Raw genomic sequence first — 461,671 nt, 5'->3', positions numbered from 1 at the left:
AGAAAGAAAGAAAGAAAGAAAGAAAGAAAGAAAGAAAGAAAGAAAGAGAGAAAGAAAAGAAAAAGAAGAAAAGAAAAGAAAACAGGGACCTTGATAATGGGTTCCTTGGGAAAGGGGAGATCATTCTCCTGTTGTCTGCTTCTCACCCATTAGCCTCCCCTTACAGAATGGCTGTAGCGAAAAAAGCAAAAGTAAGTTGACATTGAACCATGCCTGAGAACTCCATCTAAGACTATAGGATCAGCAAAGCAACAATAATGGCTCATTGTTTCTTCAAGGTCTTTAGGTTGCTTAAGAATTCTTCTCTGGGAGAAAACAAGTGAGCAGATCAAGGATGCTCAAATTGGTTTTTCCAAGGTAATGTTGATCCAAAATGGAAGTCAGGACAATAGAAAGCTGAAACTGTTTTTCATGGTAATATGAATGAGTGGTTCTTGTGGAACAGAGTTAATATGGATGTTATGAAGTTTTTACTTTCCTCTGGTGGCCTGAGATAGGAGTTTCCTTCAACCTGGTGGGATAAAGGCGAGACTTGGTTCCAAGAGAGGGGTCACAGCCTCACAGCAGCCAGGATCTAAGGCAGAGGACTCCAAGTGGTGACCCAAAGGCTAATTCTGGTGCACATCTGATTTTGTAAATACATTTTTTTAAAGATTTTATTTATTTATTTGACAGAGAATGAGAGAGAGAGCACATGGGAGGGGGGAGGGTCAGAGAGAGAAGCAGACCCCCTGCCGAGCAGGGAGCCCGATGTGGGACTCGATCCCGGGACTCCAGGATCATGACCTGAGCCAGAGGCAGTCGCTTAACCGACTGAGCCACCCAGGCGCCCTGATTTTGTAAATACATTTTAACTGTGACATAGCCATACCTCTTTTTTTTTCTGCACATTGTCTGCGGCTGCTTTCTCATTACAGTGTCAAAGATGAATAGCTTCAACAAAGACCTTATGGCCTGCAAAGTCTAAAATATTTACTATCTGGCCCTTTAGGGCAGTTTGCCAAGCCCTTGAGAGGGAAAAATTCACTCCTTTTGTGTATCTCCTTCACTCTCACTACTCTGCAACAACACTGATACCAGATGTGTGGGTTTTCCACACATCAAGGAATTCTGTGACACCACCTTGGTGTCCTACAATTTAACTCAATTCTGACACTGTCTATTTGGAGATGTCAGATCCCACAGGCTGAGGGCTCAGCCTCACAAGACTGCCCCAGCTGTTTCAGATGCCAATAGCAAGCCTGAGTTGTTACCTCTGCTTCCAACTGACTGGCTATAAGTCAGAGGTCCCCATGAATCCCTCCTTGGATTTGATTAATTTGCCCATGAAACTCAGAGATTGCTCAGAGAAGTGCCCTTTTATCCACAGAGGATATGGTCTAAAACCCACAATGAGGGGCGCCTGGGTGGCTCAGTCGTTAAGCGTCTGCCTTCGGCTCAGGTCATGATCCCAGGGTCCTGGGATGGAGCCCCGCATCGGGCTCCCTGCTCGGCGGGAAGCCTGCTTCTCCCTCTCCCACTCCCCCTGCTTGTGTTCCCTCTCTTGCTGTCTCTCTCTCTGTCAAATAAATAAATAAAATCTTTAAGAAAATAAAATAAAATAAAACCCACAATGAATGCCTGAAACCACAGATGGTACCAAAGCCTGTATATACTGTGCTTTTCCTATACATACACACCTATGAGAAAGTTTAACTTACAAATTAGGCACAGTCAGATATTAACAACAATAGCTAAAAATAAAGTAAAACAGTTATAACAATATACTGTGACAAAAGTTAAGTGAATGTGGTCTGTCTCTCTGAATATCTTCTTGTACTGTACTAACCCTTCTTGCGATGATGTGAGATGATAAAATGCCTTCATGATGTGATGATGTGGAGCAAATGGTACGCGTTCTGTGACGCAGCATGAGGCTACTGTTGACCTGATGAGATGTCAGAAGAAGAATCATCTTCTTCCAGACTGCTGTTGACTGTGGGTAACTTGAAACTGTGCATAAGGGGGGAGTAGTGTCCTTGCATTTACCAGTTTATTACAAAGGATATGAGAAAGGAGACAAACGAACAACCAGATGAAGAGATCGTTAGGGTGAGGTCCAGAAGGTTCCAAATGCCGGAGCTTCTGTCCTATGGGTGGAATTGATGTGCTCCAGCCTTTTGGCATGTGGATGTGCTCACCAATGTGGAACCTCATCAAATCTTGCTCAAGAGTTTTTATAGAGCCCAACTGTGGCACTCCATTCCTTTTCTGCTTCCCAGAGGTTGGTGGGTGGGGTTGAAAATTCCAACCCTCTAAATCACTTAGTCTTTCTGGTGACTGCTCCATCCTGAAACTCTCCAGGTGTCCCACCCTAGTCACCTCGTTAGCATAAACTCAAATGTGGTCAAGAGAGGCTCCTTATGAATGACAAAAGAAACTCCTGTTACTCAAGAAATTCCAAGGGTTTTAGGAGCTCTATGCTAGGAACTGGGGACAAGAACCAAATATATTCCTTATTATACCACAGTCCTGGTCTAAGGCAAGGGATTTCCAGTTGGGGACTTCTTTTGACAGAATGTGGCTTGGACTAAAGTAGTAGTGATGTTACCCAGTTTTTCATAACTCATTATTTCTTGTTGTGTCGTTGTCCCCATTGGCTTCTGCTCCTGCTTTCTTGGAAGGCTGAGGTCTTTGAGATGGATTCAGAAGTGACAGGCAGAAAAACATGGAAGCAAGTGATGTGGCCAGATTTAACCAAAACCAGAGCAACACAGGAGTGGTAAATGAGAAGGGACTGGCTACAACAAAGTCATTACGTTCTGGAACACTTGAATTCACTTAACACATGCTTATGGAGTGCCAGCTAGGTGCTGAGCATTGGGCAGATTACTTACTAGTGAAATACTCAGGAGAGGGGTGGATTTCCTGCAGTTATGCAGAATGAGGATATATGATAGGCAAGATTCTAAGATGGCCCCCAAGATTCAGGCTCCCTGCCCTGTATATGCTCTCTATAATCCCCTCCCCTTGAGAATGCATGGGACCGGTGCCTATGACTACATGATTACATCACTAATCAGTTGACTTCAAGTTCATTAAAAGAGAGACAACTTCTGGGTGAGCCTGACATAATTAGGTGAGTCTTAAAGAAAACACAGTACTCTTTCTGTAAAGAGAGTCAAAGCATGAGAAGGATTCAGTGTGCCCTTGCTGGCTTAAAGATGAGGAGACAGACATGTGGATAGGATGGCCTCTTGGAGCTGAGAGCAGCCCTTGGCTGAAAGGCAGCAAGGAAACAAAGACCATAGTCTTAGAGTTACAAAGAACTGAATTCAGCCAACAATCAGAGCTTAGAAGTGACTTCGCTCCCAGAGCCTCCAGAGTGGAACACAGCCCAGCCAACACCTTGGTTTCAGCCTCATAAGACCCTGAGCAGACGACTGAGCCATACCGTGCATAGACTTTGTTATCGGCTCCTAAATTTATGGTAATTTGTTGTGTAGAACTAACACAGGGTAAATGAGTTGTTTTATACTCAAATATTAAATGAAAGACTGGTTCCAGAAAGCTAAAGAACTTAGAGATGATTTGGGTAAATGATGAGTCTGTCTTGGAGACACTGAAAACAGATCTGGAGGATATACCATGCAATTTAACTGTGGGTATCTTTGGGCAGGGGAGTAGATTGTAGGTGTTATTTCTTCTCATGGCTTTTCTCTTCCTCTGAATATGTCTCACTTTTGTAACAAGATAAAATAAAGAAAACAATTTCCAGGTAAACACAACATAGATGCCAGGTGGCCAGACGCTGGTGGTCTCTCTGTAGAGTGAGTAGACAAAAATTTCTGCACTGCCTGGCAGATCAAAGCCTTCATTTGCCTCAGGCAAACATTAGAGTATCTGAGCCCCATCAGCTCATGGATGCTGTTCAGAGAAGATACTCAGAGCAAGCCCTTTGTAGCACTGACTCACAGAACTTGGACTTGATAGAGTGCTCTTGTTTCATATGAGAGAACTAGTTTTGGAGACTAAATTATTTACTCAAGTCTATGTAACTGATTTGTATTGAAGTTAGGATAGGAGTCCATGCTCTCCAACTTCAAGTCCTGTGGGCTGGGGCGCCTGGGTGGCTCAGATGGTTAAGCGTCTGCCTTCGGCTCAGGTCATGATCTCAGGGTCCTGGGATCGAGTCCCCCATCGGGCTCCCTGCTCCTTGGGAGCCTGCTTCTCCCTCTGCCTCTCTCTCTCTCTCTCTCTGTCTCTCATGAATAAATAAATAAAATCTTAAAAAAAAAAAAAAAAAAAAAAAACAAGTCCTATGGGCCTCCCTCTTTATTCCAAAGTTACCATAGGAACAACGTTCCATTTTAGAGCTGGTGGAAGCTTCCTGCTCATCTAGAGTGAGACCCTCACCAGACAAATGAGAAAATAGAGACACAGGACCTGTGAAATGACAGCACAAAGAACCCTGGGCAGATAGTGGGAATTATAGGGTGAGAATTCAGATTTCACTCTGCAGTCCAATTGCCTTACATCAGCCATTTCCAAGGTTGTTTTCTCCAGTGTGTTGGAATGTTCACAGCATTAAGAAACACTATTTATCTATCTATCTATCTATCTATCTATCTATCTATCTATCTATCTATTTATTTACTTATTTACTTACTTACTTACCCGACTCTTGTAGTAGGGAGAGGCACAAATTTGCCCCTTGCACTGTGCTTTGTGTATGTGTTATAACCCCACTACACACCTTTGGAGCCTCCCTGCGCCTCAGTGCTGGTTCTAGGGGAACATCTGCAGAATGCAGTTGAATATGACATCAAGGGCCACATTTTACTAGTGGTGGTTCTGGATCCTTGAAGAGTACCCTGTCCTGGAGACCCTTTCCCATGGCCTCCATAGGCCTCCATAGGAAGGGAAACCAAGCAACTCCAGCCAGAGTTGGCTCTGCAAACTTAGTCCTGTATTAGAAAAATATAGAGAGCAAAAAGCCCCACATAAAGTTTGGGACCCCATGTAGGCATTCCCGCGCTTGTCAGGCATTTAGCTTTTTCCTCTGCATCGAGCCAATCAGACATTTCGTGCAGTGCGACCAGAAAGGATTTGCTCCAACCTGGGATTTGTTTATGCAGATGTCCCAAGGTAACTGGTGAAGTGGAAAATATGGCTCATGAGAGATTTTATGAGATTTCAGTCAAGAGTTGTATAGTAGAATGGCCTGGAAGAAAGGGAAGAGAACTATTTGCTGATAAACACTGCATGTCACATATTGTTGCTAGGTCCTTTTACATACCACAAAATCATATAAATTAAAATGCACTGAGTGTTTACTGTGTTCATTGGATGAAGTTCGTGGAGCCCAAGGATGGCATATCAGAATTATGTCAAATGCAGAAAGAGCATCTCCTGGCACAGGCAAGGGATGATGCATTCCAACCGATTATATATCATCTTGGATGGGAAAGGCTCACTTCCAAGTGCTCTCTAGGTTTGCATTCATTGGTGCCAGGTTAATCAGTGTTGAAAATGATGTGGAAATGGACTCTGTCCTTGCCTGGTGTGTGGGAAGAGTAGAGGTTGGATCACTGCTTTCCCCTGAAGCAAATTTGAGCTGATTGGCTTGGAGCGGCCATAATACCAGCTTCTCGTGAGTGACCCCAATGTAGGCACGAAATGACTTCACAGTGCTCATCATCTGCAGGACCTCAGCTATTTTCAGACAAGGCTGATCATAGTACACCCTAATGCTGTAGAGGAAAGGAGCCTGGGGGCGGGGGTCAGGGACATTTCACTATACCAGCGTATTCCTCGGGGTAATTCCAATTTCTTGAGACCTCCAATTTCATGTCTGGTTCTTCACTCTTTCTGTCGCAGTCATACTGAACTTTTATTGGTTTCTCTCACAAAACATATTCTTTCCCTTCTGTGCCATTTCTTCTACATGGAACCTTTCCACCCTCCTTAACATGGCTACTTCCACAAATGATTGGTGGTAACACAACCTTCTTCCAGTCTTGGGTAAAATGTCCCTTCTTCAGGGAGGTCATTTCTGGCTCCCCCATCCCCTAAGATTAGGTTAGATCCTGTTACATCTTCCCTCCCCACCTCCAGGCTCTGTGAAGGGGGGGTCATCTCTACCTGCTCAGCTTTATACCCCACTTGACCCGCTCGGTGCAAAGCACACAATGGACCTAGAGTCACTACCTGTTGCGTGAACAAGTTTTGCATCACATTCTTTTCAACGGTGGTAAGCATTATGTAGATTTCAGTAAACAGTCACAGGATGAAACTGAATGTCTACAGCAGGGGTTAACGAGCTCTGCCTCGTGGGCCAGATCTAACCTGCTGCTTGGTTTTATGGGAACTGGTTTTATTGGAACAGAGTGATGCCCATTTATTTACTGGATTGTCTATGGCTTATCTTGTTCTACAAAAGCAGACTTGGGTAGTTATAGTAAAGACTATTTACTCTGGCCAACTCCTGTTCTAGATTTTTTTTGAGTCCAAAAAGAGAAGTAAAGTAAATAATCACTCCAAAATACCTCTTCTCCTTTTGGTTTTTCAGTCCTTTCTTATAACCACATTCAGTCTTCCCATTAATCTTTAAACTCCAGAGGTCCATGCATTACACGCTAAAAATGGCTAAGGTTTAAAATTTTTAAATGTTTCAGAGAAAATAATTGTGTCTTGGGCCAAAAGTCATTCAAAAACATTTCTAATTTTGAGATTTCTTCCACTCTCTGCTTCTTCCCTGCCTAATTAAATTTTACCAACTTCCAAGGCACAGATCAAATTTCCCTCTTCCTAGAGGCCCTTCAGTTCATTCCAGCTCTCAGAATGCCTCTTCCTCTGAAGTTATTCCATAAAATTTAATGTGTGAGCCATTTATTTGGGGCTCCCTGGTGAGAGCTTTTATGTTGTCTTATGCCATTATTTAATGTATATTAATTTTATTTTCCCAATTAGATGCTAAACCCCAGAGGGCGAGGTCATTAAGTACAAAGCTTGAACTAAAACTGTTATCAAATGTAATTTGTGCCTTCACAATCCAGTTTATACAAATGGGTTTTCCAGGGGATAAACTGTGCCTTCACAATCCAGTTCTTACAAATAAGACATACCTAGATAAGATTGAATATCCACATTTCACTAGTTTTGCTTCAACTACTCACAAAGAACCACCAAGCCCCCTAGTGTCTGGGAGTCTCCCAAGGCTTACCTCATTTGTGCTCATCAACTAGGCTGTTAGCTGAATGCTGTGTAGTATGCAATGTGTTGTTTCTCTTTGGGCTCTGCCCTTTGCTGTTTATTCTGCCCCTTGGGTTGCAAGGGTATCTCAGTATGACCATGGCAAGCATATTTTCTCCTGTGTTCTTAAGGTTAGATTGCAACGTCCAGGCCTTAAGATGCTAGAGCCATATTATATGGCCGTGGGGCCATGCAGAAGGTGAATAGAATCATCCAGCCCCTCCCTAAGCTTCTCCTCTCCCCAGCAGCTCAGACAGGAGTCTCTGGATCTGGTTGGAGATTGAAACCGACTCTTTGTTATATTCTTCATTTCCTCCATGATAATGAGTCTCCAAAGATGCTCTATCCCCAAGAACCCCACTTTCCAGTTATTCATGCCCTTAAATAGTCTCCCATGGTGAATCTGGGCTGGCCTTGTTTAACTGATAGAGTGTACCAGAAATAATGTTGTGTGACATCCAGGGCTAGGTTCTAGGAGGCCTTGCAGCTTCTACCTTGGTATCTTTGAACACTTGCTCTGGGAGAAATCAGCTATCATTTAACTAGGTTGAATATCCTGAGACCACCATATTGTGAGGAAGCCCAAGCTGGTCATAAGAAGGAAAGTAGTGCCAGTCAGCCCCCAAATGTTCCAGCCATCTCATCCCAGGCACCAGGCATGTGAGTGAAGTATTCATCTTGGACATTCCAATTTCAGCAGGTGCCACATTGTGAAGAATTTAGGCCCCAGATATATCCCCAGGTTGAGCCATTCCTGCCATCTCTAGTCATTCAGATTACACCAGACATTGTGGAACCTGGACATACATGGAAGGACAAATTATCCTTCCATGTGCTTTCAAATTTCTGACCCACGGGAATCATAAGCATATTAAAATGATTGCTCTATTATGCCACTAAGTTTGGGTCTGTTTTGGTATGCAGCAATAAAAAACTGGATCACATATTTCTCCTTTTTTCTCGAAGGATCATGCTAATAAATATGGGTAGGTCAATCATCCTAAGAGCAAATAAGACATACCTAGATAAGCCATATTCTCAGAGATGAATGTAACTTAGTCTTAGGCTAGGGTCTCCACTCCAAAACATACCATGTATCTGTTGAATGGAAGAGTAAAGGAAAAAAAGAAGGAAGGGTTTAAAAAAGGAAGGGAGGAAGGAAGAAAATAAGAGGCTCATGGTTTTAGCAACACAAGATGGGGCTTATGTATGTGTAAATCTTCCCAAGTGATTTTCAGAGTTCTACCAGCTTCACCACATTGAAGATTCAAGTACCCTTTGTTTGACTCTAGTGTTTGGTAGGTAAGTTGTAATGACCATGCCCATAGGGCCACCTGCCACACCCTCCTTGCTCTGCTCATTGGAATTAATTGTCTCCACTGAGGGAAGCTGCTGTGGGCTATTCCCTGAGCGGGGGGTGGCCACCCATCTTCCCACCACTCACACACAGGTTGACTTTGCAGATTGTGTCTACTGAAGTCACCAGTAAGGGTGAGGTCTGCCCAGTGTGTGTGATGCCCATGACTGCACCATTCAGTGAAGCTGCTTCTGGTTTAGGAACAAGAGATACACTGATGCAAACAGGTCGAAAGAGACTGACAGTGAAGACTTGCAGAGAGAAGCGATGACACTATGACAGGAGTCCAACTGCTAAGGAGAGAGGGAGCAAGGAAAAGGAGCAAGTAGCTGTTCATTCAGCCTTGTCGCTGATTCTGACTACTTCCTAGTTGCAATCTAGTCCTCAGGAGTGACTCTCTTGTCCTTTGGTGGACAGAATCAGTTGTTGGTTTTCTTTTTTCCAACTTAAAACCTCCCAAGGAACACAAGTGACAAGAAGAGAAAGCTGGCTTCCATTTCACTTTGTTAAGTGCCTCCACCTCTGAATTCCCCAAGTGACAAAACATATCACAAAACATGAAACATGTACCATTCCCTCCTTTGGGTGCCAACCATCCTTCAGCACATCATCACGAATCCTGCACTGATGTTAACAGTCCTCTAACGTCCTAAAAATGACTGCATCCATCCTCGTCTTCTCCAGTTGCTACGGAATGATATAAACAGTGATTTATTCAAAAGGAGCCTTCAGCAAGCAGAAAGTTATAGCCCTAGTGACTTTCTTAAGGTGGCCCTAAATTTTTGATAAATGGCCTTTCTCTATCTCACTTAGTGTTCGATTTTGATTTACAATTTCTTTTCTTCCAGAGGTAACCTAAGGAAATTTATCCTAATTTCTGAGGTTTCCAGGTGGTTTTCCAGGGGATAAACTCAGTGAATCAAAGTGCCCCTCAGTGTCCCAGGTCCTCCCATCACAGGATATGATGTCACACTATGGTTAAGATGTGGACCCTGGAGGTGGGCTGCTTTGGTTTGAGTATCTGCTCTACTGCTTCTCTGCTGTATGGTCTGGGGTAGGGCAACCAAGCTTTCCAGTCTTGTTTTTCCTTCTAAGAATGGGGTGACGATGGTATTCACTTTGTGATGTTGAAAGAATTGAATAACTAATGCATAAAAATTCAAGACCCCAAGTGAGCCTATGATGAAGTGCCAGCCCCTATTGCTATCATTTGTAAATATTTCTGATAGCCTTCATTTAGCTTGTTTTGTTTAACCTTGTGTGAATTTGCTTTAGTATTTTTTTTTATCTTTGGAGATTTTATTCATGTATAATATATATACAAAAGGGTGTACAGGCCATAAGAGTACAGTGCAATGAATTGTCACAAATTGACCACAGTCATGAAACCAGCCCCAGATCAAGAAACAGAACATCACCTGGACCCAAGAAGCACCCCCTTCATACCTTCTTCTAGTTACTAACCGCACCCAAGGAGAACTGCTATTCTCATTTCTAACACCATAGATTAGTTTTGCCTATTGTTCAATTTCACATAATCTTCTCATGTGTGTTCTTCTGCATCTGGCTTATTTTGCTCCATATTATATTTGTGTGATCCACTCATGTTGTTGCATGTATAATAGCCCATTATGTATAATACCTCACTGTGTGAACATACCATGGCTTATTTATCTGTTCTACTGGTGATGGGAGTTCATGTAGCTTCCAGTTTGGGGATGTCATGAATAGTGCTACAGACACTCTTGAACATGTCTTTGGGTGGACATAGGCACACATTACTGCCGGTATTGGGACGGGTGGTTCATAGAGGATGTATATATGTGGTTTTAGTACACAACACCAAACAATTTTTCAAAGCCACTATGCCACTTAACACTCCAAAGTTGTATATGAGAGGTCTAGTTGTTCCTCATTTCTGCCACTCATATTTTCTGTCTTTTCTATTTGAGCTATTTTGGTAGATGTGTTGGTTTCACTTTTGAAGATCAGTTTGGCAAAGAGCAATAAAACGAACACTACAGGTTAAAAAAAAAAAAGTCTGATTTGAGCCCCCCCCTCTAATTTACATATTCACTTCCTACATGTGTGAGGAAGGAGTCATTTTACTTCTCTGAGCTTGTTTCCTTGTGTTTAAAATGAGGCTAATAATGTCCCCAGGGAATTTATAGCCCTTGTTTCAAGGAATGCTGTGTGGGCATTTGTGAACTCCTACTCCATCCTGCTTTCAAGTCCATTTTCTCCCTGTATGCTAGAACTTACTCATCTGCTGGGGCTGTACACAAATAACAAATTCTAATCATTAGGTCGAGGTAGTAATTTCTGTGGTTGGAAAGTCAGGACTTAATGGGTCATGCTGCTCTCTCAACAGGACTTTTGAATACAAGATTACAACATTGAGAGGTGGTATAGGGTTTGTTTTCCTCCTATTTACTAAATTAAGAAGTGAAAACAGAACCTGGTGATAATTTAAAACTGTACACATATTTTAGGACACCTAACTCTATCTTGTTTGTTGACCAAGTGTGATATCTCAGCCATGAGAAAGTAAAGCTTAACTCACTGGGGGAAAAGCCACAGAAAGACTTACCAGGATGATCCTTAAATGGTCAGACTCACAGAACAGATTCATCTGGTCACAGAAATCCTCAATTGGCTCTGTGGTTGCCTTCGGCTCCAGCTATTGCTACACTTCCAGGATGACCTCAGACAATGTGATAAAATAACCCAGATTCAACTTGGGGAAATCTTATTGCCTCTTTTCTTTGGTACCTATAGCATCAACTGACTGATTCAGACATCTGGTAAACCAATTTCTTCCCACACATATACTCTGCAAAGCAACAAAGCACATTTAACTAGACTGTCAGCATCAGTCCATTCATTCTGTAAGTCAAGGGTCTTCTATATTTTCAAGAGAGAAATTCCTTGTTTTAAGAGATGCAAGGAGCCCCCAAAATAATTCCATCTGCTTGTTTTATAAATGATTAAAAACTGATAACAAGAGAGGATAAATGACTTACACAAGGTTAAATTTAGTGACAGGCTGTGTCTGTCCAAATTTCCTGATTTTTGATTATTGGATATTCTTCAGATGCCATAGGAACTTTGGAGGTGGCATGCAACTGACAGTTAGGACCATGATTATGATTGCATGGGGGTCTCTTTCTACTGAAAAATGTTACAGTGCTCCTCATCCTTCAGAGTCAGATTAAATGTCTCCTTTGTGAAAATTTCTCTGAGCTTTTACTTGATCCAGATTAAATTAATCCCTCCTTTATCTGTGTGCCTAGAGTAATGTTGCATAATTCTCTGTTATACCATTTCATGCATGCATGCATTATTCATTCATTCATTCATTCATTCATTCATTCATTCATTCATTCATTCATTCATATATGTGTGCATGAATGCATTCCCCAAGCATATCACATTTCATTACAATTTGTTACCTAATTGTCCCTTTTTTTCCTTGAATCTGAGAGCTTCCTGAAGTCAGGGGCCACAGAGGTTCATCATGGCATCTTGCTTAATGGCAATCTCACTGAGAGAAATACAGATGGAGTGAGAGACACAGAGAGAGAGAAAGAAAAGAGAGAAGGGAGAAAGAGCACGTAGGGAAGGAGAAGGAAGAGAGAGTAAAGAAAAGAGAGAGAATTTAGATGTTATGGACATCTGGTGTTTGCCTGCTGAGCATCCATATTCCTTTCCTCTGTCTTTAGCATCCACTTTTTTGTCTGGGAAACCATGACTCTCTACTCCCACCCAGCCCATGTATCTCATGTGGGGCTGACCTCACCGTCTCCCACTCCAGGCATGAGCACACAAGTCAGGTTGTCCGATCAGCATGTTCCACTCTTTGGCCATAGTGATGAGCAAGTCAGACAGGCATAACACACTTCTGGGAATTTTATTAGAAGTACTGAAAAGAGAAACTCTCTTTCCACTGGTTTCAAGGGAGTGGGTCTGCCAGCAGCAATTTTGTCACCATGAGGGGAAGAATCTGCCAGTGAATGAAACTTATTCAGATAGAAGCAGAACTGGAAACATCCAATTCCTGATGCTGTGATTTGAACCCCTGTAGCCAGCTGTGCCTGAAGCTGACCTATTTATGAATCTAGTTCCATGAGCCAATGCATTTCCATTTTTCTGCTGAAACCAGTTTGAGTTAGGTTTATTTCATCTGCAACCAACAGAGTTCCAATTAATATGAGTTAAAAGAGAGAAAAGAAAGAAAAAGGAGAGGCTTTGGGCACCTTCAAGTTCTACTGGTAAGTCCTCTCCGTTGATTGGGTATTTCTCATCTAACACATCAACAGAGCTACTGAATGGACTTTTCTTTTAGGCAGGAGGAAAAGGCCATGCCAGGACAGACTCATGGTAGAGGTACATTTGAACAATGGTCTCCTTCTTGGCCCTTTGCAAATACCCTACCTACCTCTATGCTTAGGAATGGCAAAATCATAAGTAAGTCCCTTTCCCTTTTTTATATATGGCAACTTTAACCATAAAATGAGCATTTGACCTATATTTTCAAGGCCCCTTCTATCTTTTGACACCCCAGGAGCCTCAACTGGTTCTCCAAAAGTCCTACCTGAAGTCTCATTTCCAAAGGTCTCCCTGAAGCCCACCATAGAGCATCTTTGTGAACAACCATCTCAGTTTTCCTGGGACTGAGGGGGAACCTGAAACATGGGACTTCCAGTGCTATTATTTATTGACCACTCATATATGCTAAGAAGTTTGGACACTGACAGAGTCAGCTTAATGTCTTCCCCATGTGAGTTTTCTTCTTCCTCCTGCATTTTAGCTGGGCTGTAGCCTCCCAGAATAAAGTCTACATGATCCAGTTTCTCTTGAAAACAAGGGCAGCCACCTTTCTAAGTTTCAGCCAGTGACATGTGAGCAGCAGTGTCATATGCAATTTATAGATTGTATCCTCAGAGAAAGGAGGTGTGACCTTATTCCCCTTACCTTGTTTTCATTCATCCTGCCACTTGGAATTCAAATGTGCCCTCAAGCCATCTTTACTGATGCAAATGAGAACAGCCTAGGGATGGCAGAGCAACAAGGAAAGAGGATCCTGGATCCCTGAATGATGTCATGGAGCAGAGAGGCCATACTAGTCTGGATTGCTTGCCTTGGGTCTCATAATCTTTATGGTTAAGTCATTGTTATTCTGGACTGCTGCTACACACAGGTGAACTATCTAATTCACACACATTATCTCATCTGACCATTGCTACAGCTGTTTCTTTCTTTTTTTTTAAGATTTTATTTATTTGACAGAGAGAGATACAGTGAGAGAGGGAACACAAGCAGCGGGAGTGGGAGAGGGAGAAGCAGGCTTCCCGGGGAGCAGGGAGCCCGATGCGGGGCTTGATCCCAGGACCCTGGGACCATGACCTGAGCTGAAGGCAGACGCTTAACGACTGAGCCACCCAGGCGCCCCTACAGCTGTTTCTGAAGAAGAGAAGTAAAATACTCTGCCCTTGACTGCTCACCTGGTTAATGGCTAAACTTCTAGCAGACGTCATTCACACACAATATGGGCTCCTAATCACTATGCTCTCCTGCCATTTCCACTTTTCCTTTTATGGAGTGCCTTCTAGGTTTTAAAGTCTTCTGTAATTATTACTCAGTTAAGGAGGCAGGAATTATTATTGGGCTTAGTAGCCAGATCAGTTAGGTAACTTGCCTAAAATCATCCAGTGAATGAGCAATGGATCTGGGATGAAATTCCCAGTCTCCAGACCTTGAAACTTTGCCCTTTTCACTTGCCTCCACCAATAGGGCTCTTCTAGAACATTAGCACATGTACCAGGTAACTCTACCAGCCCCTCTTGATAGTTAAACTTGAAGCAACTCTATCAGGTTTTGAATTCAAGAATATTAATGACAGTTGCTTTCTTTGAATTAAGGTGCATTTGACAGAAAAAAAAGTTAATTTGTTAGTTAAACATAAATGAAGTTATGGTCCATTTCAGTCTCTCCTCTCACAGATTGTATCCTTTTCACTCAGCTTATTCATAATTTTTATCAGTGAAAGGGAATTTACTTTAAACACCAGATCTTTGGGCAAACACATGGTCTAATTTAGGCGCAACCTGGGGCTTTGTTTACTGAGATTTAACCAGAGTATATAGTTCTTATCATCAGTTTAGCATCCTTGAAACAGCCAGCTTAGCTCCCCAATGCTAAAGTTTCTGACAAACACTCTATTTCTCTTGCATATTTTCTGAACTGTAGGTTCTAATTCTGTGTTCTAGTTAATTAGCACCGTCTGTAATTTTAGACAACCCATATCTATTGAAGGCACCCAAAATTCCATCTTTGCTTCCAAAGGTGGCTGTTTGTTGTGCCAGAAGGTGCTTAGCTGCCAAAATAAATAGATGACGTATCACTTATGAAAAGCACTGTTGCTTCATTGGGCAGATGTCTCTTGGTGATGGTGACTAAATATAGCATGCCAATTTTAGGGCAAAGATGGCATTTTAAAAAGTAATAATAAAACTATTGATTGGAAGGATGTCACTTTGATTTCCTGGTCACTGTGATAATAGAAACATTCACCCTTTTCAGGAATGGAAATATTTAACCCCTGAAAACTAAAGCTCTATCATGAACAGACTTCATATTGAAAAACCTACTTTTTTATTAGTTTATTTATTATTTTATTTGAGAGAGAGAGGGAGCACGTGTGCCTGTGCAAGCAGGGGGAGGGGCAGAGGGAGAGGGAGAGAAAGAATCCTCAAGCAGACTGCCCACTGAGGGCAGACCCTCAGGCGGGGCTCAGTCTCACCACCCTATGATCGTGACCTGAGCCGAAATCAAGAGTCTGACACTTAACCCACTGAGCCACCGAGGCACCCCTTGATAAAAACCAACTATAAAGGTGTGTCCCGCCTGAGGTAGAAAAGTATGGGTCAAAGGCTTGTTTCAATCCTTTGAGTATAACAGTGAAAACACATTCAGGAAAAAAAAGAAAGAAAGTACTGTGGGAGGTACCATCTTAAATAATACTAACATCACTAAAAATAAAATAGTTGCTTCCCTATTTCAAAGCTTGTTATGTGACAGACACTGTGCCCAGCACTTTATTTATATTATGCATTCATTCAATTTTCACAACATGCCCATGATCAGAGGAGGATAGATTTGATGGGAAGCAAACAAAGCTTAAGTTTTAGGGCCCCCTCACTTGTATGGACATTTTCTGAGGCCCTGGCAGTGTGTTCATGGGATCACTTTTTTTTTTTAATTTGCAAAAGTAAAACATTTTAACTACAATGGTTTAAGGCTGCTAATTCTTTCCATTGGCACTTCTCCTTTGTTATGCATCCCCTCATGTTAAGTGCTAGAAAGGTTGAGGGCATTTGGGATTTGGAATTGAGTTTCAGCTATAGGAATACATTAGGATGGGGTTTGGTGGGATGTATTATGTGGTTCTCAGTCACTTCCATGAATAGTGAAGTTACCCCAAGCCACCCAGGATAGGGATGGCTTCCAGGAACACTCCTTCCACCACTGTGCTGACTCACCTGGTGTCTAGGTACAAAACAGCAGGGGTGGAGGTGGTACTGCGATGGGAACAGAAAGAAATGTAGGTAACAGAGGAGAAATTAGGCTCGAATTTTATGGAGCCAGAAGCTAGTCTGTAGGAAATTCTTCTAAAACATACAACTCATATATGAAACAAACTCATTGGAACTTTTCCCAAATTTAATGACAGTCCTAAAAATTTACATGACATTACCAATAGTGAAGCTGAAAGTGTATTTTCTAAGCCATCGATAATAATATTAATTTTCTATCAACTGTTCTTAAAAAAAGGAATTCTTTATTCTCTATAGAAAATATTGTTTTATGTATCATATGACCTCACTGATGTGAGGACTTCTTAATCTCAGGAAACAAACTGAGGGTTGCTGGAGTGGTGGGGGGGTGGGAGGGATGGGGCGGCTGGGTGATAGACATCGGGGAGGGTATGTGCTATGGTTAGCGCTGTGAATTGTGCAAGACTGTTGAATCACAGACCTGTACCTCTGAAACAAATAATACATTATATGTTAAAAAAAAAAAAAAAAAAAGAAGAAGAAGAAGATAGCAGGAGGGGAAGAATGAAGGGGGGAAAATCAGAGGGGGAGATGAACCATGAGAGACAATGGACTCTGAAAAACAAACTGAGGGTTCTAGAGGGGAGGGGGGTGGGAGGATGGGTTAGCCTGGTGATGGGTATTGAGGAGGGCACGTTCTGCATGGAGCACTGGGTGTTACATGCAAACAATGAATCATGGAACACTACATCAAAAACGAATGTAATGTATGGTGATTAACATAACATAATAATATAAATAAATAAATAAATAAATAAATAAATAAGAAAATATTGTTTTAAATTATTGTCATATGAAGACAGAATGTGCAGCCTGAATATATAGAATACAAATATTGTATAGGTTTATTAGTCAGTTATTAATAAGAATAAGTTTATTAGTCAGTTATTAATTATTTTTGAAAATCTCATGATGCTTGGGCATTTATCAGCCTTTAACATTTGCAATCCACTGTTACTTCCTAAAGAGAATTATTAATTTAATAAAAGAATTATTTTTAAATTAGAATTTTTTAGAATTTTTAGACTTATTTAAAATTACAATTAGAATTATTTTTTAAAATCTAAATATTTATTTTCACGTCTAATTTTTGTATTTTTTATTCTTTTACTTACAGAGTGTATGCAACATAGTATAACCTTCAAATCCCACAAAAGTGTAAAAATGGCTTGAGCAAGAGATCTTTATTTCTCATAAATAAAACATCTGGAGATAGATGGTTTCAGGGAGAGTAGATTCAGCTGTCAGAGCTCTATGGCATTTCTGTGATCTTCCTGGCTTTCCCTTCTTAACTGCGGTTGGCTGATGTAGCAACCACCATCACAAAATCACACAATCATGTCTAAAATTATGAAGAAAGGAAGATGGGCTTCCTTTCTTCTCATTTCTCTCTCATTGTTAGGGAGGGAAGTCTTTCCCCAGTATTCTCTAGGGGTTTCCCTTTATATCCCCCAGTCCAGAAATGGTCATATGACCTAACCTAAAGCAATCATTGACAAATGCAGATAGGGTTATTATGCTTAGTCAGGAGATCCAAATTCATCCCTAGGACAGGACACATGTCCCTGAATATCTGCACAAAACCAGCAATCTATTGTCACAAAGATGGAATGACTGCTGGTTAGGCAAACGAGAGGGGTCACAATGGTGCCATTGTCCCTTTTTTGTACATAAACAAATTAAGGCTTAGTGATATAAAGTAATATGTGCAAAGTAACACACCTAGAAAGTGGTAAAGTTAGAAAACCCATGTGTGTTTGACTCTGAAACCTACTGATGCTTTATAGCAAGTCCTATAGCTCTCCCAGTCCACAGGGCCACATCCCTGGTGCATCCTAGGAAGTTCTAGAACTTTGGGGAGCATGGCCAAGCACTGAGGGAGGAGTATAGGGCAGCAGAGTGCTGGCCAGAAAGTTTCACAGGATCAAGGAGGAAAAGGGTGCTCTGTGTCTGAGTCTGGAGAGCGAATATCAATAGGGACAGTTACAGGTATCCAATGTCCAATGTACATTTCTTGTTCTTGCTGAGTAAAGAAGGGAATTTCAGGTGGTAGGGGATGATATAAAATAATGATGGAAAGCACATGGGGTGAGTGTAAGGAAAGACTGGGTTTGAGTCATATACCATTTACAAGATATGCTTCTCTACTGAGTTATTTGCCCTTATAATATCTCATGTTTTCAAAGAAGGGACTTTGAAAAGTAGCTCTGGCTTGAACGAGTCAAAGAAAAATCAGAGGAAATACCAGCTTTATGTCCCTTCCTTTACAGGGAGGAAACTGAGGCCCATAGAGGTAAACAGACTTGCCCAAGAATGCCCACTCACTTGGTACCAAAACCCTCATCTATAGAACTGGATTATTTATTTGTCAGTCATCTTTTCAAGAGCGCCATTTTTGACCCTGAACTAGAAAGGTATCATTCTGTCCTCAGTTCATTATACAACCTACTCAGAAGATGATTTAACATTAATCCATGCTCCTCTTCTTGTAGAAGCACGTGTATGATGATTCTTAGCTGCACCATCCAATGCTGTGATTAAGTGCTGCTTTTAAATTACTGTTTCGATTTCCAACACAATGTTGGAAAGTGTCAAATCCAGTAGTGATCAGGGATAACATTCCACATTGGATTAGTGTGATTCCCACTAAGGGTGCATTCCCCAGGGGATAGCCTCTCATTTCTGGTCCTGCAGAGTGATTCATTGATTCCCCAAAGAAGCAACCACATGCCAAATTTGTGCTCTGAACTCAATTTATGATTACTGAAAGAAAAAAGTTATTTTAAAAAATTAGGTCCGGACAGGCAGCTCAAATTTATTTCTAGTTTATTTCTGGTCACATAGCAGGGATGTGAGAGAATGTCCATAGAACACATGAGTTTTGATAGGAATCAAGAAAACCTCATGAAACACTATGGATTAGAGTCTTTATTAGTCTGCTCGGGCTGACAACACAACATCGCAGACTCGGTGGTTTAAACAGAAATGTATTTACTCACAGTTCCAGAAACTGGAAAGTTGAAAATTCAAGGTGCTGGCTGATTTGGTCTCTGGTAAGAGCTCTCTTCTTGGCTTGCAGTTGGCAGTGTTCTTGCTATGTCCTCACATGTTAGAGAGAGAGATATCATTGGTATCTCTTCCTGTTCTTATGAGGGTGCCAGACCTAGCAGTTTAAGACCCTACCTTTGTGACCTCATTTATTTTTCCTGACCTTCTTAGAGGCCCTATCTCCAAATATAGTCACATTGGGGGTTAGGGCATCAACATATGAGTTGGGGGGGTCATAAACATTCAGTCCCTAGGAGGGTCTTTATAGGGAATGGAGGTAATATGTGTGGGCCTTGCTCAATCTTTCAGCTCCAGTGTGATGGGATGGTCATTGCTCTGGAGCCAGATGGGAAGTTTGCATCCTGGGTCATCCGTGTCTAGCTGTGTGACCTTGGGCAATTTCCTTAACCTACCTGTGCCTTAGTTTCCTTATCTGTAAAATGAAGCCAATAACCATATCTAACTAACAAAGTTATTAAGACTAGATTTGAGGGGTGCCTGGGTGGCTCAGTCATTGAGCATCTGCCTTTGGCTCCGGTCATGATCCCAGGGTCCTGGATCGAGCCCCGCATCGGGCTCCCTGCTCCGCGGGAAGCCTGCTTCTCCCTCACCCACTCCCCCTGCTTGTGTTTCCTCTCTCGCTGTGTCCCTCTCTGTCAAATAAATAAATAAAATCTTTAAAAAAAAAGATTAGATTTGATCTAACAAGGTTGGTTAGTTAGTTAGTTAAGTGAATAAAGGTAAAGAGCTCAGAAGAGTAACTGGCATACAGGCACTTAATAAATTCTCTTCAAACCTTGGGTGATTCAGTGAGATGTTCATGACTCTGACAGTTTACAGCAGTGTTTCCCAAAGTGCAAACTCTCTAGTTCTGGGCCTGGAAATATGAAATTTTAGCATGCTCCCAAATTAGCTTAGATGCAGGCTTACATTGGAGAATCATCAGCTTACCTGCTAAGCCAGGTTGGTTGAATTTGTCTGGTTCTCCTGTACTCTCTTCATTTTGTTCTCAATACAAAAAGTGTCTTTCTTCCATGGGGTTGAAAGAAGGCATCAATAAGAGAGTGCCTGCTTGCTGCTCTGTCCAGCTGATGTCAGTGCCCCCTTGGCTGTGTCCTTCAACACCTGCCTCATTTGGGGTCAGTGTGATCTTACAGCTGTTGCCTGCATGAGAACGAAGCAGACAGACTGAGGTGTTAAGGATGGAGTGAGGATTGTGGGCATAAATTTCTCACTTGTCGTCAGATTGAGACAACATTGTGGGGACCTTGGCAGCAACTGTCTCCCTTATTTGAGATGATGCCATTGGGAGGGCAAAGAAAGCTATGGCTGAAGTCCTCCTGCTAGACTCAGTGGGTGGTGCTTGGATGTGGTCCCTTTGATCATACTTGGTCTTTCAAAACAAAAAACCCAGTGATTTTATATTATGACGATTTGGCCCTGTCAAAAATCCAGACATAGCTTGGACAGCTAATTTTGAATAAAGACATGATCAAAAAAAAAAAAATCCAGACATAGCAAAATTGAAATGACTAAATCAGTAAAAAGTATTTAGTAAGAGTTTATTGTACACTTAAAAACAGTTTGTGAACTGGGAGCTTTCGAATTTAAAACTAATATGAAGCCCAGGGACGTGACATTACAGGATGGCTTATAAAGTGAAAATAAGGAAGTTGTTTAACCTTGACAATGACTGGTTATTACAAGGAGAGTTTCCAGATGGCAGGGGATTGGTTAAAAGGGATTATCTATTCCCTCCACCATAGGAGAGATAATTGTTTAAGGGTCCAATGTTGGAACTAGTGGATAAATAAGTCCTGGAGATCTAATGCATAGCATAGCCATTTTTGTAACAATATTGTAATATTGTCAATAGTATTGTAATATAAACATCAACCTTGCTAAGAGACTAGAACTTAATTGTTCCCACTAAAAAAAAGAAATGATAATATGTGAGGGGTGTGAATTACCACTATAATGGCAATCATATTGCAATATATAAATGTATCAAATCAACATGCCATACACCTTAAACTTACACAATGTTAAATGTCAAATAGATTTTAGTAAAAAAAATAAAAAACTGATTATCTTATACCATTTTTAGGAAGATGACTTAGGTTTCTTTTGATTATCAGAGGCATTCTCAAGAAATCACCTAAGTTCAGTTTCATTTATGTTCATGAAATAAGGCAGATTTAGTTTGGCTTCAATGGTTTTATGTGCTTAGAGGATTTTCAAGTTTAGTCTCCATTTTTGTATTTAATTTTAGCAGCCCCCAAAGCAAATAAGCCTTTGGTCTCAGTTTGGATTCCCCCAGAAGCAGACCCAGAGGCAAGGATTTATTTGAGTGGAAAGAGTTTACTCAGGAGGTAGTGGTTGGAAACACCAGGTTGGGAAGGGGAGCAGAGGGAAGTGAGAAGGGGAAGGGAAGAAAACCAATTAATGAGGCATTATCAAGAAAATACCTGATGTGGGTGATGGTGTCTCCATTCTCCAGAGAACTCTGGGATCCCATATAAACAGGTGCCTGAGAATGATTCTACTAGACAGGTCATGGGGATGGAGCATTTATCTCCCAGTTTCTTGTCTGTCATTGGTTGAGATTGATCTAGGGAGCATTACTTTCCAGCATGTCTGGCTTGCCTCACAGGAGAGCCAATCTTGCTCTCATGGGCTAAAAAAGTATCAGGTATTCAGAGTTACAAGTCTGTGGCATATAGAGGTGAGTCTGACACAGTTAGGCAGGTTACCAACAGTGCCTGATACATTGGCCAAATGACAGACCCTTTGCTGGGGGCCTTATAGGTATGGAATCACAACAACTAACAAGGAACGAGCAATTACTGTGCCTGCTGCAAATCTCCTCTGCATCCTCACTCCTCAGGTATGACCCATGGACCGGCAGAGTCCACATCACCTAGAGACTTACTTGAAATTCAGGATTTCATGACCCATCCCAGACCTACTGAATCAGAACCTGAATTTTAATCAGATCTCCAGGTGATTCAGATGTACACAGGCATCCTCCTCATTTCTGTGCTAGGAAACCATGGCCACCCCTAGCTGGCCTGTTGTACAACACTGAAGAAGTAGAAAACTCCAATGTAAGGCAAGAAAGCCACACACCCATGGAAGGAACCAGAAGTAACAGTGTCAGGAGTGATTTGGCAACTTGACCAGGAGGTTGGCGATGAGAACATGGGTAGACTAGCCTTAGAGCACTTGTAAACCATCCCTGGGGACTCAGAAATAACAAAGGGAGATCTTGAGGGATGGTAAAGCCATGCAGCTCTTTGCTGGGGACAAAAAGCCATTTATTTTAAGTGTTTGTGTTAACTGGGCATCATTTTAGGTTAAGCCAGGTGGAGTCTGGGCCATTTAGGATATATCTGTGCATATTTCTGCTAGATGTGTGCACCTAGAAAGAAGGACCCAGGTCTTGTATAACTTCATATTCCCAGCATCTGGTGTACAAAATTCATGCTCAGCTGATGCTTGCTGAATGGCTTAGTGAACTCCATTCATCTATTTAACAAATACTTAGTGGTTATCTATTACAGTCCAGGCACTGTGTGAGAGCTGCGTTAACATTGGTGAATAAAGCATATTGGTAGCTGCCCTTGTGAGCATGTCATCTAGTGGGGGATGGACAAGCATATAAAATTAATATATAATTGCAAATTATGAAAAGTGCTCTATGTGGTATGTAGTGATAGGGATTAGTGGGGCGGAGGTATGCCCTCAGACAGGGTATTGGGAAAATCCCTTTGAGGACTGACGTGTGAGCCAAGAACTGAAGAATGAGAAGTATGGAGCCATGGGAAAGTGGAAAAGCATTTTAAGCACACATCACAGCATGTACAAAGGCCCTGAGGCAAGAATTAATGGAGTAGTTACATGATTTATAAGAAATATAATCTATACAATCTCTTCTCACTAACCAACCACACTATTTAGATAACATAAAACCTGAAAGAGCAGTTGAGTCAAGTCTGTCTGGGACAAACCAGGTTATCCTGTGAGTCCTCAGGATTGAGTTAGTTTGTGTGCCCAATAAGAGGGGAGTCACCTGTTGGGAAAATCCAGGTACTGCAGAGTTTAGGATTTTGAGACGTTAGTATCTGGGGCCTCAACATAAAATCCTGTCTTATAAAGGTTTCTAATTCATTACACTTTCCCCCACTCTTGATCATAGAAGATGAAATGTATGAGTCATGCAATTTAGGATGTGTCATAGTGTTACATTTCAGGGCCAATTTCCAAAAGAAAGGAATATTTTTTTTCTGAATATAATGAAAAAGTTCTAGCTCTGCTGTTACTATTTATGTGACCCTGAACATGTTGCCTAAACTTCCCACACCTGGTTTCTTCTTCTCTAAAATAGTCATAGTGATGTTTATGAGAACTGAGTCAGTTTAATTCAATAAACATTTATTGAGCACTTAACAGTCAGTCACTCATTTGACAACTATGTATTGTTTCCCTCTCTGTGTGTTCCAGGCACTGTGTTAGGCTCAGGAAATGTAACAATAAGCAAGACAAAAACTTCCCGACTTCCAAGAGCTTATGGTTTACCAAGAAAGAGAATTAAAGTGTAGTGGATGTGATTTAAACCAAAGTATAAGGGGGTGTCTGAGTGGCTCAGTCAGTTGGGCTTCTCAAATCAAACTCTTGATTTCAGCTCAGGTCATGATCTCAGGGTTGTGAGATTTAGCCCCACGCTGGGCTCCATGCTCAGTGGGGAGTCTGCTTGAGATTCTCCCTCTCTCCCTCTCTCAAATAAATAAGTAAATCTTAAAAACAACAACAACAACAACAAAAAAAACCCCCCAAAGTATAAGGATGCAAGAAATAGCAAAGATATATCTATTTTTTTAATTCAAGTTAAGTCTCAATCCCTGCCCCTATCATGTCTGGTCGGCAGGTGATTCTGTCTTCAGCATTATTAGGACTTGCTCCCTTAATGTGGGACTTTGCTAAGGACCTTGATTTCAGCCTTGTGAGACTCTGAACAGAGAACTGAATCATGCCCTACCCAGACTCCTGACCTGTGAGGAGAAATTTGGGTTGTCCTGTAAAACTGTGAGATGAGAAATTTGTGTTGTTCTAAGTCACTCACTTGGTGGTGATCTGTTGCTCAGCGATAGAAAATGAATACACAGGTGTCTCCAACATTCCTCTGCTCTACCCTGGTTTCCATTGAGTGTCCTATCATGCAAGCCTTCACAGTTCCTGCTGTTGTTTCCGTGACACCTAAGAAATAGGCATTCTTGCTGAGCAGGAGCCCAGACATGGGGTCCAACCCCTCTTCAGGGCACCAGAACTCCAAATCCTTATGCTGAGCATAGGTCTCCATTGTCCAGCCTTGCTCTGGGAGCATCTCTTTCCCTCACAGCCAGCCCCCAAAGCTATGCTTCTCTCTGACCATTTCCCTTCTGGGATGACACCAGAAATGGCTTAGGATTTCACAAGAGGCAGAAAAAAAAAAAAAGCAGATTCTTATTTTGCTTTAGAATGACATGGAAGCAAAGGGCCCTATAGACTCAGGATTAGTGATTAGTGTGTGGTGGGGGGTGGAGGGGAGGAGGGAAGCATGGAAAGCAAAGCATTGCTATCTCTCATTTATTCTGTCCGATCCTCCCACAGCACTGGAAAGGAAACACAAATAAACATTTCAATATATTTTCCCATCAGGCTAGCAATGACAATAAACGGTTTCAGGGACTGTGATGGGAGAGCCCAAGGTGCAACAAGTTGCAACAGGGTGCAACAGAAGTACACAGCAGGAGGCATCAGCAGGTCCTTATGAGCCTTGAGGAAGATTTAGGTGGTCATGTAGCCTAAGAGCAAAAGAGTGAGAAGGAGCCAGCCAGGTGAAAGGGCAGTGGTCTGGGGGATGCAGAGAGGGAACGTGTCATTGGCTCAAAGCCCAGCAAAAACATGTCACATTTGCAGAGTGAAAGAACTGAGCATGAAGTGGAGGGAGAAGGAGAGGGGGCGGGGAGTTAAAGCCAAGCCAGGCAAGGCCATGCAAACCCAGTTAAAGAAATTACAGTGTTTTTGTATCCATCAGCTTTCCTGTAGTAATTCTGCATAACAAAGACCTCCCAAACTCATTGGGCTATAGAAACAAGCATTTAAGTTTTGCTTACAAGTCTCTGTAGAGGCTGTGATACTTGTGGGCTTGGTGGGGATCAGCTAGGTTTGGATCTAGGCTGGGTGTTGGGTCTGTTCCACCTGTCTCCTCATTCTCTTTGGACCAATGGCTACATGGGGCAGGTTTTTCTCATGGCAGATTGCAGGTTTGCAAAAAGGTGAGAAGAAACACGTCATGTTTCTTAAGATCTCAGCTGGAAACTGACACGTTGACAGTTCCATTCAAATTCCATTGGCCAAGGCAAGTCACAAGGCCAACCCAACATCAACAAGGCAGGGAAGGTCACTGAGCCCACAGTGGGATGCACTGCAGATGCCCATGGCAAAGAGTATGAATGTACAATTTCTAATTCAGGGAGCAAGAAATGTAATGGGAACAATAACCCAACTTGTCACAGCATCCAAGGGTAACAGAAATGTATGCTGGAGTTTTAGGGAGAGCTACAAATAAAGTGATCAGATCATCAAAACACTATGCTAACACAAACTAGACATAGGCAGCCACCCACAAGTGTCCTGAGGGTCCATGCTTCTCAGTCACACTTGGTCACCTGAGCCCCAAAGGCAGACTGTCTGTTCCCAGAGAGTCACACAGTCTTTCATAAACTGCTGCTCCCATCAGCCATGGTCAGAAGGGGACTAACAGCTTAAGAGACAAGAGAGTCTTACTCAAATTTGAATATTTTATTTGGCTGGCCAACACAGTCCCCTTCCACCATCCTCTCCTGCCCCAAATCCCTACAAATGATCTGAACAGTACTGTTAAATGGAAAAGTCCATAGCATCATTGAGAAACAAAAAGCGGTGACAGGAGACCAGAAACTAGGCAAAATTCCTGTGATGAAGTAGATGAGCTCTGACTGAAGGAGGGAAAGTGGGTGGGACATTTGGGGACAGGACCAACTACATAATTTTCAGGGACCAGTGCAAAATGAAAAGGCTTGGCCCCTATTCAAAGAATTTCAAGATGGCAATACCAGAGATAAGCATGGGACTTTCCTAAGGATGGGGTCCATGGGTCACAAACCCAAGAAGTCAGCCTCGCTTGGGGCATTTCAATCCCCCTGACAGTGGATGAACTGAGCAGGAGGGGGTCAGAAGCAACCATTATGGGAACTGGTTTGGAATCAAGTTTAGAACTGGAGCAGCTGATTGGTTCAGGGCCCATCCTCTTCCAGCCCTGAAACACTCCACCAGGTCCAGTCAGTGGGCAGAATTGGTTCTCCCAGGCTGAGGTTCTGTGTTCTTTTGCTAAGGGCTGCTGCAATGATAAAGCCACCAACAGGGTGATGCACACAACGGAAATTGACCGTCTCATAGTTCTGGAGGATAGAAAACTGAGATCCAGGTGTCGGCAGGGCTGGTTCCTTCTGAAGCTGGGAGGGAGAATCTGTTCCATGGCTCTCTCTTGGCTTCTGCAATTTGTTGGCAATCTCTGCTCCTTGGCTTGTAGGACACGACCTGACCTCTGCCTTCAGCTTCACATGACCTTCTCCCTGTGTGCCTATCTCCATGTCCAAATTTCCACTTTTTATAAGACACAACTCATATTGGATTAGGAGCCCATCTCACTCCAGCATGACCTCATCTTAACTAATTATATCTGCAATGACCCTATTCCCAAATAAGGTTACATTCTAAAGCTTGGGGGTTAGGACTTCAACACATGAATTTTAAAGGGACACAACTCAACCCATAACAGATCTATTGTGGGTGCTTGAGCCATAGGTGCAGGGTTGTGCCCTGACATAGACCCCCTTCCTTCCTAGGAGCCTAGCAGGTAGCAAAGCTGCACCCATCACCTAGAAGCACACTGCTCCTCTCCCCCACTCCCAATCACAGGCAGCAGATGGCCATAAACAGACACCAGGAAACCAGGACCATCAAACACTTGGGGCTAACCAAATGTCAGGGAATAAGGGTTGCTTTTGAAGAATATCATTTGATGAAGCTGCGGTCATTTATCCAAAACAGATGGACTTTTCATAGTCCTCTGACATTCCCTGAGTTGTTACCTTAATTACCTAACAGGTGCAGTCATTCCTTGAGCCACCTTATCTGCGGTCAGATTACAGAGCTCTAAAACATTGCGGCTTGGCTCACTGGGTTATCCAAGATCAGAGGTCGTCACCCTGGCTACACATTGGAGTCACCTGGCGAACTCTGAAAGTACTGAAGCCTGTGTCCTACCATTTAATTGGTCTGGGGTGCCATGTGGGCAATGAGATTTTGCTTTTTAAAGGTCTCAGGTGATTACAGTGTGCAGCTAAGGTTGAGAACCACTGGCTTGGAACTCCTTCAGAACCCAGCCATCTGCGTAGCTGTAATGATGCATATTGATTGCAGATGGCATGGCATGGGTTTGTTGGGAGCCGGTTTTTGTTTGTTGCTTCCAAATTAAATGCTTCAGTATCTCTCTACTTTAACTCTGCCATGCCATGTGCTCTATTTTCTTTTCTTGAGCCTAACTCCTTTCAGTTGCTAAGAGCCACATCTATGCTGGATGGAGCTTTACTTTTGCTTACAAAGGCGGTGCCTCTGCTGGAAACTGAGGCCTGTCACAGCACAGTGAATTGTACTAAACTGAACTGAACAGATAATAGGGTTGCATTTAGCTCAATGTATTATAAGGAGCAATAGTGTGCGCCATAGCATCTTTTTTTCCAAGGATGCAGGTTGATCGAGCTTACTCTATTCATCAGGGAACACTGTAGGTGGTGTCAGCGAACCTCAGACAATCTCTCCTCCTTGCTCTCTCTCCCGTTCTCCCCTTTTCTTCCTCTGCCTCACTATCTCTCTATCTTCTTCTCATCATCTTTGTCCTCTCTTATGTTCTATCTCATGCTGTCTCTCTCTTTCCCTTTATCTCCTCAAAATTCTTGCTCTCACAGGTTGTTATGGTCGGGGCACACACCCCACAGTCTTCTGAGAGGTCTCACATTGCCTCTTGCAATATGAGAAAGACATGAGGAGAAACCATACAGCCAAGAGAACTAAGTGAGGCCTTTGTCCCTGTTTTCCTCATCCATGACGTCTTCTCCTACAATCTGCTGTGTCACTGTGTTTGCTGGTCCCAGAAAGCACCTGGGGAAGCTGGCTACACAAATGTGTACAATAATAACAGCAAGTGACTATAACATGTTTTATTACATGCCAGGTACCCTTCTAAGCATGTTTGACAGATAAGGAGATGCATGCCCAGAGACAGGAGGTGATTTCAAGCCCAGGCTGTCTGCTCCAGAGTCTGTGCTCTTAAAACTTGACTTTATATCGCAAGCATTTCAGAAGGAGGCAGTGGGAGAGGGAGAAAGATCACAGCCAGAGAAAGATAGAGAGATAGAAATAAACAAGTGGAGACAAAAGATGGAGACACAGAGATGGAGGGAGATAGCCACCAAGATGCAGAGAACCGGCAACAGAATGGAATCATAAATACCACCACCACCACAACGGAGCTGAGGGAGAGAAACCCAGTAAACACACCTCATATTGCCTCTCTGAATTGAGTACGAGAAATCTCTGTCTGGGGCATAATTTAGATGAGAGACTCCCAACTCTGTGAAATGTAGGTCTGGTTCAGGTGTAGTTTGGAGAATATTCTTGTTATGATTCACTGGTTTTAGAAAATGCATGCTTGCTTCTGGTTCACCTGGTGTCTTTTGAAAAGGGAGAGAGGGGAAAAAATTCCCCTTATTCTAGGCTCAGTCCAGAAAAAACAAATAAAAGTAAAAAATAGTATTTAAGTTATGTTTAATTCAACCTTCAGCAAACCAAGGCAAAGCACTCTAATTTTTTTTTCAAGTTTTATCATTTGCGCTTGCCAGTTGGGGTCTTGAAAGACCCCATTATATCAATTGTCTAACTCAGCATCATCCTGAGAAGTAAGTGGGGATAATGAGGTGTGATGGGATATTTGATCTTCCAAGAGCACCCAGCCTAGGAAGGTGGGTCAGCCCTTTGGTGTGGATGGGACTCATCTGCACTTACAGCTGGTGGAGATACTGCATTGTGATTTGCACGCCAATCCCAGCCTCCCCAGCAAATTTGTTTTGCTTCTTTAATTTCTTAATGCAGTAGGTGTTGTGATGTTAGAGACCTAAGACCTGTCCTTTGTGGTACATTGGTGGGACTCTGCATCACTGGGAAGAACTGTTTCCCTTCCAAGTGATGTTGGAAGGCTGCCATCTGCTCATTCTATGCTGTAGTCACTCAGTCTTAAGATGGAGACAATTTAATTCAGTAAATGGTCTATGTCCTTCAGTAGGTGAACAGATAAGTGAACTGTGGTACATCCAGACAGTGGAGTATTAGTCAATGTTATAAAGAAATGAGCTACTAAGCCATGGAAAGACATGGAGGAACCTTAACTGCATAGGACTAAATGAAAGAAGCTGTTCTGAAAAAGCTACATACTATATGATTCCAAATATATGACATTCTTTAAATTTTGCTGTGAGTCTAAAACTGCTCTAAAAAACAGCGTATTAGTTTTTTTTTAAAAAGGTCTATGTGTTAATGACTTGATAATCTCATTTGGAGATAGGATGCAATTAGATATAAAAATTTTCTTTCCTCCTCTTCTTTTCCATCTCCTCTGCATTAGGTCCTATCTTTTGTTCATAAGGGTTTTTCTCTTCAATCTAAATTCATTCATGAAGGAACGCCTACTTTGGGCCAAGTTTTCCTGTTTATAGACAAATAAAACTTAGGCTCAGAAAGGCTATTCCTGAAGGCCAGGGGGTTTGCACATGATAGAGCCAGGATTTTCAAATACAAGATTTTCCAAATTCTAGGCTTTCCTACTGCCTCCCCATCCTGAGAGTTTTCTAGGGGTTTGGCAGTCATTCCCATTCATGTTTCTGTAGGCTCCTATTTTTTTTTTTAAGATTTTTTTTTATTCTCATGTTAATCCCCATACATTACATCATTAGTTTTAGATGAAGTGTTCCATGATTCATTGTTCGTGCATAACACCCAGTGCTCCATGCAGAATGTACCCTCCTCAATACCCATTACCAGGCTAACCCATCCTCCCACCCCCCTCCCATCTAGAACCCTCAGTTTGTTTTTCAGAGTCCATCGTCTCTCATGGTTCGTCTACCCCTCCGATTTCCCCCGCTTCATTCTTCCCCTCCTGCTACCTTCTTCTTCTTCTTTTTTTTTCTTAACATATATTGCATTATTTGTTTCAGAGGTACAGATCTGAGAGTCAACAGTCTTGCACAATTCACAGCACTTACCAGAGCACATACCCTCCCCAGTGTCTATCACCCAGTCACCCCATCCCTCCCACCCCACCCCCTACTCCAGCAACCCTCAGTTTGTTTCTGTAGGCTCCTATTTGACTCCTAGGACTGAACACTCCCCATTCCCCTGCTCCATATTGCCATTCACAAAGACTATTCCAGGGCCAGGAAGTGGAAGCCACCAGGACCCAGATTTCAACTAAAAGGAATTGCTTTGCAGAGCACAGAGTTTCCCAGGGTGGAATGGGCTGCCTCAGCAGTACTGACGGCCCCATCACCACAGATATTCAAACAGACAATGGGCAGACACAGAAAGACCAAGGATTCTTAAACTGGGGTTCACAGGTGGGCTCTGGGGAGTCTAAAATTACCACACATTCTGAGTGTGGAAATATATATACATCATTGTGATATGGCTTCACATTGATTGTGTATATAGAAAAAAACAAAACAAAACATTGGAATTAAGGCAATAACCACATGTGCAAACCAAGCAAAATACCCTGACACAGTTCTTAGTAAAAAGCTCTTTTGGTTAGGTGATGGTTGATATTGCTGCATGCAGGTCAATTACTGAAGGATATGCTTCATTTATTTAAGAAATCCCTCCTACTGGCCCACGATGGCCAGAAGAAGCCTTCGGTAATCTCCACTTGTGTCACTTGTGATCATTGTGCCCAGCGTATATATATATAATTTTTCTTGAAGAAGATTTTCACCAGATTTTCAAAATTGAGTTTGAACTAATGATTAAGAACTGTTGAGACCAAGGGTAGACATAACTTTGTTATCAAACTTGACCATCTAAGAGTCTCCTGTTGAGTCATTTTCAGGAGGGAAAATGAGTCATGAGGGATAATACCTATTCAGGCATCAGCTGAAAGATTTGGGTCTTCTGCACTCCAACATGGAACTCAGGGCTTTCCTGGGGTCAGTGTATTAGTTTCCTGCTGTCACAAAGTACCAAAAGCAGGTGGCTTAAAACAACAGAATTCTCTAAGAGTTCTGGAGGCTAGACATCTAAACTCAAGGTATTGGCAGGACCATGCTTACTCTGAAGGCTCTAGGGAAGGTTCCTCCTTGCCTCTTCCAGTTGCTGGCAGCCCCAGGTATTCCTTGGCTTGTGACAGCATCACTCCTTTGTCACGTGGCATCCTGTCTCCATTCCAAATTCCATCTTCTCATAAAGACACCATTCATTCTGGACTAGGGACCACCCTATTCCACCAGGACCTCATCTTAAACTTAACTAATTACATCTACAAGGACCCTGTTTCCAAATAAGATCACATTCTGAGGTCCTGGAGGATAGAACTTCAACTTACCTCCTTTAGTGAATACAATTCAATCCGCAAAAAAATGAATCCTAGTGCTGCTTACAAATCTGTGTAAATTCACAGAGGTAGATAAATTTTATAATAGGTAAATCGTACCTCGATCAAGTGATTTTTCAAAAGTGGCAAGGAGATTTTTCAAGCCATTACTAGGGGGTCCTGAAACTGATATAAATAGCACTGAATCTGAACATGTCATCTGAAGGTTTTAAAGCCATGTTTAGTGAACCAACCATTCAATTTCTCAAAAATAGCTTAGAGACACACACGTACATGAATTTAGATAGCAAAAAATTAGAAATAACCCAAATTTCCATCAATAGGGAAATGGTAGATAAATTGAAGTAGAGCCAACCATGAAATACTATGCAACAATGATAAATGAGATAGTTTGATATTTAGTGACATAAAAGGAATCTAAGTCATATTGTTGTGGGGAGAAAAAGGCAAATAATGGACTAATATGGAGAGCATGATACCATTTATATAAAACACAAAAATCAACATCAAAGAAAATTATGCTACATGACTTCCGAAGATACACGTGTAATACAAATAATATTGAGCATTTACTATTTGCGAGGGACTGTTCTAACAGACTGACACTAATTAACTTATTAAATTCTCAGAACAAGGTAGCTAATACTATTATATCTCACTTAATGAAGAGGAAGCTAAGGCAGAAAGAGGGTAAGTTCCTCCTCCAAAACTGCTTGGTGGTGAAATTGGAATTTGAAACCCAGGCAAGTCTGAATTCAAAGGGCTATTTCTTCTGCTGCTCTATGTATTCAGAAGAATACACATAATAGTAATGAGGGGCTACCTCCAAGAGTGAAGTATAGGGGAATCCATGATTCCAAACAGTAGTGAATGAGATGTTAGCCTCTAAATTTTTGACTATTATAGGAAATAATGCAGAGAGATCCTGTGCACCACTTACTGAGTTTCCACCAATGATGATAATATCTTGCAAAATTATAGTGAAATATCATAATCAGGATACTGACATTGATATAATCTACTGATCTTGTTCATATTTACCTACTTTTACTTGTACTCATTCATGTGTATGTACCTTTTTAAAGACTTTTTTGAGCAATTTAAGTTCACAGCAGAATTGAGAAGAAGGTGCAGATTTTCTCATATACCCTCTGCCCCAACACATGCACAGCCTTCCCCATTATCAATATCACCCCCAGAGTGGTATATTTGTTATAAATGATGAACCAACATTGACAAATTACTATCATCCAAAGCCCATTGATTACATTACAGTTCATCTTGGTGTTGTAGATTCTGTGGATTTGGACACATGTATCTAGTTTCATATTATTATACAGAGTATTTCTACTTTCCTGTAAATCCTCTGTACTCTGCCTATTCATCTTCCCCTTTCCCCACACACACCTGGTAACCACTGATCTTTTTATTATTTTCATAATTTTGCCTTTTCCAGAATGTCCTTTGATTTTCTTCTAGTAGTTTCATAGTATCAGATTTTTCATTTAAATTTTTAATCTATTTTGAGTTGATCTTTACACATCGTTTGAAATAAGGGTCCAGTTACATTCTTCTGCATGTGGATATGCAGTTTTCCTAAAACCAATTATACAGAACACCGTCATTTTCCCGTTGTGTGTTCTTGGCACCTTTGTCAAAGATCAATTAACTATAAATGCATGGATTTATTTCTGGACTCTCTGTGCCATTGGTCTATATGTCTATTTTAAAGCCAGTACCATACTGCTTTGATTACTATAATTTTGTCAAGTAATTTGAAATCAGGTAGTGTGATACCTCCACTATGTTCTTCTTCAAGATTGCTTTGGATAGTTGGGGTCTTTTGTGGTTCCATTTGAGTTTTAGAATTGCTTTTAGTATTTCTAGGAAAAGTACCACTGGAATTTTGATAAGATTTGCATTGAATTTATAGATATTTTGGGGTAGTATGAACATTTTTAAAATATCCCAATCCATGAACATAGAATATCTTTTCATTTATCGTGTCATCTTCAATTTCGTTCATTAATGTTTACAGTTGCAGGATCAAGTCTTTCACTTCATTGGTTAAATGTATTCATAAGTATGATATTCATTTTCACGCCATTATAAATGGGATTGATTTCATAGTTTATTTTTCAGAGAGTTGACTATTCATGTATAGCAATGTAACTGATTTTTGTATGTTGATTTTTTATCTTTACCTCTATCCAGTAACGACAAAGAGCAAACGATTAAGTATAAATGCAAGCAATACATATAGGGGGGATAACCAGCTGAATAAAAGGCTCATTCATTCAGTAAGTCATCTGTGTGAGGCAACTGTATGAAACAGAGGAGACATCAGCATGAGTGAAGGCAGAGGGAAGAGAAGCCCTGTGAGAGGGAGCGCATAGAGGTGATGGAGTGGGGAGGAACTGCGTGGGGGCATGATGTCTGTGGAGATGTACAGGTGGAAAAGCAGAGTGGTTAAGAACATGAGCTCTGTAATGAAGAACCACATCAACACTCCAGGTCCCCACTTACTCACTCAAATAGACATGGGCCAGTTCCTTGACCTTCCTGTGCCTAGATTCTGCCATCTGTAAATGGGAGTAAAAGCAGCACTGTCTATTGGGATGTAAATGAGATAAAGCACAAAGAGCTCATAGGATGCTTAGCATAGGGGCGCCTGCGTGGCTCAGTCAGCTGGGCATCCGACTCTTGGTTTCTGCTCATGTCATGATCTCATGGGTCATGAGATTGAGCCCTGCATCTGGCTCTGCACTCAGCAGGGAGTCTGGTCAGGGTTCCCTCCCTCTGCCCCTACCCCCACGTGTGCTATCTCTCTCTCTCAAATTATCTTCTTTTTAAAAAAAAATTATTATGTTAATCACCATACAGTACATCATTAGTTTTTGCTGTAGTGTTCCACGATTCATTGTTTGCATATAACACCCAGTGCTCCATTCAATACATGCCCTCTTTAATACCCATCACGAGGCTAACCCATTCCCCCACTCCCTCCCCTCTAGAACCCTCAGTTTGTGTCTCAGAGTCCATAGTCTCTCATGGTTCGTCTCCCCCTATGACTACCCCCCCTTCATTTTTCCCTTCCTACTATCTTCTTCTTCTTCTTCTTCTTTTTTTAACATATAATGTATTATTTGTTTCAGAGGTACAGGTCTGTGATAAATCAGTCTTACACAATTAACAGCACTCACCATAGCATATACCCTCCCGAATGTCTATCACCCAGCCACCCTATCCCACCCCCCTACCACTCCAGCAACCATCAGTTTGTTTCCTGAGATTAAGAATTCCTCATATCAGTGAGATCATATGATACATGTCTTTCTCTGATTGACTTATTTCGCTTAGCATAATACCCTCTAATTCCATCCACGTCGTTACAAATGGCAAGATTTCAGGTTTTTTTGATGGCTGCATAATATTCCATTATATATATATATACTACATCTTCTTTATCCATTCATCTGTTGATGGACATCTTCGGATCACTACATTTGTATCTTTGGGGCAAATACCCAGTAGTGCAATTGCTGGGTCATAAGGTAGCTCTATTTTCAACTTTTTGAGGAACCTCCATACTGTTTTCCAGAGTGGCTGCACCAGCTTGCATTCCCACCAACAGTGTAGGAGGGTTCCCCTTTCTCCCCATCCTCGCCAACATCTGTTGTTTCCCACTTGTTAATTTTAGCCATTCTGACTGGCGTGAGGTGGTATTTCATTGAGGTTTTGATTTGGATTTCCCTGATGCCGAGCGATATTGAGCACTTTTTCATGTGTCTGTTGGCCATTTGGATGTTCTTTGGAAAAATGTCTGTTCATGTCTTCTGCCCATTTCTTGATTGGATCATTTGTTCTTTGGGTGTTGAGTTTGATAAGTTCTTTATAGATTTTGGATACTAGTTCTTTATCTCATATGTCATTTGCAGATATCTTCTCCCATTCTCTCGGTTGTCTTTTTTTTTTTTTTTTTTTACTATTTCTTTTGCTGTGCAAAAGCTTCTTATCTTGATGAAGTCCCAATAGTTCATTTTTGCCCTTGCTTCCCTTGCCTTTGGTGATGTTTCTAGGAAGAAGTTGCTGTGCCTGAGGTCGAAGAGGTTGCCACCTGTGTTCTCTTTTAGGATTTTGATGGATTCCTGTCTCACATTGAGGTCTTTCAACCATTTGAGTCTATTTTTGTGTGTGGTGTAAGGAAATGGTCCAGTTTCATTCTTCTGCATGTGGCTGTCCAATTTTCCCAACACCATTTGTTGAAGAGACTGTCTTTTTTCCATTGGACTTTCTTTCCTGCTTTGTCAAAGATGAGTTGACCATAGAGTTGAGGGTCCATTTCTGGGCGCTCTGTTCTGTTCCATTGATCTATGTGTCTGTTTTTGTGCCAGTACCATACTGTCTTGATGATGACAGCTTTGTAATAGAGCTGGAAGTCAGGAATTGTGATGCTGCCAGCTTTTCTTTTCTTTTTCAACATTCCTCTGGCTATTCGGGGTCTTTTCTGGTTCCATACAAATTTTAGGATTCTTTGTTCCATGTCTTTGAAAAAAGTTGATGGTATTTTGATAGGGATTGCATTAAATGTGTAGATTGTTCTAGGTAGCATTGACATCTTCGCAATATTTGTTCTTCCAATCCATGAGCATGGAACGTTTTTCCATTTCTTTGTGTCTTCCTCAATTTCCTTCATGAGTATTTTATAGTTTTCTGAGTACAGATCCTTTGTCTCTTTGGTTAGATTTATTCCTAGGTATCTTATGGTTTTGGGTGCAATTGTAAATGGGACCGACTCCTTAATTTCTCTTTTTTCAAGGCAGAATAGCACTGTTGAATAGCAGTGGTGATAGTGGACAACCCTGTTGTGTTCCTGACCTTAGGGGGAAAGCTCTCAGTTTTTCCCCGTTGAGAATGATACTCGCTGTGGGTTTTTCATAGATGGCTTTTATGGTATTGAGGTATGGACCCTCTATCCCTATACTCTGAAGAGTTTTGATCAAGAAAGGTTGCTGTACTTTGTCAAATGCTTTTTCTGCATCTATTGAGAGGATCATATGGTTCTTGTTCTTTCTTTTATTAATGTAGTGCATCACAGTGATTTGCAGATGTTGAACCAATCTTGCAGCCCAGGGATAAATCCCACTTGGTTGTGGTGAATAATCCTTTTAATGTACTGTTGGATCCTATTGGCTAGTATTTTGGTGAGAATTTTTGCATTCAAGTTCATCAGGGATATTGGTCTGTAATTCTCCTTTTTGATGGGGTCTTTGTCTGGTTTGGGGATCAAGGTAATGCTGGCCTCATAAAATGAGTTTGAAAGTTTTCCTTCCATTTCTATTTTTTGGAACAGTTTCAGAAGAATAGGTATTAACTCTTCTTTAAATGTTTGTAGAATTCCCCTGGGAAGCCATCTGGCCCTGGGCTCTTGTTTGTCGGGAGATTTTTGATGACTGCTTCAGTTTCCTTAGTGGTTATAGGTCTGTTCAGGTTTTCTATTTCTTCCTGGTTCAGTTTTGGTAGTTGATGCATCTCTAGGAATGCATCCATTTCTTCCAGATTATCTAGTTTGCTGGCATAGAGTTGCTCATAATATGTTCTTATAATTGTTTGTATTTCTTTGGTGTTGGTTGTGATCTCTCGTCTTTCATTCATGATTTTATTTATTTGGGTCATTTCTCTTTTCTTTTTGATAAGTCTGGCCAGGGCTTTATCAATCTTATTAATTCTCTCAAAGAACCAGCTCCTAGTTTCATTAATCTGTTCTACTGTTCTTTTGGTTTCTATTTCATTGATTTCTGCTCTGATCTTTATTATTTCTCTTCTCCTGCTGGGTTTAGGCTTTGTTTGCTGTTCTTTCTCCAGCTCCTTTAGGTGTAGGGTTAGGTTGTGTATTTGAGACCTTTCTTGTTTCTTGAGAAAGGCTTGTATTGCTATGCCTTTGCTGCATCCCAAAGGTTTTGAACAGTTTTGTTTTCATTTTCATTGGTTTCCATGAATTTTTTTAATTCTTCTTTAATTTCCTGCTTGACCCATTCATTCTTTAGTAAGATGCTCTTTAGCCTCCATGTATTTGAGTTCTTTCCAACTTTCCTCTTGTGATTGAGTTCGAGTTTCAAAGCACTGTGGTCTGAAAATATGCAGAGAATGATCCCAATCTTTTGGTACCCGTTGAGACCTGATTTGTGACCTAGGATGTGATCTATTCTGTAGAATGTTCCACGGGCACTAGAGAAGAATGTGTATTCTGTTGCTTTGGGATGGAATGTTCTGAATATATCTGTGAAGTCCATTTGGTCCAGTGTGTCATTTAGAGTCTTTGTTTCCTTGTTGATCTTTTGCTTAGATGATCTGTCCATTTCAGTGAGGGGGGTGTTAAAGTCCCCCACTATTATTGTATTGTTGTCAATGTGTTTCTTTGAATTTGTTATTAACTGGCTTATATAATTGGCTGCTCCCATGTTAGGGGCATAGATACTTGCAATTGTTAGATCTTCTTGTTGGATAGATGCTTTAAGTATGATATAGTGTCCTTCCTCATCTTTTATTATAGTCTTTGGTTTAAAATCTAATTTGTCTGATATAAGGATTGCCACCCCAGCTTTCTTTTGGTGTCCATTAGCATGGTAAATGGTTTTCCACCCCCTCACTTTCAATCTGGGGGTGTCTTTGGGTCTAAAATAAGTCTCTTGCAGACAGCATATCAATGGGTCTTTTTTTTTTATCCAATCTGCTACCCTGTGTCTTTTGATTGGGGCATTTAGCCCATTTACATTCAGGGTAACTATTGAAAGATAGGAATTTAGTGCCATTGTATTGCCTGTAAGGTGACTATTACTGTATATTGTCTGTGTTCCTTTCTGGTCTATGTTACTTTTGGGCTCTGTCTTTGCTTAGAGGACCCCTTTGAATATTTCTTGTAGGGCTGGTTTCATGTTTGCAAATTCCTTTAGTTTTTGTTTGTCCTGGAAGCTTTTTATCTGTCCTTCTATTTTCAGTGACAGCCTAGCTGGATAGAGTATTCCTGGCTGCATATTTTTCTCATTTAGTGCTCTGAATATATCCTGCCAGTCCTTTCTGGCCTGCCAGGTCTCTGTGGATAGGTCTGTTGCCAATCTAATGTTTCTACCATTGTAGGTTACATATCTCTTCTCCTGAGCTGCTTTCAGGATTTTCTCTTTATCTCTGAGACTCGTAAGTTTTACTATTAGATGTCGGGGTGTTGACCTATTTTTATTGATTTTGAGGGGGGTTCTCTGTGCCTCCTGGATTTTGATGCCTGTTTGCTTCCCCAAATTAGGGAAGTTCTCTGCTATAATTTGTTCCAATATACCTTCTGCCCTTCTCTCTCTTCTTCTTCTTCTGGGATCCCAATTATCCTAATATTGTTTTGTCTTATGGTATCACTTATCTCTCGAATTCTGCCCTTGGGATCTAGTAGTTGTTTATCTCTCTTTTTCTCAGCTTCTTTATTTTCCATCATTTGGTCTTCTATATCACTAATTCTTTCTTCTGCCTCATTTATCCTCGCAGTTAGAGCCTCCATTTTTTATTGCACCTCATTAATAGCCTTTTTGATTTCGACTTGGTTAGATTTTAGTTCTTTTATTTCTCCAGAAAGGGTTTCTCTAGTATCTTCCATGCTTTTTTCAAGCCCAGCTAGTAGCTTTAAAATCATCATTCTGAACTCTAGCTCTGACATCTTACTAATGTCTGTGTTGATTAGGTCCTTGGCAGTCAGTACTGCCTCTTGTTCTTTTTTTTGAGGTGATTTTTTCCATCTTGTCATTTTGTCCAGAGGAGAACAGATGAATGAGAGAACAAAATCCTAACAGAGTAACAACAACACTAGAGAAATATACACTAAACAAATCAGAAGAGACCTGTAACCGGGGGATAAGAAAGGGAAAGAAAGAAAAAAGAAAAAGAAAAAGATAAAAACAAACAAACAAACAAAAAACAGAATATGATCAAATATGATCAGGCTGGTGCATAGATCAGTGCCACATACTAGATTTTGGCCATATTTTTGTCTGTTAGAAGAAAGTGCCTCCCAAAATTTTAAAGAAAGAAAAACTTATGTATGTACAAAAATAAGGGTAAATATGAAGGGATGGAATATGACTGTAAAGATGAAAATTATACAATATTTTATAGAAGGAATTGATAAGGTAAGAAGTTGTTTGAAAAAAGAAAGAAGAGGATTTACAAAAAAATAAAAGGGACAGAATGTGATCAGGCAGGTGACTAGAACAAAGCCATACAGTATATTTAGGGTATATTTTGGTCTCTTAGAAGAAACTGTATCCCAAAATTTTAAAGAGAGAACAACTTATATATATGTACATATATATATACATATATATATATATATATATATATATATACCAAAAATAGGATTAACTACTATGAAGGGATAGAATGTGACTCTAAGAATGAAAAATAAAAAAGATTTTTTAAAAAAGGGATTGATAAGATGTTGGCTGGAAAAGGGAAAAAGAAAAATTCAAAAGAAAAAGTTAAAAAAAAATTAACTTTGAAGGACTAAAGAATCATGGTAAAAAAGCCGTTAATTCTATGTCCAGTATTCCCCTAGTGCTGGACTTCTGCTGTTCTCATTGATTGGTAAACTTGGTCTTGACTGGCTGTTCTTGCTGATCTTCTAGGGGAGGGGCCTGTTGCCGTGGTTCCCAAGTGTCTTTGCCAGAGGTGGAATTGCCCCGCCCTTGCCCAGGCTGCGCTAAGCAATCTGCTCGGGTTTGCTCTCAGGAGCTTTGTTCCATGGAAGCTTTCTGTACAGCTTTGGAGGATGGGAGTGAAAATGGCGGCCTCCCAATCAACGCCCCGAGGAGCCGAGAACTTGGGGCCCCACTCCTCAGTGCACCCCCAGAGAAAAACAATCACTCCCATCTCCCCAGTCTCCAGTGGCACTCTGTGCTCACCTGGCCTGTGACCGAGCGTTTCTATCTCTGGCACCCGACCCCGTGTGGAGTCTCCAAACCCAGCAGATCCCTGCGGTGCGCTCCCACGCCGCTCCTCCCGGGGAAGGAAGGGGAGTCTCCCCGGATCTGCTGCTTGTTGGGTCCCTGCTGGAGGAACAGTGGCCTGACTGTGTGGCGGATCCCAGTTTATGGCAACCCCGAGCTGCTTGGCTCCGTCTCTGCAGCCGGCTTCCCCACTCTGATACCTGGAAGTTCTGCCGCACTCAGGCACCCCTGGTCTTTCTGTGACCCTGAGGGTCCTGAGACCACACTGTCCCAGCGAGGGTTCCACCCCCTGCTTAGCCACTGGAGTGACGTCCCTCAGTGGAGCAGACTTCTAAAAGTTCCGATTTTGTGCTCCTCTGCTCTATCACTTGCTGGTAGCAGCTGACAGAGGCCCCCTTCCCCCGCCATCTATCTTCCCAAATATCACCTTGGATTCACTTCTCTGCACGTCCTACCTTCCAGAAAGTGGTCGCTTTTCTGTTCAGAGAGTTGCTGCTATTCTTTTCTTTGATTTCCTGTTGAGTTCGTAGGTGTTCAGAATGGTTTGATTCCTATCCAGCTGAATTCCTGGAACCAGATGAAATTTAGGTCTCCTACTCCTCCACCATCTTGCTCCTCCCTCCTGGATGCCATTTTTTTCTTTCTGTTGCCTAATTAGTCTGGCTAGGACTTCTGGTGCTATGTTGAATAGAAGTAGTGATAGTGGTATCTTTGTCTTGTTCCTGATCTTAGAGGAAAAGCTTTTAGTTTTTCACCATTAAACAGAATTAGCTGTTGGCTTGTCACATATGGCCTTTATTTTGTTGAGGTATATTCCTTCTCTACCTAATCATTGAGAGTTTTTTTTTAATCATCAACAGATGTTGAATTCTGTCAAATACTTTTTCTGTATCTACTGAGGTGATCATATGGTTTTTATCCTTCATTCGCTCAATGTGGTATATCACATTTATTAATTTGCATATGTTGAGCCATTTGTGCATCCCAGGAATAAATCCCACTTGATCATGATATATGATTCTTTTAATGTGTTGTTGAATTTGGCTTGCTAGTATTTTGTTGAGGAATTTTGAATCTATATTTATTAGGGGTATTGGCCTGTAGTTTTCTTTTCTTGTAGATCCTTATCTGGCTTTGATATCAGGATAATATTGGCCTCATAAAATGAGTTTGGGCATGTTCCCCTCTCTTCAATCTTTTGGAAGAGTTTGAGAAGGATTGACGATAATTTTTCTTTAAATGTTTGGTGTTATTTGCCCATAAGGCCATTTGGTACTTTCCTTGTTGGAAGGTTTTTTTGATTGTCAATTCAAGCTCCTTATTAGTAATTGATCTGTTCAATTCTCTATTTCTTCCTGATTAAGATTTAGTAAGTCATATGTTTCTAGGGATTTATCTATTTCTTATAGGTTGTCCAATTTTTTAGTATATAATTGTTCATAGTAGTCTCTTGTGATCTCTTGTATTTCTGTGGTATCACTTTAATATCTTCTCTTTCATTTTTTATTTTATTTGAGTCTTTTCTCTTTTTTTCTTAGTCTAGTTAAAGGTTTGTTAGTTTTGTTTATCTTTACAAAAAGAAACAACTCTTAGTTTCATTGATCTTTTCTTTTTTTAAATTTTTCTACTTCATTTATTTTTGCTCTAGCTATTATTTCCTTATGCTAACTTTACCTGGCTTGTCCTTTTTTATCTACTTCCTTGAGGTATAAAGTTAGGTTGTTTGAGATTTTTCTTAATGCAGGTATTCATTGCTATAAATTTCCCTCTTAGAACTGCTTTGGCTGTCTCCCCATAAGTTTTGGTATGTGGTGCTTCCATTTTTGTTTATCTCAGCATATTTCTTTCCCTTTGGTTTCTTCTTTGACCCACTGATTGTTCCAGAGTTTGATATCCACATATTTGTGGATTGTCCAGTTTTCCTCCTGTTACTGATTTCTAGTTTCATACCATTGTTACTGGAACAGATGCTTACTATGATTTTTTTTTAAAGATTTTATTTATTTATTTGAGAGAGAGAGCACAAGTGGGGGGGAGGGGTGGGGGAGAAGCAGACTCCCTACTGAGCAGGGAGCCCAACAAGGGACTCAATCCCAGGACCCTGAGATCATGATCTGAGCCAAAGGCAGATGCTTAACCAACTGAGCCACCCAGGCACCCCAGTTATGATTTCAATCTTGTTACATATGTTAAGACTTACTTTGTTAAGTCTTATTTTATTTATATGATCTATTCTGGAGAATGTTTCATGTGCACTTGAGAAGAATGTGTATTCTGCTGCTGTTGAATGGAATGTTATATGTATGCCTGTTGGGTCTATTTAATCTAAAGTATAGTTTAAGTCCAGTATTTCCTTATTGATTATCTGTCTAGATGATCTACACATTGTTGAAAAGGGGGCATTGAGGTCCCCTACTATTATTGCATTTCTGTCTGTATTTGCTTTCAGGAATTTGTTTAACATATTCAATATTTACTAAATATACTTAGGTGCTCTGATGTTGGGGGCATATATATTGACAGTTGTTATATCCTTTTGGTGAACTATTCCTTTATCATATGTAATGACTTTCTTTGTCTTTTGTGATAGTTTTTTACTTAAAACCTATTTTGTCTGATGTAAGAATGGCCACCCCTGCATTCTTTTGGTTACTATTTGCATGGAATATCTTTTTTCCATCCCTTAACTTTCATGCTATGTATGTCCTTAAATCTGAAGTGAGACTCTTTTATGCAAGATATAGTTGGGTCTGAATTTTTTATCTATTTAGTCATTTTATGTCTTTTGATTGGAGTATTTAATTCATTTACATTTAAGGTAATTATTGATAGCTAAGGATTTCCTATTGCCATCTTGTTAATTATTTTCTGATTGTTTTGTATTTCCTTTCCCAACCTTTCCAATAAAGTCATGCCTCAAATATAATTAAACATTCAACATTTACAATGTAACTACTTACTTATTGTTAGGTCATGACCCAGTTAGTACATACAAGTTCACTACTGGGTCAAGCAGTGTACTTTATCTTTTCTCATTATGTCACTTTATGTTTTCCTTAAGTCGGTAATTGCCTTGTTTTTTTCATTTGCTTCATTTTCTATGTATAAATTACTTCACAATCTCCACACAATTCTCGAAATCCTTTTAACACTATTTTTCTCATAGTCAATTGATTCAGTTATTCTGTTGGTTCCATTGTTTTCCTGGAGATAACTCAATTCATCTCTCTCAAATCCCTCTGTTTTCCTGGTCCAGTTTATTTTAGTTGCTCTCTAGGCCTAATTCCCAGATGTCATCTAGGGATCTAGCCGTCATCATTCCCTTCAAAACAATTCTTGAAATTACATTTGCCTCCATTCTCTGCTGGATTCCTTCCTTTGGCATCTTATTTTTCTGTCTTTGTTTACTTCTTCTTTTTGGTGGAACACATTGTTCAATGACTTTCTGAGAACTTGCGAATTTGGGGGGGAAAAGAGGTTCTTCCTTATACTTGATTTATAGTTTGAATGGATATAGAATTCTTATTGTGAGTGATTATTAATCAAAATTTTGAGATCATTGCTCTATTGCCTGTTTCCAATGCCATTGTTAGGAAATCTAATACCACACTGTTTTCTAATGCTTTGTGCGTTATCTGCTTTTTCTCCCTCTTTTACAGCCATTGTTTTAAAACTTTTTTTCTTTACTGCAGTTGTTTTAAAACTTAATAACATAGTTTGGCTTTTTTCCCCAATGCTAGCTGTTGTTTGTTCTGGGCACTGGGTTAGGAAGAGAGTATTTTCTAAGCCTGGAAAATTTTCTTGTATTTTTTCTTTGATAATTTCCCTTCCTTTGTAATCCCTGTTCTATTTTTTGAGAACTCTTTTTAGTGAAATATTGGACCTCTTGGATTGATGCTCAAATTAAAAGTATGTATGTGTGTGTCTGTGTGCATTTTTGTCTTTGTCTTTTGATTCTACTTCCTCTAAGATGTCCTTGTTTTTTACCTTCCAACTCTTATGCTTATTTAGTTCTTTAAAACGATTGGTTGTGAGGTTTTAATTTAAAAGAGCTCTTTCATACATTCTGATAGTTCTTTTATTTATGGTATCCTGTTTCATGGGTGTTTCATGAATTATAATATAATGCAATATTAGATATAATGATAACTAATATTAATTGAGCCAGGGAGTATTTTGAGAACTTTACAAAACTAGCTCCTTTAATTCCCAGAACCACATGGTTTGAAGTAAGGGAGTGGTTCTCCAAAAGAAAAGAAAGGCATGGATTACAGAAGAAAAGGAAATGTAATGTGGAAAACCAAGAATGACAGATACCCATGATTCAGAGTATTATATGCCTACCAGGACCCAGGCACTATTATAGGCACAGGAGCTGGGAACATGGAGAGGTGAATAAGGCACCCTCCTGCTGTGTTCACATTCTTTAATACAGTTGGAAGCTAATGTCATTTGCCACTTGTCAGCCCCTGATGAATTCCTCCCCCAGTGCCTTGAAGCAGCCAGAAGCTCTGCAGGAAAGTCAGGCTAGAGCAGGAGGAGGGATGGGAGGGGACCTAAGAGTTGCTCCTTCTTTGTGAAAAACTCTGATGGGAAAATTGTCAGCTGTACTCCCACTCTCTCTGAAAGTCAGTGTGATGCTGCATCCATCTTAATCACCATCAGAGAGAGCAGGCATTTTAATAAGCAGCATTATTCATGAAAACTTTGTTCTCCTTTCCCACTTCCTTCCAAAATAAAATAGACTTGAACTTGGAATGAACTTCTCATTTGTCTCCCTCTTCTTACCTCTTCTTCATATTCAAACCTACTACCTTCTCCCCATGGCCCCATCCTCTGAACGTCTTCTTGGGAATAGGTGAGAAACAGCTGTCCACATGGGGTGAAGGGAGGGTATGGCTGAAGGTGCCTGAGTCCCCATAGGGTAGAGCCTCACTGGATCTGCCACTGGGATTTGAGAGATGAAGGAGATGGGGTTCCTGCTGTGGTAGTACTTAGATTTCATTCATTCAACTAATTGCTTATTTAACAAGTAGTAATTGGTCACTTAATGTGTACTTTGCTGAGAATACAAACAGTGAATCAGATATGATTTCTATCCCCAGAAGAACTGTCAGTTTATTCAACAAATATTTTTGAGCTGTGGCACATACCCCAGACAAAATCATTAGAATGCAAATGGCCCCTGTATTCATTGTGCTGTAAGAACAGTTATTGATCACCCATATGTTTCAGGCACTGTACTAGACCCTGGGCTTATAGAAACAGAGAGTCCAAGCCGTTGTGCTGTGCAGAGTCTGGAAGAGGAGAAAGTTAGAAAAAGAAAATAAAAGAAATCAATAAAACACATTATCTATAATGGTAAATGCCATAGATAACAGACCCATCTCGAAAATCCTCCATGTGGTTTAGAGGCACTGACCCCACTTTACTCTCAGGGATGGGCATATGAATGGGAGTTAGCCAAGTAAAGCACTGCATCTTCCTGGACACAGTGATTGTTTCTGAGATGGGTGCAGGACTCAAGAAGGATAAATTACCCAGTCCAGAAACTTTGCTTGGACCCTTTGATAGTAGGCACTCCTATTTATGCTGGAGTTTCTCAGTGCGTACGGTCATCCTGCTACCACATGGAGACAGCCTGTCTGAAAATACAACCAATGCAGAGTAAAGTGGAGCAAAGAGATGGAAAGAGACCAAGTCCTCATGACATTATTTGAGTGTCTGGAATCAGTCACCAGTCCAGTTTGTGAGTCATTAAATCACTCCCTTGACCTAAATCAGTTTGAGTTCTGTCCCTAAGTAATATGAGACCTGAGACATTATATATCCTAATTCTGTAGGCTTTGCAGAATCAGGAAGGGTCATGTGTCAGATGTCTACAATTTCCACAATGGGGATTTTTTTTTCCCTTCATACAGAAAAATAACTGAGAAAACTGAGACTCAGAGAAGTTAATTTATTTTCCCAAAGTCACATAAGAACCATGTGGCAGCACTGAGATTTGGATTCAGGTTTGTCTGATTCCAAAGAAAAAGCTCTTCCTCATCATGGTGGAAGCCCCATTTATCTTTCATTCAGAAAAGGCATTATTAACTGGTAGTCACGGGAAGTTTTATGCAGAAATTGTGTGTGTGTGTGTGTTATTTAACTCAACAGTATCTTTTTTTTTTCAAGAAATTTTATTTATTTATTTGACAGAAAGAAACACAGCAAGAGAGGGAACATAAGCAGGGGGAGGGAAGCAGGCTTCCCTCCGAGCGGGGAGCCGGATGCGGGGCTTGATCCCTGGATCCTGGGATCATGACCTGAGCCAAAGGCAGATGCTTAATGACTGAGCCACCCCGGTGCCCCTCAACAGTATTGACAAGAGATCTATTTCTGTCTCCAAAAATGTGTATTCTGTGGTCTTGCCACTCTTCCATAACCCTTTGTCCTGTGTACATTCCAAATGTAGGGGAAAGAAAGATGCTCAGTTCTTTGGGTCAAAATGGCATCTTTAAAAAATGCTTTTTCTACCTTCACAGTCATGGAGATATCATTATGTAGTTCCCTTTAATCTGATTTTAACAATAGCACATGCACAGTAAACTTCAAACAATACAAAAGTACTTACAGCGAAGCCTAGGTCTTTCTCTACCTACAAGCCCAGTCCCACTCTACAGAGGCAGCTATCACCAATGATTCACGTAGTTTTTCTAGAAATGATCCAAGCACACACAAACACCCGTAGAGCATAGGTTCCAAGCATCACACACCCTTTATCCCCAGGGGACATGTGGCGATGTCTGGAGACATTTTTTTATTGGCACAACTTGGGAGTGGTGGGGATTGCTACTGACATCTAGTGGGTAGAGGCCAGAGATGCTGCTAAACATCCTACAATGCACAGAATGGCCCCCACAACAAGGAATTGGTGTGGTCCAAAATGTCAACAGTCCTGAAGTGGAGAAACCCTCATCTAAAAGAATCACTTTCTAACTTGCTTTTAATACCTAGCAACACATATTGGACATCTTTCCATACCAGCTTACACTGACAATTTTTAGTGTTTTAAATAGTTGCATGGTATTCTATTCAATAGTCAATAGATATGCCATAATTCATTTAATTAGTCTGTTATTGATAAACATTTAGGTTATTTACAGCATGGGGCTGTTGCAAACCATGCAGCAAAGGGAAAACCTATCTAAATATGTCTTTGCACACAAATTAATGCACATGAATTAAGATACATTTACTGAGCCAAAGGGAAAGCATTTTTTTCTTTACTTTGGCAAGTATTTCCAAAACGTTCTTCAAAGAAGCTGCACTGGTTTAAACACCCACACCAGTGAATGAGAGTGCCTGTTTTCCTCACACTCTCACCCATAGTGGGTTTTACCAAACATTTTAATTTTTGTCCATTTGATAGATACATAATTGGATCTCATCACTATTTAAAATAGCATTTTATTAATCGTGAGCATGGCTGAACATCATGGATGAGCCTAAGTTATCTGAAGTTCCTAGAAATGGTCCCTTGTTGCTACAGGAGCAGGAGATATGCCCTTTCAGAAGGAGGCTTTTTTTTTTTTTTTTAAACACCTCTTTCCCCTGCTCCTAGATCCTGACTGATTCTCTGGCAGAGCCCTCAGAAAGTGTGAAGATGATATCAATATACTTATGACTACATGCTTCTCAGAAGCCCGTATATTAAAACCGGGTAGGGAATCCCAGGCCAGCCCACCCACTCCCTAGGGTATCTGAGACCATCCCAGTCCTTATCTCTATGACCAGAAGTTGTTTTTCTAGAAAATCCAGGAGAGATTAAAGTTGCAGGAAGTCAGAAGCTGGACTGTGCCTGTGAATAAGCAGGCTGATTAAAAACTAAATTTCTGTTTCCAAGAGTAGAGCTGAGAGAATATTTCTTATTATGTAAATGATGAGGTCTTGATATCAGGAAGGTAGATAACCAAAGGGAAGATAAACCAGAAGAAAGCTTTAATGCCACCTTCATCATCTCAGGAGTCAGGGGAGAAGAAAGGGTTTCAGCATCACACCACACAATGAGTACCATTGGCACAGAACACAATGGGCCCCCAAGAACTGGATAGTGCCTTGAATGGTTAAGGAGTGAAGAGCTCTTTTACTAGTGTGGATGAGTCTTGTAGCCTATGGGCAGCATACATTCACTGTTGCTCAGACTGCCCAGGGACAGAAGCTATGGGCTGACCTTTCTTTGCAGCAAGTTGAATATTGAGAACAAACAGCTATTTAGGAGGATGAGCTGCCCAGGTGCTGGTCACTTACCAGTTCTTTTACATTGGTGTTGCCAAATACCAATCATTCATTTATATTTCAAACAGCACATTTGTTCTTAATTGTGATGCTTCATAAACTTGCAGGGAAGAGAGGGCAAAGAGGATTGTCCCAATATACCCTTCTGTTATGAGTAGATCCCATATTATTATGGCATCAGCCTATCTGAAATAATGCCTCTGGTCTGTTCTATAACTGCTCAGAATATTCACTGCCCCTTCCTCAGGGAGGATTATACACTTTAGCTCATTGATATCAGGCTTGGCCATATGACTTGCTTTAATAAGTAGATTGTGAATCAAAATGATGTGAGCTAGTTATGAGCACAAGTTCAAGGAGTCATTGAGAATTACTCTACCTCCTGTATTTTCTCTGCAACACTGTCAGCAATGTCCCAGATGGACTTCTTCTATCAGCCTGGATACTTGTTTTGGATTCTTCATTGCTAGTATATAGAAAAAAACCTGATTTATTGCATATTAATATTGTATTCTGTTACCTTGCTGAAATAATTTATTAGGCCTAGCAGTCTTTTTTTTATTCCTTTGGGTTTCTGTATACAAGATTATGTCATCCAGATGCCAGGATGCCAGTTTTACTTCTTTCTTTTCAAAATGGATATGTTTTATTTCTTTTTCTTGACTAATTGCCCTGGTTAGAAACTCCAGTACAATGTTAAATAAAAGTGGCAAAAGTGGACATCCTTGTCTTGTTCCTGATCTTAAGAAGAAAGCTTTCAGTCCTTCACCATTAAGCATCATGTTAGCTGCAGATTTTTCATAGATGGTCTTTATCAAATTGAAGTTCTTCCTTTCTAGCCTGAAGTTATTGATTATTTTTATCAGGAAAAACAGTTGGATTTTTTTCAAATTCTTTTTCTGCATCTATTGAAATGATCATGTGATTTTGTCCTTAATTATATTAATCTGACATAATGTAGTGCAGGCTGATTTTTCATATATTCAACCAACCTTATATTCCTGGAATAAATCCTACTTGGTCATGGTGTATAATTCTTTTTATATTTTGCTGGATATCACTTCTCAGTATTTTGTTCAAGATTCTTTTTAACAATATTTACAAAGGATATTGGCTTATTGTTTTCTTTTCTTGTGATGTCTTTATCTGGTTTGGTATCAGGGCCTAATATTGGCTTAATATAATGAGTTGGGAAGTATTTCCTCCCCTTCTATTATTAAAGATTTTGTGAAAGGTTGCTATATCTTCTTTAAACATAAACATAAACATTTGTCAGTAAAGCCATCTGGGTCTGGGATTTGTTTTGTGTGAAGTTTTGTCTTAACTTTAATATCAGTATTGGTAATTTTCTAAGAATGTGTCCACTTTATCTAGATTTTCTAATTTGTTGGCATACAGTTGTTCATAATATTTTCCTCATAGTTCATTCATTTCTTTTTTTTAAAGATTTATTTATTTATTTTAGAGAGAGAATAGGGAAAAGGGCAGGGGGAGAGAATCCTCAAGCAGACTCCCAGCTGAGTGTGGAACCCAGTGTGGGGCTCGATCCCAGGACCCTGAGATCATGACCTGAGCTGAAATCAAGAGTTGGATGCTTAACCAACTGAGCTACCCAGGTACCCCAGTTCTTTTCATTTCTGTGAGACTGGTAGTAATGACCCCACTTTCATTCCTGATTTTAGTAATTTGGGTCTTCTCTTGTTCTCTTAGTCAGTCTAGCTAAGGGTTTTTCAATTTTGTTTATGTTTTCAAAGAACCAAAGTTTGGTTTCATTGATTTTTCTCCATTTTTTTCTGTTTCCTTAATTTCTTCTCTAATCTTTATTGTTTCCTTCTATTTACTTTGGGTTTAGTTTGCTCTTCTTTTTCTAGTTTGTTCATGTAGAACACTCTGATTCCACCACCATCCCCAGGGTTTGTTACTGTTTGCTGTTGTTATTGCTGATGCTCCTGCTACTGCTGTTTAGTGACTTCCCTGAAATATTTTTTAAAATCTGTATTTCTTATTATGTGTGGACATTGAAGTGTCTGCTTGCTTAGCTTAATAGTTGAGCAGATGTTTCCTTAAATTCTTGGGCCAGTAAGTCACCCAGCTTTTGCCCAGGGTCTCTGTGTGTATGTTGGGGACCGCCTTCAATGCTCAGGCAGGCAGTTTACAACACTCTTCCTTAGCTTTCACCTCCTACTTGTGCAAAGCCTCAAAGTCAGCCAGCAGTGAGAACTTAGGGTCTTCTCAATCCTTTCCTGAGTGAGTGCACAGCCCAAACTTGTGCATGTGTGTAGCCTTTTAGATTCTCAGAAACATGTCAGAGATTTTTTAGAATCCTCAATGGACACCTCATCTTTCAGCTTTTCCTTTTAAGTTTTTTTTTGTTTTTGTTTTTGTTTTTTTGGTCAGCTTTCTGTTTGCTCAAATTTTTATTGCTGCCTCAGTCAACTGCTATGTTAAATAATTGTCGATGATTGTTTTTAACAAGTGCCTCCAGGAAAGAGTTTTTTCATACAGAGATGGCTCTGAGTCAGATCAAGTAAATACAAGCCTTGTTAGTATGTGTTTTCTGGGAAGTGTCAGATGAGTCAGTAATGACAGTTATCTGAGACTGGTGCTTTTGGAGACTTCCTAATCATTCTTCCCTTACAATGGCTTCTAGGCTGCTGGCTTTCATTATGGCTGCAGGTTTTCAACACTATCATGGAGCTGAAGATGGGGGTTTGAATGAAGCAAGTTAAAATGCCACAAAGTTCTCTGTTCTTACCAATATTTAGCTGTTTTTCTTAAATACATGATCCTTAGAGTTTTGCAAGGCTTTGGTTAATTTCCAGGGTACTGAAAAAGTTGATTTTTGACAATTTTTAGTAGTGTTGCTTAAATGGAAGAACATATTTTGGGAGGCTTTACAATGCCACTTCCACTAATGTCCCTCTGTTGGAAGTTGAATCTGAGTCTAAATGTTTTGCTTTTATAATAATTTTTTTAAATGTCTCTGTCATTAAATTGAAGGTTCCACAGGAGCAGTAATTTAATTTTTCTTATTTACCATCATATCCGTCTATCTAGTACAATGCAATGTAGCAAGCCCATGATGAGTCAAGGAATCAGTGAATGTTTTCCATAACCAACCTAGAGTGAAACCCAATGAAAATTTTAAACTAATCAGTTATCTTACTCAGGTCTTACTGCTGTATTTTCTCTATTCTAAACTGCCATAAATTGTTAAATGCACTATCAGTTCAGAAACTAAGGAGGAGAAAATTAACATTTTAAATGTCTAAATCAATTGTATGTCACATTCTAATTTGAGAAATGTTTTTAAAATGTGAAAACAATGTGTGCCTTAGATTTGGAAATGTGGCAATACTCCTGTGTTGGAAAACCCAGAGCTAGTGCACTAAGTTAAAAATATGCAGATTATGACCTGCTGAAGGAAAGGCACACACATGGGGTCAGCAGGTAGCTACTTAAGGCATCTGAGCTCCCACTTTGGGGAATTAAAAACTTGAAGGCACAGTTTCAGTACACTCACACAAAGGAATTAAAATCACAAGATTTATTACTTAGAGATCTTAGACCAGGGACAAAATGAGCTGGGGAAAGGGCAATCCTCCATCCCAGGTCATGAATGTGAGCATGAGATAGAGAGCAGGGTAGCAAGCACCTATTAGTTATAAGGTGGTTGGGGGCAGAGGCCACTAACTTTTTGAGGGCTCAATTCTAAGTGGTTATTTTAAAAGATGCCCCAGGAAAAGCAAGGTGGGAACATGTGGCAGGATCCTAAGTTCAAGTTCTCATCTAAATGTCCAGACTCTGGGTGTGAGCAGGGTTGTCATAATGTAAAGCGCCTGGGAAGCAACTCAAAATAGTTGTTTTCTCATCAAAACTCCCTTTACTGTAGAAAAGGAAAACAAAGCTCAGAGGTCTGTAGCAATCTTCCCAAGATCACATTACCAGCATGAAGCAGAGTCAGATGTTAACCAGGGTCTGATTCCAAACATGGTGTCTTTAGCCATGAATCTATGGAAGAAGAAGTACAGGGTTGTAGCCAGGCACACAAACTTTGGAGTCAGAAAAACTTAGCCATCTTAGGTGGTACTTAGTGAATGCTAAGAACGGGGTAAATGGCTGACCAGCGCCTTCAGAAGAGAGCTTCTGCAGACTTCATTGTCCCAAATCTCAGCAATGTGGCCCTCATTCCTGCCACTGAGATGGTGCTGCTTGTACCTGGGTTTCAGCATAGGAATTATGTTGGGATATGCCACAGCCCCTTTGCCTTAGAATGGGTTGCAGTTAGGCCAAAGATTCTGTACCTGCACCATATTTGCTAGGAGGAAGCTATGTCACCTGACCCTACCTTAGAGTGAATATAAATACCATGGGGTCTTGTCTGTCTTGACTAATCTTATTGCCCCATAATCTAGCCCAGTGCTCAGTACTCAGCTGATATTTGTTGAATGAAAGAAATATATTGGGCTTTGAGAACTCTAAGGTTTCTATAAGCCATCTCCAGCCTAGAGTGTCTTGCCCACCTGGAGACTTTCAAAAGCTGTCTGAAGGATGCAAAATCTCAGGAGTCCACAAAAAGAAGGTGGGACCATGGTACTCACTGCCCACCCCCTTGCTGTGCTCCCTGAGGACAGACTTTTCAGCAGTGGCAATACAATAAACCACACTCAGGCATTTATATAGTCTTTCTTAAAAAATTGAAGTATAGTTGATACACAATGTTACATTAGTTTCAGGTGGACAACATAGTGATTTGACAAGTCTGTATGTTATGCTCTCACATGTGTAGCTACCGTCCATCACCACACAATGCTATTACAGTACCATTGACTATATTCCCTTTGCTGTACCTTTTATCCCTATTATATAGTCTTTAATTCTATATATCTCCCCACCAAGCTTACAGTAGGTTCTCAGTGTATATATGCTGAATTCACTGACCCAAAGTGAATGTACACATGTCAGGTAAGGAGCAGGTCTTATACCATGAAGGAACATCAATTCTCTTATTCCCTTTTATCTCTAACCTCACCTACTCAGGAGTGTTCTAACCATGGGTGTTCACTTGCCATTGAATCAAGTTAGAGCTGCGGGGTGTTATGGCAGTGGTCCTCAGCCTTGGCTCCCACAGTGTAATCACTCAGTGGGCTCCACCCCACACCCAATGAGTCACCACCTCCCCAGGTGATTCTACTGTGCAGCTACGGTTAAGTATCATGAAGTACAGCAAATATCTCATTTGGAGGGTCTCGAACTTCAGGTTCATTGACTTCAATGAGAGAGCTTTCTTTAAAAAAATCCGGAATCCGGGGCACTTAGGTTGCTCAGTCAGTTGAGCATCTGACTCTTGATTTTGGCTCAGGTCATGATCTCAGGGTCGAGAGATCCAGCCCCATGTCGGGCTCTGTGCTAAGCGTGGAGCCTGCTTAAGATTCTCTTTCTCTCTCTCCCTCTGCTCTTCCCCACCCCACCTCCACTTGCTCTCTCCCTCTCTAAAAAAAAATTAAAAATTAAAAAAATCCAGATTCCAAAAATCCATCCCTAAACCCCCTGGAATCTGTGGAGATGAGCAGAGCCATTTGCAAGTCCCCAAGTTGCCTGACCAAGCTGAGAACCAATGATCTGGCTTTATCTTTTCATTGTACCAGGAGGAAGGAGCAGCCCACAGAAGAAAATGACTTTTCAATCAGAGAAAGACATGTATCATATGACCTCACTGGTATGAGGAATTCTTAATCTCAGGAAACAAACTGAGGGTTGCTGGAGTGGTGGGGGATGGGAGGATGGGGTGGCTGGGTGATAGACATTTGGGAGGGTATGTGCTATGGTGAGCGCTGTGAATTGTGCAAGACTGTTGAATCACAGATACCTCTGAAACAAATAATACATTATATGTTAAAAAAAAAAAGAAGATAGCAGGAGGGGAAGAATGTGCACTGTGAATTGTGCAAGACAGTTGAATCACAGACCTGTACGTCTGAAACAAATAATACATTATATGTTAAAAAAAAAAGAAGAAGATAGCAGGAGGGGAAGAATGAAGGGGGGGAAATCGGAGGGGGAGATGAACCATGAGAGACGATGGACTCAAAAACAAACTGAGGGTTCTAGAGGGGAGAGAGGTCAGGGAATGGGTTAGCCTGGTGATGGGTATTGAGGAGGGCACGTTCTGCAGGGAGCACTGGGTGTTATATGCAAACAATGAATCATGGAACACTACATCAAAAACTAATGATGTAATGTATGGTGATTAACATAACATAATAAAAAAAGATACTGAAAAAAAAGAATAGGCCAAAATGAGAATAAAAAAAAATGAAAATGACTTTTACAAGTCTGTCTCTCTCAGGCTTCAGTTCCTTCCCCTAAACACAGTGCTTGCCCATAGAAGACACAGAATAAATGTTTACTGACTGAATAGTTGCTGAATGGCTTTCACCTTATTTCTTGAGAGGCATCAGTCATATCCTTGTGGTTAAATTAGGAGGCTGTGGAGCCAGACTTCCTTGGTTCAGATCTCAAGTCTGCCACATAGTAGCTCTGTCACTTTGGGCACAAATTATCTAACATTCCTGTCCCCATTTTCTCATGTGTGTCATGGGAATTATAATAGAAACTACCTCATAAGGTTGTAAGGATTAAACAGAGTTAATTCAGTTCACGAGTTGATAGAAGCATCAAAAAAATATGGAAAACTTGCTTTTACCTGTTGTTTACCTAGAATTCAAGTTTAACTAGGTGTCCTGTATTTTTATTTGCTAAATCTGGTAACCCTTTCACTTAGAGACCTAGAAGTGGGCCCAGCGAGTGCTAATAAGTGTTGGCTATTATTATTTTTTGATTTTTATTATTGGCCCCACTCCATTCCAAGCCTCTCAAAGTAAAGAGCCCTTCAGTTCCTTATTAATTTGGCTTCCAGTAATGTTAATGTGTGAGCATTCAAACAGAGGGTAGATTAGAGCTTTTCATTTCTAAGCAAACACTCCCTCAAAAATAAAACAATTTCAGGTTAAAAACAAGATCATAGTGGGAATACTTAAAATAGTTAACTGAATGAGATGTTTTTTGTGAAATTTCACGTTTGAGAAGCTCTCATTTCCATAAAATTAGGGTAATTATAAATTATTTTGTGCTCAAAAGAAGGTCCACTCAGTAGCACCTTCTCAAGCCAGCTAAGGTTACCAGGATCGCTTCTGGGAAATAAACCCTTATTAATAGAACTTCCCTCTATTTTGTTTTCAAGATGGTATCAGAAAACCAGCATTTGAATCTTGTATCTACCACTAATTAGCTGTGTGTTTTAGGGGCCAAGGTATTTTTTGTTACAGAAAGTTCATTTCCTGGGGCGCCTGGGTGGCTCAGTCGGTTAAGCGACTGCCTTCGGCTCAGGTCGTGATCCTGGAGTCCCTGGATCGAGTCCCGCATCGGGCTCCCTGCTCGGCAGGGAGTCTGCTTCTCCCTCTGACCCTCCTCCCTCTCATGCTCTCTGTCTCTCATTCTCTCTCTCTCAAATAAATAAATAAAATCTTTAAAAAAAAAAAAAAAGAAAGTTCATTTCCTTATTTTGGAGACAGGGCCACCATATCATATGGTCTCAGATTCCTTTAAAGGTGGTTGACTCTACCCTCCATTTCCCACTGGGGTCTGTGTCTGAGCAGAAAAGGCAAACAGCAGGGCAAGCAAAGCAAACACAAGTTGCATTGGTTATTACCAGCCCAGGAGTAAAACCAGACAGAATCCATGGTTTGGGAGCCCCAGAGCACACATTATAGCCCAAGATTCTCAGCTTAAGCTGTCCACTGGAATCAACTGGGGAACTTTCAATGAAATGTTCATGCGGGTCTCCATTCCCAGAGATACTGAGCTCATTGGTTTGGGGAGGAGTCAGGCACACTTCAGCTGCCTCAGCATTGCTAGCATGCAGCTGGGGCTGAGAGCCACTGGCCTTCTGGGCCCTTGTGAGCTTCTGTCCTCTCAGGTCCCTCTCAGATTCACTCCAAATCCTCCAAGATGGGGTTCATAGGACTGCATGGCACATTGCTCCACATCATTTGATTTCCTTTTGCCTGTGGCTCTGCTAATTACAATTAGCATGAACAGAGAGCCCCATGCAGGGTCAGCTCAGAAGTGGCAGCGGCATGGTTTACTCTTGGCTGCACCCTTTGCTTCTCTTGGCTGAACACCCTGTTTTCAGCTCATCTCACTCTTGAGCTCACAAGAAAGTAAAGTCTCTGAAGCCTCCCCACACTGTGACTTATCCAGGTCCAGGATATGTTCTCCTCGACCCACCAGGTAAGCACATTTCACATCTTTGATTCCTATGAAATATTTTGAACATACAAAGAGGATGTTAATTTAATAAACCAGCGAGCAGTCACTATTGCCTCCCAGAGTGAATGCGCTGGACGCTTTGTTCTGACTTTCCTTGTGGCCTTCCCTAATCTTGTGCCTTACATTTTCTCCCAGGTGTTCCCACTCCTATAAAATTTGTGAGCACCGCTCTCATCCATGATGAGCTTTCTATATAGGCATGCATCCATGAAGAGCTTTCTATATAGGCATGCATTAATAAGCAACTGAGGATATTGTTTTGTATGTTTTTAAAACGACACATGAATGAAATCACACTGAACCTTATTCTGCAGCTTAACTTTTTCACTTGGCATTTTGTTTGAGATTTATCTAAATTCAGTTTATTCATTTTAACAGCTGTCTAATGATCCATTATGTTAATATGTCTTTATTTATCCATTCTATTTTGTTTCTACCAACATAACATTTAGAATATGTCTAAACACACATATTCATGTATAAATGATCTTGCTGGTCTCCTCTCTCCCAGGAAAAATGTGTAATTATACACCCAAATGTGTGTGTGCTCATTTACACATTGCATGCTTATCCCACTGCAATCATGTGTTAAATATCCCTAAAGCTTAATTTCTTTCTTAATTTTAAGTAAAAAGAAACGTTATAAGAAGTTCTAACATCTCTCCCCATATCTCTGGGATTTTTTTGTGCACATCTTGCTTTGGAGGTCATTGTTCCAATCAAATGCATTTTATATATTTATTATTTAATGTTTTCCCATTCTCCAACATGTGAGGATTCACTTCTGATCAGTATAACTCATCATTATCTCACCAGCTGTGTGTGTCCTTTAAAAGTGTTCTCTCGCTGTTAAAACAAGCCCACACTGCATTCCACACATTGTCTCTCCTCATCTACACCGCCTCCCCTCTCCCATCAAGCTTTAAAACCTGTACAATCCAGTCAGGTTCCAAGTTCCCATTAATTTCTCCTGATAGCTAAAAGTCATGTTCCTTCCAATTAGCATGTTTCTGTATATAGTGGTGCAACTGACATAGCGTGAGGTTGGTCTGTTCTAACTCCTTGGATAACAGTTACAAGAAAGAGCCTACTTACACTACTAAAATTCCTTGAAATGCCCCTCTTCCCACCTCACTCTGTCAGAAACTACCTCTGGCTCCCCAAGGGCCGGAAAAGTGGTTGCAAAATCATTCCCGTGGTCCCACCTGCTAGAACCCACTGCTCAGATCTGGTTGATTAGAAATGCCTTTGCAGGTGATCTCAGCCTAGTTTTAAGAACATGTTGATTGACTTGGTTGATTAATCACTTGAAGCGCAGTAGGGAATTGCCAGTCTGGTTCTTTTTTGGAGGAGGCTTTTCTGAATTATAGATGATTGCAGCCTTGACAATATGGATTTGGACTGTAACTAGGGGGCTAATGGTCTGGAAGACTGTGGGTTGCCCGGGGTTAAGTAAGGGGTCATTAGCAGGTGTGTGTGTGTGTATACACACCTCTTTTGGGAGGGTTCTTCACTTTCTCAGACCATTCTATTAGCTTTTTATCTTATTTTAGGATTGGGAGCCACATTTCCATTCCAAATGATATAAAATCTGATAGAAGCGGAATAGGTCAACAGACCCAAGGTTCTAATTCTCGGTTATCCACTTAAGAACAGTAAGAATTTGAACAAATGGCTTAATTTCTCTGTATCTTGGCTTCCTGTTCTGAAAAATGGGGACATGGATAATATTTCTCTCCTATCATTGTGAGGATTAAGTGGGACAATGTAAAGTGCCCTGCACAGCATAAGAGCTTAATAAATGGTACCCATGGGTGGCATCTTCCCTTCATCTGTTTTATGTATCCAGTTTGCTTGAATTCAGACCTCAGCATGACTGGATGGCACAGAGTAAACTATACATGGTGCCTGGCATCCAATAAACACTCAACACGTGGTAGCAAAAAGTATGATCTCTGAGTGGTTGTTGGCACTTACTGTTGGACATTTATTTAGATGTTCACCCTGGTAGTTGGTTTGATTCTTTGAGTTTAAATTTTTTTATTGTTATGTTAATCCCCATACATTACATCATTAGTTTTAGATGTAGTGTTCCATGATTCATTGTTTGTGCATAACACCCAGTGCTCCATGCAGAACGTGCCCTCCTCAATACCCATCACCAGGCTAACCCATCCTCCCACCCCCCTCCCCTCTAGAACCCTCAGTTTGTTTTTCAGAGTCCATCGTCTCTCATGGTTCGTCTACCCCTCCGATTTCCCTCCCTTCATTCTTCCCCTCCTGCTATCTTCTTCTTCTTTTTTTTCTTAACATATATTGCATTATTTGTTTCAGACGTACAGATCTGAGAGTCAACAGGCTTGCACAATTCACAGCGCTTACCAGAGCACATACCCTCCCCAGTGTCTATCACCCAGTCACCCCATCCCTCCCACCCCACCCCCCACTCCAGCAACCCTCAGTTTGTTTCCTGAGATTAAGAATTTTGTTGATTGTAACTCCTTGTTGTACTGCTCTGACAGATGATTTTTGAGGTTATTAAGATCTTTGAGAGAGGAGAGAAATGGTTTACACATGTTAACTCAGATTTTTACAACCTAGATCTCTGCTATTCAAAGAGTGGTCTGGAGACCAGCAACATTGGCAGCACCTGGGAGCTTGTTACAACTACAGAATCCCAGGACCCTCAGAACCTATTGAATCAGAATGTGTATTTTAACAAGATTCTTAGGGGATTTGTGTATGCAGTAAAGCTTGAAACAGATTTACCTAAATATACTACACATGAAAACATAGCTCCATTGTCCTTTGATAGATGTGTCCTCTATTTGTGCATGCTGACTCTGTCTCTAGCAGGCACTATAGGAAAGTGAGCTGACCAGACTCAACGTTACATTAAAGCACTACCTGTTGAGTAATCTGCAAGATCTTTTCAAATGACATGAACCACTTAAACAGGTTACTGGCTATTTTGTCAATAGGTGAGTAACTGATGGCAGTTTTGTTCACACATTTTTCACATGGCCCTTGAATGATCCATAGTTTTCTGGGCCCACTGCCAGACAAAATTACCAATATTACACCATTTGATGATAACACCAAAGTAGGGGCTCCGTGCATTTCAATTTAAGGCAATTTAGAAGACTTCAGTGGAGCATTTGTTTTCTATGTGATAAAACTTTCCTTGGGGGAATTTCTTGCAGTTATGATGTCATTTCACTGATGCCCTCAAGTTTTTCAGAGGTTAAAATCTATAGGCTATCCATGAGGTCCCACAAACAGACACAAACCTTGGAGTCATTCTTGACTCATTAGCATCTTCTTCATCATCATCACCATCTTCATTCTTTTTGGCACATAGTTATGAAGTCCCAAGGTCCTCATGTGTTACCACCCACTTCTGTCCACTTCATTGTTTCATACCCTAAACTGTTCACTGTTCATTTCTTCATTCTTACTACACAAGGACTAAACCCTTAATCCTGTCATTGCCAGCAAATGAGTGTGATGCTCCAACCAAAGAAATTAACCAGATACAGATGCTTTCATTGTAACTGACACATGCATTATTCAAAAAGTGGTTAATGTCCAGGGAAGGAATCTATTCAGAGAGCACAATTCCTTACACATAGAGAATCAAGCCTCTTCCAAAGGTTGATCAGAGCACAAATGAAATATGAAATAATCTTTCAGAAGCCTCTTATCATTACATTGTCTATTTAATAAAAATATTCCCTGGTGTTCATTATAATTGGGTATTGTCTGTTTAATATTGTCTGTATGTTGAATAAAAATACTGAATGGTGTTAATTATATTTGGGTGAAAAGAATCATCTTGCATATTCATTGAAAGACATAAATCACCCAAATTCTGCAAGTTGAGTGAATGCTGAATGGGGAAATACCTCTTCTTGCTTGTTCTAAATTTGCTTCTCTTTATTTTCTCAGGGTGTCTCTTGTCTTTGTGTGATTCAATGCCTTTAGCAAAGAGAATTGCTTTTCCCTTTTCCTTGGAGCATGTGAACATCAGAGAACTAGCCTGTCCTCCCTCCCCAGATTCTAGTCTATTTCATATTTTTGTTAAGGACTTAGTGGACACAGGTCTTTCAAAGGAAGCACAAGCTAGTTGTAAAAGGGTACATCTGTCAGTGTGGTGCTAAGCCAACAGCAGTAAAGATAAGGGACATGTCTAGAGTGGAGGTTCTCAAACTGGGCAGATCATCAAAGATATGTGTGCATTTGGTTTGTTTTTTAGTATAGATTTTTAGCCCCATGCCTAGATCAGGGGTTCCTCAAACTTGAGCATGCGTCAGAACTCGCATGGAATATTAGTTAAAATACAGTTTGCTGGGCCCCACACCCTGAGTTTCTGATCCAGAAGGTCTAGGAGGGCCAGAGAATGTGCATTTCTAACAGGACCCCAGATGATGCTGATGTTGCTGGTCTGTGGACTGTCCTTTGAGTACTTCTGCTCTAGAAGTTCTGAGTCCGGGTGCCTGGGTGGCTCAGTTGGTTAAGCAACTGCCTTCGGCTCAGGTCATGATCCTGGAGTCCCGGGATCGAGTCCCACATCGGGCTCCCTGCTGAGCAGGGAGTCTGCTTCTCCCTCTGACCCTCTTCCCTCTTGTGCTCTCTATCTCTCATTCTCTCTCTCTCAAATAAATAAATAAAAAAGTTCTGAGTCCGCATATTCTGAGACTTGAGAATGCACGCATCTACCCTGCATCTTATGGAATCATGTACCCAAAAGTTCAAGACCACCAGTGCAATGCATGCTTATTCTGAAGCTAGCACTGTGCTCGATTCAGCACAGAGGGTATAGTAAGGCCAGGTCCCACTTACCTCTGGAGTCCTATCTTCCATGATCCCCCAACCCTGTTTTATGTCCCCGCTCTACCAAGCCATTTATTCTCCAAATTCAAAGCTGGCCTGCACCTTTACAATCTTTGCACATGGCTTTTCATCTGCCCAGGATACTCTTCCCCATTTCTGTTTCATCCTCCTTCAAAATGCTGTTCCAGTGCCATTCCTCAGTATCACTCTCCCCTAAGGAGACTTTGTCCTTCTTCAAGGAAACTCTTTCCCTCAAGGAAATTACAATCTGGAGTGGAGACCATTAATGTACAACTCCGAATTGTGATACTGTCTCTGTATTTTGCTGGACCTTACACATATTGCAATGTTGGGCTTATTACCTAATACTGAAATAGTTGTTTTCTTATGCCTTATTCTCGCCTTAGACGGTGGCCCCTTGGAGCACCAAACCCACATCTTTTCATCTCTGTGTAACCAGTTCCTACAGAGAGTTAGTCACGTGTGTGAATGTTTTCTAAATGTTTTCTGAGTTCAATATAACATAGCTCTTCTTCCCGAAGGGATAACAATCTTATACAAACACTAGGGCAGCAGATGTGAAAACCTTAATTAAATTATTAGTTGGCACTGGAATTCCTTTTATATATTGGGACTATTTTTGTTGAGAGAAATCCCTTGAGAAGCCACTTGCAACTTTCAGTAAAGCTCAAAGTGCCTGGACTTTAGGGATAAAAATCAAGGCAATGAAAGAAAAGGCTACATGGCTGTGTGAGATGAAAGAAAGGTGGCTTTGCTCTTGAGGTAGAGGGAGAAGGAACACAGAAGAAAGGGAAATAGAAGAGGGAGAGTAAAGTGTTAAAGAGATTGAGAAAGAGAGGAACCTGCCATCAGTGAAGTAGGGTGAGGCTTAGGCATGAGATGGAATGAAGTGGCCCATAAATATTCTCTAGTCCCAGGATGACCAGAGCATTTCGGTAATAGTTGAAGGGCTTTTTTTACTACTTTGGGAACTTTTCTCTTGTCTGCCCTGTGCACCCTGTAATTTTCAATAGAACTCACCACTCACAGATAACTTCTACAGGTGCTTTTGTTAGTGTTTGCTTTTGGGAAATAAAGGAAGAGACTGAGTTTTGTGTCTGGGTCAGCACAATGAGGACTGCAGCCATGATTCATGGAACACTGGCAAGATAATGTGACATGAAGTGATTCCATTGAATCAGGATGCCACTTGGTCAAGAAATACTCACTGAGCATGACTAAGTGCTGGACATTCTTACAGAACTAGGGATACTGCAGTGAACCCAGTGGAAAAGTCCTTGATCCCATGGAGTTCATGTGCTGGGGGGAGACATTTAATGTAACTGGGGTGCTGAGTGCTAAGAAGGAAAATTAGGAGGGAAAGATGGTGGTGTGATGATGGTACATGGTGGTCAGAAAGCCTCTTTGGGGAGGAGACGTTGGAGCAGAGACCTGAATGAAACAAGAGGGTGAGTCATAGGCTGTCTCGGGTAGGAGAGCTTGGGGCAGTGGGAACCAGTGAAAAAAGCCTTGAGATGGAGAATGGTTGGCCAAACTGAGAGCAGCAAGTAGCAGATCTGGAGCAGAGTGAGTGCAGGGAGGAGTGGAAGGAGAGGGGGTTGGCCAGACAGCAGGGGGCATATCGCATGGGCTGTTGAATGGCAAGAAAATCTGGATTTCACTGTGAATGGGGTGAGGTGTGGGATGGGGAACCATTGGAGGGTTTGGAGCAGATAAGTAACATGATCTGATTTAATTTTTTTTTTTAATCTGATTTGAATTTGTAAAGGCTTTTTCTGGCAGTTCTGTGGAGAGTAGACCATAAGTGGTAAGGGGTTGGGGAAGGACAATTAATGGAAATCTTGAGGAAAGCCATAGAATTGAACTTCCCCTGGCCATGGAATTGAGGTTTATGTTCATCTTCTATAGATTTCTTGGGGTTGGGAGACACTCCGGACATTCAGATTTATTACTGCTGCTACTTCTACCATTATTTATTATTACTACTACTACCAATAGTAATAATATTACTACCATTACTATTATTGCTGCTTTTCCTGCTGCTAGTACTACAGAGAAATAAACATTCATTATGTAGCAGAAACGTTGAAGAGTGATTTGCATATATTAACGATCTCATTCACTTCTCTCAACGAACCTATGGCACAGGAGCTTTTTTAAATTCGTACTTTACAGATGAGGAAACTGATGCCAGGACATGTTCAGTGAGTCACCCAAGGTTACATGACTATTATGTGATGGCAATGGAGCTTGACCTTAAGCCTTTCTGACTCCAAAGCTTGAAATTCTTTACCTCTTCAGTAACGACAAAGAGCGAACAATTAAGTGTAAATGCAAACAATACATATAGGGGGGATAACCAGCTGAATAAAAGGCTCATTCATTCAGTAAGTCATCTGTGTGAGGCAACTGTATGAAACAGAGGAGACATCAGCATGAGTGAAGGCAGAGGGAAGAGAAGCCCTGTGAGAGGGAGCGCATAGAGGTGATGGAGTGGGGAGGAACTGCGTGGGGGCATGATGTCTGTGGAGATGTACAGGTGGAAAAGCAGAGTGGTTAAGAACATGAGCTCTGTAATGAAGAACCACATCAACACTCCAGGTCCCCACTTACTCACTCAAATAGACATGGGCCAGTTCCTTGACCTTCCTGTGCCTAGATTCTGCCATCTGTAAATGGGAGTAAAAGCAGCACTGTCTATTGGGATGTAAATGAGATAAAGCACAAAGAGCTCATAGGATGCTTAGCATAGGGGTGCCTGCGTGGCTCAGTCAGCTGGGCATCCGACTCTTGGTTTCTGCTCATGTCATGATCTCATGGGTCACGAGATTGAGCCCTGCATCTGGCTCTGCGCTCAGCAGGGAGTCTGGTCAGGGTTCTCTCCCTCTGCTCCTACCCCCATGTGCGCTCTCTCTCTCTCTCAAATTATCTTCTTTTTAAAAAAAAAATTATTATGTTAATCACCATACAGTACATCATTAGTTTTTGCTGTAGTGTTCCATGATTCATTGTTTGCATATAACACCCAGTGCTCCATTCAATACATGCCCTCTTTAATACCCATCACGAGGTTAACCCATTCCCCCACTCCCTGCCCTCTAGAACCCTCAGTTTGTTTCTCAGAGTCCATAGTCTCTCATGGTTCGTCTCCCCCTCTGATTCCCCCCCCTTCATTTTTCCCTTCCTACTATCTTCTTTTTTTTTTTTTTTTAACATATAATGTATTATTTGTTTCAGAGGTACAGGTCTGTGATTCATCAGTCTTACACAATTCACAGCACTCACCATAGTATATACCCTCCCAAATGTCTATCACCCAGCCACCCTATCCCACCCCCCTACCACTCCAGCAACCCTCAGTTTGTTTCCTGAGATTAAGAATTCCTCATATCAGTGAGATCATATGATACATATCTTTCTCTGATTGACTTATTTCGCTTCCCTTGCTTCCCTTGACTTTGGCGATGTTTCTAGGAAGAAATTGCTGCGGCTGAGGTCAAAGAGGTTGCTGCCTGTGTTCTCCTCTAGGATTTTGATGGACTCCTGTCTCACATTGAGGTCTTTCAAACATTTTGAGTTTATTTTTGTGTGTGGTGTAAGGAAATGGTCCAGTTTCATTCTTCTGCATGTGGCTGTCCAATTTTCCCAACACCACTTGTTGAAGAGACTGTCTTTTTTCCATTGGGCATTCTTTCCTGCTTTGTCGAAGATGAGTTGACCATAGAGTTGAGGGTCCATTTCTGGGCGCTCTGTTCTGTTCCATTGATCTATGTGTCTGTTTTTGTGCCAGTACCATACTGTCTTGATGATGACAGCTTTGTCATAGAGCTTGAAGTCCGGAATTGTGATGCCACCAGCTTTGCTTTTCTTTTTCAACATTCCTCTGGCTATTCAGGGTCTTTTCTGGTTCCATACAAATTTTAGGATTCTTTGTTCCATGTCTTTGAAAAAAGTTGATGGTATTTTGATAGGGATTGCAGTAAATGTGTAGATTGTTCTAGGTAGCATTGACATCTTCACAATATTTGTTCTTCCAATCCATGAGCATGGAACGTTTTTCCATTTCTTTGTGTCTTCCTCAATTTCTTTCATGAGTATTTTATAATTTTCTGAGTACAGATCCTTTACCTCTTTGGTTAGATTTATTCCTAGGTATCTTCTGGTTTTGGGTGCAATTGTAAATGGGATCGACTCCTTAATTTCTCTTTCTTCTGTTTTGTTGGTGTATAGGAATGCCACTGATTTCTGTGCATTGATTTTCTGTCCTGCCACTTTACTGAATTCCTCCATGAGTTCTAGCAGTTTTGGGGTGGAGTCTTTTGGGTTTTCCACATAAAGTATCATATCATCTGCAAAGAGTGAGAGTTTGACTTCTTCCTTGCTGAATCAGATGCCTTTTATTTCTTTTTGTTGTCTGATTGCTGTGGCTAGGACTTCTAGTACTATGTTGAAGAGCAGTGGTGATAGTGGACATCCGTGCCGTGTTCCTGACCTTAGGGGGAAAGCCCTCAGTTTTTCCCCATGAGAATGATATTCACTGTGGGTTTTTCATAGATGGCTTTTATGATATTGAGGTATGTACCCTCTATCCCTATACTCTGAAGAGTTTTAATCAAGAAAGGGTGCTGTACTTTGTCAAATGCTTTTTCTGCATCTATTGAGAGGATCATATGGTTCTTGTTCTTTCTTTTATTAATGTAGTGTATCACAATGATTTGCGGATGTTGAACCAATCTTGCAGTCCAGGAATAAATCCCACTTGATCGTGGTGAATAATCCTTTTAATGTACTGTTGGATCCTATTGGCTAGTATTTTGGTGAGAATTTTTGCATCCAAGTTCATCAGGGATATTGGTCTGTAATTCTCCTTTTTGATGGGGTCTTTGTCTGGTTTTGGGATCAAGGTAATGCTGGCCTCATAAAATGAGTTTGAAAGTTTTCCTTCCATTTCTATTTTTTGGAACAGTTTCAGAAGAATAGGTATTAACTCTTCTTTAAATGTTTGTAGAATTCCCCTGGGAAGCAATCTGGCCCTGGGCTCTTGTTTGTCGGGAGATTTTTGATGACTGCTTCAGTTTCCTTAGTGGTTATAGGTCTGTTCAGGTTTTCTATTTCTTCCTGGTTCAGTTTTGGTAGTTGATGCATCTCTAGGAATGCATCCATTTCTTCCAGATTATCTAGTTTGCTGGCATAGAGTTGCTCATAATATGTTCTTATAATTGTTTGTATTTCTTTGGTGTTGGTTGTGATCTCTCGTCTTTCATTCATGATTTTATTTATTTGGGTCATTTCTCTTTTCTTTTTGATAAGTCTGGCCAGGGCTTTATCAATCTTATTAATTCTCTCAAAGAACCAGCTCCTAGTTTCATTAATCTGTTCTACTGTTCTTTTGGTTTCTATTTCATTGATTTCTGCTCTGATCTTTATTATTTCTCTTCTCCTGCTGGGTTTAGGCTTTGTTTGCTGTTCTTTCTCCAGATCCTTTAGGTGTAGGGTTAGGTTGTGTATTTGAGACCTTTCTTGTTTCTTGAGAAAGGCTTGTATTGCTATATACTTTCCTCTTAGGACTGCCTTTGCTGCATTCCAAAAATTCTGAACAGTTGTGTTTTCATTTTCATTGGTTTCCATGAATTTTTTTAATTCTTCTTTAATTTCCTGGTTGACCCATTCATTCTTCAGTAGGATGCTCTTTAGCCTCCATGTATTTGAGTTCTTTCCAACTTTCCTCTTGTGATTGAGTTCTAGTTTCAAAGCATTGTGGTCTGAAAATAGGCAGAGAATGATCCCAATCTTTTGGTACCCGTTGAGACCTGATTTGTGACCTAGGATGTGATCTGTTTATTCTGTAGAATGTTCCATGGGCACTAGAGAAGAATGTGTATTCTGTTGCTTTGGGATGGAATGTTCTGAATATGTCTGTGAAGTCCATTTGGTCCACTGTGTCATTTAAAGTCTTTATTTCCTTGTTGATCTTTTGCTTAGATGATCTGTCCATTTCAGTGAGGGGGGTGTTAAAGTCCCCCACTATTATTGTATTGTTGTCAATGTGTTTCTTTGAATTTGTTATTAACTGGCTTATATAATTGGCTGCTCCCATGTTAGGGGCATAGATAGTTACAATTGTTAGATCTTCTTGTTGGATGGACACTTTAAGTATGATATAGTGTCCTTCCTCATCTTTTATTATAGTCTTTGGTTTAAAATCTAATTTGTCTGATATAAGGATTGCCACCCCAGCTTTCTTTTGGTGTCCATTAGCATGGTAAATGGTTTTCCACCCCCTCACTTTCAATCTGGGGGTGTCTTTGGGTCTAAAATAAGTCTCTTGCAGACAGCATATCAATGGGTCTTTTTTTTTTTTTATCCAATCTGCTACCCTGTGTCTTTTGATTGGGGCATTGAGCCCATTTACATTCAGGGTAACTATTGAAAGATAGGAATTTAGTGCCATTGTATTGCCTGTAAGGTGACTATTACTGTATATTGTCTGTGTTCCTTTCTGGTCTATGTTACTTTTGGGCTCTGTCTTTGCTTAGAGGACCCCTTTGAATATTTCTTGTAGGGCTGGTTTCATGTTTGCAAATTCCTTTAGTTTTTGTTTGTCCTGGAAGCTTTTTATCTGTCCTTCTATTTTCAGTGACAGCCTAGCTGGATAGAGTATTCCTGGCTGCATATTTTTCTCATTTAGTGCTCTGAATATATCCTGCCAGTCCTTTCTGGCCTGCCAGGTCTCTGTGGATAGGTCTGTTGCCAATCTAATGTTTCTACCATTGTAGGTTACATATCTCTTCTCCCGAGCTGCTTTCAGGATTTTCTCTTTATCTCTGAGACTCGTAAGTTTTACTATTAGATGTCAGGGTGTTGACCTATTTTTATTGATTTTGAGAGTTCTCTGTGCCTTCTGGATTTTGATGCCTGTTTGCTTCCCCAAATTAGGGAAGTTCTCTGCTATAATTTGTTCCAATATACCTTCTGCCCTTCTCTCTCTTCTTCTTCTTCTTCTGGGATCCCAATTATACTAATATTGTTTTGTCTTATGGTATCACTTATCTCTCGAATTCTGCCCTTGGGATCTAGTAGTTGTTTATCTCTCTTTTTCTCAGCTTCTTTATTTTCCATCATTTGGTCTTCTATATCACTAATTCTCTCTTCTGCCTCATTTAACCTAGCAGTTAGAGCCTCATTTTTTATTGCACCTCATTAATAGCCTTTTTGATTTTGACTTGGTTAGATTTTAGTTCTTTTATTTCTCCAGAAAGGGTGTCTCTAGTATCTTCCATGCTTTTTTCAAGCCCAGCTAGTAGCTTTAAAATCATCATTCTGAACTCTAGCTCTGACATCTTACTAATGTCTGTATTGATTAGGTCCCTGGCAGTCAGTACTGCCTCTTGTTCTTTTTTTTTTTTGAGGTGATTTTTATCATCTTGTCATTTTCTCCAGAGAAGAATAGATGAATGAGAGAACAAAATGCCAACAGGGTAACAACAACCCCAGAGAAATATACACTAAACAAATCAGAAGAGACCTGAAACCGGGGGTGGGGGGCAGAAAGGGAAAAAAATAAAAGAAAGAGAAAAAAAAAAAGAATATGATCTAATATGATCAGGCTGGTGAATAAATCAGTGCCACAGACTAGATTTTGGCCGTATTTTGGTCTGTTAGAAGAAACTGCCTGCCAAAACTTTAAAGAAAGAAAAACTTATATATGTACAAAAATAAGGGTAAATACGATGAAGGGATAGAATGATTGTAAAGATGAAAATTATAAAAGATTTTATAAAAGGAATTGATAAGTTGGTTGAAAAAAGAAAGAGAAATTAAAAAGGGAGAGAATGTGATCAGGCAGGAGACTAGAACAAAGCCATACACTAGGGATTTTAGGGTATATTTTGGTCTGTTAGAAGAAACTATATCCCAAAATTTTAAAGAGAGAACAACTTATATATATACTAAAAATAGGGTTAACTACAATGAAGGGATAGAATATGACTCTAAAAATGAAAAATAAAAATTTTTTTAAAAAAGTATTGATAAGATGTTGGTTGAAAAAGGGAAAAAGGAAAATTCAAAAAAAGGAGAAAAAGAAAATTAAAAAAATTAACTTTGAAAGACTAAAGAATCATGGGGAAAAAGCCATGGATTCTATGTGCAGTATTCCCCTAGTGCTGGAGTTCGGCTGTTCTCCTTGATCGGTAAACTTGGTCTTGGCTGGCTGTTCTTGCTGATCTTTTGGGGGAGGGGCCTGTCGCCGTGGTTCCCAAATGTCTTTACCGGAGGCGGAATTGCCCCGCCTTTGCCCAGTCTGGGCTAAGTAATCTGCTCGGTTTGGTCTCGGGAGCTTTTGTTCCCTGCAAGCTTTTGGTAGAGCTTTGGAGGACAAGAGTGAAAATGGCAGCCTCCTAGTCTCTGCCCCAGAGGAGCCGAGAACTCAGGGCCCCTCTCAGTGAGCCCCCAGAGAAAAGCAGTCACTCACTCCTGTCTCCCCAGTCTCCAGCCGCACTCCCTGCTCACCTGGCCTGTGACCGAGCATTTCTATCTCTGGCACCCAACCCCGTGTGGAGTCTCCAAACCCTGCAGATCCCTGTGGTGCACTTCCATGCCACTCCTCCCGGGGCAGGAAGGGGATTCTCCCCAGATCTGCCACTTGTTGGGTCCCTGCTGGAGGAGCAGTGGCCCGACTGTGCCGGGGATCCCAGTTTATGGCAACCTAGAGCTGAGAGCCCACTCCTCAGCTCCATCTCTGCAGCTGGCTTCCCTGCTCTGATACCTGAGAGCTCTGCTGCACTCAGGCACCCCCAGTCTTTCTGTGACCCGAGGGTCCTGAGACCACACTGTCCCAGCGAGTGTTCCACCACCCGTTTAGCCACTGGAGCGATATCCCTCAGCGGAGCAGACTTCTAAAAGTTCCAATTTTGTGCCCCGCTGCTCTATCACTTGCCAGTAGTGGCCGACGGAGGCCCCCTCCCCCGCCATCTATCCTCCTGAATATCGCCTCAGATTCCTTCTCCGCACATTCTGCCTTCCAGAAAGTGGTCACTTTTCTGTTCAGAGAGTTGCTGCTATTCTTTTCTTTGATCTCCTGCTGAGTTCATAGGTGTTCAGAATAGTTTGATCCCTATCTAGCTGAATTCCTGGGACCAGACGAAATTTAGGTCTCCTACTCCTCCACCATCTTGCTCCTCCCCTAAATTAGTCTTTTTTTAAAAAAGATGCTTAGCACATAGCAAATACCTTAAAAAGGTTAGCTATTATTAATTTAGAGAGAAGTAGATAAAATTGAGAAACATTTAGGGTTTGGTGGTTAATTAGAGGATGAGAAGAGTACGACCTGAAAGTTTCTGGGTTAAGCAACTAAGACGATGGTGGTGCCTGTAACTGAAATGGATGATCCTGTCAGAGAATCAGACTTTTTCAAGACAACATAAAAGTGTTGGTTCTAGAAAGTGATCCTGTTTCCCTAAGAATGGAAGAAAGAAAGATGGGCAAAGAGATATAAAAGAAATGAAGATGGTGGATTTCCTCAATCTTTAAGGGAGAAATGGAGTCATCCATGAGTGTGGGAAATGAAGGAGGAACAGAGAGTGTTGGACAAAAGTAAGAATAGTTAACACAGCTATGATGTTAGTGTGAATCTCTCCCAAACAAAACCTGAGACAGGGACTTGGGTGCAGATAGTTTATGTGACAGTTTAGCTGCAAACGTAGGAAGGAAGAGTAGGGCAAATGAGATGAGAAAGGAAGGAAAGTTGATAAAGGGGGTGTTATATTGAGCTGATTACCGCTATGGACAACCAGAAAGTATCTTGCTGGGGATCCTCTGAGAAACTGTGGAGGATGCACCTCAGAATGTCCCCCCCTTGGGGGCATTATCCACTGACTCCCATCTCCCATTGGCTGAGGGTTGCCATATTGGTGTTAACTCCCTTGTATTTCTAGGATCTGCCTATGTGTGCCTTGAGTGAGCTGCCACCATTTTGAAAAAAGATCTGAAACAGAAAAGTGGAGAGACACAGTGGGGACTTGAGACAGGACACAGGCAGTGACCATTCTCTATAGCTAAAGTCAGAATTGGGCTGAGGGAAAGTGACACTGGGCACCAATAGCATCTGCTAGAGAAAGTAGTAAGTGATAAACTTCAGATCTTACAAAAATCCTGAAATGTGTAAGTGCCTTTAGTATCATTTAATATATGAAGATCTGCAGCTCAGAAAGTGAAAGTAAGTTGGTAAATGGGGGTTTAAACCCTTATGGGATGGAATCCAAAACATACACACTTTTCCCACCTACCGTGCTGCCAGCCTTCAGCAAAAATAAATTCTATTAAAATGGAAATGGCAACAGCACTAATGGGCCAATTTTCCCCAGTACTAATTATTGGAATTTTGCTGACTTATTGTTCTCCAGACCAGGACCTAAAAATACCCATTTCTTAAGATACACAGACTCTAAAGAGGAAAATGAGAGCCACAGAGAATCCAAAATTGGATACCCTTCTCCAGTTGAAGTCCAATGAATGGGAATTGCATTTCTCAGCCCAATCAAGAAATTCTTTACCTCCAGGAATATGCAGCTATTAAAGTTCCAGGCTTCCAGCCTCAGAGGAGGAATTCCAAAAATTCCATCTGTAATCTGCTTAGCTCAGCATATGCCCAGTTAAATGAGGTATTTTTCTGTTTCCCTCATTCTGACACTATTTCTAACACTATTTGGCCTTGAAACACCTTGTCTTCTAGACCTGTTAACTGCATGGTGTTTTCCTATAGAAAGTGGGTGTTACAGCTGCTGTTGACAACTGGAACTCATAACCCTCAACAGTGTGACTTAGGCCAGGCATAAGGTGCAGGAGAGGGTTCCAATCTTTCTTTACCCTGAGACCTTCCATTGGCTGGTTGAAGCACTTAGAATTATACTGAATCTGTGAGCATTCTGAAAAATAGAATAATGTTCTCTTATGATCTCTGTGTCCTGCAGGATGAAAAGGAAAAGAAAGGGGTGAGGATGGGTGTGTGTGTGTGTGTGTGTGTGTGTGTGTGTGTGTGTGTGTGGAGGGGATTTGTTAAGCATATACCAATGCCAGCTACATTCTCATAGATTATATCCTCTAATTCCCACAAGTTTGTAACAGATCCAAGAAAGTGAGGGTGAATTTTCACGGTTCAAAAACTCATGCTCGAAGCCAAGATTCGAATGCAGATGGCTGACTCTGAGCCCAGACAGCAAATATTAGCACTCGTGCTAATTTCTCTCTGCCCTCAGGTAGACATCACTAATCAATCAGGCTTTTTATTCCACTGATTTTAGAATCCTTTTCATCTCTCTGTCCCACCCACATTGTCATTACCAATCAAGTAGAGAGCAGTAAGAGCCAACTGAAATCCTTCCCATTTACCAAAGATTTGCTGGCAGAAGAAAGATTCTCTTTCTTCAAGGGAGGCCATGCCCATCACAGAGGCATTACCATTACTGTCCAGACCAATCTGAAAGGTCATCTCAAGACAATACAGCAGCCCCTACATTCCCATCAGGATCTCCCTTTGATAGTAACAAGAAGTGCTGCATACAGCTATTCTCCCATCTCCCAACGGTAACCACTGATAACATGTTAATGCATTTTCTCCTTCCAGAAATGTTGCTGTTCACTTGAATTTAACTGCGGTCACACGACAGCTGCATTTCAAATCCTAATCTCCCATACCATAATAAACTCTCCATTTGTTAATTTTTATTTCTGCCCCAGAAATATGAAGTCAAAGAAATCAGACCATGCATTCCCTTCCACTTTTCTGCACCCTGTGGCATAGAATACTTTTTCAAAGGAGACTTAAGAAATGGGCATTGCTCTTCAGCTTGGGCAAGGCTGAGGGTTTGTGGTGGGTGAAGAAATGCTTTGGTGTTAGAACCTGGAGGAGTTCTCCTTTGCTGTCACATCCCCCCTCCATGCTCATGATTGATATTAATCTCTCCTTTGATGTCAGCAAAACCATTTTATTTGGGCAGTGGCCAGAAGGACCATGGCTGATTCACCACCTGTTGTCATTTTCCCTCCTTCCTCCAGCAGTGAATTTAGAAGAACTCTTCATAGGGTAGCAGTGTGTTTGCTAGGGCACCGCAGTTCCCCATGTTTGATCTCATGTTTCTTGCCTGGAGCTTGTATTTCAGACTAGAGTAAATTATTTACTGGTGTAACAACCAAGTCTTGTGTTATTCAAAATATAAACCTGATGTATTGGAGCAATCAGACTTTACCAGCTGACACTATTTATGCTTTGCAGATATAGACACAGATCAAAGGATGAATCATAATTATCCCAACACATCCATTTTTCTAAGTGCAAGAGGGGGAGATGCAGTTTTCTCTCCTGACTATGAACTTCAGGAAATGAATAGCAACTTGGGCAAGTATCTGTTGACTTCTCCCCAGAGCCATCGCAGCCTGGAAAGAGGAGGGTGGCCAGGGGACGGTCAGCTCTGGGGCTGACATTAACATTGTCCTGGCTTCCTTCCTTTGCACTTTCAACGGGCTTGGCACATCAGCAGTCCTTGGTCTGTACTTTTGCACATCACAGTGTGTTGTACTTGTTTTGTTTCCTTTCTCTTCTCTGCCTCCCCCCAGTCTCTGAGCTCCTGGAGGACAGGAAACCAATGTACACAGAAGAGTGTGCTTACATGGAAGCAGCTAGCATTTGCTTTCCTTGGTAGCTTTAACATTGTCTGGCTAGAAGCCTTTTCTGTCCACCTGCTGGGCAGCCTACTTTGGGATGGAGAAAATAAGTGGCTAGAGGCCGGCAGCGTGGTAAGTGGCTTAGAGGCAAGGCTTTGGAGTGATGTAGATCTGGGTTTGGTTCCTGGCTCTGCTGCTTTTGCTGTGTGACCTTGAGAATGTTACTTAATCTCTCTGATTCCCAATTTCTTCATCAGTATAATAGGGATTGTTATGAAAACTAATTCATATAAATTCATAGAATTCACTCCTATAAAGAATTTAGCACAGTACCTGTACATCAGTGCTCAATAAGCGATAGTCATTATTACTGTTTGGGAAGATCTGCAAGCCTTTTATTGGTCCAAGAGATACTGTTGGTAGAAGGTATGAGGACATAATGTTCTCTGGAACAGCTGGGTTCTGTGCAAAATGAAGTCTTCCTCGATCTGACTTTGCCAAAGTCTCTTTTGGAGAATGAAAGGGATTCTGTGTAATAAGGAGCAACATCTGAAAACCAGCCATTCAAGGAGTCATCCCAGGTTAATATCCCAGTGCTTGCCCTTTACCTCATCGCCTCCATCTCTCTCTGCAAAAATGAGTATGGCAGTTAGGCATGCCTTAGAATGACTGGTGCCTCTGGGGCCTGAAGTCCCATCTGGAAAGGACCCACTTCTGCAAATGTGTCTCTGCCTTTAGGATGCAGAGGCACAGAGCTGAAGCTCCCAAGGATGGCTCTGAGAGGACTGAGCCCTGAGGCTGGATGGGTTCCAGGCTCAGCTCAGTGGACATCAGTTTATGGGTCTTCCAGAGACCTCTAGTAAAAATAATGGAACCCCTAAATTCTGAAATCTTTTAAGGAACTCAGTCTGTTTTTATATGTGACCTGGCCCCTCCTTTCCAGACCAGATAAAGACCAGACCCCTTTATCTGCTCATCTAAACCAAAGTAACTCTCCCTACATGAGATTTATTACCACATTTTCATGATTCTAAGACATCCCATTTGTAAGACACATCACTGATTTTATAGCACCTTTGTGGAAGAAAAACACTAAATGTGCACATCAGTTGTCAGTTGTGCTTTGAGAAACGTTAAAATGTGGAAAGATGTACAACTTGGAATAGAAGAAAAAATTAGTCATGCTAACTTAATGCGCACTTGTTGCAACAGAAATGCTAGAGCTGTCAGTGGATTAGGAAGCCCAGCAGTGGCTGTGTAGTAGGAGAGTTCCCAGCCCCCCATCCTTTGTCTTATCTCTATTCCACGGTCCTCACGAACCCTGCGCCTGGCTTCCAGAAAAAGCTGGTGCTTAACTGGTGATGTCACACACATCCACAGTATCTGTCCCCTGTGACTCCAACCTCTCTCTGCAGCTAGGCAAGTTTTTTATTTTCTGCAGAAAATCAAACTGCTATCATAGGAGACTCCTGCCCCTTTAACTCACCATGTGTTAATGTGGTGGGTGATTAAGACACAGTATCAGGCAACAGGAAAGTCTAAATTGATGACTGCTTTGCAAACCTCATTGGCATTTTGCTGGAGGGAACTAGAAGGACAAAGGAGGTTGATATTTACCATATGAAATTCTCCATGATAATTATATGCCTCTTATTTATCTCTTTGGTTCAAAACCATATTTATTTCCTTGGTTAGAAAGACCCTCTTTCCAATTTGGTAATTCCAAAGAATAAATGCCAAGACTGTGCTTGCGTGTGAGTGGGGAGTGTTTGAGAATGACCTTCGGGGCCACTAACCCCCCCACTGAGGCTGTCCATTGGCAAAAGGGGAGTGTTGGTCCACTTCAGATAGAGAGTGGGAGGGGAGAAGAGCTGAGGAGGCCACAAAGCAAACAAGCGAGGGGGAACCATGTAACAGTTGGAAAGATGAAAGTTGTTCCATACGTCTTTCTCTTCTCTGACCTATGGGACCTACAGAGATACATCGGGCCTCCATGATGGTTGTACATAAGCCCACTGCCCTGAGCATCATCTGATTGGACTGGAGCTGATCACGTGGTTCAAATAAGGCCAACCAGATTCTCTCTAATAGAATTCAGAATCCAATCAAGCAGCAGCCTTTCAGTCTCTATCTGTGGTTGGCCAAGAGCACCAGTTATGAAGACACCTGAGGCGTGCTCCACCACTTAACTAGCTGTCTTTCGGCTGGTTATTTAACCGCTGTGTCCCCTGAGTTCCCTCCCTTGAAAACTAATAAGGGCAGTGGCAGGGCCCACACCATCTAAGATGCTTAGCACATTGTTCTTCGCATGTAAAAAGTGCTCAATAAATAGTAACATTATTGTTTTAGTTTCCTATGAATGCCATAACAAGTTATCGCAAACTTAGTGGCTGAACACAACACAAATTTCTTACTTTACCGTTCTGTAGGTTAGAAATCCAACACAGGTCTCACCCTGTGATTGTGTGATTACATTGAGCCCACCTGGATAATCCAGGCCAATCTCCCTACTTTAAGATCGCTGATTGGCAACTGAAATTCGATTAGTAATCTTAATACTCCTTTGCCACAAAAATGTAGCACATTCGCGGAATCTGGGGATAAAGATATGGACATCTCTGGGCAGGCATTATTCTGCCTACCACAATTATAAACAATTGGGAGCTCACTCTGCTGGAGAGTGAACACAGTCCAGACATGTAGAGTTTTGGGGGCTTCCCAGTTCCCCAGCCCAGCCCTCCTGGAGGCTCATCTTCATTCCTTCACGTGGCTTCCTGAAATACCTCATGATCATTACAGCAAGTTCTCTCCCTCCATTTAAAAAAGTTTTTTGGTTGTTTTGTTTTATTTTGTTTTGGTGTATGTGGTTTTTGTTTTTTTTTTTCTGGCTCAAGCAAGCTTAAGTGGGTTGCTAATACTTAATAAGGGGTGCCTGGGTGATTCAATCAGTTGAGTGTCCGACTCTTGATTTTGGTCATGATCCCAAGGTGGTGAGGTCGAGCCCCACCTGGGGCTCTGTGCTCAGTGGGGAGTCTGCTTGACATTCTCTCTTTCCCTCTCCTTCTGTCCCTCCCCCAACTCGTGTGCGTGTGTGCTCTCTCTCAAATAAATAAAATCTTATTAAAAAATTTAACAATTGGGATGTTGATAAGATGGAAATGTTCCCAGTAATAGTGTTCTGCCCCACAACTACTCAGCAATGAATCCTATCACAGCGACCACTGATTTAAGACATTACTCAGCAGCGTTCATCTACTCTTCACTCTCCATGTATAACGTGCTTTTGAGACACACACCACAGTTGGGATATCTTGGGATTTGGTCCTTGGGTGATGAGTTTGTTTCGTTTTTTAGGTACAAAATACTCATCTAGAGATGACCCAGGCCTTTTATGTCAGTCAGTGGCATCTAGATACATAAAATTATCATTGATAACCTACTACAAGATTTTAGCTGAGCCAAGTCCACATTCGTATCTATTCTTTGTCCAGAAGTGCAATGCTCTCTTGAAAGGTGTTCTCAGGCGTCCTCTTCCACCTCCTCTAAACTGCCATTATCTCTGAACTATTATATGAAAGACAAAGAAATTCAGGTGCAGGATTTCTGGAGTACTGGCCTTGCACTGTGTGATTGCACTTGGAATTGGGTTGTGGACAGACTTGAGGAAATGTGCATTTGAATCCTAACTGCGCCTCCTATAAGCTTTGGGAGCCCAAGCAAGCTACTGAGCCTCTCTTAGCCTCAATATCCTCTTTGTATAAAATGGACATAACGTTTCCCAACTCAAAGGATTGTTAGGGGAATTAAATGAGAATTTTGTTCCTGACCTAGTGCCTAATGCACAGCAAATGCTCAAAAGAGGCAGCTTTCACTCATTTTATTTGGTTGAATCTGGAATAAAAAAAAACAAAAACACATCTCAGGTAGTACCTTTTCTCATACCACCAAGAAAAGAACTAAAAAGAAGTTAAAGAAGTACAATACATGATTTTCCTTTTTTTTTTTTTTTTGAAGAGAAGTAAGCCTTTATTTCCTTGTTCACAAATAAAGCTGGCTGAATTGGTTGCTTTTTGGTGATCCTTTGGTTCTTCTTGAGTCAATGAGTGAAGGCAGAGAGTAAGAGAAAACCAGAGATCTGAGTGCCATATCTATATAGAGCAATGTGAATAAATTTCAAAAGCCTAATGAAATGGAAGAAGGTAAGAAATAAGATGAGATTTATAGCATAATACCATTTATGTAAATGCAAAACATGTACACACAAAGACCATATTTTTTCAAGGGTACAGGTATATTTTAAACGTGTATAAAATATGGAAGGTGACTTGAAGGATATATATATATATTTTAATTTTTTTTAAAGATTTTATTTATTTATTTGAGAGAGAGAGAATGAGAGAGAGCAAGCACATGAGAGGGGGGAGGGTCAAAGGGAGAAGCAGACTCCCTGCCGAGCAGGGAGCCCGATGCGGGACTTGATCCAGGGACTCCAGGATCATGACCTGAGCCGAAGGCAGTTGCTTAATGAACTGAGCCACCCAGGCGCCCATTGAAGGATATATATTATGTGCACTAGTGTGGGTAGCTGGTAGAGAAAAATAGGAAATAAAAATTAAAAGAGAAGAGGCTCCTACCACTGGATGATAATTATAACATGCCATGAATGGGAGAGTATGCCATTTCCTCTCTATATATTTATATTCTATATTCATATATATGTGAATCCTTAGTAGGATAAATATGAATTATTATAAAACCAATATCTAAATAATGACCAAATACAGACCTATTGGCCAAGTCTCCAATTCTGTTATTCCCTTCTGTGGTCTTCCCTGAACTTAGTGAGTTAGGAAAGCTCTGATTCTGCTCTGTGATTCATACTCAGTGAGTTTCTTGGGTGATATCATTAAAAGTATAATAATTATAGGGTTTTCTTGTGAATGGAAAGGTACATACTAGTGATGGAATGTCATTTGTCTCCACCAATGGTAATGTTTTGAAAGCCATGGGCTCTGAGACTAATAGGGACCCTAAGACTGTGGCAGAAAAGGTCATGGTCTTCAATGTCCTGGACTCATAAGCAACTATTGCTTTTGTACAATGACAACAGTGATTAATTTCATCCAAATTATACTTTCTCTCACTGTTAATCTGCCGTGTTTTTCTGAATACTTTCCTATGGATTAGTATTGATGCTCAGGGTTCCTTGGAGAGAATAAGCAATGTAGAAAAAAAACCCCAAGATGTGTACCGATGCTCTTCTCCTATTGATCTAATTAAAGATCATGATGCCTAAATAATTAGTTCAGTTGGCCTTTCTGTCTGGATGGTTCTTACACTTTTAGACATGTAAGCACCAGAGCTAGATTGCTCTGGGATAATGAATTGCAATTCTGAAGGAAATGGCTTTCAGGGTACAAATATGTGAATCAACTAGGACATTAATTACAGGATTTTCTTTTCTTTTTTTTTCAAGCAATTGATGCTTATTTTCATCCTAAACTTTTTTCATCTAGAGGCCAGACACCCAGTGCCATTTTGTGGAACATGCTTTAAATCTTTGACTTAATAGACTGTCCAGAGCACAGGTGTGTGGCTTAATAATTTAGTTCAGATGATATCTAGCATTTTATTTTATGGTATAAAAGATAAAAGGGGTACTTGGGAAAATGGACAGGTCTTAAGAAAGCAAAAGTATATAAGATGTAAGGAATTGACTTGGAGAGAAGAATGAGATCAGTAGGGCTATTGGGAGGTCTGAAGAATTGATGACAGCAAGATTAGGGAGTTCTCATCTGAAGTTTTCTACTTTCTCAAGTATAAGGTAAGGTCATCAGATGGGAAAAGAATGGGTTAATGACAATGACAGTAATAACAATAATAATCATATTATCAATAGCCAACATTCATTGAGTTCTTCCCATGTGCCAGGTATTACTTTAATCAATTTTTAATGTATTAACTCTTAATCTTCACAACAACCTTATGAAGCTAGATTGGATCTTGGAAAGCAGGCAAGTAAGCTCAGTAGAAAAAACACTGTAAGATGTAAAACTAGTATCCTGGATTTATTTTCTCTCTAGTGTTTTTAGCGGCCCAGGTGTAGCACAGAGAAGGCAGATGGCTTACTGCATCTAGGGTTGGGTTTTGCCAAGCAAATATGGTATGGAGAGAAAATGAGTCAGGGATATTGTGTAAGTGGGCATTTGGAAGCAGGCAGTTGCAAGTGATGGGCCATGAGATCAGGATAGAAATGGGAGAGAAAAGTAGTGGAGGAGGGCAAATGAATCTGGAGAAGGTGGTGGTGTGAATGGCCTAGTGTCATAGTGAAGTTGAAGAATTATGGTATCAGACGTAGTTGCCTTTGAGCTGGAAGAACAGGAATTTGCGGTCCCTGGAATCAGAAGCTGGCATTTGCAATGTTTGTAGATGGGACAGTATTCCGTGATATTGAGTTCTAAGGCTATGTCCCTTAAGTGGTAAAGAGGAGGCAAAATGACAGATACGGTCAGATTCGTGTTTAGGAAGATGAGCAGTAAGCAAGGGGCAAGCCTGGAGGCAGGGGGAGGATTGGAAACATTCTAGTCATCCTGGAAAGAGAGAGCGATCATGGCGGCTTGGCTAGGATGGTGGCAGCAAGGGCGCAGATGAGGAAGCAGGTGGATGGGGGAGATATTTAGCAGGTAGAAGGGTGGATGAATTCAGTGGGTTTGACTGAATGGGGAGCCAGGGAAAGGGATGAAGCAGAGTGGTGCCCAGATTCTAAGTCCTGGTTTTGGCAACTGGATGAAAGTTGATTGGGTTCAATCACACACACACACACACACACACAAACTGGGAAGGAGAAAAACAATGAATCCAGAGTAGACAGGAAGAGCTGGGGATACTCTAAAAGGTTTAAGGTAAACCAAGATATCTCTTAAATATAGACAGGATCTTCAGATGTTGCTTTCAATGTTGGATCTCCTGGAAGGAAAGGTTTGCATGTGACTAAGTCACTAAGGAACTCCAATAGGCTCTGTGGGAGGAGAGAGTATTAAAAATGGGGAGGTGAATACAGAAGTCAGGATAGGCATTACAAGGACTGAAGGTGAGACCCAGCAGAACTAGGAGTAAGTGCAGTGGTGCTCCCAGGTCAGGCTGGGTAGTCTGCTGAGTTAACAGCAGGCAGAAACAACAAACAACCTTTATGTTTCTCTGAGCTGTGGCCATCTTTACTGCCTGTGCTGTGTATCCTCATGCTGGATCATCTTGGAAGAAGAAAACCCTCCGGATTTTCTCACTTTCCATCTCCTTACAACAGCATGAAGGGTCTCATTGGGTTGTAGATAAGAAAACCCCACTCATAGGACAGAAAACAAAATATAAGAATTCAATGGAATCATGGTGAATGTCTTTGACTGAATCTGAAGAAAAATAAAAAAAGCAGCCTTCTAGAAGGGCGAGCTGGGGACCAGGACAGCTCTCAAATCCCAGCAGCAGGGCTGTGTGTCCCTTCACTCTGCAGCTCTGCCTATCCTTGGTACCTATTCATTTGCTTGGTGGGTATTTCCTGAGTACCTGTCATGAGCCAGGCATTGTTCCAGGTGCTGGGGATACAAAATTGAACAAAAGTAATAGATAGAGCCTGGAGACTGCTAGGACATGTGGTCATTAATCAACTAATCACACATACGGATGTATAATCACAGCTGTGGGCAGCGTTAGGATGGAAAGACAGTGCAATGAAAGCCCACAGTGGACAAGTTTGACCCAACCAAGGAGATGAGAGGAGATTTCCTTGAGAAAGTAACTGTCGAAGTGGCCCTGGAAAGATGAGAGTAGAGGGACTGGTGTTCCAGTTGGAGGGAACAGCATGTGCAAAGGCCTCATAGCAAAACGCAGCACGGTGAGTTCAAAGGTCAGTGAAGGCCAGCAAGGCTGCAGCGCCCCCCCAAAAATGTGATACAGTGTGAGATGAGGCCTATAGGTCCACAGTGTCTAAGTGCAGACTAAACGTGTTCTTATTCCAAGAACAATAAGGTACCACACACATGTGTTGGAAACTGGAGAGGGTGATTGCCTTTCCAAAAGATCATTGTGGCCGAATTGTGATGAAGGATTTGGAGGAACTCATCTTCCAATTCCCAACTCCTCAGAGAGTGGATCTGATTGTCCCCCCCCCTTGGATCACGTACCCAAACCTGGCCCAATCATATAGGCTCTGTGGGAGGAGAGAGTATTGGGTGGGATCACGTGTCAGGAACCTGGCCGCTGAGGGAAGTTTTCAGAAAAGATGAACTGGACAGAATCCTCCAAATACCTATTATATCGATTCACATGGTATTTTCCATGATATGAAAGCCCAAAGACTGCTGCTGTCCCTTACATGTTCCCAAGGTCCTTTGGGGGAGACAGCATCTGGAGAGTGAAGAGGGCAAAGGATTTTGGGAAAGACACTTGGCCAAATCATTTGTGTGTCTGTGGGCAGATGGCTTAATCTACCCTGCTCCCTCCTCTGTAAAACGAGAGGTCATCACAACAGTGTCTGTAGTCCAGGCTGGTACACTAGGATCTTGTTTTAATGCCATTTTCACCTCAAGGGTAAAAAAATGTCATCCCCATTTTTATAAAAGTAGAAACAAACTTTGAACAAAATTTAAACCAGGAATAGCTTCAAAGTCTACCTACCCTTCATCATTTTCCTCCTCAAATCTCATAACCCTCTACATTGAATGAGTAATTATTATCATCCTTCTTAACAGAAATAATAGTGTCCAATTAATAATACAATTACTGCTGATAGCTAAGACATATAGTACACTATTTGCCAGGCACTGTTCTAAACACTTTCCATATATTTATTGATTTAACCCCTGGAAGAACCTTAAAGGTAAAATAGTATAATCATCTCTACTTAGCAGATGGGTAAATGAGACACTGAGAAATGAAGTAATTTGAACAGGTTACGTAAGTAGCAGAGCTCTAACTTGAACCACAGTAGGCTGGTCTCAGAGTTCAAGCTCTTCACATTTCTTATCTCTCTCTCACTTGCTCTCTCTCTCTCTCTCTGATTCTCACTGTGTGTATTTCTCAACACCCCCCCCCCAAAGGGGAAAACAAAACCCACTATGATTACTACTCACAAATTTTTATCTGAATCCATTTTAAAAACGAAGCACAAAGGAACATATACTTGGTATTACAACTTGCTATTACTACTACTGACTCCATTTTACTGATAAGGAAACTGAGGCTCAGAGACCTGTATTACTTAATGGAGGTAACTGGAGGAGTCAGGATTCAAGTCCAGGTCTGGTTGACCCCAAAGCCCTATGGATATTAGGACATGAAAACAGTTTTCCATCATTCTTTCTCAACCGGTTCCATCTCAGTACTTCTTTAGTGAATTTTGGGACCTTTGAGAAAAAAACAAAAGATCAATATGGTAAAAAGTGCCTATTAGGTCTTTAGTCATGTTAGCTCCTGAGATACCCATACACCATACCAGGCTGTGTCCTCATTTCAAAAAAGTCACAACATGGAATTGATCTACCATGTATTTTCTGCTTCCGTTATAATCTCTGGCATGGAAATGAGTTATTTAGATTGTTAGTAGCTGACAGTCCCCATAAATTGCAAGAGGAGGCTCAGCAGGGTGACAGGTGATGCTATTTTGTACTTTGTCATACTGCATCTCTCTCTGGTTATAATCTCTTCCTGCAATTCCATGTACCAAGCAGCCATGAATTATACATGTACTTTCTGAAGTTTGATGAAAGTTCTCCCACCTATTAAATTGCCAGGTTCCCAAATCTAACATAACTCTAACCTAAACACACTTAAGAAAATACTGTTCCATTTATTCTAATACCATGCCTTTGGCTTTATTGCATCATGTATTCAAAGTGCCGAGAGCTTCTGCTTACTGTAGATTCACCTGGGGATTATAAACTATCAAATGAGTCTGCAACATGACTCAAGAAGGTTAGAAATACAGAAAACACAGGCTCCACCCCCATCACGTTGGAGGAAACCCCTCCACTGCCGTGGAAGCAACTAGTAGGGAAAAAATTGTAGTAGAGAAGACAAAATCCCAAATAAAAATCCTGAGTTGGGGAAAGCTGTGGCCACTTCCCAAAACTTTCACTGGCTTACTATTGCCTGTGGGTGAAGGAATGAATTTGTAGGAAAGTGTCCTGGGCTCTTTGTGACACAGCTTCTTTCTATCTGTGCATCTTACTCTGGCCCCAACACACCTTCTTGCTAGCCATTTCAAATGACAAGAGATCCTTGGCATGTTCACATTGAACAATCCTGCTATGAGTTGTGAATGACCCTGAGGTCCTTTTATTGATTAGTTTTTTGTTTGTTTGTTTGTTTTTTGCAGTTGCAAGTAAAAGAACCATAACTCAAACTGAAGCAAAAGGAAGAAATTGTTAAGCTATGCAGTTGACAAGTTCAGGGATATAGGAAATTGCAGGTGTGGCTGGATCCAGGGGTTCAAAGGATATCACCAGAACTCAGATTCTCACCATCTCTCAGCTCTGCTTTCCTCTGTGTTAGTGTCATTTTAGATAAGCTCTCTCCCTTAGTTGGCAGAAAGTGCTTGGCTCACATCCAAGCCAGAACAAAGATCATGCTTATTTTTAAAAAAAATAGTAGTAGAAAAGCTTCAAGTATTTAGTGAACATTTGAGTCAAGAAAAAAATCAGAGTATTGCACATGAATATCCTACTTAAGAGTATCTCTGGAAAAGTCAGATGATCTGGCAATATCAAGCCTCCCCTGGTAAATGGTAACCACAGGCTGGATGCTTAGAGGCGTTCTCTTGAAACCGGGCATGTACTCTTCAGCTTATTACCATTCCTCCCACACCTTATTGTCTTCCAAACTCTAGAATCCGACATTAGTTGTCACTTATCACCATGCTTTCATTGTTTTTGTTTTAGGAGAGAATTTTCTTTATGGCCACATCTTTAAAAAAAAAAAAAGTGGGTCAATTAGGGGCACCTGGATGGTGCAGTCAGTTAAGCCTCTGACTCTTGGTTTCGACTCAGGTCATGATCTCTGGATGGTGAGATCAAGCCCTGCATAGGGCTCTAAACTCAGCGTAGAGTCTGCTTGGGATTCTCTCTCCTTCTCCCTCTGCACCTCATGCATGTGTGCCCTCTCTCTCATAAGTAAAAAATAAATCTTTTTTAAAAAGTGGGTCAATTAATGAACACCGAGAGAGCCACGTGAATTTTCTTACACCTGTTCTAGTATAGTTACGTATATGGTCTACCTGGTGTCCAAGGGCATGGTGGCTTGTGCTTCCATGGGACAGTAGTCTTACTTTGATGGTGGTTGGGAGAGCGGGTCCTGCTTAGACAACCAGGGTCCAGGGGTAGACAAAACAGTGCAGACAGAATGAAGGCACTGACAAATATTCATCCACAATTTGAATATTCTACCTCCCTCTCACCCCAAACTGAATCCCCACCCCAACATTTGGTCCACAGCTGAACTGACAGCTCTTGATGATTGTCCCAGGGAACATATGTGGGAAATACATTCCTCATCTCTCAAGTTGGTCATCCTCTTGGGATGGAAGAAAGTAATCTCCAACTATTTTAAGAAAGCAGTGCCGTAGGTTGCCACATGCTCTCAACAAGGGAGCTTCCTTTCTGGGATCAGAATGATTCAGTGGGTACTTTTTGCCTGGGAATATATATATATGTATATGTATATATGATAAATCATGGTATACCTAAACAAGGACACAGATTCATAATAGGAACCACCAAATGTGCATTTATTAAATTATTGCTTGTTTCCTTGGACTCCTTCATGATCTAGGATCTTCATTGACTTTTTATTTGACAGAGAGGCTATGTTGTTAACCTCTTTTAACATAATGGAGGACGAGTATTTTTCTTCTACTTCTGAGTTGGAGAAAGTTGATTCCAGACAGGTTGGGTAGCTTGCTTGAATGCACCTGAGCAAGTGTGAGCAGGGCAACCACACAGCCTTTTCACAACTCCTGGAAAGGGGGAAACCAAGAGAATTGTGATCTGATGAGACTCCACACTGGAACCCCTCCCTTCAGTATTTAACTATAATTAGTGAGAACTATCCATATGGCGACTTTTCTCAGGCCAGATGGGTGGTTGTCAGGCGGCACATGATCTTTGCTTCACTTTGAAGGAGACATGAGTAATCCTAGGGATATTAATCCAACAAGGGCTATATTTATCTTCATTTCTTTGGTTAATAACATATCTCTATTTCTTCTCTAGGCATCAGGGCGTATAGGGTATGAGCCCAAAGACAGTCCTACCCAAAGCCCAAGGAAATAGGATGCCTCCACTCTGTGGTTTCTACTTGATTCCACAGACCCATGCTCAAATGGCCTCAGTCACCCTCAGAGGAGTGTGGGAGCCCTGTAGGATGTCGGAGCCTTAGAGTTTGTCTATGCAGTATGACAGATCAGGAGACCAGGACTCGGAGAGTATGTGGCTGGTCCAGAGCAAGTTAAGGATGGGACTGGAGTGAAAGTCACATGATTTCTCTTTGGTTTTATGTGGGGTAACACCCTATTTTGCACCTGCATGAGGCAAACCATAAAAAATGATATGTTTATTTTTATTCTCAAAACATGAAAAATTAATATGGTTACCCTATTTTAAGGGACTACAGTAACCTTTAAAAGGAGGCAGAAAGTGGGTATTGTCAGCATATATATGGTGGAAGTAGAACCAGAAAAGCTATCAGGATTCAAGGTGGTACAAACAACCTACTCCATCCATCCCTCTTTTAGTCCACAAGCTTTCTCCCTAATGACGGCTCTGAATCTCATCTCTCAACTCAGCCTGACACGAGAAGCCACACACATGATTGTGATGCACTCTCCCATTCACCAAGGAGTGTGCCCTCCAGGAAGAGAGGCACCACTAACCTGTTACTCTGTGTTGCCTCTGACCTTGGCACAGACAGAGTTGTTATAAACACCTTCAGCCCCTCCTTTCAAGAGTTGTCTTTGGTATCTTTTATCTCCTTTTCCAGTCTTTTTCCACTCGGGGAATCTATTAGATCCTACCGTGAAGGCCCTCGATATCAAGTAAAATTTTCAGCCAACATGACCCGGCAAAGTTTTAGTATCTTTATTATTTCTTATCATTGTTCTTGTTGTTATTATTTTGCATTTTATTAGCAGTCTTGAAAGCTTTCAAGATCAAAAAGTATGAACTTCAGCTATGATAGAAAAGGACTCAAACACAGGTAGCATACATCTGTGACTTTGGATAAGTTACTTAATCTTTCTAGATCTGTGTCTTCATCTGTAAAATGAGAATACTTCCTACCTGACATAGTTATTTTGAGTGTTGAATGAGAAAAATGTCCATGGAAGTGCATAGAGAGTCCCTGGCACCTAATCCTTGCTCAGGAAGTATTTACTATCCTGGCCCAAGTAATTCCTCAGGCATCACCGCTGAGCTATCTAGCTTAGACTTCCAAAACTTACGCATCCTCCTTCTTTGTCCTGAAGTCCTTGCCCTGAATCCTTTCTTTCTCCAGGGTATCTGACTTAACTACTTCTGAGTCTTATGTATTCTCTCATTTCTGACTTCAATTGGCCCTGAACGCCCAAAGCCCTACCTCTTCTCCCCACTATGGCCATCAGATTTTGTGGATGGGTGACTTGCCTCTTTTTTGCCCCATCAAAAAGACCTAAATTAGTTGAGGTCTTCTTTCTTTTCCTGAGCTAGAGATAGCAAGTATGTTTCAAACTGAAGGCTGGCTGTGATTGGGGGATAGTGGCTGAATTCTTAAGGTTCTAAGTCTATGAATAGACTCAGTGGGAGGTTGTTCCATGATTGATTAGCAGTATCTGCCTGGGCACAGAGTGGAGAGTGACAACCCATATTCCATCTCTACTCTATGCTGACGACACTGATGTGTTCCCCAAGGCTTCCTAGAATTGTTGCCACATTACGCTGTTGGCCAGGATGCAGGTGAGATCACGAAGAAGCACAAAGTCCATAAGCTTCCATTTTTCCCTCCTGGTTCATCAGAAGCTCCATTTTCAAATGCAAAACTGCTTGTTTTACCATTCCCTCATTATTGCATGAGGAAAACAGACCCACAGAACCATCCTTCCTGGGTAGTTGGGGGAATTAGCCCATTAAGTTCTCTCTCCATCTTTTTCAAATGTTTTTAATGAGCCATGCAATTAGGGAGAAAAAAATAACTCTGGGGGAACAAGGTATGACTGTGTGAGTCTTTAGGACACAACAGCAATTGCATTATCAGTAATTATTCTTTAAGGAGTACCTGCTACTGTATACCTAGCACTGTGGTAGAGGTAATGCTTACGGCTTCTCACTTAACTTTATGACAGTCCTATGAGGCCCGTACTATTAGTTTTCATTTTACAGTTGGAAAACTGGTCCACATTCACAGTGCAGGTGAGTAGTAGCGCTGGATTTTACCCTGGATGCTGCCTGGGACCAAAATCAGTTCTTTCAAAATATCAGGTTGTTTCTGGGCAAGGGTCTACAAGTCCTTAGCTACAGGTCAGCCCTCCTGACGTAAATATGCCCTTTCCTTATTTGCTATTTAGTTGGCATTTGAGATGGAGACTTCTTCTGTGAGTGTGTATGTGTGTCTGTGTTTCTGTAAGCAGCCTGGATTTCTGCAATAGGTTGGATTAGAAGATGTGGGCTCAAAAGGCCAGTCTATGAAGCATGCATCAGTGGGGTCATAGAACAGAGGAGAAGTCTGAATTGGGTCTTACTGCCCTAGATGAGCCCATTTCCACCCCTAGTGTATTAATTTTCTAGGGCCACCATAACAAAGTAGCCCAAAATGGGTGGCTTAAAACAACACAAATTTATATCTCACTGTTCTGGAGGCCAGGAGTCTGAAATCAAGGTGTCAGCAGGGCCATGCTCCCCGAGAAGACACAGGGAGGGCACTGTTTCATGACCCTCTCTTAGCTTCTGGCAGCCTTAGGCACTCCTTTGTCTTATAAATACATCCCTCCAGTCACATGGCTATCTTCTCCTGCTGTGTCTTCATAGCATCTTCCCTCTGTGTAAGACTGTTTCTGTGTCCAAATTTCCCCTTTTTATAAGGACATCAGTCACCAGTCATATCGGATTAGGGCCCATCTTAATGACCTCATCTTAACTTAGTTACCTCTGTAAAGGCCCTGTCTCTAAATAAGGTACATTCTGAGGTCCTGGGGGTTAGGGCTTTAATGCTTATTTTTTTGTGTGAGGTGGGACACAACTCAGTCCAAAACTCCTGGGTTCTCTGTGTGGGAATCAGAATTTAGGAATTAGCTTTTCCCATGCAAAGAATCAAAAGATGAGTAAAAGGAACTATGAGAAATTACCAGAACCAAAGGTGGTATTCACCTTTATGCTAGCACATAAAACTAAAGTGGAATATTCTACTCTAGGGGGAGAGGGCAGGCAACATTTTCTGAGCACCTGCTATGTGCCAGGCTCCCTGTAAGGACTTTATAATCATTGCCCTATTTAGCTCAATTAGTAATGGGCAAATGAGTATTAATATTAGTTCATTGATTCTTCACAACAAACCCAGGGGTCAGGGGATACTATTGTCTTCATTTTACAGAGGGAAAGAGTGACATCCAGAGAAGGAAGATGCCTCAGCCAGTGGGACTAGAATTCCAAATCAGGAGCAGTAAGATTCTTCCTCCCACAGTTGGCTCTGTGTGTCCATGATGATTGGCTGGTGACCAGCACTGGCTCAGACTTCAGACAATTGGGCCAATGACCACCAAGAAACAGATAATCTTCCCTTTAGGGAAGAGTTCTTCCTAAAGGGAAGAATCTGGTGGCAGAAACATGAAAAGCCCAAGAAAGAGGAAACTAAACACAGAGCTCATTGACTGGTGATGATGGTCTATCCCTAATGAGGAGAGAAAAGGAATTGGGTTTTAATTTTTCATGTTAAACTTCAACATTAAACTTTGAAACTTTGCCTCAAAGTCTAAAGATTGCCAGACCTCAGTTTCCTCATCTGAAAACTGGGGACATGAACATGGCTGGGGAAATCAAACGGAATAAAGTTTGTAGGAAAACATGATGAAAATGTTGATCTTCTTAGTTTCTGTCGTCGTTAGAGCAGAGACAGTTTGGAGCTAGATGAGGTGGATGTTTCCTGAGAGAAAAGGCCCCTTGTCATCCTTTTTGACAACGTTGTGGAGTTTTCACAAGGAAGCATAAAGAATTATGTCAGCAAGCAGGGGCAATAGAGAATGTCTCTACCCCCGCATCTTTTTGCTGCAAAGCAGTGGACGGTTACCTTAAGGCAAAGTAGTTTATGTACCAGATATTCACATAATGATCTTCCTTCTGTTCCTGTTTTAGGACATCCCTGCTGATCTCCCCCATCCATCTCTCCCAAATCTTTTAATGGGTAAATAGAAACCTGAGTTATTTTCTCTTCAAAGTTAAACAACTCATCCCTTCAAATGCATGCTCTTGGCTCCAGAGAGTCTGAGATTGTTGGAAGATGTCCAGAAGTCCCATTCACTCTGAATGTCATGAAATATGCATGACATCAAATAGGCAGACTGGAAAACCTCCCTCCCTCCTGGATTTCAGGAGGGCGGTATTTGTGATCTGCGTGCATCTCGGTCAAATGTACTTCTGGGGACATGCTTGAGACATATCAATGACTCTATCAGGGTGATAACATTTCACATGTTACCCGAACCAGCTTCTTCCTTCCCAGATTACTTGGAGAAGCAGATAAACTTTTGACTGTAGCTGGAAGGGCTGCAGAACCAAGATGGTCCTGCCTGCCCCTGGCTGTGGATTTATTTCCATTCCCTTGAAAGAGAGAAGACAGGCTGTTTGGTGTTTGGATGGATGTTCCAATCACTCATGTGCTGATGACCCCAACTTCAGGGTCCAAGAGCTAGACCAGAGAATATCATTCCCTTCCCTCTTCCTCAGTGAAGGGTGGTTCTTCTAGGCCTCTGACTTAGGAAGACAGCCACTGCAGAGGACCTCTTGTGGAGAGAAGAAACAGGATGAAGGGCTGGATATTTTGAAAAGACAGAAACAGAACTCAAAAGAAGAGTCAATTTGGGGAGGGCAGAATCACTCCTGAGGCAGCTGATGCCCATGTTGGGCATCCCTAGGAGCTGCTGATGTCCCAGACACCAGGCTATTCAGCACCTCTGCCCCCAGAGTGGATAAGAGAGACTTGAATAACACCAGAACAGAAGACATGAGTGGTCAAAGGCAAATGCCCAATTATTTTACTGTATCAATAACGATCTTCCCACATGGAGTTTCTGGGAACCCTCCTAGAGTCACACCCTATTGGATATTTTCATTCTCTACTTCTTTCTTCGTGGGGAGCTCTACCTTACCTACGCTGGGTCTTCTGAGGACATTTGGGCAGTATAGCTTCTTTGCTGCTCTGATGGAGGGTTCTTTGTCCTTGTTTGGGGGAAGAATGTCCTTTTTAATCAAATTTGAATCTTCTTTAGGAAAACAGGTGGATTTTGGAGGAAAGATGGGGACTTGCCCAGCCAAGTACAGTAGTTGAGTCATTCCCTGGTTATTATCTCCCTCATCTCTAGTGTTTTCTTAGACCAGTGTTCTCTCACCTGCCCTTTCAATATTTCTCCAGAAAGAAATGGAGTTTACTCAGCCATCATGTTTACAGTAAGTCCATCCAGTCCTTCATGGGCATGGGAAGGGTCCTCCATAACTTCCACAAGCTTAAGACATAGGATGACCAAGTTGTACCAGTCTGGGTCTTTCCTGAGTCTAGTACTGAAAGGCCACATCCAGGAACTCTTCTTAGTCCCAGGAAAACCAGGCAAACTTGGTCATCCTAGAGCTATGTTCCTACCTTCCAAAGACCTGTCTTCTCCCATATAATGACAGAAGGATTATAATTATTTTTTTCCTGGTGTCACCTCTTTTGCTTGAGATCCACTTCCAGTTACTTCTCTTGACGTTTGGTTCCTTATTATCTTCCCTAAATACTACTATCTAATTTCTACCCCACCCAGGTTAACAAGAAGGACAACTGACTCGAGATAATAGGAAGCATCTTCTGAAGGGTATCAGGAAGAAAAAACAGAACATAAATCCAACCTCATGCACAAACCATGTTATCATCACAACACAGCATAAGTAGTATCATTGGTTCTAGTTTCCAGAGAGCAAACCAAGGATTAGAGAGATAAAGTGACTCCCTGGAAGTCATTCTGCAAACAAATAATGATGAAATCAGATTCCAGGTCTTTTCTGGGGAAAAGTAGAGGTCATCCTGGAAAGGAAGTTTGAGGTTACAGTTATAAAATTTCCCAAAATGTCGAAGCCAAGGGGAAAAAAATCTAGTGTGATGGAGGAGAGCAGATGAAGCAGCAATGTGGGAAAACTGAAATATATGCATTCCTCTTTTTTTTTTTTTTAACACTCTTTATGGAACTTAAGTCACTTTGTAAGCTTTGAAACATAAAAATGTATTATGTATAATGTAGTTTGCTCATAAAATTATCATGTTTGGGAGTATTTAAAGACACGGGAACATAGGAAGAAGGAGAAGAGTTGGGGGAAAATAGCTTTTCTCTTTTATTTGAGAAGAGTTAAAACATTTTGGAAAAAAATATTAAAAAGAAGTTTTCTGCTTTCCCCCCCCCAGATGTTCACAATCATATTTGCAGCCATTCACTTTTCCCTTTCTCTGTTAAACTTTGGGAACCCTCAAACTGACCCTCTGGGGTTCCCCCACCTGCCCAGGGGCCAATGCTCAGCATCACCATCCCCTCCACCTCTGCATCCTCTCCTTTCTAGTGGTGGGTCCTTCATGGCTTTGGCATCCTTCATTTTTTCCTGGTCCTTTCTCCAGTCCCAGCCTTTCATCCAGCTCCCTACTCAATAGCTTTAACTTGGTCTGCCTCTTTGTAACTAACTACTCCTTATGAGTAGTTGGTGTCTGTGGTAGTTTCTGGTGGCTACTAGTCATCTCACTTAGCTGATCCCTGGGATGGGCTGGGTACTAGGTTCAGAGGACTCTTCTTTAAGACTTTTAGAGGAGTGAAGTCAGGGAGCTGCCCTCTTACCACACCTGTTCAACTGATGAATACAGCCCCACCCCTCAGGTTCCAGGTTCAATGAGTGGAATGCAGGCTTAAATGTCACTCCCAGTTGGCCTTTTGGCCAATTGCCCACCTGCTGGTCCTAGGTGAGCCAGAGTTTTCAAAAGAGTTTGGTCCAAAGTCTAGAAATAACCTTAATGCTCACAATAGGGACTGCTTTAATTATGATGTAAACCATGAAATGGAATTCCATACAGCTATGAAGGTCTCAAGATAGAGCTATTTCTACCAAATACAGTACTATCTTTAAGAAAAGTGAAAATGGTAAAATTCAGGGGCACCTGGGTGGCTCATTTGGTTAAGTGTCTGCCTTCAGCTCAGGTCATGATCCCAGGGTCCTGGGATCGAGCCCCTGCTCAGCAGGGAGCCTGCTTCTCCCTCTCCCTCTGCCCCTGCTCGTGTGCTCTCTCTCTCTTGCTCACTCTCTCAGATAAATAAATAAAATCTTTTTAAGAAAATTTAAAAAATGGTAAAATTCAGCATAATGAGAAAATATGCTGCACTTACATTAAAAAGACAGAACTGGATGATAGGTGCATATTTGCTTATATGTCCATAAAATATCTTTATGATCTTTGCAATGCCCAAGAAACTCTGAGAGGTGACCTAGGGGATTAAAGATAAAGAGCTAGAAAGGCTTAATTTTGACTAGATAGCCTTTTATAGCACTTTTTTTTTTTTATCATTTTCATGTATTGCCCTTTGGTAGTTGGTCAAGCAGATAGCTAGATTATACAAACAAATAAATGAAAATATAAAGGTAGTCTGACACATCATATGCATCTAATAAGTATGCTGGAAATTAAGTGAAACAATTGCTGATTGATTGAGTCACTCCTGCACAAAACATAGCCTGCATGTAGTCTAGCGAATCTGGAAATACTTGTTTGCCTTTGAGGCAGGAAGGTGGATGCCTGTGACATCTGGATGTGCCTCTGGCTGATGCCCTCTGCCATTTCATCATTTCTGCAACAAACATTAACTGAAAAGTTAATATGTGCCTACATCGAGATGGATGCTAGTACTGCTGCGATGAATAAGACACAGCTGACCCATCTGGATCTCACAGCAAATGGGAGAGGGAGCTAGCTCCATACATCACTGCAGTACAATGTACCAAATGTTCAACCCAGAGATACTGGGGGATGATCCACTAATGGGATTATTGGGGGTCTGGAGAAGAAATTGAAGGATTTCAGGGCCAAAACAACCCTTAAGAATCATCCAGGTCAATCCCTTGATGAAAAAGTTGAGGAAACAGCTCTGAGTAGGGCCATATGAGGATAAAGTGGCAGGATGGGATGTATAAACCAAATATGAATTTTCAATTTTGCTGCATAACAAATTCCAGTGTCTCAACGGCACGCAGCACGAAGCATCTATTTAGCTCAAGTTCTGTGGGTTGGCTGGGGGCAGGCCAGGGATTAGTTGAAGTGGCTCTGCCCTGCTCCATGTGGCCTCCATCTAGTGGGCTATCCTGGGCATGTTCTTCTCCTGGCATGGCAGAAATGCAAGAAAGCAAAGGGAAGCACACACACACCTCAAGAGTAATAATCTCAGAACGGGCACAATGTCACCTCTGCCTCATTCTATTGACTAAAGAAAGTCACAGGCTGAACCTGAATGAGATGAGTGGGAAATTATTTTTACTCCAGGAAAGAAAATGGAAGTTCCCAGGCAAAAGGTATAGATAGGAGGGGGCAGTGGGGGTGAAGAATTAGGGTTGACAGTACGATCTACCCCATGGATTTGTATACCCATTTGTGGCTCACAAGCCCAGTGCAGTAGGCTGTGTCTTTGGAAAAAGAAAAAGTTGCTAATGTGGAGAAGTCTGAACACCTTGATGGGGGGGGGGGGGGGCGGGTGCTGTTGACCATGCACATGTAATGATGCTGGTGTTGTCAAGGGGAAAAACAGACCCTTACTGGAAACCTGGCATCTAGGAGGTGATCTTTTCTTCTCTTTCAAAGCCATTCCAGTCTACCAAGAATTCTATAGAGGTGTGCAAGGGCTAGAGGGGGTGGAGGCTGGGGCACCTGCTCCAGGCCCTATTAAGAATTGAGAGAAGTGGGAAGGGAAAGGAAATGTATTTAGGGGAGCCAACGAGATCGTTGCTTTCAAAAGTGGCATCTATTCAGTCATTTGTTCAAAGCTAATATATGAACAAAACGTTGCTGTAAGTGGAATGAGATGTTTTTAGATGATACACGTGTCAAAGTGCAACCTTGAGGCCAAAGAAAGGCAAGAGCCAAGTGCGTTTTTATAAGATCACTGATCTGCCAACCGAAAGGTACAGGCTCAGGCTCTGCCTCCAGCAGGTCCCACCCCCAGGCTTCCTTCCTCCCTGGTTAGGACCTGAAAGCATCTCAAGTGGAGTAGGCAGGGAGAGGGGCTGGCAGGACTCTGTCTTGGTGTATCAGGAAGAGTAACCTGGAGTGTTACTTTCATGAAGTGATAATACCTGGTGTCTCCTGGAAGCAAGACTTTGAAAGCTTGGTAAACACTATGGCAAGAAATGAAATAACTGTTATCACACTGTTTAACACCAAAATTGTATATATTATTGCTGGGGAAGAAGCAAATTTGGCTGGTGGGTGTTGAAGAGGTTGTTTTCAGGATACCCAGGTTGCAAAGACATTCTGGGATAACTCACTGAGTTACTGATAATAAGGTACAGAGAGGAGAGAGATGAAAATTATAACAATGGCTACCCAGATATGGAACATGTATTATGCACTGGCTATTGCTACCAGATTATTTTTCTCACTACCCCAGTGTAGTAGGGATAGTCCCATGACCCGATATCAATCAATCACTCTTTTCTGGGACTTTGACTCTTAAGTGTAGTGATGTAAGCTCTTGGAACTACTGAGGTTCCTTTGTGGCACCTGAATGAGACCACTATGTTGGGTAATTTTATGTATTGACTTGATTGGACCACTGGTTGCTGAGATACTTGACCAACTTCACTCTGGTTGTATCTGGGGGGTTGTTTCTGGAGGAGATTAATATTTGAGTGCACAGACTCTGGAAAGCAGATTGTCCTTCCTTAATGTGGGTAGGCCTCAGCAAATCCATTGGAGGCCTGCATAAAAAAAAAAAAATACAGGGTAAGGGAGAATTTGCTCTCTGTTCCTGGTTCTTTTCAAGCAGGACATTGGTCTTCTGCATTGGTTCTCAGGCCTTCACACTCAGATTGGAATTACACAACCAGCTTTCCTGGGTCTCCAGCTTGCGGATGGCAGAATGTGGGACTTCCCAGACTCTGTGTGAGGCAATTCCTTATAATTCAGTTGACCCTTGAAGAACACAGAGGTCAGGGGGCACCGACCCCACACACAGTCAAAAATCCATGTATAACTTCTGACTCCCCCCAAAATTAACTACTAATGGTCTACTGTTGACCTTATCAACAACATTAACAGTCAATTAACACCTATTTTGCATGTTATATATATATATTATATTCTATATTATGAATACAATCATATTGTAAAAGAAATGTTATTAAGAAAATCGTAAGGAAGAGAAAATACATTTATAGCAGTGTGCTGTATTTATTGGGGGAAAAAAAATCCACGTAAAATGGACCTGCACAGTTGAAACCCATGTTGTTCAAGGGTCAACCGTAAATCTCTTTTATTGATAGAGACAGACTAGATAGATTACAGATAGATAAGTAGAGAGATAGATCCAATTGGTTCTCTGGAGTACCCTAATATAACCATCAAGAGGTTTGTGCCACGAAGGCCTTTTAGAGTTGCCCAGACACTGTGTACTATTTCTTCTATCCTGGAAGCTACTCCGTATTTTTCTAATCAGTTCCTTTTTGCTTAAGCAATCTGGAACCAGATGCTGTTGCTTGTGACCAAAGAACCATAGCTGATAATGTAACCCTAGGGCAAATACTATACCTCTTTAAAGGTAAAAATGAATAAAAACAAAACCAAAAAAGCAAGTAACAACTGCAAGTCATAGGAATTATGTCACACAGCTAGTGAGTGGTAGAGCTGGGATTTGAACCCAGTCTGCTAAATCAAGAACTTGTACTCTTCCCATTTTTTCTTTGGGGTTGCTGGTCCAAAGATGGCTAGAAACTGGGCTGGGGCCCTGGAGGTGGCCCTTGAGCTACAGAAACTCTCAGAGGCAGCTAATCTGGTTCAGTCTGGGTCCAAGAAGATACCAGGAAGTCAAAGCTTCATAGACCAAAGAGTATCAGTTCTGATTCAGAGTCAAGCGCTAAATTGCGGATCTGATACTAAATTGCTGGGGGTTCTGCCTCCTGAGGGACATGGGAGACAAAGTGTATGTGTTAGTACCACTTTGGGTACAGACTTTGTGACAGGACATTGCCAGCCTGGCTCTTGGACATGAGACTGAACACATTTCATTTCCAAAAGGGTGTTGGGTACAAATGGAATGATGAGAACCAGCATTTATTAAGAGGCTCAGCTTCTTTGAGGCCATTCCCGTCTGTAAAACTCAACAGTACAATACCTAGCTGGCAACGTGGTCGTGAGAATTAAAGATGAGAATATCTGTAATGCACTTAGCATAATTGCTGAAAAAATACAGTGTGTGGACAGTACAATATATAGTCACAATTCTGTTAGGTTATTTAGCAAGCATTACACGTCAGGTGTTAGGTACTTTAAAAAATATCCTATTGAATTATCACAAGTTCCAAAGATCGTAATTCCTATTATTATCCCCATTTCACAGCTAAAGAACCTCAAAAGGTTAAGTACTTGCTCAAGGTCACATTAGCTGTTAATTGGTGGCTAGTATTATTTTTGCCATATGGAGCACAATTCTCTAACGATGCATAAATCCTACTTAGACATTGCACACATCCATCCACAAACACAACCAAAGGTTGTTAGACACACCTGAATACACAAGGAAACACAGACATTACACAATAAATAGGGTCCTTGTAATATAGAATCCCCTTCTCCATCTACTGTGTCATCTCCTCTCCTGCTTCCGGCATTCCACTTATAATCTGGGAGATTAATGCAGGGCAGATGCTAGTATGGCTTTATTGCAATATTTTCCCCAGAGCAGCTGAATTTTAACAGATGAATGGTGGACACCATAGTGCAAAAGCTGCCAGAATTTGTCTTTAGTGGAAATTTCAGGCCTATAGTAGGAAGACAAAAGAGAGACTCTTGGGGAAAGATCATTCATTCATTCAGTGTACTCTTATTGATCACCAGCCATGAGACACCCACTGTGAAAGGCTCTAGAGAGAACACCACAATGACAGAGGCATGGTCCTTGACCTCCCAGGTATCAGAATCCATTAGAGTGACAACTGATCTTAACCATGTCCTCCTAATGCCACCTATAGAGGGACAGAGACTGTCACAATCTGGGGATTGTCCTTCCATTTAGAATCCCCATTGTGGATTCCCAGAATCCTGGAGGTGTGTTATCCAATATGGTAGCCAATATGGTAGCCACTAGCTGCATGGGCTATTTATGTTTGAATTTAAATTTATTACAATTAAATAAAGTTAAAACCTCAGTTCTGGTTTATGCAAGTCTCATTTTAGATGTTCAATACCTTCATCTGGCTAATGGTTACCATCTTGGAGGGGATGGATATAGAATATTGCCATCGTTGCAGAGATTTTGAAAGGTGCGAGGCTAGAATACCAAAGAATGACAACTGTTTAGAGATATTTAAATTCTACCCTCCTCGTTGTACAAATGGTGAAACTGAGGCCCAGGGAGGGGTAGCCAGAGAATGAGCCCATAGTCTAGTTACAAATGGAATCTTCCAGCACCTTTGCCAAATAGTATCTCCCACCCTCTGCCCTGCCCACCCAGTCTTCCCTCACAAACCAAGGGTAAGGAATCACTGACTTCATATTTGTCATTGCTGTACCTTACCCCAGGGGTAAGGTTCGGCCTTCAGAAGAAGCCCTTCTCCAAGGGTGACCTTGCCATCTCTCCAGGAGGTTGTGTGCCCCAGTAACTACAAAACAAGAGCAGCTACAAAGCTTCCCTTTCTCTGTGGTGAACTTGGCATGCATTACCTCTTTTAAGCCTCTCCAGCAACCCAAAGAGTTGGGATCCTTATTACAGATAAGGAAACCAAAGGCCAGGAAGGTGAGCAACCCACCCGAGGTCCCCCAGCTACAAAGAGAGAAACCTGAATTGGAACTCAGATCTTTGAACCCTAGAGCTCATGGCGGTTTGCTTCCATATCTAACCTACCACTGCATTTTCAAGCTTTGCTTTAACAGGATAAGAAGCAATTATAATTGCAAATTTCCCTCTTTCTTGGCCTTGCTTCAAATTCAGATACCAAAACAAATGTAAAACCAAAGTTTAAACAAGAACCATCCCTGCTGGAAAAGCCACACGTGTTCGGGTTCCTTGCCCCATTTTTTTTTTTATCAGCTCTGTACACGTCTCTGCAGTGCAGTCCCTGGAAACACTGTCCCTAGGTCCCAGAAGGACCCAGAAAGAGCATAGCTGGGAGGCCACGGCTGAGATACCGGTCTCCTGCTGTAAACTCAGGACTGCACTTCCGCCACGGACTTGAAAGGGTTAAAAATCAGATCCGGAGTACCGTCCCCCTCAATGGGCACAGGGGCCCGTCCCCAGTCCAGGTGTCAGGGATAGAGAAACAAAAGGCAGAAGGCTCCCTTGAAGTTGGGCTCTTTCCAACCACAGCTTCAGCTGTGCCTTTTCAAATCTGTGTCAGACAGGGAGGAGAGTCAGCTTTACTCCTATGTGAGAAAGTGTTACCGTCTCTTACTCACGTAGGGTTTACCTCTTAGTGTCACTTTGACTACAATATTTGAGAGTTCTCCCACAGGTCTCTTAAGAGCAGGGGAAATGCAGCTGGCTGGAGAGTTTGTTTTGCAAAAATAAACTCCGTGAAATGAGACTATGGGGACCACGTGAGTCCTAATGAGAGCTCGGGGTGTAGACTGGACCTCTATCATGTAGGGCTTCGAATGTCAGCTAAGGAATGTGAACTCGATTTAGAAAGTGATAGGGGATGGTGGAAGCAGGTTTTTGTTTTATTTTTAGCAGAAAATTGCCATGATCCAGGTTTATCTGGTCATTTTTGCAAATAGGAAGCACCTACTATGTGCCAGCGACTCTTCTAGGCCCTGGAAAGTTGAGGATGAACCCAACAGACACGGGTAAGGTCAGGTTGTGAAGGGACTTATATATATCTAGAACAGTGGTTCTCAACTGGGGGCCATATTGCACCCCCCTAGGATATTTGGAAATGTCTGGAGGTATTTTTAGATTTCATAATTAGGGAGGGAGTGGTATTGGTTATTGGCACCCAGGAATAGGGGCCAAGGATGTTGTTAGCATCCTACAATGCACAGGACAGCCCCCACAACAAAGAATCAACAAAATTGTCAATGGTACAGGGGTTGGGAATCCCTGACCTACTAATAAATTCATGAATGATATTACAAATAGAAGTTTCCCCCTGGCATATGGACACTGCCATAGTACTGAGCACAGAGTATGTAACTAGTAGATCAAATGTAAAAAAGCACTTGTGGGATGGCTTTAGAAATTATCCATTTATATACCAATGTGAGATAGTAGGTATTTCAGACAGAAAATTTGAGCAAAAAAAACCACTTTTTTTACCCCAAGTGAGAGCTCCAGAAGATCAAACGTGAGGCATTTCCAATTTTAGTGACACAAGGTACTTCTGGGAAAACAATGATTTGTGAAGCTCTAGGAATCAGGAAGATTCTGGGACAGACAGCCATAGCCTTTGAAGTTAGCCATGTAGGGGACAAGCAGCAACTACCATTATTAAGCACTGAATACATGCAGGGTACAATGGGTCATTTCATGCATCCCTCCAACAACCCAGTGAGGGAAGGCTGTTGTGATCTCCATTCTACAGATGAAGGAACGGAAGTACAGAGAGGGTAAGTGGCTCAGGGTCACCCAGCTAGTAGGCAGAGCCAGCTTGGGAGAGAAAACAGCTTGACCCCGGAACCTATATTCTTGACCCAGATCTCCTCTTGGGGAACTCTCTCCTGTGCATGGAATTGGGAAAACGCTAGTGTACTAATGAGCATCCCTTGCCCTAACCCACACCAGGCCAACCGGGACTCTGTCCTGGGACACTGACTCTTGAATTTTGTGACACAGATTTAGGAAAAATAAACAGAAGCGGTTGATACAGATCCCTTCTGGCAGATGTTCGAAGCTTCCCTGGCATCTAGACTCGTGGTGTTGCCCCAAGCCCCGCTTTCCTGTCTGTTCTGCAAGCTGCCCCTTTCTCATCAGTAAACTCCCTCTGTTGTTTCTAGGTCATTAGTAGTTTCTGTTGTTTGCAACCAGAGAATTCCTGGACTGGACAGAAAAGATTCAGGAAGGGGACTCTGGACCTGCTGGGCTCTGCTGGCCTCTGGAGGTCGGGAGGGAGTCAGTCTGTGGAGCAGGGAAGGTATGAAGACAGGCCTGAGGCTCAATGGGGAGGAAGTAGAAGAGGAGGCAGCAGACTTCCTGCCTTCATTTTGAGAACAGGTGACTTTCAGGTTGTTGGAAGCCCATGGGCTCCCAACAGACTGCTGAGGTTTAAGCCTTGGCTCTCTGTCTTACTAGCTGTATAACTTCAAACACGTTATTTAATATTTCTGGCCAAGTTTCCCCTTCTTGAAGGGGGTGTATCTTAATATCTGCTTTGTGGAACTGATGGAAGACCAAATGAGTTAACGGTGTATTTCATCACTTCTATGGTGCACATTTCCCACATTTTGTCATCTTTGACATCGGAATGTGGCTCACAATTGATGGTATATCATCAGCTATTGGACGGAGTGTTGTTTTTTTTCCCTTGGCATAAAATACAAGTGTGAGCTATTGATGTCATCTTAGATTTGGTGATACAGGAGGGCTGGACTATTGTACTGCCTTCAGATATTAGGAATCATTGTTTCTATTGACCCCACCAGCTCCTAGCACGTTGTAAGCACTCAGTAACTGTGGGCTTAAAGAAGGTCCCTCATGAGTTCGAGCCTGACCTGAAGGTGTACTTGAACACCTGAACCCAGTAAAAATCAAGGAGAGGTCATCCTCCCGGTTCCCTTCCTGGGGAGAGAGGTCAACACACACCTACAGACAGACTCCCCTAGACAGGAAGAAACAGTGAAACTCTGTTTGTAAGAAATCACTCTGGATAGGTTCTCTGTGATTTCAGAGGACTTTTGCAATCACTTGTCTTCTCTCTTCCACATTTTACAATGCAAAACCACTGACCCCCTCCCCCTCTGCTTCCTGCCCACCAACGAACCATTCAGACTACGGGTGGCCACCAGGGAGTCACCAGTGAGCGAGTGATTGCTTCATGCCCAGGCTCCGCCTGACCAGTAATAAGCTCCTTCCAAATGCCATCACTCATCTTCAGCTTGGCCACGCAATGGGGCACTTGCAGCTTTCTGGCGTTGTCCTTGTTGTAATCGTTCGGATTCCAACGCTCTATATCAGATTTTATTTACTCTGACCTAAGATTTGATTGTAAGTGCGCATGCGTTCATCTGGGTGTTTTTAATCAGTATTCACCCATGTTAAAGAGCTGACCAGGGAGAGGGTAGATAGAGCGCAGTGACTAAACCGCCTGGGCTCATGTCTCCACTCCTGAATAGGTGACCTTCCTCCACAGGAAAGCCATCCAACGCCTGTCAGCTTCAGTGACTCCATCTGTATTATGTTCCAGGCACTATTCCATACAGTGAGCATAAAATAATTTATTTAATCCCAGCAATCATCTATGAGGTGGGTGCCCTGTTAACATCCCCATATTACAGGTGACCAAAGGGATGCTTCCAGACATTCCCTAACTTGCCCAATTACACAGCGAGACTATAGCAGACTATCTCCAGAGCCCATGCTCCTAACCACAGTTATGTTGCCTCCCAAACCGAATAGAAACACCTCCCTGATGGCAAGAGTATGGTCAGATTCCATGAGACAATGAATGTGAAGCCTATAGCTTTAGGCCTACAATAACAGTTGGCTTCTGCTGGGACAGCTCCCATTTATCAAACACTTCTCATAGCACAAACTGTGCTATGTCCCCAAACGTGCGATTTCTCTCATCCTCATAGGACATAGGAACAATTACTATCTTCCTTTTAAAAACGAGGAGCTAGGTTCAGAGAGGTTTCTTCATTACAAATGACTATGGACCCCGCACATTATAGGTGCTGTGCTAGATATGATTTGCCCCAGGGCACACAACTATTGAGAAGGCAGGGCTCCCTGACTCTAAGACCCCTCTCTCTCCATGAGACCCCTGCCTCCAACAGCAGGTTGCATCTGACAAGGAAGCAGAACATCACTTCAAGGGGACCGAGCAAGCCTAGGGGGACGGCTGTGATCAAAGAATAAGGAGTTGTTCCCAGCTCAGAGCGAATTGCCCTAGCACTGATCTTAGGATGCCAGAGCAAGAAGGGAGCATGGCGATCATTTAGTTCCAGCCTCGTCTTCACAGTAGAAGGGAAGCTGGATTCCTGCCCAAGGGATGCAGCTCGTTAGCAGAGCTGGAGCAAAACCCTGGGGCTCCTGACTCCCAGCCAAATGATCCTTTGCTAGCCACTCCACACGAAGAGAGGCTAACACACGGCACTGATCATATTTCGTTTATTTTGGCATTACAAACGCTGTGCACGTTTGCCATGGAAAATTGGGGAAATGCGGAAATGGAGAAAGTCGTGACAAAAATACAACGATCCTGTTTCCCACCACTCAGGAAGCTGTAGATAACTTGGCATGTTTCCTTCTAGGCCTTCCCTCGGTGTACCTTTTTGTTTGTTTTGGTTTTAGTTTTTATATACTTGTGGATACACTGTGTATACAATTTGTTACCAGCCTTCTCACTTAGGTTATAAATATTTTTCTATGTTATTACAGACTCTTCATAAACATTTTTTTCCCTCTTTTCAGTAATGAAAGGCAACAGTCCCCTGCCCTATTCCTACCTTCTACCCGCACACACGTACCTATGGAGATTCCCTTGGGAGCCAATTTTAACCATTTACCTTTGAAGTTTTTCTACTGTTGTCTCCATATGGCTAAATAGTTTGGGACCTCTAGATTCCTCTACTTTGACAATGATCTGTTGATTTCCTGCTGTGATGGATGGGAGCTGGGCACGCTGTGAGTTATGCTAGCCATGGGGCAGGTGGGGCAGGAGGAAATGTCAAGGAGTTACTGTCTTTGGGATACCTGGAATGTCTTTGATCTAGGATGTTTGCCCGAGACCTGTGTTTAGGAAACCAGACCTTTTGTGGCAGACCTCATCACCACCAGTTCTCCTGCCCAAGTGATCTACCTTAAATAATGTCATTTCGGGATCCTCAGCATAATGGTTACAGGGGATGGAGAAAGACCAGAAGTCATACAATGGGTACCAGTCTCCTGTCCTGCCATTCTATTGCAACAGACATCGACACCTGAACTTGACATGGTGCTTTTCCTCCACTTCCTCACTTGTAAGCACCAGAACAAGATTTGTTTTCCCCCAAGAGGATGGGCCTCTGGAACGAAGACTACTTTGCCAAATATAATAGAACAGTTCATACAATCTGTTGCTTTGGGGTTAAAAAGTCCTAGAACATCCTATTCCCTTTCTTCACTATCCTATTATTCATGTGGTGCCTCAAAATAATTATTTTCTGAAAGGATCTTAGCCTCCCAGATGCACTTCGAATGTCATGGAAGAGCAGAGGAAACGAGCATTAGATGCAGCACGAAGCAAGAACAGAAAACAAATTGCCCCTGGCCTATGATGTATGGCATCCAGAATAAACACAGTGAGCTTCCTGAAAGCAAGTTTATTTTTATTACGGTGAAATCCACCTTTAATTGCTGGCAAGACCATTAATCGTCCTCACCTAATCATGGAAACAAGCCCATTTAAATTATCCTCAAAAATCCCAACTCACTGGGTGGATGAAAAGGGTGGTCTTTTTTTAAAGGTAAAACATTTCAAAGTCACTTTTATAAAGTGGCAAAACCTGCTTTCTGTTCATTTCCTCTCTATTAAAGGTGTCTAAACAACTTATCGAATCCTATAAAGTGAAAGAGCAGGAAAGAAGATCAAGTACAGATTGAATAAAAACTTAGGGGTTTATTACATTAGAGCTATAATTCAAACGGGCTTTGGAAAGACTTGTCTAATTAGTCATTGTAATCTGGTATCTATGGGAATAAGTGTTAATGCTTGGAATAGACAACCAATTAATCATATCTACAGTCAGCATAATGACTGGCATCAGGCTCCATGCTTTTTAGACTCCTGTAGCAAAGACAAAACAGGCAGCTATCCTGTGCTTTTAGTAGAACAGAAGGCACATCCCCTTTCCGCACTGTGAGGCTCTTGTGATCTAGCTCATCCCCAGATGTCTGAATCCGTAAAGCCTCAACCTCTAGCCACAGGAAAACAAAGGCAGAAAGTACAGGGAAAGCACACAAAGGGCCACGCCACTCAGGAATGCATGATATTAATGATAAATGGCATTTCTAAAAGTGATGACTATGTGCCAAGCCGTAGACGAAGTTCTGTGCATATAATAGATTATTTAATCCTTACAGCAACTTTGGTATAAAGGTGCTATTGTTCTCACTTAAACAATGAAACTGAACTTCAGAGTTGTTAAATTGTTTGTTCAAGTTTGCACAGATGGTGCTGGGACTCAAACGCAAGCCAGCCTGACTGCAAGGTGTATGCTTTATCTATCTGTGTCCGAGGTGAAAATGAGTAAAGGGAACCCTCATTCAGACCGGAGTTGGGAGGCCAGTAGGGGGAGCTCTCGCGCCCTAGCACTCATCAATGGCAGACCTAAACCTCGCAGGAAGAGAGGCACCTTGCATAGGGTGCTATTTTAGCTACCACTTTCTCACCCTGGCAGGGCGAAGAAAGGCTTTCCTTCTCCCTCAGCAACAGCCCAGCCAATGAGGGACTGTCACAACTCAGCTAATGAGAAGCCAGTATACTTGGAACTCCCAGTTTATTCCAATGAACTTTTTGTTTACAAGAGCCCCTCCCAACGCCTCCCCACCCCCTTTCCTGTATAGAAGAGCGGTCCTCCCCTTTGTTCTCCATGGTTTTGCTGTAGCTTGCTTTCCCTGCCTTGCAATTTTCTGCTATTCCCAGGTAAAATAACTGGCAGTTTTATCTTTTCAAGCTAACAACACCATGGAACCATGTTTATAATATATTAAATGAGATAGAATAACCCTTCTGGAGGGAGTGTAATTGTTTCATTTGTAAATATTTATGAATACCTCCTATGAGCTGGGCACTGGCATGACGACACGCATGTATATGTATACACATGAGTGTGTGGGGGTGTGTGTGTGTAGGCTTAAGATATGTCCATATATTCCTTGATGTTCCTCATTTCTAATGAATAAAGCAGAAGTGACATTGTGTGACTTAGGAGACTAAGCTATCAAAAGCCCTCCGGCCTCCCGATTATTCCCTCTTGGCTTGCTTTGCTCTGGAGGAAGTTAGCATGTGGAGCATCCCCATGGAGAAGCTCAAGTGGAGACAAAATGAGGTCTCCAGAAAACAGCCATGTGGATGGGCCATCTTGGAAGTGGATCCTCCGGCCTCATGCAAGCCTTCAGATGACTACAGCCATGGCCTTGACTGCAACTGACTGCAAGATGACTACATCTTGACTGCAATTTTGTGAGAAACCGTGAGCAGCTAAGCCACTCTCAGAACTCTGACCTCCAGAAACTTCACACATGTTGGTTGTTTCAAGTCATTCAGCTGTGGGGTATTTTGTTGTACAGCAGTAGGTAACTAATACTGGTGTGTGTGTGTATGTTATCAGAGAGTGATCAAAGAAAGCTAAAGAACAACAACCCAGAACAAATCGGAGATCTATTCCAAAGGCTCACTGCTCTTTATGCTTCTTTTCCTGTGGTCTCCGTCTTAACTGATGGCACAACCACCCACTCATTTAACCAAACAAAAAACCCCAGGTCACCCTTGACTCCACCCTGTGTCTATTCCTCAATTCCTACAGATTGGTCACCAAATCATGATAGTCCCATTTCCTGTATCCTAAATGGTCTTGCTTCCCACCTTTTACAACTCAGGCCTCTTCATTTGTTCAAAAAAATTACTGTTTCTAGCATCTACTTAGTGAACTCCTATCCATATGTCAATGCCCCAGAGCTCTTCATTAACACTGGATCCCCTCTACCAGCTCTGTGCCTTGCACACACTTCTACCTCTCCATTTTAGATCATTCTCTGTTCATTCTACTAACCCATGAGTTCCTGGAGGGTAGAGACTATGTCTTGCCCTCTCAATCTCTCCTGTCTTTAGCAGGGACCCACAAAATTGTGCTTTGAAAACATTACTGTACTGATTATCTGTTTCTGGGTAACAAATTATCCCAAACCTTGGTGGCTTAAAACAATAAAATGTGCATTACCTCCTAGTTTCTGTAGGTCAGGAATCTAGTGTGATATAGTTGGGTCATTTGACTCGAGGTCCCTCATGAGTTTGTACTCTTCATCTCAAGGCTCAACTGAAGGTCAGTCCACTCCCAGGCTCAGTCATATGGCTGTTAGCAGGCCACAGGTCCTCGCTGCCATGTGGACCTCTCTATGGAGAAGCTTCCATCACAGCAGCTGGACTCCATCAGAGCAAGAGAGAGAGGGAGAAAGAGACGGTGAGCAAGGAGGGAACCAGTCTTTGTAATGTAAGCTCAGGAGGGACATCCCATCACTTTGTCATATATTTATTAGAAGCAAGTTACCAGGTCAGCCCTGAGAGGTGATTACATAAGGGCCTGAATACCTGGAGGTGGGGATCACCAGGAGACATCTTAGGAGCTGCCTACCTTGAATATCTTGACCTTGTGTCTCAGAACAGGCCCAGCCTCAGGTGTCCTTCACCTGCCTTCTCTAATACCACCTTCATCTCTTGACTCCTCTGCTCCCCAGAAATCAATGAATGAATGGCAGTCTTTCTCTAAACTCGATTCATTGCAAACTTATTCCATATTTCAGCCCTGGGCATGCTGCTTAACTTCACTAATGTTCCAGTTCCACACCTATAAAATGGGGTTCATAAGAGAACTCACCTCATAAGTTTGTTGTGGGAATTAAAATGCACAAATTTGTAGCATAGTCTTCAAAACAGTGTAACTGTTCAATAAACAAAAGCAGCCCTTTATTATTATTACTATTACTTTGTCCACGAACATCAAGATATCTAAAAACCAGCTTCTTCAGTTTATACTTAGCATCAAATTACACACTCTTGCCAACTTGATTTAGTGTGTGCATTTGTTTTCCTTCAATTATCAAAAAACTATCTTTAGTAATAATAATAATAATAATAATAAAAGACAGCTTCTGTGTGATGGGTGGCAAGAAGACAGCATTTGTACAAATCTTCCCAGAACCAGAAATTCAAAAATCCAAGGAAGAGGTTGTAGTAACCCACTGGCGCATTAGTGTGAGTGCTCAAACACAGAGATTGGATGTAGATTGAGAATAAGATCCCCCAAAGTTGTACTACAGACAGAAATTAAGCTGGGGAGTGGGACCTTTTTGTACATTTCCTATTTAAAAAAAATTTCAGTTGGCTTCCCTAAACAATTACTATGGTCCCAAAAAGTGAAGGATAACTTGGCTGTACCACAGGAGCCCAGGGATTGGGTCCTTACAGTCTGTGAAGACTAACTCTGTGAAGAACGAGGGGGAATCGCATGTACTGAGCCACAGAATGCATCTGGAGTTCTACCTGCATCATCTCATCCTTCAGACCCAACCAGATTAGGTGCCTAGTTATTGCTATCCCCCACTTAAAAAAAAAAAAATAGGTGGAATTCACATAAAATCAATCAGTTTAAAGCCAACAATTCAGTGGCATTTAGTACACTGAATGCTGTGTACCTACCACGTCTATACAGCTCCAAAACGTTTTCATCACCCTAAACAGAAACCCTGTACCCACTGACTCAGTGCCGGTTCCCTCCTCCCCACTCAGCTCCCAGCATCCACCCCTCTACAGTCTGTCTCTATGGATTTACCTGTTTTGGATATTTCCCATCACTGGCTTCTTTCAGTTCATGTCCTCATACAGTTGTTTTGAAGTTCACCCACATGGTGGCACACATGCATACTGGATTCCTTTTTATGGCTGAGTAGTATTCCGTTGTATGGACATAGCAGTTCCTTTATCCGTTCATCCTTTGATGCACATTTGGGCTGTTTCCACATCTGGGTATTATGGATACAATGCTGTCGTGAGCATGTGTACGGGCTTCTGTTTGAGTTTCTGTTTTTAGTTCTTTGCTCAAATGGTCATTCTCTTTCACTTTTTGAGGAACTGCTTCATATTCTCTTTTTACAGATGGAGAAAACATGAATGTTTAAAAAACAAATATTATTATGTAATCTCTACACCCAACATGGGGCTTGAACTCAGGACCCCCAGATCAAGACTCACATGCTCATTGGAAGGGGAGACGAACCAGGAGAGACTATGGACTCTGAAAAACAAACTGAGGGTTCTAGAGGGGAGGGGGGTGGGGGGATGGGTTAGCCTGGTGATGGGTATTAAAGAGGGCACGTTCTGCATGGAGCACTGGGTGTTATACACAAACAATGAATCATTGAACACTACATCAAAAACTAATGATGTAATGTATGGTGATTAACATAACATAATAAAATTTTTAAAAAGTCGCATGTTCTACCGACTGAGCCAGACAGGTGCCCCCAAAACACGAATGCTTTAAAATGCTTTATATTTAGAGTTATCAGTCCTCTTGGACAGAAAAGTCATTGCCATTTTCACTGGGTGACAGCCCCATGACAGAAGCCTTCCTGGAGGAGGTGAGACTGTCTAAAGGGAGGCAAGTCACCCATGGGGGAGTAGAACAGGCAGAGTCTAGATGCAGGGTGATGTGAACAGAGGCAGAGAGGCAGCTTAGTTTGACTGCAGCCAAGGGCCTGCTTGGAAAGAACTCAGGCCAGAGGGGCCCCAATCCCTCCTCCTAAAGTACGGGGCTGCCAGTGTCATTATTTAATTTCCTGATTTACCTTAGAGTTACAGCAGCTGATCGCTGTGGAGTTTGCTTCTCGTAAGAACTATTTATTCCCAGATAGGATTGGGGCTCTGTCCAGCTCACTCACACATGTGTACCAGCTATGGATGTTTCTGCTTTCTTAAAAAAAAAAAAAAAAAGTTAATTTCCTGCCTGCTCACCTCGGTTCCGTGGGGCAGAAATGAGAGATGACACGTATAGATTGCTGGCTCTCCAGCTTCCCCTCATCGTGACTCAGAGGGACCGGGAGACAACAGTCTAGGTCCTACCAGGCTGAGGAGGAAGGAAATGACCAGCCCAGATCATGCCACCCCGTGTCTAATAAAACTTTCTGTGGCCACCCAGTCGGCTATAAAATCAGTGTGCACCTCTCGCACTAGGACTCCGGACAGTAGCAAAATCACCACCATCATGGCCCTCAGCTCAGTTCACTTGCTACAGTCTTTTCAGCCTTCACAGTGAGTCTGCCAGGTGGACGAGATTATCTCATTTTACATTGAGAAAAGTGAGAATAGGTTTGGCAGAATCAGGGTTTGAGCCCAAGCGTGGCCGAATTCTGAATTCTGCTGCTGGTCTCCCAGCTTCATCCAGCATGGAGTGTGTGAGGTCTCCAGCATTTGCGGAACTGCGACTGTGTAACCTCCGACCAGCATCGCTCACCCCTTCCCCCTACTCACTCCCCCCCACCCCCGCCCCCAGCCCTTGGCTGCTGCCACTCTGCTCTCTGCTTCTTTATGTTTGGCTATTTTCATAGCATTTTTGTAGGAAGATAAAAGGGAGGAGAGGCCAAGAGTGAAGGAAGGAGAGAGGGAGAGAGAGAGGCAGGGAGGGAGGGAAGGAGGGGAGTAAGTAGGGGCCTGGGGGAGCAGGGGGGTAGAGCAGGAGAGAGATCTCCTGGCAGGGCTGAGAAGTGCCCCACCTTATGCATCTGGCAGATCCCACACGTCCCCTAAATGACACCTGGTCCCTTTGAACAATTTCCCCCTGGCTGGGGGCCAGCAGGGGAAAGTAGAGACAGGAGACAGTGACAGGGGTACATTTATTGATTCCAAATAGACTCCCCTGGGAGCACATCAGAATGATTTTCAGGATTCAATTGAATCGACTTGTTCTTTAAATTAAATTCTTCATTGCAGCTCAGCTCCTCACCAACCGCCTGGTTCTGTCCTAAAGGGGCTCCGATCCCCAATTAATAAATGAGACTTTGAGTAATCTGATTCTGAGTTTTGCCAACGGGGCGGAGCAGGTGACAGAACAGGAGAGGGAAATGCAAGGGAACGTATGTCCGCTTTCTCCCCCGGAGGGCCCACCTGGATGAGCTAGGTTGGCAGAGGAGAGGGGGAGGAGCGGGGTTACATTTGCAGGGAAGCTCCCAAAACAGGTCCTTGCTCCAGGGGAGCTGGCTGCTCTTTGCAGCCTGTTACATCACGAGATCCCACTCAGAAACGGAATCCGGGGGTGGACTGGGTCTAGGAAGTCAGCACATCTTGCAGTGCGGGATTATCGGAGGGAAAAGGTGGGCAAGAACTTGCTACTTCGGGCTCTGCTCCCCCTCACTCTATCCCTTGAATTCTTTCTTTCGCCTGGATCAAGGGGGAAGTTTTGCATTCTGGAGGAGGGTAAGAGTTGGGCTGTTTTGAAATAGGAGTGTGGAGATGGAAGTGGAGTTGAAACGTAAACTTCAGGAGGGCGAGTCCTCTTGGGAAACCACACTCCTACCTGGAGCTTCACGTGCACTCTATCATGTGATCCTCCTCAACACCCTCCTCCAGCGGTGTAGGCAGAACTAGCACCCGCACTGCACAGACAAGGAAACTGAGGCACAGAGGAGGTAAAGGATGTGCTCATGGGCGAGTAGTGGGGATATGGTATAGTCAGGATTTGAACCTAGGTCTGCTTATCCCCCATTCTATGGAATGGTTCAGAGCATGGATTCTAGAGCCAGCCAATCTACGCTTCAACCCAAGCTCTTCTCCCTCCCAGCTGTGTGACCTTGAGCAAAATTACTGACGTCTCTGGGCCTCGGGTCTCCTTCCGCAAAAGGGAGATCGAAGTCTCCCCACTTCACAGAGTTGGGAATAGTGAATGAGAACCTAAATCTAAATGATCTAAATGATCAGTCATACAGGGTAAATGTTAATGGAAATGTGGCAAAAGGGTCTTTACATTCTTAACCACAGAGCAATGTTCTGTGCAGGAGGGAGCATTAGTCTGTGTGAAGGGGGAGGTGGTTAGATAAGGGGAGAGGGGGCTTCTACTGGATGAGCAGGAGTAGGAAGTCTTTGGGCTGCCCTTGGAGCATCCTGCTGCGGGTCCCCTCCAGGGCAGTCCTCGCCTTGTTCTTACTGTTCAAGGAGATCCAAGGAGACTGCTTATTTCAGCCGAGTGGACCTGGGGACAGGCCTCCAGGGCCCCTGCCCGGGGAGCTTCCCACTGGGTCTGTGACCAGAACCCAGGGATGTGCAGAGGGGCGGCTGCACGTGCCCTCCCGACAAACCAAACCTTTTCCATTGCTGGGAGAGCCGTAATTAGGCCAGATCTCAGCGAGGCAGCCAGGAGGCATTCGAGCGGAGTTTCCAGCCCTCCTTCCACAGGGCCTAGTTAACTGAATAAATTCTTCCAAAGGGCTGTGGATCAGCATTTCATCAGATAAAGTAGGGCTCTCACAGAGCCCTCTCTGAAACAAACCGGAAGGCAGGGTTCCCCGGACAGAAGTGGGTTTGAATTCCAGCTCCACCACTTACCAGCTCTGTCATCCCGGAGAAATTAACTACTCTAAACCCTGAACTCCTCCTCCTCTGAAAAATGGGGACAATAATATCACTGACTTCTTTTTCTTTTTTTTTTAAAGATTTTATTTATTTATTCATGAGAGACAGAGAGAGAGAGAGAAGCAGGCTCCCAAGGAGCAGGGAGCCCGATGCAGGACTCAATCCCAGGACCCTGAGATCATGACCTGAGCCGAAGGCAGACGCTTAACCATCTGAGCCACCCAGGCGCCCAATATCACTGACTTGTTAAGGTTGTTGTAATGATTAAATTGAGGTCATCCACATAAAGCTTTCAGCCCGAAACCTGGGAGATAAATCTCTTTGTATTTGTGAGCAATTATTTTCATTGCTGATAATATAGTGATGTTAATCATTAGCAACATTAAGAAAGTTAATAGCAAATAAGAGTTTCCAGGGGGACTTTTTTTTCCAGAAGGAGCTTCAACACCAGTTCCTCCCAACATGCAGAGTCTATCAAAGTCTCTGGACTTCTGAGCCAGGAAGACCACTGAATTTCTACAAGGAAGGGAGCACCTCTGCATTAGATAAAGGTTGCCTCCTTTTTTTCACAGAGTAGCACGTGTCAATGGTTAGGATTGGTCCACCTGAGCATATTCTCCTGCATCCAGCAGGTTCATTCAAAGTGTTTCAGAAAGTACTGAGCACAGTGTGGCAGAGGAGGGACATTTCCGGTGAAGCTCCCCTTCTTGCTCTGACCACCAGCAAGCTCAAGGCCAACAGTCAGCCTGCCCTTCTTACCATTCTTTGCTAGGCCACACCGTTTCCTGCCTAGGGGACATTGCACCTGCCATATCCTTGCTGGGAGTCCCCTTCTTAGATACACAGATGGCTCTTTCCCACCTCGATTTGGTGTCAACCACTGTGCTAGCCCACTTGGGCTGCAGTAACAGAATACCACAGGCCAGGTGGCTTGTAAATAACAGAAGTTCACTTCTCGCCGCTCTGGAGGCTGTAAGTTGAGATCAGGACTCCAGCGTGGCTGGGTCCTCTTCCACTTTGCAGATTGCTGACTTCTTGTACCCTCACAGAGCAGAGAGCAGGGAGAGGAAGCAAGCTCTCTTGTGACTCTTGTAAGGGCACTCATCCTATTTCTGGGGGCGCCCCCCTCATGAGTTTATGGAACCCTAATCACCCCCCCCAAGGCCCCATCTAGTACCATCACATTGCCAGGGAGGGTTTCAGCACATGAACTTGGGAGACACAGACCTGCCGCCCAAAACTGTCACCTTGGCAACACCATCCCTGACTGTCCTACTTCAAATCTCAACTCCACCCCATCACTCTCCAGTTACCAGCCTGTTTTCTGGTTTTCCCTAGGACAAAGAGAAGCCCCAATGACAGGCTGACATGGACCTTGTCTCCAAAGATCACACCGTGTACATTTGTACCAATTTCCTACAAAATTATCAAGAGCCTTAGAAATATCCATCCCCCTTGACTCAACGATTGGACTCAAAGAAATAGCCTACGGTACTAGCAAATACAAAGAATGGTGAGCAAAAACATTTATCCATGTATAGATGTGAAAACTTAGAAGTCACCTAAATATCTACCTGTAAGGGAGTAAGTGAAGACGTTATTGACCATCAATGTGGTGGAACGTCATGCAGGCATTTCGAGTCTTTCTTACTGTGGGGCTGCCATTATGTTGCAAAATAAATCTGGATATTAATATTTACTTACAGTTCAGTTGTAAATGGGTGCATGGGATGCTGTATTTCACACTGTTGAGCTTATCGCTGATGAAAAAAACACAGGTGATTATTCCCTTTACTCCTTTTGTATTTCTAAGATATGTTTACAATGAACATGCACTGCATTAACAATAAGGAAATAATAAGGGTTTTTTTTTTTTTCCCCACAAACCCATCATGGCTTCATTGCCATGAAACAGTCGTAGGTGCCCCAAACAGAACGTGTCCCCTCTGGAATGTGATCAACCACATTCCCACCATTCATGGACACAGTGAGGCGGGGAGCTGCTTTTTTCTTTTCTTTTCTTTTTAATTTTTCTGTGTGCTGTTTGGAAAACATCAGGCACAGCAAATAGCAACCCTCTAGATAATACAAATGAGTAAATATTGCCAGGATTCATTACATAAAGTGCTAAAAAATATAACTTGAGGATGTAATACCACTTCTTTTCCCACCTTCAGAAATCCCAGTGTCTGTTCCTGCCAAAAAAGATGGAGGGTGGGGAATTTTGCAGAGGAAAAAAAAAAAAATCATAAGTCCTTTCTTTCAAACTGACAGAGGAAGAGGTGGGGTTGGTAATGAGGGAAAATGCTGCATCAGGTAAAATCAGAGATTTGGCTGTTCTCTCCTCTGAAAGCACAAACGAAGTGGGTTTTGTAGCAGGACAGTGACAGGTCTCACCCTCTGGAAGGATTGGGGATTAAGGGATACTTTTTAGATTTGCAGGGAAAGCAGGGAAACTTTTTCCCCTCCTCTAACAGACCCACACAGACTCTGATACAGGCTCAAGAGGGGCGGACTGATCCCACAGAAACTTGCCTTGGGATTTGCGGCAATTCAAGGAAAAGCTCTAGGAAAAGGAGAAAAGCATCCTCTTTGTATCAATGTTCCCTCCTCTGCACTTTCAGACTTTCTCTTGGGCACACTGCAGGGGCTGTTCTCTCTCTCTGCATGGTGCGGGACATTTTTCATCTCTGGTTTTCACATCCTCTTGCCTTCCAAGGGTATCCCGCTTCTAACCCCCACCCAGCCAAGTCTTGGCAACAATGTGAGGCCACACCTGCTCAGTGGCTGAGCCCTCGCTCACCTGCCCGGGGCCCCTGCAGGAGGGTGAACCATCCAAGGTGAAAAGGCTCACAGCTGGCCCAAGCCTGATATGCAGACCAAGGCCAGTCTCCGCCTGGAGCTCCAGTTCTAATTTCTGATGCCCTCGGAAGGACTGGCTAATGTCAGGCAGAGCCTACCTGATACACTGGGACAATGCCAGGGCAGGAACCTGGGCCAGAGCCCCTTGAAGACACCCCTGGGATCTTAAGGATTGATTTTGGAAGCTTTGATTGAGTTCAGTACTTTTCCAGAAGGGTAGGAGACCTGCCGTGCCTGGACCGCTGCCCTCAATTCAGACTGATAACGTTCGCCAGGTCAGAGCAATCCTTTAGGTTGGATAATGGTCTTAAGCTAGAGGCCCACAGTCAAATTCAGCCCACAAAGATACTTCCCTTGGCCCACACCATGATTTTTGTGCATTTAAATTACTTGTCAAGATGTAAAACTTGAATGATTCCATGTGAAAGTCCCATTTCTGGCTTTTTTTTTTTTTCCCCCTGAAAACAAAAAGAGTTGGTTGCAGAATGCAATGTTTAAGAACACGAACTCTGGAGCCAGATTTCTTGGTTTAGAATCCCAGCTCTGTGACCAGGGGTAAGTTACGAAACCTCTCCATGCCTCGCTTTTCTCATCTGTAAAATGGGAATAATAACATTAATAACTGTCTCAAATGCTTGTTGTAAGGATTAAATGAATTAATACAAGCAATGCTTTTAGGCCAGTGCCCACCATATATGTGTTAGAATAGTTACTACACTATGTCCCTATTAATACTGGACACGCATTACCAACACTATCTCCCTCACTCAAGAGAGGGCATGACCTCTTCATGTTATTACGTCTCCCACTCCACTCAATTCACTCATTACATTAGCTGCCCGACCTCTGAAAGTGTTTGAGCTTGAGAGCTCTGGTCTCAAATGAAGATACAGTATTCACCATGTGGGACCTTTGTAAACCCAAAGTGTAATACTGCCTTGAGCAACTATTGGGAGATCCCACAGCTGCAGACTTTTGGGAACCAGGAAGTCCATGGGCATAAGAGGTGGAATATTATATTCTACACCCGATTTGGCCATGTGGCTTAGTTTGGGCAACCATAGGAAGCAAAAGTGTTGTTGTGTTGGCTCTGAGCCTCAGTCTGAAATGTTTCCTCTTGCATTTTCATTACTATCGAAGAAGGAAAAGCTCAGGCTAGATGCTGGTTCCAGGAAGATGGGGGCGTGATACATGAAGCAAGCCTTCCCCAGTTAAGGTGACCTATCCAAATCCAACGGAGAGCAGGGTCCCGGCTGACCTGCAGAGATGTGCTGAAACCAACCCAGACAAGCCAATCTTTGGGGAACCCACATTCACATGACATACAATAATAAATGGCTGTTGTTTTAAGCCGCCTAGCATTGGGGTGGATTGTTACACAGCAAACACTAGCTGATAAGCTGTCCCATGGAACCCCTTAGCATCACCCAGCGACCAAATGGGACATGGCACATTTTTCCTGGACACAGTGAATGATGCCATCTGTGTTAGGTGTGACCAGAGAATGGGGCTGCTCTTGACCTCACAGGAAGAGTCAAACATTCAGGGGTGGGAGTGTTGGATACCCAGCTGCCAGTTGGGTACCCCAACCCCTCACACAGCCTTGGGCAAAACCACAAGATACAAGCCAATGCCCTTCATGGATTTTCTCTGTTCCCAGGGAGTATCCTCTCATAGTTCTTGTCATCTGCACATCCCTATAAATACACACAATATCACCAAGTTTTTGTTCATTTGTTTAAGCTACACGGTGGAAGAATGGACTAATGGAGGCAGAGTCAGGAAGTTCAAAAGCTGTCTCAATATATTTAAGAATATTGAAATCATTGCATGCGTCTTTCCCGACCACAACAGTATGAAACTAAAAGTCAATCACAAGAAGAAGAAGCTATTGGTGATGTCCAGGCGGAAAACAGGGTGAGCCTGAATGAAGACTTTAGGAGTGAGGATGGAAATAAGTGAACAGATTTAATAATAGACACAATGTCAGTAACAACACTTATCAGGGAGCTTGTCAGGTGTCGCCCACTGTTCTCAGAGCATTACATATCTTTAATCAACAATCTTATGGATTAGGTACTGTTACTCCTTCCACTTTACAGACAATGATGTTGAGGCCAAAGTGACCCAGCCTGCAAATGGTGAGTTCAAAGCCAGGAAGATCCTGAATCTGGGCCCTTTACCCCTGCATGCTACTAATACTGCATTTTTTAGGAGCTTTGCAGGTGGTGGAATAAACAGGACTTGGTGGTTTATTAGCCATCGGGGGTGAGGGACAGGGAGTACAAAACAGTTGGAAGACAACATGGTCTTCTCATTTAAGGGAACTGTGTGTGTGTGTGTGTGTGTGTCCATTTACAATGACAAACAAGAAAAAGTCCATTCCCAGAGCAAGATTTTGATTAGAGAAGACTCATGGGAGAACAATTATTATCGCCAAATATTAGGACTGTCAAATACTTGGTTCTGACTTGTTTTCTGAGAATCAAGGAAGGAGAATTTTTCTAAGTAAGGTCTCAACATCACTTGCCAGGAAGAAGGAACAAAAGAATCCATCAATGGTGTGTGTGTGTGTGCTTGTGTATCAGATAAAAAAGTTATTTCAAAACAATCGGAGGACCACTGCGTGATAGAACTTGTTCTGAATGTGTTGGCTGGGCACCCATTGCAATATTGCAGAAGTGGAGGCTATTTGAAACCCATTTGCCTCTCTGACTTTCCCACTTAATACTGTAGCCAAGATATGACAAGATTAACAGCCACTTGGAGGGAGAGAAACCCTGTGTCTTCTTGGCTTTGTCTTGTTCTTTTAAAAAAAGATCCTTGTTTGATGAGGAGCAGCGTTCCTTCTCTCTAGAACAGAGATCGATACTGGCTTTTCTGTTAAAGCTAGCAAGTGTATTTTCTTTCTTTCCAAGAGATGACTGCTGGGACCAGGGAGGCCGAGTGTCCTCATTCAACTGGATGCCCTAGAACTTTTGCTCTTCGACAACTTTTTTTTTTTTTAATGCTTTGGAGGCTGTCAGTTTCTCTTCAGCCTCTCAGGGCCCAGTGTACAAGAGAGCCTCAGGATCCTACCCTCCCTCCCTGCTCTTGTCCTGAAGTTGAGATTTCTTTATGTATGGTTCCCCCTCACCTGAGTGACTGGTACCATCTGATAGGGAGCAGATTCTAGGTTCTAGTATGGGGACTGGACCTCTGGAACTTGTACCCTAGTATACGACGGAGACCACCAAGGAGAGATCAAGAAGTCAGTGTAAGCCAGATATTTGAGAGAGACCTCAAAAGGATGGGGGTGAAAAAAGAACCTCTGAAAATCTGCCACCAGATTTTGGATGAACACAGAGCTGGTGACAGAGTCTAAATAAAAAGATCAGGGAAGTGTAAACATAGGGTCATTCCAAGAGGTGAGGCACACAAGTAGGAACAAAGAGGGAAACCCAGGCCTTTCTTGATGAGCCCCACAGGGATATCCAATTCCTCTGTCTGTAGGGTTCGCACTGTTTGATGAGAAAGAGCGTGTTAGGAGCGGCCTGAATAAGAAGCTGCCGTCGGGACAAACATGCACGTTCTGGGTTGTGACTGGGTTCCTGTCAGTCACCGCCACCTCTGGTTTCTGCCTCATTCAGGACACGGACAGAACACAGAAGCCACGGGGGCTCCACACTTGGCCTCTGCTTTTCCTTAAGTTCACATTTTAAATAAATAATAAATTAATAAATTAATAAAATATCACATTAAAAAATTATTTGATGAGAGAGCAAGAGAACACAAGCAGGGGGAGGGGCAGAGGGAGAGGGAGAAGAAGACTCCCCGCTGAGCAGGGAGCCCGATGCGGGGCTCGATCCCAGGACTGTGGCCTGAGCTGAAGGCAGATGCTCAACGGACTGAACCACCCAGGCGCCCCCCCCAAAAAAACCACATTTTAAAACAAAAGTGAAATTGATCATAAGAGACCGTAATCAAACTACAAAAAGAAAAAGAAGAGAAATTTATATGAACAAGTCATAAAATCTAAGGCCATTGGGGGTAAGTGGGGGAATGCAGTCTCGACAGGAGATGAGAAGCCACTACTTCTCCATCTTTCTCTGCAGGAGCTGCGATGCTCCTAGGAAGTGCAGGGTCAAGTTTGTAGTTTACCTCTCCAAAGTGGTCGAGGACATGATGCTATGCATTTTTAAGTCATTTCTGGCTCCATTTTCCTGCCTTTCTGTGTTTATTTACCTGGCATCTATTTTGAATTTGGGCTTTTTCTTTTGATATTATAGAGTCTTTTGAGTCATATGACATCTTTTCGGAAAAATAAATAAGTCAACTATCAAATTGAAACATGCACTTGAACATTAAAAAAAAACACATGCACTTGAACATAAACTGGCATGCATGCCTATAAGCAATCACATGATCTACATACATACACTTATAGTTCTCTCGGCCCCATGCCTGTACACCATCCCCCCCCACCACCACAAGGTAATTGAGAGCAGTTCATAAGCAACGTCATCCAGAGAAGATACATCAGGTATATTTTGGTCATGGAGTCACTGGGGTTATTTTGCTATTCTTGTGGGGACTTTACCTTTCTAGACCATCAGAAGTGAAAGATGCAATTTGCAAAGATTACTGAAAAACTAAGTTCTATCCCATACGACCCTTGGTAATGTAACTTTGTCACTCTGGATGGAATCTGCTTGGCTGGCCCGGACACTTGGTTCAACCAGCTGAACACAGTGGAGGTGATACTGTGTAAGTTTTAGAGTCTGGGTTTCAAGAGATCTTGCAGCTTCTCTGAGACCATCACGTAAGGAAGCTGATCTGGCCTCTGGAAGCCAAGGGGGGGAAACCACTAAGGCCACCATCAACAGCCAGCATGTCCCTTCACATCTTCAGTTCCAGGGGAAAGCTGGTGCCAGAGCGTGCGCTAGAAGGCAGGTCTCCAGGCCTCTAGTCTCACATCCTTAAAGAGCGTGTTCAACACTGCCCTCTCCTCTGTGAGAGCACAACCCTGTGACACTGGAGGAAGGGACAACACTGGGAGTCCAAAGACAGAGCTGTAGTCCCCACGCTGAGTCAGATGCTTGCTGTGTGTCTATACCCAAGTACAGTGACCTCTCTGGACCTCGACCCCCTCATCTGTGGGATGAGCAGGTTGGAGAAATGAAGAGCCAGGCCCCGTGAAGTTCTTAGAGTCCCTGATGACTCTGAAGCATGCCTCCTCAGCTCTTTTGTCACAGCAGGAGCTCGGGGATTTTACTGTGACAGGCTGGAAACCAGCGAGGGGGAGGCAGGGGGTTGCATCTCATTCTGTCAGATCCCCTTCTTCTAAAGGGTAACATTGTCACTCACAGCTTATCTTGCTGTGAACTTTCCTTAATGGTTTCGTTGGATTCGGGCTCAGATTAATCATCCTGGGCAACAAGCAACACGACAAACTCATCACTAATTAATTGGCAGCAACGCAAGATACCACATTCCCTCGTGCAGAAGGCCTGTTTCTAGATTAGCCCCTGTCCTTCTGGGTGCTCATGATGCTGTGCCATGTCATTCTCTGGGTGCTCATCTTGGCGGCAAGCATAGTGGATGCTCACCCTGGAGAAGAATCATCAAGAGAAGATGTGATCCAGGAAAGTGTGCTTCTGTTTCCATCTTCATCCCCAAAACCAATGCTGCATTTAAGGGAGAGGTTCTGCTTTGGCTGTCTTCTGGAAATGAAAATGTTTGCCGTTGCAGTGCGAAATAAAAATGCAGTATGACTACAACGCACGCAGTGCTGTAGGAGCGAAGATTAAGTCACACCATAAATAGGCTCTGAAGTTGGATTTTCAACTGAGTTTTTTTTAATCAGAGAGATTTATTCACATTCAGCTACACACACACCATTCCACCCATGTTCAGTGTTAAATCCGTGCACAGAACAGTAAATTTGTGTTGAAGAAATGAATGAATCTTTCTTGCAAAACAACTACATGGTGGTTGTTTTTTCTAGTGTCTTGCCCTTTACTCTTCAAATCAGTGTTCTTGCTTCTAGATCCACACCAGCGATTTCAGTATTAGCGAGGATTCTTCAGCAATTATAAAGGCATAGGCACAATTCAAATGATCTTAAGCCAAAGAGAGAATTTTGGATTCGTGTGTCTAGAAAGAAAGTTGGGTAGAGGTCACAGTGATCACACAAAAACACTGAGGAGTTTGGGGCTTGAGGATTCATCCTGGAACTCAGTGCTGCCAGAAATCAATCAACCAACCAACCAACCAACCAACCAACCAACCAACCAACCAACCAAGTCCTCTCTCTCCACCATGTAGGGACACAGCAGGAAGATGGCCCGTCTGTAAGGCAGCAAGCAGGAGGAGGCCTCTGGTCAGAACCCAATCATGCTGGCACCCTGACCCTGGACTTCCAGCCTCCAGAACTGTGAGAAAATACATTTCTGTTGTTCACGCCACCCAGTCTGGGGTATTTCGTGTGGCAGCCTGAGCTGACCAATACACCAACCTGGTCTAATCTTCCTCTCATCTCTCTGATATTTTATCCTTTGTGCTCTTTTCATGGTTCATTTTTACCAAGTCCCGTGTTTCAATTATTATTACCGTTCAAGCCTCCTGGATATAATCTTCAGCCCAGATCTCCCACCTGAGCTGCATATTAACCTGTCTTACTACCTAGTATGTGGTTCTATTAGTGCCTTGCAGTCAGATATCCAAAACTGAACATGTTATTTCCTCCCAAAGCTCTTCCTCCGACATTGTGCCCATCCACACTCTTCGTCTCTGTGGAAGGACCTGAATTCATCCATTAACGAGAGGGTGTCCACATTGACGCATCCTTCTCCCTCGTCCTCAGGTGCAAACACCAGATCCTACTTATTACAACACCAAGCAGTTCTAGAACTGCCCTATTCATCTTCACTCTCACCAACAGCACCTTTGTGAAAGTGACCACCATTGCTCAGCTGGATTTCCACCTGCTCCCCCAAGTGGCCCCCATGACCTCTGTTGTGCTGTCTGTAACCTCTTCAGCACTCTTTTTTTTTTTTTAAGATTTTATTTATTTATTTGACAGAGACAGAGATAGCAAGAGCAGGAACACAAGCAGCAGGAGTGGGAGAGGGAGAGCAGGCTTCCCGCCGAGGAGGGAGCCCAATGTGGGACTTGATCCCAGGACCCTGGGATCATGACCTGAGCCTAAGGCAGACGCTTAACGACTGAGCCACCCAGGCGCCCTCTTCAGCACTCTGTAGCCGAACCTGACCATGCTGTTCCTCTGCCCGAAACTCAGCCTGGGTCAAAGATGCTGCATGTTGTGACTCGCACTTACCTTCCCAGCATGATTTCTTGCTCTTTCCCCCTCACATATGGATCTGCTTGTGGTTCTTTTGGGATGTATCATTCTCCCTAATGCCTCTGGATATTCAAACATCTATTCTATCTAAAATATAATTTCTACGTGTGCCTGGGTGGCTCAGCTGGTCAAATGTCTGACTCTTGGTTTAGGTTCAGGTCATGATCTTAGCATATGGGGATAGCGCCCCACGAGCCCCACGTTGGGCTCTGTGCTCAGGATAGAGTCTGCTTGGGACTCTCTCACTCCCTCTCCCTCTGCCCCTCCCCACCCCCGCTCATGCTCTCTTTCTCTTAAAAATAAACCTATAAAATAAAATAAAATATCATTTCTATTGCTCTTTACCTGATTAACTCCTACCAGTCCTGATTTCAGCTTAGTAGTTCTTCCTTTGGGAAGCCTTCTCATCCCCCCAAATTCAGTAAGGTTCTCGTGGGATCACAGAGAGCATGTTATTAATCTTTTGTAGGACCACGTTACAGTATGGTAAATGATGTGCTTCCTTTTTCCCTCTTCTGTTAGACTGTGAGTTCCTTAATTGCAGGAGTAGTGTTTGGTGGCTGGGTGGATACTTAATTGATATTTGTTTAATGAGTGAATCAATAAAGTAATGAGTGAAAAAAATATGCAAAGATATATATAAACCCATACCCACACTGCAGTTGCATAGTGACTCTAATTCATTTGGCTCAGCTCTTACTAAAAGCAAAAACAAAAATAAACTCCAGAGCTTCACCTTTTTTTAATGGGAATATGTTTATAAGGCCTCTAAGAAGTATCATCTTTATGGCTTTATATACAAGGTTAAGATGTTTATGTGTCCTCTATGCTAATTCCATTACCTTCTTAAAAATCTATTCTATCCATCAATGTCTGCTGTTCGGGGGTACTTTGGATGAAGATCTATTTTATCAACAATTGTCCCCTAGTGATAAATAAACACGCATTAAAGCTCTCAGCTGGCCTTTGCAAATGACATGTTCCTTCTTGTTACTCTTTTCTCTAATATTGGTTTAATTGTTTTCTAATCACTGTGAAATAAACAAACCTTGGCTGTTAGGTTTAACCCAGACAAGTGGCTTACTCGGATCTCTATGCCTGTTTCATCTGGGGTCTTGACTTTGGTTTTACATGGGTGCGAATGAAGTGACCAAGAAAATGCTTGGGTACTAAAAAATGGGATATAAGTGGAGACTTCTGGTTTAATGTGCATGACTAAAATGGCAGAAGTAGAGCATCCACATGTTCTAAAAATCCATAGCAGAACTGGAAGGATGCGAAGAGTCCCACCAACACATGACTGAGGGGAGAGCCCTGGAAAAGGACAGACAATGGGTAGAAGGGATAAAGAACAATGGCCATGGGTTGTCATCAGGGTGAGGAATCAAAAGGTAAAGCAGTTAAGCCAGCCCCTGGATATCAGAGTGGCTTTATTGACCTTTATCCCTAGGATAATGTTATGGTACAAATCTTTTACCCAGAAATTCTGACAAAGACTCCCAGAGTGTGATCTGTGGGCAGTGAAGTGGGGCTGTGCCTCAGACAACTTAAAGTTTTCAGGAAAGATGGGAAGATCACTTATTCAAAATGAAAAATCCTCTGCTTGCATACCTTAGAGGGAAGCCCAACCTCCCCCCCCCTCCTCCAGCATTAAGACCCTCATGATCGAAATCTTCATTCATCGCCAACAGAACATGAAATTTCATTGAACTAAAAAATTATTCCTCAGCTGCCAACATCATTCAATTAAAATTACATCAATAATTACGAAAAGCAACCAATAACTACCATACATCTAAAGAAACCGAACAGTGGGGAAAAGATTTTTCAAAATACAATAAGCAGCAAATTAATGTCTGAGGGAACAGTTAACACAATAAAACTGAAGGAAACTTATCAATTTATCACATCAATAAGAAAGAACAGGATGCAAAGGAAAAGAAACAACAAGAACTCTCAAAAACAAAATTTTAAAACCATAATTGCCAAGCCAAAAACTAAAACTTAGAAGGTGGGTGGTCTGCACAGAAGAGTGGATACCAATAAAGACCAGAATCTGGACTGGGATACTAAGGTGAAGGATTTCATCACAACTGGTGAAAAAGGTCAAATATAGAGTGGGGGGTATATTAAGATTTACCCAGGAGTTCCAAATCTACTTAGTAAATATTCCAGAAAGAATGAAAAGAGGCAATTATCAAATAACTAATAAAGGAAAATTTTCCTGAACTGTAGAAAAGACTGAACAGGTAATCCCCCAGGATGTTGTTTTTCAACAATTTTTTTTGACCACCTGTGTGTCAGGAACTGTTGTAAATGCAGTGGTAAGGAAGACAAACATCACATCTAAATATATCCTGATGAAGTTATCTGAATTCTGAGTATTAAAACAAAATGCCAAATTCTTCTGCTGTTGGCTATGATAGAATAACCGGTACTGGGCCAGTCTTTCACTGTAAACAATTACAAAACTAGACAAAATATGTAAGTTAACAGATTTTCAGACAGTGGGAAACAGACGGCACAAGACTGTAATACCTGAAAGAAGGGACACTACTAGGTGAGCTCTCTGTCTATGGAAAATTTTCCCAGCCTGATACAAAGAACTAGAAGCCGAGAAGAGAACAACAGTTCTGCTAAGCTGAGGAGGCATCAGTCAGAGTTCTGGACCTCTGAAATGAAGCCTCTGGAGATCTGTTTAATGAATGAATCGATGACATAATGTAATTAGTGTTTGATGAAGGTATCGAAGAAAGGGAAGCTGTGTGGAGAGGGAACCCTATAAGTCCATGCAGGGGGCTCCCTGCAAGTCCACAGATGAGAGCTAGGTTGTCCATTCTCAAAGTGAGACCTCCCAAAGTTAACCACACAGAAGCTGGAAAGTGGAATTAGACACTATAGGTCACTACAGGTCAGCTGGAGGAAAAAGAGTAACAGAGATGTTGGTGTGTTCTGGCCCTAGAGTGGAGGGATCTTAACACATCCTTAATACACCTGACATCCAGCTGACACATAAGAGTGTCATCAACTTAGGATAAAGAAACACCCTAGAGTAAAATCTACTCTTGGCTTGTCTAAAAACCAGCCCCAGTAAGACCTGCAGGGGAGACAGGTTATAGAGGTTGAAGTCAGCTGAGTTAGAGCAGTTTGATAAACACTTCTTCATAGATTTGCATTAGCAAAATGTCAAATCAAACTTTCACAAGTTCATGGTGATCAGCCAGTAGTTGAAGAATCAATACTCTTCAGAAAAGCAGAATCCAAAGTCTCCCTAATATTATCTATCATATCCAGTATTCAATTAAAAAAAAAAACACTAGCCATACAAAGAATGAGAAAAAGTGATCCACAGTTAAGAAAAATAAAGTTGTCACTATAAACCAATCCTAAACTGGTCCAAATGTGGGGCTAAGCAGACAAAGATTTTCAAGCAGCTCATACAAATATGTGCAAATCATTAAAGGATAGACTTAAAGGAAAATATGGTCTTAATGAGTGAATAGATAGAAAATCTCAACAATTAAATGGAACCTACAAGAAGGAACCAAATGAAAAGGCTAGAAATTAAAAAGTATAACAATTAAAATACAATACCTGGAATTTAAAAATTCCCACATAGGGAAAAGAAAAAGTCAGTGAGTTAAAGACAGATAATTGGAATTTATCACCTCTAAACAACAAAGGGGAAAAATATTTAAGAAAAATTAACAGAGCCTCAAGTTCCTGTGAGACAAGAGAAAGCGGAAACATTCATATAAAAAGAAGACTATATTGACTTACCTGAACAATAGATCAATGTCTTAAGTTCTGATAAAATACAACTTCAGAATTTATTTCTATATCAGGCAAAATTGTATATGCAGTGCAATCTCAATTACGTAAAAATATGCAGAGATTTTCTGAAAAGAAATGTGTGTTGAAATCTAACCAGTCACAGTATTAAGGGTTTTAAAGATATTATCACATTTGATCCCCACGGCAGCCCTGTGAGGTATGGATTATTGCCTTCTTCATAGACCGACCCTACACAGCTGGTAAAGACTGGAGCAGAACTCAGATCTATGCCTTCTATATAGGATGTTTGACTGCATGCCTTGTCATCAGATCTGAGGAATTTACACTTGATATGGAGTGACAGATATCCCTGCTGCATCAAATAACCATTGCCCCGACTCAAAGTGGACCCAATGAGACCAGCACTCTGGGCCAGACTCTGAGTGCAGCTTGGGAATTTCCTCTAGACAGAGGACAGCTGATGGAATTCTCAGCATTGGCTGCCACTTTTCTGCCTTAGGGTATTAGCGAGACCTTCCTGAAATCTCTTTGATTCTCCTGGGTCTCCTCCAAAGGGATGGCTATCACCGTTAAGTGGCTTCTCCAGCTTCAAGGCAACATGAATGACTTTTTCAAGCATTCTGATCCCACAAAGAGTTGGCACGTCATGGAATTCAGGCCACTTGACATAATCGGGGACTCTCTCCTCCCTCCTCCTTTCAGGGTGATGTCTGCCCACATTATCTCTACCACGGGGCATTAACAACCACTTCCCTGCACAGCTGCTAGAGGCTGGAATAATTAATTAAAACTTAAAATAAAGCCATTTACAAGCCTTTGCATTTGAAACTATAGGAGTGGGTAACCTCTTCAAGGCATTGCAACTGATTAGCAAGGGAAAGAAAACTTTTTTTTCAAGAGGATATTAGCAGTGTAAAGTATATTTTATGAGCATATATATATAAGTAATTAAACCATAAAAGCTGACATCAAAGCAGAACAATCTTGTGTATAACAATTGGAAATTTATCCACAGCATCAAAATGGATTCATGTGGGGAAAGCAAGAGCCTGGTTACTAAATTGAAAACATTGATGAGTACAAGTCGCAATCTGAAATGATGGCCCATCTTCCCTTTCATCAGATGCCCAAACATCTCTGGAATGGGCCAATAACTGATGGGCAAAAACACATTTTTATGTTTTGATTTTATTAGGCTTCAAACGAGAAGTAAGCAAGCTAATGGCATGTGTTACAGAATCTGTCTAGCTAAATAAGTTACTTTTGCCTAAGTGACAAAGCTAAGAACTTTCTCAAGTCACTAAATTGACTTTCTCAAGGTCACACAAGTGAGGGATTCATTCCTACAAACAGCCTCACTGGAAGAGCCCAGATTCACTTTCAACATTGGTTCTTTCCATTCCAACCCACTCAAAACTGATGTTGTGACTGACGACCCCAGGACTGCCAGATTCGCAACTGTTTCTGATTTCAGAGACAAAGATACCCATGAACTTTGACAATTCATGACAGTCCTGCAGTTTCTTAATCTTCTGGGGCTTGGGGGAGAGAATGAGAATTCACTGAGCGTCTCCCCTGTGCCTGGGCCTGTGGCCTCTTTGTATAAATAATCTTGTTGAATTTTCCTATCTGCCTTGTGCAATAAGCATTCCCATTTACCAGATCAATAAAAACCCTATGAGTTAAACAACTTGCCCATAGTTGCACAGATGCTCAATGGCACACCTGAGATTTCAAAATGCCTCCATCAGGCCATGCCACTGAGATGTCTCACCAGTGGGCTGAGGTCCCTTTGTTGGCACTGGCATGAGAAGGTGCATAGTTAGAAATTGGGTCCTTAATAATACTTCTGTAATGTGGTATATATATACAATGGAATATTATGCAGCCATCAAAAGGAATGAGATCTTGCTATTTGCAATGACGTGGATGGAACTGGAGGGTGTTATGCTGAGCGAAATAAGTTAATCAGAGGAAGACACGTATCATATGACCTCACTGATAATGAAGAATTCTTAATCTCAGGAAACAAACTGAGGGTTGCTGGAGTGGGGGGCGGGTGAGAGGGATGGGGTGGCTGAGTGATAGATATTGGGGAGGTTATGTGCTATGGTGAGTGCTGTGAATTGTGTAAGACTGATGAATCACAGACCTGTACCCCGAAACAAATAATACATTATATGTTAATTAAAAAAAAAAAAAAACGGAGTGAGGGGGGAGGGGAGAGAATATCAGTGAGCCAATAGGGAAAGTCTTCAGGCCCAACAAAGGGCAGAAGTGACTGAGGGCTTCAGAGGAAATGGAAGTCCTATGTGATGCAGGCCCAGTTGTGGTGGCAACAGTGGGATAGGAGGAGATCATAAAGAAGAAAGACAATAGGCTCCTTCTGATGCAGAAGAGAAGAGAGCTAATATTTATTGTACATCTTCCACCTGTCAGGTACTCTACCTGTACGTATATAGTCTCACTTAATCTTCACATAACTGGTAGCAGCTGCTCCGTAAATGTCATGTGCAAGTATGGTGATACTTTTGTTTTTCCAGGTAATCTTAGAGACCCTACCTACTAGATTGGCAAAACATCTGGGAATCCTCTCATTGAGTCTCCCCATCCATTTCACACACAGCAGAAGGAACGAGGGTTCTATGCAGTTCGACCCATGGTGGAGGTAGAGGGAGTAAGGTAATTGTTCAGCTTCACACTCAAACAGGAAAATCCATGGCTTTAAAAAAAAAAATTATTTGAGAGACAGATGGGGGGAGAGGCAGAGGGAGAGAATCTCAAGCCGACTCCCTGCTGAGTACAGAGCCAGATGCAGGGATCCATCTTACAATCCATGAGATCATGACCTGAGCCAAAACCAAGAGTCAGATGCTCAACCCACTGAGCCACCCAGGCGCTCCAGGAAAATCCTTGGCTTTTAAACAATCCACAACCACCACTGTTTCTTGTTGCCTCACTGAATTGCTTTTATAAATGACTTTATGGAGGTATAGTTTACATATCATGAAATTCATCCTCTACAATTATACACTTTGATGATTTTTAGTAACTTTACCCAAGTGGTGCAACTAGCATCATAAATCAGTTTGAGAGCACTCTCATATGCATGCATAAACACGCACTCCTCCTAAGATTCCTCCATGCTCATTTGCAGGTAATCATTATTCCTACCCTCAGCTCCAGGCAACCACTAATCTACTCTTCTTTCTATCTTTTCTGAATATGTCATAGAAATAGAATTGTACAAGCTGTTGTCTCTGGGTCTGCTTTTCTTTTTCACTTCACAGAATGTCTTGAGTCTCACCTGTGATACAGTAGGTGTCAGTAGCTTGCTCCTTTTAATCACTGAAAAGTATCCCATCATATGGATAGACCACATTTTTCTATCTACTTACCAGTGTCCACACAGACTTGCACACAGATGTTCATAGCAATATTATTCATTATAGCCCCAAACTGAAAACAACCCAAATGCTTTTTAAAAGTTGGTCTACACCTGTGGTTCTCAAGCTTGGCTACACATGATGATTTTGATTTAATGGGCCTGGGGTAGAGCTCACAACAAATGTTTGTTTTCGGAGCTTTCCAGATGATTCTACAGGCCAAGAGAATCACTGTGCTACAGAGTCTAACAGATAATGTTTGTCCTCTCTGTCTACACTGGCGCTACAGTTCCTGGATCCCCACTATGTTTTGTTTTGTTTTTAATCTCATTCTTTCTGAATTAAGCTTGGCCAAGGATGCCCAAATGTGAGCTCCATTACAAAGCATGTCATTCAACTGTCGGACTTGGGACATACTCCTGCTATCCACATAACCCAACAGTCCCATTCATTTCCCATCTCAGGGTCTGAGGTCAGTGGTCAGTTCACTCTTTCTCTTAAACCCCGAGAATGGATCCAAATGCTTATATGCATCCCCTTTCCAAGAGAATGAGACCACATGATCTGCTTCCCAAGTGAGGCTCCAGAAACTCCTCCTCTTCCTTCTCTCTTTAGGGGATGCTACTTCCAATGAAAACTGATTTCCTCTCTAAGAAGGCTCGTGGTGATTCCAAGGTGCCAACTACCATGCTTCTAATTAGAGACATACTTTTATGACTCCAGGGTGCTCTGCCACTACCTATTTCTGTTTACTGTACATATTTCTTGGTTAATGAGACAGAGAAAAAAATCCATTCAGTGACTTCTGTGTCACAACCTCTGCAACGTGCAAGTATATCATCCTTATTTTCAGACATTGATTGCCAGCTGGGTTAATTGGCCAAGGTCATACAGCTGATAATTGCAGATCAACACTTCAACTTAAGTCTTCTTGACTCCAAAGCCTGTGTCACTTTCGAACTTTCTACTACAATTTGCTGGCTTCTCTCTACCTTGCTTCTTTGCAGAGCACGGATTTCTACATTCCCTTTAAAATGCAATTTAATTATAAATACCTTCTTGCAAAGCTCATTCTATCTCCCTCATTTTCTCCTCTCCTTCCTCACTCTCCTAAGGGAAAGTCATTAGGAAGGTACATTCTGTTTCTAAGTCTGCTTTGCCTCGAAAAGGTCTCCTTTCAAAAACCCAGTGGAGGTGCCCTGGAGAATTGCGATAGTGTACTCACACCCTCCCTGTTACGTCTGTGCATTTCTATAGCATGTGGAACACATTAGCCCAATGCTATACAGTCCTACTCCTTGGCTCAGCCTGCAGACCCTCACCATCAAGGGAAATATAAGTGGAAGGCAAACTATTTTTCATCAAATAAACAGTTGGACTTTGTTGGAGTCTGGTGAGTAAGGCAGGGCATTTCTCCATGTAAGCCCTTATCAGAGCCCAGCAAACATTTCCTCCCAATGTGGCTGGCTTTAAATTTTCTGTGGCACGTAGAGTGATGATAATTGGGTCAGCCTTTCAGGGTCTGGTTCCAATGCCCTTGCATCCAACTATAGCTAACTTGTGACAAATGTCAGCCTTGCTATTGGAGAGGGGAGCTTTCTAGAGGTCAAGTCTCATCAGGTCTACGGTGATTGCAGGGGCATGGGTTTTGGTTACTTGGACTTGGGATCAAATCCTCGATCCCCTCTTTACACGGTACATGGCTTTGGGCACATTACCTCACCTTTTCGGGTCACAGAGTCTCACCTACCTCTACGGATTTATTTCAGCAATTGCCATTCTCTTCATCCATTCTGCCTCAAATACATTGTCCCCTGGGACTTCTGCAGTACTGTGTCCTCTGCTTAAAACATGCACAGAACATTGTAGCTGAAAGAGGCCATTTGCCTTCCTTCCTTCTTTTATAGATGGGGAACTGAGGTACAGAGAAAAGAAGTGATGGGTAAAACTAGTATTATGAGTCCAATTGGCTTCCTAATAAGTTTTCAGCACATAACTGATGAATGAGTCACAAAGCTAGTGATGGTGGTTCATCCAAGAATTTTTACTTATTCTAGCTGCGTGTCAATTTGTTTTGCTTTGTTTTGTTTTAATTAAAGGATGCCCAGGATTGATTTGAAGACATTTTAGCTCATTAGGAAAGAAACATCACCAGGAATTGTGCCCACCATAGGAAAAGGGAAAACATTCTAACCTTGAGGATGGAAACAAGACCGCTAACAGTACGGAGGGGAGCCTCTTCACTTTCTCATGTACATGGAGAACATGATGTGCTACTAAGCATCTTACAAAGCATGAGTATTAAAAAGAGAAAACTTTTCATTGAGCATAAGGACCGGCTTATTCATCTCAGCATCCCAAACATCTCTGCAACATCTAGCCACACTCTCAGAATCTAGCACAAAATCATCTATTCAATCCCAACTGAAGTGGGAGCATTTCAGGAGAGGAACAAGGGGTGGCGAGTGGGGTACTTGAAGCCCTCCCCATGCATTTATACAGCGGCTGCACCCAGATGCACCTCCAAGCCCCCAAACCCTTTAGTCTTTTATCTCTGGTGAAATCCTTTGACTAGGAATCCTTTGAGACACAGGAATATCTACCCTACCCCTCGGAACACCAGTGCCAGGTGCTAAATCAGGGAAGAGTGAGAAATAAGAAAAGCACCCCCCGGTCCATGTACCAAATCCTGAGCCAGATTCTCACAATCACCCTGCAGGAGCCCATTAGTTCAATTTTACAGCTAAGGAAGCACAGGCAGAAATGCACGTAGCATTCACGGGGGCTCAGAGAAGATAAGCCAGGTTGGTCTGACTCACTACTATGACTTCTAATAACCCAGCCAATGGACTCCAGCATTGACTTCACCGTTTCCTCCTCTTGCTATACATGTAGACTGCATTCTCCTTTTCACCGTGGTAACCCACACTGCAATGAAGTTTTTTCACACAAAAAGCTTTGACTGCATTTACAATCGCCGCCTCGGAGGTAGAATTGTTGGATTAGGAAGCGTGGATATTTTTAAGGCTCTTGATGCACACCGCCAAGCTGCCTTCCAAAAGGGCTGTACAAACTCACAATGCCTCCAGCAGTGCAGGAGAGTGGCAATTTCACCACACCCCCATCACTTGGGGTATTCCTGTTTTTTGAAAATGCTACACATTTGCTGGCTGAAAATAGTGTCTCCATTTCAATTTACATTTCTTTGATTACTAGCAAGGTTGAACATTTTCCCATATGTTTTTAAAGCCGTTTTGTTTCCTCTTTGTGATTTTTATTTTCTGGCTATTTGAGCTTTCGGGAGCTTAGTGATTTTCATAATGGTTTTATAAGCTCTTTGATGTTAAGAATATCGAGGCTTGAAAAAAAAAAAGAATATCGAGGCTTGGTCTTTGCTCAGAATATTGTCCCATTTTGCTTTCTTTTAACATTTTTTAAACCAAAGATATAGGGGTGCCTGGGTGGCTCAGTTGGTTAAGCGACTGCCTTCGGCTCAGGTCATGATCCTGGAGTCCCAGGATCGAGTCCCGCATCGGGCTCCCTGCTCAGCAGGGAGTCTGCTTCTCCCTCTGACCCTCCCCCCTCTCATGTGCTCTCTCTCTTTCTCTCTCTCTCTCTCTCAAATAAATAAATAAATAAAATCTTAAAAAAAAAAAAACCAAAGATATAAATATCGCTCTATATTATATATGTTAGATATATATTGGATATATATATGTGTGTGTGTGTGTATATATATGTATATAAGATATAGATACCGAGATACATAGAGATTCTATATCCCTCCACGTGGGAATATATATGTTAGATATAAGAGATATACTATAATAATGTATTATATATATTTTAAATATATATATAATTAAATATATCTTTTATTTTGTGATTTTATCCACTCCCAGTTTTCTCTGTTTCAGCACTTCAATAAATGTTCAATTTTATTGTTTTCTGGTGCATATTTTTAATAAAAATTTAAAGACTTTTACTCTTTTTTCTTCTTTTTTCAGTGTGAAATCTTACGTGAGGATCAACCTGAGTCTCTGCCAGATTGCTAGCCAGCATTTGTCCCAGCAGGGTACACTGAATAATCCCTCAGCTTCCCCAGGGCTCCTTATCATATGTGAAGGTCTCATCCCTAAGAGTGACTGGTTGTCATCCCTCTCCTCTCTGAGCCTCGCCAGGGCCTGTGCAGATGTTCCATCTTCTCTCTGTTCCAAATCCCAACTACCACCCACTCAGTTCCTCCTCTACCACCAGGGTCCCCAGAGCTATCCTTGGACTTCCAGCCCAATGGTTTTCCATCTTGAAAGTTCTTTTGCATTTGCCATGCCAGCCTACATCCCAGGAGGCTTGGTTCCCGAGCAATTCCAACTGGAAAACAGCAAGAGCCAGCAGTGCCCGTGGGAAGGTTGCTTGAGTGTCTGAACCTGCCAACACTGGCCAAGTCAAAGTTCTCTCTCTCTCAAGGTGAGAACAGCCTGTGTGGGATTCCAGAGATGCATTGCAGGCTCTGAGAACCACAGAACCCTCACTTTAGTCTGAGATTGGGGAAAGAACTCATCCCCATAAAAGAGAATGAAAATCTTATCTTCCCAAAGAGGGAAATTAATCAATAAAGTCTGGGGGAAATTCATGGAGAAATAGCCACAGGTGCATATTTAGAAATATAGCACTAACTTCATGCCATTAAAAATCCTTGCCTTTGGGAAGGCATCCAAGAGAGAAAATGAGGAGACGTGGGGAAAGAGGACCTCTACTTTTTCATATAAAGCAGATTGATATTTTTAACTCTGTGCATGCAGTTGCTTTGATATAAAAATAACATATCTGAAAAAGCATCCTCTGAACATGACAATGCAAAAGAAAACAAACTATTCACCTACTTCTTATCTGGTGTCTGGTGAGCAGAACTGAATCTTTCTTCCATCTTTACAGAAATGCTCACCATCCAAGCCTGCAGATGGAGATGAATTAGATTTTAGAAGATTGATTGCTGTGTGAACTGATGGCCAAAACACTCTGGATGTTGGTAATGATTCTTTTAAAAACAAAATCCCCTAAAGCTGCTTGCTTTTCTTTGATTTTATTTTGCCTTTTTCCCTAGAAAGGAATAGTTCCTGTCTCCCATACTAAACTCTCCGCTCTTAGACAGAAAGGACCAGTGTCTCATTGGTTTCCATATCTTAGCATGTATCACATGGTTTGATGCTATGTATATGTTCTATGAATACTGAATGAATGGATAGGCTAGGCTGGGCTAGGCTAGGCTAGGCTAGGATTACCCTTGGGTCTAAGGAAGTCAGTATGTCCACTCACTTTCCTCCATGTGGAAATACATCAAAACCTTCTATGACAGAGATACATCTTACCTTTGCTTAGGGTCTGGGATTCTGGCCATCAGTGTTTTTAATTAGGTAACAATTATAAAGGACATAGCACAGGTTTGGCCTATTTCCAGATCCCATGTCCAGATCGTTTCTTTCCCCATATTTCTCCTTAATAATAATCTCTCACATTTGTGTCTTATTTTGGACTTTTCAGAGTGCTTTCACATGCCTGTTGTATGCATTTCTCATGACTATATCATGAGGGTAATGTTACCTTTCTCAGTTGGAAGATAGGAAATTGAGGCCTGGTGATATTAAGTGGCTTGTCCAAAGTCCCCTAGCTAATAGCCCTTGGAACCAGAACTCAAACTTAGTTCCTCTGTCTCCAGGACCAGCCAATTTCTGAATCCAACACAGCTGCCATGCTCCCTCTTTCATGGGATAGGAGCCATGGGTTGCCATGTTTCTAACTGGAGGAAGAGACCTGGGGACTCTGGGTGGCTCTGAAATTGAACACCAGGATTTGCTTGCAAGTTGCCCAGAGCCTCTGGGACTAAAGCCAGAAAGGTCAGCACCAAAAGTGAGTTTATTTTTGCTTAACTTTTATTCTGACTCCTAAACCAGGGCTCACTATCAACTCAAACCTAAGACATTAAAAGGAGGATCTTCAGAAACACAACTCAGGGCTACAAACAAGAGAGACATTCTGTTAAATACAATAAAGTATCAGAGAAATATGAGTATGGAATTAGTCTTTGCAGTACAAAGAATTTTCCTCTCTTCCCTCCACCCCCACTTAGTGTGGAAGTAGACATTGGTGATGACAAATGACAGCTCACAAGAGAACATACAATGGTGAGGGATAAAGGCACTAAGCTCTGAACTGTGTAAGTAGTTATATCCATGTTTATAAAATTTTGTGGATCAAATTCCACTTTAAGACATGGAGGAGGGGCGCCTGGGTTGCTCAGTTGGTTAAGCGACTGCCTTCGGCTCAGGTCATGATCCTGGAGTCCCGGGATCGAGTCCCACATCGGGCTCCCTGTTCAGCAGGGGGTCTGCTTCTCCCTCTGCCCTCTTCCCTCTTGTGCTCTCTGTCTCTCATTCTCTCTCTCTCAAATAAATAAATAAAATCTTTAAAAAAAAAAAAAAGACATGGAGGAAAGATATGAATCTTCTTGAAAAATGAAGAGGTACATGCATAAGATTCTTTTTTCTCTATTTTATGTATTTGGTTGCTTCACGAGATTCTTAAATACTTTTTATTACTTTGACTTACTGAGAGATTCACAAGAAGTTTTTTAAATAATCAGACAAATCCCAAGTACCCTTCATCCACCTTCGCCCAGTGCGGCATCTTACAGAACCACAGTACCTCATCAAAGCCAGGAAACTGGTATTGATTGGCACAATCTCGTACAAGATTTCATATTCACTTTCAGGGCAATTATGGATCCTAAAGGCTATCCACAAACTGCATGACCACAGGCTCACCAAGCTAAAAGCCCTTGCCTTAGTTTACAACAGCTCCCCTCATCAGGGGAAACAGCCGAGAGAGATGCTCATGAGAGAGTTAGTGTGTTTGGATTGAAGTGGGGAGTGTAGAGCGAAGGCCCTGGAAATGGGGGTTTAAGATTTGAGACAAATTTTGAATCCAAGAAAAGGTTTGCCATGTTGTGAGGCACCTTAAGGTGAGCAAACAGTCTTTTTGGTATTTAGATAGGGATGAGAAATAAAGAGACCCCTCCTCACCATGGCTATTCCTGGGGGGTGGAGGGTGGGGGGGATGGGCTGGCAGGAGTGAAGGGCCTGTCTGTACTTAGGGAGAAGGAACTGAGGAGAGAGACAGTTAATGTCCCCTTCTGTAACAAGGCTGAATGAGCAAGAACTGGCTTTACATTTCTCCATCGGGTGATCTTAGTGAATGGAGTGCATTCCATGGTCGGGGTGACTGCCATGCTTCATGCTGGGTGGTCCATTCCATGAGGCGAACAGCTGGCATCCCTCCCTCCCATCCTTCCTCTATCCCTTCCTCCCTCCCTTCCTTCCTTCATTCAACAATAAAATATTGAGAACATGTTACCTGGGCCAGAATACAGAAGCTCCATTGGTCTTACTATGGTTCAAGTTAAAAAGACGAATAAGATAGAGTTTCTACCTTTAAGGCTCTTCCAGACAGGTAGGCAAGGCAGCAGGTCAACAGTGTAATACAATCTGATAAGGCCTCTCATATAGACGGAGCAGTGACAGCTAAAGGGACTGGTGTGTTTGGGGAAGAAGGGAGCTGAGAAATGAACCTGAAATTCATCAGAGGGCTGCGGATGCCAGGATCAGGAATATGGGCTTTTACATTTTCATGAAAACCACTACATTCTGGCTGTGATCACCTATGTAGGTGTTCGGGCTGCCTCCCATCAATTTATAGCTGGTATCAACCCCATTCTTTTTAAGCACTGAGCATATCAGGACCAGTTTTCCTCATTGGATGATTGACAGCCTGTTGTGTTGCCAGATTGTTGGAGGGCATTCAAGGGTGGTGGGGATGTTGGTTTCCTCTCAGGCTGAACCTCAGAGGGAACTCCTGGGTCTTATCTCTAGTTTCTGAGTCTCTGTAGAGGGAGCCCACCTGGGCTGGCTGATTTAATTTATGTCTGTGTTATCTCTCTGCCATGTTTGAAGCTGTTGTCATGTTGTTAACATTTAAGCTGCACAATGACACACCTGTGGGCTCCCCCTGCCTGCAAACTCCCATGTACTGTCATCCTCAGCCACAGAATTTATAGTCTAGGCAAGAGATGCTATGATTCCTGAGGATGTTCATATCTAATCTTGAGAGAGTTGGTCACTGCCAGGTTTGAATCTCACTAACACCCATTTCACAGGTTCTTTGTCAAAGTCCTCTTGGACTCATGAAAACATGGTTGCCAGCCCATATCCATTCCAGGTCAGAGAAAGTGTTCGTAATAATGTGGTCTCAAGCACATGGCATTTGATAGACAGGTGGTACTGTTAATCCACAGGCTTCTTCCTAAATGAATTTATAAAATATTGAAAACAGTGCCCTTGGATTATTAAAAAAAGGGGGGGCAATAGTAAATGTCATCATAGTACAAGGATTTGAATGCTCCAAATTTCATTCCTAGTCCACTTTGGAAGAAATCCTCAAGCTCCATGAGCTTGGGGAGAGCTGGTGAGAGCCTTGGGCTCTGGAGTTAGAAAGAGCCTCAGTTTGAAACAGACTCTGACACTTACCAGCTATGCAGACTTTGTCACGTCACTTAATGTCATCATCATCATCATCATCAAAATCATGACCACCATCATCACCATCACCATGATGATGAGAATCATCATCTATGATCCCAGCTATAATGTCTAATCCAGGTTGGGTTAGATTCCTCTCCTATGGACTTCTAAAGCACCCTAAACTTCCCCATCTTAGAACATACCATATTTTATCACTAGACTCCGTAAGGGCATGGGCAATAGAGTTTTGCTTGACATTCTCTCCCCAGTTCCCAGGAATGTGCTGGGCACCCAGACACTATCCAATGAATTGTTGAATGAATGAAAAAAGGAAGGGAACCCACTCATCCCAAGCACCGATTATACACCATATGCTTTACAAATTTGTTTCTAATCCACAAAGTAACCTTGAAATGTTTCCATTTCCATTCCCATTTCTTGGCTGGAGTAATAAAGACCTGGAAAATGAAGTGACTTGGTCAAGGACGTACTTAAAAAAAGCAGTGACAGAACTCGAAAATAGGTCTGCCCAATTATCTTTTTCTACCAGGATGATTACCTAATGAACCAGAAAATTTATTTATTCAGAATCTTTTTCACTCTGACTATTCTAGGTAATCGAAGTTTTACTGTCTCCAAATGGAGCTGTAGAGGAAGAGCAATAAGGTTGGGGAATTGACTGGCAGATGGCTGAATAGTGTCAGGAGCACTAAATTACATGGCCTCGGGGCTGCTAAGATTTTCTAGTCAAATTTCAGCTACTTGGAATCAAGAAAATGCACCATTTTTTTCCATTTGCAAAACTATCCATCCACACAGAGAGCGCTGAGAAGTCTGGTCATGATGTTTTTATTTGCAGAGGGCTGCTTTCAAAATCTCAGAGTTCCTTGCAAAGAAAATGGCAAACAAAGGTTTAAGTCACCAATAAAATTAAGTGTTTAAACTGGGTTTTCCTCCACAAAAGGACAAAATGGGCAGATTTCAGATTTCATCAGCTTCTGAGCACAGAAGGGAGTCTAAAACATTAAGGAAAGAGAGAACATTCCACCTCTAAAGGTCAATTTAAGGACTTTTATGTAAATGCTGGATCCCAGGTGGACACTCATAAAGAAGCGAAAGCATGTGCAAAGACATTTGGATTGTTCCTCAGAACCACAATATTTAAGTTGGTGGAATGGTACTTGAAGGAAATGATATCTACCAGCACTCCCTCTGCTTTACAAAAAGGAGTGATCAAAATATGACAATATTGTACGGATAAAGCATCACATAGTCAGATCAAGAGACCTGAATGTTAGAGATGGTGGTGGTGGTGGTGGTGGTGTACGATCGTTGAGTGTGTTTCATATACAAGACGTTATCCTAGTCAACACCCTTTGAATGTTATCTATTCAACAGCCTATGGGTTTGTTATTATTGGTACGATCTTAGGGATGAGGAAAGAGAGTCCCAGAAGTAACTTACCACATAATTAAGAAGTAAGCCAGATGCCACTTTAACCAGCTTAATTACATTCAATTAACCTACATAGTATCTCCAAGAATCAACCAAGTCACTTTCTAGGGTTAGAGCAAAGTACCTCATGTCAGTAACAACAAAGAAAGAAAACGTTGCCCAGGGAAAGTTTCCATACCAATGGCCAAACTCTTCAGCCAAGAGGAAATGTGATATCCCAGGGGAAACAGAGAAGGCACAAAATTCTAACTCTGTCTCTGCTCCTACAAAACTTCCTAAGTGGACAGAGATTTTCTGGCTCCTTTCCAGAGATGGAGTTTTTAATACTATGTTCAAGGGAGCCAGAGGTCAACACATATGAGCCCTGGGAATCCATGAATTCCCCGAAACTATAGCAAACATATTATGTGTATGTGTGCTTTTCTCGTAAAGGTCACATCAGATGATCAAAGGAGTCTAAGACATCCCCCACCACCATGACCAAAGGAAGGTTTTCAGTCCTCAGGTCTCTCAAGTTACAAATTGCCCCTTGTGCTCAATAAGCCTTGGCCTATCAGTGCTCAGAAAGGCAACAAGGTGTAGTAAAAATAGCATCCTTTCACTTACTAATTTGTTCACTTAGTCATTCATTCAAGTATTTATCAATTGCCTTACTTTACACGCTATTTTAGGCAATGGGAATTCAGAGACAAATTAATCCTGCAAGCTCCCAGTCTAATAGGCAAAAAGACACCTAAGTAGGTAATTATAAAACAATATGTAATAATCTCAATAATGGATCTATATATAGGTCATGAAGAGGAGCATCTGATCTAGGCAGAGAGGGTGGGGAAGATTCTGATACGAGTCTTAAAGAATAAGTAGAGTTAACCAGATGTAGAAGGAAAGTCATTCAGGGCAGAGGGAAAAAACTGAGCCAGGTGGCAGGAAACAGCATGGTGGATATATGGGGGAACTTCCAACAGCCTAATTTTGCTAGAACACAAAAAGGCAGAGAATTGGTAAAAGATGAATCTGGGGATGTTGCAGCATAGGTTATGGAGGGTATTATACGACACCCCTTTATTCTATAGGGGCTCTATTCTAAGGGAATCCCATTAAAGGGTTTAAACCAAATTCTAGGTAATCTAGCTACCATATGGAGAGGGGGTTGAGAAAAATCTGTTATATTAACCCAGGCCTGAAGTGATGAAAACATACATGGACATAGTGGTCATCTCTTTGCCCTGTAGACTGGAATCTTGCCCTATTCTGACTTTTCTGACACCTGTTCCAGACCTACTATAGCAGGTGCTTGGTAGTTTATGTTGAACGAATAAATTAATAGTAAGGATGGGAAGGTGCATGTTATGTTTGAGAAATATTTAGGGTATTAACTTGGCAGGCATTGGAAACAGTGAATGTGGACAGTGAGAAAGATGGATATGGGGGGGCGGAGCAAGATGGCAGAGGAGTAGGAGACCTGGATTTCGTCTCCTCTCAGGAATTCAGCTGGATAGGGATCAAACCATTCTGAATACCTACAAACTCAACAGGAGATCGAAGAAAAGAATAGCAACAACTCTCTAAACAGAAAAGCGACCACTTTCTGGAAGCAGGGACCCAACAAGCGGCAGATCCAGGGAGACTCACCTTCCTCCCCCGGGAGGAGCGGCGCGAGAGCGCACCACAGGGATCTGCTGGGTTTGGAGACTCCACACAGGGTTGGGTGCCAGAGATAGAAACGCTCGGTCACAGGCCGGGTGAGCACAGAGTGCAGCGGAGACCAGGGAGACAGGAGTGACTGCTTTTCTCTGCGGGCGCACTGAGGAGCGGGGCCCCGAGTTCTCTTCTCCTCCGGGGTGGAGATTGGGAGGCCGCCATTTTCAGTCTCGTCCTCCAAAGCTGTACAGAAGGCTGGAAGGGAACAAAAGCTCCCGAGGGCAAACCCGAGCAGATTACTTAGCCAGACGGCAAGGGCGGGGCAATTCCACCTCCGGCAAAGACATTTGGGAACCACGGCAACAGGCCCCTCCCCCAGAAGATCAGCGAGAACAGCCAGCCAAGACCAAGTTTACTGATCAATGAGAACGGCAGAACTCCAGCACTAGGGGAATACTGCAAATAGAATTCATGGCTTTTTTACCATGATTCTTTAGTCTTTCAAAGTTAATTTTTTTTTTAACTGTCTTTTTTCTTTTTCTTTTTTTTTTTTTTTGAATTTTTCTTTTTCACTTTTTCAACCAACATCTTATCAATCCCTTTTTTAAAAAACATTTTTATTTTTCATTTTTAGAGTCATATTCTATCCCTTCATAGTAGTTACCCATATTTTTGGCATATATATATATAAGTTGTTCTCTCTTTAAAATTTTGAGATAGTTTCTTCTAACAGATCAAAATATACCCTAAATCTCTAGTATATGGTTTTTTTCTACTCCCCTGCCTGACCACATTCTCTCCCTTTTTTTTTCTTTTTTCTTTTTTTAAATCCTCTTCTTTCTTTTTTCAAACAACTTCTTATCAATTCCTTTTATAAAATTTTTTATAATTTCCATCTTTACATTCATATTCCATCCCTTCATCATATCAACCCTTATTTTTGTACATATATAAGTTTTTCTTTCTTTAAAATTTTGGGAGGCACTTTCTTCTAACAGACCAAAATACACCCAAAATCTAGTGTGTGGCACTGATCTATATATCAGCCTGATCATATTTGATCACATTCTGGTTTTTTTGTTGTTGTTGTTTTCTTTTATTCTGTTTTTGTTTGTTTTTATCTTTATTTTTTCTTTTTCTTTTTCTTTTTTCTCTCTTTCCCTTTCTTTTCCCACTGCTTCAGGGCTTTTCTGATTTGTTTAGAGTATATTTTCTGGGGACGTTGTTACCCTGCTAGCATTTTGTTCTCTCATTAATCTATTCTCCTCTGCACAAAATGACAAGACGGGAAAAATCACCTCAACAAAAAGAACAAGAGGTAGTACCGACTGCCAGGGATCTACTCAATACGGACATTAGTACGATGTCAGATCTAGAGTTCAGAACCATCACTTTAAAGATACTAGCTGGGCTTGAGAAAAGCATGGAAGTTATTAGAGAAACCCTTTCTGGAAAAGTAAAAGAACTAAAATCTAACCAAGTAGAAATCAAAAAGGCTATTAATGAGGTGCAATCAAATATGGGGGCACTAACTGCTAGGATAAATGAGGCAGAAGAGAGAATCAGTGATATAGAAGACCAAATGATGGAAAATAAAGAAGCTGAGAAAAAGAGAGATAAACAACTACTGGATCACGAGGGCAGAATTCGAGAGATAAGTGATACCATAAGATGAAACAACATTAGAATAATTGGGATCCCGGGGGCACCTGGGTGGCTCAGTTGGTTAGGCGACTGCCTTCGGCTCAGGTCATGATCCTGGAGTCCGGGGATCGAGTCCCGCATCGGGCTCCCTGCTCGGCGGGGGGTCTGCTTCTCCCTCTGCCCTCTTCCCTCTCGTGCTCTCTGTCTCTCATTCTCTCTCTCTCAAATAAATAAATAAAATCTTTAAAAAAAAAAAAGAATAATTGGGATCCCAGAAGAAGAAGAAAGAGAGAGGGGGGCAGAAGGCATAATGGAGCAAATTATAGCAGAGAACTTCCCTAATTTGGGGAAGGAAACAGGCATCAAAATCCAGGAAGGACAGAGAACCCCTCTCAAAATCAATAAAAGTAGGTCAACACCCCGACATCTAATAGTAAAACTTACGAGTCTCATAGACAAAGAGAACATCCTAAAAGCAGCTCGGGAGAAGAGATATGTAACCTACAAGGGTAGAAACATTAGATTGTCAACAGACCTATCCACAGAGACCTGGCAGGCCAGAAAGGACTGGCAGGATATATTCAGAGCACTAAATGAGAAAAATGTGCAGCCAAGAATACTATATCCAGCTCGGCTGTCATTGAAAATTGAAGGAGAGATAAAAAGCTTCCAGGACAAACAAAAACTAAAGGAATTTGCAAACACAAAACCAGCCCTACAAGAAATCTTGAAAGGGGTCCTCTAAGCAGAGAGACCCTAAAAGCAACATAGACCAGAAAGGAACACAGACAATATTAACAGTCACCTTACAGGCAATACAATGGCACTAAATTCCTATCTTTCAATAGTTACCCTGAATGTAAATGGGCTAAATGCCCCAATCAAAAGACACAGGCTATCAGACTCGATTAAAAAACAAGACCCATCGATATGCTGTCTGCAAGAGACTCATTTTAGAACCAAAGACACCCCCAGATTGAAAGTGAGGGGGTGGAAAACCATTTACCATGCTAATGGACACCAAAAGAAAGGTGGGGTGGCAATCCTTATATCAGGCAAATTAGATTTTAAACCAAAGACTGTAATAAGAGATGAGGAAGGACACTATATCCTACTTAAAGGGTCTATCCAACAAGAAGATCTAACAATTGTAACTATCTATGCCCCTAACATGGGAGCAGCCAATTATATAAGGCAATTAATAACAAAAGCAAAGAAACACATTGACAACAATACAATAATAGTGGGGGACTTTAACACTCCCCTCACTGAAATGGACAGATCGTCTAAGCAAAAGATCAACAAGGAAATAAAGACTTTAAATGACACACTGGACCAAATGGACTTCACAGACATATTCAGAACATTCCATCCCAAAGCAATGGAATACACATTCTTCTCTAGTGCCCATGGAACATTCTCCAGAATAGATCACATCCTAGGTCATAAATCAGGACTCAACTGGTACCAAAAGATTGGGATCATTCCCTGCCTATTTTCAGACCACAATGCTTTGAAACTAGAACTCAATCACAAGAGGAAAGTCGGAAAGAACTCAAATACATGGAGGCTAAAGAGCATCCTACTGAAGAATGAATGGGTCAACCAGGAAATTAAAGAAGAATTAAAAAATTTCATGGAAACCAATGAAAATGAAAACACAACTGTTCAAAATCTTTGGGATGCAGCAAAGGCAGTCCTAAGAGGAAAGTATATAGCAATACAAGCCTTTCTCAAGAAACAAGAAAGATCTCAAGTACACAACCTAACCGTACACCTAAAGGAGCTGGGGAAAGAACAGCAAATAAAGCCTAAACCCAGCAGGAGAAGAGAAATAATAAAGATCAGAGCAGAAATCAATGAAATAGAAACCAAAAGAACAGTAGAACAGATCAATGAAACTAGGAGCTGGTTCTTTGAAAGAATTAACAAGATTGATAAACCCCTGGCCAGACTTATCAAAAAGAAAAGAGAAATGACCCAAATCAACAAAATCATGAATGAAACAGGAGAGATCACAACCAACACCAAAGAAATACAAACAATTATAAGAACATATTATGAGCAACTCTATGCCAGCAAATTAGATAACCTGGAAGAAATGGATGCATTCCTAGAGATGTATCAACTACCAAAACTGAACCAGGAAGAAATAGAAAACCTGAACAGACCTATAACCACTAAGGAAATTGAAGCAGTCATCAAAAATCTCCCAGAAAACAAAAGCCCAGGGCCAGATGGCTTCCCAGGGGAATTCTACCAAACATTTCAATAAGAATTAATACCTATTCTTCTGAAACTGTTCCAAAAAATAGAAATGGAAGGAAAACTTCCAAACTCATTTTATGAGGCCAGCATTACCTTGATCCCCAAACCAGACAAAGACGCCATCAAAAAGGAGAATTACAGACCAATATCCCTGATGAACATGGATGCAAAAATTCTCACCAAAATACTAGCCAATAGGATCCAACAGTACATTAAAAGGATTATTCACCACGACCAAGTGGGATTTATCCCTGGGATGTAAGGTTGGTTCAACATCCGCGAATCAATCAACGTGATACAATACATTAACAAAAGAAAGAACAAGAATCATATGATCCTCTCAAATAGATGCAGAAAAAGCATTTGACAAAGTACAGCATCCTTTCTTGATCAAAACTCTTCAGAGTATAGGCATAGAGGGTACATACCTCAATATCACAAAAGCCATCTATGAAAAACCTACAGCGAATATCATTCTCAATGGGGAAAAACTGAGAGCTTTCCCCCTAAGGTCAGGAATGCGGCAGGGATGTCCACTATCACCACTGCTATTCAACATAGTACTAGAAGTCCTAGCCACAGCAATCAGACAGCAAAAAGAAATAAAAGGCATCCAAATTGGCAAAGAAGAAATCAAACTCTCACTCTTTGCAGATGATATGATACTTTATGTGGAAAACCCAAAAGACTCCACCCCAAAACTGCTAGAACTCATACAGGAATTCAGTAAAGTGGCAGGATATAAAATCAATGCACAGAAGTCAGTGGCATTCCTATACACCAACAACAAGACAGAAGAAAGAGAAATTAAGGAGTCGATCACATTTACAATTGCACCCAAAACCAGAAGATACCTAGGAATAAATCTAACCAAAGAGAAAAAGGATCTGTACTCAGAAAACTATAAAATACTCATGAAAGAAATTGAGGAAGATACAAAGAAATGGAAAAACGTTCCATGCTCATGGATTGGAAGAACAAATATTGTGAAGATGTCAATGCTACCTAGAGCAATCTACACATTCAATGCAATCCCCATCAAAATACCAGCCACTTTTTTCAAAGAAATGGAACAAATAATCCTAAAATTTGTATGGAACCAGAAAAGACCCCGAATAGCCAGAGGAATGTTGAAAAAGAAAAGCAAAGCTGGTGGCATCACAATTCCGGACTTCCAGCTCTATGACAAAGCTGTCATCATCAAGACAGTATGGTACTGGCACAAAAACAGGCACATAGATCAATGGAACAGAACAGAGAGCCCAGAAATGGACCCTCAACTCTATGGTCAACTAATCTTCAACAAAGCAGGAAAGAATGTCTAATGGAAAAAAGACAGTCTCTTCAACAAATGGTGTTGGGAAAATTGGATAGCCACATGCAGAAGAATGAAACTGGACCATTTCCTTACACCACACACAAAAATAGACTCCAAATGGGTGAAAGACCTCAATGTGAGATAGGAGTCCATCAACATCCTAAAGGAGAACACAGGCAGCAACCTCTTCGACCTCAGCCGCAGCAACTTCTTCCTAGAAACATCGCCAAAGGCAAGGGAAGCAAGGGCAAAAATGAACTATTGGGACTTCATCAAGATAAAAAGCTTTTGCAAAGCAAAGGAAACAGTCAACAAAACCAAAAGACAACCGACAGAATGGGAGAAGATATTTGCAAATGACATATCAGATAAAGGGCTAGTATCCAAAATCTATAAAGAACTCATCAAACTCAAAACCCAAAGAACAAAGAATCCAATCAAGAAATGGGCAGAAGACATGAACAGACATTTTTCCAAAGAAGACATCCAAATGGCCAACAGACACATGAAAAAGTGCTCAATATCGCTCGGTATCAGGGAAATCCAAATCAAAACCTCAGTGAGATACCACCTCACACCAGTCAGAATGGCTAAAATTAACAAGTCAGGAAATGACAGATGTTGGTGGGGATGCGGAGAAAGGGGAACCCTCCTACACTGTTGGTGGGAATGCAAGCTGGTGCAGCCACTCTGGAAAACAGTATGGAGGTTCCTCAAAAAGTGGATATGATCCAGCAATTGCACTACTGGGTATTTACCCCAAAGATACAAAAGTAGGGATCCGAAAGGGTACGTGCACCCCGATGTTTATAGCAGCAATGTCCACAATAGCCAAACTGTGGAAAGAGCCAAGATGTCCATCGACAGATGAATGGATAAAGAAGAGGTGGTATATATATACAATGGAATATTATGCAGCCATCAAAAGGAATGAGATCTTGCCATTTGCAACGACATGGATGGAACTGGAGGGTATTATGTTGAGCGAAATAAGTCAAACAGAGAAAGACATGTATCATATGACCTCACTGTTATGAGGAATTCTTAATCGCAGGAAACAAACTGAAGGTTGCTGGAGTGGGGGTTGGGTGGGAGGGATGGGGTGACTGGGTGATAGACATTGGGGAGGGTATTTGCTCTGGTAAGCGCTGTGAATTGTGCAAGACTGTTGAATCTCAGATCTGTACCTCTGAAACAAATAATGCAATATATGTTAAGAAAAAAAAAAAGAAGAAGAAGGTAGCAGGAGGGGAAGAATGAAGGGGGGGAATCGGAGGGAGAGACGAACCATGAGAGACGATGGACTCTGAAAAACAAACTGAGGCTTCTAGAGGGGATGGGGGTGGGAGGATGGGTTAGCCTGGTGATGGGTATTGAGGAGGGCACATTCTGCATGGAGCACTGGGTGTTATGCACAAACAATGAATCATGGAACACTACATCTAAAACTAATGATGTAATGTATGGGGATTAACATAAGAATAAAAAAATTAAAAAAAAAAAAAGAAAGATGGATATGGAGGCAGCTTCTAACAACACGAGCTTTGGAGTCAGCCAGATCTGGGTTCTAACTTCTGTCTTCTGAACTTGACTGGTGCTTGCTTGAAACAAGTAGGAATGGAAGGCAGCAGTAATGGTTTAATGTGGACTCAGCTCAAGAGAGAGTTAATTCTTTGTATGTACATGAAAAAGAGAGAGAGTGAAACAGAGAGACAGAGAAGGACCAAGAATCCCAAAGATGGAGAGCAAGAGGGGAGACACAGAAAGAGGCAGAAAGAGAGGATGTGTTTTGGGGGGACGCAGGCTTTACGGGCTGAGCAGTGGTGAGCGCAGGTCTCAATGACCCTCTCTACCAGTATCCAAGTGTGTGGTGTTAATAAGTCAATACTCAGGAGGATGAGTAGTGGGGAGAGTAGGAAGCCAGAGGATGAAGAGAAGAAGCAAGCTGACAGAGGCCCTGCTGGGAGGAGAAGGGAACATACCCAGCTCCTCTCTTGCGACACAGATGGCCCCAGCTCGCATCTGATCCTCCATTACCTGGCATTAAACCTCGGATCCTTTATGAGACCACATTGCCTCTGGGCACACCTGTTCAACAAAACGACTGGCATCGTTTTGTTGAACAGGTGCTTTCTAGGCTGTTAAACAGCCTAGAAAGGACTGTTCCTGTGCCAAAGGCCAGTTCTCTCATTTTGCCCAAAGGTGTCCACTGAGGGTTCACTGGGAAGCCCCAGAGACAACAAGAGTTTGATGTCACATCAGGAGGATTTGCTGTGAGATTCTGCTTGTCCTGGGTGAGGTGATTAACCAAGCTTTGAGGCCTCTTTCTAGAAAGAACGTCATGGTAATTGCGGACAGCCTTCCGTACGATGGATGGAAGAGTTCAGAAATAACAAGAATAATGAATAAGCAATCAGTCTATTCTTGGGTCTGCTATTACTGCCCTTCTAGTTGGGTGTTCTGAGTCTCCTGGGATTCCCTAAACTACAGCACTGTTCCCAGAGACACCAAGAAACCGAGGCTGGAGACATAATAACTCATGACAAACATTCTGATTGGAACTGACGGCCATTCTGGAAGCTGTAACACGTTTTCCTGATGTTTTATCTTCTCTCTCCCCATGATCCCCTGTGCAGGCTGGACATGAGAAGTCCTTGACCAGAGAGCACACCTGAGTTTGAATCCCAGCTCTGCCAGTTCCTAGCTGCATGGCTTTAAGCCCCTCACTTCACAGCTCCTACCTCAAAGGACTTTTGCGAGGACTATTGCTAATATATGCAAATGGCCTGGCACATAGTAGACTTTCAATAAATGAGAGCGATTAGTATTATTATGATAGAGGGTATCTTTGGCAAGAATGCAAAAGACTGGCAGCCTGACAAACCAGAAGCCAGAGCTACATTCTGGAAACTACCGCCGAAGTGTGCAATAGTCCTAATTAGAATTCTCATTAAATTCTGATAATGAGAAATGTGCGAGAAGACACTTTTCAATCTCCCAAGAGAAAACAGGAAGTGGGAGGATTAAAAAAAAGCGAAGAAAAGAAAAGTAACACTCAGTGGCACCTCATTTTTATTTTCTTCATCTTACTGAGTGTTAAAAGAAATGAGATGAAATGTCCCTTCTGTGATCACCTTTGGACCTAATGGGGTTGTTCCATAATACTCTTGCTTGGGGAGGATTAGTACCCAAGTAGATGTATTTCTCCCCCAGCTCAAGAACAGGTTGAGCCCTCAAAATAACTGAGGACATTATAGGATGGAGCATGGTGGGAGCAGGTAGGTTTGGATAAGAGGTTCAGGATTTAAGGTTGTAATTGGCAGGATTGTTCTGGAGGATGCCTGTGTATAAAACAAAGTAGAAGCTTTAAGGTAGTTGTTTGGGAAAGTGATCCTAAGGAAAGAGAGGAGAGTCTAGGAAGAGTGAAACAGGAGAGGAGGAAAAGCCAGCCCCAGGGGCTCTATGGAGCTGATCATCACTGTGGGTAAGGGGGCTCCAGCCCACCAGGACCTCTGAGGATCTGATAGAATGCACTCGGAATTGTCTTCCCAAGGGAGGGAAATGGAGACTATGCACCACCAGCCCCCATCCTGCACTGGGCAAGGTTTAGCCCATGGGGTGTTAACATCCCACACTTGCAGCACTGCACATGCGTCAGAATGGCGGCACACCCTCCTGACGTTATCTTATATGGGAGAGGCAGGAAGCACTAAGGCAGAAGGCAAGAGCTCTACGGCACACCTCGGCCAAGTGCTACCTGGGTACAACTGCTCAGCTGGTTGCCACAGCAATGGCTAGAGTAAAAACAGCTGGCCAAGAGGACGTGATACAGGAGGTGGGGTGAGGGGCTGAAGTGTTCAGTGGAATATTCTCCATCTGCAGTCCCTTTGACTCTTGAGTCCAGAGACATGGGAGCTTGGAGGTGGCACAGCTTCACACACAAAGGGCATCATCTTTGAATCTTGGACCCTCTTAGAGTTTTCCCATCTGTCATTTCGTCTGTTCCTCATTGAAATCCTGCAGAAAGACAGGGCAGGGGTGAAGAGCCCTACTGTGCAGGCAAGGAAAGATGCTCAGAGACCTTCCACAACCAGGTCGGAGTATTTGAGGTCGAGCCAAGCCCAGGTGTCTAGAAGTGATTCTCAAACAGTGGTCCACCAACTGCCCACATCAGAATCTCTGATGTGTTTCTTAAAATGCCAATTTTGGAGTCCCCCAGAGCTACTGAATTGTGGTGTTTGAGTCCGAGTACTCTTTTATACAAGTCACTGGAGTACTCTCTCTATTTGGAGCAGTTGCCCTTGACTTCACCATACAATGGTAACTGGGTTCCAGCCAATGGAATCTGCTTCCAGGCCTTTGGATCTAGGTCTTTCCCAACACCAAAGCTAATCATCTCCCAGAATCCTGGAATAAAAAAAGGTTGGTTCCTATGATACGAGACCCTAGTGGGGTCATTCCAAGACTGAGGCATAACAGGGAGAGAAATCAAGGGATTTTTGGAAGCAGAGTTCCTGGCCAAGGGAGGACCACAGCAGTCCTCACACATCACAATCTCTATGCAGATCCTATGGGTGAGGACAACAAAGTTGAAGATCATGCAGCTTGTTCCAGAGCTAGAATTCAAGCCACAAATTTCCCAGTGCCCATCCCAGTGCACTTGGGAGTCTACCCATCCGCAAAATAGCAGGAAAATCTCCTCTGCTATCCAGACCTTCCTACACCACCACCCACCCCTTGCCCCCCAAAACAATTAGCCATGTATTCTATTTGCTGTTCCCCAGGACTCAGCACTGTTACCTGTAATTGTACACCCACCCCACCCCTTACTCCATCCTCCAAGCTTTAACTAAAGCTCTGGGTGGTTTCCTCTTATCTCCATGTGACCCTCTGCCAGACCAGAGGGGCTGGGTTGAAATGAATTCCCCAGAACTTCATTGACTCTGCAGCCTTCAGAAGGACCCTTGAAAAAGAGCATCAGGAGACAGGAACTTGATAGGGTAGAAGGTTGTAGAGTGTCCAGTGGATATGAGAACTAGGTCTGTGGGGAGGGTAGGAGGATGCAAGACAGAAATGCAGAGAGGAAGTGAAGGAGGGAGGATGTAGGGGAGAAGGAGGGAGAGGCGAAGGCACGGCTCAGAAACAAGACACAGAGAAGAAGACAGAGAAAGAGATCATGTATAAGGAAGGACACAGAGTCTGAAATTTGTATGTCTGCCTCCTCCACTAGCTGCCAAAGTCTTGGATTGCAGGACCTGTGTCTGATTCATTTCAGCATACCCATGCTTAGCCCTGATCTTGACGTGTAACAGAGGTTCGGTATATATTTGTTAGATCAGTCAGTGAACAGAAAGACAGCTTTGTAGAACAAACCTACAAAAAAAAGTATATTGTCATTCCTCGTCTATGAATGAGCAAATGTAAGTCAGAGATGCGAAATCAGTTGCCCAAAGTGCCAGGGGCACTAAAAAGGTAGGCTAATACTTCATCTGAAGCTGGGGTGACCCCAAAGCTTCCCATAAGCCCTATTTGGATAGAGAAATTCTCCAAACTTTCTGTGCTTCTGAACCAAGGAAAACTCATCTTACTTCTTGGGGCTAGTTGGGCCAGGGCTAATGTCCCCCAGAAGTCAGAAGAGGGAGGTATAACCAACATAGTTGGTGTTTCACCCAGATGCCCTCCTGTCCTTTTTCTCATTTCCACACACCAATCTTTCAGACTCTGTGTGCCTTTGATTATAACTACCAGCACCTGAGACTCTAGAGCTGCTCCCTTGGGCCTCTGGCACTGCTTTCCCCTCACCTGTAGTGAGCCAGAGTTCCTGGGGGTTCCTATCCCTTTTGCTAATGATTGGTAGGTGTGTAAGAATGCAAGCCCAGCTTCCTTGCTTAGAGCAGGTGCTAATTCTGAGGAGTGCTACACACCAGAGCTACCCTCCATGGGACATTGCCTGAAACTGTACCCTTGTGTGGTTTTTGTCCTCTTCTGTCTGACTCCCACCCTTGCCTTACCAGTTCCTCCTGGGATCCCTTTCTTCCTTGCCCATGAATCCTGTCTTGGGATTTGTTTCTGGGGATCCCAATATAAACAAAAGAGAAACACCAAAATACCCCATTAGCCTGGTTTCCAATGAGTAGGAATCAATGATAAGCAAATACTTCATATGAAAAACAGCTCCCATTTACTGAATATCCACCATGATTAAATGTTTCACACACCCTACCTTAAATGCTCAAACAACATTGCAAGGTAGGTCTGACTGTAGACCATTCTACAGATGGTCTACAGATGGTCTCATCTCCATTCTAGAGATAAGAAAACCCAGGCTCTGAAACAACTCAGTAATCCCCCCAAGGTCACCTAGGTAGAAGTGCTAGGAAGGGGATTTGAACTCAAGACTATCTGTCATCAAGGCTTTCCTACCCACGATTTCTCTCTTGATGGTACTTGCTTATCCATTTGTCCATCTTCCATTTTCATTTGTTTTTTGTTGGGGAGGGAGGGATAGTGGTAGAGAGATCCTTGTATCCTCAAGGCCCAGTACAATGCCTGGCACATAGTAGGTACTCTGTATTTGTTGAGTGAATAACTAAATAAGGTGCTTGAGAGGAACAAAACACTTAGACGTGTCTCTGAATTTTCTCCAAAATTCCGTTGACTCTAATTGAGAAAGTACTGAATACCCCCATGAGACAGATTCCCACAGCAAATAATGAGACCCAGGATAAAGGCTTTAAGACCTACATGCTGTTAACATTTAGGACCTGAATATGGGGACAAGGCTGACAGCCAGCTTGTAGAAATCCTGTACGTTCAGCTCACTGCCTTTGATAAGTGGGCAGCAAAACACAAAAACAAAATTACAGCATCAAAACCAGCTTCCAATTACCAGAAAATAAGGCACCTGCACATCATAAATTGCCTCTTTAGGATCTCCTCATTTTGTACCTTTTAAGATGAAGACAATGAAGTGTTCCATTTGGATGTTGAGATTCTGAAAAACGAGGTGCCCTTTTACAATGTTTTAAAAGGAAGCATTATAAGATTTGAATCTAAGTGAACCCTCTGAACTTGCAAAAAGGAAAAATTCAAGAGGATGTGACAAAATTATTTCTAGCAACTGTGACATTTCTTGATGTGAAATGCTTTCTTTGAACTGTACAACACAGCACGAGTTGGGTTTTGGAATCTGACAAGAAAATAGTGAGATGCCAAGTTGACAATGTAGACATTCTTCTACAAAGGTTTTAACCTCCATTGCTGGATCCAGATTGTACTAGCAACTTCAAGAGGGCTGAGTGGGGTACTAGAAATGATGGAACTAGAACTTCTAAACCAGGTTCAGATGACCACTCCAGCCCTTGCTCTGTGATCTTAAGTAAGTCACTTAACTTCTCAATATCCTTACCTATTAAATGGAGTTACTAGCCCTTTCAGAGTTATCGGGAGGATTAAATATTGGGGACATAACTGTCTTAGCACAGAGTAGGTGAGTTAAGATGGTGATGATGATGATGATGGTAAAGATGACATTTATTAAGTGTTTTTTAATATTCCAGATACTGTTCAAGATATTTCACCTTTTGTATGTGTTAAGGAAATTCTAGCTACTCTAACAGATAAACCCCAAAATCTCAGGGCTTAACACAACGTTAAGATTACTTCTCACTCATATGAAGTTCAAGTAGCGATGAGAATGGTGGCGGGGGAAGTCACTGCTCCACAAAATCATGCAGAGACTGGGACTGACCAAGGCTCTGCCATCTTCAACATGTGGTTTCCAAGGGTGTGGTGGGCATTGGCATCTATCCAGCAGGTGGGGGGAGGCAGTTGGGAGGATAATGCCAGAGGTCTTATGTACCAGCCATATTGCCCAAAGCTTAGTCAGACGACCCCCATCCAGGTGCAAAAGGAGAAGGGCTGGGAAGCATAGTTTTGTCTGGCCTGCCATAACTCTATGTTACGTCTTTGTTGGGCAGTCTTCTGCTTGGCCACTCAGATATTCCATAGTAAAGGCCTCACACAAACCTGAGGAGTGGGTGCTATTACTACTTCTGTTACTGAAGATGGAGAAACTGAGGCACAGAAGGTGGTGGCACTAAGATTTGATCCCAGGTTAGTTATCTCTCTGAAAGTGATAGAGATGTTATAACTGTGCTCAGATATTCATTACTCACAAAAGACATAATAGCTCAGACTTTTGCATTGGGGGCGGGGAGATTTAGGTACCATCTGTGTCAGGCAGCCTCTAAGATGGCCCCAAATGATCCCCATCTTCTAGTCTTCACAGCCTTATATAGTGCTTTCCCCTTGAGCAACTTGCCTCGAACCAACAGAATACAGTGATGTTGAGAAGTTGTCAATTGTATCCTTAGGTGACAAGAGATTGTGACTTCTGTCTCGCTAGCAAATGCTCTCTTTTGCTGTCTTTCATGAAGTAAGCTGATTAATATTAGAGAGGCCCGCAAGGAAAGAAACTGAAGATGGCCTAAGGCCAAGAGCCAGGTAGGAACGAAGACCCTCAGTCCAACAATCCTTGAGGAGCTGAATCCTGCCAATGACTACATGAGTGAGCTTATAAGCAGATCTGCGCCGCTTGAGCCTGTAGATGATACTCCAACCCTGGCTTACACCTTGACTGCAGGCTCACGAGAGACCCCTGAGGCACACAACCCAGTTAAGCCATGCTCAGATTCCTGACCTCTTATAATAAATAACAATAAACGATAATAAATCATAAATGTGTTGTTTTAAGCTGCCAAGTTTTGGAGTGACTATGTAATTGCATGACAATAGATAACTAATAAACCATCTAAAGCCAACCTTTTTTTACTACTATGGATCACCTTAATGATGATTTTATCCCCTATAGACCTCTAGATCTGAAAAATTCCTTCTATCAAGCAAACCACATTCATGGAGCAAGAATTTATTTTCTTTCCAATTTTTAAAAATTCATCAAAATTCTCACAGGGTTTGCAGTCAAATCAGGTCCCTAACATGCTCATGACATCACCAACAGCCAGGGAATTGGAAGAAAAGGCACCACACCGAGTTCAGAATTGTCTTACCCAAGCCCAAGGTGAAGGAGAGCTTGATGAACTTGATGTTCCTTCTAGTTCCTTCTTCAGGGCCTGTGGTATAGGATGATCCTGAATGAAGTTTTAAAATATTGAAAAAAATATCTGGGAGCTGTGCTCAGAGCTTTATGAAGACTGTATTATTGCATCCTCATACCAATTCTTTGATAGCTGCTATTATTATGTCCACTTGGAAGCAGACATGGATCCTCTGATTCTATAGGTCCTACTCTTATCCAAAAGATGGCATGGCCTCCTAGGGAGGAAAAGGGACTTTCCCAAAGTCCTACAAAATTAAGGGACACTGAATTAAAATTCCTGCTTTCCTGTATGCTTGTCCCAGAGGGCTCCTCTGGTCCTGCTTTCTTTCCCACCCTGGAGACACTAATGCATTCTGAAGGCCAAGTCTGTTTTGCTGCTGACAGATGGGAGTATGAGGGACAGATCTGAAGAACATGAAGGACAGAAACATCAACAAAGATGGCATCAGGCCAATTCAGTCCCTTCAGGTCAGTGACAGCTGGTAGGAGTGGATACTACCTGACCCAGAGGAGTATACTTCTCCCTGGATTTAGAACAATTTCAGTACACATTATGGTTCCCAATGATTTTACCCCAGTGGAAGAAAGTGCAGGCCTGGGTCATATGAGGAGGAAACAGATCATGGTGATAGGGTTGGCTTTGGAATCATACAGATGTGGGTTTGAATTCCCAACCCTGCCACTCACTGGATGTATGATCTTGCAAGAATCATTTCACCTGAGTCTCAGTTTTCCCATCTTGAAAATGGGAACAGTGCCTCTTCCTTGGAACACTGTTGAGAGGAGAAAGGCAATGCATGGACAGTACTTGACCTGGTGCCTGGCCCCATAATAATAAATGCTCAATAACTGGTAACAGACTTGTCATTATTATCATTATAATGATTATTATCTTTCAAGGTTGAGACTGTCTGAATTTATGAGTAAGAAAACTTATTTAGTTTTAGGTGATGAATGAATATTTCTTTCTTTTTTTAATTTCTAACGGGATTGATTTAAAAAAAGCAATCTGAAAATTTCTGGGACAGGGAAATTGGGATCTTCTAAGCACTGGGCTGGGGAGAGCTTACCTTAAATGGGAAGGTATTATTATTAACTGTCTCCAACACGCCTTTAAAAATAGTCCCCAGTCAGGTGCCTGGCTGGCTCAGTCAGTAGACTCTTGATCTCGGGGCTGTAGTTTCAAGCCCTATGGTTGGGTATAGAGATTACTTAAAAAATAAAATCTTAAAAAAAAAAATAGTCCCCAGACTAGTCTGATAAGAGGTTCCTGAACCTCAGACATCCGCCTTTGTCCTCGGGGAGGGATGAAGACCTAGGGGTATCACTGCTACTACCCCAGTGTGTGACTGACCTCATTCCAGGGAGCTGTAAGGACATTTAACATATTGGCTACAAAGAGTATGTATACAACATAGTATGTGGTCAAGAGCTTGCGGGTGAATCAGAAAGATCTTGGCTCAAGCAGCTCTGTCACTGACTTGCTGTGTTACTTTGTACAAGCATAATCTCTCTGAGCCTAGCCTCAGTTTCTTCTTCTGGGAGTGGAGAATCATAAAAATACTATTTCATAGGATTGTCATAGGATGCACTGAAATAATAATTATGATAACAAAAGCTAACTCCTGAGTGTTTACTAGGAGCTCATTAATGCCTTTTAATCTATTATTTTACTTCTCATGATAGCCAATGATAGAGAGAGAGATAATAATACTATTATTATCCCTACTTTGAGGATGAGAAAAATCAAAGCATGGAAGGAAAAGAAAGTATCTCTTGAGTCTTTCTAATCCATGGGTGGTTTACCTAGACCCACAGACCCTCAAGGGGATCCATGGGTAGAATTCAGTGGGTTTGGGAACTTGGATGGTAAAAAAAAAAAAAAAAAAAAAAAAAATCTTTATTTTCACTAGCCTCTAACTGAAATGTTGTATGTCCCTCAGTTTTAAACATAGGCAAAAATCCATCACGATATTAGCACTAACCTGGGACTAGGTCACCAACAGAATCATGGATATTGTCACATCAACGTGCACTTGTAACAGGTAGCTCAATGAATTGTTTGTACTCATCACTACATTGACACCTGTCATTAGATCTTGTTATTTAATGCAATAGCTAAAAATCGCATATACTGTATCACCAATGTAGGTCTTTAAAATATTTTCATAACTGGATTTCAAGATCATAGGTTTATTTTGTAATCCTATGTATTTTATTTTATGCATTTAAAATCACTATTCTGAGAAAGGATCCATAGGTTTCCCCAGACTGCCAAAGGAATCCACAGCACACAAAAAAAGTTAAGAACTGTCACAGTAAGTCCATAGCTGTTAAAGCGATGGGAAGCCCTAAATGTAAAGCGAGGTACCTAGCAAGTGCTCATGGCTCATAGAAGCCACCACAATAATTATTATTGTACTCAGCAAAATCCTGCTCATCCAGGAACAAACTTAGGGTATGGTGATAAAGGACTCAATCCTGTTCACTGTACCAAACACCACAGTGATGAGTAGGGAAAACACCCCATCAAGTGAGAGAGTAGGAGTAGAGATTTTTCTATCCCAACCTCCTCCTTCTTGGGATGAAGAGAGTCTCAAAGAGCACTAGTTTCAGACCTGAGGACACATTGCAAATTAGCATGAGAATCAATACCAGCAACCTGTTCTGGAGTCAGTCCTCAGTCCTAGGACACAGCCTTCCAACACTGGACATGAAGTCAAAGGGTGAGGGTCCCTCTCTTTGGAAGCACGCATCTCCATCCCATTTCCTTCTGCACTGGGGGCCTCAGAATGAGCCCACAGATGTTAGATGATCAGCAATGTAATATGGCGCAACACTCTTCAGGTCCAGGAGCCACTGGGGTGTGATGATAGTGCATCTGTCACCAACACTGAATCCCGGGCCCCCATTCAGCCCTACTTCATCGTGGTTGGGGGAGCCTGGGAATCCACATTTTTATCAAGTTTCCCCGCTGACTCACTTGCTCATCCAAGTGAGAACTACTCTACAGTAGTCGAAGGATGAATTGTGGAATTCAAATGCCAGTTCCACTGCTTAATAGCTAAATCACTTTGGGCAAAATTACTCAAATTTTACAGAGATCGCTTACCTCCAAAGCCAACAGTGCCTACCTTACACTGTTGTGAGGATCTAATGTGACAATGCACGCCAAGTCCTCAACAGTGTTTGGCAACATAACGGGAGTTCTACAAACACATTTTACGTGATTGTTGTTGTTTTTGAGTTGTGACCAAATGACTTCACTAGTGGGAGAATCTGTCATTTCCTCCCACAGAGGCATGATTCTCTGTCCTACCCCTGTTTCCATGGGGCTGTGATGTATGCTGTTAGTGACTCCATCTCCAAAGAGTTCCTAAGTACTGGAGGAGCATCCTCTGCCATCAGACTTCTCTGATAACCACAACTATGCCCCAGAGAGAAAGAGAAAGAAAGAGCCCATGAGATCTACTCTGGGAGACACCAAGGGACCCTGTGACCAATGAAGGATCACCACATCCCAAGGCAAGGACCCTGACTCAGATTGCAGATTGTGGTCCAGTATTCTCTCTGCTTGAGATAGACAACTCTTCTAAGTGGCCAGAAACAAGGAGCTTTGCTGCAGGAGACCCTGGAGCTCTGGCTTTGAGCATGCCCTGTGAATTCCTGCCTCTTCCCTTGGGCCTTGCTCCAGTGGCTGACCTCCAATTACCAGGGCATCTCTGCACCTGGCCCTTTCTCCACGCCTTAGAAATCCCTCTGCCCTCACACATGAGAGCCTGGGAGTGTCTGATCATTAACCGTCCCAGAAAGCAATGCTCAAATGGTGTCTGATGGGAGTTGGTGTGTGAAAAGCCCAGCTCCACCTGCATTTGGCTGGGATGATTCCGAGTATGTGTTCTACACCCTCCCCACCCACCCCTGCAGCCTTAAATTCCAGTCACTCATAGTGGTAGCTGGCATGAGAAGGTATCCTCCTCTATGGCTGTTTCCCTTTCCTGTCTCCCCTTCCCACCCCCTACTGGGGTCCCTTCCGCCTCTCAGATCGACTTTGCTCAGAGCCCCTTTCTGATGAGACCATGTTAAGGCAGGTTTCTACCTGAAAATTTCAAACTGAAATAATGCGAACAGAAGCCAGGCAGGAAATAAACTTTAACAAATAGGGGAAGAATCCAGTCTCTTGTGTTTTTTACAACCCTAGGCACTGATAAAAACAAAAGTGCAAATTTCAGCAAGATTCTTGACCAGTGCAGATAAATTTAGTTATGAATTTAGAGGGGACCTAGCAACGGCATTATTTTTTTAAAGGCAGGAAGTGAACCTAAGAGACACAGACTTCTACCAAAAAGGCTTCAAACAAAAAACAAAATTTTCTCCTGGAAAATTTGTATAGGTTGCTATTAAGTTAAAATGTCCTCTACCTGTAACAATTTCCCATGCATCCTGAGTATGTATTAAAGATTTAGCTCTCTGTACTGATAGTGGTGGTCCCTGGTGGAAGCTCAGATTAAGATGTGGGACCCTGGGAAGTGTTAAAATCAAACACAAACGGAGACCAGCCTTGAGAATTCCCTGAGCAGACAGAACCAGTTTAGTCATACAAGCAAAGCTTAATTTAGCTTATTTTGCAAGACAATCAAGGCTCACTTGACCTGGGTCACTTCTTGCTGACACCTCTGAAAATCACAAGCCAAACTTATCGTTCCCCAAAACTGATACGGGGTCACCACCAACCAGTTCCCTTTCATTTAAGAAAATTCTCATATGGCAACCCATCACCTCGAAGAACCAACAGTCGCTGCTTGTGTGCGATCTAAGCTGCTTTTACAACCATGTACCTCTGAGCCTCATTCCACATTTTCGGTTGAGTGCTCCCGGTCGGCAAACTGTCTTCTTTGTGTGTGCACAATAAACTGTTACTAATTAACCACTTCGGTGATTCATTGGTTTTACTTCCATTTTGTTGTTACTGTTGTTTTGTTTCCTGAACTTTGGACAAAAGATAAATGACAACCCCAACAGCATCACATATAATCAGTTTTATTGCCAGGTAAGAAATTCATATTAATATAGTGAATACATGTTTACAAATAAACATTTTTAGAAAACAAACGTCTTTTTTTTCTTCATTGTAGGAAGTATTATTGGTATCATAAACTCTGCAATTGTTGACAAGTATTAACACAGGTTTACTTGCAGAACATACGGTTACTAAAATATTCGCACATAAAATATGCTCCATTTACACGGAAAACTGGGGAGGTGGGAGGAGTGAGATGGGGTGCCAGGCAGAGCCCAAGGCGGATGGAGGCTGAGATGCTCTGGGAGGGTGAAGGGAAGTCAGACTCTGGTCCCATTGGGTTGGAAGTCGGGGATAGCTAAAGGCAAGAAGTAGAGGCTAGTGCCAGGGCCCGGGAGGGGGAGGAACTTCCTCTCTACTTTGTTCGGGTTTCTCTCTTCTAAGCTCCTCACTGTAGCCACAAGATTCTTGTCGATACGTGGCAGCCACAGATCCATCAGTATTCCAACCACCCTCCCTATCCAACCCCTACCACCCTGGTCCCAGTTTGCAAAGCCAACTAGAAGATAATGAGACAGAAAAGGAATGTTCTAGGCCATCATCCTGCCTCATCATACTGACCACGCCGCAACCTTCCTGCCCAAACTGTCCCCCGCCGCCCCAACTAACGAAACTCACTGGATGAAGTTTACTCAGAAGAGAAGGAACACGGAGGGGGAAAAATTCTGTAGATTCAGAGATCAAGAAAGCTCCTTCATCAGCGTTGGGATAAAAGGTCAGATGAAGTAAACTGAGGACAAGGGGCAAGATGAGCTAAAAGGGAAACAAGACTCACAGACCTTTGGAGCTGAAGGGAACCTCACGGAGAAGCAGACCCAGTATTTCCTGAAATAGGCGCTGTGCATCACTAGCAAATGCAAAATGATTTGTAGTAGCACGTGGATATAGCACTGGTTAACACCGAGTCACAGAGGGGAGTGGGTTCCTTTTCATTTTGTCCGTCCGATGGAGTCCCTTGGAGTGCAAAGTCTCCACTGGGTGCTGGTATATCTTTAACAGCTCTTTAGCATCTGCCAATCATTTTAATAAAGGAAAAGGGAGAGAGGGGAATGACAGAAGGGAAGCGGGGGAGAGAGAGAGAGAGAGAGCAAGTGCAATCTAGCAAATGCAGGGCTCTAAGTTCAGACCCTTCCACAAGCAACAGTATCTAGCTAGAACAATTGCTGCTTTGCTGCCTTCATCCTTATCTTTACACTTACTTTCTATTTAGGGTGACTGATTGATACTGCTTTTCTATTTGTAATGACGAAAAGAAGTTTTCCTTCTAAAAGTTCAAAGTATTAAGAGTGAATTGATTTAGCTACGAATATTTTGATGGTGATACACGGAGATGCCAAAAGCAGGTTGCAGTACAGGGATAATTTAACATCACGGAAACATTGACCGAGCTGGGCGGTGTTTACCCCACTCCAGGGAGTGCTGGGATCCCAGCAAAGAGGCTGAGAAAATGGGCACTCTATCTCCGCCCCGGCCCCCCACCAACCCTGCTTTGTCCAGCGCAGAGCCGCCTTATAAACGAGGATCTTCTATTGGTGCCTTCTGTGCACAGGGGCATTTTTAAAAATGGGCGGAGGTGTTGCTCGATCTAGCCCCAATTCCCTTCGTTTCAGATGGGAGACTAAGGCCCAGAGAGATAACAGGCATTGTCAATGTTCCCCAGAGGGGCCAGGAATGAAAAGGAGAATAAGCCCCTGATTTCCCGGCTTCCATGATGTTGGAGGTGAGAGACAGCTGAGGCAGAACGCTGCCCTTGGGCATCCCAGGGAATGCTCTGGATCTTCTTGGACCACCATGTGCAGCTTCTGACACCAGAAGAACACTGGGTCTCTCAGAGATTCCCGTGCATTGGCGAAGGCGGTTAGGGACTGGTTGAAAGCCTCTCACCTAAAATCAAAATCTCTTCTCTCTGCACTCTCCTCTTTGGGCTTCCACGAAATAAATAGGAGGAGCAGGGAAACAGTCTTCATCGGGATGCCCAAGGGCCACTGGCTGTGAGAACCACTCTGAATTGGTTCAGATTGGGAATTCTGGGTGGGAGATGAATCCGTCGAAATATCTGGGGAGGTGGCTTGGAGGGTCGTGGGAATTACGAGACCCAGAGGTCTCGGGGAGCCAGATAACGGTAGGACTGGGAGTGACAGGGTGGGAAGTAGGGAGGTCTTCGTCTTTAGGTACCCCTGACATTGTAGCAGCCCCCTCAGAATGTGTGATGGGCGGGCTCACCAACAAAGGGGGAGGAGAGGAACATCTCTGACTTCAGGAAACAGGACGGAGGGTGACCAAGAGAACACACGTTGCACTTGGGAAACAAGACTGTCATTAAACAGTAACACATTGAAGGCACCACCCACGCTTATGACATTTTCAGTCCAAAGCAGTTGAAATTTGGCAGCGGCGGCGGCAACGGGCTGAGGGGGGTCAGGGAGAGACGGGTAATAGAGGACTGGTTTCTGTGTCTGTTTCTTGTCTCGGAGGCAAGGCGGGAAATGCGGGGTCCCCTTCTCATCTCTTGTCGACTTTTCAACTGTGAATATTTTTTCTTTTGTTCTGATGTCATTGTTCATTTCCTAAGTCTTGAGGATTCTGGACAAAAATGGATTTGCTGTTTTTGTCTGTTTTGTAGTGGGCTTGTGATCATTTATCTTTTTTTTTTTTAAAGAAAAAAAGTTATTTAACACTCTCTGGACCCTCTCTCCCCGCCGTAAAAGCCTACTTATCCTTTCCCATGTCCATGATCATGGTCTTTACGGGACTTCTCTAAAATGCTCTTTCTTTCTCATCACTGCTGGTGGGTTCAGGGTCTATTTATTTTTTGTGAGTTTGAGTGTGTGTTGTTGTTTTTTTTTTTTTTGCTTCCAACATTGACGATATGAAAAGTACTATAAATAGAATGGTTGGGGTCCAACTACTGTCTCACGCTTGTCAAAATTGTGTGTCCACGTCACTACTTCTTGGGATTAGAAAACACTTACAATGCACACAGCTTCCTACCCAAATGACTCCTCTTCTTACGTACACTCTTCTCTCGTGTCCACTCTCAGGCTCCCCCGGCCCCAACCTGGCTCTTTCACCCCGAAACAGACAGCACATGGTAAATGGCAAATGTGCTCAAGTGGACGATTTCTCTAAGTTGTGCTACTTTTAATTTTTCGTCATGGATTTCAGTTTTAAGTCAGGAGGAAAAGAAAAAATTAGCCCCATGGTGTGGGCGTGTGAGTTGGCCACCTTGGGCCTGAAGTTGAAAGAGCCGTGCCTCAGTTTCCCCTTTGCTATATTGCTGAACGTCCCTGCTTCCGTCTTGCTCAGCTGCTCGCTGACACGTGTTAGGCATGACCCAAGAAAAGCGTAGTTCCGCGTCACCAGCAGGTTTCTCGTTGGTTGGTAAGGGGAGTCAGGGTGTGGGGGAGCAGGTCGGGGAGGACAGGGAGGGTGTGGGCCAGGGATATTTTTTGCCTCTCTCAGTTGAGTATGGTCTCCAGGATGCTCCCTGTAGTGAAAGCTCAGACAGTCACTTCTGTTTTGCTGTTGGTGATGAAGTATGGCTGTGGGGGTGGGTAGTGCTGGGTGCGAGTCCCCAAGGGGTCGCTGGAGCCCGACTCAGCTGCGCCAAGCTTGCCCTTGTTACCGTAAGCCTGCCGCCGGAGGGAATGCTCGTTGGGGTCCCAGCCCTTGAAGTTGGTGGTGGAGTTGTAGGCCAGGGGATGTGGGGGCATCTTGTTGGTGCGGGACTTCTGTCCATTCTGCTTGGCAGGGCCATGCTCGGGGCTGAAGGCCCGCGGCTCATCCTCTACTCTTACCGGGTGCAAAGGGAGGTTCCCCTTGGCCGCCAGCTCGGCCAGGTGCCGTCGCTTGGAGGAGAAGTCATCATTGACCTTGTCGGCTGTCCAAGGTGGACGGAGAAGAGGAGGAGGGAGCAGAGAGAGGGAGAGAGAGGAGAGAGAGAGACAGTTAGGGATTGGCAAGTCAACCTGAGCACAGTATCAAAGTGGGCCAACAGTCCAAACGAGACACACACTAGAAACTCCATCTGGAACAGACAGAAGGAAGGAGGACAGAAGGAAAGAGAGTCAAGTTCTTTTCACAAGCAAGATCAGGACCAAGAAGGTAAGGGCATCCCCAGTGGAAACTCTAGATTCCCCCCAAATACACACTTCTCCACCATAAGGCACCTAGCTTTGTACATCCTTGGCTTTCTTACAAAATCCCAGTGTTGTTTCTTCATTATTAAAATCATGCATTCTCATTAGGGAGAAATAGTGAACATCTTGAGAAATATTCGTATTTGTCCCCCCACCATTCAAGACTGTCAATATCAATACTTAGCTGTATTTGCTTCTCGTTTTCTCAATAAATGGGGTTCAACTTGGGATTTCTATTAGTGTGTTTGGTTGCTTTTAGCAATTAAGCAGACCTGTGTTCAAACCCCAACTCTGCCACCTCCCAGAAGTGTAGCTTTGGCTAAGAAGTTAAGAAGCTTCTTAGTTTTTATTATGATTGATTTCTGCATAGGGAGAGTAGTTACATTAAAATATATATATTTTTCCCCCACAGGGTTGAAAGGGTTAAATGATATGATATGTGTATTTAGATATGAGCCCCTATCACTGTCATTATAAATCAGTTTAATTTCCATATAACATTCTATCAAGCATGTCTCCATGTTGTTATAAATCACTAATAAACAACATTTTAATGCCTACATAATATTTCATTGGGTGGAACTATTAAAATTAATCACTCCTCCCATCAATGAACAGTTAAGTTTGCCAATATGCTGTTGACATAAATAAAGCTGAAAAGAGAATCTTCAAGACTAAAGCTCTTCTTGTATTCAGCATTTTGAATTTAGGATAACCGCAGATGTATTTTTCATCTACATCAGACGACGGCAAACTATAGCCCCTGGACCAAATCTGGATGCTGCCTATTTTTGTAAATAAAATTTTACTAGAACACAGCCATACCCACTCGCTTACCTACTGTCTGTGACTGCTTTTGTTCTGCGGTGGTGGATCCAGGTACATATTCTAGAGACCGAGGGGCCCACAAAGCTTGAAGTCTTTACTAGCCAGCCTGGAAATGAATTACCTAAAGTGGAATTACTTGGCCAAAGGGTATAAACATTATCAAGGTTCTTGATACATATTTCCAACTCCACCACAAAAGAATCACACCAATCTGTATACCATTTCACCACACCATCTCCAGCACTATGATTCCTGGATTCCTTCCTTCCTTCCTTCCTTTCTGATCCTGGCTCCCTCCGTCCCTCTTCCTTCCCTCCCTCCCTCCTTCCTTAGTCTTTCTTTCCCTATATATTCATTTGATAATTTTATGAGACTTTTATTTTATTTTCTTATAATTCTTTTATTATAAGGTCCTCTACAGTTTTAAATTTTATTTCTTAGTGGGATGCCTGGCTGGCTCAGTCAGTAGAGCATGCGACTCTTGATCTCAGGGTCATGAGTTTGAGCCCCACATTGGGTGTATAGATTACTTAAAATAAGTAAGATTGATAAAATAAAATTTATTTCTTAGCAGTAAACCTTTGAACTTACATCTCCTCTTGGAGAGGAGGAATATTTGCTGCTTTTTCATCCATGCTTCCAACATCCCACATTGTTACACACGTAAATTTATCTTATATGTACATTCATGGAAGGCATCATAGTGCCATGTTTCTTTTCCCATTTGATCCTTTCAACAACCCTAGTAAGTAGGAAGGATGGGGATTTTAACCCCTGTTTGATAGATTAGGAAACTATCAAGCTCAGGCATACGAAATGATTTAACAAAAGTTACCCACAGCTAGTGGCTGAGCCAGGGTAGAACCTAAGTCCAATAGATATTATTTGATGCTTTTCAAAGGCCATAGAGGGAATGCTTCAGTTTCAGAATCAAGGGCACAAAAATATGCCCCACTTGCCCCCTCTGTGTCCATGGCAGACATCACTCATTGATCACAGTGCTCTGTCCTGGTAGGTGTGACCTCCGCTCAGACTCCTCAACACAACACCCCAGGAAGCCACACATTAACCTCCCAGGCTTAATACCGGTTAAGTTGGGTTTCTGTCCCTGTTAACGTAAATAGCCCTGGCTCATGTGATCTTTCAAAAGAAAGTCCCCTTTTCCATAAATTCTAGAGCCGTCTGAAAATATCGAATGTCAAAAGGAATCTGCTACTAAAGATGCGAAGAGCACACATTCCCAAAATACCATGCATTGCTTAAAGTGACATGAGTTAAATTCAAGTCAATGTTAGATCCCCATTCTTCTGCCTTCCAGAAGAAAGTTCTAGGTTTCCAATGCCATGACATTTCAACAGAAGGATGCCCTGATATTCCCTCTTGGATTTAGGGGGAAAACATGAATCCAGTTACATCCAGGACAGATTCACTGGCATCTCTCACTCCAGGTGGCCAAGACTGAACCCATCAACATTACAAAGATATGTTCTCCTTCAGGTCCTTCCTTATCTCTCAAAGTCAAACACCAGCTTTCTAGTCACTGAAACCAGAAATATGGTGGCATTCGCCGACTCATCCTCTCCTTCTCCCCTCTAGCACAACTGCTAAATCACCAAGTCCTTCCAGCTATGCCTACAAACGTTTCTCTAATCTATTCCGCATCACACCCAACTTCGACCATTGCTCCATTTCAGCCACAAAATTGCCTCCCTGCCTCGAGTCTCCCCTCCATCTAGTCCATTCTCTACACTGCAGCCAAAGGCATGTTCTAAAATGCAAAACTTACCATGTCCCTCATCTACCAAAACCTCCTCAAGCAATTTGCTCATTCAGTCATTCATCATAGAGGCATGGGCCATGTGTTAGGCAGTGGAAATATAAGAAGGAATCGGAAACAGACATGGTCCCTGCCCTCATGGGGTGCACATCTATTAGGCGGGGAAAGATAGTGACCAAATAATCCCAAAGATTACATAAGAGTATAAATATGGTAAGTGCTATGAAGAACTATCCAGTCTTATGAATATTTATACTAAGATCTCTAAGCTGGTCTGAGAACCAGATGTTGGGAGCTCTGAAGGCATGAACCTTATCTTTCCATCTGTGGGGCTCTCAATCCTGGCAGTACTTGGGAATCACATGGGGGAGCTTCAAAAGCATTCAGATTCCTGGATCCCTCCCCCAAACAATTCAATTAGAATCTCTGCAGGTCTGGCCCAGACATAGATTTTTTTTTAAGCACTCCTCCATCCAAGGGATTCTAATGTGCAACCAGAGTGGAGACCACAAGCAAAGCCTGGCTAGATGCCAGCACATAGCTTTTTCTGGAGAACTAAAGGTAAGTGACCTCCGATTTCAATCCTATTCTCTCCTGCTGTCTCCCACCACCTTCCCCTCTAGGACCTCGAACAAGGTCACATCCCACCATGATAGGCTCTTCTCCAAGGCACACATCATAGATGCCATTTTGTACATGTTAATGCACTTCATTCATTACTCGCTCTCTCTCTCACTGCTGTTCCAACAGGGCAAGGCCAGGTCAGATTCCTGCCCATCACTGTGCACACAATGTTCAGCCTACTTCCTGGCAGATAGTAGATATTCAATAAATATCCAGTGAGTGGATGTAAGAGCAAAATATCATGAATACACATAGAATATCAGGGCAATTGTAGGAGTAGAAGCTCCCTTCTCCTGTTCCTCCTGGGAGTCTGTTATAAAAGTCTCACTCATCCTCATTATGTCCCCAGTCATGATCTAGAATCATTCATTCCCATGTTCCTCTTTCCAGAAAACTGACTAGCCTAAGGTATGCTCAGAGAAAAGGATATGTTCAAGGTTTCCTCTGTCTTAACAAACTGAGAAAACTGATTACAAAGTAGGTGTTCCAACAGCTGGGATAAGTGATGTTTTCTCAAAAAGTTCTAAAGAAAAGAAGTCACAGAGGCATTCAATTCTTGCCAAATCAGTGCAGAGATGGGGAGAAGCCTCCATTAAGAGGAGTCATGAGGTCCCACATGGAGAATCTACAACCCTCTCCACAACCAACTCTGACTTGGTCTCTTAGTGAGCTTGGCACTGGGGACCCCCTGATCATAGAAAGTGTTTGGTACCTGAGGCAAGAGTAGGGTGGGCAGAAAACTCTGGGGGCTCTGGAATCAGCCAGACCTGAGTTTCTGAGATCTCAGGAATGTCACTTAACCTCTTACAGCTTTATTTCCTTTGGTGTGAAATGGGGATAACACAAGCTGCTTTCAGGTTTGTTGTGAGGAATAAATTTTATGAGATATATAAGCTACATAGCACAATTCTGGGATGCAGTAACTATTCAATACATATATTTTGTCTGTCTCTTGGCTTATGAAAGAACTGGATTAAATCCAACAGACATTTATTGAGCACTCACTCTGTGCCAGGCAACTTGCTAAGCACAAAGGAAGCATTCATCCAAGCCAACAATCCTTCTTTCCTTTCTTCCTTCCCCTTCCACTTCCCTGTACCTACCATGTGTGTTGGCCTCATTTGCCCTATGAAGTGGCCTAAGAAGGGGACTTGATCTTTTTGGGATAATGAGGGATGGCACCCTTGGGGATGTGCCTTTAGCTGCCATCTGGAGGTAAGAGTAACAGAAGCAGGATTCCAGGTGAGCGAACACGTGGTATACAGCAAAAATGACCACAGTACTTCCTTCCATCAAGTGGAGGAATATCTTTCCTTACCCTTCGAATATGGCCAGGCCTTCTGACTGGCTTTGACCAGTAGATTGTAGCAGAAGTGATGTCACATATGCCCCGAACCTGGGCTTTTATAAGTTCTATAGCTTCTGCTATCAGGTGCTTGGATTCCTGACTCCATGTGAAGGAGGAGGCCCGGGTTAGCCTGGAGGCTGAGAAACCTTCAGGCCAGTTGCCCATGCTCACCACAAGCCTGCTAATTGCTGGATACTGGGCGAGGCCATCCTAGACCATACAGCCATCAACTGACCAGCCAGCTGACTCCAGATACCGAGTAAACTTGGCTGAGAACAGCTAATCCAGCCCGACCCAGAAGAACTGCCGGCTGACCCACAATCACGAGTCCAACAAATGGTGGCTACATTAAGCCACTGCACTTTGGGGTAGTTTGTTATGCAGCAATATATAACTGACACAGAACAGCATTTGCAAAAGCCCCGAGGCAGGAAGGAGTGTGGCGGCTTCTAGAAACAGAAAGGAAGAAAGCAAGGGGTCAGCAGACCATCTGAAGCCTAGTAGGCAAGACTATATCATTCACAGCTATTTATTTGACCATCTTCCCTCCACTAGACTCTGAAGTGTTTTAGAGAAGTACAGAGCACGCACAGATTTCTTGACTGGGGCACGAAACTGTTCCTCAAAGAGTGATTTTCAAGATGGTTTCAATAACAAGAATGTGGATGGTGGCGGATGAACTGTTCCCATAACCCAGGAAATGCAATGTTTGTGACAGTCTCTTTCCAGTGTGTTTGGTGTCCTCTGCCTTGGATCCAGAGGAGGAGGAAGAAAAGCCTACCTGGCCTCTCTGGGCTTTGTGCAGTGTGGTCCCTGTCAGTATATCAAAAGACTTCTTGTGAAAGAAATAACAGATTCATTGAACAGCCTTGTAAGCCCCATTAATAAATGCATTAACCTAATCAGCCCCAATACCTCGTGGGCAGATGGCTGACAAGCCGACAAGGAAACAGATGTGGGAGCCTTTCAACAACACTGGGCCTCTCCAGTTTGATTTTTCTTCATTTAAAAAGAGGAAGAAAGAATGAAAAAGGTGCTTTCCTTCCAATGAGCCTAATTGCCTTGAAGGAACCAAGGCTTTAAAATTAAACTGTACCTTGCTCCATCTGTCTCTCCCCTAATTAGCAGCAGACTCTTGTCCAGGTGCAGGGTGGGCTGGAGCCTCCACTTCCGTGGAAAGGGAGAGTCAAGGTAATAACCAGTTTTCAAAACAAGCTGCACATCTGAGGGTCTCAGCAGGTGGCCTCCCACCTACCTTCTTTCCTTGGGCCAAAGATATCTTAAGGAGGGCCTCCTACAGCTCATTCTCCCTTGGTGATATTCTTGGGTCTCAGGTGATGATTCTAACCTGGTAAGCAATGCCCCGACCAATCTAAGCTTTCACCATTCCCCATTTGTCCCTGTTTTCGGTCTAAGAATATGTTGAACTCAAGTGATAAATCTTTCCATTACACTTAAGAATAAAATCCAAATTATTTGCAGCGGCCCCAAGGTCTGCATGACCCGATCTCTGGCTGTTTGTCCACCCTCATCTCTTCCGTTTGTTATGAACCCATCACAGAGTGTATTAGTTTCCCAGGGCTGCCATAACAAATTACCACAAACTGGGTGGCTTGAAACAACAGAAATTTATTCTTTCACAGATTCCAGAAGTCTGAAATCAAAGTGTCAGCAGGGCCATGCTCCCTTTGCCGGCTCTAGGGGAAGATCCTTCCTTGCCTCTTCTAGCTTCTGGTAGTTGCTGCAATCTTTGGCATTCCTTGCCTTTTGCTTCATTCCAGTATCAGCCTCTGACTCCACCCAGCCATCCTCTTTGTATGGGTCTATGTGTCCGAATTTCCCTTTTAAGGGTCCCAGTCATTACATTGGGAACCACCCTAATCCAGTATGACCTCCTTCACTCATTACATCTGCAAAGACCCTATTTCCCAGTGGGGTCACATTCTGAGGTTCTGAGTGGATAGAGATTTGGAGGGATACTCTTCAATCCAGTACACACAGGATTCCTTTCTGTTCCTGAACACACCAAGCTTTTCACTATGTCAGAGCCACTGGATTGCATCCTTGCTGCGCTCTCTGCCAAAATGCTCTTCTTTTTGTTTGCGTATCTGGATTCTTGTCATTTGGTTCTCTGAGCAAAGGTCACTTCCTCAGAAAATCCCTCTTGATGAGCCAGTCAAGAGAGAGCCCTCCCCGCCCCCAATTGCTCTCATCACTTCTCCCCATTTTACTATATTCTTAGGCTGTATCATTTAATGAGATTATCTTTTTTAGTTACTTGGGTATTGTCTGCCTCCCTTGACTAGAATATAAGCTCCGATTAGGGTAGAGGCCGTATCAGCTCTGCTCACTACTGTATGCCCAACGTCTTGCCCATTGCCTGGCACACAGTAGGGGGACAATGATGCATTTGATGAAGGCAGGAAAGCACTGGAAATATTTCAGATTCCAACAACAGTCTCTAAAATATGAGCAACGGGCAGAATGTTTCATGTTCTGGTCATCTGGTCTGTGATGGTGAATTTTGTGTGTCAACCAGAATGGGTCCACTGGGTGCCCAGATTAAATATTACTGGGGGGCGCCTGGGTGGCTCAGTCGGTTAAGCGTCTGCCTTTGGCTCAGGTCATGATCCCAGAGTCCTGGGATTGAATCCCGCATCAGGCTCCCTGCTCAATGGGGAGCCTGTTTCTCCCTCTGCCTGTGTTCTCTCTCTCTCTGTCAAATAAATAAATAAAATCTTTAAATATTATTTCTGGGTGTGCCTGTGAAAGTTTGATTTGAACTGATATACTCAGTAGATTGCCCTCCCCCACGTAGGTGGGAATTATCTAATTTGTTGAGGGACAAAATATCACAAAAATTAGAGGAAGGGAGGCTCCGTGCCCTTTCTGCCGGCCTGCTGTTCCATCCCCTGTGTGGGACATTGGTCCTCTGCTCCTGGACTGGGATTTACCCCATTGGTTCCACTGGTTCTCAAGTTTTCAGACTTGGACTGGAATCACACCACCAGCTTTCTTGAGTTTCTAACTTGCAGACAATAGATCATGGGACTTCTCAGCCTCCATAATGACATGAACTAATTCCCCATAATATATCTCCTTTCATATATATAGATATCCTCTTATTCATATATATGAATATTCATCACATTCATATACACACATATATCTGAAAGGAGATTATGGGAATTGCTTCAACCAAAACAATAGTATATATAACCTATTATTCATATGTGATATATATGAATATATATAAATAATAGGGTGTGTGTGTGTGTGTGTATACACAGTTCAGTTTCTCTGGAGGATGCTAATACATAGTCCATCTGAGTGACCTGTGCCCTGTGCTTTACAGGAATTACAGGACTAAAGCAGGGGTTAAGTTCCCTTATTTCTGGGGCAGGAGAACCTGCTTGCTGCCCAGCTCCATATCCCTGGCTGTAGCCTTGCAGGGGTATGACTGTTCTGTAGCAGTGAGTTCAGGGAGGCAGGCTGCAGTTGGGTGAAGGAGGCAGGGACTGGTTAGAGACCGCTTGGATATAGCACAAGTCTGCTCTCCCCCCACAGCTCCCCCAATGGTAAACTGAGTAAAAGCTCATCTTCATTAAATGCAGGCTCTGTTCTAGATACTTGGCTAGGGAATTTGTTAACCCTTTTTTTTAAAAAAGGTTTTATTTATTTATTTTAGAGAGAGAGAGATGGGGAGGGCAGAGAGAGAGAGAGAGAGAATCCCTGCTGAGCATGGAGCCCAATGCAGGGCTCAAATTCCAAGACCCTGAGATCATGACCTGAGCCGAGACCAAGAGTCGGATACTTAACCAAGTGTACCACCCATGCACCCGTTAACCCCCCCCTTTTTTTTTTAAGATTTTATTTATTTATTTGACAGAGAGAGAGAGAGAGAGACAGCAAGAGGGAACACAAGCAGGGGGAGTGGGAGAGGGAGAAGCAGGCTTCCCACTGAGCAGGGAGCCCGATGCAGGGCTCAATCCCAGGACCCTGGGATCATGACCTGAGCCGAAGGCAGACGCTTAACGACAGCCACCCAGGTGCCCCTCTATCCTCTTTAATACTCTCAATATCCTACCAAGGTAGGTGCCATTCTCAGTCTCATTTTATAAATGGGGAAACTGAGGCTACAGGGCTTTGGCAACTCGTCCAAGCGATGGCGCTGGGATTAGAACCCAGGATTCCAGGCCCAATTCACAATTTGTGAATTTGTGGCTACAACACTCACCGTTTTTCTAATGATGAGCCTGCCTTATAAAAGAACAGTCTTATTTCCTTAACAAGGTTTTATCTGCAAGAAAATATCCGCCCAAAACTAAGGAAAATGGAGGGCAGAGTGAGAATTATACAGAGAAACCACTTTTCTTGATTCCTCCTCTCCCAAACATCAGGGACTGGGTTGCACATGTAAGTATCAGACTCTCAAGAGGAAACATCAGAATGTCACAGCTGGAAGTTTAACAAAGCCCCAAATTCCCTCCTAAGGCAAACTATGTTTATCTTTTACTCCCTTAAGGTGAGGAGGAGGAAGCTGGGGGTGACCTGAGACACCCTCTGCCAGGTTGTGGCTTTTCCAGCATTTAGGCTGGCTGCTGCCTTACCAGGTGTATGGGTCTTGGCATCTCTGAGGGGCACTGACATTGAAGTGCTGGCCAGTCACCGACCTGTCCCAGAGTTGGGCTGGACAAAGAGCCATCCACTTCTCACAGAATGGAGAGAAGACTCTAGGTAAGGTACTCTCCAGGTGCTTGACACATACTATCTCATGTAGCTGGCCCCCACCCCACCCCAAGCCCATGAGGCAGATGTGGTTGCCTGGGCTCATCACACTGATTCCCTCTATGACACTGTAGTGGGATCATTTGAGATATTAACTAATATTTCTTTTCCTTGTGCTTCTACTATACCCTCCCCACCACCCAGAGGACAGCAATCATTTCCAGCAATGACAAAGAGCCCAAGTGTTGGTTTTGAATCCTACACTGGGCCCTCGACAGCCACAGCAGAGCCCCAAGTCTCAAAGGACAAGGCTTCAGCAGTAAGATCAAGGAATTAGAAAGATTAATGAGAGAAAGAAAGAAGGAATAGTAGGTAGGAGCTTAAGGCTGCCGTGCATCAGGTTCATACAGTATATAACGATGTCTGGAAGAACGCCCACCTGATTTTTGTTGACTGTAAGTTCTTTACAATATGGTAGAAAGACCCTAACCTCTGAGAGTAGATGGATCTGAGTTCAGATCCCAGCTCTTCCACTTACAAGCTGGAGATCTTGAGCAAGTTACCTGAACTCTCTAAGTTCTACCAATAAAACTGAAAATCAAATGACAATGGTTGGGTGGCAGGGGGTCAAGGGTATGGAAGAGAATCATGTCCAATACCAATGTCCTTGCCTCATAGTTGGTATTCGACAGATGGTAGCTGCTATTGCTGCCACTGTTAGGAAGGAGAAGAAAATCACATGAGGATAGTAAGATCGACTTTGCAGGGTGAGGTGCAGAAGTCAAGGAGAGAAGGCAGGTAAAAGCACAAACCATTACACATGGCGCACTCCCACCTGGGAAGATGTAACACATGGCCACTCGAGTCCCAAGTCTCTCTCTACCTTCTTCTCTTGGGCACATGGCCACCAGCTCCAAACTAGATTTCCCCAGCCTTCTTGGGAGCTAAATTTGGCCATGTGGCTCATCTCTTGCCAGTGGTATGTTAGCAAAAATGATACATCCAACTTTCACTTCACCTGACTTGCTTAAAAGAAAATCTCTTGCTCTGAGTGTCCTCTCTTCCCCCTTCCCATGGCTATGATAGCAGCTAACCGTAACAACGCAGATGAGGACAGTCCTGTAGAGGGTGGTAGAGAAACAGTGTTGGAGGAGCCTGGGTCCCTGAGTGACAGTTTGGAGTAGAGCTGCCCCACCAACTTGTACCACTCCCTCTGGGGACTGTAACAGAGAGATAGATATACTTTTCTCTCTCAACCTGCTGTATTTGTGGGGCCTCTGGTTCGGTAGGACAGTATTTGCTTTTTACATATACAGGAATATTTTCTGGGTCTCTACCTTTTTTTTTTTTTTTTTTTTGCCTCCTTCACAAGCTAAATTAAAAAGTAAAAGGGGGGATAGTTCATGTTAAAAAAAAATACCCGGGTATTTCTCTCTTCTTTTAAAATACATTCTCTAAAGCTGTGCAGGTTCCTGAAACGGTCTCAGCAGGCAGAAACAAGAAAGGCAGGAAAAAAGCCTAGCTTCTCAGACAGGAGAGAGCCAGGGAGGGGATGGGAAGATTTGTCTTTATGGTGAATTAGCCCCGTTTCACCTGGTTCAGGGCCTTGCTGAAGAGACACAAGTAGGGAAGGTCACATTTGAACCAGGTCCTAATGAAGCTCAGGGCTCCCGGTTCTCTCTTCTGGGCTTCACATCTTCCTTGAAATCCTATTCTCTAAGAAAATTGTCAAGGGAAGTCCAGAAGCCTGGATTTTTTTTGTCTTAACCCTGGGGGCTCCCACTGTCTTCGCTGGAGAGCATTCTGAAACAGTGCCTGGCTTGGGCTTTGCACCAAAGCTGTTCAGGCTGTGCCATGAGCCCTTTGGTTGTGACTCCAGGGAGCCCTCTGTGAATGTCTTGTTGCCGACAGACCTCTAAACCTGCAGGTCCTTTGTCTCTTCCCTTAGGCAGCCCTGCTTTGCAGTCACCTCTTTCTGAGAGGCTACTGAACAAAGATGGACGGACTTGTGCCCCAGCCATGGCTGACCACAGAGCCCCCTACACAGAAGGGCTCTGGATGGAAAGCATGCATTCATTCACTGCCCTTCCATGCATCCTGCATTGCTGCTCCATAGATGGAGATCATTCTTTTCAGAAGTTCCTTGTGTGATTTATCTTCTGATCGACCTCCCCTCTGATGAAATTTTATACAAGTGTTTTTTTTTTTTAATGAAGCAAATAAGGGTTAATTATCCTTAATCCTATGTGCGTCCTTCCAATTTGCTATAGCAAAGGACCATCTCAAAGCAGATAATTGTGAGATCTGGGATCCTATGTTAGATTCATGCATGAAATGACCTCAATTATTTGCCTTTCCCTGCGTCCATGCTCTTTGTATGTGACTTTGAAACTCACCCCAAAAGAGGAAGATCTTTTTTCCCCCACCACTGGATTCTGAGTTCATACATGTGACTAATGAATGTTAGCCGACATGACATAACGGAAGTTTGAAGAAGTGCTTACTGGTTTGCGGTTCCTCTTTTGTACCAATGCCGTCATCATGAGATGTCTGTGCTACCCCCTCTGAGGATGAAAGACACATGGAGCACAGCCAAGTCTCCCGAGTCATTCCAGCTAAAACCAGCCCAGATCAGCCAGCATTCAGCCAACTCCCAGATATATAAGTCAACTCAGAGAGACTAGGAGAACCTCCGACATCAGCATAGACACCTGGTCTCAGTAAAAGCTGCTAAATAGATGTTAAACCCCAAGATTTGAAGTTGCTTGTTACACATCATTTTTGTGGCAAGATTGGCAAACACCAATCATTTACTCACCCTACTTCCAGGAAGAGCCCCCTATTTTCAGGTGGGGAATCCACCTGTCTCCTACTCTTAATCCATGTGATTTGGACGACACACACCTCCACTCTCCCACACCCCCCCCCCAGCTGTTCCCTAGGGACTACAAGCAACCCATTCCATTGCCCTCACCATAACAATGTGTTCAGAGGTGGGTGCATGACTAGGCAAGCCAATCAGAGCAAAGCCTGGGATCTTTGGTTATAGAGATGGAAAGGCCAAAGAGATCAATGATACCCAAACTTCCATTCTACAGGAGAGACTACTAAAGCTACAGGCTCAAGGACCACCAACTGGGTAGAAGCAGCACTGGATCTAGGACACAGATCTCTTGACTTCCATTTGGTTAACTTTTCTATTTCCCAGTACCTCTTCAGAAAAGACGACAACATTCCCTTCAAATGCTATGCCCAACTTTATTCAACAACTTATTAATAAAATCCATATTGAGTGTCTAGTATGTGCTGTGGGCACCATGCAAGGTGCTGGGGAAGCTTGAAATGAAGATCTGGGGAACAAAAAAAGATCTAGCTGGCTTAGCATCAGAGGGACATATTTTCAAACTAGCAAAAAGTTTATTGAATCTTACACAATGGCATTTTCTGCCAAGCAAAGAATCTCCTCCATGCCCTATGGGTTCCCAAAGAAGCTCATCAAAACTCCAGTGCTCACTGTGTGCTTTTAAAAAGAGGCCAAACTCAGGAGCTGGCGGGATTTGATTTTTATTAAAAAAAAAATCCCCTCCTGATCCTCCACCTGCTCTGCACCCTCCTGCTCACCAGCAAACTGATAACCCAAATCAGAACACTGAAAAAGGCTGAATTTCATGAAGTAATGTTTTAAGGTTGCCTTTAGGTGGGTCCTGATCCAAGATGTGTGCACTCCAACAGAACTGTCACCCAAATTGGACACTGTCTCCAGCCTTGTGCCTTCTGTAGCATCAGTTGGGTGAACATTTATCACTGAGCTACATAAATTTTCTTAGAAAAAAGAAAGAACTAGATTTGCTGAGTACCTACTGTGTATGAGACGCTCTTAACCATTTCACTAACACTGTCTCACTCAAACCATCTTAAACCTAGGTGACAAGGCAAAACCATCTCTTCTGTGTGACAATAGGAGTTAAGGCCCAGAGATGCTGAGTAATTTGGCTGCCAAATTTCTCTGCCACAGCTGATAAGTGTCAGGGCGGGACACCGAATCTAAGACTGTCACCTCCAATGTTCCTACTTTCCAGCTATGGCTCCAGCTCAAACCCCAACTAAGAAAATAGATATATTTCAGCAAACAGCAAAAATACTCATGTTGGAAGAATGCTGACATGTGAAATTGGTGTTCTAGGACAAATCATGTCTAGGGATTGGGTCTTGGAAATGGTAGGTCCAAACTTTAGTGTATAATTATCCAAGGCAGGAGAGTCAAAAAATGGAAAATGAAATTTAAAAAATGAAAAACTAAAAAAGGTTGAGGCCCCACGTCCAGTGGTCCCTGTTTTTCTGCAGTATGTGGGCCCAGGATTTTCATTTGTAACAAGCATGTCCAGTGACTCTGAGTCCAGTCTGTAAGCCATTCTTTGAAGACTGGGTCCTGGTCCCAGGTCTGATACAATTTTCCTGTATGACTTTGGGCAACCTCATTCATCTCAGGGGACTCGGTTTCCTCATCCAGAAGAGCAGAAGGGTTGAATAAAGTGTATTTTCTTCACTGTCATCATTAAAGTATGTTACTTATATTGTCTCCTAAGGTTACTCCCCCAAACACGACAGAACGTGGATTTTCATGGCCACTGTTTTGGGAATGGTAAAAATGGGTGTTCAGAGCACGTGAGTGGCTCGTACAAGAGCACACGGTCTGTCTCTAATCTGAGTCAGAGTGATTATATCACAGTCCTGTGCTGGCAGTTTCCCCCAAGTTCAGTGCTCCAGAGTAGCACTGGACTAAGCGATATGTCACGTTCAAAGATTCATTTTTGCAAAATGACCAGATTTCAAAAGACATGGTTAGAAGAGCCCACTGGGCTCGAGGTAGTGATGCTCTCCTGGGAGGGTTTCCAATAATTATGGGGGGAGTTCCCAGGGCTGGGCATGGGCAGAGCAACAGCAGTGACCACTAGGGGGCAGCGTGCATGGGAAACCTCAGAGAAAAATGAATATATAGTGCCCCCCAGGGGGTGATGTTTGCCATTTCCCACTCTGGCAGACATGGTTCACCTCCCAAGGGAGTTATAGTCAATGCGGATGGAAACAGGAAACCTTCATCTTCAGAGACCTTGCCATTTCTCCTTGGCAGCTACCCCTTCCTTCTCCAACCTCCCCAGGTGGCATCCACCCCCCACCTACTTCTCCACTCCTGCCCTATGTTCCCAGAGCGGGTTCCTAGCAACATTCGTGCCCCTGGATATTAAGATGTGAACTGGTTTTCCTGAAGAGAAAAGAGATCAGACATCAAAAGTGTTTGGGAAATGATGTGTTAGAGTTTGACCTTTTTGTTAGCACAAGATTTTCCAGAGCCTTTCATTGGCTCACCTGATAATAGTCCTAAAGATACCAGTAATAGCCTTCATGTGGTTATCACTTTCCGAATGCTAGGCACTGTGACATGCATTGTACGCGTTACTTCATCTTCACAGCAACCTAGGCAGGAGGCGACACCATTGTCCCCATTTTGTAGATCAGAAAACGGGCTCAGAGGGGTCGGCTGACTTGCTGAGGGTCACAAGAGTACCCAACAAGGAGACGGTAATTGGAACCCAGGTGTGCTGAGGCTAAGCCCGCTGCAGCCTGCATGTGTCCCCCTTTCAAGAAGGTGGCAGGCTGTGGGAGGCAGGGGCTGTCCAAATGTCCCAACCTTGTTTTCATGCCTCATGTAGACTCCAGCTCTGGAGGTTGAGTAGAGAACACTAGAGAAAGATCAGCGACCCCAGAGGAACTTGGGTCTGGCCATCCCTGGGACCCCTCTGCTCCTCCCCAGACAAGGCCAGATAAATAAAGATGCATTTAACAGGACCGGTGAAATTAGCCCAGTTTGGGTAGAAAAACAGCTTCCAAGCCCTTGCTTTTGACCTGTCCCGAAATATTTTCTAAATGCATCAGACAACAACAAGCTGATATAAGGACAGGGGTTCTGACTGCCTCCAAATGCTGTCACGGGCATCATAATGGCTTTGTTTTTCACAGAGGAGAGAAAAAAAAGTTTATGTCTCAAATTAGTAGGTCTGTCATATTCCAAATTGTTTGCATTTCTAAAAATGGATGTTGACATGTGAACAGTTATTATCTAATGCAAGACCCAAAAATCTGCCTCTTTCAAGGCAACAACGGGGTAGTCAAGGGATCCTCTGCAGACACGTGGGTCTACATCTCTCTCTCTGGATGCGGGAGTACAGTGAGTCCCCCTTCCCTCCCATGCTCCCCTCAGAGCTCAGGTTGTTTCTGAGCCTCTGGGACCTGGTCATGCCCTCTTCAGAAACCTCAACCCCCAGAAAGATCCCTAGAGACCTAATCAGAGGGTATCAGCTTCCCAGCAAGATTTCCCTAGTGCAGTGGTCTTCAGAGTGTGGTCCCCAGACCAGCAGCATCGCGATGGAACCTGTTAGCATTGCAACCCCTCAGGTGCCCACCCAATGCACGGGGAATCAGAAGCTCTGGGATGGGACCCAAAATCTGGGTTTTAACAACCCTCCAGGGAAGGCTGACGCTGCCCAAGTAGCTGAAATATAAGAACCACTGAGGGCACACTGTCCCCTCCTCCCCGCTCACAGGCCCTCACTCACTACCTTCTACCGTCTCTTTCTTACTCATCCTTTCACCTCATTGTCTTCTCTCCATCTTCTACCCACCACAGCTCAGGTCACGGCCCACCTGGGTGACAACAGGAGCCTCCCAGTGGGCAGCCCCACCTCCAGGCGGCCCGCCCACCTCCAATCCTGTCTCCATTTGGAAATCAACTTTCGAGAATGTAGAAATGGTCCTCCCAGTATACTGCCTAGAGCCCTGTGAGACCTTCTAATTTCCCCAGTTCAAGGTCACAAAAGAGTTCTGCCACCATGGCCTTGGGTCAGCAGCGTTCTCCCTACCACCATATCCAATAGAGCAAACGGGGTGAAAGCAGAAGAGAACTGAGTTTCCCGTCTGTTCTGGAAAGAGCTGCTCCCATCACAACACCCCAGTGGGAAATAACCTAGGCCTCGAGTCAGACAGACATGTATCCAAACTGCACCCCAGCTGGACATTAGCAAGACACCCTCGCCCAGACACCCAAGTCCTCATCTCTAAAAGGGGAAGGGGGCGGCCTGCACAGCTGAGTCACTGGAGAATTTAGTGACAACATGATATAAAGGTCCAGCACTCTGTCTGGCACACAGTAGGGAGTGAAGAGTTTCTAGCTACCTCCTGGTCCAGTCAACCAGCTGGTTAATTCACAAGACTCTACCTGACCAGACTCCTTAGCATCTGATGCTCACCATACCGCCTGGGGAAAGCCAAAAATAGCATCAAGGCTAATCGTTCACGAGACCCTGAGCCAATAACCCGACTCTGTTTCTCTCTCCCTCAGAAGTTGTGTTTTCTCTTCTGCATCCATTTACCTTGGGGCTGTTCTGTTTGCACCACTGTCTGAGAAAAACCAACATTTCCTGGATGTCTTACCTGGGATGGTGTCTGATAGTGACATATTCCTTCAGGCAGTGAATATTGAGAAGTGAGGGGTAGCACATTCTTCAACAACAACCCAGAGCACAGATATGCCACACACACACACACACACACACACACACACACACACACACAAACACCTACACGCTGGAACTTGGACGGACTTGCAGGGCCACCCAACGGGGACACACGTGTGGCACCGCGTCACACACAGACACCAGGACTCTTTGTGCCTCCACTGATCGGTGTCAAATCTGACAACACCTGGACAAAAGAGCTGGAAAAAGCCATACAGTACCTTTTGGTGACTTAAGTGTCGCCACTGCCCAGTCACCATCAGAACTTCCTAAAAAAATAACAATGGAGAGATGCTGATCTGCTGGCCGGCTTCCCATGTCCGCTGCGTCCTCACCCCCAGGTGCTGCTGCTGGCAGCCCCAGCTGCAGCCTCCACGGGGCGGGCAGGCCTCAGGGGCCCTGGGCGATGGGCGAGAGACCAAATGTGCAAATGTGATTCTGCACACCCGTGTGCACCTCCTTCTGCAAAGCCATGCAGCGGTATCAGGATAACGCCCAACAGAGGGTCAGAAGAAGTCCCCTGAAAAAGGCCTAGATGTTTTCAGTTATATTAGGGAGAGAGAGAGATTTCTTAGGCAGTGAATCTGGCTCTGAATTTCAATCCTCTAAGAAAGAAAGGAAAACTTGAGTTGCATGAGGTCACTTTGGCCAATGACAACACTCTGTTGACAAGAGATACATTTTGATCCTGTTTTAGTGCAATCCCTCTCCTGAAAAGGGTTGGTGGGAGGGAGCACTGTTAGCCCCAAATGCAAGGTTCGGGCCAGGCTCTGCGAACTGCAACTTTATATGCTGGGTGGCAGGTCCCCAAGGGATAGGGGCTGAAATACTGTTGAATGAATGAATGCATTCAAGTTTCTCCATGGAGTCACTTTTCCTAAGGGTGGGAAATTCCCCTAAATGCTAAAGGGATCAAGTTTGTTATCTGAGAATCCCATAATGCTTGGCATATTGTTTATAAATCAGTTTCTCCAAGTTGAATTTCATTTCAGGTGTACTGAATGAGCCCTGGGGGATCACACATTATTAGCAGATCCCCCTGGTGGTCCTTTCCATAAAGTCAAAGATGGCAAGAAGGACAATGTCTGCACCCTACCTACCACTGTCTTTGATAGGCCTTCTCCGTAAGATTGGGTTTTACTCAAAGCAGGGCAAACCCACCCACGTGTCCGTGCAGTAGCCTCTGCCCATTGGCTGGAGGCCTAGCCAATCAGCGCACGCCACTAGCTCCCCTTTCCTTTCTTAGGAATCTACCTGGAAAGCCCAAGTCCTCAGCATTTCTGCACAATATCCAGAGATAGATCAGGCTGCCAGCTGAGAGGAGTGACAGGGAACATTCTGTGTGATCTGAATGATTACAGAGCACAGATCCAGCCTCATTTAAACATTTCCGGTTGGCCTCCCAGGCGTGCCAGAGGACGATCAAATTGCCACATTCCCCCTGCGGATATGAACTCAACACCCTCATCACTCACAACAGAGGGGAAATGACGGGACAGGAGAGTGACAAAGTTAAAATTAAGTGAGACCCGCCTGGGATGACTGGATGTTTCTTCTCCCTCTGAGCCAGGATCATTGAGATCTGGAAATAGTGATGGGGCCCCAAATCTTCTGTTGCGGGTGGATGCAAGCCTGGTTCAGTCACTGAGTCATTGACACCAACGAGGCCATCTTACTCCCAAGTCAAGTTCATCACTTGAAGGCAGGAACCATGCCCAGGCCGTGGCCACCCCTGTCCCCACTACCTAAGACGGGGCTTAGCTCTGACAAGGCGCTAACTAGTTTTCTTTCATAAATCCACTGAAAATAAGGACACTTAGTCAGATGGCACACAGGCTTCCAAATATATACTGAAGGTCCCACTACATGCTTGGTGCCCCTAGTGGACATTAGATAAAAATTTGTTGGGTGAAAAATCAAACACTTAGTAAAAGGGGATGGATCTAAGGCACTAAGAGGAAAGGGACATGAGGGAACTTTCTGGGTGATGAAATATTTCTTATCCTTACTGGGATGTCGGTTATCCTAGAGTATGTATATTTCAACAATCACACTATTGTAAAATCATGATCTGCATTATTTCAGCACATGTAAGTTATATTTTATCTATAGTAAACCAATTATACTCAGCACCATGGGAAAACTTGCAACTTCAAACAAAGAAAAACAGTATTTTAGTAAGTTCTCCCTCCAAAAAAGGGGGAATGGTACTCCCAAACCTTTTTTTTTTTTTTTTTTTTTGACCTGGTTACAACCACCTGATGCCAGAAATTGCTCTCTGGAAGACAGAATTATTTCACTGAAAGAACACAGGATTCTGAATCAGATAATCCTGAATATGACTCTTGGCTCTACCATTTACCAGAAGTGTGACTCTGGGAAAACTGCTTAACTACACTGAGCCTTAGTTTCACCACCTGCAAGAATGGGACCAAGACCTCCCTCAAAGTTAAACTAGTAGAAGTCAATCCATGGCTGAGGCGCTCATGCATCACTTAGGGTTTTCACACGTGATTCCTACAGCAAGATGGAAGAGGGAGTTCCTGCCATGTTGAAGTGCGTTATTGCTGTGGTTTTAAACAGGGCCATTGGAAAAGGTAACATGGTTCTGGCAAAATAGTCCCTTGTCTGTCAAATAGCAACAGAAAAAGTATTTTCTCATTAAAGTTTTAATGTAAAAATGAAGGCATTGTGGCATTTTATTGATAATGCTGGTATGCCCTGTCTCTTTCTCTCATTGAGTAGCCGGGGTTGTACTGCGGCATCTGAAGGGCACATGGTCAGGAGTTTAACTTTTAGCTGCATAGAGAAAAAAACTGGACATGGGGCCAATAGGAGATAAATGCCAACGTGTGGGTGATTTTCTGTTTGCAAGGGCTTTTTCCAGCTCTGGAGGCAGGAGCCACCCCTCTCTAAGCCATCAGGTAAGCCTTAAGGATATTTTCCCAAACACCTCTGTCTTGTCAACATTGACCTATGAAGAACCATAAAATGGGTTCTCACAGCGTAACTACCCACCACACGGGTGGCTCCAGCCAGGGAACTCATAGGCTTAATTAAGTTTTCAGGTTACATTTCAACTCAGTCTATCACAAGACACACTTCTTGTCTTCAGTTTTAGTGGACGATATGTCTAAAATGTTTAAATCCTCATTTCTGACTTAGGAAGGAGAGTCAGTTGGATGAAACTGAAGCTTTTTGTGATAGACTGTAGTAGCCATATGTCTGGGCATGGAACTTCATTGTTCAGGCTATGGATGGGGCAGTGAAGAGGTCTGGCTGACTGCGGGTCCTTAGGACAACTCAGAAGAGTCCTTCGCTGTTTGCTTGCTTGCTTGTTTGTTTTATCAGATCCTCAGTGTGAGTTAGCTTCCTTGTATGTCTTTCCCATTAAACTGGGATAAACTCTCCCCCCCTCAAAATGACAGCTGAGCAATTGCATGTTAATCAAGGTACTGGTCTGCCTTGGAGATTCAAGGAAAAATATGGCCAACAAACAACTCTGGTCTGGAGACTTAAGTATGTGGCAGTATTTACTGAGGATTGACTGTGTGTCAGGCTAAGCACATTCTGTGCACTACATCATTAAATATTCCCAACAGACGATTAGCTGTCTATTTTTATTATCTTCATTTTACAGAGGGAGAATCGGAGACCTGAGGATGTTAAGTAATCTCTGAAATTATTTGATAAATGTCTGAGCGAGGTCTTAAACTCAGAGGCCATGCTACATTCTGCCATCTTGCTGATCATCTCATGCTCCTGACTTGATGTGGTGCCCAACACACACTATTATTCACTGATTTTACAAATACATATGGGGGGGGGGGCGCCTGGGTGGCTCAGTCGTTAAGCGTCGGCCTTCGGCTCAGGTCATGATCCCAGGGTCCTGGGATCGAGCCCCACATCGGGCTCTCTGCTCAGCGGGAAGCCTGCTTCTCCCTCACCCACTCCCCCTGCTTGTGTTCCCTCTCTCACTGTCTGTCAGATAAATAAATAAAACCTTTAAAAAATTTTTTTTAAAAATTTAAAAAAACAAAACAAAACACAAATACATATTGGGAGCACTCATCAAGTCCCCCAACATGGTAGGAGGTTCTGGGGATGCATTGATGAATGGGACAGATGTGGTTCATGCCTCAACGGGACCTACAATCAAGGGAGAGCAGATTAAGTGTCTAAAGAATGAGTGAGTGAATGAATGAATGAAACACACCTCCTTGTACAGAGTCTGAAGAGGTTTAGCTTCTGACATTTCCTTAGTGTGTGCTCATCTTTTACTGATAATTGGGCAGTGAACCCCTTGGGAACAGAGGCCATTCTGCAGTCACATGCTGTATCCCTGAACTGTAGAGAGAAAAGAGTTCTCTTTAAACATGAATGTGATTTCAATAAGCAACTAAAATAAAAGAAAATAAACCAACAGTCACATCCTTTTCTCTCTGGGTTGGCAATGAATGGATGGGACATATTTAATGGCCCCCACAGGTATTCTAATAACTAGAATGAGTGGTATTGTTTCATTTTCTATTTTAAAATTTCCTCACTTTTCATTTCTCATTTTTCACTTGAAGAAGTTGAGGTCAGAGAGTCTCAGTGACTGGCTCAAACTACCCGATGTTCTGGATATTAAAGCCGCCAAGAGAAATTTATTTTCCAGGGGTATTTTTGAACTTGGCAGTTAACCCTAAAGGCTGTCCAAGGCTCTCCTTATTTACTAGAAATTTTTAGAAAATAAGTCTGGTTATCAGAGGCTGCAGAGCTTCCAACAGCAAACAATTTTTTAAACAATTTCTCTCCCCGGTGGTAATGATTTCACTAATGAAATGCACTTCATCATCCACCACACATCATGGTGTGAATTATGCCTTAATAAAGAACCCTTCAAAGAACATTTATTATGGGATTTGCATTTCATTTGTGCAGGCAGATGCTGGACACCTGGGTAAGCCATTGGGTCAGGCAGTCCCACTGGATCTCCATTCACTAGGAGTCACAAGACCATCAGTGACTCAGATAAAGTTTGTCAACTCAGAGAAGAAGAGGGGCACATCAGCCATATCCAGGATTGTGGAGGGTTCTCTAAATACGATCCTTCAGAGTTTTCTAGAAGATTAGGGGTGCTTCCTTACAACTAAGCTATTCTTTGATTCATGCCAAAGACAAGCTCATTCATTCATTCAGCAACCATTTCAGAAGTTCTCGCTTTGTGGAAGAAACAGTTACTTAAGGAGGGTAAGATATATTTTCGTGCTGCAAATTTAATTCTCAATGCCCTGCAGACATTTGCCATGCACGGGATCCCTGTATAAATCCTGGAGAAAATCAAGGAGCATTGTGGGAATATCTATCCCATTATTTACCCAAATAGCTACGGAGTTTTGAGGGGGGACAAGACACTGGGCCTAAGCTGAAGAAATGAATTGTTTAGGGTAATGTAACCAGTTCAAAAGGAAAAAGATGTCTGGGTTGATTTTTTTTTAATGCCAAAAGAAGAATCAAATAGAACCAGCAGACGCCATTTATCACCTAAATGCAAAGCTCAGGAAGGGGGTGGGGGAGGGGGCACCAAACAGTGTATGAACACTTTGCAGCTACATCGGTGCAGACGCCCTGACTCTCTCTCTCCTAGGCAACAGCCCTCAGCTCTTCCTACTAATATTTGAGTCTATTTGGACACGCTTAGGATGCATATGCTGTGCAAACATGCAGTAGGGAACAGAGGGAGCCTGTGGTCATGGGGTATACGTGAGGGCTGAGCTGGGTGTAGAAATTCAACACGAAACGTGGGAACTGGTACGTAAGTCCTTGCGGGGCTTAGGATTTAGAAAAGCCTGTGTGCCCTCGTATTAGAAATTTGGTCTGCCTGTCTTTGAGTGACTCCATCTGGAAGTCCTAGGCGATGGGGAAGAAATAGGAATTCCTAAAGATCCTTGTGGTTCCAATGCTTACCGAGTTCCCACTATACGCATAGCCCTCTGCCGAGCATCAAGATGCCTGTTTTGTGCCTCTATATGTTGGGAGACCAGGGTCCCCACAAGCATCACAGACAGGTGACAGTGTCTGGGCTTTGGTTTCTGGTGTCAGTGTGTAATGGAATTAGGATATTTGACGCTGGAATTGATCAGCAAGTGTCTCCCATCCCATCTCTGACGAGGGAAGACATGAAGACAAGCAGCTGATAACAAAAGCAAGCATGCGGCCTGTGAGTCTTGCGTCTGCCCCAAGTTTGACTTCACGATGGCTGTGGCTTCCGCCCTGTAGGACTCTTGCATGAGCGATGTGTTCAGGAGCCTGGGCCACCATCAGGGTCACTGTCACCCTCCCTCGTGTGTGAGCTAGGCTGTGAGAGGCAGGCTCTGGAGTGATAAAAACCTACAGGCGGCTTGATTTGGGGCAAATGAAATTAGACCCCCTTGACTCTCGGTCTCCTAATCTGAAAACTGGGATAATAACTGTGTCTTCCTCTTTGGATCCCTGTGAGAAAGCAAGGCAGGATGTATGAAAAGGTCCAATGCAATGTCTGGCACTTTGATAAGAGCCCAGTTAGCACAAGCTCCAGGCAGCGTGCCCCATCCTGAAGAGTGGAAGTTGCCTGAGATGGGGGCGTGCACTTACCAACTTCTCAAAGATGGGATGACTACGGGGGTGATGGATGTTACCCACTACAGGGCAAGGTATTCAGACACCGGGTGTCCTGGATTCCCTGAGGATTCACGAGGGCAGATGGTGGATGACCAAGGGGCTGGGCTATCAGTCGGATCCAAATGAGCCTCCAGGCCCTTCTCCCCGGGAAACAGCCCCCACATGTGTCCCTCACTCACCCACCCTGCCCCACGTGGCAAGGTAGGACTCGATCCAGTCAGAGAAGCAGCAGCCCAGGGGCTCTGCTTCCCAGCAACCTGGGCCCCAGGTAGAGAGACCAAGAATATGTGTGAGGCAGACGGACAGAGAGAGAGAGAGAGAGGAAAGAGACCAAGAGAGAAAGACAGAGACAGAGAGAGACGCAGATTCTGAGAAAGAAGAAGAAGCGAAAGAAAAGGAGAAGTAGGAAGAAAAAGCAAGAGGACTAGAAAAAAACAGAGGGAACGAGAAAAAAGTGCAGAAAAGTAGAGGAGAAACAGAACAGCACTCACCGACTGCCTTCAAGGAGGCGTACTTGTTGAGCTCTTTGCCCGGCAGCTGCTGTTCATAGGGGTTGGAGATCTGGCCCAGGCTAGGGTACGAATGTGGATGGCCCATCTGCTGGAGCAAAGGGGAGGTGGGCACTGCGTTGTTCATCTGGGTCGTGTCTGCAAGGGAGGAGATAGCAGGACATGGTCACAGGTGGAGCAGGACCTTCTACCCATGCCCACCATCGCTGGGTCCCAATCTGCCCACCCTCTGGGGACACGAGAGGAGAGCAACAGACACATCAGAACAAGCGGCTCCAGGATCCTCCCTGGAAAGCAGCTGAAGTCGGATGGGTAATATATATATATGTATATATAATAGATGATTAACTTCAATCATAGTCATGGAAATGCAAGTCAGAACAACAAGGAGAAGCCATTCCTTTGCCAAGAGATGGGCAAACATTACAAGTATGGAAAGGACACCATACTGGCAAAGATGTGGGAAACTGGCCAGTCTCATAACCTCACATGGGAGCCCAATTTGCCATATTTGCAGAAAGGACCATGGCAGTGTGTCTGGAAACATAAAGTGAAGGTATACTTTGACCAAATAATACCACTTCTGGGGATTAAGCCTACAGAAACAGCATCAGAATTCATGGATGTTTGTTCAGAGATGTTCTTTACACCGTTGTCTGTAAAGTGACAAAAATGCACACGCACAGAAACAACCTGAATTCCTACAGATGGTAATTCTTAAATAAATTATTGTACATCCATACTACACAATGTGTACGTATCATGGAGCTGTTAGGAAAAAATGTGTTTAAAAATGAATTAACCCTAGGGGTGCCTGGGTGGCTCAGTCAGTTGAGCTGCCGATTCTTGATTTCGGCTCAGGTCATGGTCTCAGGGTCTTGGGATTGAGCCCCACCTCAGGCTCCATGCTCAGCAGGGAGTCTGCTTCTCTCTCTCTCCCTCCCCTCCTCCTCTCTCTCTCTCTCTCTCTTTGTCTCAAATAAATAAATATATATATATTTTTAAATGAGTTAACTCTATACAAGTCAACCTGGATAGTTTCTTTTGGGTTATATTGTTAAGGGAGAAAAAGCAAATGTGAAAGTAATGCATATAATATAGCATCTTTGTTAAAGAAAAGAAAATCTATGCATGTTGCTTGAGTGGTGCGATTTGCAAAGACAGGAAAAAAATATGCAAAGGCACACGAACCAAGTATTGGCTACTTAGAGGGAATGGGGTTCATGGGGAGAGAGGTTCAAGAAGTCTGCTTGGAGGGAATATTATCTGAGCTGAGATCCAGAAGTCTAGATGCGGTTATGTGTGGGTGAAGGTGGAGGGCGCTGGGGAGGGTGTTCAGGGCAGAGGGAAGGGCATGGCCAGAAGCCCTGAAATTGGAGGGGAGGCAGTGTTTTCAGCAATGCAGGATGCCGCACCCTTCCCTTGAGGCACAGGTGGTGCAGAACAGAGTGTGAGCGAAGTGGAAGGGGGTGGGGCTGGACAGGCCGGCGGGGCCCAGGAGGCCTTGTGAAGGCTTTCCCCTTCACCCTGAGAGCAGTGGGATGGACAGAGTGAAGGGAAGAGTGAGACGAGGTGGAGTCCAGATGAGGTGATTATGGTTCAGCTTCAGGCAGGAAATACAGGTTCTCCCCAGCTTCAGGAAGTGCATGTACAGATCCAGATAAACATGGCAGTGGATGCTTGTGCTGCCTTGGAAGATCGCCTTTCCCTGGCATGTGTGCCCATTTCCCGGCTGCTGTTTTGGCTGCACACAGCTCACAGCTGCCCCTCACACCCAGGAAGTTATTCTCAGGAACCACTGCCCTGGGTTTAGTGTGCTTCGTGCACCTCACCCTCAACACCGGCGGTGGTCGGCAACCAGGGCCTCGCTGACACTAGGACATGCAGACCAGCCCTCTGCCTCAAAGTAGGGACGGCTTTATGAAGCAGTGGATGCTCCAGAGCTCCCAGGGATCGGAACAAGCAACCTTCTTTCCTAAAGGGCCAGACTATAAATAGTTCAGTCTTTATGGGCCACGCAGACTTGTTACAAATACTCAACTCTGCCCTTGTAGCAAGAAAGCACAGACATGATGTCAATGAATGGGTGTGGCTGTGTACCAATAAAACTTTATTTATAAAAACAGGTGGCTGCTAGATTTGGTCCAAGGGCCATAATTTAACTACCCCTGGTCCAGACTTTATCTGAGACTGAGACCCCATCTTTGAGTGTCTCCTTTATCTTTCCTATTTTGTTACCCTCACAACCTGAGAGGGGCATGTGCATGCGTCTGTCTGTGTGTCTGTAGCACTCCCTCAGAGTCTCATACACCTGAACCCATCTCTCAAGGGCTGCTTCTAGACAATTCAACCCATGACATATACGGAATATGTTTGGCTTTAGAAACCAATACACCCAAATGGGAAGAGGCAGGGAGACCACAGCTGAGACACAGAGATAAGAAGAGCACTTTTTAGGGGTGCCTGGGTGGCTCAGTCGGTTAAGCGTCTGCCTTCGGCTCAGGTCATGATCCCAAGGTCCTGGGATCGAGCCCTGCATCAGGCTCCCTGCTCAGCGGGAAGCCTGCTTCTCCCTCTCCCGCTCCCCCTGCTTGTGTCCCCTCTCTCACGGTCTCTTTCGCTGTCAAATAAATAAATAAAATCTTAAAAAAAAAAAGAGCACTTTTTTTTTTTTAAGATTTTATTTATTTATTTGAGAGAGAGAATGAGATAGAGAGCATGAGAGGGGGTAGGGTCAGAGAGAGAGGCAGACTCCCTGATGAGCAGGGAGCCCGATGTGGGACTCGATCCCGGGACTCCAGGCTCATGACCTGAGCCGAAGGCTCGCTTAACCAACTGAGCCACCCAGGCGCCCAAGAAGAGCACTTTTTATCACTGCACATGCACACAAGACCAACTGCGTAATGGGAAGGTCAGCAAACATATGCCACGTATCCCAGCCTCTGGCCAGCATGTGAGGAAGTAGGTGTATCCTTCTGCCATGATAGCTTTTTGGCTGAGATTCAGTGAAGGGCTGGGAAGGCCCAAGCTTAATGAAATCATGGAAGAGGTGTTGCATAAGGTACAGCTTTTGCTGAAGCATGGACCCTAAGAAATGAGCGTGTGATCCAAATTGGGCAAATCACGATGCCTCCTTCTCATAGTGACTGAGCCGGAAGCAAGCATGCGATCTAGGCTGCACCAATCAGAATGCTTCCCTGAGTTTTTCTCTCTGGAACCTTGGAAGTAAGGAGCCAGGAGGTCATGGATTCAAGTGAGTTTGAACCTACCATGTGTAGGTTCACATGGTAGGTTCAAACTTTTTTGAAAAAGAAGTTTTTATTTTTTTTATTGGGAAGGAATAAGGACAACAGGAGGAAAGCTGAGAAGATAGGAAAGCCCCTTTCTACTAAGTTAGTATGCTCTGGGGTTACTGTCCCTTGCAATGTAGAGTTTGGACTAGTGTAGTTGTCACATGGATTCCCTCTGGGAAGTGAAGCTGACCAGAAGGGAGGTTGCCCAGGTGGCTATAAAGAAAGGCCTGGGGGTTGTGTCAAGATGGCAAAGGCATTGCTTCTGGGTATTCTACAGAGATTAAGTAGAAATTTCAAATGGCCTCAGTAGTAGATTGGGAATGCCCAAAGACATTCATAAGCTAATTTACTAATGTCTTCATGGCAAGTCGTGTTTTTTCACTCCTGGAAGTAGATCCCAACCATGAGCCTGTCTAGTTAAAGAGCTGACCTCTCCCAAGCCCACCCTTTCTCCCAACTCCTTGCTCCCTCAATCCTAGATCCCACCCACTAGGCTCAAATTTTGTTTCCAGGCCTGCCAGGGGAAATGCTAAACACTTAATTAAAGAAAATAAAAAATCTGTAGAGATGTTCCTCATCACTTGGAACAGTCTTTTATATTATTCAACAGAATATTTAATATGCTATTATAAAGTATTTTCTTCTGGATGATTTCTCCCAAGTCTTGAGCTACCTCAAGGGCAGTGAGTAGTTCCTTAATGTAAGTGGGCCTGACCAAGATGGCCCACCAAATGAATCCCTCACAAAAGAAGAGATGGGGCTGCCCTAAAGTCACATTCCTGCTATCACATGCAGAGCCACAGGAAGCAAATTTCCAGCCATTTTAGACAGCCATTTTGTGCTCGTTTCCAGGCATCAAATATTCACAAATATGGACATCCAATCTCAGGGCAGCAATCAAGAATTATTAAACAGACATTTGTGACTGGGTGTTTTAAATGTTATTTTCATTTCACTGAATGAGAAGATGGAGCAGACCTGGCAACCCAGATTATCTGTGAGTTTTGTACAAATATATCCAGCTAAGGAGGAGAAACCAAAGTGTAGATGGGAAGTCAGCCCAGCTTGGCAACCAAGCAAAATAGGGTGAGGGAAGAGCAAAGACTGGGTAAGATCTGTCCTTGCCAATAGAGGCGAGAAGAAAAGTAAGAGAGAAAGAGAATATTTAGGTATATGTATATATGCATATGTATTTGTATGTATATATGTATGTATGTGTACACGTGTATATATATTATCTATCTATCTATATCATTTAATTTACATAGTCATGGCCATAGAAGGAATCCAGTTGGACCAACAATGTCTTGCTCTCAGCAGGATAGTTTCTCTTGTAGACACATTTTGGCCAGAGATATCTTTCCCACCTCACCTCTGTAGAAAGGTACTTCCTACCCAATACCACAAGAAAAAATTTCCCTGCCTCATTATAATTTTGCAACTCATTCTGACTCTTAGAAATAACTAACACGGACTTGCTGTTCTGGGATGCTGTTTTCCATCAAGAGCCTCAGTCAACAAACAAGAAGTTGATGATGTCCCTGTGCTCGCCTTCCTAAGACAAAAGAGGGGGTCTTATGCATTTAACACTCATTTTCAAAGAAGGGTGAGATAGAGCTACTCTAATTGGAAGCATCTGGCTAACTTACCCCAGGTAACTGCTGTGTAAGTACCATTATATGTGGTATACCTTAGTCACTAAATAGAAATAAAATAAATGCAATTCAGATAGGGTCAGCTAAGGTGAAAATGCTCAGTTGCAAACACTGGGAGGATGCTGTGGGCTTCTCAGTGTAGAAGAGACAAATAACAACTATCAGAAACTGGACCAATTTGGCTCATCTTGGAAGAAAAGCAACAATAGCCAGTCTTTCAAGGCACATCACAGGAAGAACAGCGCAGAAAGGCACAATATGGTCAAAACGGTGTTGTTTTGTGGAGTGTACATTATGTGCAGGCACTTGGCAAGGAATTTCTCATGCACTATATCTCCTTTAATTCCTACATCAACCCTATGAGGTAGAGATCTATAGACAATATATCTTTTAAAATAAGGTTTTCATTGTAGAACAATTTTAGATTTATAAAAATACTGCAAAGATGGCACCAAGAGGGGTGCCTGGGTGATGCAGACAGTTAGGCATTGGACTCTTGGTTTCAGCTCAGGCCATGACCTCAGGATTGTGAGATCGAGCCCCATGATGGTCTCCGTGCTCATCGCGGAGTCTAATTGAGATTTTATCTCTCTCTGCCCCTCCCCACCATGCGCTCTCTCTCTCTCCCTAAAGTAAATAAATAAATCTTAAAAAAAAAAAAATGGTGCCGAGAGTTCCCATATATACCCCAGACCCAGTTCCCGTTACTAACATCTTGTGTTGTACAGTACATTTGTTACAAATAATGAACCACTTTGAAAATTACTATTAACAGAAGTCCACACTTTATTCAGGTTTCCTCAGCTTTGACCTAATGTCCTTTTCCTGTTCCAGAATCTCATCCAATTACCACATTAAATGTAGTCATCACCTTTCCTTAGGTATCTCTTGGCCATTAGTTTCTTAGACTTCTGTTGTTTTTAATGATTTTGACAGTTTCGAGGACTGCCAGCCAGGTATTGTGTAGAATGGCCCTTGAGTGGAATTTGTCTGATGTTTTTCTCTTGACTAGACTGAGGTTATGGGTTTGGGTGACGAGAACTGTAAAGTGACATTCTCATCAGCACCCATCAAGGATACATACTATGATGCTTTATCACTATTGATGTTAACCTTCATCACCTGCCTGAGATAGTGTGTGTCAAGTTTCTCCACTGTAAAGGTATTCTATTATTTTTTGTCTTTCCATGCCATACTCTTTAAGCCACTCTGCATAACCCATACTTAAAGATCGATGAGTTATGTTCCACCTCTCTGAGTATAGTTTCTATGTAAATTATTTAGAATTCTTCTTCATAAGAGATTTGTCTCTTTATCTCCACTTAATTATTCAACCATTTATTTTTATCAGTGTGGACACATAGACACGTATTTTATTACTTTGGGTTCTAAACCAATACTGTTTTATTTTGTTTTTTGCTCAAATTGTTCCAGGCTTGGCCATTGGAAACTCTTTCAGTTGGCTCCTATGGCCCGTTTTTTTAGAGCTTCCTTGCTCTCTAGTGATACAAGATGCTCTAGGTTCATCTTGTATATTCCCTGTCCAGTGGTAGAATCAGCCATCTCTCCAAGGAGCCTTGGTTCTTTTTATTGTAGAACTGTGTTAGCAACTAAGATCTGGGTGCTGGGTGTGCTCATTGCTTCTGGTCTCTCTCTGCTGACAGAGTAAGAAAATCTATGTGTGTGTACTAACTCATATGTACAGGTGTCTACAAATATTTATATATGCAACCATCTGTATCTACCTTAAGCTAAATAGGAGTTCATCCTGCTATCTCTAACTCTAATCACATGGATCATTCTAGGCTCCTCCTCTTGCTTATTTGTAAGCTCTTACTCCAACAATAAGAAACATGGCTCCCAATATCCACTATCCATTGACTCAGCTGTTAAGTCCAGTATACGTGTCTATCAATATCAGAATTATTACCCCAGATCCCCACGGGAAACAACTTTATCAACTAGGACACAGTCTGAAGGACAATGGATTTTTCAAATTATTAATGTGTTTTTCTCTTCTGTCTTCCTACATATGTGATGGGCATGACATTCACATGTCTGGGTAAGGCTCGGGAATTAGGATTTATTATAGAAGGAACACAAAGAAAAATGATGATAATATTAATTAGTCAATGATGAAGATGGTGAAGACACACTTATATACATAATACACAAAGAGATGTTATTAGGTACCAGGCACTATTCTGTATATGAACTAATCCAATCATTCCAAGAATCTCTATGAGATACTATTATTAACCCCATTTTGCAGAGGAGGAAATCAAGGCACAGAGGCTTTGTAACTTGCCCAAACTTACACCACTTGCATATAGCAGAGCTATACTTTGGATCTAGCCTTCTGACTCTAGAATTTGCGCTCTTGGCCATTTCCTTATTGGCTCTAAGGGAGTTAAATTCAAATTTCTGGCATTCAAAAAATTATTTTGCAGCCAGACAATAATACAATTTTAAGTCACATGACTGACTTTGGAAAGTTTTTTTTTTTTAATTCCTTTCTACTTTTTTTTTTTAATTTTTAAAATTTAATTTAATTTTAAATTCCAGTATGGTTAACATAGTGTTATATTAGTTTCAGGTGTACAATATAGTGATTCAACAATTCCCAATTCATTCATATCATTCAACATATCACCCAATGCTCATCACAAGTGCACTCCTTATTCCCCATCACCTATTTCACCTATCCCCCCACCCACCTCCCCTCTGATAACCATCAGTGTGTTCTTTATAGTGAAGAGTCTGTTTCTTGATTTGTCTCTCTTTTTTCCTTTGGTCTTTTTTTGGGGGGAGTTGTTTTTTTTTGGGGGGAGTTGTTTCTTAAATTCCACATGTAAGTGAAATCATGGTATTTGTCTTTCTCTGACTGACTTATTTCACTTAGCATTATACTCTCCAGTTCCATCCATGTTGCAAATGGCAAGGTTTCATTCTCTTTAATGGCTGAGTAATCTTCCATTGTGTATATATATACCACATCTTCTTTATCCATTCGTCTAACAATGGACACTTGGACTGCTTCCATAATTCGGCTGTTGTAGATAATGCTACTATAAACATCAGGGTGCATGAATCCCTTCGAATTAGTGTATCCCTTTTAAATACCCAATAGTGCGACTACTGGATCACAGGTAGTTCTATTTTTAACTTTTTGAGGACCCCCCCACCATACCTTTCTCTCCATTCTTTAGCATACTGAGGACTGGACTTGGTAGGCAAGACCACAGAGTTTTTGTCAAGGGTGGACCAGGGAAGCAAAAGGACGGGAAGCCATCCTCCTCTGATTCTAGGGAAATGAGAAAATGACAAGGAAAGAGAGAGAGAGATGAAGGAATGTCATTTGACTTTCCCTCTTTGACTGGGGAGAATGATGGGTGAGGGAAATGCTGAGGGCAGGGATCTCTCATCTCACTCCCGTGTTTGGAACTCTGGGAGGAACTCAAAGTGAAGAAGCTCTGAGCTGTCAGGGGGTAGCTGAGCCAGTTAAGACACGAAGTGGTATGACCTGACTACCAGATTGCCTAGTTGATCTTCCTCAAGGACCCTCATATACCACATACCAAGGAATCCTGCTACAGGAATCCTGCTACAGAACCTCTCATTGTTGGGCAGTGGGTTGCACACGGTGGCATGGAGTGTTTCCTTTCACTTTATTCTATTCTCCTTTCTCTCCCAAGCAGATGGTTTAGCATGGGCCAACTCAGACAAAAGTCACAAACTCAGAAAGGCCAAATAGAAAACCACATTAACCATATTTAAAAACAAAAAAACAAAAAACAAAAAAACACCTATTTCTCTAAGTATTACAGTCCTAATTTACATATAAGGAAACCGAAGCCCAGAGAGGTTGAGGTGCTTGCCCAAAGTCACACACGTTAGTAACTGTCAGGATTTGATCCCAGATTTGTCTGATGGCAAAACAGGTGCTTCCTCCACTAAATTAAGCTGCCTCTAGCAAGGACAGGAAGAAACTGGAGGCTCAGCATTGAGCCTCCTCTATGAAGAGAGACTCTTCCGTCTTGAGTATCTTCCTTCTTATAAAATTTCCCACTCAGACCAGTAAACCATTGGCCAGATCTATGTCTTTTTGTTTCCTTTTTCATCCAGAGAATAGAACTTATTGTTATAACCGAGGGAACGAGCAGGCCTCCCCCCGGCCCCCGTCCTGAGAATCCCTTACTGCCTTGTGGAACGCACCTGTGCTCTACCTCTCCATCTTGCTCACCCATCCATTCTTCCTCATATATTTGAGCATCTGCGGTGTGCCAGACATTCTGCTTGGTGGACAAGTCTTAGCTCTTGCACCACCTACTAATTAGAGGAACTCAAAAAATTTTCCCAATGTTTTTTCAACACCCAGGAAGTTGCCCGGATGGCAAGGCCATGTTGGTCCTGCCCAGGTTTCTCCTTCATCCCCGCTCTCCCCAACATACTCTCTGTGCCTGATGGCGCAGCTTCGCGGCCACAGAGTGGTCCCAGAGCTGCTTGTGGCATCTGCCATGACATAATGAAGAAAGAATGGAATTTTGACTCAGTTCTGGATTCAAATTCTGGCTCTTCTCTTTACCAATAACATCTTGGGGTATATCAGTGATCACACCTGCCTGAGCCTCAGTCTTCAGCTCTAAAATGGGGACATAGCAGCTTCCTCGGGGGGGCAGGGGCGCGGAGGTGTGCTATGAGATTTGGAGCATGTACACAGTGCTTAGCATCCCGCCCGAAACAGAGTAACCATCCGAGACATTATAGCCAAAGCTTTATTGCCTCCAATTGTCCAGGAAGCAAAGATGACACGATGGGGTGGCCATGAAAAGAGAGTGGGAGGTTTCCATAAGGCCCTCTCTGGACTCGGGATTCTTGGACATATTCCAGATCATTCAGTTGTCTCAGAACAGGACAAATGAGAGAGAATAGGGAGGAGATGTTCCTGCAGGGGCCCGTAGCACTGGTAATTCTCAACGACAACAAAAAAGAGAATACATGTTCAGAAATCATAGCAAAGCTCTGGCTTTTAGCTCTGTGTTCCTTTCTATCCTTTCCAAACCTTTGTGCCCAGTATCCTTTGAAAGAGAAAACCTGAAAATTATAGTTTGAAACACCATGTAGATTTTTTCTCTGGCCACAAGCAAGCAAAAAAAAAAAAAAAAAAAAAATCAAATCAAATCCAACTCAAAATTACCCTGAATTTGTCAAAAAGAGAACATAGCAGGCTAGGCTCTCACCAGAAAAGGTTTATGTAGAAAGAGAATTAAATCCATCTTATTGAATCTTGGTGGCAGAGGGACCAGCAAGGATTTGCAATGGAGGAAAAAATGCAAATATATCACTGTAAAACCTTTGGTAAATGAGGCATTTGTGTTACCCATGGGTTTATATCTCTAAGCATGCAAAACATTTTTTTTTATTTTGACCATTTAGGATGGGAATATTTTAAAACTGGAGTTGTTAAATATTTATTTAATGTTCACTTCTGGCCAGTTTTTATGCAGGCTCTGGGCAGGGGCAGCGGCGGGGGGGGGGCGGCAAGGGATTCATTTCAAGTCTCAGGTTGCGCCCCAAGGAGATGATAATCTAGGATAGGAAGCCGACTAAGAGTCACACCGGGGATGTGGAGAACCCTTAAGACCAGCATAGTTAATGCCGTGATACAGCAAAACACAGAGTCCTGTGACGGCCCAAGGGACACAGTACCTCACCCAGTTTTAGAAGGTAGGAGAGCTTCTTCATCTGCATTCTGAGAAAGAGAGATTATCAAAGACAGTAACAGAGGATGATTTTAATTGGAAGAAGCATCGTGAGCATGTTCAAGAAACGCCCATTTATTGGTATCACTTCTGAAACGAGACATCTCCAAGGTGGGTTAACTCACCACCAAAGGCTCAGCAGCATCATTATAAATACCGAAGGCTGTCTTATTTGCACAGAGGCCATTTCCCCAAAGTCAAGGTCATGAGCTCATCTACCACTGCTTGGATGCCCCCTCCCTTGATAGCCCAGTGTGGCCTGAAAGCTTCTTTCCTGCCCCTTGCCCTCTTCTCCTTCCCTTGCACCCCCTTCCCCCCAATTCCATCGACTTGGCATTTTTCTTTTCCCCTCCATCATGGTTAGTCCTTTATTAGCTGCATGGTAAGCAGCAGCCTGTCCTCTTGGCCTTCATTATTTTCAGTCCAAATGTGTTATGTGGATTAGAAACTAGATATAGAATAAGTTGGAAAGTAACAATTAGCCATAGGTAAAAATACTATTTTCTTCTGCAAAATGCTCTCCTTTTTCCCCTACATCTTTCCCAAGCTGACTCTGAATCATCTTTCTAGGGTCAGCTTATACATCATACCCTCCAGGGGACCTTCCTCACCCTCTCCTCTCCTAAATACTTCTGCACCTCTCTGTATTCATCTGCTAGGGCTGCCATAACCACAGAGGGGGGCTTTTAATAACAGAAATGTATCATTTTACCGTTCTGGGGGCTGGAAGGCTAAGATCAAGGTGTTGGTAGAGTCGGTTCCTTCTAAGGTGGTGAGGGAAAATGTGTTCCATGCCTCTCTCCTAGCCTCTGGTGGTTTGCTGCCAATCTTTGGCATTCCTGAGCTGGTGGAAGGATCACCCCAATATCTGCCTCCATCCTCACATGGTGTTCTCTTTACGAGCATGTCTGTGTCTAAATTCCCCTTTTTTATAAGGACATTGGTTATACTGGATTGGGGCCCACCCTACTCTAGTGTGACCTCCACTTAACTAATTTATATCTGCAACAACCCTATCCCCAAATAAGGTCACATTCTGAGGCACTGAGCATTAGGATTTCAGTGTATCAATTCGAGAGGGACAGGATTCAATTTGCTTCTTTAGCCATAGAAATACTTCTATTTATTCCCAATGCTTGTTTTCCCATACCGCTGAGGTCAGGGAATATGTTCAATCTCCTCCACCCCTCCGTTCCCAGTTCCCAGAGCTTCCTCCATGGAACTGAATTTTAACTAACACAGGAGAGGATGTGGAAAAAAAAAAAAAAGACCATTTTTTTCAGGCACCTGCTATGTGACAGGCAATATGCAAGGAGCTTTACGTAAAAGTCAGCTTTTTCGCTAAGAAAAAAATGCATTAAATGGGTTGGCTTAGCAACAGCCATTTTTGTTGCTCTGAAACTTGTTTTTTTCTTTTTGGACTGTATGTGCCCTGGCTAAGTATTTTGTTTATGGACAATTTGATGCCTGGGACAGCAAACGACAACAGAAAAGCAGAGCAATAAAACAAATGAGGGAGCTGGGCTCAGCTTAACCAAACACCAGGGATGCTACGCTGCTTGGGTATGTATCCTTCAGGTGGTAACACAACGCAGATACCGCATGGATGGAGGCTGCAATATATCCTATACCAAGTCTCGAGTAGAAATGATTCTACACAGGGGTTGGAGGACTCGCAGACAGCAGGCGACCTGGTGCTTAAGGAAATTTTCAGTGTATACCAAAAAGACCTTTAGCTCCTGCTTTGGTTGAAGCTTCACAGAATGAATGCATGGAGGACAGTACTCACTGATTTCCTATCACCCATACACTTTGTCTCCCAAAGAGCCCACTTGAACTGGGGTGCAAATCTCCCCCACTTAGCTTTGAGAGTCCATTTTTAAGGGCTTTTCACATAGAGGATGGCTGAAGTTCACAGTGATAGATACGAGCATGTCTCTCCCCATTTTCCATATCTCCCAACATTCCCTAAATAACTTCCCCTGTGATTTAGGACGCCATCCCCTCTCTTGAGGAACATGTGAGAGCCAAGTGAGGTTATGGAGAGAGAATAGGTCATTTAGAGACAGGAGACACGGGTTCAAATCCTGCTCCAGCCATAATGTATCAGCTATGAGGTCTTAAGAAAATCGAGGGAGCTCTGGTGCCTCTGGTTTACTGCGTATGAAATGGGGGAGGTGGCTGCCAGGGGCTGGGGTGGGGATGGGGGACAGGAATGGGGAGCTGATGTTTAATGGGTAGAGAGTTTCAATTTTGCAAGATGAAGAAGTTCTGGAAATCGGTCGCACAACAATGTTAATATACTCAATGTGACTGAATTGTACACTTAGAAATGGTTAAGATAGTAAATTTGATGTTATGCATTCTTTGCCAAAATTTGAAAATCAAATGCACGTGCCAAGTGCTTTACCCATACATCCTTCATTATACCCGAGGCCAATTTTGTAAGCTAGGCGTTGTTGTGCACAATTTGCAGATGAGAAAAATGAGGCAAAAAGAGGCTCTGAACCATGTATTCAAGGTCACAAACAGACATAGTCAGCTTCATCCAAAACCAATGCTTCTTTCTCCATACTAGCTGATGAGCTATGACAGAGTCCAGAATAGGATAAAACGAGATACGTCTGGAAAGCACTGACCTTAATATTTGGCACATGTAAGAATCTGTAATGTTAAATCTTTCTCCCCATAATATTTCCACATTTTAAAGACATTCAAGGCCCAGTAAAAACAACCTAACCATTTTTATCCTCTGAGAATGCTCCCAAGTGGTGATTGTTGATTAAACCAAATCCTTTCTAATTGCAGGTTGAGCAAATTCATCCAATGAATAACCCACTTATCAAATAATCACCATGTGCCGATCCTAGGCCAGGCATCTTTCTGGGTATGGGGGAAAGAGGAATAGATAAGGCCTACTGCTGCCTTTGAAAAGATCACAGTCCAACCGGGGGCCGGGGGGCAGGGACAGACAGGTAAATGACTTCCCTGTAACACACGTAACATTACAAGTACCTGCAATGATCTGAGACAATCTCTGTTTCGAGATAAAAATTACCTTATAGTAACCCATCCTATACCAAATTCCTAAAAAGGATTATCAAGATCTAAACAAAACAAAACAAAACAAAACAAAAAAACCCCTTAAAATTGCAAAAGGAAACCACAGTGAGATATCGCTACCTATCTAGAAGAATAGCAAAAACAGAAGAAAAATTAAAAGTCTGACAATGCCAAATCCTGGGGAGGATGTGAAGCAACTGAAACTCTCACGTGCTGCTCCTAGGAATGCAAAATGTTACAACCCCTTTAGAAAAAGAGGTATAGCAGTTTCTTTTAAAAGTTAAACATATACTGAGAATCAGACTCTACAATCCCACTCCCAAGTATTTAATCAAAAGAAATGAAAACTATGTGCACACAAAAACCTGTGTGATGTTTAAAGTGGATTCATTCATAATCGCTCCAAACTCAGAACAAACCAAATGTCCTTCAGTTGGTGAAACTGATAAATAAGCTACATCCATGCAATGGAATAGCACTGAGAAGGACAGAGGAAGAGATTTTTTAATATGCACATTATGCTAAGTGAAAGAAGGCAGACTCAAAATGCCAGATACTATATGATTCCACGTATATAACATTTTAGAAAAGGCAGAACTGTGGGGACAGAAAACAGGTCTGTGGTTGTGAGATGAGGAGTTGGCTGCAAAGGGACAGCCCAAGGAATCTGGAGGTGAGGTAGGAGGATGGAGCCATCATGGGTCTTGATTGTGGTAATAATGACATGACTCCACACATTTGTCAAAATTCACAGAACTGTTCACCAAAAAGAATCAATTTTGCTGTATATAAATTATAAAGTAAATTTAAATATTTTTTTAAAAAATATGTAAAGACATTACCCTGCTTAGCAACAAAAAGTTCTGCTGGCAGAGCAGAAACTGTGAGGAATCTCTGAAATGCGGGGCCAAAATGGGATTAGATTAAAAAACGAATCCAAGGGGCAGGATCCAAACCAGAGAACACGGCTGCAGAAGATGGGTTCAAACATCCCAGAGGTAATGGAAACAGGAGGAGCTGAGGACGCTGACAAGTTATTAGTTTTGTGCTGCAATGGAAGTTGCTAGGGAAGTAGAACCCAAGCCATCCTGCCTTTCCCCAAACCCTTGGGTTTCTCAGTTTAGTGAGGCAACCACCATGATTAAGAAATCTTAGGTTGGACAGACAGAGCAATACCCAAAGTAGATGGGGGTGCTCAGGAAGAATCACTGCCACCCAGAAGACCATGTGCCTAAGCATCCCATTGAGTGATACACCCCCTCCTATTCCCTCACCCCCTCTGGAGCATGGATGTGGCGAAGGAACTGCAAGTACCCACAGTCCCTGCCCAGCCCTCCCCCCAGGAAGACAGTACTAAAAAACCCAGTAGACAATCTAACAAGGAATCTCAACCACAAAGATGAGTACCCAATCCAGACTCGCCAAACCCACGGAAATACCAACACTATGAAATAGAAAAGATAATCTCAAAAAGTAGAATGATGTAAATCCAAGGATATAGAACCAATAGAACCATGAGGTCAGGACTTTAAAATAAGTGTAATTAATATTCTCAAAGAGAAGAAGGATATTGTACACATGAAATAAGAACAGGTATTTATGCAAAAAGAACCAAAGAGAGGGCTTCCAAAAAGAAAAGCATAGTTGTTGAAACCGAGATGAGGAAATTCATAGAGACTTAATTCTGTCTGGAGGATTGAGGGTAGGCTTCTTAGAACCTGGCAGCTCTCCATTGGGAGATCATTCCTGTCAGAAGAAACAGTAAGAAAAAGGTAAAGAATGATGGAAAAGCATTGTATAGTTTATAGAGCAGCTGGAGCAGCAAATATATGGGGAAGAGTTCTTTCTTTTTACCCTGCCTTCCCTTATGGCACTAGACATGAATTATGTTGCAATGAAAGTGTTCACAACCACTAGCCATGAATTACATTGCAATGAAAGTGTTCAGTTGCGAGTACACACACATAATGTGGGCACTTTCAACTAATGTGTTTCATTTTACTCTTCACTCTTATCATCTGTGGTGGGTTACATTTTCTAAAGATGGTCACTACAGTATCTCCCCAGTCCATTTGCTCTTTTTATAATACAATGTTGGCACTTCTCCCATCTAGCGGGGTATCTTGTGTTGATTTCCCTACTGCTGAACCCTCACAGATCTTTGTGATTGCTCCTGCCAATAGAATCAGGTAAAAGTGACGCTCTCTGAGTTCCATAGCCACATCACAAAATGCCAGGCAACTCTGCTTGCTTTCTTGGGATGTCAGCTCTCGGAACTCAGCTGCCATGCTGTTAGGAAGCCCAGGGCTACCTACAGAGGCCACGTGTAGATGTTTCAGCTGACAGTTCCAGCCAAGGTTCTAGCTGGCAGCCAGAATCAATTGCCAGATATGTGAGTAAAAAAAGTTCAAGATGACATCTGCCTCAGCCACCATCTGAACGCAACTACATAAGACACCCAGAATGAGTACCGACCAGCTGGGCAGAGTCAACCTCTAGAACTATGGGCGACCATAAAATGATTGTTTTTGTTTCAAGCTGCTGAGTTGTGGGATGATTCAGTACACAGCAACACATTAAAAACATCTTAGTTTGTAGATGTGAAAATACGAAATTTGCATTTCTTTAAAATAACATCCATTTCTAACTTCATGAGAAATTAGATGAAATTTAATCTTCAGCCCCTAACATTTGCTACAGCTGGGGCCATGAGAAGAAAAACAGGATTCTCACACCTTGACTCAGTGTTACAAACCCACCCTGTCACTATCACCAGTAGCGGATAGGCTGAGACTTAGGGAGAAACAAGGGGACAAGGCAAGGGATGTGGACAGAGAACCAACAAGGAATGGAGGGATCTTCTTTCAGCTAAATATTTTAAACCAATGGGGAAGAAGAAGCTTTTGTATAGGGAGCTCTGGACTTGGACTTCTGGCTGTGTGATCTTGGGTAGGTGACTTAAACTCCCTGATCCTGCCTTTCCTCAACTCTAAAATGAGAGGAATAATAGTTATTTCATAGGGAGTGCCCATCCTCAAAAATATCTGGTGAAAATGGGGCACCTGGGTGGCTCAGTCAGTTAAGTATCTGACTCTTGGGATGCCTGGGTGTCTCAGTCGGTTAAGGTCATGATCCCAGGGTCCTGGGATTGAGTCCTGCATCGGGCTCCTTGCTCAGTGGGAAGCCTGCTTCTCCCTCTGCCTGCCACTCCCCCTGCTTGTGCGCTCTCTCTCTCTCTCCAATAAATAAAATCTTTATTTAAAAAAATAAGTGTCTGACTCTTGATTTTGACTCAGATCATGATTTCAGGGTCATGGAATTGAGCCCCATGTCGGGCTCTGAGCTCAGGAGGCAGTCTGCTTGAGATTCTCTCTCTTTCTCCTTCTCCCTCTGCCCCCCCAAAATAAATAAATAAATCTTTAAAAAGATACATCTGGTTTAAAATGAACCCACAGAGGTAAACAAATTAGAGATACTAGAGCCAAGCCAGGTGGAAAACTTTTACCTTAGGATGAAAGAGAACTCAGGATGTCTCAGACTGATTCATTTTTGACATGTTCTCTCTGAGCTTGCTGGATGCCTCACCACTACATAGCTTCCAGTCATCACTGTCCTTGGTGAAGTTTCTTGCATCCTCATCCCAAACCCCTAACACCCACATGGCAGTTACACACCATACTTTTTACTTAGAGCTTGGGGCAAAGCTTTTGTTGAACTCCCACCTAATGGCCATTCCTCCTTGCCGGTTCCTTCAGGGTAATTCTACATGAAATATGCTCCCTGACCCCTCATCTCCGGGGAATTTTGAAGGTTGTGTTTTTTTGATTCTCCCGTCAAAATATTTCACAAATCTTCCCCTGCCCCCTCTCCATGTTCTCCACCCCCTCTCTAGACCAAAACACCATTGTCTCCTACCTGGGTTCTCCTACTGAGATGCCTCATTTCCTCCCCGCAGCCCTTCTGGTCCATTAACCACTCACAAGTCTGGGCAATCTTCACACATGCTATCACATTACCCCCTGCTTGAAATCCTTTAATCAATTCCCACTGCACTTTTGGGTAAACTCAAAATCCACACCACGTACAAGGAGGTCATGCATGACCTGCAGCTGCCCACCAAGCCAGCGACTGGCTCCCTGCCACTCTCTACCCACCTCAGCTGCACTGGCCCTCATCGGGACCTTCTCATACACAAGTCCTTTCCCCACTCAGAGCCTTCACACATATTCTTCCCTTTTGCTTAGAATGCTCTCTCTTCTCCTAATTTCTGGTTCATCTTTTTGGACTCCGCTTATATCTACTTTTTTAGGGAAGCCTTTCTTGAGCCTCCTCTACATAAATCTGGTCCTTACATAATAGTAATGATGATGATAATACTACTAACAACAATAATAACAATGTCCTTTCTCTCTGTAATCACAGTTCATAAAAATATATTTCCTTGAATGGTTATTTAACTGATACCTATGTCGTCCACTAAATGGGCAGTGACCAAATCTAATCTGCTTACCGGTTTAATGCCAGCACTCAGCACAATGGCTGGCCCACGGAAACTGCTCAGGACATGTTTCTGGATGAAAAATATGGTGAACTAACACTGCCTGCAAGGTTCCAGATGTTACCCTGATTGACTCTATGACTTCAACAGGTGTCTCCTGCAGCAAAAATAACTTTGCATCTGAAAAGGAGACAGTTTGCCCAAACTTGCTTCCTGAGATGTGGAATTCTGCATTCTACATAGTGCTCTGTGCCCTGCTGTTAATTCTCAATCCATAAGGATGGCTCAGTCTGTTTTCCATTCCCAAACATTTGGTTGTTGGGGATCTCATCTGATCAGTTCATCTTTTTCACTCTGAGAACACAGATTAGCCTGTGGACAGGCTGCCTCTGGCTTAGGTGTACTCCACCCCTGCTCCAAACTTCTGGGACCTGGAAATCGGTCAAGCTAGCTAACGTTTGTCTGAGACACTGTCTCCTCATCTTTTGGTCTCTGGGCAATACTGCTAGGCTCAAATATGGCTTCTCTGTAGAGCCCCTTTGGCGGGTGGTAGGAGGCTGGCTTCTAGGTTCCATATTCCCAGATCCCTGGCATAGACAAAGGCATGAGGGTGGGAAGTTGTCTGTGTTGCTCAGGACAAGGAGGGCTTCCTCCAGTGTCTCAGAGCTAGATGATCTGCCAAATAGCCAAGTGGTTAAATGTTGAGGGCTGTAAATGAGGCTCATCTGTCAGTCGTGGGCGGGCACCAGCTCCATCTGCTGTGTCAGGAACCAGGAGAGTGATTGGAGGAAGCAGCTTGTAAGCGTGAGGCCCAAGACAGGAGGCAGAAGCTTCCTCAGAAGACTGTAGAACAGCATACCTCGAAGACTCTACCAGTTCCTTCAAAGGTTTTACAGATGAAAAACAAAAACAAAAAACAAAAACAAGACCTAAAAAGGGGGTAGAGGCTTGGCCATCATCACTCAGCGAATATGCATTAGTACCAGGATGAGAGTCAACTCTCCAGAATTCTAGACTGCTTCTCTCTCCACACAGACACACCTGACCCAACTTCTACCAAGCCCGTGGGTGGAGGAGATGCTCTGAGCAACATGAGAATAAAACATCCCAGTTCTCTTCTCTGTGCTCCCATTTGTTCTTCAAGAGTCTCTTTGTCCCTCTAGAACCTCAGAATAGATCTGACCACATTCATTCACCCATACAGTAGATATTTTTGGAGTGCCTCTATGTGCAAGGCATCATCCCAGGCATTGGGAATACATCAATGAAAAAATGGACTTCGATCCTGCCTCTGGGAGCTCCTGGTTTAGTGGGAAAGATAGATAGTAGGCAAAAGGAAATCACATGAATGTGTGTGTATATATATATATAAACTATGTCAGTTTTTTAAGGAAAAGTATTGGGTACTAGTTGTGCCCAATTCATGTGTTGTGGGATATTATGAAGAACTGACTGCTGCGTTCCTCCCTCCATACTTCTTCTAACATAGTGACCTTTCCCCACTGGACAGACAGCCGTAGAACAGCCAGAGGCTCAGTGGAGAGTTTGAACCATGGCATCAGACAACCAAAGAGTCAGATTCCAGGTTTTTGAGCTTCTCCTGATAAGGACAAGCATTTGCTGAGCTTTGTTTTTTCGTCTCTGGTCCAGAAGATAAGAGCGATTCTGAGCCACAGGGGAGGAAAAGGCAAGGTAAGAGAAGAAGTGAGCTGTTGTTGGCGTGGATTCTTGGGGATGGGGTCCTGTCTGCTGCTCATGGTGGAAACAAAATATGGACCTCCACCGCTCAGATCTCGAAGCATATCAAGGGTTGGCCCCAGATCAGAGAGATTCCCAGCTGGTGGCTGAGCAGAGAATAGGAAATGCAGAAAGAATCTGGTTTTCCCCAGGCAGCCAATGAGGAGGCTCCCAGCCCTGGGTCCTCAAAGATCAAAGGCTGGCACAGCCTATAATTGGAGTTGTGAGTCCTCCCCAGCCTCAGAGTAATCACATGGATGAATAACACCGAGTCAACATCATGACTTAGTTTTTGCCTCAAAAAGAAATTAAAAACAGGGAAAAGAGATGTGGGTGATCCCAGAACTGCAGCCCTCTAAGGCCATTATCTGTCTTGAGCCTCAGCCCACCCTACCACCCACTCCTCCATGTGAGATTATAATATAACAATAAGCCTGCAATTATATTTCACTTGTGGAAAAAAAAAATAGTGGTGAGTCAAAACCCAGCTCACAGATGCAACCGGAACCACTAGTTCTGTCAGTGGGAGGGGGCCAATCTTGGGCTAAATTCAGAACCCCTGTGTGGGTCCACGTTCATGAGCCCATCTGGCTGCCTGCGGCAGGACCTTCCTGAGTGTGAGTAGCACTTGGCCCCGGGCGGGCACCAGACCACCGAACACAGACGGTACTGGTTAAGATCTGGGTCCTGAAGGGAGACTGTGGGACTCCGGACAGACCCTGGTGTCAGGATGACAAGCAGGCACCGCAGCAGGCCTGGCATGGACTATATGACCAGAGACAAAGAAGAAGATGGGCACCTCTGCCCGTGTAAGGATGGGTTCCTCATGTGGGCCACGCACCAGAGCAGGTGACAACCACAGGCCAGACTGGGGCCCCAAATATGCCTGGATACGGGGTCAGCCCCTCTGAATTTAGATGCAATTATAGGCACAAGCGGGGAGAGGGAGTAAGGAAATCTTAATTGGCCAACGTACGTTTTTAACATGAGGCCAAATATGAACATAAAGCAGAGACTAAGCTAAATTACAAATATAAGCATTATATGTATAAAAAAATATAAATATATAAATACAAACATTATAAAAATAAAAGTAAATGTAAATATATAATATATATTTTATAAATACATATATAAATATATGTGAGTTATAAATATATAAACAAGCAAATATATAAATAAGTACATAAACATACTTTGTAAATTATATAATTTATATCATATATATTATAGTATATAAATTAAATGTAAATTATATATAATTATATATTTTATTATATATATTATATATTATATAAATTATGTTATATTAATTTAAATTATATTATATAATTTAAAAAGCTTGTATATTATATATAACATATAATATAAAGATGTGTGTTATGGGGTGCCTGGGTGGCTCAGTCATTAAGCGTCTGCCTTTGGCTCAGGTCATGATCCCAGGGTCCTGGGATCGAGCCCCACATCGGGCTCCCTGCTCGGCGGAAAGCCTGCTTCTCCCTCCCCCACTCCCCCTGCTTGTGTTCCCTCTCTCGCTGTGTCTCTCTTTTAAAAAAAGAGATGTGTGTTATAAATAAATAGATACATAAACAAATACATAAACATACTTTGTATGTTTATATATAATATATAATATATATAAATATATTTATATATTTAATAATTATATATAATAAAAACATAAATATACAAGTTATAAATATAAAATTAAACATATATACATACATAAATATATTTTATATGTAAATATACGTGTGTGTGTGTGTGTGTATATATATATATATATACACACACACACACACGTATATTTACATTCAGAGAGACTGAGAATAAGAATATACTACCTCCGTTCAAATCCCAGTTATGCACCTGACAGCGATATGCTTTGGGCCTGGTTAGTCGCTTCCTCTTGCTTAGTTTCCTTATACATGAAGTTCCAACCAGAGTGGGGCCACTGCCCACACTTGGAAAGATGAGCAAGTCTGGGAGAGAGGCCATTTTCTACTGCTCAGAGGATAAAGGGATACCTCTGGCATCGTGGCTAAATGCCTGGTGGTGTGTGGGGTCCCATATGGGGATTCATCCCACCCAACATGCTGACAAAGCCCCTGCTGAGAAACACTGGAACTATCCAAGTCCCTTTCAGACTAGCTGGAGAGTTACTTGCAAGCAGTCCACCTCTCTCATGGGTCACATGGAACCCTCACCTTCTGCCTGGCTGGGGATGAATGTGAGTGAGCCTGAGTCTCTGCCACCTCAGAGCCTACCACTGGGCACATCCCAACCAAATCCCAGAACCTTCCAGCCTCCAAAGTACTTTTATCCCCCACTCCTCACAGCATCCCTGGACATGGGAAGAATCACCCCCCTTTGGGAGAGGGGAGAAGTGGAGCCCCGAGAAAAAGAATCCCACCGAAAGATCTGGAACCCAAGTTCAGATTATTTCATCCCAAATCTGAGTCCTTTTGGGTGCCCCCACCCCCTGGCTGAGCACCAGGACCCTGTCATGGATTTCCCATGTCCTGGTCAAGATCTGTCACAAGTGTCAGGAAGCAAAGGAAGATGGGGCCTAATGCAGCTTTCTTCCCTATCTCAGCTGCCTCGATCTACAGAGAGTAAGGGAATCTACTTTGTACCTCTCACATTCCCACGGGCCTGCCTGGCTCTGTTACCAGGAAGACAGAGGATTTGGGGCACCATTTTCATATGAAACCAGCTTCTTCTTTCTATGCTTTGCCTCTTCCAAGAGCAGACCATTCACCCACTGCTCAGGTCCAAGCCCCAGTCTTCCTCCTGGACGCCATCACTTCATCCCTCACAGCCCCAGTAACTGACCGAGTCCTGTTATATCTTTCTTGTAAGCATCCCTCAAATTTCGTGGTCCCCATGTCTGCCCCAGCTCTATTTCCATGCCCCCTGCTCTAAAGCAGGTCACCACCATCTCTCCTAGGACCACTGCCCAAGGAAAAGGAAAGGCACCAATGGACTCCCAGCACTTCAACTCCCAGGGGATGCTCAAGGATCGTGACGATGATGGAGGGGAGCTTCTCTGAGCAAATTTGGGGTCCAGATTCTCAGTTGCATGAGGAGGAGGAGGAGGAGGAGGAATATCTGTGTTCTCAGTACCCAGCACGAAGCTGAGCCCAGAGGAAGTCATTTGTTGTTGGTAAATAAACAGGAGGCTGGAAGTCATCATATCACTACTCTACTCTCTCACTTTATGGCGGAGGGGAGAGGCCCAGGGAGGTGACAGGACATATTTAAGGCCACACCATGAGCCAGCCTGTGGGCTCTGCCATGACTCTGGCTCCCCAGTCAGTATGGTCTTTTCCAGAATATCTTCTTCCCATTTCCTTTTCTAGTCCATGTCTTTTTTCCTTTCAAGACTCAGTATAGCCATCACCTCCTCCAAGAAGTCTTCCCTGAACTCCCAAGCTGGGTTAGGTGCCCTTTGCTCTGACAGCCTTCTAAGCTTCCTCTGGCATAGAATCCACTTATCAGACTCCAGTGTAAGTGCTGAATATTTCATTTATCTTTTATGCTAGACCACAGTTTCTTATCGTGGCATAGCTGACATCTTGGGCTGGATCATTCTTTGCTGTGGGGCTACTGTCCTGTGCATTGTGGGATGTGTCTCAGCAGCCCTGGCCTCTATCCACCAAAAATGTCTCCTGACCTGACCAGCTGTCCCTGGGTGAGGAGCAAGGACACAGGACAGCAAAATTACCCCCGTTGAGAAAAACTATCTAGATGGTGAGGTCTATGAGGGCGGAAGCAATGTCCTTTACAGCCGACGATGCAGCTCAGGGCCCGAAACATGACACACATGGAATACACGGGATCCATACTTATGAAAATGCATATGTGGGGTGTATGTGTGTGTGTGGCACACGCATGTGCATGCCGTCCCCACAGTGTGGTTTCCAAAATAAATTGTCCAAAAACACAAAACTGTTTGTTCTTCAGGGATGCATCCCACACTACTGTGCATTTAGGTTGCCTTGTTAAAGTAAAAGTAACCAAAAAGTGCTGGTGCTAATTTAACCACCTTTTGTTTCTGGATTGGTAATTGTGTGTGTGTGTGTGTGTGTGTGTGTGTTCATCTCTTGACTGATAACTGTTCTCTTTCAAATAATATTCACTTGGAAAAGAAAATGAATTTTCAGTGAAACAAGAAAACCCTTTCTCCTTTCCAGAAAAAAAGACATTACCAGGTCATGAAAGCATCATTATATGTTTGGTTGCTAATGCAGTGGTCTTTACTTGAGAGCACATGGCAATCACAGGGAAGAATTTTTACTGCCAGATGAACAGATCGGGAAGTAAGATATTATGGAATGTGCTATTAGGCAGCAGATAAGTAATTAGGTGACAAGCAAAATACATTTTTCAGCATTTCAAAATATTTCCACTTCATCACCAGTTCATTAAAACCCGCCTCCTCTCTCATGGCCCACCAGGAATTTGCATCAAGATTATTTACCAAAAAGAAAAAAAAAGAAGAAGAAGAAAAAGAAACCATCAGGATAAATGAATTGTGATTAAGTCGTATGATTGTTTTTAACACTTTTCTATGAGCCTCAACAGGCAGGAGAAAAAAAACAGGCTCAGATTGTTGCTGGCAGGCTGAATGATTGCTGTTCTCACCAGCACGAAGGTGGTGGTGAAAGGATGGTGTTTTCAGTATTATTTCACACACATAAAAAGGGACTGAGGGGCCATGGATGGTGCCACAAGAAGGGAGAGCAGTCAAAACCATAATCAAGATGATTGTGCATCTTCAGATTGGCTCCTCACGGTGATTCGATGCCGTGACTAATGGCCGGGCTCCATAACAGATTCCCCCGAGAAAGAGCAATCAGCGGGTTACCTGGCGGCTCCCAGGCAGTCACCTATTCCTAAGGCCACCTGTTTGTTGAAGTAAGGGCTTCTTTTGTGCTTCCGGCCGTGCACAGGTGTTATAACTCAGGACTTCCCACTCCCTGGTCATCTCTGCAGAACCAGGCATAAGGTTACCCATTTCAGACTCACAGATTAATCAATTTAATAAGTGCAATAAGCAAAGCAGAGCCCTGTGTTGTTTCTTTTCTTTCTTTTTTTTTTAAAAGCCTTGAGTGTCCTAAAAGTTCAAAGAAGCAGAGTATATCCTTCGATTGGCTGGGTTCCCCACCTCCCCACCCCTGCCCCCGCTCCAGTAGAGATATTAGCCTGATGAAGGCAGAGAATGGAGGGAACAAGGGAGGGAGAGAGAAGGGGAGGGAGGGAGGAAGGAGGGAGGGAGGAAAAGAAGTCTAGAAAGAAAAAGTTTACTACATATAGCATACCAGCCACTAGGAGAAGCATTTGCACTTGGATTACTTCATATAACAGCTACTGTAAAACTAGAGACAGGTCCCATTATTAGCCTCATTCAAACCACGTGGAACGGATCAGAGAGAGAAAAGCAATTCATTCAACATCACATAGTTAATAATGCATCCTTATCTACTATATCGTGTTTGTGTGTACACATATTTGTAAAATGATCATGTCACCTCCTGCAATGCTCTGATGGTTTTCCAGTCTCTTAGGGTAAAGGGGACAGTCCTGCACAACCCCACCCATCTGTCCCACCTCACATCTCTCCCCCCACCCCACCCTGCTCCCCCCTCTCAGAAACCTGGCCTTGTTTCCTTTCCCGAGATTTCCTTTCTTCTTTCTCTCCTTGCAGGACCTTTGTAAATCCTGCTTCCTCATCAAGTAATACCACCATTCATCCACTCGGCCCAACCTGGTAAAGCCCCCTCCCTTTCTGCATGTCTGCTTCATGGGGAGCCTTGCCTGACCCTCCCTGCCAACATCATGCCCTGTTATTCACTCTCTCAGAGCTGCATACCTCCCTCATCCATTATATCTACCCATGGGCAATTTCTCACCAGTCTTGGAGATGTTCTGATTAACACACAGCCCCTCTGTTACACCAGAAGCATCTAAGTTCAGGACTACTCCATCCGCTCCTATATCCTCTGCACCCAGCACAGTATATGGCATGCCTGGTAGCTCAGTAGATATTTACTAGAGGGATGAATACATGAACAAATGAGTATATATTTTAAATGGCTATATTTTTAAGTACATGCTTAAGAATTCAGAACTAGATTATAATACCAGCCAGAGACCCAGTGCAACTCAGGAAAACCCCAAGAGAAGAGTGTGATTCAGGGCTGGGACACAGAGCATAAGTTTCCACCCAGAGTGATCATCTGTCATCATTAGTTTTGGGGGAGGCTGGAGACGGAGCCTCAAAGACTACATTACTCTCTGACTTCTGGCCCAGACCGCTTGTAATTGTTTTAGAAATCCAAAGCCAGGGATTTGATGAAATGCTTTGTTTTTTTTTTTTTTTTTTTTCTCTCTCCCTTAAAAAGGATGGATCAGCTGCTTGGCGTTTTTTCATAAATTCTTCAGCCAGAGTTGCATTTTTCCATCCGCATTTCACATTAAGGATTCTTTATGAAAATGGCTTTATAAGAGAGGAATTTAATGAGATTATGATTTTTTTAAGCTTTCTCTAATTAATACCTCAGAGAGGGACATTTTTTCCCCTCACATAATGGCCTTTCAGTGTTAAAAGGGCTTTAATATTATGGTAAAATATGTTAACTTTCCTGGCACTCTGACCCAACTGATAAAATGAAAAGGAGTGCATCTGTCTTCCCAGAGCTTCTGCCACCACAAATGGTGTTGTTTTCACTATTTTCATAATGAACTAATCAACTGCTTATTCACTAATTGCATCTACATTAAAAACTTATTACCCTGGAAAAGGGCTGCACTGCATTTGACCTTCTAACTAGAGCTGGGAGCCATGAGGGTCACATGGCACCTGTAAGACAGAGAAGTGGCCAAACCCCGCACAGGATATCTCTCTTGTCCAAATCAGGTGTGAGGTCCTCCGTGGGGTCGCCATATGGGAGGAGTTGGAAATCTAAAACCTGGAAGCTGCTTGCACTTGGTTAGGTAGGGCCCGGGCCTCCACAGGTTTGAGTAATTACCAAGATGATAAAAATGACAACTATAAGGACGACAGTCACTCACTGAGGGAGGTGTTCGCGCCAGGCACAACTCATGTGGGACGGCCAGTTCCACGTCAACTCTATAGACCCCTACTGACGCCCACTCTTACTGGTGAAGAACTTGGGGCTCAGAGGGGGCAAGTGATGTGCCCAAATCCACACAGCCAGTCAATGGTAGAAGTGGATGGGAATCATGCCCTTCTAATTTCACAACTTGGGCTCCTAGGCTCTCGGGGGATGTTGGAAAAAAGAGAAGCTTGGTGCCGCCGAGATCTAGAGCAAACCCAAGACCTCTGGCTGCTTCTAAGCTCTCACTGTTTCCTGGACAGCTTTCTCCATGACAGTGGTTCACAGCCTCTTCAGAGGCACCCTCTTCCTTTTCATGGTGTCACATGGGCAGATGATGGTCTGCAGTTCACAGCACCTGGGCACACAGAAAGACTACATTTCCCAGATTCCTTTGCTGGTAGACTGGGACATGTGATGAAATGCTGACCAATAGAATGTTGGCAGAAGTGATGTAAGCTACTTCCAGGCCACTGCTATGGCAATTTTAGAGGCTACATGTTATGATGGATTGCCACAAGATAGAAGTGACCTGTCCAATATGCTATAGAGTTGTATAAATAAGAAATAAGGGTTTATTGTTTTAAGCTGCTGAGTTTCCAGGTTTATTCATCACTGTTATATAGCCTAGCCTCACCTAACTAGACCCCTTCTCAAAGAATAATCATATGTCTCTATGTCACCTTTCTGCATTCAATCAACAGGCTTTATTAAACACCTCCAGTATGCAAGGTACCAGAGATACAATGACAAGCAAGGCAGGCATGGACCTGGCTCTTTAATGTGTGTCCACTGGACTGGACCACAAGATGCCCAGACATCTGGTCAAACAATATTCTAAGTGTTTCTGTGAGGGTATTACTGGATGAGACTAACATTTGAATCAGTAAACTCAGGATAAAACAGAGCAACCTTCCCTAGTGTATGTGGGCCTCATCCAATCAACGGAAAACCTGAATAGATCAAAAGGCTGAGTAAAAGAGGACTTCATCTGCCTGGTACTTGAGTTGGGGCATCTATATTTTCCTGCCTTCAGACTCAAACTGAAAAATCAACCCTTCTTGGGTGTTGAGCTTGCTGACTTTTGAACTGGAACTTCCACTAGATAGAAGATAGATGATAGATAGATAGATAGATATAATATGTACATATATAGTCACACACACACAGATACATAGATATAGCTGAAATATCCTGTTGGTTTTGGTTCTCTGACCAAAATACCCTCAAAGAATCTGATGGCAGATTCAATAATTAAATAATATTAATTATATTAATAATTAATATAAATATAATTATATAAATAATAAAATAAAATAAAATAAAATAAAATAAAACACACAGATTAAATAATTACAACCTAGGGTACTTTCCATGAAGGAAACCAACAAATTCACTGAGATTGAGAATTACAGGTGGTCAGCAAAGAGCTCTCCGGGGAGATGAGATCGTTTTAAATTTAGGCTTTATTATTAGTCAGGTATGGCAAGGCCAACAGATCAGGAGATCAGGAAATGATTACCATTGAAATGATAGCTTATGCACTCACAGATCTCAAGAGGAGGAGGCACACCACACCACGGGGGGCCACATGGGGAAGCACCAGCGTGAGTCAGGAGGCAGAGGGAGAAGCAAGGGTGGGAACGTAGACAAGGGCTGCTGTTTCTGTGGCTATCGTGGTCTCTACAGGAAGGAATGGAAGAGGCAGGGCAAGCAGGCTTAGAAATGGTTATTTTGAATGATTCTGGTGGGCTCTGGGGCATAGGAGCTATCCTAGTTGTCTAGTACTGAAACGTGGGTGATTAAGGTAGAGGAACAGTGAGTGGCCTGGGGTGTAAGAATCTGATAAGAAAGGTGGTTGTCAGTATGGGCTCTGGATTGGTTGGTTTGCATATGAAAGACATACTTGAGGCAAGTCCTTACTATCTCTAGGAATCGGCTAACCCTGGGATGGGCAGTCCCACCAGGATCCAGCAAGGCCACAAGATGTCAAAGCACCAAGTACAGAAACTAGAAAACATGGTTACTGCAGACATGTGAATGAGAGCTGAATAATGACAAGCCGTAAGTCATGGAAGAGCAAGAAGTCATACTCAAAGCAGACAGAACAACACAGAAAAATCTCAGAAATGAGACGGAGTGTCCAGGAATGAGCATTTGGCACTGTGCCAAATGCTCAGAAGTAGAGTAAAATAAGAATGGGAAAGTATTCTCCTAACAAGACTCTTGATAGAGTATTCTACTCACTGCCTCTTCTAATCCCCTACTTCCTCTGTCATGGTCTGGCTTGCTTGCCCAGAACCACCTCCCCAAGGTCACCACTGGCCTTCCAGTCATCACATCCAACAACCTTTCCTTTGCTCTCATTTTGACAGCTGCTCTGCAACATTTGGGGGATGTGCCAGGGGACAAAGCAGTAGATAAAAGAGACAAAAAGACCTGCCAGGGGGTGGGGGTGACATGCTAGTGAGGGGGAAAGGCAGCCCAATATACAAGTGTATAATGTCAGTTACTGACGTGATGGAGAAAAGCAAAGCAAGAAAAGAGATAGGGAATGTGGAGGGAGAGGGGAGAGGGCTTTTACTAGAAGAAGTGACCAGGAAAGGCCTTACCATTCCTGCCTTGTCAGCCATGTTAAAGAGTATGCACCTGATTCTATAGCAAAGGGGATGTTCTGAGGCTGTTAAGCAAGGACATGCCTTGACCAAATATTTTATCAAGAGAGCTGAGATGTGAAGGATCAATTGGCCAGTGCCAGAGAGAGGGAGCTAGAGGGTGCTCTGGGCGGAAGGAACAATGAGAGCAGAAGCCCAGAAGCCCGAAAGCGCTGTTAGTAATCTGACAGCTGCAGTTGAGACAGGGGCTTGGAGAAAACCCACAATCTTGGACAAGTCCCTTCACGCCTCAGGACCTGGAATGTCACAGGGTTATGCAATGAAAGATAATAAAACTGACACTTGCAAGATCAAAGGCAGCATATATAAAATCCTAAGCATGATCTCCTGCTAAACAGTAGGCATTAACAAATGATCGCTATTATTATGAGAATGACTTCCCACTGAGAACTTTGTGGCTGGGGAATCAGAGGCAGACTCTGAGTGGCATATAATATCTGCCATTTTCTTTAAAGGCTGTATTGAGCCCAACTCGTGGGGCCAAAGCTGTTTCTTGGGCCCAATTTAAAAGCTCCCCACTGTTTTTATAAAGATCTGTTGACATGATTTATTGGGAATTCTGTCCATTAACATTTTTAAGTGCTCAATAGGTCCCCCAACTACCCTAGTAAATTAATCTTAATAAATTCGCAGCAGAAAGATCTTCACTTTGTGTTCATATGATCATGTGTTCAGTCTCCTACCTGTTGTGGGAAGGGATGGTGTATGTGGAGCTGTGAACCTCCTGAAGACAAAGAACAAAGACAGGGCAAAGTGCCTTCTCCACTGATGGTCAGAGGAATGTGGGACAGCCTCAGCCTCAGTTTCCCCATCCATGCAATGGGATAAGGAATCTAATAGAAAGTTTCCTAAAAAAAAAGTTTCCATTCAATTTTTTAAAAGATTTTGTTTATTTATGAGAGAGAGAGAGAGCGCGCAAGAGAGAGCAAGCACACTAGCAGAGGGAGAGGGAGAAGCAGAGTCCACTGCTGGGCAGGGAGTACGACGTGGGTCTCCATCCCAGGACCCTGGGATCATGCCATTCAATTTTTAAAAAATCACCAGGCATGCAGAAAGGCAGAAAAAAAATAACCTATCATGAAGATAAAATCAATCAATTGAAATGTCAAAAATGGTAAAATTAGTAAACAAAGACATTAAGCCACTGATTATAACTGAATTCAATATGCTCAAGAATTTAGAGGAAGAAATCAAGAAGTATAGACATGAAAGAGATATAAAAGACCCAAATAAAACTTCTAAGGATAAAAACTACAATATGCAAGAAAAAATAAATATATTGGATTGGATTAAAGGCAGATTATACAACAAAGAAAAAAATATTAGTGAACTAGAAGGCATAGTAATAGAATCAATTCAAATGAAACAAGGTTTTTTAAAAGACAGCAAATATATGAACAGAGCATCTGCAAGATGTGGAAAACATCAAGTGGCCTAATATATGTGGAATCTGAATGCCTGAGGGAGAGGAGACAGGAGGAAGCCAAAAAAAAAAAAAGTGTTTGAATAATCAATGGCCAAATATTTTCCAAATATTGCAAAAACTACACATTCACAAATCCAAGACAGCTAACAAATCACAAGCACAAGAAACATGAAGAAACTATACCAAGGCATATTGTATCAAATTGCTAAAAACCAATGATATACAGAAAATCTTAAAAACAGAGGGAAAAAAGGACACATTATATAGAGAGAGGAGAAAGACAAGAATAATGGCAGATTTCTTATCAGGAACAATGAAATAGAGAAGATAATCCGTAGATGGAACATGTTTTGGGCCATGAAACAAATCTCAATGATTTTAAAAGGATTCATATACTAAGTATATTCTGCAACCACATGGAGCCAAAATAGGAGGTGATAACAGAAAATCATCTGGAAAATACCCAAATATTTGGAAACTAAAATATACTTTTAGATTATTTATCTAAGAATCAAAGAAAAAGTCAAAAGGAAAGGAGAATGTAATTTTCACTGAATGGAAATGAAAACACAACAAACCAAATATGTGGGATATAGCTAAAGTAGTATTTAGAGGACGCTTTATAGCATAAATGCTCACATTAGAAGATCTCAAATGAATGCCTTCAGTTCTTATTTTAAGAAACTTTTAAGGAAGAAATAATATCAATTATACAAAATATTTTCTAACAAACTGAAGAGGACGAAATATTTTTCTATTCATTTTATAAGGTCAGCATTACCCTGACACCCAAACCAGACAAACACATTAAAAGGAAACTACAGACCAATGTCCATCATAAACACAACTGAAAGATGTCTCAGGAAAATTTTAACAAATCAAATTTAACAATATATAAAAATAAAATATGTCATTAATCTAAGGTTAGTTGACCATTTTAAAATTGATCAATGTAATTCATAATATAACAGTATATAAAAGAAGCCATATGATTATTTCAATTGATGCAGGAAAATCATGTTATAAAATTCAACACCTACTAATCCTAGTTTAGCAAAGTAGGAATAGAGGAGAATTCTTCAAACTGATAATGGGCATTATATTTAATGGTGAGATACCTAAAAGTTTACCCTAAGATCAGCAACAAGGCAAAACTATCCATTTACACTATTTTATTCAGCATTTTACTGGAGGTTCTAGTAAGCACAATAAAGCCAGAAAAGAAAAAAAAAATCCATATTGGAACTTAAGTTTGTCTTAATTTTTAGGTAACATCATCATCAATGTAAAAAATTCTTTGGAATCTACCCCAAAATCCCCATTATTACAACTAACAAATGATTTTAGCAAGGTTACAGGATACAAGATCAATATGCAAATTTCTATAGAATAGTAATAGACTATTAGAAATTGAATGTGAAGAAAAATGCCACTTGCAATTGCATAAAAATATTAAATAGAGATAAATCTGACAAAAGGTGTGCAAGTCCTGTACACTGAAAACTGTAAAATCTTACTGAGAAAAAACTTAAAGGACCTAAATAAATGGAATGGTACACTGTATTCACAGTTTAGAAGACTCCATGTTGTTGTCAATTATCTATATTAATATATAGATTCAGTGCAATCCAAATCAAAATCCAAGCAGACTTTTTTGCAGAAATGATCAGCTAATTTTGAAATTCATACAGAAATTCAAAAGATCTGTACTAACCAAGACAACTTTGAAAAGTAGAATAAAGTTGGCTCAGAGATATTAAATAATTTTCCTAAGGTCAAGTGAAGATCATGCCTTTCTCCTCCCTTAAATGACATTTGGGATTTATTGCCTCTAGATAGGTACTTCCAAACACATTTTCTCATTTAATTCTTACTATGACCCTAGAATTTTAGAATTATTACCTTTCATTTTATTTTCATTTGTTTACACTACCATTTTTATTGAAGTATAGTCGACACACAATGTTACATTAGTTTCAGGTATACAACATAGTGATTCAACAAGTCTATATGTTATGTTATGCTCACCACAAGTGTAGCTCCCATCTGTCATCATACAACACTATTACAATATCATTACCTATATTCCCTATGCCGTACCTTCCATGCCCATGACTTATTCATTCCATAACTAGAAGCTCGTCCTTCCCACTCCCCTTCACCCATTTTGCCCATCCCCCACCCCCTCCCTTCGGGCAACCATCAGTTTGTTTTCTGTATTTATGAGTCTGTTTCTGCTTTTTGTTTGATCATTTGTTGTTTAGATTCCAAATATAAGTGAAATCATATGGTACTTGTCTCTCTCTCTGTGAGTTCTTTCACTTAGCATAATACCCTTGAGGTCCATCATATTGTTGCAAATGGCAGAATCTCATTCTTTTAAATGGCTGAGTAATATTCCATTGTATATATATATGCACTACATCTTCTTTAGCCATTCATCTATGGAGAGACACTTAGGTTGCTTCCATACTTTGGCTATTATAAATAATACTGCAATAAACATTTGACAAACTTCAACATCTGTTCATAACAAAAACTCTCAACAAAGTGGATTTAGAAGGAACATACTTCAACATAATGAAGGCCCTCAGCTAACACCACACTCAGTGGTCAGAAACAGAGTTTTTGCTCTAGGATCAGGAACAAGACAAGGATGTCCACTCTTACCACTCTCAGCTTTTTTTGCAGACAATGAAACAGAGACTGAGGTAAGTTAGTGAATTGTTCAAGGTCTCTCAGGTTCTGTCCATGTTCTTTTAAAACATGTTCTTTAAAAGAAGGATGTGGGCTGCTTTAGAAAATGTTTTAAATAACACATTAAGAAGATTGAGAAGCGCCATCTTTTGATAGGACAGCTACTCCAATATGATAAAACAGTATGTATTCAAAACCACTTCCTCTTCTTCTCATCAGTATTTTTTCACGTAAATGACTAACTGAATTTGCTCTCCATTCCAGGGCACTAGCAACTGAAGTCTTTTTCAAATATTCTGACATCTACTTTGCTGACATTCTCTCCCATTTTCTCTTATGACAATGATCATACACCTACATGATAACAGCCACCTTCTAAGCCAATGGCATTACAACAAAATCCTGTATGTAACACCATCAAGGCCCAGGAGTGGCCTACTTATTTCCAAGTCCATTTGCTATACTCTGATTCTATCACAGAAAAGACTTTGGACAAGTCTTGAATTTCTTTTAATGGAATTTGGTTTATCATTCCTGCAATCAGTTCCTTGTATTAAAAATGTGTGTGGGGCGCCTGGGTGGCTCAGTCATTAAGCGTCTGCCTTCAGCTCAGGTCATGATCCCAGGGTCCTGGGATCGAGCCCCGCAATGGGCTCCCTGCTCAGCGGGGAGACTGCTTCTCCCTCTCCCACTCCCCCTGCTTGTGTTTCCTCTCTCACTGTGTCTCTGTCAAATAAATAAAATCTTTAAAAGTAAATAAATAAAAATGTGTGCTACACCCCAGCATTGTGATGGATGCTAATGTAAGGTATAAAAGAATATCCTTGCCTCTCTCTGTTTTCCCTTGACAGCCCTATAGGAACCTGCAAAACTTAATTTGTTTCTTAATGATTCCTATATCTGAACAAATACCTACTTTCCCTGTTTACCAATAAAGAATTATACCATTCTACACTCACACATCTTAAAAATCATACTTATTCTCCTTAATCTGGGTCCCCCAAGAACCGAAGACTGATATGCACAGTCCTTGTCTCCAAGAAAAACCTCTCTCCCACCCCTTCCAAACACCCACCCTCTTGGTTGCTTTTACCAAACCTTATATTAACTACTTGAGAATGTTGGGAGCCATATGGGCTAATTCATCTACTGGCAGCCACCTCTGAAATCTACCTCTGCCATCACATTTTCCCCTTCCCCAGTATAAAGTCTCCAAGGAAACAAATCTTTAGTACCCCCCACCCATTTCTGCACTGGTAGGAAAAAATACCCAGAAATGGGTTTTGCTTATAAGGCAGATTCCAAACTCTCCAACTCCAGCCCACCCATAACTTTGTCATGAATGTGGTCGGCATCCAAAAAACCCACTGCCTGTATAAGAGGCTGGAATATACAAAAACAAGAAAAACTCATCACTGCCTGTGTCCTGGTCTTAGATGTGGGCCAACACAGGAGCTCCACTCAAGATGTTTAGGGCAGGAAAATGCCTTTGAGTCCATATGGATGTGGCATCTTAACTATAGAGGGACAGTCAAAGTTGAGATGAGAAAAGTGCTAAAAGTGAAGGCCAAAGTGAAAAGGATTAATTAACTGCTTCAGAAGCTGTTCAGAAAAATGTCTCGAGATAGGTTAAGAGAAGCTAAGAGTACACTTATCATGATGAGCACTGATTCATATACAGAATCATTGAATCATTATACTGTATACCTGAAACTAATATAACACTTATGTTAAAAAATTATACTTGAGTGGGGGGGAATGTTGTTTAGAAGTAAAAAATAGCACTGAGACAGTGTTAGGGTCCAGGTCCATGTGGGGCTACCCACATGGACAGCTGGGTCTGATGACATAAAGGTCTCAGTGACATCACAAAGATGACATCCTCAGTGATGTCACAAAGATGACTGACCATCAACGTAGCAGAGACCTTCCACCCTTAACTTGTGACCATTGTTGGATGGTCTAATTTTCCACAGACATCTCAAAAAGCCCTAGACAGCCTGGAGCTCCCCACAGCCTATAATTCTCTCTGTTCACAACCCCCTTGAGTCACCCAGGACAAAAAGTCAATGAATTTCTATGGCTCCTTTGAAATACGTATGTTTTTGGCTCTAACCAAGGTTTGCCTTTTTCAGCAAATTATTTGTAAAGCTTTGGCTCAAATGCCAACCTTTCAGCTTCTCTTGCCATGGGAAATGGGACTAGGGAAAGAAACCAGGGTCATTTGAACCCAATATCTACCCTGAGGCCAAGAATCCACTTGTTCCCTTAAAGCCATCCAGTCTGAAAAGGAGAGTGTTGATTTCTCGCCTACCCTGTCTCAGCCAGAGGCAGCAGAATTAGGACGCTTCAGGGAGACATCATCATTTCCTTCCTGTCAGAATGTTCCTAACAGAAGTATTCTGACAGATCAATGTGCATATGTAGGAGGAGTTTAAGTATTAGGTTCAGAGGGCCGTATCTTTAAACTGAGCCCAAGGAGGTATAAGAACCACCCCCGAAGAGCACATACTAGAATTCTCTCATCAGACTTTATTCCTCATATCCAGTGCTTGGGGTTGGGTCTCCTGATTTGACAACATGGGCAAAACATGACCCAACTTGCATTAGATGCACCTCACTTAAGCCATGTAAGACCTAATGGTCTTCTCCTTTTGGCTTCACTGTGTTGCAGGAAATAACACTTGAAGGGATCAGGACCATCTATGTAACATAATATACAATGGGGGGAGGGACTAATGTCAATCAACAAGTGTCCACTTAAGTACCGCTTCAGGGAACAGTACACTCTAGGCACAATAATAGGTAACATTAAGAAGTAGAAGACACAGGCTTGATTGCAGAAAACCCGATTTAACAAACCAGATACCAAGTACTATTAACTGAACCCTGTATGCTATCCTCTCTTCCCTTCACTGTGCTCTAGCCATACTCACCCTCTACCTGTACCCAGAACACCTCAGCTCACATTCACCTGGGCCTGTGCACCCATGTTCTCTTTACCTGGAACCTGGCAATGATTTGGACATCTCTGTGAGCCTATATTTTCCTCTAAAGGAGGTTACCTCTAGCTAACTGATGCAAGGAAAGCTTTGCTAGCATAGAAATGCAGCAAATGTTCATCAAGAGAAAAGCATATGCTTCAAGGATGCTCTGATTCATGAACAAAGAGCCACTCACACATCCATTCTTTCAATATCGTGAGTGAAATTTCACTTGTTCTAGGCAAGGGAACATTGCCAATCCTGAGCTCCTTTTCAGAACTGGACAGTACTGAGCTCCTCTTCTCAGGAAGCTCCACGTACCACTGGGGGTCTGGAGACAACTCAGCATCATAGACCAAGGTAGCCTCCACCACTTACACAGCGAGGAAGGGACAGGCTTCCGGGAACCACCCCTGAAACTCAGGCCCTGAAGTAGGTTCTAGAAAAAGAGACAGGAAACAGGTGTTTTTGTTGAGTGCCTATAATATGTTGGGTATGATGCTGAAGCACTTCACAGGGGTTCACTCATGTAACCTTCACAAAAATTCTTAGAGATGGGTCTTCTTTTCCCAATTTTACAGAGGAGGAATCAATAGTTTAATTGACAGTGTTTGGCTGAGTTTTTGTTTTATTTTTTCAAACATTTTCATCCCCTCTTCTTATGTTTGGGAAGCTCCCCATCTTATGTGTCTTGGGAAGAGATGGAGTCTACCTCCCAGAAGCTGGAAAGACCAGACGCTTGCTTTCCAACCTCCCCTGTCACTCGGGCAAGAGCATGTGGCCTAGGCTTGGCCAATCAGATGCATCAGCATAGACTTTGAATTGGGAGCTCTTGGCACAAAAAACAGGGATGGTGAAGAAGTCGTCCCTGTGACAACATCCAGTGTCCTGTGGTGGCAACAGCAGGGTCCTCACAGGCCAGCTTCCTTGGCATGCTGATTCTGGCTGCCGTGTCTCCCTTTGCCTCTGCTCATTTTCCAAGCTAGTTTCCCAGACACTGTGGAAATTCTGTGAGCAACCTAATATCCTTTCAATAAATCCATTTTCCGCTGCCATCATCCAGAGTAGGGTCCTTTTGCTTGCAACTAAGAACTCAGGCTGATTCAACCTTGGAGAAAACTAGCAAGTCACGGTCAGGGAGAAACAAAGCTGGGATTTGAATGCTGGTTAGTCTGAAGGCAGAACCCATGCTTCCCCCACTATTTCTACACTGTTCTGAGGGGAAACGCTGGAAAAACTTGAATCCCATTTTATAGATGAGGCACAGAGAGGAGAGGTAACTGGCCAGCCTAGAAGTGACCAGAACCCGATGGTTTGGGCTGCAAGCCCCTGGTTCTTTCTAGTGTACCAAAGTCAACCCCAACACCATGACTTCCTGACATAAAGATCTTGTTTCGGACTAACCGAGGAGCCCATGTTAGAGGGAATGAGGCCCCAGAGATGAGTAGAAGGAGAAGCACATTGAGACCAGACAAAGAGAGGGATGGGAGCTCGCTGGACTTTGAGCAGTGATTTCTAAAAGTCTCATCTTAGAACAAAATCCAAATCTGTGATCACTGCCAGTTCCTGGGAAACTGGGAGAGGAAATGAATGGATGATTGTCTGGGGGATGAGGGAGGGGCCTTCCCCCTTATGGGGATGGAGAGTAAGCAGGGAAGACAGCTGAGAGGCAGTGACAGTCATCTAAGGGTAACACTGAATTGCTCTGATCCTGTTTTCATGTGCACAAAATGAAGATGACACCACTAGCCACACAGGTCTGTCAGAGAGAAATGAACGATAGCAATTTTAGAAACAACCTCTAGCACTTAATGCATGCCACACACTGTTTTAAGGGCTTTCATACATAAATTCTTTCAATCCTCACCAAAACCTTATGGAATGGGTACTACTGCTGTAATCTCTGTCTAACTGATGAGAAAGTGGGACACAGAAAGGTTAAGTAACTCGTCAGCATACAGCAAGTCATTAGTACAGCTAGGCTGTGAACCCAGGTATTGTAGCTCCAGAATTGGGAGAGCTTCAGTACTGTGCTAAGCAAGTATTATAATGTATGTCATAAAGCTTTGTGACTGTAAGTTGCTTCACACATATTAGCAAACAATTTACTTGATGCCAAGATAGATTCGAAGCTCCAAGAAAGGAGATGTAGATCTGTCTTATGACCAAATACCCAGCAAGTTTAGCAAATAATGAGCACATAAAGCATGTTAGTAAAGAGAGGATGGATGGATGGAGGGATGGATGGATGGAGGGATGGATGGATGGATGGAGGGATGGATGGAAGGAAGGAAGGAAGGAAGGGGCAAGGGAGGGAGGGAGGCAAAGAGGGGAGGAGGGAAGAGGGGAGGGAGGAAGGGAGACATAAGATGAGGATTCAGATGGTAGCAAGGAGATGGAACCTTGCCATCTGGAACTGAGAAAGAATGGAATGTAGAAACAAGTTTCTAAATGGGGATCCTCTGAAGCATGCTTGAAAAGCCCTCAGCCAGGTTTCCAAAGGAAATCTGCAAATTGCTTCTATATATCTACCGTATATATATAAAAAAAAAGCAGTCCATAAGTGTTCAGTTCCTTTGTGCTTTCGTGTTTGGATGGTGCACACAATGTGGAGTCAAGTGCACAGATGAGAACACGTCTGGTTGTACACTACACAGGTAGAGGTGTGCACAGGATTCTGTGCACAAACAGAATCCCACAGGTGTGCCCAGCTTTCGATGTGCACAATTGTGCAAGGACATCATTTAAATGTGTATACAACTGGACCCATCGGGACTGTTTGCACACTGGGTGCAAACACATACGTGCACACAGTTAATAATGGGCTAACACTAATTTGCACTTAGTGTGTGCATGGCTCTGTCCTAAGCCTGTGGCAGATATCAACCCCATTTCATGCTCACAGCGGTTATGGGTGCACCCAGTTACGCACGTGTGCATGGCTCTGTCTGAGCCGTGCATACACACATTTCTGTTAGGTAAGCACAGGCTCGGACTGGCTGTCAATTTTCTGCTGCTTAACCCAAGCTACATGAATAATACCAGGAAGACACACTTTCCTGGGCTGGAAGCAGTAACAATGAATTAAAAGATAGATCATAAAGTCCTTTCAAAATACCATCCACTTAAGAAATAGCAGACACCCAGCCTGGGTTTTCTTGCTGTGTAAACACATTCCCAACACCCCACTCACTTAAATAAGGCTCACTCCACTTTGGCATCCCCGCAAACACATTTTTTTACAGTTTCTTTTTCAAAAACAAGATTGCTCCCTCGGCAACTGTTTCCAAGCACATTCCCTCATTCTGGGAGAGGGAAGGAAAAAGCAGAGCAAGTCTCTTGTTACTATACAGGGAACACAGAGCAGGGGCAGGGGGAGAGCAGACGCGGGGAAGAGGCAGAGAAGCTGAAGCTAATGGTCTATAGTAAGACACACTTCCCCAGAAGAGAACTGGCCAAATGCCCACTGACCCAGCAAGACTGCCCCCAGACCTAGGAATTGCTAGCTGGTTCGAAGGCTGTAGAGTATGGGTATAGCAGCGAGGATCATCCCCTACTCCACTGTGCGTGTGTGGGTGTATGTGTGTGTGTGTGTGTGTGTGTGTGTCTTGCATGCACGCACACCCATACCATAAAAGGCCAGAGGCCATCCCTGGAGCAGCCTGGTAGAGCTAAACGAGGAGATCGAAATTATTTCCTTCAGAGAGGGGCCATCTTTTGAACAATGGCATTTTCTCAACAGCATGTTGACTACTTACAGCAGCAAAAATAGACCCTGGGGCAGAGGAGAAGGTGGGTAGGAATAGGAGACTAGAAGAAAAGAATGCTTTCCAGCCCAATCTGTGTCTTTAATGCAATAAATAATTCTGTTCTATCCAATTCATTCCATTCCATCCTATCCAAATGTTTCCCTCCAAACTAATCTGTGCTCAACCATTCCATCCCACTCCAAATGCAACTCATTCCACTAGATTCCAGTTTGATCCATTCTTCCCTCAACTACTTCCCCGGCACCTCAAGCTCTTCCATTTTCTCAATCTATTCCATCCCATTGCATCCCGTTCCATTATTTCATTGTCTTTTTAACCATTTCGATCTGTTCTGGTAACTGCTGCCAGAAGTAGTCCATCAACAACTATGATGTGAGCCGTCCTGAACACCATAAGTGATATGGAGAGAGGGACAGAGTCCCCATTCCTGCACTCTTCTTGGGGAGGCAGAAAAAATCCTTACAAAACAATATGAGAACCGTGTAACCCTCTCGGCCTTCCCAGACCCCATTGAATCAAGAATCATGGGCAACCCCCTCCCTCCCCCCCGTAAAAAAAACCCCACAAAGGCATAACTCTACACAGATCATGAATAAGAAACCAAGTCTGCTTTGGTGCCATGCAGAAGGAAAGCCAGACCAAGAAGCGGTCAAATTCCAGATATTCTCCTTAGCAGCTTTATCACACAGGGGTAGGTACCAAACAGCCTCCCAAATCTCAGTAGCTTAAAGCAAAGATCTATTTCTCACTCATGATTCACGTGTCTTGTGCACCGGCTGGGGGCTCTGCTCCAGGGTAGCCTGCCAAGACCCTGCTGATGGAGTAGCCACTGTCCGGAACACTGCCGATCACCCTGGTGGTGGTCACAGGCCCACATTCAAAAGTCAGGACAGAGAAATCACACTTTGGGAAGGTCAGAGACCAGGGAAATTCTCACATGCTCAGGAGCAGAACTGGAACTATTTTGACGGACAGCGAGTGCTAATGGTTACCACACCAGCTGGGTATCTAGAGGCCCCTACCTTAACTTACTGGAGCCTCAGTCTTCTCACTTATAAAATGGAGATAATTAAAAAATTAGGTCTGTTGTAAAGGCTAAACAAAATAGGTATGGAAAGAACCCAACCCATAGTAGGTGCTTAATAAATATGAATTTCCCTCCCTGAGCCTCTGTGTGTATCTCCCTGCTAACCTCCTTACAAAAGCATCATAGGCACAAACTAGATGGATCAAATCTGGGAACAGAGAGATTTCAATCCCCCACCCCCAGCCCAGCCCTCATATCTGTTGCCTTTACTTGAAACAGGAGCTTCAGCCACCTGCTCGTTGATGATCCATCTGCTTTGCAAATGTAAAAATGTAATTATATCACAACACTGATTTCTGATGGGCATAGACCAATACCCAGAGATGCTTCGTTCCCAAACATTGCAGAAAAAAAGTACCACACTCCCTGGAGCAGAAGTGTAATCAAAATGAACGATCATCAAGTACAATATTTTCTCATGCTCCAGAGAAGACTGGCAAACATCCTGGGACATCAGGTTTGGACCCCTCCAGAGGGCCACATCTCTCTGCTTGCCTGCACTTGTACTGGGTGGAATTGGTACTATGGGGCACAATTTTGCCTTATCTAAAGGCCCTGTGAGAAGCAGGGACTGAGGAGCTCGTTCTTTGTGGGAAGTCACACATTGGAGTTCCACCGTAAGGTTCTGGAACAATGGGCACAGAACACTTCTGCAATCCACTGAACACCACAACAGGAAGAGACAAGAGCAAGAAAGGTCCATTGTCTATCAATATAGGAAGCTGACATGCATCAAGCACCTCCTCTGTGCTAGATCTTGGAACAAAACCACCCCTGAGTGGATTGCAAACACCAAGCTTTTCATTAAAAGTCCAATATGGGGGTGCCTGGGTGGCTCAGTTGGTTAAGCGACTGCCTTCGGCTCAAGTCATGATCCCGGAGTCCCGGGATCGAGTCCCACATCGGGCTCCCTGCTCGGCGGGGAGTGTGCTTCTCCCTCTAACCCTACCCCCTCTTGCACTCTCTCTCTCACTCTCTCTCTCAAATAAATAAATAAAATCTTTAAAAAAAAAAAAGTCCAATATGGAAATAAACATTTATAGGCCAACCCTGTTTTAGACATGTGTTGGTTTTTTTTCTGATTGATAATCTGTATCTATATCTTATTGCTATTATGGCAAACTCCCACACAAATGTGTGGCTTAAAACAACACAAATTTATTATTTTGTGTATCTTGAGGTCAGAAATCCAAATGGGTCTCACAGGGCTAACATCAAGGTGTCAACAGAGCTGCATTCTTTTCTAGGGGAAAATCATTTTCTTACCTTTTACAGCCTCTAGAAACTGCCTTCATTCTTTGGCTCATGGCCCTCTTCCATCTTGAACGTCAGCATGGGCTGGTTGAGTTTTTCTTATAATACATCACTGTGACCCTCGTCTGCCTACCTTGTCCACATCTAAAGGACCCTTGGGATTACAGTGGCTTACTTGGATAACCCATTATAATCTCCTTATCTTAAAGTCCACTGACTAGCAACTTTAATTCCATCTGCAACTTTAATTCCCCCTTGCCATGTGCCATAACATATTCACGGTTTCTGGGATTAAAATGTGGACATCTTTGGGACCATGATTCTGCCTACCACATTATCTATTCTTCTGATGCAGTCTTGGTCAATTCAGCAAACCGGGTGTTCTATCCTTGCCTGGCCAAGGACTGACCATGTGACCCAAGATAGGCCAATCACACACCCTGTTGCTGGGATTTAAATCTTGAGTTGAGTGACCCACTAATGGAAGATGGTTGAGGCTCAGCCATCTCAATGACAGAGCATGCTAAAAAGACCCCTTCAGTTCCAGTTCTCTGACACTTCCCTGGTCTCTTTCCTTTCTAAAGTGAGGTTCTCAAGCATTTCTCCCAATGCCATGAGCTGTCCCACATTTCTTCTAATTGATCATTTATTTGCTTTAGTCCTCCAGAATTAGTTTCTATTGCTTGCAACCCACAAGCCTTGAGAGATTCAGGCACAAAGAGAGACACACGGAGACAAGCAGGGAAACTCACAGAACCTAAAGATAAAGCAGGCACACAGACACACTCTCCTGACTTGTATGGAGGACAGCAGACTTATTTTGAAAAAAAAAAAAATGAATCTGAAATAAATAGCTTGGCCAGATGAATTTATTTCTAGGGAGTGGTAGTGGTAGACTTGTTATATGCATCTCTGGGTATTTTCACAGTTCCATTGTTGGAACTAGCCCCTTTTATTTATTTACACTGAATGAAAAGAGCAGTATGATAATATGCATGAAATAAGGTTTCTGCTTTTTTTCTTCCCTGATCTTTTTCTCACGTGATTTAATCTAGGGAGTCATTCTGATCCCTACAGGCAAAGGCTACCGAACTGACGGCTCCTGCTGTCCACTCATTCATTCAAAATTAATTATAACACCTACTCTGTGCCAGGAACCTTAGGGATATGGAGATGAAAAAGTCAGACTCCCTGGGCCCGAGGGTCCTACTTAGTCACTTATCTAAGACAAATTTCCTAAGCATACCTACTAGGTGTCAGCTCATCCATAGTCCTGTTCTCGAAGAGAATAGAGTCTAAAGACAAAGGAGGCATGTGTGCTAGTGTGCAGAAAGATCAGCAGGGAAATCTATTTTTTTCTGAATGAGAGAAGTGCATTTGGCTAATTGATAAGCATATAAAATATATTTAGTTCAAGAATTTGTAAAGGTTTAATTATACAGTCATGTAAATTTGGAAATAGTCTTTCTAGAACAACAGCAGAGAGAGAGACTAATTGAAAAGAGTTGAGGGAGCATGTCTTGGTAGATAGGATATATAAAGAGGATATAGCTACAGAGTCCTTACGTTCTTGTGACCATAAGAGGACGCTGAACTTTCTGTTCAAATGAAGGGAGGCTACAGTCTACTGAAAATCAGAGAGACTGAGTACCATTCTTAGTTGTTCCATTTTGGGATCTTTCTCATGTTAATTATAATATTAAAAAAATCTATATGCGGGTAAATGTGCAATAATTAGGGGCAGAGTAACCCATAGTCTGCTGGTTCCACCTTGGAAATAAGGGGATAGAGTTTGGGGAAGGTTTAAGATGAAGGCAAAGATGAAGATAGTATGGAGAAAGATTTGGGAATTCAATAAAAGGGACAGACCAAGATCATATTCTTGATTGCATCTCAAATACATATATCTACCTGTGTTTTCTTCCATGGTCATGGATGAAACCAGACAAAATCAACCAAGTGCTCACAGATGCACATTACTCACCTGCCCTGCCTGTCACCATCATTGCATGGCGGGGGGGCGGGGGGCGGGGGGAGTCCCAGACAGTGCTTCTCGAATATCATCATGCAAATGAATCACCTCAATTATTAAAGTTTATATTCCAGTTCAGTAGGTCTGGGGTAGGGTTGAAATTCTGCATCTCTAACCAGCTCCCAGATGATGATGATGACTCCCCAGGACACATGTTGAGCAGCAAGGCTTGGAGTAAGTCTTGGAGACTGGAGTATCCTGGAGACTGTTGTGAGCCCCCCTTCTTAGCTACTCTCTCTGTCTCTTGCTGCTGCCAAAGAGGGCCAAGTCTGCCACAAAGGGTGAAGGATGGGGGGACAAGGGTCACCATGCACAAGGAGCAGAGACAGAGTGGAAGAATCTGCCTTGGGGTATCCGGGAAAGCTAACCAGGATGAGCCCACACTTAAAGGGTGAGTGAAAGTTTGCCAAACCGACAAGGAAGAGGATGGTAGTACATGGAAAGGAGTCAACATGAGCAAAGACACTGAGCTATGAGCAAATGAAATGTAGCATATCTGAGGAACTATGAAAGGGTCAATATGGGGGAAGAGTAAAGCACTACCTTCAAAGGAAAAACCAAAAAGCACGGCTTCTTTAGAATTCAATCTTGGCCAGAGGTGACACCAGAAAAATAGGCTTGGTTTAAAGAAAAAAATGATGTTGATGAAGACTGAGTATTTTCTACATGCTGGGCACTGTGCTATGCTTTTGTCATGATTCTGTCTTTTGGCCATCACAACAATCCCCATTTTAGCGTTGGGGAAAGTGAGGCTTAGAGAAGACAAGTAACTACCCCAGGGCCAGGGTGCTAACAGATGAAGGAACTGGAAAGTGACCCAAGATAACCTGACTCCAGGCACCATGTACTTAACCACCATGCAACATTATCCCCCAACCTGGTGCTACGGTAGTTACTCCATCCCTGCCAGTAGGTGGACTCTGGAAACCCTCCGTGACCCTGTGCCCAGTGAGCATGAGCAGTAAAGCCCAAGGCATTGAACTACAGTCTCTCCTCATGGGCCCCCTCATCTCTATTCCCAGGTGGAATCTCTATTCCTCATGCTTGGAAAATGAGCCTGATCACCTGGAGTTTCCACTCTTTCTCCCAGACATTTGTCTCACATCAGGAGAAATTGGGAAGGGGTATGCGGCAAAAAGAGACTATTTTTCATGTTTTGGTCTGGGCTTTACTGTGTTCAGGAAGCTCATTAAATGGGCCGAGGGCAGCACTTTCCCCCAAATATTCCATCCCTTAACCAGAGCAGTAAATATCCCTTTGCCTAGAACACCTGCTGCTGCTGCTGGTGGTGGATGAAAGGGCCTTACACTCCCATCACCAAGGGTAGAGCAGGCACTGACGTCAGAAGTCAGAGATGGTGGAGTTACATAATCCCGGAAACTGCTTGAGTATGGAATAAGGCCATATTTAACCTCAGGGGAGCTAAAAATAGGCAAATAGAATTTTATTTCCCCATAAAAATTTTAAACTTTAAATAATATTTTTTTAGTGATCCTAGCCAAGGATTGCGTTTGGCCCCAGGCAATGTTTTCACTGTCGAATTACAATCCCTAGGAAATATGGATAGTATATATGCATGGTATGGTCAAGGTAAATGTGTGTGTGCATGAATGTGTACAGGGTATGTGTGTGGGGGTAAATACAGATAGAGATATGGTTGGGGATACACCTATAGACATGGATATAGGTATAAATATAGAATGTGGGCTGTGGTTTGCTGTGGTGAGGTGGTAGAAGAATGAGTGTTTATGTAACTGGAGTGAGTAGGTGAGTATAAGGTCTGTATATTTTGTGAGTGGGAAGGTTTTGACACAGGTGTGTAGTGTGTTTTTGGGACTGAGCATGAGTGGTATGGGTGTGTTATAGAAACTGTGCATGGTGTGTGTGGTAGGTGTGTGTTTGCAGGGGTGTGTAAGGGTATGTGAGCATAAGGCATTGCATCTGCTCTTGCTTCTGTGAGTGTGTGGTATTTCACTGAGTGTAGGTAATGTGTGTTTGTGTGTATTCAAATTGTGTGGGGATGTGTGGGAAATGTATATTGACAGTGTGCCTATGTGGGTAGCATCATAACTGAGTTGAGCACGCAGGTGTGTGCTGGAAGGGGTGTGTGCCTGTTTGTGTGTGTGCACGTGTGCACACCATGGCTGATGACCGCGGGAAAGGTGGTCACAGAGTCCTGATCACGCCTTTCCAATATTTAGAACATCCTAGATCCTCCTCCAACATATTTCCAGAGACCTATTTGAAGGTGTTCTCCAGAATGCTGACCTACTACTCTCCTTTGCCCCTCTAGGACTCCAACCCCTAATTACCCCTTTGCCTAGGCACAGAGTGTTTGGAGCAATTACCATTTCTCGGTACATATGGGCTTCTCTCAAACTCTGGTCTATAGGCAAAGGTCTTCCCATCAAATGGAGGAGACGGTCAAAACAAAACCAACAAAAAACTGCCCTGAGCAGAAATAACATACTGTTAAAGCTCAGTTCACATTTTCCCGCAAGAAATAAGAAGACACAGTGTGGCTTAGAAGAAATTCTCTAGCTTTAGGGTTTCTAGTTTCTGCTCTATTACTGTTCTGTGGTCTGGCCTTAGGCAAACCCTTCCTCTTCTTGGTTCTAGAATCAATCTTAATTCTTAACTACTCCAACTTTGTATTTATGTGTTTAACAACTTTTCATTGGCCCCCTACAGCCCCCTGGATAGAATCCAGTCTCCTTAGCATGCCATTTAAGACCCTTCATGACCTGACTGTACTAGTTTCTCATTCCCTGCCATTCTTCCAGGCCACCATATCTTCTAGGCTCACCAATTTACTGACTGTTCCTTAGAGGCAGTATTATCTCCTCAAAGAGGGGCACCTGGGTGGCTCAGTCAGTTAAGCCTCTGACTCTTGGTTTTGGCTCAGGTCATGATCTCATGAGTGGTGAGATCAAGCCCCATGGCAGGCTCCATACTCAGCAGGGAGTCTGCTTGAAGATTCTCTCCCTCTGCCTCTCCCCCTATTCTCTCCCTCTCTCTCTCTCTTAAATAATAAAATCTTTGAAAAATATATTATCGTGGCACCTGGGTGGCTCAGTCATTAAGCATCTGCCTTCGGCTCAGGTCATGATCCCAGGGTCCTGGGATCGAGCCCCGCATCGGGCTCCCTGGTCTGCAGGAAGCCTGCTTCTCCCTCTCCCTCTCCCACTCCCCCTGCTGTGTTCCCTCTCTCGCTGTCTGTCAAATAAATAAATAAAATCTTTAAAATATATATATATCATCTCCTGAAAGAAACGTATGTGACTGTCCTTTGTGCTGAGTTAAGTCCAACTCAGCTGCCTTCCCTTCTGTAGAAAAACCAAGGACCAGGAAGGACATATTCTACCACACTCACTCATTGACTGATTCATTGATTCATTCATTCAAAATATTCTGGGGTAATTCTGGTAATAAATTCCAGAAACTCAACTAGCTTCCAGAATGTGGTATCCAGCCAAAAAGATATGGACCTTGCCCTTGTAAATCTTAATCACTGAAATAAGACCTTTCTCCAGAAAGTTAGTCCCATAACCTGTGCCTGAATCTAGAGTGAAGAGGAGTCTCAAGGAAAAATCCCATCCATCAAGTTGGTATCTCAATAGTGATAGCTAAGAGCATGAGTTCAGGATTCGGCACACCTGGGTTTGAATTTTGATTCTGCCATGCTGCCTCATTGTAAGAGCTCAAAAAATGCTGGCTTTAAGAAGTATGCACCTAACTCCTCCCAGTAGGCTTGGATAGTAACCCTTTCATTTCCTGAATGCAAAAATTTTGACTTCAGCCTTGTCCATTGGCCTGAGGCTTCTAGTGTCTTCTCAAGTCAAATAGCTGTAAAGTTTTCATGATGTACTAGGATATAAGCTCCACGAGGTCGGCAGTTTTTTGCATGTTGTGTTCACGGACAGAACTTTAGTGTCTAGAACATAGTAGATTCTGAGTAAGATTTCTTAGGAAAGTAAATACTGCACCTGTCAGCAGATTGCAGAAATTGATCTGTCCAATCGTTACTATTATTGATAACTTCCCCTTTCCACCTGAACTGTGAAATGTATTCCACACCTCACCTCTAATTCTCTCAATAAAATCATGAAGCAGGTCCGATTATTCCATTTTAAAGGTGCCCAAACTAAGTAATCTAAGACCCAGTGAGGTTAAAACTTGCCCAAGGCCACGTAATTGCTAAGTGACACAACTGGAATTTGAATCCAAGGTTGGTTCCAACACTGTACCATGCTGTAATCCAGGCACTCCAGTGGTTTCCTGGGGGAGAAGCAAAGAATCTTCTTTCCCTCTCATCCCTCTGATGGAGAATCCAAACTAGATGTTGAACAGCACAGGCAAAGAGGCTGGCGTTAAGGAAACAATAGGGCTGAAGACACTGTATTGTCAATAATTGCTGAAAAATCATGGTGCTAATTAAGAAAGATGCTCCTTGTTCTGCCAAAAGCTCTATCTTCTTGCAGGGATCAATAAATCAAAAATAACTGTTTACTTTGTCTAGGCTTCTTGCCTTCTCCTCTGCCTGTATTTTTTCCTTCTTTCCTTGTACAGTGTGAAAGTTGATGAAGGAGCCTCATTTTCACTAATGAAAGAAACTTAATTTTTTGGCACTATATCCCTCATTAGGAAGAGCAAAATCACTTAGTGGTGGCCTCTGCTTCCTTCTATTTGTCCAAACCAAGGCCCAAGATCAGAAGGTCAGTTTTCGCATGCAGTTTGAGCTCCCATTAAATTTATTGTTTCAGGAAGAGCATTTAATGATAGATGGTGACAGTCACTAAAAATGACAGCAGCCCTTGCCTCTTGTTTTTTGTTTATCTTGCCACTCTCTTCCCCCAGTAGTGTATGTAAGGCCAACAGCTATATGGCCCCAAAGAACTTCGACTCTAGAAACCAGGTTATCCACTGAATATAAGAGGGACACCAGAGTAGAAATAAGTAATATCAACTTAAAGAAGTAAGCAAGGAAAAAAAAAAAATCTCCCATGCTGGGACATAACAGTAGATCCATCCATCAGCAGAATTCTTGTACAACCACAAGAAGAAGAGTAAAAGACGATGACTTTGGTCATGACCTTCCAAGAACTGTGCAGTACATGTCCAGGGCTATGCTACCAACTTAAATTAAATGTTTTATGGCATATGTAATAAGTGATATGTTGATAAATGTTTAACAGATTTCTGGGGGAGAAAAAAAGCAGTAATTTGTAACCTTTGCCAATGATCATGGTGTAAATATTCTCACTGGATCCAACTGCAAGCAAACAAGATGAATGTTGGATTTGGGAAAAGATGTGCACAACTGATCCTTGTAGGTCAAAACAAGCATGCTCAGCATCCCCAGTGGTACTGCCTCAGGAATATTTTGATGATGATTTAGCTTCCCAAGTGGTTTGGCCCATAGAAGAGAAATCACTTATCTACCTCAACATTATCTGCTTGATGGCCAACTCTTCTTTTCAGTGGCAATAGATATATTTTTATGATAGTTTATGTATCCTTCTAGTGGCAGTCAATTGCTGGAGCCAGATCACACCAAGAGGGATAACCAGTAAGTCTGGGGAGCACAGCTGGAGCATGGTGAGCAGGCCACAGTGCAGCTGGTCCACTGGTCTTCCCTCTGCCATGTGTGAAGTCCTTATCACCCTCTGCTGTAACGGTCTGAATTCCAGAAGGATAGGTATGGGAACATATTTATCCTTGGCACACTGTGGTATTAGACTGAAAACTTTCACTAATATGCTAAGTGAGTAGGCCAATTAGAATAAAAGAAACCTCTACTGAGGACCTTTACCCACTTCCACTTGCTCTTTAGTTCATCTCCACTAACTTGACTATATCTCCTCCCATAAAACACATAAAAAGGGGAATTAGGGAAAAGCCTTATAGCCCCTGCTACACACTCTATAGCATCCTGAATAATGTCCCCTCTAAAAAAAATTCCTCAACAGTGTGCTAACATGGTGTAACTTGATTCAAAGTGGTAAGGTCTCTGCATCCTCATGGAAATATCGCTCCCTCAGTGAAATAATGACATAACAAAAAATAATATGAAATTTGGGGTAAACAAAACGCAGAGGTATTTTGAGCCAGATGATGGACCATCAAAAGGACAATTTGATAATGCATTGCCTGCAGACTTCATAGGAAGGGCGAGATAACTGTGTACAGCTTCAATGTCAGGACTTGGAGTTCAAGCATTAAAGACTAACGGTTTCTACTTGTGAAGTTCCCACGGCAGCTGGCCAAAGAGTTGTAATAAAAAATTGGGTTCTGATTACATGCCTTTAGCTAGACTGTGAAAACCAAGGGGAGTCAAATGGAACTCAGAAGCTGTCAAGAATTAAACTGTCTGCCTCGGGCAGTACAGATTGGGGGGCTCAAACTGTACAGCCAGAGAAGAGAATATGGAGGTTGTTACTGATTTGGAGTTGGGGAAGACCTAATAAGCAGTTGTGGCTACATCTTCCACCTGGTCATGCTAGACAGCCCATTATCTAACACAATTACAGTATCCCTGGGGTCCCACTTCACCCAGTCCACACCCAGACAGGAAAGACCTAGAGTCAGACCCAGCAGAGCAATCTCCAACTGGCTATGGCTTCAAGGATGAGGCTCGGAAACGTTCCTAGAATGGGAATGCCAGATCTTTATTTCAGATAGAAGAGAAAGTTCTGTTTACTTCCACTTGTGTGGTGGGGAATCTTCCTACCATCTGAGTTCATGTCCTGCTTCTGTGTGGACAATCTATGGACGTGTCCCTTGAAGGTTATCAACGTGAACTGTCATTCTCAACATCTAGTATTACAGCTACACAGGAGATGGGGAGTCATGGGGAGGCAGCAACCAGACACTATGTGCTTAGACAAATCCCCATGACTTGCCTATTTTCTTACTTGACTAACAAGTGATGCCAGTACACTGCAATTAAGACTATTAAATGGGAAACTGGGGCAAGGGGTATACAGGAGCTCTCTGAACTATCTTTGCAACTTTTCTATAAGTCTAAACTATCCTAAAATAAAACACTTCAAAACAAAAAACTACTAAGCAATTTCCAGTTCACTGAGATTTTGCTTGGGGTTCAAGATGTTACTTAGCCCGTAACGTGATTTCTCTAGTAGGCAAGTCTGGATTTGATGATCCTGTTGAAAACTCACCAAATGGCATTATCTCCACTATAAAAAAAAAAATGCATAGAAAAAAAAAAACTAGAAAATAAGCAATTGCTGCTGCCTGTGGAGGGTGGGCTTCCATGGGTAAGGTGGGTTTTTTTTCTTATTTCTTTCATTTTTCTTTGTCTTCTAAATTTTCCACCATTACTTCTGAGAGAAATTGGATTTGCAAAAAGGCTTCACTATTGCCCAACCATCTATAAGGTAAAGCTCCTCACTGTAATATGCCTTCAGGATCTGGTCTTGCTTCTCTGGTTTCATTCCATTACTCCCCCTCCTCCTATAGATGATAGTATTTCTGGGTAATTCTATATGCCCATAATTGTCCCAGACATGCTGTGTGGTTTCACAACTCTGAGTCTTTGCACATCTAATCGTACAACTTCAAATGCCTTGCCTCTTCCCCAGTCCAATTTTTGGATGTTTCCTTCAAAACCTAATATCACCTTTCTTGGGAAAGCCTCCCTGACTGCACCAAGCCTCCTGAGAGAATTCATGCTCTCCCCTCACTGCCAGACACAGGTTTCTATCATTGCACTTATCATACTGATTGGTATTGATCTGTCTGCCTGGTTAGCCTGACTACAAAATCACAGAGAGCAGAATAGTGTATGATGTATTACTACATTCCCAGTGACTAGTGGAGTATCTGGCATATGGAACTATTACAGTAAGTTCTTTGTTGGGGGGATAGTGAATGGACTCATGAGCAGATGTTTGGTTACCCCCAGAAGGCAGCATTGTTGACTTATAAAAGAAGAAAGCTTGACCAAGAGCGAAGAGCCAAAACAGAAAGGCAGAGCCAAGCTGGGAAGTCAGGTGAGAAGTGGCTGGAACCGTGACAAAGGCACAGGGATACAGATGACCAAGAACCCTATCTGAGTCAGAACCAGTGTGAGTGAGTCTGAGCCTCTTCTGAGGTCCCAGGGTAAGAGCTTTAAAGTTGTCTTGCAGTGAAGATGCCGAACAAGACATTCTAACCCAATTCGTCTTGTTTACTCATATGATACTTAAATTGTTAGGAACAAAATGCCCATCGGAGATCATCAAGTCCCGTGGTCTTTAAACTGCACTTCACAGGAATCTGGGATTCTACAGAAATGTTTCAAAGACAGAGAATGTGGAGGAGGCTGGTGCTGCAGACACACCAAGCAGGACAGCTCCATTTGTAACTGGCTTACAGCACGGCACTCCACAGAAAATTCTTGAAGAAATGGTTCTGCTGATAAAGCAAAGGGAAAGACAGAAGAAGGGGGGAAGGAACAAAGAAAAAGAGTGAGGAAGCCTGGAAGGGGGGAGAAGAAGGCTGAGAAGGAAGGGAAAGGAAGAGAGAGAAGGAAAAAGACAGGGAGATGAGGGAGGAAGGAACAAAACAAAAAAAGGAGGGAGGGAGAGAGGAACGGAGGAAGGAAGGAAAGAAGGGAGGGAACAAAACAGAAGGGAACAGAAGGGAAGGGAAGGTGGGTGGTGGAGGGAGCAAATTTAAGGGAGAAAGGAGAAAGGAGGAGAAAGGAGAAAGGAGGAAGATAATAAACTACTCCTAACACCCAAATCTGTCACAAGAAAATGAGGAGTCAGGAGAGGTGAATTTCTGAGGTCACACAGGAAGGAAACAGCACTGTCATGATGACAACTCTAGTCCTCTCATTCCCAACTCAGCACACCACGTTTGAGAACAGAAGCTCCATTAGCTCCATCTTTCTCCCCTCCACCCCACAGTGCAGTAAGGCACCCTAATAAAAGCTCCTAGGCTAGGGTGCCCAATGAAGTGAAAAGGACAGGTGAAGGTAGGTGTTGTGGAATTAAAAACTTCAGATAGGAGATCAGACACTCTAGCCATCTCATGAGCCACGAATCCTGCAAAAAGATTTTGCCAAATAGGGAATCCTCAGGACCTGCTCCCATGAATGGGGGGAAATGATTCATAATTAGGACAGCAATTGTTTGCATGGAAATAAGAGCTGGTGTGCCTGGAAATCCCTTGTCCTCCTAAATGATTCAAATACTCCCTTTGTGAGGCATCCATATTCTTGAATTACTGAGAAAAAAAATCCCTCTTCAAAGACCATATAAGAGAGAACTTGAATAAGACCTGAAGGGATGGTTAGTGGAGTCTAAGGTCTGAGGGCTGCCATATTTGTTCATTCAACATGTATTTTGCTGAGGGCCTCCTCTATGCAAGTACTGCCCTAGGAGATGGATAAACAGCAATGAGGATGTGGGGCTCTGTTCTCAAAAGCTCGAAGTCTAATAGGTAGATCATTCTGATTATATAATGTATGATAAGGACGGTCATGATGTAGGTGAGGGATGGTGAGAACCTCCGATCCTACCTATCCCAGCACCTATCCCAGCACAGGAGAGTAGGAGAGTAGAGAAGAGTTCCTAGCCCAGTGGTTCTCAACTTTAATTGGCATGTGAATTACCAGGGGATCTTGTTCAAGTGTGGGTTCTGATTCAGTAGCTCCAGATGGGGCCTCAGATTTTGCAGGTCTAATGGATCCCAGATGATGTGGATGCTGCTGGTCGCAGACCACATAAAGAGAAGCAAGGTCCTAGAATAGAGCCACTCAAAACATCCCACGGACTAGCAGCATCACTATCACTTCTGAGTATGCATAAATGCAAATGCTCAGGCTTTATTACGGCCTCCTAAATCAGAACCTCTGAGGATAAAGCCCAGAATGCTGTGTTCTATTAAATTCTCAAGCTGATTCTTATATACACTAACATTTGAGAAGCAGCATCCTTGTGGATCTACTTGAACTAAGTCCTAAAGAAAGAGAGAAGACTGCCATGTTAAGAACTCCACCCAACAGCATCTATCATAGACTCCACTGTCTGCCTCCAATTTCAGCTCCAACAAATATTTCTCATTCACTTGGCCAGACACAGAAGATCAACATCATTGCTAACGCAAAACTGGACCTGATTTCCCATGAACTGAGACAGGACTGAAAACTCCTGGAGGGAGTAAGAAGAATACATCCTGTTGAAATGCCACAAAGATGGAAAATGAATGTTATGTGTGCCATAATATGCTCATTCTGTTCCTGTGACAGACATCATTAATCAATCCCTGTTCTCTTTTTTGCTTAACCCAGGCCCTATCTCCGAAACCTCAACCTAACTCCCCAGGCATCCCTTACTGGCTGAGAGAAGCTTATATAAAAGAGAAAACCCTTCTAATCCTTTAAATTATCATGGACTGAGAACTTTAGTCAAAATAAATATTTTACCAGGTGTAGGAAAAAAGCGACACCATCATTTTCCTTTAAGGTGTGCATTTCTCAGGAAGAAGAATCCTTATAACCAGCATTATCAGTGGGAGTGACCAAACCACCTATTCAGCAAGTGATATTTGCATATTTTATCTAAAGGGAAGAACAGAAATGGGAGGAGATGCACATTTACTGAGCACCTACTCTATGCCATGCACCTTCCTAAGAGCTTTACATATAGAATATTTCACCTGATCCTCACCATAAATGTATGGGGTAAATTTTGTCATCCTTATTCTATAAAGGAAGTCTCAGAGAAGTTATGTGAGTTGCCTGCTGTCAAGCAGGTAGTAAAGAGCTTGAATTCAAGCCCAGGTCTCTCTGACTTGAAATATGGGTCTTTTGCTAGTACACTCTAATAAACAGAGGCATTACTGATATGGTTGATTTAAAAAAAAAAAAAGACCACAGAATTGCAAGGATTTCAGGATAGTTATTTCTAGATAGCTCTAACCATTAAAAGAGCCTGTGGATTCTCTTAAGGGGCCTTTTTTTTTTTTAAGCCCAGAATCTCTGAGTTTCAGATGGTCTGGGATAAAGATTTCAGCTTCTGGTTGATCCTGAAGGACCTGAGAGAGTGGCCTGGGTTATTTACCCTGGGAGCACAAAATCCTAAAGAAACAAATTGGTGGCTTTATCAGACAAAACCCAAAGGAATAAGCTGTTGCTTTAAATACTGATTCTGTAACCTGGTTTATTTCCCTAAATTGACCCTTGATGGGGAGTATAATATAATAAATACATCAATTTTGTTGTTATTATTGTATATTATAAGAATAATTACATTATTATCACTATTACTATTATAACAATGTCACAGTTGGGTTCTCTAAAAACAGATGCTGAAATGGAATTTAGGATGCAATATGTTTATTAGGTGTCAACATCTGTGAAGGGAAAGGGGAAGGAAACAAAGATGGGGCAGGGAAGTTAAACTGCAATCCAACTTGAAAAGCCTGAGACACCGCAACAAGGAGCTCTGGAACAAACATCATGCATTAGGGTTGTTCGTCTTTAGGCCAAAATGGTCCAACCTTTATAAATCTGCCTCATTCAGGGGCGTGAGGGTGGCACAGTTGGTTGTGCCCCCAACTCTTGATTTGGGCTGAGATCATGATCTCAGGGTTATGAGATGGAGCCCAATGTCAGGCTCTGTGCTCAGTGTGGAATGTGGAGTCTGCTTGTCCCTCTCCTTCCCTCCCCCCCACTCTCTCTCTCTCTGTGTCAAATAAATAAAATCTTAAAAAAAAAAAAATAAACCTTCCTCATTCAGTCACTAGATACTGGATGCTCTGGGAAGAATGGGATGATACAGCTCTCTATAGCTGAGGAATGGGTAGCTATAGACACTGTGTTGACCACATTCCTTATAGCTGGACAGCAAGTCTTTCTTTGAAGGAGGATGCAGACATTTGAACGGGGCTTTACAATTTATGACTCTGTCATATCTATTAGCACATTTGCTCCTTGCAATCCAGATATGATCACAGTAGATTCCTATATATAGTAGATTCTACTGTTGTTCGTAATATTTGCTGTCCTTCCTCCCATTAGAAGTACTTCCTGCCCCACTGATATCAGGCTCAGTCATGTGACTTGCATTGGCCAATGAGACATAAATGAAAGTAATGTGTACCACTTCTGAGCAGAATCTTAAAGAGCCACTGCATGTGCTGACATCTTTTTTTTTTTTTTTCCCTCTGCTAAGAGTCCAGATATCCCACACAGGAGCTGCTCCTTCAGCTTGGGTTCCTGAGTGAAGGCGCATGGAGCAAAAGCTGCAGGCTCTACACAGTAGACAAGTCTGTGAGAGAGATAGAGACCTGTGCTGTTTCACAGTGCTAAGATATTTGGGGATTTTTGTTACTACAGCATAACTTGGCCTAGACTGGCTGAAACACCTCCCATCACCTACGAGACATAAAGCTCAAGCTTCTCAGCAAGGCTTTATATAAACCAACCTCTGCCCATCTTTCTAGTCTCATCTCTCATCAGGCCTCACCTTCTTGCTTTGCTCTGACCACCTCAAACCCATTTCTCTTCTTGAAAAACTCCTACCTCCCCTTCCAAGCTTTAGCTCAAGTATTCTCTATGTGAATTTCCCTCCCCCCTCCTCCTGCCTTTCCCTAGGCAGAAACAACTCCTTCAATCTTTCCCACTGGCCTGGATAGAAACTATTTTGTTAGACCCTGCCCAGTGATGAGCACACTGTCAGGTGCTCAGCAGGTGGTCAATAAATATTTGGTGGAATAAATCATAGTGCACACTCAGGTGTTAGTGTGTCCCAGACACTGTAGTAAGTGTTTAATGTAGATTATTTAAATTTTACCAATATCCCTTATTTTACAAATGGGAAAATTGAGGCCCAGAGAGGTTAAGGAACTTAGTTTGTGCTTAGAAGTGAAAAAAGCAGGCCGTCTGGTTCTACTGCCCACTACGTAACCACTGTGCTATGTTGTAGCAATCCGTATGTGCCCAGATTCTAACCAAGCCTCTTACACATAGCAGACACTCGATACATGGAAGTAGTGATGATTCAGGGGTCTGTCCCTAGGGCAGGCATAGAGGGAGTCCAGTGACTATAAGAAATTTGAAAGCAATAATAAAATCAACTAAAATTTGGTCTTATTTATATCATCACCATACACTATCAGTTCTAAACAATGTCACTGATAAAACATTCTTCCCTGCCATGGTGGATCATTTCCAGCCCTCAACCCCTTATTCCAGCACTGAATGGTTGTTAAATGGATGAATGAACTGATTGACAGAACTGATAGTAATGTGAATCATGGAGATGTAACAGTTGACAGAGAACAAGCCCATTACTTCCATGACTTTCCATTAAAGCAAAGCCAGTAGCCTAGTTTGACATGTCACCTCCCTTGTGTAATGTGGGTGAAATTGGAGGGAAACCAGCCAGCCCAAATGGATGGGCCCGGCATTCTGGAAAGGATGAAAATCATCCATTTTGTAAATCCAAAGGCATCACCCAGCAACCTGAGGCATGGGGACAGAGAAATATCTCACCTTGGTAGCCCTCCCTAGGCCAGTGACCAGAGCTGCCAAGATGCAAGCAAAATTCAGGAAGGAATCTGGAACCTGCATTTGTAGAGGCCCCATTGGGCAATGACCCAAATTTCTACAGCCTGGTGCTCACCGAAGTATTATTCTGACAGGAAAAAGAGAAATGAAAATCCTGGACATTCCTTCTGAGTAAGTTCTATTTCTTGATCCTTTGATGATAATTTTTTCGGACACTTTATCATAATAGAGAATGGCAATTTCAATATTTCCACCCTTCCACATCCATGGAGAATTCCCTAATATTTGGTAAAACCAAAATCCAGAAAAATAAAGCACCTGTTTAGACAAATCCCACCTAGCCCTGTAGTCCCATTCTGGAAGACTGTTCAGTTAGTCTACTTGTCTGTGTCATTGACTAGATTGTGCGTTTCTGGAATGTGGAGATACTCTCTCATTCCTCTTGAAACAAAGGTAGCCCTTGGTTTGTGGAGTGAATAAAGGATGACTTTGCTTCTTTCTGTCATAGCCTAACCTGGTGACGCTCTCCTATGAGAGTATGCCTTTCCCAAGTGATTGACTTAGTCACACAAAATGTCTTCCCCATTAATGGAGAGGAGAGGATCTAGAGATCTGGGCCAGGGGATAAGTCCCAAAATGTTTGATTTCAATCAGAAATGCCTCCCACAAGCTGCTCACTTTCTCCCCAAAGTTTTCTCCAATGATCTTCAGGTTGGTCACATCAGTGAGAGGGTCTCAATGAGGGGTTAATTGCTTTCAGTACTTTTTCTTAACACCTGTTAATTTCTCTCTTCATGAGGAAAGCACATGTCAAGACTTGCCAAACTGTCATGAGGAAGAAGCAATCACATTAGAGCAGTGGTTCTCAACTGGGGGAGATTTTGCCTCCAAGGACCCAAGGGACATTTGACAGTGTCTGGGCACATTTTTGGTTATTACTACCAAAAGGGGGAGGAGGATGCTGCTGAATTTAGTGAGTAGAGGCCAGGGATGCTTCTAAACATCCTAAAATGCAGAGGACTTCTCTCCCTGCCCCACAGCAAAGAATTCTCAGCCGCAAATGTCACTAATGCCAAGGGTAAGAAACTGCATCACAGGCACCGAAGGTTAGAAGCAGTAAAGGTATGAAGTCACACATTCCACAAATTTGGGAAAAATAATAATGATAATAATGATAACCAGCAGCAACAGCAGTAAACACCTACTGAGTGGCAGACACTCTTTTAAGTATTTTTACACTTTGACTGTTTCAATCCTCATCCGACTGCCCTTGGAGGCAAGGACTGTTTGTTACTACCCCCATTTCAGTAATGGGGACACCGAGGCACCCAAAGTCACCCAGCCAATATGTATCAGAGCTGCTACTCCCACCGCTGCCTGGCCCCAAATCTGTATTCTTTTTTTTTTTTTCCTCTTCCTTTAAAAAAATTTTTTTTTAAATTTAAATCCAATTTAATTAACATATAGTGTATTATTAACTTTAGAGGTAGAATTTAGAGATTCCTTAGTTGCATATAACACCCAGTGCTCATTCCATCAAATGCCCTCCTTAATTCTTAACTACTCTGCTGAACTGAAAATCAGAGATGATTTTGGTTCTGGCTTCTAGGTTCATTTCTTTAGGAAAGAGACAGAACGCGAGAAAGCAAAATATTTGCGCTTCTTTAGGTTTTTATGGAAGGAAGATATCAGAGCTAAAGACTGAGCAGTGACTAATGTCTGCAATTGCAGGGGACAAAAGGCAAATCCACGAGTCTGAGATGAGGCTCTATGCCCACCATAGTGGCTAATGAGGGAGAATGGTGCAGTGGAAAGAACATTATGTCAGGAAGTAAGAAACATGGATTTGGGATATAGCTCTGCCACAAATATGTTGTGGGACTTTGGGCAGGTTAACTGAAACTCTCCAGTCTGATTCATCTTTTCTGGTATTTTCCATATTTTTCCTTTTAGCTCTTCTCATGGTTGTGTAGAGCAGGAGTTGACAAACTAGAACACAGACCCAATCTGGCTGTCTTCTGTTCTTGTCAATACAGTTTTATTGGGACATGGCCACACCCATCTTTTACATACTATCTATGGCTGTTTTTGTGCTACCATGGAAGAGCTGGGTAGTAATAATAGAGATTGTATGGTCCACAAAGCCGAAAATACTTACTATCTAGTCCTTTACAGAAAAAGATTGTCAAGCTCTAGAGTAGAAGCATCTTTGTAGATTTTCTTTCTAAATCTGTGGAGTAGGAAAATAAAAACAAGCCTGTGCTACAAACTACACTGACCTATTATAATGCTCTAATGAAATCACCTATGTGAAAGTACTTTGAAAAAGTACTAAGAAATATATGAATCATACCATTATTATTTATACATTTATTATGTAATATATTATTATACAATTATATATAAGTTCTATATTATGCTTAAAATGATATAAATATATTATAATTATAATACATGTTATATATTATTAGTAGCATTCAGATGATGCGGATGCAATGTGACATAGTAGAAAATAAACAAATGAAAGCCAAACAGCATGGGATTTGGAATCAAGCACACCTGAGGTTGAATCCAAATCCATCCAATTATTCCTATCATGATTTGGAGTAATTAAATTCCTTGAGTATCAGTTTTCTTAACTGAGGGTAATATTATTTAACTGGGGAAGAGAAATAAGGCATAACGGGGCTAATGACACTTAATTCCTAAAGTTGCTGGGAGGATGAAATAAGATATATTTAATTATGTATGCATTTGTCCACTGAATATGTCACACGGATGCTCCACTGGGTACCAGGAGCTGTGCCAATCAGCTGTGCTCAGCCATGGTCCCTGCACCCTGGCACCTACAGGCTAGTGGGATAGACAGACCTTGAGCCAGAAATTTCAGCACATGAAAGTTCAATGACAACTCTGAGAGCCATTCAGATTCAGTCGTAGCATTAACCTGACTGCTACAAAGACCTGAGAATTTTTCAAAGGTACAAGAAATTATCTGGGTTCCCAATTGTGAGAAGGCCTTGAGGGGTGGTGGGGGATTCACAAAACTATAAGATCTGAACTCAGGGAAGGGAGAAGGAAAGCAAAGCACTTTATAAATCTGAGCACGAGGTAGGACAGCGAGTAAGAAATGGCAATGGGAAAGAAAGAAGGATGTCATAAAGGCAGGCCCAGAGGTCAGATTTCCCCTACTGAGCATCATGGGACCAGAGAGAACCCTACACGCCCACCAGGGATGCCTCCTTCTCTTTCAGAAGGCAGCCCTCCAAGCCCCTCCAAAGAAGCCCATGCAGCTGCAAACATACAGCATAGCACAACCACACTCGTATAGACGGGCAGAGGATGTATGCATTTGTACTAAACTGGTTCCCTTTTCTTCCTGGAAAACTAGCTACACCATATCTACCAGCCTCTCGTGGAATTAGGTATAGCCACACAATAGTTCTGACTAATGGAACATATGTAGAAGTTATGTTTGCCCCTCAAAGACTATCCTAGTAAAAGCCTCCCATCTACCACACTCTACCCTAGTCTGCTGGGCTCAGTGGAGGACTTCGGGGCTCTAAGAGAATGGCAGAGCCAGAAGAAAGAAGGATCCTGGGTCCCTGCATGACTGCATGGAGCAGAGCTCACTGTGATGTGAACAAGAAATGAACCTTAATCATATTCATGCCCTGTGAGCGTGGGGTTGTTTTTCTCCTTTACAGCCCTAATTAGTACATACAAGTACCTTATTTTCCCTTGATACATTCACTGCTACCAGAATGGAAGCTTTGTGAAGACAAGAACTCTTGTCTTCTCATTCATGCCTCTGTCTAGAATGATCTGACATAAACAAGATGCTCAGAAAACATTTGTAGACAAAAAATATTGGTAGGCTGAGGACAAGATAAATGTCAATCAGTGACCTAGGGTCACTGGAAAGAAAAGATAAAAGCTGACACACAATACAGCTCTTCTGTGAACAGTAAGGTTCTGTGCAGAATGCAGAAGTGGGTTTGTGGACACAGAAGCACAGAGCATGAATACAGGCATAGCCACAGTGAGTTCTTACAGCACCATGGTATAGACACGAGTAGACAGACATGCCACAGCTGAATTTTTATAGCATGATGGGAACCAAAAATGATTATGCACTCAACAGAATAGGGATTTCCTCGTGTCCATGTGGGGCCTGTGTCTATCTCTCAGTGGGACATAAGCTAAGTTCGCAGATTCATACACCAAGCTTAGGCTTTGGACCCAGATAATCTGAGAAAAAATAAGAATGCTAACTCACAGTTATCGAGTTCTTTGTATCTGCCTAGCACCGTAATAAGAGTGTTATGTATGTCCCATGATTCTTAATTCTCTTATCAACCCTACATGGTAGGTGTTATTGCTATCTTCATTTTACAAATTCAGCAAATTTAGGCTTAGAAAGGTGAAGGAATGTGTTCAAGGCCACTTAGCCAGAAGGGCTTCCTAGATGCTGACCCAAGGCACATGCCTTCACCCCTCCACTACTCTATCTTCATCTGTAAAATGGGAGCAGCAACATACACCTGACAAGTCTGTTAAGAGGATAAAATAAAATCAGACAATGCATATGGAATTCCCTATGGACCATCTGGAACTAAGAAGGAACTCAGAAATAGACTACTTTCCTTCCCTTCACTTCTCTTCATTTGCCCAGGGGAGCCATTTTGTCCTAGGCAAGGCTCTGAGCTCCAAAAACCAGCAGCAAGCAGAGGCTGAGTCCCCAGATGACTCCACCACCAGGGCCAGCCAGTGTGCACCAAACCCTTAAGAGTATTTAAATTCTGTCTGGGCATCTAATTATCTTAATGATGCAGAATTCAAAATAGCACCGTCTGTTTGCACCCCAGGAAAGGTCCTGTTCACAGACATGGGCCTATTAAACCAGAGCAAAGAGTCTAATAAAAAAAATTTAACAATTGCAGTACTTAGAACAGAAAAGGCTGACAGGTCATCATTGGAATCTGGGTTCTCCCTGAGATCCCTCCCTCCCGTCTGAGCTTCTCGGGATACTTCCGCCTCCTCTGTTTGGGTCTCCCGTGCTTCAGCGGCCATGACTCTTCTCATTGTTGATTATATGGTTTAATTCTCACATCTGTGTAAGGTAGACATGGCTAAGCCCATTTCACAGACAAGGGGACTGAGCCCTAGAGCAAGTTGAGTCTTCTCGAACAAAGCTCCAGAAGCTCACCATGCATCCTAGTGTCTTTGGGAAACCAGTCACAGAGACAGCCTGAGTTCATGTCTTGCAGGAGAGCCAAAGAGAACCCTTCAAAAGGTGGCCTGTTGAGTCTTCTCTTCCATCTCTTCTTTCCCTCCCTTCTCTTCCTGCTTCCTCCTTCCCTTCCTATCTAATTTCCTTTTCTTATTATTTTCCTTCATTCCCTGTCTCCTTAGTTCTTCTCTCTTTCCTTCCCTCCTTACCTTGATTCTCTTTCTCTGTTCTTCCTTCCCTCCCTTTCTTCTCTCTTTCCTTCTCTCTATCCGTCCCTCTCTTATGCTCTCACTGTATTAACTACCTACTCTTTGCCTCATCTTATACAACATATCGAGAACACACAGATCCACTCAACATGTGTCTATTCTCAAGGAACTCACACTCGGGTGGAGTGGGGGGACAGAGAGCAAAAACAACACCACAGGAGTATTATGATGGGCAAGTCAGAGCTGGCTGTAGGAGCGTGGATGAGGGTCCCAGGGAAAGCTTTCGCTTCAAAGCAGCCTCTATGGCACTGTCTAAACTTCTGTCCAAGCTCAAGATGTCACTATCCACACACATGGGGCTACAAAGACTTTGTCAACCTCTGTAGATCACAGAGTTCTCAGCTTGTGCAATAAGACACCTAACGGCTTGCCACTGGCTAGGGTATATCATGGAATTGGACCCTTCCTCATGGCCTGTCAATTTCGAATAGGGCCAGCCATTGCTGGGATAGCCAAAGAAGGTAATCTGCTGTCTACCTATTCTCTATCCCAGGTAATGGTCAATAGCCAGATAATATTAGACATCAACCAGCGGATGTTAGCCTCAGAGTTGATCAGTGCTCAGTGCTCATGAGAAGAGACTAATGAACAATAAAGACATAAATATTTCTTTTGTTCCAGTTATACTGAGGAATAATTGACATACACCACTGTTTAAGGCATACAGCATGATGGTTTGATTTACATTGATTATGAAATGATGACCACAGTATACATACAGTAAAAAGAAAAAAAAATTCATTTTGTGAGGAGGTCTTTTAAGATAAGCTCTCTTAACTTTCCTATATATCATATACCAGCATTAACTATAGTCACCGTGTTGTACATTACATCCCCAGAAGTTATATCTTATAACTTCCAGTTTGACCACCTTCACCCATTCACCCTCCCTACCACCCCCTGCTTTTGGTAACCACAAATGTGATCTCCAGAAGAAAGTATCAGTGACCTGGAGGACAAGACATTAGAAATTATCCAGCCAAAGGAGCAAAAAGGAAAAAAGATTGAGAGAGACTGAAGAAAGCCAGTAAGACACAGGACACAACGTAAAGTAGCAATATTCACGTTATCATTCCAGAAGGAGAAGAGAAAGAGAAAGGCACGGAAAGTATATGTAAAGCAATAATGGCCAAAAAATCCCAGAACCTAGAGAAAAGAAAAGAGCATCCAGATCCATGAAGCTTAAAGGTTCCCAAGTGGGTTGAACTCAATTAGGGCTACACCAAGACACACTATTAATAAATTATCAAAAGTCAAAGACAAAGAATCTTTAAAGCATCAAGAGAAAGAAGAAAAGTTACATACAAGGAAATACTCAGACCATTGGCAGATTTCTCAACATGAATATTTCCTGTACAGCATTCTTACACCAGACTGGGTGGTTTCACAACCAGCAAGTGTCGCATGTCGAGGTAGTCCTGCATAGATGGGATAAAGTATCATACCTGGAGTGAAACAGATTTTGGTTCCTAGTTGTGAGGTCCTGGATGAGAAATCTCAATTCCACCGAGCTCAATGTCTCACTTTTATAATGTGGATAATAATCTATGTCACAGAACTGCTGAGTGAAATAGAGTACAGTGTCTTCTCCATCATAAAATAAGAACTTGGCAAATGATACTTATTTCTAAATATTACAACTATAACTCATTATAATGGTTCTGTGAGATCCCTTCATCTTTCAGGAACAAAGTGGAGCCCCCAAATTGAAGCCACCCACCTTACGATCCACCACTAATAAAAGAGAGAGACAGAATTTAGGCACCATCCTTCCATCAAGCATATACCATCCAATTGGGGAAGTTACTGTCAGGAAATCAATGGTGAATTCCCATCTCAAGTAGGTCGACTATGTGGTGGACGCCAAATGGATTCATGGTTTTATTAACCTGTCTGGAGCTGACAGAATCCACCTAGTCCTTCTTATCCCAGCATCCCCTGGAAAGTTACCAAGTAAATTGCAAATAGTGAAAGGCTCCAAATGCTTCATGCTCTAACAGATCCAAACTTTCTTTTTTTTTTTTAATTTTTATTTATTTTTTATTGTTGTGTTAATCCCCAAACATTACATCATTAGTTTTAGATTTAGTGTTCCATGATTCATTGTTTGTGCATAACACCCAGTGCTCCAGCAGAACGTGCCCTCCTCAATACCCACCACCAGGCTAACCCACCCTCCCACCCCCCTCCCCTCTAGAACCCTCAGTTTGTTTTTCAGAGTCCATCGTCTCTCATGGTTCGTCTACCCCTCCGATTTCCCCAGCTTCATTCTTCCCCTCCCGCTACCTTCTTCTTCTTTTTTTTTTTTTTCCTTAACATACATTGCATTATTTGTTTCAGGAGTACAGATCTGAGATTCAACAGTCTTGCACAATTCACAGCGCTTACCAGAGCACATACCCTCCCCAGTGACTATCACCCAGTCACCCCATCCCTCCCAACCCACCCCCACTCCAACAACCCTCAGTTTGATTCCTGCGATTAAGAATTCCTCATATCAGTGAGATCATATGATACATGTCTTTCTCTGTTTGATTTATTTCGCTCAACATAATACCCTCCAGTTCCATCCACGTCATTGCAAATGGCAAGATCTCATTCCTTTTGATGGCTGCATAATATTCCACTGTATATATACCACATCTTCTTTATCCATTCATCTATCGATGGACATCTTGGCTCTTTCCACAGTTTGGCTATTGTGGACATTGCTGCTATAAACATCGGGGTGCACGTACCCCTTCAGATCCCTACTTTTGTATCTTTGGGGTAAATACCCAGTAGTGCAATTGCTGGATCATATGGTAGCTCTATTTTCAACTTTTTGAGGAACCTCCATACTGTTTTCCAGAGTGGCTGCACCAGCTTGCATTCCCACCAACAGTGTAGGAGCGTTCCCCTTTCTCCGCATCCCCGCCAACGTCTGTTGTTTCCCACTTGTTAATTTTAGCCATTCGGACTGGTGTGAGGTGGTATCTCATTGAGGTTATGATTTGCCGAGCGATATTGAGCACTTTTTCATGTGTCTGTTGACCATTTGGATGTCTTCTTTGGAAAAATGTCTGTTCATGTCTTCTGCCCATTTCTTGATTGGATTCTTTGTTCTTTGGGTGTTGAGTTTGATGAGTTCTTTATAAATTTTGGATACTAGCCCTTTATCTGATATGTCATTTGCAAATATCATCTCCCATTCTGTCGGTTGTCTTTTGGTTTTGTTGACTGTTTCCTTTGCTTTGCAAAAGCTTTTTATCTTGATGAAGTCCCAATAGTTCATTTTTGCCCTTGCTTCCCTTGCCTTTGGCGATGTTTCTAGGAAGAAGTTGCTGCGGCTGAGGTCTAAGAGGTTGCTGCCTGTGTTCTCCTTTGGGATGTTGACGGACTGCTGTCTCACATTGAGGTCTTTCAACCATTTGGAGTCTATTTTTGTGTGTGGTGTAAGGAAATGGTCCAGTTTCATTCTTCTGCATGTGGCTGTCCAATTTTCCCAACACCACTTGTTGAAGAGACTGTCTTTTTTCCATTGGGCATTCTTTCCTGCTTTGTCAAAGATAAGTTGACCATAGAGTTGAGGGTCCATTTCTGGGCTCTCTATTCTGTTCCATTGATCTATGTGCCTGTTTTTGTGCCAGTACCAAACTGTCTTGATGATGACAGCTTTGTAATAGAGCTGGAAGTCCGAAATTGTGATGCCACCAGCTTTGCTTTTCTTTTTCAACATTCCTCTGGCTATTCGGGGTCTTTTCTGGTTCTATACAAATTTTAGGATTATTTGTTCCATGTCTTTGAAAAAAGTGGATGGGGATTGCACTGAATGTGTAGATTGCTCTAGGTAGCATTGACATCTTCACAATATTTGTTCTTCCAATCCATGAGCATGGAACGTTTTTCCATTTCCTTGTGTCTTCCTCAATTTCTTTCATGAGTATTTTATAGTTTTCTGAGTACAGATCCTTTGCCTCTTTGGTTAGATTTATTCCTAGGTATCTTATGGTTTTGGGTGCAATTGTAGATGGGATCAACTCCTTAATTTCTCTTTCTTCTGTCTTCTTGTTGGTGTATAGGAATGCCACTGACTTCTATGCATTGATTTTATATCCTGCCACTTTACTGAATTCCTCTATGAGTTCTAGCAGTTTTGGGGTGGAGTCTTTTGGGTTTTCCACATAAAGTATCATATCATCTGCAAAGAGTGAGAGTTTGACTTCTTCTTTGCCAATTTGGATGCCTTTTATTTCTTTTTGTTGCCTGATTGCTGTAGCTAGGACTTCTAATACTATGTTGAATAGCAGTGGTGATAGTGGACATCCCTGCCGTGTTCCTGACCTCAGGGGGAAAGCTCTCAGTTTTTCCCCATTGAGAATGATATTCATTGTATGTTTTTCATAGATGGCTTTTATGATATTGAGGTATGTACCCTCTATGCCTATACTCTGAAGAGTTTTGATCAAGAAAGAATGCTGTACTTTGTCAAAAGCTTTTTCTGCATCTATTGAGAGGATCATATGATTCTTGTTCTTTCTTTTGTTAATGTTTGTATCACGTTGATTGATTTGCAGATGTTGAACCAACCTTGCAGCCCAGGAATAAATCCCACTTGTCGTGGTGAATAATCCTTTTAATGTACTGTTGGATCCTATTGGCTAGTATTTTGGTGAGAATTTTTGCATCCATGTTCATCAGGGATATTGGTCTGTAGTTCTCCTTTTTGATGGGGTCTTTGTCTGGTTTGGGGATCAAGGTAATGCTGGCCTCATAAAATGAGTTTGGAAGTTTTCCTTCCATTTCTATTTTTTGGAACAGTTTCAGAAGAATAGGTATGAATTCTTCTTGAAATGTTTGGTAGAATTCCCCTGGGAAGCCATCTGGCCCTGGGCTTTTGTTTTTTTGGGGGAGATTTTTGATGACTGCTTCAATTTCCTTAGTGGTTAAAGGTCTGTTCAGGTTTTCTATTTCTTCCTGGTTCAGTTTTGGTAGTTGATACATCTCTAGGAATGCATCCATTTCTTCCAGGTTATCTAATTTGCTGGCATAGAGTTGCTCATAATATGTTCCTATAATTGTTTGTATTTCTTTGGTGTTGGTTGTGATCTCTCCTCTTTCATTCATGATTTTGTTGATTTGGGTCATTTCTCTTTTCTTTTTGATAAGTCTGGCCAGGGGTTTATCAATCTTGTTAATTCTTTCAAAGAACCAGCTCCTAGTTTCGTTGATCTGTTCTACTGTTCTTTTGGTTTCTATTTCATTGATTTCTGCTCTGATCTTTATTATTTCTCTTCTCCTGCTGGGTTTAGGCTTTAATTGCTGTTCTTTCTCCAGCTCCTTTAGGTGTAGGGTTAGGTTGTGTACTTGAGACCTTTCTTGTTTCTTTCCTCTTAGGACTGCCTTTGCTGCATCCCAGAGATTTTGAATAGTTGTGTTTTCATTTTCATTGGTTTCCATGAATTTTTTTAATTCTTCTTTAATTTCCTGGTTGACCCATTCATTCTTTAGTAGGCTGCTTTTTAGCCTCCATGTATTTGAGTTCTTTCCGACTTTCCTCTTGTGATTGAGTTCTAGTTTCAAAGCACTGTGGTCTGAAAATAGGCAGGGAATGATCCCAATATTTTGGTACCGGTTGAGACCTGATTTATGACCTAGGATGTGACCTATTCTGGAGAATGTTGAATAGGCACTAGAGAAGAATGTGTATTCTGTTGCTTTCGGATGGAATGTTCTGAATATGTCTGTGAAGTCCATTTGGTCCAGTGTGTCATTTAAAGTCTTTATTTCCTTGTTGATCTTTTGCTTAGACGATCTGTCCATTTCAGTGAGGGGGGTGTTAAAGTCTCCCACTATTATTGTATTGTTGTTGATGTGTTTCTTTGCTTTTGTTATTAATTACCTTATATAATTGGCTGCTCCCATGTTAGGGGCATAGATAGTTACAATTGTTAGATCTTCTTGTTGGATAGACCCTTTAAGTAGGATATAGTGTCCTTCCTCATCTCTTATTACAGTCTTTGGTTTAAAATCTAATTTGTCTGATATAAGGATTGCCACCCCAGCTTTCTTTTGGTGTCCATTAGCATGGTAAATGGTTTTCCACCCCTTCACTTTCAATCTGGGGGTGTCTTTGGTTCTAAAATGAGTCTCTTGCAGACAGCATATCGATGGGTCTTGTTTTTTAATCCAATCTGATAGCCTGTGTCTTTTGATTGGGGCATTTAGCCCATTTACATTCAGGGTAACTATTGAAAGATAGGAATTTAGTGCCATTGTATTGCTTGTAAGGTGACTGTTACTGTATATTGTCTGTGTTCCTTTCTGGTCTACTGCTTTTAGGCTCTCTCTTTGCTTAGAGGACCCCTTTCAAGATTTCTTGTAGGGCTGGTTTTGTTTTGCAAATTCCTTTAGTTTTTGTTTGTCCTGGAAGCTTTTTAATCTCTCCTTCTATTTTCAGTGACAGCCTAGCTGGATAGAGTATTCTTGGCTGCATATTTTTCTCATTTAGTGCTCTGAATATATCCTGCCAGTCCTTTCTGGCCTGACAGGTCTCTGTGGATAGGTCTGTTGCCAATCTAATGTTTCTACCATTGTAGGTTACATATCTCTTCTCCCGAGCTGCTTTCAGGATTTTCTCTTTGTCTATGAGACTCGTAAGTTTTACTATTAGATGTCGGGGTGTTGACCTACTTTTATTGATTTTGAGAGGGGTTTTCTGTGCTTCCTGGATTTTGATGCCTGTTTCCTTCCCCAAATTAGGGAAGTTCTCTGCTATAATTTGCTCCATTATACCTTCTGCCCCTCTCTGTCTTTCTTCTTCTTCTGGAATCCCAATTATTCTAATGTTGTTTCGTCTTATGGTATCACTTATCTCTCGAATTCTGCCCTTGTGATCCAGTAGTTGTTTCTCTCTCTTTTTCTCAGCTTCTTTATTTTCCATCATTTGGTCTTCTATATCACTGATTCTCTCTTCTGCCTCATTTATCCTAGCAGTTAGTGCCCCCATATTTGATTGCACCTCATTAATAGCCTTTTTGATTTTGACTTGGTTAGATTTTAGTTCTTTTACTTCTCCAGAAAGGGTTTCTCTAATAACTTCCATGCTTTTTTTCTTTAAAGTGATGATTCTGAACTATAGATCTGACATCGTACTAATGTCCGTATTGAGTAGGACCCTGGCAGTTGGTACTACCTCTTGTTCTTTTTGTTGAGGTGATTTTTTCCATCCTGTCATTTTGTCCAGAGGAGAATAGATTAATGAGAGAACAAAATGCTAACAGGGTAACAACGTTCCCAAAAAATAAACTCTAAACAAAGCAGAAAAGACCTGAAGCAGTGGGAAAAGGGAAAGAGAGAAAAAAGAAAAAGAAAAAAAAAAGATAAAGATAAAAACAAACAAAAACAGAACAAAACAAAACAAAAAAAACAGAATGTGATCAAATATGATCAGGCTGGTATATACATCAGTGCCACACACTAGATTTTGGGTGTATTTGGTCTGTTAGAAGAAAGTGCCTCCCAAAATTTTAAAGAAAGAAAAACTTATATATGTACAAAAATAAGGGTTGATATGATGAAGGGATGGAATATGACTGTAAAGATGGAAATTATAAAAAATTTTATAAAAGGAATTGATAAGAAGTTGTTTGAAAAGAGAAAGAAGAGGATTTAAAAAAGAGAGAGAGAAAAAAGGGAGAGAATGTGATCAGGCAGGGGAGTAGAAAAAAAGCATACAATAGAGATTTAGGGTATATTCTGATCAGTTAGAAGAAACTACCTCAAAATTTTAAAGAGAGAACAACTTATATATATATGCCAAAAATAAGGGTAACTACTATGAAGGGACAGAATATGACTCTAAAAATGAAAAATAAAAATGTTTTTTTTTTAAAAAGGGATTGATAAGATGTTGGTTGAAAAAGGAAAAAAGAAAAATTCAAAAAAAAAAAAAAAGACAGTTAAAAAAAAATTAACTTTGAAAGACTAAAGAATCATGGTAAAAAAGCCATGAATTCTATGTGCATTATTCCCCTAGCGCTGGAGTTCTGCCGTTCTCATTGATCGGTAAACTTGGTCTTGGCTGGCTGTTCTTGCTGATCTTCTGGGTGAGGGGCCTGTTGCCGTGGTTCCCAAGTGACTTTGCCGGAGGCGGAATTGCCCCGCTCTTGCAGGTCTGGGCTAAGTAATCTGCTCGGGTTTGCTCTCCGGGGCTTTTTTCCCTGCGAGCTTTCCATACAGCTTTGAAGGCAGAGAGTGAAAATGGCGGCCTCCCAATCTCCACCTTGGAGGAGCCGAGAACTTGGGGCCCTGCTCCTCAGTGAGCCCCCAGAGAAAAGCCATCAGTCACTCCCGTCTCCCCGGTCTCTGGCCGCACTCCGTGCTCACCCAGCCTGTGACCAAGCGTCTCTATCTCTGGCACCCGACCCCGTGTAGATTCTCCAAACTCAGCAGATCCCTGCGGTGCACTCCCGCGCGGCTCCTCCCGGGGGAGGAAGGTGAGTCTCCCCGGATCTGCGGCTTGTTGGGTCCCTGCTGGAGGAGCAGGGGCCCGACTGTGCCGCGGATCACGGTTTATGGCAACCCCAAGCTGAGAGCCCACGCCTGGGCGCCGTCTCTGCAGCTGGCTTCCCCGCTCTGACACCTGGGAGCTCTGCCACACTCAGGCACCCCCGGTCTTTCTGTGACCCCGAGGGTCCTGAGACCACACTGTCCCACGAGGTTTCCACCCCTCGCTTAGCCACTGGAGTGACATCCCTCAGCGGAGCCGACTTCTAAAAGTTCCGATTTTGTGCTCCACGGCTCCATCACTTGCCAGAAGCGGCCGACGGAGGCCCCTCCCCCGCCATCTATCCTCCCGAATATGGGCTCGGATTCACTTCTCCGCACGTCCTACCTTCCAGAAAGTGGTCGCTTTTCTGTTCAGAGAGTTGTTGCTCTTCTTTTCTTCAATCTCCTGTTGAGTTCGTAGGTGTTCAGAATGGTTTGATCCCTATCCAGCTGAATTCCTGAGAGGAGACGAAATCCAGGTCTCCTACTCCTCCGCCATCTTGCTCCACCTCCGGAGATCCAATCTTTCTTGAGCTTGGGGAACTGACACTATCTATCTTTCCCTCCCCACCCCAGCTAATAACTTTGGTCATGTGGCACCCACTCTCCAAAGCCTTTCTTTTCTCTCAGCTTGAGAAAGCTCCAATTTGGTGATTGTTCATTATCCCCCCATTTAGACAATTTTCAACGCACAGTGGAACCTTTAAACAGTGTGAACAATGTTATCAATCTTTCTGCATGCTGCCTCTGCCAGGCATTAAGAGGTAAATTGACTGCACAGTGGGAGAGGAATTAGGAACACAGTTTCCATTAATAGTTATAGGGGAAGCCAAGTTGGCCCTGAAGTTTGGTCATGGAGGGGGGCAGGCGTTAGAGACACCTGTCTACCACAGGCTGGACTGAGTCTGAGTCAGGATTCGGTGCTCCCCAACGAGGCCTTTCCTCACCAAGGAGAGAATCCACAAATGTGGGGCACAATAGGGTGGGTGGAGGAGAAGGGAACAATCCATACTTTGAGTACCTGCTGAATGCAAAGCACTTCAATAATGTTATCTCACGTCATCCTCACAATAACACCAAGAGTTGGGAGCAGTATTCATGTTTTGTGGTTGAGAACGCAGAGGTAAGAACTCAAGTCACACAGCTCATGAGTGATGGAGCCAGGATCTGAAATGTGGTCTGTCCAACCCCCAAAGTCCCTTTGTTGGTAACCACTCTAAGAGGGACTCGCTTTCTGGAATCTTCCTAATGTCTCTCTTGTGCCCAGATTGGGCTGCCTCCCTTGGAGGCAGTTGGGAAGATTAATTAAGTTCACTATCCCTTGTTATCACACAAAATGAGGACTTGGCCCATTTTCACTGGGTCCGGTTTCTGCCAGTTGTGCTTATCATTCACCTCATACCTTTGTTGTTCCAACGATATAATCCCCCCGCCTTTATGTAGGCCTTTCCTATATTACTCAGAACAGCCACTCCTCTGTTCCATGAGTAGCTGTCAAAGAAATAGCAAATGGGCCACAGATTCCTCATCCCTCATGCATAACGGGCATCATTCAGCAATTTCCCACCGAGCAGCAACTACCAACAGATCAGATGAGACACTCAAGTTTTACTCTTATCTGCCTTCCATGACCTGAGCCAAACACAGCCACCAAGTAAACCAGTGAAATGTATCCTTTTGAGTAACAAAATCTCCTCTTTCCTGCCCCACTTCTTGAGAGCAGAAAACCAAATTGACTACATTCTAATGTGTACATTTACCATCACATCTTTTATTTTTCTATCCCCACACACTCTCCCAAAGATTTAAAACCCAGACTAGATATTCTAGTTCTCAAACCCCAGTCCTATCATATTTGTTGGAATTATAAGACCTAAGGCAGGTGGGCTCCTTCATCTATAAAACCGGCATGCTAATATCATCCCCAAAGCACTGTTTGAGGATCAAATGAGAAAACATGTATAGAGACCAAAGACAATGCCTGGAAAATGGACAGTTCGTTAATGTCGAATTGAGAAAATGCCCAAATATCTTAGGGGCATCTCTTTGTCCTCTACCTCTACTGCCTGGCTGGTTTCCCGTGTGACAGAGGTTTCTCTGTTCTGTTCCCTCCAGCATTTAGGAAGGACAGGACTCTTAAGTCAATCTGAGGATAACCGCTTGCCAGAGGCAGAAACAATTGCTGGTGGCTTGGCAAGAGATGGCCACATCTTAAAGGGACAGCGGAAGACCTCTAGCTACAAATTCTGCAGGGGCTGGTAACCGCCCACAGCTGTACGGCATACAGACGCTGAACCTCCCTCTCTCAAATCTGGAGTCAGTCCCAGCTCATTTACTTCTTCTTCAACAACAACAACAACAAAAGCATTGAGCCCCTACTATGGGCAGGGCAAGTGCCAGATCCATCGACCACCAGTCCATGCACTACTCTTTTTTTTTTTTTTTAAGATTTTATTTATTTATTTGAGAACGAGAGCACACGAGCAGGGGGGAGGGGCGGAGGGCAAGAAGGAGAGAATCTCGAGCAGACTCCCGGCTAAACATGAAACCCAGTGGTGGGGCTTGATCTCTCCACCCTGAGATCATGACCTGGGCCAAACTCAAGAGCTGGACACTCAACTGACGGAGCCACTCAGGCGTCCCTTCTTGCATTTCTTGAATGAGCCACCTGCTGAAAAGATGACAGTGACATCTGACATGGATCGAGAATTTTCAGCATGCTGGGCGCTGCAGTATTCTATTTGGATCTTTTCACTCAGTCCTCAGAGGATAATCACTTTACCTAACAGAAGGATGCCAAATATACCTGTTATATAGACCTGTCCTCTGTGTGTGTGTGTGTGTGTGTGTGTGTGTTTGATTTAGTGATCGATTACAAAAGTCATAACGTTTACTGTAGAACTTCTGAACAGCAGTAGACAAAATGTTAAAGAATTTCATATGCTTAGCAAAGTGACTGTCTTATGGGTATTAAACACACAAATAAAAAGTGTCAACCCCCTGCCTTCCCTGACAGCATTATGTGTTTAGCCCTGCCCTCCGTACTATCCCCCTGCAAGAAGGCAGCCTTCCCATGGCTTGGGGCAGCCTTGGTGTCTCTCTTCTCTTCTTGGCTATTCTCTTCCAGGGTTATCGCTCTCTCAGCATTTTCCTCTCTCATAAATATTTGCAAAAAAGTCAGGCTGCTCTGTCTCATTGTGTTTTCACGCCTTGTTTTGCCACCTTCTTAGCAGAGATGATTTGACATAAATATTTATGCGTAAAAATATGTTCTCCAGTCCCCGGTGTTCTCCGCCCTACATACTACCATAGGGAGCATGGGGGCAGTGCTTACATGGGGCCTCCCTTCAGCCTAGGGCAGTGCCACTCTGCCGACTTCATCCTGGGCCGTGGGGAGGAGCAGCTGTGGGATGTATGACCCCTGTTCACAGGTCCCCTGGTAACAGGTCCTCTGTGACCAGCCAAAGGGCTCCAAAAGCTCTGGAATGGAATTTATCAGCTCTCCCTGCATTATTATAGACAGTCCTGTGGGAGTTCCCTCAGCAGCAGGAATAACCCTGCCATCAAACTAGCTTGGCCAAAGCTAAGTAACACTGTCGGGGTGCCCAGATGGCTCGGTCGGCTGGGCATCCAACTCTTGATTTCAGCTCACTCAGGTCATGATCTCGGGGTCCTGGGATTGAGCCCTGCATCAGGCTCCTCCCTCAGCAGGGAGTCTGCTTGAGGATTCTCTCTCTTCCTCTCCCTCTTCTCCTCCCCACCCCTCTCAAATAAATAAATAAATCTTAAAAAAAAAAAAAGGAAATACTGCAGATATATCTAATTGTACATCTGTACCTTTCCTTCCTTCAGTTCATTCTCAGAGCTGCAGACACACCCACACTAATCCATCCTCAACTGTAGCCAACTACCATCATGCCATTTTTAAGGCCATGCCCACTGTTGTCACCCATTCCCGCCTGACCTCTAGGAGGACACTGTCGTCATCCCTTTCATGTCTCTCTGTCATGTTCTTATCCCCCTTGGAGTGCACTCCCCTCTTTCCGAGGTCAGCCACCATCCACCTTCCAAAAAATGCAACTCCTGGCTATCACTGCTGTTGAAGCCGGGCTTGCATGGTAGCTTAGGTCCCCTACAGTCTATGGCAACAACAGGAGCAACAAACCATCAGCCCCCTTAATAGTCAGTACCGACCTGATATAACCAGGTGGCCAAGAACTCAGTGTTTGCCTGAGCAAAGCACAAGACCACAGTTATAGTCATCTAGGACTCCGATTGGGGGGAAACTGATTTGGGGGTAGCCCAGTTCACCCCAAACCCCACCAAGTCCCTTTCCCTAAAGGAAACAACACATAGAGAGGTTCTGCCCACACCTTTCGGGAGACTATGAAGATAGGCAGCTTCCTTATAATTAATCTAATTAGTTATAATTAATGATGATGATTCTTAAGAACCCATTGATAATTATTACTTGAGGATTGTATCATTTAATAGTATATGATATAATAATAATTATTAATTAATAATAAATATGCACGTTACATCAGTAAGTGGATATAGGCTATTGAGAACCTGTTAGTAGAAAAAGGCTCCCAGACGGGTCAAAAAATAAAGACCTAACCCTTATTTGCATTTGTATGCCACGACGCAACTGCATGATGAATTAGTCAAAAGTGCACTGTTTTCAAAGTCAGAAAACCTGAGTTCTAAAATCAATGGTACCATTTGAGGCCGTGTGACCTTGGGCGAGGCCGCTCCTCTCGACAGGCTTCTGGTTTCTTAGCTACAAATGGGTGGTCCGGCAATCTCCAGGGGAGGCTCCCATGTGGTAAGGGATGGGGCAAAAGTGCTGTAACCTTCAGAACACTCACGCCTTGCTCCTCAGAGTGTGGTCGGCAGAGCTGCAGGCCTTGAAGACCCAGCTGATGTTAGCTGGACTCGGGAGTTATAAAGCTTCAGTGAGAACCCAGCCTTCTCGCTCACTAGCTGTTCGGCCCTGAGAAGCCAGTGAATTCCTCTCAGTCTCAACATCCTTATCTGTAAAATATGGGTGATATGTTGTATCTGCCTCACAAAGTCGTTATGAGTATCAGAGATAACATAAAAGCTGTCAGAAACGATGAAGTTGCTGTAACCGCAGATGGAACCGAGAGTAGAAAAGAGAATATTATTTAAAAGTTTCACCCTACATTAGATATCTAGTTGAAACAGTCAACTTTTCCGTCAAAATTTACATTACCCAACCGACCCAAGAGGAAGTAGAAAAGCACAGTAGGCCAAAAGCCATATAAAAATTGAAGTCACTTCTGTGGTACTTTCTTTCAATTTTTCTGTAAGTTGAACATTTTTCAAGATTTCAAAATAAAAGCCAGGGTAAAAAAAAGAAATACAGTCACATAGAGGCACTCTCCCAATTATTTTACAGCCAACTTGTAAAGACCTTTGAGAAACAGAGAATTCCCATTTTAATCAGACTGTTCCAGAACATTGGAAAGATGTGAGTTATATCAGTCACTTTATGACAGCAGTATAATCTTGGTACCAAGACCGGACAAAGACCATAAGGAATGAATTGAACCCAATCTGCCTTCCTGAACAAAGACCACACAAGAAAACCAATCGCCATCATAAACAGATGTAAAACAGAAACAAAAAAATCCCCCAGCTGAACTAATACCCCTTAAATGCCTGGCACCTGCTCCCTCATTGGCCCTGATTAGTAAGATGTCATGACTCAACACGTAAGAAGGGGAACACATCCTGGTACGTGTGGTTATTATTACTATTAATTACTATTGTAAACACAATAATTTTATTTCCCTTCCTCTAGCCCTTCCAGCTTCTTCAAAGTGTTTTAACAAAGGAAACGATTGAAATACAAAACTAAAAGCTGAGCAGCCTTGGGAAAAGAATGTGAATCTTACAAGTCTTAAAAGAAAAGTCAAATAATACAAAATAAACAACACCAACAAAAGTGAAAGAAAGCCCACGGGTCACACATATACACACCCAGAGCTTACTAATTAAACTGGAAGTGGGATTTGCCAGAGTAAAGATGGATAACGGGAAGAGGCATGTGGGAGTGAATATCCACATTTCTTTCAAACGTTTTCACAGTAACGAATTAAAAGATCCCACTTCAAATTTCATTGCTTAACAAATGAAGAAATAGAATTGAATATACTAGTTAAAAATACACAGGTGACCAGCAGAGGAATTAAAAAAAAAAAAAAAAGCAAACAAACAAAAAACCCCAGAAATCATGGAATGAGTACGAAGGGAGGAAAAACCAAGGCCAAAAAACCAGATTAGTGATTCCCGACCTTGGGTGCTCATTAGAATACCTGGGGATACTTTTAAAGATCCTGATGCCTAAGCCACATGCCAGAGCAAATAAATCTAAATGCCAGGAGGGAGCCAGACAGCAGAATTTGTTAAAGCTCTGTATGGGATTCCAGTGTGTGGCTGATGCTAGGAAGGCACCCCCAATTTAGAGTAAAAGACACAGGGGGAGGGGCAAGAAAGTAGCAAGGACACATAAGGAACAAGAGCATCACCACCAAAAATGAAGACATAATTTATAATAAGCATGCAAGTTACACATGAAAAGAAAAAGACTCTCAGGCTCGGTCAAAGTCAAAATCTGGCCTCCATTTGGATGTCGCAAGAAATTGCATGACGCCTTAGTTAAAAGAGCACTGTATTCAAAGTCAGAAAACCTAGGTTGTAAAATCAAAGATATCATTTGAGGCTGTGTGATCTTGGGCAAGGCCCCTCTTCTCTGCAGGGTTCTGGCTTCATGACCTTTAGGGGAGGTTCAAATATGGTAAGGAAAAGGCAAGAGTGCTCTGAACTTCAGAACACTAAGGCTCTGTGCCTCCAAGTGGGTCTGCAGACCAGCAACACTGGCATCCTCTAGGAGCTTGTAAGAAAGGTAGAATCTCTGAATCCACCCCAGAGCTACTGAATCAGTCTGCATTTTAACCAGATCCTACAGGTGATCCAGGTACACCTTAATCTTTGAGAAGCACTGCTCCAGACAGCTCACTGACCTTCCCAAGAGAGTCAGGGAGACAAGAATTATTGCCTGTTCTTGCTGTCTCATGCCTCTGTGTGTGGCTCCCTCTCCTGAAATGCACTCCCACATCCTTGTCAAGCTGACTCCTCCTTGATCTTTGGGGCACAGCTTAGATAAATTCCAGGAAATATTCCCAGAGACACCCACATGCACCCCTCGCTGCTGGGTTACCTGTCCTTCCTGGGCTTCCCTCTGTCAAGCCTGCACCTGCTGCACTGTGGAGCTGTGGGTTTCCGTGTCACATCCCAGCACTGTACCGTAAACTTTTGAAGGGCATTTCCATAAGCACCTGCAATGTGCAAAGGGTGCTTGCATAACCAGAATTTAGCATAGAAACCACTTTTATTAGTTCCCGGTAGCTACTGTAACAAATTGTTACAATCCTGGTGGCTTAGAACTACAGAAATTCATTCTCTTGCCTTTCTGAAGGCCAGAAGTGCGAGACCAAGGTGTCTCTGGGGCCTCTCTCCCTCAGAAGCTCTAGGGGAGAATCTGTCGCTGCTTCTTGCAGCACTTGGTGGCTCTAGGATCTCCCCTCCACGCTCACACTTTAAGAACACTTGCCACTGGAGGTAGGGCTCATGTAGATAATCCAGGATGATCTCCTCATCTCAAGAATCTTCCCTTTAATACATCTGCAAAGAACCTTTTTTTTTCCAAATAAGTTCACGTTCACAGATTCTGCACATTAGGACCTGGCTATATCTTCTTGATGGCCACCATCCAGCCCACTATTCAATCTAATAGCAAGTATCCAAAACCCTCTGCTTTATTAATGCCCACCCACTTTACAGGTGCAAAAACTAAAGCTGAGAGTTTAAACACAAATAAACAGCAGCAACAACAAAACCTTTCCCAGTATCACAACTGAAATAGCACTGGGAAAAACACACGTGTCTGTCTTTCGAGTACTTGTCCCTAACATGCACAAAAGCCCTAATCTATATTAAGTGCAGTGTGTTTATTGCATATGCACTTTGTGTCGGGAGTTGTGGTAGGCATGACATGTCCATGATACTCCTCTGTCCAACAACCATGAAGGTAGATAGTACTATCATCCTTTCCAGGCAGGGAAACTGAAATCCAGGGCAGATAAGAAATGTGTCCAACATGAACAGACATTTTTCCAAAGACATCCAAACGGCCAACAGACACATGAAAAAGTGCTCAACATCGCTTGGCATCAGGGAAATCCAAATCAAAACCTCAATGAGATATCACCTCACACCAGTCCGAATGGCTAAAATTAACAAGTCAGGAAACGACAGATGTTGGCGGGGATGCAGAGAAAGGGGAACCCTCCTACACTGTTGGTGGGAATGCAAGCTGGTGCAACCACTCTGGAAAACAGTATGGAGGTTCCTCAAAAAGTTGAAAATAGAGCTACCATACGACCCAGCAACTGCACTACTGGGTATTTACCCCAAAAATACAAATGTAGGGATCCGAAGGGGTACGTGCACCCCGATGTTTATAGCAGCAATGTCCACAATAGCCAAACTGTGGAAAGAGCCAAGATGTCCATCAACAGATGAATGGATAAAGAAGATGTGGTATATATATGCAATGGAATACTATGCAGCCATCAAAAAGAATGAAATCTTGCCATTTGCAACAACGTGGATGGAACTGGAGGGTATTATGCTGAGCGAAATAAGTCAGAGAAAGACATGTATCATATGACCTCACTGATATGAGGAATTCTTAATCTCAGGAAATAAACTGAGGGTTGCTGGAGTGGTGGGGGTGGGAGGGATGGGGTGGCTGGGTGATAGACATTGGGGAGGGTATGTGCTATGGTGAGCACTGTGAAGTGTGCAAGACTGTTGAATCACAGATCTGTACCTCTGAAGTAAATAATACATTATATGTTAAAAAAAAAAGGAGAAGATAGCAGGAGGGGAAGAATGAAGGCGGGGAAGTCAGAGGGGGAGACGAACCACGAGAGACTATGGACTCTGAAAAACAAACTGAGGGTTCTAGAGGGGAGGGGGGTGGGAGGATGGGTTAGCCTGGTGATGGGTATTAAAGAGGGCACATTCTGCATGGAGCACTGGGTGTTATACGCAAACAATGAATCATGGAACACTACATCAAAAACTAATGATGTATTGTATGGTGATTAACATAACATAATAAAAAAAAAAAGAAATGTGTCCAAGATCTCACAGGTGGCAGCAGGCACCAGAACCAGGACTTGAACATGGGGCTATCTGTCTCCATTCACACACTCAGCAAATATTTACTGAGTGCCTACCACATGCCAAGAATGAATGGGTTCAAGATGCACACTTTTCCAAACCTTTCTAGGCACAGGTTCAGAGAGGTATCTAATGCCAAAGCCAGCACTCTGCTCACTGCTCCACACTGCCCGGCTGTCAAAGAGCATGTCAGCTCCACCTTCTCAAAGCACCTTTTAGATCTGGGACTTTAGCTCTGCCCTGATACCTTCAGCAATGACACTCTGCCATACCATAAACCATTGTTGCTCTGACAAGCTCTCTCAGAGCCAAGGACCATTAGAGCCAAGAACACCTTGGGAATTTCCTAAGACTGAGAACTTGAAAACCTCACATCTTCATGTTGTCCCAGACACACTTCTAATGCCCCACTGCAAGTAGACTCCACCACTGATTCTTTGCCAACCTAACAAGGGTTTGTGGAGTACCCTAGAGACTAGCTGGCACGCATGTTTAAGTGAGAGATGGATACAAAATAAAGTCAGATGGATCAGTAAAATACACTCCCAGGTTCAAGGAACTTACAGTCCACTTGAACATTCAACCTACGGACGATGCTACAGATACAACCCCAGTTATAAGACAGAGTGGAGAATCAAAGCAAAAATTTGTCTTGGAGGGGCGCCTGGGTGGCTCAGTCGTTAAGCGTCTGCCTTCGGCTCAGGTCATGATCCCAGCGTCCTGGGATCGAGCCCTGCATCAGGCTCCTTGCTCAGCAAGACGCCTGCTTCTCCCTCTCCCACTCCCCCTGTTTGTGTTCCCTCTCTTGCTGTCTCTCTGTCAAAAAATAAATAAAAAATCTAAAAAAAAATATTTTGTCTTGGAGATCCAAGAGTTATCCATGCAGGGAGTGCTATTTGAAATAGGTCAAAGAGGCTGCTTAAATTTCTACAAGGAGAGATGCGGTGAGAGAGTCAGTAGTCAAAAGAGAGTCTTCCCAAGGAAGGACATCAGAGGATTTTGTTCATAAGGATGTCAACATTGGAAGGAATTCCAAGCATTACTACTGTCAGGTTTACAAATGCAAGTGCCTACAAGCCAGGACTACAGGTCAGCCGGTGTGAACCAGTATGATTGATTTGCCAGTTATTCATAGTCAAATTTAGTCTGATTGTGTCATTACGAGGTTTTATTATTTGGTGCCTGAAGCATACAGGTTGTTAAATATTTTGAGTATCACCCCTGCTACATGATGAGGCAAGAAAAATGAGTGAGTGACATAGAATAGGTGTAAAATAGCTAGACAGCCAGACAGATGAATAGTTAAGTAGAAACATAAATGATGATGATGATGATGATGATGATGATGATTGACGAGAAGGTAGCAGAAAAGGAAGATAAAAGATAGAGGGATAGATAAATAGAGACAGGATTAGCTGGCTGGATGGATGATGGATGGATGAGTGGATGGATGGAGCTAGCTGTAATATCTAGCTAGACAGTAATGTATATAAAACCCCAAAACATAATGTTGAGTGAGGGGAATAAAGATACAGAATGCAATGTAAAATAGGACATGGTGCACAAAAGTTAAAACACAAAATATCATATATTATTTATCAAAACATAAATCTATATGTGAAAGTTAAAAGAAAACCTACTTATAAGAGTTCAAGCTATCATTCTTAAAAACAACATGTGTAAAAAACTTCATGACATTGGATCTGTCAATGATCTTATGGATAGGACACCAAAAGCACAGACGACAAAAGAAAATAGACAAATAGAACTACATCAAGATAAAAAATTTTTGTGCATTGAAGGACACGATCAACAGAGTGAAATAGCAAGCCACCGAATGGGAGAAAATATTTTCAAATTATATATCTGGTAAGAGGTTGATATCCAGAAATATAAAGGGCACTAAAAACTTGACACTAAAAAAATGAATCACCAAATTTTAAAAAATGGGCAAAGGACTTGAATATACATTTTTTCCAAAGAAAATATACAGATGGCCAATAAGCACATGAAAAGATGCTCAACCTCACTCATCAGCAAAACACAAATCGAGACCACACTGAGAAACCATCTCACTCCAATTAGAATGGATACTATCAAAAAAAAAAAAAAAAAAAAAGATAAGGAAAAAACCCCAGAAAATAACAAGTATTGGTGAGGATGTGGAGAAACTGGAAAGCCTGTGCATTGTTGGTGGGAATATAAAATGGTACTATGGAAAACAGTATGGTGGTCCCTCAAAAAATTCACCATAGAATTACCACATGATCCAGGAATTCCACTTCTGGGTATATTCCCAAAAGAACTGAAAATAGGGACTCAACCAGTTATTTGAGCACCCATGTTCATAGCCACATTATTCACAATGACCAAAAGGTGGAAGCAATCCCAGTATGCATGGATGGATGAATGGATAAACACAATGTAGTATATACATACAACAGAATACTTATTCAGCCTTAAAAAGGAAGGGAATTTGGGCACCTGCTACAGCAAGGTTGAACCTTGAGGACATTATGCTAAGTGAAATAAGTCATTCACAAAAGGACAAATACTGTATGATCCCATTTCTATGAGGTACCAAGAGTAGTCAAATTTACAGAGATTGAAAGTAGAATGGTGATTGCTGGGGACTGAGGTGGGAGGGATTGGTGAGTTAGTATTCAATGGATACAGAGTTTTAAGTCTTGGAAGATGAAAAGAATTCTGGAGATGGACGGTAGTATTGGTTGCACAGTTCATGCCACAGAACTGTCCACTTAAAAATGGTAAACTGGGGGACACCTGGGTGCCTCAGTCGATTAAGTGTACGACTCTTGATTTCAGCTCAGGTCATGATCTCAGGGTCATGGGATTGAGCCCTGCATCAGGCTCTGTGCTGAGCGTGGAGTCTGCTTGAGATTCTCTCTCTCCTATCTCCCTCTGCTCCTCCCCCCAACAAAAAATGGTAAAATGTTAAATTTTATGTTATGAAAATTATATACCACAATTAAAAATAAACCATTTTTAAACATTTAAAGTTAAAAGTTATTTGATTTAGCTATAAAAAGGAAACACACAAAATCCATGACTCTTAACTGCATGATTGGGAGAGGGTAAGATAGATGGTACCAGGGAAGGGGCAATTTCAACATGATCTGTGACTTACTGGTTCTGATGCAAAAAAAAAAAAAAAAATATATATATATATATATGTGTGTATATATATATATATATATATATATATACACACATATATATATATATATGTCTGAAGAAATAGGATGGAAAGTTAACACTCATGGATTCTGGGTGGTAGAATGCTCGGTGATTATTACCTCATTCTTTGTATTTTTCAGTACCATTTTTTATTTCTTCAAAATAAAAATTATAATTGAAGGAGCGAAAAATTGGGAGTGGGGAGACTTCAGTATTATGACTTTGCTAAATTCTTAAATCTCTGTGCTCTAGGAACAACAGTCACTTATTTCTAGGAATATTTTAACCAACACAGGTAATCTTTAAAAATTTTCCAGGCACAACTCCAGGCTTATAGTAGGTCCTAGGTAAGTATGTGCTGAATGAATGAATGAATGAATGAATGATCGATCAATCCCTGCTAGGTAGTTTAGGGTAGAGGCCTACACTGACTAGGAGTCAGATAAAATGACCTGTTGGCTATGGCCACAAAACCCTTTTCACCCCTAAGATACTAGCCTGGGCCATTTCCCAGTTTCCATTGTGTTCAGCCCTCCCTCCTCCATGGGTTCCAAGAACACAGCCAGAGAATACAAACAAATGAGCCAGTAATTTTCAGGACATTCTCAATTCCTTGGCTAGGTCCCTACAGCAACTGAATATTAAGCATATTAACTCTGACCTCCCTGCCCAAATTCTTTTGTACTGGATGCAGTAATGAGCCTCTCAGGCAAGACAATTTTCCCAAGGCTTCGATATATATTCCTGTCCAATGGGTGACACCTACAAGTCCTGAAGGCTGCCAATTAAGTCAGAGATGCTGTACCAAGCAAGGATGATCCTCCTCTACTCTGGGTGATAGGAAATTCATATCAGGTAACCGCCAGCTAGGTCAAGATGGGTACTGCCTGGAAAAACAGACCATTCTAACCCTAAACTAGGCAAACAGGTTGGGTGAGCCCCCTTACACAAGCACACAAGAGATGCTGTATTACTGGTCCCTTCGGAACTACCACCACCACCACCATCACTACAACTAGTGAAAACACTTCTGATTCGGGTCAATTCAGACCTGAAAATCTTTGGTCCTGAAAATCAGGAAGATGTGTCCAAATTTGTGTTAAAGATACAAAAAAAGAGACTTTGGTTCCAAGTGACATAGGGTTTGGTTAAGAGGAAATCATCAACCCCACACATTCCTTGGCCCTCACAAAGGCAAGCTGGAGGCGGGACCCAGGGGTGCCTTTTAATGGTCTCTGAAAGGCATCACTGAGGGCCTCCTCAGACATGGACACTGCTGGGAAGTGTCTTTATTAAAGAAGAGACAGAGCCACAACCAACCCAGACCCACAGACAAGAACAAATCATTTGTGAAACCTCAATCAATCCTAAATTTGCTTAAAAACAACCAAACAAAACAAAATAAAAAAACTACAAACTCACGGTTTTTGAGGAGAGTTACAATTCAGACTCACCTGTGTTTACCTGCCCAGGACTGACCCCAGGGATTCCAACTCAGTAGGTGTAGGGGGTAGGCCTAGAATATAAATTTTGAAGATGTTCTGCTGGAGATGCTAAGGCATAACCCGGTGAAGTCTCATAAATTTAATACATTTCAAAGGCATGCCTTGTGAAGGAAGACCAAAACCTTTGTTCGCCTCCCTCCCTTCCTCCTTCTCAACCTTCCTTTTCTTTTTCCTGCTTTCTTCCCTCTCTGTTTCCCTTCTTCCCCCCACCCCACTACCTTCAATTCAACAGATATGCACTGAATATATTTTGTTAACTGAGACACCAGCTTGCTTTCTAAACTAAACAAAAAGTTTTATTTGGCAGACAACTCAAGTAAGTCTTCCAGGCTCTCTCTGTTCCATCACAGGGCAATCGTAGTCCATTCCTCAAAAACAAAACAACAACAACAAAACCTTTTTCCCCCTTGTTTTTTTAATGATGTGACCATCTGGACTTAAGGTGGAGAGGCCTTTGGGGTCATGTTTAGAAGACAAATAGTAAAGACCAATCCCTGATGTCAGACACACCTGGTTTTGAATCTTGGCTCCATTGCTCAGCTGTGTCTTTAGGCAAGTTTCCTAACCTCTCTTGGGCTTCAGATCCTAAAGCTGAAAATATAAGCTAAAATGGGCCTCCATAGATATCAGCCTGGACAGATGATAACTGAAGATCATACTCTCCCCACCTGCTTCACAGACAACCCTGTTACATTTACAGAATCAAAATCATTGAGGAGAGGCCAGACTGAATCACATGCGTTACCTGGAATAGACCAAGATTCCATTTCACCCACCAGGTAGAATAGAGACTAAAAATAGAAAATTGCCTTAGTGATAAGTAAAGCATGAATTTAAAAATAATAGTAATGAGAGTTCATGTTTACTCTTGTCTTTCTATGGAGCCATCACTTTGTACAAAAATAATCTCAGTTAATCCTCAAAACTGGGAGGTACTATTTTTAGTCCCATTTTATAGATGAAGAAACCAAGGCACAGAGAGGTTAAATAAATTATCCAGTGATCTTGTACAACCAGTCTGATGCCTGAGATCACCTTCTTCACAGCACCTTCTCAACAACCAACAATTAAATCTTGGGAATCTGGTTTTGATTATTTTTTTAAAATCACCTTCAGCCCCATTAGGGGAGGATCAGTTACCACTAAGGAGATTGGTAATGTGGGCATCTGTTCAATTTACGCAGACCCCTTGTCTCCTGGACATACGAAGGTTCAGCTGGGCACCACCCATTTGAGCCCAAATTCCCCAGGTTCCCACGGGATGAACAAGGCCATGGGTGGCCTGAGCTGGCTGACTGGCCTCTGACCTGTCACACCACCAGGAGGCCAGCTCCAAGTCTCCAGAGACCTTGGATTCTTGCTACAGCTCCAGTCTCCCTCTCTCTGTGCTTCTGGATGTTGACATAGACCCAAGTAGCTGCCGAAGCTGCAAAGGGACGTCTCCTCAAACAGAGCCGATTCCTCCCAGAGAAACATGGAGCAGACAGTGCCTGCTTTTCATCCCAGCTACCTAGCTTCACCTTTCCAGCCCCTCTTTTGTCTCTTGCTTGAAAAGCCCTTTGCAGCAGGAAAACATTGCAGCTGCTTTTATAGGACAGCACGGATCTGGTCTGGGGAGAAAGTCCAGTTCCGACAGCCACAGCCCTCTTTGTGCTCCATCTTCCTCGGGGTTGGGAAGGGGCTACATGGAGAAAGGACTGGGGTGGAGGGCAGGGATCCACTCTGGCCGGTGCCAGAAGGTCCTGAAAATCCCACTGCGAGCCCTGGGGCCCTGGGGGAGTAACGTGTGGAGGGCAGCCAGGACCACCGAAGACTCTTAGCCCTTTTGATGTGGCTGGGAGGACATTTCAGCACAGTTTAAAAGCTAAACTATGAGTTTCTTGAAAACTTAAATATAATCTTCCTATATGACCCAACAACTGCATACCTCGATATCTACCCAAGACAAATGAAAACTCACATCCACACAGATTTGTGTGAGACTATTCACAGCGGCATTATTCATAATATCCTCCAAACGGAAGGAGCCCAAATGGATGCAGGGAGTGGTCTCCCCATATAATGGAATATTATTCAACAATAAAAAGAAATGAAATCTCCATGCTACCCACGACACGGATGAACCTCAGAAAGTGTATGCTATGTGAAAGAAGCCAGACACCAAGGGTCACACACTGTATGCTTCCGTTGATACTACATGGCCAGAATTAGGCAAATTTCTAAAAACAGAAGATAGACTGGTGTTGCCTGGTGGCAGGAATGGGCACAAGAACAAGGATGTCTTTGGGCTAACGAAAATGTTCTAAAATTGGTAAGGAGTGATAGTGACACAACTCCGTAAAGTTACTAAAAATCCCCAAACTGTACATTTAAAATGGGTGAATGTTATGCTATGTAAATTATACCTCCAGAAGGCTGGGGTTTTTGGTTTCAATCATCAAACATTCAGATTTTCTAAATTACTAAAGGACGTGAGTATCAGACATTTTCTTGAGCCTGCCACCATCCCTCCATCCCTGAGCAAGAGGAGAGACTGAATAAGAAATGAGGGCCATGGGTGGATGTCTAATGCCCACAATACTTGGTACTCAATAAATAAATAAGTAATGATTTGATTTTTTGGAATCCTGACAAGCTTGTAAATATAAAATGCCTGTGGATCTGAGAGAGCCAGGTCAAGATGTGCCCCCTGCACCCTTCCCACCCATACCCTGTCCCCCCACCCCAATCATCGCAGGCATGTGCCTGTCACAGGCCTAGGGACAACAGTCTCACCTGTCCCATTTTAGGGAACTCTGGGAGGTTTTTAGACAGTTCAGGACATGGCATTTTTGGAGGAAGTTGGAAAAGTTGGCTCTACCTGGGGAAGCAGTTCTCCCCCTCGGGTTCATGATATACTCTTGGGTTAGAATCATTTGCGATGCAAGTCCTTTCAAATCATGAAAAAAAAAAAACACCAAAGTTGCTTAAGGAAAAAAAAAGAAAAGATTGGCTCAGATTCAAGATTTTCCCAGTGGTAAAAGCAATCTCACTCTAGCCCAATATGTTTTGTAGTTCCTATGCTGATCTTTTTTCCCAAGTAGTATTACATTATAAATATCTTCCCGGACATTAATAAACATACCCTCCTGTGCACCTTGAATTAAAGGCAGACTTCCTCATCCACTTTCCTTGCCCACCCTCCCTAAACGGCACCTGCTCCCCCACTCCCTGTCTCCCTGTCCCCCCACCCAAATGTCCTTTCTCCTTAGCTCTGACCACCACCTAACATATCACACATGCACTACCCCATGAGAAGTACACTCTAAGATGTCTGGAACTCTTTTTTTACCAGGTGAATCCAAGTGCCTAGCACAGTGCTTGGCCTAGAAATATCTGCTGAATGAATGATTTGAATGAATGAAATGGGATAATGTAAAACTATAGCCAACAAGCTCAGTTGAAAGAAAGAAAGAAAGAGAGAGAGAGAGAGAGAAAGAAAGAAAGAAAGATCAAATCAAGCCAGCTTGTATCTACAGCACTTACTTTGTGTAGGGCTTGTGCTCCGCCAGATTTGACCCCTACCCACACCCCTCCCCAACCTGTTTGATGCTGACTCAAGATTAAGGACTAGCTGTGCCTCATACCCACCAGCACCATCCTCATTCGTTCCTGCTCCATATGACCTACTGGCCTTTGGTTTCACTATCCCCTACTTATCCTCCAATGCAACATCAGGACATTTAAGACTCTTCATCACCTGGCCCCCACCGGCCGCCATCATTTGCCACCCCCACTGTGGCTTTTACACAAGAAAACAGCTAAATCTCAATGTCCTGGACCCCGCTGAAGAACCTTCTGCCCCATGAATTCAGGATGCTGTCCCCTGTCTTCACCCTGCCTGCCTAATTATGTGATCTTTGCTAAATCTGATCATTTTAGTTCAACTAAATTTAGTTCTGATCATCATAGTTCAACTCTGATCATTTTATATGCACATATTATTTTGTTCACTCCCTCATGCGCTGAACATTGAAATAAAAATGGGACTCACCCCTTTCAAATGCCCTACTATGTGAAACGCAATTTCACTTGCAAGTGACAAAGACTAACGTAAGCTAACTCAAGCCAAAGAGAGAATTTATTGGTTCGTGTAGCTAGAGAAGTCCAGGCATGACTGGATCCAGAAACTCAAATAATATGACCAGAACTCTCTCTTGCACTCTCCTATTGGTTCTGTTTCTCCTCTGGGCTCTCCGGAAAGTGCTTTCCTGCCCGGTGAAAGCAACACCTCACTGTTTATGTGGCCCTTAGCACGCACCATCTCAGAAGGATGGAATGTGTCTCTTTCTGGAATCTCTAGACAAGGTCCCAGAGAGGTCATGGATTGGCCCATCCAGATCACACGTCTACCTCTGAACCAATTCCTGTGGCCAGGGTACACTGTGGCCTGGCACTCTGGCCAGGCCAGCAGCCAGGGGTCTGTCACTGTCCCTGGAGCTAGAGATGAAGGTGAACCCCATCTGAACGGAGTGGTGCCCCAATGCAAACAAAACTGCCACACCTAGTTAGCACAAGGCACCATGCATACATCACCTCACCATATCTTCACAAATGACCTGGGTAGGTATTATTTAAGAAAGCTTAAATGAGTCACCCAAAGCCACAGAGCTAGTAAGTGGCAGAAGCCAAGATTGCTCCTGTATATCAGGCTCTGTGCTGGGCCCAGAAGATACAGAGGTGGAAAATATGCAATCCATGCAGCGGGGAGGAAAATGTGCCAGCATCAAATGATGATATAATGTGATAACATGCGCTATAATTCTCACCCAAATTTGGGAGGTAACAGCTTAGTAGCCAAGGGTTCTTGAATCATCAAAACGCAGGTTCTAATTTTAGCTCTGCCACTTAGTAGCTATGAGACCCTGAACAAGTTTCTTGACCTCTCAGGCTCAGTGTCCTCATCTACAAAAAAGACGGGGAAGTACAGCTGCAGAGACAAAGACAAGGAGGCAGAGGGAGGGCAGAACCTATGGAAATAGGGAGTCTGGGACATTCAGAGGAGTCAAGCCTCTGGCGAGATGCACAGTAAAAGCCAAATGATGAAGACTCTGAATGCCAGTATCATCCAAGATGGCGCTCTCAATGTCAGCCAGTCCAACATTTCCCAACCTTGAAGCTCTGTATCTCCCACCAGGCAGTGCCAAGTTTCCAGGAAGCCCAAAAGGAGCTGGGGGACCTGTAAGGATGGAGTTTCTTAGCCCCTGGCAGCGTTCCTCAGCAGAGTAGCTTGATTCTTCCTGACAGCATAAGCACTTGCCATGCCCAGAATGAAACTGGCTGCTTAGACAGTGCTCTTTCCGTGCTCTGTGTTCTCTCCCCAGACTCACAGCCATCCTGCTGGCACGAGCCCAGACCTCCCTCCTCCAGAGTTTCCTCACAACCAGTCTAATTGGGAGGCTGCGGGAAGCCCTGTGGGGACATCCTGCCCATCCTCCCCCTAAGCGTCTCTACAAGAAGCTTTGCAAAAATAGGAAGCAGGAGCCTGGGAGTCCAGGGAACCCGGAAGACCCGTTGTGGTAAGCAGGGAGGAAGGAGGCTGGTGGCCTGAAATGCAGTTCAGACAGGACGGCTTGGGACTGAATGGGGCAAGCCATGATGATAATGCTGTACTTCCCCCAGCCTCAGACACCTTCAATCCACAGAGGCTTTGAAAACTCTTCCCAAGATAATAGACATCAAATTACTTTACTAGCTGTGCACTCCTAAGGTACACTTCCAAAAATGTTAATAATATAAAAAATATCTCAGCATCGAGGGAAGACAATAAAAAAATTAACTTGTACTGAGCGCAGAGTGTATAAATGTTCATTTTTATAAATGTTAACTTTATTGTTATATTTTCCTGATGCTAAGCACTTCCCAGGCTTTGACCAATTTTAATGCTCCCAACAGCCCTAGGAAATAGTATTTATGCCCATTTTATGGATAAGGAAACAGAGGCTCAATTAAATTAAGTATCCACAATGGCATAACCAGTAAGCTAAAAAGTGGGAACTCAAATCAAGGTCTGTCTGAATCAGAGCCCACATAGTTTTTTAAAAGTTTTATTGAGCCATAACTGACATATCATGAAATTCACCCATTGTATGTATACAATTCTGATGTTTTTAGTAAATTTATAGAATATCCATCCTCACTACCCTCCAGTTCTAGACATTTCCAGCACCCCAAAATTTTCCTCATGCCTATTTTCTGTTAATTCTTGCTCCCATTTCCAGCCTTAGGCAGCCACGAATCTACTTTGGGTCTCTATAGAGTTGCTTTTTCTGGACATTTCATATGGGAATCATGCAACATGGCTTATACATCTGGCTTTCTTTATCTAGCATGTTTTTGAGGATCCAAAGCAAATCTGCTAGCAGTTATCAGTATTTCATTCCTTTTTAATTGCTGAATTGTATTCCACTATATGGATCTACCACATCTTGTATACTTATTCACCGACTGATGGACATTTGGCTTGTTTCCATTTGGGGGCCATTATGAATAATCCTTTTCTGAATATTCATGGCTGTACTTTGAACATATGTTTTCATTTCTCTTGAGTAAGTTCCTGGGAGGGAAACGATGGATCGTACAGTAAGTCTACTTTTAATTTTTTAAGGCACTGCCAACCTGTTTTCCAAAGCAAAGCCACCATTTTAAATTCCCATTCAAGCCCATTCTATTAAATATTACCATGTCCTACCTTGAAGCCAAACTAAAATCCCAGCATGTCTGAGAGGTGAGCTGGGCCCTAGTGCATGAGGGCATTGGTTGGAGGTTGAAGAAGAAAGCAAGATGCTTGGATGTCCTGAGTGAGAGAGATGGGGATGGAGAAAGAACCAGGCGTGTGGCCCCTGGCACAATCTAGAGAAGATATGAATAGAGAAACTGAAGTCTGCATTTTCATGAACCACTTTAGTGCTAAGCCCAAGATGGACGGCTTCACAGCTCAGATGGTAGAGTGTATCCCAGGGTGGGGGAGAGATGACTTCTCAGTGCTCTGGAAACTTCAGAGTTGGCATCTTTGTGAACATCCCAAGATAGAGCCCATGATGTAGTAATGCATGGGCACTAGCCCCATGAGGCACCCACAAGAGCTTCCCAAGCAGCAAACATTGACAATGAGGCCAAAGCAGAAAAAAAAAAGTGGCACGCACCGTGAGAAGAATACAGGCAGACAAAAGCAAGAACACAATGAGTCTGCTGCAACAATCCTCAGACATAACACAGGGAGACTTTGCATGGGCAGAAGTCCTATGTGTGTGCAAGATGATAGGAGTCACAGAATGGGTGCAGTCCCTGCCCCTGTGACTCCATCTTCCCCACAGCCTGGGTTCTAGTGTTAAAGAGCAGGGCTGCTTCTCACCTGAGGCCCTTCTTGCTCTGCAGATGCAACCCTGGCTTCCTTTCCATCAACCCCTGCTTCTCCCACGCACCTGCTCATGGAACATTAGGGACACTCTGTGACCTGGAATGGGCAAGAACTTACCCCAGAAACATGATCACGTCCCTCTATGCATACCCCAAATACCACCAATCATGGTTGAAAGAGAAAGATAAATCACCACACTCCTACCAAAAGAGGAGTTTTGAGAAGGGGGCTTTCAGACTGTCCCAGGAGATGGGCAAGGATGAGATGAAAGGCAGGAGAATGGAGGTACCAGTGGGCTCTTCCTCTTTGTCCACTGTGGGCTTCAGAGTCTACCACACCTGTGTTCCTATCCCAGCTCTGCCACCTAGACTAGTCATGTAATCTCTTTGTCTTGGTTTCCTTATGTTACAAATACGACTAAACCACCTCGAAGGCAACTGGGAAAGGTCCAGAGATAACGTCCTCAGAGAGATCCCCACACTGTAGACCCTCTACCAAAGGAGAAATAAGAAGGCAGTGGAGGGGGGTTGGAGGGATGGGGTGGCTGGGTGATGGGCATTGGGGAGGGTATGTGCTATGGTGAGTGCTGTGAATTGTGTTAAGACTGATGAATCACAGACCTGTACCCCTGAAACAAATAATACATACGTTAATAAAAAATTTAAAAAAGAAAGCAGCTTTTAAAAATAAAAAGTGTATTGTTATATGAATAAACTAACATATTGGGATTGATTGAGGGAGGAATTGTTGCCTCCCTCTGCCAACCCATGACCTGTCTCTTTAAGAATGAAAAATCTGAAAGTTGACTTAGCAATTTATCCTGTAAGTTAAGAGGACTTTTGGCCCAGGGGAGAATAATTATTATTTCCCCCCCGAACAGTGACTGCATTGGATGCCACATATTGATTGGGGATTAACAGGGACAAAACAAGTCATGGAGAGTGAATTCTCCCCAAACACCAAGGGGAATCAGTGAAGCATCACAGCGGTAGAGAAACAGGGAAAGGAGAGGGTGGAGTCAGGAGGGAGGACAAAGGGGGGAAAATCAATTACTAGGTCATGGATGAAATGTTTCCCAAGGGCCAACTGCGACCCTGACATTGCCGTATGATCAATTTGCCCAAGAAGGCTGCACGGGGGCATCAGATGGGATGGAGGGAAAACATGTCCTCTCTCTTGTGCCTATTTCAGAGGGACAGCAATTGCCACCACGACCACCCTCTGAGAAATGACCATCTGGACCACCAGGTGAGACAGAGAAACCGGGCAGAGGGGAAGACACCCAGGGCAGATCAGATATCTACCAACATAGCAACATTCAGCCTGTTACTAGTTCCTTCTGAAGGCTGCTCTTCTGGAGGCTGAGCCTAGAGCACTGTGCTAGAAGCTTGGGGATGCACGATAAATGGGAGGGTGCATAACTGGTCATTGGTCATGGCAGACGGATGAGGGACTGCATCCTGGGAATGACCATGGAAGTCCTTGCAGACAGGACACAGCCACAAGTGGGTCTCACTCAGATCTGCAGCCCCAATTTCAAGAGATTCAAATCCCACTCAGTTGTCCACATAGGAATTTGGGCGTATGTGGCCAGAATCTCTTGATGTTTCAAGAAAAGCCCAAATCTGGAATTTATTGTGAAATCTTTTGATGTTCAAAAGCCAGCACCTAGCTTAAAACAGATGTATACACACACACACACACGTGTGCAACCCAAACAAAACAGGATTGTTGATTAGGTCTACCTGAGGACTCCAGTTTGCAATCTGGCACTAGCCACTATTTCTCTCTCTTTTTTAAGGACATTTGTGCTACCCTTTCTCCTGGAGTGAAAACACAGGGGGGCAAGTACAAACCTGCGACCTTTGTCTCTTGGACAGTCCTGAGCACAGGGTCAGGCCTGAAGTATGAATGAGCCGGGCAAGCACCCATCCTTGCAGTGCTAGCCACACCCTCAAGGTTTTAGAAGCCAGAAAGGGCCACGCAGACCCAAGTCCTGGGGCATCATGTTATGCTAACCCACGTGGCATGCCCAGCATCCCCCCCAAGTACTATCCATACTCTGGTTCATATCATAATTCACAATTCACCAGGGCACATTATTAGAAACAACAATTTGCTAATGCCAGGTCCCAACTGGCCCACTCAGAAAAATCTAAACAAACTTAAAAGCCGACGTCCCAAAACCCTACGGAGATTTAGTAAAAATAGGAATATTTGTATTTGTGCTGGAAAGGTGCTGCAGCTATGTTTTGTTCTGCATGGTATTCAAAAAGATAAGCTGAATTACTAGCGAACATATAAAGGCTGGAAGACTCGATATTAAAATCTGCATTTCTGAGTTCTCTTGAGGAACCCACTCTGGAGACACTGAGCTCACATTGCCATATAGTGACAAACAGTGGGAGCTGGTTAGCAGCCATCCCTTAAAGGGCCATGTGCTCACGTTGCTACAGTGCCTGATTCCTGTTGGATCACACGCAGCCTGGTCCCTGTCCATGTCAGGGTTCTCGACACTGTCCTCAGGTGCCTTTTCCTGTGAAAAGGTCAAGGATGGAAGGCTTAGAAGTCCACATGGAGACTCCAGGCCCTCCAATCTCTTAGATTTTGCCTCAGCCTCCAACATTGGAGCCAGAGTGCGACTTGTAAAGTACAAGCCAGCTATCTCACTGCTCCTTCCCTTCCCTCCTCCAAGTCAGGGCTGAAATGTCACCTTCCCAGTAATGCTGGTCCCAACCAACCTATTCAAAATCACAGCTGCATCCCCTCCCCAGCATGCCCTGTCTTTCACCCCTGTTTTATTTTTCTCCAGTTTCTAATATATTATAAAATTTCATTATTTATTTGGTTTGCTATCTGTCTCCCCTACTAGGACGCCCCATTATATGAGTTAAGAGGTGGCGTGTGTGTTTTGTTTTCTGTCTCATCACCTACAACTTTTCTGTAAAGGGTCAGAAGGTAAGTGTTTTAAAGCTTTACAGGCCACGGGGTCCCTGTCACAACTACTCACCTCTGCCACTGCGGCACCAAACCAGCCACAGGTGATACATAAATGAATAAATGTGGATGTGTTCCAACAATGCTTTATTTACAAAAACAGGAAGCATTTGCCCCGTGGGCCGGTTTGCCAAGGCCTGATCTAGGACGGTGCCCAGCAGACATTAAGTACTCAATAAAGACTGCTGAAACAGATTCAGAGCTTTAATGTCACTCCCTTACGTAGATACAACACTTTCCCTGAACTGCTTGTTCCTTCCTTTACTCTTCAGGATGACACTAATCTCGCAGATGAAGAAACCAGCGTTCGGAGAGGCAAAGGGAGCTGACCAAGGTCATAGAGTCTGGAGGGACAGAGCCAGGCCTATCAGAGCCGGGGATCTGTCTGACTCCAGAACCACCCAGCCTCTGTCTGCAATTCCATCCTCTCAGCACTGTGCTCTGTTCCTGAGGGAGCAACTGCCACACACACCGGAGTGAACCAGAACCCACAGCTGGTCCTGGAAGAGAATCTGGATGTTCAGCCCTGTGCATCTTCCAGAAACCAAACCCCAGTCGTTTGGTTTAATTCCGCCTGTCACTTTTTCCGAGCCCCTTTCCTCTGCTCTGCAAAGAGAATAGCAACCCCCCCCCATCATTCACAAAGAACGAGACTCAGAAATTCAGAAGATGGAAAGCATGTGGCCAGCAAATGAGAGGGAAACAGAGACTCCTTGGCTTGCTGGAAGTCTCATGGGTCTAAGGGCAACTCAGAACAGCTAATCCTGAATTAGTTGAGGTAAAGAACAGTAGTCATTAATTATAAGAGCTGGTATTTAGGGCACCTGGGTGGCTCAGTCGTTAAACGTCTGCCTTTAGCTCAGGTCATGATCCCTGGGTCCTGGGATCGAGTCCCACATCGGGCTCCCTGCTCCGCGGGAAGCCTGCTTCTCCCTCTCCCACTCCCCCTGCTTGTGTTCTTGCTCTTGCTATGTCTCTGTCAAATAAATAAATAAAATCTTTAAAAAAAATTTAAAGAGCTGGTATTTATGGATGCCAATTACGCACCAGGGATTTCTTCAGCACTTTATATACATTATGTCTAAATCTTCCAACAATCTGATGGAGTGTCGTTTTACTCCATTTCTATAGTTGAAGAAACCAAAGTTCAGAGAGGTTGTCATTTGCCCAAGATCACAAAACTCCTAGGGGTCACGGTCAGGATTTGAGCCTCGGTTTCTGTGACTCTTCAGCATTAATATCAGGAGCACATGCTCAGGAGTCAACCAACCCTTGTTTGAAACACGGCACAGGGGATTTCCTCTCTCTGGGTCTCAGTTTCTTCTGTGAAATGGGGTAACAACAGTATCTAATCTGCAGGTTGTTGAGAAGAATCTTCATGGAGAATGCTAAACACAGTGGCTCACACATAGTAAGCACTCAGTTAATGACTGTAATTATCATGAGTACTACAAGTATTCAGGCAAGAACTAGTGGTACTATCACTACCAAAGCAAAGAAGCTCTCACCGTGAGAATCACAAGGTTCCCACCACTGGCCAGGGGCAACTGGGTGAAGCAAGGTGCTGTCTACCTTGATAGTCTACTGTATCCACTTCAAAAACTCCTTTCCACCACCGCCCCCCAGTCACCCAGTGCTATCAAACTGTATTCTGTATAGGAAACACCAAAGTCAGAGCCCTGAAAGACTGGATAACCAGACAAGGCCACTACAGTGCAAGACTCTCTACCATCTCATGGCTCATCCCATAAAGTACCTATTCTCCATTTGGGGTAGAAGAGGTAAGAGGTCTGTTCCAGACTCAAGGTCTTAGGTTCCAAGCCACACCTAACACCAACTCACTGTGTGGCTTTGGGCAACTCCCTTCCCCTCCCTGGGCTTCCGTTTCTTCCAATATAACACAAAAGAGCAGAAATAGATGGTCTCCAAGGACTACTGGAGGGCTCTACAAAGGGATTCACTCACTTATCCATTGTCTCAATTACTCATACATTCATTCAACAAATAGTTGTCAAGTGCTTCCTATGCCCTAAGCATTTATGATGCAAGACACCTGACCATCTAGTGGGGAAGAGAGAGAGTAAATGAATAAACAAATATGTAAGTTCAAGGAGTGATATGTGCCATGAAGAAAAATAAAGCAGGGTAAGAATATAGGGAAGAGAACACAGGAGCTACTTTAAAACAGATGTCAGGAATGGCCTCTCTGTGCAGGTGACACGAAGGGAGAGGGTCCTCCATGAGAAGGTCTGGGGTAAGAGAGTTCTAGGTAGAAAGAACAGCAGGTACAAAAGCTTAAGGTGAGAACAAGCTTGGGGTCTTCGTGAAAGGTCAAAGGGTCAAAGAAAGCAGAAATGAGCAAGTGAGGTGGGGTCTATGCCTGATAAGTGCTCAGTGAATTAAACTTCTAAGATAAGACTTGCCTTGACCCCCCAAAATTATGGTAAGCACCATGAATGGCCTTCAGTTATCTACAAGGATACCAAACGGGAGATTCCAAGTCTACCCACACATTTTCTCTGCCTGGAACAACCTTCACCATCTTCTCTACATGTCTTAAAATCCAGCTTGGGCATCGGCCTTGTCTGGGGATCCTCCTCTGAGCCCAACACCAGCTAGTTTGAGTGGCTCCCTCTGTGCTCCCATAGAAGTCTGCATCTGTCACATGTGGTCACAGTAGATAATTATTGCTTTCACCATAGGCCTTCCCCACTGATCTATTTTAAGTTTCTCAAAAGCCAGGACCATATCTTGTTTGTCTCTGCATTCCTCACTGCATACCTCAGAGCCTTGTGCACAGATGTTCAGCATATACTTGAACTACCTTCCGTTTATTGAACGTCTACTATGAGCTGGGCCTACACTTAGCACTTTCAGTGCATCCTCTCACTTAATGCTCTCAACTACCCTATGACACTGCTGATAATATTCCCATGATATAAACATGGAACCTGAGGCTCAGAGCACTTAAGTGACTTGCTCAGAGTTACCCAGCTAATACCTCTTGAAATAAGGACTCAAGCTCAAGTGTCCCTGACTCTTTCACTCTTGACCACCTGATCAGGGGCTCCCAAAATGTCAATTCTCTGCCCTCCCAGGACTTAATGATTGGGGAACCGCAGCTATGTTCAGCAATCTGTGTTTTCACGAACCTTCCATGGGATTCGGATGCATGCTCATGTCTGAGAACCACCACAGTGGTGTTTATTGTCTAACGGTATAAACTCACTCACAATTTACTGAGAATTCACTATGTGCCAGATAGTATGTGGGACGCCGGGAATCCCGTGGCAAGAAAAGGCCATCACCAGCTCTTGCGTGTATGGAGCTAATTGTTCAGTGTTTGTTGAAAGAATGTTCTACTCTATCATACTTGGAAACCCAAGGCTAGGGCTCCGCAAAATAAAGACTGTCTGGAACACAATCTTTTTCCTTAACACATGGCAAGTACTGTGCCAAAAGTCCGTGTGAGCTAGAACAGTCCTGAGGAGGAAGCTGGCAGTCCCCCAGCACTTTCCTTTTTTGGTTTCCCATCCCTGGCCCAATGAGGTAGCCACACTCACATCTGAAAAACTATACATTTGCCTCTTCCACCTGTTGCCCCTTTCCCATTAAATTAACCCTCTACAGAGGGTAGGGAGTCAACCACTATAGCAAAGCTGAACACTTCCTGGCATCCGTAGCTCAGCCTGAAAGCACGGAGACAAGCTGTATGTTGTGGGCTTAAGGGCCTGGTTGTCCCCAGAGCAATGGGAGGAACAAAAAACCTTTCAAGTAGATGTCTGCTAGTCTCCTAAGAAAAAGAAACATGTTCCAAATACAAGGTGCCTGAGAGTGTGGTCACAAAGATCACTCAGAGAATTCTGCTCTTCTCTCTCATAGTTATCCCTGGGGCCCGGGAAGTATTTGACACATCACTGAGCCCAGCAAGTTGGCTCTATCAAGGGAAGGAGGAAAACTGATCACATCTAGGGAGAGAAGGAAAGGAGGAAAAGGAAGGAAAATGTATTTACTAAGCGCCTATTATGTGCCAGGCAGATACTAGCTGCTTTCCATGTATATTACCTCTAAATTTCCTGACACTCTTACATAGTTAAATTAATATCTCTATTTTAGAAGAAGAAATCAGGACTCAGAGAGTTTAGGTGACTCTCCCAAGGACACACAGCTAGTAAAGTTGAATTCAATCCAGGCTGAGCTTGACCACAAAGACAGGGTCTTAGCGATTATATAAAATGTTACTCCTCATGACTCCCCAAACACAGTCTGCAAGCCCATTAAGAGACAGGTCCAGAAAAGTCCTTCACCAGAGAAAATATATTTCATCCCCAATTTCAAAAGTACGAACTCCTCTTAATAGGGGAAGCAGCCTGTGTGGTGTTGACACGGAGACAAAATGGAATTAAAGTTGTCTTTCCCTCCGACTTTGAGAAATATTCTGAGTCTGTTTTTCTATTTTAGGCACAGTTACAACCAGAGCAGTCAAAGTGAATTAGCTTGGGGGATATATTTATTTTTTTCATTTTTGCCTAGTCATCTGTAAATAAGATCTATTAAAATAATTAAATGCAAATTCGGTAATTTCTGCAACATTTAACTCAAAAATAGCAGATTTTAAAAGAATGGGTATATTTAGCACGAAACTGGCTCTTAGCTTACTTTTGTCTAATAGCCTATTTTAAAGTCATCTTCCACGGATGGGAAGTTTAGAGTTTAGTTGCGTGTTTTGTCAAATGTTTCATGCACTTCCAAGGTGGTGGGGGGATGAGAATGCATCTTCTATGCTTACCCCAAATCAAAGGAGCATGCTTGAGGAATTTGTCACATTTTACCTTTTCTCCTTTCTTGTGACAATGACAATTTTTTCTTTCCCAGAATCCCTTCTGCGAATGCCCTGGCAAAGGACAAAGAGAGAACGGAAAAGTACCAAGGGGCAGGATCTGGGCAGCCTCCTGGAGAAGGGAGGTTTGTGAATGGGCCTGCTACTGGGGCAATCCCTTTTGGGGTGTGGCCTGCAACTAAGCAGACTGATGGGAGAGGCAAAGGAGAAAGGAGGCAGACAGAGAAAGGAGGGCCAGTCACACCCATGAAATCTTCTGTGCTTCCCTCTTCTGCCAGAGGAGTAAACATCTGAGTCAGGGACAATCTCATCTGAACTAGTTTGCCCTCCCAACTATATATATATATATCCCCACTGGCAACACTGTGTGTCTGGAGAGGCCTGTCACAGTGGAGAGGTAGAGGGTTCCAAAGGCTGCAGGGGAAAGGGGCGGGCCAAGAAAGAAAAATAACGAACTCCTAAGGAAATTCCCCAAACACACCTGAGCACCCGGGGAAAAAAACTCAGGGCTGAATTGGGGCAAAAGCTACCCAAAGGGAAACATGATGTTCCCCAGAGGGCTGGCTTTCTCTGGGCTTTCTCAGATTTGTGATCTGTCTGCTCCCTGCCAACCCCCATATGCACAGGCCATACCCTGAATTTTAATGGTTAAGTCACTCTTTTCAATCTTCTTCTGGGATTCATGATGGGTCATGCTCACAGATCCCCTCATATGTGGACCCTTCCCACCCCAAGTTCTGAATTGTATCCAGAAATAGTCATGAGTGATCACCTTTCTGCAACTCTTATTATAAATTTTACAACCAACCTGCCATTTTATGCATTATTCCATTGATCTTGTCTAAAGCCCTGAAAATTAGCATTCCCCCTTTACAGATGAACAAACAGAGGCCCAGAAACAGAAAGCAACTAGACCAAGATCACACAGCTAGTAGCAGAGTTGGGCTTTTCTTAACCCCTTTGTTATGGATAGAAGCATGATCAACATCAGAAGTTCCTCCTGTCTACGTCACCTTGTCACCTGAGGCTGAAGTCAAGTCCTGGGCCAAGACCCAGAGAAAGAGGGCACCAGCTCTCCATGTTCCCCACCCTCTCTAACTCTGCTGCTGCCTGCCAGATGCAGGAAACCTCAAAGTTGCATCCCTTTACACCCCAGCTAAGTATTTCTACAAATGAGCTTTGGTGTCTAGAGCTAGATTCATATCCCCATCTGTAGTATTCATAATAAGAAGTCATAATCTCTCCAAGTCTGGTTCTTAGAAAAATAAGAATGCGTGAAAATCCGCCTCTCTTCAACTTCTGTCCATTGGTCATTGTCTTCCCCTCAGAGGACAAGCACCCTGCTCTCTGCCTAGGCATATTCTTTTCCTCAATCCTGAAATACAAAGTGTCCTAAATTCCATGTTATTCCCATTTTCATTGGCACCAGTTTTTCCTGGGACATGACAGGCTTCCTTACCTGCATTACCAAAGAGCCTCTGAATCTACTCTTGACTTCTACCAATCTATCAATACCATTTTTCTGCCCTGTGGGTTACTCCCTCGGTCTTTGAATTCACTGCCTCTCTCTGAAGCTATGTCTAATCTGCTGTTGAACTCTGAAATCGAGCTTTTAATTTCAAAAGGGACATTCTTGATTTCTGTACATTTCAGTTGGCTTTAAAAAAAAAAATCTTCCTAGGAGCACCTGGGTGGCTCAGTTGGTTAAGCATCCGACTATCAATTTCAGCTCAGGTCATGATCTCAGGGTGGTGAGCCAGAGTGGAGCCTTCTTAGGATTCCCTCCCTCCCACTCCCTCTGCACTCCCCACCTAGCTCGCACACTCTAGCTCTCTAAAAATAATTAATTAATTAATTTAAAAATAATTTAAAAATTTTTAAGTCTTCCTATTTGTTTTTTATAAGATCTTGTACTTTCATTAGTGTATTTCTTCCTTCTTTTATCTCTGGTCATTTTCCACAAACTTATTTTTTTTTAAGATTTTATTTATTTATTTGAGAGAGAAAGAGAGAGAGCGTGAGAAGGGGGAGGGTCAGAGGGAGAAGCAGACTCCCTGCCGAGCAGGGAGCCCGATGCGGGACTCGATCCCGGGACTCCAGGATCATGACCTGAGCCGAAGGCAGTCGCTTAACCAACTGAGCCACCCAGGCGCCCTCCACAAACTTATTTTATAGTCTTTTCCAGATGGTTCTGTGGTCTAAAGCTCTTAAGATGCTACTTCTACTTATTATGCCAGTTAACTATTCTTTATATAAGATGCCTAATTACACAGCCTGTAATTTTTTAATTGTGAGCTCATCTTCAACAGAGGTTCTTTATTCTGCAAAAGTCCTGTGAGCCAAGGGATGCTGAAGTTATCCTACAAAGGGATTTTGCTCTCAGGTCCTTGGCCCCAGATTTATACTTTAATTCCCCACGTTGGAATTTCTACCCCAGGTGGGTACATCCACACATGACACAGAGTCAGCCTTTCTCACCAGAGATCTTTTCCCAACCTTGAACCCTGAGCAGGCAACAACCTTCCCTGGACATGTGGACAGTTTTTCTAGCCCTTTAGTAAAGGAAGAAGAGTTCTAGCCTTATGTGGGGGTGCCAGTTAACATATAAACTGATTAATAATATATTGCCAAGGGGAGGTAGGGGGCATGGGTGAAATAAAAGGGATTAAGGGTACACTTATCGTGAGGAGCACTCTGTAACATAGAATTGTGGTATAACTTGTAGAGTAGAATCATTCCAGGGCACCTGGGGGCTCAGTCGGTTAAGCATATGCCTTAGGCTCAGGTCATGATCATGGGGTCCTAGGATAGAGCCCTGTGTCTGACTCTCTGCTCAGTGGGGGTCCGTTCTCCCTCTCCCTCTGTCCTTCCTGTTCATGCGTTCTCTCTCTCTTTCTTTCTCTCTCTCTCATGCAGGCACACACACGTGCTCTCTCTCTCAAATGAATAAATAAAATCTTTAAAAAAAATAATTCCATTGTAAACCTGAAACCAATATAACACTATATGTTAACTACAGTTCAATTAAACTAAAGAAATGATATCTGTTCTGTAAGTGCTCATGGCCAACTAAACAAATGACCAAAAGGCAACAGGAAAATTAGAGCTATAGAATACACACCCAACTATCCTTTGAAGAGACATGGAGGCAAGATAAATCTAATACTGAGTTTAATTAAGAAGTGGCCAGCAAAAGAGAAACATGCAGAAGAGACTGGATAGATGAATGCACCAAAAAGAGAAAATGTATATATAAATCAATATATAATAACATATATCCAATAATCCTATATGTGATGAAGAAGGGAGAGAGCTACGCCAGTTGAATCTGCCACACTGCTAAGTATATTCCCCCTATACCATAACTAACATAACTAACAGAATGGTAGTTCTAAAACACAAATCTTATCCTGTTATCCTACACACACACACACACACACACACGAACACACCCTCATTCCTCATACCCATTCCAGCTTACCTTCATTTAATGTCTTTTCTGCAACTAAAAAGCCAAATCTCTATGCTCATCTCTCATCACACTCATTCCCACTCTACCTCCAGCCACCCTGGCCTTCCCCAGACAAACAGGTCTCAGACAGACCGTCCCACCTCGGCGATCATGCATGAGCTGGTCCCTCTGCCTGGAATGTTCTTCCATCCCCTCCCTCAACTCCCGTCCCTAGTTAATTTCTCTTCATTCTTTAGATCTCAGTTAGAACATCACTCCCACAGAGAAAGCTTCCAGGCCCCAAACTAGGTCAGGTCATTTGGTTATGTGTTCACACAGTACCCTGAACATCTTTATCGCACTTACCACAATTGTTATTTTAATCGCATAAAGAATAGTTTAATTTTTGTCTTTCCCACTGGACTGTAACCTCCAGAAAAAGGAACCCATCTGGATTGTGCTCTGCTGCCTCCCCGCTGTCTAGCACAATAAAAATTTGCTACGTAAATGTGAACACCCTGGCGCCCGCCCTCCCTGGCACCCTCCCTAACACACACCTGAGCTCACTGCGTTTTCCCACAAGCCTCTTCTGAAGCAAGAACACTGTTGTCTGGGAGGCTTATTCACCACATGATCAAAATTTCCTTCCTAAGCAGCAGGGGGGCATTGAGTTCATAGGAACTTATTTCCACAAAGCAACAACCGCTTCCTTAGTTGCCGGTTTTCAAAAAGCAGCAGCAGAATGAGTCTGGCTGGGTTGGTTTGATGGATATGTTTATGCAGGTTGGGCCTTGGGTCTGCCCTACTCTATGAATTCGGGTCACTTGGTCTTTTCTGGGCCTCAGTTTCCTTGTTTTTAAAACGAAGGGGCTGGTCCACGTAATCCATAAGAAATTGTTCTGCTTTTCTGAGAAAGCTGATAGCATGAATAACCTCATTGCAAAAGGCCAGAAGAACTTTGTAGCTTTGCTGTTCCTCTAAATGCTTACCACAAATGTGAGCTTGAGTAAGGAGCAGATCTTCCTACATCAGTTCTGGTATCTATAAACTAGAGTTGATTACAAGCCCTATGTCCCTCCCCATTTGCCACCAGATTGTATCCAGCATGGTGTGGTGGGTGCCACTGGTGCCCTGTCCAGATTCCCTTCACTAGGAAGGGCCCCAATCCCAGATGCTGTGAACCATGATTGCTAATGACTCCCTGCCACCCTCTTCTATGGAAAACTGGCTCCAACTCCAATGGGAGTTGCCTCACTAGTGAGGTTACATGCCCCAGACCCTTGGGGCCACCCCCAGTCCATGACAGAATAACATGGGAGCACAGAAGACCAGACCCTTTGCCTTAAAGAGGAACCAGCTCTGAGATGCAACTGATGCCCCGGAGCTTCCCATGGGGTCAGGCTGAAGACCAGCTGAGACCACCACATTCTTGCTGAGCTCCTGTCCCTGAATTATAGCTTTTCTCGCCACCCTTCTTGAGAAAGCATCCCTCAATAAATCACTTGGGCAAGAATCCCCATCTCAGCCTCTGCCTCTAGGGAACTCCATCTAAGACACAAATGGAGGCACTCTTGTTCTGCGTACATCATCTGATGTAATGTCTACAGTAATTCTCAGAATAACCCACTCGTAAGACCATTGCATAGAGGCATGAGGCCAACAGAGACTGAGCAACTTGTCCAAGGCCGAGTGTTAGCATGTCCCTATCCTCTTCCCTCATCAGACCCATGGACTAGACAGCATGAGGCCCAGTGGAGGCAAGGAGAGACAGAGAAGGAGAAATAGCATCTTCATCTCAGGTTATTCTTTGCCAGCCAATAGGTGGCCCATGCTGGGTTCACCCGGCGCATCAGTTCTGAACCAGGTACACACACAACTTGGCAGGGTTGTTAGGGAGGTAAAGCTCTGGGCAAAGCTGGTAGAGCAATCCAATGTAAACATTGGCCCAAACAAATTTCTGTGTCAAGAGGCAGTAAAGAAGGTGATGGACTTTCTCGGGAAGGGAAAGTTCTCTCTAAAATGTATACCTTGAGAACCTCTGAACAAGAAAAACTTTCCATCTTTTCCTTATTCCCATTTAAGGAACGGCTTTTCAGAAACAGACTTCAGCCCTTGTCCACCCACCCACACATGCACAAACTACCACTGCAGAGAATAGTTTTCATTACCTCTTCAAGGGTCCATTCCCCGCTCTCCTTTCGATCCTACACTGCTTCTCATTTGCAGAATTTACCTCCACTCCAATCTCAGCCATGTGGTTTTGGCAGAGTGATCTTTCCCTCAATTCCAAGGATTGATCTTCATACCACCCCCCACCCAGCAAGTGGTTCAGAGTACAGCACGTGAGCCAATTTGGGCCAGCGAGAAAGAGAAGATCCCAGGACTCCAGTAGGAAGTATCTGAGGAGACATTCTCTCTTCTCTGAATGGTGTGGGCTGAAGATGGAAAGTCTGAAGCTGTTGCAGCCATTTGGGGACCAGGAGATGAGAGTATGGAGCTCTTGATGACCCACAAAGAGATGCCCCGAGGATGATCTATCACCATGGAAGGACAAAGTAAGAGGAAATCGGGTCTTCAAACGGCTAGATCAAGCCCCACGTGAACTGAGGTCATCTCTTGATTTTCCTGTTGCTTTAGTCACTAGGTTGCATTAATTTTTAAGCCAGAGTGATCTGAGGGTTTTTTGGTTTTTGCACACAATACAAAAAGTCTTAAAATCTGATAGGTCTCTATTCTGTGCGTCCTCAAGGGAGTTAAACACTTCTGGTTAATACCTCACTTGTGCTTCATTGAATTCACCCCTACAAAATCCCCGTCCTTTTTCCCTCCCCATCGGGGTTTTCTGATGTTCTCACTGTTGTTGCCTTGACAATGACCTAACGAGTCCTCAGTGATTCCTAAGTGTGGCAAAACGTTGAAAAGATATTTAGTGTAGTCCCTGTTCCCACTCATAATTTCGATTCTGAATCTAGATTATGGGCAGTAAACTGTTCATCGCCCCCTCCCCCATTTGCTAGCTGATCCTGTTGAGAGGTGGAGGCCATCTCGGATGCTGAGTTGAGACATATTCTGAAATCTGATCCTACCTGGAAGAAATGCTGTGATTACCTTGTGATACATGTCCTAGATGTAGGAATTAGGAACAAGGAGGCAGAAGGGTCACTAATTGACCACTTTGGATCAAAACCAACCCTTGAATGCCTGCTACAACGTCTAACTTCCCTTGCAGCCAGAAAGTCCTTCCTCATGTCCCACCTACATAATTCTTATTGCAATTTCAATACAGCTCTCCTTAGCCTATTCATGGTGGCTGCGAGGACTGGCTTGTCAGCCTCATCTGACCCTGTTACATTCATGATAAAGAGTGCTCTAAAGTTGCCTTACCCATCTCTTCTCCCTGGTGCTAAATGATCCCTTCCCACAGCTTTGGTTCTAAATCTAGACGAGGCACTCCTTCTCCATGTAAAATGACTTGCAAAGCCCAGATCGCTAGCAGGCTCCGCCTCTGGGGCTCACATTCTCTCTCCATTCTTGGATACAGCAAGAGCTTCCTGAACTAAATCAAATGAGACTAGGAATGGTTTAGAAAACCCCAGTCCTCGCCCACTCATATGTGGAACATAAGAAACAGGGCAGAGAACCATAGGGGAAGGGAGGGAAAACTGAATGGGAAGTCATCAGAGAGAGAGAAAAACCATGAGAGACTCTTAACTCTAGGAAACAAACAGAGGGTTGCTGGAGGGGAGGTGGGGGTGGGGTGGGGTGATGGGCATTAAGGAGGGCATGTGATGCGATGAGCACTGGTGTTATTCCCAGTTGATAAATTACTGAACACTACATCTGAATCTACATCTGAATCTAATGATGTACTGTAAATTCTCTAATTGAATTAAATTAAAAAAAAAAAAGAAAGAAAAGAAAACCCCAGTCCTTCATCACGTAGCGACTCCCTTCTTTCACCAAACATCCATTTTATGTCTCCAGTGGTAGTCAGTACATGGCTAAAGCTGGACATGAATCAGTCACTACAAAGCACTAACTGGGATACTGGTAAATGACAACTAGAGAAAAGGAGGCTCCACGCATATAAATACACCATGCCCCACACTCCTGTCCCAGGTGCTCTCTTAGGAAATTTCCTCAGTATCCATGGTCTTGGTGAGACTGTAAATCATCATGACTTTCTTACCTCTACCCTGCCAAGGGGCAGACATAAAATCCAAGCTAGACCAATAGGGTTCTTCCTGGGACCTCATCCCTCAACTGGAAGGAAACGAGGTTGAGATAAAGCTGGAGCTGACCATGTGGTGGTATCCAGACAAAACTGTCCAGTTGTCCTGCTTTCTACATACCTGGAGTTGCCCTGGCTCCTGGTTCCCTAGGCTTCCCTTCCCTTCCCCACCCAATGTATTCTCATTTCACTGCTGCCAGCCAAGTCTGGGTTCCGCTGCTTTCATCAACAAACATTAATGGGTAGTCTTAACACTCAAGAAGGTGTTTCTCAGATTTTTTAAAACCTTACTGATATATTAAAAAAAATAACTATTTCACACTTGTGCTGGCAGTAGAGAAGAGTTTGAGCCCGGAAATCAATGGCACAGATTCTCCAAGTATAAACCAGATCGTGTCATGATAACAGGATCTTTGTCAAGGAACCACAGAAATCTGAAATTACTTTTGCGATGTTGATCTAACGTCTCATTAAAATTAGGCAAATCAAGGGGAATGCCATCCAACTGAGCCAGCACCGTCAGGAGAAAATGGATTCTAGTGGGCCAAGGTACTGTCTATGGGGTGTCGTGATTGGCACAAGCACATTGTTAAAGCACTTTTGCAAAAAAAAAAAAAAAGTGTAATTTGTTACTGCATAGTGCAAATCACTTAACAGTAGAATGGTTTTCACGTTGTCATTCTTCAAGGCCCACCTTTTTCTCTGTGCTACTTTAGTTCATCACTCTAGAACGCTCATCATCATCATAACAACAGCAGGCAGCGAAACTTACAATACCTGAGACATGGTACTCAATACCTGAATTCCTGGAATTCTTCCTCACCAGACCCCACGAGGCAGTATCTATCAGCAACCATGTTTTCCAGAGGAGAAAATGGAAGCTTAGCAAGAAATAATTCCCAGTGTGCAAAGCTTTGTAAGGCACACAGCTGCGATCCAGACCCTGTATCCTCAACAACTACATCATGGCATTTATTCAGGTTCTACCACATGCCAGGTGCTGTGCGAGGCATTTACAGATGCTCTGGGTCACAATGACTCCTCACCCATTTTATAGAGGATGAAGCTGAGGCTCAGAGAGGTCAAGTAACTTATACAATGTCATACAGGCTAGGCTGTCTGGCTCCTGTACTCTCCCAGCTCTTAACTACTCTGTTATGCCTCCTCTAGAAAAGGTCAGACATGTCCTTCCCTTTATCCCCCTAATTAATTTCAGAAGTATTTTTGAAGAGTTTGAGCAGCGCCCAGCTCCAGCATCTAGTACTAGGTTTCATGTCCTTTAGAATCTCCATCACTGAGTTGCTACAGGACTAAATGAGTTGATATATAATCCATCAAACACTTAGAATGGTGCCTGACACAGTAAACGCTATGCACACATCTGCTATCTTACTTTCTTATCATTGTTACTACGTAAGAGAGTCAAACAAGCACCTGTTTTCATTTCAACCATTTATGTGTTCATTATAACCATGATGGTTTTATTGAATAAAGCAAGTCCCCTGGGATTTTTATTGCTTAGGTTTCTATTCATCCTCCTTGGCTTCTTTTTGCTTGTTTTTACCACATTTTTATGATTGTGGTGGAACTTCTTGGGTGTCCTTACAAGTAATCAAAACAGAGGGATATATATATGTATCTGGCTTTTCTTGAATGTAAACTGGACTTCCGCCTCCCAATTAATCCAAGTTAACTAAGACTGGCTGTAATTAGAAGTGGTAGCAGTGGGAACAGGAGAGGTGTGATACTCCGCCTTCTCTTCAGGATTTCTTTCCAAGTCTTTTTGTTTGGTGTCCACGTGAGGTTGGCATGCCTCACCCACTTCTCCCACCCACTCCCACCTTCAAAAGATTTGTATTGAGTACCTGCCTTTGACCAAGCTAGGGGAGCTACTATTTCTCATTTGGGCAGAGAAAGTGTAGTAGAGGCTTTGGGAGTGTTTCCCCATCCCCTGCCTTTCTCAAAACTGCCCCGCACGCACAGAAGTGGGCATCTGGGGTCGCTTTTACACAAGCAAGCCCCACCTGCTTCCTGGCCATTCCTGATTGGACCAGAGATGATCACCTGATCCATATTGGGCCAATCAGATTCTCCCTGCTGAAAATTTGAAATTGGCTGTAGGAGACCTTCCTTCGTCCAGGGGTCAAGTAAACGTGGGGATCCAGAATTCGATTTTGAGAAGGTCACCTTTTGCCATGTGGGTAAGGTAGAGAGAGCTGGTCTGCACAGGAAGAGGGAACGAAAAAGAGAAAATGAGAGGAAATAGGAGAAAGAGATGGAAGTCTAAGGTCTGAAGCCGTTCATGCAGAAAGAAGGCAGACCACTCGCCTTAGTTCCTGGCCCCAGTGCCTGGTAAAGCTGGGCTGTCCTACTGCCCCTGGAGTCTGTTAGATATCCCTGGGGCTTTCCAATAAAGGACCCCTTTCTGCTCTATCCAGCTTGAGTGGGTTTCCACTTTTTGCCTCAGAACCAGTGGTGGCCAAGGCAAACTGTTGAGACACCAAGAGTTAATGAATGCTCCTGTGATTTTCATTCATGGAAAAAGCCCTAACAGTGACATCATCATTAATTCAACAAGTATTTACTGAGGACCCACTATGTGTGGGCACCATGATGGGTGTATGATTGGGAGTTTAGAATCAAACACACTAGAGACAGCTATGACTCTGTGGAAGTGATAATTCCTGGGAAAGAATGGAGGGAAAGTAAGGAGACCAATTATTCCAAGATGCTGTTGCTGATGCCACATAATGAATCTTCAAGAAGCCCAACCAGTCTTCTACCGGAGCAACAGATGGGCCTTGGAGCTGCAGGGAGGTAGTGGAAAGAAAAGGGAGAGGTGGGGAAAGGACTGGATGAGGGCCTGCAAACTGGACTTTAGCCTCGATTCAGTTATTTATAAGCTGTTTGACCTTGAAACAAATGCACAAACCTCTCCGTTGTTCCAACCTCTAAAACGGCAGAGGGTGTGTGTGTGGGTGTGGGTGTGGGTGTGGGTGTGTAATTTGGAATATTTGCCAAGGCAAAGTAGCATCTTAGAAAGAACACAAGATCTGAAGCTAGACCAGCAGTTCTCAGCGAGGAATGACTTTGCTCCCAGGGGATAGTTGGCAACGTGTGGAGACATTTTTGGTTGTCACAGCTGGGGGGCAGGGCACTACTGGTCTCTAATGGGTAGAAGCCAAGGATGTTGCTAAACATCCTACAGTGCACAGGGCAGCACCCTCCCCTCAACACCAAACGATCCGGCCCAAAATGTCAATACCACTGAGGTTGAGAAATGCTATGTTAAGCAAATCCTGGTTGTGCTTTACGAACTGTGTGACCTTTGGAAGGCTACTTTTTCCTTGGGCCTTATTTTGTCTTCCGTAGGGTGGGAATCAATAATATATTCAGCATAGAGTTTCTATGAGGGTCAAAACATAATGTATTCGAAGTGTCTTGCATAGACGAGACCGCCAATAGATATTTTTTACGAAATGGGCCATTCCTACTCATCCATGGCTGAATTTTCAGAACCAGAGGATCCCAAGGGGAGCCCACAGCCTTAGCTGATGCCCCTCCCAGCCCAGCGAAGAGATTTTCATGGTTAGAGGCCTTCTGCCCATCTTGCTGTCTCTTGCAAGCAGCAGGTACAGCAGAGCACCTTGGATTCAAAAAACCTTTCTAAAGGTTCAAGCCCTGAGGATGTGCTCAGGATCTGTTGGTTTTAGGGCCTGAATGGCCAGGCAAGTGTCTCTTGGCATCCAGGCCCTCTGCCCCCAGAGGGGCCAACACCAGGTGCTGAAGATGAGAACACAGTGAATAATGGAAACTTCTCAGGTATGTAATCAGGTGCCATGTTGACTTTATTACACCATCCAAGCAGATGACCAGGAATTTCGACACTCCCGCTCTGCTTTCTCAGTGGTCCTGCCCCCACACCTGATGTGGATTAGGGAGTCAAGCCTCATCCCTATCTATGGCCTTTGCTCACCTCCCATCCAGGCCCTGATGCTCTCCACAGTGGGCCAGAGTGCACTTACACAGATATAGTGCACAAGGCAGATATCAGGTCCTAAAGGGGTACGTATGTCTCCACCATAAACCATGTTCACCTTCTTCCCTTGCCAAGTGCAGACAGAACTAGAAGATAACCATAACAATGAGAATGCTGAAAAGTCCTGCAAGTGTAGGAAGCTGGCTAAGAAAGGAGGTCTCTCACCTGGCTTGGCAAGGGGAGGAGAGACAAAGACATTTCCGCGCAATATAGTACTCTTCAGTGCTACATTCTCCCAGATTTTACTGTGAGTAAAAATGACCATAGGCGCTTGTTGAAACATATACATCCCTGACTTAGTTGGATTGGGTGGGCAAGGACTGGGGCCTATGATTCTACACGTGCAGACGTACTGCTCTGAACTAGGGCTTCTCAGACTTTAGTGTGCATCAGGATAACCGGCCAGGAAACCTGGTTGGTTTCCCTTGGCTGCCTTAACAAATGGCCACAAACAAGTGGTTTAAAACAGAAACATGTTCGCTCACAGTTCTGGAGTCCAAAAGTCTGAAATCGAAGTGTCTGAAGGCTTGGCTCCTTCTGGAGACTCTCAGGAAGGATCCACTCCATGCTTCTCTCCTAGATTTTGGGGGTTGCTACAATCCTTGGTGTTCCTTGGCTTGCAGATGCATCCCTCCCTCCAATCTCTGCCTCTGGCTTCACGTGGCTTTTGTTGTGTGTGCTTTCCTCTTCTCTGCTCTTATTAGGACCCTTATCATTGGATTTAGGGCTTGTCCTAATTCAAGTTGATCTCTTCTCAAAATCCTTACCTTAGTGACATCTTCAAAGACACTTTCCAAATAAAGTCATGCTCACAGGTTCCAGGTGGACATCTTTTGAGGCGCTGCCAGTCAACACAGATGGCTGATTGCTGGGCACCATCCCCAGAATTTGCATGTCTAGCAACTTCCCTGGAGATGCCGATGCTCCTGGACCAGGGACCACACTTGGAGGCCCACTACCATGGGCAAAAATGCCACACCCACATGATCTGATGTCCTGGTATTTAATCGTGTCAGATGTGTATATTGAACAGACTATGACAGATGGCAGACTTCTGCCCCCATCTTTCATCCTTAACCACCTAATAAGTCCTTGCCCTGACTCCCTAGTGACCCCAATTAATCTTCAGGAAGCAGTAAGACCTACTGTATAAAACAAGAGAGGTTGGGCATAGCCAGCCCCGACTCTGCATCTTGCCAGCTGTGTGAGTTTGGAGGAGTCATCTCATACCTCCCCTCCCCGATCCCTCCCCAATCCCCTCCCCTGTAAAATGGGGAGAAGGATCCTGATTGGCCCAATCACAGTTCCTGAAAGGTTTAAATGGACCACACATGTAAATATAGCCAATGCTATAGCTAAACATCTCACCAAGCTGGCAGTCCTAGTAAGTGGCCCAGAGGCTGATATGTGATGGGCACATGGTGGCTGGAAGGACTCTGGTTCTAATTCTGCCCCATTACCAAAAGGGAGTGCATCTGCCCCCTCCCTTCTTCTCTGGGCCCCACAGAACCGCCAATTCTTCCTTTCTGGCCAATTTACTGCCCAGCCACATCTCCAGAACCAATGGTAGCAGGTAACCACTCGATGCTGCCCACCTCCGCTGTGCTTCCCGGGGACGTGCCTCATTAGCTTTGATCTAGCCAACTTACCTGCACTGGGTCCCTGGCTTATTTCCAGCCACCACTCTGTAACATCACTGAACTGGCTTTGACACTTTGAGGACACTGGGGTGATGGTCCATGCCAGCCAACTGCCCACGAGGAGACAGATGGGCGCTGAGGCCTTGAGAAGGGACGGAGCTGGAATTGGGGACAAGGGATCCCCTAATCTCCTGGGACAACAGGGAAGCAGGGCTCTCTCACTGGGATCCTCGGAACAGGAAGGCAGTAAGGAGGCCTTTGCAAATTCAGGAGACGTTATGGTGTCAGAAACGCCCAGGTTCAAACCAGAAGGCATCACTAGCTAGCTGTGTAAGCTCCAGAAATCCTTCAGCATCCCAGAGCCTCAGGGACTTCATCTGTGAAATGGATGGATATCATATGGCAAACTGCCTCACAGGGGGTTGGGAAGATCAATGAGATAACCCATGTTTAAGCAGTTCGCAGAGGGCACTCCTAGCATAGAGAAAGTCCTCAAAAGCACCCTGCCGGCTGACTCTTCTCTCTTCCATGGGACAAGCCCAGGGCCAGAATCACAGGCTCACGAGACCCCCAGCTGGATGCATATAGGATTCCGGTCCCTCTTTTTTCTTAATATACGTAACATAAAATTTGCCATGGTGGCTATTTTTTTAAGTGTCCACCTCTGCGGCATTTGGTACAATGGCACTGTTGTATAACCAGCATCCACTTCCTGGATGCTTTGTCATTCCTGAGACAGGAGGAAGCAGGGGTGACAGGTGAGTTGGTGACACGTTAGTTCCTGAGTACTGCAGGCCTCCACGAAGCGGTGGGCTAGTTACCCAAGAGAGAGAAGAGCCAGATCAAAGGATGGGGGGCTGGGGGTGTAGGCAAGAGGGGTCTTGAGAAGCCATCTTGCCCATCCCCCTGCCTCTGTGAGCACTGATCCCACATCTTCCACTCCTTCCCTAGAATTCCCAGGGAAGGGGGCCATGCAGATGTCTTAAATACAGGACACGCCTGGGTTCACATCCCAGCCCTGCTTTACCACCAGTGAAGACTTAGCCGAGCGATCTCCCTCTCAGCCTTCTCCTCTTCATCTGTAAAATGGAGAGAAAAATAACACCTACTGCACAGGTTTGCTAACGAGCTGATGGAGAGAAAGCTCAGCGAACAGTGACCAGCAAGTAGGCGTTAGCTATTACTATTACAGCCCTTCCCGAAGCCTCCTGCTTGCCTGCCTTTTTGGAAATTTCTTAGTGTGACCTCATTCTGTAACTCTGAGTCCTCATTAGGACAGGAATTCCTTCCCGGCGGAGGAACCCTGCTCACCACAGCACACTCAGGTTCCTTTCATGTCCTGGAGAAGGTCCCTCCCCCGAAGGGGATTGACGATGAGAGAGTCACCCCCAAAATCTGCCCGCCAACCCAGAGTCAGCCCTGGCCTGGCCAATCACACATGCTCACCCTGCAGTGGTTTCCTAGGTAACCAGTCCTCTATGCCAACAGAGAGACAGGATGCTCGGCGAAGGGGTGCCGAGGCAAGGCACGGAGAGGGACCCGGGGGTGCAAACCGACAGAGCAAGGGTCAGAGACAGGACAGACAACAGAGACAGTCACGGAGACCAAGTGACACAGGCAGGAACGTGGGGAGGAAATGAAGAAAAGAAACACCATCTCTTTTGCCATTTTCACACACACACACACACACACACACACACAGACCCACATAAATCACATGTACATATGCATATACACACAAGCACACACATATACAAAAATACACACGTGCACACACACACACCTAGAACCTTTCCCATCTGCAAGTCACAGGGAAGCTGGGTTTCCCAATGGCCCAGCTGTTGTAGTCACTGGCATTTGGGAAGCCTGCCAAAGCCATGCCTCCAAATCACTTTATTGACAGAGCTACTACTATGGGATGGAAGGAGAGCCTGAAAAGACAAGTCCCGTTTTCCATCGAAAAGCAAGGCCACCCACCCCCCCAAACCAGCCCGACAGCACCACAAGGTTTGGTCCTTTGAGGGGACTATCCCCAGTGTCCCTCGGTGACAGGGAGAGAGAGAAGGAGTGTCTGTAGGTGTCTGTATCTGTGTGTCCACACACACTTTTATGAACCTGTTTAATTTTCAGATGCACAAAACAACAGGTAAGCGGTGAAAATCACCACCACTTAGCAAGCATTTCCCGTGTGCCAGGCCCCACTTACATGCATTGTCTCAGCTGAGCCACACAACAATGACCGCTGTTGGCCTGTTTGATGGATGGGGAAACTGAGGCACAGGAAGGCAAAGCATGCTGTCCAAGAGACTCGACTGCAGAGCCTGGGTGCTGAACCACTCAGTCCTCCCAGAATGTCAGCCCCATCCCAGCCAGCCTGGAGCTGCCTGTGCATTAGAGACTGGGTCCCCTTAGTTAAATGCCAGTGTCTGGGGTTCCAGGAAGTGACACCTAAAGTCAGATCTGAAGGCCAAGGAGGAATCACCGGGAGGACGGAAGTTGGGGTGGAAGGCAGGAGTGTGGAGTGAGCCAAATAGGGTAAGAAATGGCCTTAAGTCCTCCAACAAAGACTGGTTGGCTGGGCGGCAGCGAGGCGGGCAGGCGCAGGTGAAAATGGAAAGGTGGGCAGAGACCAGTCAAGGCAGGACCCGTGCTGGAATGCAGGGTTTAGACGCGACCCTGAGGGAAATGCCACACCGTTGAAGATGTGTTCTTCAGGTGACAAGTCACATGATTAGATTTGCCTTTTAGGAACAACACACTGGCTTCAGCTGAGAGAGCAGATAGAAAGAGATCAAGTTTAGCTGAAAACTCAGAGAATCTCACCTGCTTCTCCCTAGAATGACACTGAATGACAGATAAGGGAACCAACACACAGAGAGGAGAGGATAGATAAGGGAGAGGAGAGGATGTTTGCCCAAAGTCTGTAAGGCCTCTAAAGTCACGGAGCCCAGAGTCAAGCTTGAGTCCATCCCACCCCAGAGCCCACCGCTTCAGCACCTACCCAACGCCCTGCCCAGCAGGTGTAACTTAGAGACTCATCCATCCCTCGGCAGACAGGAATCTGGAAGAGATTCCCCACATCAGGACGGGATTCCACACCCAGCACTGAGAATGAAGGTAAGTGTAAGCACCCAGTCTGTCTCTTCCCAGGCTTTAAAAAGATGGCATGGGCCTAGTTACTTCTTCCTATTTGAACATCCACCCCAAGACCCAAAGCACTTAAAGCTCGTGGGGGGCTTAATGGTGCTCCAGCCCAACACGGAACAGCTACTTTCCCAGATCCCATGTCCTCCTGCTTGTGAACGAAAAGCAGACACTTAGAACAAGTCTTGTGGAGTTTCTATGACTGAGGTCCTTGGACTCCATTACAACAATGCTACCCATTTGCAGAGGAACCTTTCATAAGTCTGGGGAACTGTGTAAAATATATCCGCCGAATATAACTGACAACAGAGACCCTGTTTTTGATTCACTGGATTGACAAGTGTTACAAAACAAAAGCACATATTTTTTGCACACCTACTATGTGCCAGGCATGGTGCAAGGTGCTTTCTATTTGTGACACTTTCCTTCGCAAAATATTCCTATGACACAGGTATGATGAGTATCCCCATTTCATAGATGAGGAGTGTGAGGCTCATGGAAGTTAAGTGACCTGGCCACATTAACTGAATTATTAACCAACTCAGTACATATTAATTTGGTGCCTACTATGTACTAGACAGTCTTCAAGATACTAGCGTTACTACATTAAACAATAACAAAAAAAGGGATGCCTGGGTGGCTCAGTCAATTGACTGCCCGATTCTTGATTTTGGTTCAGATCATGGTCTCAGGGTCGTGAGATTGAGCCCTGCATCAGGCTTCATGCTCAGCACGGAGTCTGCTTGAGATACTCTCTTCCTCTCCCTCTGCCCCTCTCCCCGCACTCATGCTCTCTCTCACAAAAACAAACAAAAAACAATAACAAAAAAAGATGGTTCTCATGGAACTTCTAGAGAAAGGAGACAAAAAATAAGCAAATACATACAAGTAAGTTTGGTGGTGGTAATACATGCTACAAAGGAAAAAGCAAACATTTAAAGGGGATATTGTATCGGTCAGGATTCATCAGGTTGTGCTACAGTAACAAACAACCCCTAAGTCCCAGGGGCTGGTCCATTTTCCACTCACGGTGCATGTCAAATGTAGGTGGGCGGAGGGGTGTGTTCCCTGTAGGCACTCAAGGACCAATGGAGGAGGCTTCATCTCAACGTATGTTCAATCTCAGTGTGATCTCCACAGCAAGGAAAAGAGGACTTGGGGAAATTACATACTGGCTTATTACAGCTTCCACAGGAAGTGACACACACATCACTTCTGCTCATACTTCCTGGCCAAAGCAATCACATGGCCACTACTAACTTAAAGCAATGGACAAGCGTGATCCTACCTTGCTCCTGGAAGAAGGAAAAACAGTATTGTGATCAGCCCTCCTGTCCCTCCCTCAGAGTAATGAGGGCAGGACAGGGGCGCTGACTGGAGTAGAGAGATCACAGAAGGCCCTTCAGATAGCGAACAGCAAAACCAGGATTCAAGCGCTGGTCTTTCACACACCCTGCACCTGCTCCCTCAGCCAGCCTACAAGGATGACTTATCGACGGACCCTGGCCTAATACAGTCCCCATGGCACAGGTACACCAGAGCAGGACTTGCCAAGTGAACTGTGGGAGGGGGTATACCGTCAAGGTCTAGTTCAGGGAGACAAAGACCTGCCAAGTCATCCTAACAAGCAGAGATTCTAGGAGCTCCACACAAGACTCTCTGCTTTTACCTCCCTTGGAACATTCAAAGGACTCCCATTTTGGATCAGAAACTTCTCTTTTTCTTTCTCAATTTCTTTCCACAGGAGGGCCACAGCATGGAAAACATGACAAACCTGTCACCCTTCCAAGGCCACAGGATTATTAAACCCAGCACAGAACACGAAGAGCATTAAAAAGAGGGGAAATCTCACCCAGGAACATGGGGTGAAAGGCTATCTGGATGCCTGACATCATCACTTCTACAGCAAGTGGTTAAACAAATGTGTCCTTTTTGTGTGAACAGAGATACGTTCAGTTGGCTGAGCCGTGGACATGGTTGTGCACTGTGAATTCCACCCTCTTCTCTCTAAAGGGGTCATTGGTTCATTGCTTACGTACATCCAGTCCAGACCTAAACATTGAGCTGTTGTCCAGACTGGGGCCCAACTCACGTGATAGTGAGAGGCTGGGTTTCAAAGAGACTGAGGAGAAAGAGAATGGAGGAAACAAGAGGAGAGAAGAGAGAGAGAGACCAGCATGAATGGGGTGTGCTCCCTGTCAAGCAAGCAAACAGAACAGAAGCACACAGAGGGGTGAGGCCTAGATGTCAGTGACACCTTCTTAGAGAGGACTATGGTCTGGGACACATGAGGGAGATGGAGACAAGATTTCTTACACTACAGCCAGACTGACCACATGAAGGGAAGGGGACGAACACCTGTTGAGTGTTCACTCCTAACGTCACCCTGGGCAGTGGGACTCTTACCCCCATGGCACAGAGGAAGATACAAAGCTCAAAGGAAGGATGCAGACTGTGGTCCATCGGCCCTCTGCTCCAACATCATACCTCAGTGCGCGCCCTCGCTGAGGCCCCTCCTCCCCTCGCCTTCTCCCTTGGCCCTGCTTGGTTTCCTTCCCCCACCATCCGAAGTTGCCTTGCTTCTACATGTGTTCTCTCAGGTCCCCCCTGCTGCCACGTAAGTTTCCGCAAGGGGGAACCCGGCTCTGTCACTTTACGGCTCCATCCGCAACATCTGCAGACATGCCTAGCACATAGTAGGTTCTGGATAAATATGTGCCCACTGAATAAATGAATGACTGGCATTTACACTACTCTTTGAGTTTCAGCTCCCAGCAAGTGTTGAGAGTCCAAAGTTACAATACAGGAAATAGGAGGGGAATGCAAGGGCAAAGGACCCAGGCACTTCTCCAGCATGTGTGCCCTTGATTAGGATACTTGCTGGCATGAGGTGAGGTGTAAACAGAAATGCATGACAAAGATAACCTGCTTTCCTGGTGTGGAGGAAAGAGAGGACACTGAAGGACCCAGCACTTAGACAGTCGTTCTGCGTTAATTATCCCCGTGATGCCCCACAGTAAGTCATTGAAGGAGAAGTTAGGATTGTCTCCACTTGGCAGATGAAGAAACTAATGTTCAAAGAGAATAATGTTGATGGCCACCATGTTTTGGACACTTCGTAAATGCCAGGCATTCTCTTCAGCATTTGACATGGATTTTTTTTTTTCCACAACCAACTTTGAGACATGTGCTTTTATGAAACCCATTTTACAGATAGGGAAATGGAGGTGCCATGAGGCAGGGTCACTCAGGAAACAGTGGGTCCAAAATCAAGCCCTGGTGTGTCTGATTCCTGAAACTGTGTTCCTCCATCAGGAGCCAGGACTTAAGTAAGGGAGTGAGCCACCTGTCTGGGTGCAAAATATAAAAACGGGGCATCAAAATACTCAGTCATCACGACAAATATTTTAATGCAATAGTTTTAAAAATCAAAAATAAACTCAAAAAATCCAAAATGAAAAATTGTCAAACTTTGAAATACACACAGAATCAGTAACTGCTGTGCCAAGCCAAATGAAAGCCTGAGGCCAATAATCAGTAGTACCCTGTTCTCCCTAATCCAGGAAACTCCCAAGTACCCTAGTATCAAGAGCCTGTAAGGGTTGTCATAACTCATGCCCTCAAATTATAAAATGCTCAGTACCCTTGGTAGCACTTCAGCAAATATTCTGCAAATGAAGCCTCAGGAAAACCTGCTGAGGCCCTCGAGACTCAAATAGTATCTCTATTTTTCAGCTGTGGCAGCTGGGACACAGAGAGGTTAAGCAAACCACTCCAGATCCCACAGCAAGATCGGATGGACACAGACACAGTCCTTATTCTACTCCATAGAATTTCCAGGGGCAAAATAAACCATCATCTTTGCCTATAAGATTTATTTGAACACCTCCTCTACCTTCCCGGTCTGCATGGCGTTGGTTGATCACTCCAGCTAGGGTTGCCAGATCTAGCAAAAAAAAATGCAGGATGCCCAGAGAAGCAAGATGGTGGAGGAGACCCAAATTTCGTCTGGTCCCAGGAATTCAGCTAGATATGTATCAAACAATTCTGAATACCTACAAACTCAACAGGGGATCGAAGAAAAGAAAAGCAGCAACTCTATGAACAGAAAAGCAACCACTTTCAGGAAGGTTTCAGGTCCCATCTGATTTGTTTAGTGTATATTTTTCTGGGGTCGTTGTTACCCTTTTAACATTTTGTTCTGTCATTCACCTATTTTTCTATGGACAAAATGACAACATGGAAAAACTCACCTCAAAAAAAAAAGAACAAGAAAGAGTACCAACTGCCAGAGACCTAATCAATACGGACATTAGTAAGCTGTTGGAACTAGAGTTCAGATTGACAATTATAAATATACTAGCTGGGCTTGAAAAAAAGCATAGAAGATACCAGAGAATCCCTTTCTAGAGAAATAAAAGAACTAAAATCTAACCAACTTGAAATCAAAAAGGCTATTAATGAGGTGCAATCAAAAATGGAGGCTCTAACTGGTAGGATAAATGAGGCAGAAGAAAGAATTAGTGATATAGAAGGCCAAATGATGGAGAATAAAGAATCTGAGAAAAAGAGAGATAAACAACTACTGGATCACAAGGGCAGAGATAAGTGATACCATAAGATGAAACAATATTAGAATAATTGGGATCCTAGAAGAAGAAGAAAGAGAGAGGGGGGCAGAAGGTATATTGGAGCAAATTATAGCAGATTGGAGCAAATTATAGCAGAACATTCCATCCTATATCCCTTATATCCCCTATATCCCCCCTAATTTGGGGAAGGAAACAGGCATCAAAATCCGGAGGCACAGAGAATCCCCTCAAAATCAATAATCAAAACAAAATCAATAAAAATAGGTCAACACCCCAACATCTAATAGTAAAACGTACAAGTCTCAAGACAAAGAGAAAATCCTGAAAGCAGCTTGGGACAAGAGGTCTGTAACCTACAACGGTAGAAACATTAGATTGGCAGCAGACCTACCCACAGAGATCTGACAGTCCAGAAAGGACTGGCATGATATGTTCAGAGCACTAAATGAAAAAATATGCAGCCAACAATACTATATTCAGCTAGGCTGTCAATGAAAATAGAAAGAAAGATAAAAACCTTCCAGGACAAACAAAAACTAAAAGAATTTGTGAACACCAAACCAGCCCTACAAGAAATATTGAAAGGGGTCCTCTAAGCAAAGAGACAGCCTAAAAGTAACATAGACCAGAAAGGAACAGACAATATACAGTAACAGTCACCTTACAGGCAATACAATGGCACTAAATTCCTACCTTTCAATAGTTACCCTGAATGGAAATGGGCTAAATGCCCCAATCAAAACACATGGGGTATCAGATTGGATAAAAAAAAACAAGACCAATCGATATGCTGCCTGCAAGAGACTCATTTTAGACCCAAAGACACCTCCAGATTGAAAGTGAGGGGGTGGAAAACAATTTACCATACTAAGGGACACCAAAAGGAAACTGGGGTGGCAATCTTTATATCAGACAAATTAGATTTTAAACCAAAGACTGTAATAAGAGATGAGGAAGGACGCTATATCCTACTTAAAGGGTCTATCCAACAAGAAGATCTAACAATTGTAAATATCTATGTTAGGGGCATAGAGCAGCCAATTTTATAAACCAATTAATAACAAAATCAAAGAAACACATCGACAATAATACAATAACAGTGGGGGACTTTAACACCCCCCTCACTGAAATGGACAGATCATCTAAGCAAAAGATCAACAAGGCAATAAAAGTTTTAAATGACACACTGGACCAGATGGACTTCACAGATATATTCAGAACATTCCATCCCAAAGCAACAGAATACACATTCTTCTCTAGTGCCCATGGAACATTCTACAGAATAGATCATATCCTAGGTAACTAATCAGGTCTCAACCGGTACCAAAAGATTGGGATCATTTCCTGCATATTTTGAGACCACATGCTTTGAAACTCGAACTCAATCACAAGAGGAAAGTCGGAAAGAACTCAAATACATGGAGGCTAAAGAGCAGCCTACTAAAGAATGAATGGGTCAACCAGGAAATTAAACAAGAATTTTAAAAAATTCATGGAGACAAATGAAAAAAAACACAACTGTTCGAAGTCTTTGGGATGCAGCAAAGGCGGTCTTAAGAGGAAAATATATAGCAATACAACAAGCCTTCCTCAAGAAACAAGAAAGGTCTCAAATACACAACCTAACCCTACACCTAAAGGAGCTGGAGAAAGAACAGCAAATAAAGCCTAAACCCAGCAGGAGAAGGGAAATAATAAAGATCAGAGCAGAAATCAATGAAATAGAAACTAAAAGAACAGTAGAACAGATCAATGAAACTAGGAGCTGGTTCTTTGAAAGAATTAACAAGATTGATAAACCCCTGGCCAGACTTATCAAAAAGAAAAGAGAAATGACCCAAATAAATAAAATCATGAATGAAAGAGATCACACCAACACCAAAGAAATACAAACAATTTTAAGAACATATTATGAGTAACTCTATGCCAGCAAATTAGACAATCTGGAAGAAATGGATGAATTCCTAGAGATGTATCAACTACCAAAACTGAACCAGGGAGAAATAGAAAACCTGAACAGACCTACCACTAAGGAAATTGAAGCAGTCATCAAAAACCTCCCAACAAACAAAAGCCTAGGTCCAGATGGCTTCCCAGGGGAATTCTACCAAACATTTCAATAAGAATTAATACCTATTCTTCTGAAACTGTTCCAAAAAATAGAAATGGAAGGAAAACTTCCAAACTCATTTTATGAGGCCAGCATTACCTTGATCCCAAAACCAGACAAAGACCCCATCAAAAAGGAGAACTACAGACCAATATCCCTGATGAACATGGATGCAAAAATTCTCACCAAAATACTAGCCAATAGGATCCAACAGTACATTAAAACGATTATTCACCACAACCAAGTGGGATTTATTCCTGGGCTGCAAGGTTGGTTCAACATCCACAAATCAATGTAATACAGTACGTTAATAGAAGAAAGAACAAGAACCATATGGTACTCTCAATAGATGCAGAAAAAGCATTTGACAAAATACAGCATCTTTCTTGATCAAAACTCTTCAGAGTATAGGGATAGAGGGTACATACCTCATCAATATCATAAAAGCCATCTATGAAAAACCCACAGTGAATATCATTCTCAATGGGGAAAACTGAGAGCTTTTCCCCTCAGATCAAGAACACGGCAGGGATGTCCACTATCACCACTGCTATTCAACATAGTATTAGAAGTCCTAGCCACAGCAATCAGACAACAAAAAGACATAATCCGAATCAGCAAAGAAGAAGTCAAACTCTCACTCTTTGGAAATGATACGATACTTTATGTGGAAAACCCAAAAGGCTCCACCCCAAAACTGCTAGAACTCATACAGGAATTCAGTGAAGTGGCAGGATATAAAATCAATGCACAGAAATCAGTGGCATTCCTATACCCTAACAACAAGACAGAAGAAAGAGAAATTAAGGAGTCGATCCCATTTACAATTGCACCCAAAACCATAAGATACCTAGGAATAAATCTAACCAAAGAGGCAAAGGATCTGTACTCAGAAAACTATAGAATCCTCATGAAAGAAATTGAGGAAGATACAAAGAAATGGAAAAACGTTCCATGCTCATGGATTGGAAGAACAAATATTGTGAAGATGTCAATGCTACCTAGAGCAATCTATACATTCAGTGCAATCCCTATCAAAATACCATCAACTTTTTTCACAGAAATGGAATAAATAAGCCTAAAATTTGTATGGAACCAGAAAAGACCCCAAATAGCCAGAGGAATGTTGAAAAAAGAAAAGCAAAGCTGGTGGCATCACAATTCCGGACTTCCAGCTCTATTACAAAGCTGTCATCATCAAGACAGTATGGTACTGGCACAAAAACAGACACATAGATCAGTGGAACAGAATAGAGAGCTCAGAAATGGACCCTCAACTCTATGGTCAACTAATCTTTGACAAGCAGGAAAGAATGTCCAATGGAAAAAAGACAGTCTCTTCAACAAATGGTGTTGGGAAAATTGGATAGCCACATGCAGAAGAATGAAACTGGACCATTTCCTTACACCACACACAAAAATAGACTCAAAATGGATGTAAGACCTAAATGTGAAACAGGAATCCAACAAAATCCTTGAGGAGAACACAGGCAGCAACCTCTTCGACCTCAGCCGCAGCAACTTCTTCCTAGAAACATCGCCAAAGGCAAGGGAAGCAAGGACAAAAATGAACCATTGGAATTTCATCAAGATAAAAAGCTTTTGCACAGCAAAGGAAACAGTCAACAAAACCAAAAGACAACCGACAGAATGGGAGAAGATATTTGCAAATGACATATCAGATAAAGGGCTAGTATCCAAAATCTATAAAGAATTCATCAAACTCAACACCCAAAGAACAAATAATCCAATCAAGAAATGTGCAGAAGACATTTCTGCAAAGAAGACATCCAAATGGCCAACAGACACATGAAAAAGTGCTCAACATCAGTCAGCATCAGGGAAATACAAATCAAAACCTCAGTGAGTTACCACCTCACACCAGTCAGAATGGCTACAATTAACAAGTCAGGAAATGACAGATATTGGTGAGGCTGCAGAGAAAGGGGAATCCTCCTACACTGTTGGTGGGAATGCAAGCTGGTGCAGCCACTCTGGAAAACAGTATGGAGGTTCCTCAAAAAGTTGAAAATAGAGCTACCCAACAACCCAGCAATTGCACTACTGGGTATTTACCCCAAAGATGTAAATGTAGTGATCTGAAGGGGCACGTGCACCCCAGTGTTTATAGCAGCAATGTTCACAGTAGCCAAGCTATGGAAAGAGCCTAGATGTCCATCAACAGATGAATGGATAAAGAATATGTGGTATATATATACAATGGAATATTATGCAGCCATCAAAAAATGAAATCTTGCCATTTGCAATGACGTGGATGAAACTAGAGGTATTATGCTAAGCGAAATAAGTCAATCAGAGAAAGACAATTATCATATGATCTCACTGATATGAGCAATTTCAGAAACAAGACAGAGTATCATAGGGGAAGGGAAGGAAAAATGAAACAAGACGAAACCAGAGAGGGAGACAAACCATAAGAGACTCCTAATCTCAGGAAACAAACTGAGGGTTGCTAAAGTGGAGGCGGGTGGGGGAAGATGGGGTGGTTGGGTGATAGACATTGGGGAGAGTATGTGCGATGGTGAGCGCTATGAATTGTGTAAGACTGATTAATCACAGACCTATACCCCTGAAACAAATAATACATTATATGTTAATTAAATAATTATAAATAGAATTAACCTATAAAAAAAATGCAGGACTCCCGGTTAAATTTGAATTTCAGATAAACGAGGGATGATTTTTTTAGTGGTAAGTCCCATGCAATATTTGGGACTGACTTACACTAAAAGTTATTTGTTGCTTTTGTCTGAAATTTGAGTTTATCTGGGCATCCTGTACTTTATTTAGAAACCTGAGCTGCAACAGACTTGGGATAACAAAAATAATCATTTAATAAAAATAATCACCTAACTGGGCACTTTCCTGCCATCACTCGCTCCCTCCCTCACTCAAGTTCACCCCCCCTACCCCCCCACCCCGCCTTCTCTTCCTTCCTCACACATTGAGCTAGTTCCACCCTGAAGGACGCTGCAAAGCCTAAAATGTTCCTTCCCCCATTATTCGACAGCTCAGAGAAGCCTCCCCATCACTTCATGTCCTGTTTCTCTGTTTCTCCGCCTGTTCGCTTCTTTTATAGCAGAAATCACAACTTGCAAGGGTTTTATGACATGTCTGCTCATGTGGTCTGGGGCTGTCCTTCCACCATTCACTGCAAGTTCCAGAAGGCAGCCGCTGTGCCTCACAGGCCCTGCCTCCATGCCCAATGCCAAGCACAGTGCACAGCACATAGAAAGCGCTCAACAAGAGTCCAGTCGAAATAACCCCTGGGCACCCCTAGTCCAGCAGCACCCTGCCTGCCCTCAAAGCGACCTCATACCCACATTCTCTTGACCCCAGCATAAAACCACCAAGTTCAAAGGCTTTGCCAATATGGAACAGTCTTAAGACCTTTGGACTCACCAACCTTCACATGACTTCTCTTAACAATAACAACCAAAAAAAAAAAAAAAAAAAAAAAAATATATATATATATATATATATATATATATATATATAGATTATATAACTCTAGATGGGGGACTAGTCATCAAAAATATTTCCTCGCCTAACATCATCCTGTTATTATTTTGACATCTGTGTAGGCTGTGGAATGATTCTTTTAACACCGTGTGTGAGGCATATTTATATCTCTGACTGTAGCACAGAGCATATGCAAAGGCTTCAAGAGCCTCTTCCAGTAGGTCTTCCTTGTAGCCGTATCAGGCCCCATGGGGAGGGGCTGAAAGAGCATCTCTGCTGTTTACTATGGTTAATGGGGATTAGCATCCAAGTGGTAGGGTAACCGCCAAGCCCTGCTGTTCCTGTATGACCATTCCATGGGTCCCGATGGAGATAGGAACGGTGGGGCAAAAAGGCCCCCATCCCCCATAACAAGCACCTTGACTTGAAGGGGATACCGTCTGATTCCAAGTAATCATGGAGGCAGCTACCATTTGCCCAGGACCTGAAAGACCCAGCACTGTGCTTGGCTGCCTCCAAGCATCATTTCTTCTGATCCTCACCATCACCCTCTGTGCTAAGTTCCATTCTCCCCACTTCTCAGAGAGGGAAACTGAGGCCCAGAGACAAGTTAAAAAAACAAACCTGCCCCATGTGCTCCAGTTGACAAGACACAGAGCAGGGGATCTCAACCTCAGTCGGCTGCTTCCAAAGGCAGACATGCACTCTGGGGATGGTTTGGTTCATATCATCACCGTCCTCACCGGCAGCCCCAATCAAAGGAAGGAGGGGGAAAGAAATCCAAATGGTTTTCCCAGGCCGATGTGGGTTGGCCCAGTGGAGCACAACAAGGGAGGGGAGAAAGCCAGGACTTTGGGGTCGGATCCAGTCGGGGTTCAGCAGGGGCATCTGCACTTCCCTGTCATGGGTCATGACCTTTGCGAATCCCAGTTACCCCACCTGGAAAATGGGGTAATCGCAGTAATTACTTCCTATGTTGGTCTGCCCAGGCCTCAGTAACAAAGCACCGCAAACTGGTGGCTCAGACAACAGAAATGTGTTGTCTCACAGCTCTGGAGCCTGGAAGCCTATAATCAAGGTGTCAGCCGGGGTTGGTCCCTTCTGCAGGCTGTGAGGGAGACTCTGTCCCAGGCCCCTCCTTGGTTTGTAGATGGCTCTCTTTCCCTCTGTCTTCATCTCATCTTGTTTCCATGCATGTCTCTGTGTTCAAATTTCCCCTTTTATAAGGACAGCAGTCCTATTGGATCAGGGCCCACTTGAGTGACCCCACTTGAACCTGACTGCCTCTGAAAAGACGCTATCTCCAAAGAAGTTCACATTCTGAGGTCCTGAGGTTCAGGACTTCAACATATGAATTGTTTCTTGGGGAGGACACACAATTCAACCCATTATATGACCTCCTAAGGATGTTTTATTGATTAATACAGAAAATATACATGGAAACACCTTCCCAGACATCCATCCCAAAAACAAAGCCATTGTGTACCTTGGCCAAAGGGTCTAGGATTATGTATCGCCCTTTGGTGAGCGGATTGATGGTGTTAGTGTCTATTGGTCTTGAGCTGGATCTTTACCAGCAGGAGATATCTCCCCCACACACACACCAGCCAACAGCAGACCAATGTCATGGCACCAGATGGGTGTATGGCAGCCCTGAGCATGTGCAAAAACTTCTATGACCCATCCCTACAAACGAGCTTTCAGCTATGTCGATCCTGGAGTGAAAGCTTAGAGGCAGACCTCTGTGGGTCTAGCATTTTATACACAGCTTCACCACTTCTCAGCATCATGGCTTCCTCCCCAGGCTTCAACTTTGCTCATCTATAAAGGGGAAAAATAATGAACACCTATTATGAGAGCTGTGAGAATCAATAATGGAAGGAGCATAAAGTACCTCATGGCTTAGGGCCAAAATAGCAGATATTTGTCAATGCACGTTCCCCTTGCTCTGACCATCAGGGAGCCCCTAAGAGGCACAGGACAGGATCATGTGTCCCAAACTTTAAGAGATGTTGAGAATCACCAATTCCCATAGAGGCAAATTCAGCAACTCTAGGGCCAGCCTGGGAACTGGCATTTTAACAAGCGTTCAGATACTATCACCAAGCAATAAGCAACTCAAGTTGATATTCACCCTACTGTTGGAAAAGCAGTTTTTTTAAAAAAATCCATATGCCTGGGCCCTGCGCCACCTCCAGTCTACCTCGAGCCCTACGGACTCAGAATCTCCAGAGGGCAAGCCCTACACATTCTACATGTGGAAAGAGCTCCCCAGGCAAGTCTGAAGTACATCCTTGATGAAGAATCACTGCTTTATAGCATCAGTGTCCACACGCGTGATGTATCAGATCCCAGTAGGTGTCTATTTATTTTAAGCTTTATTTATTTGAGAGAGAGAGAGAGCAAACACAAGCAGGGGCAGAGGGAGAGGGAGAAGCAGACTCCCCATTGAGCAGGGAGACTGATGCAGGGCTCGATCTCAGAACCCCAAGATCATGACCTGAGCCAATGGCAGATGCTTAACCAACAGAGCCACCCAGGCGCCCCCCGCTTAGGTATGTATTTAAAATGCAGGCTCTACGCTGTGAATTGTGTAAGACTGTTGAATCACAGACCTGTACCTCTGAAACAAATAATACTTTACATGTTTAAAAAAAAGAAGAAGAAGAAGATAGCAGGAAGGGAAAAATGAAGGGGGGGAATCGGAGGGGGAGATGAACCATGAGAGACTATGGACTCTGAGAAACAAACTGACGGTTTTAGAGGGGAGGGGGGCAGTGGGATGGGTTAGCCTGGTGATGGGTATTAAGGAGGGCACGTACTGAATGGAGCACTGGGTGTTATATGCAAACAATGAATCCTGGAACACTATATCAAAAACTAATGATGTATTGTATGGTGATTAACATAACAAAATTTAAAAAATTAAAAAAATAAAATAAAATAAAATGCAGACTCTGGGGCCCTCACTCCCTGAACTCTGATTCTTGGATCTGTGGTGAGGCCCAAGAATCTGCATTTTACAAGCTCCCATTGAATACAAGTCCCTCCCCATACCTAACGGTGGTCTACATATCTGAACTTGATGTCTATGGGTGAGTCCAACATAAATGGCCCGACACAGATCCCACTGGCCAAAAGAATTTGATTCAGAGAGTGGGCTTTTACCTCCTTGTGTTCTGGCCCCTATTTGGTGACTGCACCCTCCCACAGACAAAGCCTGGTTTGCCTCCACCCTGGAAAATATATTTTTCTCCTTTTCCAACCAAAGTTTCTTCAATCTAAGTGAACGCCCCCCAGTGTACTTCCTGTCATTTCATGCTGTGCAGTGCACGCATGCTTTCCCTGCTCTTCTGTTGCCCTGGTATAAAGAATCAGAGCTCAGCCCATTGACACATATGGCCCCTATATCTCATACATCCATTCAGCCAACATTTCCTGAGCTCCCACTATGTGTCAGGCTCTAAAGTGTGCCCTGGAGACTTCCTGTTGAGCCCTTGTCCTCCCAGAGCTCACATTCTACTGAGGGAGATAGGTGTGTGACCCAATAAAGTACATCTGTGCCCCCAGCATCATGAAAACCACATATGACAGCATTGGCCAGAGTCTGTAGGTCCAGACAGCAACCCGTAGGCTCCATTTAGCAAGGGCTCGCTGGCCGCTACCAAGGGCTGTTGGTGGTTTTCATCCACTCTCAGCTGAGTACAAGATACGTTTTTCTAAAAAAACACCTTGGTTGAGTAACAAATAAGAGAATATCAACTTTGCCATGTTCTGGGTTATTCCAGCAGCTCCTCCATATTTTCAGTATCTCCCAGGGGTGGCCATGGCCTCCAGAGCTCCAGGAAGGACCAGGGTGGGCAGAGGTGGAGGGTGAATGTAGACTTCTGCTCGGTTGTTGTAAATCAGAAGGGGATGCTGGCCTATTCCTTGGTGGGTCCAACGAAGCCCCATTATAGCCCTCATGAAACTGGGATTTGAGCAGAGAGTTGAGACACCCTCCTGTGATCATCACCAAGACGAAGGAAATAGAGGGCCCAGAGCACATAATTAGAGAGAGAAAGCCATTAATCATCCTCTAAAAATTTAGGCAAATCCTACTGCATGTTGGGCCCTGTGGTAGAACTGGAGAGACAGTGAGTAGAAAAAATCACCTTGGTCATTGCTCCCACCATGTTCAAAGGACACAGAACAGCAAGGTGGTTATAAGCATAAACTCCAGAACAGGATGCCTGAGTTCTAATACTGCCTCTACTTACTTGCTGTGTGGTCTTCGATAAATCACTTACCTGCCATGTGGTTCAGTCTCCCCATCTGAAAAATGGGCATAATCATAGCACTATCCTCACGAGGCTGGTGTGTAGATTATATAAACTAACACGAGTACAGTGCTTACAACAGTGCCTAGCACAGAGAAGACGTTTTAAACATGTAAGCTATGATGATGGCCAAGTTTAGGAAAGGACTGTTAATTGAACAATGGCGTACATGAATACGAACTTGCATCTGTGAGCATTGGGACACTCCGGCAGGGTAGGGTAAAGGGATTTGATCTGGAGATGTCAGAGAAAGTTTTCTAAGGAAGAGCTGCTTGAGTGGAGATTTAAAAGGCAAGTGAAGGCTAACTCAGGTTGGAGTAGAGAGAATAGTGAATCAGACTGCAAGCTCAAAGCAGCACATGCAAAGGCCCTGTAGCAAGAGGGCACAAGGAAATTTCTGAGCACTAAAAGGAGGTCAGCGTAACTGGAAGGCAGAGAGTCAGGGGAACAAAGGTTCAAGATGGGGCTGGAGACCAAAGATACAAAAGTAGGGATCCGAAGGGGTACGTGCACCCCAATGTTTATAGCAGCAATGTCCACAATAGCCAAACTGTGGAAAGAGCCAAGATGTCCATCGACAGATGACTGGATAAAGAAGATGTGGTATATATATACAATGGAATATTATGCAGCCATCAAAAGGAATGAGATCTTGCCATTTGCAACGACATGGATGGAACTGGAGGGTATTATGTTGAGTGAAATAAGTCAAACAGAGAAAGACATGTATCATATGATCTCACTGATATGAGGAATTCTTAATCACAGGAAACAAACTGAGTGTTGTTGGAGTGGGGGGTGGGGTGGGAGGGATGGGGTGACTGGGTGATAGACACTGGGGAGGGTATGTGCTCTGGTAAGCGCTGTGAATTGTGCAAGACTATTGAATCTCAGATCTGTACCTCTGAAACAAATAATGCAATATATGTTAAGAAAAAAAAAAGAAGAAGAAGAAGGTAGCGGGAGGGGAAGAATGAAGCGGGGGAAATCGGAGGGGTAGACGAACCATGAGAGACGATGGACTCTGAAAAACAAACTGAGGGTTCTGGAGGGGAGGGGGGTGGGAGGATGGGTTAGCCTGGTGGTGGGTATTGAGGAGGGCACATTCTGCATGGAGCACTGGGTGTTATGCACAAACAATGAATCATGGAACACTTCATCTAAAACTAATGATGTAATGTATGGGGATTAATATAAGAATAAAAAAAATGTATTGCAAATGTAAAAAAAAAAAAAAAAAAGATGGGGCTGGAGAGAGGCAGCCCATGTTGAAGATTTCTCTCTAACCTAAGCATCTGCTTCAAGGTGAGTCTAAACCCTCCTCGCACCGGGCAATTTGTTATTTGCCATCTTATCAACCATCTCCAGAGGAGTTTCACAACCCCCCCCCCCTTAGCAAAATCCTACTGTTGTCCTGAAAATAAGTCAAATTTGTCAGCTATTTTTAAAAGGAGGTTATGATGGAAACTTAAAGGCATTCTCCTTGATTCGCCAATAAGAATTTCCGTGGCTGTGTGTGTAGTCAAATGACTTACAAGGCTCCTTGGTTCCCAGAAATATCGGGGAGTTTAAAATAGAACAGTCATCATTTGCTGCTCAGGAAACTTGAGTGTTACACAAAAAGGGGGAAAGATAAGAAAGGGAGTCACGTTAACTGAGGCCAACTGTGCACCTGGGGCCGAGCCAAGCCAACGATGGGCTCCACCCAGGTATTCCTGATTTCGTCCCCACGCCCCACCTGTAAAGGTAAAGAGCCTTATTATTCCCACTTTAACAAATGACTAAACTAAGTCTCCTTAGATGGTTTAAGGTCAGTGTTTCAACCAAAGCCTGAATCCATAGCCTGTCTGCTACCCTTGGTTAATGGTCAAGGTGAGGAAGAAAGACAAAGCAACGGTTAAAGGTCAGCTGTCAGGGTGGCTGCTCCCTTCTTTCTCATCAGAGTGACTGACCCTGCCAGTTTGCCTGGGACGCTCCCAGTTTTAACACTGAAAGTCTTGCCAGGAAACCCCCCAGTACCAGGCAAAGCAGCATGGTTGCCATGTCCCATACCAGAGCCACCAGGAAAATCCTCCAAAGGCAAGTTCCCAAGCAAATTTTGGATTGGGTAATATTACGGGGCACGGTGGCACCTTGTTTCGTGGTAAGGCTCGCTCATACCCCAGGTCCCTAAAAACTTAAAATAAATAAAAGTAAGCATAAGGGATTTGAAGAGCTGATGGCACAGAGTAGGGCCATGTTTTCCAAACCCAAGAATGGAATCATCTATTCAGTGATCAGAGGACTGCTGAACTTGGAAGAAGTGCCTGGCTGGGGTTCTATGTGTGAGGGACACACAGACAAAATTTCCGTCCTCATGGACATTAGATTCTGACAGAGAAGACATAAAATGAAGCAAACCAAAATGGAAACAAACTATTTCCACAGACTGACATGGGCTTTAACGAGATGAAGTGATGAAGGAGGTGATGTGAAAGAGAGTGACTAAGGGTGAAGGGGTGGGGATTCCCTGGCTGGAATGGTCCCAAGTGCCTCTTGGAGAGGTGACATTGACCAGAGACCCGGAATGAGAAGCTATGTCCTGCATCTGGAGGCAGTGTGTTCTGGGCAAGCGCAAATGCCCGGTCACTGAGGCAGGTCACTGAGGCAGGCAGGAGTGTGGCTGGCGGCTACAGGAGGAAGGGTTGAGGAAGGTGGAGCTCTGGGAGGAGGGGGATGGAGCAAGGCAAAGTTGGAGGGAGAGCTGGTGGGGAGGGGTCCAGAGTTGAATCCAGGCAATGGAAAACCTCCAGAGGGGTGCCGGAATGGAACAATACAATCCAATTTACTGTTTTAAAACAAACAGGTGGACTGCAGTATGGAGGATGGATGGTAAGTAAGGGGCCTCGAGTCACTCCCTTAAATGCTGAGCCTCAGTTTCCCCAGCTGTAAGTGAGAATGGCCAGGCCCACACTGAGGGTTGCTGGAAGGACCAAATACATGCCCAGCCCAGGGCCCAGCCTAGGTAGCATTTAAAAAAAAAAAATCTATTTTTCCATTAGTGTGTTTAAGGTTTGGTTAAAGAAATTTAGTTGAATGCAGGAACACAGAGACGACTCGCCAGCAATGTGGAGCCCTATGGACCTCATGGCTCAGTGAACTCACCTGAATAGGTTTTTGTATAGCATCTATCAGTCAGCTGTACTTTCGCCAAAGACTGGGTTCAAGACTCGATTATTTCCATGCATTTGGCAGCTCTGAGTATTTAAAAGATGTGGTTGATTCCTTCCTCATCAAGTGAGGTGGGGCATCTCCCCCGATAATGACTGTTTGTAGAGCTCTCAGAAGACAGGGCCTGACAAAGGGGCTCTCTGGCCTTCTTTCTTCGCTCTCTCACACATAATCCTTAGTCATCCTTGGAACCAAACAGTTCAGGTGACACTCTCCCCAAGAGTTATTAGGAAAACTACTTTATTTCCACAGCCCCGAAGTATATTTAGAAAGAGGGGGAATTAATGGAAGCATAAAGCCCTTCGGCGATCGGGTTCTGATTTAGAGTTTTATACAGTATTGCCTGTTCCTTCTTCTCTTTTCTTGGTTTATTATTTTTGTAATGACTGGGGATTTCTAGTGCCTGTGGGTAAGCTAGATTGGGTCCTTCCTCAAGGGTTTAAGGTTTGCAATGAGGAGTATTAAAAGTCTGAAAATGCTTTAAAAACACAAAAACCATATGGGGGCATGACTGAGGGCACACCTGGCTCCAATTCAAAGTGGTACTCCCTCTGGAAATATGGACTAGTTTCCTACATTCACTTTTACTTGCTCACCTGTTTGTTTCAACTATGTGGCCCCAGGTATGCAAAAATGCTGCTCACACCAAGGAGAAGAACAAGGAGGAGGAGGAGGGGGAAACAATAGGGTGGAGTGGAGGTAGAGAAAGGAGGAGAAGCAGGGGGGACGAAGGAATAGAAGAAAGAGGAGAGGAAGAAGAAAAGAAAAAAACAGAAAGTGGATAAGAAGATGGGTAGTAAGAACTAATGACACATGGGAGCCTGGGTGGCTCAGTCAGGTGTCTGCCTTCAGCTCAAGTCACGATCCCAGGGTTCTGGGATTGAGTCCCACACTGGGATCCCTGCTGGGTGGGGAGTCTGCTTCTCCCTCTCCCTTTGCCAGAGCTCCCCCTGCTTGTGCTCTCTCTTTCTGTGAAATAAATAAATAAAATCTTTTTAAAAATTGTTAAAAACAAAGAACTAATGACACAGATAATGAACATCTATTTCAAACCCCAAACTAGCCGTAGCTGACGTGTACTCAATTCATACTCTGTGCTAAGTATTGTTTGGAAGCCTAATCTCATGGGATCATTATTAATCCCATTTTCAGATGACAAAACTGAGACCCAAGGTCACAAAGCTAGGGAGTGGTAAAAGAGAACTCCAGAGCACACAAAGGTTTACCGCTTCTACACACAGGGCTTTACTCATAGGAGAGACATGGCAAAAGAGTTGGGATTTTCCTGGTGGGTCCTTCTTGGTGAATCTTTAGGAAACAAGATGTCTCATGAAAAGAGGTTAAGCATAGAAGCAGAAAAACTTAACTCTAATCTATCACTAGTTGGGTAAGGGACTAAGGAAAGACAATTGACAAATAACTCCTCCCAGAGATGAACTTTAACATTTTGTTGTACACTGATATATCTATATCTCTGTCCATATCTCTATCCCTATCACAAGTAGGATCATATCATTCATACAATTTTTTAAAAGACTTATTTATATATTTATTTTAGAAAGGGAAGGAAACAGGGCAAGGGGCAGAGGGAGAGGGAGAGAGAGAGAGAGAGTCTAAGTAGACTCCACGCCTAGCACAGAGCCCAAGTCGGACTCTATCCCAGGACCCTAAGATCATGACCTGAGCTGAAATTAAGAATTGCACTCTTCGACTGAGTCACCCAGGCACCCCTCATTCATACAATTTTACAACCATGCTTTTTAAAAACTTACAATACATCCTAGACATCTTTCCATGTCAATATTTATTCTACATCTTCATGATGTGATGTCATAATATTTCAATTACATAACATCCCCTTTGTTGGGCATTTAGTTTGACATTTCCAGGCTGACTTCCTGAGGATAAATTCCTCAGGAAGTTGTTTCTCCTTTTGAGGAGAAGGTACATAATAACCTCTATCCTCAAGTAGACACTTGTAGAGACACATGAGAAAACAAACATCAAGGGGAAAAATATCAGGAGTGGGGTTCCAGGTGTGGAACTAACCTAGAGAGAGGGAGAGGTGGACCCCCATTCCATCACATCTCCAACCTGAGCATTGCACAAGGAGAGAATCATCTGGCAGCATGAACTGAGTTGGGGGCGGCAGGGTGAAGCCAGGACCCTTTAACCTCACTGCCCAGAGAGGAGAAGCAGCAGAAGAGGACTTGTTAGCCTTCCAGAATTTTTCCTTTGTGTAATTTTCCCCTCTTGACAGGGAAGATTTAAGGTATGGAGAGAGAAGAAATTTGTGCTGTCCAGAGCTGTTCTTGTCTTAGTTACAGTGCAAGCTAGTCCCCTATCCCCCACTCCTCGCCACTATCAACGATCCTGTAGGGGAAAACAACAGAGAGGACACACTTTCCTCCCCAGAGTGTAATGAGCACAACCAAACCCAGTCATGTCTCCGTGAGTCCTCATTTCAAACCTGGAACAAGAGACACAAAGAAGTCATGATCTACTAAGAGCTGAATGCACTCTGAGCACAGAGCTGGGCCCTTCATAAGCAATCATAAAATGAATCCTAAGTCATCTGGTCAACCGGGTTATTTTACAGACGGGAACATTACATTTGGAGATGTCCCTCAACTCACCAAAAATGACATAATTGTTAAGGAGCAGAACCACTACCCCAGGGCCAAGTCTGGGACCATTCTTCAGTGTTGTTTTCTTCCCCTAAGCCATGAAACACCTGCATGACTATTTGAGACCTACCTGGCAAAAATACCAAGCAAGCCTCAAAACTCAACACATACACACACACCCTAAACAAAAATGAGAATGGCTGCTCAAAGCTTTCAATTTGTCAATAATTCTGAGATCATGCCTGAAGAGCCTAGAGCAAAAAGTAGATTTCTTTTAAGGTTACCTTTCCTTTGGGAGATTCCAGCACCTCACACACTGGACCTGAAAGGTTTGTGGAAAGGGTTTAAGGAACTGAATGACATAATCAATAAATAAATAATAGGAGAAATGAAATATTAAATGTATTTAATTGAATAATTAATTCATGATTGAATGTATTTAATTGAATAATTAATTCATGATTGAAGAGTCTACTCAGTGGAACCCACACATACTTGTCAACTGGGTCCCATGCCCTCTATCTACTATGGAGTTCTCTTGAAGTCCAAACCTCACCTTACAGTAGAGCTTCCTTTCTAGACTCCTAGACCCATAAAGTGCTTTTTAAAAATGCTGTAAGTCCATAAGCCATTTTCAGTGGCTCAAAAGGCTTATTAGAAATTGGACCCTCAAGATATGCCTGGATTTGCTCTGGGTTCCATAAATATTTGCCCTCCTTACCATGCTGATCCGCAGTCCTCATGATCCCACCTGATTTTGAGTTATGCAGAATTGAACATCAAAGAAATGACTTGCTTACTTCATCATCACACTTTGTGTGAGAAATGTCATTTATCAGAAACAACAGAGCTGGTGTGGGGAAACAAATAACAAATGAGTTGTTCGGTATGCAAATATTGGAGGCATGGTACCTCAAAGCTGAGCCTTCTGAATCCATCTCCAGAAATCCCTGGTGTGGGGGTTGCCTCCTGGGGTGGTATCCTTGGGAAAGCCTCAGAAATCTTGGTGAGAAGCTCAGCCAACAAATAAGCAGGAATGCTGGGCGTTGAAAATGAATGAGCCTTGGCTCTACTGGGCAGGATTTGAGTCCCACTTCCAAACGGTGTAAACCTATGTACATTTCTCAGCTTCTCTGAGTTTCCATGTGGTTTTACAGGAAGGAGCATTAAAACCTTCTACTGTACGGGGAGGTGGTGATGATCAAATGAGATGCTGCACTTTAAGCCCCCAACATAAGGTCTGGGACATGGTAATTGCTCAGTACGCTTTAGCGATCTTATTATTATTAGCGGTATTAAGCCCATAGGGTTGTGTGAACTTCAAATGAGATAAAAGACATAGAGAATCTAGCACTGATTGTGGCATGCGGGAGGTACTTGATATATGTTTATTTCTTGTCACTTTTTCCAGATGGCCCTATTGGGGATTTTCTGAATTTATTCTCTTTCTGAAAGGCAGAACCATCATGCAGTAAACATCCAACCACCCCTCCAGAAAGACACTATCACAAAGCTAATTCCAATGCCCTGGGCAAGCCAACTGCAAACTTCTCTCTGCAGCCTAAGAAAGTTTGTTTAAAATAAAAACTGCAAATCTGCCACAATCTGGGGCTGGATGGATGCCAGCATTGGAAGCCACAGCTGGAGGCCCCAGCCCTGTCCCCAAAGGCTCCAAGAAATATTTATGATTTTCCCCACAATGGATGAGGCACCATGAGCTGATGGTCTGATTAACGGAAGGACAGGCAGCCTGGGGGCAGTTGGCAGGGAGTGAGCTGGCTCCCTTCTTCTGGGGTGGGCAGAAGGCGTGGAAAAGGATTTGTTAAGGCTCTGAGGGAACTGCCAGAAAGTAACTCCTGAAACACAGGTCTCAGAGGCAGAAATGAAGAGTTAGGAGTGGGGCAGACCCTTCTAATCTTTCTCAGGGTACCTTTCCTAGCAATCCAGATCCACTGGAGAGAGAATCATGCTCTCACCATCATCTTCAGTGTGAGCACTGTTAGTCAGATTTCTTTTCTGTGCCCTGCTTGGGGCAGAGCAGTATGGAGAGGGATATGGGGGGTAACAGGAACACAGAGCAGGAGCGGCTAGTCTAAGCTAGAGTTTCTAGGAAGACCTCATGGAAGAAATGGAGTTACAAAAGAAGAGGAAGGATTAGGGGAAACTAGCCAGGGGAAGTAGAGGTGGTGTGTTTTAGGGAGAGGAAATAAAGCTATCGGACACTTGGAGGTGAACAAGAGACTAAAATTTCTCAGGAACTGAAAGAAGTTCATGATGGCTGAATTAGAAAGGGTGGGGAGGAAGTCAGAGGTCAAAATAGGCCAGGGCCAGATCATACAAAGTTTTGTAGGGTAGGGTAAGGAGTTTAACTTTCCTTGTTAGAGCAATGGGGAGCCACGGAGGGCTTTAGGCAGGAGGAGGCTCCATTAAATTCCCTTTTATGAACATGCCCAGGCTGTTTTACAGTGAATACCGGTTCTCTCAATAACTTGCTGTATGATGATGGGTTACTCACACCTTCTCTGAGCTCTATCTTTTGGAAGATGAGACAAGAGGACTGATGGTACGGATCATGGCAAGAATGCATACTGGCTCCCCCCGTGGCAGGCCCAGGAAAGCCTCTGTGTCATGTAGCCCCCAAACCACCTAGGAACTCTGCTCTCTGGGAGTCTGGATCCCATATCCAGAATGCCTCTCATATTTAGAAGCAGCTCCCAAATCCTCTGTCAGCCCAGACAGGACTTGAATTTAGGCTCAAGAAAAAATAGCCTCCCTCATAAGGTCCCTTCTGGCTCAGATATGCTGTGATTCTATATTCATCTTGCACACAACAAGGCTGGGTATGTTACACAGCCAGAGGAAAACTCGCCTCTCCTCAGGAAATGGGTGGAGGGGTACGGAGTAGATAAGCTTTCTGTCTTGCATTGGCCTAACCTCCAGACCACAGCTTCTTGATGACATCTGATTAATATGCCATCACATTTGGAGAAAACTAATGGGCTTTGATGGTTATTTGGAGCCTGCCTTCTCAATCCCACTGTGAGAGAGTTACAGACTTAAACAAACACTGACATATAATAAATCTGTGCTCTGCACACTCGTCAAAAGGTCTGACTTAATAGGCCTGACGGTCTTGAAATTTGGAGAGAATTCCGAACAGTGATGTGGTCCGGCTTATCAGGAAGGACAGGCCACAGCTGGAGGAATGACAAAATGACAAAAACCTTCCTTTCTAGGTCTCATGTGGCCTTTTCCAGGGGGGCGGCCATACAATGTCTCTCCAACCACTCGATCTCATTATTCGGCTTTATTTTCTTCCCAGGACTTAACTGGGTCTGAAATTATCTGGTTTCTGTCTTTGCTTACTGATGGACCACCTGTACACTGCCGCTCAGCTGGAGATTTACCAGTCACCCTGTAACCCCAGCATTTTCCAACAAGCCAGGCACATAGTAGATGCTCAATAAATATTTCTTGAGTGAATAAGTGAGTGAACAGACTTCATGATTTATGTCATGTCCATGGACTATTGGTGCTATTTAAACGAGGACAGCAGGGTGTCATGATTAGTGGTGTGAGCTCTAGAGACAGAATGCCAGCACTGAAATCCTTGCTCTGTCATTAACTGCATGACCCTGGGCAAGCTACTTATCTGTCTGCACCTGTGAAATGGTTTAGTAACACCCACCTCACAGTAAGCATTCAATGAGAGGATACATTCCAGGTACTCAGAATAATACCCAGTAAGTACTCAAACAAAGTTGCCAGGGAATAACTTAACATTTTTACATTGACTCACAATTTTGACTTAACCACCTGCTTAGAACTTTCAATCACTCCCACTAATAGTAACAGACAGATTGATTCTCTAGAACAATCTTATGAGGTGGGTACTATTATGTTTTTTAAAGATTTATTTATTGGGACGCCTGGGTGGCTCACTCGGTTAAGCGTCTGCCTGCTTCTTCTCTCTGCCTGCTTCTCCCCCTGTTTGTGCACTCGCTCGCTCTCTCTGACAAATAAATAAAATCTTAAAAAAAAAAAAAAAGATTTATTTATTTTAGAGAGATGGGGGGGCGGGCAGAGGGAGAGAGAGAGAATCTCAAGCAGACTCCCCACTGAGCACAGAGCCCAGTGCAAGACTTGAATCACGACCCTGAGATCATGACCTGGGCCAAAACCAAGAGTAGGACACTTAACCGACTGAGCCACCCATGCGTCCCCGAGGCAGGTATTTTTATTATCACCGTCTTACAGATCAAGGAACTGGCACAAGGTCCCACAGAGCTAGGAACTGCAGGGAAGGGATTCAAACAGGCAGCAGGTTCCAGAATCTGTGTGCTTGATGGCCCCACCGGGCTGCCTCATGAAATACATCGCTTTTTAGGTGGAGACTATAAGCACCAACGTAAATGTTAACTTTACTTGATTTTTTATAATGGAAAAAAATTTTAATTTTTATTGTTGAAGCATAGTTGATATACGTTACGTTAGTTTCGGGTGTACAACACAGGGACTCGACAGTTTGATACATTATGCGGTGCTCGCCATAATAACTGTCGCCATTGTCTGTCACCAACAACGTTAGTGCAGTATTACTGATTATATATTCCCCATGCTGTACATTTCATCTCAGTGACTTATTTATTTTATAACTGGAAGTTTGTACCTCTTAATGCCCTTCACCTATTTTGCCCATCCCTCCCACCCCGATGGAAAACTGTAAGCATATTGAAAAAGCAGAGAGAGGATGATTAAGAAAGGAGGGACTTCATGTTCGTGGAGCTTGTTGGGGCAGTAAGTTCAGCTTGTGGAAGGCTTAGGAGATTGGACTTCCTGCTGCAGGAAGACAGATGTCAATTTGGGGTCCTTACAGAAACCAAGTAAAACACCTCCAAGTCCAATTCTGGAATCACAGAGCAACCACAAAAACCCCTGCAATTGGGAGTGGCTGGCTGTTTACCACGCCCATTTCTCCCTCTTCCTGGGTACAGAGTTTGACATCTCTCAGGCCCCCTTGCAGTTGGCTGTGGCCATGTGAATGAGTTCTGGCCAACAGGCTATGGATGGAACTGATGTACCTACTTCAAGGCCGAGCCCGTTAAAACCTCCCACGGGACCCTTCACTCCTGTGCCCATGCCATTCCCCATCATTTACTGGCTAGAAAGTGATGCCCAGGCCAACCTTGAAAGCCATAGGTTAAAGCTGGACCTTCCTCCCTCACCCTGGGTCCATGAGTGACTGCATGGAGCAGGGAATGCCATCCCCACCTCAAGCCTCCAACTGCTATTCAGGAATGTATAACCAGACTTTATGTGAATACAAAATCAATTTGCTGTATTAAGCCCCTGAGATTCTGGGGTTTATCTGTTCTGGAAGCTAGCATGCCTTTAACCAATATATTCCTTGGGTTAGTTCATTCCACAAATATTCTTTGAACATCAACTACGTGCCGGGGATGCTTTTAGGCATTAGTGATACAGTGGTGGACAAGCAAAAGGGCCCTGCAACTTTAGTGAGAGGAGACAGACTGTATATAAGTAACGAAATAACATCATTTTAGACTGTGGTTAAGAGCTATACCAGGAATAAAACAAGATGACGTGAATAGAGGGTAGGGGGCGGGGCACTTACCCTGAATAAGGCAGTCACTTCCCTCCACCTTTCTTCTGAAACAAAAAAAGTCTGTTTCAGTATCCACAAGCATTCTACAAATGAGAAGACCTGAGAACTGTCAAAAAGGGACCACTCTTGATCCCCTTCATCAAAAACTTGGACATCCGACCCGATGGAAGTCAAACCATCTTGGCTTGGGAAGACTGATGAGAACAATTGAGGCATTTGCTCAGAGCCTGGTCACATGCTTACCGAAAGTGTCTGGTGAGTTTGGCTCAGCTATATTTTCTGCTAGAAATTGCTATTGTATTTCTCACTAATTATAGTCAAAGCAAACCTGCCACTTCATTAATCATATATACCAGTCCCCAAAGGAACAAATTCTGCCAATGAGTCAAAAGCAATCACAAGCATGGTACTAAAACTTTGCCGAGCAGCCAGTAAGAAGCCCCTTCTAGATGCTAGTAAACAGGAACACACAGTTATAGGGTGAGGTGTGAACTGGTCCAAGACTTGCAGTTTTCCTTATGGCCTGTGTTCAAACTGTATTCCGCAGACCCTCTACCCAGCCGATCATGGAGGGGCTTAGAAGTCATACCAGTTATTAAAAATACAGAAATACATCCATATTTGCTGGTAATAGCCACTGCCCTGAGAAACCTAAATAACCACTGGATTATCCAAATGCCACCCCCCCAGTGTGTGTCAAAGTCCCCTAAACCTCCTACCAATCCAGAAACCAAAAGATCAAGCTAGGCATGTGGTAAAAGGTTGAGGGGGATCTACAAGATCATCTTGATTGGATGGTGCTTAGGTCATAACGTGTGTTAAATGTTCTTGATATTACCCTTGGACCTACATCAGAATTCTCAGGGATATCATTAAAACTGCAGGTTTCAGAGTCCTATCACGTACTGAATTAGAATCCATGGAGGTGAAGCCTGGAAGCTGGTATTTTCTCAAGCTTTATCCTCAACGCACCTCAGATACTCTAAAATTTGAGAACTGCTAACCTAGGCACTGCTTTGACATTTTGCTAAAATGAGAAGAAACTGGCTTGTGCATTTGTTTGATCTGATCTATGGTTTTGAAACTTGATCAGAGCCACAGACCCCTCCCTTTAAATAAATTCTTCATCAGGATTTCACAACACAAAATTATCAGAATAGAGCTGCACACAGCCTCTTATTTTTCAAGCCCAAGCTTCAGGATATCTGCTGAGGGCAGAGGGTGTAGCACAGAAGCTGTATCTGGGGCTACCTCACGCTGGCAAGGAACAAAAGAGCCAAAGAGAGGTAGGCAGGATGCTGGACACTGGGGAGGAGCCAGGCAGGTTGCAAAGCTTGACAGCAGCAGAGCAGGGAGTCAAGGATTGGTGAAGCCCGGGGTGGAACCCAAGGCAGACATCCTAAATCTGGATCAGCCATGATGAGGCTGGATCCCCAGGCACAAAGAGGCATCAGGTGTGGGACAGAGAGAGGCACACAGGAGATCAAGTTGGCCAAAGCAGCAGGCTCCATTTGGCCAGGGAGGAAATGGTAAGGAAAGGGGGTGCTTTTGGGGGGGCAGCAATGCTGTGGATAGCTATGCTGCTCTGATGGAGTACCATCATCGAGACATCACACCCAGCTGTGTGCTGTTGAGAGGAAAAGATGTGCGTTTTGTTCAATGCTATATCCTGTATACCGAGCCCAGTGCTTACATAGAACCTGCCCCCAACAACACAGTATTTGTTGATTGGTTGTTGGTTGGTTGGATGGATGGATGGATGGATGGATGGATGGATGGTATGTAGATGGATGAGGGTTTATGTCTGCTACAAGAGCCCTGTTACTCACTTAAGCAAAGGTGCCCGTTTCCAGGTTGGAGAGTCCCTGGATGTGAGGTTCAGGATTCCACACTTGCTCCCCACTCCAAGTGGTGGAAAAATCAGGCTGGCTCTAGAAAAGGGGCTTGTGAAGCTCAGTGGGGCAGCTTAAGACAAGCAGCGTTTGCTTAGGACTGTAGAAATCATATGTTTAGTATTCACTTGCACCAAAAATCTACCTCTAAGAGTCCTTAGACCTTAGCATGATGGGGAGAAGGAAAAGAAGCTTTTCTTTACTGAGAGACTCTTCCCTATTTTTAATTCAAAAATTCGATGGGGATGTTTTATGCTTCAGACACTGTGTAAGGCACTGGTGATAGAGCAGGGAAAAAATAGGCCAGATCCCTCTCTCTTGAAGTTTATATTCTAATGAGGGAGTCAGGCCATAAACATGAAAACATGCAAATGAATGAGATCATTTGGAATGTGATCAATGCTATAAAAAAATTTAAACAGGCAGATGCAAAAGAAAGAAACTGGCAGGGCAGGAAGTTTTTTAGAAAGGGAGACCATTTGTAGAAGTGGCATTTGAGCTGAAATATGAATGACAAGGAGATTGTCGTGCAAACATTGGAGAGACCAGCACCCCAGGCCATGGTAACAAGTGCAAAGGCACTGGGGTGGGGACAAGTGTCATGTGTTTGAGGAATGAGAAGAGGCCAGTGTGTGTGTAACTGAGTAGTAAAGGCACAGGGAGGTGTAGATGAGCAAGACTGGGAAGCAGAGACCAGGTGAAGCATGCCTTGCAGGGCATAGTGAGGAGTCGGCAGGTAGATGGTCTGATTTGTTTTTGAAGGACAACTCTGGCTGCCCTGTGGAGAACAGGCTGTCAAGGGAGCAAGAGTGGAATCAGGAATCCCGGTAGGAGGTTCTGGCAGGCTACCAGCAGGGAGATGATGGTGGCCTGGACAAAGACGGTGCCAAGAAGTGGAGGAATGCAGAGCACATCATTAGACAGAGTGGACAGGACTCAGTGGAGAAAAGAATCAAGCAGACCAACAACCGAGGGGGACGATGAGAAATGGCTTATGATCCCCACTTTCTCAGATAAGAAAACTGAGGTCTGGATCACACAGCTGGACACTGTCAGGGCTGGGATGTGAAATCAGGTCTGTGTGGCCCCAGAGCCCGCCGTGTTCCTTCCCATCCGCCTTCTTTCTATGGAGCTTTTGTGCTTACAGTCACTGTCAAAGAACAGGTGTGTGGGATTAGCACAGATTCCCTCTACACCAAATGTTCCTCTTTTGGGGACAAGAAATGAACCTCACACTAGTTAATGCCACACTGCTTACTGATTTAGGCAAATGCTTGGCAGCTCCAATTCATCTTCCAAAGGGTAATGTAATAAGGGCCTGCATTATACTGTAGCTTTCTCTGGGCTCTAAATATGCCACCCTCCTTAGTTTCACAACCTCCTCTATGAGTTATGGAAATAAACAAACCCATGGCATTGACACATCGGTCAGGCATGTCTTTTCCATATAAAGAAGCCGGAGTCAGGAGCGTGGAAAGAGCAGGAGGTGGAGGTTCCTGAGTAGCTGGATGACCTTATTGAGTCACTTAAACTCTGAGCCTCAAGTTTCTCTTCTAAAAAAAAAAAAAAAATGGGGTAATAACCCTGTGCTGTCAATCTCAGAAAGCTCAAGTGGAAATATGTAAGACATTGCATGTCAAAGTCATTTGTGAACTGAAACAGGTAACATGACGATTAATATTATGAACTTTTTACCCTAAAATGAGGGAACAAGGTAGAGAGAACCATTGAGTGAGTCAATAAAAATTTACTGAGCCTCTACCATGTGCCAGATGCTAGTAATTCAGTGGTAGGTAACACAGATATGACATATGGTCCCCACCTCTGTGGAGCTTATAGTCTAGCTGGGAAGAGAGAACTCACAAATGATCACATCAGCAAATATATAAATTCACATTGTTCTTACATGAGTTTAAAGAAAAATACAGGGTGATATTAAGGCTCAGAGAAGGTGTCCCAGGGAAAACGATTGAGCTGAATTCTGAAAGATGCATAGGAGTTAGCCATGAGATGGGAAGCTATGGGGAAGGATGAGAGAATTCCAGTTAGTATGAATAGCACATGCAAAGGCCCAGAGGCAGAAAGAGTATGGTGCACATTGGAGAAGCTCCCTCCCCCAAAAAAGCCATGGTAGCTGGAACAATGTCAACAAGAGTGGGGCCCTAAAATGATTATCCTAGTTGTTCCAAAGGAAATGGAGAAAAGGAAGAGAAATAGAGAAAAGGCAAACCACAGAATGATTAAACAGATCCATGTAGTACCAAGTACAAGTTTTATTAAGGGACTGGAATAGGGATACTGTGGGAGCACAAAGAAGGGATCTCTAATCCAGCTGGAAGGGTAATGGGGGAAGAGAGATGAGGAAGATTCTGGAAGATGCTGACAAATGAGTTCTTGCTTCGAGGATATTTAGGAGTTAGATAGTTGAGGAAGGAAACCGGATCCAGGTAGAGGGAACCACGTAGGCAACATACTGCACAGCGTGATGCATTCAGGGACCTGCAAACAGTTCAGTAGGAGGATGACCAAGGGTGCACAAGAGCAAGGAAAGAGACGGGCAAAGTACTCAGGGGCCTTGATTTTGAATGACACCTGATGCTTGTGAAGAACTCTGCATGAGGAAGTTCGGTTTGGGAGAATGTTTCATACATCTGATAGAAGGGAGTGAAAAAATCTGATACACATGTACAAAGCTCTAGGGTTAAGAAGAAGAAAGGCCAGAAGTAGGAAGACTTGGTTAGGAAGCTACTTCTGAAGCTCAGGCAAGAGATGGGTGTGGAACCACAGGGATGACAGTGTGAACTAGAGATGTTGGCAGGTCAGGACCCCAGGTGTGAGCTCCCAGCTTGGGCCTTTGCCCCATCTCCAATGAGAAGGGTTCATCTCTGCCCCATGCCCCCACCCAGAAGCCTGCCTTCAAGACTCTCTTAGCTACAACTTGCCTCTTCCCTTGCTGCTGCCCACCCCCCAATCTTGGTCAGATGCTCTGCAAAACCAACGCTGCTGATGCAGGTTATGTAATACTGTTGTTTCTATCTTATGAGAACTAAGGCAGAAAAAAAGTCTGCCTGACAAGTAATTTTGTATGTAAAAAACAATCTGCCAGAGGCTAGGGCAAATGTACCTGTGGTTCCTCCACAACCTGGCAGGTACACCTGCTTGCCTGCTGACTACCCTGCCTTCAGACACCCTGGAAGCAGCACATGATTATACAAGAGAAGCAAGAATGTCCTTTCCCCTTTCAGGAAACATCTTAAAGTTTAACCTGCATGTGTGTGTGTATGTGTGTGCGTGTCATTGTTCCCCACTTTCCTTTTCCTTGTAAAATTGCATTAAGGAAAATGCTTCCTTTCTCAACAGCAAAGCGAGGATAATACTAGCGGCTGGTGAGAATAAAATGAAATAATGCATATAAATAGGGTCTTACATGATACTTGGCACGTAGTAGGCATTCATTAAAGGGTATTTTGAACTGCCTTTTAGTAAGTGCTTAACTCTGTTTCCAGGCTCTGTGCTAAGGAACGGCTTTACCTGCATTAGATGGGTTAACACTGAGGTGCTGTCCATGGTCCTGAATTATCTTGGGCAGCCGGGGGCTCTTCTCCCCCTAATTCCAGAAGCTGGTTTTATGCCATACTATCCGCCATCTCCTAAGAATTCCTAACCATCTGATTTTCAAAAAGACATAATTTTAGGTCTTTTTGAAAGTCAACATTATTGTATATAATTCATGTACAATTAAATGCACGATGTTTAATTGTACATTTTGATGGCTTTTGATAAATTTAGATACTGGTTTAACCAACCATCACCACCACCAAGATATAGAACATCTCTACCACCCTCAAAAGCCCCCTGGGGTCCCATATGAAAAACCCACACCCTCAGCCACAGAAAACACACTTATTTGCCTTCAGTCACTACAGATGTGATGTGTCAGTTCTAGACGTGGTATTACTGGAATTACAGAGTATGTTCTCATTTATATTTGCCTTCTTTCCCTCCACATGACTTTTTTGGAGTTCATCCATATTAATGCACATATCAGTAGTTAACTAATTTTCATTGTTAAGGAACATCTCACAAATGACTTGTTTACCTATTAACCTAGAGATGAATTTTGGGGTTGCTTCTAGTTTAGAACTATTATGAATACAGCTTCTATGAACATCACTGTACAAGTCTTTGCATAGATGTGTTTACATGTATCTTGAGTAAATACCGAGAAGTGTAATTGATGAGTCATATGTCAGTGCAGATTTAACTTTATAAAAGAACTGCCAAATTCTTTTCTCCTGTAGCCTTTTACACCTGCCATGTATGAGAATTCTAGTGGCCTCCACATTTTTGTCATCGCTTGATATTGTCACTCTATTTAATGCAGCCATTCTAATGGGTGATATGTTATTACAGTTTTAATTTGCATTTCCCCAGTGACTAATGAGGTTGAACATCTTTTCATGAGCTGACCAACCATTTGTATATCTTTGGTGAACTATCTGTTCAGACTTTTGCCCTTTTAAGTATGGTTTTAACACCACCAACAAATCCAAGATCATTATGGTAGAAGTTATTAAAACAGAGTTACAGGAAGATATAATCAACGTCAGGATGACACAATGCATGAGAATGTTCCCCCTTTCATTCTGAATTATGGAGCTCTTTGGGTTATTGCCAAGATGGGTGTGGATACACAACAGAAAAGTAGGCAGACTGATATACAGGGAATTATCTCTGTCTTATTATTTCAAACCAACCCCTTACTAGCTCGTTGGCCCCAAGTAAGTCACTCATTTCTTTAATTCCATCTCAGTTGTCTACAAAATGTAATCTACCAAAACGCATTGGGAAGACAAAAGCCAGTGTATGTAAAGTGTCTGTTGCATAATAATACTCATATACGGAGCTAATAGTTCTATCCCAGACATATCAATGATGTGTTGCCACAATAATGCTACTTTAAAAGTCACCCCTGCCCCCCAAATACTGAAGCTTTAAAAAAAAAAAAAAAAGCATCTCATTAGCTACCAAGTCTATGATTAGTGGCTGAGGCTAGGATCAACCAGTGGATCTTCCAGTCTCAGCTTAGCTCACTGACACGTTGGGAGCCTGTGACCGTTGGCTAATCTGGGAAAACCTCAGGTGGGGTTACAGGGGGTCCCAGCTATGCTTCAGGTGTCTATCATCCTCCAGAAGGCCTGTCTGGGCATGTTTTCTGGGTAGTGGTGGAGATGCCAGAAGCACAAGCAGAAACACACGGGGTCTCTTCAGCTCTAGGCTCAGAACTGGTACATAGTCGCTTCTATCAATATTCTATTAGTCAAAGCAAATCACAGGTCAGAGCAAATTTAAGAGGCTGGGGAAAGAGTTATACCTCTTTGTGATGGCAATAGCAAAGTCACATGGAGAAGAGTGTGCGTACCAGGAGGGCTAAAGAAGTGGGTCTGTCATGACAATCCCCACATGGACCACGCAAAACAATCCCCAAGTGGACCAAAATGATAAACTTAAATTACTTCCTGCTCTCATATCTCACTAATTCTCAACCGAGCCTGAATATCTATGATCCAATTTCCCTCCTTCCAGAAAAAAAGAATGTCCCAACGACCTGACTTCTATAAGATATGAGTCAGCGTTGCTGTTCATTACCAAGTCTAGCAGGGCCAGGAGGTGAAAGAGAAGCTGAGAAGTTGGGTCATTCGTAAAGAGGTGTTGGTGGTGCTCACTACCTCTACCCCCCCAACTCCATTCCTCTGTGTTCCCCTCTATCCTGCTACATGGGCTAGATTCCAAGGAATCAAGCAGACTACTTTTTTGCTTGCGGGAGGTGAAGATTCTGGCCTCAGACAAAGGTATCTTAATGAGCCTCCTCCACTTTATCAGTGATGGGCTAAGCCATGTTGGACTTGAATCCTGAAAGCAGTAAAGGTGGGAGCAAGGGGGGAAAAGGCCTACCTTGTTATGAGCTGACCAACGCACATGGGCCATTGCTGTTAGTCTCCCCATCTACAGACATTAACAGTGGGCTCCTGGCATTTCTTTGCACAACAGAACAGCGACACCGCCGTGCCTGAGTCAGGTCATTTGAATGTAAGTGGGCCCCTGATCCAAGCTGGGACAGAATCCTTCCTTTAGAATTTTGAATTGGATAGTCCCTCCCTTCTGGTGGCTGGCTCTGTAAGAGTTTGGCAACCGTGGGGCTGGCAGATTCTGCCCCTTATGAAGATCATATGAATCAGAAAAGCAGAGAAAGAAAGGTTTTAGGAAAGAAAAGAACGAAGCACAGAGTAGGAAAGACAATCTGAATGGCTTCCAAATCGCTGGTTTGGTAACCTTTTATAATGGTAACCTCTTATAATGTGTTTGCCTGTCTAATAGTTGTTCTTCCTTATGCAGGAACTAACACTTTGAATTTTCTCTGGAGATAGATTGTCTTCCCAGCCTCAGTGCCTGTCATTCCCATAAGAGCTGATAACACCCTAATTCCAAGGCAGGGTGGGTCCCCCCAAGCCTGGCCAAATAAGAGCATCATGCCCCTCTGCCCACAGTTATCATTTCAAGGGCAGGAATATGACCCAGTTAGAGCCAGCAAATCTCAGGATTTAGGCAAATGAAACTAGAAGAAAAGCACCCTCTCTTTCCCACTAGACTTGAAGCTATATGGATGGGATCCAGGAATTGCTGGCCACCATCTTGCCACCACTAGGATAAAGCCTGCCTGAAAATAGAGCCAACACGGCAGAAGGCACGACTGAGAGATAGAAACGAAGTCCCAGTGACACAGTGTGGCTTGAGTTCCCTGATCCAGCTGTGACTGAAGCAAATCTTCCCCGTGAACTTTTTAGAAACAAGCCAATAAGCTTTTTGTGTCTTAGCAAGTGTGAGTTGAGTTTTCTGTTTCTTACAACCAAAGGTCATAACTATGACTTCCCTGAAGCCAAGTTCCATTCTTTCCCTGAAAGATCCCTATAGAATTCTAATAAATTATCTCTACTTATAAAGTTTGGGCAGGTTCTCTTACTAACAATCGAGAGTCACAATCCATGTCTCTCTACCTTCTATCACCTGAGGATGAAAAGTGGGAAGATGAGGACACTGTGTTATGCACTACCCCAGCCACTTCACTGCATATAGTTCTGCTCTAAAACAACACGTGCATTCCCAAAAGTCACTGCACCATGCAAAATCATGCAATGAAAATCACACAGAGCTTATGGGGAAGTGAGGTTGGGGGACAACACTCAGAAACTTCACCAGTGATGCATTAAAAAACAACAACAACTGGAACCTAATAAAAATGGTAGCACCATTTTATATATCCTTAGTGATTTTAAAATACATACATCTGACAAAAAATATGCCAGCTGACCTTGGAAAAGACCTGAAGTTGGTTTGTGGACGTACGTGCTGGAAGTGTTGCAATGTGAGCCGGGAACTGGTGGGACTGGTGCTGGTTATCCAAAATCAGATGGAAGGTTTTAATACCAGGTGTGAATGGGTATGGCTCCCAGTTCATCTGGTGGGCGTCTGAGGTGTGTGCAGGGGTGCATTTTGTGCTGTCCCACATGGCTCAGTTCAGCTGAGTGCAGTTGTCTTCACTCACCTATTGTCTCTCACTGATGAAACTGCACATAAGCGAATGTGAAATCCTCACTATATTCTAACTGTCTCCTAATAGATTAATCACACTGGAACAGATTCACATTTTGGGGAGGATGAGTGTTGTAGCAGAACTAGCTCATAGGAGCCTCACTTTTAACCTTATGACATAGATACGACCTCTCTTGTTTTACAAATGAAGACACTGAGGTTCAGAGAGCCAGTGAGTGGCCAAGCTAAGATTCCAACCCATGTTTATCAGACTGTAGTGATCACATGCTTTCCACACTGGCATGCTTCACCTAAACACCACCATTTCCTATGATACATGTCTAAGTTGCCCTACCCCTGGCTGTCAAGTCTCAGGAATTACACAAGTCTCTGCACTGAAATTTTAAAAAACTTGGCGTAGTATGTAGTGACTGCATCATATGGCTCACTCGACTTCAGTTATTCTGCCTATAAAATGGGTCAGTGCCCATTTGCGACCCACCCACGTCACGGAAAAGGTGCAGTGGCCGAATACACCATTGGCAAGGTAACAGCACTCATACAGCTCACAAAGCACACTGGGATCTCTTCATCCAGACCACTCCATTTGACAGAGGAAGAAACTGAGGGCCAGAGGGAGCCAGGGACTCACCGAGGTCACATAGGAAGACAATGGCAGAGAGGGATTAAAATCTGAGACTGGGAATCCCGAGGCAAACCCATTTCCAGTATGCCTGGAATAAGACCCAGTGGCACTTGGTTTAGCCACTGCTTTCTAAACTAGGCCCTCTCCTGTCAACACGACAGAACTACAGGAGTGGCCTGGAGGTATGTGCTCAGCCTTCCAAACCTTGCAGTTCTGCAAAGTCACCTGGCTGCACACAAACCCACGGTTCATTATTCTGACACTGAGTAACAACCCAATGCAAGGAACCAGGCTAATCAATCACTCAACCAATATTTACTGAGAACTCCCGTCAGTGACTCCCTCTCTTTTTGCCATGAAAGGGCCTTTTGGGATTCACTCCCCCCGCCCCTGCATTCCTCTCTATAAATGTTTTTATAGGGTTTGCCTACCCAGCAAACTGCATTCATTAAGGAATAATTAATTCTTTTCTACCATATTTTATTCATCAAAACCTTAAAGGGCTGCCAGTCAATGCCTCTGGCCTGCAAGAGGTAAGCACCCTACACTGAACAGTAGACAAATGGGCAATTCCAGCCAAGAGCAAAAAAACATGACATTTCAACTCACTCAGAGGGTCTGGATCTCAGGCTGGGTTGCCTCAGATGCAGGCCCTGAAATAAAGTTTGGATGCAAATAGTCTGTTTAGTAGGTAGGAAGGAGCGGGGAAATTAGCCAAGAAAGGGGCAGTAAGCCAATCCCCTGTCAAAGGGCATATTACTACCAGGAGCAACTGAGGCTCAGCCCTGTAGTGGGGATGGGGAAGGGGGAAGCCCTGGGAGATGCCCAAGAGTCGCCTCACCCAAGAGATGAGAAAGTTGGGTACCCATCACTGGCCCAGGGTTCCTCCCCGGGCGCCAACACTCAGCACTTGTAGCCCACCTTGCAGGCACAAAGAATATGCCAGAGAAAGCACCCGGGCAGAATGAGTGAGAGGTGCCTGTAGTAAGGAGGGTGTGATCTGTGTATATGGGAATGAGCGTGCCCGGTGCACATGGCAGGGCACCAATACCTCTGCCACCGCCGGTCATGAGCAAAAATAATCAGTTCTTAAATCTGAAATAGTAGAAACAGTGATAATAGATGATATTAAGGATTTACGGTGTGCCAGGCGTTATGCAAACACTCAATATGAATTACCTCACTTAATACAGCTGTGTCGCGGGGCAGGACGTCCACTTATGCTCGTTTCAGAGGTAAGAAAACGGATTCTTAGAGAACTTCAGTAAACTGCACGGGGCCAGGGGGCTAAGAAGAAGCCGAGCTGAGACTCGAACCCGCGTGTGTCGGACACCAACACCCTTGTCTACTACCTCATGCTGGCAGAAGCCACGTAAGAGATGAAACAGAGGCAGATCCCCCTTGTTCCAGAGGATGAGGGGTCTGAAAGAGAGCTAGGTACCCAGGAAGGTCATATCTAGGCAAGGTCTATGAGGCCCATCCACTCCTCCACGTTCTGGTAAGACCTCCTGTACTCGCCTCTCCCCCATTAACACGCCTTAGTTACGGAGGGCGGACCCCACGTCCTGGATTTAGCACATGACCCAGGCCTGACCAATCAGAGAATTCCACTACCATTCCCTGACAAAGTTTGGGAAAGTCACATGACCCAGCTAGCCCAATAACAATCCACGCTCTAATTTTAAATAGCAAGATGTTCTTTTCCCTTGGCGTTGCTATGAATAGAAGGGCATCGACCAATAAGGATGGTCCCTGCCACCACCTGGGGAGAGGCAACCTGACAATGAAGGCACGTAAAGATGAGCAACGCCTAGAGATAGAGGCAGATTTTTTAAAAATAAACCCTACTGAGGTATAATTTACATATAATAAAATGCACCCATGTTAAATGTAGTACAATTCCATCAATCCTGACATTTGTACAATCAGGTAACTACCATGACAATCGAGAGACCTCAGGCAGGTCTCTCACACTTGTTTGAAATCAATTACTGCATCCCCACCCCAAGCAACCACTGGTCCACCTTCCATCGCTACAGTTTTACCTTTTTAGAATCTCATCAATAGAATCATACAGTCTGCTTCTCCCACTCCACAGAATGCTTTTGAGATTCAGCCATGTTTTTTGCATGTATCAACATTCATACCTTTTTATTGCTGAGAATTTTTCCATTGTGTGGATGTACCACAGTTGGTTTATTCATTCTCCTCTTGGGATGTTTGGGTTATCTCCAGTCTGGGGCTATTCTGAATACAGCGTCTATGAATATTAGTGTAGATTCCTTTGTGTGGATGTAATTTTCAGCTCTCTGGAGTAAACACCTAGGAATGGAATTTCTGGGTTGCATGCTCAGTGTTGAAGTTTAAGTTTCCCTTTATAAGAAACAAAAGGCAGAGTTTTAACAACCTCTTTGGATCCACAAGCAATGATGAACACCACATTTGCACTTGATAGGAGGTACCTGACAATGAGATCCCCGCCTTACAACTGCAGAGTTAAGCAGAGACCTAGCCCTATGGACGGTTGTTAACCTCATATAGAGAAGCATCTCAGGAACCTGTAGATTGAGCCAACCCAGGGACCTGAAGAATCTGTCATGCAGCAGGCATCGTTCAAGATGTTTTATGTGTATACTCTGTGAGCGTGATTATTATCACCCTTGGTTTCATGTTGAGCAAGCTGAGGCTCAGAGAGCTGAAAGACCTCGCCTGTGGTCTCACAGCCCATTAATGGTAAAGGTGAGATTTGAACCTAGGTCTGTCTCGTTCCAACCTTCTCTTTCTATCACACTGTGCAGTCTCTCTTAGAAAATTCTGCCTGGGTTGCTCCAATCCCAGCACCAGTGGGAGTAGGGAATCCAAACCCTCTAATATTTATCTGTGGGACTGGCTCCTCTGTAGTGCCAAGTGGGCCAGGGTGCCAAAGGGGGCATTGCCTCTGAACCAGCCAAAATCTGCCTCCGTACCCCTGCCCCAGGAGGCTCCGGGACAGCTGGGCTGTCCAGCACCTGGATTCCGGCTGCCAAAGGAAGCAGGTGAACGCCAGGCTGGGGGAGCCCAGGATGAGCAATGACAGCTTCCCTGTTGCAAAATAGATGTTCTGGAGTTGGCCTCTCCCTGCAGCTGCTAGTAAGAGGCTGCAAATGCTTCCTTTATCCTAGAAAGAGCACAGGCTCTGGAAAGAGCAGACCTGTGTTCAATTTCTGTATGTGCTTGAGCTACTTGTTTACTTCCTCTGAGCTTCTATTTCCATCTTTAAGATGGAGATAACCAATCCACCAAGTAACAGGGAGGATTAACGGATCTGAGAAATGGAGAGGTTTGGCCCGGTTCCTGGCACATGGTGGATGTCCTATTACTGCTCCTTTCTCCTTCCTCAGCCTCTTTCCTGAATTTCAGGTGGTAAATCACATTCCGTAGAGTGTTTTTATCCTCTTCCATCCTTGTGTTCTAGCCCATCCTGTGGTGGGTTGGACAGCAAACCCTCCAAAAGATTGTCCAAGTCCTAATCCCCAGAACTGTGAATGTGACCTGATTTAGAAAAATGGTCTTTGCAAATGTAATCCAATTAAGGATCTCGAGATGAGATCATCCTGGATTATCCAGGTGGGCCCTAAATCCAGTGAGAGGTGTCCTCTGAAGGGAAAGGCAGAGGGAGATTTGTGACGCAGAGAAGAGGTCACGTGAAGACAGAGGCAGAGAGGTTGGTCACGAGCCACAAGCCAAGGAACTCCTAGAGCCACCAGAAGCTGGAAGACACAAGGAAGGATCCTCCCTCAAGACTCTGGAAACAGTGTGGCCCTACCAACACTTTGATTTCAGACTTCTGTCCTCCTACTAAACTATAAGAAAATAAGTTTCTGTTGTGTTAAAGCCATGCAGCGTGTGGTAATTTCTTACGGCAGCCATGGGACTTATAACATACCACCTTCTTGCCTGTGCCCCCGCCCCCCATTGCCACCTCCGCCCAGAGAGAAAAGAATGATCTGTTCTCCATCTCCTTCTCCCTTATCCCAGCTCCCAGTCTTCCTGTGTCCCATGGGCAGAGGAGTTGCTCATCCGAATGTTTGGAATTAGCTACACTGATTGAGTCACATTTTACTAGTGGGCAGGATAACTGAGCTGTGAAGATCAGATGGCCAGCCCCCCTCCTATTTCACTTCCTGCCTCCAAACACGGAAGACCGTTTTTGCAAACATGCCCCCAGCAAACATACCCTCAGCAGGACCCCTAGAACTGAATTTCACAACCTCATCACTATCATTTGGACTGGAAAATTCTTTGTTATGTGTGTATGGAGGGAAGAGGGTCCTGGGTATTGTAGGATATTGGGCAACATCCCTGGCTTTCACTCACTAGATGCCAAAAGCCACTGCCCTCTCCCACTGGTGATGATCAAGAATGTCTCCAGATATTGCCAAACACCCCTGGAGAAGATGGGGGAGAGGCAAAATAACCCCTGGTTGATTCACCCCTGCTCTAGAGAAGGTTCTAGCAGACATGTACCTTGTCATGGGGAAAGTAGGAACACCCCACTATCCTTGCCCACGAGGCTGAACGAATCAGTTCACCTTGGCACACCCAGCTCTTCCAGATTCAAGAGAACCAAGACTGGAATTCTAATTTAGGTTTCTGGGTCTGAGCTTCTTGCCCTAGCACCAATCACCACAGAAGCCGGGGGTTGGAGAGATAACAGATGTTTGCAGTTAGGAATAAGATCAAGACTTTGTTCCTTGTATATAATTCCTTCAAAGAGGAGTATGTGTCAGATTCACTCTGAACGCCTTATAGCAAAGGTCTGGGAACCTATCCCTCCAAAATATCAGAGGCCTAGTATAGTTTGATACATTTGGACCACAGAAAGCAAAGTGGAAGGGCTGATAGAGACACAGACGATGTGTAGGATCGGGTCTCAAAGAGCCTGGGTGGCTCAGTTGGTTAAGCATCTGACTCTTGATTTCAGCTCAGGTCATGATCTTGGGGTTGTGAGATCAATCCCTACATCAGGCTCTGTGCTGGGTGTGGAGCCTGCTTAAGATTCTCTCCCATATATGCGCTCTTCTCTCTCTCTCTCTCTCAAAAATAAAAATAATTTTAAAAAATTAATTTTTTAAAAGAGCGCCTTGAGGCGCCTGGGTGGCTCAGTTGTTAAGCATCTGCCTTCAGCTCAGGTCATGATCCCAGGGTTCTGGGATCAAGCCCCACATCCGGGTCCCTGCTCGGCGGGAAGCCTGCTTCTCCCTCTCCCACTCCTCCTGCTTCTGTTCTCTTTCTCGCTTTGTCATTCTCTGTCAAATAAATAAATAAAATCTTTAAAAAATAAAATAAATAATTAATTTAAAAGAGCCTTGAGTGCACTACTGTTATGGACTGAATGTTTGTGTCCCCCTCCAAAACTCCTATTCTGAAGCCCTAATGACCTAGTGTGACTGTTTTTGGAAATGGGACCTTTAAAGGAAGTAATTAAAGTTAAATGAGGTCATACAGGTGGGACCTTGATCCAATAGATTAGTGTCTTTATAAGAAGAGGCACCAATTCTGTCTCCTTGCACCCACACCAAGGAAAGGCCAAGAGAAAACACAGCAAGAAGGCACCATCTGCAAGCCAAGAAAAGAGATCTCACCAAAAACTGGGTCAGCCAGATCCATGATCTTGGATATCCAGCCTCCAAAACCATGAGAAAATAAATTTCTGTTTTTTAAGCCTATAGTCTATACCATTTTGTAACTGTAGCCCAAGCAGACTAAGACACATACCAAGGAGTTTGGACTTTGTCTGGTAGGTCAAAGCTTTCCAATGTTCAGTCCCTGGACCATCAGCACAGAATCCCCCAGAGGCTCTTGCAAATACAGACAGCCCCCATCTACCGATTCAGGACCTCTGACAGCGGGTCCTGGGACTCTGCATTTTTACCGACTCACAAGGCGATGTTTATGCACATTTAAATTGTATAACCAAAGTCGACAGGTGACTAGGAATCAGTAAGGGATTTTAAGCAGATTTCTATTTTGGAAATGCCAGCTGCAGTGCCTCTCCTGGACTAAAAATTGCCTTCATCCCCATGAAACCCACTCCTCTGCCCCCACTTCAAAGGCATAGCTTGTAAAGGATGACCCAGGAGGTGGAAGATGTGGATGCCAGGCAAATGCTAGGAGGGAAGGCAGATAGACTGAGGACTGGAGAAGGAACAAGAGAAAAGACCAGGAAGGAAACAGGAAATGCCGAAGAAACTAGTCTTAACTGACCATTGTCAATAGCTTCCCCAAAGAACAGGGCCAACAGGCAAGAGACTAAATTCAAATTGCAGACCAGACCCCTCCTGCCGGATTTGGGGCCAAGGCTTTGGGTGCAGGGCATGAATGATAAGGGGAAGTCAGGCCAGCAGTAGCTCAATAACCCTCCCCACGTCGACATCTGCCGATGGTGAATGTTTCCACGATGGGCATTAAGGGTGGGCTGTGTGAGGGTCCAGCTGTGTCTGCCTCTGTCCAGCAGAGGATTGGGGCTCTGAGATAGTCCCCCAGTGGAGGACAATGTAGGACTGGAGAAGAATGAATGGTCTTGGTTGGCATATGGAAGAAGGCAGAGTCTAGACCTTTCTCCTGGCTGAAAAACTCCTTTGAAAAGGGAAGAGGGGCATGAGGGGGTTTCCTAAAGTCCCAGGGGCTCCTCTGTTGGATGGGATTTGGATGAGATGGCCCCTAAAGAAAGATATCCCAGGTTGAGCACATGAATTGGTGTGACTTGAGTGGAAGGCAGCAGAGTTCATGTCCCTGCAGCCCTGGTCTCACTTGGGAGGCACTCGAGCACTATCTCTGGTATTTACAAGCTGGGGAGCCTTGAGCCAGTTACTTAACTGCCCTGAACCTCAGTTTCTCTTATCTCTATCATGGGAATAACATAAAACCTACCTCACAAGGTTATCATGAGGATGAAATGAGATAATTCGTGGACAGTGCTTACCACGGCACCTGGCAGCTAGTTGGCACCCAATTCCATCAACTATGATGGTTGCTGTTGATGATGCTGCTGATACCATTATTTTCAAAGACTTTCAAGAAGACGGAACTAAATGGGAATCCCCACTTAGCCAGTAGCTGTGAGACTTATCGCAACTTGCTTAACCATTTTGAGTTTCAGTTTCCTTTTTGTTTTTTACAAAATGGGAATAACAAATCCAACATGGAAGACTGTTTATGTAGCTATCATGTAAAGATAACGTACAGCATAGCGCCTTGCACAGAATCCCCAATCCCATCCCTTCAGAAAAGCCAAGGCTCCAGTGGATCTGGGCCCCCAGCACACGCATGCACATTCACAGGTACCTGCTCTTCCCCTCATGTGTACTTTGAAATTCATTCCCAATCCCAGGGAAAGCTCACAAGGACAAGGCTGGCTTTCTTGGGGACTGTGTTTTTCAACGTCCCTGAAAAGTGCCTACAAAGTACAAAGACAACACGCCCTTGCCTTGGCAAGATGTCTTGACTTCCTGTCACTTCATGCTTTTCCAAAAAGCCCATTCCTTTAACACATGATGTAATGCATTTGTCATGCCTTCACATAAAGATAGCCATAGGTCCAAGTGAAATAAACAAAACAAAATGTGCTCAGTTTGGGTTGGGTTGTTAGGCTTGCAGGATTTGCCTAACACAAATGTCAGTGGTAAAAACTCCACCAACAACTGGGAGATGAGCCTGTGTGAGTATTCTTTCCAGAGACAGGAAAATTCTCTGCCCTCGCTGCCACCCATACACAGCCGACCACTGGGACCTAAGCCTGCGAACTGAGCTTTACTACCCAGCCCTCCTCCCCTGCGTGGGTAAGTCACCGATGATTTAGACTGCTCTAGGAACCCACGGCACGGAGAAATACTGGAAGACGTTTCAGATGAAAGCACTGCGAGTGTTGAAGCCATCAGAGGCTGGGAAGCGAAACAAATTAATTTGTCTTTGTGAAACTGGCACCAGACTTCAAACGTGTTGATGAATCTGCTGCCTCAAACACCTTTGATCTCCAGGAGGGAATCTGTGTATCTAAGCAGAGGGTAACAGTCACCTCCGGCTCAAACTAGCCAGGCATCCTGCCTGCCTTCTCAGGTGATTGCAGGTTGGCACTGCCCCCCTCCGCCCCCAAGAGAACCAATGCTCAGAAAACCCGAGTCAAAACTAAAGGTGAAACAATTCAGACTGTTCTCAATTTTCTGTGGTGCTGAGGAAAGGGGGAGCACAGGGAAAAGTAGAAAGCCCTGGCTTTGGAGACACAGACCTGAGTCCAAACCCTGGATCTACCACTTAACATTTGAGCACACTGTTTAACCTTCTTGAACCTTGATCTTCTCCTCTGTGAAATGGGAACATTGCCTTTCAATGTTGTCACAAGATTTGAAAGAGATTGTGTGTGTGTATAAAGCAGGGCTCAGCCAACATTTTCTGCAAAGGGCCAGATTGTAAATACTTTAGGCTTTGCCTGAACTACTCACCTCGGTCACTGCAGCACAAAAGTAGCCCCAGATAATACCTACATGAACGGGCATGACTGTGTTCCGCTAACAATTCACTTAAAAACAAACAGGCAGCCAGCTGAATTTGGCCAACAGGCTGCAGTATATCGACTCTGGGCTATAAAGCATGAAGTCCAATGTCCACTCACAGAAACATTCAACCAGTGGTAGCTTTGATCATGCTGATAGTGATGTTGAGGAATGAAGAAGATCCACCAACCAGTCATTTGTGGAGTGCTTCTGCATGTCCAACCCTCTGCTAGACACTGAGGGGAGAAGGAGAAGCAGAGGAAGGAAATCCTGCCATCAGGGCACTCATACACCAGAGAAGTTCATAATGGGTAAAAATGAATATACCAATGGAAAATTATTAGAGGGATGTCCTCGCAGTCCTGTGACTCCATAATAAAAGGGCAAAGTCCCGAGGTAAGCTCTGATTCATCAGGGCATGAGTATGAGTGTGTAAAAGTGTGTGTGCGTGTGCGTGTGCATGTGTGTGTGTGTGTAACAGTCTTAACCCTGGCTCAGAATTCACGGTGGCTCAGACTGGTGCAAAGCAGTAGCCCAAGAGGAGATTCTCTCTAAAAATGCCCTTTCTGGTGTTCATGCTCTTTCTGGAGTCCCAAGGAATAACCAGGGATTTGATTGTTCAAGACCTCCTGTTGGAGCTATTGCCAATATAAAGAAATAAGCACAAATGAAAGAGAGTGAATTGGATTAATTAAGGACATTATCACTAGCTCTGTTTAATTACCTCCTAGCAGCCCTTCCCAAACTGCTGTCAGATGATGTTAACAAGTGTGCCCAGAAGGGTCAAATGATTTCAGGAAACATCCCCTCTTTGAGATTCACAACTCATATTAACCTATTAAAGACTCCTTTGAGTCCTGAAGCCATGAATCCCATTTAAATCTGTGACCTTGGAAAGCTGGCTCTGGAGTCGAGCAAACCTGGGTTTTAATCCCAAATCTGACACCAGCTGTGTTATCTTGGGCATCTTCCTTTACCTGCTCTGTGCCTCCGTTTTCTCATCTGTGGAATGGGGCTAATAAAAATATCTACTACTTCACTGGGTTGTTCTGAGGGTTAACCAAGACAATACCTGGGGCTCACCAGGTACAGTTTCCCACACACAGTAACGGCTTTATTTTGCAACCTGATTTGACTATATTGACATCCAGATCCAGCAGACTTGGGCACAGTTTGAACAAAGCAGGAGCAAATGGACAGATGTGAAAAGTGGTGTCTTGTGGGTTCAAGAAAACCCTTTAGAGGCAACCTTCTTAGAGATCCGTAGCAGGATATTTGGTGAATCCATGTTTAGCAACCTGTCAGTGCTAGATGCTAGGACCTGGGGGAAGGAACTGGATGGGATCCCTGGCCGCTTGGAACTTAAGAGTCCAGTAGGTTTCCACTGAGTCTACAGCCCATGAGTCACTCCCAGAAGCCACTGGCCCACATGTTCCAGGCAAATGAAAGCCTAGCTCGCTTCCAAGGCTCTGAATATCACAGGCAAAAAGCCTTGAAGGCCGACACAGACCCTGGGCTAAGAAACAAAGGGCTGCCAGCATCCTTGTCTCTGGGCTCTTCATTCCAGAGGAAGCCGGGGGCAGCCAGCCCCAGCAAAGGACAAACAGCCTGCAGGGAACGTGTTTCTGGTCAAAGCTGTAAGTTTCAGAGCTCATTAGTGATGGGGGGCTTGGGAGTCTGCCTGCCCTGGGGTCCCTGACACGGTTTACAAGGCCCACCACATTGCCAGAAAGCCTCCTCTGATCCCAGCACGGAGCACGGAAAGGTTCTGCCTCCCTGGCCCCTGACTGTTTAATCAATAATAACTTCAGAGAGGGAGGTGGGGAGAGACGGGCAGCAGGAAAGGCAGGTCCCCTTTTCCCTGTCTCCCTCCACTCCCCCTCCCTCTGGGATGCTGAAAATAGCCTAATTAGATTGTCCCCCTGCCTGGGTACCATGGAGATAGCAGGCACAGAGACTGTGACTGCTCTCACACACCTTTCTGAAACTTGTCTCTCCTCCCTGTCTGGCCATTGCTGATGGAGACACTGGACCCCAGCTCTGCAGGGACCAGAGAAGAGGGGATGCCACAAAGCAAGGGGGTGCTTGCAAGAGCACTGAGGAAGAATGACTGTGGACCCTTGTGTGACACTGTGGCCAAGAGCAGTGCTAACCCCCACCTCATTCTCTGTGACTTGGATTCGGCCTCCAAAAACCCCTACCAAGCACTTATGTGTGATGCAGAGTGGACAGCGGGTTAAACACAGGTGTGCTGAAAGCTTCTCATTATTTATTTGAATTGAAAAGAGGGTGCGCTCCTGGCCAGCAATCTGGCCTCACCTCCCCTCATTTTCCCTCCCACTCACTGCTGTGGCCACACTGGTATTCTTCCTACACCTCAATCACACAACCTCGTCCCTACCTCAGGGCCTTTGCACTTGCTGTTGTCCCTACCCAGAACTCTGTTCTCCCCATCTTCCCATGGCTGACTCCTCTTCATCATTCGAGTCTCCTCTCAAAGGTCACCTCTGAGAGAGGCCCACCCTGAACACGCATGTTTTTACCCCACCATGTCCCTTTCTATAATATTATTCTGTTTCATTTCTCCTTAGAAATGATCACTGTCTAAAATCATCTTGTGTACGAGTTTACTGCCTGCCTATCTGCACAAGGATTCAAGCTGCATTACCACAGGCACTTTGTCTTTTTCACTGATGCCTGTATTAGGCGCTCAAGAAAAATATTTTTGGAAGACATGAACGAGAATATCAGGGCGGGGGAGATTCATTCAGGCAGAGATTTAGCAAGTATACTTATTTAACTAAACATCTTTAATAACTTTAAACATATCAAAGGCCAGATGCTGAATGTAGAAGTCATCTGATTCCAATAATGCTTGATGGTGAGATTTTAAAGGTTAACAAATAAAAGTTCAGACTCAGAAAACCGAACTCGTGAATGATTCTGATTTTCTGGTTGTGAGCCTCCGTACCCAAGGTCTCAGCTAAAACCCTATGTCTGTTATTCTCATGATTCAATGTGCCAAGTATCTAGAAGAGGTTTAAGTCCGAGAATCTATAACACTAATGATTCTGAAGCTAAGAGTCTCTAAATACAAGATTCTGTTGATTCTGTTGATTTGAGTACAATATTCTGTTGTCTACAGTGGAGGTCTTTTTTTTTTTTTTTTTTTTTTTTTTTTTAGAGAGAGAGAGAGCACGTGCGAGAGAGAGAGATAGAGCAGGGGGGAGGGGCAGAAGGAGATGGGAGAGAGAGAATCCCAAGCAAGCTCCATGCTCCACACAGAGCCCAACACGGGGCTTGATCTCAAGACCCTGAGATCATGATCTGAGCCAAAATCAAGAGTCAGACGCTTAACCGACTGAGCCACCCAGGCACCCCCCCCCCCAACAGTAGGAGGTCCTAACACGGGGGCTGGTGGGCTGAACCTAACCCACGAACACATTTTGTTTGACTTCCTCAATGTCAGCCTGAAAAGTGTTTTTTCAAATTAATTTATTGCCAACTTTTAGCATTTGAGATGTGTCACCTTTTAAAAATTGGATTTCCGGCTTCTCTTTTTTTATTGAAGGGGAAAACCAGCCATGCTGAGCCCCCACTCCAGCAGGCAATGACACGCTGCACTGGGGAGTTGCCTGCCCCCTCCAGGCAAGACATAGGCTGCATTTACCATCTGACATCAGGGCGTTTCACTGTTTGCCTTGGCTGCCTGGCCTTTACAGGCATTTGAGTTTGCGACCTTGGATATGCTGCTCTGAGATCCTGTGATTTTGTATATAAGTTCCTGTGTGTGTTTGAGACTCTTGCAAACTCTGACTACAAATGAGTAAAACTGTGTCTACAGCCAGGCTCCTCAGATTTCTGATTCCAGCTTTCGGCCCTTCAGCCTTCCCCACATCCTCCGGTGCCGAAAATAATCTGGGGGACAGGGAAAACGGAGGAGGAAATGAGAGAGTTGCAAAATGCAGACCTTCCTGCAAATCAAGACTCCCCCATGGCGTAGGACCCTGAGCAAGGCATGTGCATTCTCATCGTGCCTGGCCTCCTGCTGACCTGCCTTTCTAGATGTCCTCCCCAATTCCTTCCAGCCATTCAAGACCCAGATCAAATCTCACCACCTCTTCAAGACACGGCGGTTTAGCATCCAGCTGGAAACCAGACTGTTGAGAGCAGACTCTCAGCTCCTCCACCTACAGCTTGGGAAGCCTTGGGTCCAACCCTACTGTGTCCCAGTTTTCCTCATGTGTAAAGCAGGGTTAAAATAGCACCTACCATGACTTGTTGTGACATTTAAATGAGAAAAAAATATATATACACAGACACACAGCCTTAGAACAGAGCCCGGGACATAGTAAATGCCCATTCAGTGTTAGCCTTTATCACCTCCCATCCTCGCGGGGGTCCTTCTCCCCTGGTTTAGAAAGCTTTGGAACTGCTGATTGTTGCTTATAAGCGGTCTTGTGCAGTTCACTTGCTGTTTGATGGATATTTTATAGTCACTGTATTACAGTTGTTTGGGCAGTCATCAAACATTTCTTAAGGCACTATCTTAGCTGGGTTCCACAGAAGCAGACATTACTGAGACAAAGCTTTTGGATCCAGTGGTTTATTTGAGATGATCATCCCAGGAAGTCCCAGGCAGAGGAATGAGGCTGTTGTAGGGAGAAGGGTGTGTTAATGAGCAGGTTACCACTGATATAACTGAGCCACATTCACAATGGGGACCTCTGGGAGAGGGTGTAAAAATCATCTCGTGGTCGTTGCACCCAAGGAGTAAGGAAGCTGGGCTACTAATCCTCCAGTGCCAATCCTCATTTAACATACATTTTTTAATTTTCATTTATCTACCAATGTTCCCTACAGCATCAACTTCCATCCGGCCGCACTCACACCCCCTGCATGCTCCAGCGAAAGTCCTCAGGCACAGTCCCAGGTGCTCGCAGGTAAGAAGCCTGCAACTTGTACTGGAAAGGGGAAACCAGGAGTAGGGGCAGGGCACCAAGAGATCGGGATAGTTGCTTATGAGTGCCAGGCCCTGACAAAACTAAGACACTGTTCCTTCCATTGTGGGATTTAAAAAGAAAGATGTGGAAAATAATCATGTGTAGTAAGAGTTGCAGGAGCAGGGGTAGGTCACAGGGCACAAGAGGGGTTTGACCAGGTCTAGACAGGGGCGTAAGAAACCAGCAACGGGCTGGAGGCTCAGGCTCAAGGAACTGTGCGCAGATCTGCATGAGCCGGGGAAAGCTGAGGCTGGGGAAGCATCCAGAGGGGGCAAGTCACGATGGGCCCTGATGGGCCCCAAAGCCATGTTTAAAATCTTGGGTTTTTACCCTAGGGCAATGTAAGGCCTTCGAGGTTTTGAGCAATGGAAACATGCGATGTGACTGGGATCCTACATTCCTCTGGAAGCAGTCGGGATATAAGCTGGAAGGAGGCAAGAACAAAGACAGGGAGACCAATATGGTGGCCACAACAATAAATATAGGCCAGAGATACAGAGCACTTGTTCCGGGAGGGTAGAGAACAAGAGGCTGATACAGAAGATGTGCCAGATGTGGGAACCACTGGACTAGGGACCTTCTGGGTGTAGGGGGTATGGGAAGAGCGTGGAGTCTAGGGTGAGCCCCCTTCTCTGGTTCGGGGAACTAGGTAGTGGGAAGCGCCATCTGCTGAGATCCATCACACAGGAAGTTGGGCTGGTCTACAGGAGAGATGTCTAATCGAATGTCAAGTATACATCTGGCTACATGGGTCTGGAGTTCAAGAGAGAGCTTGGAGTGGAAGAATTCTCCAAGAGCAAGAACTTCGTCTGTGCTGTTCATCATAGGATCTCCAGCATCTAGAAGAGCCTGGCACATGAACAGTTCCCCACAGATCTCTGTTGATCAAATGATGGAATGGAAGGGGGTAATGTTCCTCAGCATGGACATGGCCCTGCGACAGCCCATGTGCAGAAGGTATGGAAGGTGATAAAAAGAAAGCTAAGGACACCTACAGGTAGAGGCTGGAGGGAAAAGAGTAGCCTGAGCTGGATGGGGTGAGAGGTGGAAGGAAGGGAAGCAGAGGAGAAAGCAGAGCATGAAAGCAAGGGACAGGTGAGTTTCAAAGATCAGAGAGTGGCCAACAGAGTCAAACACGAGGTGCAGCTGAGCAGGTTGGGGGAGGTACCTCAGATACAGCAATGGGGGCCTATTTCTCCCTAATGAAGGAAGGTTCCCAGTCCCTTCATCATGGGTCTCCTACAGTTCCTCATTTCTTCCCTCCTTTGTGCATACCACAAATATTCATTGAGTACCTCTTCTGAACCAGGCCATGTGCAAGGTGCTGGCAATGCAATAATGGAGAAGACAGATACAGATGTCTGATGAATAAATGAATGAATGAATGAATCAAGTCCCAAGTGACTTCCAAAGTCCTTGGGGATAGAACTGAGTCACACTTCGCTGGCATCGTCTTTGCCCTCAGCCACAAGGTGGAAAGACACAGAAAGTGCTCCATAAATATTGACCCAGTGTCACGGGCTGACTGTTATGTTGATGGGTATCAGGGAGTGGGACCCTTCTCCTCCCCCCAGACTCTCTGTCACTGCTGAGGGCTTGTGGTTTGCCCTCTCTCACTAAGGCAGAGAAAACCAGCCAAAGGACAGATGCTCAGAGCAGACGCACCCACCCCCCGCCCAGGCTGCTGGGGTCGCTCTTGCCCCTTCCTTTGGGGGAGGAAGGAAAGAGTCTGGCAGGCTTATTTTTCTTTCCTTCCAATGATTCAAATGCTCAAATATGAGTCTCTTCTTTGCACAGATGATATGCTAGCTAATAAAAGCTCGTCTGAAATCAGTCTCTCAGAGCGTGTGTGTGTGTGTGTGCGTGTGTGCGTGCATGTGTGTGTGTGTGTGTGTTTGTGGCATCACTGCCCATCTGTAGCCTGAGCTGCAGAGAGACATATGCCTTTGTGGGTGACTTTGCAATCGAAAAGGACTCCAACATTCTGTGCTCAACTCTCTGAAATAAGAGCCTCCCACCGCTTCAGACCTTCCCCTGCTCACAAACCGAGGTCACCCAAGAGCCACCATGTGGCAGCAATGCTTTTCCAAACAGGCAGCAGTCCCTGGGATGCTGATGCCCACAGGGCTGTGTCTGTTTGCAGTGAGCACCTGCTCTTTGTCCCTGTTAGTATCATCTCCCTCTTCCTTGGGGAACGGCTCCTCCCCTCCTCCACTCCCCAGCCAGGTGGTCAGGGTCCAGGCTCAGGGCTTGGCACTTGTCTCAAGCCAGGCCAATCAAGAGGCCCTACTGGCCTGAATGATGGATGCAGGGATGAGAAAGTATCATATTTGTCCAGCAAGTGTCAGTCCCAGAACCCTCATGAGATCGCCTGAGCAGGAGGAGCTTTCTTCCTATAAGAGGGAAAGACCCGGATTAAATTCCATCTCTGCCACCACTTACTAGCTGTGTGACCTTGGGAAAATGACTTCCCTTCTCTGAGCTTCATTTTCCTCTTTGGCAAAATGGGCATCCACACCCCGCCCCCCATGGCGCTTGCATGGTACAAGATGACCTGGTGCGTAGTAGGTGCTTCATAAATGCTGGTTTTCCTTAGCCCACACCCCCAGCTTCCTCTCCCTCTATGCTTCCTTAGCAGCTGATCTCATCTCTCTTGCAGCCCTTCCAAAACTCCCAAATTTAAATCTCCAACACTGATCTCTCTTCTGAACTCCAGATTCATTTATCCAACAGCTGACTTGGCATCTCTGTCTGGATATCTCACAAGCGTCCCGAACTTAGTGCCTCAAATCCAGCGAGTGAGCCACCCTTCCCCCACCAATTCCACAAACCAGTCACCTTTGCCTCAGGCGTGGCACCTTCACTGGTCTTCTTGGCCCAACCCAGAAATATAGGAGGCATCCTTGACACCTCTCTCTCCCACCCTCATGCCTAAACCATCAGCAGGTCCCAACCGATTGTATCTTCTGTATATTTCTGGAATCTATCCCCTTTCAGCATCTCCCCCATCCCACCCTAGGTTCAATCACCATCACCGGCCACCCAGATGACTGTGCCAATCCACCCTAGACCAAGCAGCTAGAGATATTTCTGTAAAATACAAATCTGGTCAAGTCAATCCACCTGCTTAAAGGCTTCCAGTGGCTTCCCAGAGCTCTTAGAATAAAATCAAAATCCTCACCTTAGCCCCCCCTCCAAAAAAAAGGGCACAAACTGGTCCAGCCCCACCCTCCAGCCTCACCGTTACCATGTCTTTGGCTCTGATTTTGGAGATATTTAACATACTGACCTGTCCATCAGGCAACCTGGTTTCAGGTTCCCTGTTAAGCCTTGACTGCATAACATCTCCCCTCTGGGTTATCTTTAAAATGGACAAGTTGGGCTCTAGGGATCCTTCCAGATATGTCAAAAGCTGGGCTTTTTCCTATAGCCCCTTGGAGGCAGGCTTAAGGAAAGATTCACAGTCCTCTTGTCAGACAACTTCTGAGCACTTATTAAGCAGAATGCCCAGAACATGCAAAGCACCTCCAACCTGTCCTCCCCTCCCTGTTTTATTTCCCACCAGAGCCCAACACATTGTTCTCCCAGGACACCTCTGTAATAGAACCCATAAAGAAAGCATGGCCAGCGCACTGCCTATCCAACATCCATTTATGAGTCCTGCCACACAGAATATTATGGATATTGTAACTTCTGATTATCATTTGTTGTTGTTGTCAGTGGCGTCTGCAGGTTGCTTGCATGCCCTCTGCCTTAGAACGGGGAGAATTTTCCTCGCCGTTCGAGCAGATTGGGCTTTCGTACATGGCCAACACAACCAATTCTTGGAAACACACCAGCATTTGCAAAGTTCGGAATCCCATCAAGCTTAGAATGACAGCGTAGGGGAGAAAAACCAAGACAGGGAGGGAGAGAGATGCTGGTCTAAATCTTTATTTGGCCATTTATGCATATGGCCAGCTTATGGAACCTGGAGCAAAATAGGTCATGTTCTTCTCAGGTCTGAAACCCCTCCTTGGTTCCCCAGTGATCACCCCCTTGGTGTAGGAGACCCTGCAGGATCTGGCCACTGGCTACTGCCTTACCCTCAGCTTGCACCACCCCATCCGTCTCTCACTCTGCCTCAACCAGCCTGGCCTTCTTGCTCCTTCTTGCTCTTTCCCACTTCCAAGTGTTTGCACAAGCTTCTCCTTCCACCTGGAATGTGCTCCCCCCTTGCCAAGACTAACTATTTCTTCATATTTCAGCTCAATATTCTTCTCTTATGGCTGCTTTCTTGATTGGCCTCTTCATGCCCAAGGCTCAGGCCGGCGTCCCTCTTAGAAAGACTCATATGCCCTCTAACTGGATTTCTGCAGCACAGATCACACCTGTCATAAAAGATCACATGTTAGGGATGTGGAGTGTGGTGTTTCCAAACCTGGTTGTTCCAATTAACGGCTATGTGACAATGAACACGTGCCACCTCTCTGATCACCCAGCGCTGTTGGAGGATTAAGTAAAATGTCATATGTAGAGGTCCTGGTGTATAAGAGCACTTTATAAAGCAGAAATGCTATACCCTAAGTCAGGTCAGTGGTCCTCCACCACTGGGAGCTTTAGAAAGTACTGACAACCTGGCCCCAGTCCAGACCAGTTAACCCCATTTATCTGGGGAAGGGTCCTGGGCATTGGCACTTTCCCCAAAATTCTTATAATGAAAAATTTTAAGCATACACAACAGTTGAAAGATTTTTACAGTGAACCTTCATTACCCACAACCTAACTTCTACATTTAACATTTTATATTCTTGCTTTCTTGTATATTTATCCATCCACCCATTCATCCCTCTATCTACCCATCAATCCATACCAGTTTTTTATGCATTTCACAGTAAACTGAAGACATCAGTATAGTGCCCCCTAAATACTTGGGCATGCCTAACATGTTATTAACTGAAGTTCAATATCTATTTATGCTTTTATCTTTTGAGGTAAATCTATTTATAATGTAACACACAAATTTGAAGTATACCATTTTATGGGTTTAACACTGCCTATTCCAATGCATATTCCCAATCTCTATCAAGATACGGAACACTACCATCAGCCCAGAAAGTTGCTTTATACCACTCCTCAGTCAATCTACACCTCCTCTCTCCAGAATCAAACACTGTTCTGATTTATTTTCTCTCTTACATTTGTGGGGGCATTGCAATGTTAAATATTCTAGAGGAGATTCTTTGTGCAGTCAAGATTCAGAACCAAAGGCTTAGGTAAATACCTCCTCCCTGGTGATCTCATGAATGGGGAGGAAACTCAAGGAATAGCAGAAAGACCTTCTGACCCTTGGTCAATGGGCCTCAGGGATTGGCCAGCTAGAGGAACAAACATGAAGGACAGCATAAGCTATGATTCCATTTACTCGATATTCAGGAGCATACAAAACTAGTCTATGGTGAAAGAAATCAGAACCGTGGTTTCCTCTAAGGGATGGGCAGATTGAGAAGGGGCATGAGGAATTTTGGGGGGTGATGGACAGGTTCCTCATCTTGATTGGGGAGTTGGTTACATGAGTAAATGCATCTGTCAGAACTCATTGAATTATTCACTTAAGCTATGTACAGCTCACCGTATGTAAATTATACTGATTAAAACAAATTCCAGGCTAAGGATTTGGCAGTTGGGGGGCTACAGAAGCCAATTACATGCATGCTGAGTGGTATTATCCCCAGAGAACTCAGCACTGGGTGCCTTATATAAAGCTAATTTTGGCAGTCATCTTTTTCAAATTTTCTTAGCCACGAAACTTTTTTTTTTTTCAAAATGAAAATATTATTCAGCATTCCAAAATAACAGACCCAAAGGAAGTTTTTCTGTTTGAGGTAGACATAAGCCACAGAAGATCCTTCGAAGGCCCCACCCTCAGGGCCTCCCCTTCTACCCTGAGACACATCGAAAGATCCTTAGGGCTCATGGATCCCAGATTGAGAACCACTAATCCAAGGGAACTAGCAGGGCTGAGGACAGCTGCACAGTGCACACTGCGCAAGTCCAGACTATGACGTGAATGGCATCCCTGGAAGTGTGGAATGCAGCAGCCCTGGGTGCCATGCAGGTAACAGAAGCAAGTCAAATAGGCCTGGAAGAGATGACAAACGGTAACTAGCACTCCACCAGAGTATCGAGCTCAGGAGGGTGTGGCGGGGCTTGAGGCAACTGGTGAACACAACCCCATTAAAAGGGGACAGCTGCTACACTCACCTCCAACGGATTGTTGCTATGTGGGAAAACGTGCTCAGCACTGCCAGATCTGAATTTTTTCAAGAGAGCCAAAAATCTGGATTTTATATGCAGCTTCCCAGTTTTTCAGTGCTGGGAATTAAATTGATTTAAAAACCACGGTGTGGCCCAAATCAAATATATATCTGCCAGACAAATCCAGCCTTCTAGGTCACCAGTTTGCAACTTTTGGTTTCAGGATTTAATCAAAAATTCTCTGTGTTCTTGGCAACAAAGAAGAGGCAGGTATGCTATGCATTATCCCTTTGTGTCCTGAGTACATTTAGGAATTGTAGCCATCTGTCTTCTGAGAGTCGGGAGATTTTACTTACACCTTCCTGAAATTTCCAGGGAATTATGCAATTGGCATTACCAGGGACATGAACACCAGACTCCAATCAAGAAGCACCATGAGTGCTGTGGGTCCTGCTTCCTGCTTGTCTATGCATCCCTTGAATGGTGATGCACGTGCAGGACAGCCATTGGTAAGGCAGGTATTACAAGGCTGTAGGATGCAGATCCCAACCTCAAGCAGCTCAGCAAAGGCATCATTTAAATGAATAAACATGATAAACCTGTCTACTTAAAATGCTTATTAGATCATCTAATGGTCGACTTTTCTCTATAAATAAATAAACAGAAATGAATGCAAACATCTTCTCTTCAAGCCCTTCTTCCATATGATTACTCTGAGAAATCCTCTGAGGCTTAGGGGCTCTGATGGTGGGAAGGTGGAAGCAAGTGAAGCAGCAGGAAAGAGCAGGATTAAATTCAGAAACCGAGCACATTGTTTTTGCTGGGCTGAATGCCAGATAAACATTTGAAACACATGCCTTTTTAGATTTGAGATATCCCTCCTCAGGCCAGTGTTTCTCAAAGTATGGTCTACAGATCCCCTACCAAAGAATCACCTGGGGAGATTTCTTTAAAATTCAATAACCTGGATCCTATCCAATGCCTAATGAGTTGGAATTTCCTGTGTGTGGCCAAGACACCTGCTTTCTCAGCAAGCATCCCCAAGAGATTTGGGCACACACCAAGGTTCAAGAAACACTGGCCCAAATGATCTTATCCACTCCTATGACTTTGAGCCTTGTTTAGGTGCTGGTCGGAAAAGACAAAAAAAAAGTCTACCTCTAACCCAGAACTCTCTCGTGAGCCCAAGACATGTACATCCACCTGTAGACTTGATATCTCTACTTGGCACCTTACAGTTATCTCAAGTTAACAGTAACAAAACTGAACCCTTGATATTCATAGTAAATAGTACCATCATCCAACCAGCTGCCTATATCAAAAATGTGGGCATCACCTTGACACCTTTGCTTTCCTCACCCATGACATCACATCCTTGACCATGGTCTACTGATCATACCCGTTCTACCTCTGTAAGGGTAACAACTCCAAAATCTTAGTGATTGACCACAGTGAGTCAAATGGAACCCTGCCTTATTCTGCTGGGCTTATTCTCAAGATGCAAGTCAAGTGCAAGTTTATACCATGTGTCCCCTCGTTCCAGGGGACTTGATAGGCTTGACAATCTCATAGCAAATGAAGAGAACACAAGAGCCTGGTAGACACATACAAGTCCTCATAGAGCCTCTTCTCAGACCATACTGTCAGTTCTACCCACATTCCATTCACCGAAGCATGTCACCCAGCCAAGCCCATCATCAGTGGAGTGGAGAAGTACCTTCTTCCAATGGCAGGGGGGAAAGTGAAAATTTGCCTCCATGACCTCCAAAAATCTATCCTGAATCCATCTATTTCTTTCTATGACCATTGCCCCCACCCTGGTCCAAGTCACTGCCATCTCTCAACTGGGTGTCACACAGCCTTCCAACTACCTCCCTGCCTTCCATGGCCCCTCCAATCTGTTTTCCATAAGAAACCAGCATGTTCTGTTTACAGGGTTGATCAGCTCATGTTGAATGACCCAATGGTTTCCCAATGCATTCAGGAAAACTCCAAATTCCCTCTCCTGACCTCTAGGGCCCCCACTGCCTCTCTAGCCCTGGGATATTTTTAGCCTGGAATACATGGCTTCATTTCCTCCCCCTTACACCCTCACTCATGCTGCAGCCACATTGGCCTTCCCTCAGGCCCCCCTACCTTGCCAACCTCTTTTCTGTGTCCCAGTCGCTCCCTCGACATGGATGCCATTCCAGATGCCATTCCCTCCACCTGGAACCCCCTCCCCATTCTCCTTGCATTCTGAGCTTCCTCCTATTCACCTTGGAGATCTCGGCGTAACATTGCTTGCTCAGAAAGGCAAGGGATTGCCTGGGCTAAATAGGCTCTTCATACTAGTTCCTTGAACAACCCTACATTTGTTACAAGTTGGAATTATTGAAAGTTGAAAAATTAAAAGCGGGGTTAATTATCAGCTTGATGTCCGCCCCTCTGCTACATGGTAAACTCCATGCGGGCAGAGGATGTATCTGGGTCGCCCACCACCAAGTCAGTAGTGATGAACACAGGGCACATAGTAGATGCTTGATAATTAGTCGTTGAATGAATATAAACTATCTCTTATTGAGCATGCTGTTTTATCTCATCACCATGCCTGATCTCAGTATCTTAATCCAAGGAAACTGAAGCTCAGATAGGCAGAGACATGTGCCTCAAGTCCTATCACTAGGAAAAATCAGACCCAGGAACAAATCCAGTTGTGTCTATTTCCAGAGTCCACACAATTAACTATCGTGCTTTGTGCATTGCTTCCTCTAGAGGAAACCTAAAGTGACTTCTTGGGACCAGAGACACCCTGTCATGACCCTGTTCTTTGCTAACTAACTCAGCCTCAAAGACAAGGAGGAAGTCAACTCCTTCCTCCTGCAAAAAACGCACCTGTGGGTAGGCACAGGGGGCTCCTCACGGAGGGACGGAGGCTAGCCCATTCTCCCCTCCACCCAATCCCCACCATAAAACACGTAATGTCTTTTAGAGATGTAAATATACACAGAGAATATGAATTCTTTAAGAATCTAAGACAAGGAAAATGTCGCTGGCAATGTGTGCCTCAGGGCCACGGGGATTACACAGACAAGATGACCAAGAAGTGTGACGTAATCTTTCTGTGCTTCCGTTTTCCCAGTTGTGAAGTGGGAGGATAATACTACCAGCTACGTCACAGAGGGGTGTGGGGAAAAGCAGAGCTATAGCGTGTCAAGTGCTCGGCTTTGCCTCGTACATGGCGCGCATTCAGTAAATGTTTACTGCCCCTGGAAAGCATGCCCTTTGCAAAATGCAAGACACCGAGACACCACCTGTCATGTCCCAGAGCAAAAAAGACACGTAACATCTGTTGATACCACAGTTACAACAGGGAAGAAGTAAACGCCATGTTAACATTGCTAGAAACAACCTTTTATTACGGCTGAAATCGCACTGGTCTCCGAGACAGAATACAGGACCCGATTCCGAGTCCTACCATGAGACCTTGGGCAAATTCTTCCCTTCTGTGAGACTTGGTTTTCTTGTCTGAAGTCAAGGATGTTAGTAGCACTATTTCTCAAACTTTCTATTCTTCTACCACCTTCGCAGTATTTACTGTAAAGCATCTACATACCGCCCATAATATTACAGACTTAATTTTTTTAAAGATTTACTTATTTATTTTGAGGGAGAGGGAGGGGCAGAAGGACAGAATCCTCAAGCAGACTCCACGCTGAGCACAGAGCCCAGTGCGGGGCTTGATCTCACCACCCATTAGATCATAACCTGAGCCAAAACCAAGAGTCAGACGCTTAACCAACTGAACCACCCAGGGGCCTTACCCACTTAATATTTTTTATTTATCCAACAAATATTTGTTGAGCACCTAATATGTGTCAGACACTCCTTTTTTACTTAATTATACTACTTTACCCCTATCCTGAGCAGATATCCATGCACTCATGGGATCAATGAGGTAATGAGAGATATTTTTCCTAGAGTACATTAAAATAAATGTGTAACTATTAAAAGGGTCCATCAATGTCCACCTATACAATCTCAGGTGCTCCCAGGGATACAAGGTGGGTGCTGTTCCGAAGACCTCTGAGCAGAAGACAGACACAGCTTACCTTCCTCTCCTCCAGGCCACTCTGATAGAGTGAGGAACAGAGTGACATTAATTGAGTAATTATTCCACAATTACAAGAACTTTTCTTCTGAGCCTGAAACTAGGTCTCTGTCAGTCTGAGAACATGCTTAAATGTCCTGGTTCTGTTTTCAATTCACACTTGAAACTTCAGTCACTTTCATCTCCTTCTCCTCAGTTCAAGAGGACGTAAGTTTACACCCAGGCAAAGATGTTTTCATCTTCAAAGAATATTGTCAACTTTCAATGACTTCTATCTGACAGGGGAAAGGCTCCACAAAACCCATAATCATCCTACTAGAGGTCTCTTACAAAACAATATTTAATAAGTTATGCATAATAAGTCAAAAATGTATGTTCTGAGTTGCCTTTGAAATCCAAAAAAGGTTTGAAAAGGAACACTTCCCCACCAATCAATTAAAACCCCTAAAACTTCAGTAGAAAAAAAAAACGGGCAAAGGACACGAGCTGATAATTCACAGGAGAAGAAATACGAACAACTAAGAAGCATATGAAAAGGTACTCAACTCCTTAATAATCAAAGAAAATGCAAATTAAAACAGGGGAGCATTTCTTTGTTTCAAATTAACAAAGGGTTATCACATCATAATTTTCCACGCTAGCTGGAGCATGGTAGTAATAGGTACAGGTGTTGGAAGAATGATATTTCTGCATTTCTGGATAACAATTTGATATTGTGTTTCAAGAGCCTTCAAAGAGGTGGTAATCTCTGACTCAGCAATTCCCTTTCTGGAAATCAACCGTAGAAGCTCTGTCAAACGTACTTGGTTGAACAGACAGGATGTCCACCATAAGGATCGTCTAAGATCAAGGTGAGTCATGCACAGCACTCCTGACATTTGGGGTCAAATAATTCTCTGCTGCTGGGCTGTCCTGTGCATTGTAGGATGCTTAGCAGCATCCCTGGCCTCCACCTACTAGAGGTCAAGGACACACCCACCCCCCTACCCACCACCAGTTATAACAATCAAAATTGTCTCAAGACATTGCTAAATGTTCCCTGGGCTGCAAAATCCCCATTGAGAACCACTGACTTTTAGGGGCATCTGGGTGGCACAGTCAATTAAGCATCCAACTCTTGATCTCAGGGTCGTGAGTTCAGGCCCCACATTGGGCTCCACGCTGGGCAAGGAGCCTACTTACGGAAAAGAAAAAAAAAAAAAAGAACAACCCCTTTTAAACCACCTGCCTGTCCAAGTATAACAAAAGGGTCAAATACTTTATGCCCTCTTCATATGATGGAATATGATGTAGACATTTAAACTGTTGCTTTTAAGAAGTATTTAATGACATGGAAACCTAATTATAATAAAAATGACAGGTGGGAGGACAAAGTGGAAAAAAAGAAAATGAATTAGCCATGTATTCTTAGAAAAACTAAGACTAAGTAGAACTAATGCAAATGCCCATCACAATGCTCTCCAGGTAGTAGGATGAAAAAGCAGTTTTCATGTCTTTTTTTCAAAACAGCTCTAGGTTCTATAAGCTCCGAGAATGGCTTTCTAGTGTGAAAAGTCTGGCTTTAAATCCCAGCACTGCCCCTTTCTAGCTCTTCCTCTTGCTTACTTCTTGAGTTCCGAGTCACTGTGACTTCATCTACAACACGGGATAACCGCATGCCTACTGCAAAGAACGAATGAGATCATGCATATAAAGGCCCAGCAAGGTGCTTGGCAGGTCCTAAGTATCCAAATAACGGTTTGTTCTCATGAACAGGAACTACATTTTAATGAAAATCTTTTTCTTCAAAAGAAAACAAATACACAGCCCCAAGCCAGGAGGGGCTCGTCTGATTTCTCCAGGGAGAGATGCTGTCTGACAATTGAGTGGCCGCTGGTGGTTGGGGGGATCTGGCATAGAGCAGAATTCTTAGTGGCAGAGTGAAGACAGGGATGAAAGATCCACCCGGCCTGGGGGAAGACGTTACTTCAAGTGGATGGGATAGTGAGCGATCTTCAAGGCAAGAGTATGAAGATGTCAACAGCCATGAAGAGTTGACCTGACAATTTAAACTGCCAAGCAAAGGCCTTCCAAAGAGGCATGGGAGTCAAGTCTGCAGATGTTACTGTACACGTGGTGGTCCTTTGAGACAAGAGCCTGGAGAGTCAGGAGTCCCAGGTTACTGGGGGAGAATCTAAGAGGACTGTGGCCATTGCCATGGGGAAGGTCCTGAAAGAATATGGACACTTGGCTTCAAGATCTTACAAGTTCCTTTTCCTCTTTGGGTCTCTGACTATTGACGTATTTAGACAAGTAGAATAGCTTAGTGCATAAGAATAGGACAGCTGGAGCCCCACCACCTAGAGATGAATCCCAGGCCCACTCTGTACTAGCTCCTATAACTGTGACCAAGTCACTGACTTTGTGGATCTAATAACCCTTCAATTCTGCATCTACAAGAGGCAGACCACAGAATCTACGCTGTGTAAACTTTAGCACTGATGCCGGGTAGCACCTAGCAAGTACTCACTGAAATGGCAGCTCTCATTTTTTTTAAGTTACTCCAAACATAGACCTAGAACGTTCCTCCAAGTGGAATGAGGCCTTGTGAAACTTCTAACGTGGGGTAGGTCAGTGGGCAGGTGCACAAAGAATGAGAGGCAGCAACTCTTCAGCCCCATCAAATGTTCTGGGGCTCATCATCACACTGTTTCTGCCCACAATTCTCCCTTCCTTTTGTCACTCATTGACCTGTGTTGGGTCCTGGGGACATGCTGGGGATACTGAGATGATCAACAAAAAGCGCCTTGGCCTCAGGCTGCTCAGAGTCCAGCGGAGAACACAGATATGGAAGACACAGATACACTTCTGTCGAGGGCAGTATCATCGATTCAGCAGAAGAATAACCATACTGGATCATGGTTAGTGCTCAGGTCCTGGAGCCACACTCCCTGGCTTTAACTCCACATCTGGTCAGCCAAGTGAAAACCTGGACAGGTGGCTTCACTTCTCTAAAGGCTCAGTATTTCCTCTGGAACATGGGGATAACAACAGTGTGCTTTCTCCCTCATGGGATTCTTGGCAGGACAAAATAAGGGGAAACCCTTAGAACCGTGCCTGACACACAGTTAGTGTTTCATAAATGGGAGCTGCTACCACTGTTAAAATCTGGGTGACTAGATGTAGGGATCCTGGGAAGACAGTCTGATTCCCTGACCTGCAGAGGAGTGAGATCCTCCCAGCAGGAGTTAGGCATCCCCTCTAATATCCAGTCTGGGCAGACCTCAGGGCTCATGATCTCACCATATCTGAATGCGCCCTCCCCCCACACAGATCTGGAGTAAACTTGCTCAGGAATCACAATATATACTTTCATTATTTCTACCACCTCCCTAAAAACATAAAAGACTCTCAGTTGTAAGGAGTAATTCATCCATCTACTACATGGAAAGGAAACTCTAAGTCGCTTCTAAAAATGATAACCCACTCTCCCCATCTCCCCCCCAACACACAAATACACAAACAAAAGAAGGAGGGAGGGAGGGAGGAAAGGAAAGGGGGAATGGAAAGGAGAGAGGGAGGGGATAGGAAGGGAGGGAGGAAGGGAGAAAGCTAGCCCTTTGACACGACCAGGACAGGGCGGTGAGCAAAGAACTATGGGCAAGGCAGGACTGTCTGAGGATGAACAGGGGCTGTACACCCGAGCACACTCTCTGCTGGCCTCCCCAGACACAGCAGACAGGTGACAGGTGTCTTCCCTGTTACTATGCCACCAGCACACCTGCTTGCCCCAAAGCCCCCTCGGGTCACTCCGGGTGAGCCTCAAGCTGAATGGACTCATGGTCTCTTGCTGACTTCCAACAGAAGTCAATTCTTCCTTTCCCTGGCATGAGTCTGGACCTTTGGGCAGACAGAAGTGCTTGAGGGTTTTGTTAAACAAGGGAGGCACTGTGATGTCTGGGAGAAATGCCACCACAAAATGATAAATTTGGGCCAGCCTGCCTGCCACTCTCACACACACACACACACACACACACACACTTCTGAGTAACCCCATGTGTGCCTCCTAGATGCCGGGGGAGACAAAATATTTAATAACCCTGACAGCGCATCTACTGAACAATCAGAATGGATACTGACCATAGATAGCGCTGGAGAAGGTTCTGGAAGTCCCTCCTGTTACCCTTTTCATTAAAAACCTTGGGCAGGTTAGAGGATCCAAGGGAAGGGTCAGGGTGGCAGGTGGACACTTAGGGGGGCACTAGGACAATGGCTATTTCCCAATCGGCAGGGAAGAATTTCAATACTTTAATACCCACTATAGGCATACTGGTGTGTACCAGCTGTCCTTGACCGGGTTCCCTAAAAGTAGAGTCTGAGATGAGGATCTGCACCGTGGGTGACTTATTAAGAAACTGCTCCCAGAGAAAGACAAAAACGAACAAACGGACATACACAACCACAAACAACAAACCAGCAAGGAAGCAAATGAAGCAGAACAAAGAAAGGAAGGGGGGGCGGGGTCTGGAGTATAAATCAGCCCCATATGATGGCTGGATCTAGGGCAGGAGAGCTGGGCTTTCAATTCCAGCCCCCGGCAGTCATTAGTTAAGGACTGTCCTAGGAGGAGGATGCAAACTGTTAGGCATTTTTGGCTCTTTGCATGCAGACAAAGCAGCTCCGGGAGCAGCCCGGAAAATCCTCTGAACAAGAGCCACTGTGCTGGCTGTTGGATACAAAAGTGCAGGAAAATCGAAGGCTGGAGACCATGAAAATGGTAAATAATAATAATAATAATAATAATAATAATAATAATAACAACTTTAAAAATAATAATAGCAATACAAAAACATATTTTAATAAAATCCAGCATTTTAAGCGTCAAAAGAAAAATTGGCAGATCTGGATGGAGTGCCAATGTTGTCCATGACACCAGGTAAACGTCAGCCCAAGACCTTAGACGGGGAGGGAACACATATAAATGATGACTATGGTATATATGGTAGCAAGGGGTACCTGCTCAGGTGCTCGACATTACCCCTCTCCAGTCATTCATTTCTGAATGAACTCCTAGCCTCTAGTCTCGCTCCCTTCAATCACAAATAGCAATAAGAGCTAAAACTTAAAGAGTGCCCACAATGGGCCAGGAATCATGCAGATCATGTGTCCAACCTCACAACACTTTGCAAGGTGGTCATATTCTTCCCATTTTACGGATGAGCACACTAAGGCTAGGAAGGTTTAAAAGACTCAGAGAAGGTTTCACAACCAATGAATGGAAACAGACAGAGATACCAGTATTTCACCCCCACCAGACTCTAGAGTTATCCCCGCCCAACACTACTTCCTTTTAGTGCAAACATGGTCCAGAAGCAGACCCTGAGATGAGGATTCATGTGCAATTCAGGCAATGTGCAACATGTTATCTAGAAAATGCTTACAAGAAACACTGGTAAGAGGGGGTGGGGGAATCGGGACAAGGAAGGGGAAGAGGCTGAGCAAGGGGCAATTTCAGGGAATATGCCAGCCTTAGCCTGATCCTATTTGTAGCTCTGATATGAACATGAGACCTCCCAGTGAGTCCCAACACAAGGCAAGAGAACTGGGCTCCATATGCCTGCACCACTAGGCACCAGGGGCATGCAGACTCCCAGAGAGAGAGGCTCCAGTCACCCAAAGGAGTCCTTCAGAGAAGAGTTGCAGGAGCAGACCATGAGAAGGAGAGCCCAAGGAACTATGCCCAAGGAATGGCAGGCGACGTGGACAATACACTGGCCCCGATCATTCTTATCCAAGCCCAGCAGCACTTTCCCAAACCCTAGGCTTTAAACTCCAAGAACCAATTTCTCTACTGTCTGATGGGAAAAAAAATCTCCATCCCTGATATTCTAAAGATCATCTCGAAGACCATTTCCAAGAGCCGATTACCAGAGCATGCCTCTGATCTAAGGAAAGCATCCCATTTTACACCTCTAGAGAGAGAAAGACATAATTGAGTAACTTGCCTCTGGATCTTCAGCTTTATTCATACATGTATCAGTAAGTAAGAGAGAATTTGACTGTTCACAGGACTTCAGCAAACTGAGCTCATATTTGGGGGCAAAATAAAAGGCTGCTAAGATTTAATATGAAATCCTTCTACAAGGAGAATAATTGAATACATTACAGGGGCTCCAATTTTCACCATGGTAGATATTGAATGTGCCTTTCATATCTTTCTGCCGCTCGGTACCTCTGCTCATTTCCTTGATGCTTGAGGCTTTGATATTGAGGAAGCTTAAAGCAATAAGAATCAGTGTATTGGCGATGGAGTGACAAGGGCAAATTGGTAAGAAGGCCAGAGGCTCTGGGCTGGGAACACTGGGACTACATGAATGCCAGAACCCATATGGGGAGTTCAGGATGGTCTTGAGCTTCAAAATCAATGTTACCTACCAAGTATTTAAATAAACAATACCAACAGCCGAGTAGAATGGATGCCAATATGGGAGTCATGAACAGGAGCCAATGCCAAGAGCCAACAAGTACTCATTATCTTAATCATGTACCATTTGGTTACAAGAAACAGAAGCCCACTCAGCCTGGCTTGAGTTAAAGGGGATTTTAATTGGAAGAATTGGGGGTAGAGAACAGAGCTCAACAGGGTAAATAACCAGAAAGTTAAAAATTGAAAGCACTTTCTCCTCTCTGATACCACATAAAAACAAACTGTTTATTGAGGCCCAACTATGTGTCAGGCCCTGTGCTGAACACTTTACTTGCATTATCTCACAGATAACCCACACAGACATGCTCTGAAGGACAAACATCCCCATTTTTCAGATGGAGAACCTGAGGCTCCAAGAGTCAAGGAAATTTCTCAAGGTCTCACAGCTTTTTACTTTAACTTAATTAATTTTTATTTTTACTTTATTTTCATTAATTTAAAGGTAAATGGCTAGCGGCCACCCTATTAGACAGCCATATCTAACAGTTACGCAGTGGGTTCTAGAGGCAGATTTAATGCCAGCTCCAACTCAAACTGGCTGTGTGACTCTGACCAGAGTTCCACGACCTCTCTGTACCTCAGTTTTCCCATCTGCAAAATGGGAATAATGATAACTATCTCCTCAGAGCTCCATAGGGATAGTGAGTTGATAGGTGTGAAGCAGTTAGAACAGTGCCTGGCATGCAGTTATCAATCAACAAGCATCAGTGCGGTTCGGAAGGTGGAGAGAAGTTCTGAGAGGTGTTGAGAGGGGTGGTCTGCATAGAGTCCCATTAGCAACAGACCGTTGGCTGGGGCCGCCTTAGGAAAGTACCAAAGACTGGGCAGTTTATACAACAGAAATTTATTCTCTCTCCATCCTGGGGGCTGGAAGTCTAAGATCAAGGTGTCAGCAGGGTTGGTTTCTTCTGAGACTCTCTCTTTGGCTTGTAGATGGCAGTCTTCTCCCTCTATCCCCATCTGGCCCTCCCTCTTTCTGTGTCCTAATCTCTTCTTCGTATAAGGACACCAGTCACACTGGATCAGAGCCCACCCATATGATCCACTTTAACACAATTAGCCCTCTAAACACTCTATTCCCAAATATAGTCATACTGTGAGGTACTGGGAGTCAGGACGTAAATATATGAATGGGGGGGACAATTTATGTCATAACAAAGATACAGCAGATTGGAAATCAAGATTGGCAATTCCATTCTGATCGATATGCTGAGCTAGACTGGCTGCTAGAGCCTTCCCCCATAGTCCACCCTGGAGGAACCAGAGAAAAAAGCAGAGGACCCAGCAGGAGCTGCTAGAGTAGCTAAAGATTTTGGACAGGGGTGAGTGAGAAATGACTGGGATTTGAGGCAGAAGTTGCCCAGCATGGCTGTAAGAGGATAAACCAGAAGGGGAGGCTGTAGGAAGTTGGCCCTTGGTGCTCCTTGGCCATTGCCCTGGAGGAAACAGCCCCTGCCCTATTGCCCAACTCAGACCTCCAGTCCTGATGCTGTCAGGGGTAAAATCAAGGCAAGAAGGCCATGTGTTTGTGACATGCTGAGAAAAGCAGGTGGAGACTAAGTGACCTAAGGGAAGTTGACCTCAGAGAGAGGTGAGGACCTCTCTCTCTTCACACCCCCAAAAGTGTCTCCTCCTATGTTGCTGCCCTTGAGAGCAGAGTGATGCCTGAAAGTCTGTTTTGAATGGTGAGCAGTGATTGGCTGTGGGTTTCTGGCATCTGGGATTCTCCATCCTAGGGCATCAACCCGCCTTCCCTCTGAGCTCACTGGAGCTGACACTGGGGTCTGGCCTTCGCCCATCCACACTGCTCATCACAGTAACCCAATACCTTCAGGGTAAAGCAAGCTCACAACCCCAAATAACAGGACATTGAGGAGTACAACCATTTCAAAAGAAAAGGAACACCCTGGGTTACAGGTTCGAACAGAAGCAAAAATATTTGAGCAGTCAGAACTTAGTCTTTCACAAAACATATTAAAGAGATCAAAGAAAACATTAGAGATATAAAATAGGATCAAGAAAATAGGTGAAAGAACCACGTTGAAATGTCAGACATGAAAAATGTCATGGTTGAGATCAAGAACACAGGGGATGGATAAATGTACATAGAACACACAGCTGAAGAATGAGTGAATCCACCGGAAGACAAGATGGAGGGAATCTTCAAGAAAGAAGTTTTTTTTTTTAAAGTCGAGTGATACAGAGGATAGAGAAGAAACGCTGACATCAAAGTAAGATTCCCAGAAAGAGAGAGAAATAAAAGTAGAGAAGAGTAAGTATCCGAAGAAATATTGCCTACAACATTCTCAGAGTTTTTCTTAACAAAGGTCCTAAGAGGAGAAATGAGGAAAAACATGTCTGTAGACACATTCTAGTACAAGTTAAGGTGAAATCAAAGAGGAAATTCTAAAAGCTTCCAAGGAGAAAGAGATCACATTTCTATAAAGAAACAATCAGACTGACACCAGGATTTTTCATCAGCAATGCTGTATGCAAGAATATACAAAGTAGTATTTTCAAGGAATTAAATGGGAAAAAAAAAACATAGAAATTACAACGTTATAGCCAATTAAGCTGTCATCTGAACATGAAGGTATGATAAAAATATTGTCAGGCATAGAAGACCTCAAAGATCTGTCACACAAAGCCCCACATTGAAAACAATTTGTGATGAATTACCTAAATAAGAGGGAAAACAGATCCAGGAGATGGTACCAGATACACAGAGGTAGCTGATCAAATGCCTTGATGTGGTCTTTAAAGAATAGCTAAGACCAGATAAAAGGAGAAATTATATCCATAAAAACATAGAATTAAAAACCTCCAGTTGGCCTGGGAGCAAGATGGCGGAGAAGTAGGAGACCTGGATTTCGTCTCCTCTCAGGAATTCAGCTGGATAGGGATCAAACCATTCTGAACACCTACAAACTCAACAGGAGATCGAAGAAAAGAAGAGCAACAACTCTCTGAACAGAAAAGCCGCCACTTTCTGGAAGGTAGGACGTGCAAGAAGTGAATCCGAGGCGATATTCGGGAGGATAGACGGCGGGGGAGGGGCCTCCGTCGGACGCTTCTGGCAAGTGATGGAGCCGCAGAGCACAAAATCGGAACTTTTAAAAGTCTGCTCCGCCGAGGGACGTCACTCTGGTGGCTAAGCAGGGGTGGAACCCTCCAGGACAGTGTGGTCTCAGGACCCTCGGGGTCACAGAAAGACCGGGGGTGCCTGAGTGTGGCAGAGCTCCCAGGTAACGGAGCAGGGAAGCCGGCTGCAGAGGCGGAGCCCAGGCGCGGGCTCTCAGCTCGGGGTCGCCATAAACCGTGATCCGCGGCACAGTCGGGCCCCTGCTCCTCCAGCAGGGACCCAACAAGCGGCAGATCCGGGGAGACTCACCTTCCTCCGCCGGGAGGAGCCGCGCGGGAGGGCACCGCAGGGATCTGCTGGGTTTGGAGACTCCACCCGGGGTCGGGTGCCAGAGATAGAAACGCGCGGTCACAGGCCGGGTGAGCACGGAGTGAGGCCGGAGACCGGGGAGACGGGAGTGACTGACTGCTTTTCTCTGGGGGCTCACTGAGGAGCGGGGCCCCAAGTTCTCGGCTCCTCCGGGGCGGAGATTGGGAGGCCGCCATTTTCACTCTCCGCCTCCAAAGCTGTACGGAAAGCTTGAAGGGAACAAAAGCTCCCGAGAGCAAACCCGAGCAGATTACTTAGTCCGGACCGGGCAAGGGTGGGGCAATTCCGCCTCCGGCAGAGACATTTGGAAACCATGGCAACAGGCCCCTCCCCAGAAGATCAGCGAGAACAGCCAGCCAAGACCAAGTTTACCGATCAATGAGAACGGCAGAACTCCAGCGCTAGGGGACTACTGCACATAGAATTCACGGCTTTTTTACCATGATTCTTTAGTCTTTTAAAGTTATTTTTTTTAACTGTCTTTTTTGTCTTTTTATTTCTTCTTGAATTTTTCTTTTTCCCTTTTTCAACCAACATCTTATCAATCCCTTTTTTAAAAAAAAAACATTTTTATTTTTCATTTTTAGAGTCATATTCTATCCCTTCATAGTAGTTACCCATATTTTTAGCTTATATATATAAGTTGTTCTCTCTTTAAAATTTTGAGATAGTTTCTTCTAACAGATTAAAATATACCCTAAATCTCTAGTATATGGTGTTTTCTATTCCCCTGCCTGATCACATCCTCTCCCTTTTTTTTTTCTTTTTCTTTTCTCTTTTTTAAACCCTCTTCTTTCTTTTTTCAAACAACTTCTTATCAATTCCTTTTATAAAATTTTTTATAATTTCCATTTTTACAGTCATATTCCATCCCTTCATCATATCAACCCTTATTTTTGTACATATATAAGTTTTTCTTTCTTTAAAATTTTGGGAGGCACTTTCTTCTAAAAGACCAAAATACACCCCAAATCTAGTGTGTGGCACTGATCTATATACCATATAGATCATATTTGATCACATTATGGTTTTTCTTTTGTTGTTGTTGTTTTGTTTTGTTTGTTTTTGTTTTTATCTTTATCTTTTTTTTTTCCTCTTTTTCTTTTTTCTCTCTTTCCCTTTCTTATCCCACTGCTTCAGGTATTTTCTGATTTGTTCAAAGTATATTTTCTGGGGACGTGGTTACTCTGCTAGCATTTTGTTCTCTCATTAATCTATTCTCCTCTACACAAAATGACGAGACGGAAAAAATCACCTCAACAAAAAGAACAAGAGGTAGTACCGACTGCCAGGGACCTACTCAATACGGACATTAGTACGATGTCAGATCTAGAGTTCAGAATCATCATTTTAAAGATACTAGCTGGGCTTGAAAAAAATATGGAAGTTATTAGAGAAACCCTTTCTGGAGAAGTAAAAGAGCTAAAATCCAACCAAGTAGAAATCAAAAAGGTTATTAATGAGGTGCAATCAAAAATTGGGGCGCTAACTGCTAGAATAAATGAGGCAGAAGAGAGAATCAGTAATATAGAAGATGAAATGCTGGAAAATAAAGAAGCTGAGAAAAAGAGAGATAAACAACTACTGGATCACGAGGGCAGAATTCGAGAGATAAGCGATACCATAAGACGAAACAACATTAGAATAATTGGGATCCCAGAAGAAGAAGAAAGAGAGAGAGGGCCAGAAGGTATAATGGAGCAAATTATAGCAGAGAACTTCCCTAATTTGGGGAAAGAAACAGGCATGACAATCCAGGAGGCACAGAGAACCCCTCTCAAAATCAATAAAAATAGGTCAACTCCCCGACATCTAATAGTAAAACTTACGAGTCTCATAGACAAAGAGAAAATCCTGAAAGCAGCTCAGGAGAAGAAATATGTAACCTACAAGGGTAGAAACATTAGATTGGCAACAGACCTATCCACAGAGACCTGGCAGGCCAGAAAGGACTGGCAGGATATATTCAGAGCACTAAATGAGAAAAATATGCAGCCAAGAATACTATATCCAGCTAGGCTGTCATTGAAAATTGAAGGAGAGATAAAAAGCTTCCAGGACAAACAAAAACTAAAGGAATTTGCAAACACAAAACCAGCCCTACAGGAAATCTTGAAAGGGGTCCTCTAAGCAAAGAGAGAGCCTAAAAGCAACATAGACCAGAAAGGAACACAGACAATATACGGTAACAGTCACCTTACAGGCAATACAATGGCACTAAATTCCTATCTTTCAATAGTTACCCTGAAAGGAAATGGGCTAAATGTCCCAATCAAAAGACACAGGCTAACAGACTGGATTAAAAAACAAGACCCATCGATATGCTGTCTGCAAGAGACTCATTTTAGAACCAAAGACACCCCCAGATTGAAAGTGAGGGGGTGGAAAACCATTTACCATGCTAAGGGACACCAAAAGAAAGCTGGGGTGGCAATCCTTATATCAGACAAATTAGATTTTAAACCAAAGACTGTAATAAGAGATGAGGAAGGACACTATATCATACTTAAAGGATCTATCCAACAAGAAGATTTAACAATTGTAAATATCTATGCCTAACATGGGAACAGCCACTTATATAAGGCAATTAATAACAAAAGCAAAGAAACACATGGACAACAATACAATAATAGTGGGGGACTTTAACACCCCCCTCACTGAAATGGACAGATCGTCTAAGCAAAAGATCAACAAGGAAATAAAGACTTCAAATGACACACTGGACCAAATGGACTTCACAGACATATTCAGAACATTCCATCCCAAAGCAACGGAATACACATTCTTCTCTAGTGCCCATGGAACATTCTCCAGAATAGATCACATCCTAGGTCATAAATCAGGTCTCAACCGGTACCAAAAGATTGGGATCATTCCCTGCCTATTTTCAGATCACAATGCTTTGAAACTAGAACTCAATCACAAGAGGAAAGTCGGAAAGAACTCAAATACATGGAGGCTAAAGAGCATCGTACTGAAGAATGAATGGGTCAACCAGGAAATTAAAGAAGAATTAAAAAAATACATGGAAACCAATGAAAATGAAAACACAACTATTCAAAATCTTTGGGATGCAGCAAAGGCAGTCCTAAGAGGAAAGTATATAGCAATACAAGCCTTTCTCAAGAAACAAGAAAGGTCTCAAATACACAACCTAACCCTACACCTAAAGGAGCTGGAGAAAGAACAGCAAACAAAGCCTAAACCCAGCAGGAGAAGAGAAATCATAAAGATCAGAGCAGAAATCAATGAAATAGAAACTAAAAGAACAGTAGAACAGATCAACAAAACTAGGAGCTGGTTCTTTGAAAGAATTAACAAGATTGATAAACCCCTGGCCAGACTTATCAAAAAGAGAAGAGAAATGACCCAAATCAACAAAATCATGAATGAAAGAGGAGAGATCACAACCAACACCAAAGAAATACAAACAATTATAAGAACATATTATGAGCAACTCTATGCCAGCAAATTAGATAACCTGGAAGAGATGGATGCATTCCTAGAGATGTATCAACTACCAAAACTGAACCAGGATGAAATAGAAAACCTGAACAGACCTATAACCACTAAGGAAATTGAAGCAGTCATCAAAAATCTCCCAAAAAACAAAAGCCCAGGGCCAGATGGCTTCCCAGGGGAATTCTACCAAACATTTCAAGAAGAATTAATACCTATTCTTCTGAAACTGTTCCAAAAAATAGAAATGGAAGGAAAACTTCCAAACTCATTTTATGAGGCCAGCATTACCTTGATCCCAAAACCAGACAAAGACCCCATCAAAAAGGAGAATTACAGACCAATATCCCTGATGAACATGGATGCAAAAATTCTCACCAAAATACTAGCCAATAGGATCCAACAGTACATTAAAAGGATTATTCACCATGACCAAGTGGGATTTATCCCTGGGCTGCAAGGTTGGTTCAACATCCGCAAATCAATGTGATACAATACATTAACAAAAGAAAGAACAAGAATCATATAATCCTCTCAATAGATGCAGAAAAAGCTTTTGACAAAGTACAGCATCCTTTCTTGATCAAAACTCTTCAGAGTATAGGCATAGAGGGTACATACCTCAATATCATAAAAGCCATCTATGAAAAACCTACAGCAAATATTATTCTCAATGGGGAAAAACTGAGAGCTTTCCCCCTAAGGTCAGGAACGCGGCAGGGATGTCCACTATCACCACTGCTATTCAACATAGTATTGGAAGTCCTAGCCACAGCAATCAGACAACAAAAAGAAATCAAAGGCATCCAAATTGGCAAAGAAGAAGTCAAACTCTCACTCTTTGCAGATGATATGATACTTTATGTGGAAAACCCAAAAGACTCCACCCCAAAACTGCTAGAACTCATACAGGAATTCAGTAAAGTGGCAGGATATAAAATCAATGCACAGAAGTCAGTGGCATTCCTATACACCAACAACAAGACAGAAGAAAGAGAAATTAAGGAGTCGATCACATTTACAATTGCACCCAAAACCATAAGATACCTAGGAATAAATCTAACCAAAGGGACAAAGGATCTGTACTCAGAAAACTATAAAATACTCATGAAAGAAATTGAGGAAGACACAAAGAAATGGAAAAATGTGCCATGCTCATGGATTGGAAGAACAAATATTGTGAAGATGTCAATGCTACCTAGAGCAATCTACACATTCAATGCAATCCCCATCAAAATACCAGCCACTTTTTTCAAAGAAATGGAACAAATAATCCTAAAATTTGTATGGAACCAGAAAAGACCCCGCATAGCCAGAGGAATATTGAAAAAGAAAAGCAAAGCCGGCGGCATCACAATTCCGGACTTCAAGCTCTATTACAAAGCTGTCATCATCAAGACAGCATGGTACTGGCACAAAAACAGGCACATAGATCAATGGAACAGAATAGAGAGCCCAGAAATGGACCCTCAACTCTATGGTCAACTCATCTTCGACAAAGCAGGAAAGAATGTCCAATGGAACAAAGACAGTCTCTTCAACAAATGGTGTTGGGAAAATTGGATAGCCACATGCAGAAGAATGAAACTGGACCATTTCCTTACACCACACACAAAAATAGACTCCAAATGGTTGAAAGACCTCAATGTGAGACAGGAGTCCATCAAAATCCTAAAGGAGAACACAGGCAGCAACCTCTTTGACCTCAGCCGAAGCAACTTCTTCCTAGAAACATCGCCAAAGGCAAGGGAAGCAAGGGCAAAAATGAACTATTGGGACTTCATCAAGATAAAAAGCTTTTGCAAAGCAAAGGAAACAGTCAACAAAACCAAAAGACAACCGACAGAATGGGAGAAGATATTTGCAAATGACATATCAGATAAAGGGCTAGTATCCAAAATCTATGAAGAACTCATCAAACTCAACACCCAAAGAACAAAGAATCCAATCAAGAAATGGGCAGAAGACATGAACAGACATTTTTCCAAAGAGGACATCCAAATGGCCAACAGACACATGAAAAAGTGCTCAATATCGCTCGGCATCAGGGAAATCCAAATCAAAACCTCAATGAGATACCACCTCACACCAGTCAGAATGGCTAAAATTAACAAGTCAGGAAACGACAGATGTTGGCGGGGATGTGGAGAAAGGGGAACCCTCCTACACTGTTGGTGGGAATGCAAGCTGGTGCAGCCACTCTGGAAAACTGTATGGAGGTTCCTCAAAAAGTTGAAAATAGAGCTACCATATGATCCAGCAATTGCACTACTGGGTATTTACCCCAAAGATACAAAAGTAGGGATCCGAAGGGGTACGTGCACCCCGATGTTTATAGCAGCAATGTCCACAATAGCCAAACTGTGGAAAGAGCCAAGATGTCCATCGACAGATGAATAGATAAAGAAGAGGTGGTATATATATACAATGGAATATTATGCAGCCATCAAAAGGAATGAGATCTTGCCATTGGCAACGACGTGGATGGAACTGGAGGGTATTATGTTGAGTGAAATAAGTCAAACAGAGAAAGACATGTATCATATGATCTCACTGATATGAGGAATTCTTAATCGCAGGAAACAAACTGAGTGTTGTTGGAGTGGGGGGTGGGGTGGGAGGAATGGGGTGACTGGGTGATGGACACTGGGGAGGGTGTGTGCTCTGGTAAGCACTGTGAATTGTGCAAGACTGTTGAATCTCAGATCTGTACCTCTGAAACAAATAATGCAATATATGTTAAGAAAAAAGAAGAAGAAGAAGAAGAAGAAGGTAGCGGGAGGGGAAGTGGGGGAAATCGGAGGGGTAGACGAACCATGAGAGACGATGGACTCTGAAAAACAAACTGAGGCTTCTAGAGGGGAGGGGGGTGGGAGGATGGGTTAGCCTGGTGGTGGGTATTGAGGAGGGCACATTCTGCATGGAGCACTGGGTGTTGTGCACAAACAATGAATCATGGAACACTTCATCTAAAACTAATGATGTAATGTATGGGGGTTAACATAAGAATAAAAAAAAAAAAAAACCTCCAGATCCTACTCAAAGTGTGATCCCTGGACCAGGGGGCATCAGCATCCCCTGGGCTTGTTAAAAATGCAGGGATTGAGGCCCCAACCACAACCTACTGAAACAGACTCTGCATTTGAAGAAGGTCCCCAGGTGATTTGAATACATATTAAAATGTGAGAGGCATCAGGCCAGATCAAGTCAGTAGTAGGTGTAGGGGTAAAGAGGGAAAAGACAAAAGGATGGGAAAGTGTGTGAAGTTCTCATCTTACAAGAAGGGGAGAGAGATCCATTTTTGAAAAGAAAGCAAGGATTAAAACCTTTAAAGTGAGAAAGACTGAAATAAATTAAAACAGATAAACAGCAATCAAAACCAATGAGCTACAGCAACATGCAATATTAAGGATGAAACCTTAAGTCAGGGATGAAAGGGAAGACCCAAAAGATTATAAATCACATGATACACATTTTATGAAATGAACAGCGGCCAAAATAAAAATACAAACATTTGGGAATATAAATAGAAGCAATAGATGTATCAGAAGGAAAGCAAGCAAGTAATGGACGAGGACAAAGAAGAGCAGTGGGCTTGGAGGGAGCAAGACAGGGGAGTGGGCTGGTAGGGAGCTGTATGGTTAGATGCACAGTATTATCAATTTTCTACTTTCATCTGGGGCATGAGTTCACAGGTGCTTATTACATTATCAAAAATAATCAACTATAACTATTAGACATAATTACACAAAAGCAAGTCCTGCATGGAACAGAGAGTGTGCTATACACCAAGGAGTATGATCAGTCCGGTGTTGTGTGCCTGGCACGTACCAGATGTGTCTTGCATAGACCAGATACTCAAAGGGTGCTTAATGGATGAATAGAGAACTACATTGGCAGTAGCGTGAAGGACCGGAGAGGGATCAGAGAAAGACCAGCAAAGAGGGTGTGGTTGTGTAACCCAAGCAAGGACGGATGGAGAGAGGAGACATGGCAACAGGACAGGAGAGGGTAACACCTGAAGATTTAATGCAATGCAGAATCCACAGGACTCTGGGGGCTGATGACATATGGAAACCCCAAGAGGGGAGAGGAATCAAGGTTGGTAATCAGGTCCTGGAAGCCCCAAAATAGATCAGAAAGCATCCCCTTCTTTGAAGAGACTGTGTCTGGCTCTTTCATTCCCCCGACATTTTATTATGGTAACTTTCCAAGATACAGAAAATTGGAAAGAATCGTATGGTGAAGACCTACATACTCACCACATAGATTCTACAATTAATACTTGGATATATTTTCTTTCACACAATCTATTGTTCTGTCCATTCTCCAGCCAACCCTCAACCCATCTTCTTTTACTATTATTAATTTTTCTAAGGGGAGGGTTCTCCTACTGGTTCTGTTACATTGCAACAGGAAGAAAATGAAGTTAAAAGTAAACATCTCACCTCCTTATGCATAGAAACCAAACAGTGTGCACAATGATCTCAAATTGCCCCCCACCCCACCCAAGGGAGCTGCACTCCTTTGGGGCTATTTATAACATCATTCCCATTAGATATTAAACAGATTACTCTGGAAACAAATACTGTTGTTCTTAATTGTTCTTTATGGGAGTTTTATGGAGGTGGCAATTTGCATCTCTGGCATTTGGTCTGGGGTTTGAAAACACACTCACTGCCTAACATTTCAAATTATTTACCATCTACATGGAGCATAATTAAATTCTGAGTCCTTCAAATCATACTCAGACGTCAGTTACAATCAAAATTGACTCCTTGGGTTACACAGTGCTCCTCCTCCTTTATATAAATCAGCAATCATAATTTGATGAAACAGGGCTGCATTTATGAAAATCCTTCCCAAGAGGGAACAGAAGTCGGGCTTGTTTCTTCCAGAATAAACAGTGAGCAGTCCGATTATCCTATACCAAATCAGCGGTACCATTTTGGTTAATGAAAGTATGATCTAGATGTAGGCCAAAATCAGACTTCCATTTTATTACCTGGAGAACGGCATCCCATCCCATGTGTCATTGACCCATATCCATGCTCGCGCTCTCCCTCTCTTTCTCTCTCTCTCTCTCTCTGTGTCTTTCTCTCTCTCCCCTCTGTCTCTGCACCAGCTAGCCCCACTGTAAGCTGTCTCCCTACCCCCACCCTATTCACATAAGGTGAATAACTCCCTCTCGTTCTTTACAACTATGCTCAGGGAGCCCAGGAAGCCTTACCTGAATCCCCAGTCTGGCCTGTGTTCTCCACAGCACCACATGCTTCCCTCCCCTACGGTGAGTTCCCTAAGGGGAGGGGCTGTTTCTTTCATGTACATGCTCAGGGCCTGCTATAGGATAACCCACCATGGTCTTCCCCTTCTCATTCATTCATCAGATACTTGTTGAGGAAGTACTAGAAACTCCTCTAGGCACTTAGAGCACAATAGGCAATGAGATAAAAAATGTCCACTACCTTCATAGAACTCACAATCCAGTGGGAACATCACACACACACACACACACACACACACACACACACACACAGGACGGGAGCCACTGTGTTCCTATATGGGCTCCAGCTCCTTTTCAACTGGACAGATACTGAGCTTTTTTTCTTCTTTTTTTTAGATTTATTTTTTCTAGAGAGGGCAGGGACAGAAGAGGGAGAGAATCCTCAAGCAGACACCCCACTGAGCATGGAGCCAAACTCTGGGCTCGATCCCAGGACCCCAAGATCATGACCTGAGCCAAAACCAAGAGTCGGATGCTTAACCGACTGAGCCACCCAGGCGCCCCGAGACTGAGCTTTGATGCAAGAGGAAACTGGGTTCAAGTCGTGACTCTACAACTCACCACATGGGTAGCTTCGGGCAAATTTAGATTAACCTCTCAGCACCTTGGTTTGTTTGTACATTAAATGCGCATAATAAAAATCTAGCTTACAGGGTAGGTTGTGAAGACTCGATTTTTTAATGCATGTAAAACACAGAGCCAGTGCCTAGTAGGTAGTATGTGCACGATGGTCTGCACCTCTGATCCCCCGAAGGAGAATTAACATCTTCCCCCCATGTAAAGGGTACTAAAGGATTCCAAACCGATTTGATAATTCCGTTAAGTAGTCGTTCCTTCTGTACACTGATACCTCCCTCCAGGGTAGGACTGCACCTTACAACCCCCTTGCAGTCAGGCAAAGACACGTGGCTTGCTTGGGCCAGTGACACGTGAGTGGAAGCCTATAGGGGCCACCACCGCATGACATGCTGCACCCTCTTCTCCCCAAAGTGGAGACTGGCAACATCCCAGAGAATGGAGGCCGGAAGAAGCAGGGTTCCTGAGTGGGTACAACTTGGAGCAGAGCCCACCTGCCACAGACTTGAAGCAGGAGGAATACGCCTTTTTGTGTTAAGTCACTGAAATGCTGGGATTGCTTATTACTGCGGCATAACCCAAGCCATCATGACTAATACGCAATCATCCTACCAAGCCCCGATCCCCACGAAAATATCCAACATGGTCTCTGCTCACACTATTCTTTGTTTTCCCACATCATTCACGCTCATAACGTTCTCTTCCTCCAGAGAAACTCAGCAACCCTACATGTTCCTTTGGTTCCTTCTCTTTCTAAAAGTCCTCACTGGCTTACCGTCAGCCATTCTCTTCTGCGGTCCCTGATACATCTCCCCATTTCTGCCAGGCTATTTCATTTTCTCTGTCAAGGGTGACATTCCAGGGAGAGCCAGGTGCCTAGAACCCGGGTGGTCTGACTCAGCCCCAGGGTTTCACTGTCCCCCACTATACCACTCACTTGCACTTGTCACTTAACCGCTGCGAGTCACCTTGCTGTGGAAAGCCATCACCACATTTGGGCACATTTAGAATGATTCAGAGATCCTGAGAATAGGAGAAAATATCTTTGGTCCACACATACAGGATAACTGAATTTTGGAGGAAGTAAAGCATCTTTCCAAACCACCATGATACAGTGAAGACGGTAGCAGAATGCGAATGATCAGCAGGGGAGGCAGAATCTCAAAGCTTTCAAGCCAAGAGATGATACACACATGGCAATGACCACAAAAGGACAGGAGAAAATCCAGAGGGCTGTCCTCTTCAAAAATTAATGAGTTTCTTTTCCTAGAGCAGTCAGCGGGGAAGGCAACTCATGGTTGGTTCAAACATGTTGCCAAGTGAGACTAATTGAGAATCGCAGTAAAACTTTGGTTAGTCAGGATGCTCTGGATCATGAGATTCTCTGATGAATTCATGTTTAACTAGAAATTTCTATTGGTTTAACGTTCACTGCCAAAATGCTGCTCAAAGGAATCTCTTATCCTTCTTAATAAGCCAGGCCACTCAGGATGACTTCAAGTCCCATGAGGATGACCAGGGGTCTCATCAAAAATCTGGGGTGTCACCCATTTCTGCCACACCCCTCACCCACAAATTTTATCTAAAATTGAAACAAGTCCTGAGTAGGCCAGGTCTATTCATAGTGTCCTCTCTGTGTTCCTCAGTTATCACTGCTTGAATGCCCTCCCCTGGTCACTGTGAGCTAAATATTTCTAATCACCCTTAAACACCCAACTTCCATAAATCCCAACTACTCTGGCAGAGCTAATAGCTCTAGTCTCTGAGCCCCATCCCCCCCCAACACACACACACACACACACAACACTTAGTTCATGTGATCAGAATAACTTTGACCACAGTAGACATGGCAATTCATTTGTTAGCTTAAATGTCTCCCCACCCACCCATGGACAACAACCCATACCTAACCAAAAACTCCTCAAATGCCTAGTAGGAGTTGGGATCGTATCTTACACAATTTTGTGTTCACAGCACCTAAACAACAGTGCTTGGCCACAACAGGTACTCAACAAATATCTATTGGATGGATGGATGGATGGATGGATGGATGGATGGATGGATGCAAGTATGATGCATGTAGGTTAACAATGTACAAGAGTTTGAATCTGACCATGTACTAACCCAAAATATTCTACAGAGAAATGGATAGAAATGTAGATAATTCAGATGTAGATAGAAAGAGTTCCAGGTTCAGAATATTTTTCACACTAACTAAAAAAAAAAAAAACCAAGGAATTGAGGATTCTGATTAATAGACACCTTTCCCTTAGAATTAGGGCTGTCACAGTTGATGTGCATATGGCAGTTCAATTACATGCTTAATTTTCAAAAATATAATCTGTGTTTTTAGGAGATACTGGTCATTTTTGCCAACCTGGCTTTCTTTCCCACTTCTGTCAGCAAGTGTGTGTCAATTTTCCTTCCGGGAACTACCTCTCTCCCATTGGATTTAATTTTTGAGAAATTATCAGTAAAGGCGGCCTGCCCTCTCCTGGCCAAGGAGTGGTCCAAACTTGTCCAAATAATATACTTTTTCCCCATAATTTGAATCATGAGCATGTGACTACAAGGCCTCAACCTAGAGAGGTCTTCACTGCCGTTCTCTAGATACCCTGGAACTCCCTGGTTCCTGTCCTTCTGAGGCCTCAGACTTCAGCTTTCCAGGATGGCCAGAATGGGTTTCTGTTGCTTGCCACCCAAGAATCCTGACGGTGCCAATGCTGGAGACCCTCCACCATGTCTTCATCCCTCCCTGAGCCCCACTCTCAATAATGCCACTTGTGCAAGATCAGAAGAGCAAACACAGGGGCGCCTGGGTGGCTCAGTCATTAGGCATCTGCCTTTGGCTCGGGTCATGATCCTGGGGTCCTGGGATCGAGCCCCGTGTCGGGGCTCCCTGCTCGGTGGGAAGCCTGCTTCTCCCTCTTCCACTCCCCCTGCTTGTGTTCCCTCTCTCGCTGTCTCTCTGTCAAATAAGTAAATAAAATCTTAAAAAAAAAAAAAAAAGAAAAAAGAAAAAAGAAAAGCAAGCACACTTTTATGCCACAGGCTGCGGGATCCAGAAAGGGCCTTGAAGAATACTTCATTAATCCCCTCCAAATAACACCTGGTCACAAGAAGAGCCTTTTCCAAGGTCACACAGCCAATCCGTGACAGAACTGAGGCTAGAAACGGTCTCTGGGGGTGCCTGGGTGGCTCAGTCAGTTAAGCATCTACCTTCGGCTCAGGTCATGATCCCAGGGTCCTGGGATCAAGCCCCTCATGAAGCTCCTGGCTCAGCAGCGGGCCTGTTTCTGCCTCTCCCCCTGCTCATGCTCTGTCTCAAATGAATAAATAAAATTTTTAAAATGGTTTAGAAAAGGTCTCTGGAGTGCCAGTCCTCTCTTTTCACTGTACCCAAATCAATGATGCCCTCCTTACCTTGAGGAGTCTTAATACAAATATTGATATCTTGACATTTCTCAGGGATCTATCATTAATAGGGGGAGAGGTGGTCAAAATTCAATGTGTTCCATATACATAAGTGGTATAGCTCATATGTACTCAAAAAAAAAAAAAGGCAACTGTCATTAACATTTGTAGGTTTTATTATGTGAGCTTTGTCTGCAGGAGGAGAGGGGAATCCTAAATGTGAAACTGGCCTTCTCTTGCCCAGTTTCCCGACAGCTCTCTGCTCTGAAATCATGTTCCATTTGCCCAGTGATTGTTCAGATGGCATTAACTAGCTTGGTCTATAGCCCATATATTTATGGGAGTCAAGAATCTCTTCCTGAGTACCACTGGGATGGAGCTGCCTATCAAAACACAAAGCCTACTCCCTGTGACTAGCTATTTTCCTAAAGAATCTGCTCAGGCATGATCCCGTATCATTCCAGAAGAGCTGATGGCACCTGAATAGGAAAAGAAGAGGGAATAAAGGAAAACTTTCTTTCTATTGAACTCAGCTGCTAGGAAAAGTAAATAGGATATACCAGTCTCCTAAATGGGCCTTTGCTTCCACTCTTGCCCAAAAGAAACAATCCATTATCAAGAAAAATATTACCCAAGCATACCATTCCATTGGTCAAAACCACTCACTGGTATATGGGTCATTTATAACTGCACTGTCCAATATGGTAGCTGATAGTTACATGTAGCTATTCCAATTTAACTGTGAACTAATTAAAATTCAACTTAGATAATTTTAGATAAATTAAGAATTAGGTTTCTCAGTTGCATGAGCCACATGTCAATTGCCCAATAGTCACATATGTTTAGTGGCTACCATACTGAACAGAGCAGATCATCATCACAGAAAGCTTTATTGGACAGTGCTGCCTAAAAAGAGGTCTCAACTCCTTACCAGGGTGTGAGAGATTATATATGACTGCACTACTTGCAATATCTCTCACCCCATTAAGTGCCACCTTTGCTCTTGCTCACTTGGTTCCAACCACACTGGACTCTTGTTTGGTTTTAGACCTTGCCAAACTTTCCTTGCCTCAGGACGTTTGCACCTGTAGTTCTCTTTGGCTGGAACACTCTTCTACTCTGCCCTACTATGTCTTCTTATCGTTCAGGTTCTAATCCAGCTATTTCCTTTCCAGGGAACATTCTCTGATCACCCTAACTAATGTATCCCGCTACCATTTTAATATTAGTGCTCACAACTACTGGAAATTTATATTTACATGTTTATTTCATATTTATTTTGTCCTTATGCCTGCAACAGCCACCCCCCTGCGGCACACACACACTAAAACATAAACTCCAGGACAGCAGGGATTTTATTGATTAATTTATTTACAACCACATCTCCAGAGTCTAGCGGGTGCCTGGCATAGAGTAATTTCAAGAGAAATTTCTGTGGAATGAATAGACTACATATAATGCAAAGACAGGCCAGAATCCATGGGGCAATCCTCTAAAGAGAAAGCTAATATGAATAACCCCGTGGGTACCACTAAAATTGAGCTGAACACTGAGCTGAAAACAAGCTGGGAAAGTCTGCCAAATACCGGCTTTCTCCATTTTACAGGATTTTCTTTACTCTGGCTGCTTTGATTAATTGCCTCACAGATCCACCCCAAGAACAACGATGATGGCATTAATAATAATGGTGATCATAGAAATAATCAGGTACAGCACATGGCTCTTGGTGCTCATCCTCCTAAAGAGAGATGATCCACACAACAGCACAGGGTGAGTAAGGAGATTCATGAATTTTTTAAACGACAGCATCCCCAGAGCACAGGGAGGATGCTTGCCTCCCCAATTATGCACCAAATTAGGCCACAGTTCCCCCACCGCTCCCCAAGCTTCAGAGGCTGACTCATGCTTCATGGGAAGACCTTTTTCCCATTCAAGACAGGGCAGCCAGCCAAGAGACAAGCGGGCTTCTGCCTGCCTCTCAAACACAGCCAGACACAGCCTGCATCTCCCCCACCACCTCCTTCCCCATCAGCGTGCACTGGTGATCTGAGCTTCCTGGCTCCCGACAAAGGCTTCAGAATTTACTAGACAGCCTGCAAAGCGGGCAAGCTAGGGGGTCCTCGCATCTTCCCTGCACTCATTCGGGATCTGGAGGGGGAACAAGGTCAGCAAGTGTCATCTTTAAATGTTTGCCCCGGGACACCAGGGAACACAGCTAGTTAAGCACCCGACTCTTGATTTCAGCTCAGGTCATGATCTCAGGGTCGTTGAGATAGAGCCCCATGTCAGGCTCCGTGCTGGGCGTGGAGCCTACTCAGAATTCTCTCTCCCTCTCCTTCTGCCCCTCTCCTCCGCTCACACTCACTCTCTCTCTCTCTCAAATAAATAAATAAATCTTTTTTAAAAAAGAAAAGAACATAAATAAATAAATGTTTGCCCCAACATTTTGATCTTGCCATTTAGGCTGGAAAATTAGCACCTCCCCATCCTCTCCCTGCCCAGGTCCCCAGGTCCCAGGTGCAGGTCCTCAGAGAGTCTCTGGTTCCCCTTCCCTCCAAATTCCCACAACAATTCATCAATCAATCGCTGTCTTGTGTGATAAGCATTTCATTCATTCATTCACTCATTCATTCGATGTGTGCTCACTATGTCTCAGGCCCTATTCTAGGCACTGGAGAGAAAGAAATGAATTAAGTAGATTAAAAACCATTGCCTTCCTGGGTTCACATTCTTCTGCACCCACTTTAAAACATACGCCCCTGAAAAATAGAGATATTATCTGTTGCTTTTATTATTACATATTTAGATATATAAAAGGAAATAAAGGATAACATGATTTATTCACCACTCAGATCTAGAAATAAAAAATCCGCACCACACAAAAAGCCCCCCTACCCACCCCATTTTCCTCCCTTCTTCCATCCCAAGATATCCACTATCCTAACTGTAGTGGTTACCATTTCCATGGATGTCTTCTTAATCTTAATCTAGTGCATGGTCCCTAAACAGTTTATTACATTGTTTTGCCTATTTTACATTTTGTACAGATCTTCCAAAACTCAGTGTTCCACACTACGATTTAATGCATATTGTTTCAATTCATTTATTTGCTGCTTCTAATGCAAACTTAACACTGAGGAATAATATCACACAGAAAAGTGTACATATTGTAAGTGCACAGAATGATGAATTTCCACAAAGTGAACCTGGCAGCATAATCAGCAGCCAAATAAAAAGAAAAAAGTCCCAGCAGCTGCCTTTCCATTCACCAGTCTCCACCTAGGGTAACAAATGTTATGATAGTTTCACCATAAATTAATGTTGCTTGCCATAGAATAGGGATCAGCAAACTATGGCAAACTACAGAATGGCGGGCCAAATCCATTCTGCCACCTGTTTTTATAAATAAAGTTTTATTGGAACACAGCCATGCTAGGTTATGTCTCGTGCATGGCGGCTTTTGCACTAGAGTGGCAAAGCTGAAAGTCCATACTGCCCACAAGCCTAAAACATTGACTGTCATCCCTTTATAGAAGAGTTTGCTGACCCCTATTCTAGAACATCTCATACATGGAATCACATGGTCTGTACGTCTTTGGGTCGGGCTTCTTTTACTCAATAGCCTACGAGACTCACACATGTAATTGTAGTGTGTTCATTCTCTCTGATGTGTGATATTCCATTTTATGATCACACCATGATTTGTTTATCCATTTTACTGTTGATGGCTGTTTGGGTTGTTTCCAGTTTAGGGCTATTATGAAGAGTGCAGCTATAAACATCCCTGTACACGTCTTTTAGTGTAGTTCATTCATTGTAATTACAGCAAAGTAATCCATTATAGAAATATACCATAATTTATGTATTCATTCACCTGACAGTGGATACTTAGATCAGTAGTTCCAAACCAGTCTGCACACTGGAATTACCTGGAAGATTCAAAACATAGTGATGGCTATTTTCCAACCCCAGAGATTATGATTTACTTGATATGGGTTAAAGCCTGAACTTCGGAATTTTTTAAAAGATATTCAGAAAGGGTGCCTGGGTGGCTCAGTTGGTTAGGCGGCTGCCTTCGGCTCAGGTCATGATCCTGGAGTCCTGGGATCGAGTCCCGCATCGGGCCACCTGCTCGGCAGGGAGTCTGCTTCTCCCCTCCCGCTCCCCCCTCTTGTGCTCTTTCTCTCTCTCACTCTCTCTCAAATAAATAAATAAAATCTTTAAAAAAAAAAGATATTCAGATGATTCTAACATGCATACAAATTTGGGAACCGATGAATTTTTTTTTTTTTGCAATTTTTTCCCTATTAACTCTTCTTCATGCAATAACTATTCTTTGCATGTCTCCCTGTGCCCATGACGTAGTTTCTTAGGATCTTAGGATCTACACCTAGGAGAGAAGTTGCTCATTTGGAAGGTATGAGCATCTTCAACTTTCCAAGAAGTTTCCAAAATGGTTTCCAAAATATTTCCACCAAGAAGACCATGTCTTGTTCATTTCTAGACCCCTAGAGATTATCACAAGTGCTGGCATGCAAGAGACACTCAAGAAACTATAGAGTGGCAAGAATTCAAAAGATAATCAAGACAACAACCTTCCTTCCAGAAGATAAATATTTAACTGTCCTGGATAGATCTGAGTCTTTCCCAGGTTCAAAATCTCGGTGACCACGCCTGCAGCCTCCCCTGAGACTTTTTCTACTTGTCATTTATTCAGTGGACAAACATTCTCTAGCACCTGGTAGGTGCCAGGCACAGTGCTAGAAATGAATGCAAAAGGGCTTCTCAGTCTTCAGAGGAACGGAGTTATGTACACGGATAATGCCAGGGCAAAGAAGAAAGGGATTTTCACAAAGACTCTGTGGGCTGGGGGAAGAAACACAAACCCTTGAAGTGCCCAAAGAGGTCCTGGTTCTGCCACTTTCCAGCCGTGTGACCTTGAGCAAGTTACATAGCTTTTCCGAGCCTTGGCTTCCCCAACTGTAAATGAAGGGAATAATGCTTTCCTTGTGGAACCAGACTGTGAGGACTGTAAAGCCAAGACCTACGTGGTTCATACTCATCACACAAGAGGTAGAGACAAAGCGCTTTAGGGATTTGAGATGGGGGAAGCTCTTTCACCAGGGAACATCCAAGAAGGAAGTGGCACTGGAGCTTGGCCTGGAAAGCCAATGGTGGGTTCTGGACACATTGGCGCAGGGGAAGTCAAAGTCCCCAACGTGAGCAAAGTCACTGATGCCGGAAAGCCAAGTGTTCTTCAAAAAGTACTTGAGTATTCAGCTTGGACCTGTGCCACCCCTATTCTGCCCTCCAGGGGACATCTGGCAATGTCAGGAGACAATTTTGGTTGTTACAACTTGAACAATGCAAATGGCACCCAGTGGCTGGGGTCCAGGCCTGGACCCCAAGATCATGACCTGAGCCGAAAGCAGATGTTGAACCGACTGAGCCCCCCAGGTGCCCTACTGTTACCATGTATTGACCATTTACTATGTGCTGTGCACCTAACATGCATCTTCTCATTCTGTCCTGAGAGCAACACTAGAAGGTAGGCGACATTTTAAGGACAAGAAAATAGGCTTCATGAGACTAAGGCCACCTGGCTGCCAAATCCTGGCCGAGGGAGGAAACTCTGCCCACCCTATACCACCCCTCCCCGAAAAAGCAGTCACCTCCTAAGTGACACTGGCAATCATCCAGGTTCATTCATTTTGGCGGGGGGGCCTGAAAAATTCAGGGTTTGTTCATCTGATTCCAAATCAGTTGGGAAAATTTTCTTATTATCATCTGTGTAGCACCTGGTAGAGTGCCTTGCACACAGTAGGTGTTCAGTAAGAGAGACAGAAAGGAGTTTAGAGTCTGCCAGGGGCCAGAGGGAAAGGGCAATGACAGCTAATGAATATGGGGTTGCTTTTTTTTTTTTTTTTAAGATTTTATTTATTTATTTGAGAGAGAGAGAATGAGACAGAGCAAGTACATGAGAGGGGGGAGGGTCAGAGGGAGAAGCAGGCTCCCCGCTGAGCAGGGAGCCCGATGCGGGACTCGACCCCGGGACTCCAGGATCATGACCTGAGCCGAAGGCAGTCGCTTAACCAACTGAGCCACCCAGGCGCCCGGGGTTGCTTTTTGAGGTGACAAAAATGTTCTGGAATTAGATAGTGGTGACTGTTGCACAACTTTATGAATCTACTAACAACCACTGAGTTGTAGACCTTAAAAGGCTGAAATTGTATGGTGTGTGAATTATATCTCAAATGTACACACACACACACACACACACACACATGCATATTTCAAACAGACTTAAAACAGCTGTAATTCAAGTACATCACCTCTTACATTTCCTAGGGGCTGAGCTTTCAAGACAAAAACAATAGTTTGGTGACATTGATGGATCAAACCTTTCCTGAAGACTATAAATATAAACAAATGCATAGATAAATGAACAAATCAGCCTAAGCACCTACTAGAAGAAATCATTATCAGTAAGTAAATTCCCATGATCACTAATCATACTTGCTCATTTGTGTATAATTCTAATAGATATATTTTCTGAATTGAGCCTTTTGATAACCCCAAGAGTTAAATGGGGTAAAAATGACTACTCATTTTTATTGCAGGGAAACAAGTTTCGGGGAGCTTGGGGCAACTTTTCTGAGGTTAACACAGGAGGAAACTCCCTCCATTCTCTGTCATGTTCTTGAATTCTGTTGATCTGCTCCTCTGTACTTCACAAAAGCCTGGCAATCTGGTGATTCCTTTCCATCTTAGGCCAGATTGTGTGTCTGTAAAATATTACCCCTGACCAAGCCACAACATCAGACTTCAAACAGGGCTATAGCATAAACACATCCTGTCTTGAATTTCCCAGGCGCTGAGCTTTCACAACAAAAACAATAATTTGGTGACATTGACAGTGCTGGATCAAACCTTTCCTGAAGGCCACTGTACCTTTGGACATTTTAGTTATATAGCCAATAAATTCTCTATATTGTTTAAATCAGTTTGAACTTCTGTTGCATCCAAAAGCAGAAAACCCCAAAGGTTAGATTGATACACCATCACCCCTTTGGCTCATGTTACCCGCGTGGCGCTCCATATGATTACTTTTAAACTATTTTTATTTGTTCAGCCATCAGGTATTTATTGAGCACCCACTGTGTGCCACGGTCTTGGGCCAACAGACAGGAGACACATTCTTGCTTCCTTCCAGATCAGCCAGGTCTGTTTCCTGGCTCCAAGTTCTTTTCAAACTCAGTATCTAGGACCAAATCTGAAAATGGACCGCTTTTAACATATCCCGGGCAGACCTGGGGCATGGTCCGAATTCGCAGCAATTTATTCTAATGAAAACCATGGTCTGTGAGTGTTATTAGTCTGCAAACAGCAGCTCTTTGAAGATTCCCTGTTTGCAGAGAGCTTTTCATTTAGTTAATTATAAGGCTGCGACTTGAGGGGTTGCAGAAGCCCCCTTGGTGAGGACAGGAGATAAGGGATTACATGAATGATTTTCTCTCAGCTATAACACCCAGAACATGTAAAAAGCTTGTTTTAATGCCTTCTGCCTGAGGTGAGTATTATCTGACTCTGGGCTAAATGTTCTCATCCTGCCTTCACAGCTCGACTCCCAAACCTCTATCCTGGGGAAACCTTGTGAAACCAAGACCTGTGGAGCCAGAAAGGGGAGGGTTTCAGTGCAGCTCTGATCTTTGTAACCTGGAGCCACCTTAACAACCTCTTTGTGCCTCAGTTTCCCCAGCTGGAAAATGGGAGAAGGAAGAGTAGCCACCTCCTCGGGTTACTATGAAGAGCAAATGAAATAAAAATATAAAACATGAGGCGAAGCACCTGGTACATAATAAAGGTTCAATAAATGCCCAAACCTCATTGTTTCTATTACCATGATTATCCCACATGCTGAACAAGCTCTGCCCTCTGAATCCCCACCACGCCTCGTCTCCCTCCTGTCCTTATTACTTTCACCATGATGTTATTTATGCCCTGCCGCATCCCTCCTGCCACACTATGAGCCCCCAAAGCCCAAGGCCTGTGTTGCATGCGCCTTTGAGCCCCCCACGCCCTGCTTGAGCTGGAGGAGTGGCTCAGACTGTCACCTTGCTCAGGGCCCCCTCATCCCCAAGTGCTATGTCCTGCAAAGACAGACTCCGTGCTCATCACCTTTCCACTAGCCTTGCTCACAACATGCACCCCTTCTCTTAATGACACACGCTTTCAGAAACAAATGGCATTTGGGGTGCCTGGCTGGCTCCGTCCATACAGCCTGACTCTTGATGTTGGGGTCATAAGTTCAAGCCCCACACAGATCACAGAATTTACTTAAAAAAATGTTTTTAGGGGCTCCTGGGTGGCTCAGTCGGTTAAGCATCCGACTCTTGGTTCCAGCTCAAGTCATGATCTCAGGGTCCTGGGATCGAGCCCCGGGTCAGGCTCCATGCTCAGCAGGGAGTCTACTTAAGATTCTCTCTCTCCCTCTGCCCCTCTTCCTCGTGCTCTGTCTCCCTCTCTCTCTCAAATAAATAAATCTTTAAAAAATGATAAAAAAAATAAAAAACCGAACAGTGCCCAGAACCAGGCTACCATGGTACCCAGGCCGCTCTAGCTGAAAGCCACAGAAACAGTGACCTGAGCAGAAAGGGACAAGTTCAGAAAGACCCCAGGCAGCTTACAGAGTGGATGGGAGGTTGAGAACCGGGTTTGGAAGTAGGACTGGGGTCAGGCATCAGGAGGCCAGACTCTGGGACAGTTCTGATTGGCCCAGTGTGGTCACTTGACCACCCCATGGTCAGGCCCACCAAGAGGCCACTAGTGAGGGAAAGTAAATCTCCAAATGGAAACTGGGGTGCTCTAAGGAAGCAGGGGTAGGTGCCGGTTGTCTAAATCTGCTCCAGCTGCCGTAACAAAACACCACAGACCGGGGGCCCACATTGATTGATTTCCCACAGTTCCGGAGGCTGGGAAGTGCAAGGTCAAGGGGCTAGGTGACTCAGGTCACTCGGAGGGCGTTCTGGCAGGTGGACGGCCACCTTCTCGCTGTGTCCCCACACAGCAGACAGAGCTCTAGTGTTTCTTCCTCTTCTCCTAAGGATATTACTGCCACCAGGGAGGTTCCACCCTCATGATCTCACCTAGCCATGATCACCGCCCAAGACCTCCCTCCACACACCATCACCCTGGAGATGAGGGCTTCTGCAGAGGAATCTGGGGAGGACACACATTCAGTCCACGACGGTGCCCACGGCAAGTATCATTCTCAACTGGGGGGGTGGGGGTGGGGGCTGAAAAGTACTGGTGAGCAAGGGCTCAAAACCCAGAACTTACATCAAGCAGGCCAAAGACCTGGGTTTGCACCCTGACATCGGCTCCCACGGTCCGTGGGCAGATCCTTGAGTCTCTTTGGGCCTCAGTTTCCCCTTCCTGCCTCATGGGGCTGTTGTCCTGAGCCTTCGGATCACAAGGATGACATGACAACAGCACAGCGCCAGCACACGATGGTGGGGAGGGGAGGGTGCTTCCTTCCTTCCCCTCTGGCTGGGGTGAGCCTGGCCAGAGCAGGCAAGGCAGACAGGGGCCCAGCCCTCAGGAATTAAGTCTAGCCGTGGCCAGAGGCCTCCATGCTGGGAGCACCGATGTCCACATCGCCACAGGGACCACTGATCTCATTTTAATTATTCTCACAAGGCCCGAGGCTCTGGCCCGCTGGGTGCCCCATCTCAGCCATGCTGGAAGACCTAACTCCCTGGCAGAGACAGGCCAGCTCCGGCAGGTATGTGTGATCACACCTGACAGCCACCCGACGTGCAGGGCTCAGCCGAATCCGGACTTACTGTGAGGAACACGCTGTTTCCCGGGGAAAGTTCCATTGCTGTGTGCTTCCAGGACCGATTTACAGGCTGCTCTTGGCAGGGAGCATGGGCTCTGGTTTTGAGACTATTTTGAAATATAAGGATGTCACCACTCTTCCCCTTCTTTCTCCTTCCTTTTCCTTCCCTCCTCACTCGGAAAACTCCCTATTCGACCTTCAGGGTTTGGTTCCCAGGCCCTCGATTTTCCCTTTAGCCTTAATTCTGGTCACTCCACTCTTCCACAGACACACTTAATTGCATCGTGCCTCTGGGCCTTGGTCTCTGCTGCCCCCTCTACTCTGAGGCATCACCAGCTCATCCCCCAACCAATTCCTCCTCATCTACCAACGCTTAGCTCAGGGGTCACCTCCTCCAAGAAGCCCTCGCGGACTACCTTCTGCTTCAACCTATATGCTCCTTCTCTGGGCTTCCTTGTATAATGTCACTTATCAAGTGGAAACTCTCCATTTCCATGCCCGATGCACCCAAGACACCACCACGTCATTTTCACCCTACTCAGGCTGACACATAGCAAATGCTCAGCTGAGCAAGGAATGAATCTTGGGAGCTGACTACAGACTTATTATAAAGGCAAAAGGACATACTAAGAGCAGGGAAAGGCCCACATCAGAAGTGGGCTGGCTGGGGAAAATGCCATAAAGCCCGAGCACAGCATCAAGGCCCTGAAATGACCTGGCCCCCCATCCTGTCCCTCCCCCTTGTCAGTCTTAGAGCATTTATATTTCCACCACCGGGGTCACTGTTTCCTTCCTGCGTGCCTTTGCACATGCTGTCCCCTCTCTCTAGAATGCCCTCCCCTCAAAATGCTCTCCACTTTCCATCTGCCTGTCAGACTCCTATACATATCACAGGACCCTGCTAAAACATCTCCTCTTCTTCCAGGAAGCCTTCTGTGATTCCCTTCCCCATTTCTTTGTACTGTACTTGGCCTTGCATGTACCCGGCTTAAAGCCTCTGTCACACTATATAATGGTTATGTGTGGAAGTTCTGTTGGGCCCTTTAGTGCACCCTGAGAGCAAAAACCACTTCTTTTTTTTTTTTTTTTTTTAAAGCAAAAACCACTTCTTAGCCATCTGCATGTTTCTAGCACCTAACCCAGTGCCTGGCACAGAGTAGGCCCCCCGCAAACAGCCATCCAATTAATAAATGTCTTGCCCTCCACAGGGTGACCTCTAAGGGAGATTGGAACAAACTCACCTCCCTTTTCTATATCTTGGTTTCCTTCTCCACAAAATGGTGGTGCCAGGTTGTCGTCAGAACTGAACTTGACAATACAGGTAGAACGCTGTGTCTGGCCTATAGTATGTGTTCAATAAAAGTTAGATCACATTACCCTCCAGCTGGGGCAACCCTACAACAATTGTCAAAGGTCAGATGTCAGTGAATTACTGTTATTAAAGCCGGAGTCTTGAAAGAGTAGGAAATAGGAGATAAGGGGCTTTTTGTTCAATAAACGATTAAAACATTGCCATCACAGCAGGAAGCACGGGCAAGGACAGTCAAGGTTAAAAGAACGTGCATTCCTCTTGCCCACCCCTAAACTTACAGCCCCCCCGCTGCTAGAGCCCAGCTCCACTCATCCGTATGCTATCTTCAAAGCATAAGCCATCCGTGTGGCTCAAAAGGCAGGATAATAACAAAAGGCATATGTGGAGAATTCTATGGCAGCCATCCTGTCCCCATCCGTCTTCCCCCCACACAACATCCAGCCACGCGTCCTTCCAGGGCTTCCTTATTCAAATACAAATAAATTCAAATATATGGTCTTATCCCCTCTATTTCTGATGCTGTTCTGCACCCTGGTTCTTCCCATTTAGCGTGTTGTTCTGGGGACCTTTCCATCTCAGATTACAGATCTCCTGTTTTCTCTGTTACACCTGCAAAGTGTGCCATAGTGCGGACCCAAGCCAGCTTCTTTAACCCGCTCCCTATTGATGGAACGGCATACACTTCTGGCCTAAAGGGACCCTCCAGAATCAAAATCCTGACTGTTTCTCTCCCGCTTAAACCCCTTCTGTGGATTTCCCCTGCTCTCAAGCAAAACGCCAGGATCTCCCCCACGGCCTCTGAGAACTCTCCAGGTGTTCGAGCTTACCTCTCCGTGTCCCCTCCACTTTCTCTGCTCTGGCCACACAGGGCTCCTGTCCTCTCCTCCAAAGACCCAGGCCACTCCCTGCCTCCAGGCCCTCCCGTCCAATACCCTGGGCTCAGATTGCTTGTCCACCCTCTCCCTTCCCTTGGCTGGCCTTTCCTCCGGGGCCTCCAGGTCTCAGCTCCAGCAGCTATTCCTGGGGGGAAAGCATTCCTTGACCTTGACCAAAGGCCCCCACGCTCTCCTGTCACCCACTCTCCACTGCTCACGTTACAGATGTCATTTTACGAGGGATCGCACTTTCTATAGCTTCACTCCTGGCCCTCCCCAGCTAGACTCAAACCTCTGTGAGCGCAGGAAACGTTCACCTTACTTGTCACTGAATCCCCAGTGGGTATAAAGTTCTTGGCACTGTTTTCTTCCAGAGATGTTTGTGGAAGGAAGGAGAGTGGTGAGAACAAGAGGTAGGGGAGGAGAGGAGGGAAAGAATGAAATAGATTTATTATTAAGCAAGCTCCCTGAACCAGGCACCATGATGCTAGACGCTGTCATAGAGGGAAAGAAATGATAAAGAGGAAAAAAAAATCCTGCTTGCCGTCTAGCTGGAGATGATTCATTTACACAAGAATATGTAACCAGAGTCAGGGCTGCAGAACATCAGGGCCAAATGCCAAATAAGCACACCAGGCAAATAAACACATAAGGACTGGGAGGCCCGTTGTGACCTATTCGTAAAAGCATTTCTTCAAAGGTTCCATAAATATGTCGTCCCAAATACTATATAATTAGAAACTGTAATTCCTACTCCTGAAGGCAACTTTGCACTTTAGTATTCCAGTTTAAATGTAAACTATCTTTATGGGGTTGGTCCTTAATCAAAAAAGCATTTTAATTCAAAATAAACACCATTCTTTTCTTTCCCCAAAATTGTATTTGGAGCATGCATTTAAACTATTGGCTTGAAGGTGAATAGGGGGGGGGGCAGCCAGGGGATGCTAAGAGCCCCAGGAGCAGAACTGGGGGGGCCAGGGACTACTGTGTGCTAATTTGTTGTGTTGTGTGGAGCAATTATGTCACCTCCCCCCCCCCGCCCCCCCTACCTGGGGACTTGGTTTCCTCTTCCACACAACTGAGCTGAATGAAATGATGGAGAAAGGGTGCTCTGGCATGAGCAATGATTGTCTCCCTCTGCCCTGGTTATTTGACTCCAATAGAGAAGAGTCTGTCTCTCATGAGGATGAACCCCTTTTATTCACCAGCTGCTCTGAGTTTTTCCTCCCGGGAAGAAAAAAAGATCGGCAGAGGAGGTGAGGCCAGGGCTTTATCTGAGGTCTCCAGAAAGTTCTGCAGAGGTACACAACTTTTTCTCTGCTGGTGTGGGCACCCCAGAGGAAGCACCCAATACAGGTTCACTGAATTAGTGAAATGAATGCATAAATGAATAAACTGATGGATCCTGCCCAGAGAAGCCATCCAACTTAGCAGCCTCTGACAGAAAACAGGACAGCATTCAGCGCTTCCAGTCTTGCAAACATTGCTTTCCCTGGGAACCAGGTTCATTATTAACCCAAGACAATACTACTGGAGCATCTATGATGAACTAGGAAAAGCCAACATTGAACAAACAAGTCCAAATAATCCTTTAAGACATAAAACAGATCACACTGCCCCCCCGCACCTTGTAAAATCTTTCAGTAGCTCCCCTTTGCAAAAATAAATTTAACATTCAAACCCCCCACTGTGGCCTCTCAGGTCCCGCCAAAATCTTCCTCTAGGACAATATCAGGTCCCATTTTCCCTTTGTCCCCTGACCCCTGCACGACTGAGATCAGCCAAACCACCACCAACCCTCACACTCAGCGGTCATAGAGAAAGAACAAGAATTACTGATGTAAGGTATTGAGATTTGGGGGTTTTTTGGGGGGGGGGGGCAACATTATTGCAATAATGGCTGACTAACACAGAGTGCCGCCATTTACAAGATGCACCATCTTAGTCACTTACCCTCTCTGAACCTCAGTATGACTTAAATTTTTTTTTATCGTGTTCTTTTCTCATGTTTTCTTTCTTTTTTTTTTTTTTTTTTTGACAGTGAGAGAGGGAACACAAGCAGGGGGAGTGGGAGAGGGAGAAGCAGGCTTCCCACGGAGCAGAGAGCCCGATGCGGGGCTCGATCCCAGGATCCCGGGATCACGACCTGAGCCGAAGGCAGATGCTTAACAACTGAGCCACCCAGGTGCCCCGGACTTAAATTTTTTTAAAGATAGATCCGTTCCCTTCCCCATTTACCTCATGAAGTAACTGTGGGATGAGAAAGGAAGAGGGCTGTAAAAACTACAAAAGACTGTTGCAAATGTGAGATCACATCATCAGCGTCAGTCTTGCCAGCCTAGGCCCAGGGGTACGTCTGCTGCTGACGTTAACAGGGGCTGTCTCCTATGAAGACATATTGTGCCCAGCACATACACACCCTGAACCAAGGCCTACACTCCTGGCCTGCCAAAGAAAGATTTGGGCTTCAGAGGGACATTTCCACAAGCCAGGGATCAAAAGACATTTTACTTCTAAGACTTCATGTGAGGGAAACGATCACAGGTACACACAAGGTTGGAAGTACAAAGACGTCCGTTATCATCTCGTTCCTAATGGTGGAAAATGGACAGCAGGCTAGGTGTCTGATGATCGGGAACTGGAGACGTGTGTGCAATGGTCTACAATACAACGACTTAAAATAATGTCAGAGGAGGAAGTCTTGTTTTTGCAAAAAGAACCTCTTCTTTTATTGGTGTTACGGCCCGAATGTTTGTGTCCCCCAGTCCATACGTGGAAGCCCTAACTCCCCCATGGGATGGTACTAGGAGGTGGGCCTTTTGGGAGGTGACTGGTGGGACCCCATGATGGAATTAATGCTCTTATAAGAAGAGGAAGAGACACCTGAGCGCGCTCTCTCTTTCTGTCGCTGCCACATGAGGACACAGCAAGAAAGAGAGGGTCTGCAAACCAGGAAGCGGCTCTCCCAGGGACCAAATCAGTCAGCACCTTAATCGAGGGCTCCCTAGGCTCCAGAACTGTGAGAAATAAATGTCTGTTGTTTAAGCCACCCAACCTGTGGTTTTGTTATAGCAGCCCCAGCAGACGAAGGCAATCTGTCTGATAAATTTCATTTCCAATGCCGGGGCTTGTAGAAACGGTTCAGAAGCCGCTAACGCAAGTCTGAAAACCAACACTGGAGAAGAATGTCAAGGTGCCTCTGTCAAGTTGTGACAGGGAAATGACCAATTACAGAACAGCATTTATGGTATGATTTCATTTTGTAGTAAAAAGGAAAGAGAGAGAGAGCACTGGATGAACACGTTCCAAAATATTAGCAGTGTTTATCTCTAGATGGTAAGATTAAAGGTTACATCTGATTTCTTCTTTTTGCTTATCCAAACAGTCTAAATGTTTGGTGATGACTATATATTACTTTAGGAATAAGAAGTGATATGCAAATACACCTTTTTTTGGTCCATAATAAATCAATCATGCCATCATGAGGAAAAGCGAACTCGGGGTCATTGGGACGTGAGTTAGTCTCCGGGAATGCAATCCTTCCTCCCTGTCCCCAGCACCCCTGTGGGAACAGACATTCAAAGATACACATCCACATAAAGCCTGGAGGGGTTGGTTATCCTCAGAGGCGTGATGAGCACCAGCCTGAAGAGTAGGCTGCTAATGGAAAAAGTCACCTGGCAAAAAAACCACGAAGCAATGGCCATTAAGTGAATCAAGGAGGAGAAAAATCACTCGTGTCTGAGGATTGATGGCAACCCAACCAATCCTAACATGGCCATTGGCTAGACTTCTTGTCGGGGAGAATGTGGGCAGTCCCACGGGAGGCAGAAGTAGTCAAAGATGCAGAAGATTGAGGGGCGCCTGGGTGGCTCAGTCGTTAAGCCTCTGCCTTCGGCTCAGGTCATGGTCCCAGGGTCCTGGGACTGAGCCCCACGTTGGGCTCCTTGCTCAGTGGAGAGCTTGCTTCTCCCTTTCCCACTCCTCCTGCTTGTGTTCCCTCTTTTAGGGGCGCCTGGGTGGCTCAGTCATTAAGCGTCTGCCTTTGGCTCAGGTCATGATGCCAGGGTCCTGGGATCGAGCCCCGTGTCGAGCTCCCTGCTAAGCAGGAAGCCTGCTTCTCCCTCTCCCACTCCCCCTGCTTGTGTTCCCTCTCTCGCTGTGTCTCTCTCTGTCAAATAAATAAATAAAATCTTTAAAAAAATAAAAAAATAAAAATAAATTTTAAAAAAAAGATGCAGAAGATTGAGAACACAGGTTATAAAGCGCTTGGGGAGACTACTAGAAAATACTACAAATACTAGCCAGGAGAAAAACACAGCAACCCACACCTGGCTTCAGTTTTCTGTGTTAAAAGGAGGTACACAGCCTCAGGCTACTGTGAGCAAAGAACACCGTGTGTGCAGAGCTGTCTGCCATGCACCGGGTGCATAGTAGATGCTCAGTAAGTACATTCATTCATCCCCTGCCCCCTGGGTGTGGAAATAGGACATGTGCACGTGACAAGATGAGCAAGGAAACACGGTGCTTTCTATTGTGGCTTCTGGAATGACAATCCTGGGGTTGTCATCCCTGTTTCACCAATTAGCAGCTGTGTAATTTGAGATGCCATGTTCAACCCCTACAATGTTCAGTTTCTTCATCTGTAAAATAGAAAAGACAGCGGTATCTATTTCATAGTGGGGTTTTTTTTGGTTTTTTTACATTAGTATTTACATTTATTTAACGTATGCAGTTTACACACTCACTATTGAACAAAATTGGAATGCAAACAAATATACAAATACCATAATAAGCATTATCAAATAAAATAACTGGCACTAGTGTTATAAGCATATTAATGGACCTGGAGAGAAAAAGTGGTGGAAGAAGACTGCAGCCCATGGCATTTTTCATCAAAAGAAAATGCTCAGGAGCACCATAATGGTAATACTTAACAGAAACACATGAGATGGAACATTTCAACTGCTCTCTTTGAGGCTAACCTGTTTTATTTAAGTGAATTATACAGGAAAGTAAAAGTACGGGCAGTATTTTGGCCAATTTCTGTTTATGTCAGCTGAACACCTTCCACAAACAAAAGCAAAAGAAAATAAAGCCAGCCATACGTGGACCCCTCCTTAGTACTTGGTACAAACTCTGCACCATGCTTTGATTTCATGATTGGAGAAGATACGCATGTGTTAAAACTAAGGTTATTTCATAGTGTTTTAAGGATTAAATATGATAAAATATGTAGAGTCTTCAGCATAGAATCTACTCAGCCCCTAGTACGTACCCAGTAAGAATTAGTTGCTCTTGTTATTTGTTTAAATACATAAGAGTTAAGGAGAAAATTCTATCTGTAAGGTGGATGGGAAAGTGTCAAGAACAGAGGGGATAACATGTCCCCCATCAAACCACCATGCGCACATACACGGTACCCATGGGACCTTCTAACAACACAATTTCAACCATGTCACCCCTTACTTAGAATCATTCCATGACTCCCCATTTCCCTGAGGATAAAACCTCAGTTCCTCAAGCAATCTGAACTCTGCCCATATTTCCTATCTCATGAGTTGTTACCTCCCCATGTGCACTCTCTGTCCATCTTCCATTACTTCCCTGAGCTTGCCATGACTCCATGACCTTACACAGCTGGTTCCCTCTGCCTGCCAGCCTTCCTGACCCCTCCTTTCCCACACTGTCTTCCTGCAAACTCAGCCTTCAAGTCTCAATTCATCTTGGCATTTCCTCTGAACGGTCTCCATGTTCCTCCACCATCCCAGGCTGAGAAAAGATCATATGTCAAGCCTGAGCCCCAAGGCTGCCTCTAAGCCAAGGTAATGAGAGAGGAACAGGTCTTACTTATGTCTACTTGGCCCATATTAGGTCCTCTCTGAGTGAGAGATTGGAATAAATCAATGAATCAAAAATATTCAGTAAATCAATGTCCTAATGCCTCCTGAGAGTGAAAAGGACTTGGAGTCAGGGGCTTGGAGTCATCCCACCACCGATGAACTTGGCATCCTCAGGCCAATGACTTCATCCTTCTACACTTCAGTTCTACCAGCTGGGGCTCATCCTAGATCTACCTCACTGCATTGTCAGGGAGATTGATCAATGCCTGTGAAGCACTCCAAACAGTGCCTAGCACAGAGTTTGGCACTATATAAACATTGGCGATGCTCATTCTACTTTTTAGTCCTCCTTTAGAATGCTACCTTCTCAAGAAGACCTCTCCTGCCCACCCCATCTCAATTTCCGAGCCCTTATCACTTCCTGGAGTTGTATTATTTACTTATTTACATATTTATTATTCATCTGCCCCACTAGCATATGAAGCCTGACCTCATAAACCGTGCCTAAAACACAGGCTTGGCACATAATAGGTGTTCAATAAACATTTGTGAAAGGAAGAGAGAACCAGAAGGAAGAAGATGTCAATCTGCCTTGAAAGAACAGGTGCTTGACTGAAACAGACAGGAGACTGGGGAGGGCATTCTAACCTATAAATGGGTAAAAACAGGGGTGCCTGGGTGGCTCAGTCGTTAAGCATCTGCCTTCGGCTCAGGTCATGATCCCAGGGTCCTGGGATCGAGCCCCACATCAGGCTCCCTGCTCTGCAGGAAGCCTGCTTCTCCCTCTCCCACTCCCACTGCTTGTGTTCCCTCTCTTGTTGTCTCTCTCTCTGTCAAATAAATAAAATCTTTAAAAAAATAAAATAAATGGGTAAAAACATCGAGAAGAACCTGCCGAAGGGATCTCTAGAAGATTCTTGGCATTTTCGAGAAAGGGCAGGGCCTCGGGGCTGCCAGGAGAGATGCTCGGAGCCAGCAAAGGCATCAGGTTCAGCCTAGACAGGTCACAGAAAGTTTTCTGGAGGCCGAAGGATCATTTTAATTGAGTGAGTCTACCTTGGGAAAGCAGGAGCTGCAGAGCGGCCATTTCCCCACAATTTTGTATTAATTATTTCCTGGCCTAAGGCATTCTATGGTAATTGCTCTCAGTTGAAAAACCCCATGTTTATGTTTGTGTTGGCAAAAGCTGGGGCGGGGGGGCAGGGGGGGGGACTACTGAATTCCCCCAAGACGCCACTTCCTCTGCCTTCCAGGGTAGACCAGTTGCACAGACCCTCAGAACACCCAGTAGTATCTTTAGATGCTGTGTGGATGAACATGTGTTCCTCCCCTCTGATTCTTAGAGAAATAAATGTTTAGACTGACTCTCCTCCCTTCTATTTCTCCACTTTTAGCCTCACAATCCAAGTTCCCCGAAGTAAAGTTTCCCTAGCAAGTTTGCTCATTTAGAGACAGTAGTAAAGGTCAGTAGTAAAGTAGTAAAGTAAATGGAAATCATTTGGGCAGAGAATTCTTCCCTAACCAGGAGAGAAATGGGAGAACACACTCTTGGTGTCCCACCCAGATCCTCTTTAACAGACGAGTACACCCCACACGCATACCATCACAGCTGATTTTTTTTTTCCTCTAAAGCGGGAATCAGAAAACTACAGCCCATGTGCCAAGTCCGGCCCACCACCTGTTTTTATCAATAAAGTTTTATTGGAACACAGCCATGCCTGTTCATCATTTCTCTTGTGTCTATAGCCATCATCACCACCGCCCCCCGCCCCCCACGACTGTAGAGTTGGAGGAGTTGCGGCACAGATTGTGTGGCCCACAAAGTCTGAAATATTTACTCTCTGGCCTTTTACAGAAAAACTTTGCCAACCCCTACTCCAGAGCAATGTTATCCAATAGAAATATAATGAGAGCCACAAACGCAAGCCATGTAATTTCAATTTTTTCTAACACATTAAAAAAATAAAAGGAAATCAGTGAAATTAACCTGCATAATACATTTTATTTAACTCACTATATTCAAGGTGTTATCATTTCAACATGTAACTGACTTTAAAATTATTTATGATGTAGACATCTGTTTTTTCATGCTAAGCCTTCAAAGTCTGGTCTGTATTTTATACTTACAACACATCACAGTTAAGACCAGCCATGTTCCAAGTGTTTATAGGCCATGTGGCTAGGGGTTACCATACTGGAGAGGACTGTTCTAGAAAGTCTCCTTTGATTGACTAGGAGATGCCTCACCCAGAGGTTCTACACCTGTGAAATAACAGAAAATCCATATATTGGTCTCCGTCCCTGCTCCTGACACAGAGCTCCTGAAATCCTTGTAATTTCCTAAATGATGTGAGCCCTAGGAGCATCTTTTGTTCTACTATTTGGTCATTGACCTTGGGTCCTGACACAGAGTTCCTAAATTCCTGAAAATGTGATAGGAGTGTCTTCTGTTCTAATGAGCCAATGCTTGATGGGTTTCTGGATGGGGGCTAGTCACCAGGAAGACCAAATCATGATTAGAAGCTTGAAATTCTCAGTCCCATTCTCTATCCTCCAGGAAGGGGAAAGGGGCTGGAAACTGAGTCAAGTACTGATCATGCCTATGTAATCATGCCACCATAAAAACCCAAAAGCATAAGGTGCAGAGAACTTCACCATGTTGCTGAACACGTGAAGGTGCTGGAAGCTCCATCCTCCTTCCCACATACTTTTCCATATGGATCTCTTCCATCTGAATGTTCAACCGTATCCTCTATCATACCCTTTTATAATAAACCGGTAAATAGAAGTGTTTCTCTGAGGTCTATAAGCCATCCCAGCAAACTATGAGACTCAAGGAGGGGGGCAAGGGAAGTTTGATTTATAATTGGTTCATCAGAAATACAGGTGACAAATACAGGTGACATCAGAAATACAGCTAGGATTTGGGATCGTCATCTGATGATCCTGATGATGGGAATATCATCTGAGAACACCTCCACCAAAAATGATGTGTACAAGCATCCCCATTTCAGGCTCTTACACTAGCAAACTTGTTCTAACACAGGGAGAGAAGAGCACAAATATTTATTGAGTACCTATCACATGTCAGACACCTCATAACTGTTATCTTATCTCACCATAAAGCTCTGAGGTAGGAAATATTGGCCATGTTTTAAAGCTAAGGGAACTCATGTAGATGAGTACATTCAGTCATTCAATAATATATTATGGAGTTATTTTAAATTATACTTACAATGGTATGTGATAATATTTAAATACTTATGGCATAATGTTGATTTGAATAAGATAAAAAGGCACTGTGTGAATACAAGTGTTTTTAAAATGTGAACATTTTTTAAGAGTCTGAAAGCAAATACGCCACAGTGCTATCCATCTTACCTTGGGCAATTAGAATTAATGGCTGTTTATTTTTCTTCTACTTCCTACCATTTTGTACTTTCCATTATTTCCAAGGTGCCTAAGTGCTCCTTCTCTGATGAGATCTGGCCTCCCTTGAGGATAGGGTTACAGTTAAAGAGCTTAGTTTGGTTTGGAAATAGTCAAACCCAGCTTCAAATCCCAGCTCAGCCACTATCAAGCTCTAGGACTCTGGGCAAATGAGTTAATGTCTCTAAACCTCAATTTTCACATCAGTAAAGGGGGCGGGGGGCACGATGATATATATCTTATAGGGCTGCTGTGATTGAGAGTTTGTGTTTAAAGTGTGCACTGCCTGGCACGTAGTAGGTCTCGCTGGATGGCAGACCCATAAGTGGAGGCTGATTGACCCCAAAACTCCCATGTTTCCCTAGATCCCCGTCACGATCTTCCAAATCCCCTCAACTCAGGTTGCCCCGAGCTCTGCGGCAGAAGCCACAATTGGCAATTTTGAGTCAAGGAACAGTCCCCACTCAGGGGGGGTCACTGTCACTCCCATCTCTGCATATTTATGCCACTTGCATCCCATTTCTCAGGGGAACCAGGCTTCCATTTCCCAGCTGTGCACTAATACCTTCAAGGGGCCGGGAGTTCTTTCCCCTTCTCCTTTATGTGATTAATGAGACTTAAATTGGCCCAGTGATAGAGGAGTTATCCTAAAGGCATCGAATATTTAAACCTGAATTCTCCTTTGACAAAAATAGTCCATGGGTTTCAAGACCTGCCATCCTGATGTCCCTGTTGCTAGCACGTGATGTCTGCCAGTGCTGAATGAATTCCTGCTAAGCGTTCACCAATATCAAGGACTGAGACACCCCTTTCTCCTTTTGCTGTTCCTATGAAGGCAAAGTGTGTGCTTTACATCTTTATCTTAAGTGACCAGACTTGTTTATAGCTGCTCGGAATAATTACGTCTGAATGCATTTGTGTTTAGCACACCCCAGACCATGCACTCCTCTGATTAAGGGTTTCTAAATGGAATTCTTCCCTGGAAATGAGCCTTAAGTGGATTTCTTCACTTAAACAAGCTCCTGTCCCAGATATCCACGTGGTCCTTGGAGAGAAGTTTCTGTACCATCTCAGGCTCCCTGGTGCAGTCCTCCACATTTTTCTGGGTGTATTTTCTTCCCCTGTGCCCGCATTAACCTGCTAGTCCTTGCAGGTCTTCCTGATTCCTCATCCATCCCCAAGTCCCAGGGAAAAGGGACCTCCACCTTGGGGCCACCCCAGATGATGCTGAACACCCCGATCTTCCCTGGACCCCCTAGACCAGTCACTGGGAAGAGTAAATGTTTTCGCCATTGGAGCACAGACAGCCCGAGATAATATGGGAATGAATGAGCATGGCTATAATCTAAAAGCTTATTTACAAAAACAGCAGAAAGCTGGATTTGGCCTGTAGTTTGTGGACTCCTGCCCCAGAGACCTGTAGGGGCCACTGCTAGTGCCCAGCTCAGACCCCCTCTAGCAGCTGCTAATGGCTCACAGCTGCCCCCTCTCCACCCTGGCTACCACAGCCATGTCTCCTAGAAAGTTACTTTGCCCCACGTCCATCCAGGGGGAGCAGCCAGAGCCAACGAATGACTGAATGACGTAAAGGTACAAAATGCCAGCCACCTGCCTCAAGGCAGCACCAGAGGTCCCTGTGGGATCAGACTGAAGTTAGACTCCCATCAAGACCACAGGCTTGCTTTTAGCTTTATTCCTCTGCCCTATCCTGCTTTCTCACCTCCCTTCTCCTAAGCAGATGAAACACTCCCAAACCTCTGTCTTGGGCTTTACTTCTAGGAAAACAACCTGAAATAAGACATTAAAACCCATGCTAGCTCCCCGGGGGCTATCAATCTTTTTTTCCCTTTGGCTGTCTTACGCTTCCAAGTTATATCGTTCCCAAGAAGACCCTGAGAGCCTTGAGAGGGCAGGGAACGCCAAAGAAGATGTATCTTCAGCACAGTGGTAGAGGACAAAGAACACAGGCTTTTTACTCTCACAGACTGGGGTTAAAATCCCGGCTCTGTCTCTGACCTGGTTTGTGACTGAAGATAATAAGAATAAGAAAGACAATAAAAATAGGAAGAACAGTGGTGAGATCAGGAGCACGTCTTGAGCAGTATACTATGCAGCAGGCGCTATTCGGAGAACTCAGAGTTAATTGCCTTGGCACCCACACGGCGCACTGTCAGGAAGGTTCTGTGGTTAGCCCCTTTATAAATGAGGACAGCTAGGCTCAGAGTGTGCCCACATCACCCATTTTACAGATGAGAGCAAGAATGGCTACCTTGAGCTGGTGGTGGGTATTGAGGAGGGCACATTCTGCATGGAGCACTGGGTGTTATGCACAATGAATCATGGAACACTTCATCTAGAGCTAATGATGTAATATATGGGGATTAACATAAGAATAAAAAAAAAAGAAACGATGGACTCTGAAAAACAAACAGGGTTCTAGAGGGGAGGGGGGTGGGAGGATGGGTTAGCCTGGTGGTGGGTATTGAGGAGGGCACATTCTGCATGGAGCACTGGGTGTCGTGCACAAACAATGAATCATGGAACCCTTCATCTAAAACTAATGATGTAATGTATGGGGATTAACATAAGAATAAAAAAAAAAAAAAGAATGGCTACCTTGAGGAGGTGCTGTAATTATTAACACAAAAGTCCAAGTGCCTGGCAACCAGCAAATGCTCCAAAAATATTTCGCTTTATTATCAGGTCTTGTTATTCATGGGCTGGTATCCATCCACACAGAGGATGACCTTGTTACCTGACTTGATCCTTTTCCGGCACCTTGCCGTGCACATTTTCACCCCACGCCCCCCTCGGCTTTTCGCTTTTAATGGGACAAGGAACTCTAGCATGAGAAAAATCAAGCTTTGTCATGAGCTTCAAGGCAGTCTGGCCTCCCCACTCAGGCTCCTTCCCGTGGACCAAAGATTCTTCCTCCCAGAAATAATCCAAATACGCAGCAACAGGAAGACCGTTGCATCACATCTATTCATTAATTAATTCAACAGATAGTTAAGGAGTGCCCACATATTTGCCAGCCTCCAAGATGGCCTCCAGTGATTCTCACATCCTGGGATTTACACTATCACCAAGAGTGCAGTCATCTTGAAAGTGGGTCCTTCTGACCCAATCAAACGATGGCAGCCCTAGCCAGCATCTTGACTGTGATCTCGTGACAGATTCTGAGCCAGAACCACCAAGTCAAGCCACTCCCCAGTTCCTGACCCACAGAAACCATGTGGGATAATAAATTATTGTTGTCTTAAGCCACCAAGTGGGGAAATTTGTTACACAGCATTAAATAACTAATATGGTACTCAAAGGAATAATCACACAATAGTTTAAAGGAATGTTCGTGGGGGCACTGGGTGGCTCAGTTGGTTAGGCATCCAACTCTTGATTTCAGCTCAAGTCATGATCTCAGGGTCTGAGATTGAGCCCCGTGTGGGGTATGAGGAGTCTGTTTGAGATTCTCTTTCTTCCTCTCCCTCTGCCTCCCCTGAACCCCCCGGCTCTCTCTCTCAAATAAATAAATAAAACCTCAAAAAAAAAAAAGAATGTTTGTGAAAAGTTCTAAAATCCATAAGAACAGACCAATGAAATAATTCCAAACAAAACAAAACATAAAATAGGACACATGAAAAGATAATATGAAGAATTTTAATTCATAAGGATAAGCTAATAATATTATTCTCACTTCTAAAAGATGAATTTGTATATGCCATATTTGATGAGTGCTTACTATAAGCCAAATACTCTTCAAATATTATTTCATTTAATTCTCAAAACAACCCTATATCATTATTCCCATTTTTCAGTTGGGGAAATTAAGGCTCAGGGAGGTTAATTAGCTTGTTCAAGGCCATATAGCTAGTAAGTGGTGGACTTTGACTAGAACCCAAGACTGTCTGTCAACTCACTTTTTCTAGCCACTACTTCTAACTGCCTATAGACAGAATAAAAAGGAGATGCACCAAATTGTATGTTTTTCGGGGATTTTCTTCTTGTACTTTACACTTTCTACAAGGAGCAACTACTCCATTAATAACCAGTTATTGTTTTTATAAGTCAAAATAAAACAAACAAAAAGGATTCTTTCTTGCAGAATCCAAAGGAGCAAGGAAATAACTATTCTCATTTATCGTGTTTCTCAAAGGGCTATCTACCGGCATTCAGGGTGAGATAATTCTTCCTTGAGAGGATCTTCCTTGGATGCTGTAGAATTTTAGCACCACTGCGGCTGTCCACCAAATGCCCCATAGCACATACTGTAAGTGCCTTGCCAGCAACTGGTCAGCACTCACCTCTCCAGCCAGTGCCGCCAACGGCAGACACCTGTGACCCTCTGCCTGGCAACTCTCACTCTATTTGGAGAACACACTTGGTATCGATGCCTCTGGAAGCAGCCCTCAACCAGTGTTGAACTAGAATTTGGTGGCTCAACTGCACGCCCCCAACCTTCCCTGCCACTCCGTTGCAATGACTCTGAAGGCATGTTCTGCGCTCCCAAAGTTTTGACTCAGGTCGTGATCTTGTGGTTGTGGGATGGAGCCCTGCATCCGCTCGTGCTTGGTGTGGAGTCTGCTTGAGATTCTCTCTCCCCTTTTGGGGAGAGAGTTCAGCAGGACTGAACTCCAGTTGCCCAGGCGGTTAAGTGGCCTGATACATACACACCCTTATCGCCTTCCCCATCTTGCTAACCTTCACCTGCCAGTGTTTTCTGGGACCACCTCCCAAAAACGTGCCTTGCCCTCAGATCCTTGTCTCAGGGTCAGCTTCCACAAAAATCAAGCCAAGGCAGCTCTCCAGACCCATTAACACTGAAAAAGTTCCTACAACTTCCAAACACTCAGGCTTGGAGGGTACAGTGCTCTTACTGCCTAAGAAAACATTTAAGTTCCACAGCTGCTTTCTAGTCAAAGACCTCTGGTTCTAAGAAAAGCCCATGGCGATGTCATTTCATGGAGAATCGCCACCCGCCCCCACAAAGTCCCTCAGACACACCCAGCCATTTCAGCCCAGGCCCTCCTTAGGGTTCAAGAAACACTGATGATTTTTAGTGCAAAATAACCACACGGCTTTGGGCTTAGCACCACTCCAGGAAGGAAACAGTCATAATAATAGCAACACCAGAAGCTAACATTTATTGAGTGCTTGTCATAGCCCCGAAAGAAGGTAAGACTTTATACAAATTATTTATTTTGGTTCTCCTAATGCAAAGAAACGTGGCTGCTTGGACGCTAAGAGTGCCTAGAAATAAATTCGAAGTGGGCCAGTTCATTCAGTCGACAAAGATTTATTAGAAAACAATATATATTTATTAAGCATCCACTAAGTTCCATACAATGTGCTTGGTCGAGAGGCATTAAACAGAGACCAAGTCATACGAGTTCCCTCTTCTCTCAGGAGCCACATTCGAATGGAGCATTGGGTTCCATCAGGATGACTTTGCATGCCCTCACCCCCAGGGGGACATCTGTCAATGTCTGGAGACATTTTTGTCATAACTGGGGAATGGGCGTGTTCCTGGCATGTAGGGGGTAGAGGCTAAGGATGCTGCTAAACACCCTACAATGCACAGGACAGCTTGCACAATAAAGAATTATCTGGCCTGGCCTAAGATGTCGAAAGTGTCAAGTTTGGGAGACCCTGTAAGAGAGGAAGGAGGAGAGAGGATGACAAAAAAAAAACAAAGAATTTCGAGATGTGAAGCCTGAACTCGCGGCTTCCTCTCAACTTTGGTTATCAATCTGTAAAATGCTACTTGGATTATATGAGCCCCTCGTGGGCATCCACAAATGGAGGCAGGGTCCTTTTTTTTTTTTTTCCAAGATTAAATATTTGAGAGAGAGGAAGGGCAGGGGGCTAAGGGCAAAAGGGGAGAGAGAATCTCAAGCAGACTCCACACCAAGCATGAGCGGATGCAGGGCTCCATCCCACAACCACAAGATCACGACCTGAGTCAAAATCAAGGAGTCCGACGCCCAACCAACTACACCACCCAGGCGCCCCAGGCAGGGTCCTTTTTTAAACCAGGGTGCCCATCACAGCAAGGAAGTGTGAAGGAAGTCAGAGATGAGCTCTCCACCTCCAGCGCATGCCACAGCTCAGCCCGGTGCTGGGTTTGCCGACTGCTATCTCTGTCAACCCCGCCCACCCTCCTTTTGTAAGGAGAGATGCACTGATGGGTCTTTTCAGTCATTTTACACATCTTATCATGTATTTATTCCACCTCATTTCACAAAGGGTTTGAGGCGGCAAAGTAGATATAAACAAACAATCACACAACCTGACAAGGAACAATATGAATTAGAAGAAGGGGGCGTGGAGGGTTTTTTGCTGATGGTTGTTGTCTGTTTGGAATCTCTTCTCTGAAGAACTCCCCCTCAAATATGCCATGTACATAAACACAAACAGGCTCAACAATGGTCCTGTTCAGTCTGGGAGACTTGGATGGAGCTGACTCCTCCCACCACCAGCAGTGAATACATGATTCCAGAATGACCAATCAGAGCACCACTCCACCTGGTCAAGGTGATTGGTGCAGGGATGGTCATATGACCTATCAGAGACCAATCAGAAACCTCTCCAAGGTTCTTTCCAACCTCATGGAGAAGTACAGCTTTCCTAGCCTCTGGGATCTAGAAGCTAAGGACAATGCTGGATTAGGGCTGTCACCCCAGGGAGTGAGCCTGTCTTAAAAATTAAGTCAAGAGACGCACACAAAATCTAGAATGGAGCACTGGGTGTTATACAGAAACAATGAATCATGGAACACTACATCAAAAACTAATGATATAATGTATGGTGACTAACATAATAAAATAAAATTTTAAAAAACAAACAAAAAAATCTAGAGATGGAGAGATGGAGCTCTGAGAACACTTGTTGAGACCCGGCCATGTCTGAAGGCCAGTGACATGGCCCACTGAATCCCTTTTTGCTTGCATTAATTAGGCTTCTGTTGCTGGAACCTAAAAGATCCTGATCTAGTACTGGGTATATACCAAGAGGAAAGCAAAATGAAAACCAGAGAGCAGGAGATGAGGGTCAATACAGGATTGAATGTGGTTGTGTGCTTGTGGGTAAGCAAAGTGGAAAGGGTAGGCTGATTACATACATCATTTTCCTTTGCCCGTAATGAGAACATTGAAGCTCCTTACGAGAAGCAAAGCTTTGTCCTAGCACTGGCTTCTCAAAGTACAATGGGCTTCATGGAAGGAAATGCCAAGATATGGAGATGATGTCCTCTTTGATGGACACCCTTCAGCAAATATAAGAATGGGATTTGCAAAGCTGCTATCTAGACTCTGTTGTGGATGCTGGGGGATTCATCCTTACATGGCTGGTCAACTTGATTCTGTGGGATCAGGAGAAAGGCAATGTGTTCCAACGATGCACATTTCTGAAGGTTCTTTCCACATGTGAACATTCCTGAAACTGGTTCTAGAACATTTCAGCCATTAATAATTCTCGGCCTGTTTCTGCCCTTTCCTGCTCAGAAATAAGCTCACTTCTACCAATTTCTGAAGGCTCTATTCTCCCCTACTGAGAAGGGAAGTTCAAGAGAGTGAGAATCTCCTGTCCTTCAGCCCTGAGAAAGATTGCACTGAGGGGCTTGCAGATGTTGGGGGGCTGTCCTCAAGAGCTTCCCCTGTCCTCACCTCCTGTCTCCATGATTAATGCAAGCTGTTACGATCTCACGTTACCATCAGGCTGTCACTGCACTGAGGATCTCCAATGGCTCCAACCCAAGTAACAGACTGTTCCAGAGTCTCTGTCCTCACAAAGAAAAAAAACAAAAAACTGCCATGTCCCTGAACTTGTCTGGGAGAAGTGATGATTTGATGAGGCACAGTCTAACCATGTACCATGGACAAAGACGGATTTGTAGCCAAGGATTATCACTGTGACACTAGGGAAGACAAGGTGTAGTAGTTTTGTTTGCTTGTGTTTGTTTTGTTTGGTGGGTTTTGCTGCCCTTGGAAGTGGGCCAGTGGTTTCACATGCAATGTCATTTCATCTTCATGGCAATCCATCAAAGTACTAGATAATAACACCACCATTTCCTACAGCAGCAGGGAAAGGATATGTACTTTGTTCAAGGTCACACCATCAGTAAGAAGCAGAACCCACAAATTTGGACCTACGTCTAAGGGACCCCCAAGCCCGTCCTCTGGTCTCTGCCTCAGACCCTGGAAAGTGGGCACCACCTTGCAGGAACCACAAGTGGGCAGAAGAACCCCCTGCCCCTGGGGTTCATCCAACCAAAAATGTCTTCCTTTTCATCGGGACCTTGTGTGAGTCACACCACTAAAATATGATATCTGGGAGGAGTCAACCTTTAGTTGAGTATCTACCCCTTATACCAGAGTCCAAATTAGTTACCTAGATAATTGGGACTCTTAAGACAGTATTTTTCACAATATGGCCCAGGGCCATCTATGTTAGCATCACCTGGCAGAAGGGTGAAGACTGTTAAACAGCCGTATGTCCCAGTCCCAACCCCAGACTTGCTCTCAGCATCTCTGCCCCAGAGAATGAGGTTCAGCTGAGGGACCCTGTAGGTAACAAGTCCTTGTATGCTGAGTATATGTCAGAGGCCTTGTCATTTCTATCATTTCTGTGCTGCTTCATCGAGTATCACCATGAGGGCTAGGGTGGGGGGGTGTGCGTGGGCAGGAGTAGGGGGAGGCGGATTGAGAAAAGCTGATGGAGGGGGAAAACACGAGCTGGACAGATTTAGGTTTTCAAATCCCAACACAGCCACTTGGCCAAGTAACTACCTCCCTGGGTATGTTTCCCACACAGGCTTCAAATTCATATGTTAAAGCCCCAACCACCAAGGGGACTGTATTTGGAGACAGGGTGGGTGACAAGGTAATAAAGGGTAAATGAGACAGCAAGGGTGGGGCTCTAATCTGATAGCGCTGGTACCCTTTTAAGAAGTAGAAACACCAGCTATCTCTCCTCCACCACATGAGGACACAGCAAGGAGGCAGCTCTCTGCAAGCCAGGATGAGAGTGCTCACTAGGAACCAAAGGGGTTAGCACCTTGATCTTGGACTTCCCAGCCTCTGGAACTGTGAGAAATAACCTTCTGTTGTTTAAGCCATGGAATCTGTAGTATTTTGTTATGGGAGCCTGAGCTGCCTGAGTAGAAATGGACTATTAAGTGAAATAAACAAGGTACGAAGCTGTTTATAAATGTTAATAAATGCATAGAGGATCTTTGGGAGAATAGACAATAAACTTGTTAGAGTGGTTGCCTCTGAAGAGGACGACAGGGCACTGGAGGACAGGGGACACCTAGTGCTTACTTTACATCTATTTTTACTCGATTTTTTTTTCTCCATGTACATATTGACCTATTCAGATAGATAAATACATTAATTTTTAAAATGTGCTCTATGTAAATGGGCAGAATACACTGCCCAGAGACCTAGGGAAGCTGTCCTTCTGGGAAATCTCCAGCTACACAAACCACCTAAAAATCAATCCCTAAAATTCCAGTAAATATGCCATGCAAGGGCATCGGTGGGGTCACACGGCATGGGGCACGGGCCCGTGGTTCACGAGAGGATTGGCTAATTGTATGAGGGTACGTGGCCGTATTTTCTGCTCCAGGTTATAACAGTGACCTCAGAAGAGACGTCGTGGGAGTATGGAAGAAATAAATAAGCCCCACTACTTTCCAGTCAGTCCACACTGTGCCAAGGAGTGGGCTAGTCGGCAGGCAGGGATTAAATGGTATCAGCTGTGGGCACCAAGTGGGGGTTTCACAGAACCATACATTGGAGCCCCATCCTGTGCAGGGGTCTGAGGCCAGAGGGAGCAGCTAAAATCATGTTCAGCCAGAATTCCCCGCGATGGCTGTTTCTCTGATTGAGCACCAGATGAAATAACTGGCTTGTGTTTAGGGGCCAAGTTACATGAAAAATGCATATCTTTAAATGCTAGAATCACACTCAGGAGAAGCTCGTGGGAAGTGAGTCTGTCTGAGGCAAAAGCAGACTCATGTCTCCCATCTTCCTTCAGCATATGCTCATTGTGTGGAATGGTGACCAGAAATACCGACATTATTTATGTCCTCTCTCTCTCTCTCTCTCTGGCTCCCCCTCTCCCATTCACTTCTCCCCATCCCTGACCTGAGATCACAGAATTGAATCCGCATAGCTTAGAAGCACTTATGCCTGGCTCTCCTCTGTGGTAAGGTAAGAAAGCGTGGCATTGGACTGGCCAGCTCCCTCCTCCAACCATGGAAACTTAGAGAATTGTTATAATCAGATCCCAACTGCTCAAGCATCCCCAGTTTCCTAGCAACCTCCAAACGCTTTGGTGCAGGGTTGGAAGGAGGATTCCAGGGCTGAGGTAGTGGCTGGTGCGTTCGAGATTGCTTGGAGAGCTTCCCCAAACTCTTTTCAAAGGCCCTTCTCATCCACCAGCCCAAGAGCCCAACAAGACGGCTGTTAGTTAGTCAGACAAGTGATGTAAGGCAGGACGCATCTGCTCAAGAACTCCAAGAGGCTGGGTTCGAAATTCCTTAACCTGGACCTCAGGGCCTTCCATTCATCAGTCAGCGTCATCCCCCCCTCACTCCTGGTGCCATCGCGTCTGCCCTAGCGAGGCTCATTCCTCGGCACCTGCCCCAGCTGGCTCCTGCAAATTGGCACCTCCATGAGCCCGTGTTTCCACACATCTCCTTCCTCACCAACCACATCCTCCTCCCTCAATACATCCCACATTTGCTACCTTGATTTCCTTCCCCCATGAATGATCCCTTGGTGCTCACCTACACCTACTTCTACAGGAGACCTTCAATAAATTTCATTATTAGGCCGAATCAGAGGCACAAGGCAAACACATCCCAGAAGGGCTAAGGCACAGGGAGGGAAAACAATGCAGGAAAAGCTGGCCAGGCAGCACCCAGAAGTTGGGAAAAGTGAGTGGGGTGGAAGACATGGACAGACAGCAGGGCAAATAATATCCAGAGGCTAGATCAGGCAGAACACTAGATTTGTTTCGACCTTTAGAGATTTGTTTGTTTCTCTTTGGAATACTCAGCACCCATCCCCTACTTACTCGGCCCAACATCTCAGTTTCATTTTGGAGGCTCTCACCTCCCTTACTATGGGTGATCTTGGTGAGACTGTCATTCAAGGTACCTGCTCTCCCTCATCAAGTGACAAGCACGTGACTCAATGTGGGCCTACCACCCTCTCCCCTCAGACCTTAAATTTAAGTGGAGTGAGCACAAAGACAGAAAAAAAGGTCACAATGATTGACATCTGCAGGGGATCTCTGCTAAGACTGTACCATTAGCTCATGCCACCAGCCCTGCTTATTGCTGCCCAGGTTCCTACCAGCCCAAACTCTGCTCTTCAGATATTCCCTCAGTTTTATGAACTATCCCATTTTCTTCAAAAGAGCTCCTTTGTTGCATGAGTCATACAGCACTGATTTCTGCTGCTCGTAACCAGAACACCCTGATATAGCCCATTGACCCTAAACCTTGAAGAAGGAGGGATTAGCATGCACAGAAAGGAGGAAAGAACATTATTAATAGCTTTGGCCTCCACTTCTTTTGTTAGGCCATTCTAAGGGGTGTGGCTTGTGACTTTAGAATGGGCATAAGGCAGATTCCCTAATCAATGAGGCCTGCCTGAGAGCAGAATGGATCGCCTTGGGACATAATGAGTTTACCACCAAAGAAGGGGATGAAGGAGGGTGAGATTCACATTCACCCACAGCGTTCTTCAAAGTTAGCTCTCCAGATGTTATTTCCTCTACAGATCCATGATTATTATACAAAAAGATGTCTAGTAGATATATCAGGTTGAGAAACACGGAAATGAACAGAATTGTTAATGGCTTCATAGCATTTATTCTGAGTCTCTAATGTGTTAATATGTTACTGAAAATCTCCAAGACGCAAGAGAGCATGGAGGTATTCCCAAATTTATTAGGCCAGGAAATGCTCATTTTGCAGAATATCTCAAAGGACTAGTGTTCAGTGGAACACCCACTGGGAAGCAGTATCACAAGGACAGATCAACCACTGAGACACAATATAATAGACGTAAAGCATGTAACACAGTGCCTAGTCACAGTAGGCTCTCAAAAATTGTAGCGATAGTCTATACTTAGTATCTCACTTTGCTCCCTTTCATTTCTGAATAGCATTTCTCTACGTTTACTTATATAATCCCTTCCCTTCCCTCACCAGACTCTAGTCCAATTGGGCTTCCTTTATTTCCACAGGCATGATAAAGTATTTTCCTGCCTCAGGGCCTTTGCACATTCGGGTTTTCTGCCTAGAATACCACTTCCCCCTACTCGTCACTTGGACGGTTCCTTCTCATTCATTCTTAGGCTTCATTTTAATTGTCACCTCAGTGATGCCAGCCTTGTTATTCTTGATCCTATTACCTTCGTTGTTTCATCCTATGCATATCAAAAATAATAATTCTTACTTTTTTGATCTCTTGAATATAAGAACAGTTTTCCACCACTCATGTGTAGACCCTAAAGGTCGGAGATGTGGCTTGGTTTTTGTTTGTTTGTTTGTTTGTTTGCTCCATTAACACAGTGTTTAGATAATGCAAGACAAACATCTGTGGAATGAATGTGTAATCCAGAAGTCATCCTCTATATAAAGGATATTGAATAATAGAATATGTCCCATTTTCAATGGCAGATTTACAAGAATGCATATGCGTTCTTCACATTGCCCTTTGTTACATCAACCATGATTGAAAAAAACAAAAACACACACAGGATATACTATTAAGATACAGTCCTGGATTGGCATGCGTATAGGGAACTAAAAGGAATGTAGTTCTGATATGTAGTTTTGTGGGAGTATGACTTGATAAACATAAATAACTTAGAGAACTAGAGAACCTAAAAGAACAAAAGGTTATCATATGCCTCCAACTGTCCATTCATGTATTCATTCATTCATTCATTCATTCATTCAACAAAGGTATGCTAATCACCTATTATACATTCAAACACCACACATTAGGCACTAACACACTTGAGACTCTCCCAATCCATCAATTTGGTTTATATCACCTCATTTTATATTGCATTTATCTTCCCTCATTTACAAAATCATAACTTTTTTTTTTTTTTTTTTTTTAGAGAGAGAGAGAAAACATGCATGTGCAAACGGTGAGGGGAGAGAGAGAATCTTAAGCAGGCTCCAGGCCCAGCACGCAGCCTGATGCGGGGCTCAACGTGGGGCTTGATCCCACGACCCTGAGATCATGACCTGGGCTGAAATCAAGAGTTGGACGCTTAACCGACAGAGCCACCAGAAGCCCCCCAAATCATAAGTCCTTCGAGGGGTTTTTATCCTATGTGTGGCAGAAATAGGGGCATAAATATATAGCACACAAGCCACAGCCATGGCTGAAGAGTCTCACCACTCATTCCCATGGAGCTGGAATACAGCTGCAAAATCCCTTTCAACGCTCCACTTCAGGCAGCAGCTAGTGGTCATGAGTGACAGCACCCAACAGGAAACCTAGGTGCCTACTCTGGGTGGAAGAAAGAGCCCAGGCTTTGCAGTCAGACCATAGTGTGTTTGAATCCATGTAGCAGAAGGATAGTCTGGGCCAGTTTACTCTGTCAGATATAGATAATCCTACCCACCTTCTCTTTGTTAAGAGAATTAAATTCGAAACACCTGCCACACAGCAGCTATCCAGTAGATGTTATTGGTGCTCTTCCTTTTACCCCATGTAAACCTCATAAAGGGTTTCACATACAGAGTGATTGCTTAACAAAATGGACGGGCATGAACAGAAACCTTGCTGAAGCAAGCACAATGGGGCACAAAGACAGAAAACCAAGAAAATGTAACAAAAAAACAACTTCCTCCCTCCATCCCCTCTATCCACAACACAATCCATCCCATTTTTTTTTCCATGCTTTTACTAAAAAGTATCCTGGGAAGCAGGAGATGCTCAGAGAGTTTGTGATTGAAAATCCTAAGACTAAATCTTTTGTTCTTAAGTGCTTTTCTTAGCCTGACCTGATTTTGCTCCAGAGGTGAGGATTATAAGATCTGGTGGCATATTTGGGGCATTTGGGGACTCAGAGTCAAAGGGTGGGTAAATACTTGATCTTAACCATGGATAAGCCAGGGCTTAGAGCTTGCCATTGGATGATTGCCCAATTACAGGATATGAAATGAATCTGTGGGTCTACTGTGATTTTTTTTTCCCTTGTACCCACCACCTCCTCCCTCTGGATTGTTAAGACTTCCTTTCAAATATAATAATTAAATGTAGAACATAGCTGCTGGAGATAGAATACTCTGCTTGGCAATACATTTAAATCAATATTGTGATCCAAAGCAGGAGATTATTAACGTTACTTCGCCAGACTTAAAGTTTTTTTTTTTATTATTATCCATATCAACACACCATAGTCATTGCATAAATATTAAACACACCCAATTCCTTCCTTAATTTGCTTTCACGCTGATGAAATTGAGAGTCAGCACGGATAGGACATTAACGAGGTAATCTAAGATCCAAAGAAGCTGAAAGAAATGGAGGGAAACGCTATTGAAAAAAATCAATTGTGATTAAATTGGTCGACTGGACTCTGAAAGCATTGTCTTTGTGTGACATTTCATAATTTCCAGGTAATGCTGGAATATCTGTTCATGATCTTTTAAACGTATGCAACTTCTCTTAGCACATAATTTGGCATCTGCTAAACTCTGATAACAACACTGAAGGTTGAGTCCACAAGAAATCAAACCCCCATGGATTGACAAAGAAAAAGTAACAGTGGCAAATACTTGAAAATGTGCCCAGGATTGTATTGTGACAGCATTCACTTGATTAATTCTTATAGAGCACCTACCATGTACCAGGCACTATGCTGGGCAGCGGGGGATACAAGTGGGGAACAAGACAGACAAGGTCCCCAGGATCATGGAGCTGACATTTTGGTGGGGAAGACACAAAGAAAACTAGTAAACAAGATGACTTTAGGGAGTGAGCTATGATGAAAATAAAATGGGGACCTAATAGAGAGGGATGGTGGTAGGACTTTTTATATAGGATAGGCTGCTTTCTATAGGGAAGGTTTCCCCAAAAGATAACAGTTTAGCCAAGACCCGAATAACAGGAAGGAGCATGCACTTACAAAGATCTGGGGACAAGTGTCACAGGCAGATGGAAGAGCAAAAGTCAAGTTCCTAAGGTGGCAGTGATTCTGGTGTATTCAAAGAAGAAAAAAAGAACTTGCTGTGGTGAAGTGAGATAAAGAGTAGAAGGACAAGAGCTCTGGCAGGTTATGTAGGATCTTGTAGCCATGTGAGGAGTTTGATATTTTTATTTTATTGCAGTGGAAATGAGCAATGGAAAGCTCAATTGGATAGTGGTAAGCAGGTAATGTAATTCATGATGTAATGAAGGTGAAGACCAGAAGTCACTATACCCCCAAACTGCCCAATGCTCAAATGCTAGGTGGGGAAGCAAGAGCACTAGATCTGGAGTTTGGAGACTGGGGTTCTAGTTTTTGGAGATTGGGGTTCTAGTCACTTAGCTTAGACCAGTCACAACTAGTTAAGTGGCAGGGCTTCATTAGTCTATTTACCAAATATTTACTAATTGCCTACTATATGTTTAAGTGCAAATGTTGGGACCTAATCCCAGACCTCAAAGAGCTCACAGTCTAGTAGGATGAAATCACAACAGAATTAGCCCATTTATGCATATATTGGGGTATTCCTGGCTAATAGGCTATAGTCCCAGGTGATTTTTGTAAGATTTAAATGAGATACATGCTTTGAAAACTGTAATTTAGAAAATGTAGCTTTTGCTTACAGAAGTTCTTTCCATTGCAAGTGACAGAAATCCAACTCAAGCTGATTGTTTGAAAGAAATTCATTCTCTTAGGTGACTAAAAATCTCACTTCAATTGTGGCTGGATCCAGGAACTCAAACAGTATCATCAGAACTAAACTCACTCTCTCCATTCTGCCTTTCTGCATAATAGCTTTATTCTAGGAGGTTTTCCACATTGTAGTGAAAAGATGGCTTCCAGAAACTCCAGGAGAACATCTTCTCTTCCTTGCAACCCTATCAGTAAGTTATTTTCTCTCCAGTACAGCAACAAAATTGTGGACCTAGGTCTTACTGGGTCACCTGCCTAGTCTTGAACCCATCACTGTGGTCAAAACAACTCTGAAGAAAAATAACAAAGTTGGGTGACCAACACGATATTATTCCAAAATTTAGAATACACTGTAGAAACAGGATACATTTGTTGGCTTATGACAGAGTCAAAAGCTCACACTTGGAAGAGGAGGATGAGATTAGCTGCACTCAAAACCTAGATGAGAAACGGTTCCCCCAAAAGAAACATCAAGGTGCTGTTACCCAAAAATGAAGCAATTTTAGGCAAGTAAGATTTATAGATGATGATTCAGTACTGTAAATTGAGGTGACCAGCTAACTGATCTCCAAATTTCTTTCTAGTGCCAAAATTCTATAAATTCATTCACTCATTTAGCAATACACATTGAGCTCATACTATGTGGCAGACACTATCACAGGCACTGAAGATAGAACAATGAACAAAGTAGATGAAATTTAAGTATTTAAGTCATACATGGTACATACATGTTGAAATAAAATGAAATATTCTAGTTTACCTTGAATTAATATTATATGACGTAAGATCATGTTTGTATCTATAAAGGAGTTATTAAAGACAGAAGCAAGATTTTCAGTCCTATATTATATGAAGATTTTTATGACTATATGTATGTATGTCACATTCTTGTAAGTAAAATAACAATAAATACATGTTTTAAGAAGCATACCAGAATCTAAACCTCTAAGCTAATTAGGGAACAAAAATATTCACAGGGAACAATTTTTAAAAGCAAGTTTATGCAATGTCTTTGTTGGCTGTTATCAAAGAATTTTTTGATTGATGACCATCTTTGACTTTGAATATATGCACTAACATTTTCAAGTAATGTCTCTGAAGAATGAAGCACTTCCTCCATTCCTTGTTACTACTCAATAAAGGAGGTCAAAGACCACATGCTGCCCTTGCACAACTTCCAATTCATGGGCTCTAGGCAAGTCAATATTTTCTTCAAAATGTCAAAAATGTCCAGGGTGCCTGTGTGGCTCAGTCAGTTGGGCGTCCGACTCTTGATTTGGGCTCAGGTCATGATCTCAGGGTCATTCGATCAAGCCCCATGTCGGGCTCTGCATTCAGCATGGAGCCGGCTTGGGATTCTTTCTCTCCCTCTGCCCCTCCCCACCTCCACTCATGATAAATAAATAAATAAATAAATAAATAAATAAATAAATAAATAAATAAAATTTTTTTAGATGTCAAGAATATCTGAATATTTCAAAGAGTTTCGTTTGGATTACAGGTAAGGCATCAAACTAAACTAGTGCTGTACCAATAGCTATAAAGTCTATCCCCTCCCTTCACAACCTTAAGTCCATTTCAGAGAACTGCCAAGTAAACATGTATTTGTGATCAATTATTTTGTCCTAAATATTCAATAAAATTTTTAAAACAGTGTTAATCTGATAAGTTTCACTGTTGTAGAACTTAAAAAAAAAAAACATACATTTTCCTGGTCCTCAGTTTCATTACTTGTAAAATGCAAAGAATGGACAGTATAATCTCTATGAAGTCATATATGTATAAACCTACATACCTAAACACACACACACACACAAAGCCAATCTCTGTATCCCTAGCACCAACCCCCGGTATTTACTCAATAAATACTCATTCAATGAGCAAACCATTTAAGGAATAATCAGTGATCCCCCAAACTGCAAATCCTTGTTCTCATTTTCAACGGATGGGAGGGAAAAGGAGAGAAAAAAAAAAAAAATAAGGACAGGGGAATAAGTTTTTCAAAAAACTAACACTTCATTTGATTAGGAACTGTATTTTATTTCGAGTATTTCTTACCTACATGTTGGGTGTTAAAATGCCCATACCATTTATAAAATGATGGTGATAGTATCTTGTAGTTATTTTTACCATAATTTCCCTTTCTTGGCAAAATTGAAAGTTAGTACACGATGTGGATCCCACAGTTCTTCAATCTCTCTACAATTTCTAATCATCTTTGAAAACAAAAGTGGGGTGAGCCAAAGGCAAGATGATTCCTGAAGTGCCCTCAAGCTCCAAAATTCTAGGAGATAAACTTTTCTTGCTGGGTCGTTTGAAACATTTAAGTGCATCCAGGGAGTGATTCAGCACCATGGACAGATCTCCAAATACAAGCCCATCTTGGGGGACAAAAGGCTGGATTTAAATGCATAGAATACAATGCAGGCTCTGCTTTGAACATGGCAGTCTTCAAGTGAGCATACAACTCCAAGCCTAATACCTAAATTAATGAGTTTAAGTCTCCATTTAATGAAATATTCAGATTATTATTACACTTAGTTTCATTAACTGCATTATCAGAATAATGTGATGGGGTTTCCTTTTCAACTTGTAATTAACTTTATTGAGAATTCTTATTGGGGTTTTTCAAGCAGCTTCCTAAAACCTTATTATAAATTATTTTAATATATGTATTATGGTATTAAACTATATTGCTTAATTTTGTATCAGCTGTTATTTTTTTAAAGAAGAAAAAATTCAACACTAATCTTGAAGAACAGCAAGCTGACTGAACTGAAAAGAATACTCTGAAAAGAATCTATATTCAACTCCTGACAGCTAATCCTGAAGTTTAGGTCTTCCTAAATATGGCATTTTTGTTTTCCTACTAAAAGCAATGTGACCCTAACCAAACAAAATCCCCTTCTCCTTTTATACAATTTGTATAAAACTAATCAGACCTGCAAGAAAGACTTATATTCTTTTTTTTAAGATTTATTTATTTATGTTAAAGAGAGAGAGAAAGAGCAGGGGAAGGGGTAGAGGGAGAGAGGGAGAAGCCTCAATTAGACTCCCCACTGAGCATGGAGCCTGTCATGGGGCTCCATCTCAGGACCCTGAGATCACAACCTGAACCGCAATCAAGAGTCAGCCACTCAACCTACTGAGCCGCCCAGGTGCCCAGAAAGATCTATATTCTAAAACTGATAGATCTCCCCTCGACCAAAGGCGGGGAAAATCAATACATGAAATTTTTCTGCTTTCTTTCAATATGATTCTTGGGAAGTTGTTAGGCTGTATTGCTCTCTCAGAACTAAATATCAATTTCTCAAAAAAAAGGTCCTAATCTCTTCCCTCTCCTTCAACCCCAGATGTTTCGAGGAGGTCTCCTGCATGCTCCTAAAGCACCCTGACTTTTACTCCTACCACGCTTCTTTGCAATTACCTATTTATTTCACTGTCCCATAAACTCCAAGAGAATAGTTCCTATTTTTGTCTCATTCATCCTCATACCTCCAATTCCTAGTACACTGCCTGGCTCATAGCAGAATTATAGTAAGTATCAGCTAAATATTGATTGACTCAATGGAAATTTTAATGATAAAGAATCAGACAAATTGGCTAAGATCTGAGTCCTCCAAAACAGAAATAGTGACTTTATCTCAACTGGTCCATTTTCAAAGATTAGTATAGTCTAATACAGTGATTCTTAGCAGAAATCAATAAATGAGGACAAGAAAGAGAAGAAGAGATATAACTGGAGCATCACCCAGTGTAGGTCTTTGGGGAAGGTACAAGAAACGTCACGAATAGAGCACAAAGCTTAAAGCCAGACAGAGATGGGTTTGTGTTTGGACCCATGTATAGGATCTGAACTCCTTACCAAATATGCCTGAGGCCTTGGGCAGGTTACTTAAACTCTCTGAGCCACAGTCTTCTCATCTATAACATGGCTGTGCAATACCTATTTCAATACCTATATCTGTTTTATTTTTTACTCCTTTTATATCCACGCTAAGTGTCAAAAACATAGTAGGCATGTTGCATCATTTAATCCCGATATATAAACAGAAATGCTCTCCCAAAGAAACTGTGTCCAAGAATAGGCTTTCCCGGTATGGAAGTAACAGAACTTGGCATCTTTTAAGCTAAACCAGACACTGTGATGGGCACCTAGGCTTTCTTTACAAATAGTCCTACAGCTGCTTTGAAGCACTTTGGAAAAGCAATGCAAATTTAATTAGGCAATGCCATGTGGCCAGCATTAATAGCAATTTTTGAAAACAGCCCAGGAGGTGGTAGGCTTTGGTTTTTTTTTTCCTTTAAGAGCTCTGTTTCTCTGTTGCTTGCACATACACATACACACACCCTCACTCACACACCCTCACACATACACAATCTCATTTTCTGGGTGGAAACACAAGACATGTTTGAGACCATACAAATTCCTACAGGCCTAGTCTGCCACTGTAAATAAAATATTAAAATCAATATTCCTAACAGAACAAAAGCTCGTGTGTTTTAGCGGGAATCGAAGGAAAACATAAGACAGGAACAAATGTCTAAGAATGGTACAGCTGCTCCATCAGAGTTATTTCCTTGGGAAGAAACTGACAGATTCTTTAGTTCTCATTTGCATCAAAAACATTAGTAGTAACAAACACACACATGCACACACACAGATTGTGTTATCAACTGACACACAGAGTGAAAACATTTTCACTGTGAAATATCAACTGCACGATGAATTCGTGCTGGTGTGTACCATTGTCCCCTCGTTAATGGACCACATTAGCACTAATGTTCACTCGTTCCACAAATAATAATGGTAGCGACCAACATTTATGTTTCCAGCCATTATGCTAAGTTCATTATATGTGTTAATGCATTTAATCCTCCCAACAATCTTGTATTTTGCTCCTTTTATAGTATGGGACACCGAGGTTCAAAAAATTAATTTTTCCAAGATTATATAGCTAATAGGTGAAAGAGCAGATACCCAGTTCAGTTACCCGAGACCTGCCAAGCCCATATTACCCACTCCCTCAATGCACTATCGCAAAGTCACACTGGATATGTTTAGCGGGCATCATCCACATCAGAGACTCATCTGTAACACTGAATACTTCAAGAGAAAACCAGAACTCTTGATCCAAAACCACATAAAATTGGCTCAAACCATTGCACTTGTTTTTAGCTACTAATGTTTTTAGCTAATCCAGTTATAGATCCAACCCCTAACCTTTTTTTTTTTTGAAAGATTTTATTTATTTATTTATTTGAGACAGAGAATGAAAGAGAGCATGAGAGGGAGGAGGGTCAGAGGGAGCCGAGCAGGGAGCCCGATGCGGGACTCGATCCCGGGACTCCAGGATCATGACCTGAGCCGAAGGCAGTCGCTTAACCAACTGAGCCACCCAGGTGCCCTCCAACCCCTAACTCTTATTAACTCTATAATTTACTGACCCAAGTGCCAAAACAGTAATAGTCATAGGTCCTCAGATGGAGCAGTTTTAGCCTGCCCAACTGTGGAAAAGAATGTTCACATTTCAGAAACAAAGAGTGTTGGTAGCTGTGGCTGAGTTGAAAAGAGTTAAAGCCTCACAGGAGTTGGAATTAGCCAAGTTTCCTCAACATTCAAAATCCCAAGGTTCCTGCTAACAGGTTCCAGTGGGCTTCTTATGGCTCATAGGCTTGAGATTCATCCATCCATGCATGTGTCCGTTCATTCAACAAACATCTATTGAGCACTGTCATCTCACAGGAGATACAGGGGTGAACAAAACAGACACAATCCCTGCTCCCACCCCAAGAAAACTTCAAATGGCAATCTCCACCCCACTTCTCAAGCATGGCCTTCTTGGAGAACCGGCCCCACCATAGTCATGAGAGGGGTCAAGATACTCTCCACCACATCCAAGTGATTGAACCAGAGTCAGACAGTCGATCCAGAGGAAGCCAGGTTACTGGCTGGTTGGAAACTAATCACATTTTGTCTCTCTGAAGAATATGAACTAAAAGACACAGTGATTACATGCATTAAAGACAAAAGATCGTGATGCTTTATTACTTACTCCACCTACTGAAGTCCCAAAAGTGGCCCTGATTCCCACCCTTCCTGAGCCTGGATATTCACCAGAAGAAACCCCCATGTGTATCCAACAAAGTCCGGGCTATGTAATCAGACAGACCTGGGTATGAATCCTACTTCCTCTGTCTATTAACTAGGACACCATGGACAAGTTCTTTCACTTTTAATTTCATTGTGGATATTTTCAAATAGACACAAGAACAGAATGAACCCCTATGTATCTGGCCACCCAGCTGCAATAATATTCTCCCTCTTCTGTTTCATCTGCCATCCCCCACAATTTTATGTTTTCTTGGTGATTTTTAAAGTCAACCCCAGTCATCGTGTTAGGTGAGTTCCTCAGTTTCCATGAATCTCAGTTTTCTCCTTCATAAAACAGGCATAACAATACCCCTTCCATGGGCTTTTTCACTCACTGGACAAAAATGTATGGGGCTGCTGTGGTGAGCCAGCCTGGTTCCCACAGCATGTGGGGCCGCTATGACAACACATAGCATTTATTCTCATGGAGTTTATGTTGTAAGCATAAATAATGAGGAAGACAATTCCAGAGGGAAGAAAAGTTACAAAGAAAATAATGGGGAAATGGGGAACAGTAGATGACTTGGGGGCCAGAGGGAAACAAGGAAGTCCTCTCCAATGAGGCAGCTTTGGGGGTAAGATGTAAAAGGGTGGAAGCCTGGGAGCCGGGTTCTGTAGGCGGGAAGCACCGCAAGTGCAAAGATCCTGAGGCAGGGTTGAGCTAGGCTGTTTGAAGGTTGTTTTCAGTAAAAAACGAGCTAAGGCATCCAAAGTTTTAACACAATGCCCGGCACATAGCAAGTGCTCAATAAATGTTAGTTACTATTCCTCCTAAGGAAGGACTCCACAATATACTTGGAGTATATTTTGGAAATAGCTCTCCTTCCTACACTGCCAATTGATCTTTGGGTTCATCTAGCATATCCTTTATCAACTTCAACTCCTAAGGGGAAGACTTCCCCATTCTGCAAACACCTGTACCAGAAGGAGAGGTCATGTAGTGTAGTGCTTACAACACAGACCTTAGGGTCTGACTGGTCCTGTTTAAATCCCACCTCCATCATTGAGTAGCTGTATGAACTTTCGATAAGCCATTTAACCTCTCTGAGCCTCAGTTTCCCCACCTTTATGAGGTGAAAATAACAGTACCAAGTTAATAAGGTTTTGAAGATTCATTGTTTTGGGGGTTTAGATTGCTGTCTATATAAGTTACTGTTAACATTTCGTTATCTTACATATGTTTGAATCTTATATACCTCCCTGATTAGGAGATTCCCCGATTTTGAAAAGATATTTGGGAATATCTGGACCAGTGTCTCCAAAAGTCAACTAAACGACACCCAAGTACCTTTGTAAATATGGACAAATGAATGGAAATCCATTTGGCCCTAGACATGAGCTGTACAGCATCTTCAGAAGCTAAACCATGGATCTGCTTTGCATCTGGTTCCTTGTAAACCCACCTGGGAATGGTCCTGGGGCAGTAGGGGGTGGGGTGAGGCTGGAATGGGAGCCTGGTCTTTCTGATGGATTCTATATCCTGAAATATCAAGTTAGCATTTCTCCTCAGTTCAGGGTGAGATCTCACCTGCTCAGATTATGCTGCTAAATAAATAGGGGAACATCAATCCAATTCCAAAGAGGGGTTGCATGTTTGGGTGGAACCGGAGGGTACTCTGTCCCACGAGTCTATGTGAGAGCACAATTGGTATATCAACTGGTTCTATTCCAACAGTGACCAGGTAAATAATTTTATGTGGCTGTTTTTATAGACACTGGGAGACGCTTTTTATACTATGGCAATAAAGGCTTTGTAATTGCTGCTGACTTATTTAGGGTTGTTTTCAGTCTTTACCACATCATTAAACAGTACTGCCAACCAAAATTCTACTATCAAGTTTGCTGTACTAAATACAATGCGGTATCCTGGAACAGAAAAGGGACATAAGTGAAGAAATATCATGAAATCTAAACATTATCTACAGCTCAGCTAAAAATAACATACTAATGTTGATTTCTTAGTTTTGACAGGTGTACACAGTAATGTAAGATGTTCACATTAGGGGTAAGTGGGTGAGGAGTATACAGAGCTCTGGGTGTTATCTTTGCAACCTCTCTGTAAATATAAAAGTATTCCAAAACTAAAACTGCATTTAAAAAAAAAAAAAGTGTGCTGTTAACACAAACGAGTTGAGAGACGTTGATCCGAGCTCTCTCCTTGTATCTACGGTCCTCACTCCCATCACCCATCCTTAAGACGAAAGGGAGCCTATATTTACCCTGCACTCCCAGAAAGGATGGGGAGTGTCACTGGCAGGCTGCGAGGCTGGGGTGGGGGAGACAGAAGCACGTTCATAGCACTTGAGGACAAAATGTGCCTTCAAAAGCAAACTATAATTATACAGAAGCTGAGGAGCGTTTGTGAAAAATCACTATCTCATCTGAATCTACATCCTGTTCATCAAAGAGGTCGAGGCCCTTTTGATTATCAGACTAAATATTTTTAGGCAATATCACTGAATGCCTGGAAAGAACACGAACGGCATCAGCTGAAGAAAAATCCATCTTCAGATAAAAAGGCAAGTCTTGCATATCACAGGAAAAATCTACCATAGGAAAATTATAAAGGAAAAGTGGCAAAATTTCCCCACATTGAAGCTTTCCGCCCCCTTCCATTTGCCTCTACCCTAGTCCTTCCCCACTCCCTTCTTTCTCAATTGCCACTGACTTTGGATTTTCTTAGCATGTGACCAAAGCATAATGGGAAGCCCAGAAAGGGGTCTAGCATTAGTATTAAGATGAAGAAAGATAAATAGTTGGACAGGAGGATTCTCTTAAAGCTATGTCAAGTGGATCACTGAATAGAGATAAAAATGACATTCAAGTTTGGGCTATCAAATTCCCTGTCAGATCTGGTCACTTGAATGTTTAGTGAAGAACACCCCAACAATGGCATGATGGGCCCCTTTTCAGTATATCACAAATGGATGCATTTTTTTCCACTTTTTGTAATTGTAAATCTTCATAGTTCCCACAATGTCCGGAAAAAGGTTTTATATTCAATAGGTGCATTCTCATTCTGGCACCAAGAGCTGGTCTAACTTCTCAGTTGGACTGGATTCCTTCTCTCCTAGTTCTCTGTGGGTCAAAATGGGCTCTAGCAACTGCATGGCTTCTTGAACCCCTGACAACTGATAAATACCAGTCATCGAGGCCTATCCTTTCAGTGAACTCCCAAAAATCACTCCTTCTCCTGAACATGTAAATTTTCCCTGTGTCTATAATATATAAATAGCTCCTGTGAATCAATAAAAAGACAAAATCATTACAAGAAAGCCTATCATTACTACCAAGTACTGAATTAGTTACAAAAATTGAACTGATTAATGGAAATCTGTGGAAGGGCTATATGCTTCTTATTTTCCAGATGTTCCCAAGAATTCTAGGAAATAGGACTGGATCAACCCAGCGGCAATATACAAAATTAACATCTTGTTAATGCAATGTTGGCATACACCTGGAATTCTCTTCTGTAGTCCACCAGGAATGCTGTGGTATACTTCTACCCAGTAGAATATTACAAGACACATTTCTTCTAATTAGTATAAATAGCACTGATTACTGACTCTGAGCAGTAACTTGTTTTCAGTACAACTTTAAACAAAAGTCCCTTACTGAAACAAGATTCATTAATGTTCCTTGCCCTTTTGCCTGATGCAATGATGAAACGTGGGTGACTTCAATGAGTTTGTTATTCCATTTGAGTGCTGATTCAAAAATCATCCTAAAGATTGAAACTTCACATGAGAAACTTGTTAACAGTCACCTTGTATAGCCAGGGACTCAACACCATTTCAACTTTGTCTCCTCCATGATGGTATTCGCTCACGTGTCAGGGCTGGAACCCACATACACCTAGGTTCAACTTATTTCCCAGTGACATCTGAAAGAGAATGTGCTTATTTCCAACAAAGCCAAAACTGGGCTCAGCAACTGCCATGTCAGAGTTGGTACAATTTACCATATCTTTCAGGGCTGTGAGATTCAGTCATAAAACTTCAATTGCTGATATATTTGGCTCTAAAATGTGGCTATTTCTCATGCCATTCTACAACCAGGTTCATAAATAAATAATGTCGAATTATTTAATACAATGACACCTAAGACATTCTATCTGGTAACCCATTTCCAAACTGTGTAAACTGACTTTACAAATATACTGCAACATTTTTCCAAGGCTATGAAAAATTATCACCATGCAGAATCAAAGAATTTGCATCACCTATATCAAATGCCACAGATTTATTCCTCTACCCATCGAGCATAAAAATTTGTGGCCACAGTTGAAAACGATGATTCAGCAAATAAAACACCAATGCGGCTCTGCTGGTGGAGTTTCAGCCAAGGCAACCCAGTCTCTAAAATGCGTGATGTTTTTAAGAACCTCCAGCCACAACTAAATGCATCTTTTAAATTGTCTGGCTTTTGTTATTTTAAACCAAGCCCTCCACATTACTTTAATGTGGGGGTTACTTGAAAACATAATTGCTAGGAATAAACACAGTAGCACACTATTGTCAAAAACCAAACAATCTTGCTTTCCCCCTCCCATTAGTCAGTACATCAGCTCCATAACGTATATTGTATATAAAGACCTTTGAAAGGAAAGAAAAATTGAGGGAGCATACTGAGATCCCCAACTATGCTCTGTCAGCTCCAGAATACCTATGTAGCATTTTTTCCGCCTGGCAGAAAAATGGAAGGGAATTTGCTACTCTGAGTCACATGTACACACCCCAAACCAACATAACCACAGCTGAACACCCCACACACAAACACGTATGTGCACGTGTGTGTGCATACACACACAGGGTAGTGTGTGATTTATTTTTGCCAAACTTTATTTTGATGAAAAAGAAGATCAAATTCTTCTGAACTACTATCTGTTCATGGAAAACAGCATGAAACCTAAAGATCACAACTGGTCTACCTCAAGAAGCAAATAAGCAAATGGGCCATTGGTTCACCGATTTCCCCATCAAGATGAACCAATAAAATGGGTTATTGGCTAACAGATTAACTATCTCAGATGAACCAACCAAGTAAACCATTGGTTAACGAGGTACCCAACCATCACGAACCAAACAAGAGGGCCATTCGTTAACAGAACCAACCGTAGGAAACCAACCAAGTGGATCACTCTTGAACCGAGAAACAAACCAAGTGAAATTGGATGAAGCCAAACACAGCTTCATCCTGGAGAGATGAAACCAAACTTCTAACTAGCCAACAAACAGAAAAGCTCTTAGTGAACCCAAACACAGACCATGAAATCTAGACACATGATCACTGCATGGATAACCAAGTGGGGCTGGGAATGGACCGCGCGACTATACTTACGAAGATTATTTATGGGGGTTCTGGTATCCATGTTTTCATAATGCTGGACATGAACCACAATGTTGAGGTCCCTCTCCATGTGGTCAGTGTTGCAGTGGCCCTGTGGGCTCATGACATCTGCAAGGGCCCTGAAAGAAGAAAGAATTTAAATCTGTTCATTCCAAACACAATGACTGGCATCTGCTGTGCTCGGAGCACTGGGCTTATGAAGACGAGGCCCCTGACTCCACGAGCTGCCATTCTAGTTAGGGGTGGGAGGGAAAAATGGACGTAAGGGAGTAAAATGGTCACTGCAATTAGAGGTTACATAAGGACTTCGTGCAAAACAGTCCACACGCTCCTCACAATAGCTACGTAAGAGCAGTATCACCCACCTTGCAGAGTTGTTGAGAGGATTCAGCGAAGAATCTAATATGTCTGCACCCCATAAACTTAGTCCCCCTTCATAGCTAACGCTAGACCCCACTCTTCATGTACAGCATGGCCCACTATTAGCAATAAATAACATTTATGGAGTACTTACCATAAGTCGGCCCCCATGCTAATCACGTTACAAGCCTTAATTCAACTAAGTAGCATACAAACACCTTCTGAGGTTTATTACTCCTTCTTTGCAGATGAACAAAGGCTCAGAGAGGTGAATTAACCTGCTGAAGATTACACAGCCAGTTGTACAGGGCTGAGCCAGAGCCTACGCAGAGCTCTGTATCCTGCGTGAATTGGGTTTCCTGCAGCTAGGGAGGATTTGGTGTGATCCAGCCACGCCCCTTGTTGGTGCCCCTCTTAATCAGTAGCTGGGATGAAGGGAAAGCATACAACCCGAGTCACCTACTGTGTTTTGGGCCCTTCCCATTTATCATCACGTTCAATCTCGCTGACGCTCACCCAAGGGTTAATATTTTTTACTATTATTCGACAAATAAGAAAACAAGGTGAGAGGTGTTAAGGGACTGTATTAGTTTCCCGGGACTGCTATAACAATGTACCACAAACCAGGTGGCTTCGAACCACACAAATTATGGTCTCACAGTTCTGGAGGCCAGAAATCCAAAATCAAGATGTTGGCAGGGCCACACCCCTTTGGAAACCTACAGGGGGCCTCCTCCCTTGACTCTTCCTGGCTTCTGCCGGTTGCTAGAAATCTCCATCTTCCCCTGGTGTGTCTCCCACAGTCTCTGTCTTTTAAGGACACCAGTCATATCGGGTTAGAGGCCCACCCTGCTCCAGGATAACCTTGTCTTAAATCACGACAGCTGCAACGATCCTATGTCTAAATCAAGATCAGGACTTTAAAAAAGACTTGTTTTAATGGGGGGGGGAGGGGATGGGGGCAGGGCTGGCACCCAATTCAACCAGAACAGTGACCTTCACAATTAGACGTAAACTTAGCCAAGCAGCTCAATGTTTGCACACAGAACAGAACAGAGATAGCTGTCAGATATCACTCCTAAGGTCAGACCTCACCAACACATTTACTCCTCTTTACCTGCTCTCCATCGTATCTTTATTTAGATAGGATTATCCTGGAACAGTATAGACTGTTGCAGATATCATTGCACAGCTGTGTATCTTTGACATGAGCAGTGTTTTTGCCATAAACCTCATTGTTTCTTTCTCTTTGCACAACCTGAGAGCTAGCCCTATTGAGAAATGTGAATCTCCTTCATGCCGTGGTTTCACGGTGAAGTGGCAGAGTATCAGCCCTGCTTATCCATTTCCCTGGTTAGGGGAACCTAGATGGTCAGCGCCACCCTCCTACCTCCATACACAACCCTGCAGTAAGCATCCTCATCCATGCCTCCTCTCCAGGGTCCACCCCCACAAGCAATACTGCCATGATCTCAGATCCATCAGGATGCTCTTAACAAACCAGAACCCTCTGAATCCCCATCAAGGGAGAAAGAGAAGCAAGGTGAGCTCTTTGAGTGAGGCCCACACATACCACTTCTGAACTCAACAGGCCCAGTCCGCCTGCTGAAATTTAGCCCCCTAGAGCACCGATTCTCAGATAGTGGTCTGCCAACCAAGAGCAAAACCCTCCCCCAAAGTACATGTTAAAATGCAAATTTTCAGAACCACCCAGACCCACTGACTCAGAAACTCCAGGGCCCAGGCCACCTGCGTTTTCTGCTGCACATTCAAGTCTGAGACTGTTAGGGTAACAGAGGCCCCGAGCTTGGGGGAGTGGTCGCTCACGGGGCAATGAGATAATGGAGAACTACAGGCGGCCAAAAGTGTCAGATGTGAGATACAGGGAAGACAGCAAGAGTCCCACGTGAATTAGAGGAAAAGATTGAGTCCTCCAAGAGACAAGAGAATAGCAACTGCTCCCATTCATTCATTCATTCACTGAACAAACATCTACTGCCTACTCTGTGCCAGGCACTATTTAAGGCTCTGGGAATACAGCAATATGCAAGATGAACAAGACCACTGCCTGCCTGCAGCTTATATTCTAGGGGACAGGATAAGAAGTATGCACATTAAATAAGTCACCGAGAGCTGTGAAACTTAAATACACAAAAGTGTAACAGGATCAAGAGACACCAGTGCATACCAGCGTTATTCCAAACAGCCCCAAAGTGGAAAACAACCCAAATAAACGAATGAATGGATAACCAAAATATGTGATATGAGCTGGAGTATGACTCAGCCATGAAAAGCAATAAGGTATTGACGCCTGGTACAACGTGAATGGAACCTAGAAACCTGATCCTCTGCAAAAAAGCCAGACCCAAAAAGCCACAGAACGGATGATTCTATTTATATGAAATGTTCAGAAGAGGCAAATCCATAGAGATAGAAAGTAGATGAGTGGTGATGGCCAGGGGCTGGAGAGAGGGAGGACTGGGGACTGGCTGTTGCATTAATGTATACAGACTTTCGATAATCAAAAGGTTCTGGGATCAGAGTGGTGATGGTTGTTCAACTCTGTGACTATGCCAAAAATCACTGAATTGTACACTTTCTAAAAATTCTAAACAAACAGAGAAAGAGAGATAAGGTGGTCTGGAAAACCTTTCCTGAGGAGGAGACATTTGAGTTGAGCCCTGAATGGTGAGGAGGTAGTCACATAAAGATGATGGAAAGAACCTTCCTGGCAGAGGGAACAGCAAGTGCAAAGGCCCTGAGGCAGGAAACAGATCAAATATTTGAGGTACAAGAAAGAAGGCCAATGAAGCTGGAAGATGGCCAATAAGGGAGGGAGCATTCAAGGTGAGGATTAACCTACACATTTTATGGAGCAAAAAGCTACTCAAGTTAACCCAGCTCATCAGTGCAGGGACCAAGATACAAACCAGAGTGTCCCTAACATCAGAGCTCAGCCTCCTTCCCTGCTCTGTGCTGTAAGCATGTTCTGAAACTCAAAAGGGCTACGGGAAAGGAACGTTTGAGGCAAAGGGCACATGTCCTCTAACTCTAATTTGCCTTTTCCCCTTCTAAACAGGTTCTTCATCATGAGCTTCAAGAGATCTCTGAACCCCTTTGGAATTGAATGGAAATTTTGTGCCCATAGAACAAGAAGCCATAGCTTTCCCCAGATTCTCTAAGGAGTTCCCCACCCCCCCGCCAAAAAAAATTCCAAAGTATTCAGGCTTTCAAGAGGTTAGCAAAGTAATTTATCAGGACAAGCTACCACAAACTTGGTCAGCACTGCTTTCTACAGATCCCCTGGGCTTCTCCTGAGTCCTGAAATTCTTGAAAATCCAGCCCAGAAGCCAAGGCTGCTTTTCCCCCAAGGCAGCCCCTCGTAGAGTGTGCAGTGGAAATGACAGGTTCCTAAAAGGCCTCCATATCCTGGAAAAGCAGTCTGCAAGGTATGGTCCGCTTCCTCCAGGGACCACATAAAATGATTTGGCATCAGGAAAGGAAATCTGAGAACTTCTGTGTGTGGTTTTTAGTGGTTCAAGGAAGAAGTCAATGTAATGTTGTGTATGGATGCTGGAGCCCTCCCTTGAAATGTCCACGTCAGACAGTGAGACTCGGGAACCTCAGGCCCAGGAGGGCAACTGGTAACAGCACCATCATTGGGGTGCACCCCGAAAGGGGCTGTGCAGATAAATTACCTATCTGTGAGTAGGCTAACCATCACCGAGCAGGCATGTGGCTTAAAAACGTCCCCCACCACAAAACTGCAGCCTGAAGATAATACTAACAGAGCAAACCCAAAAACACAATAGAGTCGACTCTCCCCCTCTCTGCAACAGCTAGCTTGTCGCAAGGTGAAAAACAAAGATTGTCTATTCAGATCAAAGCAAAGTCAGCCAAAAACAATCAAGACTCTCCCATTCAAAAAATGGATTGCTTATTAATGATGAGCTTCCTCCTCAAGCTTTGAGATATTTGCTGATGGGTGCATGACATCATCATGCTTAGCAACACATTTTAAAGTATTCATTGTACCTTCAGCTCAGTTTGAAATTTGTTTTCATATATGCTTTATAATGCTAATAGCTGTTCACGGGTATGAGCATATACTTATGAGTAAAACAAATGGGCATGTATTAGGGCATGTACTAAAAAACATGTTATAACACGTGTACAAAAGATACAATAAATAAATAAAGGGGAAGAACCAACTATGTGCTGTAAGCCTAACAAATTCAATGGGATTTGTCATCTATTTGTGGCACAGTTTGGGTGCTTCTCAAACAAAGTGCATGTTACCTAGGGGTCTTATTAAAATGCAGATTTGGGGGGCGCCTGGGTGGCTCAGTCAGTTAAGCATCTGCCTTTGGCTCAGGTCATGATCCCGGGGTCCTGGGATTGAGCCCCATGTGGGGCTCCCTGCTCAGCGGGAAGCCTGCTTCTCCCTCTGCCTGCCACTCCCCCTGCTTGTGTGCTCTCTCTCTCTCTCAAATAAATAAAATCTTTTTTAAAAATGCAGAGATTCAGTTTCAGTAAGTCTGAGGCAAGGCTGGAGATCCTTCTGCTCAAGCTCCCAGGTAATAAAAATGTTGTTGCTCCACGTCACACTCTGAGTAGCAAGATCCTAAAAGTACTATGACTGTCAATTTTTAGTGTCAACTTGACTGGGCCACAAGGTGCCCAAATATTTGGTCGAAAGTCATTCTGGATGTGTCTGAGAATGTGCTGTTGGAGGAGATGCACATGTACATCAAGAGACTACGTAAAGCAGATTGCCCTCCATCATGTGGGTGGGCCTTGTCTAATCAGTTGAAGGCCTGACTAGACCAAAAGGCTGACCCTCCCCTGAGTAAAAGGGAATTTTCCTGCTGGACAGCCTTCAAACTGGAATGTCAGTTCTGCAGATTTCAGAGTTGTTAAGGGCAAGTCCACATAATGTCTCTCTTCCTTGATATCCCTTCACCCAGTTCAGAACAATTATGTTGAAACACTGCCATTTTTGAAGTGAGATGATTGAATACTAGCAATTTTATAAGGTTCAATTTAATGTCCATTTCCTTCTAGATGTACTTATGTGTTATTTGTCTTGAGCCATTTGACTGTTGGCTCTGTGAGTGCGGGAATTATGTCTGTACAATTCACTCTTCTTATAGCTCTCAAAACAGTGCTAGATATGCTGCAGGTACTCAATAAATACCTATTACATGACTATGTGAAAGAGTGAATGAATAAAAGAAGAGATACTTTCTTATGTAAACCAGGATGTCAGAAAGCAGAACTCCTCTGTGCCAGATACTGTCCTGGGTGCTGAGGATACAACAGCGGAAGAGACTTCACTGTCCCTGCACTCCTTCCTATGGACAGTAATGCAAGGAGAGAGATAATAAACTAGCAAACCAGTAAATGAGTAAGTTAATTTTAGGCTATAATGTGAAATGAAGCCAGTAACACCAAACGATGGGCTGGAGGGGCCGGGGCGGTGGTAACTGAGCCTGGGTGGTCAGGGACGGCTTCTCAGAGAAGGTGATATTTGAGCTAAGACCTGAAGAGTAAGAGCCAGCATGTGAGGTCTGATGGAGGAGAAGAATTTGAGCCAAGCCAACACAACAGCTCCAAGGTAGCAATGAGCTTGGTACATTTGAGGAACAAAAAGAGAAGGCTGTGTCCCTTTACTTTCCAATTATAGTGAGCAAATAAAAGACCCCAACATTTCCAAACAGAGCTCAGAGTCCCAGCATCTTGCTTCAAAGCTTCCAGGAGTCCCAAGGTCTGAACTATGTTCTGACATTTAAACACTTGAATAGGATTCCTGAGCATTTCCTCTCCTATCAGAAACATCTTTTATTTTTTAGAATGCAAGGGCAATGGGCAGGAGGTAACTTTCTGGAGTGGTGGTTATACAGGTGTAGATGAAGCTCATCCAACGGCACTTTGCCTTTTATGGTGTTCATTATACCCCAATGAAGGTGACTTCTAAAATGCAAGGACTCAGGGGCACCTGGGTGGCCGACATTGTCGGTTCAGGTCATGATCTCAGGGTCGTGAGATCAAGCCCCCCATGTTGGGCTCCATGCTGGGCACGGAGTCTGCTTAAGAGTCTCTCTCTCCCTCTCCCTCAGCCCCTCTCCCTGCGCACTCTCTCTCTAAAAAAATTAAAATAAAATAAAATGCAGGACTCAACGCCCAAAGAGAAGCAAACATATTTTGCAAGGAAGAAGAATTTAGAGAGACTTTTCCATGGCCAACAGGATATGCATGCAAGGGCTTCTCTAACCTGGGGAGCTGGTCGAAGCCATAGGATAAGCACAGATGTGCAACAAGAGGGGGAAGCTGGAAAAAGAGAGAAAAGGCAAGAGAAGGAAGGACATTTATCACTTGATGCTATTTCTTTGCAAGGGACTCCAGCTCTTGCGAAGCATGTTTGAAAAACACACAGGACACTGGGCTACGTAATTTGCCACTTGGATTTCTGATTCTGTTTGAAGGTGGGCAAGATAATGACATGTGTTCCCTATTGGTTTCGAGTGTACAGAGCTTCAAACATGTGTTCCTGCCCCAAGGTCATATCTCATCAATGCCTTCTCCAAGAGGGCTGGCCCTGCCAGGGGCAGATGCAGAAAACATCCCTGGTCTTGATCTTACAGTGGCTCCTTGAACTGGCCCCACCACATGTGTTGCCATTTGCAAAGCATCAAGCACTTCTTTGTGATCTGAGACAACAGACGTCCTGCATGTGTCCGCTCAAAGGCAGTGCAGCCTAATGGTCAGGGACCTGTGCTCTGGCCTCGGACTGATTGGGTTTGAAGTCTGTCTCCTCCACTCCCCGGAGGGGGGCTTGTTCATCCTCATGGAAAGTAATCTGTGCCTCTTAAAAGGCAGACTGTCGTAAGGCTTGCCTCACTGGGGAAGGACCTAAAATTATGTGAGAAGTTACACACAAGCTTACCGCCGAAGGTGCTTCAACATCACCTAGGCCAAAACTTTGCAAGGCATTTCACGTGGTCATCCACGGGTCTTCTCTCCTATTCTGAACCTGCCCCCTCCTCCTGCTAAGTCTGGAGTTGGGAGACCTGACCAATGTCACACAGCTAAAAAGATGTAGCAGAGCAAGGGCTAGGTACTGAGTTCCAGACTACAGCATTTACCCCTTTGGCAGAAACGGGACAGAAAATTCTAATAATAAGAGTTAGAGTCACTGAGCAGTGACCGTAAAGAGGTCCTGTGCTAAGAGCTTCCCAAGCCCAGTCTCAGCGAAACCTCACACAAGCCTATGACACAAGGATCATTGTTATCTCGTCTTACAGACAAGAAGAATCTAAAACTCAGAGAGGTGAAGTCACTTTCCCAAGGTCACACAGCTATTAAGTGGCCAAGCTGGATTGAATCTCAGGCCATATGACTGGAGCCCCCGCTGCTAAGGTCGGCCTGACAGAGTTTCTAGGGACTGCAGGTAACAGCGCTAAGTGAACTGCATGGGGGTGGAGACCCAGGGGGAACCTGCAAGCTTCCTAAGAGGGAAGTCACCTCTCAAAGGCAACCAACAACTTCCATGGGAAAATGAAGGTCCATTGTTGTCGGACCTTCCAATTTCTCAAGAGAAGTCAGAAATCTGGATATCTGCATGAAAACGCCCGGCTTTTAAACATTGGCAATTGGTTCTAAGTTGGTTTTAAAACACGATATATAATAGGGACTAAAGAAATTTCACATCCAGATGCAGTGAGCCTTGACTGGATCCTAGTTTGAAACTCCCAAGCTGTGGAAGACATTTTTTGGCATGACTGGGAACATTTTAATATGATTGGATATCTGATGATATGATGGAATTTCCGTCCTTTATCTGGGGTGTGACACTGGAATTGTGTTGTGTGGGAGAATGTCCTTGTTCTCAGGAGATCCACGCTGAAGTATTTAAGGATGAAGTGTCATGTCTGCAACGGATTTTCAAAGGCTCCAGCCAAAAAACAAAGGAAAAAGGGAGGGAATGAAAGAGGAAGAAAGGGAGAGAGGAAATGAAAATATGGAGAGTACTATAAAGCAAATACGACAAAACACTAATGATTGTTCAGTCTAGATTAGTAGTTCTCAACGAGGGGTGATTCTACCCCCTTGATGACATGTGGCTATGGCTAAGGACTTTTTTTTTTTTTCACTGTCACAGCTGGGCTGTGGGGTGGGTACCACTGGCACCTAGTGGGTAGAGTCCAAGGATGCTGGCAAACACCCTTCACTGCACAGGACAGCCCCCCACCACCAAGAAAGGTGGCCCCAATTGTTGGTGGTGCTGGGGGTAAGAAACCTCAGAGATTATTCTGGAGTTCGTTCTTATTAGTCTTTCAAGGTTTTTTTTTGGTTTTGGTTTTGGTTTTTTTGGGTATGTTTAAAATGTTTCACAGTAAAAAAAAAAAAAAAAAGAAAGAGAAAAACTTAAAAATTAAGAATGCATCAATAGCAATACCAAAACATGTCTGTGCGGTTTGATAACCATAGCTGGCCACCATTTGCAGTCTGTTCTTCCTATAAATAGTGGCGGGATGTCATGTTGCTGTAGCTGGTGGTGAGTGTCTGGGAAGCTCTTAGAATAGCGTGGGCAAGACCCCCACAGCTCTGAGAATTACTGACTTTCTCCTGCTTCTAGTCCCAATCAGCCCAGAAGGAGGCAGGTCACATGCCCAGGGCTCTGAGCCCAAAAACTGACATCATCGAGGCCTCTCCTGGGATCACACGAGTGCACGGGGTCACAGGAGCATTTGGGGACATGGGGACAGCAAGGGGCTGTAAGTCTTTGAAGGGAGGCTGCGGTCAGATGAAATGAGAACAAGCCCCTCAGCTCCGTAACCCTCACAGCCCAAGACAAACTAATTAAGAGGCTGCAGCCAGCACATTAGTTCCATCTGGAAGCCACCTTCGACCCTCTCTGAGGCCAAGCTCAGGTGTACCGCCCCCACCCAACTCACCCTTCAGCCCCTCCAGCCAACAGCTAATGAGCTCGGGCTGTGGCTGGGACTCCAAATGATTCACTGCCTCAACAGGGCAAGATGCATCTGGAGGGTCCTTGGGGCAGTCCCCAGCACTACGAATGCACAGAGAGCCCTATATGTGCAGGCAACACAAAACAGAAAGCAAGTAAGAGAGTCGCACTGGATTAATTCCTCCACCCCCAACCCTGTTAAGATAGATAGTCCCAAACTCAAGAACAGTCTTTGTTAACGCTGAGGCCACTTTTTAGGAGCCATTCAGGGAGGCTGTTACACATGCGGATTTCTAGGGCTCATCCCGGACCTACATTGATTTGGAATCTCTCCGGACAGAACCATGAGAATGTGCATTTTGCGTTTTTAGGGAGCGCCCCCCACCCCGCAATGCTCACTGAAACCGAAAACACAGTTGAAACCAGGGGGCTAGGGATTTGCAGTTTCCTGTGTGACCTTGGGCCAGCCACCCAAACTGAGCCAGGATTTTCTCATCTATAAATGGGAATTAACAGCACCTGTCTCATAGTTGGGAGCACTAAAGAGGTTTACACACACATGCACTCACACGCGCACATACACACACCCTAGTACGGTGCCTGGCAAATGTTAGTTCCTTTTCCTTAATAGTGATTGGCCACACACTGGAAAGCCTAGAGAGCTTTACAAAAGTACACAGCCTGCACGCAGCCCCTAGAGATTCTGATCTAAATTGTCTAGGGTGGGGCCCCTTAGCAACAGGATTTTTTAAAAAAGCATTCCAGGGGATCTGAAATAGCAGTCAGGGTTGAAAACTATACCCTGGAAACTGCCAATAAAAATCAACTATTCTTGGGGGCACCTGGGTGGCTCTGACCGTTGAGCACCCAACTCGATCTCAGCTCAGGTCTGGATCTCAGGGTGGTGAGTTCAAGCCCCGGGATGGGCTCCACTTGGGGGGGGGGGTTCAAATGTTCTTTCTCTTCAAGAGAATGCACTTCCACTGCATTCTGGAATTCCCAAAAGGTGTACAGAGGAGAAGCTGTGTTGAGGCTCTTACCAGGGACTGGTGCCCCCAGATTCCACCCCAAGCAGCCCTTTCCAGGTACCTGCAGAAGGAAGTGGCTGCAAACCGCTAGGCTGGGCGATTCTTGTTCTCCTGACCGAGCTGCAAGGAGGCAGGACAGGAAGTTGAGTCCCTGCTGGGCCCTAGGTCTGCCGTGAAGTGCTGTCTCCACAGGAATACCCAGATCAAAGAGAGCCTGAAGCTAGCATCACCTTCTCCCACAGACGTCCAAAGAGAGCCGCCCCCCCCTTAGCTCGACTCCCACCTTCTCACCTCCCTACTCCCGGCCTCCCTACCCTCCCCCACCCCCCACCCAAACACCCAGGAGGGCTCCTTTAAACGCTGGTTTGCAAGGAAAAGGCTCAGTGGATATTTCGGCAGAGGAATTAACCCGAATCTGCAAGGCAGCCTGCCTATCCCTGGGTGACTCTCTCCCTACACCAAGGCGACACCCGCCGCCTGCCGCAGTCCTGCCTCGGCACTCCTCCCTCACCTGAACACAGACCCCGGGAAGCTACAGGGATTGGCGGGGGACTGCGGGGACGCGAAGCACCCGCGGCTGGGGCTGGAGACGGGGCATCTTGGGGTTACAGGAGGTGGGCGGGGCCAGCGTGTTACTCTTTTAGTTGATCAGGGTTTCTTGAATACCCTCGAAGCTTACTTTGTGCCCCAAGACCCCAACATCCATTCACGCCTCCCTGCTGACCCAAACCAAGAGGAACTTCTTCACCTCTTCCCCCAAATCCCTCCCCACTGGAAAAAAAAAAAAAGTCATCGGATACTCTGCGTATAAATAGAAAATAATTACTAGTGAGGTGGTAATGTTCCTTCGCCTATTTTTGGTGGGTCTCTTTGTTCAGATTTTTTAGGCAGGCGCACGGAGCGCGTGCATCCACACGCGCACACATGGGCCCCCGCCGGAGGTGTGGGGAGGGTGTGTGTCTGTGTGTAGGGGGTGGGACACATGGCGACCCCGTTGCCCACACTCGCAAAGAAGATCGAGCTTGCGCCCAACCCTCCAGCTATTGGAAGACTGCCTGTCGCTCCTCAACCCCGCCCGCCCAGACCTCACGCCAACCCTGGCCTCTGTCGGGTCTGGGGGCTGCGTCCCCGTGGCGGTGTCCTCCGCCTCCAAAGTTGTGCGAATCAATTTAGACACTTTTTTAAAAAGCAAAAGGCAAATAGCTCCATTAATCCCCAAATGCCTTCTCCCATCTGCTGCGACTTGCTCGCGCTGGGACTTGCATAATGAATAAGGCAACCGGGAAAGTTGACGAATCAGGGTGTTGGGGGGCGGCGGGGGAGTGGGGGTTGGTGAGCGGGGCTCCGGCCCTTAAAGTCCACGCCAACCCCGGCAAGGGGCTCAGCGCGCAGCTGAGGCCGCGGCCCCCAGCAAGGAGAGGTGGTGACCGGGGAAAGGGGCGAGGGTTTTGGGCAGGGGGAGGCAACCGACGTCCCAATTGCAGGGACCTGGCAGCTCAGGGAAAGCGAGGCGGCCGCTCCAGGCAAGGCTTTTGTTCTCGCCCTCCCCTCTCTTTCCACCTCCCTCGCCTCTTTTTCGCGAGCCGTACGAGTTGCAGGCGGCACACACTCCTTCCCTCCCTCCCTCCCTCCCTCACACACGCGCGCGCGGGCTCACACACGCCCCCCTTCCCTTTCGAGCTCGCCTGCTCTGTTTACCTAGAGGCTAGGATGTGGAATCCGAGCGAGGGACCCCTCCCCAAAACCCAAGACTTCGGGGCCACAGGCTCCCGGGCTGTGTGTCTCAGATCCGCTTCAATCCTAGGCGGGAGGGGGCGCCGAGAGGGTGAAGGGGGCAGAGACCCCCGACACACACACATACACACGCGCAAATCCACACCTGTGCGGAGCCCAGCGCCCCCTCTCCGCGCTCCCAGCCGAAGTTGGCTTTCCCGGGCGACCTCCCCCAGCGGAGACGCGGGGGGCTGGGGGGGGGGAGCGCCATTGCCCGGGGAAAGGTGGAGAGGGAAGAGCAGGGAGAGCGGCGCCCGGAGGGGAGGCGGAGGGGGAGGCAGCCCACCTGGACATGTGTTCCCTTTGGGGCCGGTGCGCTTTCTCCAGCCCCAGCTTGGTGAAGATGCCTACAAGCACCATGACGGCCACCACCCCGCAGATGATGTAAACGATCAGGTTGGTCTTGTCCTTGGTGGGGTCGTGCAGGGGGTCGTCCTTGCGCGCGGGGGGCTTGCCGGTGTTGAGCCACAGAGGAGTGTCGTAGTTGGTGCAGGTGCTCTGGTTCAGTCGCCGCTTCTTAAACGTGCAGCAGAACCGGAAGCCACAAGTCCCGCAGCAGAAGATGAAGTCGCCCGAGCTGCAGTTGAACGGCGGGTCCCACTGGCCCATGACATCGAAGTAGCCCCTGCAGAAGTCCGGCGTGGGCGCCCGGGTCGGCGGAGCGTCCGAGACCCCCGCGCCCTCGCCGGCCTCTCCGGAGGCGGCCCCGGAGCGGTTGCCCCCCGCCAGCACTACCACGCCGCCCAGCTGCGCCAGCTGCCCGTGCCCCGCTCGCTCCTGCGCCCGGCACACGCGGGCGCACAGCTCGGTGAGGAAGCAGCCGAGGAGCAGCCGGAGGACGCGGCGCATCGTGTCTCCCAGCCCGGGCTCGGCCGCTCGGCCGCCGCTGGAGCCGCTGCAGCCACCTCTCGAGGCGCGGCCGAAGCTGCCGAGGCTGCTGCCGGGGGCTGCGAGCCGCCGCGGGCCGCACATGCAGGGAGCGGCGCGGGGCGCTCGGTGGTCGGCGGCCACTGCGCTCGGCTCAGCCCGCTTTCGCCTCCAGCGCGCCGCGCGCCGAGGGGCCGGCCGGGGAGGAGCGCGCCTGGCCGGGCGGGGGGAGGATGAGCGGGGGCAAGCGCCGGGTGCAGGTCCGGCCGGCTATGGGGAGAGGCGGGGGCTGGCGAGCAGGGGAGAGTCGGTCTCTTCGCGCTTCCCCTCCGCCGGCGGCTCCGGACTAGCCGCCCCGCGCCCGATCCTTCTCACCTCTCCAGCTCGCCAAGTGCGCTGGAGAGCGAGGCAACACTTGTGGAATGAAGGGAGGGCAGGAGGGAAGGGGGAGGGGAGGAGGGCGGGCAGAGGAGGGGGGGTGGAACGGGCGCGAGCTCGAGAGGGGCGGGGGCGCGGAAGAGGTGACTCGGGCGGGCGGGAGCGAGTTGGGGGGCGTGCAGAGCTGAGCTAGGCTGACTGGCGGGCGGGGAGGAGGGAGCTTCTTCGGCAGCCGCCGGGGTGAAGGCACCGCTCGGGTTTCCCGGCAGGTGGAGGATCGCTGCGGGACCTCCCGCGCCCTCTCTGGGCGGGAGGCGCGGCTCAGACCTGTTCTGGGCGCAGAGGCGGCTCCGCCCGTGGCTTTTTCAGGCGTGCGTGCGCAGAAGCTGCGGCTCGAAAATGCCCTCCAGGGAAGGGGTGACTCGGAGGGGATAAGGACAGACTAAGTGGCTTCCACTCCAAAGCAGACGGGGGCACGGTCTGATTAAGCTCGCCCTTTCCAGGTGCACCGGACCACCTCGCCCTTCCCCCGACTGAGCCCTCCAGCCAGGCGCGCCTCCCGGATGGTTGAACTCCCTGGGAGGAGCCGAGGACCAAGGCTGAGCTGAGAAGGCGGGGTGGCAAGCCACTGGGGCCCGGGGTAGGCACCCCCGGGAGAGGGCCGTGGGACGAACTATAGTCAAAGAAGCGCAGGGGATAGGGAGGAGGCAGCAGACAAGGCCAAGGCAGTGGCACGTCCCACGTCCCGGAATGTCTTTCCTTGGGACTCTCCTAGGCCCCTGGACCTGCCACTTTCTGTCCCTCTACGACCTCAAAGCGTTCCCTGCGTTCCACAGGAGGGCACACCGCGGCGCCGCCTCTGTGCGCCCAGATCTGGTGCGGCGCAAGGCCTGGGCACCCAGCCTCAGCCACCCTCCCGCACCTGGAGCCCGCGCGTGGGTCTCCGGAGCCGGCTAGCCCCTGTGCTCACCGAACCCCCCCCCTCCCCCCAGACATCCTCACCTAGTGCTGCGGAGTCCAGCCTTGGGCCCTCAGCTTCCAGCCTCTGGTCGCCTGTCAGCAGTTTCCAAATCGGCCTTCTCCAACTCAGCCGATTCCAGTCATCCGTCGGCCCTCTCCCATTTCTCCCACTTCTTCTTTCCTCTGCTTGAATTTGACTCCAGTAGCCCCCAAAACGGGATGTGCACCAAAGCTGCTACACCGAATTTAGATCTCCACACGCCCCTGCGTTTTGTTTTTAATTGCATTAACTAAGTATACACTTTGCAGTCGGCTAGGCGATTTGCAGGGAAATGATGTCTCCACCACAATCCCCTCCATAATAGGGCTGCAGTCGGGGGCTTCTCTGGGAGTTTTCAAAGCGCCAAAAAGTTGGGCCACAAATAAAATGACATCCTGGGTCCCCTTAATTGAAAAAGCATGGAGCGTGGGTGTTGGACTCTACTGCAAGTTTTCTCAGAATGAGAGGGACTTTAGCTAATTGTGCTTTCTCTCTGATGAATGTCACCTGTCTGCCCAAAGACTAGCCAAGAATGACCCTGTTCCAGCAAAAACACCAGGCCAACACTGATGGAGCATATCCAGGAGTATACCAGCCCTAGAAGATTCGTTGAATTGCAGGCTGTATTTTGTCCCAAACCCATCTGGACAAGGTATGAAATTGTTTAGTCTAAATTCATCAGCTCCATCATAATGGGATCCCCAAAATAGGATAGTGTGGCGCGTCTGTCGACCCACACCCACCACCACTGTGTGAGTCTCTACAAACACAAGCATTGGTGTGTGAGAGCTAATGATAGTTGACATTTATTCAGTGCTTGCAACATGCCCACTAAGCTTGTCTTTTCTCAAATCACCTCCTCACAGATGCTTAGAGCAGTGCCTAGCATCTAGCAGACAATCTGGGAATATTTGCTAAAACATTTGAGGGACTGATCTCATTTAACTCTATCTGCTAGATAATATAACTAGGCCCACACAACAGAGGAAGAGACTGAGGCCCAAAGCAATTAAACCAGTTTCCCATAGTAGCACAGGGAAGAAGTGCCTCCGTTGGCTTTTGACCCAAGAAATTTGACTCCTGGGCCTGTGTTCTAACCACTGCAGGTAATGCCTTCCTAAAATAGGCCTCTGGACTCCCTATCCACCTGATGTTATAATATATGTTTGGTTTCTGTCTGTCTCCCCACATTGAAATGGTAAACTCCAGGGCAGAAAGGGGCCTTGACTCCTGCAGTGTCCCAGCACCTACAGCAGTGCTGGATGTGAGAAGCACTCAAAAAATATTTACAGTTTGCTTTGATTAACTTGTTAAGATCTTCAATGCAAGACCCTTGGTGTTAACCCGAGAGGAAAGGGACAGACAATGGAGTTTCTGCTGTGGGGACCTTGCAGAGGGGTTGGAATATTTCTATGCACTAAATTAGAATCCAGGAGGGCTGCTCCAGCAGGCTTGCCAAGGTCCAGGAAGCTGAGGCTCAGAGAGGTTAAGGGCTTTCTCCAAGGTCAAGTGGCCAGCAAATGGGAAAGCCAGGGCTAGATGCAGACTGCCAGACTTCTAATCTTTGGTTTCCTGCCTTCCCACCCCACTGCACCCCACTGAGGTACCGCCCAGCCAGCATCAGGGCTGGGAGCTTAGGGCAACAACCTGATAGAAGAGTAGGTCACAGACACCTTCCCCCAAGAGCTGGGGGTTTTCAGACACTTCTAAATTTAATTTGAAAAAAGAAAAAAAAATCTTAGCGAAAAGAGACAAAATCTAGACAGAAAAATCCATTTTAGAATCTGCCTCCAATCTCCGTAAAGTATTGCCTGTCACCAGGACATTTGAGTCCAGTCCTCAGAGGAGACTCACTCTGGCCGCAGTTCCCAGCTTTAATTAACAGAGACTGCCCCCTGTTTGTGACAAGGAGAGTGCACGGATCCTGCTTGGGAAAGAAGCCGACCTGATCTTACCCCTCATGGCTTATTTGGCAGATCCCAAACCTTAAGCCTGCTATTGCCCCGCCACCGCCCCCTGCCCTGAGTTTCACCCAAACCAAATTCCCTTGCTGCACCTGCCTGCCAAGGCTGCCGCTGCGCCTCTGGAATATTGTCCACACCTGTTTCCCAAGCCTTTGAAAAACATAAGAAAGAAGAACCGTCTAGGTTCATTTTACTCTTTAAAGGAAGAAAGTCCCTTTTTTTTTTAAGATTTTATTTATTTGAGAGAGAGAGAGAGCATGGGGGAGGGGGAGAGGGAGAAGCAGATTCCCCACTGAGCAGGGAGCCCAAGGTCATGACCTGAGCAGAAGGCAGACGCTTAACCAGGACCCCAAGATCATGACCTGAGCTGAAGGCAGATGCTTAACCGACTGAGCCACCCAGGCGCCCCGGAAGAAAGTCCCTTTCCTCTGGGTATGTCAACTCAATCAATAGAGTCACTACCTGCTAATAGATGTGTGGTTATTGAGAACATGCCCCCATTCAGAACACGTGATTGAGAAAGTATTTCATTCAGGGCTCCTGAGTGGGGGAGGGGGTTTTATAAAGTTCCTAATTGAAACACCTGGCAAGTTCATGGAAGATGAAAAATCATCAAATACCACCCCCCACCACTAGCCAAATGAATTCATGCAAATGTGTTGAAATTAAAATGCAGCTCTTAATGAAAATACTTTCTATGAAAGAGATGATGACATTATTATTTACAACACAGGCACTTTTAATATCTAAAGAAGAATCTCGTTTGCTCTAGGCTTAATTATGTCAGATGGCAGAATGGCTTGCAACAAGACCAAAATCCTACTCCCCAACAATTAGGGGAGGGAACAACATTACAAAGAATGTTTACTTACCAGGACTTGCAACCAGGGTCCATCAGCAAGTCAGCAAATTAGATTATGTGTGCCTTGGCCCTCACTGGAGGGAGTTGTTTGTTAATAAGTCCTCACCAGATAGCTTTTAGGGTTTCAAAAAGGTTTCTTAGCAACTGTTAGCCTTGAGGAAGAAAAAAAAAGAGAGATGGCACAGAAGCTTTTGGTTTGAAACCTAAGGAGCTACCTGGGTGAAAATCAAAACTGGACCCCCCCCCCCCGCCCCAGACCAAGGCCAAGGAGAGACCAAAGAAAAGAGGCAGACCTCTCCAGAAGGGTAAGTAGGAGGGGTGATAAGCAAAGGAACTTACAAGGCTTATCCTGGGCCCCCCACGACAAGGGGATCTCTGCGCCTGCCTGCCAGAATCTTACAAGTTTATATTATATAGAGGCTTCAATGGGGGTCAGTAGTGTATGGTCCAGATGGTCCTAACAGCAACTTTGCTCTCTCAAGGCCGCATCCTTGAAATAGACTCCTAGTGCCAGAACAGTGGGTGGAATATACATCTGAGGACAGCGGAGGGGGGAGGAGCCTCTGCCCACGTGCTGCCCCCGGGGTCAGCCGGAGGTCATGTCCCCTCAATGACTTCCTCCAACAGAAGCCAAAATGGGGCTAGCCCCTTGCCATGCTCAAGCAACACACTGATTTGATATATTTTATTCTCTTATTCTGAGAAGATAAAGGATCCCTTATGGAAGAAGTCAAGTGGGTCTGAAGTATGATTTCCCCAGACTGCAAGAGGTATGTGAGATGACTTTTGGTTTTACCCCCAAAGATTTTTTTTTAATAGTTTTATATTTATTTCAATGTGTAGCAGAAAAAAAATAATGGCACATCAAACACGTGGCTACACGAGCATAAATATTTAAGGTGTACATCAATTTAAAGTCAATGTAAGAAAAATAATAAATACGTTATAGTATTTATTAATGAAATATAAAGAAAATGTGAAGTGCCTGGTGTTTAGGAGACATGGGTTTTGGTATCAGGACAGGGCTTCTCAGCTTCAGCGCTACTGACATTTTAGGGTGGATCCTTCTGTGTGGTGGGGGGCTGTCCTGTGTATTGCAGGAGGCTTAGCAGGATCCCCGGGCTCTACCCACTAGATGCCAGTAGCAACTCCCCATTGTGACAACCAAAAACTCTTGACAAGCAGACATTGCAAAATCGACTGAGAACCAGTGCTTCTTGCCTATGTTTAAATCCTGCTTCTTTCTCATCTGAGGTCTAGGACCTCCAATGAGACGTCACTTCTCTAAGCCTCAGTTTTCCCGTCTATAAGATGGGGATAAGAATGGTGTCTTTTCCCAGGAATATTACAGACACTCTGTATCTGGTGCAGAGTGCCTAGCACAATGAATGGAACCTTGGCAAGGCTTAGTAAAATGTCATTCTTATTGCAGGAAGCTTGAGGGGGCCTACAGGGTGCCCTGAGTGTTGGGGAGACAGATGGCTAAGACAAAATCCTTGCCCTCGAGGACCTCCAAATCTCCAGGGCAAGTTAGAATATGCCTACTGTGCAGTCTTACAGGATCCCATGCTCAAGAGGGCCCCAGGCTTCGTCCACTGCTCTGCAGTTGCCTTGAAATTCTACACGATTTCTAAACATGGGGACCCATCCGTTATGTAGCCAGTCCTCTCTATAGGGGATGCAGCTCGGGCAGAAAAAGAGGTCAAGCTTATGGGGACTTAGAGGGGGATGTTTAGCTCCAACTTCCAGCAGTCCTAAGTTAAATGTGTACAAGCATTCTCGGCAACAGAGCAGAAAGAATTTTGGTATACCCTCTTTAAAAGTAGTCTTCATATGTCAGTCCAAAGCACAATACTGAAGGTGTCAGTAGTAAAGTTTTCACTGGTCCATAGAAAATTGAGAAAAATTATGGTTGATAAAATAGGCACTCAATAAGCACCTCTTTTAATGGTTGTAGACTATTTGTATAACAATTCACTTTCTGAAGTTATGTTAGTCTTATATTTATCATCCTCTGTGTGTGTGTGTTTGTGTGTGTGTGTGTAGTATTTTTAAAATACTTTTTACCAGGGAAAAACTGATAAACTTATCCTCCCCAATTTTTGGTCATTTTACTATAGATGAAATCCCAGCGTCTGGAATGACTAATTTAAGAACCTCGCTTTAGTTCACAAGTAAAGTGGCAGTTTGAAGCAGTTATATGAATAATTTAAGTCCCTCCAACTGTACTGGGAAATGAAAACAGGTTTTAGGGTCATGCATTTTCCAGCTAGCTACCTTGGTTAAAATTACAAGGTGTCTCCCCAGGAATCAGCTAAGGCTAGATGGAAATCACACAGCTCCCCAGACCCATGTCTCTGTGCTCCCACCAATGCCTACAAATAAAGATTGTATCAGTTAGTTTTTTGCCATGTAACAAATCATCCTAAAACTTACTGGCTTAAAATAACAACTCTTTTATTTAACTAACAGTTCTGTAGATTGGCAACTTAAGTTGGTATCAACTGGATGGTTCCTCTGGTCTTAGTTGGACTCACTCATGAATTTGCTGCTAACTGCCAGGTCACCAGCATGCTGGTTGGTCTGGGACAGCCTTCAGTTGGGACAGGTCCTCTTTGCTCCATGAGATTTTTCATAAGCCATCAGGCTGGCTTTTTCACGTGGTGCCTTGGCAGGGGTCCCAAATCACTAAAATAAAGCATGCAAGACTTATTGAGACCCAGGGTCAGAACATTCTCTTGGCAAAAAGCAAAGCCATAAAGCCAGATCATATTCAAGTAGGAGGGAAATAGACTTCTCTTAATTGGAAGAGTGGCAAAGTTGCATTGAAAAGAGACATGCATATAGGGATGTGGGACTAACTAGCCATATCAATGGTCTTAGTCCATTTGGGCTGCTCTAACAAAACACCATCCACTGGGTGGTTTGTGAATAGTAGAAATTTATTTCTCACAGTTCTGGAAGCTGGCAGGTTTAAGATCAAGACACAAGTATGGTCAGGGCACCTGGGTGGCTCATTCGGTTGATTTTATTTCAGCTCAGGTCATGCTCTCAGGGTCATGAAATCAAGCCCCACATCGGGCTCCATGATGGACATGGAGCCTGCTTAAGATTCTCTCTCTCCCTCTCCTTCTCCCTCTGCCCCTCCCGTCCATGCTCTCATGCTCGCTCTCTCTCTCTAAAAAAATAAAGAAAAGACACAAGCATGGTCACATTCTGGTGACAGCCCTCGTCCTGGTTCAAAGTCAGCACTTGTTCGCTGTGTCCTCACATGGTCGAAGGGGTGATGGACCTCTGTGGAGTCTCTTTTATAAGAAGAGTGATTCCAGGGCGCCTGGGTGGCTCAGTTGGTTAAGCGACTGCCTTCGGCTCAGGTCATGATCCTGGAGTCCCGGGATCGAGTCCCACATCAGGCTCCCTGCTCGGCAGGGAATCTGCTTCTCCCTCTGACCCTCCCCCCCCTCATGCTCTCTCTCCCTCATTCTCTCTCTCTCAAATAAATAAATAAAATCTTTAAAAAAAAAAAAAAAAAAAAGAAGAGTGATTCCATTTACGCAAATTCTACCCTCATGACCTAACCACTTCTCAGAGGCCCCACCTCCTAATTCTGTACACTGGGCATTAGGATTTCTGCCACTTAGCAAGACTTTATGGAATGTTCACTTGGTGCCAAGCACTGTGCTGGTGGCGGGGGATACAATAGGAAATCGGATAGAGCCTATAGTTTGGTAAAGGAAAGAAGCATAAAAAGACAAATTTATTAGTCAGGGTAGGGTATCTGCTATACTATGTAACCACAAAATCTCTGTGGCTTCACACAGTACATGGTGACTTAGGAATCCAAGTCCCTCCCATCTTGCAGCTCCGCCATCGTGAAATCATTGACTTTTAGCCATGTGGAGGCCACATGGAGGCCACATGGAGCCATAAAAGAAAGAGCAGAAGGATGGCGTGAGGCAATTTACGGCCATGTCTGGAAGTGGCATACATCATTCCCACCGTGTTCCATTAGCCGAACTCGGTCACATGGTCCCAACTTAAACACAAAGAAGTCTGGGAAATGTAGCAACTTAAACACAA

At 43.7% G+C, this 461,671-nt stretch overlaps 1 protein-coding gene across 1 annotated transcript; it reads right to left on the bottom strand.

Moving 5' to 3' along the window:
• Window positions 1-165,879: 165,879 nt before the first annotated feature.
• SHISA9 (shisa family member 9) lies at window positions 165,880-453,384 on the bottom strand. The gene is made up of 5 exons (XM_035022300.1): window positions 452,807-453,384; window positions 440,380-440,507; window positions 190,717-190,872; window positions 183,802-183,849; window positions 165,880-166,445 (listed from the first exon to the last, which is right to left on the bottom strand). The coding sequence occupies exons 1-5, from the start codon at window positions 453,367-453,369 to the stop codon at window positions 166,066-166,068; spliced, it is 1,275 nt and encodes a 424-aa protein (XP_034878191.1). The 5' UTR covers window positions 453,370-453,384; the 3' UTR covers window positions 165,880-166,065.
• Window positions 453,385-461,671: the final 8,287 nt, after the last annotated feature.

Source organism: Mirounga leonina, unplaced genomic scaffold, assembly GCF_011800145.1.
Source record: "Mirounga leonina isolate KUSES-001 unplaced genomic scaffold, KU_Mleo_1.0 Mir_175, whole genome shotgun sequence".
NCBI classification, from domain to species: Eukaryota; Metazoa; Chordata; class Mammalia; order Carnivora; family Phocidae; genus Mirounga; species Mirounga leonina.
The sequence above is the reverse complement of the archived record's forward strand: the minus strand, read 5'-3'. Positions and strand labels throughout refer to the sequence as shown.

Bases quoted from the DNA above. Each gene is read 5' to 3' on its own strand.
- SHISA9 (XM_035022300.1), bottom strand. From the start codon at position 453,369: ATGCGCCGCGTCCTCCGGCTGCTCCTCGGCTGCTTCCTCACCGAGCTG. The intron at 190,873-440,379 runs GTAAGTATAGTC...CCTCCCTTGCAG, and splicing joins AACCCCCATAAATAATCTTC to ACACGACCCAGATGAACAAC. The intron at 166,446-183,801 runs GTACTGTATGGC...CACCTTGGACAG, and splicing joins GACACTTAAGTCACCAAAAG to CCGACAAGGTCAATGATGAC.